The following is a 540009-nucleotide window of genomic DNA, read 5'->3' on the forward strand; positions in this document are numbered from 1 at the left end:
GACGGTGCGCCATACTTAAGCCATTGATGAGCACACTATAGAGTGAGTATGGTGCCATAGAGGCTTAGTGCACATGTAATGAAGGTGAGCTGTGTAAAGTGGTAAAACTTGCTAGGATTCATGGAGCAAAAACTTCCATGAAACTCACTGAAATTGGTATTTGGCTAATCTTTGGTAAAATTCAGCCCCAAGTCTTTGTTGAAGTGAACTTAATATTTTTGCTGACTGTGTAGGTGGGACATTTGCACATGTCTGCATTTCAATCAAATAGGTGCCATGGTAAATCTCTGGGAAAATAAAATCACCAATTGCTGGACAAACTCAGCTGGTCTTGCAGCGTCTGCAGAGAAAGAAACAGAGTAAATGTTTCAAGTCCAGTGACTCTTCTTCAGAACCAAGGATCATAAATACAAGATTGAATTCAACTAGACCCTTTCTCCCAATCTTTCTCACAAGCCCGGAAATATTCCCTTTTGGAAAATTGTTACCAAATCTGCATCCTTTACACATTCAATCAGTGCATTTCACATCACAATTTGCTGCAGAAAATAATGTTTCTTGATGTTGCTCTTTCACCAATCACCTTACATGTATTATTGACACAACATATTTAATATGCAATTAATTGTAATTGTGCGTAATTTGATTTGCCATCCTACCTGTGCGGTCTGTTTCTGTCAAAACAGGAAATAGGAGAGTTGGAGACAGGCTGGGCTTAGGTTTCAAATTTTAGCACAGTCGACTGGACTCAATCCATCTGCTTTTTGATGTTAAAACTCCCCTCTGTTATTTTATTTAAGAATAGCAATAATTCAGAGATAATGGGAACTGCAGATGCTGGAGATTCCAAGATAATAAAATGTGAGGCTGGATGAACACAGCAGGCCAAGCAGCATCTCAGGAGCACAAAAGCTGACGTTTCGGGCCTAGACCCTTCATCAGAGAGGGGGATGGGGGGAGGGAACTGGAATAAATAGGGAGAGAGGGGGAGGCGGACCGAAGATGGAGAGTAAAGAAGATAGGTGGAGAGGGTGTAGGTGGGGAGGTAGGGAGGGGATAGGTCAGTCCAGGGAAGACGGACAGGTCAAGGAGGTGGGATGAGGTTAGTAGGTAGCTGGGGGTGCGGCTTGGGGTGGGAGGAAGGGATGGGTGAGAGGAAGAACCGGTTAGGGAGGCAGAGACAGGTTGGACTGGTTTTGGGATGCAGTGGGTGGGGGGGAAGAGCTGGGCTGGTTGTGTGGTGCAGTGGGGGGAGGGGATGAACTGGGCTGGTTTAGGGATGCAGTGGGGGAAGGGGAGATTTTGAAACTGGTGAAGTCCACATTGATACCATTAGGCTGCAGGGTTCCCAGGCGGAATATGAGTTGCTGTTCCTGCAACCTTCGGGTGGCATCATTGTGGCAGTGCAGGAGGCCCATGATGGACATGTCATCTAGAGAATGGGAGGGGGAGTGGAAATGGTTTGCGACTGGGAGGTGCAGTTGTTTGTTGCGAACTGAGCGGAGGTGTTCTGCAAAGCGGTCCCCAAGCCTCCGCTTGGTTTCCCCAATGTAGAGGAAGCCGCACCGGGTACAATGGATGCAGTATACCACATTGGCAGATGTGCAGGTGAACCTCTGCTTAATGTGGAATGTCATCTTGGGGCCTGGGATGGGGGTGAGGGAGGAGGTGTGGGGACAAGTGTAGCATTTCCTGCGGTTGCAGGGGAAGGTGCCGGGTGTGGTGGGGTTGGAGGGCAGTGTGGAGCGAACAAGGGAGTCACGGAGAGAGTGGTCTCTCTGGAAAGCAGACAGGGGAGGGGATGGAAAAATGTCTTGGGTGGTGGGGTCGGATTGTAAATGGCGGAAGTGTCGGAGGATAATGCGTTGTATCCGGAGGTTGGTAGGGTGATGTGTGAGAATGAGGGGGATCCTCTTGGGGCGGTTGTGGCGGGGGCGGGGTGTGAGGGATGTGTCGCGGGAAATGCGGGAGACGCGGTCAAGGGCGTTCTCAATCACCGTGGGGGGAAAGTTGCGGTCCTTAAAGAACTTGGACATCTGGGATGTGCGGGAGTGGAATGTCTTATTGTGGGAGCAGATGCGGCGGAGGCGGAGGAATTGGGAATAGGGGATGGAATTTTTGCAGGAGGGTGGGTGGGAGGAGGTGTATTCTAGGTAGCTGTGGGAGTCGGTGGGCTTGAAATGGACATCAGTTACAAGCTGGTTGCCTGAGATGGAGACTGAGAGGTCCAGGAAGGTGAGGGATGTGCTGGAGATGGCCCAGGTGAACTGAAGGTTGGGGTGGAAGGTGTTGGTGAAGTGGATGAACTGTTCGAGCTCCTCTGGGGAGCAAGAGGCGGCGCCGATACAGTCATCAATGTACCGGAGGAAGAGGTGGGGTTTGGGGCCTGTGTAGGTGCGGAAGAGGGACTGTTCCACGTAACCTACAAAAAGGCAGGCATAGCTGGGGCCCATGCGGGTGCCCATGGCCACCCCCTTAGTCTGTAGGAAGTGGGAGGAGTCAAAAGAGAAGTTGTTGAGTGTGAGGACGAGTTCAGCTAGGCGGATGAGAGTGTCGGTGGAGGGGGCCTGGTCGAGCCTGCGGGACAGGAAGAAGCGGAGGGCCTTGAGGCCATCTCCATGCGGAATGCAGGTGTACAGGGACTGGACGTCCATGGTGAATATGAGGTGTTGGGGGCCAGGGAATTGGAAGTCCTGGAGGAGGTGGAGGGCGTGGGTGGTGTCATGGACATAGGTGGGGAGTTCCTGGACCAAAGGGGAGAAAATGGAGTCCAGATAGGTGGAGATGAGTTCGGTGGGGCAGGAGCAGGCTGAGACGATGGATCGACCAGGGCAGGCAGGTTTGTGGATTTCGGGAAGGAGATAGAAACGGGCCGTGCGGGGTTGGGGAACAATGAGGTTGGAGGCTGTGGGTGGGAGGTCCCCTGAGGTGATGAGGTCATGAATGGTGTTGGAGATGATGGTTTGGTGCTCGGGTGTGGGGTCATGATCGAGGAGGCGGTAGGAGGTGGTGTCGGAGAGTTGGCGTCTGGCCTCGGTGATGTAGAGGTCAGTGCGCCATACTACCACTGCGCCACCCTTGTCTGCAGGTTTGATGGTGAGGTTGGGGTTGGAGCGGAGGGCTGCCCGTTCTGCGGGGGAGAGGTTGGAGTGGGTGAGAGGGGTGGAGAGGTTGACGCGGTTGATGTCTCGACGGCAGTTGGAGATGAAGAGGCCGAGGGAGGGTAGGAGGCCTGGGGGTGGTGTCCAGGAGGAGGACTTGTGTTGGAAGCGGGTGAAGGGGTCAGTGGAGGGAGGGGTGGGTTCCCGGTTGAAGAAGTAGGCATGCAGGCGAAGACGGCGGAAAAACTGCTCTATGTCCGACCGTGACTGGTATTCGTTGATGTGTGGTTGTAGGGGGACAAAGGTGAGCCCCTTGCTCAGGACTGACCGTTCGTCCTCAGTCAGTGGGAGGTCTGGGGGGATGGTGAAGATGCGGCAGGGCTCAGTGTGGCTGTCTTCTCTGGGGTTGCAGGCTGTGGAGGTTGTGGACGGAGCGATGAGATCGTCGGCCGTGGGCGGGGTTCCGTCGGCCATGGGCGGGGTTCCGTCGGCCGTGGGCGGAGTCCCTTGTTCGCTCCACACTGCCCTCCAACCCCACCACACCCGGCACCTTCCCCTGCAACCGCAGGAAATGCTACACTTGTCCCCACACCTCCTCCCTCACCCCCATCCCAGGCCCCAAGATGACATTCCACATTAAGCAGAGGTTCACCTGCACATCTGCCAATGTGGTATACTGCATCCACTGTACCCGGTGCGGCTTCCTCTACATTGGGGAAACCAAGCGGAGGCTTGGGGACCGCTTTGCAGAACACCTCCGCTCAGTTCGCAACAAACAACTGCACCTCCCAGTCGCAAACCATTTCCACTCCCCCTCCCATTCTCTTGATGACATGTCCATCATGGGCCTCCTGCACTGCCACAATGATGCCACCCGAAGGTTGCAGGAACAGCAACTCATATTCCGCCTGGGAACCCTGCAGCCATATGGTATCAATGTGGACTTCACCAGTTTCAAAATCTCCCCTTCCCCCACTGCATCCCTAAACCAGCCCTGTCAACAGACTATTTCACTTTAAACTTATCACAGTTGAACCTGACCCCTTTGTTTTCAAATTTATTTTTACACATGCAGGCTTCCAGCAGATTTAGTTGGATTGAAATGATCAAGAATGTGAACTTCGTCCCAATTTTTATTTGTAGTTTATATATACCCTTATCGTTTACCAATTGAGATTAACTAACTCAACATGGGCATGTGATCAAATTGCATATACGCAGAGATCTCAGGACACTAACTTTGAAGACATCATGACGGGTGCTACTCTAGTATACAGTGTACATTGTGAAGTGTACATTCATTTTGTCAAGTCAGTCAGCCAATCAACTGTGCATGTAATATAACAATGATCTAAGTAAGCATATATTTAATGTAGAGTGAAAAATAAGATGGGGTTACGATCTCAGCTGATGATACTACTAGACAAATCAGATCCCAGAATGAAACATGGTTTGATAGATTTTTGTTTGGTTGGTTAACTTGGTGGGTAGTCACTGTGACATAGTCACAGAGATTTATTACACAAAAGAAGAAAGCAAAATAAATCAAGCTATTTAAACATAGAAGGCAGTTAGAATTATCTTAACTTACAGCAAAACAAAATTTTGGCTTTCTTTGATGCTTTTTGTTACAGGCTGAAGTTTAGGGAAATGATATCACTATCAAAGCACTTTATCTAACTCACTTCTTGCAGTTTCTCTGCCATGGACTATGGAAACAATTTGATGAGGTCTTTTCTAGTTTGTGAAATGAACTTTTCATAAAACTATGACCTGAACCTTTCTCAATCATAATAACCTGCAGATTTCTAACCAAACTCTTCTGTTTGTAAACTTCACAAATGAAACTGATTGCATGACAAGTTTCCTGCCCAGATAAACTCCTTCAAGGAGAGAAACTAAATTTGTTCTGAACTCAACTCTGGTGTTTTCTAACCTACATTAGAAAAATCTTGCTCAATTCTAGGTTCTTCCACACTGAAAAGAAAGTTAATTGGCTTAAATGTTTACCTGATCTGCTGTAAATCCAACTGCTTTCTGACAAATTCTGGATTTAGGTCACTATTCCTGAAATATTCTCTGACCTTGATATTTTTAAAGGAAACATTATGTTGAGCTGATCAATGCCCATCTACCTCTACTTTGAAATCTAAATTGCAAACAAAATTAATACAAATAATACACTTTCATCACAGATGTCAGATTAGTGTACATAGTTAGTTGTCATTAAACTTCAAAATACTTGTCTTAATAAGAACTCGAGCCTTTTGGTGTATGTCATTTAGGGTAACATGCAAAAAACTACATTACATCACAGGCACTGGATATTTCATGTCTTTATCGCAAGTCAATTAAGTAAACTCATGCTAATTAGGTGAAAATGCCTTGCATTGCTCACATTGCTTTTTTGATTTTGTTTTTAATAAACACAATTTTGTAAAATATTCATCAAGCTGAAATGATTTATAAGGTCTTATACTCTGCCTTTTCAAACTATCAAATTTCTGATCTTGAATGTATTTGCTTGTAGTGGGACTACAAGTATGCTCATCCTATGGATAATATGATAAATCTGCTCAATTAACCAAGTTGCGCAAACCAACCCCAAAGTGGTTGCACAAGTAGCAGCAGTTCAATGCATGCATTGTTCCAAACAATTTATGCCAATCTGAACATTAGTGCAAGATTATCCAAATACAAGCTCTTGAAGTTGAACTTGTTAATGCTGTTTGTTATGAGCCTCTACTGCCAAGTATGACATAATAACTGGAACCAAAACAAAGCAAGAAGATCAAATATCGGAGAGATATGTAAGCTTCACAATAAAGGGAGGGCATGGTGAGAGGGAGGAGAAACCTGAAAGATAATGTGACCAAGTACAAGCTAATATGATAAGTAGCAAAATAAGCAGTTGGGTATATCAGTGCATAGCCTGTTGAAAATGTTATTGTGATAATGTGTAACAGTCAGAAAGATAGCAAACATGTTCGCGAGATAATTATAGATCCAGAAAACTAATTCAGCCTCTTCGGAATTTTAGTGAAAATAAGTTTTTATTAAGTTTTCAAACGTATATTCAAAACTCCATGTTGCAGATAAAAGATAGTTTTAAAAAATGTTGTTGAAATATGCACTGCCTGTAGAATGTTGGAAAATCTCTAAGTCTTCACCATTGTCACATACAAAATCATCATGTACGTTCTAATCTAATGGATGTACTTGTCTATTTCGCAACTTTGCCCGGAATTCAAGGAGCATCCAGGTCTCATGTGATGTTGGCAAGCTGGCAAGAGATGTGCACAAGGCCTGCTGGCATAGAGTGCAACTTCACAATTTAGTCACTGATGGTGGCTCTTTGCTATGATCAAGGATCCTGAGACAGAAACCCCTCCTAATTAGAGTTACTGGCCAATCAAAAATGGACAACTACTTTGAACAGTAGCACCAGTGAGAAGGCTGTGGCTGCTACTAGAATGATACTTTCAGAGAAGTCAATAGTTATGACGGGACAGAAAGTCCAATCATGGATGTTCCTGTCCTAAGTTTTGGCAGAGATGGGAAGATTGCGTTGTTTGGGCACACCACCATCCCACCAAGTGAAGTGACCTTCCTTCCTCTACAATTGCCATGAGAGGCCAAAAAATTCCACTCTACATGTTTATCTTTTGCCATGTCTCTTGGGGAAGCATGCTGGATATCAAGACCTGCTAGTCTCAGAATCATAAAGGTTAAAGTTTTTAAAAAGCGCACAAAGATTCCACAATTTACATGTCTTCTACACCTAGGTTAATAGAAAGCATGGACCAGATTTCTTTGCTTAACAGGAATTACTATGTATTACAAGTAATTAAACTGTAGCTACACATGACTATTTACAGACCACTGGCACATAACTCTACTAAACAAAACTCCAATCCATTATAAACTACCCCTTACATACGTATACACAAATACACACACATACATACATCGGAAAAATAAAACAGGAGTTATGGATGGAGGGAACACTGGGAAAGCAGTTCAGTGGTCATTGTTTGCAGGATCGATTGAGATGGTTCTTATGATACTAGTGCTGGTCAAAAGGCTGCTTCTCAGTCATCCTTCTCCAGACGATTCCACAGGTTTGCAAGAGGCACAGGGTGGCTGTTTCATTTTAAAAAAAAAGGTCTCTGACCAACTAATTAAAAGTCACATCTTATAGAACTACTGTTGACAATAGATAAATTGTTTTTATTTGGCCTTAAAATGGCTTACTGTATAGCACAGAGTTCCTAATCTGGTCTAGATCTGAAAACCTCCCTGTATCTTGTTCACAGCCCAAGCTGTTCAGCTATCTGAGGAACAGCTACATTATTATTGGTAGGCAGAAAGTGTTTGCCACCTATAATTCGGCACTAGCCCACAAACCAATTGATGAGCTGTTGTTGACCGAAGCTCAATTTTTGCCCAATCCTTTGGCTCCAACAGGTCTGCAAATATTAGCTACAAGCCGCAACCATGCAAATCATGTCCTTAATTAATATCAAATTACTTGCTTTCAGACTATGCAGCGATTCTTGCAATCCCTGGTTTTAAAAGTTTTTTTGAGTTCAGTCCACAATGAAAACAAAACACAAAACAAAATTGAAGAAGTCTTTGCACATTCCTGTACAAGTAAGGACAGATTTGAGGGAGATTCCAGCATTAGAATATTAAGTTGACCAGTCTTTTCTGATATCCCTGGCTTTTGGCACTAGTGATGAATATTGGAACTCTGTTGTGACTCCACTGTTTCAAAGAGAACAAAGAACAGTACAGCACAGGAACAGACCATTCAGCCTAATCAAGACTGTGCCAACACATGACACCTTTCTAAAGTGAAACCCTTTGCCTCTACACTCTGTTCCCCTGCCTATTCATATATCTGTCAAGATGCCTCTTAAATGTGGCTATTGTATCTACCTCTACCATCTCCTCTAGCAGTGCATTCCAGTCACTTACCACCCTGTGTGCAAAATGAAACCTGCCTCTCACATCTGTCTTAAACTCACCTTCTTTTACCTTAAACCTGTGTCCCCTATTAGTTGACACATCTACCCTGGAAAAAAGACTCTGTCAGTTCTATCCATGCCTCTCATAATTTTATAAACTTCTATCAGTTCACCCCTCATCCTTCAACATTTAAGTGAAAACAAACCAAGTTTGTCCAATCTCTCCTCATAGCTAATACCCTCCAAACTAAGTCATGTCCTGGTAAATTGTTTCCGTTGCCTCTCTAAAGCCTTCACATCCCTCTGATAATGTGGCAACCATAACTGTACACAATATTTTAAATTTGACCTGACTAAAGTTCGAAACATCTGCAAAATGATTTGCCAATTTTTAGACGCTATGCTCCAACCCATGAAGGCAATCATGCCATATGCCATCTTGACCACCTTATCCACTTGCATTGCAACTTTTAGGGATCTGTAGGCCTGTACACCTCAATCCCTCTACATATTGATGCTTCTAAGGATTCTGCTGCAGGCTGTATACATCCTTCATTCAATGGGTCTACCAAAATGCATTACCTCACGCTTGTCCAGATTAAAGTTCATCTGCCATTTCTCTGCCCAAGTCTTTAACCTATCTATATCCTGATGTATCAGGATATTCGAAGTACATGGGAATAAGTACTTTACATAAAGATGCAGACAATAGGAGTAAATTAAAAAGAAATATACGCAGGCAGAAAGTCAAATCTGGTACTTAGTAAGATGACAACACTCAAAGGTTATGGGTAGATTCCTTGATGTTTCTATCAGCCAAGCTGTGAATGAGTTAATTGTGTTGTGAGGGCAGTCTCAAGACTGAATATCCTGATATAGGGTAAACATCCAAGTAACTGACTGTTTATGCTGTCGTTGGTGCTTTGTGTTTTTTTAAGATATTGGCATATCATTTGACTAAACATTAAAGCCTGAGAGAGGATAAAGGCCATGTAAATACCTTTCAAAATATTCATAAAGTGTGCTTGATTGAAAAGGGAAACTTAGCAATCAAACAAGACAGAATTGTTCCAGGGATAACAGTGTGGAGCTGGAGGAACACAGCAGGCCAGGCAGCATCAGAGGAGCAGGAATGTTGACACTCCAGGTGGGAACCTTTCTTTAGAGATGAGAAGGGGGAAGGGAGCTCTGAAATAAATAGAGATGAGGGGTGGGGCTGGGGAGGTAGGTAGGATGGTGATAGGTGAGTGCAGGTAGGCAATGGTGGGGATTGGTCAGTGAGGTGGGAGGAGCCGATAGGTGGGAGAGAAGATGGACAGGTTGTGTTAGATCAAAGAGGTGGGGGTGAGAGGGAGGGTTGATCATGGGATGAAGCCAGGGGTGGGGAGATTTTAAAACTGGTGAAACCCATGTTTAGGCTATGGGGCTACAGGTTCCCAAGGCAGAATATAAGGTGCTGCTCCTCCAGTTTGCGGGTGGCATCATTGTGACCTTGGAGGATGCCCAGGATGGACATGTGATGCAGGGAATGGAAGGGGGAGTTAAAACGTTTGGCAACCAGAAAGTGTTGTCATTTGTCACGTACAGAGCACAGATGCTGTACAAAACAGTCTCTAAGTCTCCGCTTGGGCTCACTGATGTAGAGGAGGCTGCATCGTGAACAGCGGATACAGTAGACCAAGTTGACGGATCTGCAGGTGAACACTGCCTGATGTGAAAGGTTTGCTTTGTGCCTTGGATGGAGGTGAGGGGGAGATGTAGGAGCAGGTGTAGCACTTCCTGTGGTTGCAGGGTAAGGTGCCGGGGTGGTGGGATTAGTGGGGAGTGTGGAGCGGATGAGGGAGTCACGCAGAGTGCGGTCCCTATGGAAGGCAGATAGTGGTAGGGAAAGAAATATCTCTTTGGTTGTAGGGTCAGATTGTAGGTGACAGGAGTGGCGGAGAATGATAGACTGGATGCGAAGGCTGGTGGGGTAAAATATGAGGACAAGGGGGATTCTGTCTTTACTTTTGGTGGGGGAGGGAATGTAAGGATGGAAGTGCAGGAAATGCAAGATATGTGGTTAATGGAATTTCCGATCACCAGAGGAAGGAGGTTACAGTCCTTGAAATAGGACGACATCTGGGATATGTGGGAATGAAACACCCCATCTTGGGAGCAGACGTAGTGGAAGCAGAGGAATTGGGAGTAGGAGGTCACATTTTTGCAGAAGGGTGGGTGAGAGGAGGTGTAGTCTAGGTAGCTATGGGAATCGATGGGCTTGAAATAGATGTCGGTTTCGAGGCGGTTACCAGACACGGAGACAGAGAGGCCCAGGAACGAGAGGGAGGTATCGGAGATGGCCCAAGTAAATTTGAGGTTGGGGTCAACAGTGTTAATAAAGTTGATGAACTGTTCAAGCTCCTCATGGGAGCAGAAACCTGTGACCCTGAGTCATCCTTGACTTGCATGACAATTGCCACTATTGACAACTTACTTGTTGGCTCACTGATTTAATATGTCTTATCTAAAATGTACATCAATTTTCGGAAAGATTTTCTTGCCTTTACACCACATGTATATTGACCATGTTACACCTACAAAAAAAGCAAAGACACAATGTATGGGATTTCTTAATATTTATATTATGACTCCATTTCATAAGGCTGTTGACTTCATAATGCCTAAGTCCATTTCTTTAAATCAGCAACTTTTATCCTACCAAACCTGCTGCACATTGTTAAATAAATACTGTGAACAGCAGAACCCTCAGGAATATTGATATACAGAGGGATCTGGGTGTGCAGGTCCCTGAAGGTGCAGCGTAGTAAGAAAGAAGATAGTAAGAAAGGACTATGGCATGTTTGCCTTCATTGGAAGGGGCATTGAGTATAAGGATAGGCAAGTTATGCTGCAGCTTTATGGAACTTTAGTTCGGCCACACTTGGAATATTGTGTTCACTTCTGGTCACCACACTGCCAGAAGGATGTGGGCGCTTTGGAGAGGGTACAGAAAAGGTTTACCAGGACGTTGCCTGGTATGGGAGATTTTAGCTACGAGGAAAGGTTGGATACATTGGGTTGTTTTCACTGGAGTACAGGAGGATGAGGGGTCACTTAACAGAAGGTCGCAAGATCGTGAATGGCAAGGATAGAGTGGAAAATATGAAGCCTTTTTTTTCCAGGCTGGAGATATCAATTACGAGGGGTCACAGGTTCAAGGTCCAAGTGGGCAAGTTTAAAAATGATGCGCAAGGCAGGTTGTTCACACAAAGGGTGGTGAGTGTCTAGAACACTTTGCTAGAAGAAGTGGTGGAAGCAGACACAATTGCAGCATTGAAGAAGCACCTGGGCGAATACATGAATAGGAAGGGAATAGAGGGATACAGATCCTGTCAGTGAAAACAGTTTTAATATGGAAGGACAAAATGCATCAGCACAGGCTTGGAGGGCCGAAGGGCCTTTTCCTGTGCTGATTCTTGTATATCCTCAGTTTTGACATCTTCTTCATTATGGTGTGCCTTAAGCAATATTGCCCTTAAGCTCTTGAATTCCCTCCCAAACACTGAACACTCCTCTCTGATCTATCAAGAGGGTTCTGAAGATCTAATTCCTGAACCAAGACGTAGTCCAATATCTCCTTATGTAGCTCAGCCTTGGGTTTCAAATAAAGAGATACTGAACATCACCCCCTTGCATTTAATGACATTAGCCTTGCTGAGTCCTCCAGTACCGATATCCTGACGGTTACCTTTAACTGGAATCTAAACTGGATTAGCCACATAAATACTGTGGCCAAGGACCAAGCCCAGGGCTATAAATATTGTAGTGAGTAATTCACCTCCTGACTCCCTAAAGCCGGTCCACTATCTATAAGGCACAAGTCAGAAACGTAATAGAATACTCCCCACGTGACTGAATGTGTACAGTTCCACAACACACAAGAGGCTTCACACCATCCAGGACAAATGAATTCACTTTATAGGCACCATTTCTTCAAAAATCCCCTCCCTCCACCACTGATGCATCGTAGCAGCTTTGTGTACCATTTGCAAAATACTTTGTACAAATTCTCAAGTCTCTTTAGCCAGCAGCTTCCAAACCAGTGACCAGTACCAGGTAGGAGGACAAAGACAGCAGCTACAATGGAACACCACTACCTACAGATTCCACTCCAAAACATGTGCAATGCTGAATTGGAAATGAATCACCATTCCTTCAGGGTGATTAGGTCAAAACCCTGGAACTCAATCCCGAGAGGCATTCCGGGCCTACCGATACCAAATGAACTCCAGTGGCTCAAGAAGGCAATTAATCACCAGCTTCTTGAGAGCAACTAGGGCTGGCAATAAATACTGGCTCAGTCATTGACTTCCACATCCACACACCAATGATGCTACAGGCTGATGCTTGTTGTGCTCCTGTGAAGAACCATTGACCTCACCAACATCCAGAATGAAAAACTGTTCTTGTGCAGAATCTCAGGGGACTCTGTCTGTTTCACTTTGATTGTCTGGTGGTCACTCATTCCCTATCTGTCTGCATACCCCTAGCTTGCAGCATGACAAACTCTGTGAAAATGCCTCAGGATGTTTCATTGTATTAAACACAAGGGTCAGTGCAAGTTGCAGAAAGTGTCACCAGCTGCAGAACTTTGAGCCCCAGGTTTTGGAACCAAAGCAATAGCTGGAGTCACTGTGGTGCCTCCATGAGATTGCAGCCTATGCAGAGTACATTCAGACAGTTGGAGACACCACATTGTTGTATCTGCGAAGATAGGACTTAGTCTCCATGAGGGTTATGTAGTGGTCACTCCTATCATTGCAGTCATGGATAGATGCATCTGCAACAAGTACTTTGTTAAGTATGAGGTCAAATATGAGGTTCCACCTTGATGGCTCCTTCACCATCTGCTGCAGACTCAGCCTTGCAGCTTACTCCTTCAGGACTCCACCATTTAGTCATAGCTCATTTAATGGTCTTGCCAACCCATTCTGGACGATGGACATTGAAGTCTCCCACTCAGAGGACAGCCTTTTCCATTGCCACCCTCCATGTTCCTTCCAAGTAGTGTTCCATGGAGGAGTACTGACTCAGAAGGTTGGGTGGTTACCTAATCATCGGCAGGAAATTTCCTTGCCCTTGTTTAACCTGATGCCGTGAGACTTTGTGGGATTCAAAGTCAATGTGGAGGACTCCAAGGGCTACTTGATCCCAGCTGTATCCTAATGTACTGCCACCTCTCCTGAGTCTTTCCTATCAGTGAGACAAGGCATAACTAGGGATATTGCCAGTATCATCCGGAACATTGTATGTAGTATGCTTCCATGATGATGACTTTGCCGTAATGTTGCTTGCCTTTGTCTGTGAGGCAGCTCTCTCAATTTTGGTATTTGCTCCCAAACATTAGTAAGAGAGATTTTGCAGGTGCAACAAGATTGATTCTGTTTTTCATGTTTCTGGTATCTAGGTTAGTGTCAGGTGGTCCATCCGGTTTCATTGTTCTTTTGAGACATTCTGGCATTTTTATACAACTAAGTGGCTGACTAGTCCATTTCAGAGGGCAATTAATGGTTAGCCACACTGTTGTGGGTCTGGACAGACCAGATAAGGACAATTTCCCTAAGGTACGTTATAGAGCCACATGAGTTTTGCAACAATCAACAATGGTTTTGTGGTCACCATTACACTTTTACTTCAAGTCTATTACCTGCCATGATGGGATTCAAATGCCGGATACCAATGCATTACTTGCGTCTCCAGATTACTTGCCTAATGACAATAGCACTCTGCCATTATATCCCCAACTTGGAGTTCTTTGAAGAAGAGTTGATGATCGTAATGCTACTTATGTGTCGATGAAAATATCTATACGGTAGATTTCAAAGAAAAAATGTTTATCTCATGAAATAAGAAGGGACAGCAGCAATATAGATACAAATATTGTCTGAAATACAGGAAACAGTAATGGACAGTGAATATTTTTCAGGCTGGAGAGAGGTTTGCTGTGGAGTTTCCCAGTGGTTGCAGTTGGGGTCTTCGCATTTCCTGACTCATATTCACAATGTTAATCTTCTTGTGCAGGGGACAATTTTAAAGCTTGCATACAACACAAAACTTGAAAGCATTGTAAACCACGAAGGGTGGTTCTGCACTTCAAAAGGCCACTGACAAAGTAGGAGAAATGCGGCAGATATGTAGCAGATGAATTCAATGTGGAGAAATGAGAGGCGATAACATGTCAGCACAAAAAACATGGACAAACTGTATAAACTGTATGATTTTCAAGCGTGTACAGGAGCAGACAGACATTGCGGTGTATATGCAGAACATCATCAAACAGTATTCTCGGCTTCATTAATAGGGACGTAAAGTACAAAAGTTAGGCTAAACCTGTGTAACATACTGATTTGCTTTCGGCCAGAGGATTATGTGCAGCTCTGAAAGCCACACTTTCAGAAGCTTGTGAATGCAATGGGAAAAAGTGTAAGAAATTTTTTAAATAGTCCCAGGAATGGAAAAGTTTCACTTCTCAAAGTAGACTGGAGAAAGTGGGACTTGGCAATTGGTTTCTTGACAGCTATCATTGGACTTGGTATTTTGACCAGAATATTATATTTGATCATTATTTCATCTGTCAGATTAAGAACATTGGTTGGAAGTTTCAGGCCACTTGCACCAATGCATTGGCAACGTAATATGATGTCATAAAAGTCCCAGAATATCAGTGACCTACCTCATGGCTTTTTCCACACCATCACAAATTTTTGTGCTGCTTCCCAATGCCAAAAGTTGAATAATCATAATCATAGCTTTATCCTCCATTAGTGTTAATAGTAAAAGGCAATTTGCTCTCTTTCTCACTGACTTTTTGCTGCATTTTCCTCTAGCTGCTCCTGCTCTCTCGTAACTTCCTTGCTGCTATCTAAATCCTCTAACCCCAAAGGCAGATTGACTGGACCATCCAGCTGCAAACTGTTTGAAAAGCTGTGCAGCGCCAGTGAGATCACCATCTCCACAGTCTGAATTAAGATTCTCCAGTCAGAAAATAGCCAAAAAAGACCAAATAGTTAACCATGCCAACAGAAGGTAATGGATAAACCCTTAAAAAGCATTGCTGAAAGCTTCTTCTCCACTGAAATGAGTTGGTATGCAAAATTTATTACACGGCAAGTCCACTAACGGGGCACTCCAATCTCTGCAAGAAAAGCAGCCTGAATCAAACTGCCCTTAGGATTCTAGTTGGTGGCATCCACAAGGCAAATAAACTTACCATGAGCATTGTTTAAAGATATTGCAATCAAGCAATGTCACAATAAAGATTTCCCCACCTCACCCCTGAATATACTGTGACAAATACGAGATGAAAGATGCAAAATGTATTTTGTTACTGCTTGTAAATGGCTCATATATGGCTTTATAAATCTGTAAGAGTTTACATTAATTTTGTAGCTCACAATTACTGATCATACATTAATTGTACAATTGACTTCCAAAATATAATTATTTACTTCTTTCTTGATGATGTAGCAAAAATATTTCTGAAGTCACCATTAAAGTAGTTATATGCTGAGATGTGATATATTGTCACCTTGGAAATATATGTTTCATGTTGTGAAGTATGTTTATCTATCAACATGTCTAAAATTATTCATAATTTGTTGCCATATTTAGGAATATGGAATAATCTGAAAAGAACAAATGTTCTACATTTGAAGACAATGACATGGAAACTACTTTTTCTTTATTTTGTGAGCCTAAAATATAAGCAAAACAGCAATACAGTTTAACACGAGTAGATCAATTTGAGGAAATGAAAACATTCAGCAAGTTTTGTGGAACTAACAAAAGATCACATTTTATTACTTCAAGATTGTCTCAAGCAGTACATTAGCTCAGCACAATGATAAATTTTCTTTCATCCCAAAACAATAATTTGCCAAATTTTACATGTTCCACATCCTCAAGGGCAACACTCAGATGAAAGATTTATCAAAAAAAATTAAAAGGAATAGACCTGTACTTATGCTGCAGCACATGTACACTCAAGAGCAAACATATTAATTTAATCTTCAGCACTTGGAATAATGTTTGCCCTATTGTGTCATGCCCAAAAATTGAGTTTTGTGTAGAGGTTATAGTAATGATTGTTTCGAATGATTCCAGGGATGAAAGATTAGAGTTACTTAGATAGACTGGAGATGCTGGAGCTGTACTGCCTAGAGCAGAGAAGTCTAGAAGATTTGATGGTAGGGTCTAAAATTGTGGAAGGTTTAAAAGAGGAAGATTAAGAAACTGTTTATAACAACTGAAGAGTGGATACCCAGAGCCACAGAAGCCAGAACAGGCTGCCCCCAGACTGATATAGAGATAATTAAGTAGTTAGAGTTCAAGATGGAAACAGCACACATATATATTCTGAAGAAATATTTAGTGTCACATTTAAGTTATATTAATTTTGTAGTTCACTGATCAAACATTAATAATCATACAGTTGACTTCTAAAATTTAGTTGTTTATTTCTTGGTCACAAAGTAAAAGTATTTTTGAAATCACAGTTAAAGTTACTTGCTAAGACATGGTACACTGCAAACTTGAAAACAAATGTTTTATGTTCTGAAGAAAATTTACCAACTTTTGTCACAAACTATTACCATTGTTACCATATTTAGGAATGAGGAATAACGTGAAAAGAATAAATGCTTTACATCTGAAGAACACAGGACTGGAAGACAGGAAACATTGCTTTATTTTGTAAACCAAAACAAGAGCAAAACAGTAACACAATTTAACATGAGGACAATCATGTTGACACAATAAATGGTTAGGATTTGGATTACACTAGTAGTGGTTTGGTGAAAGCATTTTCAATAGTGGATTTGAAATCAAAACTGAATAAATGTTTGAAGGAGAATGAATTGAGCAACAGTGTTACTGTACATAGCTGGACACAGTCATTCACATCAGTATTTGATGCCTGATATGGGAATTTGTTCCTTTACGAAAATGATGGACAAGGAAACACATTTATATTCTTGGCTTTTCATAAATATTTGTGTCAAGGATGCATGCTGATGATGGCTGAATTAAAGAGTAACATGATTCACAATAAGGTATGGCAATGAGTTCAAAATTGGCTAATTGTGAACGTTTGAACTTGGAAGACGTTACAAGTGAAGTCTATCCAGTGACCTTAGACATTTTAAAATAATTTATGGCACATTCTTGTACATAGAGCAAAATCTTTTGCACTTCCTGTAATTTCAAGCTTAAACTGTTTTCACGCTCAGTCTGTATACCTGAATGCATTTTGGAATTTTGATTTTATTCGTTCATTGGATGTAGGTGTCACTGGCTAGATCAGCACTTATTATCTATCCTGAGTTTCCCAGAGGACATTAAGAGTCAACTGCAAAGGTCTGGGGGTACACATAGACCAAGGGGCATTCGTTCACCAGAAGGCTTTTATGACAAACAACAGCGGTCATCATTAGGTACCTTTCCATTCCAAATGTTTTTACTGAGTTCAAATTTATATCCATGTTCCACCAGACTTTAACCTAGGATTTGGATCACTAGCCCAGTGACCTTACCACTCTGCTACTGCCTCCCCTTAAATATTACATCTCCTAAAATCACATTAAATGGGTCAAGTTGAATACTACTGTAAATTCTGTAATATTCAAATTGTAATGTATTTATAGTTGTTTACAAGTCCATTTTTGCAATTAAAGATTTATTAGTGAATTGACAATGGTATAATATGCAATTCTTTCAGTAATAACTTCCAATAACTTGGAAGTAATATCGAAATAGAAAGCAGAATAAATAATAAAGGTCATTGCAACTAGTTTATGTTGGATTATCTTTCAGGGTATTGATCCCATTGATGGTAGAGTCAAGTCAATGTTCACTAAGTCTTATTTGCATCGATGACACTTAGTTAATTTGTTAGTTGCCTGTTTATTTAAGACTCCATGCAATCTCAAAAAATAGACAATTTCTGCTCATTACTTTCAATTAATACAGATGTTGTTTCATACTCTGGGACTGGGTTAAAGCTGCAGAAATTAATTTTATTTCAAACCCATTAAAAAGACAGATTTTTATCCCATCAGTCAGGACACTGAATGAAGTGTTCGAACATCTCTCCCTCACAGCCAATTTCTTCTGACAATTAACTGAAACACATTTTCTAACAAAAATGTAACATAGAAAATTTCTTCACATCCATATGAAAGACCATGAAAATAGCTGGCTAGTTTTTCATAGATTCATACAATGCAGAAAAGGTCCTATGTTCCACTGGGTTTGTACAAAAATAACTACCAGTAAAAGTGTGCTAATCCCAATTTCAGGTGCCTACCCATATCCTTGAATATTATGATATTTGAAGTACTCATCCAAACATTTCTTAAAGGTTGTAAAATTTCCAACCTCCCACCATTCCAGATTGACACCACCAGCTGAGTGAATATTTTTTCCAAATCCCCTCTGAATCTCTGCCTCTGACCTTCTTATGATTGACCCCCTCAACCAAGGGGAACAGCTGCTTTCTATTCACCCAGTCTATACCTCTCAAGATCTTATCTACCTCTATCATGGCGACCCCCAACACCCACCCCCCCGTAGACTTCTTTGTTCTAAAGAGAACAAGCCAAACCTGTCTAGTCTCTCCTTAAAGCTCAGGTTCTTCATTCTAGGCAACACCCTGGTGAACTTCCTCTGTATCCACTCCAATGCTATCAGATCCTTCTTGGAGTGAGGTGACCCAGAACTGCATACACTAAGTAAGCAAATTTCCCATATGCCTTGACTATCCTATTCATGGGTTCTGCTGACTTCAGAGATCTGTGAATCATTACCCCAAGATCCCTCTGTTTCTAAGCTACCCAGCGTCCTGCCATTCATTAACTACTCTTGTTTCTTCTTCCAAAGGGCATCACCTGACACTTATCACGGAGACGATAGCCAAGTGGTATGCCTGCTGTACTGTTAATCCTGAGACCAAGGTAACATTCCAGGGACCCGCATTTGAATCCCGTCGTGGTAGATAGTAGAATTTGAATGCTATTGAAAAAATTGGAATTAAGTCAATTGTTGGTAAAACCCATTTGGTTCATTAATGTCCTTTCGGGAAGGAAACTGCCATCCTTACCTGGTCTGGTCTACATGTGATACCAGAACCACAGCAATATGGTTGACTCTTAACTGTCCTCTGGGTAATTAGCGATAGGCAATAAATGCTGCCTAGGCAGTGACGCCCTCATCCCATGAATGAATTTTTAAAAATACTGTCTGCCCATTTGACTAACGCATCTATATTGTCCTGTAACCTACACCCATCTTCTTGCTTTTAGCCACTCTACCAATCTTGATGCTGTCTGTAAATTTGCTTAACATTCCCCCAACATTTTCATCTATATCATTTATGTATATAACAAACAGCAAGGGTTCAGGACCAATCCTTGTAGTAGGCCAATGGACTACTGTCTCAGTCTCACTGAAACAGCCTTCTACCAGTCCCCTTTGCGTCCTGTTACTAAGCCAGTTTCTGATTTATTTCATCACGTTTTTGTCAGTTCCACGTGCTTTAACCTACTCAGTCCCTTAAGGGACTTGTCAAAAGCTTTGATAAAATCCATACAAACTACATTAACTGAGTTTCTCTTATCCACACACTTGATCACATTTTCAAAAATTTTTAACGAACTTGTTAGGCATGACCTCTTTCGGACAAAGCGATGCTGACTATCCCTAATTAAACCATGCCAGTCCAATTTGCTCCTTCAGAAATTTGCTAATAGTTGGCCTACCACTGATCTGAGACTCACCAGTCTATAATTTCCTGGTTCATCTCTATCACCTCTCTTAAAACGTGGAGCCACAATAGCCATTCTCCAGTCTCCTGGCACTTCTCCTGGGGCCAGAGGAATTAAAAATGTGCGTAAGAGCCATCTGCAATGTCCTGCCCTGCCTCCCACAGCCGCCTTGAATGCAAATCATCCAAGCCTGGGGATCTGTCTGTTTTTAAGTGCAGCAGAACCTCCAATACCTCCCCATTTCCAATGTCAAGCTGGGCAATTTCTTCACTGTTCCTTTTCCTGAATTCCATACCTATGTTCTCCTTTTCGAGAATGAAGACCAAAGAGAAGTATTCATTCAACACCCTTCCGATATCCTGTGGTTTCACACACAGGTTGCCCCCTTGGTTCCTAATGGGCCCTGCTCTTTCCCCGGTTAACTTCTTCCCTTTAAATGTATTTATAAAATATCTTAGGATTCTCTCTTGTCCGGTTTGCAAGTCCTTTCTCATGCCCCCTTTTTGCTTTTCGAACTGCTGTTAAGTTCCCTCCTGCACTTGCTGTATTGTTCGAGGGCTGCAGCTGAATTGCTCTCTTTGAGTTTGCTAAAAGCCCTGCTCTTCTTCTTTATCCAGTCGTGAACTGTTCTACATCTCCAGGGTTCTCTGAACTTATTGCTCCTACATTTCCCTCTAAAGAGTACATGTGGGACCTCTTCTCTCCCCCAGCTCCATTTTGGCTGCCTCCCATTGCTAAACTGTCGACTTACTCACAAGAAGCTGTTTCCAGTCAACTGTGGTCAGATCCCGCTTTTTAAAAAAAATAAAACCTGCCCTCCCTCAATCTAAAATAACAAAGTGTGGAGCTGGATGAACACAGCAGGCCACGCAGCATCTCAGGAGCACAAAAGCTGACATTTCGGGCCTAGACCCTTCATCTTGGATTCTCCAGCATCTGCAGTTCGCATTATCTCCCTCAATCAAAAGCTGTCTTTTGCAGGTCATCTTTTTCCTTGTGCAGAACAACTAAGAACTGTACCGTGTTGTGGTTGCTATCACCTAAATCCTCCCCCAGTGCCACATTTAACACTTGTCTGGCTTCTTATCCTGGAACCAGATCCAGAATTGCACCATCCCTTGTTGGCCTTCGATGTATTGATACAAAAGGTCCTCTGGGAACACTTCAAGAATTTCACCCACTCTAAATCATTAACACTATGATGATCCCAAATTACGTTGGGAAAGTTGAAATCATCTCACATAATTACCTGACTACTACTCTTACACATCTCTGTAAACTGTCTACATATTTGCTCCTATTTCCCACTGGAGGCCTATAATACACTGCCTTCTTAACATTCTTAAAAGTAACAGTCTTCTCGAACATTCTTAAAGTAGCTGCCTTCTTAACATTCCGAAGATCTACCCAAAAAGACTTGTTTGAGGACCCTTCCAAAATATCCTCTCTCCTTATTGCAGTTTTGGTTTGAGATTTCCAACATTTGTAACATTTTGCTTTTGGTCACACTTTAATTATGATGTCTCAGCAATTTCATGTACAAATCTACTCTGAAACCTTAATTTCATATACTTTCTAAAAGGGATAGTGCTAAATGAATCAGATTGGATTGCAATGAATACATATTAGATACTTTCTGACACTAATGGTATTGCTCCAAATCTCAGTTTTGAACTACTGCAGAGCTGCGTACTCTTCCCATTTTTGTATAACAGGATCAAGCAAATAGATCGGCACACGGAGAGGCTTTGAAAATGTAACTTCACTGCAATCTAAAGTAAATGAAAGCTTGCATGAGAACTAACTGATGCTTTCATTGGTCAGCAGTCCAGTGTAACTTTCCTCTTGAGGCTTCCACCAGAATAAGAAACTGAAAGAGAAGACAATACAACATACGGATAGTGATAAAGAAATTTCACAATACTGTACCTCAAATTCAAACATTTAAAATACTGGGGTAGACCTTCTGTTTTGAGCACAATCAACAGTTACAGTGCAAATAACAACTATTTTGGGAAGTATTTTTTGCTCTTCCAAGCTTCCAGTCAAGTTCATTTGGATATTGCCAATGTGAAACTTGCCCTGAACTGAATTATGCAATGTGCTAGAGTAAATTTGAAAAAAAAAAATCCTGATCTATACAAGAATGGTGAATTGGTAAAGGTTGGTAAAAGGAAATTGGTAACTATCACTTTTGAGCAACTTCAAGATATTAATATTTGTTTCAAACAGTTGTCACAGTACTAGAGGAGCTAAAGGGACTTAAAATAGATAAATTCATTGAACCTGATGATCCACATCTGAAACTGTTGACAGAAGTGGCTGTGCAAATTTTGATGCATGTGGCCATCTTTCAATATTCTCTAGACTCTAGAATGGTTTCTGCAGCTTGCATGCTGGGAAGTTTAATCCCATTATTTAAATTAAGAGGAAGAAAGAAAACAGGGAGTTACAGACCCTGATAACAAAGTGTGTAGCTGGTTGAACACAGCAGGCCAAGCAGCATCTCAGGAGCACAAAAGCTGACGTTTCAGGCCTAGATGAATCTGATGAAGGGTCTAGGCCCAAAACGTCAGCTTTTGTGCTCCTGAGATGCTGCTTGGCCTGCTGTGTTCATCCAGCTTCACACTTTGCAATCTTGGATTCCCCAGCATCTGCAGTTCCCATTATCTCAGTTACAGACGCTGTTGGTTTAACATCAGTTACAGGGTTAGTGCAAGAAACTATAAGGGATCTGGTGACAGGACACTTAGAAAATAACGGCAGGACAGTACAGTGTGAATATGCATTTAAGAAAGGGGAATCATATTTAATAAACCTGTAGGGATTTTATTAGAAAGAATAAGTAAAGAGAATTTTGGATGCGGTATATTTAGATATTCAGAAAGCTTTGATAAAGCTCCATACAGGAGGTAAAGAAACAAAATTAGACATAGGATTGTTTTTTGGAGAGGTGCTGGTGTTGGTTGATACCCCGGGCTGAGAACTGCTTCATGGATATAAAGCAACGAGTAGGAGTAAATTGGAGATAACAAAGTGTGGAGCTGGATGAACACAGCAGGCCAAGCAGTATCTTAGGAGCACAAAAACTGACCATTTTCAGGTTGCCGGGTAATGACGAGCATGGCAGTCAAAGGATTAGTGCTTGGGTTCCCGCTATTTACAATCTATCTCAATTACTTGGATGTGGGATTAAATATAACATTTCCAAATTTGCAGATGACATAAAACTAGGTGAAAGTGTGATCGATGAACAAGATGCAAAGACACTTTGAGGGGACTTGATGAGGCTGAGTGAACAGGAAAGTTACAAATACAGAGTATTTCTCAAAAGGTGAAAGGCCGGGAAGTGTTGAAGTTCAATAATAACTTTGCTGTCCTTGTTCACGAGTCAGAGAAAGTTAAGTTGCAGGTACAGCAAACTTTTAAGAAGGCAAATAACTTGTTAGCCATTGTTACACAAGGGTTTCAGCAAGAGAGGTAAAGATGTCTTACTGCAGTTATATAAAGCCTTGGTCAAAATACACCTGGAACATTGTGTGCAGTTTTGATCTCTTTATATATTTTCCATAGAGGGAGTGAAGTCAAGCTTCACAAACTTGTTCCTGGGATGCAGGGACTGTCCTATGAGGAAAGATTAAATAGACTGAGCTTTTATTCTTTGGACTTTAGAAGAATGAGTGGCAATCTCCTGTAAACATTAAAAATTCCAAGACAGATTAACTGGTGGATGCAGGAATGGTATTTCCTCTGTTTGGGGTAGATGAGATCCAGAGGACATTGTCTCAGAAATGGGAGCAACCACGATCTCACTCAATAGCACAGTAGCCTTAAAAGTCTGAAAGGCCTACTCTTACTCCTAGTTCTTATGCATCGGATTTATCAACATTTATCAAATGATTAAAGCAATCTGTCTAGTGCACTAGATCTTACACAATTAATCCATTTCATCGCAAGTCAAAATCCATTTGTCCGCCAGCTTCGGGGTTTTATTATGAAATCCAAGTCTCTGTTTTCAACTGGAACTGGGCAAGTTCTACTGTAGTCTATAGGTGTGAGCCTGGAAAAGCGCAGCAGGTCAGACAGCATCACAGGAGCAGGTAGGTCAACATTTCAGGCTAAAACCCTTCATCAGGACTTCGTTGTCTGGCTTCAAGCATTTGCAATCCTTATTGTCTCCAGGTTCTACTGTAACGGTGGTATACTCATGTAGCCTATTTCCTTTTCCTGCTCCAATTTTCCAAAATATATGTGATAACTCAGATCTTATCCTGGCACTTATCTTCCTATACATTGAGAGGTCACTGGGCCTGAAATGTTGGCTCTGCTTTCTCCCCTTAGATGTTGCCAGACCTGCAGAGTTCCTCCAGAAATTTCTGTTTTTGACTCAGATGTTTGACATGCGTACTTTTTTTTGTCTGCTGTACATTCTACTCAATGATATCTACCTTCTCTGCTTTCCACTTGCTTCTAGTGACTGCAAACTCCACATTTCCTTAATGCATTGTTAGCCCTTTGCTTGACTGTCTCAAGCTCCTCGTGGTATCCTGTGTTTGGTCTCACATCTCCATAAAGCTACTCTTGACACAGCTCATTATCTGCATTGATCTTGTGGATTTACCAATGACTATCCCATGGTTCTCTGAATCACAGAATCCCTACAGTGTGGAAGAAAGCCACTTAGCCCATCAAGTCGACATGGATCCTCTCAAGGGCAGCCCACCCAATCCACTCCGCTACCCAATCCCTGAAACCAAGCATATCTCATGGCTAATCCACCTAGCCTGCATATCTGTCTCTCAATCCTTGGTTTACATTCTCAATTCTGTGTCCACTGCTTGCGCTATATCTGCAAGATAAAGTTGCCATGGTCCCAGAGGACCACAGGGTGAACTCTCATTACAGAAATATAACTGGTAGGGGTTCAACTTGAGGTCACCACAACCTAGGTGAGGTTGAGAAGACAACGCCTTCATGTTACCTCAGCCAGTGTGGGCAGCCAAAGAAATCTGTACTGGTAGATGGTTGATTCTGCACTTTTAGCCCCTGATTTTCAGTTGACAATTTCCAGTGTGATAACTTCACACACGGGCACTAGAAATTGTGGCACAATGGTATACATTGGGAGGGGGTTGTTCTGCGAGTGTTTAATGTTGACACCAAGCCTCATGAGTCCTCTTAGCATAAAGCTAAACACAGGCAAGGAAACCTCTGTTGGTGCCAGCTACTAACCTTCCTCAGCTGAGCACAGAGTGTAGTCTGGGTGAGGGTCTTCAATCTCCATCATGCAGAATGGCTCAATTGCACCATTATTGGCACAGCTGGCCAAATCCCGAAGGCACGTCTTTTAGACTAGGCCTATGGCAATGGATGAGAAAAATCGATGAGGGAAAAGCTGACTTGACTTGATGCATTGATTTACTTGCCACCAATGCATTTGACAGTGTTGATAGGAGTGGCCACTTGTGAAAACAGCGAGGCCATGCTCCATCATCTTTGTGTGGCACCACCATCATGCTAATTTGCAGAGATTCAGAGGATCAAAACTGGGCATTCTTGCGGTATTGTGGACCATCAGTACAAAAGAATTATACTGAACCACAGTCTCTAGCTCAGAGCTTAATATAGGAAGATGGTGGTTGTTGCAGGCCAATCACCTCATTCCCAGGTCAGGAGTTCCTCAAGGTAGTACGTTAAGTGCAGCTATCTTTAGTTGTTTCATCAATGAATTTCCCTCCAATGTAAGATAAATGTGAATGAATTCACAGAGTCCAATACTACTTGGAACTCCCCAGTTGCTGTCCACATGCAGCAAACTTGAGCAACACTCAGCTTAGGCCTGGTTGGTGGAAATAACATTCAACAAGTGAACACTAATGGCAATCTCCCCAAGAAAGAACAAGGCATCTACCTTTAACATTCCACAGCATTACCATTGTGGAATCCTACGACAATAATCCATGGCAGTTAACATTAACATAATCTCATTGAACTGGCTGAGCAAGTCAGGGGCTGGGATTCCGCAGCAAGTCACTCACTTCCAACTTCCCAAAGGCTCTCTGCAAAGCAGAAGTCAGCAGCATGATGGAACATTCTCCAAGTGCCCGGAGCTACAAAAACACTAAAGATGCTTAATGCCATACAGGTAAAAGTAGTCTGCATTGCAAGCACGCTGTCCACCATCTAAAATATCCATTCCCTCCACCACTATTGCCTCATATGGATCATGTGGAGACACACTGCAGAACTCATCAAGGGTCCCTTGTTAGTATATTCCAGACTAACAACCTCATGCACCTAGAATGATAAGTGCAGTGATGCATGTGATTATCACCATCAAAATCCCTTCTAAGTCACACAGCATCACGAAGTGGAATTAAACTGTCCCTAGGTCAAAATCCCAGAACTCCCTTCATAGAGTACATAGAACATTACAGCACAGTACAGGCCCTTCGGCCCTCGATATCGTGCCGACCTGTCATACTGATCAAGCCCATCTAAACTACACTATTCCATGTACGTCCATATGATTATCCAATGACGACTTAAATGTACCTAAAGTTGGCGAATCTACTACCGTTGCAGGCAAAGCGTTCCATTTCCTTACTACTCTCTGAGTAAAGAAACTACCTCTGACATCTGTCCTATTTCTTTCACCCCTCAATTTAAAGCTATGTCCCCTCGTGCTCGCTGTCACCATCCTAGGAAAAAGGCTCTCCCTCTCCACCCTATCTAACCCTCTGATTATTTTATATGTTTCAATTAAGTCACCTCTCAACCTTCTTCTCTCTAATGAAAACAGCCTCAAGTCCCTCAGCCTTTCCTCGTAAGGATCATGTGGCCGTACTTACACCATAACAAGGTAGCTCACTACTATATTCTCAAGGGCAATTAGGGATCAGCAGCAAACACTAATATTGTCAGCAAGTCTCTCATCCCTGAACATAAATAAACAATATTTATTATCAATGTTGATATAGGAATTTAAATTGTACAGCAGACGTCATTTCTTTTGGGGATGATCGGATTGACAGTTAGGTAAATAGCCATAGCATACAGATTCAAGGTAATTGATAAAAAGCACAAAAGGAATGAAGAAAACTTGAGAGAAAAGAACAGCAGCTGTTATAATTGGGAATACACAGTTTGCAAGGGTGATGGAGGCAGGTACAATTCTAAGTTTAAAGGGGAAACATTTGAAGGAAAACAAGAAAAGAATAAAGGAATGGGACTAATTACATAACATTTTCAAGATGCCACTGGGGCCATCTGGCTTCCTTCTGTGCTGTAAGGCTCTGATTCAGATGCATCACACTAGAACTTACCACAAAATACAAAATGGAATCAGGCATAAACATGCTCCCAGCAAAAAACTGAAGCCTGTAAAGCTTTGTACGGTGGCAGCATAAACAGTATTGAAAACTATGGAGGAAACAGTAGCACTTAAATTTTCAAGACAGGCAACACAGGCAAAGAGAACACCTGCAAATGAACAAAGGAGAATAAAACCATGTTAGTGATGGTGCAAAACAAGAATCTCTCGAAAAAACATACACTAGTTCAGGTTACTTCTTCAACCGAAAATAACTTTCTTTGGTGTAAGATGGGTTGAGGGAGGAGGTACTCAGGGAGTATTTTTTTTCTTTATTCGTTAACAGGATGAGGGCAGCATTTATTGTCCATCCCTAATTGCCCAGCAGGCAGTTCAGAATCAACCACATTGCTGTGGGTCTAGAGTCACATGTGGGCCAGACCAGGTAAGGATGGCAGTTTCCTTCCCTAAATGACATTAGTGAACCAGGTGGGTTTTTCCTGACAATCAACAATGGGTTCATGGTCATCATTAGACTCTTAAATCCAGATATTTTTATTGAATTCAAATTCCACCGTCTGCTGTGGCAGGATTCAAACCCAGGCCTTCAGAATGTTATCTGGGTCTCTGGATTAACAGTCCAGCAATAATACCACAAAGCCATCACTTTCCTAGGCTGAATGGCTTGTTTCTGCACAGTGGATAAAATAAAACAACAAATTTCTGCATTGGAGAAATATTGGGGCAACATAAGGTTCACTATGGATTCAACAGTAGCCGTCAGGATTGTACTAACTCTTACCTAAAGGTGGTAATTTTACATAACTGTGCTCCTAGCATTGTGCTTCGTCAAGCCAGAAGGAACATCAAATGAACTAGTTATGTCTTTATGGCTAATAAATGAGAAATCACATGCAGCACATAGCCAAACATCTGATACATATTCCAGCTGTATGTTGAAACTATTATCATTTTTTAATTTAATGAAGCTAATTACCATACATCCAAATAAAGCTAACAACTAAAAATCAAGGTATAGATATATGTTTAATGATGTAGCATAATTTCTGATGGTATAATGTATAAAAAAGTAGATTGACGGTAGAGTTAAACTTAGCATATCCCTTATTGTTTGAACAACCACAGACAGATTGCACTGACATACTGCAGTCAGTGTACCTCTTCTAGGTTAGAGTATGCTTTCCACTGGCCAGGATGGAGGAAATGCTGTTTTCCTACTTCCACTTAGCATCAATCTGTATACAGCTGTTTAATAGGGGTTTCTGAATGTGATGTTCTGTGCAGCTTGACAAGGAAGGTATTTCATTGTGCTTGGTACTTTCTCTGACCTGGCAGGACACTGTACTTTGTAAGATTCAAATTTGACACATGTGCCTAAGATTCTTGAGAAGATTTGTAGCTCAGGTTGTGGGTGAGATTGTTGTCTTGCTCACCGAGCTGGCTGGCTATTATTCGGATGTTTCGTCACCATGTGAGGTAACATCATCAGTGTGGCCTCTGATGAAACAATGCTGTTCTACTCTGCTTGGTACCTACATGATCCAGTCTGTTAAGTTGGGTTGTGTCATTTCCAGTTCTGTTCTGCATGGGTTTGTATATGGGGTCTAATGCCACATGTTTGTTGACTGCATTACGGGTTGAAAACCAAGCCTCTAGGAATTCGTGTGTGTGTGTGGTTGGTTTGAGCTAGGATGGTCATGTTGTCCTAGTTAAATTGATGGCCTTCATTGACCAAGTGCACTGAGATGAGGGAAAGTTCATTGTGTCGTTTTGCTGCTAGCTGGTGTTCATGTATCCTAATTGCTAGTTTTCTTCAATCTGGTCAATGTAATGTTTGCTGCAGTCATTGCAAAGTATTTGTAAACCACATTGGTCCTGCATGTCATGGGTATGGGGCCTTTGGTCCTTGTGAGTTTTTGTCATAGTGTGGCTGCGGGTTTGTGCACTACCATGATTCCTAGTGGTCGGAGGAGTATTGTTGTTGATTCTGGTATGTTCTTGATATAGGGTAGTGTGGCCAGTGTATTTGGGCCATGAATTTAACTGACAAAATCCTCAGTTTCAACAGGAATCATCCCAACATTCACAAACTAAGCTGTGTTAGGGGACTATTCAAACGGGCCACAACTCACTACAAAACACCAGTACTACGCAGGAAGGAGGACGAGCACCTTTACAAGGTCCTTGCTAACAATGAATACCCCAACAGCTTCATCTGCAGGTGTCTACTAGACAGACAACACCAAGAGGATACGGTATGCCCCAATACATTGGCCACACTACCCTATATCAGGAACATAGCAGAACCAACCAGGAGACTCTTACAACCACTAGGAATCGTGGTCACACACAAACAAGCAGCCTCACTATGAGAAAAACTCACAAGGACCAAAGGCCCTCTACCTGTGACATGCGGGACTAATGTAGCTTACAAAATACTTTGCAATGACATTAAGTCAAACATTAAATTGGCCAGAACAGAAGAAAACTAGCCATTAGGATACACGAACATCACTAGTAGCTAAACAACACAGCGAACTTTCATCTCAGTGCACTCGGACAATGAAAGCCATCAATTTAACTGGGACAACGTGACCGTCCTAGCTCAAGCCAACCACAGACATGCATGGGAATTCCTAGGGGCCTGGTTTTCAACCCACAATGCAATCAACAAACATGTGGAATTAGACACCTTATACAAACCCATGCAGAACAGAACTGGAAATGACACAACTCAACTTAATAGGCCAGATCATATAAATTCCAAGTGGAGTAGAACAACATTGCTTCATTGGAGGCTGCACTATTGATGTTACCTACAATGATGACGAAATGTCTGTACGATAACCAGACAGCTTGGCGAGCCAGCCAACAACCTGACGTATGTGGTTGGTCGGTCCAGAATTTGTTTTCAGCTGTATCTGATTTTGTAGTGAGGGTGAACAATTGTTTGCTGTTAACACTGAAAATTACATTTACCCATGTGATGGAGACAATCAAAACAGGACCAGGAAACAAGTCCAGCAAGCAGGAGAGTTGAGGGGAAGAAATTATCTATCATCTGACAGGTGACTGCCTAAAACGATTGGTTCTGAAGGTGTGACCAGAAGCCTAGGAGCAATTCACCATGGCTAGCACTTCTGTAGAACTTAATACCTACTCTCACCACCCTCAGTGACAACATGCTTTGTGAAATGGAGGCATGTGAGATGTTCAGTTAGGAGCTGTGCTCTTCCAGGGCCGACTATGGGTATGATCATAGAACTCTGGAGCTAACCTCTTCACTCATATGTAAGCTTCTGCTGCTGTCTCCTGCTTTCCTTGCTTTTCATTCTCATCCTTCAAGTCTTGAGGCAACTCTACAAAACTATTGTTTGGATCAAAAGACAGCTTATGATAACCTTCTCAAGGGTCACAAGGAATAGGCAATAAATGCTGGCCTAGCCAGCAATACTCACATCAGCTAAGTGAATAAAAAGACTCAAGACAACCAAAAACAGTCAGATCAGCTAAGTCTTCTTCTCAGAAATCATAGTTATGGCAGACCATTAGTTGAAAGCAGTGGCTGAACCCAGTAAATGGTGCTATTTCATTCTTACAGTGCCAGAAGTTGCTGGCAATTTAATTGCTTGTATGAATGGCCAGATGAATACCAGAAGAAAATCTTAATTATCATTTTAAATTAGTTCTAACATTTAAACTGGATACCTATGGAACATCTCAAACCATACAGTGGGAAGCATTATGCCTGATTTATAACCTGCACTAATACGACGACCACCATAATTGCTGAAACAGGCGAAGAACTAATTTTGTGCCTGAGGAAGGTCTGTGGCAATGCGAATTTCTGGATCAGTTTTATTTGATGGTACTTTGACATATCTCACCGAGTAAAGGCAAGACTTCCTTGTGAGCTACTGAAACATGAAGATCATATTGTTTGGAAACAAAAGCTGATCCAACAAGGCCAACAGATTCACAGGAGCACCACCAACTCCCACGTTTCCCTCTAAGCCACACACCAACCTGACTTGGAAACAGATTGTTGTTTCTGGGCTATGCTTAGGTAATCTTGGAACTTCTTTTCTAATAGCACTGTGGGTGGACTAACACACTTATGACAGCAGCAGTTCAAAAAGGCAGTTCACCATCATCTTCTATTTGATTAGGAATGAGCAATAAATACTGGTCCAGCCAGCTCATCCCATCATTAAATAATAACAAAGGCTTGGCAAAGCCTTCCAAAGCCAGTTTGACATCCATTTACAACAGGCAAAACTAGGAATCCTGCTCTATGCTAGATTCGGAGAGGAGCCAAAAGAGCAGAGGCTATTTTCAAGATTAGTTACATTAGTGTTCTATGAAAGAAGTTTTAATCATAAACAGTGATGAACAGCCAATATACTGTACGTAGATAATTCATTTGGTCACATCAGGCAAATTCCTCTGTTCTTTTTCAAAAAGTGCCATGTTTTCTTTAACATGGATCTGACAGCAGCCTCAGATGAACATCTCATCTGAAAGACAGCATTTCCACTGATGTAGAACTGCCTCAGGTGACACATTGAAGTTTCAGCCAAAAATGTGCACTCGTATCTCTAGAAGGAGCTTGAACCAATCATCTTCTGACTCAGAGCCAAGAGCACCACCCTGACCCACAACTGACACACGAAACACATTAATGGGCTAGAAGAGGAAGCTGGAGACAATTGCACAGTTACAAAATAAGGTGAACATTTTGAAAAGTAACAACATTCACTGCAGACCTTGAAGAAAGTTCCCCCATAGGTCTAGTATCTCTGAAATCCTCCTTTCCAATGGCTGCTTGAGCAACAATGATGTCAATCAGTGCAGCAGCTCTCAGATCCTGGCAGCAAACCAGGAATGCAATCTCAGAATCCCTACACTTTTAATTTTGAAATATTACAGATGGTAAAATAAATGATAGGAATACATGTATATGATTAAGGTAAATCTCCTGATGACATCAGAGGGGAGCATAGCAATAGCCAATTTATGGCACCACAGTTGGCTCTATTGCACAACAGGGGAGGTAGACGACTGGGAGATCTTTAGTGATAGGGGACTCGATTGTAAGGGGAACTGGCAGGAGATTCTGTGGCAGCAAACAAGACTCTCAAATGTTGCTTCAGAGATAATGAGAATTGCAGATGCTGGAGAATCCAAGATGATAAAATGTGAGGCTGGAGGAACACTGCAGGCCAAAAGGGTCTAGGCCCGAAACGTCAGCTTTTGTGCTCCTGAGATGCTGCTTGGCCTTCTGTGTTCATCCAGCCTCACATTTTATTATCTCAAATATTGCTTCCCTAGTGTCAGAGTCAGGAATGTCTCAGAGTGGCTGCAGGCCGTTCTGAAAGGGCAGCGTAAACAGCTAGTAGTTGTGCTACAAATCAGTATCAATGATATGGGTAAAAAATAAAATGAGGTCCTGAAACAGGAATTGAGAGAGTTAGAAAACAAATTAAAGAGGAAGACTACAGAGGTTGTGATATTTGGTTTACTTCCTATGTCACATGCTGAGTACTGGAGTAGGAAGACAGGTCAGTTGAATGCGTGGCTAAAGGGATGGTGTAGGAGGGAGAGCTTTAGATTTTTTAGGTCATTTGGACAGGTCCTGGGGTAGGTAACACCTGTTACAGACTGCACTTGAACTGGAATGGGTCCAAAATCCTTGGTGGGAGGTTTGCTCATGTTGTTGGCGGGTTTTAAACTAATTTGGCTGAGGGTTGGGGCACAGAGTAACTGCAAAATCAGGAGCAAGTTCCAATCAGATATGCAAGGAATGCTAAGACTGTCAAGTAGGTGCCAAAGACATGGTTGAAGGAAGGATAGCTTGGCAGCTCACCATTCCAGGTTATAGAAGTTTCAGGTGTGATAAAGGGAATGAGAGAGAGGTGGGAACATTGCATTATTGATTAAGGAAACAATCACTGCAATAGTGAGGGACCATGTTCTTGAAGGGTCATCAAATAAGAGCTCAGAAATAAAAAACGGGTGATTACTTTTTTTGGGATTATACTACAGGCCTCCTAACAGTCAGTGGGAGATAAAAGAATAGATATGTTAGGAAATCACAGAAAGGCATGAGAAAAACAAGGTTATAGTTGTGTGGCATTTTAACTTTGCGAGCATTAACTGGGACCACCTTAGTGTGAAAGGACTAGAAGGGATGGAAGTTTTGAAGTGATCCAGAACAGCTTTCTTGTACCAACATGCAGACAGTCCCACTAAAGATGGGGCACTGCTAGTCCTAATCCTAGGGAATGAAGCCAGTACAGCGATTAAGTTTCAGTAGGCAAGCATTTTGGAGATACTGACCATAACTCAGTAAGTTTCAAGGTCATTACGGAAAGTAATCTGGATAGTGCAGAAGTTATAAGTCTAAACTGGGATAAAGCCAATTTCAACACCATTAGACAAGATTTAACAGGCTAGGAGAAGGTACTTGCAGATAAATCTACATTTGGAAAGTGGGAACCTATTAAAAGTAACGTAGTAAGAATTCAGGAAGAGCATGTTCCCCTCCGACTGAAGGGCAAAGGCATGACCAGATGTATCCCAGGCTGCTATGGGATTCAAGGGAGGAAATTGCTGAGACCCTGGCAGATATATTTAATACTTTACTGGCCACAATTGAAGTGCCAGATGACCGCATGATAATTAATGTGGTCCCTCTGTTCAAGAAAGGCAGCAGGGATCGGCCAGGTCATTACAGACCGGTTAGTCTGACATCAGTAGTAGGAAAGTTATTGGAAAAAATTCTGAGGGATGAGATTAACACTTGGGAAGGCAGGGATTTATCAGGGATAGTCAATACAGATTTGTTAGACAGAGATCCTGTCTGACTAATTTAAATGTGTTTTTTGAAAAGGCGACTAAATGTATTTAAGAGTGTAGTGCAGATCATGTGGTTACATGGACTTCAGTAAGGCCTTTGACAAGGTTCCACATGGAAGGGTGCTTCATGAGGTAAGAGATCATGGGATCCAAGGCACGTTAGCATGCTGGGCCGAAAACTGGCTTACAAAAGGGAGGCAAAGGGTGATGGTGGAGGGCTTTTTTTGTTATTGCTGCCCTGTAACCAGCAATGTGCCACAGGGGTCAGTGCTGGACCTTTGTTTTTTATTATGGACGTTAGTGACTTGGATGTGAACATAGGAGGTATGATTAGTTTGTTTGCAGATGTTACAAAAATTGACAATATTGTTGATAGGAGGATGGTCTCATTGATCAGATGGCAAAATGGCACAAATGGAATTTAATCCTGATAAGTGTGAGGTCATACATTTTGGGAGGTCTAATGAGGGAAAGATGTACACAGTGAATGCTAGGTCCCTAGGCTGTACTGAGGAACAACGCAACACTGCTGTACATGTCCACAGATTCCTGAAGGTGTCAGCACAGGTGGATATTGTGGTGAAGGATGGATATGATATGCTTGTCTTCATTAGCCAGGCGATAAAAAATAGCAGCAAATAAATCTTGTTAAGCCACAGATGTAATATTGTGTACAGTCCTGTTTGCCACACTATTACAAGGACATGATTGCACTGAAGAAGGTGGAGAGGAAATTCCAGAATGTTGCTTGGGATGAAAAGTCTCAGTATAAGGAGAGACTGGATAGGGTGGGTTTGTTTTCCTTGGAGAAGGGGAAGCTGAAGGGGAATTTGATTGAGGTATACAATATTATGTCAGGCACAGAGTCATGGCATACGTGTTAGAGACCACAGGTTTAAGATGGTTTACAGGAGATTGGAGTAAATAAAATCCACTCCGAGAGTGGTAGAAATATGGAATGTGCTACCTGCCTGAGAGGGTGATGGCGGCAGGTACTCTAACATATAAGAAGCATTAGATGAGTATTTAAAAGGCCAGGGCAAAGTAGGCTATAGTGCAGATAAATGGGATTAGTGCAGTTGGGTATTTCTTGGTCGGCAGAGACTTGGTGGTCCGAAGGGCCTGTCTCTGTGATGTATGACTCTATGATATTCAACAAATATGACATTCCAGGTCCCATGAGGTTGTTTAGAAATGATATGAATTCACTATTTTGTTAAGAACACAGTTACACCTCAAAAAGAAGGTATGAATTTTTCATTTCCATTAGAGTGACACTGCTAGTTTTAAGTGAGGAAGCTCTTGTTGGTTCAATGATTTCCTTTTGATTTGCAGTTTTTGGGAGAGATTTCAAAAGTACATCTTCCAGACAAGTGTGGAATACTGCTTATAGATTTCCATGTTTAGTGGCAGATATGCAGGCTCTACAAGTTGCTATCACTTTCAGAGAAGTAATGACAAAAAACATTGATAGTTTCAGAATCATTACCATCACAATATGCATCAATCCTCTGAATGGAAACCAACATGTTATATACATTTATGGATACAAACTATATAAAACATCAGACGCATGAAGTATTTTAAATAATTGACCTTGATCCTGAGGTGAGACTAACTTCGACATCATTGATCGTAGGACAGGAAGTGGCATGATGGCAAACAGAAAAACCAGTCTCACTGTAAAAAGAAATTAAAATTGATCAAGACACCAGAATAGAACAAAAGCCAGATGACGTACATTGTGCAGTTTCAAAGATCATAATCTTACTTCTGTTTAATTATATACATGCATTGAGATATCATTAAAATACCTTATACTGTTTATTCTATGCAAATTTTAGGTTTTATTCATCTATTCTGGACTTGTCTCTTCCAATAGACTTCTGGCTCCCAATTTCTGTGCATTGCAATATTCATCTAGAACTCCGCTTCTCTCGTCCGATCCTGTTCTTCCACTATTACAACGCTTGCTGACCTGTATCGACTCATGGTTACACAACACCTGACTTCAAAATAGTCATCCTCATTTTCAAATCAATCTGTGGCTCAATGTTGCTAGCTTCAGCCCTTTGACCTGTCTGCATTTTTCAATTATGGGCTCTGGCACATCCCCAGTTTTGAATCATTCTAATGCTGGCAACTGTGCCTTCAACTACCAAAGCTGCAAAAGTTCCACCTCTCTTCATATCTTTTTCCTTTAATGTGTTTGATATAAAGTACGTTTTGATCAAGCTCTTGGTGTTTTGCCTTAATATCTCTTTATATACTTGATCCCCTTTTCTGGGATACGTGGTGCAAACTTTTACATGACAAGGCTCCTATGAATCACATTGTGATGTTATACTATGTTTAAGATGCAATAGGAGTGTAAGTTATTATTGTGGCGCTGATTAATATTGTTCTAGATGGGATTTCTGGCTCACATGAAGGATCTCCACATACCAAAGGCAGGGTTCCCCAGCCAGTTGAGCACAGGAACAGGAGCCCCCAGACCGGAAATAATGGCAATCTAAAAGTCACCCTCAGAGCATGAAAGCTGGATTCCAACACACAGGGGGAGAAAGAAAATAAAACTGCCTTTAAACAGACCTAAATGAACAACACTGCCTTTAGACAATGTCAACATTTGGGAAGACCAGAGCCTAATACCTTCAGGTTAAACAAGCAAAGCACAAAGCCAATGACTTCAACATCCCTAAAAGACTGACCTTACAGCCAGTATTTGCAATCACTTACGCAAATCAAGACTTGGCCCGAAGTCTCATAAACTTAAGCTTAAACCGATCATTTTTTTTGACTTGCTGAAAACTCATGCATCAAAATGACAGGAGAATCCATTAGATAAGACATGCTGGCTAAATTAAGGAAGCTTATATATTGTTTGGAGAAGCTACCCAACGGATTTCACTATAATTGCTTACGGGCTTATGCTAAAACTCTTCACTTTGGCCTCAACGCTTACTACAAATATTAACAATCATCCCTTTAAATTAAATGTGTGTCTGCTTTGCATCACTTTAAACATAAACTTAACATGCTCGCCTTTCTTAGCCTTTATGGACCACCTTGCATCATACACTAGAATACAGCAAATAGGCCATTCAATCCTTCAAGCCTGCTTCACCATTCAGTATGATTATGGCTGATCATCCAACTCAGTATCCGTTCCTGCTTTCTCTTCATACCCTCTGATCCCTCAATCCGAAGAAAAATATCAAACTCCTTCTTGAAAACATTAAATGTCCTGCTTCAACCACTTTCGGTGGCACAGTATTCTAAAGCCTCACCACTCTCAGGGTGAAGAAATTTCTCATTTCAGTCCTAAATGGCCCAACTTGTTTCCTTTGAATACCTGGCATGGTTCACGTTTTCTACTCGCTGCACTTCTTATATACCTCTTCTATCTTTGATTCAGGCTACATGTGAGCATATCTGAGTTAGCAGTGAAGAAGCTCATAATATCATTGATAGTGAAATACATTTGGCCCATATGAACCCTACTGACTCAAGAGCCTGCGGGGTTGAGTGTAAGGGAAAATCCATGAGTATGAGAAGACAAAAATGAAAGAGTTACAAGACAAAAAGGAAAGCAAGATAGAAAAGATGAAAAGCAAAAAATAAAAGTGATGCCAGCACGGTTGATGAATCTGGAAGCACTTATTGAGAACGAAATAGAATTAGATATTTTCACTGCCATGACCATCATCCTTTGTAGATGGAAGGATGCTGGAACAGAAGCATGGGAAAGGGGGAGCTAGGGAAGGTTAGAACAAATGGGAAAGTATACTAGATAACAAAGTGCGAAGCTGGATGAACACAGCAGGCTAAGCAGCATTTTAGGAGCACAAAAGCTGATGTTTCCGGCATAGACCCTTCATCAGAAAGGGGGATGGGGAGAGGCTTCTGAAATAAATAGCGAGAGAGGGGGAGTTGGACCGAAGATGGATAGAGGAGAAGATAGGTGGAGAGGAGAGTATAGGTGGGGAGGTAGGGAGGGGATAGGTCAGTCCGGGGAGGACGGACAGGTCAAGGGATGAGGTTAGTAGGTGGGAAATGGAGGTGCGGCTTGAGGTGGGAGAGGGGATAGGTGAGAGGAAGAACAGGTTAGGGAGGCGGGGACGAGCTGGGCTGGTCTTGGGATGCAGTGGGGGAAGGGGAGGCTGCTTTGCAGAAAACCTCCACTCGGTTCGCAGTAAATAACAACACCTCCCAGTCACGAACCATTTTAACTTCCCCCCCCCCCATTCCTTAGACAACATGTCCATCATGGGCCTCCTGCAGTGCCACAACGATGCCACCCGAAGGTTGCAGGGACAGCAACTCATATTCTGCTTGGGAACCCTGCAGCCCAACGGTATCAACGTGGACTTCACAAGCTTCAAAATCTCCCCTTCCCCCAATGCATCCCAAAACCAGCCCAGCTCGTCCCCGCCTCCCTAACCTGTTCTTCCTCTCACCTATCCCCTCCTCCCACCTTAAGCCGCGCCTCCATTTCCCACTTACCAACCTTATTCCGCCTCCTTGATCTGTCCGTCCTCTCCGGACTGACCTATCCCCTCCCCACCTATCTTCTCCTCTATCCATCTTCGGTCCGCCTCCCCATCTCTCCCTATTTATTTCAAAATCCTCTCCCCAGCCCCCTCTCTGACGAAGGGTCTAGGCCTGAAACGTCAGCTTTTGTGCTCCTGAGATGCTGCTCGGCCTGCTGCATTCATCCAGCTTCACACTTATCTCGGATTCTCCAGCATCTGCAGTTCCCATTATCTCTGGGAAAGTATACTATTGGGTGAAAACAGGAGAAAATAATTGACAACAAAATGGAGGAAAATAAAAGGGATAGCAGGTTAAAAGAAGTGAAAAAAATTATCTACAGGAGGTGAAAATGAGTCAAGAGAATCATTACCACAAGTAAAAGCAGTAACTCACAGCAAAAAGGGGCAAGAGGATATGACCTGAAAAATATTTAACTCAAATTTGAACACAGAAAATTGCAAGGTGGCCAATTGTAAGAAGAGGTGCTGTTCTTAGAGTCTGCCATGGCCAGGGTCTGATATTGCTCCATTTTTCTCAAGGAGGAGCATGTCATCGATCAATTAGGCCAATGAAGCTCACTGATGCAGTAAATGAATGGAGGCCAATTTTAGTCAGCAATAATCATTAGTTTACTTTTTGCATTATAAATATCTCTGCTAATGCTTGACTGAAGTTATTTCCTCTAAACTATTTCTCCTGCCTTCTGTCATATCCTTCTCTTTTTATAAATACTTATCCAATTACAGTTAAATAATATGGTTAACCACTGCATCAGCAGTCAATTATTTTTTTAAAAATGTACTAATAACAGAGTGAAAATATAATCTAACCCAGCCTTTTGTTCTGAGATTTATTGCAATCCCTGTTTTCTACATCATTGAACAAAGTTTCAATTTGCAACTATTGCCTATTCTAAATCAATTTGGAATTATGTGGATACTATAAAGAATAAGCATTTATTTATTTGTGATTTGAAACATTGCAATAACACTTAAAACATCACGGTTTTGTTTAAACCCCACCCCTGACATATAATTTACAAGCAGTTACATAATAATTGGGTTCATAATAGAACTGGGGCTACTTTAACGAAATCTTGAAATTTGGTTCCTTTTTATTTAGCCACCTGATTGATTTCATTATGTAAATACTTAATTCCAGTCACATTTCATTTTAAGAATATTAAAGTTTAACATACCCAGAAACATGAACAGTGTAGTCTTGGCAAAGATAGTCATGATCATTCCTCCAGCAAGGGATAATATCCCAATAAGAACTATAAAATGGTCTTGAAGAAAACGGGAAAATACAGTCACTCCCAGAAAACTTGTAAGAAATGAAATTAGTCCAGTTGCAGAGCCATATCCAATAAGCACCGCATTCCAACAAAGAGGCGCATTCAATTCATAAAGCGTAAAAAGCCCACCAGAACCAAATGAAGCAAGTGCATAGGTTGAAAAAGCAAGAAGCATGAGGCCAAGTTGAACACGACTGCTAAAATTAGAACTAATATATAGATTTTTAATTCCAGTGAATATTTCTTGGAATTTTCCGCAGCCTGATCCTTTGTTTTGCCCATTTCTTGACACTTGGACGCTCTCTTCAAGGAAAAAGATAATATACATGATATTGGCAAAATTAATCAATGAGGCAATCAAGAATAACCAATTAAAGCTTAAAGCGTTTAATAAGTGTCCAGATGTTAGCATCCCTATGCCACCCATTAGGCCAACAATCATGTCCAGCAATGCCATGCGCATGTTTTTGTGCTCACTCGAGCTCACATCTGCCACATAGGCAAAAGCTCCTCCAAACATAGTTGTGAAGCCACCAAAACATGCACTTAGTGCAGTGGGTATAAAAAGAAAATAAATAGGCCAAGAAAAATAGGTCATGGCTAAAAAAGACAAGCTGGTAATCAGAGCCCCGATAGAGGGGAGGAGAAGAGTTATTCTGCGTCCATATTGATCACTGTATGAGCCCAATATGAAGCTAACGATGAGGTTGGGTAGGAACTGAATCAAAGTCATGTACAGAAAGAAGTGAGATGATAATCCCTGGACAACCTAAAAGAAAGAAAGTAAATAAAGAATTAAAGAAAATCACAAGTTAAACCTTTTTAAACAATATTTAAGACATTCAAAACTTCAGTAATTTTAAAAATAATTCAAAGGTCTATATCTTCCAATCATCACTGGAAATCGTATTTCTGACCCTCAGAAAAATACACTTCTACCTTTTCCCCAATTTTTGTCAAACATCTTCCCCGTGCTTTCAGAATGAACTCAGTGGAGCAAATATCAGAGGCAGTAACACAAAGGAAGCACACCAATTTTGTTTTTAGGGACAGCTGCTGTTGTATTTTGGTAAGTAAAGGAGTTTGAATATCGGGAAGGGGGTAGGGTGGCAGCTGGAATGGGAATAGGTCGGCTGGGGAGGGGAGTCGGATTGTCTTGGTGTGGGAGAGAGTCGAGAAGCTCAGGGGTTGAGAGTAATTGTAATGCCAACTGTATAGTTAATCTGGAGTTAGATAAGAATTTTTCTGCTTAACTTTTCTTGGGCATAACTACTCAGGTAAGGAAACTAGAATTGTCCAAAATCTTCCATTCTAGCTGAGAGTCAGAGACATTTTCATAGGCTCCTGGGGAACAGGGTAATTGTTCATCAGAATTTCAAACTTCCTGAGCAATTTCCATTGAGTTAGTGCATCAGGACATCTGAGGGATCCTGTAAACCATCTTTCTGGGTGGGTGCAGTCTCCAATGCCCATAGACCAGAAGATCTGGGCCAAAAATCCTTGATAAAAATTGAAAGAAATCATTGGTTGTCACATTAAAATTATTTCAGACTTCTGTTTTACTTTGAATCTCCATTAACATATAGTTATATAATGTAGCTTATGAGGGAAGGTGCTATATAAGTGCAATATGTTTATATGTACAATAAGTTGGTAAAATATGGCTTGTTTGTTTGCTTTTGCTTCAGTTTAATTTTACTTCTTCACAAGGTTGGTGTGTGATTTGACACCTGTAATGTCTGGTTAATCAGTGTGTTATCCATTGATCAGACAATGATCAAAAATAATATGCATTCTTTCTAGGGGATACATCTTTTATCAAACTGGGACATATTTTTCACACTGTGGATTTGTACACCCAAGAAATCTTATTTCATAAGTTTAGATTTTCATGAATAGCCTGGACAGCAACAGCTTGGGTTGTTGAGTGAAAAGTAACATCGGCTCCACAATAGTTAGGCAACGTTAAGCTCCAGTAAAACGTCTGAATCATTTCCCCTGGACGTTGAATAGCAAGGATGATCATTAACATCCTCACTACCGACATGCTGAGAAGGGAGGTGGGGAGGTCACCACTGATCAGAATATGAATACGAGCTATTATCAAAAGTACTGGCATTACTGGAACAGGTCACAGATTGGGCAAAGCTCATTTTCTGATTCTCCAAATTTTCATCATTGACAAGAGACAAAAATGTGAGATAATAATCTCTATTTTCCTGAATGGATATGACTAATGCTTAAGAAAGCCAACACCAATCTTCACAGAACTCTATGAGTGACATTTCTTCTATCATTTAAACATCCACTCTCCCTTCTACTGTGACCACAATGAGTACTTTCAACGAGATGCAACAAACCAAATCCACAAGGCATCACTTGCAGCACCTACCAGGCCCTCAACCTCTCCCACCATCAAGTTCCCCTCCCATTCACACATGACCTAGGAGTTGGATACATCTCACTGTTCCTTCATTGTTTCTTTGTCAAGATCCTAGAACTCCCTAACTTTATTATGGAAGCATCTTCACCAAACAAACAGACTTCAGTGGTGCAAGAAAGCCTCTCAAGCATTATTGCCCACAATACCAGAGACATCATATTCCAAAGAAACCTTGGGCATGAGAAACACAATTATAATCACTTAACTGATGAATTTTTCAAGTATCTTCACATATAAATCTGATATAAAGTTCATATATAACATTATTACAGCAGGAACTTCCTCGAATTACATTTTGGGAAGATCAAAATCAAATTTTCAGTCCTCAAAACAAGCGTGTTCCAGATCATACAGCATCAGGATCTACTAGCATCGGCAGCTCCAACTATCTCCTCAGGGCCTATTAGTGTTTTTTCTTAACATATCGGGTAGTGGTGCCTGGAACGCATTGCCAGGGGGGGTGGTAGATGCAGATGGGATAGCAATGTTTAACAGGCATTGAGACAGTCACATAAACAGGCAAAGAATAGAGGAATATGGTCAAGGGCAGGCAGATGGGATTAGTTTAGAATAGTATCATAGTTAGCAGAGACATGGTGAGCCAAGGGGCCTGTTCCTATGCTGTACTGTTCTATAGTCTATGTTCTATGGTGGAGGGAGTAAATATATTCAGTTGTTGGTAGAGTGCCAGTTTAGTGAGCCACATTGTCCTGGATGCTGTCAAGATTCTTGAATGTTGTTGAAAATTTACTTATCAAGGCAAGTGGGGAATATTCCATCACACTTCTGATGTGTATCCTGTGTAGATGATTGATGGGCTTTGGAGATTGAGATGTGTTATTCTCTGCAAAGTTCCCAACCTCTGACCTGCTGTTGTAGCCATAGTATTTAAATGGATGGTACAGTTCAATTCCTGGTCGATGATAAACCCCAGGATGTCGATAGTGAGGAATTCAACAATAGTAATACCAATGAATATCAAGGGGGTGGATGGTCGGATTCTCTTTGTAGGGATTGTTCATTGTGTGGCACTTGTGTGGCATCTATGTTAATTGTCACTTATCAGTCCAAACATAAATGTTGTCCAGGTCTTGCTGCTATGGACTCCTTCAGTATCAGATGCATTGCAAGTGAAATTAAACATTATATATTTATCAGCAAACATCCTCACTTCTTATGATGGGGGAAAGGAGTCTGTGCAAACTTACAAATTAGGAGGAGCAGCAAGCTACCGGGTCTCTTGAGCACTGATAATCTTTCAACCCCTTGCTTAACTCTACCTACCTTGGCTTTGAGAAATATCCAAAGACTTTTTTTCTGCTGTCTACTGAGGAAGGGAGTTCCAAAAACTCACGGCCCTCAGTGAGAAACAAATCCTCTTCACTTCTGACTCTCTCTTCCACGAAAGGAAACATCCTTAGCATATCCATCTACCATAATCTCTCAGGATTTTATATGTTTCAATCAGGTCACCTTTTACTCCTCTAAACTCCAGCAGATGAGCCTAACTTGTCCAACCTTTACTCATAGGACAACCCACCCATTACAGATGTTACTCTAACAAAGTTTATCAGAACAGCTTCCAATGCATTTACTTCCAATCTTAAATAAGGTGATCAATCCTGGACATAATATTCCAGACGAGGTCTCTTGCCTTGTGTAGAGCCATACAACGTGGAAACAGACGCTTCAGTCCAACCAGTCCCTTCCAGACATAATCTCAAACTAAATTAGCCCCACCTGCCTGCTCCTGACCCACATCCCTCCAAACCTTTCCTATTCATGTACTTATCCAAATGTCTTTTAAACAATGTAATTGTACCCACATCCACCACTTCCTCAGGAAGTTCGTTCTGTACCTGAACCACGCCTTGTGTAAAAAATTTACCCCTTATGTCTTTTTTAAAATCTTTCTCCTCTCACCTTAAAAATGTGCCTATTGTTATGAAATTCCCCATCCTAGAAAAAAGACAACTCTATCCATACCCCTAATTATTTCATAAAATTCTATAAGGTCACCTCTCAGCCTCCTGTGCTCCAGTTAAAAAAAAAGTCCCAGCCTATCCAGCCTTTCTTTACTACTCAAACCTTCCATACCTGGTAACATCCTGCTTTATCTCTTCTGAATCCTCTCCAGCTTAATAATATCCTTCCTATAAGTGGGTGACCAGAACAGGACAAAGTATTCCAAAAGAAGCCGTACCGATGTCCTGTGCAGCCCGAACATTGACTTCCCAATTCCTATACTCAAACGACTGGGAAATGAAGGCAAGCATGCTGAACGCCTGTTTAACCATCTGTCTATATGAGTTGCAAACTTCAAAGAAGTATGTACGTGCACCCCTCAATCCCTCTGTTCTACAACATTACCCAAGGCCTTACCATTAATTGTATAAGGCCTACCCATGTTTCTTGTATAAATGAAGCATAATTTCCTTACCTTTGATTACAATCCCCTTGCACAAAAATTAAATTCTATTTGTTTTCCTGGTTACTTGTTGAAGACTTAATGACCCTACGTGTACCAACAATTTGCAACTCATGCACTCAGAGAAACATATCCCTCAGCATCTCACAGCTCCTCAATTTCTCATCAATGAGTGAAAGTTTATTTTAATTCTTTCTGCCAAAATGGTTAATTTCACATTTCCCCACATTATATTCCATTTTTCAGATGTCTGACTACTCAGATGTACCTACCTATCAGTGTGTACCCTCCTTATGTCTACTTCATAGCTTAGTTTCCAACCTATCTTTGTGTCACTAGCAAGTTTGACCGTCATAGATTCGGTCCCTTCATCCAAGTCAATTCATATAAAATGTAAGAAATTGACGCCCAAGCACTGTTTCATCATTGCACACCGCTTATTACAACTTACCAACCAAAAAAAATCACATCATTAACAGCAAGCGGAGTAGCCAGCCATTCAATTTTCCATCCATGCCACTGTGTTACCCCTAAACCATGGAACTTTGTTTTCTGCAACAACATATGATGTGACACCTTGTCAAATGCAATATATATAATATATACATATTCTGGAAATCCAAGTAAAATACATCTGCTGCTTCCCCCTTATCCACAGCTTATGTTATTTCTCCAAAGAACTCCAATGAATTCAGTATACATGACTTTACTATAACAAGGCTGAGATGATCATCTTTCAACAACCACAACCTTCTTTTGAGCTAAATGTGTCTATCCAGAAGAGAGTTATCGCTCCTATAATTTGTATTCAGACTCCCTTAATGTCAAAGGCAGACACTTACATCTCACTCCTTGCGTTCATGTCTTTTATTTATGTTCAGACCAAAGCTTTGTTGAGATCCACAGCCAAGTGTTTTTAGCAGATCCAAAACTGAGCATTAATAGGCAGGTTATTGGTGAGTGTATGTTGCTTGTCAGCATTGTCAGTGACAATGTAGATCATTTTACTGATAATTGTAGGCAGACTGATTGGGCACTGATAGGCGAGATTACAATTGTCCTAGGTAATTGGGTACCTGGCAATTTACCACTTTGTTGCATAGATATCAATGTCATAGACAACTGTAACAGCTTGTCTCTAGACACGGTTAGTTCTGAAATGTCAGTTTTCTCCGGTATAGCTGTCATGTGGTCAGAACCCACAGCATATGCTGCATTCAGTGCACAGTTTTCTTCCGGTTTTTGTATTATAAAATTCAAATTGTTTTCATTTTACAAATACTTCATTTTCTACCCAAAGATGGATTGTTTAATTAAAACAAAGGTCATTTAAAAATGATTACTAATAAGCAGGTACCACATCTTGAAATGACAAATATAACTTTTATTCAGGAAAGTTACTTACAATTACACTTTGTAATTTATTAGGGCATCAGTTGCAGATACTGACCTCTTGTTGGATGTACACAGGGTCACTGTGGTTCTGGTAGCAGTAAGAAATAGTTTCATTCCCAACATAGCTGCTGTTAGTTTCCCTTGTCCATATCCTGCGATAAATATACTGCTGCATTAAGAGTTCATCTGCCATGTTAGGCAGAGTGTATAGGGCAATAACAGGTTCAATGAGAAACAGCCTACACATTGTTCTCACAAAACAAGTCCCTGTGTGTAAAACAAAAATCAAAGAAAAGCATTGTTACTGAAATAGTGCAGGCTTAAATGGAAAACTAAACCTAAATTAAACCTAATCAAGTGGAACACGAACAAAAACTAGAGAAGTAGTAGGAACTGCCAAAGGGTCTCGGCCTGAAACGTCAGCTTTCCTGCTCCTCTGACGCTGCTTGGCCTGTTGTATTCATCCAGCTCCACACCTTGTTATCTCAAAAACTAGAGAAGCTTGCTTCAGTTTTTTTATTGTATGAACAATTAAATAATTACAACTGACACAAGACAACATGCAACTTGCATGTTGTCCATATGGGATGGAATTAGTACAATAGCAATAAATGATTTTGGATTAGATTTACAGTTCGAGGAACTTTCATTCCAAGTTGAGGAGCTGGGGTCTGAGCTGCAGACTTTGCATCACATCAGAGATGGGACAAGTTAACTGGACACTTTGCTCCAGGAGCCAGTCATGACCCTCATTCTGGAAAATTAAAAATTTGGTCAGTGATCAGGGATGGGAGGGTGTGAGTGCAGGGAAGCTATGTATGGGGACTCAGGCACTGCATTTGAGGAACTTCAACCCCTGAAGTTGTTCAACAGTTACAAAATGCTTGAAAGTAGCACAGGCAAAAGTGTGGACTATAGGCAGGATAAGTGGGACTCTGCCACTTATGGGAGAGCCTAGGGCCAGAGGGAGTAATCTTGGAATAAGAAGGTGCCTGGTTAGGACAGAGATGAGGAGGAATTTCTTCTGTCAAAGGACAGTGAAACTGAGGATTTCTTTTCCACAAATAGCTGTAAAGGCTAAATCATTATGCATATTCAAAGCTGAGACAGACAATTTTTAATCAAGGGTTGAGGAGGAATAACAGGAAAGAGTAGGATAATACAAAACATCATGGGCCGAAGGGCCTGTACTGTGCTGTACTGTTCTATGTTCTAAAATGGAATTGAGATTAATCAGATCTCATTGACTGGCACAGCAAACTCAATGGGCTGAATGGCCTATTCCTGCCCTTATGTCTTATGGTCAATCAGATAATTATCCCTACATTTTTCAGGATAATGCCACAGAGTATTTCAGTGGCCCATTAAAAATGTTACCCAAGGTTATAATAGTTGGATAAATCATATTTTATTATTGCTGAAAAGAAAGACATATTACCAAATAATTTCATTGTGCAGTTATCAAGACAAACACAAAAGGCCAAATCTCAAATGATCACAACAATTTATAGTACAGGAGGGAAAATGGCCAGCAACTCTAGTTCCTACAATGCCAGCCAGGGGAGTTGTCCACTGCTGGGTCTACAGGCAGTCACACAACACCATACAGACCAAATATGTCCACGGTCATGGGTCTCAGTGAGGAGCTGGACAGCTAGGGGATGATCTTGAAGGATAGGGCTGATGCTGGCGGGCCAGGGAATCTGCAAAAAGGGTACTCACAGTTGCCTGTAACCAGACTGTGCAGCGAAAACTATTGGTCTTGCAGGATGTCAGGGAATGCCCACTTTAAAAGAAATAAAATAGTTGAGGTTGGATGAAACCATTAAAGGTGTATTCATTAGAAGAACTAAAATGATCTCATGGAAACACAAGATTCTGACAGAGTTCCCTGGGATAAATATGGAGAGGATTTTTCCTGTCCTAAAGGAATTGAAAAATTCACAGCACAGTTTAAAAATAAGGGGTTCCCATTTAAGAGGGAGATCTGGAAGAACTCCTTCTCTCAGAGGATCATTGGTGACTTCCACAGATAGCAGCGAAGCATGGGTTGTTGAACATATTCAAAGTTGGAAGTGTGTCTAGGTTCCCCAGGACAGGAAAACCGAGTCAGGCCAAATTCAGATCAGCTATGCTTTTATTTATTGCCCAAGCATGTTTGATGGGCTGAATGGTCTATTCCTTTTGTGTCTTCTTATGATCATATTCTAGACTTTCAACTGAAGATTCAAGGATTGATGCACTCACTTTTTCTAAATCTAGTAGTGGAATCCACACAGTAACGTGTCAACTAACCCTGTTAAAGAAGTCCTGTCACCAGAACGGAACCATCTCCTTCCTTCAGGAACAGTTTAAGCTGGTGAAAGCTAATGTGGCTACAGCTGGTGGTTGCACTTCCTCCATTGGCAAACTTTTTTTTCTCTGGTTTGAAATAACTTTCCAGAAATATCAAAGCGATGACAGACCAAATAATCTGCTTCTTTAGCAGTATTAGCTGAGGGAAAAATGTTGACAGGCACACTAGATTCAGAGGTTGTCAAAATCATGAGCTTGTTGGATAGAGTAGACAGGGAGCAGGTGTTCCTGCTCATAAAAGAACAGAAAAGAATGAGAGCTACCCACCCGAAACGTCAGCTTTCCTGCTTCTCTGATGCTGCCAGGCCTGTTGTGCTCCTCCAGCTCCACACTATTACTTTTTATTTAGTCTGTTTGTGGTTCTCAAAGGGGCAGGAAATGTTTCCTTGTCTCCTGAGGGCACAGAGTACAGTGTCATCCACTTGTGAAAACTCCCTCCACAAGTTACTGCTTAGTATGTCTGCTCCTGTGCCCCTTTAGGAACGTTTTTAATGTCCATATGTGGGTACTGCTTACCAGGTCAGAATTTACTGCTCAACCCTAATTTCTCAGAGGGCAGTTAAGATTTTTTACCCCAAAATTATATAATACTTTATTCATAAAAATTATAAAATACATTACACAGCTTCTGCACTTTATGTAAAATCCAAACAGCAATCAGTTTTTATCAGTATTGCATATTATTCAGTACCTTTCCAGCTAATATTTCCAACATTCCTAACACATCAAACACAGTGCCTGAGAGGCTTTTACAGTTTTCAGCACCTCTTTGCATTACATCATGAGGGGACCTTTAGGCTCTGACATTCCTCCATTTTGCATTTGATAAAGTTGTTCTAAAGCTTTTTAGTCCATCCCTCAGCAGGCAATGGTAGACCTTGGAATATGGCAGTCTGCAGCTTGGTCAAAGTCATGGCCTGGAAGACGTCAAGTTTTGGGCTGACCAAAGAACGCCTTTCAGAGTTGATGGTCGGCGTTTGGGAGCAACCCGCAGAAGACAAGAGTATGGAACTGCTGGGGGGGGGACATTAATAAAATGTACTACGTCTTTTTCTGGACTTGCCGTGCGAAATCATTGACATGGATAACTTCGGACTTCTCTACATTAAGTTTCATTCACCTTATCTAATCCACATGCACCTCCCTTACAGCTAACAATGCCAACTGTCATGTCAACCGCTGACAGTGAAAGTGCGAAGCGCAAACAGAAACAAAGTCGCCACGGTCCATAAAACTAATAAATGATCGCAAGCTTTTCCATAATCGTTTTTGAATATATGTACAGTTTAACTATTCAAATAACACAAGAATCGAAGTTAGTAACGAAGTAGTTCTTCGTTCCTGGTTTGTCTACTTTTAGAAATTTGGTGATAATGCAGTTTGAGAAGGGGCTGCCCCTCCCATTCTGTGCAATTTGACAAGATACTCCCATCACAGGAAGCACAATTGCAATTTCAGAAGCGATCGCCTTCGCAGAGAGCGCAATGTATAAGTTGAGAAGCGAGCCCCTTGGCATGGAGCACAAGGTGCAATTTTCAGGTTGAGTAGGGATCCCTGTCGCTAACAGCACACAATGTCCTCACCTGCAGTTACGAAGGGAACGCTCACAGAACGCGAAACATTCACACCCCAGACCTTCACATCGCTCTTTCTGATGTCATGGCTCTGGCCCGCCCCCTTCCGCCCGCTGACGGCTACGATTGGTTATTCCGGCCGTCCATTAGCTGCAGAGAGGCGTGGTCAGGCAGCAGTGGAACTGGGCACGTTCACGTCTCTGTTGCCGGCGGCTGTCGCTGCGCTGCCTTGTGTTTATTTGCAGTGAGAGTGGGGGGGGCCTGTCAGTGGGGTGAGCTGCAGCAAACTAGACCCAAGGACAAACTTTAGTAACCTGGCAAACCTCCCTGATTACCTAATGCCTGACCAATTCAATAACGCAGGTTAACCTACTGAGCGCAACACCAGAGAAACATTTTAGGAGTATTAAAAACATTTCATTTTCATTTCGTGGAACACTATGATTTTTATTTGTTATAAAATTGTATACGGATTTGGGAAAACAAAACTCGGTGGCGAGGCTCATAGAAGGAAATCATGTGATGGAATCTCTGGTGATTAAATCCAAGTGGAGTTGGCAGTGCAGTGAACAAAAGCATTAGGATCAAGAGTAGGCAATTCAGCTCCCAAGCCTGCTCGCCATTTAATACGATTATGGCTGATCTCATCTCAGTCTCAGCTCCACTTGCTCCCTATTATCCCTTAGCCGTTTACTGGCTGTGCTTTGTTTTATTCTTTCCTGGCATGCATTCATTTGTCCTGGAGAAGGTGGTGATGAGCTGCCTGCTCGAAATGCTACAGTCCGTGGGTTGTACGGACAGCCACCGATATTAGGGAGGGAGTTCCAGAACTTTGATCTAGTCACAGTGAAGGAACATCGATGTATTTCCAAATCAGGATGGTGAATAGGCTGGAAGGAAATCGCAGGTGATGGTGTTCCCATGTACCTGCTTCCTTTAGGAAGCGTCGCCGGACCAGAAACGTTAACTCTGTTTTCAGCTTCACAGCTGCTGCCAGACCTGCTGAACTTTTCCAGGAACTTTGTTTTTGTTCCTGCTTCCTTTGTGCTTCTGGTTGGTAAAGATAGCGGATCTGGAATGTACTCTTGGAGGATTCTTATTGAGTTACTGCAATGCATTTTGTAGATGTGGCGCCAATCAAGTGGGCTGCTTTGTCCTGGGTATTGATAAGCTTCTTGTGAGCTGTTGGATCTGCCCTTATGTAGCCTACTGGAGAGTATTCTACCTTATTTCTGACCTGTGCCTTCTAAATAGTATATAGGCTTTGGGGATACTGGAGGTGAGTTATGTGCTCGTAGCCTCTGACCTGGCCCTGCAACCACGGTATTTATATGACTAGCCCAGTTCAGTTTCTGATCAATGGTAACTCCCAGAGTACAGAAAGTGAGGATTTAACTGATGGTAATGCCATTAAACATGAAAGGCAGATGATTAGATTCTGTCCTGTTTGAGATAATTATTGTCTGGCGCTTGAACAGCGTAAATGTTACTTGCCACTTATTTCCCCCAACTTTGGATGTCTTCCAGGTCTTGTTGCATTTGGACACAGGCTGCTACATTTCTGAGGAGTTGGGAACGATCGTGCACTTGCAATTATCAGTAGGCATCACCATTTCTGATCTGCGAAAAATGGAAGTCATTGATGAAGATGCTGATGATGGTTATGCCCAAGGAACTAGCCTGAAAAACACTTCCTGTTATGTTCTGGGACTCCAATGACCTCCAAAAACCATGGCCATCTTCCTGTGTGCTAGGTATGGTACTACCAATGGAAAGTCTTCTCTGCCCGTTTCTCATTGTATTGAGGTTGCACGGGACATTGATGATGCCTCTCCTGGAGTACTGTGTGCATCTCTTGTCACCCTGTTATAGGACAGAAATTATTAAACTTGAGACATCTGAGGAAAGATGTACCAAGGTGTTGCTGGGAATGGAGGGTTTGAGATTTAAAACTAGGCTGGATAGGCTAGGACTTTTCTCACTGGAGCGTAGGAAATTGAAGGGTGACCTTATTGAAGTTTATAACATCATGAGGGGCATAGATAAGATGAATGACCAGGGTCTTTTCCCTAGGGTGAGGGTATTCAAAACTAGGGGGCATATTTATAAGTGGAAGGAGAAGAATTTTTTTAAAATTGTGAGGAGCAACATTTGTATACAGGGAGTGGTTTGCGTGTGAAATGAACTGCCAGAGAAAGTGGTGGATGCAGGTACTGTTACAGCATTTAAAAGACAAGTTGGATATGTTCATGAATAGGAAAAGTTTGGGGGACATAGGCCAAATGCAAGTGGGTAGGACTAGTCAGAGATAGTAAGATATGCAGGTGCTGGAGTCAGAGATAATGCAGTTTGGAGCTGTAGGTACACAGCAGGCCAGGCAGCGTCAGGGGAGCAGAAAAATTGACGTTTCGGATCAGGAGAAGGGTTCTGACCCACAAAGTTAACTTTCCTCCTCCTCTGATGCTGCCTGACCTGCTGTGTTCATCCAGCTCCACACTGTGTTATCTCAGGTAGGTCTAGTTTAGTTTGGGAACATGGTTGGACTGAAAAGTCTGCTTCTACGCTGTATGACTCTATTACTTTGACTTCAGCTGTGCCAGTGTTCCTTGATATTATGCTCAGTCAAATGCCACATGGTTGTCAAGGGCAGTCACTTTCATGTCAGCATTGGATTTCAGCTCATTTGTCCACATTTGGACCAAGGCTGTAGTGTGTTAAGAGTTGAGTGGTCCTGGTGGAATCCGGATAGGGTATCGGTAAGCAGTTTATTCCTTTGCAAGTGCCACTTCTTAGCACTGTAGATGGCCCCTTCTGTCACTTTGCTGATGACTAGTAGGGTTGTTGTTGGCCAGGTTGGTCCTGCTTTTCCTGCATAGACGTATGTGAACAATTTTCCACTTTGTCGGGTAGATGCATCTGTTGTAGCAATACCAAAACAGCTTAGCTGAAGGAACAGCTAGTTATGGAGCACAAGCCATCGGTGTTATTAGTGGAATGTTATCAGGGCCCAGAGCCATTGCAATATCTAATGGCTCCAGTCTTTCCTTGATACCACATGGAGAGAATCAAATTGGCTGGAGACTTGCACGTATGATGGTTTAGACCTCAGGTAGGCATTGAGATGCTTCATCCTCATGGCACTTTTGAATGAAAATGAAGGTTTTTTTTCAAGCTTGTCTCTTTTACATGTGATCTGGGCTCCCTCATCGTTGAGGTTAGGGATACTCATGGAGCCTCAACTTGCTGTTAATTAATTAATTGTTTACCACCATTCATGAATTGATGTCGAAGCATTGTTGACTTTGGAACATATCTATTGCTTATGGGATCACTCAGCCTCAACTGTTGCTTGCTACCCAGGCTGTGAAGCAGTCCTGTGTTGAAGTTTCACCTGATTGAGATCTCAATTTTACGTATGCTAGGTGCTGTCCTGGCTTGCCCACCTGCATTCTCTGCAGAAGCAGAATTGATGACCCTGTTTGATTGTAATGACAGAATGATCGATATGCCAAACCATGACGTCATTGTAGCATGGAGGCCTACAACACGGAAAAAGGCCCTTAAGCCCATCAAATCTGTACCAGCCAGAAACAACAATCTTACTGTTCAATAAAGAAATGAAACTGGATGGACCATCAGGCAGCGAACTAGATACTTACAACAGCAAAACCAGGCTTCTTGACCCTGCGAAGCCCTGCTTATTAACATCTGGGGGGTGCTAGTGCAAAAATTGGGAGAGCTATCTCACAGACTAATCAAGCACAACCTGATATAGCCATCTCCCAGAATCGTACCTTACAGACAATGTTCCTGACACCACTATCAGCATCCTTGGATATGCCTTGTCACACTGATAAGACAGACCAAGCAGATGTGGTGGCACAGTGGTATGCAGTAAGGAGTGAATTGACATTGACTCCAGATCTTATGGCATCAGGTCAAGCACAGGAAAGGAAATTTACTGTTGATTACCACGTACTGTCCTCTCTCCACTGATGAACCAGTATTCCCCCATGTTGCACAAAACTTGGCAGGGAACAGTGAGGTTGGCAAGGGTATGGAATGCACTCTGGCTGGATGATTTCAATGTCCACCGCCAACAGTGACTTGGCAGCAACCCTACTAATAATAGTGGTCAGGTTCTAAAGGACATAACTGCTAGACTGGATCTATGGCAGGTGGTGAAGGAACCAACATGACAGAAAACCATACATAAACTCATCCTTACTAATCTGCTTTCAAAACTGGAATCAATGGGAATCAGGGGAAAACTTCTGCTGTTTGAAATCGTACCTAGCACATAGGAATATGGTTGTAGTGGTTAGCTCCAGGACATCTTTGCAGGACTTACTCAGGGTAGTGTACTAGGCCTAACCACTTTTAGCTGCTTCATCAACAACCTTCCCTCCATCAAAAGGTCAGAAATGGGGATGTTCACTGATGAATGCACAATGTTCAGCACCATTATCGAATCCTCAGTTACTGATAGACAAGACTTGGGCAATATCCAGGATTGGGCTATTAAGTGGCAATTAACATGCACACCACACAAATGCCAGACAATGGCCATCTTCAATAAGAGACAATCAAACTACTGCACCTTGACAGTCAATGATGTTGTCATCACTGAATGCCCCACAATCAATATCCTGGAGGTTAACATTGACCAGAAAATCAGTTGGACTCGCCACATAAATATTGTGGCTATAAAAGCAGGTCAGAGATTAAGAATACTGCAGCGAGTAACTCATCTCCTGTCTCACCAAAGCCTATCCATCGTCTGCAAGGCATAAGTCGGGAGCATGATGGAATACTCCACACTTCCCTCGATGAGTGCAGCTCCAACAACACTCAAGAAGCTTCACACCATCCAGTATAAGGCAGCCCACTTGATTGGCACTACATCCACAAGCATCCATTCTCTCTAGCATTGATGCTCAGTAGCAGCAGTGTGTGCTATCAACAAGATGCACTGCAGAAATTCGCCAAAGGTCCTCAGACCCACTTACCAGACACAAATCCACTTCCATCTAGAAGGACAATGACAGCAGATGCATGGGAACATCACCACGTTCTAGTTCCCTCTGAGCTATTCACCATCCTGACCTGGAAATCTATCTTCATTCCTTCAATGTCACTGGGTCACAATCCTGGAACTCCAACCCTAAGGGCACTGAGGATCTACCTACAGCACATGGGCTGCAGCTGTTCAAGAAGGCAGCTCTGCCCACCTGCTGAAGGGCAACTAGGTATGGGCAATATGTGCTGGCCAGCCAGTGACACCCATATCCCAAACCCTAACCCTAACCCGTATCCCACGAGTGAATAAAGACAATCTCATTTTCTTGCATTTGGCCCATAGCCTAGTAAGCCTTGACATTGTAAGCGTACCCCTAAATTCATCTTAAATATTTTGAGTCATAAATGCTTCTATTACCATTACAGAGGTGTGTTCAAGGCTTCTACCACTCTGTGGGTGAAAAAGCATTTCCTCATATCATCTCTAAACCTCCAACCCCAAAATTAAATCTATGCCCCTGGTCATTGAGCCCTCCATCAAGAGGAAGATGTTTTTCCCTGCTACTGTTCACAGTGAGAGAATCATATAGTGGCATATCACCAGGCTAGTGATCCAGTATCCTCGGCTTTTGTTCTGGGGACAGGGATTTGAATCTAACCATGGCAGATGGTGAAATTGAATTCAATTAATAAATCTAAAATTAAAGAAAAACAGGAATTCTCAGGGTATCCGGTCAAACATTGGAAAGAAAGCTTCCTGTTTATTAGTACTAAATACCCCAACTCACCAATGACTCTCTTTATGGCCCTCACAATTCTATACATCTCAATAATGTCCTCCCTCAGTTTCCTCTGCTCCAATGAAAAGAGCCCCATTCTGTCCGAGCCCTCCTGATAACTGAAACTCTCCAGCCCAGGCGACATCTGGTAAATCTCCTCTACACCCTCTCTAGTACTATCACATCTCTCATACAACGCAGATTTCAGAACTGCGCACAATATTCTAGTTGTGGCCTAAACAACTTTTCACACAGTGCCAACATAACCTCCCTGCTCTTAAACATGTGCCTTAGCTAGCAACATGAAGTATCCCATATGTCTTCTTAACCACTTTATCTGCCTGTCCCGCACTTTCTACTTACGTACCTGACAGATAGATTATGTTCCTGACAGATAGATTATGCGCCTGACAGATAGATTGGTGAGGATGAGGTCAAGTAGATATTTTCCTTGTGTTGGTTCCCTCACCTCAAGCTATGACTTGTCCACCTTGGTCAGTAGTGTTTCTATGAGCTATTCTTCATGATGCATATAGCCATTCCTCACCCAGAGCACTATTCTGAGGCCTTGCGACCCCTAATGCTTCCTCCAGGTAGTTTTCAACATGAATACTGATTCTTCAGCCAAGGTGAGTTGAGGTATTAGGTGCTAATAAACAAGAGGTTTTCTTTCCAATGATTGACCTGATACCCTGAGAATTCCTGTTGTTTTTATTTCAAATTTATTAATTTAATTCAATTTCACCATCTGCTATGATGAGATTCAAATCCCTGTCTGCAGAACAAAAGCCAATACTGGATTACTAGCCCAGTGATATGTCACTATATGACTCTCTCATTGTAATCAGCAACATATTACACTAAATATAGTAAAAGGAAAACTGGTTTTGAGGTGGAAATATTTCAGACCTTCCAAAAATACACATATTTTCTCAAATATTTTCTGAAACGGAATGATAATTGATAGAACAGAGGAGACCCTTAACTGGCTCACAGTGAACTATTCATTAAATATTTAGCATTTTGTAACTTCAAGATATCTCAATTTGAACTTTCTCACAACTCCTGTGCGTCATGGTTCATCTCACTGTCTGCATTGGTATTTCTCTGTAATTTCCTTGCAGATTTATTCTTCTAAACCCTTCCTGCTTAATGGTATCTTTTTTATTCCTTAGCTCAAGTCAAACTCACTCTGTCCTTGAACCCTCTGAGATGTCCTCTTTCTCTTGTACTGCATTGCCCTCCTTCACCGATACTGCTACCCCTCCTCCTTTTGTTTCTGTCTTTCCTGAACAACTTATACCCAGGAATATTTAACATGCAGTCCCACTCTTCCTTGAGCCTAGTCTCTGTTATCACCACAACGTCATAATTCCATATGGCAGTCAGTATCTGAAATTCCTCAATTTCATTTACTATACACTGTGCATTCACATACATACATGTTAACTCTGCTTTGGACTTTATATCTATTGATTTTACTTCAACTTCATGTATTACCTTGCGATGGTCTATCACCAAGCTCCAGGTAATTGGAGAGGTTAAGAAGGAAAGTCAATCATCGTAATATCAGCGAGTGTCGGAATTGAACCCTTGCTGTAATTCTTAAACAGAAACAGAAATTGCTGGACAAATTGCTGTACAAAAGGGTCACTGAACTTGAAACGTTAACCCTGTTTTCTCTCTTCTTAATGCTACCAGACCCTGTACACACTGACCACACTGCTCCCCCTCCTGGCCACGCACTGACTACACTGCTGCCCCTGGTCACGCATTGACCACACCGCTCACCCCCAGGTCACTCACTGACCACACTGCTACCTCTGTCAACCACTGACTACACTGCTCATCCCTGGTCACTCAGTGACCACACTGCCTCCCCCTGGTCACTCAGTGACCACACTGCTCCCCCCAGTCACTCCGTGACCACCGAAATCAGACTAGACACTCTTCTACTTTGCCATGTCACTGCTTTCCCTTTTCGCTCTCTTGCTGCTGCTCCAATCATAGTTTCTGTCTCATGTGATTCAGCATGCGGAGGTGAGAGAGAATCTATGATTGGAGAAGTGGACTGGAACTGCTTTGTCTCTTACCTCTGAAACCATCAATCAATCCACTCACTCCCTCCCCCAATTCTGCCATCAGCATAAATACCACCTTTTCCTAACTACCATCAATTCTGAAGAAGGGTCACTGAACTTGAAACATTAACTCTGTTTTCTCTCTTCTTAGATGCTACCAGACTTGCTGAATTTGTCCAGCAATTTCTGTTTCTGTTTAAGAATTACAGCAAGGGTTCAATTCCGACACTCGCAATATGACTCTTCTCCTTCAGAAGACATTCTGAGGAAAAGTCCTTTTAGACTTCATTTCCAGCATCTGCAGTGTTTTGGTTTTAATTTAAGAAGGGAAGCACTGTTAGACCTGGTCCTTGGAGTTGAGTGGGCCAAGTAGATCAAGTGTCAGTGGGGGAACATTTAGGAGATAGTGATCATTGTATTGTAAGGTTTGGGATGGTGTTGGAGAATGATATGCAACAATGCACAGTAAGAAAGACTAATTGTTGAAGAACTGAACTTCAATGGAACAAGAGCAGATCTGGGCAGGATTGGCTGAGATTAGTGGGGAAAACAGTCATTGAACAATACAACACTTCCAAAGAGTAGATGGTTCAACTACAGCTAGGGTATATTCCCTCAAATGGAAAAAGTTGAATAAACAAATTCAGAATCACTGGAAGACAAAAGTGATAGAAATGAACATCAAAAAGAACAGTGTGCTAAAGACATGTGTAAGGCAGAAAATACAATTAGGATCAAAAGGATCACAGAAGGTTTTAGGGAGGAAGATGGAAGAACAAATAAGGGAAGCAAAGAGGAATTATGAGAAAAGACTATGAGTTAAACACAAAGGGGAATTCCAACATCTTCTATAGGTACACAAACAGGTAAAGAGTAAAAGGAGGCGTAGAGCTGATTAGGAACCAAAAAGGGGATTTACGCAAGACAGGAGCATTGTTGAGGTGCTAAATGAATATCTTACCTATGTCTCTAAAAAAAGAGAATTATCCAGGCCATGCTGACAGAGGAAGGTTCAAAATTAATAAAGAAGAAATCTTGGATAGATTGTTTGCAATTAAAGTTGACAATGCACTGGGATCAAATAAGGTGCATCCAAGGATTTTGAAGTGAAGGTAAAAATTATGTGGTCAGTGACCATACTTTTTCAATTTTCTCTGAATCCAGAGGAGGGGTAGGAGGTCTGGAGGATTGCAAACACTCCAACCTTGTTCGAGAAAGGTTGTAAGCATAATTCTACAATTACAAACCTGGGAGTTTGACTTAGGTTGGGAAGAAGCTTCAAGACACAATGATTCAGGATAAAATTAGTAATGACAGAGGGAAAGGTGACTTGATTAGGAAGAATCAGCATGGACTTCTGAAGGGGAAATCATACTTAACTAACTTGCTGTAGCTTTTGGAAGAGGCCACAGAAAGTCTTGATGATGGTAGGACTGTTGGTGTGGTATACATTGATTTGCAGATATAATTCGATTGGTAATACTATGCAGTTTTAAGTAAAACACTCTTTATTCTTATTCTACAGTTAAAATACAAACAAAAGAAAGAAGAATTGTTAGGACTCTTGTTAGACCTCAGTTGAAGTATTGTGTATAATTGTAGACCGCACATTATAGGAAAGATGGGAGTGCAATGGAGAGTGAGCAGAAGTGATTTACAAGAATGGTTGCAGGAGTGCAGGCTTAAGTTATACAAATAGATTGATGAAGTTGGATTCGAAGGCTGAAAGGAGGTGTAATAGGGGTTTTCAAAATCATGAATGGGCTGGATAGAGTAGATAAGGACATATGTTTTCACTCACAAAAAGAACAAGAACAAGGAGCTGCAGGTTTGAAAGAAGCAAAAGTGGTGTGAGAGGAAATGTTTTCATACTGTGAGTAGTTAGGATATGGAGAGCACTGCCTGAAAATGTGGCAGAGGCAGATTCAATTGAAGTATTCAAGAAGACATTGGATGATTATTTGGTCAGGAATTGTGTTCAGGGGTATAGGGAGAAACAGGAAATTGGTACTGGAAATTATGATGTTTGTTTGAAGAACCAGTGCAGACACAATGGGGCAAATGGTCTTTTCTGCACCATAGTGCTTTTGTAATTCTGTGATATCACTGAAAGCAATATAAAGTGACCTCCTTTCTCATGCATGAGTAAGACTAAAGTCTTTCAACTTTCAAAGCAGCCAGGATCTGCAGTCTCACAAGGGCACAGGCTTAAATAATTTTACCTCAATGCTCATTCGGGAGATACCTTACCAGTTGTTGCAATCACTTACAGTTGCCTTTGTTCTGACCCAGTATCATAATCCCTAGCATCATGCATACACTGGGGCAGTGTCTGCTCCCTCCATCAGAGACAGAAATGGGATCTTTTATTTCTATTTGAAACGGCATCAAGACATCTTATCTGAAGACTGCAACACTTTTTCGGTACCTATTTGAGTGCCAATCTTGATTTAAGTCCTGGGTCCTGAATCCACAATCTTCTGACTCAGACACACATACTACCAAATGAATAATAGCTGATGAAAATGGAATCATCGATTCTTAGAAAATTGAAAAAAATGGTTATGATTGCTTCAAAATTTCTCCCAAAGTCACTGCAGTTTACTACTGTGATATGACATTGTTACGATCCCAGCTGATATTATTGCTGGATAGGTCAGATCCCAAGATGAAATTTAGCCTGGTAACTCTTTTTTTCTTAACGTGGCAGACTCTTACTGAAAATCAACTACACAAAGTTACAGGTTTGGTTTTAGTAATAAAATAGAAGTTTATCACATACAATAGTAAAATATAAAACAAAATCAACCAATGTATAAATATAAAATAAAAAACCAAAAGAATTGTGGATGCGGTAAATCAGAAACAAAAGCAGGAATTGCTGGTTAAGCTCAGTAGACCTGGCAGCATCTATGGAAAGAAATCAGAGTTAATGTTTCAGAATTGTTCTGAGGTAGCATCACTAGATCTGAAACATTAACTTTGATTTCTCTCCAAAGGTCTAAACATAACTCAGTTTAAAGGATTTCAAAACATACAGCAAAACAAAATCCCATCCACTCCTCAAAGCTACTGTTTTACATAATTAAAATTCATTGTAATTTCTTTCTTATCATATTGGTTAGACTTCACAGTTTCTTTTCAGTTCTGGTCCCATGAATTGAAAGGACTTATTACTCGTCAGCTCACATAACAGAGATCTTAGATTTTTTTTCGGCTTTGAATAATCTGTAGAGTGCTAACCAAACACCTTTGGTCTAGACAGTGTCATAATCTAGTTCCTTAACACTTCTGAAAATCTCCTTTACCGTGGAGAGGCTATAATTGCTCCTGACGTCAGTCAGGTCCCCTCTGAATTGATAAATAGCTTTCTTATCTCTGGGTTTTTCTATGTTGAAATCAATTCTTGATAATTCTAAACTCAAAAGCAAGACAAAGTCTTCCAATCTTTCTGTATTATACCATAGAAATACACCATATGAGCAAAGTTTCATTACAGTCCTGGAGGCACATATTGGTTACAATCATGGTTTTGGAAAGACTGACCGAGTTAATTTTCATACACCTTCACATATATAAATAACATATTCCTAGATTCTATATGTTAACATTACTTTCTTCTTATCATAACAAGAAATTAAATTTTATATCAAAATTGATAAATCCGAACATTCTCCATAAGAACCCACTACAACTTTGAAGGCAAGAGTACGGTGGAGGGAGGAATGTCACAAAAACGCAAGAAAATGGAGATTATTACGCTAATTTCATTAAGTAGAAGTGAAAGGAAAAGGAAAGGATTAGAAATCTATAATAAGAGTAGAAACCTTTGGGGTTTTGCAGTATGATAACCAATATCTGAAAGAGGTAAAGCAGAATATAATTGATATTGTAATTCATCATCACCTAACTCACAGAAGTTTAACCTGTCCATTTTAGTTGATGATTGACATAATGTGCATTTCCAGCATATTCTGCTTTAATTCATCAGATCCTCACAAGACACGTTAATAATTCTAGAGGCACTGAGAACATTTTTCAGCGCCAGGGTATATATTTTACTTGGTCATTAACATTCTAAAGTCTATGTAACTTTGTAATATGATAATAAAGGATCACCACATGATTCTACACATAAAAGTAACTATTGGTCTAATCTCCAAAGTGGTTTTCTCATGGACCTCTGGCTACTATTGGATATTTAGGTTTATTCCCAATATTTGTAATAATTCTTTTCTTTTATTCCTTGTATGCATTTCTACCTTTTCAAACAGTTTAAGTAAAGAATCTACCCAATAGTTTCTTTCATTGATCTGATCTATTTAAAAGAAAAGATAAATGTTGAGTAATACAGAATTTGAGAATTGCGAGAAAAAAGAGACATATTGTCAAAGGACAATTTGTAAGAAATATCAAAGTTAAGGGAAAATAACTTTCATACTGTTTGAGAGAATTGATTGGGTTGATTGGGTGGCAATTGAACTCTGATTGGTTAAGGCATTGCTGTGAGAATGCATTAGCTAATGATGTATGATAGTTAACTGCCAAAGTTTGTTTAATTTTTCAGTCAAGACATTTCCTTGAGAATCAAAGATTGACTGTTACTTTTTTTGTTGAATTGGAACAGGTGCAGTGTACATACATATTATTTCTGTCTGCAATGAACAGGGTCTATGGAAGTTTCTGATACACACAAATGGTCTATTCTGCAAGCTAACTGAAAATCTTAAATTGCTTGCCAGTCTGCTCTTCCCAAGTTCAGGATAATTTGGGAGCGTTCCATATTTCTGGCCAATGACAATCAGATAGGTTACTGACATAAGATATTAACTTTGTTTCTCTCCACAGATGGTCTCTGACCTATTGGCGATTACCAATATTTTATGTTTTATTGCAGGGTTAAATAAATTAAAATTATGGGGCTGAGTTATACTAAATACCAAATTTTGTTTAATCTAGTTAAATTTAGTTATTATCTGGATTAAAATTTAGAAATGGATCACTGAGTGATATTTTGAGTCTGGAAAAGCAAATTAGTTAAATAACATTTAATAGACTGGCAGACCAGGTGATGTGTTGCAGCTACAACATTATGTACTGGCAGATACCAGCATGATCCACCAATAAAACACATCTGCAGTATATGTCTGTAGCTCAAGGAACTTTGGCTGTCAAAATGGCAACTGCGTAAGTCACTCCATTTGGAACTCCACTCTGCTTGCTGATTCCCTTTCCCTATAGTTTTGTCATCTTTTTCTCTCTCCTCTCTCCAGAATTCTATTGGTCCCCCGCCCCACAACCCCTCCCCCCTGCCCTTTCAACTACTTATTTAGGGAGTCGGGTCATAACCAGGAACCACGTGGTGGGAGCTGAAAGTGCAGGCCATGTCCTGCAGTGATGGTGGATCGAATGACTCTGTTAAGACCTATTTTTTGTAGAAGGGTCCGAACCAAAATGTTGGCTTTCCCACTTCTCTGACGCTGCCTGGCCTGCTGTGTTTCTCCAGTTCCACACTGTGTCATCTCTGAGATCTGGACTTGTCTTTTTTCTTGTTTACCTTTTGACTTTGTTAAATCTTTTAATTCTAGTTTTCGTAACTAAGTGGGTGCCAGTGAATGGCAATTTTGTGCACTTTTCGCTGTACTTATCTACTCCTATACTTAGTCCATGTGACAAATAAATAAATCTAAATCTAAATCTAATTCGCTAAATTCTGAGCTTTTGTAATTGCAATGCATTCAGAAGGAATGTTCCAAAAGGTAAGCAACAACACTCTTAAAGCTAATTAGTTCAATGGTACCATGCTTCAAGAAGGGTAATAGGAAAATTACAGGCCAGTGTGTCTAACATCTATGATAGAGAAACTGTTGGAAAAAATTCTGATGGATAGAATTAAACTCCACTTGGAGAGGCAATGGTTAATCAAGATCACTCGGCATAGCTTTGTAAGGAGAAAATTGTGTTAACAAATTTGAATTGTTCAAGGTGGTGATTAGGTGCGTAGATGAGCAGAGTGCAGTTGATGTTGTTTATATAGACTTCATTAAGGCTCTTGACAAGGTCTCAAGAGCCCATGGTGTCCAGGTTTTGCGATTTAGGTCCTAAATTGGCTTAGTGGTAGGAGGTAGTATTTGAATAGATGGATGTTTAATGGCCAGCATAGACATGATGGGCTGAAGGCCATTTTTCCGTGCTGGAAAAGCTCTACTTCCTTTATGACGCGATAGGGCCTGCAGTCAGAGACAGGTCAAGCACATGCTTTTGCTTTATTTAATGATGACTTTACAATTTTGTGAAAAAAATCTTTTTTTCTTTCTGCTTTCCTCCTTCCGTAATTCACAAGAATTCACAACATTTATCTGCTAAGTATACTGATTAAATAAATTAACAAATGTGAGACCTATTCTTTTCAACATTCTTTTATTTGCTAATATTAGAACCACCATAAGAAAAGTAAAGTTGGCTAATGAGTGCCACATAATAACAAATCTCTTAATAAAATCTTAATAACAAATCTCTCTGTGACTGCAGATAAAGCATTTTATAGGATGAAGTGGATGGGATTCCATCTTTATGAAGTCAAATGTTTTGGCAATAGTCAAAATTCCAGTGGGTGAATTATACAGATTACATGCAATTCTCCCAATATATTTATTAAGCAGTCCAGCTTCTAATTTGAGATTTAGTGCAGTGCTCAGTAGAATTCCCACTGTCTCTATTAATAATTCTTATAAGTCTGTTATCAAGGAGACATTCACATGTGAGTGCAAATCCACCAAGGGATATTCCCACTGAGATATTGTATTTAGGAGCATTGCCAACTTCCTCTAAAAACATGTATAAGCTATCATTGATAACAAGGTGGAGAGCTGGATGAACACAGCAGGCCAAGCAGCATCAGAGGGGCAGGAAGGCTGACATTTCGAGCCTAGACCCTTCTTCTGAAGAAGGGTCTCGGCCCAAAACGTCAGCCTTCCTGCCCCTCTGATGCTGCTTGGCCTGCTGTGTTCATCCAGCTCTCCACCTTGTTATCTCAGATTCTCCAGCATCTGTGGTTCCTGCTGTCTCTATAGCTACCATTGATCCACCTTTTACATGCATACTTAACATACCTGTGTCAAAGTCCACTCTATTCTTAGAAATAACAATTGAGAATACATGCAGGGATATCATTTTTCAGGTGAACTCCCTAATAGCAATTGAGACAATTAAACACAGATATAATCAAATGGATTTGCTTAGGGTTTCTTGTGGTTCAGTGGTAATGTCCCTAACTTTGAGCCGGTCTGGCTTCAAATCCCACCTGCTTCAAAGGTGTGTAATAACATCTCTGAATAGGGTGATGAGAAAATGTAAAACAGATTTGCCAAACAGTACTTAGAAAAACGATAACAATGACCAATTTTATGAAATGTTCCAGGAAGCATGAACCAAAATATGATTTCACAGAGGCAACTTTTTCCAAATAAAAAGCAGTCATACTAATTGTTAACTAATGAAACAAAATGGATCTTTTGTTTTATTCATTCAGTGGGAGTGTTGCCAAACAAAGAGACCTTGAGGTGCAGGTTCATTTTTCCTTGAAGGTGGAGTTGCAGATAGACAGGGTAGTGAAAAAGTATTTGGTGTGGTTACCTTTAATGGCCAGTGCATTGAGTATAGGAATTGGAATGTCATGATGTGGCTGTACAGGACATTGGTTAGGCTACTTTGGAAAATTGCATTCAGTTCTGGCCTCCCTGCTATAGGCAGGATGTTGTGAAACTTGAAAAGGTGCAGAAATGATTTACAGGGATGTTGCCAGTGTTGCTGGATTTGAGCTAAAGAGAGAGGGTGACTAGGCTGGAGCTATTTTCCCTGGAGTGTTGAAAGTGGAGGAGTGACCTTCTAGAGGTTTATAAAATCATGAGGAGAATGGATAGGGTGAACAGCCAAGTTTTTATCCCCAGGCTGGGGGAATCCAAAACTAGAGGGCATAGGTTTAAGGCGAGAGGGGAAAGATTTAAGAGGGACCTAAGGGGTAACTTTTTCATGCAGAGGGTGATGCATGCACGAAATAAGAGGCTGGTACAATATAACATTTAAAAGGCATTCGGATGGGTACATGAACAGAAAGAGTTTAGAATGATATGTGATATATGAAATTCTGACAAATGGGGCTAGTTTAATTGAGGGTATCTGTTCAGCATGGACGAGCTGGACTGAAGGGTCAGTTTCCATGCTATACAGCTCTATGACACTATGATGTGCATTTTGCTGGTTGGGCCAGCATGACTGCAGATACCTAATTACCCTTCAGAAAGTGGTTGTGAGCTACCTCCTTGAATCATTGCAGTCCATTTGGTGTAGATACACCAATAATTTTGTTAAAGAGGAGCTCCAGGATTTTGACTCAGTGACACTGAATGATCATCAACATATCTCTGACTTAGGTTGGTGAGTGGCTTGCAATGGGGTTAGCTACAGGTGGTGGTGTTCCCATGTGTTTGCTGTCCTTATTCTTCTACATGCCAATGGTTGTGGCTCTGGTAGGATCTGTCTAAGGAGACTTGGTAAATTTCTGCAGTGCATCTTGTTGATGATGCACACTGAAGCTACTGAGCATTGGTGGTTCAGGGAGTGATGTTTGTGGATGTGATGTCAATCAGGCTGCTTTATCCTGGATGGTGTCATGCTTCTTCAATATTGTTGGATCTGCACTCACCCAGGCAAGTGGGAATTATCCCATGACATTATTGAATTGTGCCTTTTAGATGGTGGATGGACTTTGGGGAGTCAGGAGGTGCACTGAACTGCACTGTATTCCTATTTTCTGACATGGGTCTTTACACTATATTTGAATGACTAGTACATTTCAGTTACGAGTTAATGTTAACCCCTGGTATGTTATTATAAAGCATTCATTGAGTATCAAGGGACAATGGTTAGATGCTATCACTGGTGATAATCATTGCCTGGCACTTTTTGAGGCATGACTGTTTGTTGCAAACTTGGAAATTGTCCACGTCTCACTGCATTTGGACATGGAACACTTCAATGTCTGAGGAATCATGAATGGTGCTGAAAAATGTGGAATCATCAGTGAACACCCCCACTTCTGACCTTACGATGGAGGAAGGTCGTTGATGAAGCAGTTGAAGATGATAGGACCTAGGACACTACCCTGAAGAACTCCCGCAGAGAAGGCCTGACGTCAAAATAACTAACTTCCACAAACACAACCATCTTGTTTCGTGCTAGGTATGAGTCAAAACAGCAGAGAGTTTACCACCTGACTTCCATTGAGTATAATTTTGACAGGTCTTGTGGCCACGATGTCAAAGGCAGTCAGTTCTGTTCTCCTATTCCAGAACGTCCCAGCTTAGGCTGAGGATAGGAAGCTAATGAATGTACTCGGCATATCATCTCATTTTATGGGTTACAGTTTAACATGCAATAATGCCTCCTCTAGGCTAAACAGATGGTTTGATTAAATGATTCTATCCATTCATGCAGCTTTTGAGAGGTACTACGAACTCGATTGGTTTTGTTGAAAATAGCCTGAAGCAATGAGCATTATCTGGTCACCAATTTCAATATCTAAAACAATCTTCTTGTAGAGCCATAGAGATTTACATCACAGAAAAAAAGGCCCTTTAGCCCATTGAGTCTGTGCCAGTCAAAAACAAGCACCTAACTATTCTAAGTGATAATGGGAACTGCAGATGCTGGAGAATCCAAGACAACAAAGTGTGGAGCTGGATGAACACAGCAGGCCAAGCAGCATCTCAGGAGCACAAAAGCTGACATTTCGGGCCTAGACCCTTCATCAGAGAGGGGGATGGGGTGAGGGTTCTGGAATAAATAGGGAGAGAGGGGGAGGCGGACCAAAGATGGAGAGAAAACAAGATAGGTAAAGAGGAGAGTATAGCTGAGGAGGTAGGGAGGGGATAGGTCAGTCCAGGGAGGACGGACAGGTCAAGGAGGCGGGATGAGGTGGTAGGTAGGAAATGGAGGTGCGGCTTGAGGTGGGAGGAAGGGATAGGTGAGAGGAAGAACAGGTCAGGGAGGCGGGGATGAGCTGGGCTGGTTTTGGGATGCAGTGGGGGAGGGGGAGATTTTGAAGCTTGTGAAGTCCACATTGATACCACTGGGTGGGGTGGAAGTTGTTGGTGAAGTGTTTTTATGGATGATGGTGTCGGTGGAGGGGGATTGGTCGGGCCTGCAGTACAGGAAGAATTAGAGGGCCTTGAGGTCATCTGCATGAGGAATACAGGTGTATAGGGACTGGACGTCCATGGTGAAAATGAGGTGCTGGGGGTCAGGGAATTGGAAGTCCTGGCGGAGGTGGAGGCCGTGGTTGGTGTCACGGACGTAGGTAGCGAGTTCCTGGATCAAAGGGGAGAAAATGGAGTCCAGATAGGTGGAGATGTGTTCGGTGGAGCACCCCAACCTCATGTTCACCTGGGCCATCTCCAACACATCCTTCACGTTCCTGGACCTCTCAGTCTCCATCTCAGGTAACCAGCTAGAAACTGATGTCCATTTCAAGCCCACTGACTCCCACAGCTACCTAGAATACACCTCCACCCACCCACCCTCCTGCAAAAATTCCATCCCCTATTCCCAATTCCTCTGCCTCCGCTGCATCTGCTCCCAGGATGAGGCATTCCACTCCTGCACATCCCAGGTGTCCACGTTCTTCAAGGACTGCAACTTTCCCCCCGCAGTGATTGAGAACGCCCTTGACCGCGTCTCCCGCATTTCCCGCAACACATCCCTCACACCCTGCCCTCGCCACAACCGCCCCCAGAGGATGCCCCTCATTCTCACATACCACCCTACCAACCTCCGGATAAAACTCATCATCCTCTGACACTTCCGCCATCTACAATCTGACCCCACCATCCAAGACATTTTTCTATCCCCACCCTTGTCTGCCTTTCGGAGAAACCACTCTCTCCGCGACTCCCTTGTCCATTCCACACTGCCCTCCAACCCCACCACACCCGGCACCTTCCCCTGCAACCGCAGGAAATGCTACACTTGCCCCCACACCTCCCCCCTCACCCCCATCCCAGGCCCCAAGATGACCTTCCATATTAAGCAGATGTTCACCTGCACATCTGCCAATGTGGTATATTGTATCCATTGCACCCGGTGTGGCTTCCTCTACACTGGGGAAACCAAGCGGAGGCTTGGGGACCGCTTTGCAGAACACCTCCGCTCGGTTCACCACAAACAACTGCACCTCCCAGTCACGAAGCATTTTAACTCCCCCTCCTATTCCTCAGATGACATGTCCATCATGGGCTTCCTGCAGTGCCACAATGATGCCACCCGAAGTTTGCAAGAACAGCAACTCATATTCCGTTTGGGAACCCTGCAGTCCCATGGTATCAATGTGGACTTCACAAGCTTCAAAATCTCCCCTTCCCCCACCGCATCCCAAAACCAGCCCAGTTCGTCCCCTCCCCCCACTGCATCACAAAACCAGCCCAGCCTGTCTCTGCTTCCCTAACCTGTTCTTCCACTCACCCTTCCCTTTCTCCCACCTCAAGCCGCACCTCCATTTCCTACCCACCACCTCATCCCGCCTCCTTGACCTGTCCATCTTCCCTGGACTGACCTGTCCTCTCCCTATTTCCTCACCTATACTCTCCTCCCTACCTATCTTGTTTTCTCTCCATCTTCGGTCCACCTCCCCCTCTCTCCCTATTTATTCCAGTTCCCTCTCCCCATCTCCCTCTCTGATGAAGGGTCTAGGCCTGAAACGTCAGCTTTTGTGCTCCTGAGATGCTGCTCGGCCTGGTGTGTTCATCCAGCTCCACACTTTGTTACCTAACTATTCTAACCCCATTTTTCAACACTTGACCCATGGTCTGGTCTGCCTTGGCATTGTAAATGTATATCTAAATATTTTTTATTAAAATAAATGTTAGGAGTGTTTCTGCCTCTACCACTCTTACAGGATTCAACTTCCAACCTGTGGGTGAAATTCTGTATTTATTAACTCAGAAGCACAGCCTAGTAAAAAAGTTCGAGTAAAGCAGCATAACAGATTACAAGTTAGTAGGACATAATGGTGGGCATGGTGGGGGTTGGATTTTGGTGGGCGGGCAGCTAGGAGATTGACAGATTGTTAAGCATATGGACATGAATAAATTCTGTGAATGACATTTCACAATTAAACATTCAGTGTCACTTTCAGATTTACTAAGACTGTATTATTTAGTTGAATTCTTCAATGAGACACCTAGGAAGTTAACAAACCATGCTGCTAAGATAGGCAGAATTCCAAATTAAAATGCCCATGGCAACATATGAACACAGATTTCAACCAACCCTACAGTCAGAATACAAAAGCAATATACGACAGATGCTGGAAGTATTTACTGAGCCAAAATGTCAACACTGTTTTTCTTTGGATCCCCCCAGATGCTGTCTGACATGGTGAGTATTTCCAACATTTTTCTAATTTCTCTTCTTTTCATTTGAATGTGTGGGTTTTTCACACTTCGTGTGAAGCCTCATGAGCCATAGATACTTATGACAAAATCACAGATATATTCTCCTGAGGCAATCTTATCGGAGTCTGAGCAATGTCGGCTTTTTGGTATGGCACAATCAGACAAAGTGCTCAGTTAGGGTCAACTTCGAGATCATCCTACTGCATCTTTTATAGCTTTTCTCAAATGGCATAGTGAGATTCTCACTGGCAGCAGAGGATTCCCAACTGACATCTATTATTTCTTGTTAAACACATTGTTAACAGCCCAACTTGCCACAGCTTTGATCTTTCCAAACTCACCTTGCAAACTAGCTTTTAGGAAAGCTTCATTTGGAAACCAGAATGGGTTCTTGGTGGCTTCAACTCCCCGTTTTTTCCAAAAGACCTCTGTGTTGGGCACTGGGCAACAACATCTCAAGACATGTTCCATGGGCACTGGCCACACACACATCCCACATCCACAGACATTGGCTTCCAACATGTGCCAGCCTCTGAGAACACTCATGGCACCTCTCTGATTCAGTTGTGAACTTCAATAACGCAGCTTGGGCAACAATCATTGCCATGCTGCAGCAAGGACAGCTTGCTCTCTAGGGCACATATCCAGTTCAGGCTTAGCGTCCCTGCTTCTCCTTTTCAAACTTTGGCCCCTCAGACAGAGATAACAGATTTATATTACTACTGTCTTGCCTTTCCATTTAGTGCAGCCTCAAAGCTAGAAGGCTTGCCATAGTTAATAAAGTGTGGAGCTGGATGAACACAGCAGGCCAAGCAGCATCTCAGGAGCACAAAAGCTGATGTTTCGGGCCTAGACCCTTCATCAGAGAGGGGGATGGGGAGAGGGTTCTGAAATAAATAGGGAGAGAGGGGAAGGCGGACCGAAGACGGATAGAGGAGAAGATAGGTGGAGAGGACAGTTTAGGTGGGGAGGTGGGGAGGGGATATGTCAGTCCGGGGAGGACGGACAGGTCAAGGAGGCGGGATGAGGTTGGTAGGTGGGAAATGGAGGTGCGGCTTGAGGTAGAAGGAGGGGATAGGTGAGAGGAAGAACAGGTTAGGGAGGCGGGGATGAGCTGGGCTGGTTTTGTGATGCAGTTGGGGAGGGGACGAACTGGGCTGGTTTTGGGATGCAGTGGGGGAGGGGGAGATTTTGAAGCTTGTGAAGTCCACATTGATACCATGGGACTGCAGGGTTCCCAAGCGGAATATGAGTTGCTGTTCCTGCAACCTTTGGGTGGCATCATTGTGGCACTGCAGGAGGTCCATGATGGACATGTCGTCTAAGGAATGGGAGGGGGAGTTAAAATGGTTCGCGACTGGGAGGTGCAGTTGTTTATTGCGAACCGAGTGGAGGTGTTCTGCAAAGCGGTCCCCAAGCCTCCGCTTGGTTTCCCCAGTGCTCCCATTATCTCAGGCTTGTCATAGTTGTCAGCAGGCCTCAGTCCCATTCGAGAGGGTTAGCCTTCACTCAGGAGATCCAGGCACAGTAAGACAAGGATGATAACAGAGGTTGCTGGAAAAGCTCAGCAGGTCTGACTGTATCTGTGAAGAAAAAAAACAGAGTTAACATTTCAATTCCTGGTGACCCTTTCTCAGAACACAGAAAGTCAAAGGTAGCGTCTGATAGCAGTCCAAGCCCCACCCTGAATGGTCAGAGCCAAACCTTCTCCCTGGAGGGGTGAGAGCGCAAGCCATGGGCTGCACATCACCATCTTGCCTGTTTCTGCACTGTGATGTGCCGTCTTTTGCCTGTAATGAGAAAGATGCTGGTATCAGAGAAATGTAAAGATTGATTTTTAGATCAGGAGCCGTAAGAGCCAGCACATAGCTTATTTTGCATAAGATATGAATGGTGAGTTTTAGCAAGTCCTGCTAATAAATATAATGACCCCATATTTCCAGTGTGGATTGCACAATGTGCTGGATGTGTCTGGGTTATGAAGTTAGGACATCTGGGGAAATAACAGATTTGAGGATCTGCTGGTGTGCCTCAGATGGAGTGGCATTACAGCAGGAATTCCAGCAAAAACCCAGAATGAACCGACAGCTTTACCCTGGAAATGACACTGATGAAAGAATAACAAATGAGAGTTGCCGTCTTTGGGCCTAGAAAGGGTTGACAGGTCAGTTGAATGCAGTTTCTCAAGCTTGAAGTCACTGACACGAACATGGAAGCAATTTGTGAATCCTGAATGTAGTTTTTTTCAAGCATGGTGCAACACAAGTACAACACACTCCACAATCAATGGCTATTCAACTTTGAATGCGTTTCAATCACGTTAGCCTTTTTCACACAACCACCAATCTTCCCATGATAATGCAAGGTGTTGTGCAGTTTATAATCTTGAATCTGTGGAGAGATTATACTAGTTTCGGTGAGAGGAATCTCCTGGGGGCTTATACAATGTTTTTTGTGGCAAGAGATGTGGCTGAGTTGTGTGATAAATCCAACAAGATAGATCTTGATGTTAAACACAACTTGCCTTTTAACTAAGTTCTGGGCATCAAGACAAGCTTCGCTTTAGGCAGTGGTGAGTGGCCTATGAAGTGGGATTATTGCTTAATTAAGATTATTGCTTATTAACTGTAATTCTCACCTTATTAATATGTAACTTTCCATTATATCACTCGCTGCAAACAGACTTGACAGCATGATTTCTTGCCATAGAAGGCAGAGTGTGCACTTACAACTTCAGCTAGCTATCGTTGCAAAGGATCTCTGTGTTGAACATCAACATCACAGGACATGCACCATGGACACTGGCTACACGTGCCCCATATTCACAGACGTTGGCATCTGGCATGTGCCAGTCTCTAACAACCCTCAATGTTCATTTCTGATTCACTTACAGTACACTTCTAAACTTCAGCTCTGCGCCTTGGGCTGCCCTGGCAGCTCTCATTGTAATGCTGCAGCAAGAACACTGTGTGCTCAGTCACAGACACCCAGCTCATGGGCTGGACCAGGCTGCATCTCTGGGCTCTTCATTCACTGTCATTGCACTCACTCACGCTAAACCTACCTGGATGCTTGCAACGTCCTAGCCTTGTCTTGTCTTGTTGTGCCTTGCTCTTCAAACAGAGATACCAGGCTCATGATACTGCTGTATCGCTGTACTATGTAGCACAGATGAAAGCAGGATGCATGTAATGATTGTCAGCAGTCCTCAGTGAGATCAAAGGAGTGTGCATTTAGTCAAGGTGGCCAGCACAGTTTGTTAAGAGCACCTTCCATCTAGAGGCTTGGAAACAGTCAGTCAGCAGCTCAGGGTATAGGGGTCAGGATGCTCTCCCCTTTAAGAGTGAAGAGCTGAATGTTGGCAGCACACCACAAGTCTTGACTCTTTCTGCCCTCTTGTGGGCTGTTTCCCTCCTGGAACGAGAGACAGGTATGTTTAAGTAAGCCGAAGCGAATTGGAAGTGATGGCACAGTTATTCCTGTTGGTGCAGTTGGGGAGGGGTCCTTTGCACATTATTGGGGAGAGCAGAGAGCATGCCAATCTTTATTGTACTGGGTGACGGAGAATGAGGGAAGATATTGCATGTAATGGTGAGAGCAACAGATAATGAGCCTTGGTGGCATATGGCTGTTGTAGCAGAGATAGAGTGAGTGTAAGTTATTACAGAGGAGACAGTGACACTGAGGATGATACAGTCAGAGAGGTCTACAGCACAGAATAGGAGACCCTTCAGCCCAATGAGTCTGGACCAGTCAAAAACAGCCACCTAACTATTCTAATCCCATTTTACACACTTGAGCCATAGGGTAGTATGCCTTGGCATCACATGCTTCTTTGATGTTATGAGGAATTTGGCCTCCGCCACCATTACAGCCACTGAGTTCCAGATTCTGATCACCATCTGGGTGAAAATATTTTTCCTCACATATACTTGAACCAATCTGTCCCTTACCATAAATCTATGCCCCCTTGGTAAATAATCCCTTCACTAAGGGAAAAGTTCCTCTCTGTCTATCCTGATAATGCTCTCCATAATTTTATACATCTCAATCCCCTCAGTCTCCTCTGCTCCAAGGAAACCCATTCTTCCTTCATCACTCAAACAGTCCAGCACAGGTGGTTCCATGGTGTAATGGTTAGCACTCTGGACTCTGAGTTCAAATCTCAGTGGAACCTGTGTGGTGTTGTAAATCTCCTCTGCACTTTTCCAGTGTAATTATTGTACACCTGTTATAATGTGGATTCCAGAGCTGCAAACGATACTCTAGCTGTGGCTCAATCAATGTTTTGCATAGCATAACCTCCCTGTTCTTAAACTCAATGCCTCTGCTAGTAAAGACAAGTATCCCATATGCCTTCTTAATTATTTTATCCCCTCCTACTTTATTTGTGTGCTCATGCCAGTGGAAAAGAGGTCATAGATCTTCCCACATCATCCTCTAGATGGCGAGGCTGCTCTGACTGGGTGGCAATGTCAGTCCTGGTGGCATGGCCTGATGTTGTGACCTGCACAGCCAGTTCTGAACAAAGGGGATGTCTTGCCTCTGCACCATCAGCATTTCCAAGTCTCTACCCAGAAAGCAAGTTACCAAGTTTTTCTTTGTCTGGGTCAAATGTCTTGATATGTGTAGGGAAACACTATACAAATGATGTTTGTCTGGGTGTGCCATAACCTTTTAAAGACAGCGTCAGCTCCAGGGTGTCTGTTCTATGATGTGTGGCAGTGGCACATTGTTCTGTGAGGAGCACATATAATGTGGCCAGAATGAATGAGAGGACAATATGGGAGTAGGATAGGTAGTTAAATAGGCACTTTCTGTAAGTAATGATAAGAAAACTCACTCAGCTTTGCAGAGACAAAGCCTCTGTGAAACTTGACCAAATTGACATTTAGTCAAAATGAATCAGATTCAGTCTTATGTGTGTAACAGGTTTTATTCACAATGCTTTAAAATGTGTACTCTATGCTTACAGTTCTAGTGACCAGCTCTTTTTTCAAGTCATTTACTTTTCTCTGAGTCCACACACAGGCTCAATCAATAAAGCATTGTGTGCATAAATGACTCCCTAAGCTATTTGAGGGGCCAATTAATGGTCAATTGCATTCACATGGGTCTTTGAATCACTCTAGGCCAAACCAGGTGAGGACAGTGGAGAACCAATTGGGCTTTTATAACAATTTCTCTAAAGGACATCAGTAAACTAGATTGGTTTTTATGACAATCATTGTTATATAGTCACTATTAAACTAGTTTTTAATTCCAGATTTTATTTAGTTCAAATTTCATCGTCTGGAATTGTGAGATTCAAACCCACATTCTCAGAACATTAGGGATAACGGGAACTGCAGATGCTGGCGAATCCAAGATAACAAAGTGTGAAGCTGGATGAATACAGCAGGCCAAGCAGCATCTCAGGAGCACAAAACCTGATGTTTCGGGCCTAGACCCTTCATCAGAGAGCTCTGATGAAGGGTCTAGGCCCAAAACGTCAGCTTTTGAACTCCTGAGATGCAGCTTGGCCTGCTGTATTCATCCAGCTTTACACTTTGTTTTCTCAGAACATTAGCCTGGATCTTTGGATTACTAGTTACATGATATTACCACTATGCTACCAATATTGCCCAAGGCTATAACTTTAGAGAATCTCATGTGCACACAAAGAAGGTAGATTCATCGTTACTCAATGTAACTCCAAAATCAGAACCTAAAAGATTTTTTGAAAATTCATTCATGAGACGTGAGCATCACTGATTGGGCCAGCATTTATCAGCCATCTTGCTAGCAAGGCCACCCTAGAAGGCAGTTAAGGGTCAACAACATTGTTGTGTGTCTGGAGTCAAAGGACATTGGTGAATCAGATGGATCTGTTACAAAAATTATTTTGTCACCATTAGATTAGTTCAAGATTTTTTTAATTGAATTGAAATTTCATCATCTGCTCATGGGCTGCAGTTTAGGGCTCTGGAATACTAGACTAGTGGCATCAGGTGTATCCCCTCAATGATCATCGTCTATGGCAGTATTTAGTTTTCATGCATCACAAATGGTATCACTTTGAAGTGCAAACTACAAGGTAGTTCTTGACTCTGCCTTTTCCTTGGCCAGCTTGTTTTGAATCTAATCTCACACTCGGGCATCAAACCATACAATAAAAGATTGTACACATTAAACTTCACCTAATAAGTTATATAATGAGATCTAATCATTCAGTAAAACTAAACAGCGCCACCCCCCATAGGAAGGTAGTGATAAGTTCCAGAAAATAACTTGGAGGTAGGTGGCTATGTTTAATAATGTCCTTTCTTTTGCTCTAGTTCCTTATTGTTTATTTATTAAGTTCCCTGGTCTACATTGAGAACATTTCTTCCATCTTTATGGTTTCATGTTGGCTCTTGTCTATGTTTCCCTTTGTACATGGTGAGGGGCAATTCTGCTGGTTGGATGGGCAGTAAAGGGGGAAGTCTAACCAAAGAGAAAGAGTCAGGATAATTCAGATTGAGAGGGATAAGGAAAAATTACCCATCGTCAAAACTCATTCCCTACTGCAAACATCAATTAGGAAACCAGCTTGAATTTGGGGCTTGAACCTCATTAGCACAATTTGCACAACCTGTCACTTTGCAACAGATAGCGCATACATTCTGAAGATTGGACAACTTGCTTTATGACCTGTGCCTTGCTTTGAGGAGAATATTTTCTCAGGTTTGTGAGTTTCTGCCATGGATATTCATGTGAGGCCCAAAGGTAACTAATGTCAAGTGGCAATAACTGCGAGTTTAGGAGAGACAGTCTAATCTTGGTTTCAGATCAAACCTAAATATAAATCTCCCTTTTTGTTGTGGTGTTTGCTTTCTGGGCAGCATATAAGCCTAGGGAGCCTTCGTTCCAATTTTTCTTAAGAGCATGACGCCTGTTTATGACCATAACTGATGGCTGAAACACTCTTCAACCTAAGAGCAGCATCACTGGAATGCATAGGTCTTTAGTCCCTGAAATTGGTCCTTGTTCCATCTTGGTATAAAACATGTGCACTGAGGACACATTTCTCCCTGTACAGATCTAGTTCAGTTGCGTAAATTAGAAATACTAATGGTTCAGGAATGAAGTGTCCCTTAATCCCAGATGCAGGTGATTCCTCGTGGTACTATCAGTGGACTATTAATCTAGAGACGCAAATAGCATTCTGGGGACCCTGGTTTGAACCCTAGTGGAATTTGAATTCAATAAATATCTGGAATTAACAATCTATTGGTGACCATGAATCCATTGTCAATTGTCAGGGAAAAGCTCATCTAGTTCACCTGTGTCCTTTAGGGAAGGAAACTGCCAGGCTTACTTGGTCTGGCCTACATATGACTCCTACAGCAATGTGGTTGACTCTTACCTGCCATCTGGGCAATTAGGGATGGGCAATAAATGCTGCCCAGCCAGCAACACCCTCATCGTGTGAATGATTAAAAAAAAGCACAGGGCACCCCACCTCAGATTAATGTTTTCATCCTCTGAGGTTTTTTGTTAATCAAAAGCTCAAATTTCAACAATGCATATATTAGTTAATAACCTTTTATGTGTAATTCACATATCAATGTAAGAATCACGGAAATTTATGACACTGACTGAGGCCATTTGGCTGAGCTAGCTGTCAAAGACTGATCCAATATTATTCCACTTCCTAGCTCTTTGTACATATAATTTAAGTTGCAGCATTTCAAGTATGTATCTTGGCACTTTTTAAATGCCAAGGGAGTTTCTGCTTGTATCACTGTTTCAGCAGTGAGTTCCAGAACCTCATCATGCTCTGGTTGAAGGTATTTCTCAACTCCCTTCTAATCCTTCTGCAAATACCATTAGTCCATGCCTCCCATTTGGTTATTGACCTTTCATTAAGGATACGTTGACCCTTCAAAATTGTTTTTCTCAGTTAATGCTCTTTTGGAAATCAGGTACACTTCATCATAAAGCTTTCCAGTCCACTTAGCTTGTCAAAGCCTCAATGCAGGGGATTTGGGATGGCACGGTAGCTCAGTGGTTATCTCTGCAGCCTCACAGTGCCAGGGACCCAGGTTCAATTCCAGCCTCGGGCAACTGTCTGTGTGGAGTTTGCACATTCTCCTCGTGTCTGCATGGGTTTCCTTCCACAGTCCAAAGATGTGTAGCATAGGTGGATTGGCCATGCTAAATTGCCTGTAATATTCAAAGGTGTGTGGGTTATAGGGGGATGGGTCTGGGTGGGATGCTCCAAGGGGTCATGTGGACTTGTTGGGCCAAAGGGCCTGTTTCCACACTGCAGGGAATTTAATCTAAGGCTGGCAAAGTAGAATCATTTATTTTCTGCATTAATGCCATCTATTTACTATGTTATTGTACAAATAATCTTCATACTTAATCCTGATAATGAATTTCAAGATTCAAGGGAAGGAAATAAGATGAATACATTTATAGTTTATTACATGTTATTATCACAATCCGTTTCAAGTGAACTATCAAACCAGTTACCCACTGATTCTCTCATAATGGTTGTCAATATTATTCATACTTCCCTTGGAACTCTAGGAAAAGCACCATTTCGCTGGGCTTCATTTGTTTTGAAGAATCTTAGCTTTTTAAGGATTTCAAACTCCTTCTCATTCTAAGGAATGATATTGAAGTGATTTATTTTACTTGGGCTATCTCCAGAGAAAAGGCACATTGATCCTGTTTTTCCTTTTGCATTCTTGCAGGACGTAATCATTCAGAATATTTACTGAAGATTTTCTGATGAAGGGTCTAGGCCAGAAACGTCAGCTTTCCTGCTCCTCTGATGCTGGTTGGCCTGCTGTGTTCATCCAGCTTCACACTTTTGTTATCTCGGATTCTCCAACATCTGCAGTTCCTTTGTAATGCTTCAATCTTGGCTGACTGCTGTCTCTTAGACATCCACTTAATGGGGGCCTACACATCTCTCATCTCAGTGATCCCCCTCACCTCGTTTGTTCATCTATTTAGGATCATCTTTATTTAGTAAGTTGCTCAAGTTTGTACAGGGGGGAACTGCTTTAACATTTTGAATGAACTTGTAGTTCCACCTATGTGGTTGAATCCACTAAACAATGTCTAATCTCTCACCAAGTTTCATGAACTTTGCACTCATATCCTTATATAATAGTGACTGAACCTGCAAAATTCATGCCCTAATATCAAATGCATTCTTTATCCATGACTTCATGGAACCTTGAGTAAATCGCTAGGAGACGCTGTTGTTCGCAATTTGCTTTGCTGCATTTGTTGGATGGAGGATTTAGCGCGGACCGAGAGGGTACGAACTGCTGCCGATCCGATTGAATCCGGTCCGGTGTTTGCAGTGCTGGCTATCGGGGTTTGCATGTGATAGCTCTGCACCGGAGCGCAGGTAGTTCGCTGTTCTTTACGCTGATCTCAGCTCGCCCATGGTGCAAGGTATGTGTACACTGTTGTGTTGAAATCCGAAAGGAAGCTAGAGTCGGACAGCGAGTACCGACGTGTGTAAACGGAATCGAAGGTTACAATCTGAGCAGGGGCAACATCTGCACAAACACCAGAGCTGTCAGCTGAGATGCTTTGTGGGCAGACATGCAGTAAGTGTAGCAGTAACTCTTCCCCCGTTCCCTGTGTCATTTATTGCAGGGAAGCACTAATTTTGCCTTCCAGTCGTGTTTGCAGTACACAGAGATGAAATGTGGCCGATTTTTTGCATCTCGGATTTTCTGGGGAGAACCGCAGTTTCAAAATCGCAGTTGATTCTCTGCAAATATTGAAAAGTTGTATGGGTTTCGAGAAAGGCAGACAAAAGCACAGAGGAAAGCCTGAAGAAACACCTTTGTGATTATTTGTCTTGTTTTACTGATATTGGAGGGAAAATAGCAGGAACAGGATCTTTAATAATACTCAGCCCAGTTATTAGACGCTTTGATTGTGTCCTATTAAACAACCTTTTGGAGTTCCGACAGTCAGCTTCAACTCCAATAATATATTCACTTTTGTTATAGGAACAATATATTGTTTAAAGATCGTGAGACTTCTTTACCGTTACACATCCTTTCTACTATTGGTAAGTTGTTTCTTGTCACTTCAGTGTGGGCTTATCTGCATTTTGTAATGCTCATGAAACTAATGTGTTGTACCGACTGTACTTGAGATATAAAAGGCTCAAATTATCTAATACTTCAATCAGCAACTCTGACCAGATGCATTTGGTTTGTTAGGGAATCGCTTTTATTCTGGTAGGTGTTGGTCATGGTCCGTTTGCATGCTGTAGCTTCAAAATAAGAGGTCGTTTGGCACAGCGCTAGTGTAGCAGTTTTAAAGGGTAAGTGTCAACACGTTTAATTTTAGTGTAGAGATGTTAAATAAAGAAGTGTTAACTGTGTAGCTGTAGTGAAGTAATGAAACATTGAAATAAAATTCTCAAGTGGGATCATTTCACAGCTGCATGAAATGTCCAAACACTGTCCAATAATGAACACAAATATATAACGTTTTTCTGACTTGCTGAACGCTTTAGTTCAATATCGATGTTGGTAGAAGATTTAATTAAAGCCATTGACATGTCAATGACTATGCGCACAGGTCGTATGGTAGTTGTATAAGATGTGATCAATGTCGCACCTTTTTTTAAAAACTTTTACGGAGACTCTGTTCCACCAACACCAGCCTAGGAATTCAGATAACTGTGAATAAAAAGTAATCTATTCCAATAAACAGTCTTCTGATAGGAGCTTCCCAGAGTACTTTCAAAGGCTTCTCTTTTGGAAATATTTCAGGTTTATTTAAAGCTGTCGACACAGTGGTTCAAATTTTTTTTAAAAATTGTGGCTGTCCACAGTACACAGGTACACAATATACTTTGTGCCAGTCTTTTCCTTACAGAGGAGATGGGAAAGTAATGGTGAGTCACTCTGGGACACTTTCATCCATAGTTTATCCAGGTAAGCACTGACAACAGCTGGAAGTAGTTCAGCTGCCCACCCACTTGGCTTCGGGATATGTTAAAACAGAGTAACAGATTCAGAAAATGAAAGAGAAGAAACAAAACATTTTTTAAATAATAGCGAATTTCCACTCTATGAAGCAAATTCTTTTGAGGTACACCAATAATCAGTTTTGTATGCAAGTAGAGACTTGCCTCTTCTCTCTCCTTCAGTATTAACTTCTACACCGTATCGGAAGTTTTTGTCATAAAAGAAGTATATGTTCATCTGATGTTCCCCGCTTCCACTTCCCATCAAGCCAAACCTCCCAAGCTGTTTTTCACCATAGCTATAATCCCCTTTTATCTCTGGTTTAACTCCCATATCCAAATTTGCCTTCATCAAGTTTATCTCATTCGTGAGTCCATTCATATCAACCTTCTTACTGAAGCCAGTTTCCTTTCATACTCTCCATGCTAGCTGACATTATAAATGGGCTGCTTTCCTTGAATACCGTTTTGCATCATTCAATGCTGCCATCATCATTCTGATTTTTTTTGAAAAAAAAACAAATCCATCCTCACTTACTTTGTCTTTGCAAACTATTTCCCCAAATAAAACCTCTATGTTCTCTCCAAAAATCTTTAACATTTGAGCCACATACATACTATACAAAATTCTGTGTGAATTTCCACAACTTATTTTTCTGTCCCATAGATCCATAGTAAATTGATTAACATTTTTTGAGCTGTGAGGCAGAGTTTATTGATAAACAATTCAAAGTTTTTATTTATTTTTTAAGTTATTCTAGTATTTCCCATTAGTCAGGAAATGCTGACGGAGCACAGAGACTTCAAATGAAAGGAACCTGTATCATTTATAAATTTTGATTTACCAGGGTGATAGAAGTACAATTTTCTTTGGTTATTCAAGAAAGTTAGAAAGATGATGGAATGGTCTGCCAAAGGTAGTGGTGGAAGCAAGTACATTTTTCTCATTTAAGAAACATTGAGACAGGTTCATGGGTAGAATAGGTATGGAGGGCTATGAGACAAATGCAGGCGGATGGGTCTAGTTTAAATTGTGAAAACTGGGTGGCATGGGCAAGTTTGGGCTGAGGGCCTGTTTCTGTGCTGTACATCTCTATGACTCTGTTAAAAACTCAATTTAGAACACAACTTAATTCAACTCCTACTATATTAAACAATGGAGTAAAAATGGATAGTTATCATATTTTAGCTAGTGTGATGCAATGGAGAGAGGGTATGTTAACATGCTGTCACTAAAGGCCCCTTTTAAAAGAAAATCTTCTGTTGAAACAGATTCCAACTGCACTCAGTTACCAAATGGGAATCAATGTCAGCAACCATTTGAATTCAATTTAAACTTAAATTAAGAAAATGCAGTGTAAACATCCAAAGCCCAGAAGCACCTCTGAATATCACCTTTCACTTGGCATAAATTAACTAAGCAGCCAGATTGGCCAGCAAGTCAAAATATCTTGCAGATGTGTTTTTGTGAGGAATATAAAATAGCAGACAATTAGGTTCTCTTCTAAACCTCTCTTAGGTTGATAGATTTAACTGCCACGAGGTGAAATGCACTAGAGAGAGATGGCTTTGGCAACCCTATTGAACTTGGGTCCTGGTCTCAAACAAGAGTGACCCTCTGTTAACAAGCCAGCTTGTGTTCATGTACCTTGAATGTGAAGGTACATTCTTGCCATCATTTGAACTCTCCCTTATACTATAGACAGCCATGTGAAAAATTGTCCATCACTCATGTTGTATATATTTATCTTTGCATTAGGTTTATGAAACTTGTGATTTAGTGAAATGATAAACTACTAAGGAAAGTAGCTTAGGATGAAACATCAGCAGTCAAAATGGAATGGATACCTGCCTTCAGGCAGATTCAGCACAAATATCATGCCATATTTTGAGTACAATGTCTCCAAATTGGTTTAGAATGACTTGTCAATTTGTGGTCCAAAACTGATAGCTCCAAGCACGGGAAAACTGTGCCCATTTTGTGCTCTCTACTTATTTGACTAATTTATGCACGCAGCTAGTGTGAACCACTCTATTTATTAGCTGCATGAAATAGTTCCAAAAGTGTAACTCTCTGCTTTTGTTTAAAACTAACCTGAACTTTTTAAAGTGGAGTATGTTGCGACTTGAGTGGATGCTGGCAGCCTTACAAGAAGTGGCACTGACTTGGAAAACGGTGAGGTATTGGACAATTCGTGAGGAAGTGGTTTTGTGATGCTGCATGGAAGAGGTTGGTTAAGAAGGTGGGAAATAGAAGAGACGTTCTGTAATTGCATGTAGCCACAGTCAAACACATAGTTAAAGGGCATGAGAGTGATAACATTGAAGTCAAGTGAAGCAGAGTCATTTGAATGCAGTGTCACAAAAATTGCAATGGTCTAATAAGTGGGTCAAGGTCTGTGAGTGGCTTTTCAGTTGTCACATATCCTACCAACTTCACATTTAGCCCCACAGTTCAATGAGACCATGTTCAAGTTGCCTCACCAACCACCTCAGTATCAACAATCTGTCTCAATCAGGACACATATCTGTTACTGAAAACTGTTATCTCACTCCCATACACTTAGCACTGCCTTAATCCTGGAACTTGCATCTCAAAGTGTACTCTCAGCCATGACCTTTGCTGAAACATTTCCTGCTTTCTTGAAAAGTTAGATGTATATTACAGAAAACAATTTTGAAGCTCAAAGCGGACTTATACCACCCGGAAAGTGCACACAAGAGCCCAAATTCTCACTTGCACAGTCTAAACCATGAAGTACAAGTAAGAATATTTATTTCAATGCCAAGTAACCTATGGAAAGAGAAAAGGAAAGAAAATAAATATAGAATTGAGAGAGAGACACATGAAGGGGACAGAAAGAAAGGTTTAAAAAAAGATTTTTAAAAAAAATCCACAGTAATAATTAAGATCTGAAGGAATGAGACTCCATGATTGGAAAATTAAAATTTTCAGTGACAGAGGATTTATTTAATGCTAATTGAAATTTAACATGCAATTACAAAGTCACTTAATTGATAGGCCATAACTTTTTTTGGCATGTTTAGTGGATACTTAGCATTTAATTACCACAATCTCATGCCTTTCCATGTATTTCAATGCCAGGATTCTGCCAAGATGAAGTTGCTGTGTGATTTCTGTTCGATAACTGTGAACGTGGCTAGCCTAGCCGTTGTTTTTACCACAGAATCTTGGTTATTATATGTTAGCAACATTTTTGAGAGTCAGTCTAATCTGGATTTCATTTGATGGTTTCATTTATTTTTACATGTCCTCCTGATTTCTTAATGTAGTAGGGAAGGGATGCACACGGTGACATCAATTTACCAGGTGTTCTTCTGTGGCTGCTGCTAGACAAGTGCTTTCTGTTTTCCTGTATAAATGCTTACCCAGATATTATTGTGATAATAGGTTTGCAAATAAGCCTGATCATACAAATAGTGTACTCCTGTTGTTAAAAACAAAATCCCATTTAAATTGAAGGCAGCCTGTTTTGAATGTTGAGATAAAGCAGAAAATGCTGGAAATATTCAGTAGGTCTGTTATCTTTTGTGGTGAGAAACACAAGTCTTCAGAACAAAAGATATAAGAAGTTATATTTTCAGACAGTGTAAGCGGACAAGGTGTAGGAAGAATAAAAGATCTGTAATAGTGTGAGTGGCAAGGCAGATTAAATGACTAAAGGCCTCCTGGTATAAAAGCCAACAAGAGTGCTGAGATAGTAGTATCTGCCAATTGCTGGAGAATCTGAGATAACAAGCTGTAGAGCTGGATGAACACAGCAGGCCAGGCAGCATCAGAGGAGCAGGAAAGCTGATGTTTTGGGTAGAAGGGTCTCGACCCGAAACGTCAGCTTTCCTGCTCCTCTGCTGCTTGGCCTGCTGTGTTCATCCAGCCCTACACTGTGTTATCAACAAAAGTGCTATTGGGTATTGTAAAGTGATGAAAGATGTGTGTGGATGAGGAGTGAATGGATAGCTGTCTGAAAGTGAAGAAATAAAAAAGAAATTAAACAAGACTGCACTAGCATAAAAAAGAGCACGATGGAGGCAGAGCTTATGACTTAAAATTGATGAAGTCTGTGCTGAGTCCATAAGGCTGTAGAAGGAAAGGAGGTGCTGTATCTTGAGCTTGCTATCAACTTCATTGGAACACTGTGTCAAGTCAAAGATGTAAAGTTCAGATGGGAGCAAGTTGGGGAATTGAAACCACATACAATAAGAAGCTCAAGATCATGTTTGCAGCTTAATGGAGGTATTCCACAAAGGGGTCAGTCAGTCTGCATTGTGCCTCCCCAAAGTAGAGAAGATCACACTGTGGTCAGCGAATACAGCGTGCTAAATTGAAATAAGTAGAAGTCAATCGCTGTTTAAATTGGAAGAAGTGCATTTGGCCTGGAATATTGATAAAGGATGAGGTAAATGAACTGGTACTATATCTCCTGCATCTCCATAGGAGAGAGAAAGTGGGAATGACTTCTTCATACTTCTGAAAGTGGAGTGGAGGGGGTGCTTCAGTGGTGGCATCATGCAGAAAGTGATGGAAATATGTTGTCAGAAGGTATCATGAAGACATAGGGTGGGTGGGAAGGATAAAGGAGGAAGGATCTCAGGGGATATTGGTTTCCATGAGTTGGTGAAGATTAGGATCCTTCTGAGGTGTAAAGGAATTAAAATGTTTTTGCTAAAGCATCAAATGTGGTGAAAGATGAGATGAAACTGTGGAGCAGGGCGCCTTAGAGATAGGGTGAGTTGGTATTCCTTAAAGAAGGGCCCAAGAATATGAAAAAGGTAGTGCCTGACATTTGAGAGTGCATCTTAGAATGCAGCAAGAACAACAAATCCTGGAGTTCTGGATATCTTATTGTCTGTAATGATATCATGAAGAGTGGCCTTTTAATTGAAATCTGTGAGGAATAAGTTGAATTTGGAGATAGCTGCTGGGGAAATACTCTTTACTTTGGGTTTTGACTTTAAAGATAACTACTTGAATTGTTTAACAACAGAATTATGATAGTGTACAAATTGAGGATAAGGGCTGTTGAGGCACAATGCTAGTGTCCCTACCTTTTGAACCAGAAGGCTCAGTTCAAGTCTTACCTGCTCTCTTGGGTTGAAAATGTTGATTTTTTTTAAAAAAAAATCTACAACTTCAAGATATCATAACACTTAAATCTTATTTTTGGTGTGCTTCAAAGTGGGCAAATATTTTTTACTACACTAAATAAAACGAGACTGTGTGTTTTCTTTGTGTCGAAAGACTCTTTATCTGATGGATAATAAGAAAGAAATTGCCATGGTTCCTCCATAGTCTGAAATTGGTTGACATGTTTCTTGAACTTAAGTTCTTTTTGATTAAAAATATCTCTTCAGTTGAACTTTTGGACCCTGAGCAGAAAATACAAGTGATCTTCTTTCAGTCTAAGCAAGCTTTTCTTAACCTTTATGTATCACTGCTTAGGCCTTATTGTGTTTAGTTCAGGGCAATGTGCTTTAAGAAGAATGACATGGCTGTACGTAGACTGCAGAAGGGAACTCTTCTCAGAAATATCAGAGATGAGGAACTTCCATGTTATATAGGAAAACTATAGCTGGTGTTTTCTTCCCCCAGTGGAAAAGACATCTTTGAAAGAGGTGAAAAAACATGCTTAAAATTATGGGAGATTTTGAAGAGCAAATAATGAGGAGCCATTTCTTTGGCACAAGGGACAGTCAACAGAGGACACAAGTTTATGTTAATTGGCAAATGAACCAAAACAGCAAAAACAAACCAAAACAGTTCACAATGCAAATTATACCCCTCACCTTTGTCTTATTTCTTAAATATGATGTGGGTGCACTGACTGGGCCAGTATTTTTTGATTTCTTAGCAGCCGTTAGGGTGGGCAAAAAAATGTTGGCCTAATCATTGATGGCATATCCTGTGCAGAAATAAACAAAAGGGCTGGAGAGAATACCTTTTTGTATTGTGAGTTTCTGCTGATAGGGATAGCAGCAATTTCAAGGATGTTGGATGCAGATGTATTTGTAATTTTCAATACAAATAGAACATGAAGAGGACAGAAAACAATGGCAGGGCTTTGGAGAAGGGCCATGGGCCAGGGAGTTGGACTAATTGGATGGGCTTTTCAAATAGCTACCACAGCGCTCACGGGTAACCTGTTCTTTGTGTTGCATGACTCTATGAATATTATCACCACTTTACGTAAATTTGGACAAAATATTTTTTCCACTGTGTCTGAAACAGCAGGTTCCTATTATTTTGCAGTATATTCAATGCCAGGTAGAAATATTGGGCTGAAATTTACTGGGCACTTAACAACATGGGAATCGGCAAGAAAGTTGGCAAAATTGCATGAGAAGTCCAGCGAAGAGTTTTTAATGTTGAATGAAAAAAGCCTGGTTTTCCAACAGAGTGTTGAACAATGAGACCAGATTCTCAATCGTGAGTAGCGAAAAGTTTGTTTGCATGTATTAACATCTCATTAGTTTATATCATCTCATTGATAAGCAATTCCCTATTCTCTAACCCGCTGGATAAAAACAAAATGGCACCAGTAGCTGATATGAAAGCCAGAGTGGTAATCTGGTAACTCCTGCTTGCTAAATAAAAATCAAAAGCATTGCGGATGCTCTAAATCAGGAACAAAAACTGAATTTGCTGGAAAAGCTCAGCAGGTCTGGTAGCATCTGTGAAGAAAAAAATCCGAGTTAATGTTTCGGGTCCTGTGCCCCTTTCACACATTGAAGCGTTAACCCCAATTTTGTTTTCGTTTTTTTTTCTTCACAGGTGCTGCCAGACCTGCTGAGCTTTTCCAGCAACTTCTGTTTTTTTGACTCCACATTGCTTGTTTCTCTGGACCTCCATCTTGGGATACCAGTCACCAATATCTCGAGCATGTTCTATGGATAATCACAGCATGGACCTACTGTCTGTAGATATTGCTATCTGACACATAACCACTTCACTGTACTCTCAAGGTACATCTCCAATATACTTGCAAGACCATTCTGCGCCTCAGTGCTGCACTTTGGAGAGCACCGGCAACTTTCTTTGCAAGGTTGCTGCCAGGACACTTTACAATCGGCAATAAACTCAGTTTATGGATTGTACCTGGCATATGTCAGCACTCCTGTCTTGTTGCCTTAGCAGTCATTGACGTTTGCCTGCTTGGATGCTCTCTGCCTCTCTGTCTTATCTTGCTTTTTACACTTGGCCCCCTCAGCCTGAACTTTAAGGCTGGCAGTTCCTCTGTCTTGACTTGTCTTCTCATGCAGGCACAAAGCCAGGTTGCATGTCATGGTTGACAGCTGTCATTGGTCAAGAGGAGAGCATGTATATGATACCATGTTATGCCAACCTCACCACGTGCTAGCAACTTACATAGTCTGTGCGTACTTCAGTCAAATGGCCTTAACTCAATGTCTATGCGGAATAGTCTTTAATCTGGACAAGGGAAACACCTGCAATTAGGAGATCCCAGCACAGTAAGTCAACGTTAGCCTACAATATGAATCCAAGGTCTTGGGAACAATGAGCTGGCAGCTCAGGGCAGTCAGGATCAAGATCCTTTCCTTCTCGTGGGTGATAAACTAAATATTGGGTATCTCCATGCTGATCTTGCATCTCTGAGCCCTATTGTACACCTGGAACAAGGTTAAAGTGGGAAGGCTGTTAAGGACTGGAGAAACTGAGAGAAGGGTGATGAGGTGTCCCAACAGATTGAGTTGGCAATGCAGATGCTATACAGGGTTAGAAGTGTGGGGGATTTGGAGTGGTTGAGAGTGAGCGAGAAGGGATGTTGCATATGACTGAGCGTAGTAAAGCATGAGCCTCGGTAGGAACAGTGGAAGTGATTGTTTAACTGTGAAGTATCGTAAAGATTTATGGAGCAGAGAAGGTAATTGAGCTTTCTTTACAGCATTGTGGGCATTTTTCTAGAATGTGGATCTGGGTGACAGCCTCATACCAGTGTCTGGCATTGTGCTGTCATTTAGTAGTCCTGAGGAAAGTGGAGTGGCCTCCTTTGCAACGCAATACTCAGCGTGTCCTCCTGAGTCCTGTCCGCAAAGTGGAGAGCCAGTGTTCCTTTGACACATCCAGGGGAATGGCACACACAGTGCAGGACAGTTCTGGACTGTCAAGAGGCCCTGACGGTGGTGAATACTTCTACCCTATGGCAAGTGAGAGAATGCGTGGGGTACTATAGAGGGTATAGTGCACAGGTAATGAAGTGAGTCTGGGAAATTCATGCGAGAAAATTCACCTGGCATTGAGAAACCCTCTGTGAAACTTGTCAAAATTTACACAGAGCCAATTTCTTATAAAACTCTGTCCAACATTTTTTATATGACCGCAGGCCTTGACAAGGTGTTGAATTAAGGTTTTAAGTATCAATCATGAAATTTATTTATTTTCATTTTATTTCAACTTTCGTAAATGTCAAATTTGTTTCGTAATTTAGAAATATAAAGGGTTTTTCCAGAGAAGTTTAAATTGCTTTGTTTTATCTGAGGCACAGAATATTAGAGTGTTTGAGCACAATTGAGGCTTGTTATGCAGTCAGGGAATGGACAATGTCTTGGCAAAGCTCACCATTTACCTTGCAGCCTGAAAATTCACAGCAGCCTTTTTCTTATTTTTGTCAAGGAACTCCCTCAAGCTTGTGTGGAGATTACGCTGGCTTTGCACACACCAGGCGCAATGTCAGGAGGTTATCAATGCTCTGGTGCATTTGTTGTGCTTTGCTTGTCTTCCTGGAGAAGCAGAAACGTTTGTCAAGGCTGTAAAGTTCTGCACACTATAACAAAATTCCCAGTAGCGTTGTCAACTATACTTATACTACAATGCAAGTCACCTCTAAAATCTAGTGGTGTGAGGATGTGAAAAGTATTTCTACTCCTTTAACAGGCTGGAGATCATTGTGTACAATGTTAACAGTTATAGTTAAATTCTATTTGTAGTTTAATTATTTATTCTTCATGTATGTACGCACTAATCAAAAGCAACTTACATTTATATAGTATGTTTTAATGTCAGGAAAATATTCCAAGACACTTCCCAGGAGAGCTATCAAATGCAGTTTGATGCCAGGAGATTTATAATAAGATATTTGGGTGAATTTAAATTGCGGGAATTGACAGCATTTCAGAATCAGAGGATCCCTACAATGTGGAAGCAGGCCATTCAGCCGATCGAGTCCATCACAATCCTCCAAGGAGCATTCTACTCAGACCCACCCTCTACCCTATTCCTGCATATCCTACCCTAAACACTATGGGCAATTTAGCATGGCCAATCCACTAGCCTGCACATCTTTGGACTGTGGGAGGGGAAACCAGAACACCCAGAGGAAACCCATGCAGACACGGGGAGAATGTGCAAACTCCACACAGACAGTTGCCCAAAGCTGCAACTGAACCTGGGTCCCTGGTGTTGTGAGGCAGCAGTGCTAATGGCTGTGCCACTGTGCTGCCCCTAAATTTGGCGCAAACCTGCCATCTTCCATAATTAACTGCAGTGTGTTACACTGTGTGTGAACAACCCTGTCTCAAGATGCAAGTTGTCAATTTGAGTAAGTTGATAGTCATGTTCTTATGTTCCTATGTTCCTATGCTCATTACTGCACTATTAATATACCTTTTGGAATTTAACCACATAGTTATTGGTTTCCTAGGTGTCAAGCGTCTATCTACTCTAATCCCATTTTCCAGTACATGACCTCAAACTTTATACACTATGGTGTTTCAAGAATTCAAGCTTTTATATAAACACTTCTTAAAGGTTTTGAGTGTTCCTGTCTTTAGCACCCTTTCAAGCAGAAAATTTGGCTATTCAGCACTCTCTGGGTGAAATATTATTTCCTTAAATCCAGTATGAACCTCATACTTCTTGGCTATTGAGTCCTCTAATAAGGGGAAGACTTTTTTCCCCTATTTACTCAATCAATGCTCCTCATTATTTCATAAACCTCATTCAGACCCCCATCTCAGCCTTCTCTGCTCCATTGAAAACAGCCCCAGCCTATTTCTGCTGCACCCTCCCTAATGTAATCACATTCTTCCTAAAGTGGAACACTCAGCTTCAGACAGTCCTCCAGCCTTGGCCTAATTGTGTACAGCTCTATCTTGACTTCCCTGCTGTTGTACTGTTGATTAATAAAGGCAAATATCCCATTTGCTTCTTCAACCACCATGCTGCGCTGCCTTTACGCACCTGTGGATATGTACACTAATGTCCTTCTGATCCTCTCTACTTCCTAGGGTCCTACCATTCATTGTGTATTCCTTTACCTTATTAGTTCCCCCTAAATGCATCACCTCACACTTTTCAGGATTAAATTCTATTTGCTGCTGTGTGTCCATCTGACCAACACATCTATATTATTCTGTAATCTAAGTTCATTGAGGATATGGTGACCGAGAATGCAGCAAGTAAAGCCAAAAGAAAGGGAAGAGAGTGGGTTCACAAACTGAAGGAACTGAACTCAACATTAAGTCCAGAAGGTTGTAAGGTGCCTTGACTGAAGATAAGATGTTCCTCCAGTTTGCACTGACTGTCACCATGTCCTCTCTCCGCCCACCACCCCCTCACTGTAGTGGGACTGTCTGCTCTTTCCAGTTTGGCAGTTACACGCACGACTGTTCTGCCAGTCTCACGTTCCAATCATTTAATCTGCACTAGCAGCAGCCTTTGTCCCTCCCCAGCACTCCACCATACTTCCCCACCATAGCATAAATGCTGCCTCCACACCAGCTCTGATGAAAAGTCACCTCAACTCGAAACGTTAGCTTGCTCTCTCTCAATGGCTGCTGCCTCACCTGCTGTGATTTCCGGCATTTTTTATTTGTTTTCAGTACAGATTGCAGTGTCTGCAGTAATTTTTCTCCTGATTAGATCCCTGCTGTGACTGCTAAAATGTGCTTGTCTCACTTTGTTTTGGAGCGTGTGAGAGACAAGTGAAGACTACTGCCTGTGCAGGGGCAGACTGGGTCATAAGGCAGGCCGTTGGGTATTGACTGAGAGTTGGACACAACAGTAGAGAAATCAAAGCATTTTGGTTCAAGTCCCATTTTGCATGCCCTCTTTTACCAACTCCTCTCTTTTATGTGCCATTTACAGTTCCTCGCTTGTGACTAGCAAGTTTCATCCACCTGGTATGGAATAGTAGCTCCTTACAGCTTCAGAATTATAGACTTGTTACTGAAACAAAGGACAGTCTTTGAATGTATTCACTCCATTTTGTCACTTCCTTGAGCTCTGCTCCCAGTTTTTCAACCTATCACATTCCGTGCTCACAACGTCGCTTTTTAATACCGATGTTGAAATTGGTTCGTATAGAAAGCTGTCACGTCCACTCACACTAAATGTTCTGTGAGTGCTCTGCCACTTCGGACAGGTGACCAAAAGTTTGGGCAAACAGGTGGTTTCTAAGTTTGACTGAAGAGGAAATGGGGCAGAGAGACAATGGGAAGAAACTCTTGAGCCTGAGGCCTGGGCAAGTAAAAGCACAGTTGCCAGTGATGAAGCTATAAAAAACCAAGAAACCACAATAGGCCAGAATTGGAACAAGGCAGCTTCCAAGGATGGAAGAGCTGGAGGGGATTAGTTATGGACTGTGGCAAGGCATGGATCAATTTGGATGCAATGTGTGAATTTTAATACTGAGTTTAGCTGGTCCAGGTGCCAATATAGATCAGAGCACAGTGGTGACAGGGAGGATATCCAACTGTTAAAATGACTTTTGGGAGACCAAGGAAACCAGTTCAGAGTCCTAAGTATAATTAGAAGCATGAATATAAAATCATAAAGCTAGCTGTTGTATCTACTTTTAAAATGCTGAAACAGAAATGGAGATCTCGTGATCATTTTCCCTGCTGCTCATTTTATGATTTAATATGGAACATTTTTGTTGTTTAATAAATGCTGTATAATTATGCAACATAGAAGTGATTGCAGCTGAAAATTCACAAGAGATATGTGCATGTAGTACTTGTAGAACTTTAGCAACTACTCCAGAAGATGGTATCACAGCAACAGTAAGGAAATATTTTACAAAATTTGAGAAAACTACTGTAGTGATTGATGACATTAACTCAATGAAGGAAATAAGTTGTTCTTTACTGGCATGGATTGTTTTTGGTATATGATAATATTGTGTAAATATTTCTTGCTTTTCAATTTTGAATTATATGTTACAACCATGCATCATGGCAATCATATCAGCAAGACTGAAATGTCTGACAACCTTTATGACAAAGCAATATTTCATTAATTTAGTTTTGTATGCATATTATGTGTATTTTAAGATTTTGGAGAACAAGTGATAAAGAGCATAGGAGAAATGAAGTGATAAATCATGGTTACAATCATGTATGTAATTAATTTGAAAGAAACCTTGTAAACTTACGTGTTTGAACAAATAGTCAATAAAAGATATGATTATGCTTAAGCCCTGTCAGATCATTATTACCTGAAAGATTAATTCTGTTAACAGGTGAAGATTATTTTATGGGCTATGCATAATGGATATGGTGGCTGCATTGCGTTGCTGTTTGTACATTAGATTAGCTACCTTCAGGCTTCTGTATGGAGGCTTCAATGATTGATCTTTATGCTTCCATGATTATGATACATGAGCTAACTATCGTTGGTGACACATGCTTCATGTAAATATCATCATTCTACCTGAAGAATCTAACTAATTGTTCCATATTTCCACTTAGCCTGAATTGTATCTTTAATTTCTGACAAATCTTTCCTTACTGCTGACTGCCAGCAACCCCCTCTCCAGAGCTGATGACAAGTCACTGACACGATGATGACAGAGAACTCTACAGAGGTTATAATGTTGCACGGATTATCATTTAGAATGGATTTGACTGAAACAGTTTTGGAGTGTGATGCCTCATTCGGATCATTCAACATTCTGGCAGACATCCTGTTATTGCAAAATTTGTCCTGTTTTTGAGGAATATCTGCTACACTCTCTATGCACATTATACTGACGTAGTTCCTGCCTTATATGCTGTGGGTAATTGTGCTTCACCCTGTTTAGCTGGTGGTGTCAATTCTTCTGAGTCGGTATATGCTTCTGCTTAGGGGCAATAAGCAATATTTGTGAAGAAGGTGAATTGTCCCCTGAGCAGTGCAAGGAATGTAGGAGCAGGAGAAGACCATTTGTGCCATTGAGCCTCTATGCCATTGTGCTAAAACTTGGCTGATCATTCGTCTCAACAACATTCTTCTGCAATATCCTCATATACTTTTATGCCTTAGTGTTCAGAAACCTATCAATTTCTGTCTTGAATAGGCCCAATGATCTTAGAAAGAAAAGTCTTGGCCCATGAATTTGATATGGTCAGTTGCATCATGTTTGAATCAGGCGATTGGGTCTTGTGCCTGGTTTTGCTTTGCTGAGCTCAATTGTCATAATTTGCAAGGTAAACATGATGAGTATTAAGTAATGATTTTCTAGTGGAAATCCAAAATGAAAATGGGAGTACAATTCTGATGATTCTTGTAGATCAGTCTACACCCCTTAAAAAAGCTGACATTGTTTAAACATTGCAACACCAGACTGTGTGCAGGAATAGGAAGTCTTTGTTTTACTGTTTCATTGGATGTGGGTGAGATCACTATAAATTGCTCTTAGACCGTAAGGCCATAAGGTATAGGAGCAGAATTAGGCCATTCAGCCCATTGAGTCTGCTTCAGTATTTGATCGTAGCTTATATGTTTCTCAACTCCATTCTCTTGCCTTCTCCCTGTTATCCTTGATCCCCATACAAATCAAGGAACTATCTATCTCTGTCTTAAATACACACAATGACTTGGTTTCTACAGCCTTCAGTAGCAATGAGTTTCACAGTCAGCGCCCTCTGGCTGAAGAAATTCCTCCTCGTGTCAGCCCTAAAGGGTTTCACTCTGAGGCTGTGCCCTCGTCTAGTCTCTCCTACTGGTGGAAACATCTTCTCCACACACACCCTATCCAGGCTTGTCAGTATTCTGTGAGTTTCAAGCAGATTCCTCAGCTTCTAAATTCCGTTGAGTACAGACCCAGAGTCCTCAAACATTCCTCGTGTGACAATCCCTTTATTGTTGAGATCGTTCTTGTAAACCTCCTGTGGACCTCACCCAGATAATTTTCTAGGGAGTGGGATTTAAATCCTGCCGTGGCATGTTAATTGAATTCAATAAAATATTCTGAATTTAAGTGTCTAATTATGAAGTCATTGTTAGGAAAAAAAAATCTGGTTTATAATACCGTTTAGGAAAGGATTCGTGACTTCTGGTGCAAAGCAACATGTTTGATTCTTAACTGGTCTCTGAGCAATTAGGAATGGGCCATAAATGTTGACCCAGCTGGTGATGCCCATGCAAATAAAAAAACAACTGAAGGTAGGCAGTTTACCTCATGAACCATGTTCAGATTTAGCATGATATGTGATGGTAATGTTGAGGGAGCATATATATTTTCGCATATATATTTTCACATATATGACAGTTGATGGAGAGAATGTGAACATATGCTCACAGAGACCTTGGACTAGATTCAGCCTCTGTTTCTATGACAGCATTAAAACAAACTTGCATTTATATACTGTTTTCAAACACTAGTAAGAAAATCCACAGAGACTGGGTGACCAAAAACTTGGTCAAATGGAGAGGTTTTAAGAAGTGTCTCAACAAAGAAGAAAGAAGTAGAGAGGAATAAAAGTTTTCAAGGAGTGAATTCTTGAGCTTTTGGCTTAGGTAGCTGAGGTCTGTCTGCCTCTGGTGGAGCGATGAAGGATAAATATTAGAAATGTACAGCAGATCAAAAAGAGTTCAGAGATTAGGAAAGGTTGGAGGGTTGAAGAAAATTACAGATATGGGAGTAGGGAGTGATTTGGCCAAAAAGATGAACATTTCAATGTGAGATGGCACTGACTTGGAATTACCCCATTGTAGAAAATAAATGCCTTCGATATGGGCAGTACAGTTTTATGAGTTCACGTTTGCGGAGTATGGAAATGAGAGACTAAACAGGAGAGCTTTGGAATAGTCAAGTCTTGAGGTAACTGAGACATGGATGATCATCTCAGTAGCAAATGAGCTAAGGCAATCTGTGTCGTCTTCATGCATCTGCTGTAATACTCGCATGGGTTGGATACAGTCATGTAGTGCTGGTGAGGATGGGGCATGGGTGAATCACTGAACACAACAGGATACTTAAGGCTTCAGAGCCATGGGACCCTTAACTAATGATACCTGCCTAAAAAGAATATTTGAGAAATATATTAATGTTCAGGCTCTGAGCTTAGCAGTTGAGGATATGTAGCAACTGTGACTATGAAGCTTGCAGCTCGTATTTGGACCAACATCAAAGGAAGCTATTGTCCCTTGTAGGCATCAGTGGAGCATATGACAGCAACACTGAAATCTGCAGCCATCTGCTTCCTAAAAATAATCCTGGAACCAGTGTGTGCTTCCTGTTTCACAGAACCGCAAGCTGCAGAATGAGGCTAGTTTCCCCATCTAGGGAATGGGTTTGCAAACCCTTATCTCTTCAAGACCATCAAGATCTGAAAGTTGCCATCGGATATTGCAAACCTCAGGTCAGTGAGATGACCAACGACGGAGGCATGCTGTGTGAGGCGGCAGATTCTGAGAACAGCAACATATTGACCCAATAAAATATTGGGAAGGTTGAAGCTGTTTTGCATGGTTTTCTGCTGAGCTTCATGCACTGGCATTTGATTCTGTCCAAGTCACTGCTTAAGATGCTGTTGCTATCAAAACAGCTCTTCTCCATGGTGCAACTTGAGGTGCAAAATGACCTTCAAACTTCACATAGTTCCCACAGCAAAGACTGTCTTCCTTCATCTCGGTCACATTCCTTCCATACTTCAGCCCAGTTGCTGCTGAAAATCTTATGAATAACCTTTCCAGCTCCGGATATAACTGTTCCAATGTTCTCCTGGTTGACCTGTCATCCTCCAATCAAAATAAACACCAGCTTGTCCAAAATGCTGCAGCCCGGATCTAATCTTGCAAGTCACAACTGTTGTTTCTGCCCGTACTCTTTTGGCTCCTGACATCTTCAAATTAAAAGACTTTGGCCAGGATGTTTTGCATGGCTCTCAAAGAATTGGCTGGACCAAGTACTGCCTTTCAAATCAGCGTCATGGCTGTTTAATGCTCCAAGTGTTGTTAATTGGACTGTGACAGGACTCCTAACTCTAACTTGAGTCAAAGTCCTGCCTCGGAGAGTTCTGACTCGCCGGCAGCTCTGTGGTCCCAGCAGCAACTGTGGTAAGAACTGGGACTACAATCAGCTGTCAGACTCCAAAGCCTGGAATCCAGGCTCTGGTAGATGCAGGTGAGAAAGGGGCTTGAGGTGAGGTGTGGAGATGGGAAAATGTCTCCGAGCAGGTCAAGGTGTGAAGCCTGAGAGAGATGGGTAGAAGTGCCATGCTGGTTTGATGGCGGGGGAGAGATCACCCATGGGTGGCAGATATAGGATTCTTTTGAGTTTTTTTTTGCATTTTTGCACATGATTTGCTGTGTTATGGCCCATGCTTTCAGCTACTTCCATCTTGTCACTTAAATTAGATTATACTGGCCTTTAGGACAGATTCCAATTTAATAAGAAATATAGGTTGTCATCTGTAGCTGGTTAGTTTTGTTGGATAACCCTATACTTTCAACTATTTGGGTCCTTCAGTCCAGGCAAGTCTCCTTCCCACTCGTCAAATCATTCCTCCTAATGCTGTTAGTTCTATAAAAGCACAGCTCCGAGAAAAAATTGAAATATATTGCCTGAAATTTGATCTTTTTTATTCGCCCTCCAAGCTTTCAGTTTCTTCCTCCCTGTCATTTAAAATAGATTATAGTAGCCTTTAGGAAAATTTTACATTTAATAGGAAATATAGGTTGTCATCTGTAGCTAGTCGATAGTCATGCAGCTTCACATTATAATTTCATTTAAAGGCTCTGTTAATGAGAATTTATTTGAGCTTGATTATGCAGATTAGATGCTAGGTTTGAGGAAGTAGAAATATATTAGCTGTTGAAGGATTAACAACTGAACAATATATCTCTACTTTTAATGAAACAATAGGAGCTTTTTGCATTTACGTTCTCCTTTTCAATATCTGTGACTACGTAATTCCAGTTAATGTAATATGTGACATCAAACGGTCTAAACAAGGAATTCAGATATCACTTTGCTGAATTTTATATCTTCATATTAAAGGGAAAATTATTGCACAGATAGCAGAAAACTTATTACTATATATTCATATTATGACACAAAGGTACAAGATTAGCAATTCTATCACATTTTAGGTTAAAAATTTCTTGATTAAAGGAATAGTTCACAATGTCTATTAAAATGACCTTCTAAATTATTATTTTAATTTAACTTATCATGAATTTGTTTTAATTTTGAAATATGCAGCATTGACATATGTAATTGCATCTATTTTCTGTTAATATGTTGTAAGGATTATGCTAGCTGGGGATCATTTCTATTCCGCTTTGGGCAGTTCAATTTTTAATGAACAGTGCTATTTAGTGCCTGCTTCGTGAGGGCCAGGATGCTAATTAGAAGGGGAGATGTTTGGTGGTTATACCACAAGGGATATACACTCACCACTCCCCAATTTTACAAACAATGGAAGCTAGTATAATTATTATTATCTGGGGGTTGCAATCTACTTTGATGTAATATGCAAGGATAGAATCATTAACATTGGAGCAGGCACAGTGCTGTAAATTAATGCTTACTTTGGTTGTTTAGGTAGGCTGTTTGCTGATATGAAAGTCATATATATATCTAGTTTCAAATAAACTAGGGAATTGAAATCCTGGAGCCCTTGACTGACTTTTTTTTTGCTGTTTATTGAGCTGCATTGGCATGCTTTGCTAAATAGGGTCTTAAAAAATATTTTTGATTCTTAACCAATGTTAGAGGAATTACTTTGAAACAGTGTTTGTTCTTTTTGTTTGTATATCAGGAGAGTGGAATTGAAAAGGAATTATAACATGACTGACTTGCTGCCATATCAAACTGGTTCTTTAGACAGTTGTGGTCAATGTATGATTCTCATGCTATCTTGATTGTTAATGTGTAGGTGTAGTATAATGCTCTTTGTGTTTTTTAAATGTTTATTTGTTTATATAAATGAGATAATGATTCACTGTTCAGAATCATTGAGTGAGGGATGTTGGGCTGTATTATTTTTAAAATGCTTCATACACCTTAAAAAGTGTGTTAGAGTTTGTTTGCTATAAACACCTTTCTTTAATTTTACCAAGATGTTCAATAGGAAAAATGTAGTTAAGCTTGAGAGGGTGCAGAAAAGATTTACAAGGACATTGGCATTGGAAGGTTTGCGTTATACAGTGAGGCTGAATAGGCTGGTACTTTTGTCTCCCTGGAGCCTCAGAGACTGAGGGCTAACCTTATAGAAGCTCATAAAATCATGAGGGACGTGGATAGGATGAATAGCCAAGGTCATATTCCTAGGTTAATAGAGTCCAAAATTAAAGGGCGTAGGTTTAAGGTGAGAGGGGAAAGATTTAAAAGGGGATCTGTGGGGTAATTTTTTTCAAGCAGAGGGTGATATGTATATGGAAAGAGCTGCCATGGGATGTGGTGGAGGCTGGTACAATTAATTACAATGTTTGAAAGGTATCTGGATGGGTATATGAACAGGGAGAGTTTAGAAGAAATCTCCCTCCTCCTCTGATGCTGCTTGGCCTGCTGTGTTCGTCCAGCTCAACGCCTTGTTAACTCAGAGTTTAGAAGGATATGGGCCAAATGCAGGCAAATGGGACTAGGCCAGATTGGGATGTCTGGGTAGCACAGATGAGTTGGACCAAAGGGTCTGTTTTTGTGTTTTAGGATCCTATGGATCTGTGATTCTATGAAATTGATATTCAGTAATGATATATTTTTAAACAGGCAAGAAACATATGAGGACAATTTTTAAAAAATACTAGATTGTCAGGTTGGCTGTATAACAACATAATTTGGATGGAATTGCTTTCAAATTCAGAGTGAAATCTTTCTGAAACCTGAGATCTTGCCTGCCCACAGGAGAGACTGGCGCTGCCACTTGTCTGGAACGCCAGCTGAACCACAAACCAATCAGGCTGATGAGGCCACCAGCAGGCAATCCCTCTGAATCAAGGCCCAGGGTGTGGTGAGTGATGCAGAGAGCTTCTGGTTAATCAGAGGCTGGCAAATCTAGTGCTGTGACAGACACAAGGGAGACTGATGTTGATGTTGGAAACGCACTATTGAAGTCACAGGACAGAGCCAACCCGAGCCCCATGTAAGTGATATTGGAAGCGGGTGGGGGTAGATGTTTGTGAATCCAGGGTCACATGGGAAGGGGCAGCCATAGATTGAGGGAAGCTTCACCCAACAACCCCCCCCCCCCCCCCCACCCCCGCTGCCTCCCTCAAACCTCTGGAAGTATGTAATAAGTTAGCTGTGCATGCAACGTGGTGACAGGCCTGCCTGCAACTGGGCTCAATCCAGTGACAACAGGATGAGGCACTTCGGTGATCATTCATAGCCTACTTACAGGCCTCAGTTGGTGAAGAGGTGGGAAGGTTTGGGCTTTCCAATCCAGAACTTAATGCTGGTGGAAGATGGCAGGTTTCGGACATCCATCATGCTGAATAAAATGCCCCTCATGTTTCCAAGCTCATCACCAGCTGGAGCAGAAGATTCCACTCTAAATTCCTTCACAAGCATAATTTATATTTGTAGAATGTGAGTGTCACAAGAGTAAGTTAATTTGTGATTCAGTTTTAGTGTCCGTACCCCTCTGCAGGACATTCGGGATTAAAGGGATGAAAACAAAGTTGCTGGTAAAGCTCAGCAGGTTTGGCAGCAACTGTGAAGGAAAAATCAGAGTTAATGTTTTGGGTCCGGTGACCCTTCTGCAGAACTGAGGAAGTTAACTCTGTTTTTTTGCCTTCACGGATTGCCAGACCTGCTGGGCTTTTCCGGCGATTTTGGTTTTGTTCCTGATTTGCAGCATCTGCAGCTCTTTCGGTTTTTACTTGGGACTAATGTCCTCACCTCAAGACTCAATAATGTAGTAATAGAAGGTGTGTGATAGTAGAACCTAATAGGTTTATAATCAATCTGTAAATCTTTCTGATATGCTGTGCAGGAGGTCTGAGTGGGAGAGATTCCTGGTCAACTAAAACTGCATGGTAGCTGCCAGTCAAAAGCCTCTCTGGTTGAAAAAAAATCACGTAGAGTTCCTCGTCATAAGCAAGCTTCATTGTAAGTGAGTACCCCACAGACAGTGTTTGGAATATATGGCTTGTGTTTTTATATATTTTGACTTCTATTTGGTTCTGATCATTTATATACTGTCATATAGACAAACTAACAAAATTGATAGGTAGCTTATGTTTACGTTAGACAGATTTGACTTTGCCGAAGCTGCTGTTTTTGACTTTCGGCGTGTTATACATGACATGCATCATCATTGCATAACTGCACGATGATTAATGCAGATTATAGCTGGTTTAACCAAGTCTGCCAACTTGTACAATGTCAGCTTTATCAACCAGCAGGTCTAACGAAATATGATTGAATCTAAAACTGCAGATTAATTTTTGTGCCAGGAGATTCAGGAATAAGTCCATACAGTAAAGAAACTCCTGGCAATGTTTGTTGTTCTGCACATATTTCAAAAATCATGAAAAGCTGCAAAGATTTAGATTTTGTCTGATTTCCTCTATAATAATCAGTTTGTTAATATAATAAGTACTAGAAATTGTATACAATACTATATTTGTCAATGATAACAAAGTGTGGAGCTGGATGAACACGGCAGGCCAAGCAGCATCTTAGGAGCACAAAAGCTGATGTTTTGGGCCGAGACCCTTCATCAGGGTATGTTTGTCAATATTCATTTTATCTGTACTTGGTTTATCTGACAATTCAGGCATCCAAAGCCTTTGGGCCCTTGATAAGTACGTTTCTGCAAATAATTTATTATGTAGTCCTCTTTTGAAGCAATGTTTACAGCAAACAACCTTCCTCCAAATTACCATTTTTGATGACATAAATCCTACCATTTTCCATTAACTCAGAGGATCTCTAGAGCCTTGTTTTCTATCAGAATCGACTCATTTGTCACATTATCTCTTACTTGTTCAATTATAAACAGTTTTATAATGATTTGTCTTTGAATTCAATTTCTTTCAGACTGCGGAACTGAAGTGCAGCCACATTCTGTTCCTCCTGGTTACCTCTTTAATTGTAGTTTCTTTTCCCTCAGTGGGATCTAGAGATTTCTATCTGGACGTACAAATCTCTCTACCACTTGACAGTTTCTGATCTCCAGCCATTAAGGAAATAGTGTTGTTTGTTCACATCGTGTGATTATATCCTGATGGGATGGGTGTGAACTCCAGGCCTGACTTTTGAAATCAATTTCCACAGGTGAAGCCATTTTAGATTTGTTCACTGGATTTTAATACAGTTATATCGAGTCAGGATTATGTACTGAACTTTTGCATTGCAGTCATTTTTCCATCAAGGAAATTCAAGTGCCTTTTGTTTATGTTTTGAGTTTCTTAATTTGATATGTGCAGAAGAGGTAACTTTTTCTGCTGGTGATTCTGTTTCTTAACAAAATATGTGCCTGGTGGTCTTTGGCTGTAATGCGGCAATGACTCACTAAGTGAGCAATGGTTCATCTGGATTCCATATTTCTATGATGTATTTGCTTGTCCATTGCTTTAGCTAAAGGCATTAGGTCTATTTCTTTGTTTAAGTTGTTATGCAAATCCTTCTGGGGAATATTAACTGAAATGACTTGATCAACCAGTATATCTTTCAAGTGCTTTCTTTAAATGGTCGTCACAGACTGCATGCAAAGGCCCTTACAGCAGAGGTGAAGGTCACAAGACTACAGCAGGCCAGCAAGGGCACTTAATTACAACTGCATTTCTCCAAACATCCCACTTTCATGAAAAAAAATACACTGTAACTTGGCAGTTACAAATTAGTCAAGTTATTCAATATACATGATTAATGAAATTAATCATTAGTCCGTCTCACTTCTGTCAGTCTCTGCATGTGGATTGTATACCTTACCTTTAAATGGTGCGAATCTCCTAGGGGTATGTGTGAGCATTGTCATTTGCCATTTGTTTGATATCTGACCATTCCTAGGGTGATGTTCCTTCTTTGGCATATGTTGTTGACATGCTAGCTTGGGCCAAAGGGCCTGTTTCTATAGCGTACTGAAGGGTCTAGGCCCAAAACATCATCTTTCCTGCTCCTAAGATGCTGCTTTGCCTGCTGTGATCATCCAGCTCCACAGTTTATCTCAGATTCTCCAGCATCTGCAGTTCCCGTTACTCCTGACAACTGATCAACACAGGTTCCAAGTTGTCATTTGGCTGAGTTTCACTGAGAACATTGAACTCTCCAATGGACAGTTCTGGTGATGACTTGGCAGATTTATTGAAGTAAACTTTGGCTTTCTGTCATTTTGCTTGATTTGTCAAAGATGCCTGTTGCTACTTGCTACTTCAGGAGCTTGTCTTGATATTAGAGGAGTAGCTTGGGTGTACCATGACCTCAGCCTGTGTGCTATATGATTTTCTATGCCATTAGCAGGTATATTTCTCAGCCCAAGGATTGCTTGTACAGGTATGCACCAGATCTATTTGATTCCACTGCAATCCCTTTGCTGATTTTTCACTGCCAATTCAGTCTTTCTGTTGGACTGAGGATAATGGGGAGGTGATGTACAGTGTCGAATTTCTAAATCCTTTATGAAGTGGTGAATTCCTTACTCGTGAATTGAGAGCTATTGCCACTCTTCACTATGTTTGGAATACCAACTGAAGTGTGACTTCAGCATTCTACAGTCCTGCTAGTAGTTGTTGACATTAGTTGGCCGAAATCCCAGAATTCAGTATTGTGGTCAACAGTGATGAGATTCCTGTGAATATGAAAAGATCTACTGGATGTGTGATATATTCTCATGTTAGCATGCTGTGTCACATGGAAGGGAGCTTGCCCTTGTGCCCATGAAGTTGCTGCCCATATCATGGGTTTTGAAGGTGTTGTCTGAACAAGCCTTCGGGAATTTACTGTGCATCAGTGGATGGAGGGAGTAAATGTTTCTGGATGCGGTACCAATGTAATGGGATACTTTCCTGGGTGGTGTCAAGCTTCTTGAGGGTCTTATTGAAACTGCATTTACCCAGGCATCGGGAATATTTTGTCACACGCCTGGCTTGGGCCTTGTAGATTGTGGACAGGCAGTCGGGAGTCAAGTTTTGAAATGCTCATTGCGATATTCCTAGTTTCTGAACTTCTGTTGTAGCCACAATACTTAAATGGCTAGTCCAGCACTGTTTCTGGGCTGCACTGGTAGTTGGGTTTTCAGCGATTGAAAATGCTATTGAAAGTCAAGCAACAATGTTAAATTCAGCCGCCTTGGGGATTGTTATTGTCTGGCACACTTACATCATGAACGTTACTACCATTTGTCTGCCTAAACCTGTTAGAAACTATCAGTGACTGCACAATTATAATTCTGAACCCCCTCTGTTCCAAAGTTCTGAAGGGTGATCAGGTCTATTCAGGAACTTTGGACAGAAATCAGTAATGAAATAAGTGAACCTCTCAGAGGCCTCTGAGTTAATTTGCATTGCAGTAGGGAGACGTAAGCTATTTGAAGGTGCAGCACCAGCCTAGTGATTTCTACCTTTTTTGTTTGCATGCCTGCAGTATAACAGAAGAAGATAAAAACAATATTCTGCCCAGAACTGACCCACTTTAAATCATTTTCTGTGCAGCAGAGCAAAGTCTGAAAAATCCACAGGCGTAAACTACTACGCTCAGCATTAAACCGCACCAAGCTGTTTAAGCGCATTACTTCATGTGACAGAGGCATTAGTCACATTTTATAACAATACTGTTCCAAAAGCCAGTGTATATTTCAATTTGCCTGCTAGCCTCTAAAAGCACTTGTAATTACAACAGCAGCCAGTCACTCAGCGTTTAAACATTCTAGTGGCTAGACCAACTTGCAAGTTCAGTTTTAAAGAAAAGGTGTAGGTTCACAATGTAAAATTAAATTATGTCTTTTTGTTATTATGTAGCCAGCACTGACAATGTGCTCTGCCTAGCAATTTGACTGATACTGGTGTGCAGTGTAGCATGAAACACTGATGAGAAGCTGCATGCCTTACCCAGGTTTGTGCAGGATGAGCACCAGTCATAGCCAGTCTGCACCACTTAGAGAGTGAATACAGCCTGGTTGCAGCTATGCTGAAAGTGGCTTCTGAAGATGATCTGACCAACGAGGTGGAAATGACACACCTCCTGAAGTATACTGCAAAATTCTTTGACCCAACACTGGTAAACCTCATGCGTTATGGTACAGGAGGAGATGCCTTCAGACACTGAGAAGGCTGTTGATGTAGATTGTTCACATTGGCAATGATAGCAATCTAGCCCTGAAGATCTTAATGCAGAGCTGAGAGAAGTTTAATTACCCTACAGAAATGATTATGTTTCAATGAATCAATCATCAAATGTGAAGAATAGAACTACTAGACACACACATCAGTTACCCATCTGTGTTATACTGCGTGCCACTAAGTGTTGGTGGTGGAGGGAATGGGTGCTTTTGGATATGGTGCCAATCAAATGGGCTGCTTCGTCCTGGGTGGTGTCCGGTTTCTTGAGTACTGTCGGAGCTGCACTCGTCCGGGCAAGTGCGGAGTATTCTATCACACTCCTGACTTATGCCTAGATAGTGGACAGGCTTTAGAGAGTCAGAAGGTACGTTACTTGCTGCAATATTCCTAGCCTCTGACCTGCTCTTGTAGCTATTGTGTTTATGTGGTGAATCCAGTTGAGTTTCTGGTCAATGGTAATGCCCCAGGATGTTGATTGTGGGGATTCAGTGGTGGTAATGCTATTGAATATCAAGGGCCTTTGCTTAGATTGTCCCTTATTGGAGATAGTCATTGTCTGGAATTTGAGTTACTTGCCACAAATGTTACTTGCCACTTGTCAGCCCAAACCTGGATATTGTCCAGATCTTGTTACGTTTGCTTCAGTATTTGAGGAGTTGCGGATGGTGCTGAACATTATGTAGTAATCAGTGATTACATCCCCACTCTGACCTAATGATGGACGGAAGGTCATTGATGAAGCAGCTGAAGTTGGTTGAGCTTGGAACACTGAGGAACTCTATTTTCTTACGATCAAAAAGGAGAAAGTAAAGAATTCCCTTCTTTTGGCATAAAGAGCATCAGTCAGCTTTCCTATACAGTAATCATTGGCAAACTTGAAGACTTTACAGATGTCAGATTTGGTGCGCATTTTCAAAGGCAAGAGGGCTGGTGGATAAGATGGTTCAGAAGGCATATTGGACACTTGCATTTACTAGTTGAGGAATTGATCACCAAAGCAGGGAAGTTTTGGAGCTGAATAAGACATTAGTTAAGGCATAGGTGGATTACACTGTGCAGTTCTGATCGCCACACTCTTGGAAGAAGGTGATTGTACTTGATAATGCACAGAAGTGATGGATGTTCACAAAGAACTGTAGATGTTGAAAATCTGAAACAAAAGCTTACCGCTGGAGAAACACAGCAGTTCTGGCAGCACCTGCGGAGAGAGAAACAGGTTTAACGTTTCAAGTCCAGTGATGAAAGGTCTGAAGAAGGGTCACTCGACTTGAAACATTAATTCTGTTCTCCTCTCAACAGGTGATGCCACACCTGAGTTTCTCCAGCACACTGCTCTTGTTACTTTCAGGATGTTGCCTGGGCTGGAGGGATTCAGCTGTGAAGGGAAGCTAGATAGACTGACGTTGTTTCCTTAAAGCACAAAAGACTGAGGGGGGAATCTGATTGAAATGCACAAAACTATGAAGCGGATAGGTAGGGTAGATGGAGAGAAATGGTTTAGTAGAAGGCAAAGGGCAGGAGTTTTAGCCAGGTTTTATGGGAGAAGTTTTCATCCGGATGGTGGTATGTGTCTGGAACTTGCTTTCTAAAGGGTCGTAGAAGTGGGAACCATCATGATATTTAAGAAGTATTTAGATAATCACTTGAAATGGCCGAGAATATGAGATACAGGTCAAGAGCTGGAAAGTGGATTGGTGTTTGGTAGCCAGTGTGGATGCGATGGCCCAAAGGGTTTTTTTGCATGCTTTAAAACACTATGACACCATATCACTGGTTTCAGCCAGAAATGATCCTAACACAAAAGTCTGGGCCACAGTCAGATTCACAATCATTAATAATACCATTCTTGCCTGGCTGTGTACCTGTAGGTCTGCAAGAAAGATTTACACATACCTCTTTGACTCTAATTTATCAATGTACACACTGTTCTTGGTTCAGATCGAGATGAACCAAATACTCCTGGTTGACCCTGGATAGATAAGATCCCCTGCAGATATCCTGGTTTCCCTGAATCTAAATTGATCACCTCCTGTTCCCTCTGCCAGTAACATGGCCTGTTCTGAGCTGCTTCTCCTTGTCTCTTGTCATGCTGTAAGTCAAAGAGGTGCTCATTATAACCCTTATGACTGAGAAACAGGTGGTCTCAGCAGAAATCTTGAAGTCAGAACCGATGCCTTCTGCACTTACAGCATGGCTCCTTGTAGATTTCACCAACTTTCAACAGCTGTGCAAACAAAAAACACTTCTGCAAGCTTATAACATGCAATATTGTCCTTTTAAAAAATATTTGAGGCACGGGACCTCCTCTGGAACCTGACCCTTCTCTACTTAACAAGGCATCAGCCTGGAAACACTTGATGTGGGCAATTGAGAGAATAGCTCTCAGCCTCCTGTCTATTTAAGGGTAAAGCTTGCTCTTCAGGCCTATTTCTGAAGCTACAGCCCCAATCAGAGGCCTAACCAATTTTGGAAGAGTGGTAAGCCCACTACCAGAAGAAAGCTTGTCACAAAATGACCCCTGTCGCCAGGCTATCTGGGATTGTGAGCTTGCAGCATCCACTTCAGCACTGTGTGAAATGTGGGCAGTACGGAAGCCCACTTTGTAGACTGTATTTGTAACTTCTGTGAATTGAAACCAGATAATAGTGAGATTTATCTTTGCTTCACGCTAAAACATACAGATGTATGTAATTAATTATCTAATAAAGTGAGTGTTGCTTGCTGCTCAGCCACATTTAGAATATATTGACAATTATGTACTAGTTGTGTCATTTATCTTTGCTTCAGTACTTTTGTTTTGCCCTTGGATAAACCTTCTGCATTATGTGGTTGGAACGTTACATCTTACCGAAGCCCAGACTTGCAGTCTTAATCATGACCGTATATGGAATAGTGTAGGTTAGATGGGCTTGAGATTGGTATGACAGGTCGGCACGACATCGAGGGCCGAAGGGCCTGTACTGTGCTGTAATGTTCTATGTTAAAGAGCCTGCAAAGCTAAATTTATTGACGGTGAGAGAATGTGTGCTGCTTTTTTCAAGACAAAAATATTTCAGTTTTGAAAGCATCTTCAACTAACCCAATAGCTACTATCTGCATTTGATGTATCTGTAGATAATTTCAATCTTTCGAATGTTTCGCTATTTAAGATTGTGTTTTCTTCTTTGTAGGTGTATGTGTGGAAGCTCTGCACGATTGAATGGTAATGCTGCAGCTTTAATTAGTAAACTTTTTTTAGATTAGATTAGATCCCCTGCAGCCCAACAAGTCCACACCACCCCTTGGACCATCCCACCCAGACGCGTCCCCCTATTGCCCACACACCCTTGAACACTACGAGCAATTTAGCATGGCCAATCCACCTAGCCTCCGCATCTTTGGACTGTGGAAGGAAACCGGAGCACCTGGAGGAAACCTACGCAGACACGGGGAGAATGTGCAAACTCCGCACAGACAGTCACCTGAGGCTGGAATCGAACCCGGGTCCCTGGCGCTGTGAGGCTGCAGTGCTAACCACTGAGCCACCATGCCTGAAACACCCCCCCCCCCCCCCCCCCCCACCACCTTCAGTCTCATGTCACAGAAAATGACAGTCCATCAGATAAAAATGATCAACACTTGCCACCACTGAATAAAATGTATCTGTGGCAGCAATATCCTGCTGCTGAGGTTTCCACCTGCAAAACTGTTTGGCCTCACATTTGAAGATAATTCATAATCTGTGTCTCCTTTATTGTGTACAGTGTATTTACTTTGGAATAGAAGCTGAAAAATAAGGTACAAACTGATTTTGCGATGAGAAGTTGAAAGATGACAATGAAAGAGTCATCCATTCTGCAGTTTGTTAACAATTGTCGTGTGTGGATAGTCAATAAAATTGGAAGCATTTATGATAGGACTGATATGCTGTGGTGTTTTAATGCATTTATTTTTCTGCTCATTTATAAGTACAGAGTATGCTTTGTTAGATTTTAGTAAATTTAAAAACTGCACTGAATGCCTCAAATATATTCAGCTCTTTCTTTTTGTATAACAAATAACAGAGTTAGAAAACTATCTGTTGCAAAAAGATATTGGAGACTGTATTTGCTGCAGGGTAAAAGCGTGTGTGTTATTGAAATTTCCTCTTTGCTTGATGAGAGCACTGCTTTAACTCAGCCAGATAATTCATTGTTAAGGTGCAGCCTCAAGCAGACACTGTTGGCAGCATCTGCCACACGCAGTGAGGATTCATTAGAGTGGAGCTTGATCCTGGTCTCATGTGCCGTGCACTTCTTTTGAGTTGGCATCACTGGACAGGAGTCAGGGGCAAGTGATCCTCTGTGATTTTCACTTTCTCCAAAACCCTGCAATGCTGAGGCTAGTATCAGTTCTGTTACTCAACTGGCTGAGATTAGATAATGCTGTAGATTAAACCTGATCTGGGAAAAGTTTCAACTAATGGAAAAAATACATAGTCACAGGCATCAGAAACACTGGATAATACATTCTGATTCCTTTCACTGGAAAATTGTATTATAGCTGTGAAGGCGGGATATTACATCCATAAAAACCCAAGCAGCAGTCCAATAAAAGCACCACATTATGCATTTCTACTAATAAAAATAGAAAATGCTGGACCTACCACAACAAACCTGTCAGAGTCTGAAAGGAATGTCAGCTAGTGGTTTGGTTGGAGGCTTCACCCAGTAAATTATGAGGCTCCTTAGGCTGTTAGGTGATGCTGTGGGGTGTAAACCAATGTAATAGGAACAGATGAAGGGTCTAGGCCTGAAACGTCAGCTTTTGTGCTCCTGAGATGCTGCTGGGCCTGCTGTGTTCATCCAGCCTCACGTTTTATTATCTTGGATTCTCCAGCATCTGCAGTTCACATTATTTCTAATAGGAACAGTTTTTTTTTGTCTGGAAGAAACTGGAGCGCCAAGAGGAAGGGAAGGTGAGAGTGGATCAAAGTAAAGAGGAGAGAGTGGAGGATGAGAGTGCAGGTCTGCACATCACAACCTGGCTTCTTTCCATCACCGACCTTTACCTTAATGCTGGAGTTTCTTCTGGTTGCTTACAGCCACAGTTGGGGAATCTATCCTGATGCTGTGTCCTCACTCTTTGCTCACTGCTGGAAGGCCTCACCAGATGTTAAACAGGAGAGAATTCTAGTCTGTTTTATTTTTCCTGCTGTTAGTGCACAAACATTGCTGCACTTCCAGGACAGACCAGAAATTAAATTTGTCTGACAGGATGTTCTGCTTCAGTGAAATAGAAGTGTAAGTTGGCAGGGTCAGTTCCTGATCGGGGCACTTTAAATTCTCACTGTCACAGGTAAAGCTGTCTCCGCGGAGAAAGCAATGACACCCCCAGGAACAGGCCTCAGCCCTTTGCTGCTGCAGCACATGGCTATTTGACTTCTGCTGTCAGCCAGAAATATTTTCCACTGAGTATTTTATGGGTGAAAAGGTTACATTGATAATAAATTCGGCTATTTGACTCACTTTAAACTCAGCTACTCATTCTACCACACTGCCCTTAACACCCATTATGCTGGGAATCAGGTAGTACCCAACACTACAGTGTTACCAATGCTGAAAGAGAGATAATATCTTCGCAACATTTGTGTAGGTTTGATTGCTCACGTGACGATAATCCTGTTCTTACTCCGCTGACTTTTGAGAGAAACTTATTGAAGTAGTGGAATCCATGAGCAATCGGTGAAATGGTACCCCAGGCAACTTTGCAGTCTCCTCCTGTTACACCCAATTTCCCGTCTGCCTGGCCCAATACAGTGAACAGGTGGAATCCTTCCAGGCCCTAAATAGCGTGGGCTATGGCGAGTAACTTGAGAAAGTAGAGTGAAATAGCGAATGAATTCATTTTTGAAATCAGGACCAAAATGCCATACTTCCCAAGCAAGGCTTGGGCATTGAGATGAGATTCTCAGTAGTGAGTGATGGAAACCCTCTCAACATGGATTATCGCTCATTATCAGCCTTATTATTAGCTAATCATGCCTCACTAACACAGTTTCCCATTCTTCCACCCCCGGGTAGAAAGTAGGTGCCGAGAATTCCTGAAATGAAAGTGACTACCCAGTGGACTCCGCTCACCCCTTGTCCCTCTGGATTTCTGCCTTTGACATCCAGCACCAAGACTGCAGGACACATTCTGTTGGCAGCAACTGCACACATTCCACATGCGCAGACACTGGTTTCCAACATGTACCAGTCTTGCCACACCCACGTGTACACCCCAATTCACTTACACTACACCTTTGCACTTACAATACTGCACTGTGGAGCACACCAGCACCTTTCATTGCAGTGCTGCTGTCAGGACGCTTTGTCAGTGAGGACAGGCACCCAGCTCACAGACTGGACCTGGGAGCATCTCAGGATTGGTCATTTGCACTCTATGCACACTCACTTTGCACTTACTTAGATGCTCCATGTCTTACTTTTTTGCTCTTTGCACCCTCAGACAGAGCTCAGATGCTCACTGTACTTCTATCTTGCTGTTCAGCACAGACAGAAAACCAGGCAGCTTGTCACGGTTGTCAGCTGTTATCAGTGAGGGCGTCAGATATGTTGCCAGTTGGCACCGTGCTACATTAGTTTCCCACCTACCCCATGTGCCAGCAGCTTACATGACAAACACACTGAATATACTTGAAGCAAATGACCATGATTCCAGGTATACAGGAAGTAGCCATTGGTCAAGTCCAGGGGGACTACTGCTCTCAGGAGATCCTGTGTGCTTCATCTGATATCAGTACAGGGACATGGGCATGGTAAGTGGCTGTCCAGGGAGGTTGTGGTCATAATTCTCTCCACTGAAATGTGAGGAACTGACTATCAGGATCTCCAGCACATGTCTTCATTCTTTCTGCCTTATAGTGAACTATTATCTTCTGGAATGAGACAAAAGGAGAGATTGATTGAGATGGAAGTGAGTGTTAGTGCTGTTACAGTGTGGGGAAAGTTAGTGAGGTGTCTTGAGTAAGTGAGTAGTTAATGTAGAGCCCATGTGGGGGAATTGGGTGGGTGAACGGAAGTGAGGAAAGATGAATGTAATAGTGAGAGTGGGAGGTCTATGCAGAAGCAGCGATAGAGTGAGTGAGGGAGAAGGTAGTGCTACCTACCCTGGTGGAGCGGAGATGGTTACTGACTTCCTGGCAGGATTGCTGTGCGTTTCTCCAGACCGTGGACATTGCACTGACCCAGGTGGCAAGGTGGTGGAGCCTGGTGTCATAGCCTCCTCAGCCAGTGGGAAGAGGATAACCTTCTTTTGCAGCACTTCGTTCACCAGGAGCTCCAGGTCTTCACCTGTAAGTGGCATGTCAATTTCCCCTTGTCTTCCAAATCCAGGACAAATCTCAACCGTGCAGGTTAGCCCCAAACTGCCAGAACTTGGCCTAGCACACAGGTTGGTGGGGTGTTATGTGAGGATGAGGGGGATCGTCCTCACGTACCACCACGCTGACCTCCCAATCCACTGCATTGTCCTGTCACACTTCCACAATCTGCAATCTGACATCACCACCACAGACAAGTTTCCCTCCCCACCCTTGTCTGCTTTCCGGAGCGACCACTCTCTCCGTGACTCCCTTGTCCGCTCTGCAGTCCCCTCCAGCCCCACCCCACCCAGCACGTTTCCCTACAATCGCAGGAATTGCAACACCTGCCCCTACACCTCACCCCTCACCCCCATCCCAGGCCCCAAGAAGACCTTCCACATCAACAGATGTTCACTGCACGTCTGCTCATGTGACTTGCTGTATCCGCTCTTCCCGTTGTGGCCTCCTCTACATCAGGGAAACCAAGCAGAGGCTTGGGGACGGCTTCGCAAAATATCTACGCTTGGTTCGCAACAAACAACTGCACCTCCCAGTTGCAAACCATTTCAACTCCCTCTCCCACTGCTTGGATGACATGTCCATCCTGGGCCTCCTACAGTGCCACAAGGATGCCACCCGAAGGTTGCAGGAACAGTAACTCATATTCCGCTTGGGAACCCTGTAGCTCAATGGTATCAATGTGGACTTCACAAGCTTCATAATCTCCCCTCCACCTACCGCATCCCAAAACCAGCCCAGCTCGTCCTCGCCTGCCTAACCTGTCCTTCCTCCCACCTATCCCCTCCCTAACTCCCGACCTACTCTCACCTTTACAGGCTTCACCCCCACTTCTTTGACCTGTCTGTCTCCTCTCCACCTAATGCCTCCTTCATCCAACATCTATCTGCCTCCCCCTCTCTCCCTATTTATTTCAGAATCTCCTTCCCCTCCCCCATTTCTGAAGAAGGGTCTCGGCCCAAAAGGTCAGCTTTCCTGCTCCTCTGCTTGGCCTGCTGTGTTCATCCAGCTCTACACCTTGTTATCTCTGATTCTCCAGCATCTGCAGTTCCTACTGTCTCTGAAATGAGTTTAGAAGTTTGGTGGGGAGCTCTCATGAATACCTGTAAAAATCTAACAGAATTATGGGATAATATTGAGAAGATGTTCCTGATGAATGGGAAGATCTGAACCAGGGCCTACAGTCTAAAGATTTGGAGTAAGCCATTTAGAACTAACACAGATTTCTTCACCCAGATAATAGTGAGCCTGTGGAATCCTCTGCTACAGAAAGTGGCTGAGACCAAAACATTGACTGTTCTGAAGAGATAGTTACATATAGTTCTTAAGCGAAAGGAATCAAATGCTGAGGGGTGAAAGTAGGAGCCAGGGTATTCTGTTGGATGATTAACCATGATCATATTGAATGACAGAGCAGGATTGAAGGACCAAATGACCTTCTTTTGTTTCATATTCTATGTTTCTATGGCATTGGCACCAGGAATCTTGGGATATCCTGTTAGTGGTGAGTATTTCTGTCTTTGGTGAGTGGGAGAATTAGGCTATCATAACGAGAGAGGTTCTGTAGTTAATGAGGTGTATTTGGGATGGCCATGTGTGAAAATGTTTTAGCCCTTTTGGAGAGAAACCCTCCATGAAACCTGATGAAACTGACAAATAGCTAATTTCTGGTAAGATTCCACTGTACGTGTTGCATTTTCGGTTAGGTCACTGGGGGTCCTCACATTACTCTGCACAATAATAAACAACTGCAGGCCAGGGTCATCACTGTCACATTGACATTCCTAATCTGATTGTGCTTGGTGTACGGAGGTTAGAACCTGTGCTGAATCACAACGTTTTATCTCGCTGTTTGATATTTATAATGGATTATGTTAGGCATTTGAAATGAACAGTGATGATACCCAAAGAAAAAAAATAATAATGGGAGAAATGTACTTTACTATTTGCTGCTGGACATTTGATCCAGGATCAAATTTTGATTTCTTAAGGCAGCTCATATTCATTGTACATATATGGCCGTGTGCACTGGCAAATGGTCATTAATATGACTTGGCTCACAGTGCCAATGTTATTTTGTTTCTTCAGCAGCGCGCAGGCATCAGTCATGATTATGTCCTCTGTAATGATGTAAAGATTTTCTTATGTTACTGGCATATAAGAAGTGGAGTAGCAGAAGGCTCCTTAGTGGGAAAAGCTTTAGCGTAGCCTTCTATTACAACCTCTGCAAAACCTTTTTAAAAATAATTTACTACAACTTAGTTAATCTAGAGAGAGGTGCTGGGTGAATGGCCATTTTTACTGTTAACATTAGGCGTAGCAGTGTTTCTGTTTGGACCTTCTGTGGCTTTCACATTGAATTCAGAATGTAAACTCTTTGATAATGGTCTGGGAGTGTCCAGTAATTAAAAATTAATCAGCTGGACTCAGCTGCAAACCACTGTGAGAAAAATCGTAAAAAAAATGTGCATCTTCTTTTTGGAATCCTTTTAGTTAACAACTATAAAAAATATTGGAGAGGCGCAACCAATGATGGGTGATTAGATAGGAGGAAGAAATTTTACAACAAATATGTGAAAGACTGTAAATTCCCAGTGCAACGAATACTAAAATGCACATTGTGTTACACATCACTGCTCGGAAATGATCTTTCACATGAACACTTCCAGCAATAGTGAAATCTTACAGATTGTGCATCCGGAGAAGTTTGATGGAATAGCTGAAGTTAACAGAATACAGATTGTTCTAAGAGTAGATGGCAGGCATTAATGAGTTATTTCCAGGTTCTCGAGCTCTAAACAGTGGAGTACCTTAGAGATCAGTGCTGTGGCCTCAACTATTTATAACTTGTATTTAACAACTCGAGTGAAGCAACCAAATAAATTGTTGCTAAATTTGCTGATGATGTGAAGACAGGTAGAAAAGTGTGTTGTGAAGAGAATATAAGGGACTCTATTTTACCAGGCATTGATTAACTTTGGCTTCAGTGAGAGCATTGGTAAAGTCCCATGAGACCAGCAGTGAGAATCTTGTTAATATTGAGAGCAAAAGGCCCAACCAACTGTTGAACAGTGAGAAAAGCTTCTTGCTAGTGAAGGTGGCAGTCCATTTGCATGTAGTAGCATATATTGAGATCTCACTATTAGTTAATCTTACCTCATTTAAATGCAGATTTGCATTCTCCCAGTGTGAAAGTCGGAGTGGTACGGGGGATTTGTTAGGGGCCACTGCTGCAGATGGAATGTGGGCCATTCGTTTGTGGATGCTCGGGGTAGTGTGCTGAAATGCAGAGGGGATAATATTTGGAAATGTTGGTGGGGTGGGGTGTGCAGCTCCACATATAAAGAGGGGTGACAATCAAGGGAAGGAAAGGAGTCATGTGTGAAGGGGATCAAGGAGGGTGAGCACTAACTTGCTTTTGATAGGAGGACAGTGCATTGCTATGTCTGATGTGATGACCTAATGTGCCTGGGACTCGGGGATAAAGTGTGGAGGTTAACAGACTGGGAAAGTTTAGAGCCAATGGAGAGTACTGCCAAGAAGGGGATGTGTGCACTTGGGAGTTTGCTGAGGGTAAGAGACTGTGAGCCACAGGCTCAATCAGTGGAACATGAATATTGTTTCCTTCCACTGAGGTGCATAAAGAAAGTAGAGGTGAAAATGACTGCCAATGCATCCAGGGGTAGCCTAAGTGTTTTGTTTTTTAGGGAGGGTTCTTTGCTTTTGAGTGATATGAAGCCCTTCACGGCAATAATATTACAGTTTAGAAGAACCAGTGTTGGTCTTAGAGAGATGTATGAGATCCTGAGATGTCTTGACACATTAACTGCTGAAAAGATGTCAACACATGGTGCCTTTCTAGATGAAAATCTCCTTGCCACCATGTGATCCATATCTCTCCATTCCCTGCTGATTCATGTTTCTGACAAGGTGTCTCTTAAAGGTTGCTATTGCATCTGCTTCTACCACTTCTGGCAATGCATTCCAGACACTTAGCACCCTCTGTGTAATAAAAAAACTTGCCTCTCATGTCTCCTTTATGCTTAACCCTTTTTACCTGAAACTAATGCCCCTAGTAATTGACATTCACGTTCTGGGAATATTCTATTCCGTCCATGTCTCTTATAATATTGTAAACTTCTATGAGGTCACTTCTCAGCTTCCAATATCCAAGTGAAAACAAAACAAGTTTGTCCAATCTCCCCTTACATCCTTCTGGTAGAATGGCAACCCGAACTGTACACAGTATTCCAAATAAACCCTTACGGAAGTTCTGTACAGCTGCAAAATGACTTGCAAATTTTTATACTCTGTGCCCTAACTGGTGAAGGCAAGCATGCTATATGCCTTCTTGGCCACCTGACCACTAGTGTTGCTATTTCCAGGGAACTGTGGACCTGAATACCTGCATCCCTCTGTATGTTGATTTTGCTGAGTGTTCTGCCATTTGCTGTATACTTGCCTCCTGTATTAGACCTTCCAAAATGCATCACCTCATTTGTCCAGATAAAATTCCATCTGCTATTTCTTTGCCCAAGTCTCCAGCCTGCCTATATTCTTCTGTACCCTCTGGCAATCGTCCTCACTATCTGCAGCTCCCTCAAACTTACTAGTCAGGCCACCTGCATTCTCCTCCAAATCATTTATAGTCATTTCTCCATATGCATGAAGGTAACCTTCGTGAATTTTGGCCACAGATGTTGGATTATCTTGTTACTTGCTTGTTGGCATGGATAGGCGAATTCGTGAATCATGGTCTCATGGATACAGAGGATTTTATGTAAATGTATTGCAAATAAGAGGTCCCAGCATCAATCCCTGCGGAACAGCACTGGTCACAGGCTCCAGTCAGAAAAATGACCTACCACCGCTACTCTCTCTTTTCTATGACCAAGTCAGTTCTGCATCCTTCTTACCAGTTCAGGACAGATCCCATGTAACTTCACCTTGTATATAGCCTGCTGTGCGGGACCTTATCAAAGGCCTTGCTAAAGTCCGTGTAGATAACATCCACCATCTGCCCTCATCAATCAGATTTGTCACTTCCTCAAAAAAAACTGTCAAGTTTATGAGATACCACCTTCCCTGCGTAAAGCCATGCTGCCTACCGCTGATAAGTGGATATTTTTCCAAATGTAAGTAAATCCTGTACTTAAAAAATCTTTTCCAATAATTTTCCCTAGCACTGACAAGGTTTACCAGCTTGTAATTTCTCAGATCATCCCTGTTGCCCTTCTTAAAGGAACAACATTGGCTATTCTCCAGTCCTCTCAGATCACTCCTATGACTAAAGATGAAACATAAACTTTCTACAAAGCCCCAGAAATTTCCTCCCTTGTCTCCCTCAGCATTCTGGGATAGATCCCATCAGGTCCTGGGGACATGTCTATCTGAATGCTTTTTAATATACACAACATCACCTCAGTTTTTATATCGACCTGCCCTAGAATATTAACATCCCTCTATTGAGACTCACCAACGACCATGTCCTTCACCTTTGTGAATATCGATAGGAGGTATTCATTAAGGACCTCACCCAACTTCTCTGGTTGTCTACATAAATTTCCCCCCTTTGTCCTTGTGTTGACTTACCCTTTCACTCGTTACTTTCGTTCTTTTTATACGTACAAAATGCCTTGGGATTTTCCATAATTCTGTTTGCCAAGGACATTTCATGGTCCCTTTTAGCCCTACTAACTCCTTGATTAAATTCTTTAAGGTGAGGAGAAATCTTTACTCCTGCAGGGTCTTTGGAATTCTCTTCCCCAGAGAGTGGCGGGGACAGCGTCATTTAATAGTTTTAAGGCAGAGGTAAATGGATTATTGACTAACAGTGGAGTTGAACATTGTTGTCGGTTGGATTGTGTGTGGAGTTGAAGCCACAATCAGCTCATCCCTTAGCATTATGGATAGTAGAGCAGATTCGAAGAGCTGAATAGCCTTTTAATTTGTAGGTTTATATGTATTGCGGTCTGTTGTACAGCCATACACTTTTCAAAATGCTGACGATGAATCCTTCTGCTCTTGCATGTTGAAACAGTTCATTGCTTCTATGTCAACAGTTTAATAAGTAATGTAAATGTCGAAATAAGTAATGTGAAAGTAATGCTGGTAATCCCAATAATGCAGTGTGAAATATCCCTAATAACCTGTTCTACGGGTTCTTTTCACAAAATAAATCCAGTGTCTGGTTGAGCAGAAGTAGTAATCCAATCTTTAAATTGTGATTGATTTAATAAGCACAGGAATAGGAGCCAAATAGTCTGGGTTACAGCACACATACTTCCATTCAAAGCGGTACAGCTCTAAGCATTAAATTGCATTTGGATATGTAGTTGTAATTACGGCATAAAATATCACTACAATATGATATTTTTGTACTTTATAAGGAAGCAACGTGAAATAAGATGATAATGAAGTTATCGAGCAGTGATTTGGCCCACAGTGTATGAGTATGTGACATAAGGAGATTGTGTCAAAGTAAAAGCAGTGATGTGGAGTAATGGGTAACTATATCTTTACACTAATAATAGCAAGATCCATAAGGCGCTGTCTCCTAGTGATACCAGATCACATACAACTGGGATCTGAGTCCTTGAGTTTCCAAAGATATCCTTTCTTGCTATCCCTTGTATAATTACAGTTATATTCAATTAGACTTGTAAAGTTCACTCATTTGAGTGTAGAACTTATCTTGCTATATGGTAGAAGTGGTGATGAGATCTACACAACCAGAGACAGATGCCAAGAAGTGCCAGTGACATTACAACACTATGGGTGAAGGACCAGAGCTCTCTGACCAAGGAAATTGATGGAAAAATTGAAACAGTGGCCCAGCAGCAGGTGCTGGAATTCAAGGCCCATTTAGGCTTCAAACCATGGAAATGCAAACCATACACAAAGCCAACAAAACACAGGAAACCCGTAGAAGGGAATGTGGAAAGATGAACATGAGAACATCCAGAAATAGACCAATTGACTCTGCAAGCCTGCTTCGCTAATCAATAGGATCGTAGCTGATCTGTTTGCCTTCTAAATCGCACATTCTCATCTATTCCAGGTAACCTTTGATTCCCTTGCCTAATTTGAAATTAACTACCCATGTCCTAAAAATACTCAATGACCCTGGCTTCACTGTCTTCTGATAGAGAGTTCCTCAGTCTCACAGCTGCCTCAGAAAATAGGCCCTCCTTATCTCTACCCTGATGGATTGGTCCCAGGTTTTAAAACTGTCCTCTAGTTCTGGACTCACCCACAAGGTAAAACATCCTTTCAGGGCCCACTTTCTTAAAACCATTCAGCATCTCATAAACTTCAATCAAACAACCTTTCGCTTTTTCCTATTCCAACAAAAACATGAGCAAAACATTACAGTGGATAGAAGGTCTTTACAGAGATGAAAAAGCAAGAAGACATACAAAATATTTGCCAGCAGAAAGTGCATGAAGACACAGTGCATGGTCAACGCCATTAAGGGACCCCAGTAATTGGAACTGTGCCCAACCAACATTATGGAAGATTGGATACCAAAAGAGACACCACTTCAGAGATGCATTAGAAGCGCAGAAAATTAAAAACAGAATAAATACATCTTCAAGTGTCTAAACTTATTGTCATTCTGGACTTTTTCAACTGTTCCCTTGCTAATCTATTTTCTTTGCCCTGCAGCAGCACTTTTTTTTTAACTAAACTTAAAGATATCTTGTGCCTAGGTCATCTGTACCTAAGATGTTGCTGAACGACGACATTACAAAATTTTCACTGCACTATTTTGAGTGCATGTGACAATAAAGGCTTTTGCATTCTATTCTAAAACATTAATAGATGCTGAGGAGCAGGATGAATTCTTCATTGGGGATATTTCAGGCCCACTGCAGGATTTTGGTCCTGTGATGTTTGCAGCAGCACAGAATGATTTCTGATGTGCAGAGATCATGGTTAATGGCCAGAAAATTAATTTTAAGTTGGATGCTAGGGCAGAAGAATTGATTTTTCTGGGTGTAACACCATGGTTGAGGCCACAAAATTCTTAGACTGTCTTCCATTCAACTTTGGGAATCACAAGGTATTAAAATCTGAAGGAGAGGGCAGATGCATACTGCACTTTGCAACAATGGGATGGAGATCGCTCAGACTTCGAATGTCATTCCTAGTCTTTGTTCACCCTCATTAAGTGGAGATGCTGATACGGCTTTGAATATTTGTTGTTTAGCAGCGACAGATGATACTGAAGTGGACTCAGTGTGTCAGGAATCACTTTCCGCTTCAAAATCTCCGTCCTCAGCACAGAAAAAGATAATGCACATCCTTCACCTCCCTCAAAAGCCAGGCTGCAAACGACAAGACAGAAAAGTGCCAAAGATGAGGATGATTGGCCTAAAGAGGCATTCCAGATCTTAATCTTCTTTGTCAACACAGAGACACTAAACTGGCCTTATGGAAATGTTAACTCTGTTTCTCTCCGCACAGATGTCAGCAAACATGCTGAGATTCTCTATGGATAGTATCCCATGACTATGACAGAAATCAATATATCCTTATAAGAATATACAAAGGAGGCCAAGGTGAAGATTGTGCATTTTGTGAAACACTTCAAACCTTGGAAAAAGCCCATCAAGAGGTCATTCAACAACTGCAAGCAGACAATGCCAAACTATCCCAACAAAATGGAATGCCTCTTCTAACTGGGATCATGCCCAAATTGACTGTTCCCAACTTGTTAACCTGCATAAATGACAGCTGGAATGTGAATTTGAGACTAATCATCAAGCCAGGAAATACTTGAGAACTTTTTCATGAAATAAGGAGCGGCCCAAACTTTTGAGCTTCAAAGGCTGAGGAATTCCCTGGAGAAACTCAAAGCTGAGCATCAACTGAGCTCAGACACATTAAAACAAATGATGTAGCTGTTGGTCTGTATCTGGCGAGGGGACCAGCAAGTGGGGGAAAAATACATTACTGACCTTTTCCTCACCATTCTGCCTGCTACAGATGAATCTATACATGACAACATTAGTAAGCGTGGCCTATGGAGATGAAATTCCAGCTATACATTGAGGGTTCTGTCCATCATGTTCTGTGGCACTATCAATGTGCTAAATGGCATAGATTTCAAGTAGATCTAGCAATCAAGACTTGGCATCCTTGAGGTGCTGTGACCCATTAGATGTTGTAGAATTGTACTCCAACATAGTCCGGCATAGCCCCCACTCTACCATTACCAGGGAATCACCATTGTTCAATGGAAGCGCAGGAGGCCAAAAGTAACACCAATTGGGAACCGAGTTCTGAAAAGGATAACTTATTTCCCAACAATACCTAATTTTTAAAAAAATGCTGAATTCCAGAGCTGACGTGAGAGAGTCATACCTGATGCAAAAGAAGATGGTTGTGCTTTCAGGAAGTCAGTCATCCCCACTTCAGGACATCATTGCAGTTCGTCAGCATAATGTCCACAGACTAAATATCTTGAGCTGTTTCACCACAGCCCTTCCCTTCATCATGACGTCAGAAATGGGGATGCTCACTGAAGATTATAGAATGTTCAACCCATTCGCAACTCATCAGATACTGAAACACTCCATGACCAAATGAAGCAAGTTCTGGACAACATTCGGGTTTAGGCTGCCAAGTACATAGAACATAGAACAAAGTAGCAAGTAACATTTGCATCATACAAGTGCCTGGCAATGACCATTTACAACAACAGACTCCAGCAATCACCCTTTTGATGTTCAATAACATTACCATCAAAGAATTTCCCACTATCAACATCCTGGGGGTTATTGAACCAGCCATAAAAATACTGAAGTGATAAGATAGGGTCAGAAGCTAGGAATACTGCAGTGATGAACTCACCTCCTGACATGCTAAAAGCCTGTCCCCTGTCTACATGATACAAGTCAGGCGAGCTACAGAACACCCCCCAGTTGCCTGGATGGGTACAGCTCCATAAACACTCAAGAAGCCTCTCACCATCCAGAACAAAACAGCCCGCTCGATTTGCACCACATCCAGAAATGTAAGACCACGGGACCAGGTGCAAGCTGTTCAGTCTGTTGAGCTTCCTCAACTATTCAGCATCATGGCTGAACAAACACTTCAGTGCCTTTTGAGCCACACTATTCCCATGACCATGTACACCATTAGTATTTAGAAATCTATCAACTCTTTCCTTTTAATATATTTGCAACTAAAAACTAAGCTTCCACAGCCCTCTGTAGTAGAAAATTCCAAATTTCAAAACCCTCTAAGTAAAATACTTTCTCTTCATCTCAGACCTAAGTGGCATCACCCCTTATTTTTAAATTACGCCTTCTAGTCCTAGATTCCCTGACCCAAGGAAACATCTTGCCTACAACTATCTTGTGCATCCCTTTAAGTAGTTAGTTAGGTTCAATGTGATCACCTATCTTTTTTAAAACTCTAGAGAATACAAGTCCTGCTGACTCAATCTCTCTCCATACGACAGTTCTGCTATCCTAGAAACATGTCCAGTGAACCTTTGTTGCACTCCTTGTTTGGCAGTTACATCCTTCCTGACGTAAGGTGTAGTGGTATTGTCGCTGGACTGTTAATCTAGAGATCCGAATAATGTTCCAGGGACCCAGGTTTGAATCTCGCCTTGGCAGATGGTAGAATTTGAATTCAATCAATATCTAGAATTAAGAATCTAATGATGACTGTGGATCCATTGTCGATCGTCAGAAAATCCATCTGGTTCACTAATGTCCTTTAGGGAAGACTGGCGTCCCTACCTGGCCTGGCCTACATGTGATTCCAGACCCACAGCAATGTGGTTGACTTTGAATTCCCCTCTGGGCAGTTAGGGATGGCAGTAAATGCTGCCAAATCAGCGACACCCTCATCCTGTGAATGAATAAAGGAAAAAAAAGAGACTAAAACTCTACATATATTCATCTAAAACTCCAAAAGTTCAATCCTTTCACTCCTGATGCACAGTAGCAACATTGTTTACAATCCACATGATGGACTGAGAAAAATACGTCAAGGCTCCTTAGACAGCACCTTCCAAACCCAGGGCCATTGCCACTAGAAAGACAAGGCCAGCAGAATGCATCACCTGTAAGCTGCCTTTAACCCATCCTGACCTGGATACATATCACCACCTCTTCAGTGTTGTTGCGTCAAAATCCTGGACCTCCCTCCCTTACAATATTGTGGGCTTACCTACACCGAATGGCCTGCAGTGTTTCAAGAAAGCAGCTCACCAGCACCTCTTCCAGAGCAAATAGGGGTGGCAACAAGTGCTACCCCAGCCAAAAAAAATGAGCTAGTAAAGGGTTCTGTTTGGGTTTTAAGTTATTTAAATATTTATTCCATTATTGGTGAACACGTTTGTTTGTTTTTAGAGAAAAAACCAGGTTCAGATATACTGGTAAAACTGCACTAAGTGCAGATACATCACAGTGACTTCAGCTGCCATGGGGCTCAAAATTCTGCAGCCTTTGATACTTCCTATACCTGTACTGCTCTTAGTCACATGCAGTGTTCATGAGTGTCCACATGCCACAGATGAACACTGTAAACGGGTGAGTTGTCCTTCTATAGCTTAAGCTTAAACTGAGATGGATACATTACATTTCACACAATGCGAACATAGTAGTTACTTGAATGGTGAAAATAGACAGGAATGAACAAGAGACATGACGAAAATGAATGGAGACTCTTGTTGGAGCCATTGTAGCAGTGGCAGATACGTCAGGCATAGTACTGAGTGAATTAATAAACATACTTAAGTGCCAAGAAATTATTTAAAATTTGACATGTTGGGGATCTGGGTGGCAGATGGTGAAGCTGGGTTAGAAGCCGATTATAGGATCTTCTTGAATTAATTTGACTTGGCATAGATTATTGATAGAAGATTGGGTGAAGTTTATGGAGCATAGCGAATAGGTAGCCAGCCGAGAGGACAAATTTGGAAGTGACAAAGTGATAATGGGAACTGCAGATGCTGGAGAATCCAAGATAAAAAAGTGTAGAGCTGGATGAACACAGGCCAAGTAGCATCTCAGGAGCACAAAAGCTGACGTTTCGGGCCTGGACCCTTCATCAGAGAGGCTCTCTGATGAAGGGTGTAGGCCCGAAACGTCAGCTTCTCTGATGAAGGGTCCAGGCCCGAAACGTCAGCTTTTGTGCTCCTGAGATGCTGCTTGGCCTGCTGTGTTCATCCAGCTCTACACTTTATTATTTTGGAAGTGACAAAACCAGGTTTCAACGGAAGATGGTCAGAAGTTAGGGACAGAGGAAAACGTTATGAGGATGATCTTTGTGATGGAGAAGTTGGGGTCTTAAACTCTCATAGGATTGAACAGGATGCAAATAGATGCAAATAGAATGGATATGTTGAAAAGTCCTCTTCCAATCCCAAAAAACCTTAGCCCTGTATTTCTGTGCTGATCAGTGATTTGTCTATATACAAAACCTACTGACCATTTTAAATCTACCCTTCATCCTATCCCCTCAGCCCTGTCAGCCTCACTCTCAAACCCTTACCTTCATTGCCCTTAATCACCATCTACTTTCTAAACAGAGCTCACAAGCCATATATTACCAAGTAGAGGAATTCGAATGGTCCTTAAACTTCCTTGGCTAAATGATAGCCTCTTCGATGCAATAAAACAAGATGGTTGCTGGAGATCTGAAACAAAAACTGACCTTTGCTGGAGCAGATCAGTATGTCTGGCAGCTTTAACATTTTGAGTCTAGTAACCCTTCTTCAAAATCAGCTGTCCAGAAAGGTCACTAGACTTGAAATGTTAACACTGTTTCCTCTTACTAATGCTGCAAGACCTGATGAGTTTCTCCATGAATGTCTGTTTTTATTTATTTCAGACCTGCACTTGAAAGCATCTTCAAAGCATCTGTGTAAACAATGTCAAATATGTGTGAAATGTTTAAGCATGCTGCCAAGAGCCTGTAAAATCCCCAGAGTAAACAAACAGACTTCAGAATTCCAATCTCAAGAGATGTCTAGATTGAATATGTAAAGTGAGTTGGAAAAGATTAAGTATTTGTATTTGATTATCGTACAAGGCTACCTTTTTAGTAATGTGAAATGTATGCCACCTTTTTATGCATTAACTTTCTAAACTCACCTGAAGACTTTCCTGCATTTGCAATATTGGATTTTTTAAGTTGGGTGATTGCTAACTCACAGAAAGAACAAACTGGCCAACACAATGTTCAATTTTCCAATCACAGCACTGTCATAACTCGCCCTGCTCGCAGGAAAATGGACATAGATGGGAATGGAAATGAGATCTGTAGCCACTGCACTTAAGTAATCAATTCCTTCTGAGTCCTGCCTCAATTCGGGACATTTGGGACCATGAAAATCTGGCTCCAGATCTTCAGGCTTCCCAACCCATATGGTTGAAAGCATTTGTGAAATAATCAAGATTGGCTATAATACCAACACATACTGTAGAGGAGCCGAGACAGGATAGAGCTTAGTATCATCTGAATACATGTGAGACTAATTCTTTTGGTTCTACTGCTAAGGAGAACAAAAGGACAAGGTGAGCTGAAGGAGAGGCTAGGACTATGGGAGTACAGAAACCGTACAGTGGGGAAGAGTTACACATAATATTCTCTAAGACAATCACCATAGTGCTTTATCCATCTTCATGCCTCTGGACGTGTGCAGCTTAAATAGTTAGTTACACATCTTCTAATGCCTCCTCTCTGTTGTTTTGCTCATTGGGGTTGTCTTAATTTGGTTCCATTCCTACTTATTCAATTGTTGCTAAAGTACCTTCAGTGTTATTACCCCAGGATTTAATCAAGCACCTAATTTTGTCTCCTCTTTGTCACTGGTACAATGTAGCTTGATGGCATTATCTGCAGACATGGAATCAGCTTCCAAATTTACATTAATAACACCTAGCCTCATCTTATCTACATTTCATCTCACTGCAGCTCTGCTGGCTGGGGTAAGGGCCAACCTTCATTCAGCTGAAAACTGGGATAAGTGAAGTCTTTGCCTTCAAACATTACCACAATCTTTACACTATTGTCATTAATTCCTCTCTTGTCACAAAGCATTGTCTCAGACTGAACAAATTTTGCACAGTCATTGTAGTCTATTTGACTAAGAGCTGAACTTTCAATCCCCTGTCTTCTCTGTCACAAATTATGCCTATTTTCACCTCTGTTATATTGCCTGCTTCTACTCCTGCCTTAGCCGCCCTTCTGCTGAAACACTTATCTAAGTATAGAATCTGATGAACAGTCATGAATCTGTATTGTTACATATGACATATTTATTCAGACAGTTGAAATACTTTCAGGCACATTTACCTTTGAAATATATACAGAAATGTCTTTTGGTGTGCTACTTTGTCATTCAAAGTTGTTTTTGCTCAATCCTTTTTTGATCACTTTTGCTGTGATTTTACACTATGGTTTCATATGCGGGTGGCACTGCAGCTCAGCAGTTAACACTGCTGCCTCACAGTGCCAGGGATCCTCAGGTGACTGTGTGGAGTTCCTCTGGGTGCTCTGGTTTCCTCCCACAGTCCAAAGCTGTGCAGGTTAGGTGGATTGGTCATGCTAAATTACCCATAGTGTCCAGCGATGTGCAGGCTAGGTGGGTTAGCCACTGGAAATAGAGGGTTACAGGGATAAGATGGGTTTGGGGGTGAGTCTGGGTGGGATGCTCTTTGGAGGGTTGATGTGGACTCATTGGGCCGAAAGACCTGTTTCCACACTGTAGGGACTTTGTGAAAAAAGGCATCTCTACTTCTCATAAGAAAATGTGAGAATATATGTAGGATCCACATGACCGAAGGGGATGATATACTTAAGTACTGCTTAAACCGGATGTTTATATTTCTTCTGTGTTATATATGTGTGCACCTGTTTGTTGGTCACTTTAGGATACTTGACAAACCATTGTACTTTAATAACCTGCTGGTATGTTACAGAAATTGCTTTGTTTGTCTGAGTTAATTGTTGATGCGTGATTCAAATATGACTTGTGATTATTTGTTATTCATCTCTTTCCGTGCCTTTAGGAAGAGTGTGATTTTGCTGCGCCCTTGTGTTGACCTTCAAAGTGATATGAGCGTGGAAATGATTAATTTTAAGAATCAGTAGCATTAACATTAAAGGGAATTGCTCAATACTTAAACCATTCCTGTTTCAACTGTGACTAAAATAAAACTATGATTCAAGTTGTCGGTTTGGCAACTTACTAAATTAAAGAAAAATTTTGCTTTATAGCCAAGGTCACAGGCGGAAAGAATTCTATAAATGAAACATTCATACTTACTGCTTTTCCAGTGGAATTTGCAACGCAGTAAGCCCACCATCTGTCAATGAATGTATGAAGGACAGCTGATCCTAGCTACACTCCTGCCAATGCTATGATCGTATCAAAGAATTATCTATTTAATGCATCTGATTAAGAGTTTCCATCTCATGCTGAGGTTGTCAGTGCTCTGGAATCAGTCCCATTTATTCTGCAGGGCAAAGTTTGTAGCCCTTGCTTAGACAAAGACCTCCAAATGTGCAGCTGTTCTGGCTGCTAACTTTCCCAATCAATGGCAGAATGGCTTTTACAAAAACTTTCTACTTCTGGCCAGGTCTATCAGAAAAAATTGACATTGACTACTGAGGTTGATGGTCCTCTAAATATAGCAGCGCATCATTTGAAATCAGAATATGTAACGTGAAGCAAGTCTCAACTGAAGACTAAGTGATCATGAATCAGGAAGCATGTTTGAATGTGATCATTTGCGCATGCAGGCATATTGAGAACAAATGCGACTTCCTAAAATCTTACGGTATAAATAAAAATATTCAAATATTACCACGTATTTTCAGGATCGTTCCCAGTCCCTCCATTTCAACTGACATGCTCCCCATCTTTCTGTTCATTCTCTGGAGCCTGGGTGTCCAATCTGCCAAGTTGATATCTTTGCCTCTCGGCCATGGTGACTCACTTTGGGCACAGAAGAAGGGAAGTTTCAACAGTGATTTGGGCCCAAGAGTAATGACATAATTGCAGAAACATTGAGAAATATTAACATATGGATGAGTTTAAAAGTATGCAATGGAGAATGAGAGCAAGATCCTTACCAACTGCCAAACCTCCATTTTAAAAATACCTTCCAAACCTGTGAGCTGTATTGCATCAGGCTGTAAGGCATCAGATGCTACTCGCCATCTTGCCTTGGAACAATTCCTTTGCTGTTGCTGAGCTGAAATTCTGGAACTCCCTTCTGGATTAGCCTCCATCTGCTTGACTGTTCTTCCAGTACACTTACCACTAAGTGCAAGGCAGGATTTTGGTGGACCACTGTCCATTTGTCTGGAAGAATGCAACTCCATCAACACCCAAGAAACTTGACACCATTCAGATAAAGCAGCTTGAGATAATGGGAACTGCAGATGCTGGAGAATCCAAGATAACAAAGTGTGGAGCTGATGAACACAGCAGGCCAAGCAGCATCTCAGGAGCACAAAAGCTGACGCTTCGGGCCTAGACCCTTCATCAGAGAGGGGGATGGGGTGAGGGTTCTGGAATAAATAGGGAGAGAGGGGGAGGTGGAACGAAGATGGAGAGAAAAGAAGATAGGTGGAGAGAGTATAGGTGGGGAGGTAGGGAGGGGATAGGTCAGGCCAGGGAAGACGGACAGGTCAAGGAGGTGGGATGAGGTTAGTAGGTAGATGGGGGTGCAGCTTGGGGTGGGAGGAAGGGATGGGTGAGAGGAAGAACAGGTTAGGGAGGCGGAGACAGGTTGGACTGGTTTTGGGATGCAGTGGGTGGAGGGGAAGAGCTGGGCTGGTTGTGTGGTGCAGTGGGGGGAGGGGACGAACTGGGCTGGTTTAGGGATGCAGTTGGGGAAGGGGAGATTTTGAAACTGGTGAAGTCCACATTGATACCATATGGCTGCAGGGTTCCCAGGCGGAATATGAGTTGCTGTTCCTGCAACCTTCGGGTGGCATCATTGTGGCACTGCAGGAGGCCCATGATGGACATGTCATCTAAAGAATGGGAGGGGGAGTGGAAATGGTTTGCGACTGGGAGGTGCAGTAGTTGGTTGTGAACTGAGCGGAGGTGTTCTGCAAAGCGGTCTCCAAGCCTCCGCTTGGTTTCCCCAATGTAGAGGAAGCCACACCGGGTACAGTGGATGCAGTATACCACATTAAGCAGAGGTTCACCTGCACATCTGCCAATGTGGAATGTCATCTTGGGGCCTGGGATGGGGGTGAGGGGGGAGGTGTGGGGGCAAGTGTAGCATTTCCTGCGGTTGCAGGGGAAGGTGCCGGGTGTGGTGGGGTTGGAGGGCAGTGTGGAGCGAACAAGGGAGTCACGGAGAGAGTGGTCTCTCCGGAAAGCCGACAGGGGTGGGGATGGGAAAATGTCTTGGGTGGTGGGGTCGGATTGTAGATGGCGGAAGTGTCGGAGGATGATGCGTCGTGTCCGGAGGTTGGTGGGGTGGTGTGTGAGAACGAGGGGGATCCTCTTTGGGCGGTTGTGGCGGGGGCGGGGTGTGAGGGACGTGTTGCGGGAAATACGGGAGACGCGGTCAAGGGCGTTCTCGATCACTGTGGGGGGAAAGTTGCGGTCCTTGAAGAACTTGGACATCTGGGATGTGCGGGAGTGGAATGTCTTGTCGTGGGAGCAGATGCGGCGGAGGCGGAGGAATTGGGAATAGGGGATGGAATTTTTGCAGGAGGGTGGGTGGGAGGAGGTGTATTCTAGGTAGCTGTGGGAGTCGGTGGGCTTGAAATGGACATCAGTTACAAGCTGGTTGCCTGAGATGGAGACTGAGATAAAGCAGCCTATTTGTTTGGTACCACATCCATCATTCATGCTGTTCCCCCCTGGTGCACGGTAGAGCAGATGTACCATCTACAAGCATTACAACAACTCATCAAGACTATCTTCTTTGACAGCACCTTCGAACCCTGCAGTAGGTCTCAAAATTTTCTGGTGGGATGTATTAAGTGGAGTGAGGGCTAAAGTCAATCACTACTACCCTCTGTTGTTTAGTTTCTTTGTAACTTCCATTTAATTCTGTCATGTTTGGTAGATACACAATTTATTTTCAGAGGGATATCTCTGAGTAGCTGGAGGCAATAGCATTGCTTATTTACATGAAGTGCAACGAAGGTTGTGCTGTTAGAATAAAGTGCAGAATGTAAAGTTCAGATAGTTGGACTGCTTTTACAATAGTCCAACCACATGAAAATGTTTTTATTCCAGTTGTAGTATTTGGAGATAAATAAAATATTGTTTATCAGAATCAGCACTTTCCATTGACTTCTCAGTCCTCTGATAATGAGATTATACAGCTACCAGTATGCAACACACTCCAATCAAAATATTTCCAAATCTTGGATGTGAGTTTGCTCACTGAGCTGGAAGGTTCGTTTTCAGACGTTTCATCACCTTTTTTTTATTTGAAAAAAAAAACTTTATTCGTAAGATGTACAAAAACTAAAACATATTTACACACCTACCCAGTCATGCAAGCCGCTCTGGGTTACCCAGGGGGTACGTACACCAACTAAAGGAAAAAAACAAAGAAGAAAAAAAAAACAAAGCAAAGAAAATACCCCGGCAGTCGTCACTCCGCACAATCCCCTTTGGCCCCCTGACCAGTTAGGGAAGGCGCCAGCTGGGCCCAGTTACCAGATAGAGTTCTTTTTTCTATTCTGGACGAGGGGGCTCATACGGTGGTCTTTCCCCACCGCGCCTTGGCAGCGGCTGCCCCAAGCTTTAGCGCGTCCCTCAGCACGTAGTCCTGGACCTTGGAGTGCGCCAGTCTGCAACATTCGGTCGGGGTCAGTTCTTTCAGCTGGCAGACCAGCAAGTTGCGGGCAGACCAAAGAGCGTCTTTCACCACATTGGTCCTCCAGGCGCAGTTGATGTTGGTCTCGGTGTGCATCCCCGGAAACAGCCCGTAGAGCACAGAGTCCCGCGTCACGGAGCTGCTCGGGCCGAACCTTGACAAATACCACTGCATGCCCCTCCAGACCTCCTGCGCACAGGCACACTCCAGAAGGAGGTGATCGACAGTCTCGTCCCCCCCGCAGCCACTTCGAGGGCAGCATGCGGTGGTGCAGAGATTCCGGGCATGCATAAAGGATCTCGCTGGCAGAGCCCCTCTCACCGCCAGCCAAGCAATGTCCTTGTGCTTGTTTGAAAGTTCTGGCGATGAGGCATTCTGCCAAACGACTTTGGCAGTCTGCGTGGGGAACCACACGACGGGATCCACCCTCTCCTTTTGCCGAAGGGTCTCGAGGATACTACGTGCTGACCACTGCCTGACGGCCTTGTGGTCAAAGGTGTTTCCTTTCAAAACTTTCTCCACGAAGGACAGGTGGTACGGAACGGTCCAACTACTCGGAGCATTCCGCGGCAACGAGGCCAGGCCCATCCTTGGCAACACCGGGGACAGGTAGAACCTCAGTAAGTAGTGACACTCAGTGTTTGCGTACTGAGGGTCTACGCACATCTTGCTGCAGCCGCACACAAAGGGGGAGGGTGGCGTTCGGTATGCCCTTTCTCCCATTTTCCAGGTCTTTGTACATGGTGTCCCTGCGGACCCGGTCCATCCTTGACTCCCAAATGAAGTGGAAGATGGCCCGGGTGACTGCAGCGGCACAGGCCCAGGGAATAGGCCAGGCCTGCGCCACATATAACAGTACCGAAAGCCCCTCGCACCTGACAACCAGGTTCTTACCCGCGATGGAGAGGGACCGGAGCGTCCACCTGCCCAGCTTCTGCTTCAATTTGGTGATACGCTCCTCCCAAGTCTTAGTGCACGCCCCAGCTCCACCAAACCAAACACACAGCACCTTCAGGTAGTCTGTTCTGACGGTGAAGGGGATGAAGGAGCGGTTGTCCCAGTTCCCGAAGAACATGACCTCGCTCTTACCCCTATTGACTTTGGCTCCCGAGGCCAGTTCAAACTGGCCGCAGATGTCCAATAGCCTACTCACTGACCGACGATCGGTGCAGAAGACTGTGACATCGTCCATGTACAGGGAGGTCTTGACCTGAAGGCCTCTGCTGCCTGGGATAGTCACGCCCTTCAGGCTCACGTCCTTCCTGATGGAGGCGGCAAAGGGCTCCACACAGCACACGAACAAGGCAGGAGAGAGCGGGCAGCCCTGCCTGACTCCAGATCTAACAGGAAAACTGCCTGATTCCCACCCGTTGATTGAGACTGCGCTAACGATGTTGGCGTAGAGCAGCCGGATCCAATTGCGGATGCCCTCCCTGAACCCCAGTTTGGAGAGGACGTCCCTCATGTAAGCATCAGAGACCCTGTTGAAGGCCTTCTCCTGGTCCAGGCTGATGAGGCAGGTGTCCACCCGCCTGTCCTACACGTAGGCGATCGTATCCCTGATGAGTGCGAGGCTCTCAGTGAACTTTCTGCCTGGCACAGCACAGGTTTGGTCAGGGTGAATCACTGACTCCAGGACAGACCTGACCCGGTTGGCTATGACCTTGGCCAGGATTTTGTAGTCCACGTTCAAAAGTGAAATGGGACGCCAATTCTTAATTTCTTCCCTCTCCCCCTTCCTCTTGTAAATGAGGGTGATGATGCCCTTCCTCATGGATTTGCACATTTCCCCTGCCCGAAGCGCACTATCATACAGCTCCAGCAGGTCCTGGCCGACCAGGCCCCACAGAGCGGAATACAGCTCTACCAGTAAGCCGTCGCTTCCGGGAGTCCTATTCCTCTCCAAGGACTTGAGGGCTCTGGTCAGCTCATCCAGGGATATCAGCCGGTCCAGCCACTCCCTTGTGCCGTCGTCTAAGACCTCCGTGATAGACAACAGGAACGACTCTGAGGCGGTGCTGTCCGTGGGCTTCGTGTCGTACAGTCCGGCATAGAAGGATCTGCTGATCCTCAAAATGTCGGGCCGAGACGACGTCACTGAGCCGTCGTCCTCCTTCAGCCGGCTAAGCACAGAGCTCTCTTTGTGCACCTTCTGAAAGAAGAAACGCGAACACGTCTCGTCCTGTTCCACGGAGCGGACCCTGGACCGGAAGATTATCCGGGAGGCCTCCGCGGCGAAGAGCGAGGCTTGCTGGCCCCGCACCTCGCGGAGGTCGTCCGTGACATCGACTCCCATCAACTGCACAAGGTGCAGGTTCTGCACCCTTTTCTGGAGTTGCAACAGCTTTCCCCGCCTCTCTCTTGCCTTCTGAACACCCTTGAGGACAAAGAGCCTCTTGATGTTCTCCTTCACTGTCTCCCACCAGTCGCCTGGAGACTCAGAGTGGTTTCACGGTTCTCCAACCGGCGTACTCCCTCTTAAGCTCCTCGACGTTCTCTGGGGTCAACAGAGTCGTGTTGAGCTTCCACGTCCCCTTGCCGGCCGGTTGGTCGTCCTGTAAGTGACAGTCAGCCAGCAGGAGGCAGTGGTCAGAGAAGAACACCGGCTCGACGCTGGTGGACCTGACCGAGAACGCCCATGACACAAACAGGAAGTCTATCCTTGAGCGGATAGACCCGTCTGGCCGCGACCAGGTGTACCTCCGCTGTGCTCCGTCTGCAGGGGTGCTGAAGACGTCAAGCAGCTTGGCGTCCTTCACCGTGCCCATCAGGAATCTGGACGTGATGTCCAGTTGACTGTCCCCACGCCGGATCTTCCATCTGCATCGATGATGCAGTTGAAGTCTCCGCCCAGGATGACCGGCCTGGACGTAGCCAGCAGGGGTGGAAGCCGCTGCAGGACGGCCAACCGCTCACTCCGTACTGCTGGGGCGTACACGTTGATCAGCCTCAGGGGAGCGTTCCTGTAGGTGACGTCAGCCACTAGGAGGCGCCCCCCCACCACCTCCTGAACTTGAGAGATGGCGAAGTTGCGCCCCCGCAGCAGAATAGCCAGGCCCGAGGAGCGACAGTCGTTACCCCCCCGACCAGATCGAAGGCCCACAGGTCCAGGCGCCAGACCATTTCCCGTACCTGCCGAGGTGCGGTATCCCGCACTCCTGCAGAAACAGGAGGTCCGCCTCGATGGTGGTCGGGTAGGCCAACGTGGATACACATCTTGTGGTGGACTTGACACTGCGCACATTAATGCTCGCAACTCGTACCCCCATTGTGGGCAGTGACCGCAGTACCCTCCCCAAGCCTAAGGTCCAGCCCCTCCATCTGTCCCTTCATGCCCATTGCCCGGGCTAACTGCTGGATGCTCTCCGGGCTCAGGAAACCGTCCGTGCTGCCTTCCGGGTGGCATCCCCCCGTCAGGGTTGCGGAGGCAGGAGGATGCGGCTCTGCGTCAGGCTGGGGACGCGCTGTTTCCTCCTTCCCGCCTGGAAGTTCCGGGGGGCCCTCCAGTGCCCCAGCGGCACTTGACTGGGTGTCGGAGGGAGCCTCAGGACGCCTCCCGTCACCTGGAAGCGGGGTGCTGCTTTCCTTCTCCCTCGAGATCTTTAACTTCTGCTTCGGGTGGGCCCTCTCCGAATCTCCCTCGTCAGAGGAGCTCTTATAGCCCCCCTGTAGCTGCCTCTTCCCGCCTGATGGTTGCGGTTCCTGGGCCCATCGACGCACCTTCCTCCTCGCTTTCCGGATTGTTGTCCGCTCCCCGGGTCGCCTGTCGTCGCCTCCATTGACTCTGGGTTGTCGGCGAGGAGCGGAGCCTGCAGGGATGCTTTGCTGGCCTCTGGCCCATCCTGCGGGGCTGGGCCCTCTGCGCGGCCTGGCCCTCCTGCTCATTAGTGGGGCCCTTGCTGGGCCCTGGTGCCTTCCTCTCCTCCAGGGGCGCTTGCTCCGCATTGTCCCTGCCGGCGACCTGGGCGTAGGTGGTCCTCCACTGCGGGCATGCCCTATAGAGGTGGCCCGCTTCCCCGCAAAGGTTGCAGCTTTTCTCTTGTGGGCAATCCTTTGCGAGGTGTCCCTCCTCCCTGCAGATGGTGGCTTTGCGGTCGGCCGCCACGTGACCTGACCTACCACGGGCATGGCAGACTTTAGGTTGCCCTGCGTAGGTCAGGTAGCCCTTGCTCCCGCCGATCGCGAAGCTGGACGGTGGGTGTACGACATTCCCGTCCGCACCCATCCTCAGCGTCACCTTGACCTGCCTCTTACTCGTCCAGATGCCAAAGGGGTCCATGATGTCAGTTAGGTCCCCTTCCACCTTCACGTACCTTCCGAGGAAGGTCAGGACATCAACTGCTGGCACATGCGGGTTGTACAGTCACCATACGGCTCCTCTGCGCTGGCATCACAAACAGCGGGACAGCGGTCAATACAGAGAGGGGGCCCTCACCTCCTTTCTCCTTGTAAAACTCCAGGAAGCACTTGCAAAGCTTGGCATTCCTGAAGGTCACATCGTAAAAACCTCCTCCGGGGAAAATCCTACAGGCAGTAAATGTCCGCAGCAGCGAACCCACAACAGTCCAACAGGACCCTCTTCACGAAGAAGGTGCGGTCCACAGGTGCACCTACATCCACCCTCTTTACGGAAACATGGGTGGTGTTCCGGACCCCCTGACCTGGGGCACGAGCACTTTCCGCAGCCATCGTTGCAGGTTGGCTGCTCCCCCGAACCAGCGTTAGGCCGAAGCCAGCATTAAGATCCACCGGTTGCAAGGGTGCACAGCCAACCCGACGTCTTCCTTTCACCTCCAACACAGCGCTCTCCTCCTCTCGGTCCACAAGAGAGTGGGTCTTTATTTAGTTCCAGATGTAAGCTGGTTCACTGAGCTTGAAGGTTTGTTCCCAGATGTTTTGTCACCATTCTAGGTGACATCAAGAGTGACCCTCCGACAAAGCGCTGGTGTTATGTCCCGCTTTCTATTTATCTGGTTAGGTTTCCTTGGGTTGGTGATGTCGTTTCCTGCGTTGGTGATGTCATTTCCTGTTCTTTTTCTCAGGGGGTGGTAGATTGGTTCCAAATCAATGTGTTTGTTGATGGATTTCCGGTTGGAATGCCATGCTTCTAGGAATTCTAGTGCGTGTCTCTGTTTGGCTTGTCCTAGGATGGATGTGTTGTCCCAATCAAAGTGGTGTCCTTCCTCATCCGTATGTAAGGATACGAGTGATAGTGGGTCATGTCATTTTGTGGCTATGAACATCAACTAGCCACAAAACGACATGACCCACTATCACTCGTATCCTTACATACAGATGATTGGGACAACACATCCATCCTAGGACAAGCCAAACAGAGACACACACGAGAATTCCTAGAAGCATGGCATTCCAACCAGAACTCCATCAACAAACACATTGATTTGGAACCAATCTACCATCCCCTGGGAAAAAGAACAGGAAATGACATCACCAATGCAGGAAATGACATCACCAACTCAAGGAAACCTAACCAGATAAATAGAAAGTGGGACACAACACCAGCACTTCGTCGGAGGCTTGCTGATGATGTTACCTAGAATGTTGACGAAACGTCTGAAAACGAACCTTCCAGCTCAGTGAGCAAACTCACATCCAGAACCTCAACCTGAGCTACAAATCTTCTCAAAACTCGCTATTTCCAAAGCCGTACACTGGTAACTTTGCTTTGTTACGGAAATAACCCTGTGATATTATTTCTTATGCATATTAGAGATTCATTCACTTTATTTTATGTGACCCTCCCCTGCACATCTTTAGATAAGGAAAATTTGACTCAGATTTTGTTCCTGAGGCCATTAACTTGGAAAGTTTCCCAGTTCACAGAACTGGCATTAGATTGAAGATCCCATTATGTGCAATGTTAATTTGAGGGAGGTGTACCATATTAGCGGGGCCCACTGGCACTGGAAGCATTTCAGAAGCAACCCACACTGATGAGCAAGTGCTAAGATGACCTGGTAAGAAAGAGACAAAAAAAATCTGCAGATGCTGGAATCCAAGGGAGACAAACAGGAGGCTGGAAGATCATAGCAGGCTGGGCGGCAATGGAGGGAAGGAGCAGTCAACATTCCGGGCATTACCTTTCTTCAGGGACCTGAAGAGGGGTAATTACCCAAAACGCTGACTGCTCCTTTCCTTCAGATGCTGCTTGGCCTGCTATATTTTTCCAGCTTCCCGTTTTATCTACCTGAGCTGGTGAGGAAACCTGTCTTATTTGAGACTCCAACCCAGATGAATAAAAAGGCTTTTTGGTCCTCCAGGTTCCACACTTCACCTCACTGCATCCATCCCCATTACCCACATGCCCCCCAGCCATCTCCCATGCCTTCTCCATGCTTGCTTATCTTGCTAATGACCCTGAATGCCTTCATGTGCATTGTGCCACATCCATTTTTCCTTGTAATTCCTGTGCCTTTTCTATCGCTTCTCATCCAGTATCTACTATGACCAGACTCTCGGAGCCATGTGGAGATGACGAATGATTAAACATGTAATGAGAGAGCTCTCACCCATACACACCTGATTACAGAATCACAGACCAGAGCATTGTCCTGCTACAGAAAGATGCTGTTCTGCGCAGAAAGTCTGCCTTGGCTCCCTGAAAGAGCAGTGTGATTTTAAGCCATTCTCCTGTCCTTTCCTATCACGCTTTGTTATTTCTGATTAAATAATCATCTAATACTCTGTTGAATACCTCACTTGAACCAACCTCCACCACACTTCTAGGCAATACATTCTGTACATGATACACTCATTGTGCGAAAAAGATTTTTCTCCCACTGCATTTGCTGCTTTTGTAAATCCCTATCCCCGCTCGTGCTATCTGCCTCAGTAGCAAAAATCAGATCCAAAGTCATCTTACCTACAGAGATTTGGGGGAAGGGCCGCTTAAAATAAAATTAATCAACTACTCGTGCATAACCAAATAGTAGCACATGGGTTATTTTTATAACATCTCAAAATTTTCAGTGCAAGTGTGCAAATATTTTGATTGAAAAGTGCTGAACACTCATAACAGTGCAATTTAATTATCAGAGCCTAATTGGGATCCATTGGAGTACACCATACTCCACATGGGGTCTAATTCTTGTTTTATACAGGTTATGCTTAAGGGGATGCAGCGATTCACTTGTATTTCACTCAATCTAATCTGAGGTATTTGCTGCTCACAGTGAAGTCTTCCCCTATAACAGAGTAGGTCACTGCTTTGCTGAACACGTCTGCTCTGATTGCAGGAACAATCCCAACTGTCTGGTCACTTACCAGTTGAATACATTGTTTTGTGTTACCAGTGATGCCCTTCACAAGCTGGGGGAGCAACACTCATGTTCTGTTGAAGCATTTATAGCCTTCAGGACTTAACATGGAGCTGAATAACAGAAGTTCATAGAATCCCTACAGTGTGGAAACAGGCCATTCGGCCCAACAAGCCCACACTGCCCCTCTGAAGAGCATCCCATCCAGACCCATTTCCCTATGTCTACCCACCTAACCTAAACATCCCTGGGCACTATGGGAAATTTAGCATGGCCAATCCACCTACCCTGCACATCTTTGGACTGTGGGAGGAAACCCACGCAGACGCAGGCAGAATGTGCAAATTCCACGCACAGTCGCCCGAGAGTGGAATTGAACTCGGGTCCCTGGCGCTGAGAGGCAGCAGTGCTAACCACTGAGCCACTGTGCCGCGAAACTCAACAGATCTGACATTATCCGTGGGAAGAAAGCAGATTTAACATTTTGAAGTGGGGATCTCCTTATCAGAACTGATAGCAGCTAAGAAAATGTGGTACTTATACTGAAGATGATGTTATGAGGTGGGCAGAAAGGGGAGGTGAGCGGATAGGTACCGATGGAGCCCAGATAGAATGATATGAAAGGGGCATGTAAACAAAGAGATGATGGATAGTAGGCCAGGACAGAAGAAAAGCTGAATTAGTGATATTAGGAGCTAAGATTGGGAGAAAATGGGTGAAGTGTACTGAAAGCAGCCCATATAATGTGATAATAGGCCTAAGCATTGGTGAGACTGCGTGGCTGTGGTAAAAGAAATCCATGCCATAACAGGACCAGGTGTGGGGTGGGCAAAAATCATGGAAGGATAGAATCAGGCTCTCAGGATATTGAACTCAGTGTTGAGTCCTAGAGGCTACATGGTACCCAAGTTGAAAACATGCTGTTCCTCACGCTTACGCTGAGGCTGACTGGAACACTGTAGAAGTCTGAGACAGAGCTGCTGGCATGGGGACGTGGTGGAGTGTTGATGTGGCAGGCAGCTCGGGGTCATTTTTGCAGTCAGAACGTGGGTTTTCTGCAAAGCGTTCACCTAGTCTGTGTTTCATGTCCCCAGGGTAGAGGAGACTCCATTGTGAACAGCAAATAAAGTCGACTGGATTGAATGAAGTGCAGATAAATTATGGCTTCACCCAGCTGAAAGCTGAATGGTGGATGGTGAGAAGGGAAGAGGTAAACAGGTAGGTGTTGCACCTTCTGCCACTGCATGGCTGTTGGGGGGTGGAGGTGGGGGTTGTTGGGAATGGAGGAGAAGTGGACCAAGTTGTTTTGGAGCAAATGGTCCCTGCACAAGGTTGACTAGGAGAACACATGTCCGATGGTAGCATGCCTATACAGGTGGTAGAAATGGCAGCTAATGCTCCTTTGGATGTGGATGCTGGTGGGATGGTAAGTGAGGATCAAGGGGACCCTATACCTGTCATGGGAGGAAAGAGAGAGGATGAGAGCAGAAGGTGGGGAGATGGGTCAGACATGGCTGAGGGCCTGTCAGCCGTAATGGTAGGGAATCCTGGGTTGAAATAGAAGGTAGACATTTTGGAGGCCCCCTTTTCAAAGCTGGCATCATCAGAACAGATGTGATGGCAATGGAAAAACCGGGAAGATGGAATAGAGTCTTTACAGGGGGAATGGTTTGATGACATACAGCTATACAAAACCCTGGACGGGCCCCACCTAGAGTACTGTAAGCAGGAGCATAGGCAATTGAGGGGTGACTGTATAGAGGCTCATAAAATCATGAGGGGCACAGATAAGGTGAATAACAAAGGTGTTTCTCTGAGAGTTGGGGGGTCTAAAATTAGAGGGTGTAATTTTAAGGAGAGGAGAAAGATTCAAAAGGGACCTGAGGGGCAACTGGTAGAAGAGAATAGGACCTGAGGGCATAGCCTTAGAGTAAAGGGAAGACCTTTTAGAACAGCGACTGGGAGAAACTGCGTCAGCCAGAGAGTGGTGAATCTATGGAATTCACTGCCACAGAAGGCTGTGGACTCCAGGTCATTGAGTATATTTAAGATGGAGATAATAGGTTCTTGATTGTTAAGGGGATCAAGGATCATGAGGAGAAGGCAGGAAAATGAGGTTGAGAAACTTACCAGCCATGATTGAAAGGTGGAGCAGACTCGATGGGCTGAATGGCTTAATTTTTGCCTCCATGTCTTATGAACGTTTTCAGACAGAAGATAGTTCTTATGTGGAATAAATTTCCAGAGGAAGTGGTGGATACAGTTACAATGTTTAAAAGACATTTCTGCAGGTACATGAATAGGAAAGGTTGAGATGTGTATGGGCCAAGTGCAAGCAAATAGGATGAATTTAGTTTGGGGAAACTTGGTTGGCATGGATGAATTGGACCGAACGGTTTGTTTCCATGCTGTGTGACTCTATCACTGTATTTGGGCACCATACCTGAGGGTATATATTGGTCTTGGAGGGATTACAACATATGTTTACAAGTATGACACCTGGACTTCAGGAGTTAAATTATGAGGAGAGATTACACAAATTATGCCTGTTTTGTCTAGAAACTGATTGAAGTCTGATCTGATTGAAGTCTTCAAGATGTTAACAAGAAGAGAAAGGGTAGATAAAGATAAACTGTTTCCACTGGCTGGAGATTCTACAGCTAAAAGGCATTTTATGAGAATTAAGTCCAGACCATTCAGGACAGATATTAGGAAGCACTGCTACACACACAAACAACGGTTCGGGTTTGGAATTCTCTTTCACAAAGGCAGTGGATGCTGAATGAGTTGTTAATTTTAAATGTGAAACTCTTTTTTTGTTAAATAAAGGAAAATGGGCCAAAGGCAGATATATGGAGTTAGACTACAGATCAGTCACAATCACCACAAATGGTACAGCAGTCTTGGGGGGCTGAATGGTCTACTCCTGTTCCTGTGTTCCTTTTGTCACGATTCTTTCAGAGGCAACCCATCCAGCTTATTCAGGTGCCACCACCTCCAGTCCCAGGATCCCAGGAATTTGAAGCCCCTCCAACCTGTGCTCTATCTTTCCAGCCACACACATTTCTATTGTATTCTCCTATTTCTCTTCCACACGGTAGTTATCTGGAGGTTGCTTCTTCGAGGTCCTGTTTGCTAATTTTCCAGCTAGGTCCTACAATTCTGACTGTAGGACCCTACCCCTTTCCTACCTTTGCCCTTGTTACCAACATGGACCATGACCTCTGGTTGATCACTCTTCCTTAGAACAATGCCATGCTGCTTTCCGATAACATCCTGCCCGGGGGGGGGGGGAAGCGGGTGACAGACCCTCAAACACCACCGAAATGCTTTTCTGTTCCACTAGCTAATGAATCCCCTGTCACTGCTGCTCTTCACCTGGTTCACTAGTGATGCCATGGGCTGTTGTTCGCTGTGCTCCACAAAAGAACCATTGTCCTCACCATCTAAAACAGAAAATCATTTCTTAAGCGGGAGCTTTCTCCTTGTGTGGCCGGTGATGTGACTAGCTTTGAGAGTATGCTGCCCATGTAAATCTCCATCTCGTGAATGCACCACAGTTTGTCTAACTGCCCCTCAGGCTCTGAAACCTAGAGCTCAGGTTTTTACAGCTGGTGACATTCGCTGCACATGTGTTCACCAAGGTCATGTGAATGGTCCACTATTCTCCACGTACCACAGAATGGGCATTCTATATGACTGAGCTGTCCTGCCATATGGGTAGGTTTACTTTTATACTATTAACAGTAAACTGACCGTTAAAGACTGATAAACTTATAGTTCTCCTGTGAAGGCACTCTCTTCTTTTTGAAAATTGAGCCTTCTTGTGCAGCTTTTCAACTCCTGTTTCTAGAGACTGACACAGATGCAAATTGAACATAGCAAAGGCAGATATATGGAGTTAGACTACAGATCAGCAAATGCCACCCAAAGCACAGTGATTTCACTCTGTCCCACAGTCCTAAAAACTAACACATCTCTATTCAACAAACATAACAGTAACAAGTAATTATTTGATAGCCTCTGTCAACCAACATGTGAACTCAGCCCAGTGCCCACTTCATGAAAAGGAGAGATTTTGGAGTTTTTGAAAACCAGCCAAGCATTCATAATCTGCTCAGTTATAATAATGACTCTTGGGATGTGCAAGTGAAAACAGCTTTTGAAAGTACAGGAATAGATGCCCACTGGCCTTTTTTTTTAAACTGATTAACAAATGGCCTGTCTGTCAATGCACTCCAGAAGCAAATGTCACTTTTACTGCAAGTGAAAATTGTTTCTTCTTTAATTTTTAGTGAGCTGGGTTTTATTTAACTTCAGAGTGTGACATTTTAACTGGTCTTATTCACTCTTACTTGTATAAATTTCTACAAGCACAGTGGGTTGATGTCCTTGAAAAGCTGAAAATGCATCTTGTTTTAATTCAGCGTTCAATTCAAATGGCTCTGCTAAGTTCATGTTTCATGCCCGTGTGACTTAACGACTGCTTTCTTCCTGGGCTGGCAAAACTGGGATCTGCTGGAAATGAAGCTGGACATCTGGGTCCTGCTTGCAATTTTTAAGGGCCTCTGGAGTTGGCTAGCTCTGCAGCCTTCTACTTCGTATCGTCTTAAAAGAGGTGCCAACTGAGCAAAATCTAAGTAATGCATATTTTAGCAAAAGTACAGACTATTTGGAATTTTGTTTCCTTCACTTTGAAGGGAGGGCTGTAGGAAATTTGCAGAATAATTCATCATGAGATGAAATAGTTTGGTAATGCCCAATGTTGCACATGGTTTGATGGGCCAGTTTCTTGTAACTTACTTTGTAAGGTAAGGAACAACAATTCTATTTATAGCTTTCGAAACTCATGAGGCACTGACTGAAACAACATTTAATGCAGTTATTTAAAGTAGATTAAGTGGGTGATACAGCTGTTCTGCAAGTAACTGGGTTCAGGAAAATGCAGAACATTTAATGTCACAAAATCTTATTAGCATTTTGATTCTGTTTCACAGGGGAACGTGACTGTTAGAACACATTTAAAATATCAAACAAGAGTCCATAGCTGAGTATTTTCAGCAGTTGACAATGGAGTATAGTTTCTGGACAGTGTTGCAATTTGTAAGTCAGTTGTAGCACTGAATCAACCTCATTTGTTGAACTGTGGTCAGATTAATTCTTGAAAGGTTGCGATCAGCTGCCAAGTTGGCAGGGATGACAAAGATCCAAGAATGTCTGAATGTGCAATGCATTTTTTTCTGCTTCATCATGTTGCCAGAGTTCTTGTTTTAAGATTTTAATTTCAATTGAATTTTCCATGTAGCTTGTTCTTGTTTTTCTTGTTCATACCATGAACGAGAAATGGTTTGTGGATATGTTTTAAAAATTAAACCATTTGTTATTTTTTAGTGACTATCAAATCTTATCATGTTTATGCAGTGGCAGTGACATCAACACAGTGATATAATCCATACAAAGCAATTTTTCATAAGGCTACTTAAAATTCCTTAAGCTACACTGTGCAACTAGGTTTCTCACTTTATTATCACTTGCCTCCAAAGTCTACATTTAAGGGATCTTTGATTAAGATTTAGATTCCCTACAGTGTGGAAACAGGCCCTTCGGCCCAACAAGCCCACACTGCCCCTTGAAGCATCCCATCCCCCTATAACTCTCACACCCCTGAACACTACGGGCAATTTAGCATGACCGATCCACCTAACCTGCACATCTTTGGACAGTGGGAGGAAACCGGAGCACCCGTAGGAAACCCACGCAGACACGGGGAGAATGTGCAAAGTCCACACAGACAGTCGTCCGAGGTTGGAATCGAACCCGGATCCCTGGTGCTGTGAGGCTGCAGTGCTAACCACTGAGCCACCGTTCCGCTCCTGTTCCTCACAGTAGCAACAATGATATCTGTGACCATTCCTTGCTGCCACGGGTACGAAGCAAGACCTCATGAGCTAATAGTATCCCAGAGAGCGCCTCAGTGGTTAAACTTAAGTCTCAAAAGTCATTAGCTATGTTCTTTTATGAAAATAGTCATTGTTGCCATTCCTGAGGCAGTACCTGGCTGTAGATGATACACTTGAGATAAGTTGTAGAGTAACAGTGACCTCAGTAGTCGTATGTTGCACTTTGCTTGAAGGCTGGTTCCTGTACAGCACAGCACGTGCTACTCTGTAGCCTTACCGTCATGTATAGTCTGTTTAAAAGTGGCTCTGAAGTCTGTCTGGAGGTTACACAAAGATTCAAAGAACGTGGTTGCAGTGGTGGCGAAACTAGAAGATTTACAGTGTTTTTCTCAGAGTAATCTGAAAAAGCATAGAGCAACATTGGATGACCAAGGGGCATGATCGCACAGACCAAGGCAAGGTTGAGGAGCCAAGAGGAAAGCATTCCTGAGCGCACAGATTTGAAGATTTACCCGAAGTGCGGTGAAGTAATTGAAGACTTAGCCAAGTGACGTAAAGTGAGGCACACTGTGAAATGTCAACATGGTTTAGTGAGCCAAGAAGCACTTAACGTTTCACAAGCTTTTTGATGTTATTAGAGGAGTGATGTCGCGCTAAGATGGAAGTGGTGGAAACCCTATTCCAATATATAGAACAGCCTCAAATTTCCCTTTTTGAAGCAGCAGCAGCTGCAGATCAATACTTCCTTAAATATATTGAGCCCCATTGCTGAGGAGATAATGTTCCAGTGAAAGCTCATCGGATTTCTGGTCAGACCGAGTGGCTTCGATGCCAGTTTTAGTCCTGAGAACCTGTTACTTAATGTGCCTAGTCTAACCAGGCTTCCCACCTGCCAGTAGTCTCAGTGCAGTTTAAGGTGGCCGGTTCAAGTAATGATATGGCATTGGGGGTGAGTTCATTTGTATGTTTACAACATACAGATTGATTAATTGCACTGTGAGCAAGAAATATCATTAATAAAGATAATACACTATACAAAATAGGCAGGAAGACTCTTGTGGTACAGTGGTAGTTTTCCTAACTCTGAGCCTGGAACCTAGGTTTAAGCCCCTTCTGCTCCAGAGGTGTGTACTAGCATCTCTGAACAGGTTGATTAGAAATAGCTGCAAGGCAGGCAGGAGACAAAGCATGACATCAGGAGATGACTTTTCATAAATCCGTGATCATTCCAAGCCTGTGAGTTGGCTAGGTCCAAAATTGTCTATCTGCCAACATTGGGGTGGGGGGGGGGGGGGGGGGGGGGGGAAGGTGGGTCCTGATAGTTAAAAGTGTTGGTAATGTGGTGCGAGAAGGTGACACTTCTCAGAGGATATGCCTGGAACGGGTAAAATATTACGATGGAATTGGTTGATGAGGTGGAGAAAGCAAGTGTGCCCTATGGATTGATGATTCATGTCCCTTACTGGCTGAGGTTGCCATGAAGGATTTTCCTTCTCAGTTTCTTCTTTGCTTGAGGAGTAATGGCCCTCAGGTTAAACCACCACCAGTTATCTCTCGCTCTCTCTCGCTCTCTCTCGCTCTCTCTCGCTCTCTCTCGCTCTCTCTCGCTCTCTCTCGCTCTCTCTCGCTCTCTCTCGCTCTCTCTCGCTCTCTCTCGCTCTCTCTCGCTCACTCTCGCTCACTCTCGCTCACTCTCGCTCACTCTCGCTCACTCTCTCTCTCGCTCTCTCTCTCTTAATGTAAGAGCAGCCAAGTGAATCTGGTAGGGCAATGGTGACTTTACTTTATTCAACAACAGGGAGGGGTACAGAAGGTATCCCTGTTTTGTTGGACGTACTCCGGATTATGTCAATAAATATAATGAAGCAATAATACAAGACCCTTTTTCGAGCCAGAATTTTGAAGAAAAATGTCTGAGTCCTCCAACAATCCATCCCATGAGCTGACCTAAATTTGACAGCTTTTCTCTAACTACTTCACTTTCCATTTCCTTTCCAATGTTTATCAGGAGGTTGTTTGTATAGTTCCCTTTTCCAGGGAACAAACCATTTTAAACATCTGTCAATTAGTATACAAAGTTATAAATTGTAGCACAAATTTTTATTTTCCTCTTTTTAGAATGCTTTGCTTCCCCCCACTCCTCACTTTTTATTCTCCTCCATTGTCTATTTTCTTCCTTTTCCCCCCTCTCTTCTGAACTGGCTGGATCAAATCAAGGACTATTGCATATTACACTTTGTTGTCAAAACCAGTCATTTTAGATCATCATGGAGCGTTCAGGTAATCCACTGCTACTTTTCTGCACTGCCAAGAATCTCCATAAGTCCCTCCCAATGCTCCTACAGTCACATCTCTAACAGGTACTGTAAGCTTAGACTTCTTTGTTTCTAAGATTGAGTTAGCTGTCTCTATTGCAGGTACAAATATAGTGGGTAATAAGACAAGGAAGTAGAATTTGATGTTTATTGAGAAACGAATAGAGTATAAAAACAGGGAAGTTATGCTACAACAGTACAAGGCATTAGTGAGACTGCATCTGAAGTATGATATACAATTTTGGTTCCTTTTTGAGGAGTGATGTAGTTGTTTTGGAGGTAGTTCATAGGAAGCTACCTAGATTCCTTCCAGAAATGAGGGGTTTGTTTTATGAAGGGAGGTTGAGCAGTTTAGGCCAATAGTGCCTGGAGTTTAGAAGAATAAGAGGAGATCTAATTGAGGTATATAAGTTGCAAAAGGGAATTGGCAAAGTAGACATAGAGTGGATGTTTCCTCATAGTAAAATCTAGGGTGAGAAGTCATAGTTTTAGGATAAGGGATAGCAGATTTAACATAGAGATGAGGAGAAATGACTTCCCTCTGTGGAATTCACTACCTCAGAGTGTGGTGGATACTGGGACATTGAGTAAATTTAAACAGGAGATAGACTTTTAGTTAGTAATCAGTTGATAAGTTATGCAGAGTGGATGGGGAAAGTGGAGTTGGGGCTGATGAGACCACCTAAAATCATTAAATGGCAGAGCAAGCATGAGGGGCTGTATTGCCTAATCCTGGCCCTAGTTGTTATATTCCTTACCCCATATTCATGTATGTTCTGTCTGAGTTCATCTTGTCCATGGGGCACCCCTCTCCATCTGAATCCCATTCCAATTCCTATGAAGTGAAAATCACTCAACTTCCATTACTTGTCTCTATACTGAAAGATAGTAAGAACTGCCAATGCTGGAGTCAGCAATAACTCAGTGTGGAGCTGGAGAAACACAGCAGGTCAGGCAGCATCAGAAGAGCAGGAAAGTTGACCCTTTGTGAAGAAGGGTCCCAACCTGAAATGCCAGCTTTCCTGCTCCTCTGATACTGCCTGGCCTGCAGTGTTCTTCCACACCTCCACAGTGTGAAGCCTATATACTGGCTGCATTGTAAATTAGTTCTAATCAAGAGACTGCTTAGCTCCTTTTAAAAACCACTAACATCGCCACCTCCAACAAAATTCCAGATTCAATTCCATTGTCTTTTCAAATTACTGTCACAGTTCTAAATTCTGTTTTCATTCCAAAGTTCTTGGTCATGATTTTGCTTCCTAATTATGTGACTGCATACCATACTTCTCACTGTACTGTAATAATTGTTTGTTTCAATGTATTCCAGAATCAGCTGGCTAAATGAAATTTCTTCAGCAGTGAAATTTTGATCAGTACAGCTTACCTGCGTGTAAATTTCTTCTTGCTGCTCCTTTGTGCCTGAAGTTCATAGCTGCTTATATGCACTTTTGATTTATATTACAATTGGCTTTCTTTCTCCTACCCATAATCCCCACCCTCCCTAGTTTTCTAGTGTATGTGATTCATGAGTGTAGACTTGTTCTCAAATGTTGCCCATGTTTTAACTATAGTATCCCTGCTGTGGTTTCAGGCAGAAGGTGAGTACTAGCATTTATTCTGACAGTATCATAGTGAAAGTTAATTAACTTGTGTCATAGCACAGATAGAGGCAAATACATTAGCTGAATGTTGTGATGACTCTACCTACTTTACATGACTTCACACTTCAGAAATAAAATCAAAGGAGGCACATATTTTAGACGAAATGTCTTTCATTGCAAGTTTATAATCAGCTGCAGAATCAAAATGACAGTTGTAACATTATTCTGTTCTTTCCTTCCATCTGACATTTAGTCGTGCTTAATAAATTCCATCTTGGTAGTGTGCGAAAAGCTGTCCAAAAGAAAGATTTATTAGTTTAGCCGCTTCTGGTTTGATTTAACATAGAGGATTTCTAATCAAGTTTTTACATTATCCTGGTGAGCTCCCCATGGCATTCAGCAACAAGTCAGTCAATAAATTGCAAAGTGTTTGTTACTAGATTCCGGTAAGCTTCAATAGACGTTAATGGACTTTGGACTAATTATCATTTTAACCCTTTATATAAGGAAACTTGATGTTATTTCTATCTGAGTACGGTTAAATATTTTCACTATTGCATAGTCATATCTTTAATATTGGAATCTTTAATTTTCTGGCTAAATTTTATTCTATCAAATTTTGCTAATTTCCTTCACATTTGCCTGTTCAGTTTCCAGTAATATAAAATGTTTAACAATGCAAGCCAAAAAAAGGTCCTGATAGATCTGAGCTGTTTTTATAAGTCCTACAAGGCCCAGAGGCAGCAAGCTTTTCACATCATAACTTGAAATTGATATTAAACAAGCAATGCACAGTGAAATATGATAAGTTCTTAGCAAATTCTGGTCTTTTAAGACATCTACTTTGCTGTTCACGACCTTAAATGAGATTGTTCAGATGAATTTCAAAACTTTAAGATTTTTATATGCATCATATTGAGCCTTTTTCCCAAAGATATTCCACCCATAAGTAGTGCTAGGAGCATGGTATGTGTCATAAGGTTATATGACAGGGTTAGCTAAAGGAAAAAGTATTAACAATGATAAGTAGGAGAAATAGTGAATGTTACATCTGTGGGTAGATGTTGCATCTCTAGAAGTGTGGAGACCCTTTGTCAAGATATTTCATAGAAATCTGTTGAAGACGATAAAGTGCTGTTGCATCAAGAGGACAGAGTGAATGGAAATCAGATTTTAAAACTTGTCAGAAGACATTAAGGAGAAAATAAGATTTGAGGAAATGTACTCCTAATACTTCAGAGGGAATGGTGGTATCCCAAATGGCTCTGATCTGGAATTGTTTTTTCATATTGTTTTTATACATAATTTGGATTTAAGGCTGGGGAATGGTGTCCAAAGTTATGATATTAAAGTGAGGGGGCAGTGAATAATTTTAGAGGGCAAAGGAAGTTGCAAAGGCGTAGTGACAAGACACAATCAGGCAAAAACAAACTTGACAGTGGAACTTTGTCAGGCAGTGTAAGGATTTCTTTTATTAACTTGTAGGATGTGGGCATCGCTGCCTGAGCAAACCTTTATTGCCCACTCCTAGCTCCTAGTCACCCTTAAGAAGGCCACAGTGAGCTACCTTCTTGATCTCCTGCTGTCCATGTGCTGTAAGTAGACCCACCATGCTGTTGGGGAAGGAATTCCAAGATTTTGCCCCAGCAACAGTGAAATAATACAACATATTGTAGTTAAACAAAATTAATGTTACTGTTATACTTTGAGTCAGAGAAAACTATATTGAAGGAGGATCTTGAGTGACTAAGGCTATTTAAAAATTCATGGAATACTGAATTTTCTGGCAACGGGACTAGAATATGAAAGAATAGATCTATAGGTGAGTCCATGTAAAATCTTAAATTGTAACTTAAGATAATGTACATGATATTAAAATTGGACAGTTTGAGGGCTTATAGTGTAGTAATGTTGGTGAAGCAACAAAGAGGTCGCAAACACAACTCATTTCTATGAGGAAATGTAAATACACAAGAAGACTTGATTGAATAGAAGTGCTTAATATATCAAAGAGTGGGACAGACTAAATAGAACCAGACTGTTCACAGTGATTAAGGAGTCTGGAAAAAGAGATTTTGAATGTACGTTTATAAGTCAGCAGTTTAATGAGCAGGAGAAGCTGTTTCACAGAGTTGAGATGTGAAGACCTGGAAGGCTCTTTGGTTAAGAGATAACAAGGTATAGAGCTGGATGAACACAGCAGGCCAGGCAGCATCAGAGGAGCAGGATTTTGCATGTTCAGAAACTGGACAGGGTATTCTGGCTGCCAGAAGGTAGCAAGAATTTGCTCAAAAGATAGTGTTAATCTTTCTTGCACCAGGTTCTAAGATCAGAACCACTAAATGCAAACAGGAGAAGTAAGAGATTGAAAGCAAATTATATAAGTACACATGGTCTGAAATGCTTCAGTACAAGAAGCAGAAGATTGAAAGATAGGCTAGAATGCGAGGTAGAATGCAGATTAAACAGAACAGTTAATATGTCCCCATCCTCTTTGGGACCTTAAGTTCTATCTCCCCACAACTCAGACAGAAATCTTGTTAAGGTTCCCCAGAATTAGACCTAGATAAGAACATGACAACTTTAAGGAGAATTCACACCAAAATCAACACACAATTTCAAGCTGTTCTCACACTTTGAAGCAAAAATTCAACCTAGACATTTGCCCAGGAGATGGAAATCTAAGAATAGTAATACTCCCAGATCAAAAAAATTAGTGCTCACACAACCAGTGAGACTATCCATTCACAGACAGAAAGTGAGGTAAAAAGGTAGAATTTTGCAGTGTTTTTTTCACAACTTCAATTTCATAGTTCACCAGATAATCTTTTTCACTGGTGTTAGGGGAGTGCTAAATGTTGACCAACACGTCATCCTTGACCTACGGTTAACAATTTCACCGAAGGAGCAGCTCTTTAGACAAAGTTGCAAAGTATTGGTGGTACAGTGAAATGTCAGTCTAAATTATATTCTTATTTCTACTGTGGGCCTTGAACCTGTGACTTTCAGATTCAGAGGCAAGAATGCTACAATCAAACCAAAGCTGAACGTAGTATAGGAAATGTTTTTTTCCTAGGTTACCAAGTAGCTAAATCTCAGGAAAACCTGAGGGATTCCAGTGGAGTTGTAAGTCTGGTGTAACAATTTGAAAATTCCTGGGTCCCTGTTGTAATGGTATAAGCATTCAGAACAGGACTGAAGGCTGCAGGAATCAGAAATGGATGACCCCATCAGACAAACAAATAGTAATAATATCAGAATAAGTACAACGTGCGTTCAACATTGGACACATCTGCGAAGGGAGTTCAGTACATGTGTGCTGTGCATTGAGCAAAAATAAAAATTTTTGATTTAAGGATCTACCTGCAAATCTACAAGGCAGATTTTTGGCAGAGGATCTAGAATTGTTGGAGCAAGAGAAGAGAATGTGAGCGTCTAATTTGTCCAAGATTTGATGTTGAAATGCTGCTGACTGAAAACTGAGAATGGAGAAGAGCCATTTTTGTGGTGCTTTGGAAGAGGCCGGTGCCTGCGCGAGCCTGAAACAATGGAAGGAAGTGTGTGCATTGACCATGAACTGATTCTCCCTTAACCCTCTTAGATATGCTGCAGAACACCACTGAAAACCAAGACCTTATTGTCGACAGTACCTCTGACAACACTGGCGACTGCTTATTCACCCCTTCATTTATCTTCCCCCTTGCTAGGAAATCCAAGATACACAATCAAGAAGTGCCGGGGTGGGAAGCTGATTTACAGAGTTGAAAAGGGATAGAACATGGAGCCCTGTGATGACTAGTTTCAGGGCAGCTGGAGGAAGTGAGAGCTGCATCAACATCTGTAATCATACCCAAATTCATAAGAGATGTAAGATGGCTAGTCATGTCGATGTGAAGTACTTCAGGTTTTGGGAGTGAATCATCTGGGGAGATTGTCAACAGAATTGTTAAGTTTGCAGAGCAGAGTAAGAATATAAGAATTGCCAGACAATGAAAGAGTCAGTTGGTGCACTTTGACTACTGGCATCTTGGCAGTCACGTGACATAATAATAATTGTGATACTGAATAACAACAGCATCAATTATTTAGTTCATAGCAGATCCAGGCATGGGATGAGGAAATATCCAGTGGTAGAAAGCTGTGGAAATTATTGGCCCAAAGTGCTTTGTTTCTCCAAAATATGCTTCAGTTAGGTTATTTCTCATAGTACTAAAGAATATTTTGTTTACTCACCCAAAAAGTTAAGATTTTTCTGACTGTTCATCTATTCATTGCTGGCAATCAGAGTTTTTTTTCTCCCAGGGACTGATTTTTATGTCTCAGAGGTTCTCAGGACAACAACACAGTGGTGTATTGTGTCAACCGTTACTGAAGCCTTCAACCTTTGCCAGGATTAGCCACCAGTGGGCTCATAACAATGATTCAGTCTCTCCTGGATTTGGGAGCTTGGAGGGAGAGGACTGTCTCCATCTTGACAGGCTTACAGTAACATTCTTTTGCAGGCAGAAAGAACATGTCCACACATTGCGTGCCTTTTTCAACCAAACAAAATTTTAAATGACAATCATTGCCTGGTGCATTCCCTATGGCATAAATGGTTATTCCTTTTCAATTTTAGTTTTCTCGTTATTCTACCCTGATGAGTTCAAGGTGAAAAGTTTTGACAGCATATCTTTTTTTTCAGTCACATTCTGGTTCTGTGCTGTGTATTAATCATATTGATTGCTTGTAAGTGCAAGATCTTTCAGTTGCAGGTGCATTTAACCCAAAGTAAAGGATCATTTTTTACATTCCAGCTATGCCAAATAGAAAGATCCACCCTCCCTTTTCACAGTTTCTATTATTCTTTAGGTTTCCCTGATATTTTACTCTGAACTGTGACATTGCTGCTGATAGGAAAATGAAAATTTTTATTTCATGAATTTTGTTGCATTGATTATTGGAACAACAACAATTTGTATATTCAACAGGAATGTGTGATCAAATTTAAACGTCTCCTATTTGACAGAAATTCTCTTGGAAGTTTGCAGTTTAACCTATTAATAAATATCATCTTCTCAGGTGTGGTGGAATACTTGCTTGAATGGCATTTTCTATAATTGCATATGTTTATATGTATTTATTTCAGAACATCAATTAAACTGCCATTTATCCCACTTGTTCCTAATTTTCATTTCAGTAGTAGTACTGCTTAGAATAGCTGAACTGAAATTGTAGGTAGAGAGGAAGAAAAATAATTGCAGTAGGAGACAAATTATTCCAGTTCATAGCAGAAAGACAGATCAGTTTTGCGTGCTCCAGGTATCCATTAACAGCTGATAAAAGTGAAAACCACCCATGAGCAAGTTGTTTCAAAATGGTGTAGCACAGTTGCTCAATGGTTAGCACTGCTGCCTTACAGTCTCAAAGACCCAGGTTTGATTTTGGGTGACTGTGTGGAGTTTGTGTTTCATCCCAAGTCTGCATGGATTTGCACAAGTTTCCTCCCACAGTCCAAAGGTGCGCAGGTTAGGTGGATTGACCATGCTAAATTGCGCAGTGTGGGTTAGCTGTGGGAAATGCTGGATACTCTGCAGTGGGGTTGGTGAGGACTTGATGGGCTGAATGGCCTGTTCCTTGCTGTAGGGGTTTTATGAAAAGTATGTTGGCTAATCTATACCTAACAAAGGAATTGCATGCTTTTAAATGGATGCACGTTGAATATATTTTACACCCTTGCATCTGTTTTGTACTAGGGTCTTTGAGAGGATAAATGAAAGTTTATTATTTCTATTGTTAGTAAATGTTTGAGAAATGTTACTTATGTTTACATGTGATTACACAGACACAGATGCAGATACATTATTTTTCTTTGGCTCTGTATACCAAGTTTATTTTTATTCTGAATGTATTCCTTTGCAAATTAAATTGTTAGAAATGTGATTACTAGAAAACAAACCAGATGGACCTGCTCTTTAATAGAAACAGAAAACACTGGAGAATCAGCAGGTCTGGCAGTATCTGTAAGGAGAAGTAGTATCCTGTTGGAGTCTCTATTGGAGTCATGCTTCCTGTCCTAAGGAATCTTTTGCCAATGAGGCAATTCCTATGCTTGGCAGTTCCACAGAAGAAGATTAGCCCAGGAGTCCCAGAGAAGGGGAAGGATCGGGATTATACATGGAGGCCTGCAGGTACCTCCCCGCCTAATGTCCTTGCTGTTGAGTAAATAATAAGTGATAAAGATGGAATATGGGTACTAACTAGACTGACTAAACATCTTTCCAGCATTTTACCTTGCTAAGTCCTGAAGCAGTTCATTAAGCCTTCTAAGTAAGGATAAAGGAACAGAGGAATTGAAAAATCAACAAAGCGATTCCGAAGGAGGTATAAATTGGACAGGACACTAACAGGTTCTGAAGAAGCTTCACAAGCCTGAAACATTAACTCAGTTTTCTCTCTGCAAATGCTGCCAGACCTGCTGAGTTTTCCGAGCAATATCTGCTTTTGTATTTAACGGCGCCAAGTTCTCTTTAGGCTGTGGATGATAGTTCCAGTTGTATATCTCCATGTAGGTAATTCCCTCTCAGATGTCCTATCAGAAAACAAGTCTGAGTGTTTGAATAACATTTTCTTATTGGTTACAGCTAGCCCATTTGGTAGTTCTGAACTTTAGCTCTGAATCAGAGAGTCATGGGTTCAAGCCCAACTTAGTAATTAGGTACATTAACATTAGATCTCATATAATTGCACAGTGAATAACCAATCACTGGAGCCTAGTTGTCATACACTTGTAAGCTTTTATTTGCGTAGACGCACATTTCATTTATGTAACTGCATTAAATATACAACAAGGGGACACATTTTTAAGGTGAGAGGAGAGAGATTTAAAAAGGACATGAGGCAATTTTTTTACACAGACGGTAGTAAGCATGTGAAATGAATATCCTGAGGAAATGGTGGATGTGGGTACAATTACAATGTTTAAAAGATATTTGGTTAAGTACATGGATAGAAAATATTTGGAGGGTTATGGGCCAGGAGCAGGCAGGTGGGACTAGTTTGGTTTGGGATTATGTTTGGCCTGGAGTGGTTGGTCTGTTTCTGTGCTGTAGGACTTTATGACTCTAGATGAGTCCGAAATTAATCGGAACCATCTGAATACAATTTGTACTAAATTAAGATATGCAATTAATGATTGATATTTCTTGAATCTGGCTGAAAGCGATACATTTGTCAAAGTTTACATCTTGCACTCATCAGAATAATTTGCAAGAATACCAATTCAACAGAAAAGATAATATTTATATTGCAGGAGAGAAGACTGGCAAATGGACTCTGATTGAGGTGTTGCCATGAAAAATGTATCCATTAATGTTGATTGACAGTTAATAGGCAACCTTTGTTTAAATTTTAAAATCAGACAGGTTGTCTTTGATTCATTACAGCACTACCTTAAGGAATGAGCCATTGACTGGCTGTGACCTACTTTGCACAATGTGAGTACGTGTTCTTTCTGTCTGCAAGGAATGTGTGTTGTTATATGTGGCTTCTAGTATATACAAGTGTACCAGACTGTAGGCTCAACTGATAATCCGAAATTTGTTATCAGTGTAATTTTTTGCATACTCGGGATTATCCAGCAAATGTTGTCCAAATGCATTATCGCATTTAATGTTCGACACCATGTTGTGCTTTGCAAGCGTGGGTTGGTTGTGTGCGGTTAGTACCTTGATGTTATGAACAGCTGAATGGATGACCCTCCAGTTTTTGAGATGTGCAGCCTATATCCCTGGCATCACTCTGGTACTAAAATTCATACATTATATGAAGAAGGTTACCGTACATGTGATTGGTAGAGGGGTGTCTTCTTCACAGCTGTTTCCTTTAGCATAGTAGCAGCGTGTAAAGCAGTGAGCTTCAGCTGTTGCTCAAACTTTTGAGGCACCAGGATGATCTGAGGTAGGCTGAGCACTTTTCGTGACCAAGGTCTAAGAGTTTACCAGGAGTTTTCACAATGGACAGTGCAAACTGTCATTTTCTCTCAGGATGGCTTTAATGCACCCTATTTAGCATCAACTTGCATAGTGTACAAATTTACTTGGCCATATTTACCTAGTTTCTGCTTTATCGAGGCCATTCTTATTGTGTGAATTTGCATGTTGAGTGAGAGATGGAGAACTTTTTTTGAATGATGCTCAGATTCCAGCAAATGACGACTTAATATTTCACGGAGCCGTAAGGCAGTGTGAGAAATGCTGCCATTTGGATGACGTTAAAACCTAGTCCTAGAAGGTAGAACAGATACTTGGTTAAGAACAGGGATTTTTCTAACCAATGCATCTGCTTTTAACAGTAGCATTAAGAGAAGAAAAACTGGATATTTATTTCGCATGATGTGATGGAACTGTCCCATTTATAACAGGCTGCTTTGCTTCTTCATACAATAGTGACTCACTTGTACTTTGTAAAGTCTTCAGAATGTGATACGGTGTTGTACGCATGCCTTTTTCATACTTCGCACCTATTTAAAGTGATTTATTCTTCTTTGTCAGTGTTGCCAGAGCAATGTGGGATTTCTGGTTCAGACATTCTGTCAAATGTTCCATATCCAGGGAAAGATGGGGGAATGTGGCGATGTGACTTAGATAAAGCTCTTCCTGTATGTCATACAATCCGTACAGTGTGGAAGCAGGCCATTTGGCCCATTATGTCTACACCTACCCTCCGAAGAGCATCCCACTCAGATGCACCCCAATCCCCGTAACCCCGCATTTCAAATTAGCCTAGCCTGCGCACACCTGGACACTATAGGGTAATTTAGCAAGGCCAATCCACCTGCACATTTTTGGACGGTGGGAGGAAACCGGAGCACCCGGAGGAAACCCATGCAGACACGGGGAGAATGTGCAAACTCCACACAGACAGTTGCCCGAGGGTGGAATCGAACCTGGGTCCCTGGCGTTGTGAGGCAGCAATGCTAACCACTGAGCTACTGCACTGTCAAAACATTGATTCTTTCAACTCATTGTGTAAATGTATGAGACTTTAGGGCATGTAATGTAGGACAGATCTCTTCAATAGTTAGAATTGTGAGGGTTACCCCTGACTTCAGAAGTACCCATCTCCTGTTTCAAATCTGTGACATTTATCTATTTTTTTTATTCCAGGCAAGGACAGATATTTGGCTTCTCTGAGTGAGCTTAACTAATCAGAGCTGAATTATAGGCTGTTTAATGTTGCGGACTTGTGTCCGCTGGGAACTGAGTTGAAATTGCCTAGACTGATTTTAATTTAGCTGATCAGACATCAGAACCTGAAGGCTGTATCCAGTGAACTGGATTCACATTCAGGCCTACAAAACTATCGAATGATATTCTGCAGTGCAGTCGCAGTTTGACCATCGAGATTCAGTCATCTGAGATTCTTCACGTCTGTTATTGAAGGCAAATCGTATCCATCACTACTTTCAGAAACTCATTTGAATGTGGATAGAGCATTAGGTAAAGCATGAATTGTGATCTAATGCTATTAAAATACCCTCTCAGAAATAATGATAATCTTTACCATCTGTTGACCATGATTGCCATCGGTGTCTTTGCTATTCTTACAGCATGGATCTGGTGTAATAGAACAGTAGTAATCAATGCCACCATGTTGAAACAAGCCTAATACAATGTTGGCTCCCTGAGGTGTCATGTGAAAGTCTTTTTTTTGTGTGTGTACTGCATTGCTGTGAATTTTGCAGGCAATTGGAGTACCATGGAATCAGTGCCTCATTTAATCCAGGTATAAGCATCTTAGATGAGTGCATTAATGTTAGTCTAAAGGAAAAAGAGAGAAAGGGAAGGGTTAATGTCTTGGTCAGTAGACAAGGAATGATCGACGTGCAATGTTTTGTAACCCTTGAGATTCCTGTTCCTTCTGCAATATTAGAATTAACACTACCTCTCTGTGGTGCATTTGCTGCATAAAATTCCTCGCATGATGCAAACCCTACTGTGGGAATTTGAAATGGTAATATAACCCTCAATAACATTATGGTATAATAATTATTCTAAACAGACAGTGGGTGCTGTCTGTTTGACTGTTCATGGCCATAGTAGCTGGCATCCAATCCTTTTCTCATTAAAATTCATTCATTCCCTGTCACTGATGTGGGGATCAGAGTTTTTCAAAATTATTTATTATTGGGTTGTGACATCTGTGGTAAGGCCAGCATTAATTAACAATCCATAATCTATAATGTGAATGTAACCAACGCAGGTACTGTGGTGTTATCCATTTATATCTATGCCTCGGGGCCCATGTAAACTTGTTAACATAAATGAGTTGTTGATTACCAATCCAAGATCATGGTGGTCCGTGTGCTATACTGTGAGAATTGGTATGCATCATGTGCTGCATGATAACAGATTGTACTATCGATATTTTTATAACTGTGTCGGCCACCAATTTCCGGTTTCAGAACAAAAGCTAAAATGAGCACTGCAAAATCCTAAAACATGTTTCTAACTATAGAACTGCCCATAATCAAAACACAAGCAATTGAATATGTAATCTAAAATGCTGATAACCATTGGTAATCATCCATTAGTTTTAAAAATAGTTTTCAAAGACAGTTGCTTCTTTCTTGACAATGGTCCCTTCTCTACAAGATTGGAGACTAGTCCAGTAACTTGAATGCTTTTGTGTTTAAATTGCGACCTGTTGAAGATAGTTGTACAATGAGTCTAGCTTATTGAAAGCTTTAAAATTGGTAATGTGTGGATGTTTAGCTTCAGTTCAGTATGCTCGTTTTTCTCAACTGCTTCCTTTGTAACTGATTCCACATTGGCATCATCATTGATTGATGCAATACAAGGATTAGCATCATCATCAGCAGTAACTTTGGCTGTCAAAAATTCTTCCTTTTCTAATGCTAATTTTGAGAAGAGAGTAGTGATGTCACATGGTGAAAGTCCATTGAATCTGTTAACATTAGCTTCAAACAAGATTGCATGCAGCAAGCAATCCTGGATTGTTTTCTGCTTTACCGTGGCCCAGTCTTTCTTGACAAAGTTCATTACTTGAATCAAGTCAACATTTAAGTTTTCACTGATTTTTTTTTCATTTGCACAAATGAATTTCTTGTGGGCAAACATCAGTCGGCAAAAGAATTCTAAATTTCAAATTATACACTGGACCATTGGCTGAGAAATTGAAGTTGAATTGAGTGGGAGAAAAAAACAGTTGTATAGCTTTTAGTCCATGGACACTAGAATGGGTAGCACAATTATCTATAAGTAACAGCATCCTGTGTTTTTGGAAGTACATACAGTGATCAAGTTGTTGAACCTGCAAAGTAAATATTGTTAGAGATAATGGGAACTGCAGATGCTGGAGATTCCAAGATAATAAAATGTGAGGCTGGATGAACACAGCAGGCCAAGCAGCATCTCAGGAGCACAAAAGCTGACGTTTCGGGCCTAGACCCTTCATCAGAGAGGGGGATGGGGGGAGGGAACTGGAATAAATAGGGAGAGAGGGGGAGGCGGACCGAAGATGGAGAGTAAAGAAGATAGGTGGAGAGGGTGTAGGTGGGGAGGTAGGGAGGGGATAGGTCAGTCCAGGGAAGACGGACAGGTCAAGGAGGTGGGATGAGGTTAGTAGGTAGCTGGGGGTGCGGCTTGGGGTGGGAGGAAGGGATGGGTGAGAGGAAGAACCGGTTAGGGAGGCAGAGACAGGTTGGACTGGTTTTGGGATGCAGTGGGTGGGGGGGAAGAGCTGGGCTGGTTGTGTGGTGCAGTGGGGGGAGGGGATGAACTGGGCTGGTTGAGGGATGCAGTGGGGGAAGGGGAGATTTTGAAACTGGTGAAGTCCACATTGATACCATATGGCTGCAGGGTTCCCAGGCGGAATATGAGTTGCTGTTCCTGCAACCTTCGGGTGGCATCATTGTGGCAGTGCAGGAGGCCCATGATGGACATGTCATCAAGAGAATGGGAGGGGGAGTGGAAATGGTTTGCGACTGGGAGGTGCAGTTGTTTGTTGCGAACTGAGCGGAGGTGTTCTGCAAAGCGGTCCCCAAGCCTCCGCTTGGTTTCCCCAATGTGGTATACTGCATCCACTGTACCCGGTGCGGCTTTCTCTACATTGGGGAAACCAAGCGGAGGCTTGGGGACCGCTTTGCAGAACACCTCCGCTCAGTTCGCAACAAACAACTGCACCTCCCAGTCGCAAACCATTTCCACTCCCCCTCCCATTCTCTTGATGACATGTCCATCATGGGCCTCCTGCACTGCCACAATGATGCCACCCGAAGGTTGCAGGAACAGCAACTCATATTCCGCCTGGGAACCCTGCAGCCATATGGTATCAATGTGGACTTCACCAGTTTCAAAATCTCCCCTTCCCCCACTGCATCCCTCAACCAGCCCAGTTCATCCCCTCCCCCCACTGCACCACACAACCAGCCCAGCTCTTCCCCCCCACCCACTGCATCCCAAAACCAGTCCAACCTGTCTCTGCCTCCCTAACCGGTTCTTCCTCTCACCCATCCCTTCCTCCCACCCCAAGCCGCACCCCCAGCTACCTACTAACCTCATCCCACCTCCTTGACCTGTCCGTCTTCCCTGGACTGACCTATCCCCTCCCTACCTCCCCACCTACACCCTCTCCACCTATCTTCTTTACTCTCCATCTTCGGTCCGCCTCCCCCTCTCTCCCTATTTATTCCAGTTCCCTCCCCCCATCCCCCTCTCTGATGAAGGGTCTAGGCCCGAAACGTCAGCTTTTGTGCTCCTGAGATGCTGCTTGGCCTGCTGTGTTCATCCAGCCTCACATTTTATTATCAAGTAAATATTGTTGTTGGCTCCAGGCCTTTTAGTTTGCTTGCAGCTGATTGGCTGATTGTTGATCTGGTATAAGTACCTTGGCTTTTTGAACTTGTTGATGAGTAAAAACATGTTTTATGGTTCTGGACGTGTTTGTGGCAACCAAAGGTGAGACCCATCATCTGGTTGCTTACCACCAACTGCAGCTTAGCCCCTGGCTAAGTTTTATCCGGGCGTGTATTTGTAAAAGTGGACAGTTTTGTCAGCATTAAAGATATCTGTGACGTTATATTCTTGAATAGATTCTTGGACATACATATGCAAACCATCTGGATTTGAAGTATCTACAGGTGAACCTTGCTCACAGGATGGGCTGTAGATGCAGTTATGTCATGACTTAAACTTCAAAAACCCCAGTTATTGCTCAGAGTAAAGTTGTCTATATCAATTTTGATTGTAAAGTTTTCAGTTTTCTCCATAAAATCTTGCTAATACTGTGCTTGGTTCACCTTTAACTGCATTGTTATACAAGGGAGGCATACCTCCTCCAGTCATGGATTGTTTAATGAGTTGAATCTTTTTTGGTGTTAATATTCCATTCTACATTATCGTCTTTGACTTTTTTTCAGTGTCTTTGTCCAACAGCCTAGTGTGTTATTGTTTGACATTGAATTCAGCTTGAATTTCTTTGTGTGTTCTTCCTCCATTAAGTGCCTTTAATGCTTGGTTTCAAGTTGCTGAAAGTTAAGGGGTTTTTTTGCCTATTAATCATGATTTTCAACTGCAATTAACCAAAAGATGTTCCTTACAGCATGCACTTCGGTCTTCAAAGGATTAGCATCCCTTTTTATTCTTTAAGTTGGTATTAATTTTTGCTTAAACCATTGAATTCTGTTAAAGTGTCTGTGTTGCTCTAAAGAGAGGATATTAGGATGGGAACAAAGACTGCTTGTCTACTCATCAGGTTATTTCTGTATGTTGATGCTGAGAGTGGTAGCAAATTGCAAAAGCAAAGAGAAAATGGATTGGGACCTTCTCGTGTGGTCACTGAAGGGAAGACTTTTGTGCAGAGGGTGGTGCATGTATGGAATGAGCTGCCAGAGGAACTGGTGAAGGTGAGTACTGTTTCAGCCTATAAAAGGTATCTGGATGGATATATGAATAAGAAACACTTAGTAGGATATGGGCCAGATGCTGGCAAATGGGACTGGCTCATTAACTCAACAACAGGAATCAACAAGATGGGAATGGTGGGGGCATTGGCTACCATTCTCCGTCAAACAAACACCCCACGATGTATGATCCCAATATGCAAATACAAAAATTTCTGTTTCTATTTAGCCAAGCTGCCTATGTTAAAGGTCCATTAGTTGTGTATTATTAGTATTTTGGAAGTGACCTTAACTGGGGCCTTAACTGTACTCCTATATGTAAGAACAGGTTATAACTGTGGTGGTTGTGTTTGAGGTACACAATATGCCTGTAGTGTTTAAATGCTTAGTTTCGGTTCTACTCTTCAGTGCCTAGCTATCCAAGATCTAACACACAATGTGTGGTTTTAAACCATAATTATGACTTAGAGGTGGGAAGCTATACGATTGAGCCAAGGTTCACTCCTCTATTAGGAGTAGTGTGTACGTAAAAGTAAATTGTTGGCCCCTTAAGTGACTGCGCAATTCTCCTTGACAATCTCTGAAGAATTCCATTTAAAATTTTCTTTATGAAAAAGGTTTCTGAAATTAATTCAGAACTTGTACTTTTATGAATGTGCACCTTGTCCTACTTTGACTTTGAAGTAATGCTCCCTTTACCTTGTAAGCAATGTTTAATGCACTTTTAAAACAAATATTATTGTGAGGTGGGAGACACAGGCAAGCTGGTATTTCTCATCTCTAGTTGTTCCAAGAATATTAAGAGTCAATCTTCTTATCTCTTCCCTGAAAGCACACCTCCAGTCATAATACTGAAGGAATTTCTTGCTGTTATACTGTAGTATGCAACAAAGCTATTACCATTATTAACCTATGAAACAGTTATTAGTAATCGTACTTTTATATGTTGCACATTTTTATTCTCTGATGGTCTGACTACTTCAAACCCATTTGTCTATTCTTCCTCGTTTTCTCTCTTCACTTTCCTTTATGACAATCTTGTATTTCCTTTTTTATTTCACTTACCATTTTCTTTTGAAACATTTGAAGTCCCATTTGTTTATTCTGCCTGCCAACCCTTTCTATATAACTATCCTGTGCATGATCAGCATTAATGCTGTTAAAGACTTTGAATTTTTCTACAGTAATTGAAATATTAAATATTGCCCCAAACGCTACTCCATTCAGTTTGTTTAAAATCCTTCTCAATTTCTTGAATTTTGTCTTTTTGAGATTGAATGACGGGGCATTAGCTCCTGGAACATCCAATCTTAGATCATACCTAACTTAATTGTGTTATGATTATTATCAGTTAATGGTTAGATTAGCCTGATTGTGCATCAGTCTCCATGGTTCTGAAAACCATGATTTATAGAACCTGTGATACTGCAGAAATAAGTTGCACTGGTCAACTATGGTCACTTCAAATAAATAGCTAACATTTCCAACAACAGCAATATATTCAGGTAAAATACTGCAAAAGCTGAAACAAAAGAGGAACATTTGGGAAGTTCATCAGCATCTGTGGGGTGAGCAGGTAATATTTAGGGCCTGTGCCTTAGATCTAATACTGGTTTCAATTTATGTTATTTTTTCATTGTCCAAAGTATGATTTAATGGTTGATGTGCCAATGTTGATCTGTTGAATTTGGATTTGAACGATCAATGAAATGGCTCAGCTCAATTGAAAATGCCTTTGATAAACTTGGGTAATTTGGATTAGGGTGGAAAATGCATAATGCTCTGAGCTTGCAGATCAGAGCTGGCATGTGAGAATTTTGTTTATAAAATGCAGCCATTATATATTGAGCTTTTAGTTACATAAGAGAAATTCTGTCTGAAGACACTGAAATAAAAATAAAATATTGCAGATGCTGGAAATCTAAAATAAAAAGAAAACGCTGGGGAAACTCAGCAGGTCTAGCAGCACCTATAGAGAGAAAAACAGTTAACGTCTCAAGTCCGAAGACTCCACTTCAGAACTATTCTGAAGAGCAGTAGAAAGTCAATCAGTAAAACAATAGAAACAGTAGAAGAGTAGAAATCTAACCAGTAGAAATTAGTCAGCAACTAACCTAGGATGATTGCTAATCCCTTTAAATGGGCTGACCACACCACCTTCTCGCACCTTTGTTGAGATAGATTTTTCTTTAAATGTTGGGAGTTGGGGTGCCCTGCCTGCTGTTTAATAACTGCTTCGCTACGTATGTTTAAGAAAAATGTTAAATAGTTGAAAATGGCAGTACTTGTGTGTTGACAGATGTCACAGTCCACCTTCCCTGCATACTTCTGGTGCATGCCCTCATCCTTGTGGCAGTGCCATTTACCGGATAGAATTTGATGTGAAATATGTTGGAAGTGTGTGGACATTTTTATAGCAAATTGACATCTGTTGTGCCAAAACCACATCCAGTTTTACAGTCACAAATAAAATCAGAAATTGCCGGAAAAGCTCAGCAGATCTGACAGCATCTGTGGAGAGAAATCAAATGATGCTTCCTCAGAAGCAGTCCCAGTTTCATGGTCCTGGCCTACAGGTTCTGATTGCTGTTTCACTTTGTTCAGAAGGAAAATACAAAGACCTCTGTTTGAGAGAGATTTCCCTTCCAAATTCTGCTTGTCTGATTTGTAGTCTACAGTTTTATAGTTATTAATTTGAATGTGCACTTCCAGGCTGGCAGTGCGAAACATTAAACTTTACCTGACGTCCTTTTAAATATTATGTTCAAGTATTTCCCTTCTGTATCAGGTCTGAGCTCAGTTACAAGGACTTCTTTGTTTTAATTTTATGAGGATCAATGGCCAGCAACCTACAACTGGGTTCTCATTCTGTGCACAACCATGTTTTTTAAAGTATGGCAGTTGTGGTTCCAGCCATAAGCTTAAATTGTTCGCTCAGTGTTTTTCATGAAATTCGGGTAACACGCTGTGGTGCATGCAAAATATAATGACCCTAGATAGAGCGTAATTATACTTGTGTAAAGGGATTTTGAGGGTTGGAGTTAGGAGAGTTTGCCTACCTGTCATATCCAACTTTATATCAGATCAGGTTCTTATTTTGATTCAGTGCTTACCCTTTGTGTAAGCAGTCAGATTTCAGTTCTGGTATTTCTCCACAGACGCCTGTGACATTAACCAGCACATGCCTTGTATTGTAATTTAATGTTGTCCAATTTACATTTAGTTTCCTGACTCATTAACTTCCTAATCACCACCAGAGATTTGCCAGATAGTTGAAAAAAAAATCTAGAAAGAAAAATTCCTTCCATAATTCCTCAACTCAGCAATGTTATCCTTCATTCCTGAGGTATCCCAGAATGTCAACCTACCCAGAGGACAGAGTTAAATTTAATTAACAATTTAAATTTCTGTTTTTTTCTCTCTCAAAAATAGGTTGGCATTTGTGGAAAAATAGGTGCAGTGTTTATGGTTTTTTTCCCAATATATGTTTGTTGAAATGAGAGTTTTGTTTAAATGTTCTCCCCAGACAAAAGTGTAGAAGAGCTTATGTTGTTCAGGCATATTGATTGCAATTAAAAACTGAAAGAACTGTGGATGCTGTAACTTAGGAACAAAAACAGAAGTTGCTGGAAAAGCTCAGCAAGTCTGGCAGCATCTGTGAAGAAAAAAATCAGTTAACGTTTCAGGTCAGGTGACCTTTCCTCAAAACAGGTTGATTGCAATTAATCTGCTTTTGCACCTTATACCAAATGAAATCAAAAATGTTTAAAGCAAAAACTGATGAAATGTGTTCCTATTATTGGTAGCTGTCTCATTCCTAATATTGTATTACTTTGGTGTTCTTCCACATGTCACTGTCACTGTAGCTGTTGCATCTGGATATCAGGGAGAAATTAGTGTTAAATTTGAATGTCACCTCTGCTCAAAGTGGTGATTTGCTTTGCATTGCTTAGTGATTGCGTGAATGTCTCTGGGATCAGCTTTCTTAGTGCATCTTATTTGTAGTTGGCCAAACATGGAAAGGGCAACATAGCCGTACGGGTCCAACACATCCAAGGTGTCCCAAAATCAGTTGGCCATGGGAAGTCAAACATATAATCCTGTTGACAGTATTTGGCAGGCTGCAGCAAGGGCAATGTGCCTATGATGCTGAATATTTCAGTGTGTTACAGAAAATCTATCCCACCTTTCATAGGAGGAGGGGCCAGTCTCTGTTTAAATGCTGTTAGACAACCCAAGCTCCATATGTCGTGGTAGAAAATTAGTTTAGGAGCAGTGTAACTGAAGCAGAGTTCTGTCCACTTTGCTTAATATTATCTTGGTGATCACTTATTGTAACTCCCTGAGGTGGTTTCTCTCTATGAATGCTTTTTATTGTTATATTTAACAGATAAATTTTACGATAAATCAATTCCACTATTTTGGGGAATCAGCGACTGAATTAACTGATGTACTGTGCTCTTAGAAAGTGTGGTGACATTAACTCTTTGTACGCCCAGAGACTTTCATCTATGTACATGATATTCCACAATATCTGTACCATAAAATGAAATATCTGACAAGTGAAATTGGAAATGTATAAAACTATAATGTATCAATCAAGTTTTCCAGCTGAGTATAGAGGTCACTGTTGGACAGCTGGATCGGGGTAGTTATGTTCAAGCACTGTTGAATGCTTGTAATACCATCTGTCAGTTCCCATCCAAACAACACACTGTCCTGACTTGGAAATATATTGCCGTTCTTCGACTGTCACTGGGTCAAAACCCTGTAACTTCATTTCTTATAGCACTTTGGGTCTACCTACACCACCTGGACTGTAGCAATTCACGTAGGCAGCTCATCTCCAACCTCTCAAGGGCAACTATTGATGAGCAATAAGTGCTGCCGTAGCCAGAAATGCCCGTCTGCCTTGAACAAAAACAAAACAAAAAATAACGGGTCTACAAAAACCCATAGGGCTAGTCTTGATTGTTGGAATAAATTCCAACATTGGAATCATGTTATAATTTTACAGATGAAATGGTTGCCTTCAAACTGCATTATTGCATAGGAACAACTTCTTGCTCTTGGGGCCACTTAGCCCCAGACCTCATTACAGCTTTGGTTTAAACATGGAGAAAAAGCTTCATTCAAGAGTTGAGGTGGGAGTGACTTCCCTTAGCTGAGTGTGGCATCAAGGAATCACAGCAGAAATGAAGTCAGTGGGAATGGAAAAACAGGTTGGAATCATGCCCACTTTTTTGTAGAGGCCAAATTGTACCCTCAGAACCTCACTGCAGCACTTCCTTAAGGTGGAGGATGTACACTGTTGATGGCACGATGTTGACACACTTCAGCTACTGCACTAAGACCTGAACATGCTTGGCATGACAAGTGAAAAGAAACATTTGTCCAGATATGTGACAAGAAAATACTGTCTCCAACAAAAACAGAACCTAATCAACTATTCTTGATGCTCAATAACAATGCAGTTGCTGAATTACTCCCCCCACCATTTCCTAGGAATCACCAATGACGAGAAACCTGACTGAACCATCAGTGTAAAGAGAGTTGTGGCTAGAGGAGCAGATCAGAGGCTGGGAATTTTGCAGTGTGTAACTCATGCTGTGATCTCCCAAAGCCTGTCTGAATAGTTCGAGCATGCTCTCACTGGGTGGATGAGTATAATTTCAAAAACACCAAAGAAAATTGACATCATCCAGCAAGACAAAGTGGTTTGATTGGCCATCCGCTATATTTGACATTCATTCACTGGAGCACACTATATAGCATTTACAAGACGCACTGTAGCAACTCACCATGGCTCCTTCGATAGCATGTGCAAGGGAAAAGGCAGTAAATGCATGGGAAGAACAACAGCTCCCCAAGTTCCCTTCCAAGCTACATCATGACTTGGAACTATATCCTTCACTGTCGCTGAGCCAACGTTCATTCCTGGATATACCTACACCAGAAAAGCTTCAGCAATTCAAGAAGGCAGTTCACCACCACCATCTCAAGGTCAAATTAAGGAAGGTCATCAAATACTAGCCCTGCCATTGACATTTGCATCCCATTAAAACAATTAAGGAAGGATTTTATGATGTCTGATTTATTTGACTATGTGATATTGTTGTTTCAGAATTATCCTGTTACTGCCATCCCTTCGATAGCTGGTTAATGTAAGACAGTCTAATGAGGAAGAGTTACCAGACCTAGAACCTTAACACTGATTTTTCTTCACAGATAGTGCCAGCCAGACCTGCTGAGCTTTTCCAGCAAATTCTGTTTTTGGACCTAATTAATGAGCTCTGTTGATGTCGAGCTTACTTGCCAGATAATTCAAATGTTTTTCAAGTTAAGTTTGGTTTCTGGTGAAAAAGGTGCCCTTTAATTCTTTTGGCAGCATTCTTGCCCCTCGAGTCACAAACGTTTACATCTGGTTTGGTGTGTATAGCCTGGGTTGCCATGCCAGTGCAGAAACGTGGAAGGGCTGCACTATCAGAGGAGCGCACCTTTTGAATGAGATGCTAAATTGTGATCTCACCTACCTATGCCAGTGAAAGTAAATAATTCCAAGTCACAAATTGATGACAGCAGCTCTACTTCAGAGGAATTAACTAGAAATTCATTTATTTGTGGGATTTTGCAGTCTCAAATGGACAGCCATTTTACTTACAGAACATTGCTTTAAAGTCTGGGAAAGTGGTCCTCACAAAATGTTTGTTTAACTCAGAGTCGATTTTTATTCATGATAGGATAGAATGAATAGATTGTGAGATACCTTAATGGACAGGAACAAAGTATTTCTTTGGAGGAAGGAATGTACATCCATTGTATGAAACAGCTCTACATTTGTTCTGAGTGCTAAGACTGTTTGCTGCTTTCATATTGAACTGGATACAGTCCTACTGTACTATAGCTGATTTCAGGTGATGTGTAGCAGAATATGAAGACATTGAAGGAGATGCATGATTGTGTGACCAGATGCATTTGTGCAAAATTTGCAAGTGTGTATCTAGTTATGAGAATTTTCACCGGAATGGCCTATTCATGAAATATGGCTTTGGATTCTCACGTAGTGGGAAGAAACTGACAGCTAGAAAATAGTACTTTTGCGAATTTGCAGGAGCTTTCACACCTTGTCAGCCACTAGTAGTGCCCTGTTTCACAAAAAGTGAAAAAGCAAAGAGAAGTAAGATAGCAACAGGAGCGGAATTGGCTGCATCAGACCAAGTCAAACCTATTGGCAGTGATGGGAAAGAGCAGTCTCCACAGGCTGTGGTTCAGTGGGGAGGCATTGCCATCTGTTGTGCAGAGTCCTGCAGCCAAACTCCATCTGAAGGCCAATACTGCCTGTAATAAGTGATTGTGGCATTTACATGTTATACCTCTGCTATAAGGGGAGATTGAAATATCAGCCAATTTGCTGACCAATGAAATATGAAACATTTGATAGATAATTACTGAAATCTCTTATACTCATTCCCAGTGAACATCAATGCTAGAATGATAAGGTGCCTTATTTAGCCATACTGCTGTACAGTTACAGGAAAGAACGTAGGCTGCAAAATCAGCACCATCGTGAAACTAGTTTTGGTGCAATGTTTGCTTCAAATTGAGTCCCCGTGCCATGCATCTATATATACATCTAGCATTTTGATTTGAATTACTATTGTCACATCTACCGAGGTGAAAAGTATTCTTTTGTGTGCTATTGAGACGAATCCTTTCTTACGTAAGGGTAATAGAATGGAGTACAGAATATAGTCTCACAGCTATGGAGAAGATCAGCTCTAACATATGAGTGGTCGGTTCATAAGTCTGATAACAGTGGGGAAGAAGCTATTCTTAAATCTGTTGGTACGTGTTTTCTGACTTCTGTATCTTCTGCCCAAAGGAAGAGTTTGGAGGAGAGTATAGCCGAGGTGGAAGGGTGTTTGATTCTGTTGACGGTTTTCCCAAGGCAGGGAGAAGTGTAGACAGAGTCAGTGGAAGCAAGGCTGGGTTTTGAGATGGACTGAGCTGTGCTCACAACTCTCTAATTGTTTTTTGGGTGTGGACTGAGCAGTTACCGTTCCAAGCTGTGATTCGACAGGATAGGATGCTTTCCATGGTACATCTATAAAAGTTGATAGGACTAATTGTGGACATGTCGAATTTCCTTAGCCTCTTGAGAAAGTAGAGCTCTTGATGTCCTCGTGGCAGATACCATTTTGAGGAGTTGTGGGAGCATAAGCCAATTTGTGATATCAACATGCAACAAAAAATTGATACCAAGTCATTCATTCTTAAATATGCTCAACTGAATATGATGAAATGATTCATACCGAACTTGAAATGTTAACTTTTGTTTCGGGTTCCACAGATGCTGCCAAACCTGCTGAGTTTCTGCAGCACGTACTGTGTTTGCAATTGAATATATGTTTGGCAGAAGAAAAGAACCCACGTCCTCAGATTGGTTGATTTTTCATTTCAGTGAAATCCACTGCTTAAGTTCAGACGTTGCTAGCCCTAAGCAGGGTTTAGTAAGGTCGCCAGTGAGCTTAGTTAATTACAGAAGCACCTTTAGATGATTCCTCTATAATTGGGCCAGCTTGGCCTTGTATGTTAGGTACATTTAAACTAGCCAACTTTGTGTGATTCACAAAGCTTGCTAAGAATTAGTGGTTAAGGGCATTTGGGGAAGTAGGGAAAGAGATGGTCTTTTATTGCTTTGCTTTTCCTGATTTTTATAGCCTGCAGATACTGATTCTTCTATTAAAGAAAGTGCTAGTCATTTGGTGAATATTTGTTAAACATCTAAGGTTTATTCTGTTCCTAAGTTCAAAATAACATAACAGCTGGTGGTAAGATTAATACAATATATATAAAAGCAAAGGTAAATGTATAAATCAATATAATAATTAAATAGTTAATTAAAGCACATTAAGGATGGTGAGATGGGTGATGAGTCACAGCTGCAAGATGTGGGAGTTCCTGGATGCTGGTATGGAGTAGGACCAATACACTGTGTGTTTAAAGATTGAACAGTTTTCATCAGGATCAATGAGCTGGAGGCTGCATCACAGACAGTGCAATGCATTAGGAAGGGGGAATGTTTCATGGATTCTTCACAACGGAAGGGAGCCACATCTCTTCGGGTAAGATCATCCGATTTGGTCAGTAGTTAGAAATAGGAGAGTTTGACTATGAGTGAGGCAGTTAAGGGGACCCTGAGGTCAGAAATGCAAGAACTTCTTTCTTTGCTTCCATACAGTAAGTTTGTGGCTTTTCTTACTTATTTGGATGAGATAGGGGCCAGAGTGATAACTGACCATGGAACCCTGATACGGGAAGCTATTCAAGAAGAGAAGAAAAAAATAAGTGTGGCGATGTTGGGGGACAGTCTAGTCAGGAATTGATTCCATTCTCCTGGAATTGGGTGCCTTCTCCTGGGTGAAGAGTGAGAGTACAGATGGCTTTTTTGGCCTGCCCAGTGTTAGGGTTCAGACATCTGCTCAGGGCTGGAGAGGAACTTGTATTGGCTGGGGAGGATTTCTATCTAAGTACCAATGACAAACACAGGACAAAAAAAAAGTGAGAAACTAGACACCAAATGAAGAAGCAGAACCCTGAAAGGTCAAAACTCTTGGATTATTATCTGGGCCATATGCAAATTGACATAGGGCGAATCAGAATAGCGAGGTGAATCCATGGTCCAGAGACTCGTCAGGGTGGAGTAGTTTGAAGTTCATGGGGCCCTGGCCCCGGGACCAGGAAAAGTAGGATTGGAAGCGTTGGAATGGTCTCTATCTGAACTGCACTAGCATTAGTGTTCCTGCGAGGGAAGTAGGGAGCATTAGCGAAGGCAAGAGATCAAATTTTAGAAGGCATGCTGATCAAAGAATAGAGGCTATACAAAAGAGAGAGCACTGAACCTTACACTTTTGGGCTAAGTCTGAATTGTACAGGCTTGTTTTGAGGTATTATCTCTGTGAAGCCTAACAAATTCACTCACTGATTCTAACCAAACTCATCTTGTTAATTGCCAACTTGGCCCAAGCTTTCTCTCACATCTGGTTTCCACACGTGTTGCACAAAACAGCTCACCGATCAGTGGATATCCCAGAATTCACCAGCATCCTTTGTGCTTGTACCATCTTTAAAAGACCACTGTGAAGCCAGTCAAGCTTTGTCAGCTCAGAGCTGCTCTGCACAGTTAATAACATCGCATCTGAACATGGCACTCAGGGGAAAGTGGTAACTTGCTTTTTGGGCAGGGTTTGAGAGAACCAACACAGGAAATGCTCCTGCCCCAGGACCTCTGTGCGTTTCTCTCGCATCTGGCTGTTGCAGTGAGGTGCTCACCAGATTGGCTTCTTTCACTTTCTAGGCTTAACATTCCCACTGAGAGAGCACCTGGATTGTCTGGTGAGGTGTGTGGGAGGCAGCTTGACAATACTTCCTTTGAGGCTGTATTACTCTTATCCTTAGAGTAAAGGGGTTGGCTTCTGGGGAGAAGGGGGCAACTGCCCATCTCCACGGGGCTAGTGGAGATGCTGGCTGTACCTGCAAAACAAAGAAAGAGAATGGTTAGAAGTGATGTGCAATGAATGACTGGCAGGGGGGGCTACTGTGTGAGGTTCAACGGAATGGAGAGGTCATGGATACTCAATAGGATATGGATGCCTCAGCATCCCGGCAGGATTGATCCCAGTCCACTCCTGTAAGGGCCAGGATTCTCTCCTTGTAGGTGTGAGGAGGCAATGTCAGTCACTGCTCCACCATCCAGGCCTTTCGTGGCCTGTCTTTTCCTGAAATGAGAGAAAGGGAGGGTTTGAGTGTGGTGAAGTGCTTAGTGCTGTTGCAGGTGGGAGTAAGGTGATGAAGTATTCCAAGGTACTGAGGAGGTATTGCTGAGGCCACGTGGGGCTAGTGCTGTGGGAGGTTGGGAGTGGTATTTTAATCAGACGGTTCAAGATATGTTGTTATGATACACCTCAAGAGCAGTGGGACTTGAATTCCGGCCTTCTGACCCAGAGGTAGGTATGCTACCACAGTATGACAGGACAATCAAGTACCATCAGGAATTCAGTGAGCATTTTAGGAGCAGGTAGCAAAGGAGGAGGAACTAAAGAAAGAACAGAGTGAATGGAAGAGGCCAGCACCCCTCTTTCCACCTAGATTTCTACGATCTCCTCATTTGATGATAAGTTCACTAAGTTCTTGCTTTGGCCAGTAGGCCTGAGCAGAGGTTTGGCTGGGTTGTGTGTAGGGTAGGCTGTTTTTTTCATATTGGCCTGAACCTAGGTCCCTGCTGAGGTATGCAGCCACTCAGGTGCTTATGTAACACTGGGTTGCACATTACTACCATAGAAATTAGCAGATAGCATGAAGATTGTCTGGATAACAAAAGTGAATTGGGCATTAGGGCTTATCCAATATTTTCTCCATCAGATTAACAACTTGCTAGCATTCATGTTTGAATAAAAAGACAGTGGAACTCGTATAGGGTCTTTCAAAGATTTCAAGATGCTGATGCTATTTCAGCACCCAAGTAGGTTTTTGAAGTATAGCAATTGTTGTAAAATAGGAATGCTTAAGGCCGTTAACTTGGTATGGAAAAGTTGGGCAGCTTTCCTCAAGATTCCTTATTCACCCCCTATCCGCTATATCGTGGAAAAGTTCCTGAAAGAGGCACCCAGCAACACCCCATTTTACCTCAAAGCTCAGGATACGAACTGAAGTGCTGCTACCATCAATTTAAAAGGATGCTGTTCAGAAATCACCATTTTATCACAGTCATTTGCCTTCAGTCACCTGATATTGTTGGTTTGTGAAAAATGCAGCCCTTTTAAAAATTCCTGACAACTTTGTGACTGCTTAGACAGGCAGCTCATTGTGAGAGTTAAAAGCTCAACTTGAATTCATCATTCGGCTCAAACCTTAAAATTCTGGCAGTGCCATCTGTACCACAAATAGCTTGGCTAAATCCCAAGTGCAGATAAAAATGTAAACTGCATTTTCAACAGGAAAACCGCCATTCCTTGAAAGGTTAGAGAAATATTATTTGCACTTGTGATTGACTGACTATATTTTTCAAAGAGATTCAATTTATAGCTATCGTGGAGGAGTTGTAAACTGACTAATTACAATTTTCAGTTCTAAACATGTGATTTCACTGACTGCACCTTTGCTTTTTGTTTTTTTGCTGAGTATCACTACACAATAAAAGTGAAATGCTGATGGAGGAAGCTGAACACTGGCAGCTATATAAAATAATACCTGTGCTGAGCGTAAAATGGCAGCTTTTTAAAATATAGTACTTGGGTCAATCTACACTTATTAAACAACTTTGCCAAGTGGATGGATCTTTTAAAAAAAAATTAAAATCCAATAGTAAAATGCTTATGCATAGTCTAAGATAGACTCAGTCTGAAATATATCATGAAGTCCATGGGTTGATGTCATAAACCACAGTGTAAAGTGAGGGCAGTTCTGCAAACATCATCTCTTCACTGCTACCTTTATTTTCTGGTATGAACACAATCCTAAATATCTCCCGTAAGTTCATTACATGGTTCTGTGTGATCCTGCAAGCAAACATTTATGATGGCTCCTACTTTCTGCAAGATTTGTATTTGACTTGGGAAATGAGGTAATCTGTGAATTGTAACGTTGAGAGCACACTAAGTTCTCAGGTTTGCTAAGTGCTGTGACCCCAGCTGATGTTATTGCTGGAAGAGTTGGATGAGAGACTGAAACCTAGATCATAATGAGGTGGCCTCTGTCTGAAATGTAAGCATGCAATTTTACTGATTTTATTTCAACCAAATAATAAAACTGATATTGATGATGCAGAAGCAATAAAGATAAAATATAATAGCCTGAATTGTTTATCTATAAATGCCTTTAAAAACTTTGAAACACACAGTAGAAATATGATAAAATAAATGAAGAACTGCAGATGCTGGAAAACTGAGACAACAGGAATTGCTGCAAAAGCTCAACAGACCTGGCAGCATCTGTGGAGAGAAAGCAGAATTAATGTTTTGTGTCCAGTGACCCTTCTTTAGAACTGATAATAGCAAGGAAAAGATGATATATATGCTGATGGTAGGGTTTGAGAGTGGGTGTAAAGGAATAGTGATAGGTAGAGGCAGTGCCCAGAGGGACAGAAGGATAGTTAGGCAGACAAAAGGATAAGCCAGGGAAAGAGATTATGAGGGACCGTTAATGGGTGAAAAGGTTTGGCAGTGCTGTAAGCAGCCCATGTGATGACAAAGCCTGGGGTGGGTAAAAAACATAGAAGGTGGTGTTCAGGCCCTAAAATTATTGAACTCTGTATTGAGGCCAGAAGGCTGCAGGTTCCCCAAGTGAAAAGTGAGGTGTTGCTCTCGGCTTTTGCTGAGCCTCACTGTATCACTGCAGCAAGCCTGAAACTGAGATGTTGGCCAGGGAACAGAGTGGTGTGTTGAAGTGGCAGGCAACAGGAAGCCTGGGCTCATTTTTGTGGACAGAGCATAGTGGTTCCACAAAGTAGTCACCAGTCTGCACTTAGTCTCTTAGGATGTTTGGATTCACACAGAAGCAGAATTGGAATAATTCTTAAATATCCTAAATAATTATCAACCCTCCATTAAACATAAAACCACAAGACACAAGTGTGAATTTCTTAGACACACAATATTTAAATTGGTGTAAGATAACAGATATACATTAGCAACCAAAGTTTTTTTTAGAAATAATTGATATGTGTTCTGGATACAAAAAGCCATCATCCTGAACACTCCTCGGCACAGGCTGGTAAGGTCACAGTTAATGTGTTTCTTTCATGTGCACAAAACTATAAAATTTCAATTACTGGTGTTTATTATAATATCATCCACTACTACCCTTTTGCTTCATATGGTAGCTCCCGAACATATGAATATTAAGCTAGAAGTTCCACATTCTTTTGCAAGGAATTCATTACTGCAATGATTTCAAGTATTCCTCACTCCTGGTTAGCTGAGTATTCATTTATTGGCATGCATTAAACTATATCTCTGCTCTTGTAGCTTCTTTTTCACAATCTTGCAGCATCCCTCTTCCTCTGTTACAGCCTGCCTGTCCCCGCTTTTACTGTCTCCCCTTCTCTCTTTATTGCCACCCCATCTCCTCCACTTTCAGGCCTCTTGTCCCATTTTTCAGCCTCCCCCACTATTTTCCCCTTGTAACCCAGAGCCCTTTATCCGTCTGATGGCCTCACCCTTAGTTTCCTTACATTCTCCCCTCTCCTCGCTGTCCTTGCAGCTTCATCCTCTCCCTTCTTGCAACCTTCTTGCCTTTTACAGATGCACTCACTTTCTGGCTGCACCCACCTCTTCCACTTTACAGGCTCCCCATTCACCCACCCCCCCACCTTGCAATTTGCAAATTAACGCCCTCCACCATCTGAGCCCCCTCCCCCAACTTCTTGTATCCACCCCATCATCCTAGAGCTGTCTCTACCCTGAAGCCTCTCCCTCTACTTGTAGCCTGCCTTTTTGTAGTGTCTTTCGCCCTGTTCCACTTCTAACCTCATTGCAGGAGGTTAGCAGGTGCTGAAGGTGAATGACGCGAACCATTCAAAGAAGTGACAAAACTTGAAGGTGAAGAAGCAGAATTTGGAGAGGTTTTTAATAATCTGGAGGTATGGAGCAAGTCATTTAGGTATAAGAAGCAGGGCTGTGCTATGATAGTGTAAGGTTTCTATTGCATGGTGAAACAGGCAAGATGCTGCCCAGTGAGCCAGATGAAGAAGACCGAGAGCAAACTGAGGTGTTGCACTGGAGGAAGTTGGGGAATGAAGGTCTAACAGAGCTATTAGTAATGAAAACACAAACTTAAATCAAATCTTTGAAGAGTGGAAATGAGTCAATGGTAATCAACACTTTTTATATGGAATCTAATATTTTATAATCTTGAGTTTTTATAACCAGGAGCACTTCCTACTGTAGACAGCTGTCTCTGGACTAATAACACTAATTATTACTTTTGCTTAAAATGTATCCTAATCAGCCATATTTGAATTCTTTTTAGCTGAGTTTATTTTTTCCACAGTGTTTCAATGATGAGAACATTTTACAAATTGCCTTTAGTTGCTCAGATGTCTCAAAGAAACCACAAAATTTTATTGAGGAATTTTAATTAGAAACAATTCAAGTCCTTTTTGGCATTGTAATGAAAGTGAATATGCATGACCATTATACATGTGCAATTATATTCAATGAAGATTGTGGCTGCTAGGTATGGATATTATTTAAAATGTTCTGTGCCATGCAGTAATAGGTCATAGATTAAAACCTGTGACTTTCCAGATGGCAAGTTCTTGATGTTAAACTTATACAGGGATGAGAAAAAACCCGAAGGTTATTCAATTCCTGCTTGTAAATATCTGCAAGAGAACCTTGAACGAGGCCTGAAAGCAGATGGGGTAAACACAGGCAACAAAGAGACTTAGAGAAAGTAAAATGAAATAAATTTCAACAAAATTGGTTGACTTAAAAGGTTAAAAAATCACATCGCAATACAAATTGACACTAATTTTGATGCCCTTTGAATAGCATTTTCAAAATTCAGCTCATTTAAGAGCTCATTTAAAATGAAGATGTGCTTAATGAAAAATACTGGTTGTTTTACCTCCCGACAAACAAGTTATTCCATATTGACAAAATGTTGTGAAACCTTCATTAATAGTGATTAACACAGTTGAATTAATTCTGTTTTTGTTCAGGACATTGACAGCATGTAGCACTTCCTGCCTCAGAGGACAAGCTACTAATATGCTCTAAGGTGCTTTTGTCAATGCACGTTTTAAATAAAAGAACAAATTAGTTCACTCGCTGGCTACCAGGAAAGTAGGCAGTTGATTCAACAAGCATTTTTTTATCGCTTTGATGTTTTCCTTCTGCTTCTGGGAAAACTCCTTGTACAGGATTTGCATATTTACTGATAACATATGGTGAATAAGAAAGTAGGAATGGTTAGATTGCAAGGGGGACAGGATGAAGAGTTGTTCCTGTATCGCTGTACAGTTTTGCATCCACACAATATCACTGCAGCTTATTTAAAAGAGATGACTGAGTGTAGAAACTGAGGTCAAAAATAAACAGAAAGCCCATGTAATGTATCACCCAGTAATAAAATGTGCATAATGATAGTGTGTAGATATGGTATTTGGACCACAGATAAGCAAATAAAATTGTTAGAAGTGAGTGACAGGATGAATAATGGAAATGCCTTTCAAAGATGTTCAGATGAGAGAAGGAATTTAAGTTATCACTCTTGTCTGGCAGCATTGTATGAAGCAATAGATGACTCTAGCACTGATTAAATTAAAGTAGAAGAACCATTTGTTACTAAGAGACTGCTGACACATATCTCAGTATGTTTGGGTCTCAGCCTGATGACCCCAACAATACCACTCAGGAGGAGTGCATTGGAATTAAGGCACTGGTCTGTTTTTTTTTTATTCAAAACTGTCAAATTTGCTGTATTAACCAAGGAATTTAAATCACTAAGCATGTCATAATAATTTGTTTTTTGCCTAGATTTCTTACTGGTATTTTGTTTTGTATTCTGGAAATATTTCTCCTGTATTTTCTTCAATCTGAAAGTGCCCTATCAAGGAAAATCAAGTTAGCAGCTATTACCAACCAATGACCTTTTCTTGTGATGTGACCCTTTGTTTTGCATTGGCCCACAATCCTGGCTTCAATTTATTTTGGGCTGTGTCTGACTCAGAATGTGATCTCTCCTTCCTGACCCCATAACACTTACCGCTCAAACATTTAGGACTGAGATAAAGCAAATAATTTCTTCACTCATTGAGTGTGGTGAACCTGTGAAATTCTCCACCGCAGTAGGTTGTGGTAGGTCAGGTACATTTAAGAAAGAAAAAATATCTTTCTGGATACGAAAGTCATCCAGGGGTAGGAGGAGAAAGGAGGAGTTTGATATTGAGATGAAGATGATCAGACATAATCGTATTGAATGACAGAACAGGTTCAGTGCTCCTAATGATAACAAAGTGTGGAGCTGGATGAACGCAGCAGGCCAAGCAGCATCTTAGGAGCACAAAGCTGATGTTTCAGAAGGGTCTAGGCCCAAGATGTCAGCTTTTGTGCTCCTGAGATGCTGCTTGGCCTGCTGTGTTCTTCCAGCTCCACACTTTGTTATCTTGGATTCTCCAGCATCTACAGTTCCCATTATCTCAGTGCTCCTAATGCTCCTGTTTTCTATGTTTCTATATTTCCACAACAATCCTCATGACATCAAGCCAGTGGGTGGTGCTCATGGCATTCAAACAGTATTTTCCCTTTCAGACCCACGTAGAATATATCCCCCCAAGCTTTGTTGCTTGTTATATTATTGTGATATATTTATGCATATAATTACATTTACCACTATCCAATCTTCCTGCCAAGTCTTTGACTTTCCAAATGTAAATGATGTGAATGTTTCAATATTCTCCCTGAAAAATTCACTTTATGCTTGGGAAACAGGTAGTTTGTTGGGTACAAGAGTTGTCTTTGATTCTCTTTCTTATAGTCTAAAAGGTCTTAAGTTTTCTTTGAACTTAAGCATCTTAATCTCTTGGTTTCTTTTCACAGACAACACTATTCTTGCCAGTTTGTTTCTTTTTGCAGTAGAATCTTTGGACATTGTTGCACCATATCTTGAATCTTTGGTAGTGAAATTTTGTTTTAAATTTGCTTGTAGATCTGTACTGAAGAAGGTAGCCTTATTATTTAGACATGGTAGGAAACCTGGAAACCGATATCCATTTCAAGCCCACTGACTCCCACAGTGACCTAGAATAGACCACCCACCCACCGTCGTGCAAAAATGCCAGCCCCATTCCCAATTCCCTCGCCTCCGCCACATCTGCTTCCAGGATGAGGCATTCCACTCCCATACATCTCAGATGTCCTCGTTTTTCAAGGACCGCAACTTCCCCCCTCAGTGGTCGAGAACACCCTCGACCGTGTCTCCCACATTTCCCACAACTCATCCCTCACGCCCCCTCCCTGCGATAACAACCAAAACAGAATCCCCCTCTTCCTCACGTACCACCCCACCAACCTCCAGATCCAAAGCAGCATCCTCTAACACTTCCGCCATCTGCAATCCGACCCCACCACCAAAGACATTTTTCCCTCCCCACCCTAATCTGCTTTCCGGAGGGACTGCTCTCTCCATTACTCCCTTGTCCGCTCCACACTCCCCTCCAGCCCAACGTCACTGCGACTTTTCCCTGCAACCGCAGGAAGTGCTACACCTGCCCCTATTCACCCCCCCCCCATCCCCATCCCAGGCCCCAAAAAGACTTTCCAATCAAGCAGATGTTCACCTGCACATCTGCTAATGTGGTATACTGCGTCCACTGTTCCCATTGTGGTCTCTACCTCGGGGAAACCAAGCGGAAACTTGAGGACCACTTTGCAGAACACCTACGCTCGGTTCACACTAAACAACTGCACCTCCCAGTCGCTAACTATTTCAACTCCCCCTCCCATTCCTCAGACAACATGTCCATCCTGGGCCTCCTGCAGTGCCACAACGATGCCACCCAAAGGTTGCAGGAACAGCACCCCATTTCCACTTGGGAATCCTGCAGCCCAATGGCATCAATGTGGACTTTACAAGCTTCAAAATCTCCCCTCCCCCCACAGCATCCCAAAACCAGCCCAGCTTGTCCCCCCCACCCCTATACCTGTCCTTCCTCCTACCTATCCTCTCATCCCACCTCAAGCCCCACCCCCATCTCCTTCCTACTAACCTCATCCCACCCTCTTGACATATCCATCCTCCATGGACTGACCTATCTCCTCCCTACCACCCCACCTACACTCACTTTACTGGCTCCATCCCCACCTCTTTGACCTGTCTGTCTCCTCTCCACCTATCTTCTCCTCTATCCATCTTCTATCCACCTCGCCCTCTCTCCCTATTTATTTCGGAACCCCCTTCCCCTCCCCCATTTCTGAAGAGTCTGAGCCTGAAACATCAGTTTTCCTGCTCCTCTGATGCCACTTGTCCCGCTATGTTCATCCAGCTCTATACCTTGTTATCTCAGCCTTATTATTTAGGTTTGTTGATCTTAAAGTGTTAGAGTTATACAGCATGGAAACAGACCCTTTGGTGCGACCAGTCCATGCCAGGTATAATCTCAGACTATAAAGTAGTCCCACCTGTCTCAGTTTGGACTTTCTCTTACTTTCTCAGCAATTGATCTATTGCTGAAACTAAAAGCAGAATACTGTGGGTGCTGGAAATCTGAAACAGTCACAGAGGTTTCTGAGAAACTCAAAATGTCTGGCAGCATCTGTGGAGAAAGAGACAGAATTAACTTTTTGACTCCAGTATGACTTTTCAGAACTCTCACTAGTTGTTTGGCAAGTAACTGGGAAATGATTAAATTCTACATAGGGACAGGGACAGGCCATCCAGGTCATCAAACCTACTTGGATATGACTGTCCCTCTACCTCAGTGCAACTTTTCCACAATATATTCATATCCCTTAATGTCATCAGCCTCCAGGAACATATTGATTTCTGTCTTGAACGTGTTTAATGATTGCTTCTACAGCCCTCTGTGGTATGTGCCAAAGATTAAAATCCTCCAGGTAATAAAAAAGTCCTTTTCTTTTCCGTTTCAAACCCTGTATCCTGAGATTATATCCCCTGGTTCTTGAGTCACCAACCTGGGGAAACATCCTATGTACTTCCATCCTGTTACATCCTGTGAGAATTTAATAAGCTTCTACGAAACCACCTCCCATTCTTTGAAACTCTACAGAATACAGACCGACTTTCTTCAATCTGTCTTTAGCAAGTAACCCTACCACCCCAGGAATTAATCTGAACATCCGTTGCATTACCTCTGTGGCAGTTGTAACCTTCCTTAGGTAAAGAGACAAAAACTATACCCAATACCCAAGGTGCGATCTCACCAAGGCTTTACACAACTGTTTTCAAGGCAACTTTAATTCTGTACTCAAACCCCTTCAAATGAATGCCACCATACCATCTAACTTCGTAATTGTTTTCTGCTCTTACATTCTAGCCTTTAGTGACTCGTGGACCAGCACATTCAGATCCTGTTGGACACCTACTCTCGCCAACCCCTCACCGATAAAGAAATACCCTGCCTTTCTGTTTCTTTTTTCCAGAGTGAATAACTTTGTGCTTGATCATATTACGTTCATCTGCCACATTCTGGCCCTGAGCCAATGTCCCCAGAACATTTGCTTGGGTCTCTGCTTTACCAGTCAAGTGACATCACAATCTTCCAGCACCCTCTTTGTATTTTTAGCATTGATCTGTGTCACTTCTGGCCCCTTGCTTCACTCATCACCTGAATGGTTTTCTTTGGAGCTTAGATTTTCTTTTAAGCTGTAATACTTATAACAAAGATTCATCAATAATACCTACAACAGTTTGCTATCTAATGAGCTCTGATTTTATGTTGTCACACACATAGCCAAGTTGTTTCCATGTTGCAAGGATGTACATGCTTCCAAGTGTCAGCTGGAAACAGCAAGGGCCTGCAGCTACTGTGTCATCCAGTATATGGGAGATTTCAATGACTGACTGGAATTATCCAGTAGCAGATGGTGCATGAATGGTGACCAGTTCCTAAGTGGGTCTTCAGAAATTGTCTCATCTTGATGCATGACCCTAAGCAATGAAGAACATTTCATTCAGCCAGATTGGATCAGAAATACTGACCTGACCTGTGACCCTAATGGTCACCCTCAACCATCACCGTACATAGTCCTGGATGATGTCCCATACATTGAATGTAGGCCATTGCTTATCCACACAATCTTTTGCCTTTCACTTGTTGACATCACAAAGAACATGCAGTTGAGCTTCTACAATGGAGATTGGCCAAAATACAGCAAGAGCTTTGACCACATCATTATAACTTATATTTTGCGGTGTCATGTACAAAGCTGCTTTCACTGCCATTGCTAAGGACCATTGACCCATCGACATCCAATACTGTGATGGCGAGAACGCAGCACCAGAAAAGGATTATGAATGCTCGGGTGCTGCTGGTATGTCAGGCAGGCTCATCAAGCCCCTCAATATCACACACCATGCCAGGTGAGAAGAAATGACAACAGTGTTCAATTTTACTTATTCCAGTCAGAGGTGCTGGAGCTTGATTTACTATCTTAGAGCGACACAAAAATCACCCGGCACCATTTTACCCATCAGTCACCCCCAAAAAGAGTTGCTTCTTATCTGCTCCATAAAAAGAGGAATCCATTGGAAAATAAAAGGAGATGCATCACTCACAGCAAACTGAAAGTGGAGACTGGTTGAGGTGTTGCCATGGTGAATGCAGCCGTTAAAGCTGATGGGTAAACAGAGATAACGAGGTGTAGACCTGGATGAAGGCAGCAGGCCAAGCAGCATCAGAAGAGCAGGAAAGCTGACGTTTCGGGCCTAGACCCTTTTCTGATGAAGGGTCTCGACCCGAAACATCAGCTTTCCTGCTCCTCTGATGCTGCTTGGCCTGCTGTGTTCATCCAGCTCTACACCTTGTTATCTTGGATTCTCCAGCGTCTGCAGTTCCTATTATCTCTGGTAAACTTCTTGGCTTTGTTATATTTTCAACCTAGTAATTTGACTCTGATTACTCCAAGAGAAGGGAGCCGGTGAATGTCTGTCACCTATTTTATGAATTGAAACAGGTGCAGTGCACTGACGTGTTCCTTCTGTCTGAAAGAAACAGGACCCTGTGTATTCATATATGCTGCTTCCAGTACACCCAGTACACCACACCGCGAGCCCAAATGACATTTCTAAAATGGTCATCGGTGTAACTTCTCACATATTCAGGATTATCTAGCAAATGTTGTCCAACTGCAGAATCATGTATAATCTGCAGTATTGAGTCTTGATATCCTACAGTCTCTTCCCATCAGAGTTACAACAAAGTAAGGAGGCTGGAATATCCACTTTCCTCCATGTGGTCATGGTGTTGTCACTCCCCTCCCGATTTTCGTTAGCACTGTCACCCCAAAAGGAGAAATCTCATAGAATTGTACCTTTCTCTTCCCAGTCAGTAGTAACATGTACTGAAAGAGAAAGAGTGTGTTTGTAACTGAGTGAATTGATATGTATGTTTGTGCCTATATGATGCCTTACATGTTGAAGAATGGTGAAATATGCCTGAGAATTAAGTATTGCCTGTGAAGGCAACAATAATGTGGGCTGTGTGAATGTTAATGTATCGTCGGATGAAGCGTGATTAAGTTGAGATGCTGGTGGGGGTGCAGGTTAAACAAATGTGTTTGTGAAATAGACACTTGACTACGTGTGTCAAATTGCTAACTCTATGTGGTCGTGGTTCCATGTCCTGGAATCACGCACCATGTCTGCAAGCACTTTGATAATTTGGCATGTTATTTGCCTCGGAAGCCTCCTTCATCCATGCGCTTACAGGCCTCCTTTTTCCTCCACAGGTTCTGCCTCTAAGAATCTCTGAACCCGTTCTTTGCTCTTTTGAAGAATCCTGATATGTGCTTTACGACAGCCAGCCCATTCCATATTTTTGGTATAGGCTGTAAGAAAATGGCTTCTAACCAGTGCTTGAATGCTAAACTAATATTTATATAATAGTAATTAGAAACCAGAACCTAAAACATGGCCTAAAATCACAATTTAAAACAAGCATATCTCATTGGAACATCATCCATTTTTTTGCTTGCCCCCACTCCGCAGAATACCCTTCCTGTATTTAATGTGGTTATAAGTACAAAGTGTACTCATCAATCAAGCTGATTACATCCATTTCTGGAATTTATGGCATCCATTTCGCTTGGGTTTGTCACTGATGTATGAATGAAATGTACTGCAAGCACACAAAGATGCATTCTCTCTTTATTCTTCCATGGAACAAGGCCAGTATTTATTGCCGAGAGGAGGCGACATGTATTTGAATCACTGCACTGGTTTGATATAAGGAAGTGTCTAACTAGGCCACTGTAGACAGCCATTTAAAAATAAACCATATTTGTGTCAAACTTGACTTCCATAAAAGCTAGATTGGGTAATGGTGACAAGTTTCCTCCCCTAAAAGAGATCAATGAACCCATTGTTTTTTTTACAACTGTTCCAACTGCCTTACAACCACTGTCACTGATTCTAATCTTTTTGAAACGATTTATGTTCTCAGAGAGCCATGTCAAAATATGTTTTCTCGTTTATTTGTCCAGAATTCTGGATTACTCATCCAGTTACTTAACTATAGTGATGCATTATTAAATGATACTGGATATTTTCCTGTACACTTCTGGCTGGCACAAAAACAATCAGATGGTAAACACTCCAGGGAGTTCTTCAGTGATGCCAGCACTCTGCCACGCAACACTTTGTGACCGCAGATGGATAGTGAGAATGCTGACTGCGCAGATTCGTGCTCAACTTCTAATAGCTAGAAGGACAGAATGTTTTGGCCCTCCAACTGTTTAAAGTGGTGTTATCTATTTAGCAATGGTCTTCCCAAAAGAAATGACTATGATCTTGGACAGCTCATCGCATGCATGCTCAGTGAGCTACTGGATGTGAGCTCTCACGACTGTAAAAGTGAGTTGGAGTAATAAACTATCATTTCATGCCTTGTTTTTGTTGTCCTTTGCACGTTTGAACTGAAAATCCCCAAAAAAATGTTAGTGATGCTGATTACATTTTAGATGTTTTTGCCAACATATGATTTATTCAGATAAGAACTTCATGTCACATTGTCCTCTATTCACTACTTTAATTATTCTGGCTGTGAATTAGGAAGAGTGGGATCTTTGAAATGTCATGATGGGGCTTTCTGGGTGTAACACTTCCTTTCCAAATTATTGTCGTTATTTTCCAGTACCTAGTACGGTCATAGAACCAAATAACTACTGATTTGCAACATATGGTGTGTAATAACCATTCTCGTGGGGTTGGAGCGGCAGAACCCAGAAGATAAATTCCCACATGGCTTGTTTCATGTGAAAGAGAGCTATGTTGCACTGGATTTAACCCCTTTCTTGTGATGGAAATGGAGTGGATAAAAGTTAAAATCAGGGAAACCCTAATTTCTAACCTGGTGATGATAGTTGTGATATTAACAGATAATGCTGTGGGAAATACTTTTGAGATTATCTTCAGTTCGAGGAGTTAAAACAACTGGAGTCTGTCTCTCCTGAGTTTCAATTCTGTTAAAGTTGACCTTCCACATTCACCAGGAGTTAGAATTGGGGTAGGGTCTTACAGAAAGAGACTCCTGTGAAAGAATGTGGAAACAAAGACTCGAGGAAAAAATGCAGTTCTATTTGCAGTTTGCAGTTCTAAACCATCTCACAGGTATGCTGTTGTCAACCATTGTGACACTGTGAGATGTAACACTGGTGCATTTTAGTAAGAAATAGACACTGTTCTCCAACCCTTCCTTGCAGCTGGTGCATAATGAGATTAACAGAGGTTTAGATTTCTATTCACATGCACACTTAAGGATGTCTTACTAAATGATACGATGTGGAGGTGCTGGTGTTGAACTGGGATGGACAAAATAAAAAGTCTGGCCGAATCACATGAGTATCTGCCGTGTATGTGGTGGGTGGTGTTCCCATGTGTGATGGGAATATCCAGGAATGCGGCCTATATGCCATGTTCTTTGCAGCCTTCAACATGTCATCGATGATGACAAACATCTAGCCAAGATCTTCCCCATGCCTACACTTCTTGCCTTAAAACAACTGCCAAACCTTAAACAGACCATTGTTGGCAGCAAACTACCCAGCTTTCAGGACAACATTGACCACAACACTATATTACCCTGCTGTGGCAACCTCTGCAAGACATGTCAGATCTTTGATATGGATACAACCATCAGACGTGGGAACACCACTCACCACGTGTACAACAGATACTCATGTAACTTGGCCAACATTGTCTATCTCATGCGCTGCAGGTAAGGATGCCCCTAGTCATGGTATATTGACAAGACCATGCAGATTCAAGGACATCAGATGACTGGACACTGTGCAACAATCATCAGAGGGGAATGTTCTCTCCTAGTCAGGGGGCACTTCAGCTGTCAAAGGTCATTCAGCCTTTGATTTTTGGGTAAGTATCTTCCGAGGTGACCTTCGAGATACACAACAACGTAGAATCACTGATCAACAGAAACTGATAGCCAAGTTCTATAAATATAAAGATGGCCTCAATCGTGATCTTGAGTTCATGTCGCGCTACATGTGATCTACCACACTGCTTTGTCTCTGTAAAATCTTCGTTATTGCCCTGTTTTGTCACCATCATCTTGATAAATTATAATGATCTCTCTACCTTAATTAGTTTGGACAGTTTTGGGTTGATTGTTACTTTGGTTAGACCCTCATCATGTGACTCTTATGCCTGTCATGTTATTCCAGATTGGTTTGTCTCCAGCACCACCTTATTTTTAATGTTTTGTAATTATTTCTCTGCCTCATTTAATCGGATTATAGGTCATTCTTTTGCTTGTTATTCAGCTGTTGACGCTTTTTATTTTCACACCGTGTGGCGTTCTTGGCCACCTGCACGGATTTATTCTTCGACAATCCACATGCAACATTTTGTGGTCTTTTGATGTCTGTGCCCATAGATTCTGTATCTGTGTGCTTCTCTCCCACTTTACCTGACAAAGGAGCGATGCTCCGAAAGCTTGTGATTTCAAGTAAAGCTGTTAGACTATAACCTGGTGTCATGTGACTTCTGCCATAGTGAATGAAAGACTGGAGATAGAACAGTAAAGGTATGTATACTCATCAATTGTATTAAATCAAGTAGGATTCAATGAATGGAAAGAGACCTCAGTATGCCTCAAAGGTCATAGACAGGTTGGTAGAATAGGTGGCCAAGTGGCAAAGGAAATTTAATACATTAAGAAATTATAATGCATGAAGTGACTAATTTTGGTAGGTGAATGAACAGTCAGTCTAAAATAAAGGCCACAATTCTAAAGGGGACACAAGAGCAGAAGGATCTGGGTGTATATTTACATATACTTTTTCTGCTTTTTCTGATGAAGGGTCTAGGCCCAAAATGTCAGCTTTTGTGCTCCTGAGATGCTGCTTGGCCTGCTGGTTCATCCAGCCCCACAATTTGTTATCTTGGATTCTCCAGCATCTGCAGTTCCCGTTATCTCTGTATATTGACATAAGTCATTGAATGTGACAAGACAGGTTGGGAGAATGTTCAGTGAAGTATGCAGTATCTTAGGCTTTATTAATCAGGGCGCAGATTACAAAAATAATGAAGTGATATTGAGCTTGCTCAGAACACTGATTCAACTTCACCTTAAGTATTTCATCTGTTTCTGGATGCCAGTTTAGGAAAGATTTGAAAACATTGAGTGCAGAAAACAGCTCACAAGATTGGTTTGCGGGATAAGGAACTTTAGTTACATAGCTAGATTGACAAATTTTGCACTGTTTTCCATGGAGACGAGACAGTTGCGAGGAGATTTGATGAAGTTATTTAAAATTACAAGGCAACTGGACAGGGCAGATAGAGAGAAACTATATCCATTGATGGAAGGGTGAAGCACAAGAGGATACAGATTTGAGGTAAATATCAAAGGAAGCAGTTGAGACATGAGAAACTTTTAAGCAGAGTTTAGGATTTGGAGTGCACTACCTTTTTAAAATGTTCAAGGGACCAAAGTTCAGTTAAGGTATTTAAGAGACATTGCACTATTATCTGAGAATATGCAGAGCTATAAGGAGAAGAGAGGACAGTGGATAAATTGATCTTGTAGGGAGATAGTGTGGACATGACAGGATGAATAGCTTCCTACTGCAATAGGACAATTTTGTGTTTTTGTGTTTTTCTGCAAGAGAAAAACAATAGAGTCTGTTGAATATAAAACATGTTCCACAGTACCCCTCCAATGTCTCAACCTTTACAAAGTAGTAACCTGTTTTCCTTTTAGTCTCATTCTGGAAAAGTTGGTACTGCTGGCGAAGACAGCATTAATGGTCCATACCTACTTTTTACTTAATAGTCTTTTACAAGATGTGGATATCAGTATTGCTAGACCAATATTTATTGCCCATCCCCAATTGTCCTTGAGCAGATAGTAGTGAGCAGCCTTGAACTGGTGTAGCCTATTTGGTGTACATACACTCTGTTGTATGGAAGTGAGATCCAAGATCGGTTATGGCTGGTTGAATTTAATTTCTTCTGGAGACAGGGTGATAGATGTCAAATTCTCCATTTAGAAACTCTCCACTTATGGTCACAGGATCTTTCTTTCAGTTCACAACTCAGAAACTTAATGAGAAGGGTTTCAGAAAAGAGAGAGAAGGGAAGACTTTGACTTCAGGCAAATTACCTCTAACGTCTTGTGTTAGAAATGAGTATCTTTTGTCATTTACAAACTGGCCAAGTCTCCTGTCTGGGATTATGTAGCTGCCTTGATGCCTTCACCCCAGCAGCCTGTTCTTTGTGAAACGAAACATTGTTGCAGCTGAAGCCAGAGACTTGTGTTTTGCCAAGTGATCTTTCCAAAATGTAAAGATATACAGACATATCACAGTCAATGGTATTTTGGAATGCACATCCCAAGTGAGTTATCCTTGATACGCTAACTTTAGTTGCTAAAGATTGCCATGTAATGAATCATAAACGCATTCTACATTCCTATTTCTAGTAGTTTAGTAGCACAGAACTTTGGTAATGGTGAAAAAGACATGTTTGCCAAAGTTTTTCATCTTAAAGCTCATGGCGATGTTTCACAAGATTACAATTTCAGGGCAAAGCCAACACTTATACTGCATAAGAGGAAAGTGCTGGTTGATTGACAAGTAGACTAGTAGGGGTGCCATGGATAATGCATGTATGCACATGGACTAATAGTTAACAGCTAAACTTTTGGAGTATTGTGTTCAGTTCTGGGCACCTTACTTAATGAAGGACATTAAAGTCCTGGAGAAGGTGCAAAGGAGATTTACTAGAATTGTACAAAGAATGGGGGATTTTAGATACAAAGAAAGATTAAAGAAATTTGGCTTATTCTTGTTGGAGCAGAGAAGATTAAATAATTACATACTGAAGTGTTCCAAATTCTGGACAATTTTGACAGGGTAAAAAGGATAACTTGTTTCCACTAGTTGGTATGCCAGTAACTAGTTTATGATCTTAGACAAGAGCTTTCAAAAGTTGATTGGGTGAGGCTGATTGCAGGCAATGGGATGTTTGATAGGTTTTCAAAAGCAAAGGAGGCTTTCAAAAGTGAGTTAATGAGGGTTCTGGGCTGGTATGTTCCTGTTAGAGTGAAGGATAAGGCTGACACGAGTAGGGAACCCTGGATGACTGGAGTTATTGAGGCCCTGGTCTGGAGCTAGATGAACTTTGGATCATTCGGGAGGCTTAGAGGGTAATTGAGAGGAGTTACAGAGAGGTAATCACACCTCAGGTACAGGAAAAAGGTAGATGAGTTACATTAAGGGGACGGAAAGGGAACATGCAGACAGATTTGCCTGTGGCCGTTCCCCTCAATATAAGTACACCATTTTGTATACTGTTAGGGGGCACGGCTTACCAGGGATAAGCCATGGGGTACAGGTCTCTGGTGCAGTCTGTCCGTGTTGCTCAGAAAGGAAGGGGGAGAGGAGGAGAGCATTAGTCATTGGGAACTCCATAGTTGGGACAGATAGGAGGTTCTGTGGGAACGAGAGAGGCTTGCGGATGGCGTGTTGCCTCCCAGGTGCCAAGGTCTGTGACGTCTCGAATTGTGTTTTCAGCATCCTTAAGGGGGAGAGGGACCAGCCCGAAGTTGTGGTCCACATAGGCATCAATGACATCGGAAGGAAAAGGGATGGGGATGTAAGGCAGAAATTCAAGGAGCTAGGGTGGAAGCTTAGAGCCAGAACAGACAGAGTTGTTATCTCGTTTGTACCCGTGCCACTTGCTAGCGAGGTGAGGAATAGGGAGCGAGAGCGGTTGAACACGTGGCTACAGGGGTGGTGCAGGAGGGAGAGATTCAGATATCTGGATAATTGGGGATCCATTTGGGGTAGATTGGACCTCTTCAAAAGGGATGGTCTACACCTGAACCAGAGGGTACCAATATCCTGGGGGAAAATTTGCTAATGCTGTTCGGGAGGGTTTAAACTAATTCAGCGGGGGAATGGGAACCTGAATTGTAGCTCCAGTGTCCAGGAGGTTGAGAGTAGTGAAGCCATAAATAAGGTTTCAAGGTCGCAGGAGTGTACCGTCAGACGGGAAGGTGGTTTGAAGTGTGTCTACTTCAACGCCAGGAGCATCCGGAATAAGGTGGGTGAACTTGCAGCATTGATTGGTACCTGAGACTTTGATGTTGTGGCCATCTCAGAGACATGGATAGAGCAGGGACAGGAATGGTTGTTGCAGGTTCTGGGGTTTATATGTTTCAGTAAGATCAGTAAGATGGTAAAAGATGGGGAGGTGTGGCATTATTAGTCAAGGACAGTATTACAGTGGCAGAAAGGATGTTTGATGAGGACTCGTCTACTGAGGTAGTCTGGGCTGAGGTTAGAAACAGGAAAGGAGAGGTCACCCTGTTAGGAGTTTTCTATAGGCCTCCTAGAAGTTCCAGAGATGTCGAGGAAATGATTGCAAAGCTGATTCTGGATAGAAGCGAAGGTAACAGGATAGTTGTTATGGGGTCTTTAACTTTCCAAATATTGACTGGAAACGCTATTGTTCGAGGACTTTAGATGGGTCAATTTTTGTCCGATGTGTGCAGGAGGGTTTCCTGACACAGTATGTAGATCGCCACCAAGAGGCGAGGCCACTTTGGACGTGGTTCTGGGTAATGAACCAGGCCAGGTGTTAGATTTGGAAGTAGGTGAGCACTTTGATAGTGACCACAATTCGGTTACACTTACTTCAGCGATGGAAATGGATAGGTGTATACTGCAGGGCAAGGGTTAAAGCTGGGGGAAAGGCAATTGAGGCGATTAGGCAAGGTTTAGGATGCAGAGGATGGGGAAGGAAACTGCAGGGGCTAGGCACAATTGAAATGTGCAGCTTGTTCAAAGAACAGCTACTGCGTGTCCTTGATAAATATGTACCTGTCAGGCAGGGGAGAAGTGGTCGAGTGAGGGAACCGTGGTTTACTAAAGAAGTTGAATCTGCTGTCAAGAGGAAGAAGGAGGCGTATGTGAAGTTGGGGCGTGAAGGCTCATTTAGGGTGCTTGAGAATTACACGTTAGCCAGGAAGGACCTAAAGAAGATCCAGGAGGGGACATGAGAAGTCTTTGGCAGGTAGGATAAAGGAAAACCCTAAAGCTTTCTATAGGTATGTCAGGAATAAAAGAATGACTAGAGTAAGATTGGGGCCAGTCGAGGACAGTAGTGGGAAGTTGTGCGTAGAGTCTGAAGAGATAGGAGAGGTGCTGAATGAATATTTTCCGTCAGTATTCACACAGGAAAAAGACAATTTTTTCAAGGAGGATACTGAGATACAGGCCATTAGACTAGATGAGATTGAGGTTCATACAGAGGAGGTGTTAGCAATTCTACAAAGTGTGAAAATAGATAAGTCCCCTGGGCCGGATGGGATTTATCCTAGGATTCTCTGGGAAGCTAGGGAGGAGATTGCAGAGCCTTTGGCTTTGATCTTTGTCATCATTGTCTACTGGAATAGTGCCAGAAGACTGGAGGAAAGCAAATGTTGTCCCCCTGTTCAAGAAAGGGAGTAGAGACAACCCTGGTACTTATAGACCAGTGAGCCTTACTTCGGTTGTGGGTAAAGTGTTAGAGAGTATTATAAGAGATAGGATTAATAATCATTTAGAAAGGAATAATTTGATTAGGGATAGTCCACACGGTTTTGTGAAGGGAAGGCCATGCTTCACAAACCTTATTGAGTTCTTGGAGATGTTGACTAAACAGGTGGATGAGGGAAAAGCGGTTGATGTGATGTATATGAATTTCAGTAAAGCGTTTGATAAGGTTCCACACAGTGGGTTACTGCAGAAAATAGAGGCATGGGATTGAGGGTGATTTAGCAGTTTGAATCAGAAATTGGCTAGCTGTAGGATGACAGAGGGTGGTGGTTGATGGGAAATGTTCATCCTGGAGTTCAGTTACTAGTGGTGTATCACAAGGATCTGTTTTAGGGCCACTGCCATTTGTCATTTTTATAAATGACCTGGATGAGGGTGTAGAAGGATGGGTTAGTAAATTTGCAGATGACACTAAAGTCTGTGGCGTTGTGGACAGTGTGGAAGGATGTTGCAGGTTACAGAGGGACATAGATAAACTGCAGAACTGGGCTGAGAGGTGATAAATGGAGTTTAATGAGGTAAAGTGTGAGGTGATTCACTTTGGAAGGAGTAATAGGAATACAGAGTACTGGGCTAATGGTAAGATTCTTGGTAGTGTGGATGAGCAGAGCGATCTCGGTGTCCATGTGCATAGATCCCTGAAAGTTGCCACCCAGGTTGATAGGTTTGTTAAGAAGGCATACGGTGTGTTAGGTTTTATTGGTAGAGGGATTGAGTTTCGGAGCCATGAGATCATGTTGCATTTGTACAAAACTCTGGTGCGGCCGCACTTGGAGTATTGCGTACTGTTCTGATCGCCACGTTATAGGAAGGAAGTGGAAGCATTGGAAAGGTTGTAGAGGAGATTTATCAGGATGTTGCCTGATATGGAGGGAAGGTCTTATGAGGAAAGGCTGAGGGACTTGAGGCTGTTTTCGTTAGAGAAAAGAAGGTCAAGAGGCGACTTAATAGAGATGTACAAGATGATCAGAGGATTAGATAGGGTGGAGAGTGAGAACCTTTTTCCCGGGTGATGGCTAGTACGAGGGGTCATAGCTTTAAATTGAGGAGTGATAGATATAGGATGGATGTCAGAGAGTAGTTAAGGGCGTGGAATGCCCTGCCTGCAACAGTATTAGACTCGCCAACTTTAAGGGCATCTAAATGGTCATTGGATAAACATATGGATGATAACAGAACAGTGTAGGTTAGATGGGCTTCGATCGGCTTCATCGGCGCAACGTTGAGGGCCGAAGGGCCTGTACTGCGCTGTTATATTCTATGTTCTATGATCCACGTATAGGCAACTGGGATCAAGTGAATTCATTGAGGAGTATAGAGGGTGAAGGAGTACACTTGCGAGAGAAATCAGGAGGTCTTAAACTGGCACATGCCAATGCATTGACAGATAAGGTGAAGCAGAATCCAAAGTGATTCTATAAGTGCAAGAAGGGCAAAAGAGAGGATAGGGTCTCTTTAAGATCAACAAGGCCATCTACATGCAGAGCCACAAGAGATGGGGGAAATTCTAAATGAATATTTCTCATCAGTACTTGTCATTGAGAAAGGTATTGATGCTCGGAAACTTGGGGACATAAATAGTGATGCCTTGAAGAGTGTCTACGTTACAAAAGAGGAGGTGCTTGAAATCTTAAAACACATGAAGATAGGTAAATCCCTGGGACCCGATGAAGTGTATCCCAAGTCATTGTGGGAGGCTGGGGAGGAAATTGGGAGATCTATAAAACCATGAGAGGTGTATTGGAGCTTTGCGTGTGATGAGTCATGTCTCTCAAATTTGATTTGAGTTTTATGAAGGGGTGACCAAAAAAGTAAGTGAGGGCAGTATGGTAGCTGTAGTCTGCATGAACTTCAGCAAGGTCTTTGACAAGATGCCACATGGTAGATTGTTCAGTAAGGTGAAATCTCATGGGATCCAGGGACAGTTAGCCAGTTGGATTCAAAATTGGTTTGATGGTGGAAGGCAGAGGGTGGTGGTAGAGGGTTGTTTTTCAGACTGGAGGCCTGTGACCAGCGGTGTGCCACAGGGATAGGTGCTGGGTCCACTGTTATTTGAGATTTATATAAATGATTTGGATGAGAATTTAGGAGGTATGGTTAGCAAGTTTGTGAATGACACCAAGATTGATGATATAGTGGACAGTGAAGAAGTTTATCTGGGAATGCATCAAGATCGTGATCATCTGGGCCAGTGGGCTAAGGAATAGCAAACAGAGTTTAATTTAGATACATGCAAGGTGTTGCATTTTGTTGAAGCAAACCAGGCCAGGTCTTGCACAGTCAATGGAATGACCATAGGGAATGTTATAGAACACAAAGATCGAAGGGTACAGGGTTATTGCTGCTTGAAAGTGGAATCACAGATAGACAGGTTGGTGAAGAAGGCTTTTGGCATGCTAACTTTCATTGGTCAGAGCATTGAGTGTTGGGACATCTTGTTGCAGCTGCACAATATGTTGGAGAGGCCTCATTTGGAGAATTATGTGCAGTTCTGGTTGCCCTACTATGGAAAGGATATCATTGAACCAGAAAGAGCGCAGAAAAGACTTGCTAGGATGCTACCTCGACTGGAAGGCTTGTGTTATAAGGAGAAGTTAGATCGGCTGGAACTCTTCTCCCTGGAGCGTAGGAGACTGAGGGGCGACCTTATTGAGGTCTGTAAAATCAAGAGCGGTATAGGTAAGGTAAATGACAGACTGCTTTCCCCTGTGGTAGGGGCGTCTAAAACTAAAGGACATAGGTTTAAGGTAAGGGGGAAGATATACAATAAGGTCCAGAGGGACAGTATTTTCACACAGAAGGTGGTGAATGTCTGGAGTGGGCTGTCAGAGGTAGTGATGGAAGCATGTATAATTTCATCATTTTTTAAAAAACACTCAACAGGTACATGGCTGGGATAGGTATGGAGGGATATAGACCAAACAGGAAAATGGGACTAGTTTAAATTGTGAAAACTGGGTGGCATGGGCACGTTGGGCTGAAGGGCCTGTTTTCATGCTGTAGTTCTCTATGACTCTATAACTGGGGATCACAATATCAAAATTATCAACAAGAGAGCTAGGAGAGTGAGGATGAGGAAAAACTATTTTATTCAGAACTGCGGGGATTTGGAATGTGCTGCCTGGGAAAGTGGTGGAGGTAGATTACCTCAAGGTTTCAAAAGAGAGCTGATATATATTTGAAAGTGATGAATGTAGAGGGCTACAGAGACCGGGCTGGAGAATGGGACTAGTTGGCTAGTTCTTTCAGGAACGAGTACAGGTACAATGGGTTGAATGGACCTCTTCAGCACTGTAAAATTCTATGATTCTAATTTGTTCAATTTTAATCTTGGAAGACTCGCTCTGGCTAGGCCCTTGCCCTGAGAAATGAACCAGTGAATGGCTGTCACCTATTTTGTTGAGTTGAAACAGGTCTGCAAATAAAAGGCCCTGTGTATTAACATTTGGAACTTCCAGTGCATAAAAGTGCACCACACTATTAGCCCAACTGACAATCCTAAATTAATTGTCAGTGTAATTCTTTACACATCCAGAGTTATGCTGCAAATGTTGATCAATTGTAGAATCACATCAGTTAGATACTGTGCTGAGTTTTGCATGTATGGACTGGTGAAGGACGGTCAGTATCTTGTTTGTTGTGAACAGCTGAAGGGATATGCTGTTGAAAATGATCTGCCAGTCCCTGGTCTACTTATCTGGCATCACACTGGCACTGGAATTCAAATACAGTACTGCATGGCTCATTTGTGCAAAGGCAGAACATCTTTTTGGCTTGACGGCAGCATTCTGTTAGTGACAGAAGTCATTTGTGGTGCTACTTCATGGTAGATGTTTGAAACAGTTAGCTTCACCTGTTGTTCCAGCCTCTGAAATACCTCCCTTTCCAGGGTAATCTGTGGTAGACTGAGCAGTTCTCAGGACTAAGAGTGGCTGCCTTAAGACCTTGCATGACATTCAGTGAGAAATGATCTGAACAGGGCAGCAATTACATCGTGGGGTGGCTTTAATGCACCCGATATCAGCATCACGTTTGCAGGGTGAACATCTGGCTCAGGCCCTGTTTTCAAGGTTTCAGAAAAAAAAACAATCTTAGAGCACAAGGAACTTTTGGAACCCAACTTATATATTGACCAGTGACGGTAGGTTTCTGTTGAATATTAAAGGAGAATGTCCGATCAATTTCTCAACCAAGTCATTGAGGAAAGGTGGCTCATTTCATCACTCTCAACCTACCAACCAATCGGCAATAGCCTTTCATGCAGTACGAATGTAGGATTCGCGTTGAATTTATTCTTGTGAAAGTTCCTGATGAGTGCAAGATGTGAACCTTTGATAAAATGTTTCTGTTCCTATTTCTGTAGAAACTGATGCTGAACAAGAATGATGGAAAACTCAATTTGTTTTGCTTGAGAGAAAAATCTTTATCTAACATGTAGAATTTCACAGCTAATTGGCTGCAGCTTATTTATTGATAAATGGTTCGTTTATTTGTTTTTGAGGACCATAAATCAAATGTATGGAAAACATGCAACCAACTGACCCCCAAGCTATCAAATACTGATGGTGTTAGAATTGACCGAAACAGACTGTACTCTTGACAATTAAAACCATATATATTGTGTACTTCTAGTGTTGACAAGGCTGCAGTATAATCCCAAGGTTCAGGTGACAATTTTAAACAGAACTCCTTTGGTTTATGAACTCATATGAGGTTCAATTCAGTTTGAGTTTTGAGGTCATTCTTTAGTATTTATTGTTCCATATATAACTATCAGACCTTTACTACATTTCAGTTATGAGGCCTTCCTCTTATGGAATGAGTTTGACATTCACATCGATCTCGGACAGGCCGTGGGGAGGTTATATCTGAGGAAAAATATTTCCGCTTAAGGGGAAGACTCGGTGTAAGAAACTATCCATATATTTATCCTATCAACTTAAATAAGGCTTGGGAGCCAGCTAACTGAGTGATCTCTGGAAATGGTGTGTGAAATTATTGGGTGAAACACAACTTACTGTATACAATGTGTATTCTTTAGCATCTATCAGTTAATTTACATTGTGTTTGTCCCTGGGCAGATGATTCCAGTGAAGTGCTGGGAAGTAAAAATAAAAATTATTGCAGGCGTGCTATCATTTATCTGTCTGGTGTTACAATCCCTATAGAAAATTAAAAACGAAAATAATCATGTTTACCAAATGATGAAGTTGCCAAAATGATTACGCTTTTCATAACTCACTTTAGCACAAATCAAAACCAGTGAAAATTTAATTTGAGTTAAAGGCAAATAATACTTGAAGTAAAAAGATAAGTTCTGCTGTTAAATAGCCAATACAATAAAAATGCATATTGCACAATCACAAGCATCCATACTGCTCTTCACAGTCATACCACATGCATTTCCAAAGTTCACCAACATGGCTATTTATTAGTTGGGTGTAATACTTTTCCCACTCAACCATTTTAAGCATCTGACAGATGCAGCCCACCTGAGCTCTCCAGAGACAGTTGTTATTTCATGGCACAACTCTGCAGAACTTATTTTGTTTGGTTCACGATATTGTTGATACTACTCCCTTATTCAAGAGCTTTTCTGAGCCCTGTTAAACAGTCTGGTGCATTTTAGCAAGACTGAAGGAGCAGCATTAAAATAATCCAGTTCACAGTATCTGCTCTAATCCTGTCTTCCGCTTTCTGCTTTGTTTAACTATATTGCATGTAAATTTGCCTTTTCTGTTCTTCTCTCTGCTGCAACTTGCCTTTGTGTCTGATCACACAGGCCTCTGTCTCAACTTCGTTCCTGATGCTACTCCTGCTAGGTTGCCGGTCCAACAGTAGATGCTGATATTGATAGCTGTGTATAAGTTTTCAATTAGTTCCTTCACACTTAAAGTACATTGAGTGACAGATGAAAATGCCTGTATTGTACTGAAATGTATTTTTAAAAATTATAAATTTCTGCTGATTTCTAAAAACTTTTAACTGTTGACACCAAAAGGTATTATGCTACTGTTAGTCCCAGAAAATCCTAAATCTAGTAATGAGATTGTGTGGCTATAAGGGAACAGGTTAGATTAAAAGATGTTTGGACTTCATAATTGAACAATCTATTTAGCATTACGCAAGCTATTGTTGTTAAAGGATATGATTGCGTAGTTACCCAATGTACATAGGCACCCACTAGTTCAATAACATAATGAACTGCTATTTTCTTGATGCTGGTTTTGTTGACTCTTTTGATTGTCTTACAGTGCTGTCTCATTATACTCCGCTTCTTTTTCTGATTTCTTTTCAAGAAAAAGTTCTCTTGTTGAAAGTTCTTTTCAAAAATTACAAGTTCCCTGTGACACGAAAATGAGGTTCATGTGATGTAAAAATTATATTATTCACTGAACTGATTTTGTTCTTATTGGCAGTCGGCTGTAATCAGTGGATAGAATTTCCTTATCAGCTGAGGTAAATTGTTCTTGAATATTAAATAAAAGAAAGCCCCATTGAATTAACAGCACTTTCAAGTCGAAGCAGCAGGCATTTTTCAGATTGGGTTTGATCTGTGCAGACTATTGTTCACCACGGTCATCAAGTGCCCAAGAAATCTTGACAAACATCTGTAAACGCAAACTGTTTTTGTCTTCAATTGAACGTAAATTCCAATGAACCAGTAGTAAAAGATTTTTATTGGATGTGAAAAATGGTGAACTTGAAAAATGGCAATAGCATTTTTAAGCCTTGAGTCAGTCTCTTTACAAAATCACTGCTGCAGATTGTTGACTTGGATTCTTAAATTTGGTCAAACTGCCATATCGAAGCTTACAAATACTTCCATTTAGAATAATCAGAAAATATTGCTATGACTATAATACATTGTGCAAGAGAGTTAAATTGTTTAGATGACTGGCCAGATGATTTGCAGTGTTTTTTTGGCAGTACTTTCTTATCTTTAACAAAGAGGAAGAGTGCATTCAATCCCAGCACAATTTTCAATGATTAAACTTATTTATTTACATTTTAGGCTAATCAATTCTGATGTTCCACATTATTTTATGGTGACAATAATCCCATCTTGCCCTGAGATAATGGGAACTGCAGATGCTGGAGAATCCGAGATAACAAAGTGTGAAGCTGGATGAACACAGCAGGCCAAGCAGCATCTTAGGAGCTCAAAAGCTGATGTTTCAGACCTAGACCCTTCTTCATTTTATTTTTTTCTGATGAAGGGTCTAGACCCGAAGCATCAGCTTTTGTGCTCCTAAGATGCTGCTTGGCCTGCTGTGTTCATCCACCTCCACACTTTGTTATCCCATCTTGCCCTGTCTGTGTAAATGTTGTTTCTCAGTCTGTGGGCCCAAATGATCTCAGTGTATTAAGTGCTTATGCACATTTAACCACTTACCTCTTTTGCAGACACAAAATGGCACTGAAATTACTCAGCTATTTCAGGGGATGACTGCTTTAACTATGATGGGAATAGGGTGGCCTCTGCTGAGATCCAGAACCACTAAATTGTGAAATTGTAAGGAGGTTTCTGGTTACAGGGGAATTTGCAGAGATAGGCCTGAGGGCATGGGGTAATTCACCAACGTGGAGGTTAGAAATTCTCACTTTTACAAGAACCTGGCAAAATTATGCCCAATGAGAGAAAGTGTATTAGCCTCCTGAAGAGTACACATGACCCACATATGAAGGATCCAACATGGAAGATAGCTTGCATCATTGGAGAAAATCTTGAGGACTTCTTCATTTAAAAGGGATTTTTCTGAAGGTGAGTGGGATACCTGCCAACTGCATAAAAATTTGGTTGCCTGTTCCTAGATCCCCACATTACTGACAGTGTCACCATTCTGGCTTCCAGCAGGTACAATTCTGTCATAAGTGCTAGGAGTATAGTCCATAAAAATATTGGGACTAGCCTTTCTGCCAATGTGTGCTTTATTTTTGATATTGTAAGACATAGTCAGTTGGTAGGCAGTCCTCATTTATTTGCAAGAAATTCATTATCTCAGTGATTTGAAATTTTCATAGATCACCATCAGAGATTGTGGAATCCCTACAGTGTGGAAACAGGCCCTTTGGCCCAACAATTCCACACTGATGCACACAGCATCCCACCCAGCCCCATCCCTCTAATCTACAAATTGCTGGACACTACGGGCAATTTAGCATGGCCAATCCACCTAGCCTGCACGTCTTTGGACTGTGGGAGGAAACTGGAGCACCCGCAGACACGGGGAGAATGTGCAAACTCCACACAACCGGAGGATGGAATTGAACTCGGGTCCCTGGCATGGTGAAGCAGCAGTGCTAACCACTGAGCCATCATGCCGCCCAATTTTATCTAGGTGTCTGGATTAACAATTCTATGACGATACCACTACGTCATCACCTCTTCCCCCTGAGCCTGGTGTGATTTGAACATGCAACCTTCTGATCCGGAGTCAGACATGCTACCGTTGAGCTACAAGCTAACGTAGACCCTTGACTCCTACTTAGCTGAGTATTGTTTTGTTGATAGCTTTAAAACTGTTCTGTCTCCTTTATAAGCCTTGCCTTTTCCTGAACTTTGCAACCTCCCTGCCAACCTTGCAATCCTCTTACATCTTCCTTCTACCTCATTACATGCCTATCAGTGTTGTTCTCCCCTTTACTCCCCTGTAACAAGCCAGGCATCAGATGTTAGAACTCCATAGGCAACAAAACCTCACAGATGTGAACAGTGCCTAGTTATTAAACTTGCTTTGTTTTAAAACAATAAGCCACTTTCAGAAAATGTGCAAAAGCAGGACACAACTACAGAAAAGTAAAGTACCATATGAAGAGGGAAATGAGATAAAATATAGAAGACAAAACCAAAGATTTCTCAGTGGAAGTTGTTGATCTAAACTAAACATTTTGGCAAGTGAGTCTTTGATGACAAAACACGGCTTACAGTCGGTAAAAGTTCAACCGTATAATCTACGTTATGTTCAAAATATTCAACAGCACCTTCCCATCATAGAAAACATTAATGATACGGGGAAACCTATATTTTCTTCACAACCAGGAATTCTCACTCCTAAGTAGAAATACATGCAATGACTTCAATCTCTTCCACTAGTTGGCAGTGGTTAAATAACAAAAGGTTAGCATGCAACTAGCCAAGGAACAGTCACTTGAAACACTGAGAAATAGCTGCTCAAAGATTTTACAGGGCTCCATATGCTCATGATAGAACTTGGACAAAAAAGCAGAGTCTCTTGAGATTAATTACTTTAGAGTGAGAAATTTGTTGCAGAACCGCAACAAGATTGACTGTACTGGTTTGATAGAAATATTTTCTATTGCACTTGGTAGATTTCACATTTCAAGTGCAGGAACCTTTAGGAAGAAAGGTAAACAAAGAGCTAAGAACAGAATGCTCCTAACTAAGACAATTGAAACATCTATCGCTGAAATGAGTCCAATTGCAACATAACACAATGAGCAAATTGGCAATTCCTATTCCGCTTGGGAACCCTGCAGCCCAGTGGTATCAATGTGGTCTTCACAAGCTTCAAAATCTCCCCTTCCCCCCCCACCACATCCCAAAACCAGCCCAGATCGTCCCCGCCTCCCTAACCTGTTCTTCCTCTCCCCCATCCCTTCCTCCCACCTCAAGCCACACCTCCATTTCCCACCTACTAACCTCATCCCACCTCCTTGACCTGTCCGTCCTCCCCGGACTGACCTATCCCCTCTCCACCTATACTCTCCTCTCCACCCATCTTCTCCTCTATCCATCTTCGATCCACCTCCCCCTCTCTCCCTATTTATTCCAGAACCCTCTCCCCAACCCCCTTTTTCTGATGAAGGGTCTAGGCCTGAAACGTCAGCTTTTGTGCTCCTGAGATGCTGCTTGGCCTGCTGTGTTCATCCAGCTCCATACTTTGTTATCTTGGATTCTCCAGCATGTGCAGTTCCCATTATCTCTCAATTGACACATTAGTTGCTGAGATAACTAGAAGGGACAAGTTCAAGTAGAATATTTTAGCTACTTGCCTTCTAAAGAAGACCAAGTCTTCTTGGCAGTCTTTGTGGTAAAGTAGAGCCTATCCTTATGACCCTGATCAACAAGATTCTTCTCATTGACCAGAACATCATTACTCTTGCATACAGTAGACTATGTAGCACCCTAAAGAACCCATACACTTAGCAGTTATGGACAGTAACTCTCAACTTTCATGTGGTTACTACTCTTATGATTGGTTTGATAAGAAAAAAGTCACATGCCTTCAGCTGTGTTCTCCTGTTTCAATTATATCCATCTCTCTAATATGGATAATAATTCATAATGAAATGCAAATCACATCTTGGTCATCTGTGAATGCATAATTCTGAGAAACTGTGGACTCCTTTCCTTGTACTGAATTCACACAGGGTCTACTTTACGTGGAAATACAGTGGTGTTGTAAACATTTTATAGTATCTGATTCAAAATCAATCCATTTTGCTACTTATAGCGGCAAGCAGATGCTTATGACTTGGAGGAAAAGCAAATAATGATAAAACTGCACTGATCTGTGCTATGGGAGCTGATTCCTACAAGTGAGATAAATCACATCGATGGATTATGGAATGAGCCAAAAGATTGCTATTGAGCTTAAAGAGCCAATATTAATCTTAAAAGGATTGTTATTCAACAAGTTGCATTTAAATGCTGTAAAGACTCCCTCTGGTTTCAGGTGTTTAAAAATAACTTTGATTTTGCACAAATGTAAGAGTTGGGAAGCCATCTTTACAAAACCTGTTTTATATTTTCTTTCTTTTCCCATTATCTCTTATATTTTCTTAGGTAAAATTAAACAACTAGATGGGACTTTGCGTTATAACTTATCCAACGTTTTTGACAAGAGAAAACCAAGAGACATTTAGTTGTTTTTGAGAATTCCCTTTAAGAACCGCAGTGATGTATGTGCACCAGAGCCAAGAAAAAGTAAAACACTGATAGTTCAAGTGCCATGAAGGTGGATTTTGTGGAATGTGACTGTTCCAGTTTACTTTGATTCAATATTGTCATGTGTTCATCATTTCCCCCACGTGTTGCTCATGAAAGATGATGACCATAGGATTCGTATTGCGCATTTGGCAAGACAAGATCTTGAGAATGAGTGACCCTGAGACATCCTCATGCACCTCTTAAAGGAAAGATCGTAAATGGATTAACAGAAAATGTGAAGATGCTTACTGTTGCCTTGTTTAAAGAATAGAATAAGAAAGAGGAGGCAAGGCAGCAAAGTAAACACTAAAAGAGGAGCTTATTACTAATGGTTATTAATGTAAGAAGCTTATTTGTTTTGGTCTGTGAACTGAAGCATAGACCCCGCCCACCCCCGCAATGCTTCATGCTTCTGCAGCGCAAACTCCCACAACACAATCTTCTCCATCCCTCTGATGGGGCTACTTCAGATGCCAATGTTAGGTTTCTCCTCCGCTCTCCAGCTACCTTCCCACTTTGAAAGTTATAACTGAGATACATGTTAAAGCAATTTTAAAAAAGATCTTGACATTAAATTTGACAGAAAATTATTGATTCCAGGTTGATGGACCACACATTCTTTCCCTGCACTCCTTTCCAAACTGGCAGGTAAAACCCGGGTCAATTTGATGCTTCAAATGCCTGTTTTTTTAATGCTGCATGTAGGTAGCTCTTGTGACGTTGAGTTACTGCAAAAAGTAACAGTGTTGAATTTTGTTTGCAAGCTACAATACACATTCAAATTACCCTTGGAATAACATAAGCAATTATTCAGAACTCAGCAATTCTCAAACATAGGATTGCCAGTCACAAGCTTCTGAATGACATGTTAACAAATGATCCAGAGAACAGGTAAAATGGAAGGAATGCTGTCAATGTTCTACACGTTAGTAGGAATAGTTGTATGTGCTTAAAACAGAAATCATTCTTAGGTTAGATATTTATGCCTTTTCCTGTGGACGGTTTGGTAAAGTGAGCATTTAATCAAATGGGAGGAAGAGGGGCTTGGGCTGTGCTGACTTTCCATTGCTTCCCTCATTATGTGTGAGCCACAGTTGCTGACGGATCATCATGCTGCATTGCAAGTTGAGCGTGTGGATTAGTGTAGCTCCAACAACACAAGAAGCTTGGTACAATCCAGGAGAAAGCAGCCTGCTTGATTGGCACAACCTCCACTACCTTCAACATTCACTCCCTTCACCACGGTAGCAATGAGGTGTACCCTCTACAAAATGCACTGATGTAACTCTCAATGCTCCCATGATAGCACCTTCCAAACTCATGATCACTTCCATTTAGAAAGACAAGGGCAGCAGACATATGGAAACAACACCACCTCCAAGTTCCCCTCCAAGCCACCTACCATCCTGAGTTGAAAATATATTGCTGTTCCTTCACTGTTGCAGAATTCCCTTCCTAATGGCATTTGGGTCAACCCACAGCAGGGGGCCTGCAGCTGTTCAAGAAGGCAGCTCACCACCACCTTCTCAAGGGCAACAAGGGATGGGCAAGAAATGCTGGCTGGCCAGCGATGCCCACATCCTGCAAATGAATAGGAAAAAACACCTATCATCTGCGAGTTTTCTTCCAAGTCAGACACCATCCAGACTCAGTCATACCCCTGTTCCTTCACTCTCACTGGGCCAAAATCCTTAACACCTTTCCAGACTTTACTGTGGGTGTCCGCAGTGATTGCAACAGCTCAAGAGAGCCGCTCACCACCACCTTCTCCAGGACAATTAGAGATGTGCAATAAATACTGCATTAGTGATGTCTAAACCTCAAACCAATAAAAAAGAAGCAGCTGTGACATATTTCAATGAGTTAAAAGTAAACTATCCCTTCTTCCTGGCATAGTAGCATCTTAGATATGCCCAAACGTATTCCCTGTGTTGATCCCAACTCTATAGCCTCCCACTGCCCTGATGTTCACTTGGCAATATGTAGTGCAGTAACATTTTTGTGCCACTGTTTCACATGACCTGCAGACAATACTTCTGGCACTCCTGCTGAACACAGAGGCTTTAAGCAGCTTGGAACTACAGGCAACGACAAAGGATTGCTCACTCGACCCTACCATATTTGCGTCTTTCCTACCTCTATCTGCATAAAATATGCCGACTTTTCCACTTCTAGCCCAAGGAAATTCACCACCGATAAATTTTATCCTTTGGGAATCCTTACAAATTGGACCAAAGGAACTGAGTTCCCTGTGGGGATTCCTCTGTTCTTGTGTTTTGAAAAGATAATGAAGACATCAAAGAGCCAGATTGGAGGAGCTTAAAGTGAATTAACACAGACAATGTTTCCAACATGTTGATACCCACTCCACAGGATTTCCAGACCACTGAAGTCTTGTGTAGATTTCTCAGCCTGTCAATTATGTAGATGTTCGCTCTTCTCTCTGTAGATTTATGGGGAGGTGTACCATATGTTCACTGATGACCCAGAGCTCACTCCCAGCATAATGCGTAGCAGTCAGAATGCCTTGAATTATTCTGACACTGGATTGTTCCTGCTAACTGTAGACGATCATTATGCTGCAGCCTTACTATTGTCACAGTGTTATGTAAAGAAGTCATTGATGCTGTGTTTGTGCAGAAGTCTTGATTCATTCATGTCTCAAAGAAACCTAAAGTAACACAACTTTATAGATCAGCAGGGATCACCAGCTGCGAGGGCCACCTAATGGCATACACATAGCCTTGCACAGTTCCTTCAGCAACACCCCCTACCTCCCTCATCCCACCCAATTTCATAAATAAGAAAGAATCTATTTTTATTAATGCATGGCTAATGTGTGATGAGAGTACATTATCCTGCATCTTAATGTGTGCTGCCAGGAAAGCTGTAACATGTCAATCCATAATAATATCCTCAGGAATCCAGACTAGGTACCATTGACGAGGTTATGGGGAAAGACTGGAAAGATATCAAATACGAAGAGGTAATTTGAAGTGATCTTATAATCATTTAAAAAAGGCATTGGTGGAGAAAGGATTAATCTGTTGTTTTACTTTTAAACCAATCTTAGGAGTTGGACATGGGTACAATGGTTCACACCAATTAAGTTTAACTATAGGACTGATATCTCCTCAATTACTGAGCTACCAACATTTGAAATGGTACTGGGCCATTGACAAAAATCTTGGAATTGTTGAAGAAATAATTAGATGCTGCATTGGGTGGAAGGTAACTAAAGAGTGAAGTCACCATAGCCCTAGCAAACCTTAGGGCTGTTCTCTCATTGGTGAGAGAAAACCCTGGTGATAGTTTAATCTGAAGGTCACCACACCTTAGGCAAGAGGAGATGTTGAGAACGAGAGTCCTTCAGCTAGTGCAGGAATTTCCACACTTTTGATATTATTCTGCATTACAAACCAGCTGCCTAGCTATCTGAACCATATTGTAATTGATGCACATTATTCCTGCTTTTAGAATTGCTGGAGAAACTCGGGAGGTCTGGCAGTATCTGTGGAAAGAAAGAAAAGCAAAGTCTCGTGACTCTTCATCTGATGAAGAGCCTACTGACATACCTCAATCCAGATAAAATACAGTTAAACAGAAACAAGAAGGTGAGAAGTGCAAGATGTTCTTGATTGAAAGCGAGAGCAATACCATTACTTTCTTAGTCTTTAAAAAGTAATAATGATGTAACATCAAATACATGCAAGTACAAAGTTAAAAAAGGGGAGAAAGTTTATTACAAAGTGGAAAATAAAAGAATATGCAGATTAAGGATCTGTGTTGTGTTGTTGAAGTATTAGGTTTTAATCTGAGACCATGGCCAGTTAGGGACATTTTGCATCAATGGCTGCTGTGAATATTCTAGATCTCCTAGAGTTCTTGGTGTTCTGATGTTTCTCCAATTTGTTTTGTAACTGGTTGCTATGTCCTTATTAATAGAGAAGAAAGAGGGAGTTTTCTCCATTTCTAGTTTTAAATCTATTTCCAAAGCTCTCCAAAGTAATTGCTTGACAAATAGCCCATGCATATGTTTCTGTGACAGCATTGATTGTCCTAAAGTTGGATATGTTTTAAATTTCCAACAGATGAACTTCTTCTGAAGATACAAATCAAACATGAGCTATAGGTTTCTTCCTGCCTTTCTCTTATGAAAAAAAATGTTAATTTGTGTTCAGGCTGATATTCATTTTGTTTTGTTAAGTGAAGTTACAGGTCATAGTAGAAAGGGGCAGTAGCAACATGGATACAAAATTAACTGAGAAAATAGAGAGTAATGGCCAATGAGTATTCTTCAGAGTGTAGTGAAGTTCCCTTGGTTTTGGTATTGGGATCCTTATTTATCCTGGTATATATTAAGTATCTGGATCTTGGTGTGGAGGAGACATTTTAAAAATTTGAAGTTGATATGAAACTTGGAAGAATTGTAAACCATGAGAACAGTGTGAAATTCCAAAAGGACGTAGACAAGTTGGAGTGGAAGCAGATAAGATTCAAAGCAGACAAGTGTGAGGTGGTGCACTTTAGTAGGAAGAACGTTCAAAGATAATACTATAGGGAGTACAATTCTAAAGGATACAGGAACAGTGGCACTCGGGTGTGTGGGCTGACAGAGCATTGAAGTTGGCAGGACAGTTGAACAGACCAATTAATATAACAAACAATGTTCTTAACTCTATTAACAGGGGCACAGAATACAAGAGCAAGAAGGTGACATTGAATTTGTACATTAGATCTCAACTGGAGTAATGTATATATTTGTAGGTGCTACATTAGAGGAAAGGGCTGAGAAACTTCAGTTATGAGAACAGATTAAATAAATTACAGTGGTTAACCTTGACAGAATTAGGCTGAGACTAGATTGAAGAGATGTTTTCTAATTTGTGAGTGGGCTGGATAGAGTAGATAGGGAGGAGCTGTTCCTGCTCATAAAAGGAACTAGAATGAGATGGCATAGATTTACATGGATATGCAAAAGGAACAAAGCTTTTTCATACAAATAGCAGTCAGAGTTTGGAATGCAAAGTCTGTAAGTGCATTGGAGGCAAGATTCAGTTGAGGCCTTTAAGAGGTACTAGGTGATTAGATGATTGGATAGAAATAGTGTGCAATGTTTAAGGAAAAAGCAAGAATTTGGTGCTAAGTACTGATTCCCCCTTGAAGAGTAGGTCTGATGGGCTGATTGGTCTCTTTCTGCAGCAAAACAGTTCTGCGATTGTCTATTCATGATTGCATGAAGTTTGCCTTAACCAGGGATTTGCTTTTAACTGCAGACAGTTTTACATCAGTGTTTTCTTTTTTGTTTTTGAACAAACTTTTGTCCATGAAAGCTCTATGTATTAAAATCTACAGTTGGAATTCAAAAATCAATAGTCCATATGTTATCATATTCATAATAGTTTTCACCCACGGAGGCCAGTGAGAGAGTATGATTTTATTATTCACCTATAAAGTGACCAGTAAATAGTCTTGTGTTCAGACCTTAAGAAAGCTGATGTTAATTGCATGGCATTAGGGTTAATGAGACTCCATGCTGTCCTTGGTAGGAGACAGAAGGAATGGAACACACTGTTTCCTGTTGCAGTGGTAACTGTTAGCATTTTATGTTTTATCTTATCACACTATTATTCATGAACAAGCTGACAATGAAATAAATTCCACTTGTTATTTGTTAGATTAAAAAAAGTACGTTCATTCTTATGCTGTGGACATGAAATATTCACTACTGGCCTGTGACTGTTTAAACAGCAGAGATGTGGAAACAATGCTTGTATGTATGCAGTAAATCATTCACAGCAAAACTTCATCAATATTTCTTTCATTTCAAACTGTCAAACAGTGCTGAGAAGTTTAGTATTCTGTAGGCTGGTAGATGTTTTGGAGTGCATAACATTTTACTTCTTCGAGGATTTTACATAGCAAATTTTTAATCATTCAATTATGAAAGAGACTGCAATAAATGTAAATAGTACAATTTTTGAATGTCTTTTAATTGTCGTGTGTACATCTGAATCTACAAAATGCTATTAAACAAATTAAAACATTCAGTATGAAATGTGCGCTTTGCAGTTAGGAGAAACACAATCTGATAATAAATGCAATTTGCAGATTAATAGGCAAAGTCTGCTATGTCTACTGGCAATAAAGATGAGTTGAATTCACGCAGACTGAATTCAGATCTTCAGGCCATGAAAATTGCAATTATCAGTTTCACTTACAGAGATCATAGCATAGCTGTTATGTAAAGTGGATCAGTATCATGACTGCAATAGAATGTTGCCATCAATTTTCCATGTCTATTTCTCCTTCAGCACCATTATCACTAGCTTTACATTTTAATCTGTGCACCCTCTCAATGTAATCCACTTGCTTTTCCTCTTCCTCTCTAAATAACATAAAACCCACCATTTCCTAGTTCCATTGAGTTCTGAAGAAGAACTTGAACAGTTCATCCATTTCACTAACACCTTCCACTCCAACTTTAAGTTCACCTGGACTATCTCTGATACCTGTCCTGGACCTCTGCCTCTCCATCTCTGGCACCTGGAAACCGATATCCATTTCAAACCTACTGACTCCCACAACTACCTAGAATACACCTCCTCTCACCCACCTTCCTGCAAAAATGCCATTCCTTATTCCCAATTCCTTTGCATCCGCCACATCTGCTCCCGAGATGTGGCATTGCACTCCTGGACATCCCAGATGTCCTCGTTTTTCAAAGACTGCCATGTCCCCTCCACAGTGGTAGAAAACACCCTAGAAAGTGGCTCTTGCATTTCCTGCAACTCATCCCTCACACCCCCTACCTGCAATAACAACTAAAACAGAATCCCCCTCGTCCTCACACACCACCCCACCAACCTCCAAATCCAACGCATCATTCTCCGACACTTCCGCCATCTGCAATCTGACCCCATCACCAAAGATATTTTTCCCTCCCCACCATTATCTGCTTTGCAGAGGGGCCACTCTCTCCGTGACTCCCTTGTCCGATCAACACTCCCTCCAGCCCCACCACACCCGGCACTTTTCCCTGCAACTGCAGGAAGTGCTACACCTGCCCCTACACCTCCTCCCTCACCCCCATCCCTGGCCCCAAGACCACCTTCCACATCAAACAGATATTCACCTGCACATCTGCAAATGAGGTATACTGTATCCGCTGTTCCTGTTGTGGCCTCCTGTGCATCGGGGACATCAAGCGGAGGCTTGGGGACCACTTTGCAGAACACCTACGCTTGGTTCGCAACAAACACCTACACCTCCCAGTCGTGAACCATTTCACCTCCCCCTCCCACTGTTTGGACGACATGTCCATCCCAGGCCTCCTGCATTGCCACAACGACACCACCCAAAGGTTGCAGGAACAGGACTTCATATTCCGCTTGGGAACCCTGCAGCCCAAGGGCATCAATATGGACTTCACAAGCTTCAAAATCCCCCTCCCCCTACCGCATCCCAAAACCAGCCCAGCTCGTCCCTGCCTCCCTAACCTGCCCTTCCTCGCACCTATCCCCTGCTCCCACCTCAAGCCCCACCCCCATCTCCTACCTATTCCCCTCATCCCACCTCCTTGACCTGTCCGTCCTCCCTTGACTGACCCATCCCCTTCCTAACTCCCCACCTACACTCACATTTACTGGCTCCATCCCCGCTCTCTGACCTGTCTGTCTCCTCTCCACCTATCTTCTCCTTTATCTACCTTCTATCCGCCTCCACCTCTCTCCCTATTTATTTCAGAACCCCCTTCCCCTCCCCCATTTCTAAAGAAAGGTCCAGACCCGAAATGTCAGCCTTCCTGCTCCTCTGATGCTGCTTCACCCGCTGTGTTCATCCAGCTCTACGCCTTGTTATCTCAAAACATTGACCCTGTTTCTCTCCCCACAGATGCTGCTAGACCTGCTGATTTTCTCCAGCACTTTCTTACTTTTACTTCAGATTTCCAGCAAATGTAGTATTTTGCTTTTATAGAGAAAGAAGACTGTCCTTACATGCTCTTCAAAGAGGGATTTGGCAAGCTGGAATCTAAGAACATGGAAAAGAAGCACCACAGGCAAATGGAGATATCTGTAAAGTCCAGTGCCCATATAATTTGTATAGTTACTCACATTTCAGCAAACCAAACATGGTTGTCCTAACATCTGTTTGAGGAGGTGCATTCATGCATATGTCTGTCTTCTGTAGAAGCCACGTGCTGTACAAGTGGCACCCACTAACACAGCAGCTCATACAGCCCAGGGTCACTCACATTAGCAACGAGAAGTCCTCATGCAGGCCATCATATTTAAATGGTCAGTTCAAAGTGAACTCATTGTGGGAATCAGGACTACAGGAAATACAGAGAAGTAGGAACCTGTTCACATCCTCCCTCACCTGGAGAGCCATGGTATCTGCATCCTATCAGCCTATGATTAAAAGAAATACTTTGACTCAGCATTGCACTTGCTCTAACCATTAAAAGAGTGGGTTGAGCACCATGTGTGTTTATTGTGAATATGAAGGAATTTACTGACAGCATCTATCTGGAAATATGCAATATAGAAAGGGGTTATTTCACTTTATCAGTCCAACAAGCAGTAGCCCAAATATCATTAGCATATAAGCAAAATACTGTGGATGCTCAAAATCTTAAATAAAAACAGAAAATGCTGGAGAAAGTCAGCAGGTTTGGCAGCAAGTTTCCACAGAAAGAAAGTCTAACAATTCTTCTTTGGAACTATCTTTGGGTTGTCATTATCATGAGGCTTTCATTAGCCTTCTATATTCCTCTACCATTCTATTCCAATTTGCCTCAATCAATTAAATTGAATTTAAAAATATGAATATGGTCTCCACATCAATCACTGTTTCTATTTGTACTTTCTACAGCCTCACTACTTTTGTATGAAAGATTTGTCCTGCATTTTGTCCCAGATTTTCGACATTTAATCTTTGGCCTGTATTACCCTGCTCACTGTAAACAGTCTGTTTCTAGCTACTCCATCCATCTCTTCTTAATCCCATAAAACCTGTTTAATTTACCCTGTAATCTCCTTTTGAACAAAAATAAAGCTATTCCTTTTTCTTCCCTCATATTTTCATAGACAGCAGGATCCACTCGAAAACGTACCCACTCTGTCGGGCCTGACTATTTTTCATCTGATGGGGAGCCCAAACCACCCACAATACTTAATGATTCATGAGCCAGACATGTTTTATTTCATGCTTAAATCAAGCCTGTAATGAAATCAGGAGCTGAGTGACCCTGGCAGAACCCATACTGGGTGTCATTGAGCAGGTTTTTGCTGAGGAGTGCTGCTTGATAGCCCTGTTCCATCACTTTACCAATGATCAAGAGTTAGACCTATGGAGCTGGAATTGGCCGAGTTGGATTTGTCTTGCTTTTTATGTACAGGACATACCTGGGCAATTTTCCTCATTGTCAGGTAGATGCCAGTATTATAGCTGTACTGGAAGAGCTTGGTTGGGGAAGCCACAGGTTCTGGAGCACAAGTCATCACTAATATTGCCAGAACATTGTCAAGGCCCGTAATCCTCACAGTATCCCAAGTCTCCAACTGTTTCTAGATATCATGTTGCGTTAATTGAATTGGCCAATGACTGACATCAGTGATGCTGTGGACCACTGGAGGAGGCCAAGTTGGATCATCCATTTGGCACTTCTGGCTAAAGATTTTTGCTAGTGCGTGAGCCTAATCTTTTGCCCTAATGAGTTGAGTTCTTCCATCATTGGGGATGGGGATATTTGTGGAGCCATCTCCTCCAGTGAGTTGTTTAAATACCCACTGCCATTCCTGACTGGATATGGCAGGACTGCAGAGCTTAGATCTGATCGGTTGGTCATGGGATCGCTTAGTTCTGTCTATCACTTGCTCTTTAGCGTGCAAGTAGTCCTGTTTTGTATCTTTACTATGTTGACACCTCCTCTTTGCTCCTGGCATGCCCACCTGCACTCTCCATTGAACCAGGGTTGATCCCCTGGCTTGATGGTAATGGTTGAGTGGGGGATATGGTGGGCCATGATGTTACAGATTGTGCTGGAATACAATCCTGCTGTTATTGATGGTGCTCAGCACCTCATGGATGCCCAGTCTTGAGATGTTAGCTCTATTCAAAGTCAGTCCCTTTCTGCATGGTGATAATGTCCTTTGTGTTGCGTGGCACTTCATCTTCACAAGGACTGTGCGGTGGCCACTCATACCGATACTGTCATGGACAGATGCATCTTCAGCCAGCAGGTTGGTAAGGATAAGGTCAAGTATGTTTTCTCTGTAGTTGGACCTGCCACAGACCAAGTCTAGCAGCTATGTCCTTTAGGACCTGACCAGTTTGATTAGTAGTGCTGCTGCCGAGCAACACTCGGTGGTGAATATTGAAATACCTCACCAGAGGACGTTTTGCACCCTTGCCACCGTCAGTGCTTCCTCCAAGTGTTGTTCAACATGGAAGAGTGTTGATTTGATTAGCTGAGGGAGGTCCGTAAGTGGAAATCAGCAGGAGGCTTACTTGCCCATGTTTAACTTGAAGCCATGACACTTCATGAGGACCGGAGTCAATGCTGAGGAGTCTCAGGGCAAATCCTCTCCAACTGTATACCACTGTGTGACCAGCTTTGCTGGGTCTGTACTGCTGGTGGGAAGGACATGTTCAGGGACGGTAATGGTGGTGTCTGGTACTCTGTCTGTAAGGTTTGCTGTGGCAAAGGCAAAATTTTGGAGCAACAAGTATACACACACTAAACTATGACATAAGTTGGTTGCACTTCATTTTAACTGTGCTGGATGGTGGGCTAGAATAAGCTAATAGCAGGTTAAAATGAGTGGCAGAGTGTTTGTGGTTCACGAGGAGCGTAAGATTGTATAGGGTTCAAAATGCTGAACCTCTTTTCAGTGGAGAAAGAAATGAACATGTTTGCCTTGGTGAATTGCATTAAGTTACTTGCTTAATATATCTGTAAACTGTGAAAATTAATTGATTTTCTACCGTACCTTGGGATGAGCCATTTGCGTCAAAGCTCACCAACTCTGGTAGTTTGACAAGTAGCAATGGAGGGAGTTGGAGATCAGCTTCCACCAGACAGCGCCACCATTTTCTTTGACTCCCTAGTACAGTGCAACCTGCAAAGGTTTCCTCTTGCGCATTCCAAGGATGGTGCAGCTCTGACTATTGATTCAGCTTCATGGACGTGGGCTGATGCATGGCTGTTGCGCTGGGCTATAGTTAAGATGTGTTTGGTGTTCATGTACGTTGCTATGGTGATATGAAACAGAATAGTACCGTTGCTCTGGTTTATACTGCGCATGTGCAGTTTGAACGGTTTCTGCTGAGTGAGGTAATTTACCATCGATGTTTCACCAGTTGATTTATTGTGTGCTTTCATGCTGAAAAATTAGTGCCATTTTTTGTTTTTAAAAAGTTATTACATTGTAGACTACAGTTTTGAAAACACACATCATGCAAGTAATTTTGCTGCTATTGTACAATGCAGAATATTTAATTTTGTGCTTTTGACAGATGGAATCAAAACCTACCAAATATTGGAGCGCTCTTGATAATCACAGATTGCTATTCAGTTGCATCTTGGCTGACCTGTATCTTCATTCTGTTCACCAGCATTCCATGATACACTGAGTGAATAGATTCGTATTTAGCTCAGTCTTGAGAGCTCCAATTATTCACAGCCATTATCTTTTGGGAGGGAGGCTTTAGATTTTTACCACCTTTTTGTAAATGAATAAATGTTTCCTGATCTTCCTCCTGAATGATCCAGATCTAGTTTGAGATTATGTAGTCCAGATCTATTTTAAGATTATGACTAGGGGGAGTGCCAATGAGATTCACCAGAGTGTTGCCAGAATATTCAGCTATATGGAGAGGTTAGAAGGTTTATGTTGTTTTCTTTATTGCAGAAAAGGTTGAGAGCATGAGCAGGGTGAATAGAAAGAAGTTGTTCCCTTTAGTTGAAGGATCAAAAGGCAAAGCAAGAAGTTTAGAGAGGATCTAAGGAAATAAACATTTTTACCCAGAGGGTGGTGGGGTCTGGAGTGCATTGCATGGGAGAGTGGTTGAGGTACAAAACCTTCAAAATGTACGTAGATAAGAATTTGTAGTGTCATCACCTTTAAAGGCTATGGGCCAAGTGTGGGAACATGAGAATAGTGTAAGTAGTAGTATACTTTGGCAGTACAAACTGAATGGGATGAAGGGTCTTTTCTGTACTATATGATTCCAGAACCCCTGTTCATGACTCCTGTACCAGCTGATATCCTTTCTCTTCATCTTCCTTTCAAGTACCTTGATCAGATCAACTCCCAGTCCTCTAACGTCAAGCTAAGCATATGCAACCTATCATCAAAATTTAACCAATTTAAGAGATTTCCATATTGCCTCAACCAGGTAATCACTTTAGTTACATGGTAGGACATCTGTTTTAAACTGCAGCTAGTTGCATTGCCAGTTTTGCGATCATTGCCTGCACTGTTCATTGAAACTAGGACTACTATGCTTCCAGTCATATATCTTTCCTGGTTAGTGGAGGAATTGTACAAACCAGCTCTGGAGAAGTGACATCTCTTTGTAGATAAACCTGAGCTTATCCAACCTATGACTCAAGTGAAATGGCCGCCAAAGTTGGGCCTGGAGCTGTTTGTTGTCCCTGGTAGTATCTTGACTCAGCTTGCTCCATGTGAGCCTGTCTGCAAGTTGTGTTATAAATCAAACTAAAATATTGATTATTATCAATTGACAAATTTTTGGTGGAATCATTCAGTCTTCTCGGGCAGTGTTTTAATGGTTATCATCAGGGCTGGTCATTTAAACAACAATATTTTTTAAAAAGTCAAGAGATCAATTGGAAAAACGTTTACCAGATGTTAATATTTTTACCAGTTTGATCTTTAACATAAGCACTGCAGCTGCAGTTGATTTTAAACTCCGAGCATCAAGACCGATTGATTACTGCTTCTGGCTGTGCTACAATTGTACAATGTCCGGCAGTAAGCACAGAGTCCTCCAGGATATAGTATATAATTTGTGCCCAGTCAGTAGTTTGCACAAATTCTTCAGTGTGTCTTTCCTGTGGAATAGCAAATGTTAAAATTGTGCAGATAAGAAATATTTGAATTCTTTTCGTAATACCTGGCAGACAGCCAAGGTTACAGAATAATTGAGGGGGCCAGAATAATAAGTAGTGAAAGAAGTCTCCAATTTGCAAAGGTAGCAGCTGAAGAGTGATAGGCAAACCAGAGATAGAAAAAGGAGTACATTTTTCTGCTGTTTCATCTGGCTGTAGAATTTTAATGAAATATTTGTAAGGCTTGCCTTCTATAAATACATCGTACTCCACTGTGGAAGCTGGAAATTCCCTGTTAGCACCCCCAAGCCTTACTCCCCCACACCCCCATAGCCACACACACACATGTATACACACACTCATACACATAGGCACCCTGTCTTTCTTTTACGTTGAAACACCGTCCCAAGAGATTGCTCAGCATTCAATTAGAAGTTGCTAGGAAGGGAAGAAGGCAAAGCTCACCTGTTTTTTAAACCTCATGCTGAATTGCCTTCTATCTTGACATCACAGTAGATTTATTCTTAGAGTAAGGAAGTGACGTAAATTTTGAAACAAAGATATCTTTGCTGTATTGAGGAAGAATGTGTTCTTTTTGAGATGAAAATGATTCACATCTAATCAGAAGCTTTCTTGGGAGTGTCTGTTTTGAGTTTCATGCTTACCGTGAAATGATTTTGAAATTTTGGTGACAATATATGTTACAGTGTGAATGTATTTTGTGATTGAGTAATCACCATGGATGCCATCTGTCTTTTGCATTTATGCTGCTTACGAGTGGGTCTACATAAGACAGAAAGGAAATTGAATATATTCACTATGAAATATGTTTTTATGAAAGCCTATTTATGAAAATGTTTAGAATCTTTTATTCATGTTGAAGGCTAAATTAATGACCTGATTTGTTGAAGGAAAACTCATTTCTTAAACTGGAAAATACAGCATTTTGCCATAGTCCATTATTCTAACAAAAAGAAAATGATCATTTCTCCCTATGACTGAGACAATGAGAATGCCATGATCCCATACTATCATTTCAACATGATTGGTACCTCAAGCGCAAATTAAAGGGTTTTTTTTCTATTCAGTGCAGTTTCAGACAAAAATCATTTTCAGTGTAATTTTTTAGGAAAATTATTATATCAGATATGTTGGCCATATTGATATTCAAAGGGAGGGATACCCATTATTAATGTTCCAAGGATGAAGATTTATAAACGAATAGTTCAAATGTGATTAGACTTTCTCAAGTCAAGTCTAAGTCCTAGACTATAATATGATCTCAAGTGATCATCCCAGAGGATATTTTAAGATCAGGCCTTAGTAAAAAGAAAGCAGGGCCCTGGATCCAGAAACCTGGCTCTTCTTTTTGATAGACTCTATCTTTGCGGAATGGGAGAGAGAAAATGATAGGATGTGATGCACAGATGTAATTTAGCAGGGCCATTTGATTTCTGTGCAGAGTTCAAATAGATGCTATCTTTGCTGGAGAGAGGTCTGTTTCCTATAGTGTGCAAATTACGATTTACAAGATTAGGCATGAATGTGGAGCAGTCAAGCTGTAAAGTTATTTAAAATCTTTAAATTTTGAAAATAAAAGCCTGCTGTAATTTGAAGTTGGGGGAGAATAAAATAACACTTGCAGTTTTAATAGATATTTGTTGATGTAAGCCTGTGGGCTGTCATTACGGTATTTTCACTGCTCCACTGTTTCCACATTCTTCCATTATCACAGTGGGTGGCCATATTTTAATAGCTTAACTGATAGCTCAGAGTTTATTAAGGAATTGGTTTTCTTTAATGTGGGCTATATATATTACGTATGTTCCTCTTGAAATGAAAATCTGGCCTTTCGAAACTGTTTCTTTTGAGGGAGGTGTGCCAAGTCTGGAATTTCTCCAATATTGGGTATGCAGTTCCACAGTGAACATTTGAACCCAGGTCTCTGATACCACAGTTTTCTGGAGGGTGACACTTACAGAGAGGGCATTAACAGGAACCCTGGACACACAGTCTATTTCTCTTGACCATCAAACAGTTGTCCATGGTATCTGGTCTGATTGAAAACAGCTGTCGAATAAGGTGGGCGCAGAAATAAGAAATAATAGTTATAGTAGACAATTTGGTCTCTCAAGTCTGCTCTCCCATTCATTATGATCATGGTTGATCTCCTACCTCGGCCTCACTCACACCCTCATGCTTGCTAACAAAGTGTGGGGCTGGATGTCTCCCTTTATGAAATCTAAGCTGCTCTTCTGCTATATTTTCGTCAATTTATATGCCCCTTCCTTGGATCTCTTAATATCCTTAACTTCCCTTCTTAACTATCGTCACACCACATTTCCCGTTTAATTTTTATGCCAGACAGGAATTAACTTTGGTTCAGAGATAACAGGAACTGCAGATGCTGGAGAATCCGAGGTAACAAAGTGTGGAGCTGGATGAACACAGCAGGCCAAGCAGCATCTTAGGAGCACAAAAGCTGACGTTTCGGGCCTAGACCCTTCATCAGAAAAGTGGCATGGGGAGAGGGTTCTGAAATAAATAGGGAGAGATGGGGAGGTGGACTGAAGATGGATAGAGGAGAATATGGGTGGGGAGGTAGGGAGGGGATAGGTCAGTCTGGGGAGGACGGACAGGTCAAGGGGGCAGGAAGAGGTTAGTTGGTAGGTAATGGAGGTGCGGCTTGACGTGGGGGGGAGGGGATAGGTGAGAGGAAGAACAGGTTAGGGAGGCGGGGACGAGCTGGGCTGGTTTTGCAGAACACCTACGCTCTGTTCGCAATAAACAACTGCACCTCCCAGTCGCGAACCATTTCAACTCCCCCTCCCATTCCTTAGACGACATGTCTATCCTGGGCCTCCTGCAGTGCCATAATGATGCCACCCGAAAGTTGCAGGAACAGCAACTCATTCTGCTTGGGAACCCTGCAGCCGAATGGTAATGATGTGGATTTCACAAGCTTCAAAATCTCCCCTTCCCACTCTGCATCCCAAAACCAGCTCAGCTCCTCCCCTCCCCCCACTGCATCCCAAAACCAGCCCACCTCATCCCTGCCTCCCTAACCTGTTCTTCATCTCACCTATCCCCCCTCCCACCTCAAGCCGCACCTCCATTTCCTACCTACTAACCTCATTCCACCCCCTTGACCTGTTCGTCCTCTCCAGACTGACATATCCCCTTCCTACCTCCCCACCCATACTCTCCTTTCCACCTATCTTCTCCTCTATCCATCTTCAGTCCACCTCCCCCTCTCTCCCTATTTATTCCAGAACCCTCACCCCATCCCCCTCTCTGATGAAGGGTCTAGGCCCGAAACGTCAGCTTTTGTGCTCCTGAGATGCTGCTTGGCCTGCTGTGTTCATCCAGCTCCACACTTTGTTATCTTGGATTCTCCAGCATCTGCAGTTCCCATTATCTCTCATGCTTGCTGCCTGTATCTCTTGATTCCCTGAGAAAAGTTAATAAAATCTGTTTATCTAAGCCTTGAAAATATTCATCCAGGGAGCAATCGCAACCTTCAAGGGTAGATTAATGACTTTTTTTTTCAAATTCTCTTCATTACCTTCCAAAGCCTTTTACCCTGAAATGATTCTTCTTTATTCCAGATTTCCCACTCAAGAAAAACAACCTTGCAGTTTCTATCCTGCTGAGCCTTTTCATAATCTGGAAGGTTTCAATGTTATTAACTCTCGGTCTTTGAACCTCTAAGTGTGTTACGCTATTTACTCAGCCTCTCATCACAGGGCAAGCCTTTCAATCCAGAACCAATGTCATGAACCAGATCAGAGCAATCAGCTCATTACCAGTGAATTGCCTTTAATGACGTTACTACCATGTTAGGAGTAACCTTATAATAGTATCATTGGCTGCAAGTAACAAAAATCTCAATGGTGGATCCTAATGTACAGAGCTGTCTAGATAGGGGGAGGAGTAGCTTTATAGGAATAGCCAAGGGGCCAGACATGTGGCAGGCACCAATTTCTGCCGGAAGATGATCTTGACACAAATGCCAGGTATGGAATCATTTAAGTGTTTGGACAGGATGTGCTGTGCCTGTAAACACCTTTTAGTCTAATAATTACTACTGACCATGTGCGCAAGGAGCTATGTCACAAGGACATCAACTCACATTGAACAATGGCCTGAGTCTGTAAGGCTCCAAGCCTGTCCTTTTCCATGAACGTAGTGAGTTAATATTTATAATTAACAACAGTGTTTCTGTTCACTGACGTGTGTGAACCAGCTTCTGTCGACAAACCTGACCTGACCTTTCATTTTATGACTGTTTTGCTGCTGAAAACTTGGAGTGACACTGTCGAAAGTGGAAGCATGAGACATAAAGTATCATCATCATTTAAATGGCATTCTGTGCTGTCCAGCTGGAAAGATTGAATAACTTTGCATGAGTAATCAATTTCTTGGACTCCTAGGACGGGTGTGTTAGACCCAGCGTGAGGTGTATGATGGACTGAGCATGGATAGACACAGTGGGTTTATCCAATGTTTCTATTAGAAATCTTTGGTAACTGAATGTTTCAGAACTTCCCCCAAATTGCTGCCATGACAGACTTGTGGTGAATGACCGATGTGTCTTTTCCCTTACTCCGCCCATAATTTGGAGGATGTGAATTGGGCTGAAACTTGCTTGTTTCATGCTCACTCCGAAATTACAACACTCCCAAAGCAATAAACGATAATACCATAAGAAATAGGAACTGGAGAAGGCCATTCAGCCCATCCATCCTGCTGCACGATTCAATGGGATCATGGCTGCCCTGACGTTCTTCACCTTCACTTTCCTGTCTATTCCTCATAACCGTTGATTTCCGTACTAACCAAGAATCTATCTGTCTCAATCTTATCTTGTGGCAAGGAATTCCAAAGATTTCCAACCCTCTGAGAAGACATTCCTCTTTATCTCATTCTTAAATTGGTGCTCCTTTAGTCTAAGGCCATGCCCTCTGTTCCTAGGCTCTCCCATGAGGCAAAATATCCTCAGAGCATTTACCCTGTCAAGCCCCTTAAAAATCCTGTTATGTTTCAATGAGATCACCTCTCATTCTTCTACACTCCAGTGGGTAGAGTACGAACCTGTTTAACTTTTACTCATGAGACAATCCTTCCATACCAGACATCTTCCTGTTGAACCTCCTCTGAAGAGCCTCCAGTGTAAATATATCTCTCCTTAAATAAGGAGACCAAAACTGCTCACAGTACCACAGATATGGTCTCACCAGCACCTTGTATAGTTGCAGTAAGACTTCACTATTCTAACATATCAACCCCCTTGAAATAAGGATCAACATTCATTAGCCTTCGCGATTACCTGCTGCAGCTTTGTCGTAGCTTTCTGTGTTGAGATTGAGAAACATTGAGATTCATTAAACGCTGTAGCAAAAGTTTTTCTGCCCTATTGAAAGCATGAAGCCAAATGGTTTTTTTTTTAAATAAGAATTGAAACTGAATGTTGACAGATTTTCTTTGTAAAACCACTGGCACAATTTTTACTCAAGTCAAAATGATGAGCAGATATTTTACCCTGCAGCATTATCCACACTATGGCCACGTTCTGCCCTTCATTTGGGAGAGGGTAACTATGGATTTTTGAGTGTTAAAATAAGCATTGTTAGTTTGATCTGAGGTAGTGACATTTTCGGGGTTATAGTGCAAAAGCTTGAACATTGTAGTTGCATTTAATTATTTATCCACTGTGGCACCTACCACACATTGTTGTCAGCACAGCTGCTCTTCTAGAGATCAAAAATGTACTGTATTAAAAAGAAAAGGAAACTAAGACGTGACCAAATGCCACAACAACAATGATTTTTTAAAAAACTGGTGAAATTTGTATTCTAGTACAAGGTAAATAACAATAAAATTCGACTGATATTGCATCAAAACTGAAAATTATTTGATCTTGCCACAATCAGAGGTGAGTTAGTGATCCACGAATAACCAAGGGATGGTTTCTGTTACTATATTAGGATTTATGTTAGAGACTTGTCTTCCTGGCTGTTGTCCTTTTAGGTTGGGTGTTGGAGCATGAAATTAAAGCTGGGTTTGTACCTGCAGTGTTCAATTCCACTAGGTTCATCCGGTATTTTGTTGCAAGCTGTTGGGTAAGAATAGTTTGTGCACTTGGCTAACGCTTTGAATGGAGAGATTGATGGTCTGTTTCTGTATATGCTTTTTACAGGTTTCACAAACCAACGGGTCACATATCGAAAGAATCTGAGAAAACCTCACAGGAAAAAGTGCAGCGATAAGGATAAATAAATTGGTTTGTTGAGGAGTGTGAAATTAGTATTTAAGGAATGACAAAATGAATAAATTAAAGTGAAAGAAAAAGAAGATAGATGATGAAAAAATCTACAGTGAGAATGAGTCTAACACACTTGTAATGCTCCAAATTGGCTGAGGAAAGAACATTCTATCAGTACATTCTGTCTCACAAGAGGTACTTTTACTAACACGTTGACATTGTCAAGGCGAAGCATATATTATTTCCATTTTAGGGAAACAGGGACACATTAGAGACTTATTGGTCACTATCAGTTCACAAGTAATCAAGAATATTAAACCGGAAAGGAAGACAGAATGACTTCTTCATTTCAGAATAGCACATTCTGCACAGACAAAGAAGGTAACAAAAAAGTAAAGAATAGCAATCAACAACCAGTAGGAACAGATGGAGATGCCAATGCAAATGAATTAGTATTGCAGACATGTTTAACAGAAGAAAGGCATAGCCTAGCAGCTGGTATTGTGAATGAGCATCTCCATATAACACAGAACACAACAATACCAAAAGAAGCTCCAGAAGACCCTGTGAACCAAGGTAGGGAGTCTCAATCAGCTGAGGTCAGGAATCAGTCAAACAGAAGCAGAAATCTGGAGTTTTCGGAGCTGCTTAAGTGTGATAAAACTGAAACTGTTGAATTGGAGAATACAGAACATCCTCAGCACAAAGGAAAACCTTGCAGCTTGCAGTTCCCTGCAAAGGAAGATCAGAAATTTGGCGCAGGTAAAATCAGTGTTTCCCAAATTCAAAAGGAATGGTATACCCTGAAAAGGCATCCTTCAGCTGCTGAAGCTGCTGTGGAGCATCAATGGCTAAAGAAAGATGTATCAGACGACGATGAAAAAGTGGACTCTATTCAATTGTCGTGTGAGGACTCTTCATCTTCCAGTTCATTAGAGAAAGCGATTAAAAAGGACGGATCAGTAGAGACCAGTGCATCCAGAAAGGGTGCTATTGGATGTTTTCCAGATGACATCTCAATGACTGACTGTTGTGGTGGATCAGTGAGTTTTCAGGAATTTTACATGGATGTCGATAGTAGCACTCATGATTCACAAAAGGAATCAGAGGATGTATTCAAAGCTGCTTCTCCATCTGACTTGACTTCAATTGAAACAACTCGATTTCGTAACAATTCAATTATCTCAGAAAACAGAAAGTCAGCCCCAGAACTTCAAACAAATGTAACAAGTACACTGAATCTTGTAAATGTAAGTCCATCACATTGTGAAAATATAGTATCTATCACAGCTTCAGATAATGAACAATTGGTGGCTATAAATAAACCAGAAACCCAGACAAACCTGAAAGTATTATCTGATCAACGTAGGGCGAATGATGCACAGAATCAGTTTTCTATAATTAACCAGCAGGTCCCTGGTGGTTTTTTGCCTGAAGCAACAGTTCAGAGCAGGAGAAATATTTCCGAAGTAAAGGAGGGAATTGATCCTTGTGATGTTAGCCTGCAGTCACTCACCATGCTTCCTGAAGAGACAGTCAAAATAGAGAGTTCAAAAGAACAATGTCTTAAAATTCCCAATGTTGAAGAAGACCAGCCCTTAGTCCAACAGCTGGAATGTTATTCTGGTGATAGTCCAGTACCTTCAGTAGCAGTGAGACAGGGTTATAAAAACAAAACAGTCAGTCTGTCACAAACTGAATTCTGTGGTATTCAAAATTTTACAGAAGCTGCTGAACATCTTGGAAATTCTTTTTCCAGTGCTACTAGTAATGTGGCTGGCGTGAAATCTGCTGCTTCCACAGCTCCAAGCACTACCCACAAGGCAGATAATGACATTGAAAGTGATATACTGCCATGTACAGGAATGAATAACCTTTCTAGACAAGAATTTGTCAGCCTTCATGAAGGCTTTGAAAGCATTGATGGCAGGAAAAAAGACACAAGGCAATCTTTTGTGAGTGGCAGTGGTTCAGCAGAACACAAAGCAGTTCAAGTGGAAAGCATTTCCAGTGTGACAGAAAAGGACGATTCCGAAACCCTCAGTAGTGCACAATCAGAGCTGTCAAAGCATTCAACTCAGCTCGGTGTAAATACAGGCCTGGGTCATTTGCCAAGACAAGGAGTTAATCTTGGTCAGAATGATGATGAGGGTTCTGTGAAAAAGACAGACAACTTTTCACAAAAGAAAACAAACGAAATAAACAGCAATGTTATAGTAATTGGAGAAAAGCGGGTCAGAAGGATTTCTGAAGAGCTTCTGCACTCTGAGAGCCCAGTTGTGTCTCAGACTGTAAATCCTGAAATTATGACTTGTACAGAAGTTCAGCAGATGGTAAATATGAAAGCTGCCAATCAGTCCTCAGATTCTGGTTTTCAGGAAATCTCCCTGCTTAATGCTGGGATTTTATCAGAATCATCGCTACAACCTCCAGTAGGTGACATGCAGATGATAAATTCATTCTCTAAAGCTTCTGATAAAGCTGTTTGCAACAGTGGAATCCCAAAACCAGTACTACAGCATCCTTGGACTGTTCTAACAGACAAAGAAGAGGTAGAAACAAATTACCAGCCCATGCCTGAAGGAAAGACTGAAGCTAAACCCATTCCTAAACCCAAGTACGTGAGACCTAAAATTATAACATACATTCGGAAGCCACTTCAGGTAAAGCCACTTGATGCTATCCATGATGCTCTGGGACTATCTCCAAAACTTTCAACTTGGACCGAATCAATTTCCAAACCCTGCATTTCAAAAGACCACAAGACCTCTGTGTGTGAAAATAAACCTCTCTCTGTGCTCAGTGTTCCTGGGTCTGCTCATGACAGATACAGACCAGAGTTGCAAAGGACTAGGATATATACCACTGGATTGATGGTGTCTGGAATCAAACCTCCGACTCAACAGACATTTCCCAGGATGATGGGAAAACCATTTCCTTCTTCCAGTGATGTTGCATCAAAAAAAGCACCTGAAATGTTTACTCAGGATAGCACTTCTGAGGTAAGCTTGCTCTGGATCATTTTAAATTATGAGTGTTTGTGTTCTCAGTCAAATTTTAATTGGTTAATTTGCCATTTCTTTGTTCAGGTTACCACCTTGGGAGGACAATAAATGTTAACTGGATTTTAAGTCTTATTTGGCCTGTTGTTCACAAATGCATCAGTTGCATGAGATACCCAGATGGGAATGTATTGAAAAGCAAAATATTGCAAATTTTTGAAATCTGAAACAGCTTCAGAACAAAACATTTGCTTTGGAACTGTCTCTGCAGATACTGCTTGACATGGAATTTCCAAAGTTATTGATCAAAAGTCATTTGGCTGGGAGTGAGTTATTAATCGTAAACTAGAGTGCTTGGTTAGACTGGAATCAATTCAAAAGTGACCACATTTGTAGGTATGATGGGAGAAATGACAACTAATGAGAATCAAATTCACAAGAAATTGGAGGTAGACAAGTAGATTCTGATTGTTCAGGGTGTTGCCATGGAGATACAGTAGAGTCTAGCTGTCCCCATCAACCTTTTGTTTGAAAAAGGTGCAAAGCATGTACTGATTCTTTTTGCCTACATGAATCAGGGTCCCGAGTATCAACGTATGTAGCACCCGGCACGTGCAAATGCATCACTCTGTGGACCCAACTGATGATCTTGGCAATAAAATGTGAGGCTGGATGAACACAGCAGGCCAAGCAGCATCTCAGGAGCACAAAAGCTGACGTTTCGGGCCTAGACCCTTCATCAGAGAGGGGGATGGGGGGAGGGAACTGGAATAAATAGGGAGAGAGGGGGAGGCGGACCGAAGATGGAGAGTAAAGAAGATAGGTGGAGAGAGTGTAGGTGGGGAGGTAGGGAGGGGATAGGTCAGTCCAGGGAAGACGGACAGGTCAAGGAGGTGGGATGAGGTTAGTAGGTAGCTGGGGGTGCGGCTTGGGGTGGGAGGAAGGGATGGGTGAGAGGAAGAACCGGTTAGGGAGGCAGAGACAGGTTGGACTGGTTTTGGGATGCAGTGGGTGGGGGGGAAGAGCTGGGCTGGTTGTGTGGTGCAGTGGGGGGAGGGGACGAACTGGGCTGGTTTAGGGATGCAGTAGGAGAAGGGGAGATTTTGAAACTGGTGAAGTCCACATTGATACCATATGGCTACAGGGTTCCCAGGCGGAATATGAGTTGCTGTTCCTGCAACCTTCGGGTGGCATCATTGTGGCAGTGCAGGAGGCCCATGATGGACATGTCATCTAGAGAATGGGAGGGGGAGTGGAAATGGTTTGCGACTGGGAGGTGCAGTTGTTTGTTGCGGACTGAGCGGAGGTGTTCTGCAAAGCGGTCCCCAAGCCTCCACTTGGTTTCCCCAATGTAGAGGAAGCCGCACCGGGTACAGTGGATGCAGTATACCACATTGGCAGATGTGCAGGTGAACCTCTGCTTAATGTGGAATGTCATCTTGGGGCCTGGGATGGGGGTGAGGGAGGAGGTGTGGGGACAAGTGTAGCATTTCCTGCGGTTGCAGGGGAAGGTGCCGGGTGTGGTGGGGTTGGAGGGCAGTGTGGAGCGAACAAGGGAGTCACGGAGAGAGTGGTCTCTCCGGAAAGCTGACAGGGGAGGGGATGGAAAAATGTCTTGGGTGGTGGGGTCGGATTGTAAATGGCGGAAGTGTCGGAGGATAATGCGTTGTATCCGGAGGTTGGTAGGGTGGTGTGTGAGAACGAGGGGGATCCTCTTGGGGCGGTTGTGGCGGGGGCGGGGTGTGAGGGATGTGTTGCGGGAAATACGGGAGACGCGGTCAAGGGCGTTCTCGATCACTGTGGGGGGAAAGTTGCGGTCCTTGAAGAACTTGGACATCTGGGATGTGCGGGAGTGGAATGTCTTATCATGGGAGCAGATGCGGCAGAAGCGGAGGAATTGGGAATAGGGGATGGAATTTTTGCAGGAGGGTGGGTGGGAGGAGGTGTATTCCAGGTAGCTGTGGGAGTTGGTGGGCTTGAAATGGACATCAGTTACAAGCTGGTTGCCTGAGATGGAGACTGAGAGGTCCAGGAAGGTGAGGGATGTGCTGGAGATGGCCCAGGTGAACTGAAGGTTGGGGTGGAAGGTGTTGAAGTGGATGAACTGTTCGAGCTCCTCTGGGGAGCAAGAGGCGGCGCCGATACAGTTATCAATGTACCGGAGGAGGAGGTGGGGTTTGGGGCCTGTGTAGGTGCGGAAGAGGGACTGTTCCACGTAACCTACAAAGAGGCAGGCATAGCTGGGGCCCATGCGGGTGCCCATGGCCACCCCCTTAGTCTGTAGGAAGTGGGTCCCCCCACTGCACCACACAACCAGCCCAGCTCTTCCCCCCCACCCACTGCATCCCAAAACCAGTCCAACCTGTCTCTGCCTCCCTAACCGGTTCTTCCTCTCACCCATCCCTTCCTCCCACCCCAAGCCGCACCCCCAGCTACCTACTAACCTCATCCCACCTCCTTGACCTGTCCGTCTTCCCTGGACTGACCTATCCCCTCCCTACCTCCCCACCTACACTCTCTCCACCTATCTTCTTTACTCTCCACCTTCGGTCCGCCTCCCCCTCTCTCCCTATTTATTCCAGTTCCCTCCCCCCATCCCCCTCTCTGATGAAGGGTCTAGGCCCGAAACGTCAGCTTTTGTGCTCCTGAGATGCTGCTTGGCCTGCTGTGTTCATCCAGCCTCATATTTTATTATCTTGGAATTCTCCAGCATCTGCAGTTCCCATTATCTCTGATGATCTTGGCAGGTATTTTCTGGTGCAACTCTTAGCACAGTCTGGATTATTTAACAAATGATTTCTAATAGGAGAATCGTACCTTTGTGATCTAAATCAAGGAATATTTCGAAAGCAATAATATGATATGTTCTAAAACTCCACCCCATTGCACTACAACATGGGAAGATTTTTATTGTTGCTGATTTTAAAATAAACTTCAGAGAAAACTGTCAAAAAAAAATTCACTTCAAATAACATGCTCAAATTTGGTGTAACTTGTACATCATGCCCAATAGGAAATTTTACCCTCCCTTTTGATTTTATGATATGAATCCGACATATTGTATTTTATTATATTGTACCTAATACACAGAGTTAAAGTTCGGCACTGTACTTCAGTACTTATTCCCCTCTTGCGCTGAATTTGACCAGAAACAAACTAAATGTCAATTTTGGTGAGTTTCATGAAGGGTTTCTCTCCGCAAGGCTTAGTGAGATTGCTCACTCCATTTTCTGAGACCTGCCTCATTACCTATACAGCACACCTCAAAGGTGCCCTGCCTATACTATCTCCCCTTCACCAATTTAACTTCGCTTTCTGGCACGAGCACAGCATTTAAAGCCCAACTGTGCCCAGGTGACTGCTGTCAGTCAGAAGCAGCCATTCTCAGTGCCTGTAGTGGGAGTGGAGCCGAAAATAAATGGCTCATTGAGCATGTAGGTGGTGTGGCTGAAGCTTCATTGCAAGTACAAGTGCACATTTGTAAATGCATTGCTATGTAAGAAATAAGCTACACAGCTCACCCAAACCTCACTTTATCCCATCCTAGAAGCCCGTCTAAAACAGACTTACTCTTTCCCAATGCCCAAAGTAGCCTAATATCCTCTCATAGAAAAAAAGAAAATAGGAGCAGGAATAGACCATTTAATCCTTCAGCCTGCTTGCTCCACCATTCAGTATGATCATGGCCAATCATCTATCTCACTATCCCGTTCCTGTTTTCTCCCCATACCCTTTGATTCATTTAGCCCTCAGAATTTTATGCAACCCCTCTAAAACAGCCAAGGTTTTGGCCTCATTCACTTTCTGTGGCAGAGAATTCCATAGGTTCACTACTCTCTGGGTGAAAACATTTCTCTTTATCTCAGTTCTAAATGGTGTACCCATATCCTTGAACTGTGACCCCTGGTTCTGGACTCCCTGGCCATCAGGAACATTCTTCCTGCATCTACCCTGTCTAGTCCTGTTAGAATTTTATAGGTTTCTCTGAGTTCCACGCTGCCCCCCCCCCCCCCACCCACCATTCTCCTAAACTTCAGTGGCGAAAGAATTAACTGATCTAGTCTGTCTTCATATGTGGGACCTCCTATCCCAGGAATCAATCTTGTAAATCTTTGATGCACTCGCTCCTTGGCCAGACATTCTACCTCTGATAATAGGACCAACATTATAAACGATGCTCCAGGTGTGGTCTCATCAAGGCCCTGTACAATTGTAGCAAGACATTACTGTGCCTGTGTTTGAATATTCTCACTAGGAAATCTAGCTGTGTTTGCCGTGGCGGAATGGTGAGAACGTGGGTTTGTGAGCTCTGGCATCTGAGTTCGAGTCCCGGGGCGGCCTATTTCCGGGTCACTTTAGTGCTCAGCCTGGGCGAGTCCCTTTTACCGGGCGGCCCAGTAGCTCAGTGGTTAGCACTGCAGCCTCACAGCACCAGGGACCCGGGTTCGATTCCAGCCTCGGGTAACTGTCTGTGTGGAGTTTGCACATTAGAACATAGAACATAGAACAATACAGCACAGAACAGGCCCTTCAGCCCATGATGTTGTGCTGACCATTGATCCTCATGTATGCACCCTCAAATTTCTGTGACCATATGCATGTCCAGCAGTCTCTTAAATGACCCCAATGACCTTGCTTCCACAACTGCTGCTGGCAACGCATTCGATGCTCTCACAACTCTCCCCGTGTCTGTGTGGGTTTCCTCCGGGTGCTCCGGTTTCCTCCCACAGTCCAAAGATGTGAGGGCTAGGTGGATTGGCCATGCTAAATTGTCCATAGTGTTCATGGGTGTGTAGGTTATAGGGGGATGGGTCTGGATGAGATGCTGCAACAGGCGGTGTGGACTTGTTGGGCGGAAGGGCCTGTTTCCACACTGTAGGGAATCTAATCTAAACATATCAGATGCCGCCTTCACCTACATGCTTGCTCTCAGCAATTGGTGTAGAAGGGCACCTGGGATTGTTACACTCACCCCTTGCCCAATCCATCATCATTCAGATAATAATTGGCCTTTCATCTTTGCTACCACAGTAGATAACCTCAGATGTATCCACATTATACTTCATCTGCCATGCCCACTCACTCAACTTGGCCTAATCGCACTTAAGCACCTCTGCATCCTCCTCACAGTCCACCCTCCCGCCCAGCTTTGTATTATCTGCAAGCTTGGTGATATTTGGTTCCCTCTTCTGACTCATTAATTGCAGAAAGATGTCCTTTTCCCTGCACTTAAATCTTCTCAGTGAAGACCAGCATCCAGTTTGCCACCTTTATTGCCTGCTACACCCTTGTGCTTACTGGCAGTGACTGGTACAGAAGGACACCCACATCTCATTGTACATTCCTTGTGTCAGTTTACAGCCATTCAAATAGTAATCTGCCTTCCCAATTATGCTATTAAAGTGGATGACATCAAATTTCTCCACATTATACTTCATGCTCCATGCATTTACCATTCACTAAACTTGTTCAAATCACACTGAAGACACTCTCTCAATTCACCCTTCCACCCAGCTTTGTGTCATCTGCAGACTTGAAGATGTTGCGTTTATTTCCCTCATCCAAATCATCAATACATATTGCGAATAGCTGGGACACTGATCCTTGCTGGAAACCACTAATCACTGCCTTCCACTTGGAAAAAGATGGCTTATTCCTTTTCTGTCTACCAACCAGTACGCTACCCCCAGTTCCAAATACCTCACCTTTATGTGCTAATTAGGACCTTCTCAAAAGCCATCTGAAAGTATAAATAAGCCACATCTACTGGTTCCTCTTCATCAACTAAACGAGATTCTTTAAAAATTCTCAAACATTTGTCAAGCAGATTCCCCTTTCATAAATCTATGCTGGCTTTATCTGAAACAAAAACAGAAATTGCGGAGACACTCAAGACGTTTGAAGCGTCAATGGAGAGAAAACAGAGTTAATATTTTGGGTCCAGTGACCCTTCTTCAGAACTCTGAATTTTGAGGAATGGTCATTCAGCCCAAAACATTGACTCTTGCTTACTCTCCAGAAATGCCACAAAACCTGCTGAGTTTCAATTTATATTTTAGTTTCAGATTTCCAACATCTGCAGGATTTTATTTTATCTTAGTGTCTGACTCTGTCTGATCCTGCCACTGTTTTCACAATGCTCTGCTATTAAATCTTTCATAACAGCAGATTGTACTGTTTTCCTTGCTACTGATGTCAGGCTAATTGCTCTACAATCCTGTACTTTCTGTCCAACTCCTTTTTTACATCATTGATTTACATGAGCTACCCTCCCATCCATTGCGATAGTTCCAGTTTGCCACCATTATTGCCTGCTACACCGTTGTGCTTACTGGCAGTGACTGGTACAGAAGGACACCCACATCTCATTGTACATTCCTTGTATCAGTTTACAGCCATTCAAATAGTAATCTGCCTTCCTAATTATGCTGTCAAAGTGGATGACACTTTCTGAGGCCACTTACTTAAGTATTCTGGGATGTGGATTTTCAGGTCCTGGGATTTAGTGGCCCTTAATCCAATTAATTTCATCAACACCATTTCCTGCACTACTTCACTTTCAATAGACCTTGCATTTACCAAAATTTAGGGAGTTTTTGGGAAAAGAGTCGCGGAGAGAGTGGTCTCTCCAGAAGGCAGACAAGGGTGGGGTTGTAAAAATGTCTTTAGTGGTGGGGTCGGATTGTAGATGGCAGAAGTCATCATCTGACACTTCCTTTATCCGCTCCACACACCCCTCCAACTCCACCACACCCGGCATGTTTCCCTGCAACCGCAGGAAGTGCTACACTTGCCCCCATACCTTCTCCCCCACCCCCATCCCAGGCCCCAAGATGACTTTCCACATCAAACAGATGTTCACCCGCACATCCGCCAATGTGGTATACTGCATCTGCTGTACCAGGTGTGGCTGCCTCTCCATTGGGGAAACCAAGCGGAGGCTTGGGGATCGCTTTGTAGAACACCGCCGCTCGGTTCGCAATAAACAACTGCACCTCCCAGTCACAAACCATTTCAACTCCCCCTCCCATTCCTTAGACGACATTATGGCAGTGCCATAATGATGTCACCCGAAAGTTGCAGGAACAGCAACTCATACTCCGCTTGGGAACCCTGCAGCCCAATGGTATCAATGTGGATTTCACCAGCTTCAAAATCTCCCCTTCCCCCACTGCCTCCCAAAACCAGCCCAGCTCGTCCCCACCTCCCTAACCTGTTCTGCCTCTCACCTATCCCCTCCTCCCACCTCAAGCCGCACCTCCATTTCCTACCTACTAACCTCATCCTGCTCCCTGGACTGACCTATCCACTCCCTACCTCCCGACCCATACTCTCCTCTCCACTTATCTTTTCCTCTATCCATCTTAGGTCCGCCTCCCCCTCTGTCCCTATTTATTTCAGAACCCTCTCTCCATCCCCCTTTTGTGATAAAGGGTCTAGGCCCGAAACGCCAGCTTTTCTCCTCCTAAATTGCTACTTGACCTGCTGTGTTCGTCCAGCTCTACACTTTGTTATCTCTTAGTTAATTTTGGTTGCTGTTCCTCCTTGCACCCTTTAAATGTCCACCATTGCCAATCCACTGCCATGCATTAGACAAGACCTGTTTACCAGGCTGATTCTGATTATGGTGGGTCTGACGTATGAGGAGAGATTGTCTAGTTCGGGATTGTTTTCGCTGGAGTTCAGATGAATGAGGGGGGATCTCATAGGGGTTTATAAAATTCTAACAGGGTAGATGCAGGGAGGATGTTCCCAATGGTGAGTGTGTCCAGAACCCGGGGTCACAGTATGAGGATTTGAAGTAGACCATTTAGGACTGAGATGCAGAGACGTTTTTTCACCCAAAGAGTGGTGAACCTGTGGAATTAATTATCATAGGATGCTAGTGTTGATGCTACTGAGTTGAGTCGAGGTGATACGATATAGCACTTGGAGTCAATGAGATCAAAGGTTATGGGGAGAAAGCAGGATTAGGCTATTAAATTGGATGATCAGCCATGATTGTGAAGACTAGTGAGCAGGCTTGAAGGGCCAAATGGCCGCCTCCTGCTCCTATCTTCTTTGTTTCTGTGTGAGGATGGCACATCGCCTTCCCTAAAAGGATATTTGTAATCCAGATGGGTTTGTAATGGGGTTGAGCCCAGAGCAGGGAAGGTCAACAAGCCCATGTGAGGAGTGCAAGCCCAGCATGGCCAGGCTTTATGGACTGTGGTGTTGGACTGTTAACAATGTTTCTTTGTTTATCTACTTTTTAGTAAAAAGGATTATAATGTTTAACTTCTTAACTTTGTTTTCTTTATTTTTCTGCTTTGTACCAAGATTCTGTACTGAGGTACCCTTGTATCTAAGATAGTGCCTTACATGGTAACTTGCAAACTTTTCACTGCACTCATGAGAGTAAATGTGACAATCAATCAACAGTGGTTATATGCTCTCCATTTAGATGGATTTTAATCCAAATTTTTACCTGATTGAGATTTTGGATTCTACTATGGTCCCATGTTGAACAGTCATGTGCTGGAAAGCCTTTCAATGGTTGAAGATGTTCACTTTTATTCAGCACCAGCAAAAGTGATGACTATGTAAGCAAAAGCTGCATTTGCTTCTCAGAACAGAAACAAACTTTCTTGCCATTTCACCAACAACAAATTCACAGTCAATGAGTGACTATTGCACCCAGCTGCCGTCTAACTGGAACTGGGTATCAGTTACACCTTGTCCAGCTTGTTCCTCCTGAACAAGTCAGTACTGTATCATGGCCCACCTGCTCAATGTTATTGTGCTTCCCCTCAGACGACTGCTGCCGCTGTCTCAGATCTTCAGCATCCATCACATTCCCTCTTTACCTGCCCCAGTTGTGCACAGCACAGCGCGCAAGCATTGTGCCATGTACTCTGTCATGGGTGTATTGCAAAGCCCCAGCCAGACAGACCTCACCTTCATCAGGTCCATCATCTCTTCCCGATAGCCCGGGTTGTGTATGGGAATTGCATCTACACATGGTATCTGGCAGGGGCTAGTGTAATGAGGTAATTACCATGTTTGCAGAAGGTGTCCTACAGACACTGTTCTTGTAAGGCATCTGGTGCTTTCAGTAAAGTAGAAATGTAAGCGTTCTCAAGGATATAGGCATCATAGCAGCTCCCAGATTTTCAAGTACAGACATCGGAGATGTGGTAGTGATGATGACAGACATCACTGTCATACTTGATTATTGACAGACCGGAATGCTCTTCTGTTGAAGAACTCAGCCGCATTATGATATGACTCTCTCAAAGGGATGTATGTACAGTCTGTAGCGCCATGTACCTGGGGGGGATGCCAGCAGTGTTGCCGTAGTCCATGCCCAGACTGCAGCACTGACCACCTCACAGGACAAAAAAGATGAAGCTGTGGCATCTAGTAAAAATTGTATTGGTAACAGCAAGTATATTTGTGGAACAAAAACAGAAGTTGCTGGAAAAGCTCAGCAGGTTTGGCAGCATCTGTGAAGAGAAAACTCAGAGTTAACGTTTTGGGTCCGGTGATCCTTCCTCAACTGGGGTGTGACTGCCTCCTGAAACACAGCATCCAGGTAACTCTTTCTTCTCCACATCCTCCACCCCCCCCCCCCCCCCCCCCGCCTGCCGCCAATCTCTAATGTGTTGCAGTGTTTGAAGCTCAGACTCCAGCACATCAACTCTCAGCTGGAGTACCTCAAGCAGCAACGCTTGCTACAGGTAAGGTCAACCTGAACTATAACGGTGTCCACCAACTCACACATCCACTGGCCTGGTGTCTCTATTTTAACTACTAAATTCTTAGTTTGATAGTTGAAAAATTCATACTCGTCTTTTAGTTTGTAATCTTTAAATGTTTCCCCTACTTAGCTTCAATTGAAAATAACCTATAATAAAAAGTCAAATTAATAGCTATCACTAACTAATGATATTACAGTTTACCTTTCATATCAATCTTTTGTGCTGTGCCCCTCATTCCTGAACTTCAATTTATCTTGTTGAAAAAATCTTTCAAACTATGAACCAAAAAAGCACCTCTACCCCTCTGCACCAAATTCCCGGAACTATTTACACATTTGGGCTGTATCTCATTCTCGGTCTGATCTCTCCTTCCTAACCATATAAAGCTTATGCCGTGTAATCCTCCTCATATTCCCTGTCTAATCCTTAATGTAAATAAGTTGAAAGCCACTGAAAAATCTCTGACTCCAACCCTAGCTCAGCATTGGGATTGGGAACCTTTTCAAAGGGTACCAGGTGCCAAGTAATTGTCCAATGGAATTTGAAACTTCCTGGAAAATTCCCATGCAGTTAGTGCATCAGGACCTCCAAGAGGAGTCCCAATGCATATTTTTAAGGGTATGCCCAGTTTCCCACTATCTCAAGTCTCAAAGATCTGGATCGACATTTCACATTAAGCTCAGACTGAACTCCAGTCCATTCTGATGAAGGACTGTGCCTGAAATTTCACATTTTCCATTTTTTCCAGACCTTGCCTGACTTGCTGAGTGTTTTTAACATTTTCTGTTTTTTAAACCAAATGGAATGACTCAAATTAAGAGAAATTAATTGTTAATTTGGAACAATGCCTTGCTAAATATTTATTGGATACAGTAAATTATTAGTCCACTTTTTGTCAGATCTTTGTGGAATGGTTTTTAAAGGAATGTTCTAGTATTTGAAAGAACTGAACCTGATCCCGCACCTAGGTTGATATCAAAAAATATAAAATTACAAATGCTGGAAGTCTGAGATAAAAACTTGTAGTTCGGATATTTAGACTATGGTCAGTAATAGATTTACCATTTTGTGGGTTTGTAAAACATTCTGCACAGTAGTTAGTGTTATCCTGTCAGCATAAATTGTGTGTAAGGAACAATCCCTAACGTTTCGGGGCCAGTGACCCTTCCTCAGAACTGGGGTGTGACTGCCTCCTGAAACACAGCATCTAGGTAACTTCTCCCCCTCCCTGATACGTTGCAATGTGCGAAGCTCAGATGCCAGCACATCAACTCTGAGCTAGAGTAGCTCAAGCAACCAACATTTGCTACAGATATGGTCACTGTGAACTATAATGGTGTCTACCAGCTCTCCATCTCTTACCTAAATATTCAGGGCAAGCTCTGCCTATACGTGCAGCTCTTCAATGGAAAAGTGCAACTTTGAGCCCACTGCTTCATCAACAGTTGCCCTGAGATAAGTCTCAGCAGGTGGAAGAACAGCAGGAGGAGGATGATTGAGATTGGCAGTGAGCATTAGAGCTACATTGGAGGAGGGAGGCGATCTCTTGCTGCTACTGGCCTTTCACAATTTTTAAAAGAAGTATGTTTTTACTTTACTTTGTGCCAGGAACCACTGGCTGGGCTCCCACCATGTCCCAACTTTCTAAATAGAGCAAAACCAGCACTCAAGATAACCTAATTGCTTGTAACGCTCCGTAAATGAGCGAAAGGTCTCTCAGATGCAAGTAATTAATTTGACCTCAACCAATAGCACATTTGGAATATTAACCCAGCATTACCTGTAATATTGGATCGTAGATGCTAGGAGTCACTTCTGTTCTGTTTGACAAACAGAATAGTATACAAGGCCCTTTAGGTTACCAGGCAGTTAAAATGAGAGAACTTTATTCAGGATAAAGGTTAATTATGATTTAATTATCCAGGATATGGCAATTTTTTTCATGGGTTGTGAATATCAAAGCCTAAGACAGCAATCATTGCAATTATTGAATTCAGATTTTACAATGTTGTGATTTTAACCCAGGTCCCTAGAATATTAACCTGCGGTTCTAGAATAGAATAGAACAATACAGCGCAGAACAGGTCCTTCGACCCTCGATGTTGCGCCGACCTGTCAACTAATCCAAGCCCATCCCCCTACACTATCCCATCATCATCCGTATGCTTATCCAAGGACTGTTTAAATGCCCCTAATGTGGTTGAGTTAACTACATTGGCAGGCAGGGTGTTCCATGTCCTTACCACTCTCTGAGTAAAGAACCTGCCTCTGACATCTGTCTTAAATCTGTCACCCCTCAATTTGTAGCTATGCCCCCTCGTACAAGCTGATGTCATCATCCTCAAAAAGACTCTCACTGTCCACCCTATCTAATCCTCTGATCATCTTGTATGTCTCTATTAAATCCCCTCTTAGCCTTCTTCTCTCCAATGAGAACAGACCCGGGTCCCTTAGCCTTTTTTCATAAGGCCTTCGCTCCAGACAAGGCAACATCCTGGTAAATCTCCTCTGCACCTTTTCCAATGTTTCCACATCCTTCCTGTAATGGGGCGACCAGAACTGTACACAATATTCCGAGTGTGGCCGCACTAGCATTTTGTACAGCCGAGTTTTGTATAGTAGAGTACTAGCCGAGTGACATCACGACTACACCACCCCCTTCCTTCTCATTGCTCTTCAAGATGTGCTTTTCAGTGTAAATGTAGTCATCATTCTTACTGGTTTTCCCTCTACACCTTAACAAGATATCAATATTTTCTTTCTTCTTGAAAAACTCAAATAATGCACAAGAAATATTCCAGCTACATAGAAATGCTTCATGAGCGACCTCATCTCCATACAGCTATATCCTGTTTTTCTACAAAGTGCTTAATAGGTGGGATAAGAACTTAGTAGGTAGTTAATAAGCTTTCATCTTTAGCTATATAGAAAACTAGCAGAATTAGGAATGTTTTTTAAAAAAGCACTTTTTTCAAATCATCGCAAAACAATTTAATTCCATTTGGCCAAATAATGCTTTCTGAAATACAGGAAAAAAAACAAAGTTGCTGGAAAGCTCAGCAGATCTGGCAGCAGCTGTGTAGGAAAAAAGACAGAGTTAACATTTCGGGTCCGGTAACCCGTCCTCTAAAATACCTTGCCTTGTGTGATGTACAGTTACTTCTATTACTTTTAGGCATGATTAGAAAATTAAGGATGTCTCTGTAATCTTTTTGAAGGCTGGTCAAGAAACAGTTCTAAGAGATGGGATGCAGACCGTTTCAGTTACCTTATTTTACAGCAAAAGAACATGGAGTTCTGAACTATCTGCTCACTTAGTGTATACTGTAATCTCCCTAGGAACAACCTATAAAGTTGACTTTATTTAATTAAAAAGCTGTATTTCCCAGACCATTCTTGCATGACATGAAATAATCTCCTGAAGGTGGTGAAAACCCACCGTCTCAATTTGTGTTTAAAAATAACTGATCAACTGTCTGATATTTTTATTATCTCCCTTGGTTCACAACCCAAAAGGAACTGTCTTTAAAACATGGTTGTTTACTTCCAATGCAGCTGTCAGGAGCACACCGCTGCACAAGGTTTAGCTGCAGAATCTGGGATGTTACTTGTACACCTCACCATTGAACAAATCAGCCAATTGAGAGAGGAATATGTAATGGAGGGGTGAGGGCATTGGAGAACTGAGTGGCAAGGAGACTGGAAAACGTAATGACGGGCAGCAGGGCATGGGACGTGGAGAATGGTGGTGGGAGCAAGCACTGTACCAAGCAAGAGGCAGCCATCATAGCTGCACTGCTTTACCTTCCAGTTCCAACTTCTGGCTACAGTGTGGACACACAACAGAGTTCCTCCATGATCAGTGACTTGCCTGCCTATGCCATTCGATGGCAATACAGAGCTGTCATACAACTGCGGTGACCTGGATAGGGATCTCATGTGACCAATGGTCCGTGTTGCAACAAAGCATAAAAAAATTCTTTATTCTGTTCTTAAGCTGCACACTGATCTGAAATTCGGAATCATATTTTATAGTTCACAGCCTTCACTTCTGGATGAGACCTAGCTTGATCTCTATGAATACTGATTATTTTTTATACATGCAGGTACAACTATCCTTGGCGGAGGGAGTACATCCATTGTGTGAAAACTCTACCCCCCCCCCCCCCCCACCCCTCCAGCAGCTATTATATCTTTAAAAAATGGAAATATGAGATTGCATAACCGCAGCTGACTGGCCATTCCAATTAAAACTATTTAAACCCCAGGTTGATAATGTTCCCTTTCCCACAAAGTTTGATACAATGGCCAAGTTTGCAGTTACAGCCAATGCCATGGAGAAACGACCTCAAGTTCATGTAACCAGACTTATAAACCCTATGAGATTTGAACACACACACTGCCCAAAGATCATGAAGCAAGTATTCATTACTCACTGGTATTGGGTTATTACAGACATAAAGGGAAATCAAAGCTAAACAGTAAATGTATTATGTACAGAGAAAGACCATGTGAGCTACGTTGAGCTGTGGAATTCCTTTGTCTTCCTCTCTGCCTTCCTGTCAGTGCTCCCTCTACCATGGACATTTTTTTTGTCTTCTCCAATGAGAGTGATCTGACTGCTGTAGCTACCGTCACCACCCCTAGTGGAGGTTCCGTTATATGTGCACCAAGACATGTGAATTAGCCAATCATTGAACAGTATTGGTTGCTGTTGATCAGTCAATATGAGGCCAGGGTGGATTGCCAGATTTGAGCTTCCTGTGGAAGAGGGCAGTCTGTACCATTGCCATGGGGCGGTTCCCAGCAAGGTAAGAAAAAGAAACATCTTTGTGAAATCCAGTTTTTATTGTAATAGCAAGGTGTGGAGCTGGATGAACACAGCGGGGGGTAGTATCAGAGAAGCAGGAAAGCCGATGTTTCGGGCCTGGACCTTTCTTCAGAAGAAGGGTACAGACCTGCAACATCGGCTTTCCTGCTCCTCTGATGCTGCTTGGCCTGCTGTGTTCATCCAGCTCCACACCCGTGTTATCTCAGACTCCAGCATCGGCAGTTCCTACTATCTCCAGATTTTATTGTGCCTTTGTGAGTGACGAGAACATGGATGAAGATTGTGCCAAATCTCCTTTGCCCCATAATGGCATTTTAAACTGGAAACGGTAATTTCAGTGGCTGCGGACCTGAACAGCCTGACCTGACCATATTAATTTCAAAAGACAATGAACAGACAGCAGAAATACTTAGGTATTTCATTGACTCTTTTTCTGTCTTTCTATACATGTTTACATTCTCTCTGCCTCTATCTTTGTTAATTTCTATATTCATCACCAACCGTGGAGATGTTTACTTTGCTGGAAAAAGTGCTGACAGTGCTAAGGGATTTAAACTACTTCAGAGCTGCACAGTCAACTAGCATTACAATCATGCAGCAAGGACATTGAGCTCTCTGGGGCAGGCACCCAGATCATGGACTGGACCAGGCTCCATTCCTGGGCTTTTTGCTTACTCTCGGGGCTCATTTACTCTGCACCTATGTCGATGCTCAGCATCCCAGGCTTTTTTCGTTGGCCTTGCTTTTTTTTGCACAGAACTACCCTGAGGAAGGGTCACTGAACCCAAAACATTAACTCTGATTTCTCTCCACAGGTGCTGCCAGGCCTGCTGAGCTTTTCTGGCAATTCCTGTTTTTGTTTCTGATTTCCAGCGTTCACAGATCTTTTGGTTTTTATTTAGCACTGATACAAAGTCAGGTAGCTTATTGTAGTTGTCAGCAGGCCTCCGTCAAGTCAAGGGGGATTCCTGTACAGTCAATGAAGGGCATACCCTCCTTATCAGCCCAGGCTTTGCTTGGGCCAGTCTGAGTCAGGATACTCTCTGGATGAGGGGTGATGAGCCAAATGATGGGCTGTGTGCCACCTATCTTCCTTCCCTACTGGGGGCTATTTTCTTCCTGGTATGAGAGTGAAATTAAGGGAGATAGAAGTGGATGGCGCAGCTGGCACTGTTGGTGCAGGTAGAGAGGAATCCCAAATGAGTGTGTAGGCAGTGCAGAGGGCATGCAGGGTTAGTGACACGGGATTGGAGTGAGTGAGGGTGAATGGGAACAATGTTGCAGGCAGTAGTCAGTGTGGTAGAGTACAGGGGGGGAGTGCGGGATATTGGAGAGAAGATGGTGGTGAATTCTGTGATGTTTGCTGAGAGATATGTCCTTCCGTGACCAGTGGGTGATAAGATGGGACAGAAATTAGATGTGAGAAATGTCATGGATTGGGGTGGATTATTAATATGGTGGGTTTGATAAGATATAGCAAGAGAGTTCATTTGACTTCACAGCATCAAATTCTCCAAACCACTTACTGCAACTTGGACTTAACTGAAACAGTATGATTTAGTCCTTTAGTTTTAAACTTCTTTGAATATGTCTTATTTTAGTACTTGAGCTCTTTTCTTTGGAAAGTGATACAGAGCCTTGAAGCATAACATTAAATTTTTAAGCAAGAACTGTGCAGTTATTCCTTGATTCCAGCAATTTTTCAGTCAGTGACTGCTGATTGGGCAGGTGCTGATTAATCTGTAATGGGCAGTAATTAATATGTCAGTAAATTTTATTTATTTATTTATGGGAAGAAGGCATATGTGGCTAGTCCAGCATTAGTTTGTCATTCCTATTGCACTTGAGAAGGTGGTGCTGAGCTTGCTTCTTGAACCTCTGCAGTCTGTGTGTGGTAGTTATACATAGGTTTATGGAAGGAAGTTCCAGAGTTTGACAGCCAATACTGCAAGCAATAACATTATAGTTCTGGTCAGGATGTGTGTGGCTTTGAAGGGAACTTGCAGGAGGTGCTGTTCTGAATTATCTGCAGTTTGACCTTCGAGGTGGTAGAAATTACTACTGCTTGGTGGAGGAGGAGTGGGAGTAGGGGCAGTGAATGCTGAAGTTCATGGATGCTAATCAAGGGGCTGCATTTGGCTCTGTGCTGTCAAGTTTCTTGAGTCCTGTTGAAGTAGCGCTCATCTAGACAAAGTGGAAAGATCACCATCACACTCTTGACTGGTGTGTTGTAGACGGTGAACAGGGTTAACGGAGTCAGCAGATGAGTTACTCACCACAGAATTTCCAGTGGATTCCTTCAGTATGTGAGGAATCATGAGTCATGTAGCACATCTTGCAGTCAGACATTGGGCAATCATCAATAAACATCCCTTTTTCTGACCTTCTGGAGGAAGGTCATTGATGAGGCAGTTGAAGATGATTGGGCCGAGTACATTAAAATAAAGTCTGAATCACAGTTGGTTGGGTGAATGACAACTCAATGATTGATTGGTTTGTGCATCTCGTGAATACTGACTCATGAATCAGTGAGTTTGAACTGATGTTAGTGAGCTTTGAGAAGATTTGTAGCTCAGGTTGAATTTCTGAATGTGAGTTTGCTCGCTGAGCTGGAACGTTAGTTGAATTGGAAGCTGAATTGATGTTTCTGAATGCTGACTCAGCTGATGCTGGTTTTCAAAAATGCATTGATAACTAATTCAGCAGAACACCAGTCAGCAAATACATGCGGTGAACACTCAGTGATTGATGGCTCAATGACACTATCCACCGTTTAATTCCTAGCGCAAGCACTGAGAACGCCTGAAGCAGCATGAATTGAGGCAAATCTGGTGCCATGTGTCCTTGTCCAAAAGTAATCACTGGCCTCTTGGTAAAGGAGAGTGGAATTTGGAATGTTAACTCAATGAATGGTACCTTGTTGGATGCTAACGCAGTGAATCATGACAAAGTCAATGCAATTAAATGAATTGCTGATCTCTAGGTTTTTACACAAACCTCCTTGTAGACATGGATGCACTAGTAGCAATTCCACATAGAAAGCAATATGACTTGAAGAGTAAATAGAGGTCATACAGAGTGGGACAAGCTGATCCAAAGGTGAGGAGGAGCAGTGGGGAAAGATTGTGAGTGGGAGACCAGATGTCTCTCCACATGGTCAGGAAGCAATTCTCTTACCTAATCCTTAGTGAAGAACATGCCTGCGCTTCAGTGAGGATGTTCTCACTGAAAACTGCCAATCTCTGAGCCGCGAAAGGATTATGTTGCTGCTGGTGACCAGGTTGATGAATGATTCTAGCTCCCTCCAGGGTGGAACTGGAAACAACTTTACTGTCGTGAGACATTAGCTCTTTCAAACAGCTATATCATGGGTATGAAGGAGGAAGATTATGGAGATCAGGAGTGAGAGAAGGGGGAAGAAGGATGAGGAGGCATTTGAGATAGTTCTTTAATTCCCACATTATCTGTGAGGAGCTTATCTGACTACGATACCAGTACCCGTAACCCCAATTCTGAATTCACCAACAGTCCCACTCTTTACTCTGGCACTAATAGTCATACTGTCTGCTCAGCCACAATAAAAAAAATAAAAGACAGCGAAAAATAAATATTTCAGACAAAGTTTTAAATCATACCTTTATAGCATAAAGAAGTAAACGAACAATCATGTACCTTCCCTCAGCGTGTGCCTTCTGCCTTGCTTTTGCCTGCCCCAGCACCCCTATGCAGTGTTACCCCAGGCTCTGCAGCTCCTGCCCACTGACAGACTGATAGCTGCACTATCCTGTCCTCTGCCACGGTTGCAGTCCACAGTGCCCAGAGCCTCACTACGGGCAGATCTTGTTTCTAATCTGTCGTCAGTGTTAGTTTCTGAGCTCATTGTTGAAATTGAGTGATTATACTGATTATAAATAATTAATGAAGTGTCTTCATTACCTTTGTTCTCTTGTCTGGCTGGATTGCACCTCTCGGCTGTCTGAAAATAAAACCTTATTGAGTGATTTGTGCAAGTGAAGATGTTAGAAAGTAATAGAGGCAAGGAAATCAGAAGAGAATGTGGAGTGCAGGGTAAGGAGTTAGTTGTGATGATTTTTGGTTTTAGTTCAGCTAATCTCACTGTGTGTTGGCATTGGACATTCCAATACAGCCAACACCTCCTTGGGACAGTCAAGAAAGTCAAGTGTGCCAGACTAACTCTGGTTATCTGCTGCTGCTTTTATTTATGTAGCACCTGTTCCTGATAAAGAGGGAGGAGTGTTTGGCTGATACGACTGTCTTGTCGAAGCAGATTTTAATGTGAGAGATAATGGGAACTGCAGATGCTGGAGATTCCAAGATAATAAAATGTGAGGCTGGATGAACACAGCAGGCCAAGCAGCATCTCAGGAGCACAAAAGCTGACGTTTCGGGCCTAGACCCTTCATCAGAGCTATTGTGCAGCTTTTGAGATGTGGATATTAGGCTTGTAGCAGAGCTCAATGTGTGAAATATCTGAATGCTGCTGCATTTGTGTATTGGCTCCCTGCATTGTATGAGCTAATTCTATCATGAACGGTGCTGTCACCATCTCCTTTAAGTCTAGGAAACTGCAGGATCTATTTTGTCTCCTGAGTTAGAGGGAAACCACTTTCTGGCTTAACTTGGCAAGTCTACTGTATTAACGATGTATACCCTATTACATGTTACCAACTATCTGATGTTATATTGATGTGATAGATATTGAATCAGAGACTTTGAGGAAATGTTAGGTTTCACTTCTTTTGAGATCCTAAGCTGTCCTACCCACAAGCCCATATGATATCATCATAGTGGGTGGTGCTTGTAACAGTTTAGAATTAATCCTTTCAGACCCGCTAGCAACAAATGAAAGTCATGAATCCTGAATGTCACAGATTGCTGGTAGATAAGTTTTCAACAAGTTTGGGGTGGGGTGTGGTGCAAAGAGATGCAGTTAGGGTTTGAACAGTGATTGAGGCTGCTGGTGCAGTTGGAAGGATATTGCAATTTACTGAATTCACTTACCTTGACCACTCCTTGCAACACTGCATTCTTGGGGCTTGACTGATGACACTGAGCTCCATGGTTATCAGCTCCCACTGCCTTTTGGCCCTGTGTGTACATGATGGCTCTCCACAGGCACTGCGGCCCCTGTGCAGTAGATGAGTAGATGTGTATTGCTGCAACTGAAACATTCCAGTAATGCACGAACAAAAATGTAAAACCACTTAGCTGTTCCCAGAAACAGTCTTTCATATCCAGATGGGTGGACCTTATCTCAGGATGTCAACGTCAGATAACATTTTCAGGAATGACTACCTTTTTTGTCACATTGAATAGATGTAAATTACCTGTAATAATACATAACCAATCTGTACCCATCTTAAGGGACTATCCAATTGAACCCCAACATTCATCAAAATTTGGACAAACAATTTGATTTATCAAAGAATTATGCCTTGTTATGTCACTTAATTGTACAACTGTACTCAGCTACTGCAATTTTCTCTAAGTACTATTTAAATTAGTTCATATAACACTGGAATGAAAGTGTCTTTTATGTTAAAATTCAGGCACAATTTGTGAATCTCAAAATTAAATCCTAGAGGATCAAGATGCACAGTGCAACATTTCTCTCTGTAAAAATTCAGAATCCTACTCATGGCTGAGTATAAACTGGAAAGTATGAAGTTGTGATTTCTCACTTTGATTTGGCTATGTCTCTTTCACTGGCAGCCACCTCAGGTGCTAGTCTGGCACTACCAGTACAGCAGTTGCTCTGCTTCCGATGTAACAGCTTGAATTGACAAAATACCCTGGATATTGCTGTGTAAAATAATGCCACATATTGAAATGCAGTGCTTACCCTCATAAATCCAAACCCTTGGGCTGGACAACTGTTTAAATATGAAGCATTAACTACCAAGTTATACTTCCAGCATAAAATTAGTGTTTTGCTTGCAATTCAGAGCCCCACGATGCATTAGTTTTTTTAAGTATCTGCTGCAAGCTGTGGTACATTGCTTTTCAGGAGGTAATTGGAGCCCTGATATATTGCATAAGCACATGCAAATTGAATGGTTTGTTTTGTATTTATCTCTATCAGGTCAACCCGATAGGTAAGATAGCAACATAAAAAAGGTTTCAGGTGGTTATTATAGGAAGGGAAGAAATTTGGGTTGAGACAGTGATGACTACTCCTCTGTAACTGTATTTGTGGCATATTGTAGGGAGCTTAACTTTGAAGTCTAACGTGTTATTAGAGGCTTCTGTCAATATTCCTTTTTCTGAGAATCACTTATTACTGCATTGGTTTTATCTTTCTCATATCCCAGGCAAGTGACCTGTTACATGGTACTAAAATAATAAAATGTGAAGCTGGATGAACACAGCAGGCCAAGCAGCATCTCAGGAGCACAAAAGCTGACGTTTCGGGCCTAGACCCTCTGATGAAGGGCCTAGGCCCGAAACGTCAGCTTTTGTGCTCCTGAGATGCTGCTGGGCCTGCTGTGTTCATCCAGCCTCTCACTTTATTATCTTGGATTCTCCAGCATCTGCAGTTCCCATTATCACTGTTACATGGTACTGTTATATTTAGACAGACAGTAGGCCAGACAGAGCTTCATTTAATCATTGGTTTCACTTCTTCCTACCCCTTCCTGCATATATCTTCTGTTTACATTTCTAAATGAGGCATTATTTCCTGCCAATATTCACCTTATTTAAAAACCTGAAACCAAATTAAAATGAGGAAAGAAACTTCTATCAATGGTGTGCCTTTCTTTCTTTGTTTTTATCTGCTATATGGGTATTAGAAATTTTAAGAAATAACAGTCTGACAGTTTTGAGCCTTTCCTAATAGTCAACAAAACATCACTAAAGTCATTAGTTAACTTCAAATTAAACCATTGTTAGCTTTATTTAAATCCTGATTCCCTTTGTGATTTTAAAATCTTGATCTCAGCCTTGAATACACATTTTGGCATAGCCTTTCGGGCTTTTTGAAGTAAAGAATTCTACAGATTCACTATATTCAGAAAATAAATTCATCCTTATTCCTATCCTCACTGGATGACCTCTTATTTGAAAATTATGCCCTCTGGTCCAAGGTTCTCCACACCTAACTTTCTAAGCTCCCTAACAATCTTGAATATTTCAATAAGGTTGCCTCTCATTCTTCTACGCTTCAGTGAGCACAGCCCTCAACCTTTCCTCATAAGATAGTAATGCCAATGCTAGTATGTCATTCCATAGACAGCGAGACTGAAACCATTCACGGGCTGTGGTCTATAGTTTTAGCCAGATTTCCTTACTTTTGTATACCATTCCCTTCGAAGTAAAGGCCAACATTACATTTGCCTTCCTTATTATTCAGATGCTAGTTTTTTTGTGAGTTGTGCATGAGGACTCCCAGATTTTTCCATTCCATAGCTTTCTGCAGCCTTTCTCCATTTAAATAATATTCTGTCCTCTATTCTTCCTGCCAAACTGCATAACTCAGATTCTCCCATGTTAGGTTCCATCTACCCAAGTTTTTGCCCATTTTCTTAACCTGTCTATATTTCTCTGCAGGCACTTTGTGTCATTCTCCAGTTGTCTTCGCACCTATTTTTTGTATCATCTGCAAACTTAGTTAAGTAAAGCACCCTTTATAATAGACTGTAACATTTTCCCAACAATAGATATTAAGTTAAGTGGCATTTTGTTACCTTTTTTTTGGTCCTCCTCCATTTTTGAATAAGTGTGCTACGTTGGCCTGGAAAACCTCTGTGGAACATTTCTCAGAATCTTAAGATTCTTAGAAGATACTTCACCTTATTTAAGAAAAGATGTAAATGCATAGTAAGCAATTCAGAAATGTTTTGTCAGATTAATACCTTGAATTGATAGGTTGTCTTATAACAGAAGTTTGGACAGGTTAGCCACTGGGGTGTTGAAGATTCAGAGGTGACTTGATTAAAACATGTAAGACCCTGAGGTGTCTTCACAGGGCAGACATAGAGAAAATGTTTCCCTTTGTGGACTAATCTAGAGCTAGCATGTGATCTCAATGTTCAAACATAAGATGAGTCATTGAAACTCTCTTCTTGGGAAGGCGGTGGAAGCAGGATCTTTGAATATTTTTAAGGTCGAAGTGGATTGATTGTTGACAATACAGGGATGAAATGTCACCGTAGGCAAAAAATGAGATTACGATCAGGTCAGTCATGGTCTAATTAATTGGAGAGCAGGCTAGAGGGCTAAATGGCCCACTTGTGTTCTGTGTTTTTATGTAATAACTGCTAACTATTTAAGACGAGTATCTCTTCTGTATTGACTCTGGTGGTCTATCCTTTACCACTGATAATCAGTTAAGTCCTTGCCTCAGCATAGGGAATTGAGAATTAATGAACGCGACCTATCCAAACTAGAATCTGACTTGCATACAGCAGTGGTATCTGGAAATAGGACATGGTGATCAGTGGTAGGTAGACAGAACTAATATGATGCTGATGAAAGAAGAAAAGAAATTTGAAGAAAATTGAATTTACCTCTTTAAGAGCACTTCTTACAGTTACATTTCATTTTCCCAGTGCTGTCACCCTCTGCTTTTGATATTGCTGGATAGGAGTAGCATAGTCTGTCCTGGCAGAGAAATGTTTTATCAATATCAGAACACTTGCTATAACCAGCAAAATGCACTACTGAGTACCTTAAAAACCGCAAAGGAATGGTACTAATTTATGTGAAATGTCAAGACCTGGGCATTGATTTAACTCATTACCCAAATAATGATGGCTTCTCATCAATATGTCATAAATCACTGAGTCATCAGAATGATTAGCAATGACTAAGTTTAGACTATGATATTTTGGAAAAGCAGCAGCAGTTACTGATGCAGAGTTCTTGTCTGGATACCCTGCTTATTGAACAGAAATAATGGCCTGAATCTTAACTACCAGCTGGTTACTTTACTGGCTGCCAATGGCAGACTGAGACTTCTGTCTCCTTTTATTGGCTTTTAGTGGCTGCCTCAAATCCCATGCGTTAATTTCCGAAAGTCGGGAAAAATGGTAGAAATTCACATGATGTGGAGGCTGCTCGATGACAACAGAAAATTTGCAAAATTGGTTACTGGGGTGGTTCCAGAAACATTGGAGCAGGTATAGGCCATTTGATATGATCATGGCTGATCATCGAGTTCAATACCGAATCCCATTCTCTCCCCCCGCCACTTGCCCCTTGCCCCTTGCTCCCATTAACCACAAGAACTATATCGACCTCATTCTTGATGCAATAAATTGGCCTGAACCACTTTCTGTTCTAGTGAGTTTCACAGGCTCACTACTCACTCTGGGTGATGAAATTTCTCCTTGTTTCAATCCTAACAGGTTTACCCCTTATCATCAAGCAATGACCCCTTGTTCTGGATTCCCCCACCATATTGTTCCTGCGCCTAACCTGTTAGAATTACATAGTTTTCTGTGAGAACATTGGTTAGATCACTTTGGAATGTTGCATTCAATTCTGGTCTCCCAGCTATAACAAGGGTGTTGTGAAACTTGAAAGGGTTCAGACAAGATTCATAAGGATGTCCCCTGGGTTGGAGGGTTTGAGCTATAAGGAGAGGCTGAATAGGCTGTGGCTATTTTCCTTGGATCATCGGAGGTTTAGGGGTGAACTTAGAGGTTTACAAAGTCATAGGGTGCATAGATTGGGTGAACAGTCGAGGCCTTTTCCTAGGATAGGGGAGTCCAAAACTACCGGACGTGGGTTTAAGGTGAGAGGGGAAAGATGTAAAAGAGACCTGAAGGGTAACTTCTTCATGTAGAGGGGGTGCATGTTTGGAATGAGCTGCCAGAGGAAGTGGTGGAGGGTGGTGCAATCGTGACATGTAAAAGGCATCTGGATGAGTATGTGAATCAGAAGGATTTAGTGGGATATGGGCTAAATGCTGGCAAATGGGACTAGATTAATTTTAGATATCTGGTTGGCATGGACCAGTTGAACCAAAGGGTCCGTTTCTTTGCTGTACATTTCCATGACTGTATTCCCCCTTCATTCTTCTAACCTCCAGTGAATATGATCCTAGCCGACTCAATTTCTCCTTATACATCAATCCTGCCATCCAAGGAATTAATTAGGCAAACCTTCACTGCACACCCTCTAAAGCAGGAACATGCACTGTGGAATTAGTGATGAGTACTATCTGGAGGGGTGGTATTGCAGGAGTGGGAGAAGGTTTTCAATTTCCTTGTGAGGTGAGGAGAATTTCTACTGCACCTGATCCCACAAGGATAGGAAATTCACTGTCCACGGGTATAGTGCCAGAAGATTGGAAAGAGGCAAACATCATTCCCTTGTTCAAAAAAGGGAACAGAGATAACCCCGGAAATTACAGACCAGTTAGTCTTAGGTCCATGGTGGGCAAATTATTGGAAAGGGCTCTGAGGGACAGGATTTATGATCACTTGGAAAGGCACAGTTTGATTCATGATAGTCAGCATGTATTTGTGAGGAGTAGATCATGCGTCGCAAACCTTATTGAGTTCTTTGAAGAGGTGACCAAACATGTGCGTGAAGGTGGAGCAGTGGATGTGGTATACATGGATTTAAGTAAAGCGTTTGATAAGATTCCCCTGGTAGGCTCATGCAGAAGGTAAGGAGGCATGGGATAGGGGGAAATGTGGCAGATTGGATTCAGAATTGGCTGACTCTTAGAAGACAAAGGATGGCAGTGGACGGAAAATATTCAACATGGTGCTCCGTTACGAGTGGTGTACCCACTTGGATCTGTTCTGGGTCCTTTCTATTTTTGTAAATGATTTGGATGAAGGAGTGGAAGGGTGAATTAGCAAGTTCATGGGCAATACGAAGGTGGGGGTCATGTTGTAGACAGTGCCGAGGGCTGTTCTAGGTTACAAAAGGACATTGATAGAATGCAGAGCTGGGCTGAGAAGTGGTAGATGGAGTTTAACCCTGAAAAGTGTGACGTGATTCATTTTGGAAGGACAAACTTGAAAACAGAATACAGGGTTAACAGAAAGTTTCTTGGCAGTGTGGAGGAGCAGAGGGATCTTGGGGTTCACGTCCACAATTCCCTGAAAGCTGGCACCCAGGTGGACAGAGTTGTTAAGAAGGTGTATGATGTATTAGCTTTCATTAAAAGAGGGATTGAGTTCAAGAGACGTGAAGTTATGCTCCAGCTATACAAAAGCCTGGTTCGGCCACATCTGGAGTATTGTATCAAGTTCTGGTCGCCTTATTACAGCAAAGATGTGGAAGCGTTGGAAAGGGTGCAGACGAGATTTACCAGGATGTTGCCCGGAATGGAGGGAAGGTCTTATGAGGAAAGGTTGAAACAGCTAGGGCTTTTCTCTTCCGAACGACAAAGGATGAGAGGTGACTTGATAGAGGTGTACAAAATGATCACAGGTATAGATAGAGTAGACAGCCAAAGACTCTTTCCTAGGGTGGAGGTAGCTTTTACAAGGGGACATAGTTTTAAAGTGAAAGGAGGTAGATATTGGGGAGATGTCAAGGTAGGTTCTTTACTTAGAGAGTGGTAGGGGCATGGAATGCATTACCGGAGAGGGTAGTGGAGTAGGCCTCATTTGGGGCATTTAAGCAGCAATTAGATAGGCATAGAGATGATAGTATAAGGTAGCGGTGAAGGTTAGATAGACCTTTGGTTTTGGGTAAAAGCTCGGCACAACATCGTGGGCCGAAGGGCCTGTACTACGCTGTACTGTTCTATGTTTTAAAAGAAAATTAATAAAGAGCTTACCTACTCATCTCAAATGTCTTCACTGCTTTGGTCTGCCGTGAAGTTATCTCCGGCTCCCTGCTTGTGCTGCGAAGGTAAATTTCAGTCCAATACCAGAGCTACCTAGGGACCTGACATATGAATAGAAGAAAAGACTTGAGACTTGGGATAGTCCTTAGGATGCTTGTTGCCTGCTCCACTACATTTAGTCAGCTCCAGGGAGGCTTGGTACTTGGTTAAGAGATAATGGGAACTGCAGATGCTGGAGATTCCAAGATAATAAAATGTGAGGCTGGATGAACACAGCAGGCCAAGCAGCATCTCAGGAGCACAAAAGCTGACGTTTCGGGCCTAGACCCTTCATCAGAGCCAGTACCGCACTGTGACATCTACGACCGCGATCTTCCTGTCTTTCTTAAATATGAGATCGGGTTTCCATAGTGAGCCGTGTTTATCGAATAGTCTGGGCTCTACGTACGATGTCCAGCCGTACTTACTGACGTGTTTCTGCAACTGGTCAGCGATCTTATTATGGCGTTTGATTCGAGCGTTCTTAACGAATGGGCAGTTACTAGACATGTCAAGTGATGTAGTCATTCGGGCCTCCTTTCAATATAAAGGAGAGAGCAACACAGAGACAGTTGCGGGACTGCGTGCACTCAAAGTCCTAAAGGAAATTGAAAATTTCCAACCCAACACCCGCGGCAACGGTGAGGGGATGATAGACCTGATGGCTGACATCCAAGACATGATGCCGGTAGCACAAAAGGCAAACGAGGGGCGACCGAAACCACCCAATAGGTATGCAGGCTGGAGAGAGTGGGAATTCGAGAAGTGGCAAAAGCTGGAATGTCAGGGAACTGGCATCCAGTACTTTAGAGATGACAAGATCTCTAACTCTTGGATTAAGGCTGGAGTACAACAAAAATCCTCTAGATTCATTAACAGCGTGCTCTTGCGGTGTAACCTATACCCGACAAGAACCACAATATCTAGAGGTAGGCCGTACAGAAACAAACTATGCCGTAGGTGTGAGATGGCAAATGAGACCCTACCACACATCTCAGGAAACTGCCCATTCGTTAAGAACGCTCGAATCAAACGCCATAATAAGATCGCTGACCAGTTGCAGAAACACGTCAGTAAGTACGGCTGGACATCGTACGTAGAGCCCAGACTATTCGATAAACACGGCTCACTATGGAAACCCGATCTCTTGGTACTTGCACGTTTTTATCTTCCCATCTGTCTGACATCTGTAGGATTATTAAAATTGAATATCAGAAAGAAAAGACCAGTATTAAAGTGGTGCTTCATGACTGCAAGATATCTGAAAGTGCACTGAAATACATTTGAAGTGTAATGACTATTGTAATGTAGGCCATGCAGCAGCCAATTTACATATGCAAAACTTCCACAAACAGCAATATGATGGTGATCAGAAGTTCTGTTTGTTTCTGATGTTGATTGATGGATTGATATTGGCCATGAGACAAGAGATGACTATGCTGCTCTTCTTTTGGTGTTGGTTAGCTGGATGCAAGAATGCCGACAGTGCAGGTTCACTCCTGTACCAACTGAGGCCGCCGTAATGACCCACCTTCTCAACCTCCTTTCATCTCTTGAGGTCAAACTGACCACCAATCCTAAACTGTAATGAGTCAGCAAACTCTGCCTTGCACTTTCCTTTGGAAGTATGCCATGCCTTTTACATGCACCGAAGGAGCCAGGTGTGGCCCCAGTTTTACACTTTTCCTCAAGGACAGCATCTCCGACAGTGTAGTTTAAAAAAAGATAAAACTCAGAAATGAGCTCACGGGTCTAAATTGGTGTTCCATTTTCAGGTTTACAGGATAGCTTTGGAAAAATTTACATCACTTCCAGGTTTTGCTGTATTCCTTTCTTTCTGATGTTGGACTTTATGCTAGAAGCTTATGACTCTGAAGCAAAGTGGTACCAATGATAGCAAACAATGGTACCAATACTCAAGTGAAATATGGATCCACTGATTAATGCAAAATTGAAATGAATGTAAAATTCTATGAAATCAAGCCAACTCATGTAAAAATATATCCATCATAAATGTTACTTTAAAGAGATGGTTTTGTTTATCTTGTCTGTGCGTGTGTCTTTCAGGAGTGCACGTTTACTTGAACATTATTATCAAAATCATGTGATGAAATATTTCTCTTGCTTATTTTTCCAGATAGACGCCCCTTCTGTTGGTCAAATTAGTTCTGGACAGAATGTGGCTTCAGTTCCAGAAGAGTGCTTCAGTCCTGCACCCCATACAGCTGTTTCTAGGTTACCCAAAACTCTCAGGCCACCGTTAGGCCTAGGCGCAATCTCGAGACTTCCTGCAGCAAAAAGCAGGCTTGCATTGCAAAGCCAGAGAACATCGCTAAATTCCAGTGCACTTCAAATTCAAGGGCAAGTTGGCCAGGAAATTACAGGTAAATAACCATTAATTTTGTTTCTTTTTATGTTAAAAATCTCAGACTTGCAAATATCTAATCTGGGCAAATAGGGCCTTCCGCTGGGAATCATTTTCACCCTTTTCTTCCTCCCTTTATTCACTGAATTTTGTGACGTGCATTCTTTGTCCAGGACAAGCTGTATTCCAAGGGGATTGCCTACCAGTGCACCCATGTCTGAGAGCAAGTAGCTTGATCAGAAAGAAGCCTTGAATACTTCAAAATCTAACAGCACCTCACCACACCACTTGCGATATCAAACAGCTATACAAATCCCCAAGCATTTGTAGAACTAAAGCAAACAACCAGAGAAGAAAATCAACCAACAATTAACCCGAGAGTAGTTGATAGTCCCTTTAAATAGTGCTGGTGTAGAGGTCCTTCCTGCTTCAGAACGTCATAATGCATTGATTTCAAATCACGTTGAGGTTAAGATGCTAACATTCCAACATGTCCTCAGATTAGTGGCATCACCATATCCATTTAAAATGGACTCAGTTGACATTGTCTTGCTTTAATATCCATAATAGTGACAATGTATTTCTGTAACATTGGGAGTCTCATTTTAACATTTTGTCAGACATCCTGTTCTGCGGCCTGCCTGCTTTCAAAATGTTTTCCCCAAGCTTCAGTTCTCACACTCGGTCGTCCTGGCTTTCTGACTGCACCTGCTCTGTTTTCAAAGCCCTCTTCACTCCCGCATTCAACTCTTACCCTGTCCTCTGATCTTGACTTTAAAGTCTGCCAAGTCCATTTCTGTCCTGGCTGTCTTTCTGAACTTGCAGTTGATGTCAGGGCAGGCAAAACTGAGCATGCTCTACCACTGATGGCAGTGTTCTGCTACAGGTGAGTGTATTTTTAACATTTTCAGTATTTACAGTTAGGAAGGACCCATGTGTCACAGTGAGAGTGTCCCTCTCTCTGGGCCAGGAAGACTGGGTTCAAGTCCCATTTACTCCAGGAGTGTCAATATGGTGTGGAGCTGGAGGACATACCAGATCAGGCAGCATCAGGGGAACAGAGATTTTGATGTTTTGGGTCAGGATGCTTCATCAGGTCAACTTTCCTGTACCTCTGATGCTGCCTGACCTGCTGTGTTTCTCCAGCTCCACACTGTATTGACTCTGACTGTAGCATCTGCAGTTGTTGCTATCTCTGCTCTAGTCCAGGGGTGTGTAGTAATATGTCTGCACAAGCTGATTAAAAATATTTGTTTACAGTATTTGTACATATACTTACATTGTATTTCTACTGTGGTCTTAAATTTATTTACTTTAAAACTGATTTTAATTCCTTTTGGGAATTGAATAAATAATAATTCATTTCAACTTAATATTTTGAGTTGCTTTCTGCTGAGAAAAGTCCTGAAGTATCTAAATGTACAGTGTTCACTTTATATTTAATGACTCCTTCTCGCTTTGTAAGATGCTTCAGCTAGGAATTCACAAGTGCAGTACAGAATTTCAATATGTACATTATTTTTTCTGAGTGAAACTTGCATGCAAAAACTTAACTCTGACTTTAACATTGATTTCTATGGGAAGTCATGCTTCACTTAATATTGTTTCACTTAAAGTTGTGAATTTCAGGACTATAACCAGGACTTGAATAAAGTCTTACTGGATGGCATCCAGCATGATTCACTTCCAAAAGTGTCTGTGCATGGCGCATAGACCCTTAAGAGTACTCATATCACTCAACATAGAATCACAAACAAGCCCAATTTCTCATCCTATCAAAATCCTCAGCATATAGAGCACTTTGTCCTCACTTTACCTTCTCTTTTCCAGGGGAACAAAAGGCTTGTTTAATCATTCCTTATTATTGCATCCATCAATTCTGATAATATCCTGATAAATATTTTCCAGAGCAATGCTTCAATTTTGTAATATGGAGACCAGAACTGTGCAATGTTTCTCTATTGTGGTGTGACCCAATTTTACTTTCAATTTAACATTACCTCCTTAATTCATTGTAGTCCACAATTTATCTAGACGAGGATTTTGTCATTCTACATTTTGGCTGGTGTCTGGCTTCCTTGAACACTGTAACCATTCGATGATTTTGTCTCTGCTCTTGTGGTTTTAACTGTTGAAGTATTTCTTCTGACTTCTTCTGTATTAATACTTCCTCTGTGTTAGTTTCATCAGTGAGAGTGAAGGCAAAGTTCACCAAACGCATAATTGACTGATCTATGATTGTAACCAGAAGTTGTGAGGAAGGGAATCAGGGCAATATTGCTCCCTGATGGTTTCCTCAGAATGATACATTTCAGCGCTGCTTCTTGTTGACCTCTCAGCCATTTGATCAGGGTGATGGCAGTGGCTGTTAAAATTGGATGAACCTGTCTATTGTTGGCTCTAATGGGCATTATGTACTCTCCTCACTACATTCTTACTCAGGAATAAAGATTAAGGCAAAGTATTTATTCTGTATCCCTGCTATTTTGTACCAACTCCTTTGTGTTGATCTTGTTCATCCTTTAGTGGTTTTATCTCTGTGAATTCTCCTTTTGTTAATTCCGTACTTCTAGAATACTTAATTTCCATTTCTGTGCTTTAATATTTTCATTTTCACCTCCTTTTCGTTTCTTCACTTTTTCACTTGTTTTCCTTTCTTTTCCTAGTTGTCACTGTGCCTTCTCTTCTAAAGAATTTGGCTCTTTACTGGGGTAAGGTTCTATGACACCAGCACCCTCTAATTTCTAGGTGTAATGGCCATTACCAAGTTTTCATGGTTAATGTGTATGGCTTAACACATTATTAATGTATGGTTTGTCTGTTAGAGCATTACAGTCAACCATCTGGTTTTGCATGACATTGTGGGACATACAGGGCATATACAAGCCATGAATGCACTGGGAGCAGACCAGAATGAAAGTCACACAGATATATATACATACACGATGGTTCACAAAAATACATAGAAACTCAAGCATGCGGATAGACATACACACACTGATACACAGACACAGATGGACATAGACATTTATACAGATATCTGAATGTAAATGCACACATTCAGACACATCCATATATAAGCACACAAAAAAAGACAAATGGACAGGGATGCACATGTACACCAATACATGCACACATGGATACACCTACACAAACACAATGACAAACATGGGTGTTTACACACATGTACAAACAAACAGAGCTACACACAAACGCATGTTTAATTAGATTAAATTGCTTCAGTTAAAGAGCTAACATCATACAAAGAGCCGAATGAACACATTCTGTGCTGTAGTCTTGATGGGTTTAACATATTTCCGGATCTAAATTTATCAGCATAACACAATTGCTTGAACCTAGAAGTTTGTGGCTTAGTATGGTTGAAAAACTCACATAGGGTTAACTTGCCAAACTAACAGGGATCTCCTACTAAATAAAAACACCAAATACCGCAAGTGCTCAGCAGGTCTTTCAGCATCTGTTGAGAGAGAAACAGATAATAAGTGGAATCTGACTATTTATGAAGTGTTTCTGCCTTCAGAATCAAGTGCTGGTGCCGATGTGTGGTGTCAGTGTTTCTCTGGGGTCACATGGCATAATCATACTGGAGGCAACCCATTAACAGGCTGCTTCCACTTATACCTTCCAATTAAAGACAGTCAGTGGATTCCTGAGATAAGAGTCTGTAATCATAAACCCCTGAATGCCTGGCAACCCCCGTGGGAAAAGTGAGAGCTGCTGATGCTGCAGAGACACGTGAGGGCGTTTGAATATGTAGGCAGTCACCGAAGGGATTTGTAAAGTAAGAAAGAATGACCATAGCTTGCAGGCCATTATTATGGGGTTCCCTGCATATGATAGCTTATAGTTGTGGATCTGGTTTTCTCATCCCTCTGGCTTTTGGTTGAGGATAGAGTGAGGAGCAGTGTTGACGATTCCTTGTCCTGCCATTAGGATGTCCTAGCTAGGTACCTATGAGGCTGCAGGCTCGTCAGGAGACCCATCCGAGCTTGGGAATTTGCTCTCATTTGATCCTTTAATAGGCTGCATTTATTATCCTCTATTTCTGGGTGGTAATGACTACCAAATTGACCCCACCTTTGTCAATACTTTTTGGAGAAAGGGTTATGACTGGGAGCCAGTTTGATGCACTGAGTTTCAATGTTACAGTCTTACCTCTTTGGGCCCAGGAGGATTCCAGCATTTCAAGTGATGACCATTCACCAGAACTTGGGGTGTTCACGCATCTAACAATTTATAAGTTGCAGCCAACAGGAGGAAGGAAGGAAGGAAAGAGCAAGCAAAAAGGCATGTGATAGAATGGGCGGCAGACAAATAAAGGAACAAGCAAAATGTCTACAGAAGCTGTAAATGGAAAACAGTGGAACCTTGACCAACAGTCACCATCCAAAAAGTAAAATAGAGATTGCAATCTGAAATGGTGGACCTCATTGTTGATATTGGGCTTTAAACTGTTGTATTCAATGATGAGGTTCTGCTCCTTGAGCCTATGTTGAGCCTTATTAGAACAATGTAGGAGACCAGGGTCAGAGTGGGAGCAGAAGGATACAGTGATTGTAATGAGGTCAGCCAGGTGGACCATGTAAATTAAGTGTTCCCTGATTGTGGCTGTTGTCATGATCCAATCAGGCAGTCTTGGCTGACAGATATAAACAAGAGTGCCAGAAGTAGCTGTGAGCTAGCAGGGTCATTGTCGGCTGGGTACACCTGTAAACTAAGGATGACTTGGTGACAAGGTTACTGGCCTTTGTGAAGTTACTTCAGAAAGAAGAACTAAAATGAATGGTTACTGGAAGCTCAAGATCACCCTCCAAACTGAACGGCAGCGTACTGCAAGCCAGTCACCCAGTCTGCATTTGGTATCCCCAGTAAGGAATAGTCTGCATCACGAACAATGAATCTAGGATACTAATTGAAAGAAGCACAACTAAAGTGATGGTGAAACCACGAAGATGTGTTTGGAATTTTTGCTGGTAAGAAGGTGGGAGGTAAAATAATAGAATTGGAACTCCTGCACAAATACATCAAGCTTCCAGCACCTTTCTTTCATTTCTTTACTCCACTTCCACACTCTCCTCTCTGTTCTTAGTCTCCTACTGAAGCTTCCACTGAAGCTCGACATAAGCTCAAACAACAGCACCTTCATCTTTTGATAGACATTTTACGGCCTTTGGGTTCAACATTGAGTTCATAACTGTGGCTGTGTGTATTGGATGGCAGCTATTGTTGGTGACTCTACCTGTCCATTGACACATCTTCGCTACTGTCATTTATCCTTTTCGGCTTTCAGCTCCATTGCAGTCCTTCCTAATTGCTATTAGAGCTCTGAGCACTGCCTTTTCTGATGAACAATAGGAAAATGAAAAACACATGCAACAATAATTCTGTTTGACTCTCCACAGAAGCAACCAGAACTTTTCAGTATTTCCAGCATTCACGTTTTATTTTGCCTTTGTGTGGTCCACAATGCTTTTGTCGGAATCTAATGCTTTTGTTGCTAAAGCTGTTTGGCAAGACTCTATCGTGCTGGTTCCTGCGAAATGCCGCAGCTGCTTGGCATTGCTAATTTAAAGGAGTAACGCCGACTTAAATATCAAGGAGTGACCGATGAGACAAAACAATACCTTCCCTATGGTTCAAGCTATAAGCCACTACATCCTCTCCCTTCCCTTTAAGATTCTGAAATATGTGCACGTTATACGATATTTTGAAAGCTCTTATTTTATGTTGTTGCAACAATAACTGGTATTTTTAAAGTGCTTCTATAATAATTATACTCAGTTCCTGTTTGTATTAAGTGGTGATTTGATCTGATCTAGTATGTGAGCCTCTTTCACTGGTGTATATCCCTTCCTGCTCCCTAACTTTCTATACTCTGCAGTCTTGACTCCAGGGTATTTGACAACAGTGAGAGGAATGATAATGTAATAAAGCTTCTCAAAGTCCTTCAAAGAGTATTCTGAAGCAATATTTGACCCCAAATTAAGTAAGACAATATTTGGCCAGATGGTTAAAAAAGTCTAACTAGTGTTTGTTCTTCATTCAATCGTCATCCCATCTTTTCTCATCTCAATCATAAATACACTTCAAACTGAGAAGGTTTAAGTTGCCAGATTAAAGGAGCACAGATTTTATGGAAACTTGAACCTCGAGGAAATTACAGAGATGTGGAGGGACAAGGTCATGGAGGGATTTGAAAACAAGGATGAGATGTGCAACATCAAATATTGCTTGACCACAAGCAAGTGTAGAGCAAGAATAATGGATGAATGGGACTTGTTGCACAATAGGATGTAGGCAAATAGGTTTTGGGTGACCTCAGGTGCTTGGAGTTGGGATTGAAGACATTACTTAATGGGAGGAAATTTCTGCCCATTATTTGATGTTGTACATGCAGCCTGATGATTTAGCAGCTTCTTGCATTGAAACATGGAATATAGGAGCAGGAGTAGGCCATTTGGCCCTGCAGTCCAGTACATACCCTGTTCCCTCTTTCTCCTAAAATCATTTGTTCCCTTAGTCGTAAGAACTGTATCAACATTTTAACTCTTATATTCTTCTCACAGTTAGAGGAAAAGAAGTCAACTTATAAGTTCTCATCTAGTTGCGGAAAGTTTTCCTTATGAGGTGTGGGTGGGGCGAGACAAGTGTCTGTTCAATAGTCAATAACGTTGTGGGCTCTGTAAACCAAATAGGCGGGGTTACTGGTCAAAATGGCTGTATCCTGATCATAAATTACTTGTTTCTCAATGGGACAGATCACTGCTGTAAACTATTTATTATAAGTAATAAACAACAGAAATATACCTCCAAAAGAATCTTCAGCTACATCATTCACAGGTTTCTGCATTAAAAATGACCATAGTCCACATTGATATAGATTGTTGTTTATCAATACCTGGCACCAATGAGCATCACTGGTATTTGGAAAATGCTGTACATAGATATACTGCAAACTGGATGGACATGTCATGATTTTGACTCCTTTCAAACAAGACTTGAAACAGTCTGACCCCTTTTAAAACTGCTGAATATGCGGTAAAGACATAACGCTTCTATAATGAAAAGCAGAAGATCAGTGAAAAGGAGCATTGCTGAAGGCAAGTACAGAATATTTGAGAACTATGGGGAGTCAGCCTTTGAAGACGTTAATATTGTAATACATGATTTAAAGGCTTATGTAAATTGGAAACATAACTGAAAGAAACATGGACATATTGCTGTGTAACTTCCCTTTCTTTCTTGTGAGACTTCATATTGAGTATTGTGTTGAACCCTGGAGCATTTTTCAAGGCATTGGGTAGAGTGGAGAGGAGTTGTGTATTGTAGGTTCTAGTTGAAGGAAATAACAGATATGAAATATAATCATGCAAATATAACATTGAGATATAGGGTGGAAAATGAAGCAGGGGTAGGGGTTGATGGATGATTCAACCCCAGAAGAAAATTCCATCTGGCTGGTTAGAAGCCCAACCCCCCCCCCCCCCCCACCAAAAGCACTGGATTGGCCAGCAGCTCCACAGGTCTTAGCAGCACCTGGCTCCTGTGGTGGGGGCTGCTGGGAATGGGGCCAAGCCCATTCACGAGGCCTCATGTGTCCCAGGTCCAGTTGAGGCCGGAGGCTTTCGGCTGTGTTTCTTTTTGGCAATACAGGCAGAGATTGAAACAATGTGCAGTTGTAAGGAAGAGAAGGCATGGGACGCTGCAGCTCTCTTTCCTGTATTAAAGGCCTTTAAAAATAAAATTGTGAATCCAATTGCCACCCAACTATCGATGTGAATCACATTATGGTGGGGTGGTGTAATATTGATGTCAGGAATTTCTAGCAAGCTCAATTAACCTTTGATTATTTATTTATGGTGAATTGGCTGCTGATTTTGGTGCTCATCCTTCATTATTTTATGTTAAATGTACCACCCCCACCTCTGAAAACACACCAAACAGAAATATGTAGTATCCAGGCTGCAGTCTCTTCTATTCAGAAGTCTTATTGTTTTATAGATTACCTGTAATCCATCTTGCTTGCTCTGCAGTTTGGCTTTAGGTTTTGGATTTCTCTTCTGTCAGATGCCAGATCTTTCAAATTAGTCAGCAGCATATACATTCCAATGTAAAAATGAATAGTGTGCGATTTTACTAAAGGTGGGAGAAAAAGTATAAGGGGGATCAAGAGGGAAATCAGGAGGGAAATCACTGGTTATGGAGAAAGGGCAGGAAAGTTAACATGAGGAATGTTGGAACAGCCATGATACTATTGAATGGAGGAGCCAGCATGAGGGACAGAAAGGCCTTCTCCTGTTGGTATTTCTTATGACCTGATGGGAAGGATCTGTAACGTTTCTGAAGAAAATTTCTGAAGAAGGGTCCTGACCCGAAACATCAGCTCTTCTGCTCATCTGATGCTGCCTGGCCTGCTGTGTTCCTGCAGCTCCACGCTGCATAATCTCTGACTTCAGCATCAGCAGTTCTTACTATCTCTGTAACCTGCATTAATCCTTTTGCTTTTGCATTTGCAAGCAAGGGGTTAGAGCCTGTTTACAGCCGCCTCTGCAAAATTGACCTGCCCACATCAATACAGTCACCCCCCCCCCCCCCCCAGTGGGAGTCACATATCATTCCTTCAATGAAACCACCAAGACTTGGGTGTGCTAACTGCCTAGATTTTGATGGATTTTTAGATGCTGTTTACACTGATTACTTACTTTTGTCTCATACCCTTCCCTTCTGCAGTAGGGTTTAAACAGGCAAATGGATTCCAGGCCTGTTAGGTGAAGTCCACTTCTGTTTCTGTTCCTACCATATTGCAGTTACTGTCTACATCTGTCAAGCAACCAGGATTTGTGGAGGGATGGCTCCTTGGTTAGAACAAAAAAGCGCAAAGCTCACAATCAAGGCATTTCCAAGATGATCATTGATGCCTTTAGACGAGATATAGGAGCATTCTGTAAGATAGAACTTAGTGACAAAAATACTGCTATGATTCATTTGCTTTCACTAAGCAATGCTTTTAGATTTTATTGTGTTCTGTCTACTCATCCTTCCACATCAGATGCACAATGTCCAGCTCATATCAGTACCTCCTGTGTTACCTCTTAATGCTGAAATGGTACTTTAGCACTTGCATCTTCTAACTTTGGAAATTCCTGCTGTGGATGCTTTGAATTTCCACATATTCCATTGTGCTGTGTGGGTTCACGGTATCTGGGTTGGAATAATGTTGTTGTATTTTTCCACTTTTTCATTCTAAAAATTTGAGATGACTGGACAAAGAGATTGTGCTGAGTCCGCTTGGTTAAGTCATTCCATAGGCTTTGTGTGACTGTAAATCTCCCTTACTTATATTGCTGCATGTTTACTGACGGTTATGCAAAGCTTTCTCCTGTGAAGGGAAAGTTACAAAACCATTTCAGCATTAAAAAGTAACACACGAGGTACTCATATGAGCTGCACATTATGCATCAGATGTGGAAGGATGAGCAGATAGAGCACAATAAGATCTAGAAGTTGTATGCTGCATTGCTTAGTGAAAGCAAATGAATCTCTGTGGCAACCAACAAGAAAGAGATTGAAGCAGTCAGAGGCTTGCAAGTTGCTTTGCGGATATCTCAGCATACTTTGTATTGAGAGTCTGTTGCATGCATTAAAGAGTCAACCCTTTCCTTTAATGGGTATCTGTCGTTGTCCCTTACCCAAATACTCTTCCTTCATCTGAGGAACTTTTTTCTCGTATGTTGCTATGGCTAATGTGTTAGATAGGATTCACCTGATTGGCTGCCTCCTGCTATGATTTCTGTACACTGGCTCTTTTAGGGTGAACTCCTTTTGTGCATTCCTCAGGGCTATTTTCTCCATTGAAGACTAATATTCTTTTGTCCCCGCAAGGACAGTTTTGGAAAGTGTTCTAGCCAGTTTGTTTGATTAGTCAGCTTCCAAAACAAATCTTGCCTCTGTGACGAAACTAGAAGTTGCTGGAAAAACTCAGCAGGTCTGGCAGCATCTGTGGAGAGTAATCAGAGTTAATGTTTCGAGTCGAATGACCCTTCCTCATAACCTCTCTTAAAAGTGCAGCAGTACTTTAAGAATCACTGAGCCTCAATTCCGCACTTGGAAATTCATATGCATATTGGAAAACCACTCAGGCAGGCTCATTGAACCATTGTTATCAAGCAACACCATTGAATTTAAGGGGGAATCTTGTAGTGCTGTGCTGGTGTCCCTACTTCTGAACCAGGAGGCCTGGGTTCATGTCACACCTGCATCAAAGCTGTACAATAACATGCCTGAACACGTTGATTTTTATTTAAGGAAAAGCCTAGTTGAGTTTAGTGAGGGTCAGTATGCCACTCAATTATAGTTGAATTTTATAATGCTGAAGACATGGACATTTAATGACTTAACTGTAGAATAGCCCTTAAATTTGCCAAGTCACATCCAATATCTATTCAAGTGGAAAGTTGTTAGCACTCAAATAAGCCACATTATCAGAAACGTAAATAGACATTTATTTTTGGTCTCACTGAAATAGCGTGGCTCCTTTCAAGTTCTAAATTTATTTTTAGAATATTAACTGATAACATGCAGGATAAAAATGAGAAAGCTACAAGCTGGTTTGACCGGAACTCCAGATACTGTAATGACATAAAGCATAAGAACACAGCTGGAACAGATTAAGAGGTCAAATAACCATGAGATTACCATTATAACTCTTGCCTAATGTTCCCTTTTTAATCTGTTTTATCTTCTGAAGACATTCCTTTTTAATCTTCTCTGCTCGTGTCTCTCTGGACCATGCAGTGTTACTTCAGCTAGGGGGAACAGTCTGGCCAACTGTTGCAAGTTTATTTCGTTCCAGTTTTGAGTTGGTTATAATGCAATTTAGTAGGATGGCCCTTGATTCAGAATATAGTTTTATAATTTTACATGCAGAAGTTTCTAGGTTCCATTTCATGCCTCATGTTGACTGACAGCATAAGTCGGGGGAATTTGTGACTTATGGATCTGTGGCTTGCACTATGTAACCTTTAAGCTGTGTGTCTCCTCAGCGCATTGGTCACAGGAGCACTTGAAAAAAAGATTCTCCATATGTGTATATTAAAGGACCCATGTGTTACACCTTTATATTTTGTAACATTTCAAGCTCTCACTTTATGTCTATTGTTTTCCACTTAGTTCTGTTGAGAGTAAGAATTGACTGAAGTGAATGTGTTAGTTTGAGAGTAGATGCTTCTCTGACTTCATTGATAAATTATCATGCAAGTTCTTGTTGGTTTGGAACTTAAAGACATTGAAGGCCATAACAAATGGTCCACTACATATAGTTAATTGGTTTCATAGTATAAACCATTTCACAATGGCCTGATAAGAAATTAGCATTTGAGAGTATAGGAACATGTGCTGAAAATCCATATCAGTCATTGAAATAGTCTTCAGAACTATGCCAGTTCTTGATGTCTCTGGCAGTTCTGGGTTTCTTTTTGGTATTGTTGAAAAAGAACAGTGGATTTAAGGTCTATTCTTGGTACATGCTCCTGATGTTCCTGAATTTTAGTGCAAGGAGTTGGAATAAGAAAATCTGCTTTTCAAAATCGCTAGATCGGATTAGCTGTACATTTGAGATACACGTGAATGCCTGGAGCACGAGCAGACATCTACCTTTATAACCTCAACGCTATGTTTGTGTAAAGTAGGCATGAAGGCTACTGCATATTCATTTTTTCTGGACACAGTTTTGGTCACTATTTAGAACTGTACACAAACTGATTTTACAGTGTTATAAGTTGCCTGGACAACTTTGAGACCTGATCTATGTTCACATGATGCCAATAAGCTGTAGTGCCATTTAGTTGCTTGCCAGTTCTGTCAGTACAGAAATGGAGTATCTGTTCCCAAAGGAGGAGATATGGCACCACCATTATAAATGACTGTCATAATTCCTGGAGGACACACAAACATACGATCGCTCGTGGTTTGAATCTTTGCTCATTTCCCTGTCAACGTGGCAAATTTCACAACCGAGAGGAGAAAAATTTGAGTCATATTGATCTGCCACTATCATGTGGGCTCTTTATGACCAGTCCCAAATTTGTCACTGTTCCAGACAGGGTACTCCAAACTGTTAAGCCCTTGGATCAGAAAGGATGAATTGGCTCCCTTTCTGTATTCACCCCGCCTCCTCGTTTGGTTGCAACAAGGTTAATTTAAAAAAACACCTCCCCTTTTGAAAACCTTTCTGCAGACCGAAACTAATTTACGTTTTTGTAAAAAAGCCAATTTAACCAGACTTTCTTGAATTTATAAGAAGTGAGTTCACTAATCACTAAACATGAGAAGAACTTAGTAGTGCAACACACATACACACTGATTAGAAATAAGGGGTAGTTCCAAAAATATAAAAGTTTAAAAATTTACAGATATACTGATGAGTCTCTGCAAAGAGTGGTTAGTTGAATGTTATGGCTGCTACGACGAAGGTTACTGGTGACTTCGCCATTGGTAATTAGACAGATGACTTTTGAGATTCTTTGTTTCCTTTGTCCTGATTCCTTGTTTTATTTAACTGGTTTAGAGCAATCAGAGTGAGAAAAGGCCTTTATCTTAATGGTAAGATCCTGGGGACTGTTGCCAAACAGAGACCTTGGGGTGCAGGTTCGTATTTCCTTCAAAGTGGAGTTGCGGGTAGACAGTTGGCGAAGAAGGTGTTTGGTCTGTTTACCTTTATTGGCCAGTGCATTGAATATAGGATTTGGGACATCATGTTGCAGCTGTACAGGACATTGGTTAGACCATGTTTGGAATAATGCATGCAATTCTGGTCTTCCGGCTGTATGAAAAATGTGAAACGTGATTTACAACGTTGTTGCCAGGTTTGGAGGGTTTGAACTATAGGGAGAGGCTGAATAGGTTGGGGCTATTTTCCCTGGAGCTTCTGGGGCTGAGCGCTAATTTTATGGAAGTTTGTAAAATTGTGACAGGCATGAATAGGGTGAGTAGTCAGGGTCGGGGAATCCAACAGTAGAGGGTATAGGTTTAAGTTAAGAGTGGCAAGATTTAAAAGGGATCTAAGGGACAACTTTTTTGTGCAGAGAATGATGTGTGTATACAATAAGCTGTCAGAGGAAGTGGTGGAGACTGGAACAATTACAACATTTAAAAGGCATCTGGATGGATATATGAATAGGAATGGTTTAGAGGGACATATGTCAAATGGAACTAGATTAATTTAGGATATCTGGTTGGCATGGACAAGTTGGACCAAACTTTCTTTAAGCTGAGATAAGTAGATTTTATTTAGTACCTACAATGTGGAACTTCAGATCTTCTTTCTTCCTATTGCATTTGGCTTTCAACTTACTCACCCCAAGAGGGGAAAAAATTAATTGTTCCATCATCTAGCTTCAACCTTACATTTGAGAGCTTCATTTTTGGGCCATTACCTTGAGCCACTTCACACAAGCTGACGAAATTCCCGATATCGCACTTAGCCCAAATGTTTATCTGGAACTTCACATTCACTTGATGGTCTCCTTCTGCAGTCGTCATTTTAACAGTGTCAGACTATTTATCACATTTGCAACTGATAGTGCCAAGCTTTTGTTGACTGTCTCTGTCTCAGACAACAGGTAACCTCAATGAAAGTAAGTTTAGAAGACACAGTAGTCTTTCACTTAATCAATCTGCTCTATTATTCTCAAAACTATCAAAAATATCCAAATATCAAATAATTTCCAAAATCAAATCATAAATAGTCAAAGGAAACCACACTAGTCACCCTTCTGCCAACTCAATACTGCACTTAATTCCATTGATTGGAGAGACTAGGACCTGAGGGCACAGCCTTAGAGTAAAGGGAAGACCTTTTAGAACAGAGACTGGGAGAAACTTCTTCAGCCAGTGGGTGGTGAATCTATGGAACTCACTGCCACAGAAGGCTGTGGAGGCCAGGTCATTGAGGATATTTAAGACTGAGATAGATAGGCTCTTGATTATCAAGGGGATCAAGGGTTATGGGGAGAAAGCGGGAGAATGGGGTTGAGGAATTTATCAGCCATGATTGAATGGCGGAGCAGACTTGATGGCCTGAATGGCCTCATTTCTGCTCCTATGTCTTATGGCCTTATTGGAAACACATTACACAGGAACGCAGTCCTAGCCAGGCTTCAAAGTTCCTGTGTTCCACCGCAGGGCAGGGCATGGGTTACTCGTGTGCTGTTTCTCTCTGGGAGTTATGCTAGAGGGCTGAGATGACACTGGGTTTTATCCCTGATCTCTTATCAGCCTCCATCCGGTCAGAGACATCCATGTTATGTTTTGAAGTGCCGATCCTCTCAATCAGGTACCAGAGCTACTTCCTTTCTGCTTGATTGGACTGAGAAGTAGCCATTGTGTACATGATTGTAGCACATTCACTTGTTCAGCCTGAGCAATTCTCAGTCCCTTTTAACCCTTCCAACCCTGGCCAACACTCTTGTATGGTGTAGAGTGATTTGTCAACATCACCTCTCCAGCAGCCACCTTTGAGTTTGTTTTGCATCTATCTAGCTAGGTTCTATGATACCTGCATGTAAAATGATTCAACTTGTAGTTAGACCACTGTTTTTCCCCCACACTGGACAGATTTTCTTTTCTTATTGTGCAGTGCCCTCTGCAATATTCACATTCTGTCAAACTGACCTTGCTCTTTCTGCTTGCCCTTATTCTGCTCATATTTTGATTCCAGTTTCTGCGAGTCTCAATGTAAGGGAAGTGGTAAGTGCCCATTGCTGTGTACTTCAAATTCACATTGAAGCAAATGACTGGATGCACTAAGCTGTGACCACATGGCTCATGAGCAGTTTAGTTTCTGTGTAAATGTTCATACATACTTGCCTCTTCCTGGTGGGATGACTAAACTCTTTATAATATCACATCCAGGTTCTTGGCATGGTATAAATGCTGGCCAGTGCACCTCTAGCCAAGCTTAGTGTGCCACTGCCTTCATGGATTGGAAATGGAACATCTGCAGTGGCTGTATGACTTGCTGGCAGACTAATGGATTGCAATAGATTTAAATGACTGTCATAAATAGCATATTAAATATATTTGAGGATATTTGGCATCAAGACATAGATTTATATACATTTCACTCAGGCTTGCCTGTCTCCTCTCCAGTATTTCCCAAACCCAATTTGCACAAGCCCCTGTATTCGACCAGAGGCCTTTAAGGATTTCGCATGACTGTGCCCAACCAATAGGAGATCTCAGTATGCATCGGCCAACCATACCCCCAATATGCTAATCAGCCATAATGGGAACTGCAGATGCTGGAGAATCCAACATAACAAAGTGTGGAGCTGGATGAACACAGCAGGCCAAGCAGCATCTCTCCTCTCCACCTATCTTCTCCTCAGTCCATCTTCGCTCCGCCTCTCCCCCTCTCCCTATTTATTTCAGAATCCTCTACCCCTCCTGCTTTTCTGAAGAAGGGTCTGGGCCCGAAACGTCAGCTTTTGTGCTCCTGAGATGCTGTTTGGCCTGCTGTGTTCATCCAGCTCCACACTTTGTTATGCTAATCAGCCTAGATGGGCAGTTCAAGCGTGCTGCTGTTCTACCAAGTGTCCTGTTCTTTCGATGTGCTAACCATGCACGATGCTAATTTTATTCATACCCGAATGATAACCTCACTGTCATAAGTTTATTTGAAGAGGTCTGTGCTCACAATTTCACGTGATATAATTGTCAAAGAAATCAGAAGATCGAATGGAGTTATTCTACAGTTTCAAAAATGAGGATTTTCCCATGGAGGTAATGGAACTGAAGAGGAACTACTTCTCAATAAATACTGAAAGAATTGCAGGTGCAGCAAATCAGGAACAAAAACAGAAGTTGCTGGAAAAGCTCAGCAGTGCTGGCAGCATCTGTGAAGAAAAGATCAGAGTTTGCATTTCTCCGTGTTCTGAGCAAGGGTCACTGGACTCGAAACGTTAACTCTGATTTTTTTTGTTCAAAAATGCTGGCAGACTTGCTGAGCTTTTCCAACAACTTCTGTTTTTGTTCAGGACTTCCTTTTCAGTCTGTTACTAACGTTTGAAACTTTGTACCCTAGAGTGAGTGGAGGCCAGATCGATGAATACATCCAATGTTGAATTAGACTGAATTTTGTTCTATGAGAGACTGATGGGTTATAAAGGAGGAGGGGGCCAGGCAGTAAAGTTAAACCCACAGTCAGATCAGCAGAGAACTTACTGAATAACAAAACAGTTTTGATGGACTGAATGGTTACTTCTAGTCCTGTCTCTTATGTTCTTATGATTATGTGTTTATTGTGATCTTGGGTGCCAATTTTAATCTAACACAGTGGAGAATATTGCTGTGTATTTGAAAAAGAACAAAGCAGGATGAGAAAAACACACTTGGTCCATTGAAGCTTATCCCCAGGACCTTATTCTCCCATAAGAAGGTCTAACTTTTTTGTTGAAGATCTCTGGTGTTGATATCTTTACTATTCACTCTGGTGCATGACTTTAGAAGTGTGTAATGCTTTGAGAAATGAAATTCTTTGATAGCTTATTTAAATATTCTGTTTAAAGGAGAAAGCCTTTTAAAAACTACCAGTACCAACGAGAACTTGAATCAAGTTTCCTTTGTCAAGTCAATACATTTGTGGTGTAAATTCAGCAAAGTTCAAAAAAACATACGAGGGAATTGTGACACACCATTAATCTACGCTGTTAATTTTAACACCCACATCATGCCACCTCTGTGCTCCCTGTTCATTCTGGTATTCTCCGTGGCCAACAGCACTGCAGGCTAGGCACTTTAGAAGGACGCTCTTATCGTGGATTTTGTTAGCAATGTGATTTGTTAAAGTAACAGGGGAAATCGGGGGTATCGAATTAAAGGTGGATCAGTGAAAGATGGGAATAGATAAACCCTGAAATACTTGAATTCAAAGATAGAAAAGACAGTTCCCATTTGGGGCTCTCAGAATTTGGGGACAAATCCAATCTTGCTGAGATTCCACCCCATTCATGTTACCACTTTAAATTGAGAGGGGAGGGCAGAATAAGTGGTAGGAGCAAATTACTGTGGATGCTGGAATCTGTACTGAAAACTACAAATACAGGAGATTGCACCGGGTCAGACCGCATCCGTGGAGAGAGAGCAAGGTAATGTTTTGAGTCTAGGTGACTCTCAGAAGTGGCTCTGATGAACAATCATCTAGACTCAATGTGAGCTTGCTGTCTGACCTGCTGTGATCGCCAGCATTTGTTGTTCTCAGAATAAGTGGTATTTCTCTTTCTAACTGAAGGCCGGATTTCCTAGCTGTTCCACCCATTCTAGCCTCAGTAATCGTGAGCGGAGCTGAGAGCTGTTATTATTACTGATGAAGCTTTTTGAAACACTCACATCCATTGTGGCTAAAGATAATTAATCCTGGAGGGGATTGAATACTTCAGAAGATGCTTTGCTGGTTCCATTAGGGACTGATGATGAAGAAAACTTACCAAACCATGTTTTACCATGTCTTCGAGTTAATATCAAAAGCAAATTCATAGTTACAACATCTTTCTGATTGTGCACGAATCGCTGAAGGTGGGATTGCAGGTGCAGCAGGTAATTAAAAAGGCAAATGGAATTTTGTCTGCCATGGCTAGAGGGATGGAGTTTAAAAATAGGGAGGCTCTGCTGCAGCTGTATAGGGTCCTGGAGAGGCCACACTTGGAGTACTGTGTGCAGTTTTGGTCTCCTTATTTGAGAAGGAGTATACTAGCACTGGAGGGGGTGCAGAGGAGATTCACTCAGTTGGTTCCAGAGTTGAGAAGGCTGGATTATGAGGAGAGACTGAGTAGACTGGGATTATACTCATTAGAATTCAGAAGAACGAGGGGAGATCTTATAGAAACATATAAGATTATGAAGGGAATAGATAAGGTGGAGGCATGGAGGTTGTTTCCGCTAGCAGGTGAAACTAGGAATAGAGAGCATCGCCTCAAAATAAAGGGAAAGCAGATGTAGGACCGAGGTCAGGAGGAACTTCTTCACCCAAAGGGTTGTGAATCTGTGAAATTCCCTGCCCAGTGAAGTGGCTGAAGCTACCTCACTGAATGTTTTTAAGGCAAGGCTAGATAAATTTTTGAACAGTAAAGGAATTAAGGGTTATGGTGAGTGGGTGAGTAAGTGGAGCTGAGTGTCAAAGATCAGCCATGATCTTATTAAATGGCAGGGCAGGCTTGAGGGGCCAGATGGCCTACTCCTGCTCCTAGTTCTTATGTGATCACACAGTATCATCCCTTCCTGTTCCTTATTGACTTTTCTTTGAAACTTGGCGTACTTAACAACTGCACCTTGCTTCATTATCATTGCTGTGTTTCCAATTCTCAGAAATGGCTTCTGTGTTCCTCCACACTGTCATCTCTGCAAACCCTCTAGCAACTCCCTTTATGTTTTCATTAAAATTCTAAACCCTGTAGTGACATCATTTGCAGGCCCAGTGCCAGCTTTCAGACATTGAGTGATGACATCCTGTTAGTCCTCTGTACCACCTCCCTTAGTTCCTCAGCAGTTTTCATACTATTGCAAAGCTTGGCTGGCAGTCAATTATGATGGGCCAGAGCATACTCCAGATCAACATTACGAAGAGCAGAGTCACTTTATCAGTATCCATCTGCTCCCTAGCCATTGTTCCTCTTGCCCTCTCCCATCATGGGATAGATGTTAATGTCTTCCTGAGGTGGGTTTGGTGGTTAATCAGGCATTTAATTGAGCAGGAGGATGGTGGGTAGGGACCCCAGTGCCTGCCCAATTCAGTTCCTTCCCACCCTGCCTCAGTTGAGGCTCCTAATTGGGCAATTAGCTCAGCCATGCGTGGAGTAGTTGCCATGTGAGGAGTCTGATGGATGAACCCTAATGGAGTTGCTTGCAGGCTCCAGAGAATTGAATCGGAGATGGGGTTGGCAGTTCCTTGTTGAAAGGCACTCTGTGCCTGATTTGAGGAATTCAGCATGAGGCAGGCTAAGCTCATTAAGTGTCCTGACTGTGACCTTGCTGCTGAACTAACCCCTTTGACGCAACCACAATCCCACTGCTACCCTAGGTTCCTTGTTGGGATTTTACGGGTACAGTACTGGCTGCAGCCACCACTTCCTCAGTGGCATGGCCAGCAATGCCCAGCTATTACCCTGACGGTGGGATTTCCACCCCTAGGCGAGGCCTGCCACTACCCAGTTAAGTGCCTGAGTTGTGGGTTTAACTTTGCTGGACTTCCAAATGGATGCAATGATGGACTTTCACCAAACCTCCAGTGAGCCATGAGACCCCCATTCTCTACACTAAATGTCGTTCACTGTCTCCAGTTGTACCAAATAGTTTGCATCGCCGACAGTGAAGCATTCTCTCGAGCAGTAGTAGTGAGCCAGGCATGGTTACATGCACCTTGCTGTGAAACAGGAACCCACACACGCTTAATTACGAAGTAAGCGTACCGCCAACTGAAACAAGCTGACATAGCTGAGATATGTAGACTCTGGTTTTCTTTCCCCTGGAGATCTTCATAGTGTGATAGGAAATTTACAAAAAGAGGTTAAATTTCATTGTTTCAGGATGTAATACTGTTAGATGATAGGGCAGGAACATTTCACTGAAATCAAGCGGATACTTTAGTGAGTTTCTAATTTTGTAAATACAGTAGAATACTCTGTTTGTGTTCTTGCTTGCGGGGCCAGCTTGTATTTTTGTCTTTGTGATCATATAACCTCCTGTAATTTTTGAGTTGCTGTTTAGTGATTTATCATGACTGATGTAGAAAATAAAACAATACTCTGTAAATTCCAATTAAATGTGTTCATGGAAATAGAAATTGTTTCAAGCATTTAAATAGGGCAGTAAATTTTTTTTAGTGAACTTGAAGAAGATTGAAGAAACAACAAGTAATCAGAAAAACTACAATGAATGGCAAGTAAAAATGTTTTTGTGACTTGTGTCTTACCTGGGCTCCCTGCAGGCATTTAAAATATCCTTTCATGTCCGTGCCAGTTAACATTCTGAAGTGCTTGGGTAATTGTTTTGACCGTATAGCCGAAGGTGTAATGCATTTAAGGCTTAAAATGAACCTGTGGTCACTGAAGTCTTTGAACAAATGATTGTTGGGGTTTAGGTTTAACAGCTGTATTGATCTTCGAAACAAGAAGAGTATGCGATAGGTAATGCTGTAGATACTATGCTAGTCTGTTGTATTTTATTTGGACAACCAATTTATGAACTAATTCTGACAGTAGCTCTGCAATATTTTCAGGCTTCCCTGAATTTATGCCTCTTAGATAATTATTTTTCACTCATATTTTACTTGTGGCTACAATGAATATGTTGTCATGTAAGATTTGATTTGAGTAATATTAGGGCATCCCTTTCTCAGTTTGAATGAAAATGCACAACGTTTGAACGTTCCACAATTACTGTAATATGTTAACCCAGAATAATTCTCCAGATGTTTCACATGGCTTTGATACTTTCCAAAACAGAAGGTGTCTAGAACCAGATATATCATTGCAAATTTGTCCCAACCAGTAGCTTGAGAAATAGGCATCTCTTTCTTACTTTTATATTTCAATAGCATTTTCAGTGTGGATTTCCAGGTTTAAAGTCTTGAATATCTGCTTGCCTAGTTTCCACTCTATTGAGCATCTTTAAGTTTGTGGTATTCATGGCTGTGTCTCCTCAATTGTGCTGGTGTGAGTTGAGCAGGCTGCAGTTTGCACAAGTTCAATTTGAAATTCAATGAATCTGGTTCCATTTCTGTGGTCATTTGTTTGCAAAGTGTCGTTGGGCCTCAGGTTGGACTGTACACTCTTGGATTTGGTACTTCTTCAACAAGGGTGCAGCTAGTTGTACATTACTGCAAGGGTAAGGGAATTTAATATGTTTTATTCATTCATATGTGCAAATCTGGTTTCTGATTGACTGGAAAACTATTGGAAAGCCTAGAAGACATTGTTAGCATTCTGATGTGATGTCATCAAATTGAAATGTTAATCCTGTTTTCTCTGTCCACATCTGCTTTTTATTACTGCAGGAAGAATCAGCTGGCCAGAATCAATGAGGACAGTATTTTCTCACCCTTGGTGTGGTTTGGCCAATTGTGGGAAAAGTAGCAAAGCACAGCAAGACTGAAAAAAATTCAAAATCTCAACATGAAGAAAAAGTTTTCCAAATTTTCCCATAAACTTTAAATGATGACTTCAGAATCTCACTATTGAGTCGCAGCTACTTAACTTCCATGTGTTTGCATCTCATCGTGAACCTGACTCATCTTATTTCTAAGATAGTAGGAACTGCAGATGCTGGAGAATCTGAGATAACAAGATGTAGACCTGGATGAACAGAGCAGGCCAAGCAGCATCAGAGGAGCAGGAAAGCTAACATTTCGGGCCTAGACCCTTCTTCAGAAATGGGGGAGGGGAACAAAGTTCTGCAATAAATAGAGAGAGAGGGCGAGGCGGATAGAAGATGGATAGAGGAGAAGATAGGTGGAGAGGAGACAGACAGGTCAAAGAGGCAGGAATGGAGCCAGTAAAGGTGAGTGTAGGTGGGGAGTTAGGGAGATAGGTCAGTCTAGGGAGGATGGACAGGTCAAGGGGGTGGGATGAGGCTAATAGGTAAGAGATGGGGGTGTGGTTTAAGGCAGGAGGAGGGGATAGGTGGGAGGAAGGTCAGGTTAGGGAGGCGGGGACGAGCTGGGCTGGTTTTGTGATGCAGTGGGGGGAGGGGAAGAGCTGGGCTGGTTTTGTGATGCAGTGGGGGGAGGGGACGAACTGGGCTGGTTTTGGGATGCAGTGGGGGAAGGGGAGATTTTGAAACTTGTGAAGTCCACATTGATACCATTGGGCTGCAGGGTTCCCAAGCGGAATATGAGCTGCTGTTCGTGCAACATTTGGGTGGCATCGTTATGACACTGTAGGAGGCCCATGATGGACATGTTGTCTGAGGAATGGGAGGGGGAGTTGAAACGATTCGCAACTGGGAGGTGCAGTTGTTTATTGCGAACCGAGTGTAGGTGTTCTGCAAAGTGGTCCCCAAGCGTCCACTTGGTTTCCCCAAATGTAGAGGAGGCCATAACGGGAACAGCAGATACAGTATACCACATTATCAGACGTGCAGCTGAGCAGATAAGGGTGGGGAGGGAAAAATATCTTTGGTGGTGGGGTCGGATTGCAGATAGCAGAAGTGTTGGAGGATGATGCCTTCTTCCGCCATCTGCAATCTGGAAGGACCACATTCTCCGTGATTCCCTTGGCTGCTCCACACTCCCCTCCAGCCCCACCACACCCGGCACTTTTCCCTGCAACCGCAGCAAGTGCTAACCTGCCTCGACACCTCCCCCCCTCAGCCCCATCCCAGGCCCAAAAAGACTTTTCACATCAAGCACTTATTCACCTGCACATTCACTAATGTGGTATACTGTATCTGCTGTACCTGTTGTGGCCTCCTCTACATAGTGGAAACCAAGCACGTGGCTTGGGGACCGCTTTGCCGAATGTCTATACTCGGTTCACACTAAACAACTGCACCTCCCAGTCGCAAACCATTTCAACTCCCCCTCCCATTCCTCAGACGACATGCCCATCATGGGCCTCCTGCAGTGCCACAACAATGCCACTCGAAGGTTGCAGGAACAGCAACTCATATTCCATTTGGGAACCCTGCAGCCCAATGGTATCAATGTGGACTTCACAAGCTTCAAATTTTCCCCTCCCACTACTGCATCCCAAAACCAGCCCAGTTCGTCCCCTCCCCCACTGCATCACAAAACCAGCCCAGCTCGTCCCCGTCTCCCTAACCTGTCCTTCCTCCCACCTATCCCCTCCTCCTGCCTCAAACCCCAACCCCATCTCTTACCTATTAGCCTCATCCCGCACCCTTGACCTGTCCATCCTCCCTAGACTGACTATCTCCCTAACTCCCCATCTACGATCACCTTTACTGGCTCCATCCCTACCTCTTTGACCTGTCTGTCTCCTCTCCACCTATCTTCTCCTCTATCCATCTTCTTTCCACCTCCCCCCTCCCTATTTGTTGCAGAACTCTGTTCCCCTCCGCCATTTCTGAAGAAGGGTTTAGGCCCGAAACGTCAGCCTTCCTGCTCCTCTGATGCCGCTTGGCCTGCTGTGTTCATCCAGCTCTATACCTTGTTGTCTCATCTTATTTCTGCATCATTTCCAATTCTCCTCTTCTTCCCAGAGAAAGTAGAAGGCACAAACTCCAGGTAATTCAGCGTGCAGCTGACTGATTGCCTGTCCTGGGCCATTATCTATTGTGTCTGTATACAGTGATTTTGCATTCTCCGTGGTCACCATCCTTCTCCAGATGTTTCTCTGATGAAAGAGGCAGAAAGCCACCAACCTTGCCGTACTTATCTTGCTGCAACTCTCACCCTACTTCAACCCTTCCATACTTCACCTTGGAACATAGGGGATTTATGGCTAGTGTGCTTCTGCCAGGGTTTTGGTGTGCAGGGGTGCTCTCACATCTTTGCATCAATGCAGGGTGTATTTTATGGTTGTTGGTTTGCAAGTTGAGCACTTGCTGACGTTGCAATTTAGTTAGAAGTTTCCAGCCCTTTGCATTGATTTTTAGAGCATAGGGTCTTCAGTGCTTTGCCACAGGCTGACAGCCTATAGTCTTGCATTTTTTTAAACACCAAATGAGTCATGCAGCGTGTTATGGTTCGGACTACTGAACAGTCAAGAGGAGTTGGACGTATTGCTGGATGGCGCTGAGCTACAACAATATCCCATCAACTCGTTCCAGCAGTTTATGTGGCAAACAAAATGCTTGTGGTCCAAGCAAATGGCCATATTTGCAAATGAACAGAGAGCAGTCATCAGTGGGATTAAGGAGGACTCCGGCCAGTAAGAGGGTATGACCGCTCTCAAAAGACTCCATTGATTCCAGGCCAAAGCTTTGTTCCTGGTCACGTAGGCACTTGGTCCTTACCAGAGTTTGGGATCAGTGTCCCTATAGCCCATCAATTTGGCTAAGATCAGTCCTGCAGGTCAAACTGGTATAGGGAATCTAGGCTAGAATCTTATTATTTCTTATAGTCGCAGTGAGCAAATAAACTGGAAGGAACAAAAACAAGTTGCTGGAAAAGCTCAGCAGGCCTGGCAGCATCTGTGAAGACGAAAACAGAGTTAACGTTTTGGGTCTGGTGACCCAAACTCAGAACTGTAAGGTTAGCAAGCATAGGGGTGATGGGTAAGTAGAACTTGGAGTTGACTTCATTACAGGCAATAATGTTTTGAATACACTCATGTTTTCAGAGGCTGCATGAAAATCAGGAGAACATTGGACTAGTTGAGACTACATTAACAAATGTTGGGAGAGAGCTTTAAACTTTGGAGCCATGTTTTTTCCTGGGCTATCAAGAAATTCCACACTATTCTCCCCATTAGGCCAAGTACATAGTGGGCTTGTCGAGGGTGAAAGCACTGCAGGCCTTGGTCAGCAGTGGTAATGGTGCAGGGATAGAGTTTCCTCTGTAATGTTAACCCCAGAATTACTTGCTTCCAAGACATCTTTTTTATATGTTAGTTCATTCACGGTTTGTGTATATTACTGGTTAGCCAATTCCGAATTGCCCTGGAGAAGTGGTGGTGAGCAACCCTCTTGAACTGCTGTGGTCTGTCTGATGTAGGTGCGCTCACTGTACTGTTAGGAAGGGACTTTTAGTGACAATGAAAGAATGGCAATATAGTGTGGCTTTGTGGGAACTTACAAGTGCTGACGTTCCTATGTATTTTTGCCATTGTCCTTCTAGATGGTAGAGATTGCAGGTTTGGAAGGTATTGTTGAAGGACCTTTGGTGAGTTGCTACGGCCTATCTTGTAGATGGTACAGATTGCTGTCACTGTGCATCCATGTTAGAGCGAATGAGTGTCGAAGATGGTGAATGGGGTCTCTGGTGGAAGTTCTGCCATATTTGGGGATACTCTTGTTTCCATGACAATGACGTCTGGCTTCATTTTTCAGAACAATACAGTGTGGTCCATTTGTTTGTCACTGTCATGGGTCAAGTGCCCTCTATTGCATTTCTGTAAATGAAGGGACACCATCTGAATATGACCTATCAAACTGACTGGCTCAAATTCTATCCAGCCACAAATCTGCCCATCTAAATGTTGGACTCCTGTTTTCTGATCCCGTAGATTGTGATAATGTTGGAAAGAGATTTAAACATTTGGCAACCAACTAAAAGAATCAGTTGACAAGATTTTTAAATTTTAAGACTTCTACTGTAGCAAATACATAAGAAGCAACATTTATAAAATGCTATGTTTGCAGGCAACTTCTTTTTTAAACCACAGAAAAATATCCCCATTTACCTTTTGAAAAGACCTCTAATCTCTCTTTCTGCTAAACAGTACTCTGTCCCTAAAATGCACCTTTCATTCTCCAGGAGCCAGCCCAAAGGTATTCTCAGCTCCTTATCCCTTTTCTAGCTGTATAACCTATAATCACTGAGTTAATCTTCATGATGAGAGTTCCTCTGGAGATTCCTCCCTTTAGCCAAAGCTAGGTGAACCTGTCTGCCTCATTTAAATCCTCTCAAACCTGGTCTCTACAATCTGAGCACAAGGTCTCACCCAGAATATGAAGAAACATTGTGAGGTGATGACATGATAGCTCAGTATGGACTTGCCCCTTCTTAAAGCCATCTCCATTTCAACATGAATCTCCTGGTCCTCGTATCCATGTAACAATGCTAATTAGCTATTCTCTAGATCCACAAATCCATTCAATCTTGGAATTAAATGGACAGTTTAGAATATAACAGTTTACAATGTCAACATTCTTAACATCCTACTGTGAGACTTGGAGATTGTCACGACCATGGTCAGAATCCCAAAATACTATGGACATTTCAAACCTGTACTTTCCCAAAATGTGTTTTTAAAAGAGAGCTTTCTGCCAAAAATGGCTATAAATTTCAACTCTACTGGATTTCATTAATAGGACAACATTCAATACTGTGTGTCAGCCTGGGTTCAAGCAAATGTATGCTGTGAAGGTCGCAGTTGAAAATACTGGTGTAGGTTACCCCATGTTGGAGGAAAAGACAGTCATTGCTAATGCTGCAAACTAGTTAAAAAGAAAACAGAACAATAAAGGACATTGTCTCTTGGCCAAGATGCTGAAATTCAATCACAGCAGAAAGAAATTAGAAGTGCAGAATCTCATCCAATCTACAAAACTAAGTATTGTGAACAACTCCATTGGTAACCAACCTTGCAACAACCTCAATGTTTAACTAGCTGCACTTTGTAAACAGTTCAAATCTGTATTGTTTTTTACATTTATCTTTTTTGACTCGTCTCTTATTTACAATCTGTGTGCATTAATATTTCTTCTGCGCGTAGTAATTAATGAACTCTCCCGCTTTGTTATTTCAAGAAAGTCTGGTTAATTTGGCTCTTTTTAAATCATTAAGTTTGTTTATTTCTGGGAGAAGAATATTCCCAGGGGAAGGGACCCTTGTTGAATTAAGCTTGCTGCAACTAACTGTTGGGGGTGGAAGAATAAAGAAACCAGTTCCTTCTCCGCACAGGGGAGTATATATTATCTGTTTCAAACAGTAACGAGTTTGGAGAACCTTACCCAGGTCTGATCGTAACAAGACTCACAGTCTATAAGTCATCGGCACATCTGCCGTAGTCATTGTTTGCATTATTAATAACTTGCACCACCTTCCCAGCAAAACAACCTGGACCCATGTTTAATCTTTACCATCTAAACCATCCAAACTTGTTATCAGGCAGAATTTAAAACAGATCATATGATCCTCTTCGATCCTTTATTTTTACCCAAAGTTAAAGGGACTATCCTAAAACATCATAATCTGATGCACCTCATACTTGCTATTTAAGAATTTTGCAGGAATGCAGTGCTCGCAAGGCTTTTAAAGTATCTCTGCATGGAAATGAGCTGGATTAGTTGAATGACCAATTTATTTTCCTTTTAAGTGGTTAGAAAGTTCACACAGAAAACCATTATTCAAAGCTGCAGGTATTCTTTATCAAAGTATTCAGACAGAGCATTTGGGACTTGAACCGAGACCTCATGAGGTCAGAACGCTACCACTGTGTCAGAAGACCCTCTACCTTCAAAGCTGTGTTTTGACGTCTGTCTTTACATCGAAGCCCTGCACATTTTAAATGACTTCCTGCAGCACTTTACATATAATGTTTGCAGGCAATCAGTTTTGCCTTCTATTGCAAACAAACATGTGAAGGACCAGTATGATTTGTTTTAAATAAAAAATGCATTACCAAAACATATTATACTGTGTAGAATTCATGCAACACATCACAGCACACAGTGGACTATAGCTTGTATAAAAGCAGTTCCAATGAAATCATAAATTATGTACATTTTATAAATAGATTGGAGCCTTGATATACACTTGTACATACCAGAATGAAAACTGATATTTAGAATGCTTGATCTCAGTGGGACACTTGAGTAGTATCTACATGATGAGAATCCTATTTAAAGAATATTACTTTGACTTTGAAGAATATTACTTTGACTTAGTTTTTGCAGCCATCAACATAAAGTGTGTGGTAAATAACTCAAAATATAGTGACTTTTAAACCTACACAATCTGTCCTATTAATTGCAAACATTACCTATTGATTGATATATAAACACGCTCAGAAAAGATGTGGCCCAAGATATCTGCTTGTATGAAGCATTTCATTAATGTTTTCTATCACAGTCGGTACATAATGAGCTGACATTTTGCAGAGTTGGGAAGATTTTGCAGTCCTTTGAAAGTGGTGGATGTATCGTGAATCCTGCCCCCATTCAGACACCCCAACTTCTCCTCATTGCACAGAAAAAATATAGGTTGAGGGTCTACACCATGCTATTTGAACTTGGCCTACTCCATTCCAGGGGTAGGCATCTCCTAGTCTCCTACAGTTGTCATGGAGTCGAACTGGCTTCTGGATGACTTGTGATTTGAGGCCACTCAGGCATGTCTACCTCATCCCACTGATGTCTCATTCCCAGTAATCAACCCTCCAAGCCCTACAGCGGTAATTCATTCCCAGCCACATTCCTTCACAGGTTTCTAGTGATCCTTCCTGCTACCCAAGCAAATTCTTGCTCCTTCACCCACTTCACCGTAGGTCATCATATGTTCACTGTCAACCCGTAATACTTCCCTGTCTGTGCACTCTGCACAGTATCAATGAACCTTACAGTAACAATGGCATTTGTAGAAAAGCTTAAAACAGCTATTCATAATTTAGTTGAAAAGTTGCAGTTACTATAACCTGATAAAGTGTAATAAAAGTGAATATATTTGTAGCAGAAACTGTAATCATTTGACAGCGCTTTAATTTTTACTCATTTATTCTTTCGTGATGTATGAGCATTGCTGGTAAGGCCCACATTTGTTGCAGATCCTAAAGTTGCTGCTTGACTATTTCAGGGGGTGGCTAAGAATCAACCACATTACTGCGAATTAAGTGTGGTATGTTGGACAGACCACTTAACGAAGGCAGATTTCCTTCCTTGAGTGACAGTATTGAACCAAGCACAAAACCTAGCTGAGAGCCTAGACTTCTACGAGTTTATAGAACAAAGTACATGGAGAAGAACAGAGATAACAAGGTGTAGAGCTGGATGAATACAGCAGCCCAAACAGCACCGGGTGAGCAGGAAGGCTGACATTTGGGTCTCGACCCTTCTTCATAAAAGAACACTTTGTTTGCTTGACACTTTTTCAGTGACTCATTGTTATGTCCACAAAGGACAAAAAGGTGACAAATGTTTATAATTTCTAGCATTCACCGACCTGACCCTCTGCTCAAGTGGGGTGAAAATCTAGCCTTTCAGAGGCACTTTTTCTGAGCTGGGTGCACCAAAAAATGAAATTTCCTAACTTCTGTTCTTCATTTATGAAATGAAAACCCAACCTTACGTTGATTGGAGAGACACAACAGTAGTACTCAATTACTGTGTGTCCTAAATATCTTTTTGACAATTACTTAAATCGAAGAAGGTGATTGATATTAAAAAAAAACAAATATTGAGACTCTTTCATTAGATGTAAGTATTGCAATGAGCAGAAAGTTATCGCATTTTTAATATACCTGATTTTTGGTAAGTTAACTATCAGCTTTCGTTCAGTAACAGCCTTCTCACCTCTTAACCAGTACACTGTTGGTTTGAGTCCCAGTCCAGAGACATGAACACACAATTATAGGTAATTTCTTTCAGGTCTTCAATTTAGTTCTATTCCATATAAGTAAATAATGGTGCCTGGGACTAATTTGTGAGCTATTCTCAATAATGGCCTAAGGTTTGATGCAGACCATGTAGGAACCAGGCAAGCAGTCAATCAAAGACATATCTGTAAACAACTTGAGTATTTTCAAAAGTGAGTATTTCTTGGAGGTTCATCCCTTCAAATGCTATTCAATTGATAAAAAAATTTTTCTGCATTATTCTAAAAGTACTACTGCCACGTGGCTGACCTGGAGCAAACAGTATTGTCCACAATGTGTGAAATCTTTGTAAGATGCTGGTGTTCTAGGGCTCTAAATTACATGTTGCGACTTCTCTGTGTGCCCTGCTATTAATAAGAATATGTATGGTAGCAATGAAGCAGATAACAGGCTGTGAGGCGTCTTTCTATGTTCAAGCAGGAAAAATATGAGATTGATAGCAACCATATATGTAGAATTCTGGACCATTTACTTGATTATATGGTACTGTTAGGCAGTCAGACTTCGCTAGATTGTGCACAATCTCTAGCATTTCTTCCCATGTCGTAACGATACTATCACCATTGTTAATCCTGAGGTCTGATTGCCATCTCATGCTAAGTTTAAAGCACTTCATCTTTTGACTTGTCACATGGACTATCGGTTGCATCCCCACCTTACACTGCAGAATATCTATTTCATGAGCATGACTCTATTACAAAGCCTCTGTGCCTCCAGGTTGCTTATTTCCAAACTGTGGCATTACCATAATTTATTTTACATCAAACAACCCTCATAGACCTCCTGCAGTTTTTCAATCAAACTTTGCAAAGGCTCACTCATTTTATCGCAGTACTGTTTGGCCCTTTTGAGCAGCAATCCTTTAAGACCAGGAGTCCTCTCAAATAGGATCTGTAAGGATGGAATTTCTGTCATATGTAACCAGAGTTTTTAGTCAAAAGATGATCTTATGAATGTAAGTCGAGTTTAATTGAAGACGTAGTGTAAGTTGTTTGAACTGGTCTTGTGAATGTAAGTCAAATTTAACTAAAGATGTAATGTAAGATGTTTGTGTAAGTTGTCTGGTTTGCCCAGGATGGGGAAGACTCCAGCTGTTACATCTTGTGTAGCACTCTTGACCTTGGAGAAGGCAAGAGATTACATTACATGGCTAACCCTTTGATGGTTAAGGCTAAGGTATCTTGCTGAAGATTGTTTTTCCCTGCGATCTGTCACCGAGTTCCCAGCATCTATTATAGTCAAAGCCTTTTTCGATTTCTGTGTTTTCTGAGAAACAGCCAGCTGACCATTTTATTACCTTTTCTTTACTTCAACCCATAACTTCAATTCCATCATTGTGAAGTCATAAATCGATTTTTATAGTTGTTACATTTATTGTCGAACTGAGTTGTTGTTTCGTTCACCAGATGGCAGTCAGTTTGTTAAGCTAGAAATGGAAACATAATTCCTTAAATGAGTTTTTGTTTGTGATTTCTTTTGCTTTATGATTGAACCCTGTAGTACTTCTAATGGTTTTGTACAGAATATTCCTAGAAATCCATTTTATTAATGACTTTCATTGTTTTAAAATATGGATATCCTCCCATTGTAAAAATTCACTTTTCCATTGAAAAGGCACTAAAAATGTAATGCCATTCTATCCAAACCAATGATTATGTTTGCTGCGCTACCCTGAATCCTGTCTCAGATTTATTTTACAAGTGCAATGAGCATAAGAGGTTTAGTGTCTCTGATATTTATTGCATTCAACTTTAATGTCTTCTCCCCTACCCCACCCCCTCCCCGAGAATGGGTAGGATGTTGACATGTCAAACCTTAAATTGAACTCAACTTGCCTGAAAGCTGTCCATTTTTTTGTTTTGAAGCTGGAGGCAAGTGCACCCTCCTCATCTTGAATTCCCACACCTGAGAGGCAGGGCAGAGTTAGAAAGTCTGGGCATATCCAGAGACCCTTAAGAGGAAACTTCTGCGGGTGACTGTACTGTCACCTACCTCCTTCCGAAGACAGGGCTCAAAGTGGCCCCAGCACCCTCCCTGCACTCACTTTCCTTGCCATTGCTGCTAGGGACGTGTATTGGACATGGCTCACCATGATAGCCACCAACATCTCCGTGGAGGCAGCCAGATGATGGTATGTTTGTGACAGCTAAGTCCCTATGGTGTGGCTACAATCCCGCAGCCTCTGGGCTACAGTGGCCACCACACCCCACATTCATTTTCAGCCTAATGCTCCTGTATTTGCTTGTCAATGTGTAGAAAGTCCCTGATCGGTGACACCCCAGGGTCCCTCATGCTTGGCACTGAATAGATGCCAGGTCTCTGGCAGATCTAGTGTCAGCAACCTGGTTGTTTTATCCTCAGCCACCTGCAGAGATATGGCAGTGATGTGTTCACCAGCAGATGCTCTTGATTCTAACCTAGTCAAAGTTCCCACCAAATGCCATTGGTTGTGCTGCATGCATGGACAAGGTCCCTCTGTCAAAGGTCCATGTTGAGGTATTCCATGGCCCTACTTGTTAAAGTGTTCCTTATCCCATATATACTGCATTGCCATTGTGTGTTACACTGACTGTTCACATCAAGAAGAACCTTGGATATTCCCCACACAGGTTCATTGGAAACTTGGCCAATGGCTCCAACCTACAGCATGAGTTAATGTAACTCTGTGAAACAATAACACTGTAGAGCAGAGGGGGAGCAGATACTGCATGAAGCTCCTACCAATCAGTCTCCACGTGAAGAGGTTGCAGCTAAAGGTCCCCTCAGGATTCACAGGTGACCCTGAGTCTGTCGTCCTTGTTGCTAATTCCTTCACTGATTGAGGCACGGTGTTGCTGCAGACTGAGGGTAACTCAGGACATCATTACTGAACTAAGCCAGCTAATAAAGCAAGAACGAGTAAGTGACCATCTAAAACAACAGCCATCAAGATGATAATGGGAACTGCAGATGCTGGGGAATCCAAAATAACAAAGTGTGGAGCTGGATGAACACAGCAGGCCAAGCAGCATCTCAGGAGCACAAAAGCTGACGTTTCGGGCCTAGACCCTTCATTGGAGAGGGGGATGGGGAGAGGGTTCTGAAATAAATAGGGAGAGAGGGGGAGGCGGACCGAAGATGGAAAGAAAAGAAGATAGATGGAGAGGAGAGTATAGGTGGGAGGTAGGGAGGAGATAGGTCAGTCCAGGGAAGACAGACAGGTCAAGGAGGCGGGATGAGGTTAGTGGGTAGGAAATGGAGGTGCAGCTTGAGGTGGGAGGAAGGGATGGGTGAGAGGAAGAACAGGTTAGGGAAGCGGAGACAGGCTGGGCTGGTTTTGGGATGCAGTGGGGGGAAGGGAGGAGCTGGGCTGGTTTTGGGATGCAGTGGGGAGAGGGGAAGAACTGGGCTGGTTTTGGGATGCAGTGGGGGAAGGGGAGATTTTGAAGCTGGTGAAATCCACATTGATACCATTGGGCTGCAGGGTTCCCAAGCGGAATATGAGTTGCTGTTCTTGCAACCTTCGGGTGGCATCATTGTGGCACTGCAGGAGGCCCATGATGGACATGTCGTCTGAGGAGTGGGAGGGGGCTTTAAAATGGTTCGCGACTGGGAGGTGCAGTTGTTTATTGCGAACCGAGCGGAGGTGTTCTGCAAAGCGGTCCCCAAGCCTCCGCTTGGTTTCCCCAATGTAGAGGAAGCCACACCGGGTACAATGGATACAGTATACCACATTGGCCGATGTGCAGGTGAACATCTGCTTAATATGGAAGGTCATCTTGGGGCCTGGGATGGGGGTGAGGGAGAAGGTGTGGGGGCAAGTGTAGCACTTCCTGCAGTTGCAGGGGAAGGTGAAGGGAACTGCTGTCTTCAACCTTTATGTAAGTGACTGCTTCCAAGGATCCACTAGAGGTCTGTATAGGATCTCTTAATCTTTGATCCACTAAAGTATTAAAACTGTTACTGTGGTAATTTGTGCAGGGTCACACCACTTCAACTCATTTCTGCGTAACAAGGACAGTACTGCAGTCCCGGCTGGCTGTTTGCAGGTAGGTTTTGCCAACCTAGTGTCCCCCAGGTGCAGAATACAATAGATTGGACACATTGAGATCACCATATTGTAACAGGATGACCAAAATCACAGATGATTTCCATTCCATCAATGTACAGTGATCATCATCCCATTTAGAATTCTGCACTAGATACTGAGAGGCTGCCATGCCTATTTCCTTGAGAATACTCAAGTTCCTGCTTTGTTTCAAGGACTGGATGTCTCGCAAGGATGGTTGCTGGGAGATTTAACCAGTAACCATGGCTGATTACATCATTACACATCTCCTTGTGCTAAGACCAAGGGTAAATAATAAAGCAGTCCATTATCCAACCAAGGTGATGGTAGAGGAGATGATAGATTTCTGAAGGTCAGGTTCTGACATTTGGATCAGTCTGTTGGGAGGTCTTGCAGTGTGCCCCAGCCAGTGTGTGCCGTGCACTGCAGGCATCTTGCACTTTGCACAATTGGAGCAAGCGCAGAGGGGATGTGATGGGGGCCGGAGAGTTGGGAGAGAGCAGCATCCTTCTTATGAGGAGGATATTGACCAGAAGAAACATCATCTTCACCAAGCTAGAGTGGCACAGCATCAGGGACAAGAAGTCAGACAGGACTTTGTTGACAACAAAGTGTGAAGCTGGATGAACACAGCAGGCCAAGCAGCAGCTCAGGAGCACAACACACTTGGTTCCAGTTAGGTGGGAGCAGGGTGCAGTAATCACTCATTGACTTTAAATTGATCACTGCTCAAACGTTGAACAGTCCTGTCTGTTTTCAGGAGCAAATGTAACTTTTGTTTGTTTGTTTTTTAAATTGCTTTTGCTCTTAGTGAATAGAAACGAACATTATCAATTGTTTGAAAGCTTTACACGATGTGATTTTTCAGTTTATCTTTTCAAGATATTAGGCTTCACTAAACAATGGGGAAACCGTAACAACACAGGAACTAGCAACAGGAGGAGGCCAGCCTGCTCCACCATTCATTATGATCATGGCTGATCATCCAGCTCAGTGTTCTGACCCCACTTTCTCCTGATCCCCTTTAACGCTAAGAACTACATTTAACTTCTTCTAGAAAACATTCAGTGTTATGGTCACAGCCAGTTTCTGTGGCAGAGAATTCCACAAGCTCCCCACTCCCTGGATGAGGAAATGTCTCCTCATCTCCATCATAAATGGCCTACTCTATGTCCTTAGACTGGGACACCTGGTTCCAGAATCCCAGAAAGACTGTCTTTGAGAGAATTTTAAGATGGGATGATACTAAGAATGAGTAACCTGTGCAGCTTGGCCTTAAGCAGTGATATAATTGTGAAGGTGCACTTGGAGTAGCGTTGAAGTTAGCCTTTGCATCTGTCTAAGTTGAGAAGCATTTGTTTTTGGTTCCCCTCCCATTACCTGGATGGTGAAGAGCAACTCTCAGCTGGCAGTGCTTCATCTGGTACATGGCTGGGCTTTGGAAATGGCATCTGTACAGGGCATTCCAGGAGGCCCTGGCAGGAGTGGCTAGTTCCACCTCGGTTGAGAGAGAAGATTGGACGAATGGTTTCCATGGAGTCACGATGCACAGGTGATGAGATGAGTTGTAGCAAATGAACTGTGATTGTTCACTAAAGCTCATGGAGAAAAGCCCTCTACCAAAAGTGACAAATGAACTTTGCCAGTATCTGATTTTTAAAAAGCAGCCCAGTATTTCAGAATTCAATGCAGCAGGTGAACCTTAGAGTTAGCGCTGAATTAATATTGAATTGTTTACATATAGTTACTAGCATTGAAAAGTAATCATAGAACTGTTCCATGTTTTTATATGTCTTTTTTTTATTTAATTGAGTACTCAAACAATGAAGAATTATGAATACAATGACTGACAAACTTCATATCATTACAACAAACAGTCACATTCTCGAGATATCTAATGTGTGGATTCCTGTTGTAGTTCAAAAATATTATTTTTTACTTTCTCCCAATATTTTAGTGGACCAGAAGAAAAATACTATCCCAATTGTCCAAAGATCAAGTCTCCCAAAATATCCTGGGCATTCTGGACTCCGTCCTCCTGGTTACTCGCGATTGCCAGCCGCTAAACTCGTGGCTTTTGGATTTGTTCGGAGTTCGAGTGTGTCATCTGTCTCCAGCAACCAGTCAAATGACAGCGCTCATAGTGACCACAGCAAAACCGCAAATCGTAAGCTGCAATTTAATGGTTTCTCTTTTGATATAGGCAATTGTCCACAAAATCTTTCATCATCTTTTCCTTAAAACGCAAGAATTCAGAGTAGCTAATTTGAACTTTAGATGCGAAATGTTTCATATGGAGGTGATGTAATTCAATTGAAAAACCACATGGTATACAACCATCCAACACTTTATTGCAACATATTTAAAAAGAAACTTCCCTACTCCAAATGTAACCAGGACATTTGGAAACACTTTATATAGTGCTCAGGTTATACTAAACATGGTAAAGCATGTAAGATGTCAGAGACATGTTTCACCCATTCTATAATAGACACTGTGTTTAAACTAGGTGCATCAAGCTGCAGTTATACTGCCTCTCCATTCGCTGCCCAATGTCCATGAAATACATGGTACAGCCACCTGTGTTAAATGATATCGTTGATTGTGTATTACTGAAGAACATGCCGCGTTTAGCTAAAGAACAATTCTGCGCATACATCAGGCATGCTCACCAGCTGATTAAGTTTCAATGGTGAAAGCGTTCTGCCAGGCAAATATGTTTGGAATAAAATCAAATATAGAAGTTAAAAATTACATTACAATAGGCTGAATTATATGGGGGAGAAAAAGCTGAAATTGCTGGTGAAATTCAGCATATCTGGTAGCATATGTGGGATGAAAGCAGAGTTAATGTTTCGAGCCCAGTGTCTCTTCATCAGAATGTCAGAAATTATGCTGAGCTGCTGTGAATGCTAACTACTTGATACAGCCTCATAAGGTAGGCTGTCGTGTTCGTATCAATTCCCACCCTGAACCACTTTCCATTGATAAGAGTGACTACTTAAGTGTCTGTATTTAAATAGATCCGTAGTAAATGATGTAAGCCGGAGAATAACATAGAGGAAGTAATTTCTTTTGTAATTTTCCACATAGCTTTGATCTAAAAGTGCTTACTCTGAACTCCAATGTAAATTATTTTTAATCTCTCGTTTGTTATAGAAAAATGTAATGCTTGAAGATGGAGAATTACCACTGATGACAGAGATATACTGATTACAATACTTTCAACCTTGCTGTCACCCCTTTGTCATAGACTTGTAGTTCACACAATTGATTCTCAAAAACTAGGCTGTTTTGAGCAAAAGAAATTGAGAAAAGACATGATCCACATTTTTAAGAGAATGAAGGGAATGAATAATGAACAGATCCAAAAACTCCAATGAAGAGGATATGAGTGTTTAATTAATAAGCTTTAAGGTTAGGATAAGAAATGCATTTTTCTACAGCATGATATGCAGTTAGTGCACATGTTCTTTAGAAAAGAACTAATATTCGCAATGAGCGATATTGAAGTTCGGGAAAATAAGCACAGATTTAGAGGATGAAATTACATACAATCTGAAGTTAATTGTTCTGAATTTTAGGAAGAAAATATGCTTCAGGAAAATAAACTATTTAAGTGAGCTGCTATGACAATTTCTGTTATATCTTGGCCCCTCTTAATTTTGCGCTTCAGAATTAAACCTTCTCTAATCCTCTGTTTCAAAGAAAACAACTCCAGCTTCTCCAGCCTTTCATCGTAACTGAAATTCTTCAGTGCTGGCAATGTCTCATAAATCTCCTCTATCCTTTCGAGTGCAATTACACCCTTCTGTAAAGCTGTATGCAGTATTCTGGCTGTGGTCTGATAGTGTATTTTTAGTACTGTTCTAGGATGACCTCCTGCTTATGTGCTACTCTTAGCTAAAAAGAAAAATATCTTCTATGTCATCTTAACTACTTTTTGTACTTGTTTCTCTGCCTTCAGAGATTTGTGAACATGTAATCCAAGCTCTCCCTGTTCCTGAGATAGTAGGAACTGCCAATGCTGGAGAATCTGAGATAACACGGTGCGAGGCTGGATCAACACAACAGGCCAAGCAGCATCAGAGGAGCAGGAAAGCTTGAAGTTTTGGGTCGGGACCCTTCTTCAGAAATAGGAGGGTCCCAACCCGAAGTGTCAAGCTTTCTTGCTCCTCTGATGCTGTTCTCCCTGTTCCTGTCCACTTGTCAGTTACCTAGCTGATTCTTATACTACTGTTTTCTCTTCCTGAATGCAATGCCTCACAGTTCAGTGGATTGAATTGATGATCACCACTTTTAATAAAATCTGGCAGTTTGCAACATTCTTCCTCACAGAAGTTGGCTTTGTGATTGATAGTGTCATCTGCGAACTTTTTAATCATTCTTTTCTTGCAACAATTACCATTGTTACAAAGGAGCCACTTTTTCAAATAGCATGGCCCTACAGACAGAAGAGGGATCAAGCAATAACCAATGAATTTGTTCTCGTGCTGGTTGATCGTGAAAGCTTGAGTAGGATACAAATAGAATTTCCTTTCCTTTGGGAGTAATGATATTGTACCTTCCATGTCCACCTGAATGGAGAGTCAGCAGCAGTTTAACTTTTCGTCTGCACACCAACGTTCCCAGCAATGTAGCTGTGTCAATACTGTACCAAAGCACAAGGACAAATCCAACCCAGCTAATTACTGCCTCATCAGTCTACTCTCACTTTCCGTCACTTTACTGATGATCATCATCAACAGTGCTATCAAGCAACACCTGCTCAGTTACAGCCTGTGCACTGACACCCAGCTTGGGTTTCCCCAGGGCCATGCAGCTCCTGACCTTGTTACAGTCTTGGGTCAAACATGGACAAAAGGTCTTAATTCCAGAGGTGAGGTGAGAGTGCCACCCCTTGACATCAAGGCCACACTTGACCAATTATGGCATCAAGGAGCTGTAGTAAAACTTTCCACTGGTTGGACTCATACCTGGCACATAGGACAGTGATTGATAGTGGTCAGTGAAGATCAGTCATCTCAGCTCCAGGCCATATCTGCAGGAGTTCCTCACAGTGGTGTTTGAGGCCCAACCATCTTCAGTTGTTTTGTCAATGACGTTCCCTCAATCAGGAGGTCAGAAGTGGAGATTTTCACCAGTGATTGCACAATGTTCAGAATCATTGTGATTCCTCAGTTACTGAAGCAGCCCATGTTCAAATGCAACAAGGCCTGGTGGTTAACATCCAGGCTTGAGCTGACAGGTGGCAAGTAACATTTGCACCACACAAATGTCAGGCATTACCATCTCCAATAAGAGACAATCTAACGAGAGCCTCATGACATTGAATGGTTTTCCCATAACTCAATATATTGGTACTAATCAACATCCTGGGGTTACCATTGATCAGAAACTCAACTGGACTCACCACATAAACACAGTGGCTACAAGGGCAGGTCATAGGCTAGGAATACTGACTCCCCAAAGCCTGTTTATCATCTACAAGGCACAAGTCAGATGCATGATGGAATAGCCCCCATTTGCCTGGATGAGTTCAGCTCCAACAACACTCAAGAAGCTTGACACCATTTAGGGCGAAGCAGCCCACTTGATTGACACCACATTCACTCCCTCCACCACTGACACTCAGCAGCAGCAGTGTGCGTGCTTTGTACAAGATGCACTGCAGAAATTCACCAAAGATCCTCAGACAGCACCTTCCAAATTCACAAACACTTTGACCTAGAAGGACAAGGGCAGCAGATTCATGGGAACACCACCCACTTGTATGATCTGCCTTCAAACCACTCACCTTTTTGTCTTGGAAACATAACCATTCCTTCACTCCAAAATCTGCTGGGCACAGAGCAATCAAAAAGAAAATGATACTTTATTGACAGGCATGAATCTCTAACCTTTCCTGTCAAAGCGAGCAGTGCTGCCGATTGGACTAAAATGATTTCATTCAAAACTCCATTAAAAATATTTGTTTTTACATTAATCTCTCTTGTTGCACCTAAGACATGTTACACAAGTGAGTAAATTTTGTGAAAGTTAATGTAAGTAGGCATTTAAATGTAATTACCTATCTAGAGTAGGATAGAGTGACATACAAAGTGGTGAAGTTCATAACGAGTCCGGAGTCTCATTGAACTCATAGAGGGTCTACCCTAATCTTCAGGACAGGTTCTTTTTTAAACTTTACTCAATTAAAATTATTGTGCAGCTAATTATAAAATTGTCTACTTTACAGACACTGTTGGTTTTCAGATACCAGAGTTGAAGTACTCTGCCTGTACCCACAAAATGCATAAATTAATTGTCGCTTTTACTTTAAAACTGATAGTAACTATGAACAGACAATTACAGGACAGGACAGACTGCTAATACCCCAGAAGAAAAGTCATCGGTGAGATGACAGAAGAAGGCTCATCCCACAACCATAATGTAGTCAGTCAGACTACCACCCCTCATTGGAAAGGACGTCCCAACTTCTGGAGCTGCCTGAATGGCCAGCAGTCCCAGTAATGCCAGCATTCAGTGGTGGTCACTGCTGAAACTGTAGGTAGGTCCAACTAAGACATCCAGTGCATCCTAGAGTGAGGTAAGTCAAGTGTATTGGGCAGTGAGCATTTGTCTGCCTTAGTGTAGGGCTTGTTTTTAAGTGTAGGTAAGTAGGCAAAAAGGAGGGTACTATATTCTCAACTAGTGCCTTTGAGGGGTGAAAGGCAACCTTCAAAGATAGTAATCCTTCTTCCTTCCTGCCCATTCCAATCATATTATGGTGTGCACAGGATAACATTGGGGTCTATTCAGTTTTAAACCAAAGTCAATTAACCCCTTATTACATATGGTTGATGGGCTGCTGATTTCAATGGCCAATGAGCCTCCGTTACATTGGGGTGGGCTTGATGGTAGGCAGCAAGCTGGTGGGCTGGATAACTGACCTCTCTTATGTTACCCATGATAAAAAGCCTGCTGGAGGAAATGTAATAGTCCAATGCTTCAAACATTGGTGAATTGGCTGTGAAACAATTTGGACCTTCATGAGATTATTAAAGGCAGTTTACAAATGTAAGTTCTTCCTTTAAATGCCTAGCTGAATTATTTTCTGACTGTTCTTTTTCATGAGCGGCAAGGACAAAATCACATTGAGTCTGCATATGTAGAATGACATCTAGTGCCAGCACAAGCATTGAAAAAAATCACAGCAAGGAGACTGGACTTGCATTGGGGTCTTATTAAATAATAGTAGTCTGATTCATAGCTCTGGGACAGAGCTGCATGTTTAAGTGCTGCCCTGTTAGTTTCCAGTCTGGGCTTATTTAACAGGGAGATTCCACATGGAAAATATCAGCAAGAGATTTTGTGAACCTTGGTTAAAGGATGAGTGGAGAGAAGATGGGGCCATAGGTAATTTTTATTTGGCTGTTTCCAATGTTATCTAACAGCCAAATAAAAAGCACTTTGGTACCGCCTCTCGTTATAACCCAAAAACAGTAACAGTTCATTTGTCCATCTAGCATGCTGCATCATTTTCTTAGTTGTGAGACTTTGAGCTTTTTAATCTCAATTGATTGCCCCTTCTCCAGCACCTTTAACATCCTGAATTATTTCTCTAGTTTAAGCACTCAGTTATTTTTACATCAAACAATTTTCAAACAGTTTTGATTGGCATTCAAAGGAGAATTTGCCCTAGATTTCAATCGACTCAGCTCAGATTGTAAGATTAGATGGAATAGTTAGCTATTGAGTAAATTCTGTTAATTTACTTGCCAGTTATCATCAAACTGTTAAATGTTTTGATCAGCTTACTACTTAACAAGTCGGTGTACGAATGATGTTATACAAATTTTCTCAATATCAGTGCAAAGTCTTAACACACTGAAAACAATAGTTTAAATAATGTCACTTTTAAAATTATGCATTGAGTTTTAATATTCTAAGTTCCTAGAATCTCAGGGGAGGGTTCCATGGATTTCAATTAAATTTGTAGCAAGGCCAAATATCTCTTAATGAGGGAACTGATAATCCATCAATCTCATTGATCCCTTTTCCAACTTGTGAGCTAGCTTTTAGTCCCTTGGGAGCTATGTTCTCCTTTTGACAAAAATGTTTTATTCTTGATTCTGAATGTCTACTCATTTCCGTAAATTTATTGTCATCTGTAGTTGGTGTTGGGCAGGGGTCAGAGCGACAGCTTCTGATATAGCCCCAAGCTGGGAGCAGAATCAGGGATTTGCTGAGACCAGCAGGATAGAATGCCCACCTCTGTATACTGGGAGATCACTCCAGTTCTCTCAATCATAATTAGAGTTCTTATTATTTATCCCTCACCCCCTCCTCACTACTCTTGTGGCTCCTCCCTGCCTCTAAACTCCTCCGCATCCCATCATACCTCCAATTAAGCATCTGTGGCCCTCTACATTCTCCATACCTGCCATGGCCCATGTATCCATGCCACATACTGACCTGGTATCAATGATGTACAGAACTCAAAAACATATATCATAACTTTGGGAATCCTTTGAAATACTCAGGACATAAAAGAAAATCAGCCATTAAAACTGCATTTGAAAAAAAGTGCCCATTTTACAGGATCATAAGCCAGTCAATCAAACACACTGTATACGTCCTTAAAACATCCTTATATGTCCTTCATCTCATGCTTGTTAATCTGTCAAAAACATAAACAGCTATTCAAAAACCTTTTCAAAATATTTGATCCTATTACCACTTCAAATAAGTGTCGATCAAATAAAATTATCTGCCTCATAGCTGTGTGTAAGCAACACTTGCTGAGTTCAAAGTGTGAAGCTGGATGAACACAGCAGGCCAAGCAGCATCTCGCGTGCACAAAAGCTGACGTTTCGGGCCAAGACCCTTCATCAGAGAGGGGGATGGGGAGAGGGTTCTGGAATAAATAGGGAGAGAGGGGGAGGCGGACCGAAGATGGAGAGAAAAGAAGATAGGTGGAGAGGAGAGTATAGGTGGGGAGGTAGGGAGGGGATAGGTCAGTCCAGGGAGAACAGACAGGTCAAGGAGGTGGGATGAGGTTAGTAGGTAGGAAATGGAGGTGCGGCTTGAGGTGAGAGGAAGGACAGGTTAGGGAGGCAGAGACAGGCTGGGCTGGTTTTGGGATGCAGTGGGGGGAGGGGACGAGCTGGGCTGGTTTTGTGACGCAGTGGGGGGAGGGGACGAACTGGGCTGGTTTTGGGATGCAGTGGGGGGTGGGGAGATTTTGAAGCTGGTGAAGTCCACATTGATGCCATTGGGCTGCAGGGTTCCCAAGCGGAATATGAGTTGCTGTTCCTGCAACCTTCGGGTGGCATCATTGTGGCACTGCAGGAGGCCCATGATGGAGATGTCGTCTGAGGAATGAGAGGGGGAGTTAAAATGGTTCACGACTGGGAGGTGCAGTTGTTTATTGCGAAACAAGCGGCGGTGTTCTGCGAAGTGGTCCCCAAGCCTCTGCATGGTTTCCCCAATGTAGAGGAAGCCACACCGGCTACAATGGATACAGTATACCACATTGGCAGATGTGCAGGTGAACATCTGCTTAATATGGAAGGTCATCTTGTGCCCTGGGATGGGGGTGAGGGAGGAGGTGTGGGGCCAAGTATAGCACTTCCTGCGGTTGCAGGGGAAGGTGCCAGGTGTGGTGGGGTTGGAGGGGAGAGTGGAGCGAACAAGGGAGTCACGGAGAGAGTGGTCTCTCCGGAAGGCAGACAAGGATGGGGATGGAAAAATGTCTTGGGTGGTGGGGTCGGATTGTAGATGGCGAAAGTGTCTAAGGATGATGTGTTGTATCCGGAGGTTGGTGGGGTGGTGTATGAGAACAAGGGGGATCCTCTTGGGACGGTTGTGGCGGAGCGGGGTGTGAGGGATGTGTTGCGGGAAATGTGGGAGACGCGGTCAAGGGCGTTCTCGACCACTGTGGGGGGAAAGTTGCGGTCCTTGAAGAACGTGGACATCTGGGATGTGCGGGCATGGAATGCCTCATCCTGGGAGCAGATGCGGTGGAGGCAGAGGAATTGGGAATAGGGGATGGAATTTTTGCAGGAGGGTGGGTGGGAAGAGGTGTATTCTAGGTAGCTGTGAGAGTCAGTGGGCTTGAAGTGGACATCAGTTTCTAGCTGGTTGCCTGAGAAGGAGACTGAGAGGTCCAGGAAGGTGAGGGATGTGTTGGAGAATGCCCAGGTGAACTTGAGGTTGGGGTGGAAGGTGTTGGTGAAGTGAATGAACTGTTCGAGCTCCTCTGGGGAGCAAGAGGCGGCGCCGATACAGTCATCAATGTAACGGAGGAAGAGGTGATGAAGGGTCTAGGCCCGAAACGTCAGTTTTTATGCTCCTGAGCTGCTGTTTGGCCTGCTGTGTTCATCCAACGTCACACTTTGGTTTCTTGGATTCTCTAGAGTCTGCAGTTCCCACTATCACTTGCTGAGTTCAATCCGTTAATGGAATTTGGAATTCAGCAATGTATTTAGAATGGAATTACATTGCAAAGTGTAATACACACCTGAGGAGCTCAATAAATCAGAGAACATAGAAACAAGGGGCAGGAGTAGGCCATCAAGCTTTCAAACCTGCTCCAGTGTTCAGTATGGTTATGGCTTATCCTCTACCTCAATGCCATATTCCTGTTTTTGCACCATACCCAGTAGTGACTTTAAAATCTATCCTTTTCTTGAATATGGTTTTTGAAGTTACCTGATCTGATATTTTGCCGTCTGATCATTTTTGTTTCAAAGGCTTAATGGAGTTCCTATCAAAGAAGTGTGCATTTGTCCTGAAATTTTTCAAACTCTCAACAGATCTCTGCTTTCAAATCAATATTCAGGTTAAACTAAGATATTCCCAATTTGATTGAATGCATTAGAGGACTTATTCACTGGAAGTATAATATGTGGAAATGTTGCAGTTGCCACTACTTGCTTCCAATCCAGCACACATTTTGCTGCTCTTGATTCATATTTCCAGAATAATTTGACTCTGTAACTGTTAAACTATGGACTTATGGACATTCAAATGAAAATAATAGAACATACCTACATCATAATTACATTGTAAAAGGAGATACTTTGACTCAATGCATCTGAGCATACGAAGAAAAATGCTGTGATCTAATCCTATTTTCCAGATATTAGTGCACAGGTAACAATATTCAAAATGCATCTACGTGTTTCATTTCCGTTCCAAATTGAACGTTGCGATACCATTGTTCTAAGATAAACAGAGCTCCAAAGTTGGACATTTAAATTAGCTTTGTGTCAAAAAATGCAAGATGGCTATGAATATGCAAGCTTAGGGGCTGTGGGATCTCTGCAGAATAAAACTAGTCCCCGCTGTTGAATACATGCTATAAAATGACAAACATTTCTGTACTTTATGTCCTCCTGATTGTGATAAAACCACTGTGTGCTACTACAAACTACAAGATTCTTTCCAAATGTGCAGAGCATCATAAACTAATACCCACTCTCATTATGAATGTTGAAATTAAAATGCTATGAGTTTCACACAGAAAGTTAAGAGGAAAATAAAACCTTAGCCTTGGATTACAAGGATTTGAATTTGCTTGAAGCAAGATATTGTAAATAATCTAGAATGACTCGGGTTAAAATTGATATTTTCTAATATTATACCTTAAATTACTCTGGGCATAAAATTTTAGTTAGTATACATTCTACATTTCCAGCATTTCAGCCTGTTAATGTTCCTTCTCGAGTCATAATTTTAACAAAGGGAATCTAGGTGGAAGTTCAAATATCCAATATTAACAATAAAACTGTATCCGCTTGCAAATCTGTATAAAACACTACTTTGGCTCTGCAGCGATATTGTGTCCAGGTCTGGCCACCACACTTTTGGAAGGATGGGAAGGAGTGTGGAAAAGATCCATGAGCGTGATTCCAGGGAAAGAAGAACTTCACTTATGGAGAATGATTGGGAGAAGTTGGGACTGCTTTCTTTGGAGAAGGTTCTGATGAGATTTGATAAATGAATTCAGATTCAGCATCTAGAAAGAGAATGTAGGGAGAAACTTTGGTGGAAGGATGAAGAAATAGAGGGTGGGGAGTGAAGTAAAGCTGCAATGGCCAAATATAAAAAAATTCAGGCAATGACTGTTTAGGATCTGGGATGTACTGTCTGAGACTATGGTGGAGTCAAGATCAATTGATGCACTCGAGATAATTGGATTATTTCCAAAAAATGAAGGAAGTACAAAGTTACGAGACAAAGGAAGGAGGGTTTTTTAATTCACCTGAGTGAGCAGCTCATTCAAAAGATAGCGCCTTCATTAGTGGAATTCTTCCCTCACAGGAAATATCAGCCTAAATTACCAGTTTAAATCTCTGGAGTGGAATACGCCCCTGACCTAGAGGTGATAATGCTAACAGCAAACCAGCAGGATTCATGTAACAAAGCAATTCACTAAGAATAAAGGTTATCATTCAATTCTAGTTATGTTACCAGGTGTACTGCGGATCACTCAGATGCACTGTTGCCAGAAATGTCAGAACATAACCCATAATTAGTCATAAATTTCTTCAATTTTATTGAAATCAACAAGATCAATTAAGTAAACACTTTTAATTTCTTCAAAATAGCCAAGAGTTGCTGGTTTTCATGTTCCTGTGATTTTTTTTTAAAAAGCCAGATGTTTAGAATTAATAGACTTTCTGAAACTATAATCTCCAGCCTCGATCCATCAAGTTCTCTTAATACATTGTGGCAGCTACAGAATGTAAGACATTTTGAGACTCATATAATTTGCCTATTTACATTCCATCTAGTCTATTACATAACATGGAACAAATTATCTGTGGCCCTTGGTACAAATCATGGGTAAGATGTTGCTATTCAATTTTAAATTGTTAGTGATAACTGAAGTGGGGAATCTAATAACATTGCAAAATGCAATAAAAGTATAGCACAGTGTTGGGTCTTCCCCCGCATTTGAAAATGGCTCATTTACAACAATGTAGAGTAACTGATTGAATGTACACACTTGCAAAGCAGTAATCTAATAGACTGGTTTGCGGGATGCAATGAACCACATGAAAGTGAGCATCATTTGAATTTGTGTAAGGACTTATTCCTTTAACGCACAGTACACACGTTTAATTTAATCAGTTTCCTTTCTTATCAGGGTACAGCTAGAGATTAATTTTGGTAACTTTGGTAATGTCAAGATGAAAGCCATGTAGTTTTTACTTGAATTGAAGAATCACAACAAATGACAAATTCTGTTTGACACAATGGAGAGAAACATTCCACCTCAATGTTGCACAAGAGAAATTTTTGTCTGTGGTTGAACTCTGTTGAATCCCTCTCGGAGTATAATGAAATTTAATAGCACTGCTGTTTAAAAAAAAAGATGGATTACAAAAAGGATAAAACCATCTGCACACACCCTGCATGATCACACAATATAACTAAAAATACAGTGTAGTTCAAACTGATGCGGCATCCCATGTTCCAAATTATTTTGATAAACCAAGCTCTCATGATTACTCTTTGATGTACTGCTGGCACCTTATATAAATCTAGGAAATAACAGTGCCTTAAACTGAATCCTGATTCTTCTTATGAAACTAAAGTTGAGTTTTTTAAATATAACTTGCTCTTGAACCTCTTGCCCAAGAGAAGTCTAAAGTAACATACTTTATGAAATTCATCACATAAGGTTATAATTAGCCAAGGGAAGGAGAGTGACCTGTTATCGTCTTTCTCACATCGAATAGGAGTTGGTCATTTGGTGCCTCAAGCCTGCACTGCCATTCTTGATCATAGCTGATCCTCTATCTCAGTTGCTTATTCAGTGCTAGCCCCATTATGTCATTAGTAAATAGAAATCTGTCAATCCCTGTCTTGACCTTTCTTAATGACTAAGCTGCCACAGCCCTCTGGGGTAGAGAATTTCAAGATTCATCATCCTGCGGGTGAAGACTTTCCTTGTCCTCTCTGTTCAAAATTCTGAGACAGTGTTCCCATGTTTGAGACCCCAAGCCGGGGGAAACATCCTTTCTGCAGCTACACTATCTATCCCTTCAAAAATTTTGTGCATTTCTGTGAAATCACCTCTCATTCTTCTAAACTTTATTGAACTTCTTTATACAACTGTAAAAAAGATAACAGTATGCATTTGAGATCGTGTGTTTTGAAAAATATGCTGAAAATAACATCAGAAGACAAACTGGATTTATGTTTTCTGGTGAACTACGAAGGAACAGTAGGTTAACAGCATTTGGTTAGTTTGGAAGCATTAATCAACTCTTATTATCATTTCAAGTGGTGACTTTGGTATTAATGGGAGAAGTTTGTGCTCCTGGAGGTGGTGAATTCCAAGATAGGAAGGCAGTTGACTTAATGTGTCAAAACCCTGCCATCTTCTCAACTCTGCTGGGATTACTTTTAGGGCAAGAAGGTCCAGGGTCAACCTTCCCACCCCATTTCTAATTGAGGCCCTTTAAATGGCAATTAAGGACCTAAGCTTGCCACCTAACTGCAAGTGGACCTGCTCCTAAGCAGTATGCCTGAGAGGTAAATGTGTGCAGACAATTTCTCAGCTTGAGTTTGAGGAAGAGCCCTCAAGCAAAGGCTCACAGTGCCTGATTGAGGGACCGTACAATGTGGGGTGTTGGTGAATGATGGTCACCCCTACCCAATTCTCCCTGCCACCCTAATCCCAGAATGAACTTTGATCACCGCTCCCTTTCTTACACACACCACACCGCACACACCCCACCCTCCTCTGGCACTCTCAGTCTATCTCTCGTACTATCAGTCTCCCTGCTCTCGCGCTCCATCTGTTGCTCGCTCTCTCTCCCTCATATTCTTTCTCACTGCCTCTTGTACTCTTTCTCCAACCCCAGGGCTTCACTACTGTCTGATTGATACTAGGTTCAGCAAGCTTTACATGGATGAGGCAGTTCAAGATGCTTGCTGGATTTCTAGCTGGCTGAGGAGCCCTCTGACCCCACACCAAGATTCCACTCCGTGGCTGGAAATGGGGAGGACTCAAAATAACAACTTCTATAAGGCAGGGTCTGAAATGAGAATTAAACAACCAAAAGAACTGCGGATGCTGTAAATCAGGAACAAAAACTAAGTTGCTGGAAAAGCTCAGCAGGTCCGGCAGCATCCGTGGAGGAGAAAGCAGAGCTAATGTTTTGGGTCCGGTGACCCTTCAGTTCTGAGGAAGGATCACCGGACCCGAAACATTAACTCTGAAATGAGAATTGACTGGAAATAGATTCAAGAGTCCAGCTTTTGATGGAGGGACAAAACTGAAAGGAGGGAAATTGAGCCTTGGAAATTATGTACACAAACTTATACACACAAATCACTGCCACATAGATGCTATCTTCCAGTCAGGCTTATAGAGCTGCCACATAAATATGGGCGTGGATTTAATCTAATTACTAATATGTTTAATTTAAATATAACAATTTACCATCTGCTTAGGACAAACTAATATTGTGTCTATTTGGATTGGGTATAAGGGAAGCTTATTAGGCATTTGAGATTGTGCCACTGTTTTAAATTACACTTTTCTATGGTTTTTGTAATAATATTTTTAAGCATTTTTGCATAACATTTTTTCATCTAACTTTCAATAAGATTCCATGCTATCTTAAGGAAATTGAAACAGTAGAGGGAGCACTTCACAAATTAGGTAGTAAGACAAAATTCCGAGGAAGACTTAGAAAGCGTGAAGTTTTGATTGTTATTCATTCTTGAGATCTGGGTGTCAATGGATTGGCTGACATTTATTGCCTCATCTTGAGTTGCTTTGAAATTCAATGTACCTGAGTGGGTTGGTAGGCTACTTTAGAGGACACTTAAGAACCCAGTTGTATTGCTTTGGAAGTGGGGTCACACATGGGCCATACTGGGCTAATGAAGGCAGGTTTCTTCCCTAAAGAATACTAATAAATAAAGTGGCTCTTTTCACTATCATGGACGAGATTATGGGGCAGCTTAATTGCCATGTTTAAAAAGTTATGCAAGCATGGTGCTGATTAGACTGAAACACATTCTTTCATCAGTTTGAAACAAACGATGCTATGGCTGTGAGACTATGGGCACAATTTCTCTTTTGTGGCGAAGTAGCTTCCCTACCAAAATCTCATTCATATGCTAATACAGTGTGCATTGAGTTGTTAATATAGGTAAGAAGACACAGATTTGACAAAGGTTTTTAAGATTTGAGGTTTTTTTTTGTGATGTTCTTGGTATCAGGTGCAAATTGCGTTTTTTTTAAAGTGCAATGGCGTTCCAGTAATGAAAGCCAACATGAAGAAAGCACTGCATGACATGGAGCTCTCTTGGGTTCCTGAATGTGCTCCTCATTAATTTATGTAAAGAGATAGCCCTCTTGTGGCACAGTGGTAGTGCCCCTATCCCTGAACTGAGAGACCCAGGTTCAAGTTCACCTGCTTCAGAAGTGTGTAATAATAACATCCCTGAACAAGTTGATTTTAAAAAATGTACAAGTTCATTTTAACTTAAAAGAAGTTACAGGTTCTTGTATATTTATCTACACTACAATAAACTATTAAAAAGAAGAGTTGTGAGCTTTGACTGTTTTTTTTCCCTGAAGGGGTGTGTTGAGGTGGAATTTTAGACAGGGAAGTATCAGAGGTGAGGTGGGCGTTCACCCACCTACTGATCCCGGATGAGCCAGGCTGACTAGCTTTGTGTCACTTCACCAAGGAGACTCTTGCTGAGAGGGTGATATCAATTGTAGACCTTCTTGCTGTGAAAGTGCGCTGGGATTTGGGGTATATGTCTTCAGCCAGCTCTGCTGTTGGATAAGGGAAACATGGATAATTATGTTTCCTTATTGTTCTGAAGAAGGGCCACTTTACTCAAAACGTTGGCTTCGCTTTCTGTCCACGATGCTGCCAGATCTGTTGAGTTTCTTCAGCAATTTCTGTTCTTGTTTGTTTCAGAAGTGCAGTTCTTTGCTATAAGTTTCCCATGGTGCTCAGCAGGGAGATTTCTCAATGTTTGTTGAACACCTGTGATCTTTTTTCTTATTCAGTGTCGCAATCTTTCTATCGCACACATCCTGATGCATTGCATCCTCTGTCCAGCAGGAGTTTAACATTGCTGCAAATGGTGCAGGTGCTGGTCTTCTGTGCTCCATGTGTTCAGGTTCAGCATCACAAGCTTTGCTCATGGCAAGCTTTGCTAAACTCCACCATTGGGAGTTTGATATCCAGCTTTGCCATGACAGCCTTGCTTTCTAGGGTGTTGAGAATTTTATGGATGATCGTATTCTCCCTGGAATACAACCCCAAGTAACAGGTTCCAACTATCTCAGCAATGTTTCATTGCAGTCGCTTACAACTTCCCCTATCTTTGTTTGCAATGAAACCATTTTCTTCTTGACGGGCCAGAAGCTTTTGAAACCCACAGAATTTACTAAGTGGAAGAATATTTTCATATTCTGGCAAGGTGAAAACCAGCAGCCATTGACGCAATTGCCTAGCTGCCTGATGGATTTTACTTTGTGTGGATCTCAAAGTATTCAGGGTCTTCTCACATGTCTATCTCCTGGAATTCATGAGCTTGGATCCCTTGGCTTCCAGTCATGAGATTGGACTTCCTTGGCTTCACAGTGATGTTAGCCTTGGACCAGTCAACATTCTCACTCTTCTTTCCCATACGTTGAGAGTGCCACGTTGTAATGGTGTGCTTCATTTTGCTTCTGCACTCTGTGCTGGAGTGCTGAACTGTCTGATCAGTCGAGTTGAGTAACACATTTTGTCTGGGAAGGCAATTTGGAGAATGCGAGGACAGCATTTGTGCTTTGAATCATGGCAATGTCAAGCTTTTCAAAGAATTGATCTTTTACTTGCATATTGGAGCAGTATTGGAGCATAGATACTCATGCAGTTAAGTGGCCCAATGTTTGAGTGAGAGCTGCAGACAAGGAGAAGACATTCTGAACCAGTTGTGGGACATTGTCATTGAGAGTAGTAAGTTCCTTACAGTGGAGCCTGCAACAATGCATTTCCTCCGGACTGTTACCCTTCTCGATGAACATGTAATGTTTTTCCTTCAATAATCAGCTCTTAGTGAGCCTCATCTGTTTATCTAGTTCCTTGTCAATCACGGCTGGCTCACACTCTTTATCAACCAGCTTCAACTTGTCTGTCAATCCCAAGCACATGCTTCTGATGATCTCACATTCAATCAGAGTTGACATTTTGTTTCTTTTTGGTTATTTGCCTGTGCATTGCAATCCACTGACTTGTTGAACTGTGCATAAGAAAAAATCGTTTGATCACAAATATGCTGCTGCTTTACTGAATTTGACATGTAGATCATTAGTGTGACAGAAGGAGTATTAAGTTTGAATATTCATCCTGAAAGCTTTTGAACTCCTTGATGCAAAACTCAAGCTTCACTCAGTTCAGTTCTGCATGCGAGTACCAACCAGCAACATTTCCCTTCAAACTATCAGTTACACTTTCTGATCTGAGGCAGATAAAAGCAAAGAAACTAATGGATTCATGTGTATATTCCTCTGCCAATGCTAGCAGTTGAAATGAAACTTTCATGGGTAATCTGTCCTGCAGTAAAAGGGAGAAATAAGACTAGTAACGTAAGTTTTCTTCTTTGCCATTTGTCATTGAGTATTTCCAGGATTGGGAACAGAAAGGAATATCTACTGGGGAGGCTGCAGGTGATAGGACATAGCTTGTACAATAAACCTCCACCGTCACTCCTGGTGGGTTCCTCAGCTAAGGCTGGATGGTGCACCAAAAATGTTTAAATCACTGCATGATAGTAAGAACTGCCGATGTTGGAGTCAGAGCTAACAGTGTGGAGCTGGAGGAACACAACAGGTCAGGCAGCATCTGAGGAGCAGGAATGTTGACGTTTCGGGTCGGGGCCTTTCTGAAGAAGGGTCCCGACCCAAAACATCAGCTTTCCTGCTCCTCTGATGCTGGCTGGCCTGCTGTGTTCCTCCAGCTCCACACTGTGTTATCTAAATCACTGTGTAACTACCAAATTGGACAGGATTAAGTGTCTAACTTTATGGCATGCAGATGTCCTACCATTTTCGATTCTGCAAAGTTGGATGATGTGGGCCATTATATGCAATTTTGAATGATAAGTAGGTCCATGGTTTTGGAGGTTGTCAATAACCATCCTGGCTCTGTGATCAAATATGGAAATATAAACCCATCACTGCAGACTGGGATGCTTTTAACATTGCTTTTGGTAATCGAACAAGCTAATGTTCACATAGGTAGCTGATCTGAACACAGAAGCAAATTTATTATCATCCTTTTTTTAAAACTATGTGGTTAAGGCTTTTTAAATTGCAACTGATTTGCTAAGCTTCCTCTGGCTCAGTAGGTAGCATTTTGCTTCTGGATCAGTAGGTTGTAGGTTCAAATCCCATTGCAACAACCTGCCCACAGAAACTTGGGTTGACAGTCATTTCAGTCCTGAGGGAGAGCTGCATTGTTAGAGATGCTATCTTTCAAATTAGATTGGAGCCAATGTACCATGTCAACATGCAAATGTGATTTCGTGGTACTATTTTGAAAAAGAATAGGCCAAGTTTTCTTTGATGTTTTGGCCAATATTTACACTTCAGTTGATATCACCGAAGAAAAGGTATGTGGATGTCATCACATTTCTTCCTGTGGGAGTTATCTTTACCAAATTGGCTACAGTGCTTGTTTCATTAGAAGTACACCTCATAAGTACTTCATTAGTTTTAATGAGCTTTAGGAGATATTGAGGCCATGGAAGGTACTACATAAACGCTGATATACATTTTATTGCATTTAGGGTTCTTTTAAATGTGTACTTAATTTCTGAGCATAGGTAATTGGGTGTGTCCTGATGGAGAGAATGTACATTCTGTGTTTGGCCTACGAAATGCATTTTCAATATTTTGGCATCGAATTTTACACAGGGATCGTTTTGTCATTTTGTCAGATGCCAGTGTGACCAAAAATAAAAGCTTGGGAATGACCTCAATGTATTTTGCATTTACTTTCCAGTTGATAAATACAATAACAAAATACTGACAGGACCAAATTTCTCCCAAATGCTAACAGTAATTCAGTTGATCCTTCAGAATTGTTATATGCAAGGCACTATGCCTGAATTGACAGGTATGTAGTCCCCCTGCTTTCATTAGAAAAATAGATGATGATGAGAACCTTACATTATTCATTTCTAAAATAACAGAGAGCAATCCCACTGCAACATAGCTGAACAGTTTGAAGTTAATTCAGGTTAATTTCCAAATATCTTAGAGTTTGCTTGCTTTATGATCAGTTGTCATCGATTGCATCTTTTCAAATATTTGTGATAATTTTGCAAATTTACTATGCTGGTGTTATCCCATTGAAGGATGAGTGCAAAATTACTTTGTCAGTAACTGTGCAGTGACAAAGAAATTTAAGCTCCCCTGTCTGCAATTTGACACTTTAATTTGGGTTTAATTTATATGAATCAAGATAATGATCTGTCAAACAATGTGGTATTGTCAGCTTACTGACAAATTACTTATCTGTACTTTTGGTGTTAGGAACTAAGCTTCTCAAAATCTGTGAACATTGTGCTGCTATCGAAGTAATCCTCATTATATCCTGCACAGTGACATCAATGCATGTAAACTGACATTATCTCTTCAAAGTGCAAGAATAGCAGAATATATTGCAAATACTCATCATATCAGGCAAAACAAAATGACTCCATTTGATGATGGGCTGGGAGGTGGCATGGCTTGAGAAGGTAATGGGTAACAGCTTGTTAGGGGGATCAGATGTTACAGGGAGATGACAGGAGAATGGAATTGAGAAACATTTCAGCCATGATTGAATGGCAGAGCAGAGCTGATGAGCCAAATGGCCTGCTTCTGCTTCTATTTTATCCCATCTTCCTGATGGAGCTGAAAGTTCATAAGTCATAGAATTATAGAATCCCTATGTGTTGGCTGAAGCTATTCAGCCCATCAAGTCTGTACCAACCCTCCAAAGAGCATCGCACCAACACCCAGCCCCCACCATCCGATCCCTGCATTTCCCATGGCTGATCCACCTAACCAACACATCCCTGGACACCATGGGGCAATTTAGCATGGCCAATCCATCTGTGTGTGTACCACTTTGGACTGTGGGAGGAAACCAGAGCACCCAGCAGAAACACGTAGGCAGGGGAGAACGTGTAAGCTCCACACAGACCAAGGGTGGAATCGGACCCATGTCTCTGGTGCTGTGAGGCTCCACTGAGCCTCCCTGCCTTACATTCACTGGGAGATAGATGTAAATTTCCCAGAGTGTTCAGATGATCATCTTATAACATTCTATTGATTCTGAAATGATCCCTGCAGTTTGAAAACTTTTAAATGTCACCCCATTATCTAAGAAGGGAAATCAAGGAAGTGCAGTCCAGTCAGTCTTACATCAGTAGAAGGGAAATGCTAGAATTTATTCTGAAGGATGTTGTAAACAGATACTTGGATGATGATGATGATAAGGATCTGATTGGGCACAGTCAGCATGTTTTTTGAATGGAAAATCGCATTTGATCTTGTTGAATTTTTTGAAGATGTTACTACAAGATTGATAAAGGACAGCTGGTGAATGCAGTATACTTGAATTCTCAGATGGCATTGGATGAGATCCGTCACAGTACATTGGTTAACCAAAGTTAAACATATGGGAAAGACAGCAAAGTACTGGCATGAATTAAGGATGGTATAAATGGGTCATTCCTGTATTGGCAGAGTAGTGAGATGCTGCAAGGACCTGTATTTGCATGCCAACTGTGTTCAATATATATCAATTATTTGGATGTGAGGATCAAATGTAATATTTGCAAATTTGCAGGTGATGCTAAGTGTGAGTGTGTTTAGTGAGAAAGATGTAAAATTGCTTCAGCTAGATTTGGACAAGCTTAGTGGGCAAGAACGTGACAGATGGATATAATATTCAAAATGTGAAGTCCATTTTGGTCGGAGGAATACGTGTGCATAATTTTTCTTAAATAGAAAGAGATTGGAAAGCCTATATGCCTGCACTAAATGGTATGGTGCGGCAGAAGTAATGACAGCCTGGCATCTCTCTGGCTGAGGGACAATGCACAAGTTAAGGCATGACAATGCAGCTTTGAGCATTCATAGAGGCTCTTTACTGAGTGAGTACATGGTATGACAGCGACTGAACCGAGTGGAGATCATAGATTCCCTGCAATGCAGCAACAGGATATTTAGCCCACCAAGTCTACACCAACCCTACAAAGAGCATCCCACCGTGATCCACGCCTCTACTCTGTCCCCATAACACTGCAATTCCCATGGCTAATCTACATAATCTACATATCCCTGGACATTATTGGCAATTTAGCATGACCAATTCATCTACCTTGCACATTTTTGGTCTGTGGGAGGAAACCGGAGGACACCCAGAGGAAACCCACACAGATGTAGGGACAGTGTGCAAATTCCACAGAGACAGTTGCCTGAGAGCGGAGTTGAAACCGGATCCCTATCCTGGTGCAGCCTGGTTCAGTCCATCAGCTGGGCGATACCCCTGAGTGCACAGTGAGCTTGTACAGCATTACATTGATCGCCACAGAAGCTTTGAAGCACGGAAGTATCCTATATGTGTATTGGAAATGGAGCATGAGGATTCTTAGAGGCTGGCACATGTCAGACACCAGTGTCTGTTGGAGATAGGTATGTGGGGCTGGTGCCTATAAAATATATGCAGAGATGTTGGTGCTTCACATGCAGCAAGAAGGTCATGCAGAGGAAGCAGCGAGTTGAATCTACCAGGTACCCGCTCTAGTTTAGAGATGACAAAGTGTGGAGCTGGATGAACACAGCAGGCCAAGCAGCATCTTAGGAGCACAAAAGCTGACATTTTGGGTCTAGGGTCTTTGTTATCTCGGATTCTCAAGCATCTGCAGTTCCCATTACCTCTGATACAATTTTAACCCGCTCTACCTTCCTTGCCATGTCAAACTTGTTTGGTTAGATGGGAGGCTCAATATTAATAAGGTGAGTTGTGGGTTAATAAGGCATTTAACAAGCAATAATCTCCCTTATTTTGGCAGTTTGCTACTCCCCGGCAAGAAACTCACCATGACCATGCAGCAAGGTGCTCCCAGTGTCAGGATGGGCATCTCATCAGATGCTGCCCCCAAATCCACCATTATCCACATCATTCGGAACCCAATAAATTTCCACCCATTTTGTGAAAATACGTCTGTGGGGATGACTCCAGATGACTATAGGTGTCTTCTTTACGTAGCACATGTACGTACTACATATTCAAAGTCCATTCGGATACAGTAAACTGGCTTACACTAGAGTTATGTAACATGAAAATGGATCTTTAAAACTTAGGTGTAACAAGTCATTTATGTATATTTGGCTTTCCTAGCAGCAGGGTTTGAACGGATGGGAGCGAAGCAACTAGAAAATGTGCTCTCAAAGTTCCAGAACCAGAATATATTAACTTCATTTAAATATTGCCAGTTCACTTTCCACCCAGAACACTAGGAGGAAGGTGCAAAATGATTACTAATAAGGTGGCCCTGAACTGTCTGCTTGATTGCAGGTAAGCAGCAGTGAGGAGTCTTACAGAAAGAGAATATTTGTCCAAGGTCAGCGTGACTGAGAACTTCAGTTGTTGGTCTAAGAAAAGCATTTCTGCTCTGTCCTGTAGTGCTCATCAACTTAGCCTAGATGAAAATGCCCATGGACATAATACAGCTGTAGTCTACGTAAAACTCTGATGTTTTTGTCTGCTTCAGATTCGTGCCCCATTCACAGTTTAATATTTAATTGGTGGGAGCAAGTAAACATCTGCTTGTTAAAATAGGCGCCATTATTCTCCTTAATTTAGAAAAATAATTGTTATCATTTTCTCTTATGTGACTGATTCTGCATTAGTGTATGATATAGAAAGAAAGTTATGTCGTGGAGAGTTACAATCTGCCTCAAGCCAAAAGTCCTTCTCAATCTGGGAATGTATTTTTATTGTGTATCATGGCAGTTCTCCAGTAAACCTTGTTTGGCTCTTCAGTGTTTTATAATGTTGCCTTGTAAAAGGTACCGAGTGCAGCCAGTTCCCAGTAATAATTTGGTTCAGTTGTTGGTGATAGCCTTTTATTAGAACTGAATGGCCTTCAAATTGCATGTCAACAAGTAAATGAAAATTGCTAACACATGAAGATCAAATGGAATTACTAATGTAGGACTAATGCCACTAATAGCATTTAAATGGAACTATTATAAATATTTATTAAAAGTTTAAATTTTGCATGTTAGAAAAACATAGCACAAAATTTGTCGACTTTTCAGTCTCATTAGCTTGGCTTTAAGCTGTGAATGTATATTTACTTCATACATGCAGTTTAGAGGGAACCATTCTTTAGGCAACACAAGGTGCAGGGATGGTTTCATAGATTAAAAGTAGCATCTGTTCCTTTACTTTTACACTTTCATGTAGACATGAGTGTATATTTTTAAAAATGGGTGCAAATTGTGCAATCCTAATGAAAAAAATGCAAGCTTTTTATAGCCTAATTCTCTGCGTACTCTGCACGTTTTGTAGCAGAAACAAGCATAGATGTTTCTGCATTTAGACAGTAAATTTACAGCATATTCTAAGGCTTTATGTGATTTTCACACTTATGCCATAAATAGATATCAGAGACTACTAGCATTATGGTATGACCAGTATAGTGTTAGATTATCGAGGCGAAGGTGACTTCAGTAACTGCAGAGGATAGTTATGTGGCAGTAACATGCTAGCAAAGTATAATGGTATGCAATAAAATAATTCTTGAGAAAAGGTTTCCAATGGCCAGACAGTCACTTCAGCAGTGTTCATTGGAGTTGTTGGGGCCCAGCTTAGAGGGCGGTGTGTGGGATCCCAGGCTTACGGGAGAGTGTCCGCTCCAGTGGTAGATGGGAGAATGCTGGTTCCTTGGGAAATTGCTAAATCATCAACTTCCCAGGCAATTGTTTGGAGTTTCATGTCAGGATTCCACAGGGTCCCCATGCGCAATCTGGGTCTATATATCAAATGCTTCTTTTCTCGCAAAAAAAATTCAGTCATGAATATCATTATAATAGTCGGATGCACTTGATGTAATTTGGCACTCCAGAAAGATCTGAATATTAAGGATAGCCTCTTAGGGAGACTTCAGAGATGATAGAGAGGGAAGAATTTGAACCTGAGGGAGATGATGCTGGACAGAAAGACACATGTTGGCTTCTGCATGTCAACTTTTTCTTCTCACAGTCTCCAGCATTAAACCCAGGCTGGCATTGTTGAAGCAATAGTCTGTGGCGTCCTTAGTGTTCAGCCTGCAACTCCTCTGTGATATCTCACTGCTTTCTGTGGAGGCTTTAACACAAATCCTAGATCTCTTGTGTTTGCGGCCTTAAAGCTCATTAAGGTGGATAAATCCCCCGGGCCTGATCATCCTCCTTGGTTTTTGTGGGGACCCCGGGGAAGAAATTGCAGATGCCTTTGCAGAGAATTTGGCTTCACCTTTAGCCACTAGTGAGGATCCAGGAGACTTGAGGGTAGCCAATGTTTTGTTTAAGAAAGGTAGCAAAAACAAGCCAGGGAACTAAAGGCCAGTGAGTCTGACATCAGTGGTAGGCACATTATTGGACAAGATACTGAGGGACAGGATCAACCAATATTTAGATAGTCAAGGTAAATTTGTGCCCAGGAAGTAATATCTAACAAGTCTTTGAGTGTTTTGAAGAGGTAACCATGAGGATAGCTGAGGGTAGGGCCATGGATGTTGTCTATATGGACTTTAGTAAGGCCTTTTACAAGGTCCCGCACGGCAGGCTAGTCATGAAGGTTAGGTCACGTGGGATCCAGGGAGAGCTAGCTAATTGGATTCAAAATTGCCTTGATGGTAAAAAGCAGAGGGTGATGGTTGAAGGTTGTTTCTCAAACTGGAGACCTGTGACTAATGGTGTGCCACAGGGGTCGGTGCTGGGACCTTTGTTATTTGTTATTTACATAAATGATCTGGCATGATTAATAAGTTTGCGGATGATACAAAATCACGGGGTATCATTGATAGTGAGGAAGGCTATCAAAAAATAGTGATCTTGATCAGATGGGGATGTGGACTGAGGATTGGCAAATGCAATTCAAAATAGGTACCTGTGAGGTGTTGCACTTTGGAATGTCAAACCAAGGTAGAACTTATACTGTAAGTGGTATGGTCCTGGGGAGTGTTATGGAGCAGAGGGATCTAAGAGTACACATAGTTTGTTGAAAGTGGTGTCACAGGTGGATAGGGTGGTGAAGAGGGCATTTAGCTTGCTGGCCTTCATTGGGCAAGGCAATGAGTATTGGAGTTGGGATGCTGTGGTACAGCTGTAAAAGTTGTTGGTGAGACTGCACTTGGAATATTGTGCATGGTTTTGGTCATCGTGTTATAGGAAAGACCTAGTTAAACTGGATAGTGTGCAAAGAAGATTTATGAGGATGTTGCCAGCACTGGTAGGCCTGAGGTATAGGGAGAGGTTGGCTGGGATAGGACTCTGTTCCTTGGAATGTAGGTGATTGAGGGGTCACCATTTTGAGGTGCACAAAATCGTGAGGTGCATAATAGAATGAATGCATGTAGTCTTATTCCCAGGGATAGGGAATTGGAAACTATAGAGCAGAGGTTTAAGATGAGGGGGCGTAAATTGAAGAAGGACCTGAGGGACAACTTCTCACAGAGTGGTGCAGAGAATGGGCTGCCAGGGAAAGTAGCTGAGGCAGGTACAATAGCGGCATTTTTTTAAAAAAAATTTGGATAGGAACATAGATGGAAAGGGTTGAGAGGGTTATGGACCAGATGCGGGCACTTGGAACTAGCTGAATGGACACCATGGCCAGCATGAACTAGTTTGGGCCAAAGGGCCTGTTTCCATGCTATGTGACTCTTACAACTGAGAGCAGAGTCTGAAATCTCAAATTTGTCATCTGAAAATCTTAGTTGTTTGATGAACAAAAGAAGAAAACAGTTGAGGCAAGATGGGACTTGTTCAGTGCAAGAGTGGCTATCATTAAAATAATGGCTCTGCCGGAAAGACCTTTTGAAATCTTGGGAAAGAGGTGCACGGTTGAAAAATTGTTGGGCTTATTTTACACCTACGTGCACTACAGATTACCGGATAGTGGGATATTGCACTCAAACATACTTAAGGTCTACTAAGGTCTCCATATTTTACTCCATATTTATTGTCAAAATTGAACCATTTCCTAATGGATGCCCCATCTTTGCTAATATTGCTGCATATATCTTGCCTGCATGATTCATAGGTTATCTTTAATCTGGAAAAATTACAGCCAAAGGGAGGGAGTTTTAATAAGTGCACTGTTAACTGCAGTACAGGTATTTAAATTGAACTGACCTTTCTCAATAGTAGAACAAAAACAAAGTTGCTGGAAAAGCTCAGCAGGTTTGGCAGCATCTGTGAAGGTTCTCCGCCATTCCACTTTCTCAATAGTGGCAGAGTTAAGTTATATTGGGTGAACGCTTATGCAATGCTGCAGCACTCTGCTGGAGCTGTTGTTAGTGCGTTTAGTTTTATGTTAATAAAATTAGATGATTGATTTGATTCAGTTTGTACAAGGGGGCATAACTTCAAATTGAGGGGTGATAGATTTAAGACAGATGTCAGAGGCAGGTTCTTTACTCAGAGAATGGTAAGGGCGTGGAACACCCTGCCTGCCAATGTAGTTAACTCAGCCACATTAGGGGCATTTAAACAGTCCTTGGATAAGCATATGGATAATGATGGGATAGTGTAGGGGGAGGGGCTTAGATTAGTTCACAGGTCGGTGCAACGTCAAGGGCTGAAGGGCCTGTTCTGCGCTGTATTGTTCTACGTTCTACGTTCTACGTTCTACGTTCTTCCTCAGAGCAACCAGCAGCGTCAGTGATAAAGAGTCCTATATTCCATTCTCATCTCCTCTGGCTCGAAGTAGGCAGGAAACAAGTCTCCGTGTCAATTAAGGGCTTAGCCTGTAGGAACCTCAGCTTCAATCAGTTTTCCTGACCCAAAAACAGACCCACTGGTTGTTTCCCACCTCCATGAGAGAAGTGCCGTCCGTGACACATGTGCATATGTAGTTACAGCTGGAATCAGTGGATAGCATTTAGGAGTTGAACTTATGCTTACTTAATGGGTTCTGAGGTCAATAGAAACAGCACCACCAGTACCATAATGAAAACACAACCAAAAAAGCTGCAGATGCTGGAAATCAGAAACAAAAGTAGACATTGCTTGAAAAACTCAGCAGGTCTGGCAGCATCTGTGGTGAGAAAGCAGAGTTAATGTTTTGGACCCACCGATCCTTCTTCATTGCTGGAAAAAGATATACGTGTACACGTACGCACACGCACACAATGGGGAGATAGGTGGAGATGAAGAGACAAAAACAGTTGGGCAGACAAGGGAATGTATAAGTCAGCCTGAGAGAATGAATAGTTGCTGTTGGGGACCATTATGGGAAAGGGTACTCAAGTACTGAAATTATTGAACTCAATATTGAGTCCAGTAGGCTGCAGGGCTCCCGTGCAGAAAATGATATGCTGCTCCTCAGCTTGTGCTAAGCTTTGCTGGAGCACTGCAGCAGGCCCAAGACAGAGATGTTGGCCTGGGAACAGGGTAGTGTGTTGAAGTGACAGGCAACTGGAAATTCAGGGTCATTTTTGCAGGCAGAATGTAGGTATACTGCCAAGTGGTCGCCCAGACTGCGCTCCATTAAGTTTTAAATTAAGAGATAAATGTGAGGTGCTGCATTTGGAAAGGCAGGACTTTTACACTTAATGATAAGGTACTGGAGAGTGCTACTAAACAAGGTGACCTTAGAGTGCAGGTTCATAGTTCCTTGAAAGTGGAGTCACGGGTAGATAGGATAGTAAAGAAGGCAATTGCTACACATGCCTTTATTGGTCAGTAAATTGAGTATTGCAGTTGGGAGGGCATGTTGTGGCTGTACAGGATATTGGTCAGACCGCTTTTGGAATACTGTGTTCAATTCTGGTCTCCCTGCCACAGGAAGGATGCTGTGAAACTTAAAAGCATTCAGAAAAGATTTACAAGGATGTTGCCAGGGTTGGAGGGTTTGAGCTACAGGGAAAGTCTGAATTGACTGGGGCTATTTTCCATGAAGCATCAGAGGCTGAGTGGCCATATAGAGGTTTATAAAATCGTGAGGGGCATGGATAGAATAAATGGACAAGGTGTTTTTCCCAGGTTGGGGGAATTAAAAAACTAGAGGGCATAAGTTTAAGGTGAGAGCAAAAGATTTAAAAGGGATCTAAGGAGCAACATTCTCACAGAGGGTGGTGTGTGTATGGAATGAGTTGTCACAGGAAATGGTGGAGGCTGGTATAATTACAACATTTAAAAGGCATCTGGAAAGGTACATGAAAGGGAAAGATCTAGCGGGATATGGGCCAAATGCTGGCAAATGAGACTAGATTTATCTTGGATATCTGGTTGTCATGGACGAGTTTGACCAAAGGGTCTGTTTCCATGCTTTACATCTCTATGACTCTAAGACTTGCAAAGGGATCAGGCATCAAATATAGGTCCTAGCTGGCTTGTCTTTATCAACTGCATTCCCATCTATTTCCAAGGTAGCTTAAAATTCAGTAAAAATATTTACCATTTAAGTTAGCACTCTACAAAATAAACAGTTTTAATTTAATCCCTTGTGGTACCAAAAAGAAAACCTGTAGGTGTTGCATTTGAAAAATGTTTAACATAAGTTAAACAGCAATGTAAGTAGCTCTGTCTATTAACAAAATTGAAATTAACAGATATCAATTAGATTGAATGGTTTGTATCAATGGGAAATTACCAGTCCAATTAAATGCATGGCGGGCTTTATTCATTGTAAAACTGCTCCGTGTGTTTTCCCCACCGCATGTAATTGTGAAAGCTTCTGTATATTTTTAAATGACAGCAGCAATAAACTTTTCAATTTTTTTCTCTGAACAATATTTATTATAAAAGATGGCATTTGAATGATGTGTAAGTGAATGCAGTTAGTCTACAACTAAATACTCCAACCCACCCATCATATAATTTAAAATAAAATTCCAAGAATACAACATTTCAACATGTTTTTGTTTCTCTCTATGGTTATGTAACATTCCTTTCCTCCACTTTAATGATGTCAGTTACTCAGAGTAACTCCAGTTCATTCCTGTAGCCCACATGTTGTCAGTAGGAATATGCCTGGGTGTTGATCCAGGAAGGCAGGAAATTATATAAACAGATGTCTAATTTTTGTTGTTTATTTGTGGTACATGGCCAGATAGATTCTTGTACAACTATAGATTGTTGCAATGCTTTCTACATGACTATATAATAGGTAAGAGCTGTTTTACCAGAAAAATTTGTACCAAGTCCAATTTGTTGCGTCATTTGATTTATTTTTGTTTAGTTTCTTGCAGTTATCCATTTGAAATTCCTGTGTTTGCTTTTATTTCCATTTACTCTTCCATGCCATTAAACATAACTCCAGACTTAACTCCTATAGATTTGGTAGTAACTACCCTCTTGTATTCTTTTTTGAGTTTGACTTTGGTTCAGAATACTTGTAAATATTTTTTCATCTTCATATGTGTTCACATGATTCTGCTGAACAATCTGGCATAGTTTAGTGGCTGAGTGTAGTGATAAGTGAGCTATTTTTCATGCATCTGTGATGTGAACATGAAACAATTAAAATGCCTGAAATGGTTCTGCAAGCGAGATCATCAAAAGAGTGTGAAGCAGTCACCCTGTTAAAATCTGTCACAATGAACCTTTTGTGTTCATAAGTAATGTGAATGTTTGGTTGTTGAACAAAAGATAAGTTGATGTTGTTTTAAGGGCTCAGTAGTAAACATGAAATTCCTTCACAAAAGCATTGTGATATCATAACAGATTTTGTATTATGTATAAGATCAACTGGAAATAATTTTGTTTACGAGGCACTCTACAGCCTAGATTTATGGTGAAAGAAGGACCTGAATTACATAAACTTTTCCGATTGGTATTACTGACATTAGACGTCAATTTTAGGGATGCTGCCCTGACAATTATTACAGCTGGTTTCTCACTAAAGTCTGTAAGAGCAGATCAAATCAGATTGATACTTGGCTCAGAGAACCTTCCTGTAGAGCGTGACTTTTCTCAGAAGTGTTGTACTTAGTGGCAGGATAAAAATAGATCTATTTCTCTATGAACTTTCTCTATGTGACACTGGCAGATCTCCATGTCGGCTACTATCGTGTAGGCTAGTGGGCTGCTTCATTGTCCGAAGAGTTGTGAATGGAGCTGAATTTTATAACATCATCAGCACATCTGACCTTAAAAGACGAAAGGTCAATGATAAACCAGATGAAACTGCTTACAATGGTGTGCTGATCAGACACTGAGAACGAAGATGATCATTCTGTACATTTAGATATAATTGCAGCTAACAGAATGGATTTAACTCCGTGTTCACTGGAACATTATACCATTGTGTTCCTGTGGCTGGCAGTGGGACAAAATAGATCTGTGAATGATGGTAGTGAAATCTGAAAGTTAGATAAAAGATATAACTTTATGATATAACTTAAAACACACTCCACGTTGCTGCTTGACTAATCTATCGGCCAACCCTCTCAATTTGGGAGCCAGACTCCACCTGGAAGCGAGGAAATTATACAGGAGTTATCGAACTGGAACTCCCTGAGATTTGGTTCAGTCTGATGTCTAGATCATTGCAAATGTTTTTGTGTGTTTTTGTTGTTTTGTAATTGACACATTGACAAAGCTACGTAAGACTGAACTGATATAGAAGTCATTCTCTGTCAAGACATTTGCATCAAATTTTACAGAAGGTATTAAAAATAACCCATTTTGTAAATGGGTTAACTCTCAAGTTAAATTAGGAAAAAGAGGGATTTCACAGTAAAATATTGAGCATTTATTTCTTCACACCTGTTAAAGACATATTTGCATTATAGTTCTTGAGGCTAGTTAAGTATAAGAGGAAATGTTCATGTCCTGCGCAAAGGTAGATCCTTGACTCACTGTCAAATGGTGTTTCACTGAGTTGTTTTCCTGATCAGTTGCATTTTGCCACTGCCTTCCATCCTTGGAGCAGGGTAAGAAGGCAGGTCCTAAATTTATCTCCCTAGTAAGGACAGGAACTGAACCCACATTGTTGGTGTTCTCTCTGAACCACACACTTCAGCCACCTAGCCAACTGAGCTCCGTAGCCTCTCAATCAGCAGAAGCCAAAAAGGAAACCCGTATGCAGATACTGTGTCAAGTCCCAACTGCGATTTTATCCCAACATTTATTCCCACAGCACATCTTCCAATGAAGAAGTGAAATGTTATTTTAGGTATTAGTGGGATTTTTGGATGTTTTGATAATATATACATGAGAAAAAAAAATGGCTTACACGTTATGTAGACCTAGAATTCAGTAGAAATTGTATCTGCAAAATGAGTGTTGATCATATGATACTCAGTGTCTGCTCATGAAACAAGTATAACAATGCAATATAGAAAATTGGTACTTTTAAGATTAAAATGCAATTAAAAAAGGGTTTCCACTCAGCTATTAAATATTTGATACATGCTAATATTATCCATTGCAGTATCTCTGTTTGATTTTAAACTTTTAACTCAATTCTATGTTTTTACATCTGGAAATGTGATTCACGGACAACTGATATACCGTCTTTTCTGATATGACCTTTGTGCTTTGCTCAAATATGTCTAATTCCCAGGGATCTTCATGACAAAGCCTGAGCTGCGGCACAATATTCCTAATCTGCCACAGATATGTTATACTACAGCTGCCTTAAAAATTTCAATGGATTCACCTTGCCATTAACTCTCTGTAGTTCCCTATTTATAACTCCTGGACATGGAAAGTACAGATAACCTACTAGGATCCTAGCACTGCTGAGGAGTTTGTTTACAAGTCTGTTATTTTCATTGGTCAAATTGAACTTGTTGTCAACACTTCCTGGCTTCATACTGTGTACACAAGAATGTGACCATTAAATGGGGCAAGTACCAAGCAGTTCCTTCAGAGTTAACTGCTTCCGAAGGAGCCCAGTAAAGAAAGATTGGATTATAATGCTTGCCAATAACGCCTCTACCAATTCCTTTTTGTATGAAATTTTAGGCATTCTGATTTATCTGATATTTTGTTATAGGGTGTTCTTTCTTTCAATGGTTTATGGAAGAGGTTTTCCTGGAAGCAAAAAACCTCCGAGCCAAAAATGTAGGTGCCGATTGTTTTGCTGTTGGCAGTAAGTGACTTGTAGCCGTTTGTTAAGGACTTAAGTTTTGATCCCTTTGTATTTTGTCCATAAGATATTGGTTTCATTTTTTGTGACCTTGGGCTTTTTATAAGTTACGGTGTTATTTTGTAATGACATGACTTAAATTAATGTTGATGAACAGGGTTTAAAGTGCAGCTTGATTATAATATTGACTGCTGATTTGAATTCTTGCTGGATTTTATGATACGTTGTAGAAAATCGGTTAATGATTAAGAGTACATGTTAAATCTTTTCCAGTATGCTGTTGCTAGAAAATAACATTGCTGTATGCCTTGTGAGCGAATGGCTCTAACTTGAAAAGTCCTTCAATCTGTTTCTCTGAAGAATAATTGTGTCAAATTATTTTCCTATCCAAAATGCATTTTCATGTTTTTGCAACACTTTTTCATCTTTCATCAGCTAAGGGTCTAGACCAAGGGCAAAACAGTGTCCAGGACTCGAGAACCTGTTAGGTCAATTAGATTTCTGTTTTTGCCTATTTTGTTAATGAAATAATATATTATTTTCATGGCTATACAGTATGCAGAATTTCATTTAGGCAGATACAATATGTCTTTTGAGCACGTAACCCTGTATTTTGGTTGTTTGGGATATCCCAGGAGAGAGAGTGCTGCCAAAAATTTGGAAACCACCATAGAGAAATTGGACACTGTTCCACTGTATTTTTGGTCAAGAAATGTGGATGAATACTCCAATTTCCTGTATTATTTCTCATTTTCCCAATGGAGCTTTGAATTACTTTCGTTGGCTTGGGCAATGTGCAGACAAACACAGGTAACTTCCCAATACAAGCATATGACCTCTTGATATTTTAATGAGGGCTCTTTTATCCATTCAAGAGGTATGGACTTCACCAGCTGGGCCAGCATTCATTGGCCACCCCTAATGCATAGAATGGTAGAATTCCTACAGTGCAGAAGAGGCCATTGATCTTCTTGAGTCTGCACCACCCCTCTGAACAGCATTCCATGCAGAACTCATCCCCCTATCCCTATATTCCACCTGGCTAATCCACCTAGTCTGCACATCCCTGGGCACTATGGGCAATTTATCCTGGCCAATCCATCTAACTTGCACGACTTTGGGCTGGGAGACGAAACTGGAGCACCTGGCAGAAACTGGCGCAGACATGTAAAGAATGTGCAAACTGCCCAAAAACACGAGGCTGGAATTAAATCCAGGTCTCTAGTGCTGTGAGATAGCAGTGCTAACCACTGTGCCACCCTTGTGAAAGTGATGGTAAATTTCTCATCTCCATTCTACATGGGAGATCCTTATTTTAAACTTTTGCCCTTCATTGTAGATTCCCTCATGAGGGGAACCAATCTCTGTTAAGCTTCCACACAGTTATGTATATTTCAATAAGATTTTTCCTTACTCTCCTGAACTTCAAGGAGTAGAGATCCAAACTGCTCACAAGACTCACTGAATTACAGATATTACACTGAATCAGCCTTTTGAACCTTGAACTACCTCCAATGCAAGTCTGTTGTGGCTTAAGTAAGCAGACCAGAACTGTGCACCATATTCTAGAAGGGTCCAGACCCGAAACGTTAGCCTTCCTACTCCTCTGATGCTGCCTGGCCTGCTGTGTACATCCAGCTCCGCACCTTATTATCTCAGACTGCATCATCAGCAGTTCCTACTATCTCTATAATGGTATCGTCAATGCCTTTTATGGCTATATCAAGAATTCCCTCTTCCATCCCCCTCTCAATGACAGCCACCATTCCATTTGCTTTCCCAATTATTTGCTGCACTTTGATCCATTGTTGGAGTACCTGCATCACATTTGCCTCCATTAGCAGCTCACCACTGCCTTCTCAAGGGTAGTTAGAGATGGGCAAAAATACTGGTGTAGTCAATGACATGCACATTGTGTGCCTGAATACAAGGACACACAGGTTCCTCCTCCTGCAGATATTTCTACAGGCTCTCTCCATTGAAAATGTCTGTTTCTTCATACTGCAAAAATTAACAACTTTACACTTATACTTGAACATCTGTTCGTCATTAAAAATACATTTGTATAAATTGTCACAGAAAGGACACCACTGCAGCATTCAGTATTTTGAATGAAGTTCTGAGTCTTCTGTTATTTTTGCAGGATAAAATCCAAATGAGGCAAGAAAAAACGTATTTAAAAAGTACAACATATTAATAAACATCTTTTGTAAAATGCATGGACTATGCCACCAGCATTTGTTCTTCCACTATTCGAAGTCTAAAAAAATCAGAAGTGAGTACAGGGCCAGAACCATTTAAATTAAATACTGTATCTGCCTGACCTCTAAATAACAGTATCAAATATTGTGCATGCAATGGGAAAACATCGACCTTACCTCACTGTGCTGCTATGTAGTCATGTCAAACACAGCCAATCTATATTTATTGCTTGGGTTGATCTCTTGCTCTCCTACTTACTTTTTCAAAGATCATCTAACAAACATGAAACCATATTTGGTTGAATAATGACTGGTGAATAATTTGTAGATTCCGGCAATACTTTCCTTGTCATGATTTTTATGATGCAGCCTTTGGCTTTTAAATGCATTAAACTGGCTGGAAAATCTCTTTTAATGCAGAAAAATGTTAAAACCTGTACCTGAAAATAAAGATAGAGGAGGACCATGACACTTATACATTGTCAAAGTTCATAATGTTTCAGCACTACCAAGCTATGTGTGTACACAATTGACTCATTTACCTCGCCAGGGCCCCAAAATCCCTATTCCTTTGTTTTTGAAAACAAGTATTTTTCTTTATTCAGATATTCTTATCCTACTCTCAGCATGGAGGCAACCTGGCATGAGACTAGTATCTTTTTACAGCCAACGAGTCGATTTTCAGGGTATTATTGGGTTAAAGTTCTGTACCTCAGGAAAAATGCTTGCTGGGTGTATCTCCATAGCAATTCTGCTAAACTTTTTGAGCCCTAGTATGTGGAGACCTATTGGCACAAACGTATCAGCCACCTTTGCATAGTGCAACATACTCCTGTGCCTGCCACAATTTTGAAATAAAGACTGATGGAAAAATACTTCAAACAAAGAAAAACCACTTAGACCACTCATTTACAGGACGAATTTAAATCCATGTAAAGGATAGATTTAGATTCATTTTATTTCCTTTAATTTCAGCAGACCTTGATGCTTGCATGATATAGATCAAGGTTGCTCAATATCTGGAACCTCTGTAATTTTCTACAGTACCTACCCAGACTTTGCATGGTGCTTTATACATTTGAGGTCATCATCAAAATGAAATTACATCATAAATAACTTTGGCATTTACAATACCTTCTCACATGGTTGCTTTACCATTATATGTAAATTCAGCAAAAAGAATCGCTACAGTGCGAATAGAGGCCATTCAGCCTATTAAGTCTGCACTAATATTCTGAAGAGTATCCCACCCAGACTACTCCCTGTCCCCTAATCAATCCTGTAATACTGCATTTACCATGGCCAATCTGCCTAACCTGCACATCTTTGGATTGTGGGAGGAAACTGAAGCAGAAACCCACATAAACACAGGGAGAATGTGCAAACTCCCCACGTAGACAGTTGCCCAAGTGTGGGATTGAACCTGGATCCCTGGTGCTGTGAGGGAGTAGTGCTAAGATCATCCTACCAATACATTTGTGTCTACCCTATTTCTCTTTTGCTATCAGCAGCGTAGGTAGGTTTTCCAGATGTATTTTTTTGTTGTTCAGTAATTGGATACAAGGTTTGCTGGCTAAGTCATCATTTATTAGACATTACTTGTTGTCCATGAATAGTTGGTGGTGAGCTGCCTTCTTCAATTGCAGCAGTCAATGTGAATAGGCAAGACTATGATGTTGTTCATGCGTAAGTTCCAGGGTTTTGACCCAGCGACTCTAAAGAAACGGCATTTTACTTCCAAGTCAGGATGATGACTGGCTTGGAAGGGAACTTGCAGATCCTTCTAGATGGTAGTGGCCGCTGGTTTGGAAGTGCTGTTTAAACGTCTTTATCAGGTGTTACAGTTAGATTCTTGATCAGTAGGCGAATCAAGAATATTGAGAAAGGGCTGAAAAGTGAACGTGTGGAATGTTGGAGATAATGGGAACTGCAGATGCTGGAGATTCCAAGATAACAAAATGTGAGGCTGGATGAACACAGCAGGCCAAGCAGCATCTCAGGAGCACAAAAGCTGACGTTTCGGGCCTAGACCGAATGTTGAATCAGCCATGGCCCTATCGAATGGTGGAACAGGCTTGAGGGGCCAAACAGCCTACTGTGTTCCTAGTTCTTATGGTCTCATCATTCATGCATCTTGTAGATGATTGCATTGTTGCCACAGTGCATCAGTGATGAAGGAAGTAAATGTTTGTGGATGTGATTTCCCTTAAAAAATAATTTAAACCCTGAAAATCTCCAGAGTGTCATCCCAGCAGTTATACCATAATCAGTGGCAATACAGCCAGCAAGATGCTGCAGGAGTCACATTTTTATGGGATCAGTGGACATTTAACCAGTCAACAGGTATTTTCTGTGTTTTTCTGACTGTCTATCAATGAAGAGGGTGGGTGCAAAGGACAACCTGGTGAAACTATACCTGGATCTTCTTCATGCAAGGGGTGATTTTGGCCTTTATTTAAAACATTTATTCAGGTTCCAGGCTGCTCTTATTACATGGACTTTCTGACTGAGGGCACATGCCCGTTTGGGGTTGACTTGTCCTACCTCTGCTGCACTTCCACTTCCACAATGGGTCCCTTCAGATTTGGAGGTACTGGAACATTTGGGAAAAGAGTCTTCCATACTCCTAGTTCATCTCTTTTACCTGTTGTTCATTCCTATTGCACGGCTATTGAAAAATCTCCCAGAGTTGATGGGGGCCTGGACTTCATTCTGGTGGATTTTGCTGCCCGTTCACCACCCCAGCTGAGTTACAGCAGGAGTCCAGGAAAGCCGTTGAGTACAGATTAGGATGTAATGTACATGATAATTTAAAATCTCTGGTATTTTTATTTATTCATCACTGGAGTCCACATTTTCTACCATCTCCATAAATATATGGGTGCACACATATCGGGTTGTTCAAAAAGAAACGTTATTCATATTTTTGAATATTGTTTGTGTTCTTTGTTCCTTCAGTTTAAACAAGCAGTTTTTTTTAATCTGAAAAGCTAGGCTGGTATTATCTCCCTCCACCAGCTGGATAGGAGCTAGCCGAGAGGCTGCTGTGTTCACTGGTACTTCACACCCATGTACATGTTATGTACTTTCATTTTGATATTTGGCATACTGTGAACTTGTTGAATGAGGAAGTTAACTTAAGAAATTGACTTGTTATTGGAAGGTACTCTATTAGAAAATAACTGTTCTTGTACTCAAAATAGAAATAAGGATTCTGCTTTAATCTGGACATGACAATATCTCACAATACCCTCCACCCAGTAAGTGCACAGAGGAGCTTTGTACTAATCCTCATCATCAAAGCAGACCAGTAATCTTCTAATGTTTTCGCTGGTATCACTTACACTTTTATAGAACTGACAGTGACATTCAGCTGATGGCTTTTATTGTGGGGCTCCAACGAGGAGATGGCTTTTGACTCTGATATCCTGCCGCAGTGCTTTAGAACCAGATGGGTGGCAGATAGTAATGCATAGAGGCCATATATCAAACCCAGAACACGAACTACTTCATATAAAGAGTTAGAATTTTCCATTTGAGCAAGAGAGAGAGAATGCAACCTTACTGATAAAGAGAAACACGGTGCATTCATTATTTTCTATGCAGACAGAAATAAATCCATGATTTACTTATTGAGAAAAGAACTAGCTTTTTTTTTTAGTGAATTCAATTGTAAATTGAAAATGGGCCATTTGTTTTTCACAGTGTGTGGTTTCACTTAGTCCTGCAATGTGCCAGTCTTGCCTGGGTTGTAGATTGCAGTGTTGTATGTCAGGGAAAACAGAATGGTTCAGGATACATTAATAGGAATGATTTAGAAAAGTCATGTAGTGAAGTGCACCAATGAGCGGAATTCTAATTTTTGTCTTGTGTAACCAACTGTGCCGTATTAAGAAGCCAATTTTAAATAGCAAAGCCATTACTTTCTTGGTAGGAGTTTTTAAGGTGATGCATGCCCAACATGGATACAAACATCAGCTAGAAAGACAAAGCAGTCCAAGCCTATTATAAAATTCTTGATTTTGAAATTAGAGCTGGGTTCAGTAATTGAGATCTTGTTTCGTAGAAGCTCAGCTGTGTTTATTGTTTGTGTGCAATTTTGTCCCTGTATCTGGGACTGGAACAGAACAGGATTTGGCCTTCCCAAAGTCTCTCAGGGACTTTCTTTGGTTATCTTCATTACATGCTTGTATATTTACTCATTGGATGTAGGCAGTGTTGGCTAGGCCTTGCACCCTTCACCCTTGGATACAATAACAGTGTCAGACGGAAGGGTGTTCCAGGATTATGACCAGTAACAGTGAAAAACCATTGATGCAGTTCTAAATCAGAGTAATGTCTGGATGGAAGAGGAACGTGCAGATGATGGTGTTCCCATGAATCTGCTGACGTTGTACTTCAAGATGGCCAATATCAAGGTTTGAAAGTTGTGTGTGCAACCTTTCCTTGCCCGACACTGAAAAACTGCCCTCAAATCAATTAAAATTGCAGCTTTCAAAATCTCAACAATCTAACCTATGCCCTCCTTTAACCACAACATTTTTGCAGTCACTGTCTTGCTCAACCTTAGTGTGAAACTTGTCAGTGACCTTGAGGGTCTCACTAGTGACTGGACAGCTGCAGAGAGATCTGAGCTGCTTTTTGAAGGGAAAGCCTGTCGAACCACATGCCAATCAGGCCAGGTGACCTGCAGGCCTCCCTGTGGGATCAGGCAGAAGTTCTGCCTAACAAGGAGCTGCCAGCCTTTTGGATGCAAGAAGCTCTTGCTCTTAGCAGTGCCATAGAAAGAGTCCTGGCTGCCACCGGAGAACATTGCTAAAGTCACAGGACTGTAGATGATCCAACACAATGGTAGATGATGAGGGTGGCAGTGGGTTCTTTGTTTGGGTATGGCTCATTGGGAGATTGGACCAGGATTGTCAAAAGCAAGAGCAGGGCTGTAACCTCCAGAGGGTATGTCCTGTCCATTGCTCAGTTGCTGAATCATCAAGGCTGTACCTCTCAGGATTCAGGCATCGTGAATAGTGTACAGCAACAGGCCCCTACTGCTGGGTTAATCCCAGAGTGTTAGGCTCATGTCCTTAAGTAGTCGATAATTTATTATTTAAGATCCTCAAATGGTATTGGGTTAGGAAGGTCAACTATGGGTCTTCCGACCCAGAACTGAATTTGGGTAGAGGCAGGAAGACTATAGGGCTTGTGTAAGCCACCATCCTGTATTCCTGCCACCTCTGGAAACATGAGATTCCATCTGCAGTCCCATCTTGATCTTGATGTCTCAGTCTTCACTAAAAAATAATACTCCCTGTCACTCTGGCGTTCTCCTCTTAGACAGCTGCCACCTCTGTCCCCTTCACTGTTAGACATACAAACTTGAACTGATATGATAGGCAACTTGTTTAGCCATGTATAGACCTGCGTGAAGCACATAAAGCACTGTCAGGACCTGATCTTATCATCTAAAATTGGTCCTCATTCCAGATTTGTCCTTAAAATCAAATAGGCAGACACCAGTTTCTCTCTTCCTTGGCAGACTGTCTCATAAACCCCTTTCCCCAATTCCTACAGCTTCACCTCCAGAAATAAATGTGAGGAGCTCGTGGAGTTTTGTTACAAGGTTTACCATCCACTTAGCTGCCATGCCAGTTCATTGCCATCTCCTAGTCCCCTGGGCCAAGTATCCTCCAAAGTTGTTTCTCTCCCTCACCTTGAATAACAATCTTCTTCCCTTGATCCCCACATGTTTCTCTAAACTTCATGTAGTCCATCTCTCACCTCTTTGACATTGTACTGTACTTGCCAGCAGTGTCCCATCTCCAACCATCCCTCTTCATCCTCTCGTGCTGTCCACTGCCATTGTTATATCTGACCACATCACCCTTCTCCAACCCATTTCCAATGCCATCCTGTTGGTGGGATTGCATTTGACCACATCACCCTTCTCCAACCCATTTCCAATGCCATCCTGTTGGTGGGATTGCATTTGCTTAGTTCTATCATCTAATCATAGCTAGACCCTCACTTGAGGTGATTTCTCTTATTGTCTTCACATTATTAACTCTGATCCCTCTGTCTCCATAAATTTGTTGTTGGCTTTTTTTTTCTGTTTCTCATCTACATGCTGCTGCTCATTAACATCATCCAACAAAGAACATCAGTTTTCACATGTTCCCTGACAATCACTAGGCCTCCCTCATTTTCATTTCTTTTGACTTCTCCTTTGGGCCTCCAATATCTGTACTGTTGTTTGGCATGCAGATGGCAAGTTGGAACATGCAGCATTGTACTACAGTCTTAGAGACCATAGAGAGTCTGGATCAAAGAATACTGACTCTGAAATGCTCAGTTACCTGAAGCATTTCTTTCAGGAGTCTGGTCTGAATAATACCACTTTCAGACTGTACAGGACTCAATGTGTCCTAACATTAAATCATTATACGATTTTCATAACTAAAGATTTCAAAAGCAATAGCTGAAAATAGCAGCTTTTTTTTCTGTGGATTCTTGCTCAAATCGGACAAGGTTATCTTAGGGTGAATCGTGTCTGCTGACTTTGATGCTGGCATTGCCTGGCGTTGTTCTGTTTCCTGGTACCAGAGGAGGAATTTCTTGCAATTCAGCTGTGAAACTGTTTACTTGGACTTAGATAGCTATGTTGGCATCATCAATAATGTCCCTTGGCTCTATAAAAATCTACGGTATGAATAGAAACACAGAAAATAAGATCACAACTAGGCAATTTGGGCCATCAAACCCGCTCCACCATTCAACGAAATCACAGCTGAAACCTGTATCTCAACACCATACTCCTGCTCTCTCTCCATATCCCATTGGTCCCTTTGGCCTGTACAAGTATATTTTATATCGTAGATATATTCAATGACTTGGTCTCCACAGCTTTCTGCGGTAGAGAATTGCGCAGGTTTACCACTCTCTGAATCAAGACACTTTTCTTCATTTCAGTCTGGGGAAGCATCGAGCTGCCCAGCCCTATCAGACCTTTATTTGTTCCAAGATCCAATGAATGTAGGCCCAGCCAACCCAATCTCTCCTCTTAGGACAAATCTACCTTTCCAAGAATCGGTCTAGTAAAACTTCACTCCACTTCTACACCAGATGTATCTTTCCTTAAGCAAGGAGACCAAAACAGTTTTTAATAATCCCAGTGCGGTCTCACCAAATCCCTGTACAGCTGCAGTAAGATCTCCTTGCTCCTGCATTCAAACCCTTTTGCAAAGAAGCCCAAAATTCCATTTGCCTTCCTATTGGCTGGGCCTGAAAGATTGCCTTCAGTGACCACTGTATAAGGACATCCAGCTGCATTCGAATTTCAGCACTTCCCTCTCGTTGTTCTTTGTTATTTGTTATTCCTACCAAAGTGGACGCCTTCACACTTATCCATGTTATACTATATCTGCCAAGGAAACCCCTCACTCATTCAACTTGTATAAGTCATCTTTGTGCTCTCCTTACGTTTGATTTCCTCCATTCAAGTTATTGATACATGTTGTGAAAAGCACAAATACTGATCCCTGCAGTAACCCATTTGCCACCACCTTCCACTCTGAAAAAGACCTGTTTATTCATAACAAAAACAAAGTTGCTGGAAAAGCAGGTCTGGCAGCTTCTGTGAAGAAAAAAAAGAGTTAACATTTCGGATCCTGATGATCTGAGGAAGGGTAACTGGACCCGAAACGTTCACTGTTTTTTCCTTCACGTATGCTGCCAGACCTGCTCAGCTTTCCCAGCAATTCTGTTCTTGTTCCTGATTTACAGCATTCGCAGTTCTTTCAGTTTTTACCTGTTTCTTCATGTTTGCTGTTTCCAGTTTGCTAACCAATTTTCAGTCCATACCAGTATATTACCTCCAGCCCCATGTGCTTTGATTTTGCGCATTAACCTCTCATTTGGAACTTATCAAATGCTTTCTGAAAATGCAAATACACCACATCCCACTGGTTCTCCCTGTATCTATTTTACTAACTATGTCCTCAAAAATCTCCAATAGACTTGTCAAACTCTATTTCCCTTTCATAAATCCTTGCTGACTGTGTGTAATGTCTTTGCTATTTTCTAAGTATTCCATTTTTTCATACACTTTATGATCAATTCCAGCATTTTCCTGATGTTAGGCCAAATGGTCTTTTATCCCTGTTCTGGACCTTTTTTAAACAGTGGGGTTATATTTACAAGATGTTTAGGACTTTCTCATCCTTTCACCAGGTTTCTAGGTAGAAAGTTGCTGGTCTTTGAAACAATGAATCAATTGTTTGTTTGACGTATCCAACTGCTCGAAAATAATGTTGATGACCCGCCCTGCAGGAGCTTGTAATGAGCCTTGGGCGTAGCTGTTCAGGTTTCTGGTAACCGTGCACTGTAACCTGTATTGGAAACTCTGTCATTTAGATTAAAACAGTAAAACAGACAAAACAGCTCTGTTAGTGCCTCCCAGATGAAGTGACAGTTTTTGTCTGATGCTTCCCTTGTTATTTTTGTCAGCAGCTCAGTTCTTTGAAACCCTGAATACCATGTCATATGGGAGGGTTGTTGAAACAGCTGGCTTGCTAGTAGTTGCATTAATAGCACTAATGAGGACTCATTTACAAACTGTCTTGGGCTGTCAGTGTCAGAAATAAATGTGATCAGAAATTTATCCCAGTTACTATATAGGCAAAGATATTTCTCCATCCTAATTTCCCAATGGTTTTGTCCAAATTATGCGCAATTTCTTGGCAATACTTGGAAATTCTCGGCTATTATTTGCCCATATGAAAGATTTTATCTGTTTATTAGTGGTACTCTTGATGATTAAGGTTATATGCCAAATCTCAACTCATGAAACTTATCCTTGTATGTAGCAAACTGTTAGTAATGATTAACATTTAAGATGCATGTGCTTTAGCCAAAAGCACTGATATGGTTAAGCCAATGTTAGAAATGGCTGTCAGGAACATCAGGAAAGGAGTGATTGAGAATTCAGTTGCCTTTTCACCTTCATTAAAATAATTGAATGCTACTTTGACGGATTGCACTTTGTTTAGGGTGAATATTAGGTTAAAAACATTCTTCATCAATGACCATCTGAACAGGAGTAAATAAATCATTGCTGAGGATTACACCTATAACTGCTCACTCACTGCAGAGTGGCTGTATTCCCACTTATCCGCTGCCCTTATCCTCCCAGATTGTTGTAATCGTGGGTTTGGAAGATGCTGACTGAGAGGCTTTGGTGAATTTCTGCATTGCATCTTTTGGATGTACGCAGTGCTGCTCCTGACCATCAGTGGTGGAAGGAGCGAATATTTACAGATGTGATGCTAGTCAAATAGGCTGGTTTGTCCTATATGGTGTGGTGCTTCATGAGTGTTTTTGGACTTGCACCCATCATGCTCCCAATCAGTATCTTCTAGATGGTGCACAGGCTTTAGTAAGGCAGGAGGGGAGTTACTCAATGCAAGATTCTAGCCTCTGTCCTGCTTTTGTAGCTTTATAGCTAGTGCAGTTCAGTTCAGAATAAACACTGGAGAATTCAACAATGGATGTGAGTTTGCTTGCTGAGCTGGAAAGTTAGTTTTCAGCAAGCAAACTCACATCCAAAACCTCAACCTGAGCTACAAATCTTCTCAAAACTCGCTAATTCAACAATTGTAATGCCATTGAATGACCAGGGATGATAATTAGATTCCTTTTTGTTGGGGATGGTCATGGTCTGGCGTACGGATGGACAACAATTTATTTGCTGCTTGTTATCCACAAATTGCTGCATTTTGATGTGGTCTTATTCAGTAGTCAAGGAGTTGCAAATGGACTGGAAAATCTCCACTTCTGATGGAGAGGAAGGTCATTCATTAAGCAACCAAAGATGGTTGGGCCTAGGATACTATCCTGAGGAACTCCTGGACCTGAGATGACTGACATCAAACAGCAACTGTTTTTCTTGATGTCAGGTTCTGATTCCAACCATTAGGTTTGTTGGAGCTGCTTGATGGCACACGCTGTTGAATGCGGCCTCAATATCAATGGCAGTTACTCTTACCTCATCTCTGGGATTCAGGCCTTTTGCCTATGTTTTGACTGAGGCTATGATGGGGAACACAAACTGGGCATCACTGAGCAGATTATTGCTGAGCAGGTACTGCTTGATAGCACTGTTCATGACACTTCCCATTGCTTTACTGATGATTGCGAGTAGACTGATGTAATTGGCTGGGTTTGATTTAGCTTTCTTTTTTAGGTACAGGATATACGTGGGCAATTTTCCACATTGTCGAAAAAATGCCAGTGATGTAGCTTCATTGAAATATCTTGGCTAGGTGCATGACAAATTCTGGAGCACATCATTAATACTGTTGCTGGTCTGTACTCAGGGCCTATTGCCTTCGCAGTATTCAGTGCCTTTGGCTATTTCTTGATTAAAATGTGGAGTGAATTGAACTGGCTAAAGCCCAGCAATTATGGTGCTGGGGACCACCAGAGGAGGCTGACATGGATCATTCACTCAGCATTTCTGGCTGAAGATTGTTTTGCACAAATGTGCTGGACTCCCCCAACATTGAGGATGGGGATATTTGTGGAGTTTTTTCTCAAGTGAGTTGCTTAATTGTCCATGGCCATTCACTACTGGATGTGGCAGGACTATCGGGCATAAATCTGACCCCTGGAATTGGATATGGAATTGCTTAGCCCTGTCAACTGAGGTCGGATGACAGTTCTTCATCCAGAGAGTGATAAGGCTATGGAATTCGCTACTAGAAAAAGCAGTTGAGTCCAAAACTTTGAATGATCTCAAGAAGGAGTTGTATAGCACTTGCAGCTAAAGGGTTGAAGGATATGAGGGAACATCAGGAACGGGCCATTGAGTTGGATGATCAACCGTGATCAAAATGAATGGTGGAGCAGGTTTGAAGGGATGAATGGCCTACTCCTGTTCCTAGATTCTATGTTTCTATCGATTGCTGCTTATGATGTTTGGCACATAAGTAGTCCATGTTGACAGCTCAATTTTAAATATATCAGGTGCTGCTCTTGGCATGTCTCCTCCACTCTTCTTTGAACCAGGGCTCACTCCTGGTTTGGTGGTCATTTTTATTATAAGAATTCATTCCTGGGATGCGGGTATTGAGCCAGCATTTTATTGCCAATCTTCAGTTGCCCTTAAGGTGTTGGTATGCTGCCTCCTTAGTGGTAGAGTGAGGAGTCTGAAGGTGCATGAGATTGCAGATTGTGTCAATGTGCCATTCTGCAGTTGCTGGTCCGCAGTGCTTCATGGATGCCCAGTTTTGATTTGCTTGAATTGTTGTGGTAATGTTCCGATAATCCGTGTTTGTGACGTTGACAGATAAATGACTCAAGATAACCTCCCTGAAGTCCTTCAAAAAAGGGGAAACTTTGACAATCATCTGAGAGGTCCTGAACTCCAACAGCATGGCCCCACACTGGGGCATCAAACTTGATTTGTTTTAGTGTTTTAAGTCTTGGATTGAAGATTAAACCCACAACTTTCAGACTCAAGAGACAGGAATCCTACCAACTAAGCTAAAAAAAACACACTGTTTTTAAAAGTGACTGCTACAGATGTTGTGCTGACACTTAATGAAGTCTGATTTCCTCCATTTTGAGCAATATTTGCACATGCAAATTTGGCTGACAGACGTTCTGTTCATTTACCATGGACAGCAGACATTGTTGAACATCATCCGAATTCTGAAGGTTCTCCCAGCCACAAAAACAGGCATTTCCTGTATCAGATCCTCTGACCTATTCAGTCAGTGATGGCTGTCTCCCTTGGTAAAGCTCCAATCATCTTTAGTGACCACACTTAGCCTCTCATTAATCACTTTGAGTGAAGGGGCACTTTAACAGCTCTGACACTCAGAATTCCCAGCATCTTCAAGCATTGCATCACCTTAAAAATGTTTGTGGATTTAAACGGAATGCTTTAAGAACCAACTCCTAAGGAATGGAGTAGGATTAATCTACTGTGTAACACTTGCACTGCGATTACAGACATTAGTGCAGGCCATCAGTCGTTTAATTTATTATGTGGCGTGAGAAATAATTGCTGTCTGAGGTTTATTTACTCTGCAACTGCTGCAGCAAATGAAAACCTGTATCTTGTTTATTGAAACAATATAAGCTAGTGGAGCAATTTGGCAGATTGTGTTGGAGTTATTAATAAAACCTTGTCATGAGTTCTTTAAACAGTCAGCACTCTTTGGATTTACTTGAACTTTCTTATGAATATTATCGGAGGTGACACCAAATTTAGACACATTCCTGTGAGTGCATTCTTGCTGCATATAACTTTCTATATACTTTTGTTGTAGATGGTGATGAACACTGGGAAATACATCCTTTTCCCTGAATGTAACGGCACTGAACCAAATAAATAGTGCCCCAGAATTATTTGGAGTGAATTAGGCCAGTGAGAGAGGGCTACACTAGGTCTCTGGGGTCCATGAAACTGATGGGCTTGTCACACCAGTCCTCCAGCTCTGACTTCTCCAAAATCCATGGGGCTGTCGGGAATCAGTTTGTTCATATAGGGAAAGTGTCGTTGTGCTTGGGGGATGATGGTGCAATGGGGGACACGAATGGTAACATGATAATAAAGACTCACTGAAATTCCTCGAAAAAGCACATGTGAGTCCCCAGAGAATTAGTTTCCTTTAGAGTAATGGGTGCATGTTGAGACAATCACCGTTTATTTGCTCCACGGTATCTTAGTTAATGATGGAGAACGATGCTACTTTTTCGCTGCCAATTTCTGTTTGTAAGGGAGTGACACTAGGTCCTGCCTCAACTTCAGTATTCCCTTTCACAAAATAACAATGAGCGCCACTGGAATGATACAAAGCTGGGTGGGACATTGAGCTGTGAGGAGGATATAGAAATTCTTCACACTGATATGGACAAGTTGAAGGAGTGAGCAAATGCATGGCAGATGAGGTATAATGTGAATATATGTGAGGTTATTCACTTTGGTAGCAAAAACAGGAAGGAAGATTATTATCTGAATGGCGATAGATTGAGAAATTGACAATAAAACCTGGCTATCCTTGTACAACAGTCGCTGAAAGTAAGCATGCAGGCACAGGAGCAGGGATGCCTTATTGTAATTTTACAGGGTCTCCAGTGAGTTGTTTAATTGTCCATTGCCATTCACAACTGGATGTGGCAGGACTATAGGGCATAAGTCAGATCCCTTATTTATGGAATCACTTAGCCCTGTCAACTGAGGTCAGGTGCAATTTCTTCGCCCAAAGAGTGATAAGGCTATGGAATTCACTACTAGAAAAAGCAGTTGAGTCCAAAACTTTGAATGATCTCAAGAAGGAGTTGTATAGCACTTGCAGCTAAAGGGTTGAAAGATATGAGGGAACATCAGGAATGAGCCATTGAGTTGGATGATCAGCCATGACCATAATGAATGGTGGAGCAGGTTTGAAGGGATGAATGGCCTACTCCTGTTCCTAGATTCTATGTTTCTATCAATTGCTACTTATGATGTTTGGCACATAAGTAGTCCATGCTGACAGCTCAATTTTAAATATGTCAGGGTGCTGCTCTTGGCATGTCTCCTTCACTCTTCTTTGAACCAGGGCTGATTCCTGGTTTGGTGGTAATTTTTTTTTAAGAATTCATTCCTGGGATGTGGGTATTGAGCCAGCATTTTATTGCGTACAGATTTGGTTTCCTTGTCTGAGGAAAAATGTGCTGGATATGATAGAAGTGTGACAGATATTTCCCAGAGTAAGTCCTGTGATGACATCTGATGAGAGACAAGATCAGTTAAGATTATATTCACTGGAGTTTGGACAAATGAGGGCAACCTCATAGAAATCTACAAAAATTCTGAAAGGACTAGATGGGGTAAACACAGGAAGGAAGTTCCTGATGACTGGGTAGTGGAGAACCAGGGCGCTCAGTTCAAGAAATAACAAATGGAACAGCATTTAAGTCTGAGATGAGGACAGATTTCTTCAAAGAGAGCTGTGAGCCTATGGTATTCTATGTCACAGAAAGTAGCTGAGGACAAAACACTGAATGTTTTCAGGAAGCAGTTAGGTATAGTTCTTAGGGCTAAGGGGATCATAGGATATGGGAAGAAAGCAGGAACAGCGTATCAGATTAGACGATTGGCCATGATTATGTTAAATGGCTAAGCAGACTCAAAGGGCTGAATGGCCTACTCCTGTTCCTATTTTCTATAATTCTATGAACTATCCACATAATCATGATAAGGATTCAGAAGGGAAAAGAGTAAAATTGCTGAAAAACATCATCAGAAGAATAAGAGAATTATATTTATGTAAGTGTTTTTAATGCTGAAGTTAGTCATTACAGGATCATTCTCAGCAATGCATATTGTTGACTTTGAGAAGTGAAAAAACTGAAGGAAATGGAAGGTTTTCACTGGGTTATTCAATCTTTCATAGAATTCCTACATTATGGAAACAGGCCCTTTAGCCCAATGAGTCCACACCGACCCTCAGAGCATCCTACCCACACCCCTCCCCCTATAACCCACCTAATCTGCACATCCCTAAACACTGCGGGCAATTTAGCGTGGCCAACCCACCTAGCCTGTACATCTTTGGACTGTGGGAGGAAACCGGAGCACCCGGAGGAAACCCATGCGGAGAATGTGCAAACTCTCCCGAGGGTGGAATCGAAACCGGGTCCCTGGCGCTGTGAGGCAGCAGTGCTAACCACTGAGCTGTAGTGCTGTTCTTTCTTCATAATTGTATATTCAATGACTACACCTCCACAGATCTCCAGAAGAGAATTTGAAAGAATTATGATTCTCTGAGAGAAGTTTCATCTCATTATGATCTTCATTGGGAGGCCACTTGCTTTTTAGGCTATACCTATGTAGGTGGTACAGTGATTACTCACACACAGATGGCGTGCCTGGCGTATGAGGAGAAATTAACTAGGTTGGGATTGTTTTGGCTAGAGTTCAGATGAATGAGGGGGATCTCCTACAGACTTATAAAATTCTAACAGGACTGGACAGGGTAGATGCAGGGAGGATGTTCTCTGGTGAGTGTGTCCAGAACCAGGGGTCACAGTACGAGGATTTGGGGTTGACACTTTAGGACTGAGATGAGGAGACATTTCCTCACCTCATGAGTGGTGAGCCTGTGGAATTCATTACCACAGGAAGTAGTTGATGACAAAACATTGAATGTATTCAAGAGACAACAAGATACAGCACCTGGGATGGATGGGATCAAAGGTTATGGGGAGAAAGCAGGAATAGGCTATTGAGTTGGACAACCAGGCATGATTGTGAAGATGGGCTTGATGGGCTGTATGGATGCATCCTGCTCCTATCTTCTGTGTTTCCTTGTAAACTCAAGTTTGCAGTGCCACTATACTGTCAAATGATGAAAGGGCAGCTGCCAGGATCAAAGATGCCACTGCCCTTATAATCACACAGCACTAATACACAACAAAGAACGGTGGCAGCTGGAACCCTGAAACACAAGCAGAAATTGCTGGAAAAACTCAGCATGTTTGGCAGCATCAGGAGAGAGAAAAACAAGGTTAATGTTTTGAGTTCAGTGACTCTTTGTCAGAATTGGGAAAACTTGAGAAATTAGCTGGGTTTTTTGCTGATGAAGATGATGTGGGAGGGAGGGTGGGAGAAATGAGTAGAATATGGAGACTGGACAGAGACAGAGAGAAACACAAAGGGATTGCTGATGATAAGATGGGGTGGACATAAATGCTGAATGGGAGCGAAGAAAATGTGAGTAGTTGAGAATGATTTGGCTGTGCTGCGGAGTAAACCATAACAGAACAGGCCCTAGGTATATGGGGGTGGATGAAAACATGGAGGAGTGTGTTTTCTTTCTTAAATTGTTATACTCAATGTTGAGCCCTGTAAGGCAGAAGTTGAGGTAATGTTCCTCCAGCTTGTTGAGCCTCACTGAAGCACTGCAGGAGGCCTGAGACAGAAATGTTCTGGAAAGTGGTCACCCAGTCTGCGTTTTGTCTCCCCGATGTAGAGCAGACCACATTGTGAACAGTGTGCAGTACAGGTAAATGGCTGCTTCACCTAGAACATGTGCCTGATGCTTGCATAGTGAGGAGGATGGAAGTAAACATGCAAGTCTTAGAAAGGCGCATTGGGATAAGAGGAGGTCTTAAGAATGGACCAAGGTGTCCCACAGGGACTGCAGAATGCTGACAAGGGAGGTGAGAGGAATATATGTCTGATGGTGGCATCCTGATGGAGGTGGCAGAATTGGCAGCTTGTGCATCATTTGATGTGGATGCTGCTGGTGTGGAAAGTGAGGTTATAGGTCCTGGTAACAATGTGTGGGAGGGTAGCTAGGGAGAGAGGGCTGAAGTGCAGGACATGGGTCAATCACAGCTAAGTGCCCTGTGAACCCCAATGGTGAGGAATCGTTGGTTGAAGAATAAGATGGACATTTGTGAGGCAACCTAAGGAAGGTGGCCTCATCAGAACAGATGCAATGGATTGGAGGAACTGGAAGAACAGAATAGAGTCTTTACAGGAAACAGGAGATGAAGATGCATAGTCAAGGTAACAGTGAGATTCGGTGGGTTTATAGTGGATACTGGTGGCTAGCTCATCGCCAGAAATGGAAACAAATGTCAAGTAAGGGAGGAGTCAGAGATGAATTGGGTGAAGGTGAGAGAAGGGTGGAAATTGGAAGTGAAATTGACAAAATTTTCCAATTCTGAATGAGAGAGGGAAGCAGCAGCAATGATGTCATTGATATACATTGTGTGAATTATGGGACTTCTTATGTGAGGAAGGAAGATCCTGCTGTAGAGAGAGTGCAGCGAAGGTTTACCATACTGATTCCTGGATGGTAGGACTGACCTTTTGAGGAGAAACCGGTTAGGATTCTATTCACTGGAGTTCTAAAAAATAAGGAGAAAGCTCATGGAGCCCTACTAAATTTCAACAGACTAGTTAAAGGCAGGAAAGATGTTCTCAATGGCAGGGGAATCCAGAATCAGGGGTCTAAGAATACCCAGGGTAAACTATTTAGGATTGATATGAGGATAAATATCTTCACCCAGAGCATTGTGACCCTGTGGAATCACTACCACATTAAGCAGTTGTAACCAAAACATTGTATGATTTCAACAAACAGTTGTACACAGCACCTGGGGCTGAAGGCATCAAAAGATACGGGGGATAAGCAGGAGCTATTGAGTTGGGTGCTCCAGTTTCCCCCCTCAGTCCAAACATGTGCTGGTTAGGTGGATTGGCCATGGCAAATGCAGAAAAGCAATCTAATCATGAAAATATCACACAAATGTTACTGTTCTAGCTACTCGCACTGCACCAGTGATATTTCCCTGGCTACATCAGCACTTTGTATCCGTAAGAATACTTAGCCTTCCGCATGCGGATTTCCATTGTAGGAATGCATTAAAGGGAATCTATGTCAAAAATGCCATACTCGCAGTATCAGTGTCATTCTTTATTATAAAGCGGGGAAGTCCCATTGTCCCACCTTTATGGCCACACAGAACTTCAAAATCTGCTGTCAGCTAAACACATTTATTCATCAATTGCATAATGCTGTAGCCTCCAGCAAACCTTAATGTTGAGTAACAGCAGCAGGAAAAAGAAACAGACACGTGGGTGAATGTTTGAGCACTGCTCACCACTGGTCCACACTTATTTAATGTCTAAAATCATCCTCATGACTTTCAATCCAATTCCAACCAGTAAAAACGTTGGCTAAAAGAGCGATGTGAACAATCAGAACAGCATTACTGCTATTTTTAGAACGTGTCCTCTATTCTAAGGGAAAATCTTCTTGGCGCCTTGAATTGTTTTTTTTTTCTTGAGGCCTGCTCTGAGGCTCCACATAGATTCTCAGTGTATTGAGGAGAAAGGTGTTCATGATTTCCCAGCCTTGGTTATTTGCATGGTCTGGGCTGACTCTCAGCATTGATTGTCTCTTACAGTGATTTGTTGAAGAAGCATGAACTGACATGGAGGCCTGGCATGCTGACCACTCGCTTTGACTGCTGATGTAGTGTCAAAATGTTCCAGTACGTCCAGCAGTTCAGAGAAGAAATTTAGGATTGTTGTACATTCTACAAAATTCCAAATTACCAGTATCTTTTGAGCCAGCTTTTTGGTGTTCTTGGCACTGTGCAGACCAATTAGCCTGTGACAGATCCTAATGAAATCCCCATTTCCAATTTCCTTTGGGTTCTCTTCTGGTGCTCACTATGAGCAACAAACAGGTAAATGAGGCTGGAAGACAGGAATATCCAATCTCGGCACATGACAGTGCTCTTGCTGGGTATGTCAGACCCAGTTCTGCGACAGAGCCAACATTGTGTGAACAGACAGTCCTCCAGCCCAAATTCCTCTTCACTCTACAAGAGAATCAAATGTGTGCTTCTGGAAGCAGTGATAAAGGAGAATCTCCCATAAGTTTCTAGTCTCACTGAAGGCTTGTTCACTCTTAACTACCTCTTCTGATAACTGTTCAATGCTTCAGTTAAGCATAGTTTTCTGACATTGTGTAGCTGGTGAACAACTTTATCTACCAGGTTGCATAACAGGACTTGGACGCATGTACCTCACAGTTTTCTAAGAGGAATTTAAACATTCAGAAAATCAGTGACAGAATCTTTTGTTTTAGTACAAGCTACTTTGTATTTGATTCCCACCATTTCTTTAAGTCTGTCTTCAGGATGTAATTGTCCCTGCTTTTCTGCTGGTGCTGTTCGATTACAGACTTTTGGGTTTTACAGGAAAGTGCCTGGAAATGATTGTCTCTGCAATTTTTGCACCTGCCTCCTTGTAATAACAAAGCTGAGATTAGTTTTTATTCAGTGTAACACTTTGCACAACTCTTATTGTCACTCAGTGTAAAGGAGCGCTTTTGTACCAACCTTCACTTGCCTTTCATAATAAGACGTGGCCAAAGAAAAAGATGAGAATCTGCTCCTTAAAAAGTAAAATGAAACCTAAAGATATTTAGAGCTGCTATACAAGCTCCTTTGTTTCTGCTGACTGTTAAATCCGTGTGTATTTTTTAATGAGTGGTACAGCAGCTGTCATCTAATTATGTGGCATCCCTTTGTTCACATCAATTATGATGGGAATTGTCTGTAGTGTTAATTGTAATGGTTCCTGAGCTAATTTCGTTGCTGTGAGTTATACTTCACATTGTAGTAACAGAAAAGGCTTATTGTTAAATTTAGCTCCCTAACACCATTGGTGCTGGTGTTATAGAAGCCTGAAACAAGAAAATGGCATCTTGCGTTTCTCTAGTCATTCCTGAAATGCTGTGATGCCTGATAAAGGGGAGAGCACTAACTAATGTAGGTGTGCAATTAATGTGCCGATTTCGAATGGTGCTGTCATGTTCTGGGTGATTTAATGTTGTCTGTGTGTGTGTTTGTGTATGTGTGCGTGTAATGATGCTCTGTGCTGATCACTCCCTACTGAAGAGGTGTTGTAACACAAGGGATCCCCAACACTGATAATTAAAGGGTCAGGTGACAATTTGCAGTTAAGATGCTTTCAGCGTACTCAATGCTGAGGAGGATTTCAAAAAATTACAGGAGGGCATTAATAAGTTTAAAGAAGCAAAAATAACTACTGCTAAAGATGAGGTCACACATTTTGTTAAATGAAACAGGGAGATCACTTATTATTTGAAAGTTGCATGGCTGGGTGGAGTGGGAGATCAAAAGGATTTCTGATTACAAATATATCAGTGTTGTACTGTAAGTTAGCAAATCCACAGAACCCTCAGCTCTACCTTACCCATTTCGCGCACTTCTGCCCTCACTCCATCCTTTCCCTCCCACTACAATGATAGGGTTCCCTTCATCGTCACTTACCACCCATCAGGCTGTGCTCCCAAAGGATCAGCATTTCTGCTATCTCCAGCAAGATGCTACTTCAGACACCCATTTCCACCCGCAATTTCAGCATTCCACAGGAACCTTTGGGACATCTTGATCCACTCCTCCCCCGCTCCCAACACCTCGCCACATCCCCATGGCACCTTACCATGCAATTGCAGAAGGTGTAACACCTGCCCATTTACTTTCTTCCTCCTCATTATCCAAAGTTCCAGACACGCTTTCCAAATGATGCATCGATTGACCTGCGATCACTCAACCTTGTCTACTTTATTTGCTGTTTATAATGTGATCTCCTGTACAATGGGGAAAGGAAACACAAAACAGGTGACCACTTTGTGCAACACTTACTTTCTGTCAATAAACTTGATCGTAAGCTTCCAATTGCCTGCCACTTCACTAATCCACTGTACTCCAAAGTGAATATTTCTGTCTCAGACCTGATGCTATGCTCCAGTGAGGCTCAACACAAGAGAGAAGAACTTTACCTCATCTTCCACCTAGGTACCTTACAGACCTCAAGACTTGACAGTGAGCTTAACAATTTCACAATGTGAATCCCCTTCATGTTGGTTACGCAGCCTAGGATTGCATGGGTTGCTCCCTGTACAGCCAAACCTTTTTCAACTATTCACGCTTCTCATTATGACCCTACGTAGCATTTATATCTCTATTGCCATATCATCAGCTATTTCTTTGTTTGCTCCTCCCTTTTTTAATCATCTCCACCATCTCTCTCTGTCCGTCTCCGTGTACTCTATTCAGTTCCCTTTCCCCACACCTCCTCATCAGCATAATTTCTCCCTTCCCAAGCTATCTTCAGTTCTGATAGGTCGTTGCACTCAACGTTAACTCTGTTTTTCTCTCTCCAGCTGCTGCTAGACCTGCTAAGGTCGCTCATTGTTTTTGTTTCAGATTTTCAGCATCTTCAGATCCTTGTGCTTATCATTAAAAAAGCATTCCCAATTGTGGTCTTTTATTTCTAGAACAATAGAATTGAGAAGTAGTGGGGGTAATGCCAAATCTTTATCAATCCTTGTTTCGAAAACAGTAATGTTAGAAAGGGAGTTCCTGGAATTAAAGTTTAAAGATAAATGCTCTGCAATTAAGATGAAGATGGGTACAGCTTTTGGAATGCCTCTAAAGTATGCCCAGTATTTGAGCCGGTAGCTGTGACAGTGTTTCCGAATCACAGGCATGGGTGACTCTCACCCTTTCTACCTGGGCTTTTGTGACTGTCCAGATAACAGTACTTGTGCACCTGAAAGCATAAACTCAAACGGAAAAGATTGGAATGTAAAACAAGAGATCTATGGTCAGGCTATCAGTGGCTCACATATTGTGCCATATAGAAGGGTGAGGGTGAGCTGGATTATTTTGGCAGCACTGTTGAGCTCCATTACCCCATAGTTTGTACTTACATCTCCTTTATTAGGTCAATGAATGATTATGTGCTTAGCTCCCTTAGATTCCCTGCTGCTCACTTCTATTAAGGCTGACTTCGTCCTTGAAGAGAGAGACAGCAGAATCTCAATTATTGTATTACACCCTGTTTAAGCTGAATAGTTGGAGGCAAGTAGAGGCAATGAGTGTGAGCTTCAGATCATTTTAATAAACCTTAGGATGAGCTGCAGTGTGTGAAGGCTAAGGCCTGAATCTGGAGTATTTGGGGCCATCATTGGATTGATAATGGGGGTGGTGCGTTGCATAGGTGAGAGAATGAAGTTACAATGAGTAAAAGGTGTTGAGAGTTGTCAATAGGCCCCCAAACAGTAGTGGACATTTAAGGGAAGGCAATAAACAAGAATTGCATGCAACTCAGGGTGCAGCTATAATCATGGGTGACTTTAATTTACATGTAGAATGGACAAATCAGTAATAGTATTGTGGCAAAGAATTTCCCGGAGTGTGTACGTTGATAACACAGTGTGGAGCTGGAGGAACATAGCAGGCCAGCCAGCATCAGAGGAGCAGGAAAGTTGACATTTCAGGTCAGGACTCTTCATCATAAATGGGTTTGCTGAAGAAGGGCCCAACCTGAAATGTATTTGATGCTGCCCAGACTGCTGTGTTCCTCAGCTCTACACTGTATTATCTCTGACTCCAGCATCAGCAGTTCTCACTATCTCTGAATGTGTGCATTTTTTTTAAAAGACCAATAATTAAGGGACCTACCAGAAAACAGGTTTTCACAGGTTATTCTAGGATGGGAGCAGTGCAATGGAAAAGGACTAATTAACAATCTTGTTGTGCAGAGTCCGTTGGGGAAGAGCAGTTGACAGTGGTTGGGTAATGATCATATTTAAAGAACATGTGCATGAATTACAACAATTATTCGTTCCTGTCTGGTACAAAAATAAGTGGAAAGATGGCTCAACTATGGCTTACAAAATAAATTAGGTACAGTGTTAGGTCCAAAGAGGAGACATACAATATTTCAGAATTTTGAAACAGTGCCAGTGAAGGAATAGTAAAGTGTGATCTGGTAGTGGTCTTGAAAATTATGAATAATTTTGGGTAGAGTAGATGCAGGCAAGAAGTCTAATAGAGAAAGTTCTTTACTCAGAATGGCGAGAATGTGGGACACACTACTGCAGTGAATGGTTAATGTGTATAGAGGAGATGCATTTAAGAGGATGTTAAATGTGTGCCTGAATGAGAAGGGAATAGTTGATTATGATGGTAGATTTAGGTGAAGAAAAATGGGTGGAAACTCAAGTAGAGCCATTTGAAGTAATTTTGGTGGGTTTGGAGGCTTTCAACTCAAGTTCAGGCTAGAATTTTGGCTTGATGTGGCATCTGAAACATAGCATCTCCACCTGTATTTCATTAAAGTTCAAACCAGGAAGACGCACTCAAGACTTTAGATCAGTGCTGAAACCTTCTGACTCAGAAGTGCAGGTGCTATCACTGAACTGAAGCTAGGTAATATCCACCTTCTAACTATCAGAGGTAGAAGCAATTGGGGAGTTGAGACTGCAGTTAGATCAGCCATGATCTTTCTGAATGGAGGAATAGGTTTGAGGGGCCAAATGGACTAACACAGCACCTAATTTGTATGTTTATTGTTTTTGTGTTTCTTGAACCAGCCTTGAGCTTCTGCATCTTTGTTAATGATTCACCAAGCAATAGACATAACTTTTCATTATTTCCTATCTCAGGCCCTTTAATAATTATGAACACATTGACTGAAACTTCCTTACGTTGACTGTACACTTGTACATGATAGCAGTGGGTTATTTCTCATCCTTGTCTTTTTCTGATAAAATTATGGTATAACTTCCCCATGATGTAAGTATTCTAGTCTTGTCCAGATTTAACCTCATTTCCTGAACTTTAAGCTCAATGTTGCGTGCATCAACTGCAGAATTCCCTTTACGTGACTTTGTAAGATCTGTAGATATTCCAGAAAACTTACAAATTTGTGCAAAATATTCAAACTTTTTGGCTTGTTGAAATTGCGCAAGGTTAAACTCACCTACGTAAAACTACAATTGAAGAGAAATTTGAAGGAAACAGTTTTCACAGTATTGTAATCAGCAATATCCACTCTCCTATTGTTGCAACGTTATGTAGAGCACTTGTGGATTGGGAGGGAGGAAGTTAGAATTGGTGTTTGTAAAATGCTAGGGATTAAAGCTTTGTATGGCCCCTTTAAAAGATCATGTCCTTTTTCTGTGCTTTAAGATTTAAAATGGATGTCTGTGAGCAGCAGCTTGAAAGTTTGCAAGTATACAGAGAGCACCTAAATTGAAACATTTGTGTTGTAAGACCGTACAGTTAACAGGCCAGACAGCAGTTTTAACCAAGACCACAAGTTTTTGAATTTATCCAATCAATTTGAACTAGGCACTTAGATACGAAAAACCAACTAAATTCAAATCTGATAGTTTTGTCAACATAGGACCGATCCTATTGTAAGAAACTGATGTGCCATCAAAGGTATAAAAAGAAGGGGCAGTTGGACAAAACCCCAGAGCTAACTGCCATCTGCCAGAGGTAACATCCATCAGCTCTCAAGGGAGATTTGCTGGCTCTCATAGTCTTCTCTATGTCTTAGAGAAAGTACCATCAAAATAGTAATGTGACCAATTACACAATTAGTTAATATTCCTGACAAAAGAATTGATGGAGAAGGCACAGAACCTTCTGGAAGACACATGACCAGGCTGTAATTTCAAGAGACCAAATTTTTTTATATATAAGTGGGACTTGTATTTATTGGAACAGCATACCATTAGAATCTTACTTTATTTGGGAATAGTAATTAGTAGGGATTTATTTGGTTTGTTAATAGTTTAGTTAGTTTGTTCACTGTTTGATAAATAAATTGTTACTTGTTGATTTTAAAATTACACCACTTTTCACACTCCTTTTACAGATTATAGGGTGAGGTGCTCCTCCTTGGGTATTTCTGTTTTTGTTCCCAAGAAGGGGGTTAACCTCCACTTCATAACATGATCATCAACAAGAGTGTAACTAAAATTTCACATAATCGCTGACGGTGGAAGCTTGTGAGCTGAAAATGATTATGGGATTTTACTTTGTATCAACAACATTTAGTAAAATGTTTGCGCATTTATCAATTTAGCTATCCCACCTGTGGGGTGCACATGCTATAGTATAATAGTTCTTAAATCACAGTGCAAGTGTAAGGGAAGACAGAGTTCAAATATTGATTCTGCTGATGTTCATCCTGAACCAGTCATTTTGATAACTTATGGGCTTACCATTACAAACAGAGTGTAGTCTTATACCAAATCTTCCAGTGTTTTACTGTGCCTCCCTACAAAAGTTGAAAATTACTAAAGCAGATTGTAGTAAGTTTCTGTTTACCGTTAATTGACCATTTCTTTATTCAGCAATGCTTACTCTTGCAGTAGAAACATAAAACATTCCACATTCAGGCTTGAAATCCTTCTATTAACTGAGCAATATCTGAATCCAGTCACAGCTAGATAGACAGCAGAATTGGAGTGATAAAAAGGATGTATCTCCGAAAATGAACCATGATTTGTTGCAGATCAGTTAGCTTTATGGCCGCTATTGGGAAAGTAGACTTTTTTTCAGCCAGTCGGTTCAGAGATGTCATTATACACCCCAGAGCAGGTAGGATTTTAACTCTGGTCTCCTGGCTTAGAGGTATGGACACTATCGCAGCACCACAGGAGCCCTATTAAACCACAGAGTCTTCTGTAAATGATGTTGTAGCAGATCATTTAGAAACACATAATATGATCAAGCAGAGTCAGCATGTCTTCATGAAGCGGAAGTCATGTTGGATTAATTTACAAGAATTCTTTGAGGAGGTGAAAAGCGGGATAGAAAATGGGGAAGCAGCAGATATTTAGATTTCAAGAAAGTGTTTGGTAAGGTGCTACCCATTAGGCTACTTTATAAGAGCCCAGAGTGCTGGAGGCAGTTTATTAACATGAACGGAGGATTAGCTAAATAATAATCCATAACAAGTGGAGTACCACAGGGATTGTTGCTGGGGCTGCAATTATTTTCAATATGTATCAATGAATTGGGTAAGGGTAGTAAATGTACTGTAGTTAAGCTTGTGGATGACGAAAAGATAGGTGAGGAGGCAAGTGATGGGGATGACACAGAGTCTCAGTGTGATATGGAAAAGTTCAGTGAATGGATACAATCTTGGCAGATGAAATGTAATGTAGGGAAGTCAGAGATTACACATTTTGGTAAGAAGAATACACAACCTAAATATTATTTAAATGGAGAAAAACTACCAAAAACTACAGAGGATGGGGATTTTGGAGTCCTCATCGATGATTGTCAAAAAGCTAGAAACCAAGTTTATTGGATAATCAGGAAGGCAAATGGAATGTTGGTCTTTGTTTTAAAGACAATGAAATATAAAAGTAGGGAGGTTTTGCTAAAACTGCACAAAGTACTGGTCTGACCACAGTTGGAATACTATGAACAGTTTTGGGCCCCTTAATCTAAGAAAGATATACTACTATTGGAGGCTGTCGAGAGAAGGTTCACCAGGTTGATACCAGCTCTGAAAGGGACTGCCTTATGAGGAGATGTTGTGTAGATTGGGCCTAATGGAACATGGAAGAATGATGTGTAATTTTGTTGAACCATATAAGATTCTTAGCGGACTTGACAGGGTTGTTTTGCCTTCTGGGAAAGTATAAGATCGGAGGGCATAATTTAAGAATAAGATGTTACACATTTAAGACAGAGATAAAGAGGAATTTCTTCTCTTGGAGAGTTGTGAAAATCTAGAATTCTTTACCACAAAGGGCTGCGGAGACTGGGCCATTAAGTATATTCAAGGCTGAGGTTACCTGATTTTCAATCAGAAAGGGAAGCAAGGTTTATGAGGAAAAGGCAAGAAAGTGAAGTTGAGGATTATCAGATCACCCATGATCTCATTGAATGGCAGAGCAGACTCGATTACCTGAATAACCTAATTCTGCACCTTCATCACACAGTCTTATGGTCTTACAGACCACAAGTATGATAATAATCACTGCTGAAAGAAATCTGAAATCAGATCTACTGTTAGCCATTCTAGTTTGCATTTCCTAGGTCTGCCAGTGTTGGGAGGAACTTGGAATAGTTAAAAGAACATTATCCTTTTAGGGAACTCCCGGCAGGTTTGATGCACTGGATCAACTTGCTCATGTTGGCTTTATGACATTGTTACAACAGATGCCTTGAGAACTGTTTTCTCCCTTTGCAGCAGCAGCATTAATCAGCAAAGAGAACACCCATTGGGCAATTTATAACCTTAGATCCCATGTACACCAATGCAGTGAATGTCTGGCACTTCACATCGATACAAAATTCTTTAACTAATAATGCGGCAGCATCATGGTTGTGAATTTTCAGCAAATATATATTAGGCAACACAATATAGATGAGATAATAAAATGTGAGGCTGGATGAACACAGCAGGCCCAGCAGCATCTCAGGAGCACAAAAGCTGACGTTTCGGGCCTAGACCCTTGATCAGAGAGCTGCCTGTGTTCTGAAAGCTGCCTTACAATATGCGTATGACAGACTTGAGAGCACTGTAATCTACTCATGTCCTGGAAAACTATGGAGAAAAAGACACTGTGGTAGTCACTATTAAAAATTACTGTTTGAGATATAAACATATGAATGCCTAATCCATTTGTGTTACTTTCTTATTCTTCGTTTTAAGGGAGATACTAGCCTCTTTATTTTGGTTAATTGCTTTGTGAAAATAGTGGAAGGATTCAATACAAGTGTGATAACATTCATTTATTAATATTGCAAATATTGTGCAGCCAATTTGAGTATTGTAAGAACTATCAAATAAGAGAGGAGAATTCTGTTATTTAAATGGAAAGTTAAGGCGTTTAATCAGTCTCAAACCGTCTCCTATGTCAATCCCAGAACACGAATTACTAAAATCAACAATTCAGTGTAATATCTCTGTGGTTGTAACGTGAAATTCTTCTAAAGCTTAATGCTATGGATTGAATGAACGCTGATTTTATTATAGCCCATTTTGCCACTACCAAGGCAGATGTCATGTGGAAGGAGTGCATTTTCTTGAGAGAAAAATGTTTTACTGCCTGGATTTTGTTCACATTGCAGAGGCCCAATAGAAAGCCAGGGATGACTCCACCTCAGATGTTTGGAATACTTCTACTGCATTTTAGTCTCATTGTGAAGTTTTCCTTGAGTCATTCACCCACTAAAACTCAGATATCCACTCCCAAGAGCTGTTAGATAATCAGAGGGCTAGCAGTTATAAGACCATAATACGTAGGAACAGAAGTAGGTAATTTGGTCTATGGAGGTTGCTGTGCTGTTCAGCAGGTCGTGGCTGGTCTGATAATCCTCAACTCCACTTTCCTGAACATAATTGACACATCTTCAATCCCAGCAATGCCACTGAGGTGTTGATCCACTGGGACTGGAACCAGCTGAGAAGATGCAGCATTACCATCAGAACAAGCATGATCATGGATCACTGCAGCCTGCCAGGCAGCTCCTGGCAAAGGAGGCACGGTGATGGCAAGGAGGCATCATTGCAAAGGGAAGGCATTTCCAACAGGATGTGCCTCCATGAGCCATGGAGTGTCTGATTAACATATTTCCCTGCGCTTCCCCGCACTCCTTCCCACCATACCCTGTAACCCACAGAGAGGCTAACAGGTTTTACTAGGTGGTCACCCAATGGTCTTCCCAGCAAGTAGTAGCCCTTAATTGGCTCAGCACTTAAAAGGTACAGTTGACCGCTAGGTGATAGAATTGTCCAGCTTTTCCATGCCACTGGTGAAATGGCATGGTGGTGTGAAGGTGACCGGTACTTAACCTCAGATCTCCCCGAACTCACCACTATCCAGCCAAGTGCATGGCTCGAACACAGTGCCCATGTCAGCTTCCAGAGAGCAACAGCAGCAGTCCTAGGGACTCAGGCCACCTTTGTGATTTCCAGTTTAGGGAGAAACCCGTCACAAATGGAAACATGGACAAGAGTGATGAATCTACCATACAGGCTCTGCAGGGATAAAATCATGTGAAAATTGAAAGGGCAATATAAGAGATTTGTCAAAAAAATTGTGCTGGAAGGTCCAAGTGCAAGAAGATTAATGAGAAGTAATTCAGTACATCAAGTCAGATCATCATCAGAATTCAAAAAACAGTGGCTTTTACTGACTGACATATGGGTACTATTTTAGATGTTAAATAATCAAAATCAATTGTATCAGTGATAATGGGAACTACAGATGCTGGAGAATCCAAGATGACAAAGTGTGGAGCTGGATGAACACAGTAGGCCAAGCAGCGTCTCAGGAGCACAAAAACCGACGCTTCGTGCTCTGATGAAAAATCAATTGGTTTAGCAGGACTTTAAGCTAAAATCCTTCAGGACTGAATACGTGCAAGTGGCAGGGTTGTGGGAAGAAATTTTTTGCTGATATAAAATGATGCCAAACTAACCCGTCATGTCATTTTTTTTAAACAAGAATGTCTTTGCCTTTTGAAGTCAATATTCTATTCCGTGAGAATCTTGACAGTAGCAATTTTTTGTACTCTTGATATCATTCTGTTTTGAGCAACATTAATGTTACCTGTCTCCAAAATTACACTTTCAGACATTCAAAATGTATGCAATGAATTTGTTACTAGCTGTTGCTGCCCTACATTAACGAATTAAAAGCCATGATGCATTATTGATTTGATCCGCACTGTATATAAGTTTCTTGCTTTAAAAATGCAAAGACTGAACTAGTAAAGCATTCAACCAGTGCTTCTATGAAATATAAATGCCGACAGCATAAGTTCAAACAGCTTTTCAATCTTTCAGCTGAACTGAATTCATATAATGAGAATTTTCTTCCCCTGGAATTTGATAAAAGTAAGTGGCTGCCAGAAAATAACATTGATCAAAAGAAACTGGCCTGCTCTAATTCTGACAAAACTTTAATTTTTATAAAATAATAGTGTTTGTACTGTTTTAGTTGGAGTAACTATTTTGGAGATGACTAATGAATGTAAATTGACATACTTATTGTATATTCTAACATTGACAAATACATTTCATCATTGAAATACTTTGGGATGAATCTTACTTTTTTTCAGCTAAGTGTAAGTTGAACTAGTTGTTTGAAAGAATACTAGCTGTGAGGCATGTTGAGATTTCTCAGCATGTCTTACCAAATACCACTTATTAACTACCAGTCAGGCCTCATGCCATCTGTCACATTCAAGTCTAGGTGCATCTTACAATGCACCAATCCCAGAACAATTCACTACTCGCTGAATATCTGCTGTACCAGTTAACATCCCTTGTACCTGCCCTATCTTTAAAAGCCTGCTGTGCATCTGAACAAGCACTCTCAGTCAGAGCTGCCTTGCTCAGTTCCTGATATCTTCCCTGGATGTGGCAGATGGTGGAAATTATCACCCTGCTGGCACCTGGTATCCTCGATGCATGGTGTGATGCAGAAGCAGGACTGACTGTTCCCTGGGACCACTAGTGGAGCCTCGTCCTAGGTTGCTATCTGGGTTAGTGCAGTCTCCACCAACTGAAGGAATGCCCAGTACTTGATGAAAAATGTCAATGTCCATCACCATTCCAACTATAGAGGTACCTCCATCTTCTGTTACTCTGTCTTTGCTACTGTACCCACCTTCATCAGAGCTCATCCTCTACCACTTTCACTGTTGCACCATCTTCTCTCATTCATCTCAGTCAGCAAAAGCAGTAACCCTGCATGCCCTCTCAGGTGTTTACTCACTCACACACCTGAATGGACAGTAACAGCTGTGCCAACCACTGTCATCTGTCTTAATACCTCGCTCTTGCTCTCGCTCTCTCTCTCGCTGTCACTTCAGGCAGGAAAATAACCCACAACGGGGCAGAAAGAGTCAGAAAACCTGACATTGAACCCCTCACCCCTCATGGTTGAGATCATCCTGAATTTGACTGCTGCAAGTGGCTGACTGATCATGTCCAACCCCCAGACAACTTACTTTGCGAGGTCCCATCGACTGAAGGCTATCATCCTTGACTTCATTGAGACTTGATGTCAACTGACTTTGTGCCTGCATGAAATGGTACATCAAAAGAAACGTAAATGAGTCTGGCAACTCTGGCTGAAGAATAAAGCGCACAAAAGCAAAGCACTGAAAGGCAGGGATGCTGTTAGCATCCAGGGTAGGCTCAGAATGAGTGCTGTGAGTGTGAACAAAGGGCTTGGAGATACAGCATGGTGTAGTCCCTGAGCTTACAGTGTTTTAGCTGTAACGTTGGAATGATAATTGTTGGTGCAGCCCAACATACAACATTAAAGACCCATGTGCAACACTGAAGTGCAGAAGCTTCCTGTTAGTAGATCAGAGATGTGCCATGAGGGTTTGCAGAGGCAGGCACATGTCCGATGCTAATGCCCATGATCATGGGTGCATGTAGCCAATGGCTGTGGAGCGTGGCCTGAGGTCCTGATGCCTGGTGTCCAACATGGACATCTTTGGGAGCAAATGGTGAATGGAAGTCACCAGGTATTGGATCTGATTTCTGTGTTGAGGTTTCTTCATGTCTAGCTTGCTTGGTGCATTTGGTAAGATGAGAAGCTGAATAGTGATTAGGTGAGTGGGTGCCAATAATAAGATATAACTGGATGCTGTCTTTCAAGGAACTCACCTCACCACTTGCTAAAAGTGTAAAAGATAGAGCAAGACACTATCAATATTGACAGGGGCCTACTAGAGATCTCATACGATCCTGTGACCCATCCTGCTGTAACCCAAATCGCTGAGACCACCTGTATGATCTGACCCATTATTGATATTATTCATGGAAATAAACTCCATTATCAGTTGTGTTGGTGTACGTTCCATGTGACACGATGTCTCTCCAGCCATTGGATCCAATGGAATAAACCTCAGTTTAGCAATTTAACAAAATCTGTCTACTAAGGTAATTTCATATAGAATGGAAACATTAGTAAGAAATTAATGTACTGCTGTTAGCGTGACAGAAAAAAATTTGCTTTTCTTGAGGTCTTTAAATTAGTCAAAGCAGTGAAGCTTGCAATGTGCATAATTTGCTCTTGAACCCCGTTTCATTATACAGTATTTAAATTTAGATTTGTAATCAATAATATCCTTCAATTAGACAGCAGAAGCTGCAAAGGTATCATAGTTGCTGATTCAGTAATTACACTGCTTCCCTCAACATCAACTCCATTTAAACCTGCATATAGCAAAGATACAACTTCACTTTCCACAAAAATATTTTTCAGGAAGTCTGTCTAGGACTGTTTGATTCCTATTTGCACATTTTATGACATTCACAAATTGTCAAAAGAGTGCAATGTTTGTCAAAGTAGAACCATTTATAGTTTTATAAACATGAGTGAGAATTACTGTTGGGCTTTTAGTTTAGGTTCCACTTCTTTCGTATTCGTTTGCTATCAGTCCCGTAGTTAAATGTTTTGTTTGGATAACCTGTATGGAGTAGAAAAAACGCTAATAAAAATAAAGTGATAAAATTGCTCCTTATCATGGGGCAGTTCTGGGCCTTGTCTTTGTATTCTGTTGACTAAGGTGGATACACAATAATATAAAACAGTGTTAAAATGCCACAAATAACTGTACCTGAATTTAAATGCATTCATGTAAACCAGGTATTTGCTGCGAGCAGACTCCACGAAGAGACAGGCAAAACTTGGGCCCATGCGGGTACCCATGGCCACCCCCTGACCTGAAGAAAATGAGAGGAGTTGAAAGAGAAGTTGTTGAGGGCGAGGACAAGCTCGGCCAAGCGGAGGAGGTTGGTAGTGGGTGGGGATGGTTCAAGCCTTTGCTGTAGGAAGAAGCGGAGGGCCCTAAGACCCTCCTGGTGGGGAATGGATATGTAAAGGGATTGCACATCCATGGTTCATTTTTAGCCGAGCTGGTCCTCGCCTTCAACAACTCTTTTAACTCCTCCCATTTTCCTCAGGTCAGAGGGTTGGCCGTGGGCTCTAGTTATGGGCCCCAGTCATGTCTGGCTCTTCATGGGGTACATGGAACGTCCCTTCTTCAAGTCCTATTGTGACCGCCACTCTCAACTCTTTTGTCCGATAAATTGATGATATCATCAGCGGTGCTTCCCTCCCCTGTCTGGAATTGGAAAGGTTCATTGATTTTGCTTCTAATTTCCGGCCTGCCCTTATTTTCACCTGTCTATCTCTGACTCCTCCCTTCCTTCCACAACATTTCTGTTTCCATTTCTGGGGATAAACTGGTTGCTAAGATCCACTGTAAGCCCACTGACTCCCAGAGCTACTTGGACTATACATCCTCACACCCTGTAAGGACTTCATCCAATTCTCTCAGTTCCTCTGTCTCAGTCGTACATGTTCAGATGAGGCCAATTTCAATAAGGGAGTCTCTGAAATGTCCACCTTCTTTCTCAACCGAGGATTCCCCAGCTCCATTGTTGGCAGCACCCTCAACTGGGTCCAACCTATCTCCTGCACTTCCGGTCTCACCCCGTCTCTTCGCTTCTGCAACAGCGATAGGGTTCCCCGTGTCCTTGCCTACCATCCCACCAGCATCCACGTTCAGAAGATCATCAGGCACCATTTCTGCCATCTCCAGTGAGATGTCACCACCAGACACACATTGCCCTCCCCTCCCTTTTCCGCCTTCCATGGGATCGTTCCCTCTGGGACACTCTGGTCCACACTTCCGTCACCCCCAACACACCCCCACAGCCCTGCGGCACCTGCCCCTGTAACTGGCAAAGGTGCAACACCTGCATATTTACCTCCTCCCTCCCTAGTATCCAAGGGCCCAAACATACCTTCCAGGTGGAGTAATCTGCATCTGCAGAATCTAGTCTACTGCATTCACGGCTCACAATGTACTTTCCTGTACACTGGGGAAACGAAACATAGACTTGCCGACTGCTTCACAGAATATCTACGTTCTGCTTGCAGAAAAGACCCTGAACTACCAGTAGATATTCCTAATCGACCTGTTCAGCAATATTACGACACACCTCTGGAGTAGATGGGACTTGAACAGAGTAACAGGGCTGCATGTGGGCTATTGGCGTGGGCCCATCTGCTTTCCTTCTTTGTTTTATTTTTGTTTCTGCTCTTCTTTCTCTTTATTTTCCCATTTCATTTGGTCTTTTTCTCTTCTTTTCGGTGGCGGTTAGTTGGCACCATCAGCATGGCACTAAGGGCCAGCCGCATGCTGAATGGTGGACATGGCTTTTTCCAGACATTGGAGGCAGTGGCAGCAGCAGGAGGGTCATTCTTCCAGCATTTCCTGCTGGTGGCAGCGGATTCTTCAGGATCGCGGTGCCAGCAAAGTGACATCTGCAGCCTTAGCTGTGGGACGAGTGTGGGTACAGCAGCATTCGCAAAGTCGGCACAGCAGCAAAGAGATGGCACCAAGAGTGGATGAGTCCTACATTGATGGGTCCGGTACAGGCAGCAGTGAGGTGGTGGAGGTCTCCCTTGAGGTTAGGTGTCAGCATGGACTGAGTCCGAAAGACTGACACTCTGATCCTTTTTAGCTCTTTATTTTTCCAACTTATTCCTATGATCTATAATGCTGGTTTACTTATTTATTTACTTTTCTAATTCTTTCGTTTCTTATGAATTTAATCTTAATTATCTGTACTTAGGTACTTTTGCATCTAAGATGACGCTGTAATGCAGCTACTGTAAACTTTTCACTGTGCTTATTACAGTGCATGTGACAATCAAACTAAGTCAATTTAAGCAATGGTCATTTCCAATAAGAGAATATAACCATTGCCCCTTAACATTCAATGGCATTACAATCTTTGAAACCCGACTATCAACATCCTGGACCAGAAATTGAACTGGACTCACCATGTAAATGCAATGGCTACAACAGTAGGTCAGAGATTAGGAAACCTGCAATGAGTAACTCACTTCCTGACTCCACAAAACTTCATTTACAAGGCACAGATCAGGAGTGTGGTGGAATACTTCCCACTAGTCTGGATGATGCTAACTCCACTGACCTTCAGGAAGGTTGGCACCAACCAGGGCAAAGCAACTGCAATTGGCACCACACCCACAACTTTCACTCCCTCCATCACTGCTACTTCCACCAGTGCAACAGATAAATTGGAATGCCACGACTTGCAAGTTCCCCTCCAAGCCAGTCACCATCCTGACTTTGAAGTATTATTGGTGTCACTAGATCAAAATCCTTCGTCCACTCTTGGTGCCATCTCTTTGCTGCTGCGCCGACTTTGCGAATGCTGCTGTACCCACACTCGTCCCCCAGCTAAGGCCGCAGATGTCACTTTGCTGGCACCGCGATCCTGAATTCCTTCCCCAGTAGCATGGTGGGTTTACCTACAGCATATGGACTGCAGCAGGTCGAGGCAGATCACCGCCACCTTCTCAAGGGCAACTAGGGATGATGAGAAGTACTAGCCTAAAATGTGATTCTGTCTTCTCATAAATAAATAAAAGACTAATGTTCCTTGAGTCCCCTTTCAGCCATGATGAACTAATTTACTTATTATATGTGGAGGTTTCAGTGGGCTAAACTTTGCGTCTTTTTCTTTGAGAAACCTTTTCAGAGTGCTCAGAATGTCACTACAACAAGTGAAGTGAGATGAGAGATTCATAGTAACATGAAAATCCAGCACAATGCCTTTGAAGAAATGATCCATGTAAATGCACAGCTGCTGAGGCCTTGCTAAGTGCTGCAGTAATCATTATTTTAAAAAAACTACTGTTCCAAGGGGTCAGAAAAAAATACCTTCTGAAGTCTGGCAGCTGGCAGACGGTATTCCACTTAGTACTGCTGTATATAAAAATTAATGAATAAGCACAGGTTATTGGCACCAGGAGGACTCTTTTAGAGCAGGTTTCAGGACACTCATCAGCAAAAAAAAAATTCATATCAGCATTTTCTGTAGACATCAAGTTAAGGAAACTTTGTGTTTCCCCTGTTTGTCACCTTTTTGCTGAAAAAGTGCCAGAGTCAGATTCTAACGCTGGCAGTACACTCCTCAAAAGTAGCTCATCTAAAGTGTTTAATTCTTTATCCTCGGGTCCATACTGTAAGTACTGGCTAGTTATCTCATTGTGATGGGAGTCATAGCTAATGTCTGCACAAATTCCACCAGAAACAGAAAGCCTGGAAGACTTCCTTCATAAACCCAAGGCATTGAGGTAATTGCAACATCAGTACTACTGTCCTAACTGTGACTAGTTCACTTGCTCCTCTCAGCTGAAGCCTGCTAATAGAGCTGTGTACAAATTAGCCAAATCTAGTCACATCTTGGTCAAGGCATGAGTTCTACTGATCCCGATCCCAACTAATTTTTTTTTCTTCCCCAGGATCTGGTTCACTTGGAACTATTTTGACATTTTCCACTAGGAGTCTTGTTTCTGTCAGAAAGGCAGGAGGTGGATAGTGATGTATATGGCTGCAGTGAGGCTGAGAGAATGACCCTTATCTTATACAGTCAGCAGCTTATATACTGACTGACAAGATTTAATTATTTTCACAAAAGGACCTTTTGACTTTGCTATCCATCACAGAAATGTCACAAGCTCAGACAGAATTTTAATTTTCGAAACCCTCACATTGCTTTAGTTACCTGAAAGCAAAGAAGGAACAAATGTTTCTAGAAGGTAGCGTTGCTAGGGTTAGGGAGTTGGAATGTTTCTGCGACTTACATGCTTGTGCCAATGTTTGGGCAGACTTATCGGCAGATAGATCTTGTCACGGTACAGAGTGGCTCCTGCCATTCTGTAGTTATGATGGGGAAACTCTGCCTGTTGCCCTAGAACATTTGTAAACATCAATTAAAATGCAGTATTTCAGGCATATTTAAAATTGATAGGAACTGACATTCTTGAGACGGGAGAGAGAGAGCTTAACTGTTGCAATTCAGGAATGCTGAGGAAATCAGTATGGCTGTGAAGTTCCTTCTTGAATTAGGATCCAGCCACCTACTCTGTCCTACTTAGCATTCATTTTTGGGGGCAGTTCTGGCATTGTTTCACCTTTCTGTTACACCCTCTTCAGCCCTGCAGAAACTAATTGTCCTGAGAACAGAAACCTGTTCAGTAGGGAACAACACCCAGGGTTCAGAAATGCTGAATCAGTGGTTATCTGTTTGATTCCCTGCTGAAGTAAAGTCTTTGTTTTACATTCACCTTCAGCTTGTTAAGGGCATGTGGTTGCACCCATCAAGCGCTCCATCTGGCATGTGTCTGACAGTGGAGCAAGTGCCCTGCAATTTTGAGCCTTTAGGAATGAGAAGGTCACTCTGTTTGTTTGACAAACACTGACATCTCAGAACATGCCATGCAATTTTGCTTTTCTTAATTCAAGTTTCATGGGCCCATGTATATTTCATATGTTCGTTAGTGTAGGGAGGAGCACTATAGAATGAATGGCTTAATGCACCCTTTATATCATTGATGTGCTTTAGGAAGTGCTTCACCTTCTCTCCGTTTTGAAGTTAAAGTTCGACCCCATACTATAGTAAAGATTTTTACACAGAGGAAATGGAGTTGATAGTACATTTCATGGATGGGCTGAATCTTACTTTTTATTGGCTAAACCTCAGAGTTGTCAAGTTCCATGGAGAGTTTCTCTCTGTGAGGTTCAGTGAGTTCTCCCATTTCCCTTACCCTTACTAACTCTGCCTCATTAGCTACCTTCCTGCCTTTTGACACCCTTCTTGACCAATTCTAGCCCTGGAAATGACTAGGTTCCCTGGCACCATGTCATTGTGCGCCAAGGAAAACACTGTTTCTGCAGAGCTACCCTGCCTGGTGACTGACTGAAAATGGCAGACAAGGGGAAGTTGGCACCTCACTCTATGGACAGGGACCTGGAGGCACAAGTTGATGGAGTGGTGGAGAGACGGAATGTCCTTTGCCCCAGGACTGGCAGTGGAAGTCACGAAACCAGACCATATCAGCCTACTTCAAGATTACCACCCAGGTCAGTGCAGTCTCAGCTGTCTGGAGGATTGCTTAGCAGTGGAGGTAGAAAGTCAATGACCACCTCCAATCTGCCAGCATAGCTAACACCGTCTTCTCTCTGCTACTGCACGCAGCTCCCACCAAGGTTCATGCTCTACCACTCTCACTATTGTCTTCCCTCAATCTCTGCCATCCTCATTAAGTCCCAACACCCTAACCCTATGACCCCTCTGTGTGGCTACTCATTCAAGGTACCTCCTCACCTGCACTAACACTAATAACTGTTCCTCCCACTTCTATCTCTGTTCCCTATCCTTTTTCTTATTCTGTGACAAAACAGCCCAGTATAAAGCATAAAGAGTCAAAACCATTGGCGTGCTGTCCAACATCCAGTTCCTAGCCCTTTATGAGGAGTGGATCCTGACTGTGGCTGCTCTGAATGACTGATTGTCTGACTGTGTTCAAGCCCCTGAACTGGTATTAGAGACTGCTCACGACTTAGCCCTGTATTAGGACCCACTGACCAAAGGCTATCTCCCTTCATTTGATTGAGGCCTGCTGACAAATGTGACAAGCTTACTGTCTTTGTGTCTGCATTAAACAAACTCACATTTTATTATCTTGGATTCTCCAGCATCTGCAGTTCCCATTATCACTGATACAGAAGTAATATAAGCCTGCTATACATTGCTGAGGGGCAAATCACATAAAGGCAGGGAAGCTGTGTGTATCTGGGTAAGGCCAGAGTAAGTGAGCGCTAAGAGAGCAAGCAAACAGGCTGGAGCTGCAGCTTGGTTCAGTCCATGAGCTGGGTGTACATCCCCGAGTGCAAAGTGTCCTTGCTGCTTTATTACAACAATAGTAGCCAGTGAAGTGCAGAAGTGTACTGTAAGTGGATCGGAGATGTGCCATGATTGTACTCAGAGGCTGGTACACGTTGGATGCCAATGTCTGTGAATGTGGGGTTCATGTGGCCTGTGCTCATGTACCATGTTGAGGTGTTGTTGTGTGGTAACCAACATGGAGGTTCTTTATTGCCAGCGGTGAGATGAAGTCACTAGGACCTGCTCTCATGTCAAGAATCCTCAGCGCCTGGTTTGCTCATGGTGAACATGACGATCGGAAGTTGCATATTAACAAAGGGAGATGTGCAGCTAATAAGGTTACTAATGAGTGATAATCCTCCTTAATAGACAACTTGTAGCTGTCAAACAAGAATTGCATTTAATTCTAGTTTAAAGATGCAGCAAGTTGTACCCAATGTTGAGGTAGGCCTCGCTAGACTTCTTGCTGCCACATTTCTCATCCTAACCCATATCGTTTAGATCCCTCCATGATTCCATTCTATGTTATGAAAGAACTCTTGCAAGCCAAATACTTAGCAGATTGTATTATAGTATGTGCATCGGTGAATGTTGCACAACTGGACAAACAATGTAGCTAGAAAAACTATCAGACAGGCTCCCAGTAGCTTACTAGCAAATATAACCGGAGGTGTTTCCACACAAAGAGAAAAGGAAGAGTTTTTTCTGATCTTCAGAATTTAGTTTATCAAAATTCTTGTCAGAAATATCATAATTGTTAATATTTCACCTACTTATTAATTTATTTGTTAAAAAACTATTTGGTTTTGATTGAGACTCAAAGTCGTGAAAATACAAAGTAATCATTGTTGTAGTAATTGTGAAATTTTTGCAGGTTCCAACAGTGGAAGTGAGGAGAAGGTCAATTTAAAGACAGGATTCCCAGTCAGTGATGTTTCCAAAAGGACTGGGAAGGTTGGACGGCAGCCTTCGAGCAGTTCAGCAACAACTTGCTGGAGTCTACTTCCTGCATCGAAATCCACACCTGCAAGCAGTGAGTATTGACATACTTACTATAAAATGGCTAGAATTGTCTACATGAAGCTTGTGTTATAAAATATATCAGGTCTAGAAATGACTGTAAAGGAAATATAATCCTCCAGAACGTGCTTTGAGCACTCAATTCAATAAATGAAATTCGAAGTGGCTGCGGTGTATCTTACTTATAATGTATTTATTAAACACAGAGAGTGGTAAATAATTCATAACATATACATTTCCTAAATGTTATTTCATGCAGCAATTTTTTAAAAAAATGTGAACATTATTTAAACTCAAATTGGATTTTCTAGATTGAGGTACCTCTGTGCAGTACTGCATGTTGAGAATAAACCTTCACTGTCACTGATTTTTTAATAGCACAAGGGCCAAGAGAGACTTTAAAATTTCTTCTGGCACTGAAAAGTTTCATTGTCTGAAAGTCTTCCCCTGTGCCTCTGTAGAAATGTGAGTCATTGCAGTCTTGAGGCTGGAGTTAACGATCTGGAGTTTATGCCTTAATTTTCCATACTTGTGATTCAGAAGCTGGTGTTAAAGCTAACATTTCCAGTGGTGGTGAGTTTATCCCGTGACAGATTCCACCTCCCTTACCTGGCACCTTCTGGTCCTGCTGTCTCTTTATGTTTGGATGGAAATACAAATGTGCCAGGGTCTGTTGCAGTCTGCTATAGTCATGTGACCTCTACCACGTGGTCCACACCCTGGAGGAAAACATCTTAAGTTTCGTATTAATTGTTTTGAACACATTGCTGTCTTGTACAATTGTAATAATGCTCCACCATTCACAGAACAGTTTCAGTTTCAGCTTTAGTATATGAAGTACCTGTCTGGGCCACACTGTCATAATGTGTACATACCCAATCCGCACTAGCATTTATTTCGAAGTTTTTTTTATGAAATAATTCATTCTGTACTTGTTGCATCCTTCACTGAGAAAGATTTAGTTTGTTGCTCACAGTTGGGTATGGGAGACCAATGAAATGAACTGCTTCAACTTCACACAGGGAGAAATGCCTCTGGAGCTGTTTCAACACCTCCGTGCTGACCCTGTCACGTGACTTTCTGTGGTTTAGCAAAGGCCCAATCCCAAGGCTGCTGGATTGTGGAGGTACAAACTTGTATTAACTAATCAGTAGGTTTTCGTGCTAATTCAGATGGTACAAACCAGCCCAGATTTTCACTCCCAGTGCAGATGTGGTCGCACATTGGTTAGCACTGCTGCCTCACAGGGCTTGGATTTGATTCCAGCCTCGGCGACTGTCTGTGTGGAGTTTCCTCCAGGTGTGCTGGTTTCCTCCCACAGTCCAAAGATGTGCAGGTTAGGTGGACTGGCCATGCTAAATTGCCCATAGTGTGCAGGGTCGTGCAGGCTAGGTGAATTAGCCACGGGAATTTTTTTAAATTATTTATCCACTGAATGTGGGCATCACTGGCTGGACCAGCATTTATTGCCCATCCTAGAGGGCAGTTAAGAGGAAACCACTTTGCTTTGGGTCTGGAGTCACATGTAGGCCAGTCCAGGTAAGGATGGCAGTTTCCTTCCTGAATGAACATGAGTGAAGCAGATGGATTTTTCCTGAAAATTGACAATGGTTTCATGGTCATCATTAGACTCTTAATTCCAAATTATTATTTAATTCAAATTCCACCATCAGCCATGGTGAGATTTGAACCAAGGTCCCCAGAACATTACCTGGTTCTCTCATAGACTAGCAATAATACCACTAGGCCATCGCCTTCCGAGGGTTATAGCATAGTAGAGTGGGATGCTCTTCCGAAAGCTGATGTGGCCTCAATGGGCCAAGTAGCCTGCTTCCAGAACATAGTAATTCTTCAGTTCTATGATTCTAGATGTGCAGAGCCAGGAAACGGTCCAGTCTGGTATCTATCCTCTGGGGGAGGAATAACCTGACCAGCTGGATTTCAATTCCAAGCTGGAGGCAGGCCCGCTATCCAGATTTGAAAGATGACGCAGGGATTTAAAAGGCGCAGCTCTCTTGTTGTAAACCTTAATAAGCCTTGTACTGTGACTCCTCATGCACTCACATCCCCTTCCCACATACTGTCCAGCCCCATCCATGACCACTGATTTCCTCATGAATCCCCATGCCAAACCATGCCCCTTCACCCACCCCATTGCCTGTTAATAGTTTCTACAGTGCCCACTCATGCCAAATCATGACCTCCATCCTTACAAACCTTTCCCTTAAACTGACCGTGCCAACTCACCCAGTACCCAACAGGGGGTAATCCTTATATAAGGGTGTTCTATAAAACTCTGACAGGGTTAATACTAAAGAGTGCCTTTCGTGATGTCATATAGACCTGACAGGACAACAACTGAGGATCCTGAAGGACTGAGACTACATTTGGATTTTCCTAACAGTCTCTATAACAATGCCTGTCATGTGAATGTAACTTGTACATAGTTGTGATCATGCAATGAACTACGTTTTGTTGAAGAAAAGAGCTTCCTTGGATTAGAATACCAAGTGGTTTTCCACTCCCAGGCTAAGGCACACAGGCTGTATAGATCCCTAACCTGAAAGAGAATGGTGGCAGTAAGCATACTTTATAGTGATCTGCAATACCCCCTGGTATCATTGGTGGGAAGCAGTGCAGATTCCATTTCAGTACCTCACAGCACACAGAGCAGTGGAAATCTGAAGATTTATTCAATCACAGCTGTAGGAATCCTGCTGAAGCAGACAGTCAGCATGAGGAAGATTTGAACATTTGAGACCCCTTCAGAAGAGAATCTCATCAAGGCAAAATCTACAATCAATAATAAAAGCATTTCAGACCTAGTAAGAGTTTATCAGGTGGAGTATGTTCAGGACTCTACAAATCACTCCGAGGCAGTTGTGCACTCTGTTGGATGCTGGCGGGAGCAGAGCCCAGGGAACCGCTCAAGACCAAACAGACATTGGGGGCTCCATAGGAAAGTTAAAATCCCTGGTGGATAAGACAAAACATTTAAGAAAATGGCCCAGACTTACAGGGTGGAAAAGCAATAAGTGAGGGAAGTTGCAGGTCAATTTAAAGAGTCGGCAACAGGAAAAACGGCTATTGTAATGGAAATCACGAGCCACATAGGCAATTCAAACCAAGGTTAAAGACCCATGGCTTTGCAAAGGCAGAACTGAAGCACTAAAAGGTTACATTTGAAGTCTCAGCAGACAGGGACTGACAGAAGGTGCCAGTTAGGAGATGTTTTTAAGGGCCCAGAAAGGCTAGGAGTCCCATTATTGAAACTACAGTAAAGGCAGGAAGCATTTATTGTAACCGCAGACAGCTGGAATGATTCCAGAACACTGAGAAAGAAATGTGGATTATTATTAGGTCTGCAGACAGTGTGAGTTGGCCAGGTAAAGCCGTGATTAAAGTGGGCATTGTTATTAAAGCTGCAGGCAGTGATTGTTATTCAATAAAACTATTGAGAAAATGGCTGTAATTATGAAATTTGCATCCCCAGAGAGCCCAAAAATAGACTGGAATCCTCCATCCAACCTGCAAAAGATACAAATTCTCTGTTTTAGCCATGAAAGGCAGGAATTCGTGCTTTTGACCAAGCAAATGTTGGAAAATGCTACAAAACAAAGCAAATAAAACTCCTGGAAGAGCAAAATTTGATAGATGAACTCAGTATTCAGGAGAATTAACAGATAATGTCATTAATGATCTCTGTGGGTTAATGGAATTAATGGGGGTGGGTCAGGGTGGGTTGCTCTTCAGAGGATTGGTGTGGATATGATGAGCCGAATGGCCTAGTTCCCCACTGTTGAGATTCTATGATTTTATGATTATCAGAGCTTAACTGATCAGCAGTTCCAATTTACGACAATCAAATGAAGTTTGACTCCAATGGAAGATATACAGATGGTCTCTGAAGGCAAAGTCGTGAAGCTGCACAGATCATTCCTAATAGGAGAAAATCAATGTTATCACAAGAGATCAGCAGAATCCATTCAGATATGAAGATAGAAACCACAAAAGAGACATTTGAGAATCCAGGATAGCAAGTGAAAGGGACATCAGGCAGTGGATCTCCTTATCAGTGCTGTGGACCATGGAAACATAGGGGCAGACAATGCCCAGCTATGAAAAAGAAATGCTATATCCTTAATATAACAGGTCACCTTCAGAAAATGCGCCACATTAGAATTCAGTCACAGAAAAGCAAGAAGTTACGTAGCTACCATCACAAAGAGATTAATAAGGTAGTAGGGCTTACAGTATATGAAAAGCCGACAGTACTGTTAGAGGAAGTACGTGATCAGGCATTACCTTTCATCAAGTCAATGGGCATGTCATTAATTTTAAGTTTGATACAGTGGTATTACTATGTTATATCCGATTGCGTACCATATTTAAAGAATACCGTCTTCCGCTGACAACAGTACAACTACATGTTCTGATAAATGTATCACTTAAGATTAACAGTATTCTACAAGCAACTCTGCAACATAAGGGCTGATAACGAGTAGAACAACTACGCACACTTAGCTATCAAGAACTCTTGCTCTTGAATATGAATGCAAATCTTGATCAAATGGTGGAATGGGTCAAATTGTTTAAAGTTAACAGATTAACTAGTCCTGAAATATCCAGCGATGGCATAACAGGTCAAAGAACAACCAATCAAAGGACAACCAGAGGGTAGCTCTCATCTGAAACAAAACGGAAATTGCTGGACAAGTTTAGCAGCTCTGACAGCATGTATGGTAGGAAACAGTTAAAATTTTGTGTCCAGTGACCTTTCTGCTGAACAGAAGATTTCATCAGGGCTCCTAGATTCATAGTGAGCCCAAACATAAAACAGAATCCAATGAGATTAGCTTTGCTGGCAAAGAAATTGCTTCCATACTCGAGGAAAACTTGCAATTAATAGAAACACTTTCTACTGCTTTCAACGCTGAAGAGAGTTCAGATTGCAAGGATCGGGGATTTTGATCAATTGGGCCAAGGACCTGAAGAGTGGCAGATGGAGTTTAATTTGGATAAATGCGAAGTATTTCATTTAAGTAAAACAAACAAGGGCAGGACTTCTACAGTTAATGGTAGGGCCCTGGGTAATGTTGTCAAATAGAGAGACCTAGGGGTTCAGGTACATAGTTCTTTAAAAGTTGCATCACAGGTAGACAGAGTGGTTAAGAAGGCATTTAGCATGCTTGCCTTCATTGCTCAGACCATTGAGAATAGGAGTTGGATGTCATGTTGAGGTTGTACAGGATGTTGGTGAGGCTACTTTTAGAGTACTGTGCACAGTTCTGGGGGTTGGCCAGCTGTAGGAAGGATATAATTAAATTGGAGAGGGTTCAAAAAGAATTTACCAGGATGTTGCTGAGACTGGAGTGTTTGAGTTATAATAAGAGGCTGAGTAGGCTGGGACATTTTTCATCAGAGCATAGGAGCTTGAGGGATGACCTTTATAGATTTTTATGAAATCAAAAGGTACGTGGATAAGATAAATAGAAAAGGTCTTTTTCCTATAGCAGTGGAGTTCAAAACTAAGGGGCATGTTTTAATGGTGAGAGGAGAAAGATTTAAAAGGGATCTGAGGGGGCAACTTTTTCACACAGCAGGTGGTTTGTATGTGGAATGAACTGCCAGAGAATGCAGGTAGATGCAGGTACAAGTATGATATTTAGAAAACATCTATACAGGTACATGAATAGGAAAAGTTTAGACAAATATGGGCCAAATGCAGACCAGTTTAGTTTGGGGAAACCTGGTTGGCATGGATGAGTTGAACTGAAGGGCCTGTTTCCATGCTGTATGACTTTATGGCTCTATCAGCGAGGTTTGCTGCAAACATGAGGAACCAATGAGCAATGGACCCCACCTGAGCTCACATCTTCATCTTCACACAATTTTAACCAGAGAATTTCATTTTCTTAACTCCCTAGTATAGCTGCAACACGGGCATCTGCCCAACAATGTGACAAATTGCCCAGGTATATCTCATACACAGAAAGCTTTCCCTAATAACCGTGCAAATCCTGATTTGGAATGATATTGCCATTCCTTCACTGTTGCTCCATCATATTTCTTGAATTCTGCCCTTAAATGTCTGTGCATATACCTGTATCCCAAAAACTACAGCAATTGTGGAAGACAGATCATCACCACCCCCTTAAGGGCATCTTCCAGTGAACAATAGATCTTGCTAATGATGTTCAAACCCCTTGAATGAATAAAAACCCACCAGGATTTCCATGAGTACATCATTGTGTACAGCTCTGTTATCACCTATGTTGCTGAATCCCATGCTTTCTGACCTTCAACTTTCAGTATTCAATGCTCTTGTTTCTGCCATTTCATTTTCTAGTAACTCCAACATTCTCAATACACACAGCACTTGGCTAGTCTTGTATTAAGTATTGTATTTGTCATTAGTATTTCATATTAGCTTGCTTTGTTTAAAGCACATTAAATTCACAATCCTCATCTTTATCTTCAGCTTCTCCTCTGCTTTGCCTCACTCCAGCTCTACAACACCCACTGGTTATAAATTTATTCTGTCATCCGTCGGTGATAGAATAGAAAAACCCTTTATATGCCTAGCTCTCTCAATGTGGGTAGACACCGCAAGCTGCTTTACAGGAGCTTAGGTTCCAGAGGCAAACGCAAGGCCATAAATTGTAGTGTGAATGAACTGAGCTCCGTTGTCCTCTTACTCTGGCTTTCTATGTTTTGTTCAGTCTGCCTGTTTCTTGCTGGCTGATGTGCTCTAGGATTTAAAAAATGCTTAGCACAAAGTTATGATGAAATAAAATCAGGTAAATTGTGTTGGTGTGAATCAGAAATGGTGAGAAGTTTGGGAAATTTGTGATTGTAAGCAGCTAATGTAAAACAATTTTATGAAATCCATGATAATGGGAACTGCAGATGCGGGAGAATCCAAGATAATAAAATGTGAGGCTGGATGAACACAGCAGGCCCAGGAGCACAAAAATAGGATGAAGGGTCCATGCCCGAAACGTCAGCTTTTGTGCTCCTGAGATGCTGCTGGGCCTGCTGTGTTCATCCAGCCTCACATTTTATTATTTATGAAATCCATAATGAGTTACAGTTCTGATTTGCCCTTACATGTTTATAATAAACATCTCATGTTTGTCTCCTGTTACTAAGTCTGCAGGGAAATGTATCTCTTAATCCAAATCCACTATCTTGAAACATATTAGAACTAACATTTCCAGAGCAATTATTAAAATCTTCCTGTTTAAAGTGCTAAATCAATGGTCCATGACAAGGGAATGTAATTAGCTGCTTTATTATTTACTCTATTGCTTTTTACATCTGTTTGAATTTTAAAGATAGCGGTACAAGCATTATCTTTTGCCACCAAAAGTAGCAAGGGATAAACTCAGTCGTTAGAGCAAATAGTTCACTTGTAATTTTAGTGCCAATAAAAATTTCATTCTGCAAGTTACCTCAAGGATAAGACTTTTTAAACCTTATCACTGAATTACATATCAACCATCCAACTCAGTCTGGACATATTCCAATGTGGATGAAATTGATGTTATCCAGAGCTAGTGAAATGGTGTGAACAGGTAAATTTCTTCATAAAAGCTGAAAGAACTGTGGATGCTGTAAATCAGGGACAAAAACAGAAGTTGCTGGAAAAGCTCAACAGGTCTGGCAGCATCTGTGAAGGAAAAAGCAGAGTTAACGTTTCGGGTCCGGTGACCCTTCCGCAGAATGGTAAACTACTTCGCTGGCCTCATTCCTTATTCTTATGTACCTAGTTATAAAACCTCACTTTCCTCGGTTGCAATTCTTTGACACTTATTTCTTGGTTTGATTTTTCCCTTCGTCAACAACCAGTTCAGTGCCTCTTAAATGTTTAATTCTGGCTCCCAAAGTTCGGCATCCCAACATTAGAAGAAAACAAATAAAACAATACTCGTACTACAGTCACTGTTCATCAAATTTAGCAACAATTACAACTGATATAATGTAGAGCCTTATAAAATCCTTGGACAGCCCTCCCAAATCAATTCAGCATGGAGTCAGAAACTGTCTTAAACATTTCTGACAGAGCTCTTTAAACTATGTTTGAAAAGTTGATATTAGTGTTCAATGGAACAGCCTCAGTTTAGGATATGTCCCTTCAGTGAGCTTACTTGCTACCATTGTGCATCCTAGAGTCTTTGTCACATTCATCAGTCAGGATTTTCTAAGATTTGGCTTTTAAAATCTTCTAGATTGCTTTTATAAAGCTGCCAATAGATTGATGACAGATTTGGTAGCATCTCAGGCATTCTGGGAGGTTACCAATTGTTGTGTAAGGTCTGAAGGAACCTTCAGCAAACTTGTGATTAATCATGACTCTGCTCTGCACTGGGCATAAATAGCAAAGTGTAGGCGGGGCCAAGAGAAAAGAGTGAAACACATAGGGCCAAATCTTACCTTTTGGCTGAATGTCAGTATCACACCGCATGGCCTCGTATGATTTTTTGCCACAGTTTACTAAAATTTGCTTCATTTACTTCCTAACCTCCCCTTATGGCACCACTCTGATTCTATCCGCATTCTACCACTCACTATACCTGGAACAACTCACCACTGCCAAGACATCCTGAAATCCTCTGACACATCTGGCTTGGGTGCCATCCTTAAAAGGCTGTTGTGTGCCTGGAAAAGTATTGTTGGAATTACCCTGCACAGCTACATTTGTCCTGAGCATGGCAGCTGAGGGGAAATCCACACCTCATTTGTGGACAGGGGTGTGGACGTCCTGATGGAAGAGCTGGTGCCTCAGCAAGATTTCTTCTTACCCCAGGACCAAGAGTGACTCCAAGCCATGCCAGCCTGGCCTGAGGTTCCTGTCTCAGCCACATGGGAAAATGCCCAGCGTATAGGAAAAATGTCAGTGTCATTCTTCAGTCTGCTCGACATCTTCTCTTTGATACCTTACACTCACTGTATCTTTACAATTGTGTCCACATCCAGCCAAGCCTCAGGCTCTACCGCTCTCACTAATACCTGCACCTTCCCTCACTCATGGTCACCCGTCCCAAAGCAGGAAGGGTTTCCTCCCTCCTGTATATGCAGTGGTGAGGTGAGACTCGTGCCCCTTTGTTATCGATTCAATTCCAGTATATGGATTAGGAATTGCACAGCTCCACTGATCTAGTAAACAGACCTTTATACACAGACTAGGAAAGAGAAGTTGTGGCAGTGTCCTCCTGCTCACAAATACAACGGACATTCAAAGCATCACCATCACAACACAACATGTCCTCCTGACTTAGAAATAAATGGCATTCTTTAATCATCAGTGAATTGAAATCCTGATGTTGTTTACCTTCCAGGATTGTAGAAATGCCTTCACCAAATGAACTGCAATTCCTTCAGAGGACAGCAGATTAAAGTTTTCTTCTCTCTGGCCTAGGGGTGGGAAATCATAGTCATACAGCATAGAAGCAGGCCCTTCAGCCCACCATGTCTCTGGCGACCAACAAACAAGACTATACTAATTCCATTTATTTGCACTTGACCCATAATGTACAATGCCCTGGCATTTTACATGCTTATCTAGATGCTTGTTAAATGTTGTGAGAGTACCTGCCTCCGTCACCCTCTCAGGCAGCCCATTCCATATCCCCACCACACTCTGGATGAAAAATCTTCCATCAAATCTCTGCTAAACACTTACACCTCACCTTAAACTTGTGCCCTCTGTTCTTAGACACAGCTTCTATGGGAAAAAGATTTTCACAATCTCCGCTTCTCATAATTTTATGTACCTCAATCAGATACTCCTCAGTCTCCTCTGCCCAAGGAAATAAACTCAGCCTATCCAATCTGTCCTTGTAACTGGGACTTTTCATCCCAAGCAACTTCCTGATGAATCTCCCCTTCACCCTCTCCCATGTAATCATGTTCTTCCAATAATGTGGTGATGGGAACTTCACACAGTGTTACATCTATGGCCTAACCAATGATTTATAAAGTTGTAAAAAGATTTCCTTTCTCCTATGTTCTATACCTTCTATTATACCTTCTATAATGAAGATAAGCATCCCTTAAGCCCTATTCACCACTCTGTCTACCAGTGCAGACATCTACAGAGGTTGATAGGCTTGTAAACCAAGGTCTCGTTGATCCTCAGTATGCCCTGATAATTTATCATTCATTGTATGTATCCGTCCGTTATTAGACTTCCATCTCTTTGTCTATTCAGTAGCACCGCCATATTAAGAAAAAGATTGAAATACCGAAGGAGTGAGTGCATGTGATTTAGGGAGTTGCACTGAAGATCGTAAATGCTATTAAATTCACATAATTTGCATTTGGAATATTAGGAATTGGTATTGGTAGTTTCAGCCATTCTTCCATCATAGCGACAGTGGATAGAACCAAGAAGGAAAAATAAAGGAAGATAGTTGCAGGGGAGAAATTCTCCAGTGGGTAATAAATTTCATGGCCCTATAATTGCAAAGTATAAGGAGCATCATTTAAAGTGAACTTAGATTTTATGGGAAAAAGACACAGAGCATTCATTCAAATACAATGCAAATGAAAGAAAATCCTCTTTTAGGAAAATTACTTTGTGCTTAAAGTACATGTCGGAGCAATAATCCTTTATGATCAAATCTGTAAGAAGCAGTCGAGCGTATCAAATAGATTAATAGAAATCAGTGCTTCTGGTCATATATAATTAAAGTGAGGAAATTACACTGCACAACAACGAACAATTTCATTGTTTCATTGAAGAATGTGACAATTATTTTGAATTTTCTAATGTCTCTGCAAAATTTGTGGCAAGGAAGTTTGATAGACAAATCTATTTGGCCATTAGCTATTTATCTCACATTCACCATAATTCAGGTTTATTGTTACTCAGTCTTGACTTTCCTGTGTTCTGTTGCATTCTCTGTGAGTGCATTTCACTAAGTGAGTGTGATCTGGTCCCAGGTGACCGCAGGCTTGTTGGTATGAAGGCTATTTGAACAACCCACAGTTCACCATCACTACAATTTGCATGTTTTTCTAGAAGTGGTGAAGCGTCCTCGCAGTTCTTCCTGGAATAATGTAACTGATATCAAAAAAGTGTCTGTACATGAGATTGTGGAATTAACAGCACTTTATAAGAGTACTCCACATAGTCCCTCTTGGAATCTCAATTATCTTCACACGATATTGTAGCATTTACTTCAAAGCAGGACAACACTTGGTGAACATAGCACTTGTGTTTGTGAGTCTGAATCAGTGTTTGAATTCAGCTGAATTATACTCTTGAAACAAAATAAGGATTCCAGGGTTCCCAGCCTTGCATTTGTCAGTATCCTGATAAAAATGTCAACATACATTATTATATAATAAGTTACTATTTTCCTGTTATTCCTTAAGTTTCTGCTGTTACCTGCTTGTAAAAAGTGAGAGTGTCATGAACTTAGTTTCTTTGCTGGAACTGAAAAAGTTTGACTTTCCTGGTCTGCTCTGATTGGGGATGAAGATGAAGGTGAAGATTGACCTGGATACAGGACATCAGAGATAATGGGAACTGCAGATGCTGGAGAATCCAAGATAATAAAGTGTGAAGCTGGATGAACACAGCAGGCCAAGCAGCATCTTAGGACCACAAAAGCTGACGTTTCGGTCTAGTCCCGAAACATCAGCTTTTGTGCTCCTGAGATGCTGCTTGGCCTGCTGTGTTCATCCAGCTCCACACTTTGTTAACTTGGATACAGGACATGTAGGTCATTTTAACTGCACAACCCATTGATGACATCAGCAACAGGCTCTTGGTGTTGGTGGTTGACAGGCTCAGCTTCCAATCAGACCAGAGGCAGTGCCAAGGAGGCTGCAGGGCCAAGTCAGCTCACAGCTGATTGGTGAGAGTGGTGGAGAATAGTGGTTCTGAGATTGGAGGCCTGAGAGTTCGCAGTAAGAGTCAGGAAGGAAGGATTGAAGGCCTTGGGAGGAAATCAAGGCGAGGGAATGAAGTTAGTGAAGTGGTTTGGAGGATAGTGGGTAATGATTGGAGACTTAAGGTTTGGGGTAAGAACTCAGAGGACAGAAGAGGGGATGTGCAAGGGACATCAGAGGCCATTGAAATAGGTCAGAGATCTCTGAGGAGATCATAAATCCAAGGAGTTTGGAAGTTAGAGGTATGAGCGTGCATGAGATGTGGAACTCATCAGTAAGAGAAAGTGGACAGGAAATTGAGTATCTGATTGTAAGGAAACTGGATTGGTATAAAAGATGCAGCTGGTATTTGGAAAGGCATCTATGTCCTGACACTGGAATCCTTTGCCTCAGCTCAGCTGATGTGTTCCCCACAGTCCAGGAAATCTCGGCCAGGGTTAAATATCAAGTGGCCAATACAAGTGAGGCTCTTAACCTATTACAGTAGTTACTGTGCCAACCCACCTTGTAGGAGTAGTTTGGGTGTGGATATCTAATCCCCATCCACTTTGCCTCCTTTTAAAGTGAAACTCGGTGGGCTGCACAGACCAAAGAATCAGGATTCAGCATTTAGCACTTCAGCGATCAACATTTGAACCAAATCGCCACCTTTTCTGCAGTTAAAATACCCTCTGGTATATCTAATTCGAGGATCATTTGAAGGTATAAACAGGAGTTAGTCTTTCTGATCCCACGGGAAGAGATCAGCTATTCTGCGACCACAGCTCCAAGCCAGTTTGTTTATTAGGAACCTGCAGCCTCATCTACAAAATGCGCCAAGTGTGATAGGAAGAAATTACCTTGGGATTGAAAGACCTAGAATCTATGTGAGCCAGAGGAAGAAAAGACAAGAGGAAGGAGAAACTGGTCTTTATGGTAATGAGGGCATGTAAAATAGGGATTACATTAATCATGGATAACCTTAGCCTTCATTGATAGAGGTAGCTAAAAGAAGAATTTATAAAATGTATTAGGGAGAGTTACCTTGAGTACTTTGATTGAATAAGGATATTGATGAGAAAATAAGGAAGAAAAAGGAGGTAAATGATACACACTGGAATAATAGTAGCGATACCAATCAGGAAGAGTATCTCAAATGCAAGAGACAGGCTAACGCTAAAATACAGAAAGGTAAGAGGAGGCATGAGGAAAGGATGCCAGGCTACACTAAAAGAAATAGTAAAATGTTCTTCACTAATATTTTACTATTAATGTATTTGAAGGATAGAGTGTGGCCTTTAAGTTACAAGCAAGGTAAGCTGCTTACCTAAACAAAAGGCATGGCAGTGATACTAAATGAGTATTTTACTTCTGTCTGCACCAAATTAGAACATCATGATGATGATGTATTTGGAAATTTGGGTGTTGAGCAACTAAGCAATACAGTGATACGTAAAGAAGAGGTGCTCAAAAGGTAAGCAGCACTTCAGGTAGAGGAGTCACCATCTCCTCACAGCATGCATCCTAGATTGCTGAGAGAGCTAAGGAAGCAAATCTCTGAGCCATTGACAGAATCCTGTAGGCCTTTCTGAACACATGATCAGTCTTGGGAACTTGCAGGTGTGATGGTGTTTAGGAAAGGGGCAAAGGATATCCCAGGAAACTACACACCTGTCAACTTGATGTCAATTGGGGCACACTGGTGTAGGCTATAATTTTGGATAAGGTAAATATATATTTAGAGAAAAATAAGTTATGACTAGACAATCAGCATGGCTTTGTCAAGCACAGTTCATGTCTGACAAATTTGATTGAATGACAAAGGCAGTGGATGAGGGTAATGCTGTGGGCATTGTATACTTGTTCTTTTTGAAGCATTTGATACAGTGCTACATGATAGGTTGATTTGCAAATTAGAAATCTTTGGGATTGATGGCTCCTTGGCAGTATGAATGAGAAGTTAGCTAAAACATAAGATTTTTATAAACAATTTGGAGATGGTATGAGGGCAAAATCTCAATTTGCAGATGATGCTAAGCTAAGGAGAATAGTGAGTTGTGAGAGTGATGCTGAGCAGCTTCAGAGGGATATTGACAAGTTGGCCAAATGGGCAGAAACTTGGCAGACGAATTCCAATGCAGAGAAATGTGACAAAATCCATTTTGATAGAAGAAACATGGAGAAACCATAGATGCTCAATGGTGCAACTTTGGGGGGAGTACAGTAAGCGAAGGGAACTCAGGGTTCATGTGTATAATTCTCTGAAGGTGGCCAGGCAAGTTGAAACAGTTGTTAAGAAGGCTTATAGGATTCTTGGGGTTTATAAAAAGAGATATAGAGTATAAAAGCAAGGAAGTGATGCTACACCTTTTATTAATCAAAAGTTAGACCACATTTGGAGTATTGTGTTCAATTCGGGATACCTTATTTAAGGAAGGGTGTTAAATCCTTCGAGAGAGTGGAAACCAGATTTTCTAGAATGATGCCAGGAATGAGAGATTTTAAATATAGGGAAAGGTTAGAGGAATTGGATTTATTCTCCTTGGAGCAGAGAAGATTAAGTGGTGACCTCATTGAGGTGTTCAAAATTATGAACAATTTTTTGACGGGGTAAAGAAGGATATTCTATTTCCACTAGTTAATCTGTCTGTAGCTGTTTCAGGTTTGTCAGCAAGAGAGCTGGGAGTAAGACTAGGAGAAACTTCACAGTGTTGTTAGTATTTGAAATGCACTGCCTGAGGGATTGATGAACGTGGATTACATTTAAAAAAAGAAGAGCTGGATAAATATTTGAGACTGATGAATTTAGAGGGCTATGGAGATAGGGTTGGAGAATGGTACTAGCTACGTAGCTCTTTTGGGACCAGTAAAGACATGATGGGTCGAGTGGCCCCTTTCTGTACTGTAGGATTCTAATATGTGGTGGATCCAACTAGGGATCAGGATACTTTGGACCCGGTAATGACAGTTTAATGAAATATGTCAGTGTAAAAGTTTACAGAAGAAACTGTGACCATAACATGATGGAGTTTAGCATTCAGTTGACACAGAGAAAGTTGTGTATGAAGCAACAATGCTACATTTAAATAAAGAGAAAGAGGACAAAGTTGGCTAGTGTGGACTGGGAAAGGAGGTTAGCAGAAAAGACTGTTGATGAACAACAGCAGATGTTTAAGAAAATAGCTCATGGCCCACAACAAAGATATGCCAAAGTGAGGAAGAAGGATTCTACGAAAGGAATAAATCAAATGTGGTGAACTAAGTGAGTAGGGAGAACATCAAATTGAAAGAAAGTATATGCAATACAGCAGAGAATGGCATTAAGCACAGAGTTGGGAAAGTTTTAAAAACACATTAAAAAAGTAAAGTGGGAGCAATTAAACTTAGAGAATAGAAACATAGAAATTAGGTACAGGAGTCGGCCATTTAAGCTTTCAAGCCTGCTTCACCATTCAATATGATCAACCCATTCAATTCCCCTTTTCCCATTTTCTCCCCATATCGCCTGATACCCTTAGCCCTAAGAACTAGATCTAACTCCCTTTTAAAAACATTCAATGCTTTGGCCTCCGTAGAGATCCACATGAGGGCCGCTCGGTTGGAGATGTTGCTAAACCAGCAATTTATATCAAAAAACAAGGATTGTAAGAGCTTCTTAAAACAGTTAAGAAGAAAGAAAAAGGTCAAATGAACATAGACCCCTTAGAGAGTGACGTGTGAAATAATCTTCCTCTGGATGCTCCAGTTTCCTCCCACAGTCCAAAGATGTGCAGGCTAGGTGGCTTAGCCATGCTAAGTTGCCCATAATATCCAGGGATGTACAGGCTAAGTGGGTTGCCCATGGGAAATGCAGAGTTGCAGGGGGATTGGTCTGGATGGGATGCTCGTCTGTGGGTCACTGTGGATTTGCATGGCTGAATGGCCTGCTCCCACACTATAGGGATTCTATAATGCTATGATACTGCATATTCCAAGAATTCTTTGATTCTGTGAAAGTCGCAGAGGATCGGAAAACTGCCAATGTGACAACTTTATTTGAAACGGGAAGAAGACAAAAAACAGATAACTTAGGCTGGTTAGTTGAACATCCGTTATTGGGAAATTGTAAAGGTATAATAGTAGAGCATTTAGAAACATACAATATAACAATGGTTTCAGGAAGGGGAAATCATGTCTGACACATGCTGTAGAATTCTTTCATGAGCTAGCAAACAGGAGAGATAATGGGGAACCAGTCATTGTAATATATTTGGATTTCTAGGAGGCATTGGATGAGCCAGTGCACGTGGACTCATCTCATTAAATAGCCCTATGGTGTTAGCGGTGGTTTATTAGTATGGATAGAAAACTGACTAACTTAATAAAAGGCAGAGAGTTTGAATAAGGTTCATTTTCAGGATGGTAGCTTGTAACTACTGGAATGCCACTTGGGCATAAAAATCAAAAGAACTGTGGATGCTGTAAATCAGAAACAAAAACAAAGTTGCTGGAAATGCTCAGCAGGTCTGGCAGCATCTGTGGAGCGAAATCGGAGTTAACGTTTCAGGTCTGGTGACCCTTCCTCAAAACTGATGGGTAGCTAGGAAAATGTTGGTTTATATGAGAAAATAGGGTGGGGTGAGGTTAAGGACCAAATGATATGTGGGGATAAAACCCAAAGAGAGAGAAGACAGTTGGACAGATAAAGGAGTGGATAACGATCTGGTTCGCTGTATTCTGGCGTATTAACCTCTAGATTGCAGAGGCTGAGTGCCAGCTTTTAGATACCTCCTCCTATCTTCCTCTGGACCAACCCCAGCATGACGCTTCAGGCCATTGTATCAACTACAGTCACTAGAGGATTACATGCAGGCAAGGAAGGAGCTCAAAAATGGTCTGAGGAGAGCCAGGAGGGGGCACGAGAAAGGCTTGGCAGAAGGAATCCGGGAAAACACAAAGGCATTTTACACTTACGTGAGGAATAAGAGAATGGTCAAAGAAAGAGTAGGGCCGATCAGGGATAGCATAGGGAACTTGTGTGTGGAGCCTGAGGAGGTAGGGGAAGCCCTAAATGAGTTTTTTGCTTCTGTCTTTACGAAAGAAACCAACTTTGTAGTGAATGAAACCTTTGAAGAGCAGGTGTGCATGCTGGAATGGATAGAGATAGACGAAGCTGATGTGCTGAAAATTTTGTCAAACATTAAGATTGACAAGTCGCCAGGCCCGGATCAGATTTGTCCTCGGCTGCTTTGGGAAGCGAGAAATGCAATTGCTTCGCCACTTGCGGAGATCTTTGCATCCTCGCTCTCCACTGGAGTCGTACCTGAGGACTGGAGAGAGGCAAATGTAATTCCTCTCTTCAAGAAAGGAAATAGGGAAATCCCCGGCAATTATAGACCGGTAAGTCTCACGTCTGTCGTCTGCAAGGTGTTAGAAAGGATTCTGAGGGATAAGATTTATGACCATCTGGAAGAGCATGGCTTGATCAAATACAGTCAACACGGCTTTGTGAGGGGTAGGTCATGCCTTACAAACCTTATCGAGTTTTTTGAGGATGTGACTAGAAAAGTTGATGAGGGTCGAGCTGTGGATGTGGTGTATATGGACTTCAGTAAGGCATTTGATAAGGTTCCCCATGGTAGGCTCATTCAGAAGGTCAGGAGGAATGGGATACAGGGGAACTTAGCTGCTTGGGTACAGAATTGGCTGGCCAACAGAAGACAGCAAGTGGTAGTAGAAGGAAAATATTCTGCCTGGAAGTCAGTGGTGAGTGGAGTTCCACAGGGCTCTGTCCTTGGGCCTCTACTGTTTGTAATTTTTATTAATGACTTGGACGAGGGAATTGAAGGATGGGTCAGCAAGTTTGCAGACGACACAAAGGTCGGAGGTGTCGTTGACAGTGTAGAGGGCTGTTGTAGGCTGCAGCGGGACATTGACAGGATGCAGAGATGGGCTGAGAGGTGGCAGATGGAGTTCAACATGGATAAATGCGAGGTGATGCATTTTGGAAGGTCGAATTTGAAAGCTGAGTACAGGATTAAGGATAGGATTCTTGGCAGCGTGGAGGAACAGAGGGATCTTGGTGTGCAGATACATAGATCCCTTAAAATGGCCACCCAAGTGGACAGGGTTGTTAAGAAAGCATATGGTGTTTTGGCTTTCATTAACAAGGGGATTGAGTTTAAGAGTCGTGAGATCTTGTTGCAGCTCTATAAAACTTTGGTTAGACCGCACTTGGAATACTGCGTCCAGTTCTGGGCGCCCTATTATAGGAAAGATGTGGATGCTTTGGAGAGGGTTCAGAGGAGGTTTACCAGGATGCTGCCTGGACTGGAGGGCTTATCTTATGAAGAGAGGTTGACTGAGCTCGGTCTCTTTTCATTGGAGAAAAGGAGGAGGAGAGGGGACCTAATTGAGGTATACAAGATAATGAGAGGCATAGATAGAGTTGATAGCCAGAGACTATTTCCCAGGGCAGAAATGGCTAGCACGAGGGGTCATAGTTTTAAGCTGGTTGGTGGAAAGTATAGAGGGGATGTCAGAGGCAGGTTCTTTATGCAGAGAGTTGTGAGAGCATGGAATGCGTTGCCAGCAGCAGTTGTGGAAGCAAGGTCATTGGGGTCATTTAAGAGACTGCTGGACATGTATATGGTCACAGAAATTTGAGGGTGCATACATGAGGATCAATGGTCGGCACAACCTTGTGGGCTGAAGGGCCTGTTCTGTGCTGTATTGTTCTATGTTCTATGTAACCTCATTTCAAGTGGTGAGCTCCCCACTACTGCCTCCAAGCTGACAGTCCCTGGCCCCGCACAGCTCCTCTCGACAATCTGCAAGCAGGACTGCCCGGGCAGGCCCATTGTTTCAGCCAGCTCCTGCCCCGCAGAACTCATCTCTTCCTGCCTTGAGTTGGTCTTTTCTCCCCTGGTCCAGAACTTGCCCTCTCACGTTTGCAATTCCTCTGATGCCTTACACCAGTTTCAGAACTTTCAGTTTGCAGGCTCTAGCTGCCTCCTTGTTCCCACAGATATACAGTCCCATTGCACATCCACCCTGGACCAGGATAGTCTCGGGGCTCTTTGCTTCTTCTTGGAGCAAAGGCCTGAACTGTCTCCATCCATCAACATCCTCCTCTGCTTGGCTGAGCTGGCCCTCATCCTGAACAACTTCTCTTTTCACTTCTTTCAGTTTCTTCAGGTCAGAAAATGGCCATGGGTATCCACATGGGCCCCAGTTATGCCTGTGTCTTCGTGGGATATGTGGAACATTTCTTCTTCCAGTCCTATTCTGGCCCCCACATACAATTCTTTCAATGATGTATCAGTGATATCATCAGCGCTGCTTCCCTCTCTCATCTGGAATTGGAAAAGTTCATCGATTTTGCTTCCCGCTCACACTTTCACCTGGGGTCTATCTCTGACTCCTGCCTTCCCTTCCTCGACATTTCTATTTCCATTTCTGGGAATAGATTGGCCACTAATATCCACTATAAACCCACCAACTCCCACAGCAACCTAGACTATACATCCTCACACCCCACTTCCTGTAAAGACTTCCATCCCATTCTCCCAGTTCCTCCGTCTCCGTCACATATGTTCCGATGAGGTCAACTTCATAAAAGGAGCCTCCGAAATGCCCACCTCCTTCGTAAACTGAGGATTCACCAGCGCCGTTGTGGACAAGGCCCTCAACCTTGTGTAACCCATCTCCCGCACTTCTGGTCTCACCCCCTCTCTTCCCTCCCACAACAGCAATAGGGTTCCCCTTGTCCTTGCCTACCATCCCACCAACATCCACATCCAAAAGATCATCAGATGCCATTTCTGCCACTTCCAGTGAGATGCCACCACCAGCACTCCCACAGCCCCATGGCACCTTCCCCTGTAACCGGCGAAGGTGCCAACACCGGCCCATTTACCTCCTCCCTCCCCAGTATCCAAGGGCCCAAACATACCTTCCAGGTGAAGCAACACTTCACCTGCATTTCCCAGAATCTAGTCTACTGCATTCGCTGCTCACACCGTGGTCTCCTCTACACTGGGGAAACAAGGTGTAGACTGGATGACTGCTTTGCAGAACATCTCTGTCTGATCACAAAAAAGACCCTGAGCTTCCAATTGCCTGCCACTTTAACACACCACCCAGTTCCCTGGCCAACATCTCTGCCTCAGGCTTGCTGCAGTGTCGCAACGAAGCTCAGTGCAATCTGGAAGAACCACACCTCATTTTCCGCTGGAGGACCCTACAGCCCTCCAGACTCCATATCAAACTCAATAGTTTGAGGGCCTGAACTCTCTCATGCCCTCACCACCCCATACCCAATCCACGCACCAGGCCTTGTTATCATATAAACAAAACCAGGGAGAACTGTGGATGCTGTAAATCAGGAGCAAAAACAAAGTTGCTGGAAAAGCTCAGCAGGTCTGGCAGCATCTGTGAAGGAAAAAGCAGAGTTAACATTTCGGGTCCAGTGACCCTTCCTGAGTATGGCTTACCACATTGTCTGCCATTACACACTATTTATTGTTAGTCACTAACGGTCTCTATTAACATCTTTTCACTGTCTGAGCCAGATCATTATGTACTTCTTTGTCAGTCAACTGTCTTCTCTCACTTGGCCTCTACCTCCACCTGTCATTTACTCCTTACCCGCTCCACCCTATCTTCTGCATATAAACCAATATTTTCCTATCTACCATCAATTCTGAGGAAGGATCTCCAGCCCTGAAACATTAATTCTGATTTCTCTTCACAGATGCTGAGCTTTGCCAGTAATTTCTGTGAACAGTTTTGGTCCCCTTATTCGATGAAAAATATACAATCCAGGAAAGATTCACTGGGTTTATCTTGGGCATAGAGCAATGGCTATGTGAGGAGATTGCAGTTTTGAAGAATGAGAAGTGATCTTACTGAAGCATACTAGATTCTTAGGAGTATGATAAAACAGATGCTGAGAGACTGTGTGTGTGTGTGTGTGTGTGTGTGTGTGTGTGTGTGTGTGAGAGAGAGACAGGACCAGAGCACAGATCTATCAAAGTCGAGAGGGCTGTCATGTTTCATTTGGGGTATTCAAGGCTGTGATAGATTTTTAATTGGTAAGGGAATCAAGGATCATGTAAAAAGAAGAGGCAGGAAAGTGGAGATGAGGATTATCAGATGTGCCTTAATCTCATTGAATGGTGGAGCAGTCTTGATAGGCCAAATGATCAATAATTTTGCTCTTATATCTTAGCATCCTGGTCCCTCCTTTCAAAATAAGACAGCTTCTTCACGCATAGGACTGAGATTTAAATTGTACGAATCAGAATCTGTCTCAACTTGTTCCAGACAAATTTAAATTTCTGTAATCCAACATGGGATTATCAAAAAATACAGCAAAGCCTGAAATCTAATTCAAAAACTAATTTACTTGAAAATGCTATACATTTATTTAACCCCATTTCTATGACTGTCAAACCTGATGATGTTTGTTTCTTAAACCTGTGTCTTTAAAAAGAGCAAACAAAGTCTGCCAGATATTTGTTGTCAGTTCTATGTAATGTAATTATGTGATTTTTTTATATTCGGATATATTTATATATATTAATGATACATTTAATGTTTTCTATCAATTTTCTAACATTGTTCTGTGAGTCTGTGCTAAAATGCCTCTTGCACAAACAGAAATGTAATATGTGCATCCCGTGGTGGTCTGTTAATAAGACTCAATTTCTATGCCATAGCAAACTGCTCTATTTTGGGAAAGTAAAGACTGATGAAAACAGTATCTATTCAATTGCATGTAATAGAGCAACAGTGGCCAAAAATACAGCAAAGCTGATGGATTAGGTTATTCTTCCTGCAAACCAAAAATAATGCTAAGGCCCTTAATTTTAGATGGAGAACAATTAATCTGAAAGATTTTTCAAGGTTGAAAAAATACACTTTGTTTTTAGACAAAAATATATGATGTTCCAGATAATATATTATTTTCGATAACTTCAGTGCAAATGAGATCGCTGAAACTGTTGAAAACATTGATGTGAAATTTTTTTCAAGGCATGTCAATAGTTTTATCACTTTCCAGCTGCATGAATGTTTATTAAGCATGAATTTTTGCTACCTCTAAAAATATTGCCAACCATCGTTTGAGAGAAAGAAGTTACATTAGCTAAGAATTTGAATGTGAAAGTGACACTGTCTGATAAATTAATTCTTAAACTCCCAAAACAGCAGGGAAGAAAGAAGTTCACAAAGATCACGATGTTCCAAAACCTGTGACTTCATCACCCAAAAGGCATGTCACACCTGCCAGCAAGCTTCACCCAGCAGGTAAGGAATGTTTGTGTATCACTTAAGTAGTGTAACATATTCTTAGAAAAAAAAGGACTAACAGGAAGTGTAGCAGACTTGTGTCTGACATAACCTCTTATACTGATACTAGATGTTTAGCTGTAAAAACATTCTATTAACATTGGCATGTGCCTAATAGTTACAGTATCTTATTTTTTCATATTTTATTGTAGAGCAAATTACTCATTGCCAGGAAAGATGGATTAAAAATAATCACTAAATGTTTCTCATGGTAAAAATAAGTTTACATTTTTCTCTTCATCCATTTACCTTTTTTTTAGCCCTGCAGCTGTCGAATTATCAGTATTATGATGTTTTCTGACTCTAACGCATCCCACATCTCATTAAAATACTGCCAGTTTCAAAAGCTTGAATCTCTCCCAGGCGATCATCTAATTACAATTTTTTATCTTGTAGCTTCTCACTATTGGAGTGTCAGTGACATTCTGTGGGGAGATTACAGGTTAGCACAGCCACTGAGTATTCTGCCAACTGCCTGTGTTGCCTCTAAACAAAGTTAGAACTCATTGGGAAAGAGAGCTTATCCTCATCATTAGAAATAGTTGCAGATACTCAAGTGGTTTGTTAAAGCGCCAGCATTTTGCATCTTACTCAGGGTCAAGAATTCATGATCAGGAAGCTTGAAACAATTGGGTCATTGTCTCTAGCCAAAGAACTACTGAAGCTTTGCCTGTGAAAAGAAAGACTTGCATTTATTTGGCATTAGACTTCTCATACAGCCAATGAGATACCTTTGAAATATAATCGTCCATGTAAAATACCTAACGCTGCAGCTACTCTCTGCACAGCAAAATCCCGCATAAAGCAATACGATAATGACCGGATAACCTGTGACTTCTTTTGTGTGATGTGAGCTCACGGATAGACGTTGGCCAGGACACCAAGAGCTCCCCTGCTCTTCTCCAAAGTGGCTTTATGGAATTTTTAATATGCCCTCAAACAGGCAGATAGAGACTTGGTTAATACCTCATTTAAAAGACAACATCTCCGCAGTGCAGCACACCCTCAGCCCTAACTTTATAACAGCTTTAACTTCAGTGGTCAAACCCTGAATAAGGATTTGAACCTCGAGATTTAAAGGCATAAGTGCTATTAAAAGTAAGTTTATTCATTCTATATGCTGTATAATCGTTGCTACAAGCTATCTACATAGTCCCACTTCATAATAAGACGCTGCAAAACCATCACATTGGACATTCAATAGACAAATATCTTTTCATCACAAACTTGATCTTGTCTTCCAATGATAGTTTAGAAAAACCCCAGTTGGACTATTTTATCAGAACAAACCTGTTCATGTCTTCTTTTCAAAGCACATTGACAGCAGGTTCATTTATTTCACCAGAGTTAGGGAGCACCTTTGTACCACTCCTCTGATCACCCAACAGAGAACAGGAAAAATATGTAGAAGCATTTTGCTAAAGAACATCTCTAAACCACCTCAAGAATGACATGGGTTGAGAGCTGTTCAATTTCTTGACAGTAGCATGATGAAAGAAATGTGGGAGAATTGAGTGCTTAGTTAAAGTGAATAGCATGTATATTCTTTGGGTAAATTTATACAACATACATGGGAGAAAGAAGCAAAGAGAATGGAATCAGGTGAAGTAGGGTTGTGTAGCAAAACCCCACCCTGGACGTCTCTGGCCAAATGACCTATTTATTTCCCAGAAATACTGTGCTTTGCTAGGATAAAACTGTAGAAAGCAATGAACACTGTAAACACGTCTAAAAAATAGTTCTAACACAAAATGTCAACTCTTCTTACAATACCTTTCTTAGCACCATCTGCTTGATCATTGTATGGATACTTCCTGTGTTTTCGATCTCTGCAGAGTTTTCAATGTAACTTAGCTGCTGTGATATACATTCAAAGGCTCAAATTTAAGTTAACAGCTTCAAAGTCTATGCTTGAACATTGAGAGCTTTTTTATTGTTTAATGTACATATTGTTAAATATGATAGCTATATCAGACAATTTGATTCAACGTTTGATCTAAAAGTTGCTTTAAATTGGCAAGTAATGGTCCCTCCCAGGAGTTTGATAAATGAGCATACCAGTCTCCCCACGTAGTTCTGTAAAAACAAAAGGTTGTTATTTCAAAGAGTTGGCACATTCTTGCATTACAATGGAAATTTTGAATTGCTTGACTATGTTGCATAGAAATTAAAACCATTATCTATTGTTGTTTTGCCAAGGATGAAGTCATGATGCTTTACAAAGTTAGTACTACATTTAGCTGGAGTTAAACTGTTACTTATTGAGGAGCTATGTGGGAGGCATTTCAACATGACCTTTAACAGAAATGTGCATAAAAAACTTGAATTTATAATAGGAAGAATAAAAAAAATTGTAAATAAATATATTGTTGTAAATGAGTCTGTTATTTAGATGACCCTGATATATATTACAACAAATTCAGCAAAAGAAATATTCTCAATTAGCACTGCTACAAAGCGAGTTCATGTTCTGGTCTGAATATTATTCAATGTGTAGTAAGGAAGGTTAAAATTGACCACAGTCATCTGAATAGGTTTGCACCATAATGTCAATGCTACTTCTACATAAGAGATGAAGAAGCAGATTTAGAGGTGTGGAAAGTAGAAACAGAAGAAAGTTCCATTACCAACTTTCTTGGTTAGTGCACCACATTAGAGTTCAGAATGTAGCTGTTATTACAGAGTTTACGTGGGATAGAGCCTGATTTTTTTTCTGCCTGCAGTGGCTTCAAGCATAAATGATAAGCAAACAAATCAGTAAGCAACCAAGATGTTTGTGTTGTGGATATCCAGGAGTGCTTTGGGATCTAGCTTTACCTTCCTTGTTAATTAAATTTTCACAGTTTTCCAGGTTTGGTTTCCTTAAATGATAATGGCAGCTCTTTAGGTCAACCATTTCAAACTATAAGGGAACTTATTATATGCTGGTCAGATCAGCTGCCATTCTGCAGTCCAGCAAAATATCACAGATATACGGCCTGGTCCCTCAAGGACCACACTTGTATTTTGTTTTCATTAGATTCCAATGTTTGACAAAAAGCAAAAGCATTAAATATGCATGGCATAGCAAATATTTAATACTTACTGCCTGGACCTGAGACATGAAGAATAGACACTGGATTTTACAGGATACCTCACCAATGAAAGAGTTCATCGTAAGCCTGCCACTATAAAAACAGTTGCCCTGCAACTATATTTTAACGTGAATGGACCCAATGAGAGACCTCATCTGCAGAGAAGTCCCACCAATCAGACTGGTCAGCAACTCTGTATCCCAGCTTTGCCAGGCTCAAGTGGTGGCCACTGCTGGGTCTGCTGATAGTGCCTGAAAAAGAGCAGAGCCAGGCTTCACGATTAAGTCTGGGTTGGCAGGGAGGTCAGCCCTGACGCTTGTTGGCCCATCTACTCTGCAGGCCTCCCCGCCCCCCCCCCCCCCCCCCACCCCCACCCCCGGCTAAAAATGTCCTCCTGTTGCCACTAATTGGTAATTACTCATTCTTTATTTTTTGTATATAACAAATAGTATGAAGTTGAATACCAGCCACTGGACATCCCGAGACATCTTTTCTGACCCTTTGGAACTATAGCTGTTTATCTCAGCATGTATGCTGGATCATTTCTAGAGAGGCATTATGCTGGCTTTTCCATGTTGCTATACATTTCCTATTTCACTTACATAAAAAAAATTGAGCAACAAGTCATTTCTGGCAGTTTTGGTGCAATATACAGCACATTCCATAATGTCACAACGAACAGAAAACTTAGTGACAGCTGCATTTCAAGATTATGCTGCACTGAAGCCTGTGTCTGCTCAATGCAAGAGCTATAGACTAGGAAGAAAGATGCTGTAAACGATCTTTAGTAGAACTGGATATCACAGCAGCAGGCAGAATTAGAACAGTCATCATATATAAATGAACTGCTGAAGTGCTTAGGGAACAGTTAACGGGTGCTAAGATGTGTTTCATAATATCACTATGCAACTACCAGCCCAAAATGGAAAGGGAGAATCTTTGAAATGTTGCTCAATGTGAGAATTCTGAGGCTGAAAGAGATGATCATGATTGATCAGAAGGAATTATACGAGTCACAAAGAGCTTTATTCAGGTGATGAATAGGACAAGCCACAAACTCATTCAGCTGTGCTGTATTAGATTTTGGTTGCATCTCAACAGTATGTGGTAACAATTGGTTAAAATATTACCTGGATTTACTTGGCAGTGAGGAACATTGCAAAGTTAAGTTATAATAGTTGTACTTCAATTAGGTTTGGTGATGGCAAAACATTGAAATCATTAAAAAGAATGGTGATTCATGCAAAATATTTGGAGTACACCATTTGATCAGTGCTGACAGTCTCCAGTGGTTAGAACTGCTGTCTCATAGCATCAGGGACCCGGGTTCAGTTCTATCCTCGGGGCACTGTCTGTGTGGAGTTTGTATGTTCTCCCCTTGTCTGCGTGGATTTCTTCCGGGTGTTCCGGTTTTCTCCCACTGTCCAAAGATGTGCAGGTTAGGTGGATTGGCTATGCTAAAGTGCCCATAGTGCCCAGGGATAGAACATAGAACATAGAACAGTACAGCACAGAACAGGCCCTTCAGCCCACAATGTTGTGCCGACCATTGATCCTCATGTATGCACCCTCAAATTTCTGTGACAATATACATGTCCAGCAGTCTCTTAAATGACCCCAATGACCTTGCTTCCACAACTGCTGCTGGCAACGCATTCCATGCTCTCACAACTCTGTTTAGGTTTACCTTTGTAAGTGCAGCTTTCCCAGGCAACCCAGTTTCCTAAACTTACGAGAATATTTTTATGAGGATTTTTCAGGATTCATTTCAAGAGAGCAGTCTGGCTTCACAAGAAGAATTTTATCTAGATTCACGAGTTAAGCTGGGAGATGTTTAGGTTAAGCGACTTAGACAAGGAAAATGCAAGGGTGGGGGAATGGGTCTGGGTGGGATGCTCTTCGGAGAGGCTGAATGGCTTGTTTCCACACTGTAGGGATTCTATGATGATTGTATGATATCTTTGCTGTTGAGCAAGCCTTTCGTGAAAAGAAGTACAAATCAAATTTTTCATGGAACAGTTGATTGGACATAAGGTAGTTGTTTTTGGAAAGTCAGTGGATTTGCAGTCTACTCAAACAGGGTATCATTAAGTTTTAATCAAAGTGCTAGAGACATATTAGTGGTATTAGATGCTAAGAATCAGAGAGACGCGGGTGGAGGGGGCGACAAAAAGCAAAAGCAAATTGTATAAGAAATCACCTGACTTGACAAGGGTTAAAAATGCTGCCAAAATATGTGATGAAGTGTATTCAACCTTCATTATTATGACCAAGGCTTGGAGGGGTGCCCTGTATTTCTCATTAATCCCCTACTACAATGGCCACAATATAAATGTAAATGTTGTGAATATCTCCGAATAGATATTTTTATTTTGTCTATATTCATTTTAAAATAATATCCACTGAACAGGTTTCTTTAAGAAACAACAGAGTTTTTTTTTTAGGAAACCAAGACATCTTTGGAAAAGATGTAGAGCTAATTAATAAACAGTTTGAAATATGGAAATACAAATATCAACACTCCTGATTACCCCAAACCACACATAAAGCTACATACCCATTCACACCAGCAATGTAAAGATCCACTTTAAGGGGAAAAATAAGCACATCTGGTCAATAAAAATGGGGAAAAAAATTTCAATAAGCCTCTTGGGGAGAGATTTCAAGTCCAGTAAGACCTCTTTGGAACTGGTCCACAAATTTTGAAGAAGTGTCATGTTGGACTCAAAATATTAACTATGTTGCTGTCAGACCTGCTCAGTTCCTCAAGTATTTTTGGCCAGTGATAATGGTGGCCAATGTTAATTCTCAAAGATGAAAGGGCTAATATGTGAAACGTCTCTTGGCTGTTATTCTACCATTCTGACATTTATCAATGAGTGTCACCAAACATAGGTAGTTATCCCTGGGACCTTTGTAAGTGCAGCTTTCCCAGGCAACCCAGTTTCCTAAACTTACGAGAATATTTTTATGAGGATTTTTCAGGATTCATTTCAAGAGAGCAGTCTGGCTTCACAAGAAGAATTTTATCTAGATTCACGAGTGAAGCTGGGAGATGCTCTGTTCCTTCAATTAGTTGGTCGACAATTGTTTCAAACAAACTCCAAAATAAACTTGAAAGCTGACAGTCAGAAACTCGGGCAGGCTGTAAACAAGCATTTACCATAGATATTTGACTTCCAAGACTACTGTGCCTTATAAAATAAAACTTCTGCTCTTCATTCATTGACAACTTAATAAACAATGCAAGTGTCCACAATCCTTCGAAGTAAAGTTCATAATAATATTAAATTTGAAGCTTTCATAGAAGAAGTGAATCAGGAAGTCAGGAAATACAGAAAAAGGTATGGAGAAAAAGGACAAATATTTTCATTCAGCATTTTATTGACATGGCAGCCAGAGCTAGTCTTTCCACAGTTATAGTTTCTGACTGATAATGGAGAGGAATTTGCTAATGAAGAGTTTAGAGACCTGTGAGAACACAAATACTTTGGTCATGAACACCATTACTTAACGGGGTCCTTTCTACAAGAGACTCTGAAAGGAATCGCACAGTAAGAGATGAAATGTTTCATAAAATCTTACTAGATCAGCCAAACTGGAATTGTTGGTTGTGGGATCTAATCCCTATCAGCCAATCTATGGTGAGAATACCAAATTGCTGTCTGAGCTGAGAGACCGTTCTGCTGTTCGAGAAAATATTGCAGTCATTTCCACTTTATCTGCATATTTGAATGGTTTACATGCAAGGAGAAGGAATTCAGGTAAGGTCTGGGAGAGTTCTAAGGCACCATAGATGTCTAACCAAGGTAGATTTCAAATCAGGAAATCTGGTGCATTACAAAAAAGACAGCAATAAGAAAGAAAGAAGACGTGGTAAGGTAATCTTTGACAGTAGCTATTCAACATGACAATCAAACTATTCAGGTTCATTCCCTGTGTTTAATTGAGATTAATTTCAAAATCTTAAGATTTGAGCATCGAAGACCCCGTATCTCATGATCCTTCAGAATTCTGTTCTGTTCTGAAGAAAAGTAATATTAGACAGAAAACATTAACTCTGTTTCTCCTTGCACAGATGCTGCCAAACTTGTTAAGTATCTCCAGCATTTTTATATTAGGTCTATGAATTGGTAGATGGACTAAAAGATTGGAAAGCAAGACAGTGCAGTGCATGATCTAATTACAGGTCTGAGAGTGACACTCCTGTTAGAAAGCACTCCCAGATTGGAGAAATGGCCTATGACCATGTAAGAGAGAAATCTTACAACAGTAATCCTGAAAAACATGGAAGTACAAATGCAGGATGTAGCCTGAATAAATTATGCAATGAAATAAGGGCCACAACACAATTGTAAAATATAACTAGAAAAAGATTTGCTCTTCACCTGAAAAGTTTTAGTGGCTACCAAAGAACTTAATAACTGAATAAGAGAGACAAAACAAAGGAAGCGGTACTGGAAGGAATTTAGCGTTCTAAAGTATCGGATATGGGAAAGCTAATCTTGTTGCAATGGACTGACACTGAAATAAGTCCTTGCAGGTGGGATTTATAAGGCTAGTGAGGCTAGTTACTCAGAGTTTTAATGATACAGATTGATACAGATATTAAATTCAATTCTCCCACAATTGGAAAAGTAATGCTGGCAACCTGTTTAGCTCTTTTTTTCCACATGTTCTTGGAAATAGATCAATTGATATAAAAGCAATGTTTCTATAGGGTACTAACTTTCAGAAAGATTTGTTTCTGAAACCATTTAAAGAGGCAAGTGATGCAGAAAGAAAACCATGCAATTTTTTATGAAATCTATTTCCAACTGTGTTCAACTCAAAGCAGGTCCTGTAAAGTTTTTTTTCCAGGTATCTTCATGGTGCATATTAATAATTTCTTCTGGGGTGATAATGCAGTGTTTAAGAAATGTTTAATTATTAGAGTTATTTGCTGATTAAAAGAAACCTGACATCAAATATATTTATTTGAATATTCAGCACATCAGGTCTGGAAATAACTTTAAATCAGTCAATCTATTTACAAGAAATTATTCCCAGTAAATTATATTGAGTTATTGTAGCACGGTGGCTTGGTGGGTCAGCATGGTAACTCAGTAGTTAGTACTGCTGTCTCACAATGCCAGGGACCCAGGTTCGATTACATGCTTTGAGCGACTGTTTGTGCAGAGTTTGCACATTCTCCCTATGTCTGTGTGAGCTTCCTCCAGGTGCTGTAGTTTCCTCCCACAGTCCAAAGATGTGCAGATTCGGTGGATTGGCCATGTTAAATTGCCCATAATGTGCAGGATGTGCAGGCTAGGTGGATTGCCCATGGGAAATGCAGGGTTACAGGGTAAGGGTAAGGGGTGGGACTGGGTGGGATGCTCTTCAGAGGGTCACTGCAGACTCGATGGGTAGAATGGCTACTTCCACACTCTAGGGATTCTATGATCACAGAAAGATGATGTTTTTATCTTTGGAATGGAAGAACATGAAATTAGACACTAGAAGTGATACTTCTCATTTCTGATTGAGTATAAAAGTGGAAAATACTATCCTTTAGACTGGAAAGCAAAGAAAATAAATATGTTTTTGTACTACTGCAAATCATTTATATAAGCTGAATCAAAATATAAAGACTATTTATTTACAATGTTGAACATCGTGTTTTTGCATTTTCAAAATATACATTCGTGGATGTGGGCATTGCTAAATGAGGCAGAATCTATTGTCCATGCCTAATTGTCATTGGGAAAGTGGTGTTGAGCTGCCGTCATGAATGCTTGCACTTTATTTAATGTAGATACATGCGCAACAATGTTAGGAAGAGAGTTTCAGGATTTTGACCCAGTTATACTGAAGGAATGATGTATTTGTGAATCAAGATCTGAGTGGCTTAGAAAGGAACTAGCAGATGCTAGTGAGTAGTTGTGGGTTTGGAAGGTACTGTCTAAAGAGTCTTTGTGAATTTCTGCAGTGTACCTTGTAGATACATTGCACTGCTGCTACTGAGTGTTGGTGTTGGAGGGACTGACTATGGATGTGGTGACTATTAAGTGGGTTGCTTTGTCTTAAGTAGGATCAAGCTTCATATGTGTTTTTGGAACAGCACTCATTCAAGCAAGTATGGAGTATTCCAGCACATTCCTGACTTGTGCCTTGTCAGTGGTAGACAAGCCTTGTGAAATCAGGATGTGAGTTACAAGGTGCAAAGCTGTAGTCTCTGACCTGCTGTTGTAGCCACTGAATTGAGATAGCTAATCCAATTCAGTTTCTGCTCAATAATAACCACCTAGATGTTGGTAGTGTGGGATTCAGTGATGGTAATGCCATTGAATATCAATGGGCAATGGTTGGATTCTGCTTTGTTGGAGATGGTGATTGCCTGATAGTTGTTGGGTACTTCCCACTTCAGCCCAAGCCTGGAAATTTTCCAGGTCTTGCTGCATTTGGATACAGACTGCTTCAGTATCTCATGAATGATGCTGAACATTGTGCAGTCATCTGCAACCTTACTGACTTCTGACTTTATGATGGAGGGCAGGTCATTGATGAAGTAACTGAAGATGGTTGGGCCAAGGACACTACCCTGAGGAACTTCTGCAGAAATGTCCTGGAGCTGGGATGTCTGACCTCCAACAACCATGACCATCTTCCTATGTGCCAACTATGACTCCAACCAGCAAAGAGTTTTTTCCTGATTCCCATTAACCCCAGATTTCCTAATGCTTCTTGATGATGTTCTCAGTCAAATGCAACCTTAACGTCAGGTACCGTTACTCTCACCTCCCATCTGGAATTCAGCTCTTTTATTGAAGCTTCACCCTATTTTTAACTAAACCAACCTATTCAGAGTTGCTATTCTGAACGTCTCCTGGAGTGGGTGAGACTTGAAACAGGGTCTCTTGGTCCATGAGTACAGACACTACCATTGTGCCACAAGGGCCCCAGTTAGGAGGTTAGGGCGGGGTGGACCTGGCGGAACCCAAACTGACTATCAGTGTGCAGGTGTTTTCTGAGCAAGGTGCTGCTTGATGGCAATGTTCTTCACCCCTCCCATCACTTTACTGGTGATCAAGAGTAGACTGATGGGGTTGTACTTGGCTGCGTTCGATTTACCGTGCTTTTCCTGCACTGGTAATCCTTAATTAATGAGGTTTCAATTAAGAATTAATAATTTTATTTTATGAGCTGTGATTTCAATAATGTGCACCAGATTCTCAATAATGCGGTAATTACTCGACTTCCAATGCAGATGAATAAGTACATGCCAAAAGTCAGCATTCCTGGGCAAGTTCCTGTTTGTTCATGTTGTTTTGTCCGTTGTCTGTCTGAGCAACATCCCTGTCTACTATGGCTCCTAAGTACTTTAGCCATGAAAGCAGAGAGATTGTAGTGAAGGGAAGCAGGAAATGAATTTCCACTAAGTGTTAAATTAGATGTGCTCTGTAGATTCAAGCTTGATGACAGAGAAATGGTTATCTAAACAGCTTTGAGTCTCGTTGATTTGACTTGGCATACAATTAGATGCTGATAAAATGGAAGCATGCAGCAAAACTGTAACTTTGTAACTTGCAACTTTAAGCTACAGGGAAAGGCTGAATAGGCTGGGGCGATTTTCTCTGGAGTGTCAGTGCATGAGGGGTGATTTTAAAGAGGTTTATCAATTCATGAAGGGCGTGGGTAGGGTGAACAGCCAAGGTCATCTTCCCCGGCTAGCCCAAAATGAGAAGGCATAAATTTAAGGTCAGAGAAGAAAGACATAATAGGGAGGGACCCGAGGGGAAGCTTTTTCACGCAGAGGGTACTGTACGTATGGAATGAGCTACCACAGGAGGTGGCTAAGGCTGATACAGTTTCAACATTTAAAAGGCATTTGGGTGGAGACATGAAGATTCAGAGCCATAGAGCTGTACAGCATCGAAGCAGACCCTTCGGTCCAACTCATTCATGCCGACCAGATATCCTAAATTAATCTAGTCCCATTTGCCAGCCATATCCTTCTAAACCCTTCCTATTCGTATACACATCTAGATGCCTTTTAAATGTTGTTATTGCACCAGCCTCCACCATTTCCTCTGACAGCTTGTTCCATACACGCACCACACTCTGCATGAAAAGAGTTGTACCTAAGGTCCCTTTTAAATCTTTGCCCACCGATCTTAAACCTACGCCCCTAGTTTTGGACTCCCCCTACCCCAAGGTAAAGACCTTGGCTATTCATCCTATCCATGCCCCTCATGATCTATAAACCTCTATAAGGTCACCCCTCAGCTTCTGAAGCTCCAGGGAAAATAACCCCAGCCTACCCAGCCTCTCTCTGTAGCTCGAACCCTCCAACTCTGACAATATCCTTGTAAATCTTTTCTGAACCCTTTCAAATTTCACAACATCCTTCCTGTAGCAGGGAGACCAGAAATAAATGCAGTATTCAAACAGTGGCCTCACCAATGTCCACAACATGACCTCCCATTTCCTATATTTGATGCACTGACAAATGAAGACAAGTATACCAAATGCCTTCTTCACTTTCCTATGTGCCTGCGACTCCACTTGCAAGGAACTATGAACTTACACAGGAGGAAGGATTTAGAGGGATATTGGCCAAGTGCTGACAAATGGGATTAGATTAATTTCGGATTTCGGGTTAGCATGGACAATTTGGACTGAAGGGTCTGTTTCTGTGCTGTAAATCTCTATGACCCTCTGATTCAGTTCATGTGTGTTCTGAGGAATCAAGTGAATTATCCACAAATTCTTGTTTCATAAAATCCATATGCAAACTTCCCGAAATTAAATGAGAAGAAAAACCACAAACCGATCTATATGTGGTTTAGTATAGTTCTAAATGGGGTGTTGGGGGCATGTTCAAATTATTATAAAAATTAAATCTAAGGCTTGCCAAATCGAATACAGTCTAAAAGAAAATATAATAGGAAGAATGATGATTTCTGAGTTTAGTTTATCAGTTTGCAACTTCATGCAACATTTTGAATCAGAAGGCCTGTGGGAAACATAATCATCTAGGTAACTGATTCTCTGAACAGTAATAACAGTAATAGTTTATGTCTGCAGCCCATTCTTACAGCTCCTGGCAAGAAGACTAGGTCAAGTTTCTACAAAATGAAAGGGGGAGCTGGAGTCAGTTGAATAGCAGGAAATGATTTTTGTATTGAAGACTGGACAGTTATTTCTTGCTTATTTTGTTTTATAGCAGGAGGTGGGCCAACCTAACATAGGGAGTAATTGGTTGTGGCTTGGCTGTTCAATTTGTTTTATTTTTAGAAACGCTAATTGCTCATGCCTAATTTTCCAGAGCCAGCTCTAATGATTAAGAGCAACTTTTAAAGTATGTAGGAGATTATTCTAAAATTTACAGCAATTATGACAAAATTGCATATCTTTGATTAAACGTCCAACATCGAGGCATTAACTACTTATGAACCAGGAGATATATTTTTATGTTCTACATATTAAATATTATGAGTATGCAAATAACATACAAGAAATGTTGGGAAACACAGGGTTTAGTGAGAGAGTGGGAGTGAAGGAAATCTGTATTAGTAGGGAAAAAATGTTGGGGAAATGTGTGGATCAGCAGGAGATGGGGGAGATACTAAATGAGTATTTTGCATCAATATTTACTGTGGAGAAGGATATGGAAGCTAGAGAACTTGGGGAAATAAATAGTGATATCTTGAAAAGTCTCCATTTAACAGAGCAAGAACGATGCATAAAAGTGGAAAAATCCCTGGGATCTGATCAGGACCCTGTGGGAAGCAAAGGAAGTGATTGCTGGGCCCCTTGCTGAGATATTTGTATCATCACTAACCTCAGGTGAGGTAAGAGAAGACTGGAGGTTGGCTAATGTGGTGCTGTTATTTTAGAAAAGTGGTAAGGAAAAGCCAGGGATCAATAGAATGGTGAGCCTGACGTCAGTCGTGGGCGAGTTGTTGGAGAGGATTTCCATATATTTGCAAAGGCAAGAACTGATTAGGGATAGTCTACAACATGTGTGTGGGAATTTATGTGTAGGAAATCATGTCTCACTAACCTGATTGACTTTTTTGAAAAAGTGGCAAAGAAGATTGATAAAGGTAGAGTGATTGATGTTGTCTATGTGGACTTCAAGTTGTTTGACAAGGTTAGATCACATGGAGTACAGGGAGAACTGGCCATTTGGGTACAAAATTGGCGAGAAGGTAGGATACAGAGTTTGTTGGTGGAGGCTTGTGACCAGTGATCGAACATTGTGATCTGTGCTGAGTCCGTTGCTCTTGTCTTCTGCTTTTATATAAACAATTTGCATATGAATGTTGGAGGTATGGGTAGTAAGTTTACGGATGACACCAAATTTGGTGGCATGATGGACAGTAAAGAATGTTCACTCAGAGTACAACAAGACATTGAGCAAATGGGCAAATGGGCTGAGGAGTGACAGATGGAGTTGATTTTAGATAAATGTGAGCTTTTGCATTTTGAGAGGGCAAATCAGAGCCGATCTTACACACTTAATGGTAAGGTTGTGGACAGTGTTGCTGAACAAAGAGACCTCGAGTCCCAGGTAGACAGGATCATGAAGAAGGTGTTTGGTTTCTTGACTTTATTGATCAGTGCATTGAGAGTAGTAGTTGGGAGGTCATGTTGCAGCTGTACAGAACACTGGTTTGGTCACTTACGGAGTACTAAGTTCAATTCTGGTCTTCCTGCTACAGGAAAGATGTTGTGAAACTTGAAAGGGTTCAAAAAAGATTTAGAAGGATGTTGCCAGAGTTGGAGGGTTTGAGCTATAAGGAGAGGTTGAATAGGCTGGGGCTGAGTGGTAACCTTAGAGGTTTATAAAATCATGAGGGACGTGGATAGGGTGAATTTGTCAAAGTCTTTACTCTAGGGTAGGAAAGTCCAAAGTTAGAGGGCATAGGTTTAAAGTGAGAGTGGGAAAATTTAAAAGGGAACTAAGAGGCAACTTTTTCACGCACAGGGTGGTGCGTGAGCTGCCAGAGGAAGTGGTGGAGCCTGGCACAATTACAACATTTAAAAGGCATCCTGATGGATATATGAACAGGAAGGGTTCAGAGGGATATAAGCCAAATGCTGGCAAATGGAACTAGATTAATTTACAATATCTGGTCGGTATGGACGTGTCGGGCCAAAGGGTTTGTTTCCATGCTGTACAACTCTATGACTGTATGACTCTAAATTAATGGGACTCAAGACCATTAAATTCTCAAACCCTGATAACTCTATCCCAGAGTAATTAAGGAAGTCGCGTTCAAAATAGTGGATGCACTAGTGGGCACCTTCCTAGATTCTGTGGACTCTTGAGTTGTTCTACAGACTGGGTGATAAGCTAATTAACCCCTCTGTTTTGAAAAGAAAGCAAGAGCACACAAAGAATTATACACCAGTCAACCTGACATCATTTGATTTCTGCTGGAGATTTCAATCCAGAGTAGTTCTTTCTGTGCCCTAATCATCTTCACAGAAAAACCTTCAACCACAATGTATGTTCAGAATTAGATGCAGTCACTGATGGGAGCACTAATTGTTGTTGGAAAGGTTTTTTGCCCAATAAATATTGATATTTTAGAGTCATGGAGTTTTTATAGTGTGGAAAGCCTTTTGGCCAACTGTGTCCATGTCAGATATCAAATATCCATGTATTCTAATCACTTTTCTACATTTTATACCTATATCATTTAATTGCAAACTACAAGTAAGAAAACGATTAACATCAATGTCAAGAAACATTCTATCACACTAGCCAGTGTCTGTGTACAGGAGAGTGGATACATTTATTCAATGTGAGTAAAAGCCTGAGAAATCCATTTTAAAATTTAACTTTGAAAGCAATGGTAATTCTATCATTTCTAAACAAGGTAAACAATATATCAGTGCAACAGTGTGGAGCTGGAGGAACACAGCAGACCAGGCAGCATCAGAGGAGCAGGAAAGTTGACGTTTTGGATCGGGACACTCCTTCAGAAGTGTGGGAAGGGGAAGAGAGCTCAGAAGTAAATTGAGAGAGGAGGGGTGAGGCTGGGGAAGGAGGTGGGATGGTAATAGTAGTGTGCAGGGATGAGGAGATTTGAAACTGGTAAAGTCCACATTTAGGCCATTAGGCTATATGCTCTCTACTACCCCCACCCCCTGCAACTGCATCTCCCCCCAACCTGCATTCAAGGCACAAAACAATCCTTCCACATTCCACAGAAGTTCACCTGCACATCGTCAATGAGGTCTATTGCATCCACTGCTCCCGATGTGGCCTCCTCTGCATCGGTGAGACAAAGTGGAAGCTCTGCACCTGCACTCTGTTCAGAACGAAAAACACCTTCTGGTCGCAAACCATTTCAACTCCCCCTCCCACTCCCTGCATCACATGTCCATCCTGGGCCTCCTCCAGTGTCACAGTGACACCACCCAAAAACTGGAGGAGCAGCACCTCATATTCCACCTTGGGAGCCTACAGCCCAATGGTCTCAATGTGGGCTTTACCAGTTTCAAAATCTCCACACTCCCACCCACCACCCCCAGCCTCATCCCATGACCAACCCTCCCTCTCATCATTGCCTCCTTGACCTGACACAACCTGTTCATCTTCTCTCCTGCCTATCCGCTCCTCCCACCTCACCAACCAATTCCCACCACTCCCTAGCTGCAATCACCTATCACCGTCCCACCTACCTTCCCTAGCCCCACCCCTGCTCTCTATTTATTTCTGAAGAAAGGTCCCAACCCAAAATGTCAGCTTCCCTGCTCCTCTGATGCTGCCTGGCCTGCTGTGCTCCTCCAGCTCTACACTGTGTTAACTCTGACTCCAGCATCAGCAGTCCTTAATATCTCCAAATGTATCAATGCAGACTGAGGGAGTTGGGGGTGTGGTGTAATGTCATTTGGCTAGTAATCTCAAACCCCAGGCTACTGTTCTGGGGACAAGGTTTCAAATCCCACCATCACAACAGTGAAATTTGAATTGAAAAACTAACAATCAATTGTTCAGAAAACCCATCTGGAAATCAGCTGCCTTTGCCTGGCCTATGTGGGGCTCTAGGCCATAACAATGTGGTTGACTCTTAATTGGCCTCTGGGCTAATAAATGACCATTGGCCCAGCCAATAACACCCAGATTCCATGAATGAATTAAAAAAGGTCATGATATTGAGTATTCACCACTCAAATGTTTATTGGATTACCATTTTGTTCCAGTACAAAAAAATTACTGATAAATTAACAGTGCTGCGTATCACCACTGGCACCCTTGAGCACAATAAGTGGAATTAATAAATTTCTGTGCAGAAATTTGACATGAATGTGATGTATTAAAAAGCAAAACACTGACAACATCTCCTAGACACAAGCAGTTTTAATTAAAACTATGTGTTGATCAATTTCCCTTTCTAAAGAAACAGACACCATTTAAACAGGAAGCATGATTTTTTGGATGGGGTGATTTATGGTGAAGCATCACAAGGAACAGAATTGTAACTATTATTTTCAGTTTTGTAGGATTTCAGTGCTTTGTCTAGTCAGTGGGTAAGGCATTGTACCAAGGGAGCTGATTGGAAGAGAACCTTAGTTGCTGAGTGTTGAGATCCTGAAAAATATTCCATATCTTTGAATCATGGGAGCCTAGTCTTGATGAAGGCAAAATAGAACACAAAATTCTTCATTCCTTCAAAAATGCCTGTTGACCCTTTGGCCAACTGAAGGAAAGATATTTAAGGACATTGATGTCAAACTTGAGATTAACATCACAATTGTGCAGCAGTTCAAATTCCCATTCCTCTGTGTGTTTAGCAAATCCAATGGACCTACAGTAGGCCCTTGGTAGCGTTGGAGAAACACCACCAGTGATGTCCTCGCAAGATCCTCCAAATCTGATAGCAAGAAAGGTGAACAAACAGTAGCATCCTCTCCCAAGCCTACATGCCCAGGATTGAGGAGCTAACCACGCAAAGCAGCTCTGTTGACCATATTAGATGCTGGATCCCAGATCCCTGAAGCTTTGGAACACTGTCATAACAGGAAATGCCCCGGGAGGAGTGGACTTGCTGAATGGATATCTTGGGCGCAGCTCTGAAGAGGTCATACATTCCTGTCAACTTATGGGAGTGCCCCTCTTGTGATTAACCAAAAGGTCTCATCATTAAGAAACTTCATTGGGAATATACAGAGGTGAACCAGAGGTACCAGGTGGAGCAAGCAAAGCTGCAAACAACTCACCTGCCCAACCCTTGAAGCACGAGCTGCACAATGCATTGTGGAGTCTGCAGGTCATGCTGTGGACTTACCAGTCATCCACAAATTCTTCACACGAGAGTCAAAGCAACATCCCCAATGGACTACTTCCCAATTTGGCCCCAACTGTGACAATGTCAACATTCAGGACATTGAGATCCTTCAGAAGCGTTTCTCCCTGTGACTCCTGAAACACTCACTCGCAGCAATGCGCCAGCATCTCCTGGCACTACAATCAAGCCTACCCCAGCTCAGAGCCTCCCTCTCCCAGACCTGCAAAGGACCTCTCCTGTTTTTTTTATTCTTTGTAGGATCCACAACCTGAACTCACAACTCTACTCAGCTTTATTAGGACACAAAAAAACCATTAGCACAGTAAACTCACTGGTGCCTACCGCCCAAAACTGGTTTCCTCCACCTCCCAGAACTCCAACCCTACCCAGGACCTACCCCACACTGTGCCCGCTGCCGTTGGCCCTGTGGCCAGTGTCGGAGCACCCACGGATGACATCGCATCCTCCTCCACTGGGTACACCACTTCCGGGACAGCGAACGCCGCGACACTTCTGCTGATGTCACCCCCTTCATTTCCGAGGCCAACGCCATAGACACTGAGGATGCACCTACCGTCACCACTGTCTACCCCGCTCTTCCCACCACGACGCCGCTCAGCCCACCACTGATGCCGACGTTGCTCCACCCTTCGCCTCCATAGCCAGCAGCTTCAGAGGAGACCATAGTACCCAGCCCAGCTGAATCTTCACCATTCCCCCAGAACTCCCCCTTACTGGGGACGAACGGTCAGTCCTCAGTAACGGGTTCACCTTTGTCCCCCTTTACCCAAACATCAATGAATGCTGGTCACGTTTGGACATTGAGCAGTTTTTCTGCCGCCTCTGCCTCCACGCTTACTTCTTTAATCGTGAGCCTAACCCTCCCTCTACTGACCCCTTCTGCCACCTCCAACACAAGCCCTCCTCCTGGACACCACCCCAAGGCCTCCTACCCTTCCTTGATCTCTACATTTCCAACTGCCGTCGAGACATGAATTGCCTCAAACTCTCCACCCCTCTCACCCACTCCAACCTCTCTACAGCAGAACGTGCAGCCCTCTGCTCCAATCCCAACCTTACCACAAAACCCGTGGACAAAGGAGACACAGTTGTAGTATGGCGCACTGAGGTCAGGCGCCAACTCTCCAACACCACCTACCGCTCCCTTGATCATGACCCCACCCCCCGACCACCAAATCATCATCTCCCAAACCATGCACAACCTCATCGCTTCAGGTGACCTCCTCCCACAGCCTCCAACCTCATCCACCCCCACACTGCCCGCTTCTATCTCCTTCCCAAAATCCACAAACCTGGTCGACCCATTGTCTCCACCTGCTCCTGCCCCACCAAACTTATCTCCACCTATCTCAACTCCATTTTTTTCTCCCTTGGTCCAGGAACTCCCCACCTACGTCCGTGATACCACCCACACCCTCCACCTCCTCCAGAACTTCCAATTCCCCAGTCCCCAACACCCCATCTTTACCATGGACATCCAGACCCTATATACCTGCATTCCCCATGCAGATGGCCTAAAGGCCCTCCGCTTCTTCCTGTCCCGCAGGTCTGACCAGTTTCGCTCCACTGACACCCTCATCCGCTCAGCCGAACCCTTCCTCACCCTCAACAACTTCTCCTTCAATTCCTCCCACTTCCTACAAAGGGGGTGGCCATAGGTGCCCGCATGGTCCCAAGCTATGCCTGCCTCTTTGTAAGTTACATGGAACAATCCCTCTTCCGCATCTACACTGGTCCTCAATCCCACCTTTTCCTCTGTTACATTTGTGATTGTATCAGCCGTGCCTCATATTCCCACGAGGAGCGCAAACAGTTCATCCACTTCACCAACACCTTCCATCCAAACCTTAGGTTCACCTGAACCAGCTCTAATACCTCTATCTCCTTCCTGGACCCCTCTGTCTCCATCTCTGGCAACCACCTAGAAACCGAAATCCATTTCAAGCCCATCAACTGCCACAGCTACCGAGAATACACCTCCTCCCACCCACCTTCCTGCAAAAATGCCATCCCCTATTCCCACTTCCTTCGCCTCCGTTGCATCTGCTCCCAGGATGAGGCATTCCACTCCCATACACAGATGTCCTCATTTTTCAAGGACCGCAACATCCCCCACCTCGGTGGTCGAGAACGTCCTCGACCATGTCTCCCGCATTTCCCGCAACTCATCCCTCACACCCGTCCCCACAATAACAACCAAAACAGAATCCCCCTCATCCTCACATACCACCCCACCAACCTCCGGATCCAACGTGTCATCCTCCGACACTTCCACCACCTGCAATCCGACCCCACCATCAAAGATGTTTTTCCTGCCCCCTCCTTATTTGTTTTCCGGAGGGAGCACTCTCTCCGTGACTCCCTGGTCTGCTCCACACTCCACTCCAGCCCCATCACATCTGGCACTTCTCCCTGCAACTGCAGGAAGTGCTACACCAGCCTCTATTCATTCCCCCTCAACCCGAACCCAGGCCCCAAGAAGACGTTTCACATCAAACAGATGTTCACCTGCACATCTGCTAATGTTCCCGCTGTGGCCTCCTCTACATTGGGGAAACCAAGCGGAGGCTTGGGCACCGCTTTGCAGAACACCTCCGCTCGGTTTGCAGTAAACAACTGCACCTCCCAGTCATGAACCATTTCAACTCCCCCTCCCATTCCTCAGATGACATGTCCATCCTGGGCCTCCTGCAGTGCACAACAATGCCCCTGGAAGGATGCAGAAACAGCAACTCACATTCCGCTTGGGAACCCTGCAGCCCAATGGTATCAATGTGGACTTCACAAGCTTCAAAATCTCGCCTGAACCCACCACATCCCTAAACCAGCCCAGCTCGTCCCCGCCTCCCTAACCCGTCCTTCCTCCAGCCATCCCCTCCTCCCACCTCAAGCCCCACCCCCATCTTTTACCTACTAACCTCATTCTGCCCCCTTGACCTTTGTCCTCCCTACCTCCCCACCTACTCTCACCTTTACTGGTTCCATCCCCACCTCTTTGACCTGTCCGTCTCCTCTCCACCTATATTCTCCTCTATCCATCTTCTATTCGCGTCCCCCTCTCTCCCTATTTTTTTCAGAATCCCCTTCCCCTCCCCCATTTCTGAAGAAGAGCCTCGGCCCGAAATCTCAGCTTTCCTGCTCCTAAGATGCTGCTTGGCCTGCTGTGTTCATCCAGCTCCACACCTTGTTATCTTGGAGTCTCCAGCATCTGCAGTTCCTATTATCTATGGTTCATGATAACTTTGATTTGGAGAGGAATGATCTAAAAGGTTTTTTTTATAACTCAGTTTGTGATGCTGGCTCAGCCAGTGTTTATTACGCATTCCCCAATTGCCTGGAATGCAATTAAGAGTCAACCTCATCTGGAATCACATTTAGGTCTGACATGGCAAGAATGACCTACTTTGGAGGATATTAGTGAACTAGATGGGTTTTTCCCAACAATCAACAAAAGTTTCATGGTTATCATTAAATTTTTAATTCCAGAATTCTGTCAAGTTCAAGTACCAACATCCAGCCATATGACATTTGAACCAGTGTCTCCATAACATTGCCTGGTCTCTGGATTAATAGTCCAGCAATGATAAGCAATCACTTCTCTGATATGGGAGTTCTGGTTAGCTGCAAGATCATGCCAGGTACAAGTACATGTCTACATGTTTCAAAGAATATATTTAGTTGATGAAACTCAGGACGAAAGAAGAGAACTTAATGAAAGCAATGTTTTTTAATGGATCCACTTCAGGACACCAGCTGACATATTTCTGGCTGACTGAACACATCTTTATTGTCTACTTCTATTTGACTGAAGCTGTCTTTGGTCTTGTCTGTGTACCACACCACTAAGAATCACTGCTTATTAATCCTTGCTAGCCACTACTTCATAAAAATAATTTAGTTTTCCAAAACATAAAGGGCATACAGTCAACATCTGACTGGCTAGGTAATGTGTGCTCAATACCTAATTCATTTTTTTCCAAAGATTTGATCATTGAAATATCCTTTTTAGGACCGAAATTTCCTCTTAGCTTGTTTTCCCTTAATTCATTAATGGTATGAGGATGTTACTGGCTAGGCAGTATTTACTGTCCATCCCTATTTGCCCAGAAGGCAGTTCAGAGTCAACTAATTGCAGTGGCCCTGGAGTCATATGTAGGCCAGACCAGGTAAGGCTGGCAGTTTCCTTCCCTAAAGGACATTAGTGAACCAGATGGGTTTTTCCTGACAAACAGCAATGAATCATGGTCATCATTAGATTCTTAATTCCAGGTATTTTATTGAATTCAAATTTCACTATTTGCTGTGGCAGGATTCAAACCAGGTCCCCAGAATGTTATCCGGATCTCCTGATTAACAGTCCACTGGTAATACCACTAGGCCATTACCTTCCCTAGACCACTAGGCCAAAGCCTCCTTTATACCACTAGCTTAATAATGACATAGATCTCTACCAAAACAACGCATCACCAGTCGAGTAATTCATGTATCAGCTTAAGAGTATGCAGTGGTATACCCTAGTGATCAACTATCATCCCAAATATCCCAACATTCTGAAAAATTCCAAAGCCTGTCAATATCCTTTAACTATAAAAGCCATGAGTGACTCCACAATAACTGGTGTTTACACAGGTCACAAAGCATAATTGCAAGATACAGCAAAACATAAAGCTCAAAATAATCATGCAAAAATAATGGTTGTACAATTAAACTATTTTAAAACATAGTTTTTACCAAAAAAGACAGCTATTTGCCTCAAAGCATTTTCACATCTATTAGGCTAAGTTTACAATAGCTTGAGCCATAAAATGATAAATTCATGACCTTGTTTTGATGTGGGCTATATGGCTATTCTTACACAAAGAACCTAAAGAAGATTGTTTACGACTAACCACAATTAGGCAAATTATAATTTATTTCCTCTTTTGTTATCAAATCAACACTATTGAAAAATAACTCAATCCTACATCACCCATTTTACAGGCGCAAAGCAGTTGGCTGAAGTGGAATTTCATCTGATCAATGTCATTTTTGCCTCGACTTATCCTCATCCGAAGAATGAGAAATGTTAGACTTTACTTGCATCAGATAAAGTTATACTTCTTAGATTCTGAATAAAAATACTTCACAGAGGATACAGTTTATACTGTCAGACATCTGAGATGCTGAGGGCTTTGAAGTCATTTACTCTTTGTTCCACTTTGTACTGTTTGCTTTGGATGATGAGTATGCCTATTCATGAGTTCAATCTTCCCTAAATAACTAAGTGTGTGAGTACTGCAATTAAATCCCATTTTCACCTCAGCCTGTTTATTTCCCATATCTTGCTCAGCTGGAGACTTGAGATCTGTATCGTTTTTAACAGACGGTGACCAATAAAATCAATTATATTCTCTGTAGAAATGACTTCAGTTTTAATGACCACTGACATTTAATCTTACCTAATTGGATGTAATTATTAGTGAAGCCTTGTCTGTCCAGTGCTGAAGGATGCAGAAAAAAGAAACATGGTTATGCTTAAATGCATTAGTTACGGGTTTGATTTTTAAACTTGATGGAAACTTTTGCCTACAATCTCTAATATTTGTTTCGCCTCTCCCCAAGGGATAGGCAAGCTAAGAGGTGCTGCAGGTGTTACAAGAAATGGATTTTCCGCAAAGACTGACCTCCAGTCTCGAGAGACTGAACGGCAGACTGTCCAGCGTCTCAAGGACAAATGTAAGAAGCAGGCCAAGCAGCTGCAATCTCTTCACGAACAGCTACAAAGAGCAAGCCTTAGCATTGAAGTTCTTGCTGTCACTACACAGCATTTCCATCATAAAGTGAGTACATCATTCAGACCCTTGGGAAATTGTAAATCAGCATTAATTCCTTTGATTAAGAGAACCCTAACTTAAATAACTATTGTTAACTATTTGTATATATTTACCCACTAATTTATGAACAACATTATGCCAAAATGTCTGCCTATTTGTATTCAATCCATACTAATTGTAATTACTAGGTTATGAATTAGTTGTGGATGTTATTTACCGTCATTGAATTCAATATGATCTCTAATTTACAAAGTTGCAAGAAGGTAGTGGCTTTAACATTAGTTGTCTTGTATATTTGTATTTGATTTGAAATAAAATTGCCAGTATAAAAATTGTTTGCACGATTTTCAAAGTGACTATGAATTCACATAGTTAAAATGAGGCCCCTATCCTTAAAAATCTACTTTCAATTTTCACTGGCTTGGCATATGTTGTTTTGGTGCTGGATTGCCAAAATATCAGGCCATTATAATTGGGGGTTGCACCTAAATTGGGGCATAATGATGGTACAGTGGATGATATATGCATCTGAATCAGGCCAGAGACAGAACCATGAGCAACTGGTTAGTCTACCAGCCTGTCTGTTCAATATTGATGATTTGTAGATTCCAATCAACACTCCAGGAATAGCACAAGGATCCTGGGGTGAAAGGAGTGTAAATCAGCTTGACACAAAGGTAGTGATGGGAATGTGGGGATGAGTGGAAGAAGTGAGACACAATCAGGAGGGAGAAAGGTGAATGTCAGATCATAGAAGCTTGTTCCTTCTGGCTCCACAATAAGTAATTTGAAACTTACCTTTCAAGTAGTAATTTTGTTTGCTCTTTAAAGTGTATGTTTTTTATTCTTTCGTGGGATGTGACTAGACCAGCATTTATTTGTCATTTCGAAGTGCCATTGAGAAGTTCGTGGTCAGCTGCCTTTGTCAACTGCTATAGTCCATACAGTGAAGGCAAAATACAGTTGTTTTTTTGGAAGGAAAAGCTAGAGTTTTGATCCAGTAAAAGAAAAGCAATGATGATTATAATTTCCAAATTAGGACAGTAAGTGATCTGGAGCAGGACTCGTGGGTGGCCATTATTTCGGTGTATCTGCTACTCTTGCACGTCCAGATGGTGAGTTTGAAAGATGTTGTGAAAGGAGAACTTGGTGAGTTACTGCAGTGCACCTTGAATGTGGTATACCATGCTGCCATATTGCTGCTAAAGGGCGTTTAAAGTGGTGGTTGAGATACCAATCAACTGGGCTGCTTTGTCCTGGATGGTTTTGAACATTTTAATTATTGTTGCATTCATCCAGGAAAGTGTAGCCTATTTCATTTCAATCCTGAACTGCACCCAACAGTGTACCTAGGTAGTGGACAGGCTTTGCAGAGATTAGAGGTGAGGGACTCAATATAGAATTCTCCACAGCTGACCTGCTGTTCTAGCCAATGCATTTATATTGCTGGCCATGGGTCAGTTAGCTCAGTTGTCTGGACAACTGGTTTGTGATGCACAATGACACTGGTAGTGTGAGTTAATTTCCTGCATCCACCGAGGTTACCATGAAGGACTGTCCTTCTCAACTTCTCCCCTCACGTGTCCCTCAGATTAAACCACCACCAGTCGTGTTTCTCTCTCTCTCTCTCTCTCTCTCTCGCGCTCGCTCGCTCTCACTCTTGCTCTCTCTCGCGCTCGCTTTCTCTGTCAAGTTAGTGCCACCTCTTCCTTCCCACCCAACTCATTTAAAATAAAAACAGGCTACCCAATTTCACCCAACTGAATATATTAACTGTGCACTGGTAGGGGCAACCTATAATTAGTCTCAGTTGGATTAATAACCATATCAATTCAGTGTTAGTTAATTGTTTAAATGTGTTGGGCAGGGTGAGCTCAGGGGAATGTGAGAAGGTGGTGGGCTCCAGTTTTCGCCTCACTGCTTCCTGGTTATGCCTAAGAATGCATAGAAATGTGCAACAAAAAATGGCAGCAAATTGCCTGCTTCTGGTACCATCCATTGCCATTTTTAGGGAGAGGTCAATTTGAAAGCAAACTCATCCCATTGGAAAAAGACAGATCACCTAAATATATGCAGTTGGTGGCCAACTCATGATCTCAGGATGCCCAAACTACTGTTATGTCAATCAATACTGCTAATTCTCCTGCTATTTCCTGAGCCACCAATAAACTGTAGGTAGGAATACAGGAAGATAGCTATTACAGTATCATTTAAGAAGTGCATTAACTGCTGTCTGACACTCATTTTCTGTGCAGTCCCTTGAGAGTTCTGAAGCTTTAAACCCTCCCAAAGTATATCTTTTTGCACCTGCATATACTGACAAAGTTTTCCTGCCACTACAATCTGCTGTTCCATTTAATCTCTTTCCTCTGGAGTGGAGAATTTGTAAAACCTGATCCATTCCTGAAGAAGTGAGGGAGGAATAAACTCAGTAATTTACAGAATTTGCTAGTTTACCATAATTTGTGAGGAAGAGGCTGAGATCTGACACCAGAGACAGGATAACTGTGAGTCGCTCTCATTAATCTCTGATTGAAGAGTCAGCATGGATTAGTAAAGGGTAGATATTTTCCAGTTTTAGGAGATAATGTAGCAGATGTGGCAGTTTTTGGATGTTGGTAAGACTCTGTGAGACAGATGTTGAAATCAAATAAAATTTGAATTAATCTCCAAATATAGGCTGGTAAATTATTAGGAAGATGGAGGTGGGGGACTTTTGATAAGGGGAATATTTGCCAGTATCTGTTCCAGGACCTCACCTTTTCACCATCTATGTTAGTGACTCGAATAAAGAGCTGGAGAATTGTATGTCCAAGCTTGCAAAGACACTGTGATGATGCTTAGTTTGTCATTATAAGGGGAGAGCCAGAGGTACAAAGGAATAAGGGACCAGTGCTTTCTCTCTCTCTCTCTCTCTTGCTATCTCGCTCTCCCTCCCTCCCTGCTTGTTAAAACCAACTCTGTATTTCCCGTTCTCCATGAGCAGTGCCACAGGAGATCCAGCAGCAGTGCATCATTTAAGGGTCATGTTGCTTGTGAGAAATGATCTCATGATTTTATCCAAATAATTGGTCACTTAAAACAAGAGGAAAGTCAGATTCAGTAATTACAGCATCTGGACATTGAAGTGAACAACATTGATTTCAGTTTTCAAATGCGTTTAATGGGAATTAGTACCTAAATCAGCATTTTGAATATGTCAAATAAGTGTGGCGTTCTTGCTCCTCTTCAAAGTAGTGTCATGAGATCTTTTATATTCAATTGAGGGCAGATTGGACCTCGGTATATCTTTTCATCCACAGTGCAGTGCTTCTACAGTACAACTCTCCCTCCTAAGTGTGTCAGCTTTGATTTTCTGCTTAACTCTCTGGAGAGCAACTTGAATTCCACAAATCTTTGCTCCAAAGCATGGGTACAATCACAGTGAAGGCTGGTACACAATAAAAACACCACATATATGGAATTTCCCACATAAACATTGAGTAATCTGTTTTAGATTCTAACAGCACTGTACATCAGTTTGATAATTTTTCATGTGACCAATGTGCCATCTACTGCCTTGTAAAGTAATTACTGGCAACTTGTCTTTTGTTTTATTTTACTGAATGGCAATCTATTTGTATAGTACTTTGTAATTACAGCACTATCTAATTAATCAGTAAAATTGATTGCAGTGGACAGATTAAATCTGTGGGTGTACTGCGCAAAGTAAAAGAAACCAGTCTTGTATCGTGGGAGTATTTACTAACATTCTGCAGATGACTATATTGTTACATTATTCAAAGGTAAATCTCTATTCGTTTCTCTTTGTTTCAGCTGGCATTTCCAAGTTTGCTGACCCTCTCTGAATTCCTTCTCTCAATCCCAGATAATCCTGATTGAGATAATAAGTACCTGTTGTTTCCATGCCACTCTCAACCTGTCATTGTGTACTGTCTCGGGGACAATGTCTATCTCATCTGCAACATGTTTTCTGCACATGGAGTTGGAGCCAGGCATATTTTGCAGCAGAAATACAGGGTATGAGCCCTAGATATTTTTCTTTCTGCTCAAAAATCTATCCTTTTGAATTCCCCTTTGCTCTTTGGGTGCAGAGGGGATTCATTGCAATGTTGCCTGGGATGGAGCAAATTAGCTGTGGAGAAAGGCTGGATAAGTTCGGGGATAGTAGGAACTGCTGATGCTGGAAAACCTGAGATAACACGGTGTGAAGCTGGATAAGTTTGGGTTGTTTTCTTTGGAGAGAAAAGGCAGAGAGGGGACCTGCTTATAAGATTATGAGGGGCTCGACAAGGTGGGCAGAAAGCAACTGTGCCACTGAAGGGTCAATGACAGGAGGCATAATTCTAAGGTGAAAAACAAGAAGTTTAGTGAGGATTTGAGGAAAAATAAAATTCCAAGCCGAGAGTGGTCGGAATCAGAATGCACTGCTTAGGAGAACAGATGAAGTGGGAAACCTTGCAAACTATATTTTTGAAAAAGTCCTTGGTTGAACACTTGAAATGTCATAAATTCAAGGCTATGAGCCAGGTCCTGGAAAATGGGACTAGCATAGATTTAGATAACAGTGTGGAGCTGGAGGAATATAGCAGGCCAGGCCTGTGTCCCTCCGGCTCCGCACTGTGTTGTCTCTGACTCCAGCATCAGCAGTTTTTTCCATCTCTAGCATAAATTTAGAATAGTTTCCTGTCCATACAGACACCATAATCTGAAAGGCCTCTTCTGTACTGTATGATTCTATGAATGAGAGTGAACACCAACTCATGAAGGTACCCTTTCCTGACACATGCTTCGCTTTCCTTTGAGGCTACGCGTACCTTTTAAATTTCTATTACTTCTCCAGGATGCAACTTTCACATTAGTGACATGAGAAGTGTTACCTACTGTTGCAATAAAAGAAGCTCCTGGGACTGAAGTGATCCTCCTCTTAGACCAATTTGCTTGTAGTACCATCTCAGATGCTTGTTCTTGTGCAACCTGTTCTTGTGTCCTAAATTCCATTCATATGGGGCTCTGAGGTAGAAGACGAGGGGACTTCACAGAAAAGGGAACAGAAATCCAGAACTCCCCACCCCCCCAAAAAAAAACAAGTATGGGAATGTTCAAGGATAAGATGGATAGATTTTTGCTCACCAAGCCTATCAAGGAATATGGAACAAAGGCAGGCAAATAGAGTGGAGGCATGTAATAGCCAGGTTTTATAGCATTGCAGAAGACGCTAGAGGTTTTGACTGGCCTACACTTCCCAGCAAGCCTGGGACCGTAGCTGTATGCCTCACTAATCAGCAGAGGGCCCTGTAAATCAAAGGAGATGGCTGTCACCAGGACCCTGAAATCCAGAGATCTCAAAATGCAGAATTCTTCATTGGAGAGGGATCTACTGCAAGCTTCAGTGTTTTCCATGCTCCATTGCTACGTTGATGATGTAAAATCTTTACTGCTGTTACATTATTACAAATAGAAGCTATGGACTCAGGAGCTGCACCTAACACTTGCCCAAACCTGTGGGAACTGGCTTCAAAGCCATGTTGCATGTAAGTATTAACTCCATTCAACAAGCCTTCTTTTCAGCTTCAAAGTAATTTCCTATGATGTGAGATTAGAGCACCTGGACAAACCCAAAATTCAAGGTTTATTCTGCTGGTATCAGGTTATGACAAATGTGAGGGAAATTGAGATTAGCCAAGGAAGTATTTAGATGACATTAAGACCATGTTTCTCATTGAGTTGTGGAATCCATTGTCTCTCCTTCTTCCTAATTTAGCCTCCTCCTCCCTTATTTTACCAGAGTGTGACCATTTGACTACTCCAGCTGCCCTGTCTCACCATCGCCACCTGCTGTTAAAGGTTCTGTTACATTCCAACTCTCTCATAATAGAGGAGAACTGATTAAGTGAACTTGATGTCCCACTGCTGCAACCTATAACAACCTACTTCAGACTTCCTGTAAAAGTAATGACCCAAGAAATTCAACAATAATGTCCATTCCAAGGATCTGCTCAGAGCTGCTGAAAAGGTGACAATTTAAAAACTGTCCCTCTGTCCACCATCTCCTCCCAACCCTACCGTCATTGGAACAAAGCATTGAGACACAAAGGTTTCTAAATCTTTGCAAGGGGATCCCAGATCCATGTGCCACGATGATTGACTGCTCCATAAACAATTAAAATACTATGAGCTCTAGCAGAATGCTGATCAAACATCACATCCAATGCCTTCACTTTTTTTGTGACAGAACATTTTCTGTTCTTGCAGAAACACTCAATCACACTTTCACAATATCAGCTTTGCCTGTACTTACAAGTTACAGGAATGTGGAACTTTGTGTTATTTATTAATTTTAACAATTTGTGTGAATATTGCACATTAGAAAAACACAATGCTTTGAATTTTCAAGCTGACTCACAGCTTGCAAGTAAAATGCTTCTGAACATAATTGTGGGATATATTAGTTTTTGACAGCATTCTGTCCATTATTCCCTTAAGGCTCTTATAAAAGCTGCAAGCCAGCTGCGTAGGAACATGTTAAAACCCTCATTAGGCAAAATATTGAAACCCCCACCCCACGCAGAAAAGTCTCTGCTGTACAAATTGGCTGCATCCTGTAAATGTCCGACTACTTTTTCTGGTGTAAACTGCCCATTTCCACCCTCTACTGCTTAACCTCGTTTTTCTCTCTTCCATCCTTATTTGTTACATCTTCTCCACTCTGATCTAGACCACTGCTACTCATTGTCCCTCCATAGCCTTTACATCCATCCCCATCACCCCTGGGAACACTGCAGCAATCACAGTTTCATCTATCATTTTTATCTGTATTGCCACTTCCTAATTTCTTGCTGAAACCAGGTACACGTCAATTGCTAAAGCCATCTTTGATTTCCATGTGAATTAAATAGAAGTTTTAGAGAGCATTTAACAATAATTCACGTTTTGTTAACTTGTTGCCCCCTCTTGCACTCTCCCAGTGTATCTCTAATTAATGTCCCCTTCTTTCCATTGTTATGAACTCAGTTGATGTTATTACTGGACAAGTCAAATCCTAGACTGAAATCGGACATGATGGGTTACTATTATTTTACTTTTGGTTTTATCAAGGTGGTCTCTAACTGAACCATAGTCAGATTTAGAATAAAACTGGCATTTAAGATGCAAAATAAATGAAAGTGAAATAGAATAAATCAAACTATTTACAAATGACACAAATTTAAAGATTTTGAAACATGTTTTAAAGATATAATCTGAAAAGCAATCCCCTTACATTGCTCACATCAGAGAGAATTTCCTTTTCCATCACCCCCATAGGCTTAGCTTAACTTTGACTTCAGCTTGCAGTCTGGAGAATCTGATAGGCTTCAGGAAAAAGGCTACAGACAACTGAATTTAAATTTTCTTAACTTCAAGTAACCCCTCCAGGGTTTTAATCAAACATTTCTACTCTAGAACTACTACTAACCTCCTCAAACTGAAGTAATCTATTTTACCAGTTCAAAACTGTCTCTGCTATTTCACAAGGAGCAACCATTTATCCCTTCCACCTTCACCTAAGAATTTGCAAAACTCCCTATAACCAAAATTAAAAAGCTTTGTTTCAAACTAAAAAAAATCTATAATCATTTATCTGAAAGCCTTCTGTACTTGCAAGCTCTCCCAAGGTAAACAAATTCCCTTTAGCTTCCAGAACTATCCCCCTCAAACTGTTTTTAAAAGATATCACCATGGCTGCAGAAATATGTACAAGTTAAACATTAAACCCCTTCAGACGCACAGAAAATCCGTATGTTGCTAGTTTAAATTCAAAAGTCCGAGTCAATAATAATTGTTATTAAAATATATACAAATCAACATCTTACATCATCCCCTTCATGAGTCCAGGAACTCAAACAAAGCCCTTGCCATCATTGGCATATTAAGCATGTAGGTTGGCAAGGGAAGGAAGATGAAGAAGTTGGATGTGTATCACAGGTGTTTTCATGTGCCCTTTACAGAATGCCAAGAGATGCGTGCTGTGCACTTATTCAAGCGGAAATTCAAGCCTAGGACAAGGGCAAGATGATCAGGAGGTAGAGAAGTAATAATGGATTGTTGTAGGGAGGAATTGGGCAAATGTGCCCTTGGTGGGGAAATGAAAATGCACAGCAGAGGGACAGGAAACAAAGACTGAAGGGAGAGGCTGAAGACAGCATAAGGGAAAGAAAGGGGCATTGAGGGAATGGATTTTTGTCTGAACTGAAATGTGCAATCGTAAGGACACAGAATTATGAACTGAGTGAAGGAAATGGGTTTTACATCATATATTGCACATATACTTGCTGCCTCTAAAAAAAGAATAGCAGCTTAATCGTTTATTTCAGGCTTCATGTCACTAGAGTCATCCCAATTAGTACAAATAACACAGCTGGAGTTTTGGATAAGCAAAACAAAAATAAATCATCCAAAATAAGCTGACTGTTTGACAAAATATTTGCTGGCCTAGGAATAAAATATTAAAGGTAATACTTTTCTTAAAGAAGTCTGTAGTTCTGGCAGAGAGAGCATGATGTCTTGCTTACATGAAAGACATTTTAACCAACAATTTGGAACCGAGTTTCATCTTTTTACTGATTTAGTTATTACTGGAAGCATTGGATTAGTCTGAGTGAGCAGTCCAAATGACAGAATCAGGTGCCCCTCTTTCTTAGTCATTGACACACAATCATGACCAGAATGGCCAGTATTTATTGCCTATCTCTAATTGTCCTTGAGAAGGTGACAGGGACAATTATTTGAAGCAATATAGCTTATTTTGTGTAGGTTATCATCATCAGTTCCTCAGAATGAGGATTAGATTAGATTAGATTCCCTGCAGTGTGGAAAAATGTTCTTGGCTTCATAATGTGTGTGCACTCTGGTCACTCAGCAGGCCAATCCTGGAGTTACAGGCCTTTAGGACAGAGAGGACAAAAATTGCCCTGAGGCAAAGCGGGAGGCACGGGGTGTGGTGTTCTCACACTGGGGTTGTCCTTCACCACAGGAGAGCTTTGGTGTTTAGACTCTGGCTGTGATGCAGCTTGTTGAGTGAGGTGCTGCCACATGGTACAGTTTGTGGCAATTTCTTCATGGCACAAAGTCAATTTGCCCCCTTCTCAATGAGTTCTTCAAAGTGCCCAGGCCAGTAATCATGGATGTTGTATTTTGTTGGGCTGCTTTCCCACTTGACTTTAAATATCCTGTGGGCACACTGTTGATGGAAACTCTCCATCACTCTGAGGTGTTGGTGGCAGGTGACCAGAGTCTCACCACCATATTGAAGGCTGGTGACAGCACAGCATTGTAGTCAGAAGCTTTTTGTCCTGTCATGGTGATTTCTGTTATCAAAGACCCATTAGTGCAATTTTTAGCAGGCTCTGCTAACACAGCTCATTGTGAGCTGGGTGTGCCTTTCATTGGAAACTCCTGTGTTAGGATGTAAAGTTCTGCAAAAGTACTTGCAGAGCAGTGCAATCAGCATCGCCCAGTCTGATGAAGGGCTCTCACTCAAGCTCTCAGATCTTCTTATAAATGTCTGGGCAAAGACTACCTTCCAATTTCAACAATATTGTCACTGCCTCACTCTCTAGAAGACTGGTGATAAGCTTATTTGTAAAATGTATGGAGGCATGTTCCTTCTGTCCTCTGTAGGCAATTCTCACATGATTCCGTTTGAACCACTTCCTATCCATCAGTGAAGGCATGCTTCCAGAAACTCATTGTGTTTCTGGCCATCCAGCTGAGCCACAGGCACAATCTTTATCACTCAACAAACATAAAAGTGGTGCATGGAACAACACAAAGTTCTACATGGATGTATCTATCCACAGCCTCTGAATTTGTCATTTGCAGAGACCTTCAGAAGGCCCTTCAGCAAAATTTGTTACAGTTGTAAGTACACCCACAATGCAGTTGAGGGAATTCCTGTGTTTTGACCCAGCAGCACAGAAGGAACTGAAGGAGTAACATATGCTGTGTTTAGAGAGGATTCTGTAAATGTACTGCATTTGCGTTCCCAGAAAGCATTTGTCAAGGTGCCACATAAAAGGTCACTACTCAAAGTTGATGCACACGCTAAAGATGGTAACATGTTAACATGGAGAGTGAATTAGCGGGCTGACAGAAAACAGAGTAATCATAAATGGGTCTTTTTTAGTTTGGAAGGATGTGACATGTGGGATCTCACAGGGATCTGTGCAACATTTTACAATTAATATTAATAATTTAGATGAGGGGACCAAAGTCACATAGCATGGGAGCAGACCAGACATCCCAATCTGGCCTAGTCCCATTTGCCAGCAAATTTTGGGAACGCCTGCCTTTTCCTATGAGCACCCTCAGCGACTGTCCTGCTTGGTCCTCCTCCCTCTCTGCCTACAGCAAAAAAAAGCATTATTTTCACATTCTCTTCATGTCTGAAGAAGAGTCATTGTGGAACATAAACATTGGTTATGTCTCTTTCGCTTTCTATATATGCTGCTGGATCTGTTGAGTTTCTCCAGCACTTACTGGTTTTATTTCAGATCTCCAGAATCTGCAGTACTTTGCTTTTATAAAAGTAAGGACTTAAATTCTACAGGGCAGTAATGAGACGACAGGTTTAGCCTCCATACTTAAGCACGGATGTGAATGCATCATATACCATTCAGAGGACATTTACTGGATGGCATGAAGAGTTTGTCTCGTTTTCACTGGCATTTTGAAGAATGAGGGCTGATTTGATTGAGGTTGACAGATTCTGAAAGATTCCACCAAAGATGGATGGTAGAAAAGATATTTTCTCTTGTGGGTGTGCCTAGAACTCGGGGGCAGTGTTTCAAACTGAGGTGTCAGCCTTTTAAGACACAATTGGAGATTGTTTCTCATTTGGAGTGTTGCATGACTTTGCAACTCTGCCTTAGAAGGTGGTAGAGGCAGGTTCATTGAATATTTTTAAGGCAGAGAGTCAAAGATTATTGGGGATCAATGAAGCCATGGAAATTTGAGATGAACAGATCAGTTGTGACTGTATAGGATGATAGAGCAGGGTGAAGGGACCAATAGGCCCACTGCTGCTCCTAATTTGTATGTTTGTGCAGCTTCATGACACGTGGAATGTGGCAACTTCAGCTCACTGCTGACTATGAGGAGCCTCCATGTCCCTCAACACCAAACAGTGTCTTAGTCCATGATCCATGGGCACCAGCCACATGTGCCCCCTTATCCACAGATATTGGCACCTGTCACTTAGCATTCTGTCACCTCCTTAAGGGTATTGCTGTGATGCATCTGCAGGCTGGAAAGTACATACAAACTGCACTGCAAGGCACACCAGCAACTAATGTTGAAAGGCAGCAATAGGAGCCAGTTTTTCAGCCATCTGGAAGGAGTCAGGATATAGTATGGACAATGTACATCTCACGTCCATCCATCTCACTATCACTAATTGTCAACCTGTTTGGAAACCACAAGTTGGGAGATGGCAATTTTCAGCAGAATTGATGTGACTGTCAACACATTTGCTGCTAAAAATCTTATCTATTCCTTTATAATTTCTGGACATGAACCTTCCAATACGCCCTGCCAGCCTCCCACATCCTTAAACTTGAGATTACCACAGTTCTGCTGCACAAGCCCTAAGTCACGTCAGGTCCCATTTATCCCTCACCCATCTATTCACTGACCTATATAATGACTCCTGATTAAGCTGTTGTTCAATGTCAAAACTTACAACCTTAATTTCTAATCATTTAATGTTCTTGCCCCTCTTTATCTCTGTTACTTCACCCAACTCTTCAACTCTGCAATTACATACACTTCAATTCTTGTATATGCCTGATTTTACTAACAATTTTAACCGCTCCACGAAGTGTGTTTGTGTCTTCAGGCACTAAGCTTTGTAATTTACACACTAAATATCTCCACCTTTCTTTCATTCTTTCATATTCTTTGTAAAACCTACCTCTTGGACCAAGTTTGATGAACAAATATCTCTTTATTCGATTTGGTGTTGCCTTTTGCATAACCAAGTTACTATTGATACATAAATTCTGCAGAAGCACTGGTTGTCTTTGTTGCCACAGCTGGAAGAAATTGGGAGCATGTCTGATGTTCAATTTTTCTCAAACGTCTTGCTTGTTTAAGTTGTGATGTCCTCCATTATTCAATTTTCTTCCTTCAGATGCAATAATGAATTCCCAGGCTGTGTAATGTTGCTCCATTAATCCCCATCACTTTGCTTCAGTTGGAGATGTTGCACATTTCGTGACCCTCCCAGATGATAAGCAGTTTTAACAAGAAGTTTTTGATTTGATTTATTGAAGTCACGTGTACCTAAGTACAGTGAGAAGCTTTGTTTTGCAAGCAGTACAGGCAGATCATAAAAAACAAAGACATACAGGTCATAGGGTGCTTAGACAGAGCAAGGCATACACTGTTACAGCTGCACAGGTAGTGCACAAAGGCAAGGTCAACATTAGATTTGAAATAGAGATGCCCATTCACCAGCCTAATAACAGCAGGAAAGAAGCCATTCTTGAATCTCTCACCGCGTGTCTTTATGCTTCTGTATCTTCTGCCTAATGGTAGAGGTTAGCAGAGAGTATTACTGGGGTGGGAAGGTCTTTGATGACGTTGGCAGCCTTTCCATGGCAGCAGTTAACACTGATGGTTTGCCTGGTCAACACAGATGAGGGATAATAACCTGAAAAGGCAAGGCTGCCCATCAACATTGCCAGATGGTTATATGTGAAAATCATCCACGCTGTTTAGACCTGTCCATGTGCGAATGTTTAATTATAGAAGTGAATTACTCGCCTACTAACATGTTTTAGTATCATCTACCACTGCAGCACAGGCTGTAATTAAACTATAAATATATATTTTTTGCCAATAAATATTCAACAACGAAAGGTTACATGGTTTATTATAGTTCCTAATTTGGATGAAGTTTGAGTTTATGAATAAAACATGGCCTGCGTCAATTGTGAACTCAAGTGATTAGCCTGTGCAAACTATTCCGTAAACATTAAATTACTTTTCTGCCTAATGTTTTCTGAAGGCTTTGCAACGTATCAAAACATCAGCTATGTTTGTTATTTATAAATCAAATTGTTATACTAAGCTTGTGAAACACTGATTAAACTTAGATATAAGCTTTGCATTGCTGACACCTTCTGGAACTGTTATGTAAATTCAACTCCGTATTTCTCCAAAATGTAACAGTGGTCCAGACTGTACAGGGAAGTTCCATTAATCTAGTTGTTGAAATTGTTGTATTGATTATTGTGGTGGACCAGACCTTATTTAGTTTTTGTCAGCAAAATTCTTCTTCTTTAGAAGTTTTCGCTAAGCTAAAATTTTAGAGAAGATTTGAAGCTTGGGTCACGGACAATGTCGTAGACTTGCTCGGCGAGCCGGTGTGTTTGATTACAGACAGTTTGCCACCCTGCTTGTTAACATCATCAGTGTACCTCTGGTGAAGCATTGTCATTCTGTCCTGCTTATTTATATACCTCATTTTTTCTGGGGTGGTTGGCATTACTTCTGATTTTGTTTCTCAGTGGTTTGTAAATTGGGTCCAATTCAATATGTTTGTCGATAGAGTTCGAATTGGAATGCCAAGCCTCCAGGAATTCCCTGGTATGTCTCCGTTTGGCTTGTGCTATTATGGATGTGTTGTCCCAGCAAATTCATGTCCATCTTTGTCCGTGTGTACTGAGACCAGTGAGAATTGGTCACGTCTCTTGGTGTCACCGCTCTCTACCCACACGGACAACAAAGGACATGAATTTGACTAGGACAACACATCCATAATAGCATGAGCCATCAGACACATGCCAGAGAATTCCTGGATGCCGGGCATTCCAACTAGAACTCCATCAACAAACACATTGAACTGGACCTGATATATGAACCAATGAAAAACAGAACCGGACATAATGTCAACCACCAAAATATCCAAGGCATATAAATAACAAGTGGAACGAAACACTGACGCTTTGCCAGAGCACACTGACAATGTTACCTGGCAGGGTGCTGAAACTATCAGTCTACAATCAAACACACCGGCTCGGCCAGCAAGTCTAAATCCGTTTTGCTAAGCTCACAGCAATATTTCTTAGAATAGTTCAAAGTTAGCATAAATTGGAGTGTATAATAGGTAGTTGTAAGGTATTCAGCTGTAGCCATTTTAACCTGCTAATATTTTTCGTATATCCTCAGTAATGTTGCCAATGCATATTATCCTGTGGTCAACTAACCAAACTGATTAAGTGTTTCATAAGGAAGCTAAAGAGTACTTTGCGTGATTGGGCATTAGTTAATTTAACAAAGATCTTTGAGCTTATGGAATGGTCAAGTGTTCACATACTTGCCCCTGCAATGACAGATTACAAAAAAAAATTATGGAAAGGACATTTCCTGGTAGCAGCCTACATACATGTTCTGAGGGGGTGTTACATACATCTGATAAAATCCCAATTGGAACAGAGCATCAAAATTGAGCACCATGCCTAAGCTAATGTTTTATTGAAGCATACCATGAAATCAGGGTTTTATTGAAGATTTTCTAGTAGCTGTTGGCCCATATTAAAAAAAAATTCAATTGCTAAGTGTTCATGTGGCTGTAAAGACTATGGAGACCTGTGCCATAAAAATCAGTCATCTTTTTATTAATGACTATTAATGAGGTTGCAAGGCAGCTTAGTATTTTGTTGCAAGAATTTAAAGGGAGTTTTCACAGAATTGGTAAATCGATCTGAATTTTTAAAAATTTATTCATAGGCATTACTGCATAGATCAGTATTTATTGCCCAGAGGGCATTTGAGAATCAACCACATTGCTGTGGGTCTGCAGTTGTATGTAGACTAGACCACTTAAGGGCAGCAGTATATGTCCCTAAAGGGAATTATTGATCTAGATAGGTTTTTCAGACAATCGACAATTGTTTCATGGTCCTATTTAGAGTCTTAATTCCAGATTTTTTGTATGTTGAATTCAGATTTCACTATCTGCCATTACAGGATTTAAACTGAGGTCCACAGACCATTATTTTTTCTCTCTGGACTAATAGAGCAAAGAATTGTGGATACTGGAAATCTGAAACAAAAGGAGAAATCGCTGGAAAATTTCAACAGCCCTGGCAGTATCTGTGGAGAGAAAGCAGAGTTACCGTTTCAAGTCCAGCCACCAGACCTGCTGTTTTGTTTTGTCTCTGGAGTAACAGTCTAGTGAAAATATCACTAGGCCATTGCCTCCCTGAGGCAATTGGGAGAAAGAATTGGGCTCTTTATTTCCAAATATGTTGTAACATTTATGAAAAATTTACAAATTTGATTTAAAATAGCAATACATGCTGTGAAATATTGAACTGTACTTTCCACATTCATGACATCAATCACAGTACCAGTTCATGAATTGTACTTTAATTATAGTATTTTTTTTTCATTGAAGGGAATGCTAAAGTGGTTAATGCTAACAAAATAAATCACACATTAAGAGAAGAATTCTTTCAGATGCCATGTCTCACAGGTAAATGCATTTGTAGCAATTTCCTCAATTCATGGTTCCTAAGAGAGTGTAATCATGTATTTTGAAAATGTGATTGCAATTTGTTAGAAATACTGTCCAGAGGAAATTTTGAAATATATACTTAGTCTGTGGCTACGCCTAACCTTAGATTCCAGATTGCTATTCTGCCAACATTGTTAACTTATTTTAAGTGGGTTAAAGATAGCCTTAGGACCTCAGTACCAGGAAAATCAAGGCTACAATAACCATTGGAATGTATATCCTACTGTTACTGATAAACCAGTGGTATAAACTAGCCTATTCCCATAACTTTTCATACATTAAACATTTGTCCCAGAATGGAACAAATAGAAATTACCATTGTTACTCCGTTACACAGGTTTGAGCATGAAGGTGTGAAGAGAAAATTGTGTGTATTTAGGGTATTTTGTTTTCTGATCTGAACCTTTTTCCTGATGTTTTGTTTGCAATGGCTCAAAACATTAGAGAATAATTTGGTTCAATATTATTATCAGCCAGTAACTCAAAAGGCATTGAACTCTATTTATCGCCTAGGTGATCTCTTCCTACACATATTTGCATTCTTGGCAGCCTATTGTAACTAAAAAGACACGCAACTCATCAAATGCTGTTTTCTAAAAGTTGCCTGTGGTTACACTTTCAGATAAGGCAAGCTAATCTAAAAATGGCTTTATAAAATTTCATTAATCAGCAGCCTGCAGAATGTCTCTTACTGATTGGACTGAATTTTTTGGGGTTTTGTTTTTGGTCAGATAGACAGAATTGTGACAAGGTTTTTGAAGGGATTCTTCCACAAGGCCTGGCACAACTTCTTACCATATCCTACCAAACGCATCGCACTAACTATCCACCCTGCCCCTATGGTGTCTCTCACATTGATCCTATCCCTATCTTATGTTTCATTACCACAGTGACTTGCCAATCAGCAGATATCTACTGAAAGACCAGCCTCCACTGCACCCACGCCATCTTTAAAAGTAATTGATGCACATGATGCGCAAAGAGGGGCAATGCCACATTGCCAACATCTTCATTGCCCACTGGGCACCCTTATCTTGTCATGGGCCAGTAGGGGACCAAGACATTCTGCACAAGCATGCAATTAGACAGTTCCAAATATTCCAAGCCTTGAATTACAGCCACCAAAAGGGCGCAGAAATGAACTGAAAGAGGCAGTAATTCACTCATATTTTGTAAACCCAAAGCTGGTTCATGACTTTAACAGTCCTGCTGCACCCACATCTCATCTACCGGAACCGAGTGTCAATGGAATCTTACTGGCTTGTAGCACCCAGTGTAGCTGAGCTCTAATATAATGCAAGGAGAACATCCCCCAGCTCATTCCCTCATCTTTCTCCTCGATAACTGCTCCCACTGCCCTGGTTCTGTCACAGGTCAGCACATTTGGATTGTGCACACACACTGTTCAGACTTCACTGGAAGATACCCCCTGCATAGATCTAGCAGCCAAATTGTCTGATCCACCATAGCCCTGCTCACAGCAATTGTAGCAACTTGATGAAGGTGCTGTACCACCACATGAGTGACTAACACGTAACATCCTAAAGAGAGTGTCTGCTGCACTCTGAACCCCATGTCATCCCAGACCCACATCAACCAGGAAACTTGTTGAATTCATAAGAGCCCATCATCATACTTGCAGGAGTTATGATGCAGTTATGGTGGCACGGTGACTCAGTAGTTAGCACTGCTGCCTCACAACGCCAGGGACCCGGGTTTGATTCCACCCTCGGGCGACCGTCTGTGTGGAGTTTGCACGTTCTCCCCGTGTCTGCGTGAGTTTCCTCCGGGTGCTCCAGTTTCCTCCCACAGTCCAAAGGTGTGCAGGCTAGGTGGATTGGCCATGCTAAATTGCTTGTAGTGGTCACAGACATGTAGATTATGCGTGTTATAGGGGGATGGGTCTGGGTGAGATCCTCTGTGGGTCAGTGTGGACTTGTTGGTCCGAAGGGCCTATTTCCACACTGTAGGGATCCTGTGATTCTACAATCTTTATTTTAGTGAGGTTGGTTGTGCAATAAATATTTGTTATTGACACCTTTTCTGCTTTGAATGAGAGCCATTAGAATTTTCTTTAGATATTCACCTGAGTGGGTGTCCTCGGTTTAACTTCTAAAAAGCAGCACCCTGGCAGTTCTGTGGTGACTAAAACAAAAGGAGCAGGTTGTCGAGCTTCTGAGACCTATGTTGTTTTTCAGTAAGGTCATGGCTGATCTGTAACTTATCCCCATCTTGTTCTGTAACCCTTAGCAAATCCTGGCCTCAGCAGATGTCTTGTGGAGCAACATGGGACACCATTTTCTATAAATTTCTGAACTCGATAGTCAGGCTGCAGTTTAGGTTTGAACACTGCAGTGCATGGGAAGCAGTCACTCTTTGTTTTATTTATTCGGAGGATATGGGCTTTGTTGGTTTGGCAAATATTTATTGTCCATCTCTAGTTACCATTAAGATGGTGGTGAGTTGCCTTCATAAACTGCAGCACTCCATTTAGTGTAGGTGTTAGGGAAGGAGTTCCAGAGCTTTGATTTGGCAACACAAAGAGATGATAATATATTTCCAAGTCAGGATAGTGAGTACCCTGAAGGGGAGCTTGCAGAAGGTGGTGTGTCCATGTATCTACTGCCCTGGCCATTCTAGATGGGAATGGTTGGAGGTTAAGAAACTGCTGTCTGGGGAGCCTTGATGAATGTCAGGCAGTGCATCTTGCAGATGGTACACACTGCTGCATTGGCGCTGAATGAAGTTACTGCTTGTGGATGTGATGCCAATCTCCCACAATCATGGATTGGCTATGAGAAGTACAGGGTTATAGGGAGAGGAAGGGGGGTAGGTCTGGATGGGATGCTGTTTGGGTGGTTGTTGTGGATTTGATGGGCTGAATGGCCTGTTTCCACGCTGCAGGGATTCCATGATTCTATAAACAGACCGCTTTGTCATGGAAGGTGCCAAGTTGGTTTAGTGCTATTGGAGCTGCATTCATCCACAGAAGTTGGGAAAGTTCCATCACCCTCCTTATTTGTGCCTTGTAAATGGTGCACAGTCAGGAGATCAGTTGCTCTCCACAGAATTCCTAACCTATGTTGTGCTCTTGTAGCCACAGTATTTTTGCGGTTCGCCTAGTTCAGTGTGTGATCAGTGGTAACCCGAGAATGTTGATAGTGGGGAATCCAGCAAAGGTGATGTAAGTGAATGTCAAGGCATGATTGTTAGATTCTCTTGTTGGAGATGGCCATTGCCTGGCATTCGTGTGACACAAATGCTACTTGATTATTGTCCAGGTCTCACTACATTTGGTTATGGACTGCTTCAGTATGAGGAGTTGTGAATGGTGCTGAACATTGTGTAATCATCAGCAAACATCCTCAATTCTGACCTTAAGATGGAGGAAAGTCATTGATGAAGCAGCTAAAGATATTTGGGCCTCGGACACTACCCTGAGGAACTCCTGCAGAGATGCCCTGGAACTGGGATGATTGACCTCCAACAACCTTAACCATCTTCCTTTGTGCCAGGTATCACTCTATCCAGTGATCGCCCATCATTTTCCTGGCAACAGCTATAAATGGTTGGAGAGCGGGCTCGCAGTCCCATAAGGCTGGTCTAATGACCTCAGCTGATGTTAATACAGGACAAGTACGATCTCAGAGTGAAATTGAGCTTAAATAAAACAAGTAATTGCAGATGCTAGAGATCTGAAAGAAACAAAAACATGATTTTCTGGAGAAACTCAGGCAGTATCTGTGGAGAGAGAAACAGAGTGCATGTTTTGTCTCCAGGGATTTCTCTGCAAGGTGTGGATAGCTGCTGCGGGTTGGTCAGGAATGCCTTCAGGCCTGGCCCTTCTACCTGCTGTCAAGACACTGTCTACTAGTGGTTCCGTAGCCCTTGTTGCCTACAGGAAGCTGGAGGCTGACTGGAAAATCTCAGTAATTAGCTGGAAGTGCCTGTTAACTAACTGAGTCGCTGACAGTGCATCCCCTCAACCCTGCTCCAATCTGACCTCTGAAGAATTAGCAAGTTGGAATCAGCTAACTGGCATACAGGCTGGCAGAGCCAACTTTAGCCCATGGTCACCTGTATTCATGGCTCCAATGGGGACAAAAAGTTAAACCAGTATTTTCTGACATCAGTGCTGGATATGTGAGCTCTGACTTTAAAGTTATGCCCAACTGATCAGGATTGCTTCACCAAATAAATTTAATCTTTATCTTTGTCTGTCAAAGCCTTGTTACCCCCCCCGCCATCATATACACCCTAATCAGGTCTCCTCTTCAACTTTTACACTCAAGGATGTACAGATTTAGTCTGTGCATAATGTAGCCCTTTTTACATCATTTTAGGAAATCAGTGCTACACCTTTTCCAAGTTTTGATTTTTGGGCTCCACATGCTGGCTTGGGACTTGAACCCATAGCCTCCTAACTCAAGACAAGAAAAAGTGTCATTCTGATACTCTTTATTCTTTCTTTCATTCTTAATATCCTCCTTTCTTTCTGACACAACATACTCTTTACAAACTCCTCTCTGCTCAGCTCATGTTCGTTCAAATGTTCAGCTACTCTGCTCCTAAAAACAGTCCTAATAACTGCCCTGCAACTAACATTATTCTAATAGGTCTACCATTTCTCATTTATCTGTCTGACATTCGCAGTTTTCCAATCCTAGGGAACATTTTATGAATTGATCATTTTTGAAGATTGTGACTAAGCATTAATATTTTTTTCACCTGTCCCTTTTAAAACCCAGTGGTGAAAACCAATGAATCCTGGCAATTTTACTATCTTTCATCCTATTCGTTCCTTCATCACCATGCACTTCCCTTGTTTATAATGTAATTAATTTTTTACTTTACGCTCATTTTTATTGGAACAAAACTATATAGTGACTCTTGTTACTTTCTCATTTCTAATTACAACATTGCCTGATAATAAGGGGCTTGTATCACTCTTGGTCACCCTTTTTCACTTCATATATTTGTAACAGCCTTAGCTGTTGTCCTTGATGCCCCTTACAAGCATTCCCACAGATTCTTTTTCTTAATGCTTGCCATTTTGTTTCCCTTTACAGTTTTGCCTCTCCTTCAGTAATGCACTTGAGGGTCAGCCTAGATGGTGTTCAACACTTTGGAACTGAGCTTGAACTTTCAACCCTCTGGCTGAAATATGAGCACTATCAGTGAGCCAAGGTTGACATGATACTGTGCTGGAACAGTAATGGAAGATTTAATGGAGCCCACAGGATGGAAAACATGGCAGGCAGGTGGCCTAATTGGACATATGAAATTTTATTTTCTCCAAGTTGGGACACAGATAAAGCCAGTGGCACATTTGCTGCATGTTAGCCTCCCACTAGCCTGTGGGGTTAGTGCCTATAATGCATTCATTTGCATTCTATGAATATTCATCAGCATGAAACCGTTTTTAATAATGTTCTACCCTTGGGATAAAGTCAGCGATGCACAAAAATCTCTCGGCACCAAAATCAGCCCTGTTTAAATGTGTTGTCCTTGTGTAGTTGTGCCTGAGGTCCATTGTTTTGACTTTATAGGATATAGGAAGGGAGCAGGAGAATAGCAGCTTACATGGAGACCCAGGACTGACAAGGGAGAGTCTGTGCTAAGGGAGTCGTGGGGTGGTCTGGGGCCAGAACACAGAGGAGCGGAAGTGAGATCCAGAGAGGGTGAAAGTTGGGATCAGGGGCAGGGAGGAGAAAGTGGGAAGTGCGTGGATGGGTTGATGGGGTGTCTGGAGCCTGTAGTTTGATGCAGAAAATAAGAAGCCTGGTTGTGGTGGTTGTATAGTGTCGGTTGATTGTGATGTTGATCAATATTCTTTATGGTGCATAGAAAAGGGATCCAGCTGATCCTAAAAGTTCAGCCATGTCCTGTAGAATGGTGAGTACAAACCTGGACACTGAAATGAACATATAACAAAAAACATTGTTTCTTCTATGATAAGGAAAGAAAATGTCTAGAGACATCCCTGAGAGTTCCTGAGTGCACTGGTGCAGTGTGCAGATGTGCAGTACCAGTGCCTGAACCAGTCACTTCTATTTGTTGTGCTTATTTGGAGGCACCATGCTCTTTTACTGGCAGAATGCTTTATGTGCACAGACCTTGTCAGGGACTGGGGTTGGGGTTAGGAGACACAGCCATAAAGAAACATCGCCTTGTATTCATCAAGGAGGTTTACCAGTACACCCATCTTTGGCTAGCTTCACCAAATCGTGATGCATGTACGAGTAAAGTGAAGCCAATATAATTTGAAACATTTCCAAATGAAATTTAAATTTGAAAAACATCTGTGCCATCATTGAGCTCTTAAACCCTATGCTGATGACAATGTAGCTAGGCAGGAGTATTTTGGTTATAATGCAGAGTCTCTCAATTTGACCAGGATACACTTTTACAACACACCCATCGTCAGCTGATGGGCTCCGTGAATGAAAAGCCTACCCTAGTGTTGAATCGCTAGTGTACTCCATGTATACTGCTGGTGCTTTGAATTTCCATCATAAATCAGTGTGAGATGGGATAAAGAGAGAGCAGAAGCAATTCCAGTTACAGCGTCAGGAATAGTACGCTGTTGCTGAAATCTGGGTAGCGTGACTAATGTAGCAAAATCTGAGAAGCAAATTGCTGTAGGGAACTTCATCAGCCTATTACTGTCTCCATACTCCCTGAACCTGGTTTCCTTGGTTACATGCCACAAAGGAACAGGCTGTGATGAGCTGCCTACTTCTTCAATTTACCACAAAGGAATAAAGCACCAATATAAGGATTATCAGTGTTTTATGTTAAACTATTTTCTGCTTTTTTAGAGAAAAAAGCCATAGCTTCATAATGCCCATGTCGGTAATGCAGGTGCCAATATTAAACTCTCAAAAAGCTTCTCTGCTGTTCCTCCTTTCTGTTTTGGTGCAGTTCACGCCAAATACTGTAATAACCAGGGTGTTAGTGCAGGAAAACAGGTTTGCTTTATATGTAGGCAGAGTAGGAAGACAGTGCCAGTCAATGACTCTATTTGAATCGTAACTTGTCACTCAAGTTGATACCTCTTAATCAATGTGCAACTAAACATCTTCTCAGTATCATAAAGATTCCCCATCAGCGCTATTGTACAACATTACCAGCAACTTGCAGATTAGTTGCTACTTCTTTCTATGGATTCTGTTTGGGTTTGTTGAAGCCCTGGGACGTTGTGAAGAATTGGTTACAGTTTGTGAACTCTGCAGAAAGTGCTACCTCATATGCAGAAGGTGTTTACTATGAGAGATCTGGACACATCACTTAGTCTCAGTAATCGGCGCCATATGGAAGCAGTTCCCCTTTACACTGCAGCCTAAGAAGGGAAGTAGTGCAGAGGCAGCAAACAAGAAAAGCAGTTCACTGATGGAGGAGTAGGAGGAGATGCAAAAGGCTCTCAACGGGAAGTTTTTTTCCTTCCAGGAGCATACCTCCTATGTTTACCTTAGCCTAGGCAATGAATTCATTATCTGTGATTGATAAAGCCAGTCCTTGCAGAACTCCACCCCTTCTTGTGGTTATGAACGGTGATGTGACCCTGAATTTCTTAGCTTCAGAATCCTTCCTAACTAGCATAGGTTGATATCTCCCAATTTAACACCCTTGGCTGCATTATCATGTTGGCAGGGAATCCCTATGTGAGGACAGGGGCCTTGTTGTGTTCTGTCAGGACAGAGTTCACAAGTGGCTCTACCAGAATAGCGAGCTACTCTGTGGTGCAGATGCCATAAGCTGCACGTAGCCTTTGTAGATGCCTCAACGATTATCACTGACTGAATGTGAGCCAGGTCACCAAAATCCTGACACAAAAGGACAAAGAAGTTAATAAAACCACCATACTTCTTGCAGAACCAGCAAACCCATCTGCTCAAATCACGGCTTTATATGGAAAGTGGATGAGGTAATGCGAGAACAACAGCTAACTAGGCTGCCAAGCAAGACATGGTGCTCATCCCTGAGGAAGAAGCATATTCTTCAACAAGACCAAAAACCCTGGTAGATTTGGGGAACAAACTTGGAAAGAATAGAGCAGCATATTTGGAAGGTGAAGAATGTATTCAGGTCAGGCCATACCACCAAAACATTAGCAATCAGGCTATTTTTCTTCTCTCTCAGAGCTCAGTGTCTTTGTAACTCTCTTTCTCGAAGCAGAGTCTTTGAACATGTGTAAGGCAAAGGTAGATAGATTCTTGTTAAGTGAGGGTGTAGAAGGTTATTGGAGTAGAGGGAATGCAGAGTTTACAATCAGAACAGTCTGATCTATTGAATGGTGGAGCAGACACGAAGGGCTGAATGGCCTACTCCTGCTCCTAATTGATATGTTCAGATATATGTTTGTTTGCCTGAATGGTTGGCTTGCATATCTCCCAAGGAATCAGGTGCTAAAACAAAACTGCAAGTAGAGAACGCACTTGACAATAATTGAGGACCTTGTAGTGGCCAATGACAGACAAGTGATTACGAGAGCTGTGACAGGACATTTTGCTAAAGTCATTTTGGTGTAACGAAATGAAGAGTTGGGGCACTTCAGTCCATATGGTGTCCGGGCACCTCATTCTTAGACATGTGTGGCATGCCTCCTGGAATGCTCTCCTGTTGAACCAGTGTTGATCTCCTGGCTTGATGGCTGAGTGCGTGGTATGACAGGTCACCAATTGGAGTTGAATACAACTCTGCTCATGTTGATGGCCCACAGTGCCTCATGGATGCCGAGTTGTTAACTGCCAGATCTATTCTGAATCAAACCTGTTTTTAACATGTGTCAATGCTATGCAACATGATGAAAAGTATCTTCAGTTATAAAGACAAAATACTTACTCCACAAGTACTGTTCAGTAATCACTTGTACCAATATTACCTTGTCAGATGCATCTACTACAGATGGATTGGTAGAGATGAGGTCAGGTAGGTTTTTTGCACTTAACTGATCCAGCTGTTGCAGGCTATGTCTGGCAGATATGTTTTTCAGGACTTAGCCAGCTTGACCAGTGGCGCTACTGAGCTTCTCTTGGTGATGAATCCACTCACCCTGAATGCATTAGATTCTCTTGCTTCTCTCAGTGAAGGATAAAGTACTGATGCATCAGCTATAGGATAGCAGTAGTTGGTAAATGGCAAGAGGCTATTGACCATGTGTAAGGACCATGTCTTTATATTTTTGTGTTTTTAAAAAAGTGTAGCCTGCAAATAAAATGTTTTTAAAGAAATAAGATTTAACCAGGTGGCTGCATGATCTCCGAGCAAGGAACCAATTGTGAACTATTTTTGTGTGTGTGGCTCTGGTTTCCTGCAATGTACAAAATGAGTTAGTTACAAGTGAAACTGTCTGGTTCTCAGCTAACTGAGCGAGTTGAAACTGCAAGCAAGTTACAATGACACCAACACAGAGAGAGAAAGACACAGAAATATGTGCAGTTCTCCCCAATAGAAGGTGCTTGTTCTCTGCAGTTAGAAAAACTCAGTTTAAACCTGGAAGAAACTAATCACCTCTCCTGCAGCAGCTGCTGTGCGGAAAAGACTTTTAATTGATAAATCAGGGATGTTTACCAAGTGAACGACCTACATCCCTCTCAAACCAGCAGAAGGATTTAGAGAAAGATAATGGAATGCCAAGGGCTGGGCTCGCTGACAAATGATCATTTTGACATTGAAACTGCGAAGCAAAGACCATTGAACTGACTTTCCATTTCTCCTACCTCTGTCTTTTTCTGTGTGTCTGTGTGTGTGTAGGGAGAGTTTATGAGGGGATTCACATTTTCATCCACAGTGTTATATGCCAGTGGTTTATATATATTTACCTTGAGTTATATTCCAATTACTTATAATAAACAGTAATTCTTATGCTGTACAGAAACCTGGTCCTTGCTTTATTTTGACTTCAGTCTGAAAGTCATATAAATTGGGGTATATATGTACCTTTTAAAAATCTTCAAGATTTTGTTATGACTCTGGGAAGAGTGGGGCTTGATTATGGCTCACTGTCCTGGTGCGTCAGAATAAAATCTGGCCCCTCGGATTGGGTTGGATTGGAATGGAAACGGAGGCAACGAGGATTTGTGATTTGGTCAGTAATAAAGGTGAAGGAAAACACAAAATTCTGGTCAGCACTTAATGGAAACAGCAAGGGATTGCCTGAGGGGTGGCACTGTTGTTCCTGGTGGTCTCAAAGGAAATCTCAAAACCAAGGTTGATTGACTTGGTAGGTAAACTGAAGGTAACATTGCCTGACAGAGCCAAAAAGACAGAGGTAATTGAGGTATTTGGTTTTAGAGGAAATACAGAAAAGGCCGAGTACTCCAGTTGGGAAAGGTTGAAACTACGTGATATTCAGTTACAGTTACAGCAGCTTGAATACGAGGAGAGAATGAAAAACCTGAAAATGAAATTCTGAAGGGCACAAAAAAGGACAGGGAATGACATTGAAATGAGAAGTGACAATTAGAATTTTAAAGAAATTTTTAAATAAAACAACAGACAACTGTTGTAAACTTAAAATGGCACAGTTGAATCAGAAGACATCTGATACTAGTACAGGCTATGTTGGGGAGAATCTGAGTCATAATTTGAAGTCCAGTAAGGAAAAGTGTAAGTTTGCACAGGCCTAGACAAAATTTGAGGAAAAGGATGGTGACAGCCTTCTTCATGTAATTTATGAAAATAGTTAGGCAAATGAATTGAGCAAAAGTGGACTGGGCATTGTTTATGCAAAGTAAACTGACAAATAAAGCACAGGAAATTTATACTTCATTGTCAGAGAGGGTTTTGCAGGATTATGATTTAATGAAAAAGATTATATTGATAGCCTACAAGATAGTGCTAGGGCATGTGGGCAAAGGTTTTGGAAATTAAGAAATAAACCTGGAAAAACCGATGTTATGTTTGAAAGAGTTGATCAAAGTAATTTGTCAGGTGGATAAGAGTATTAAAAGGTGAAACTATGTGTGGAACTCAAGGAGATTATTCCCTGAGAGGAATCTTAAAAACTTGCTCCAATAAAAGAATTGAAGACAAAAGGATTGAAATTACTGGATGGGCATCAATGATGACATCTCCAGGGGAGGTGATGGTCGTGTTTGGGGCATTGTAAGGTATAATTCCATGAGTATAATATCTATGTTGAGTTGTTGCTTGACTTGTGTGAGAGAACACTCTCTCACTTTTAGCACAAGTTCTCAGATGTTACTTAGAAGGACTTTGCAGGGTCAGCAGGGCTGAGTTGGCATTTGTCATCACTGGTGCCTTGGTCAATGTCAGATACTCTGTCCAGTCTCATTCAATTTTTTTTTTGAGACTTTTGAGCAGTTGATACAACTGACTGGCCCTCTAAGTCATTTCAGAGGGCAGTTAGGAGTAAACCACATTGCGGAGTGTCTGGAGTCACATGCAAGCCGCAGCAGATAAGGTTGGTAGATTTCCTTCTCTGAAGGACATTCGTGAACCAGAAGGGTTTTTCTAACAATTGGTCGTCATTAATTTTTTATTGAATTTAAATTTAGATCTATGGTGGTAGGATTTGAGCTTGGATCCCCAGGACATCACCTTGGTCTTTGGATTGCTAGTCCAGCAGCAGTACCACTCTGCCATCAGCTTCCCTCCTACATAATAAGAGTTACTGCATATAAAAATTATTTCCTTGTCTATAAACTGCTTCTGATGGTCTAAAAATGGGAAGATAGTGAGTGAATGAAAGCTCTATTTTTCTTATTAATGCACATTTTTGTGTTATGCGTAATACATTTTTAACTTCATATTGCCCTGTCTTTTAAGTTTCATTACCGATCATAATAAATGAGTGCTACTACATTCAACTCAGTTGAAGATATAAAGGAAAAAAAAATACTGTGAACATGCCAATCTGAAATAAAAACTGAAAATACATCTGTTTGCAAAAAAAAGACAAGGCTATCATGTGAGGCAGAAATCAGTTCACAGAAAAGGTTTCTGCGAAACCTTAACCTATCTTTTTGCTTCTCATGCTGATAGATTTGGCTGTGTATTTCTTTTGCTGTGGTTTTAAATGGAGCAGATTAGATCGAAGGAACAAATCTGAATTGTTTGATGTACTGAGCAGTACTACTTTAGTTCTTATTCACAGTCTAAACAGAGGTATCTTGCACATGTCTAGGTTTGAATTATTGTAATCCCACCCATTACCACAATGAAGCTAGTGGCTGTGTAACAAAACAGTGACTATTTAAAGGGACCTATTTTAAAGACATGACTAGTTGCTTCAATCAGGTTCCAGGAATGTGGGTTTATATCAGTTACAAATGTTAAAAGATACCATTTTCTTTATCAAATCAGTGACTTACATACTTTTAGCAATGGATATTTTTCTCTTCCTTTTGTGCGTTAGATTTGAAAATCTTGATGGTGCTGTTATGCTGTCAGCTTTAAGAGCCATGGCATCAGTGACATATTCTTATTGATCAGCCTCACTCTGATGCTGTTTGTACTGGCACAGTAACCTCCTCCTGAGCAAGATGTCGATAATGTCCCTGTACCTTTCTTTCCCATTCCTGAGTCTCTGGAAATATTAGGAGAAATAAGGTAGTTTGTAGTGCCACATGCAGGTAGGGGTAGCTGTTGCCCGTGGGCAGCGTTTAATAAAAATCATTGCAGCAAAGGACTTGTGAGCAGACCGACTGAATGAAGCAGGCTTGTGTATCAGCAAGCCTGCTAGGATGGGCCATTGCTGTTGCAAGCTGTATAACTGCTTTGGTTGTCTGGACGAGAGGGTAATAGCTTCGTTGTTTCTTTTTGTTCCAATGACACAGGGTGGTCTCTAAAGTCATGATGCAGCCCAAGTTGAATTAATTTAGGGGTTGACTTTATGATTATCAATGTGTTTTATGAGGAGAAAAATCCTATTCTCTATATAATGGCCTTGTATGTTTGCTTTAATATATTGTGAATACTGAAGAGCTAGGACACACACTAAGCTTCAGTTCAATACACAACTCTATCCCCTGTCATAAGTTAATTTCACCATTTTCTGCCTTAAAGAAGTAGCATTATAATTTGTGGTCAACTCCAAAGACGTTTCATTTTGTTCACTATTAGAGTTTGCATGTTAGTAATATTGCACTATCATTGTTTATTTTCCATTCAAAAGGATGGGAGAGTCAATGTGGCAGCATTTAATTCTCTTGAAGTTAGTTTTTCATTCTTACATTTCTAGCTTTCCATAGTTAATCCAAGTTTGTTTATTTTGATGCTGGGCATGATTTGAATGTTATTGTCAAGCCTGTGGGGCACTTTGTAATTTACTAATTTTGTGTAACTTCTTGGCGTTTCACAACCTTGATCACTCTGAGTGTACAAGTGACAGAAAAGGTACCTTCCGAGTTAGTAGCTGTTGTGGTTTCAGTTAGATACAGCGATAAACAGCACATTGAGGTCTTTGTGGAAAATATATGAAGTAAAATCTCTGGGGAGGATGCTGCTAAATAATTATGGTTGTCAACATATGCCAGAAATTTTGCTTGCCAGGGAATAAAGAATGTAGGGGTGGATATCCCCCTTCAGTGCCTGAGCAACAATTAGGGTGGATTGGGTCACTCGTCTGCTAGAATCTGCCTGCTTTATATCCTACTGATTTCACCATGTGGACAGGGTTCAAATTGAGCTGTTTATTGCAATTCCCTAATATTTTGAATTTTGCCTTATTCTTTGCAGAATGAAAGCGCCCTTATCAAAGAGAAAGAACTGTCCATTGAGCTTGCTCATATCAGAGAGGAAGTAGGTAAGCTGAACAACAAAATATATGAATATTGTCGTTTGTCCTCGGAGTGTGTTTATTTGTCTGTATAGCTCCTACAAAAGCAATGCGCCAAAATATTATTTGTATCTGGTGGCTGCTTTAATCCCAGTGGGAAAATACAAACCAATAATTCATCTTGCTGTTATAACGATAAGGTCACGACTTGTTTGTGTCCCAGCCTGAGTGTCATCAAGTGGTTTTCTCACCAAACTTGTAAATTATGCATGCATATTCTCCTTCTGCATCTCATGAGGTTTAATTTTCCTGATAAATGAATATCTACAATTTTGTACAATCTACGACTTTCCTTCACATGAATAGATGTTTTCAGGTGTCCTTTGGTTAGAGCAGCCTAGCTGAAGTAATACATAGTATCTGAATCATTGTGAGTCATTTCCAAATACAGTGTGTCATTTCTTTAGGCGCTGAGATACAGATAGGAGTTTAATAAATTGAATAAATTAAACATTTAAAAGTTAACATGCTTCAATTTACCTTGCTCTATAGAGGATGGGAGATAAATAGTGCTCAGTTAATTTACGCATTTATCTGTGTGTTGGTAGTAGTGTAGGTAATTTGCAGGCAGTTGTCTCTGTCCAAGAGAGTCAATGGTTATCTAGCTGAAGGAGCTCCACCCCACATCAAACAAAGGGCAAGGTTAGAAGGCAGATCCTGAAGCTAGTTCAGCAGAATTGGAAAGTTATGCTCACGTTGCTGGCATCATTCTGAGCTACAGGTGAGCTATCCACCTTCTATCATCACCTCCCCCTCTGTCTATTTATTTCAGAGTCCCCTTCCCCTCCCCCATTTCTGAAGAAGTGTCCAGACCCGAACGCCAGCTTTCCTGCTCCTCTGATGCTGCCTGGCCTGCTGTGTCCCTCCAGCTCTATATCTTGTTATCCCAGGCTAGCTATCTAACCGCCCCATAGGTAAGGAGCTGTAATGTAAATACTACCCTTAGGAAACATGAAAACTGATCATTGTAAGGTCAGTATTATTTGGGAACCATGCAGAGGTTTGGAATAATATAAAGCATATGACCCACCTAATTTAATAGAATTCCAAGTATTTTGCTTTGAACAATCAGGACCTGAGTTTAACACAGTATGGTTCTTTTGATTGATTTAAAGTCTTGTCCTCAGTGTCTGTTCAGAAGGAGAGGGCAGCCTGCATGTACTCAGACAGAGAGGCCCACCCACTATATATAGCATCATATAATGTTTTCAGTTAGGGAGAGAGGGTCTGAAAGGTACAGTTGTAAACATACTTCTAATCAGCTGATGGCAGAACGCATTAACAGATTGCAGACTAAACCACAGTCAGATTTGCCCCAGTCTTTCCAAAGATGAAAACAGCCTAGTAATCAGTAAGAATGTAGTTTATGATTGACCACGAGGATAAAATTATCTTCAGATAATCAGGTACTTTACCTTTCAAAGTCATATATGTTATTTCAGCTTATCTTTATGCAGAGCCTAGAGGGTAGCACCTATCACACCAGCGCAAATGCATTATGATAGTGTAAGACACTGAGTGGAACATGGGCAATAATAGCAAAATAAAACAGTGTTATAATGGAAATACATTTTTACACACAGACAGAATGTGTATGTATACTGTACCTTGGAGCAGCCATTCTGAAGTTCATTTCTCAGCGCAGTGTTTTGTTCAATCAGAGCCAACCTGACATGTTTAATATTTAAACAAATACAGCAATTTACCGTTTGTCATCATGAAATGGTAAATTCTCCATGACAATGCCTCAATCAATCTGGATTCACACACTAACCAATCATCAATCTCCTCTCGTACAGTATAAATTTTGGTTTTGCATTACATTAGCATTTCTTGCGAATTGCTTTTTTTGAGCGCAAATGTGTTTTTCAGCAATACTCACAATACCTAATTCTCAAGAAAAGGGGGTAAGAGCCATTGATACATAAGAACACAGCCACTTGGAGGCTCCCCTCCAAGCCACTGTGACTGAGCAATTGTGACTGAGCAATACATCGCCGTTTTTTCAGTGTCACAGGGTCAAAATCCTGGAACTGTCTCTCTAGCAGTATTGTGGCCATATCTAAACCTAACAGAGTGCAGCGATTCACGATGGCAGCTCACCACCATCTGCTTGAGGTCAACTAGAATGGGCCCAGCCCTAAATGATTAAAAGAAAAGAGAGCCTCCATGACTAACTTAAATAGGGAATCTTACCAACTTAGCCTTTTAGAAAGCAAAACTCTTCTAAGTTAAGTGGATGTAGATAGCAGGGAATGTTCTTGAAGAAAGAATTGGCTGCAGAACGTACAGATCCAGCTTTTAGTTTCTCCAGTACAGCTGTGGAGTCCCTGGTCCAGGATGGAGATGGGGGATTCTACCAAAGTGCAAATTGCAGTCCAGGCCACACTGTTACCAACAGAAAGAGATTTCAGTGGATGTTGATGCCACTCATAACTACAATGCTGAATAAACTTAGCTCTTACAACTCCCTCACAGTGTCAGGGTCAGAACCTGTCACAATCATGTGATAAACAACGATCATTTTAAGTAAAATGTATTCAACGCTTTATGGCAGAACACAGAGACATGTTTGAATTATTTAGGACTTAACTTAGCTTTCTGAAATTATCTCGAAGAATACCACTGTCTTAATGTCATTGTAATCACACTTCCACCCTTCTATTGCCCCCAGAACTGGAACCCTAATTTCCCCATACATTGAGCTTCCAAGGTATTAATAAAATATTTAATCATGGCAAGTTAAATTCACTAAACACCACAGATGGACACAATCAAAGAGCTTTCTGTTCTGGAGGAGAAGGTTGCATGTGCAGTGAGGCAGGAGATTCCTTTCTGAGGCAGCTGGAAGGACCCACACAAGTCCCCACAGTTAGGCGGAAGAGGTACGGCTGGAAAACATCACTACAGGAGATGCTGCACTTGTTCTTTATGAAATAGAAGCAACTCCTAAATTCCCTTTCGGATCTTGGACCATCTGCTTCACAAACTATAACTTCTTTCAACAGTCACTCTTAAGTTCTCCCTTCTCACTAAAAGCTATATCTTATAAATCCCTTCGATTTCATGTACAGAAAATGAGTATTATTTTCTGCCACTTTATAGGAAAAGGCCAGTTTTCCTAAAGATACACAGTCACTCAGTCCGACCCCTAGAGACTAGCACTCTGTAGGTAGCGGAAGAAAGGGTTTGCACGAGGTGATTTGTTAGGCCCAAGAGTGGGAGCCAGGGCAGGTTGAGAGGAACTCATAAACGTCAGCTATCTGGAGGGTGGGTTTGCATAGCTCCAATGCAGAGGATACACTTAGGGCCCAGGCAACCAAAGAAAGTTCTGGGCATCGGTGAGCAAACACTGGACGCACTGAGAAGTCGGCAAATAAGATATTTTGGAGCATGGAGGCGTAGGGATCCAGCCTGTGTCAGGCTTCACACCAAATGGCCTCACTACGGAGGGGAGTGATCAGTTCCATCAACACCACAATTCACTCAGCCATGATAGTTTCTGCAATTCTGATATCTGCCTGTGGAGATTGAAATGGCCGCTATCATGGTTTTGGAGGCTGAGGTTAGTGGAGTATTTGCTGTGTTCCCTCAATCCAGAACTCTCTTCTTGCATAGAATCATTGGAACTATGAAGCACAGCTCCTTAATAGAGGCCTCGGATCCGAGAGGGAATGTAGCAGCTCTTGTCTCTCAGACTGCAAGTGTGCTGCCCGACCACCCAGTTCGCCAGTGCCCTGTTCTGAAGTTCTGAGGAAGGGTCCCCGGACCCGAAACGTTAGCTCTGTTTTTTCCTGCGCAGTTGCTGCCAGACCTGCTGAGCTTTTCCAGCAACTTTGTTTTTGTCACTAATGCCTTGTTGGTGCCCCATAGCCGGCTGACCCTTCTGCACTTCTGACCCACATTTTGGTGCCAACTTCTACCGCCAGGCCCTCAAGGCCCGGAGCTTCTTATGATTGTCCACCAGGGCTGGCTGAAGATCCCTCAGTGTAAATTTATACAATAAGCTTAGTGCGATCCTTCTTTTTAATCCCTATGCTACAATGAGTCCCAAGTAATTCAAACATGTCTCTGTGTTCTGCCATAAAGTGTTGAATACTTTTTATTTAAAATGATCATTGTTTATCACATGATTGCGACAGTTTCTGACCCTGACACTGTGAGGGAGTTGTTTGAGCTTAAACATTTGATTCTGAGGCAATGATTGCAGTTACTGATGTTCATTCAGCTCCTCCACATTTACTGGCCCAAATAAATTGTTCCAGACTGCTCCACGTATGTTGTCAGCAGCATCACTTCTGAAATTGCTTAAAAAAGCACAAAAATCATTAACCAGTGTTGATATCAGGCACGGTTCTTTGTACACAATTTTGAAGATAGATTCTGTGAATAAGACTTTTGATTCAGTGCCTCATAATTATTCTGATTAAATGTAATGTACTTCATATCTGCTCACCCAGTATAATGTATTCATATCATAATTTTTTAATAGAGCTGATATTTTAATAAAAAATGATTTCAATTCATTTCTCAGTTGACATGGCTTATGGTAGTCAAGGCTCATTTTGTAAAGATGTTGAAATTTCAATTTTTTTATGGAATAGTTCTGATTATTAGTTTATTCCTAATGATAGTTAAGAGACATGAAATACCTAGAATTGCCTCCCAAAGTTCATTTATCGAACAATATATACTTAAAATGTAATTGTCCATTTTCAAACTCAAAACATAATCCCCGGAAGACCTGGTAATTTATTTCCCCCAAATGTACAAAAAAATACTTTTGACTCCATTTTCATCAAGTATGGTGACTAGCAACTTAGCTTTAATTATTTATTATAGCAGCTTTGAATTAAACATTACCACATATGAGCCTAGACATTATTCTAGACAATTTTAAGCATTTGGTTGAAAGAATTTTCGACAGAGGTCAAAAGCTGGCAATAACAGGAAAAGTGAGTGATATATGTAGGAGGTGACTTATTTGATATTGCCAGTTTTAAAATCCTCATCCTTGTTTTCTTTTCAAATCCTTCCATATTATTTCCATAGCCCTACAACACTTCACAGATTGAATCTCTTGTACTTCTCAAACTTCCACTGCTTCCACATTGTGAATCATGACTTCAGCTCTTTAGCCTTTAATCTCTGGAGCTCCCTCCCTTAGCATAGCATCTTGCTCGCTCAGCATAGCATCTTGCTCCCTTGCTGTGGTGGAGGGGACTTTTAATCAGGCAGTTGAACAACAGGCAGTGGCCCAAATACCTTCCCAACTCTAGCCTAAATAAGTCCAGGGCAGAGAGACCTGTGAATAACCTCCCTCTCTGCTACCAAATGAGGCCTTTTCAGTCGATAATTAATCTTTGCCAAAGGGCTTCATCCTCATTGCTCCACAGGGGGTATGATAAACAATGTTTATTTGCAGTTTTGTGGTGGGGTTCTTCTTTCAAAGGCACTGACTACCTGATCAAGGGACTTACCTTGGGAAACTACTATACACAAAAGACTGAGCAATAAAGGCAAGCATGCTAATCACCTTTTTAACCACCCTGTCTATACGTGATGCACATGTCAGAAATTCTGTACCTGAACCCCCAGATCCCCCGTTCTACAACACAACCCAAGGCCCTATCATCAATTGTATAAGCCCTACCCCATTTGTTGTCCCAAAATGCCATACTTTTTAAAATCGAACTCCGTCTACCATTTCTCAGCCCATTGACCTGTTTGGGATCTTAGGAAACCTTCTTCGCTGTTTACCAAGCCACCAATTTTGTGATTCACTATCTAATTTTCTTTTGATAATCACTCCTGGGAAGGGTTTCGGGAGGTTGATGACATTAAAGATGCTATGTAAATGTGAGTTCCTGGTGTTGCTATTTTCCACCCCTATTGAAGTTGAAATCTATCTCCTTTAATTTCTGGAATGACTTCATATGGGGCCCATATATGTCCATAGTATCAAAGGGAAGCTAATTCACAAAATAAACTGGTTAACACCTCCCCAAAATATATCAGAGGACTATCGCATAACCTGTATGAGCCTTACCTATGAATGCCTTTCTTATCGGACTGCAGGCCCAGTTCCCCATATTTATTTTCTCTCTACATTGATTATATCAGTGCAATTTCCTGCATCCAACCTTAACTGAAAAATAAAATGAACTTTGCTGTCAATTTCTAACATTCTTCAATTTGACTCAGTCCCTCTCCTTCCTATCCCTTTTTCATGTTTTCTGTTTCATGTTTTCTGTCTCTGTTTCTGGAGATCAGCTAACAACCAATTTTGACTTTAAAAATGCAAATTTAAGGCAAAATGTTGAAGATGATAGAAATCTGAAATAAAATTGTAAAATGCGGAAATACTTAACAGATATGACAGCATCTGTGGTGGGAGAAAAATAATTTAATATTTTGGTTTAAATATGGCTCTTCTTCAAGAGAGATTTTCCAGATGTCTCTCCCTCCAGTGCAAGCTGGGTGAATCTTCCAGCCTGGGTTTCTAATCATCATGAATTTATTTATTTCAAACCAAGCTAAGGTCCCACCCATTATCCTGCATGATGAACCATGGAGACTTTTGGCTAAAAGCAGGTCCCTCTCTCTCCAGTATCCTTTGTGAGTTTCACAGGAACAGTAATATGGCCATTCAGCCCCTCGAGCCTGCTGTGCCATTCAGTAAGACCGAAGCTGATCTGTGGATTAACTCTATATGCTTGCCTTTGGCCCATGTCCCTCGATGCCCCGCTTTACTAAAAATTTGTCTATTTCAGCTTAAAATTTAACAATTGAGTTGGCATTGACCACCATTTGAGGAAGACAGTTCCAAACCTCCAGTACACTTGGCATCTAGAAGTGCTTTCTAACAGTTCTCCTGAATGCCCTGGTCCTAATTCTTAGCCTATGCTCCCTGGTACTAGAACCTATTACCAGTGGAAATAGTTTACCTTTATCTACCCATTCTTTCTTTATTAGTATCCTGAAAACCTCGATTTAGATCACTCATTAACATTCTAAGTTATAGCAGAAAAAAGGCCCAGTTTGCCTAATTTATCCTCATAACCCCTGAAGTCATGTGCAATAATTGGAACAACGGCAGCCAGGTGGACCTCATAGAATATGAGTTCCTCGATTGGGGCTGTTAATTTGGTCCTCTCAGGGAGTCCTGCCTGACAGATGTAATCAGGCGTATCAGTCATTCTAATCACACTGAGGGCTGGCTCTGAGAGAGCTGGAAAAGTGACATGCACTACCCACGTATAAATGAAGTGTGACTTAGTGACAGGTACTGGACATCGTGGAGCTATTTCAACTTGGTGATGGGATAGCAGCCTTTGTGGAGATATTTCATCATGTATCATCCTTGTGTCCCTCCAGGGCCAGAACATCCTTCCTAAAGTATGGTGTTCAGTTCTGCTTGCAGTACTCTAAGTGGTGACTACGTAGGGTTTTGTATAACTGCAGGATAACGTCTGCATCCCTTTGCTGCAGCCCTTTAGATAGGAAGGGCAGCACTCCACTAGCCTTCCAGACTATTTTCTGCACCTGTTCATGGCATTTTAAACAGCTATGCACCTGAAGCCCCAGATCTCATTGGACATACACTGTATCTAACTTTGTACCTTCTAAAAAGTTACCCAGATGTATCCTTCCTCAGTCTAAAATGGACAACCTCACACTTGCTTATATTATAATCCATCTGCCACATCTTTGCCCATTCACATAATCTATCAATATCCATTTGTAATTTTAAGCTGTCATCAACACTACCCACAATGTTGTCCAATTTTGTGTTATCAGCAAATTTGGATATTTGCCTTCTTGAGCCATTATCTGTGTCATTAGTGGATATTGTAAATAATTGAAGCCCCAACACAGATCTCTGCAGGACGTGTCCTGCCAATTTAAGTACTTAGCCTTTATTCCAACTCTTTTTTTTCTTCCACTCAACCATCTTCCTATCCATGTCAACAATTTGCCCTCAATTCCATGGGCTTCTACCTCAATTTGTTCTCCATCCCATGGGCACCATGAATCAAAGAGCCTTATATCCTGGTAGAAATACTGATGAGCAGTTCTTTCCACCCCAATTATATTCTACGTTGGAATGTTATGGACAGTTTAAAGTATAACTGTTTATATCCTGGTATACTCATAACCTTCCTGAGACTCACTGGAAATGCTGCTGTCATTGCCTCCATGTGTGACCACCCTTATGCCTCCTCTCCAGCGAAATAATCTGGCCTCCCATTTGCCCTTAAGCCTTGTCTGTTGTCAGAAAGACATCTGAACAGGTCACATCAAACACTTAACAAAGTGTGAAGCTGGATGAGCACAGCAGTCCAGACAGCATTTTAGGAGCACAAAAGCTGACGTTTCGGGAAGGGGCTAGGCCCGAAACATCAGCTTTTGTGCCCCTAAGATGCAGCTTGGCCTGCTGTGTTCAACCAGCTTCACACTTTGTTATCTCTGATTCTCCTGCAGTTCCCATTATCTCAGATCACATTAAACACTTAATTTTAATTAAAGACACCGTCCCAGACCTCAGAAATTTAACAGTGGAATGAGAGGAAATGTAAATTATGTTGCTATAAAATATTTCATTACTGGTTTCCTTTTACTATAAGTAGGCTGCGACTCATAATCTAGAAATGAACAACTAAATTATGAACCCTTATCCTGAATGAATTAAATGGACAAACCACAGACCTACTGGCATGCAATTATCACTTGTGCTGTGCACTCGAATCTTTTGACATAAGATAAAATTTGATTGAAGTTATGAGAAGTGATTGTTGAATTTCCTTCATGAAAGGAAATTTATTTATCAGAAGGCATTGTTTTCTTCCATTAATTTGGTACATGTTCTCCCTCATGTCACTGGACTGCTGTGTACTACATCCAAATTTAGAATGAAAATTTCATCTTCAGCCATTTCCAGGTGTGGTATGTGTTTGCTATGTTGCCTGCTCCGACCTGGAATGATCAGTTGTGTAGATGTTTAAGTAGCACAGGTACCGGAACTCTGAAAAATAAACAGAAAATACTGAAGAAATTCAACTCATCCGGCAAAATCTGTGGAGAGAGAAACAGAGTTAGTGTCTCAAGTCCAGTATGACTCTCCTTGGACCTGACTAACTCTGCTTCTCGCTCCCACGGACACTGCCAGACCAGCTGAGATTCTCTGAAACTTTCCGTTTCTGTCGTAGATGTTTAACACAAGTATGACTTTTACAGCCACTGGCCCTGTCATCTTTGCCTTGTTGTGAGGTTGCAGGTCCTCTGGAAGGAGGTGACTGCTTTTGTAACTATCACCTCTTTGACCCTAAATCAGGCACTGTTCCTGAGTGAGGCAGAAATATAAGAAGTGCTCTTTGAAAATGCATGGTAAGTATAGTCTTCTGAGAAGAGTCCTCTTCTTTTGCTTCCCTGTTTATAGACCTACACTTCTGTGTATGCTCTGTTTCATTTGTCAGTCAGACCCAGAAGCACTACACCTACAGGCTCATATTTGATATAGATTTCAGGCTGTTATTTTGGGGTCCTGCTGATGTCAAGAACAAAGTCATATAGGGCTTTCCAGCCCTGTTCCCTCATGAGAATGGCAGATAATTAGGCTTATCAAAAACTTTGCTAATATTAGGTAGTGGAGGACAAACTTGAATTTCAGTGCCCCCTCCCAAATTGCTGTGTTGGTGTTCTACATATCTTATAACAATGGGCCTGTTCCAAAGTTATTTCAGTAACCACATAATGTTGTGTAAAGTGTATTTGTTACATGTTGAATGATTTGTTAAATGATTCGAATTTTGAAATATGTTCTGAAAAGAATGGTAGTAATTGTTTCTGGTTCACTACTTCACGGCACAGGTTATTATTGGTGATGACTGGTTGTATTTTAAGGCAGCTGGATAGATCACAAAGTTTTAAAATACTTTTAATAGCCCTGTACGTGTTGACTAAGCCCCTTCTGAGATGAAAGATTTATTTTAGGGACGTTACACCATAGAGTTGTCTCAGGTAGGTCAGAGATCTGTGCCTAAGATGATGCTGAGCATTGCTAAAGATAAGGTTGCTCACTGTATTGGGGATAAATGCTTCAACATGATGTCGGTCTTTCCCGAGATGTGGTCATGTATTTAAATGTTCAAAATTAGTCCATCCTAAAACATTCCAGGATAAACATAATCCTTCAAAGTATAAAGTATTTGCATAATATCTAGTAAAATTATTGACTGTTAAATTGGGCTAGATATATATCTACCCACTCCTGTGGATCTTTGATATAAGGGGTGCAAGCAGGAGTGAGCTGGATCTCCTAAGCTCAGAGTTACTACTACTCTTCTGTCCCTACGAACTGATGTGGAGTCAGCACAAATGCACCTGACTTCACCAATCTGTGCAATCATCAGTAGGATTACTGGCAGAGTTCTGTGCTCGCACAATATCAGCCTAACTGCAAGAATCATGTCCCATGGATTTTCCAGGCCCTTGATTACTTCAGTGATACTTTGTAATGGAGAGTACAATTTGGGAATGTCTCACTATTTCCCATACAATCTGAAAAGAAGGGATAGTTTCTCAATGTGTTAAATTACATTGCACACGTTGACCAGTTTGTGCAGTAGAATAAACATGCATAAATTATAGAATAAACAAAATGCATTTGGAATATTGCCTTCGGGTTTTGAATTCTATCCCCTCGTTCTTCAATATTATCATTCTGTTGGTCTTTCCAGCTTTAGGTTCAGAATCACAAAACTCATGCAGCCAGGTATTTTTGATACAAACAGGCTTATTTTACATTTTGACTTTAAGATAATAATAACCTTGTTCTTATAGATGTGTGAACAAGCATACTAATTAATAAGATCCTACAAGAACGCAGATATTCAGTCCATAAACCTTGTGTTGGGTTCTGGTGACTAGCACTGGTGGTTTGTTTTTGGGGTAGCTCACTACCACCAATTGTCCTTCCTACTCTTCTTAAATAAAAGTTAGTGAGACAATCTCATTTGGGTGCTCCGTCAATAACAAGAATGAAATAGTTAATGGAAACTTATCAAAATTAAAATGTCACATTTTGGGGTCGATTGGGTGTCCTGCTTGTGATGCAATGTATTTCAGTCCCTGAACAGACCACCTACCTGTCCCTGATGACCCCCACGCTGCTGAAATATTTTCTTACCCAAGCTGTTTAGACACATTCTCTCACAAGTCCATTGTCCTCACGTGCTGAGGTGAGACTTGAACCTAGCCCTCCTAGCCTTTGCTCTCTTCTGTGCCAAGGCTAAATCTAATTATCAGCAATTGAGGATAAACCACTAGAGATGAGGCAAGTCAGGCGTAGTTTATCGTTGGACAACAGATGGTGCAATGAGCATTAACTGATCAGGAAGCAGAGAGGACAAGCCTATCCCAGTTGGGATGTTGTGTGCAAGATGCGTGCAAACGTAAATAAACACGGAAAATGCTTGAGGAAAATGATCAAGGTTTGGCAGTATCTGTGGGCGGAACAACTCTTGTTGTTGCAGATGTAACCTCTGTGTAATGATGTTTCAAGTCCAGTGACCCTTTTTCAGAACTGAAGGGAGCTGGAAAAACATGGTAGTTATACTGTTGATAAAGGGAGAGGAATAGTATAGTTGTGAGAACAAAGGCAAAGAGTGTAATTAACATTTGGATTTAGTGATCAGCGGATGTTACTTAGGGTGCTATCGCTGCACACTTTTTATGGCTTACTGGGTACAGTACTCCATAACAAACTTTCAAATGTCATGATTCATCATTAAGGTGACATGTGTTTTCTGTGATACTGTGTGTTCAATTGTGTTGGACAAAATAACAGACCGTAAACCATCAGTACTTCGTCAAAATTGTTCTGCAGCTTAAAGTATGTTCTCCAAATGTAACCAAGGTTTTGAAATAATCTAAAGACTATCCTTTCATTATTTGGAATCCCAAACTTTGATAATCTCCAGTAAGAAATAGTAAGAACTGCAGATGCTGGAGAATCTGAGATAACAAAGTGTGGAGCTGGATGAACACAGCAGGCCAAGCAGCATCAGAGGAGCGGGAAAGCTGACGTTTCAGGCCTAGGCCCTGCTTCAGGATTTTTCTAAAGAAGGGTCGACGCCCGAAATGTCAGCTTCCCTGCTCCTCTGAGGCTGCTTGGCCTGTTGTGTTCACCCAGCTCCACACCTTGTCATTTCTAATCTTCAGTAATTTCAGTTTGTCGTACTGTTTGTTTCAGCCCTTAATACAACACGATGTGAAAAGCTACAAAAGGAGAAGGAGGAGCTGGAGAGGAGGTTTGAGAACGAGCTACAGAGGTTACATCTGCAACAACAAGAGGAGATCCTAGATCTTGAAGAAAGACTGAAGGCTCATCATGCTGCAGAAAAAGAGCGTATCATCCAGGAACACAGGGAACACCTCAAGAAAATTCAATCTCAGCATAAGGAACGGGTCAGTGTCAATAGCTTGTATTATAATCTGTTTAATGTAAGGGGTAATGGGCCTGAAAATCCACAGTCCTTCCAGTGCACTCCCACCTTGAGAATGAGTCAATGTGTCTGAGGAGCCACAGGGTAGACTGGGAGCAGGTAACACTGAGTGCCCACCTCTTCCATCAACTTTCACAAGGCTTTGATATACCTCCTGCACAAAAATGCAGGTGTGACCAAAGGAGGGAAATCCCAAGCTGAAATGGATCAGTGTGGAGACTGCAGCCAGTCTGGGTACCATATATGTAAAAGTAAGTACCGGATCATGAGTCTGGATTGCAAAAATGGAACATTGGTGACGTATTTTTGCTAATTTTCAGCTGAAAGAAACTTCACTTCATTTTTCTAATAGAAGCTAAGTACATGTTTTGTGCCTTTTCCTCTACTGTCCTCCCACCCCAGATTAATCCTAACTGAAATAACTCCGCAGAATCACCAAATCACCCATTATTTACACATGCATAACACTTGGCACCAGTCTCGCTTCCTCAAAGCCAGCTCTTGAGTGAGCAGAATCTCTGACACTCCTATTTATAACTATCAGCCAGGGGTCCCTGATTCAACCAGATTAATAGCCCCAATCAGGAAACTTGTATTCTGTGAGGTACACCTCATTACAATCACTACATCCCTCCCTCTCTGAGCTTGAGGATATAGGCTGGTTCTTTTTTTTTTGCAGCTCCTCCTGGAGCATTTCAGCACTGGTTAGGTTCTTCCAGCTCTGCTTCTGATACAGGTAGCTCGTAACTCTCAGTAGCTCACCTCTTGCTCCTGGAGCGTCTTGGAAGAAATTTAACCTCCTCTTTGGACGGCAAAGTCGGTGAAGCAGCGACATCCACCCACGTCCATCACTGATTCCGCAATATCTTCAACACTTCACAGAAAGAGAGAACCCACGGGTTCCAGAACAGTCAAAAAGGCAGTCAAGGAGCCAGGCACATTTTGTTCCCACACCGCTTGCAAGTTTGCAGTTTTCATATGGTCTGCTTCCTAGTTCAGGCCTAGACCCGAAATGGTAGCTTTGCTGCTCCTCTGATGCTGCTTGGCCTGCTGTGTTCATCCAGCTCCACACCTTGTTTTCTCCATGCATGTCCAACCATTTTGAGTGGGCATCCACAATGACTAAGAGCATTGAGCCCATGAATGGACCTGCATAGTCGACATGTCACAAAATCCAGTGTTTACCAAATCAGTCCCATGAACATGGCGGATATGCTGGCAATAATTTGTTTTGTTGGCACTCTGGGCACTGCCCCACCAACACAGCTACGTCTGCATCCAATCCTAGATCCCAGAAATAACTCCGCATCAACATCTTCATTTTGGAAACCCCTGGATGACCCTGATGGAGTTCATCCAGTGCCTAACGGCATCCTCTGGGGCATTCATTCTTGCACCCCATAATAATATGCTGTTGTCTACTGTGATCTGGTCTCTCTGGGTCCAGAAAGGTTTAATTCTGCTTGTGGCAGCCCTTTGTTTCAGTTTTGCCAGGACTGGACCTTTCTGCATCCAAAGTCCGATATTATCAGCTGTGACTGGAAGTGTGTGCAGAAAATATAAAACCATTACGGACTGTTCCAGTGGCAGTACCACCGCTGGTGTATCTGCCAGTGGAAGATGACTTGATGCCTCTACATTTGCTTCTTGGCCTCCCGAAGTGGTGTTCCAGCTTGAGATTATATGCACTTTGAATGAGGGCCCACTGCTGAATTTGGTCTGAAGCTATGGGTGACACTGCCTTGTGCTCTTTAAGTAGACCTAGCAGGTATTTGTGATCCGTTATTATTATTACAAATTTATGTCCATAAAGGTATTGGTGGATTTTTATGCTCCGCATTAGCAGAAGTCCTTGATGCATATGGTATTGGGCGTTCCTCTCCATTGGGCCACCTATAAGCTAACACTAGCCCGATGAAGTATGAGAAAGCATCGCATGTCGAAACGAGCCGGGGCAGGTATCAGATCTTGTGGTGGGAGAGCATTTTGGTGATAGTGACCATAACACTCTCTCATTCTACATAGCTATGGAGAAGGAGAGGATTAGGCAGAATGGGAGGATATTTAATTGGGGAAGAGGAAACTATGATGCGATTAGACACGAGTTAGGAAGCATGGACTGGGAGCAGTTGTTCCATGGTAAGGGAACTATAGACATGTGGAGATGGTTTAAGGAACAGTTGTTGGGAGTGATGAGTAAATATGTCCCTCTGAGACAGGCAAGACGGGGTAAGATAAAGGAAACTTGGATGACGAGAGCGGTGGAGCTTCTAGTGAAAAGGAAGAAGGTAGCTTACATAAGGTGGAGGAAGCTAGGGTCAAGTTCAGCTAGAGAGGATTACATGCAGGCAAGGAAGGAGCTCAAAAATGGTCTGAGGAGAGCCAGGAGGGGGCACGAGAAAGGCTTGGCAGAAGGAATCCGGGAAAACACAAAGGCATTTTACACTTACGTGAGGAATAAGAGAATGGTCAAAGAAAGAGTAGGGCCGATCAGGGATAGCATAGGGAACTTGTGTGTGGAGCCTGAGGAGGTAGGGGAAGCCCTAAATGAGTTTTTTGCTTCTGTCTTTACGAAAGAAACGACCTGTGTAGTGAATGAAACCTTTGAAGAGCAGGTGTGCATGCTGGAATGGATAGAGATAGAGGAAGCTGATGTACTGAAAATTTTGTCAAACATTAAGATTGACAAGTCGCCAGGCCCGGATCAGATTTGTCCTCGGCTGCTTTGGGAAGCGAGAAATGCAATTGCTTCGCCACTTGCGAAGATCTTTGCATCCTCGCTCTCCACTGGAGTCGTACCTGAGGACTGGAGAGAGGCAAATGTAATTCCTCTCTTCAAGAAAGGAAATAGGGAAATCCCCGGCAATTATAGACCGGTAAGTCTCACGTCTGTCGTCTGCAAGGTGTTAGAAAGGATTCTGAGGGATAAGATTTATGACCATCTGGAAGAGCATGGCTTGATCAAATACAGTCAACACGGCTTTGTGAGGGGTAGGTCATGCCTTACAAACCTTATCGAGTTTTTTGAGGATGTGACTAGTAAGGTTGATGAGGGTCAAGCTGTGGATGTGGTGTATATGGACTTCAGTAAGGCATTTGATAAGGTTCCCCATGGAAGGCTCATTCAGAAGGTCAGGAGGAATGGGATACAGGGGAACTTAGCTGCTTGGATACAGAATTGGCTGGCCAACAGAAGACAGCGAGTGGTAGTAGAAGGAAAATATTCTGCCTGGAAGTCAGTGGTGAGTGGGGTTCCACAGGGCTCTGTCCTTGGGCCTCTACTGTTTGTAATTTTTATTAATGACTTGGACGAGGGAATTGAAGGATGGGTCAGCAAGTTTGCAGACGACACAAAGGTCGGAGGTGTCGTTGACAGTGTAGAGGGCTGTTGTAGGCTGCAGCGGGACATTGACAGGATGCAGAGATGGGCTGAGAGGTGGCAGATGGAGTTCAACCTGGATAAATGCGAGGTGATGCATTTTGGAAGGTCGAATTTGAAAGCTGAGTACAGGATTAAGGATAGGATTCTTGGCAGCGTGGAGGAACAGAGGGATCTTGGTGTGCAGATACATAGATCCCTTAAAATGGCCACCCAAGTGGACAGGGTTGTTAAGAAAGCATATGGTGTTTTGGCTTTCATTAACAGGGGGATTGAGTTTAAGAGTCGTGAGATCTTGTTGCAGCTCTATAAAACTTTGGTTAGACCGCACTTGGAATACTGCGTCCAGTTCTGGGCGCCCTATTATAGGAAAGATGTGGATGCTTTGGAGAGGGTTCAGAGGAGGTTTACCAGGATGCTGCCTGGACTGGAGGGCTTATCTTATGAAGAGAGGTTGACTGAGCTCGGTCTCTTTTCATTGGAGAAAAGGAGGAGGAGAGGGGACCTAATTGAGGTATACAAGATAATGAGAGGCATAGATAGAGTCGATAGCCAGAGACTATTTCCCAGGGCAGAAATGGCTAGCACGAGGGGTCATAGTTTTAAGCTGGTTGGTGGAAAGTATAGAGGGGATGTCAGAGGCAGGTTCTTTACGCAGAGAGTTGTGAGAGCATGGAATGCGTTGCCAGCAGCAGTTGTGGAAGCAAGGTCATTGGGGTCATTTAAGAGACTGCTGGACATGCATATGGTCACAGAAATTTGAGGGTGCATCCATGAGGATCAATGGTCGGCACAACATTGTGGGCTGAAGGGCCTGTTCTGTGCTGTACTGTTCTATGTTCTATGTTCTATATGTCAGTACCAGATCTCACGTGGGATCATTGTGTGCCAATACCTTAGAGGATGATAGCTGTTTCCTCACTCCCCTGAAAGCTATGGCTTAGCTATACAACCATTTCCAAAGCTGACCCTTTTTTTAGGAGTTGATGCAAAGGTGCCAGGATGGAGGCCGGGCTAGGTATGAATTTTCCAATATGGTTTACCAACCTGAAATCCAGTCTAGACATCGGAGCTGGGGAACCTTTGATCGACCTTACTTTATGTTCCTACGGGTGTAACCCAGTCTTGCTGAATCTATAGCCCGAGTCTCTCTGAGATACTTGCAGCACACATTTTTTCCCTTCTAAGGTGTACGCTTGCCTGGGAGAAACATCGAAGAACTACATCCAAGTTCTCTAAGTGCTCTTTATTGGTCTTCTGTGTTATTAGCACATCATCTAGATAAATGGCAACCTGGGGTATACCTTGTAAAATGTTCTCCATCGCCTGCTGAAAAATTGTACAGACTGACAATACCCCAAATTGCAGTCTTGTATATTGGAACAAATCCTTATGGGTATTAATTGTAGGATACTTCTGGGAATCCTCATCTAATCCACAATTGCAAGTGTACATGCCTCATGTCCTGCTTTGAAGGATAGTGACCCTTGCAGCTTTTGCATTCAAGTCCTCTATGTGAGGGATCAGGTATTTATCCAGCTGTGACATTGGTTTACTGTTTGTTTAAAATCCCCAAAAAGTCAAGCCGATCCACCAGGCTTCACAATCGGTACAATCGGTGCTGCCCATTCCGCAAATTGGTCTGGTTTGATGATTCCTTCACTTTGCAACCTCCTGATTTCTGCCTCTACTTTAGCCTGTAAGGGGGAAGGCCTTAGAAAATCGTGGAATTGCTTCCTAGTCAACACATAAGGTGACCTTGGCCCCTTTGATAGTCCCTACACCTTCCTAAAAAACTTCCAGGTACTCAATTAGATCTTCAGTCAGGCAGCTAATTTCACCCCATAAAGCTTGGGTCTGAGCCTTTTAATACAATCAATGGCAGCTGAACCAGTTGCTTCTCATAAGAGACCAGAACCAAAGTTGTAGCCTTTACCTATGAAGGTTCCCCAGCTTTGGTTTTCAGTCTAGCTGAGGCCTTGTGCAAATGTAGAAGTTGGAGTGCAGACTGAATTTGGTTAAAGCCTAGTTCTATGATCATTGAAACAACCCCACTGGTATCAACCTCCATGAGAACTGGGTGACCATTTAACCAGACGTTTATTTTGATTGGTTCTAATTTGGATGTTGCTAAGCAACTTAACTTTTCCAAACCAGATGTAGGTGGAGTATCCAGGGTGTGCTCTCTCCTGGATACTGGCCTATGCGTTCTCTTACTTAGTTTGGATCTAATGGGGCTCTTTTGCTACCTCAAGTCTGCAAACTGACAGCAATGACAATGGCCTGGTAGCCCAGATCCTGAAGAAAATTGTAACTGTCTGGCCGAGGCTTGGCTTTGTTGTGAGATTTTACCGTGGGGTGATCTAGAGTCCCTCTGTCCAGGTTATGTCCTGAGTGAGGCTATGCAATTGCTTTCACTCAAGCGGCGTTCCCCAAGCTCTGTTGGACTGGCGTGGGTGTCCATTCCCATCGGAATAGTCTGTAACTCATATGCTCTCCTTGCTGCATCTTCCAGTGACAAAGCCAGTTGTAGCATCTGTTTGAAGCCCAGTTGGGTTTCAGCTATCAGGCGCTTTTGACTGGTTTCATCATTAGTACAAATGTTTCTCAGCATCTCATTAAGGGTAAATAAAGTGACAAACCTCTGCCAGTTATCTAAACCTCATCAAAAACCCCTATACAGATTCCCCTGGTTCTTGAATTACCAAATAAAACTGATAAGCATCTCAGAATTAGTGGAGGCTTGGGGGTCATAATACTCTTTAACTAAATCTGTCAATTCTTGGAAGGTCTTTGTATCTGAGATAATGGGAACTGCAGATGCTGGAGATTCCAAGATAATAAAATGTGAGGCTGGACGAACACAGCAGGCCAAGCAGCATCTCAGGAGCACAAAAGCTGACGTTTCGGGCCTAGACCCTTCATCAGAGAGGGGGATGGGGGGAGGGAACTGGAATAAATAGGGAGAGAGGGGGAGGCGGACCGAAGATGGAGAGTAAAGAAGATAGGTGGAGAGAGTGTAGGTGGGGAGGTAGGGAGGGGATAGATCAGTCCAGGGAAGACGGACAGGTCAAGGAGGTGGGATGAGGTTAGTAGGTAGCGGGGGGTGCGGCTTGTGGTGGGAGGAAGGGATGGGTGAGAGGAAGAACCGGTTAGGGAGGCAGAGACAGGTTGGACTGGTTTTGGGATGCAGTGGGGGGAGGGGACGAACTGGGCTGGTTGAGGGATGCAGTAGGGGAAGGGGAGATTTTGAAACTGGTGAAGTCCACATTGATACCATATGGCTGCAGGGTTCCCAGGCGGAATATGAGTTGCTGTTCCTGCAACCTTGAGGTGGCATCATTGTGGCAGTGCAGGAGGCCCATGATGGACATGTCATCAAGAGAATGGGAGGGGGAGTGGAAATGGTTTGCGACTGGGAGGTGCAGTTGTTTTTTGCGAACTGAGCGGAGGTGTTCTGCAAAGCGGCCCCCAAGCCTCCGCTTGGTTTCCCCAATGTAGAGGAAGCCGCACCGGGTACAGTGGATGCAGTATACCACATTGGCAGATGTGCAGGTGAACCTCTGCTTGATGTGGAATGTCATCTTGGGGCCTGGGATGGGGGTGAGGGAGGAGGTGTGGGGACAAGTGTAGCATTTCCTGCGGTTGCAGGGGAAGGTGCCGGGTGTGGTGGGGTTGGAGGGCAGTGTGGAGCGAACAAGGGAGTCACGGAGAGAGTGGTCTCTCCGGAAAGCAGACAGGGGAGGGGATGGAAAAATGTTTTGGGTGGTGGGGTCGGATTGTAAATGGCGGAAGTGTCAGAGGATAATGCGTTGTATCCGGAGGTTGGTAGGGTGGTGTGTGAGAACGAGGGGGATCCTCTTGGGGCGGTTGTGGCAGGGGCGGGGTGTGAGGGATGTGTCGCGGGAAATGCGGGAGACGCGGTCAAGGGCGTTCTCGATCACCGTGGGGGGAAAGTTGCGGTCCTGAAAGAACTTGGACATCTGGGATGTGCGGGAGTGGAATGTCTTGTCATGGGAGCAGATGCGGCGGAGGCGGAGGAATTGGGAATAGGGGATGGAATTTTTGCAGGAGGGTGGGTGGGAGGAGGTGTATTCTAGGTAGCTGTGGGAGTCGGTGGGCTTGAAATGGACATCAGTTACAAGCTGGTTGCCTGAGATGGAGACTTAGAGGTCCAGGAAGGTGAGGGATGTGCTGGAGATGGCCCAGGTGAACTGAAGGTTGGGGTGGAAGGTGTTGGTGAAGTGGATGAACTGTTCGAGCTCCTCTGGGGAGCAAGAGGCGGCGCCGATACAGTCATCAATGTACCGGAGGAAGAGGTGGGGTTTGGGGCCTGTGTAGGTGCGGAAGAGGGACTGTTCCACGTAACCTACAAAGAGGCAGGCATAGCTGGGGCCCATGCGGGTGCCCATGGCCACCCCCTTAGTCTGTAGGAAGTGGGAGGAGTCAAAAGAGAAGTTGTTGAGTGTGAGGACGAGTTCAGCTAGGCGGATGAGAGTGTCGGTGGAGGGGGACTGGTCGGGCCTGCGGGACAGGAAGAAGCGGAGGGCCTTGAGGCCATCTCCATGCGGAATGCAGGTGTACAGGGACTGGACGTCCATGGTGAATATGAGGTGTTGGGGGCCAGGGAATTGGAAGAACACCTCCGCTCAGTTCGCAAAAAACAACTGCACCTCCCAGTCGCAAACCATTTCCACTCCCCCTCCCATTCTCTAGATGACATGTCCATCATGGGCCTCCTGCACTGCCACAATGATGCCACCCGAAGGTTGCAGGAACAGCAACTCATATTCCGCCTGGGAACCCTGCAGCCATATGGTATCAATGTGGACTTCACCAGTTTCAAAATCTCCCCTTCCCCTACTGCATCCCTCAACCAGCCCAGTTCGTCCCCTCCCCCCACTGCACCACACAACCAGCCCAGCTCTTCCCCCCCACCCACTGCATCCCAAAACCAGTCCAACCTGTCTCTGCCTCCCTAACCGGTTCTTCCTCTCACCCATCCCTTCCTCCCACCCCAAGCCGCACCCCCCGCTACCTACTAACCTCATCCCACCTCCTTGACCTGTCCGTCTTCCCTGGACTGACCTATCCCCTCCCTACCTCCCCACCTACACTCTCTCCACCTATCTTCTTTACTCTCCATCTTCGGTCCGCCTCCCCCTCTCTCCCTATTTATTCCAGTTCCCTCCCCCCATCCCCCTCTCTGATGAAGGGTCTAGGCCCGAAACGTCAGCTTTTGTGCTCCTGAGATGCTGCTTGGCCTGCTGTGTTCGTCCAGCCTCACATTTTATTATCTAGGTCTTTGTATCTGGTGCCTCAGGGAAAGTTAGGTTCCTAATAACTGAAAAAGCTGCAGGTCCACAAGCTGTCAGGCGAATTACTTGTTGCTTTTCATCTACACTAGTGTTATTTAAGTGCCAAAGCCCCACTCTTTGACGGCAGGATGAAACAGGTCAAACCTAAGTTATGGCATGATGTCTGAAATGCTTCACCCAATTAAAAGACTATTGTTGCAAGCTATCTTCAGAAGCATGCTGTGCTCTCTTCACCACTGAAATAACTCAACAGTGGCTGGTATACTGTCACCAAGGCACCCTGGAGAGCCACAGAGCTCTACAGCATGGAAACAGGCTCTTCAGTCCAACTCGTCCATGTTGACCAGTTATCGTAAATTAATTTAGTTCCATTTGCCAGCATTCGGCCCATATCCTTCTAAACCCTCCCGATTCGTATACACATCCAGATGCCTTTTAAATTTCATAATTGTACCACCTTCCACCACTTCCTCTGGCAACTGATTCCATACATGCACCACCATCTGCGTGAAAAAGTTGTCCCTTAGGCACCTTTTCAATTTTTCCCCTCTCACCTTAACCCTATGCCCTTTACTCCACTAGTCTGGAGAAAAGACCTTAGCTGTTCACCCTATCTATGCCCCTGATGAACCTTGTAAACTTCTGTAAACCTCTGGTGCTCCAGGGAAAATAGCCCCAGCTTACTCAGCCTCTCCTTTATAGCTCAAACCCTCCAACCCTGGCAACATCTTTGTAAATCTTTTCTGATCGCTTTCAAGTTTCACAACATCCTTCCTACAGCAGAGATCCAGCTCCCCCGAGCCAGCTCTCAGAGTGAGCAGAACCTCTGAAACTCCTGTTTGTATCTGTCAGCCTCGGCACCTTGATTAGACCAAGTTAACAGCCCCAGTCTGGGAACTCATATTCTCTGAGGTTCATCTGGCTGACCTCATTATAATCAGTACACAAAACTGGAAGAATGATAGGCGTCTCAGATCCCCACACCTGGAAATTTGAAGGAGGTTACATATCCTCACCTCACATGCTTCAGCAGAGTTGTACGTGAGCCTAACCTTGTATTCTTTGACACGTAGCTGGCATTTTTTGAGGTACATTGTCCTTAGAGGCAAAAAAACTGCACTTATTTTCAGCCTAGACTGTGCTTTCCTTTTCTTCCTACCTGTTGAGCATTGTGTCTATGATTACATTTGATCACTTGAACAAGGATCTAAGCAGTATTAGGCAAACTTGTTATCTATAAATTCACATTAATTGGCTATTGTCATACAATTACTTTAAGAACATCAAACCAGTAAAGCAAATGCTGTTCTTATGAGAGTGGGAAGAAATCATTATGGTGCAGGAAATAGGAAGAGGTGGTGGACAATATGAACCAAAGTGTTACCAGGTTTCTATCTTCCATTACAAAACCATAACAGCTCCCAGACATGGGTGAATTCTGAAGATATTCTTTTCCAACAAAACAAATAATTTATTCATCATCTTTATGGATTCAATTTTATATAGAGATGGTGTTAATAAAAGAACTTTATTTACATCTTTAGTACTTTGTATCATTGTCACAAATAGCTGCTAACTTGAAGGTGCCATACTGAAATGAAGCATAATTCTATTAAGCTCTTTCAGCCTCAAATATTAGAATATCTCATTCACTGTTGAGTACCAAGATGGCAGATGAAAAATACTTGCAAAATTTAAGAAAGTATCGAAAGTCATCTGGTTTAAATGTGTCTTTATAAATAAGAAAGTCAATTGTGAAGCAATTTTCATCCCATCATGATTAGAGAAGAGCACTATTCCCAACGCTGTAATAAGACAAGTTAGATGCAAAGTAAATGTCTCAATCTTCTTCCCTAATAATACACTTTATGCTTAATATCAAATACATAATCTCTTTGTTTTACAGTAAAACTTCAAAAACTCACACCATTTTAATAGTGAATGGCATTGTTACCCATTTAATTCTGCACAGTGGCTTGCCACCTTTTCTTAAAAGTCAGAGATGAAAGGAGACTTTTGTCTCATCAGCCTGAGCTTTATTGAAACCCAGCCGCTAAAGTTAAACTGTTGGTTTATTAATAACCCACACCATGTAGCCCCACCAACACATATTCAATATTTCTGTTGTTTCGAACAAATCAACGCACATTTGCGGTAAAGTTGCAATCATAATATTTTTGTCACAATTGGCGTGTCATTAATTTATCATATTGGGTCATCTCCAATAAAACATTTGCAGCTTCAGACATTTAGCTCATTATAGCAGAATTTTTTACACTGCAGTGTTCCAATATGAGCTGTTGTTATATTTATATCACAAATCAGCAAAAACTGTTTTGTTGTAAGTGTATGAGGAACTGTGTTGCTGTGAAAACCAGTTTAGATAGTCACAAATTGGGACTTTGGAGAGGAATCGTTCACCAGTTGTTGTGTTATTGTGTCCTATCAGATGGAAGATTTAGAAGCTGCCCATAACAGTGCCATCACAGAAATGGAGAACAATCAGACTGTTACAATAACTATTCTGCAAGACGAACATGAAAAGAAAATTGAAGGTAATCCAAATGATTGATATAAAAATAAACTTGCTGTATGACATATTTCTTATATAAAAGAGTGAAGAAAGTAACCTGAGAAATATGTAGTAAGCGGTTGTTGAAAGAAGCATGAATAAGACTTGTTGTAAAGAAGTCCCAACATTCTGCAAGTAATATTTTGGATAGAATTTGGGAATGACCTCGTGTAGCATGGGCAAAGTCAGGCAAGGTGGTAAAATCTGGCGAGAAAGGAAAAGTCTGAATCTTGAAGTCAAGAAATGTTTTGGAGACTTTTCCCCTCGGGCGTTAAATGGTGACTTGCCATTGAGCAGTAACATGCTTATTTCTTTGCATTTGCATCCCTTAAAAGCTCTAACTTGACTAATTTCTACACCACTTCCAACTCTCCTCTCCTCTACAACAAGCTACATGAGACAATTTGCCAATGCAATGAGGACCTGGCAGTTGCAGCTCACTAAATACCTGTCCTGACCACCATGTAACTGCTTCTTCTCCCCAATCTTCCTGCCTTCCCCTGGCCACCATCCTTCTCCATCCTTCATCCACGCCTGTCAGCTTTGGCAAATCACCCATTTCACCACATCATCATGACTGCTGTCAGACCAACTCACCCATCAGTTTGGAGCTCAGGAATACCTATGATGTGAGTGTTTCTGCCAGCTCACTGTGTGCACAGACACATATGCACCTTGTACATTTGTATAGGCTGCATCTTACAGCTCTTAGATTGTTTCTTGGTGTTCATTCACTTTGTGCTTACTTGGAGGGTGCCAGCTGATGTATAATTCAGTGCTTTCTTGGTGCACTCTTGTTGACTTCAAGACTGACTTACAAACTGCCAGTATCTATATGGTTCACATTGCTTTGTATCTCATTACTCGAGTACTTAATTATAGGCTACTGACCTGTGGCTTGGTGGCAATTATCACTTGCAGAATACTAAAGGTCCTCCTTGCCATGACTGGCGACCCCTCATTCACCCAGGACAGGGCACTGAGCTGGGCTGCAGTGTGGGTTCCATGCTGCCTTGGTCTGATGGCAGACCTCCTGAGATGATCTGCGGGAACAAGGACTGTTCTCCTCTCCAACAGTCTGTCCATTAGGGCCTCCACACCCTTGTCTGCAAAACAGCGAGCAAGTTTTATTTCCCTCTGGGCCATGTTGTCTGTGAAAACAATAAAGTGTCACAGGGTGAGAACCAGTTCCTTGTTTGCAGCTCAGCTTCAGATATGGCACTGAACATGGATAACTGAATACTTGCCCCAAATGTTTTACAGGTCCCTATCACACGCTACCTAATTCCTTTTGGACATTCTTCTGCATCAGAGCTCCACTTGAAAGGCTAAACAAATTCTGCAGTGCTAGATGCCCTTCTGGGTATCAAGAAATGGCATACTAATCTTGGAAAGAAGTGGACCGTAGATTCACCAAAACGCTTAACGGGAGAAAGGGTTTGCCTTCACTCCTAGAATATTTGTTCCTTGTTTAGTAAAAGGCAAGTGGGTCTAGTTATAGGAACCCATCTGGTGTTGTCTTGGCTGCGATCAGCAAACTTGCTACATGTCAAGAATTAAACCAAAAATGTTCTGGTTGGAAGAGCTTGGACTGACACCAGATGGTGCCAACATCTACAGTGTTAGGAGGAATCATTAGTGTCTTTAAAAGAAAAGTGTTGAACAGCATCAATGAATGTATATTGGAGTATTAATGGTTTATGTGGGAGAAGCATTAATGATTAGTCATTCTATGGTAGATGAGCAATAATGCACCAATTACATTTTTTATTTGTTTATTCTTTCATTGGATGTGGGCATCATTAGCAAGGCCAGCATTTGTTGTCCAGCCCGATTCTCCTTAAAACGAGCCGCTTGCTCGACTATTCCAGGCGGTAATAAAACATTAATCACACTGCTGTGGGTCTGCAGTCACCTGTCTGTCAGAACAGGATAGTAGCATTCCTTCCCTTAAGGACCTGTGTGAAGCAGATGAGTTTTTACATCTGGTGATAGTGTCATGTTCACTAGATTTATGTTTCAGAGGTATTAATTAAATTTAAATGCAGCCGCTGCTATAATGGATTTGTGTCTGTATCCTCAAAACATTGCACTGCAATGCTGCCCCAGTGACAGTGCCCAACACTGTCGCCTCCCCCCACCCCCCACCACTGCCCTCTGCTCTTTCAGAAATATCTATGGATTAGCTCGTGTCAATGTTTATCAAAAAGGGCTGTTTTTCCTTCATTTATGGGAAAGAGATGCCCATGTAGTGTAAGACCAACGCTCAGGTTGGGTTCCAACACCTCCAGTCAAAGTTGCTCCTTCTGCTTATATCCAGGGCTCCCACTCACAGCTGACATTCAGGAAACAGAGAGGGCATGGAGAAAAATCAGTGAGTGGGTGGTTCACCAAGAGAAAACACCAGTGAGTGGGAGAGTCAGGAAGTGCTAGTGACCAGAGCTGGACAGTGAGCAGTGAAAGACTGCATTAGGAAAGGGTGAAATAAAGCTACGAGAAGAGAGTGATCAGTGACAGGGTGTGGTTGTGAGGGGGAGAGCTCACAAGCCATGGATGAACTGTGAAAGGGTGTGTTAGGGAGGGAGAGAGGCCCTCATAATGGCACCATTTGCATCATAAGGCCCTACATCTGAAGAGCACAAAACAAATTTGAAACAAAACTCTTGATAGTAAAAGAAAATATAGGCCCCAATGTATGATCAACATTAAAAGCATAACAATGTATAAAGGAAATTGACTGACTGTATTTGGTATGTTATGCATCATCAGTTCCTTTAAGGTCTGCAAATTTGGCTGAACTGTCAGTTCTCTGGGGTGGGTTACCATGAGAACTTGCTCCGATCAGTCAAGCACCAAAGATGCTTCTGGGTCTGATGTAAATAAAAGGAGCTGGATACCAACCTATTTAAAGGCCTATCTTTTTGTTTTGCCATTTCATGAGCCATTTGAAGACAGTGTTAGGTGAGTCTCTGGTGCCTATTTCGCAGCAGTTTCCTTTATAAATAAGTTAAGCTCTGATGCCTCCTTCCCAGCATGACTGGGGCAGTGGAGAGACCAAATAATTCCTTCTGTTGTAAACAATCAATCATGTTTTATTTTCCTCATTCATCCTCACTTAAGAAAATTAGACGTTTTCCAAAGCATTTGTTCAGTGGGATTTCACTTGCAGCATTTTTCTGTCAGATCTAAAAGCCATCCATGAATTAGAGAGATCGGCATTGGAAGAAGAGTTTGAAAAACAAAGACTTTCTCTTCAGGTTAGTAAGTTCAAAAACTTTAGTATGCGGAATGGCCATATATAGAATACATGTTTGTTTGTGTACGTTTTATCTAATAATTAGGGGCTAAGTTTCTGAGAAAAGAATCTCATGTTTACAAAGAACTGGATGGTAAAAGTCATTTTGTAATCTATGTGCGATTCTGTGATAATTAGAACCCAGGTTTCTTTTTGTCCCTGAAATCTTTTTATCTTGAAGATGGAAACCCTTGGAAAGCACAAAATGTACAGATAGTCACACTCTGTGTGCTTTATTATCTAATTGTAGATTTGTGCGTACATGCTGCACACTGCAATTTCCTTATTTTAACACGGCATTGGTAAAGGTGAGGAAAAGGGAGGAAAGTAAAGTTTAGAGCACTGGGTAGTTCAGGATGTTACTTGTACATGGGCTGGTGCTTGTCCCAAGCATTGGCAAAGGTACAAAAGTCAGCTATTCACTCATAACCGCGATCAGTGGGCTGGATCTTCATCCCCAAGACAGGTAGCAGGAGTTGGGAATTGCTCAGCTTTGCATGAACACTTTGGGATATCTGAGTTCCAGAAGCACAACACTGAGTACGGGGTGTTGGTGATGTGCAGGCAGCTTTAGAGGTTAAGCCGAAGCTGCTGGATGCAGCGTTTAAAAAGCTGTGGGACTTCATGCCAGTGCAAAAAGAAACCGAAAGGCCCTCCATCCACAACTTCACATTGCCAGTGCCACCAGGTTCCCCTCCCCCCATCCAAACCATCCTCCAACATCCCTTATACCCCTTTGTACCCAACATCCCCATGGCTTCTCCTGTGTATGCCCAGGTATGATACCCCCCCCCCCCACCAAAAAAAACAGCTCCCATATCCTCTATGTGCCCCAGGTCAAACTATAACACTTACAGGTGAAATCATCCACTATACATTGTAGACAAGCAATATGCCCTATATTGACAGCATGTTCTCCCTATGTCTGTGGGGTTGTCCTCCAGTTTCCCCTCTCAGTCCAATTATTAATGTTTTTAACTTACTTACCGCCATGCAAATATACTTGTTATTTAATTGAATGACCACATGAGATATCAACAGTTGATTCAATTTCAAGTCAATTTCTCCTCAAGTATCACTATCTCCAAGTAGTCAGTTGAGAGTGCAAGCAAGAAGGCTGTCTACCAGTAAGTCTTTCTAATTTGAGTGATTTATGTAGTAAATGAAGTATAACAGTGATGTGTATATCCCCTGTATTATGTTTCTGCTACTTACTGCGTGTTTTTAGATTATGTGGACCTCTTTATTATCCCCAATATTTGATTACTTTGCACACGCTGGGTCCCATTGGTGCTGTATGAGAAAAAGATTTGCTGGTATCTCAAGAAGCAGGAGGTAATGACATTTGCACACATTTTCTGATCAAGCTTTTATTGCCATTTTCCATGCTGTGCAATTCACTTCTTTAATTGGGCCACAGGGTGGTAGCTGTTAAAGACTGCACAGCACATATTCTAGACAATTCAATCCAAAAATAGCAATTGACATCCTATTGATATCAGAGGGCTCGTAATCGCTGCTTCAAAATATAATTACTTCCATAATTTGCCAGATCAAATTTCCAAAGATAACGTTTTGATTTTATTTTTCTATTTTCAAGGATCAAGTTGACACATTAACATTTCAGAACCATTCACTGAAGGACAAAGCAAAACGATTTGAAGAGGCCTTAAGGAGAAGTACAAATGAGCAAGTTGAGGTAAGTATTGCCTGAAATATGTGTTCTGATGAAGGGTCCCTGAACCTGAAAGATTAACTCTTGTTTTCGGTCCACGGATGCTGCCAGACCAGCTGAGTTTTTCCAGCGATTTCTGATTTTGTTCCTGAAATACATGTTTGTAATAACTACAAAATGTGGAGAAACGCAACAATTATCTTTATTTAGTTTTCAATTTTTTCCTGCATTTCTCTTTCTATGTCTCACACCAATTGTAACTGCATGGGTGATTTGTAACTCACTGCTTAGCATTCACAATTGAAACCATTATCACCTCCCTTTCTACAGAAAATAAAGTGGATAAGTCTTTTTAACCGTCATGATCTGAAATTATTTAAATCCCCAGCCCTTTAAAATTGTGACGAACAGGCTGCTTATTCCAATTTGAATAAAAAATAACTTTGCTGTACTGCTTTGTCAAGTCAGGTGCGTAGTATCTTTCTATGAATCAAAGTTTTTCAAAAAAAAATGTATCAAGCCTAAATAGGAAGACTTGTATTGGATTTTTAGAGCCTTATTTCATGGCTCCTAAGATTTGCTCAGGGTGAATTCTGGATATGTTGGCATGAGTTAGCTTTGGAGCCTGTGAATAGTGAGGTACTACAAGGATCAACACAAAATGTGTCCCAGCTGTTTACAATGTATTATCAATGCTATGGATGTGGGGACCAAATGTAATTTGCTCAAATTTGCAGAAGCTAAGCTAAACTGGATTGTGTATTGTGATTTGCGAGGAATATGTAACATGTTTTCAGGGGGATTTGTTCAAGTTATGGATGGGTAAGAATAAAACAGGTGGAATATAATGTGGAAAAATGTGCGATTGTTCACTTTGGTAGAAAAAACAGATGTGCAGTATATTTCCCAAACAGTAAGAGGTTGGAAAGTGTAGAAGTACAAAGGAACTTGGGTATCTTTGTTGATAAGTCACGGAAGGCTAACATGCAGGTAACTACAAACTATCAGGAAGGCTAATGGAATGTTCACTTCTGTTGCAAAAGGATTGGAACACTGAAATAGTGAAGTCTTGCTTATGAGTGGCACTTCCCTATCAAACACCTGATTATGCTTGCCTGACTTAGGTGTTGATTACTGTAGTGGTAAGTTAGAGGAGACAAGTGTCTCACCGGAACTCTCTATAGAAGAAGAGCTTGATGAAAGTGCATGGTCAGAATTAGCTGCACAGGGTGAGGAAGACTTTGCTGGAATAAGACTGAGTCAGGGTCAGTAACTGGGAATTTGCAGCAAAGTGGAAATCCCAGGCCAGAGGGAGAAAGAGCTTCTTTAATTAAGGTTTGTTGTCAGGAATAAAATTACTAGATTCACGACAGAAAACTGGGTGGGGAGGACGCAAGGAAGATTCAAAGTTAGGCAAGCTGAGTGAGTGAGCAAACACATGGCAGATGAAATACAACATAGCTAAATGTGAAATTATACTCTTTAGGTAGAGTATTATTTCAATATATTAATTCAATACTATATTGGGAAATGAAGAACTACATTTGGATGTTATTGTGCACTAGTCAATGAAAGCGGATAGGCAGGTTTAACATTGGCCTTCATTGCTAGAGGATTTGAGTTCAGATGTAGGGATGTTTTAATGCAGTTATATAGGCCTTTGTAAGATCACACCTTAAGTACTACACACAGTTTTGGTGTCCTTACCTAGAAAGGAAGTATTTGTCACAAAGGGTCAGTGGTTCACTGGGCCAATACTTGAGATGGCAGAACTGTCTTTTGAGAAGAGATTGGCTCAAACTAGCCTACATCGTCCAGAGATTAGATAGATGAGAGGGAATCTGATTGAAACGTATAAAATTCTGACAGGGCTGGACAGACTCAATGCAGGATGTTTTCCCAGCTGGGGAATCTAGAACCAGTGAAGACAGCCTCAGGATACAGGGTAGACTATTTTGGACTGAGGTGAGAAAATATTTCTTTGAGAAGGAGCAGTGAACCTGTGGAATTCTCTGCCATAGAATGCTGTGAAGACTACATTACTGAATATGTTTAAGGAAGAGATAAACCTTTAGTTTTTAAAGGCATCGAAGGGTATTAGGAGAAAACATCGATATGGCTTAGAGACAGAGGGTCGGCCGTGATCGTATTGCATTGAGGTGGAGGTTGAAAGAACCAAATGGCATTCTTCTGCCCCTACTTTCTATATATTTTATGATTATATATATTGCGTGGTTTTGGGGACTTTCTCCCAGGAAGTTTGGTGATTCAGGTGATTTTTCGGCTCGAGCTACTCACCTGAGCATGAAAATCCAGCCCTACACCTTCCTGTTCAAAGTTATTGTTAAAATTTTGCAGGAGCATTCCCTTCATGGCTAGGGGAGCTCCCAAAAATACATGGCTACTTTTTCAAAGGCAACATTTTATTAAGGCGTAATTTGCATTCATTCAGTTGTTACAAAAGGATGAAGAAAAGACAGATACAATAAGATATGGGAAGAAGGTGAGATAAAATGAGAGCTATTATGCTACCAAGCTGATTTAGAACATGGTCGTCCCAATGATCACAGTGCTGAACTTTCCCTAATTGCATAGCTATGTGATGTATTGTGCACAGCAGGCCTTACAATCTCTCCCTTTGCCAGGAATATTTAAAATCATCTTCCTCACCTCTTAAGCCTCTGCTTCCTCCCAGGTCACAGGCCATCTGTAGGAATTTCCTATTTAAACTATAAATATGTATCAAATAACTGAAGTGTTTCTCTTCAAGGTCAAATGCTGCAGCATGTTTTCCAACTGAATAGAAACAGTAGTTTAGTACAGCTACCAAATATGGTCACATTATGATTCAGAGTATGCTGCGCTCTCTGTCAGCGGATAGCGGTCTTCCTCCCTTTTGCAACACCTCAGTGTTTAACTTAGACTGACACAAGAATACCGAGAGATCCTTAAATTACAGAAGGTGCTGAAAGACTTTAAGTTGAAGCCCATTGGCTTGACCAGAGAGTACCGTGGATGTCAAAGGTTCATTTGCATTTGCATAGTCAGGGCCGATCTGTTTCTGACTTCATTCCAGCCTTGGTCCAAACATGAACTTGCATCAAGGGTTCAGAGCGCTAGGCAATAGGTTAAGAAGCAGGCCCTCAAAGGTTTTAATCGCAGGTGCCACATGCCAGCAAGCCCAGAAATACAAGATTATGGCAGATGAAAGCATGGCTCAAGAGTTGGTGCACCAAAAAGGATTTTAGATCCCTGGATTACCAGGATCATTTTTGGGGACAGTAAGATCTCCAGAAGCAGGACAGTCTGTGTCTGATCTGCATGTGTGGGAGAGTTTGCTAGTGCTGTCGGGAAGAGTTTAAATTAGTTTGGCAGGGGCAATGGACAGAGTGCATTATTTCAATAGCAGCACAGCATAACTTAGAAAAGGAACCATGGCAGAGTGAGTTCAGCCATGTGGCATCAACAAGGAGTAAGGCAAGGCAGGATGGCCTCGAGGATGCTGTTGAAACTTGAGACAGATCAAGGGAAGGTGCAGAAGCGGAGGTGGTGTTGCATTATTAGTTATGGAGACAATCGCCGCAGTAAGGAGAGATGATATCTTGGAAGGGTTATCAATTGAGGCTTTGTGGATAGATCTTAGTAATTTGAGTGCAGTCACGTTGCTGGGAGTGTATTTTAGACCTCCCAGACAGTCAGCAGGTAGCAAGTATGTAGTCAATTTACTAAAGTGTGTAAAATGAATAATGGAATAATTATAGCAGGGGATTTAAATTACCCCAATATTGATTGGCACAATACAGTATAAAGGGTTTAGAGGGAGCAGATTTCTTGATATAAACTGAAGAGCTTTCTTAATTGATGTGCAGATGGTCCTAAAAGGGTTGGCCGAGTACTCAACCTAATTGTGGGGAACAAAACTGTACAAAAGATTAAAGTGGTAGTGAGGGAGCATTTTATTGATAGCGACCACAACACCATACATTTTAAGTTCAGATGGAAAAGGAGAAGATACTCTACAAAAAAGAGTTGTGGATTGGAGGAAAGCAAATTTTATTAAAATAATGCAGGATCTGGCCAAAGTCAGACTGGGAACATCTACTTTGAGGGTAGATCTACAGCAGTACAGTGGAAGGTGTTCGGAAAGGTGCTGGGGAGAGCATGGACCCAACATGTTTCCTTTGGGGTGAAATGTAGGAGTAACAAGCCTGGAAAAACCTGGATGTCGAGGAATATTCAGGACTGGACAAAAAGACAGACATGTAACAGATTTTAAAAAGGGGAACAAACCAAAGGATGGCATGGAGTGCAGGGGAGAATTCAAGAAAGCAACTAAAAGAATAGAGAGGGACATGAGAAATCCCTGGCAAACATGTTTAGGGAGAATCCCAAAATATTCTACAAGTATATCAAGAGGACGAGAATAAGCAGGGAAAGAGTAGGGCCTGTTAGGAAGCATGGGGGCAATCTGTGCATGAAGCGAGAAGACATTGTTAAGAGTGTAAAACCAGTACTTCACAACGGTCTTCACTGAGGAGAAGGATGTAGGTACAGAATTTGAGAAGATGGACTGTGAAGTTTTGGAGCAGATTGACATAAGACATGAGGAGGCATTGGAGAATTTGGCAGGTTTAACAGTGGTCAAATTCCTAGGCCTGGGTGAGTTGTTTGCTGTGGGACTAGAGACACAAAATAATCCAAATTTTTTAAATTGTCTCTGGCTGCAGAAAAGGTGTCAGAGGACCAGAGAAGAGCTAATATGGTTCTACTTCACAAGAAAGCTGGTAGCGATAGACCAGAGAGTCTCATTTCAGTGATAAGGAAGCTGTTGGAGAAAATAGTGAAGGAGATAGTTAACTTTGAGTTAGAGAGGTAAGGTTTGATCAGGATGTTCTGCATGACTTTGTCAGACAGAGAACATGCCTAATGATTTTGAGTGAATTTTTTGAGGACTCTGGTTAGGCCACTGCTGGTCTACAAACTATAGGAAGCATGTGACTGCAGTGGAGAGGGTGCAGAGGGCATTCATCAGGATGTTGCCTAGAATGGAACACATGAAGAAAGGCTTGATAAGCTCAATTTGTTTTATGTGGAGCAGAGAAGATTGAGGGGTGAGGGGGTACTTGTTAGAGGTCTACAAGATAACGAGGGGTATGAAAAGGGTGGATAGAAAGCAACTGTTCCCCTTGTTGAAGACTCACGAACAAGAGGGACACACTTTTAAATTCAAAGGTTGGGTGGGGTGAATTTGAGGAACAGACTTTACACGCGGAGGGTGGTGGGTGTTTAGTACACACTTCCTGGTAGGGTAGTTGAGGCAGGTAACCTCACCACCTTTAAGAAGTACTTGGATGAACTCATGAAGGGTCATGAAATTCAAGGCTAAGGATCAAGTGTGGGACTGTTGTAGATAGTGGTGTAGTTTTGGGCAAAGGACCTCTTCTGTACTGTAAAGTTCTGTTGCAAGTTGAGCAGAATTCCAGAGGTGGGGTGAGAGTGACAGTCCTTGATGTCAAGGATACACTTGAATGAATGTGCAACAAAGAGCTCTAGCAAAAATGGGAATCAGAGGGAAAACTCCCTGCTGGTTGGAATCATACGTGACACATAGGAAGATGGTTGTCATTGTTGGAGGCCAGTCATCAGAGCTCTAGGACATCTCTGCAGGAATCATCTTGAAAACATCTTCATCTGCTTCATCAATGACCTTCTGTCCATTATAAGGTCAGAAGTGGGTTTGGTCACTGATGACTGCCCAATGTTCAGTACTGTTAGTGACACTTTAAATACTGAAGCAGTCCACATTAAAATGCAACAAGATCTGGACATTATACAGATTTGGGCTGATAAGTAGCATGTAATATTTGCACCACACAAATGCCAGTCAATGATCATCTCCATAAAGAGACAATCTAATCATTGTCCCTTGACATTCAATGCACTGAATCCCATATCATCAACATCCTGTGGGTTAACATTGACCAGAAACTCAATTGGACTAACATATAAATACAGTGGCTACAAGAGCATTCAGAGGCTAGAAAACCTGCAGTGAGTAACTCACCTTCTGACTCCCCAAAGCCTGTCTAAAATCTACAAGGCACAAATCATACTCCACCCTTCCCTGGATGGGTGTTGCTCCAACAACACTCAAGAAGCTTGGCTCCATCCAGGACAAAGCAAGCCACTTGATTGGCACCATGTCCACAACATCCAATTCCTCCACCACTGACACTCAGTAGCAACGGTGTGTACTGCAGAAGTTAAGGGTTCTTAAACAGGACCTTCCAACCCCATAATCACTTCCATCTAGAAGGACAAGGGCAGCATGGAATCCCACCACCTGCAAGTTCCCCTTCAAGGTATTCACCATCCTGACTTGGAATTACATTACTATTCCTGCAGTGTCGCTGAGTAAAAATCCTGGAACTTCCTCCTTAAATTGTCAGTCCATCCACAGCACATGATTTCACCAAGCAAAGACGGCAGCTCACCAGCTCTTTCTCATAATAAATTCTGGCCCAGCCAGCAAGATCTACATCTATGAATGAATAAAAAGTTATGACCCCAAAGAGAAAACTATTTTCTTTATGTAACCCTCCTGGTTGGGAAGGCTAAATATTCCTCATGCATATACTGAAGCCACCTTCATCCATCTATTTTTTAGCAAAAATGTGGATAATTACTTATTTCGGAAAGTACTGTTTCGGGATGGTTTTCTCTTGAATACCTCAACTCTCTTAATCTGTGTCCCTTCAGACACACAAAGCATGATGTTCAATTCACTGTATTCATGAACAGCCCTATTCACTTGTGCTGTTTTCTCTCTAACCTTGCTCTCTGTTTGACTGGCGGGCATGTCACTGTTTATCAGAATCTCAACCTTGTTCTGAATCAGGCTAATCAACATCCATTCTTTTGTCAATGTTGGTTATAAGGTGTTGAAATGCAGTAAGCCTCTCACTTACTGTAAGACTTTGTGAAATGTTGACCTTCTGTTTCTCTTCACAAAAACCTGGTACACCATCCAGGGCTGACTTTGAAATGTGTAATGTGTAATTTTCTTGCTTGTTTCTAAGTGAAGATTCTGATTGATCTTTGAGAAAATGACAGACAGTTCTGCTGATTTTCATTGATGCATTTTTCTAACTGTGACCACAAGCTAGGCTTTCCTCTGTTTGCACATTTATTCTTAGCTATCTGCCAAAGCTGGGTGAAAAAATTCTCTAATTCCTAGTGCCTTTAATTCTGCAATCTCAATGATTGCTGCTTGAATTGGACTGAGTATCTCCCGTTCTTTCTCAATTCCATGTGACCATATTAAAGAATGGGATTGGCATGCAGCAGTGAGGAGACAACATGTCAATGCAGGCAGACTTACGGAGCTCGACGGATGTCTTCACATGGTTAGCGAATTAACTAGGGTTAGTTTGACTTCAGCAGGTAGGAAGCAGGAAGAGTTTTGATATTTTAAACTCGTTCAAAATATATGAAGAAAACTGCCTAGACCCTAACTTCTCTTTACTTTAAATGCAAGTACCAGGCATTGCATTCAAGATGCAATTTGTTTAAACAAAACACACTTTATTCATACACTATTGCTAAAATACAACAAAAGAAAGAAGTTGGAATAAGAACTCTATTGAAAACTCAACAGAGTAATTGGTTATTTAACTACTAAACAGTAACCGTTCTGTCATAGTAACATCCCATAAACACACCCTTGGCAAAGGCAAATTCAGTAAAATAGATTGTCTCATAGGCAGTTCTCTAGGTCCAGGGGGAAAAAAAAATCAAGAGAAAACTCAGGGAGAGAGAGAGAGAGATAAAGATAGGGACGGTTGTACTGCAGCTTCCAAACTCAGATACGAGACCCCAACAACAACTGCTACTGAAAAACTAAAACTAAAAATCTTGGTTTTTTGGGAGCTTCTATTGTTTAAACTTTTTAAAAAAAACCCAAAGCCTCACAAACTCCTTTATTGGATTCAAATAGACAGCCCTCTACTTCTGTCTTCTGAACTGTCTTCAAATAAAGCACAAAATACATGCCTTAAAGCCGTAGTATCGCCACAAGGAACGCCAGCAAAACTGAAGTTAATGGGAATCACACAGAAAACTGTGTATTGGTTGGCAGTCTATCTAGTGTAAATGAAGATGGTGGTGGTTTTTGGAGGTCAACAGCTCAGCCTCGGACATAATTTCAGGAGTTCCTCATGGTAGTATCCCAGGCCTGACCATCTTTAGCTGCTTCATCAATGACTTTCCCTGCATCATAAATTCAGAAGAAGGTGTATTCACTGATCTTATACATGTTTAAGACAGTTCATGGCTCCTCAGATGCTGAAACAGTTATGCCTACATGCAGAAAAATGTAAATAATATCAAGGCTAAAGCACATAAGTGGTATGTAATATTTATGTCACAGGCAATGACCAGCTCCAAGAAGCCATTAAGTAATTTAATTGCCATCGCTTGATATTCAGAGATTATTCTCGTGAACTTGTTAGTGTCCATTAGAAGATAAGGAAAAGAACTCAGTCTAGCTTCAGTGTGACTCCAGGTCCACAGGTCCATAGCAATGTGATTGATTCTTAATTGCCTCCCTGGGTGATCAAGGGACAGAGAATACATACTCGACTAACGATGTATGAATATAAACAAAGCTCAGTAATCATCCCACAAAGCAGTTCGTGGCATTTTCATTAAAAAGCAGTTGTTTGTGACGGTTCTGTTTGAAAATACCAGTTCCTTGGAAGGGAAAGCTACCCTCTCTAGCCATGTTGAATCAACCCCAACACCAAACAGATATATGCAGAACATGTGTGGGTGAGATACTTGAAGAGCCAGTCTAAATATGTGGACAAATTGCAATGGATTCTAGGTTTCTTTCAGACACTGCACTCTTGGCAAATAGAAAAACTAGGCAGTTAAGCTGCTGTCTCGAGTCATAGAGATGTACAGCACAGAAACATACCCTTCGGTCCAACTTGTCCATGCTGACCAGATATCTTAAACTAATCTACTTACATTTGCCAGCATTTGGTCCATATCCCTCCAAACACTTCCCATTCATATATCCATCTATATGCCTTTTAAACGTTATTATTGTATCAGCTTCTACCACTTCCTCTGGCATCGCATTCCCTACACGCATCACCCTCTGCGTGAAAAAGTTGCCTCTTAGGTCCCTTTTAAATCTTTCCCCTCTCACTTAAACCTAGTTTTAGACATTCCTATCCTTGGGAAAAGACCTTGACTATTTGCCCTATCCATGCCCCTCATGATTTGATAAACGTTTACGTATTTTAGTACTCACATCTTCAGAACTATAGTTGTATTGATTCCTTGTTGTAGCAGCTTTATTTTTCAATTAGTACACCATCATTTCATTGTAATGAGTTTCTGCCATTTGTGTGTTTGTATTTGGGGGTATGTGTATATTTTTGAACCTGCCTGTATGCAAAATACATTAGCTAGGCAGCATTCATAAATAGAGCCTCAGTTCCATTTCTTATATTTCTGTGATACATGAAGCTACTCCAGATGATGTGCAAATCAACAGATGCAGTTACATGATTTTGATGATAGACTGAAACAGACAGGAAGCTTCAGGGGGCTAGTAATCCAGAATCCCATGTAAATGTTCTGCAGATGTGAGTTCAAATCCAGCCAAGGTAGATGGTGACATTTGAATAAATTACATGAAATAAAAAGCTTGTCCAATGCGGGCCAGATAATCATTGTCAATGTTCATAAAAATCCATCTGGTTCATTAATGTCCATTAGAGAAGGTAAAAAAATCTTAGCCTGGCTTCACTGTGACCCAAGATCCTCTTAAAGACAGGAGTTACTCCAATATTTCGTGTCCTATGATTTTTATTCATTTTTATTTATTTTACAGACTGCCTTGGCACCATACCAGCACCTGGAGGAAGATATGAACAGTCTGAAACATGTTCTTGAAATGAAAAATCAACAAATCCATCAGCAGGAAAAGAAAATTATTGAATTGGAAAAACTGGTTAGAGAAATAACTAGAATTCCATTCATTAAATTTTAGTGCATCAGATCTGAATTCTCAGCTTGCCAAATCTGTGAAATTATTTCTTTTGAAAGCATCTCATTGCAAGAACAATGCTGTATTGTGTCCCAGTACAGCTTCCTGTTGCTCAGATTTTGTTGAATGCTAACATTCTACTTTAAGATGGGAGCAATCAGGGTTAGTTTTATTAAATAAGCAAAATAAGCGCCGGTTGTGATTTTAAAGTCAATTACGTTCAAAAACAAACTCCATGTTGCTTTCTTTTTACTATTTTCACAAAGAGAAACTCACATTGGTTTTGAGAAATCCTCAGGATAACTTTTTCTCTTTAACCGTCTTAAGAGGTTTTCAGACATGTCCACCTCATACTTTCTGGCCATAATGAGGGAGATCATGCGCAATGGTGCTCAAAATCGGAGTGCTGTTCTGACATGGAATGCTGCTTGGCTAGGCTACCACAGATTAACATTTGGCCTCATGACCTTCAAGCTAAACAGACCGGCAAGATCCAGTTTGAATCACTACTTTGTGCCTTGGGTTGAGGAAGGAGAAATTATATTGGTGTAATTTATCTCTACTGGAAGAGTATATGTGCAGATAAAGTGCCTAGACATGATCAGGATCATATCATAGAACCATAGAATCTCTACAGTGTGGAAGCAGGCCATTCAGCCCATTGAATCCACACTGACTCCCTGAAGAGCATCCCACTCAGACCCACCCCCCAAAGCTATTCCTATAACCCAGCATTCCGCATTGCCAGTCAACCTGGCCCATACATCCCTGGAAACTGTGGGAAATTTAGCATGGCTAATCCACCTTACCTGCACATCTTTGGATTGGTTTGGATTGAATACTCTTCTTGCACACCACCCAGTTTTACTTTCCATTTTTCTGATCCAATCTGGTTAGCTTCCCACTAGAGAAGTTAGCTTATGGACATACATTTGCCCACCAATCCACACACCATAAACAATATGCAGAGTCATGAAAATCAAGGAAATCCCCTTTATTCATTCACAGGATGAGGGCATCACTGGCCAGACAGCATTTATTGTCCATCCCTAATTGCCCAGAGGGCAGTTAAGAGTCAACCACATTGCTGTGGGTCTGGAGTCACATATAGGCCAGACCAGGTAATTTTGCCAGTTTCCTTTCCTAAAGGACATTAGTGAACCAGGTGGATTTTCCCCAACAATCAGCAATGGATTCATGATCATCAATAGATTCTTAATTCCAGGTATTTTATTAAACTCATATTCCACTGTCTGCCGTGGTGACATTTGAAGCCAGGTACCAAGAACGTTATCTGGATCAACAGTCCAGCAATAAATACACTAAGCCATCACTTCCCCGTAGTTCTGGATTTTTTTCCATGTTCTCCTTACGACTGCAGATTAGATATTTCTTTCCAGTTACCTCATGTGAACTGGTGGAAGAAGACCAAGAGTAAGTTCTGACAAAGAAGACAAAATAAGAAATGGAGATCAAAAGTTAGCAGTTGCATTTATTTAAACATGGTGCAGCAACACATCAGAGTTACATGAGTTACATTTATTTGCCCTTAAAGAGCACTTACATTATATGGTCCTGTTTTATTTCTGTCATGCCAATGTACCTTTGGACTCCATATATCTAATGCATATGTGCAGTGCAGAAACTCATCTCCTGGAGCCTGTAGGAGGATTTTGTAAGCAGAACCTTTTCATCTCAAATGAATGGAAAGCAGTGTCAATCACATGCATGACTTATGAGTATGTAAACTCCACATTTGTCTGAAAGAAGATCAGCTCACCAAATGTGCTTATTCCTTATATTTAACTAGGCATTGTTCTGAACAAACACGGGAAATGCTGAAGAAACTCAGCAATTCTGGCAGCATCGGTGGTGGGGGAGAGAGAGAGGGAGAGAGACAGGATTGATATGCTGAGTATAATATAACTCTTCTCCAGAACTTTTAAAGATGACACTAGACTTTCAAAGGTTCTGCAGCATTTTCTGTGTCTTTTCCAGATTTGCAAAATCTGCAGATTTTGCTTTTATTTGATTGTTGTGAACATTTGTTAATAAGAATATCACACTAAGACTCAGAACTCTGGCCTTCTTGTTCTGTTGGTTATCTGTAAGACTATTAAATCAATGTACCTCAAAATAATAGCATGATGCAGCTACATTTATAAAACAATGTTGTTATCCCACCTGTGCAGGCTGAGAAGAACGTGGTATTAGAAGAAAAGGTTCAAGTTCTTCAGCAACAGAATGAAGACCTGAAAGCCAGAATTGACAACAATGTTGCTTTAACAAGGTAAATAGTCACATGCAAAACACTTCATAATTTTAAAAAATGGCTTATCCGTGCCAAGCAACTAGTGGGTCCTTTGAGACAGTGGATAGTCTTACAGCCTCTGTCACACTCCCAGTCAAGGTTAGTCATTGGACACAAACATTGAAGAATAAGGAAGGATACCATGGAGCACTATATTCTGCCTGGAATATGGGACTGACCATCAGTTTCTGAAATCCCTTTGTTATTTTTCTTGCATTTGTTATTATTTTTCACTGAAATGTGGACCATCCCAGGCAACTTTACTGAGTCTGAGGTCATTGACCAAAGGATAAGACAAAACTCTCTTTATTTTTGAATGAGAGATAACAAAGTGTGGGGCTGGATGAACACAGCAGGCCAAGTAGCATCTTAGGAGCCTGCAAAACTGACATTTCGGGCCTAGAACCTTCATCAGACAAGGGGGAGGGGGGAGAGGGTTCTGAAATAAATAGGGAGAGAGGGGGAGGTGGATCGAAGGTGGATAGAGGAGAAGATAGGTGGAGAGGAGACAGACAAGTTAAAGAGGCATGGATGGAGCCAGTAAAGGTGAGGATTGGTGAGGAGGTAGGAAGGGGATAGGTCAGCCCAGGGAGGACGGACAGGTCAAGGGGGCGGGATGAGGTTAGTAGGAAGTAAATGGGGGTCCGGCTTGAGGTGTGAGGAGGGGATAGGTGAGAGGAAGAACAGATTAGGGAGGCGGGGACGAACTGGGCTTGTTTTGGGAGGCCTGTCTCCTCTCCAACTGTCTTCTCCTCTATCCATCTTCAATCTGCCTCCCCCCCTCCCCCTCCCCCTTTTCTGATGAAGGGTCTAGGCCCAAACGTCAGCTTTTGTGCTCCTGAGATGCTGCTTGGCCTGCTGTGTTCATCCAGCTTCACAGTTGTTATCTTGGATTCTCCAGCATCTGCAGTTCCCATTATCTCTCTTATTTTTGAATGAAACTACTTTCAAATGTACAGTTCCCTCAGATTACAAATGAGCTATGTGAGGAGGAGGAGGAGGAACAGTTAACTACATCTTCACAATAAGCTGACTGATAGACTATTCAGGACAAATATGTTTCTTTTCTACTTGTTCTTGCAGACAACTGTCTGAGGAAAATGCAACGCTGCATGAATATGTTGAAAAGGAAAGCAAGGAAATGAAAAGACTCAGCCGAACAAACGAGGAACTGGTCTGGAGACTCCAGACGGGAGAACCTGTCAGTCCTGTCAAAATATCCTCCTCATCTTCAACTTTCCAGTCTTCTCAGGGCACACTTTTTCCTTCAGCAGTGAGTGCTAACCCAAGATGATGAAAAGGCATCAGAATGAAAACACATGGGCCATCTTTATGTTACTCAGCTCAGCTTTAACTGCTGAATATTATGCTTGGTTTTGCTCAAAGGTTCAGTATTTGTAAATGATAGATTTATAAAAGTTGCTTTGAGCATGCTTATTGACATAAAGCAGCCAGTAAGAGGATTTGCTATTGAATCCCCAGTAGTCCTTGCTATTGAAATCCAAGGAATGCATTTTCAGTGCATTAGTTCTTATTCAGATGTACCCTGTACAGTTTGATGGCTGGAAACTCTTCTGAAACTGTATCAAGATGTACCTATTATTGATCAGGTATGCAAAAAACAAAGAGGGAGATTTTCCTTGTCTAGTTGGATTTTTTTTTAAAAGTTAGAACCTGTACCTTTTTGGGTTCTTTGACAACAGTTTGAAGATAATTCTTGTAACTGAGAGTTCAGGATTTTGCTTTTTGCCATTAGCATTGGGCAGAAGTGCAGAATTATATATTTTTACACGTTTGTTGAAATATCTTAGCCTGGTGCCTCTTTTGGAATATGTCCTGAATAGAGTGAGATGATCTCTTCTTCAAATAAATCTCTGCATTGCTTAACCACTGAATTGAGGAGGGAACAAATGCAGCCTGATGTCTCTAGGTGGTGCTACAGATCGCTGATGTGTGCCCCAGCAGCTCATGATGGAACAGAACTACTGTCCTCGACTCAACAGCAGTTTTTAAGCTATACTCCAAAGCTGCCTTTTCTTTTTGTATTGTGTCTAGCTTATGAGGGCACAAGAAAGGTTATTCTGCAGCAGAAGGTCAGTATTAAGTAGCCTGCGATCTATTTCTGCTGTTGGGATTTTCCTTCCCCACCCAAGTAATGGTTGAGGTGGTGAGTGCACTGCCAGTTGTGCAGTTCTAGCATGTACCTCATTGCAGTGAATGTAAATAGTTACAGACTGTGGAGATATGTGAGTAAAGACTTGTAGTAGAATTTCAGTATTCAGAAGCTGGCACCCTACCTACAGCACATAAATTTGAAAACCTTGAGCAGATTGCGACGAGACAGTTCTTCCTCAAATGATCACGAAGGTCGGAAAATGAAAACCAGTCCTGCATGCTGACATTTGCTGAGCTGGGGTTGTTCAGGTTTGTACTGCATGCCTGAATCCGGGTGAGCAACATACCAGTGCGAACTGAAGTCTTCTACCTGTTGGTTATATTTTAACAAAATGGCAGAATGTTTCAAAATGTCCAGAAAGAATCAACAGTATTAAACACAACAGCTAGAACAAAATGTGGAAACTTGAAAAGTAACTTGGGTAGTGGTGTTTAACAGTTGCTGTCATGGATGTGGAAGTGATTAGGGGTACTGTCTGAGGAGTAGAACAGGAGCAAAGAACAGCTAGAGTTCAATGCGATTAAGCTTGCCCACCAAAATCATAAAATAAAGAATATAGTCACACTACCAATTAGAAGATTGTGGAAGGTTAGAGTGAAGAGAATAGGCTTTTTGGACCCAAAAATTACAATTTGCACAATTGATGAAGTTTAAGAAATAGTAGAGGTTTTCAGTGTCTTGTTAAAATGAGTCTGTACAATTCTGCATGTCAGGAAACTCTAGGCCAGAATCAGTCATTATTTGACTTCGAAAATAAAGAAACAAGCGCATTCCTAAAACACATCATATCTTTCAGGAATTTGTTTCAAGAGGAATTAGTGTTGAAGTTGGTCACGATTTTTACAATAATGAGACAAATTGATAGCTTTATCATTTTGACAATTTATGTTGCTCTTGTATAATATCGCATCACTTTGCCACATTCAAAAGCAAGTTAAGTCAACATAAGGACAGGAAGAGAGCAATAGGTAAGGTGATAGCTGTACTGTAATTCATTTCTCTGTAAGTCGTGGACTTTTATTAAAAAATAATTTTTCAAATGATCACGAAGGTCGGAAAATGAAAACCAGTCCTGCATGCTGACATTTGCTGAGCTGGGGTTGTTCAGGTTTGTACTGCATGCCTGAATCCGGGTGAGCAACATACCAGTGCGAACTGAAGTCTTCTACCTGTTGGTTATATTTTAACAAAATGGCAGAATGTTTCAAAATGTCCAGAAAGTAAATTATTTTTTAATAAAAGTCCACGACTGACAGAGAAATGAATTACAGTACAGCTATCACCTTACCTATTGCTCTCTTCCTGTCCTTATGTTGACTTAACTTGCTTTTGAATGTGGCAAAGTGATGCGATATTATACAAGAGCAACATAAATAATTTACTTTGGAATCTCAATACATACTGCAAACAGAGATGCATTGTTTTGTTTTCCTAAGATTATATTTGCTAAATTAATTCGTAGTCTTTCTATTTTGCTCAAATCTGGAAATCCTACAAGAGAAAGTGGTTCCCTTTCGCTCATTTGAATGAGCAACCTTATTTGAATTTATCCAGATATTTTGCCAGTATCTTTCATGTGCATCAGTTATCAGTGGTGCTCTACATTTTACTTAGCTGTAATAGGTGTTTGCCACCCTCACCACCTGAGTAAAGGGATTGGTAGATACCAATAAAATGCCAGCAGCACAGGAAAAAGGCCCTTAGTTGCCAATTAAGAGATAAAATTCAAGCCTGTGGCTGGGAGTATTGTCCTCAGTTCCTCAATATTGGTAGGATGCCGTGGCAGCAAGAAGGTGATAGACACTCTGTCCCACTCACCTGTACTTCCTCTCATCATTTTATGGTTTCATCAGCTAACCTCCATCTTTGGGTTGTTAAAGCCCAGTCTTCAGTTTGTGACTTTCGGGAAGAACGCATGTATGATGCAGGAAACATGGCGGTGAAAACTGGATTACTCTCAGATGCAGGGCATAGAAATTTAAACCCAAATAGCAATTGGATACATTTCATAACTCATTATGCACTTCACTTCATCCTCTAAGACTGTTGAAACCGTGCCATTATTAACCGTTAGCTCATTCTGTCTGCCCTGCTTTAAAGGTTTAAATGGTGAGAAAAGCTACCTGTGTTTCTCTAATTATTATGAAAATGTTGCATGGCCGGTTTTAATTACCCATACCTAATTGTCCCTGAGGTGGTGATAAGCTACCTTCATGAACTGTTGCACTACATGTACATGGCAAATAACTCGCCTTCTGACTCCCTCGAGCCCAACCACCATCTACAAGGCACGAGTCAGAAGTGTGGTGGAATACTCCCCACCCGCCTGGAATGAGTGCAGTTCCAACAACTCTGAAGATACTTGACACTATTCAGGACAAAGCAGCTCGCTTGATTGGCACCACATCCAAAAGCATCCACTCCATCCACCATCAATGCTCAGTCCACTTATTGCTAAATTACAAATCTCCATCAAAGTAGCATCAACGCCTTCATCAGCCCTGACTATGACTTCATTGAAGAGCTCAATTACATTTGTCAGGCATACTGTCTTCATCAAATCCACATTGACTGGTATCTATTAACTTGGGTTTGTACCAATAAATATGTTGTCCTGAAAGATGGCCTAAAGAAACCCCACTCCCAATGCCAACATTAAGCTATCGGTTTGTGATTACCAGATTTATTCCAGTCTCACTTTTTTGAACAAGGTGCAATATTTACATTCATTCCATTCATTTTATTATATGTAAGGCCATTAGTGATGCCTTTAACAACTAAATTGAATTAAATTGATTTTTATTACCATAATGAGAATTGTACAGCTACCTTTTTTGTTGGTAAATCCTTTAATATGCTTTTCAAGGTTTGAGTCCCAGAGCTGCTAATGATCATTTGTTTTTTCTTTGAAATGGAACTAACCAATTAATCTGATGATTTTTTTTACTTCAGAATTTCTCTCTAAAACAGTTTTATTCAGGCCATGTATGATATAACTATTAAAGATTTTTCAGCTTAATTTCATTACTTTGACTTAATAAAACTTGCTTGCATCACAGTAGGCCTGGCTTCTGGGACCATTTTGAAAATCCTAGCTCTCTAAAATACTAGTCATATTTTGTCCAAATCTTCCCTGTGTGTAATCCTGTAGATTTCCCATTCCCAAGTACCTTTCACCAGGTTTTCAGTTAGTGGCACTCAGATCCCTACGATTTGAATGAAAAGAATTCTGATCTCCCTTCTAAATCTTTTGCTGATGATACTGAATCTATGATCTCTCATTACCAACGCATGTGCTTGTGAGTTTTCTCTTAATTTCTCTTTGGAAACTACTCATCATCTTAAAAATTCCGACTGATCACCTTTTAGAACTACTCTCCTTGGAATAGACAAGGCTAACTTTCACAGCCTCTCCTAAAACTTCAAGTTCCTTATCACTGATTGCATCTTGGTAAACAACTTCTACTTTCTCTCTCTAAATCCTTTGATTTTCTAGAATTCCCTAGTTGTTCCAATGATCTCTGCTGATTGCATATTGGCAAACACAACCCCATGGCTCACAGACGGAGGGAAGGATAGAAAGTGGAATTATTGCCTAGTTGGCCTGACATTGATAGTAGGAAAGTTGTTGAAATCTCCTATTAAGAATATCGTAAAAGGGCACTTTGAACATCATAATTTGATTGAACAATATCAACCTGGATTTATGAAAGGAAAATCGTGTTTGAGAAATCAATTCCACATTCCTATATAGCGCCAATAACCTTGATTCTCCAGTCGAACAAATATCTACCTTTGCCTTAAAAATACTCAATAACCCCACCCACTTCCACTGTCTTCTGAGGTAGAGTGTTCCAAAGATGCAGTTACCTTGGAGAAAAAAAAAAGTTCTCATCATCTCTGTCCTAAAAGGGCAACTCCTAATTTTTAAAAAGGTACCCCTGGTTCTGGACTGACTCTCAAAAGGAAACTACCTTCCCACATCCACCTTCTCATAACTTTTCAGCAGGATGATGTTTTATTCACCATTAGGTAATAAGCCTATTTTTCCAACTCTTCCTCATAGGATGAGCTGCTTATTCCAAATATTAGTCTAGTAAACCTTTTTTAAAGTGCCTCCAATGCATTTATGTCCTTCCTAAAATAAGAACAAAAATGAATGCGGAACTCAAGATATCATCTTGCCAATGTCCTGTACGAATAAAACATAACATTAAAGCATTTATTTTTTAACTTCCTCTTATAATAAAGCATAACATCCTGTTAGGCTTCTTAATTACTTGCTGTACTCATATACCAGCTTAAGCATTAGGCCAGCATCTATGAATTTTGAAGTTGTTCTCCATTTAAGTAATACTCCAATGTTTTATTCTTTTTGCCAGAGTAAATAACTTCAGTTTTTTCCTACTTTACTGTCAATCTGCCAGAATTTTACCCACTCTGTCATCCTATCTATATGTATACCTATCAACCTTTGATGTATGACATTGTCAGATGCCTTCTGGAAATCAAGTAGAGTACATCGTCAGATTTTCCTTTAGCCATACTGAATGTGACTCCTTGAAAGAGCACCAATCAATTGTTTAAATATGATTTCCCTTTCACAAAATTAGATTGTTCCCAATTTCCTTCAGTTTTTTTAAATTAAGTTCTCAATTATAACTTTCTTAATGATTGATTCCAGCTCCTTCCCCACAGCAGACAATGATAATACAGAAGTTATATTTGCTACTTTCCAATCTGATGGAATAATTTTTTAAAAAATCTAGCGAATTTTGGAAAAGTATCACCACTCCATCTACTAGCTCATTAGCCCCCTCTTTTAAGACCATAAAACAAATTCTATATGGACCCCTGCACTTGTCAACCTGCAGCTCCATCAGATCCTTCAGGACCGCTTTGCTTGTGCCTGGAATTTAACCATTTTTCTCTCTTCATTCTGCCTCCTATTCAAAGCTATCTCTAGAGTGTTGTTGTATCCTCTACAGTGACTAAGAAGCAAAATATTTGTTTACATCATTCACTGTTTCCTTTTTATTCCATTTTAACTGTCTAGAAGTCTAACATTCACTTTATCTATTCCTTTTTAAGTACAGTATAAACTCTTGAGAGCTATTTTTACATTTCTAGCTGACTTCCTCTCATCCTCTACTTCCGTTCTTGTGGTAAAACTTTTAGTCATTGTCTGCTGCTTTTTATATTGTGTCCAATAATCTGACTTACTACTTATCTTTGTGCAGTTGTATACTTTTTTCCTTTGATGCTTTTCTTAATGTCTGCAGTTGTCGATAGACGGTGTATCCTCCCCTTAAAATTTTCCCTAAAATAGTAATAACATATATCTGAGTACTCTGAAAATATTCTCTCAAATGCCTGTCATTCTCCAAGGTCTGTCACTGCTTCTGTGTTCTGTTTAGAATCCCATTTCACTTCACCTAACTTGACTTTTGATAAGGTGTTACACATGAAGGCTATGGATTTGGGGGCATACTACTGTCGATCGAAGACAGTCGGAAAACAGAGGAGGAATACAAAGGTCATTTTCAGGTTTCCAGGTTGTAAGTGGTGGCAAACAAAAAATCTTCAACACTTTTAATCAATATCCATAATCAAAATGAAGGAACCAGGAGTAATTGTTCCAAGTTTGTGAACAATGCAAAGCACGTTGGAAACAAACTTAGGCAGTTGAAGTAGGCAAGGACAAGACAAATGAAACATAACGTACAATGGAGAAATGTGATTTTATTGGCTTTGGTGGGGCAATAGAGAAAAAAATTAAAATTGAGAGAATGAGAAATGTCACAGAGACATTGTTCATCGATTATTTAAAGTTAACATGCAAATATAGTGAGCATTTAGGAAAGTAAATGGTATGTTAGCCTTTGTTACAAAAGGAGAATAAGAAATTCTGTTTCAATTATATAGGACCTTGGTGAGAGCCTACATGGAGTATGGTGTGCAGTTTTGCTCTCCTTATCTTAAAGAAGTGCAACAAACTCTGAAGAGAGTTTAAATCGAATGGAATTATTATGTATCGAATGTATTGTAGAGTTTATAAAAATGAGGTAATCTAACTGAAACATAATACTTAAGGATCTTGAAAGAATAGATGCAGGGACGATGTTTTCCCTGGCTAAGGAATCTTGAACCAGGGACCACAGTCTTAGAAAAAGAGTTGACCAGTTTGGATTGAGCTGGGGAGAAATGTCTTCACTCTGAATGTTGTGGATCTTCACAGAGCTGTGAAAATCCAGTCATTGAATAAGTTCAAAACGGAGATCAATGGATTTCTTGTAACAAGGGTATATTCGGATTGTTGGAAGTAAAAGTGAAGGTAAACTTAAAATAGTCTTACTGGACCATAAGGCTGCTCTCTCATGTGAGAGTGAGGGGAGAGGTTAAGAAGGGAAGTCCCTTATGGTAACCTCAGCCCCTGTGGGAATTGAACCCTTGTTATTCGTGTCACTGTGCATTGCAGATCAGCCATCCAGCCAACTGACACCCTCATAAGTCTATGTCCTTCTGTGTCCAGCCAGTCTGGAAGGGTCAAGTGGCCCAGTCCTGTATCTATTTCTTCTATTACAATAGCAGGCTATGCACACAATTAGGTTTTCAGTCGGTACCCTCTTGTCATATGAATAATTAAAAGTACCACCTGAAAATATCACTTTCTTTTTTGTACCTTTTTTTTAAAACAAGTTCCACTTCCACTCCTAGATAATAAAATGTGAGGCTGGATGAACACAGCAGGCCAAGCAGCATCTCAGGAGCACAAAAGCTGACGTTTCGGGCCTAGACCCTTCATCAGAGAGGGGGATGGGGGGAGGGAACTGGAATAAATAGGGAGAGAGGGGGAGGCGGACCGAAGATGGAGAGTAAAGAAGATAGGTGGAGAGGGTGTAGGTGGGGAGGTAGGGTACCATATGGCTTCACCAGTTTCAAAATCTCCCCTTCCCCCACTGCATCCCTAAACCAGCCCAGTTCATCCCCTCCCCCCACTGCACCACACAACCAGCCCAGCTCTTCCCCCCCACCCACTGCATCCCAAAACCAGTCCAACCTGTCTCTGCCTCCCTAACCGGTTCTTCCTCTCACCCATCCCTTCCTCCCACCCCAAGCCGCACCCCCAGCTACCTACTAACCTCATCCCACCTCCTTGACCTGTCCGTCTTCCCTGGACTGACCTATCCCCTCCCTACCTCCCCACCTACACCCTCTCCACCTATCTTCTTTACTCTCCATCTTCGGTCCGCCTCCCCCTCTCTCCCTATTTATTCCAGTTCCCTCCCCCCATCCCCCTCTCTGATGAAGGGTCTAGGCCCGAAACGTCAGCTTTTGTGCTCCTGAGATGCTGCTTGGCCTGCTGTGTTCATCCAGCCTCACATTTTATTATCTTGGAATCTCCAGCATCTGCAGTTCCCATTATCTCTGATACCACTTCCACTCCTAAATTGTTGTCGTTCACTGTTCTATAGGTGTTTGGCTGCTGACTGTACTCCTGTAACCACTCCACATTGGTGAACATTAATAGTCTACAAAGGCTGTTTTTATTTCCTGAGAGGGCATTAAAACTGAGGCAAATGCTATCACCACCTGAATAGCCATGCATGTGCTTCGAGCCCAGTTGAATAAAAGGTGGTCAGCAGTGATGGTCCTGATTTTCTTCCCTAATTAGAGTCATTAAGGCCAAGAGTAGAGTCAGAAGCCTACATCTTTGTTAACTAATTAACTCAAACCAGCCTACTCCTCGAACCTGAGTCTGTTCTTGGTACGTGTAAGGCTGCATCACAGTGAACAAAGAGCAAGTCACTAGGAGAACATAAAAGCACTGTTTATTGCAAATTGGGACAACTTTTACCTGTTCGGCAACCAGGGAGCAGCTGTATTTTGTGTACTTCTCAATGACTGTAGATCAGAAGTGGAACTATTATTTAACTACAAATTACACTGGTATTTCTGGATAATTTCAGCACTGATTGCTTTGTATTTAATTCCAATATTGATCTGATAAGTATCTGAAAGAATTTGTATACTGTAACATAAACATCAGGTATTTCAAGTCCACACTGATTGGATGTGTCCTGTGGACACACAGAACATAGCGTTTGTTTGATACGTAGAATAAAGCAAATGTCATTTAGTTCCAGTGTTTGAGCTGTGAAGAATTTGTATTTATTTCTGCTGGTTGCATTGGATTCTGTGAGAATTGAGTGTAATACTGCACTGCATTCTGTAAGTATAGCCATGCTCCTGCACAATTAAAGATGGAAGCATGCAAAGCCCATTCCCAAAGCGTCCTGTGTTGCTTACATTTCAAATCATCAATGAATGGGAATATGGGATTTGAAATGATTGACGCATTTTCATGAAAGACAAGTCAAGGATTTTTGCATGACATTACAATTCTATCTCACAGCTAAATTTAGAAAGTAACTGAATTACTTTTAAAAATTGATTTTTTTAATTGATTCTGATGTTGATGACTTCGTTGAAGAGCAGGGAATTAGTTATCCCAGTTAGAGTTAGGATTAGCTAACATACAGGGTTATGTGTCCAGCCCCTGTGCCAAACTTATTCGAACTGGGCAATCAAGTCACAGGCCAACCATTTAGCAACAAGGGAACCCAGACACAGTCAGAGAGCAGAGCGAGAGTTCTGCTGTCAATAGAAGTTCAATTGATCCTTGCATGCTCAGGAACTTACAATGTCTGAACCACTCAAGAGAAACAATGCTGTCTGCGCAACCCATCTGTGTTTCCAGGTAGGAACACAGTGCCCTTAAGCTGTACTATCCTGTTCTGCTACATCATTAGCTTATTGCTCACTGATAAATGCAGTGGAAATAGGGTTAACATACAGACTCCAGGAGAGAATTTCCAAATTATTACCATTCCACATGTGATAGCCAATTTATCAAGCTCCAAGGTGATGAGTGAATGGGAAAGGAGTAGCCCTGACAATAAAGGATAGCTCAAGGACATCATTCAACATCCATGAGGCTCAAAAGATTAGGAAGTAGAATCAGAACAGGTGGAGATTGAGAAGGTCAAAAGAATTGATTGGGTTTTTTACAAATATAGACTAACAATCGTGAAATGATTAGATAGATCATTAATAAATAGACCTTAAGAAATATTATTGGAGTTTCATTTCCATATAGGCTGGAAAATTCAAATTGGCAAAGTCAGTCTTACAGGTTATTGTGACCACTTTCTAGAACAATTTATTGTGGAACCAATAAATAGCAAAGCCATTTTTGATCTACTTCTATGTAATGAGGCTCGGATAATGAATTCCACATTAATTTTGAAAGTGACAATATCAAGTCCAAAACATTAGTGAAGTCAATTACACAGGCAAAGAGGAGGAGCTGGAAGGTTGATTTGGTTAAAACAGACCAAATAGTTAAGTAAACACTGCAAAATATTTGAAGAGAAATACTTAAAATGTTCAAAAAAATATATTCCACTTTTTAAAAAAATTGAGTGATCCATACGAGGGAACTTGAAAACATTAGATTTTAGAAAAAAACGCTCTAACACTAAGACCTGCCTCTATCAGCCATTAAACCACACCATAGAGCAGGGTCAGTTGCAAACTTCAAGAGGCACCTGACTCTCCATTACCATAGTTACATTCACTTCAATGGGTAATCTACCCAGAATAGCTCAATGCCATGGTGAGCACATTCTAGAGGAGGAGAAAATGACAGCAGTCTTTGACAAGGCCCTACTGAACCCATTACAGATGAAGAACCTCTGGTCTTGGCCATTAATGAGCTCATGGAGTTGAGCAGAGAAACAGATCGAAGTCTGCAAGATGTGCTCAGACTGGAGTGAAAAACAGAAGACCGTGCCCAGACCAGTTTCTGATGACATGGTTCTGACATGGAACACTGAAGACACTCATTCTTTGCTGTCCACATAGGAATAATGCTTGTAGAATGCAGGAACCTTAAACTAGGTGTTTAAGGTTTCAACAATCAATTAGTGTAGTTTAGCCCTTCTACATCTGGATAAATTGCTCCTTGCAAACAGAGATTTGACTCACAAAAGCACAGCTCACGTAACCCTTTACCTATGCCAAAGGGACAATTAGTGGCAAGATGTACTTAAGCCAATAATGATACTGCTTGAATTATATCTTTTGAACAGTAAGGTTTTAATTTGTAAATGTAGTCATTCAACATCAACACTAGTCTCAAATCAGTTCTCCCAGTTCAGTCTCCCTCATCTCAATGATACTGAAGCAGCCAGGGCTGCACTATCAAGTCATCCATCTCTCCCTCTTGCAAGTTCACTCTGTTGTACAGCAGGTGTGCAAGCCAAAATGAACAAATACCTTGCTGAGTCTCCATAATATTCAAGAGGTGAAGTGCAGCTCCTGAGTGGTCCAGGCAACAGAAGGACATGTTCAGAAGGTGCAGTGCCTGTTCAATAATGGCACTTAGATGATGCACGGGCAACACTGTAGCTAATGACTTCCATCTACACACAGGCCCATTAATTGAGTAATACACACACCACTTTATCATTTAATATGTGTTCAAGAAGCTAAAACACCATTAAAAAATGTTCTTTATTATTTACATTATTGTAAGTCAGCAAAAGCAGATATATGCCAAAACAACCCATTTGTTACAGATAAGGAATAAGATGCACAAAACAAAATAATATTTTGTCAAAATCTGCTTTTAAAAATGATAAAAACATGCAATCAAAATTGATACAATGTAACGCCCATTGATTACAAGCAAACTGCTCCAGTCAATAACTTGCTATAAAAAAGAAAACAAAAAGCACAAATGTATGACTTAGATTAGGGTTTTAATTTACATAAATACAGATCCTCAACCATCTATGTACAGTAGACCATTTCATCCAGTATTGAAAAGACAAGGCTATTTACATGATATCACTAAACATTCACTGTAACTTTGAAAATATAATAGTTTACTTCAATTTTGTATATACTAAGCCTTTAAAAGAAAGGCATTCTTTGTAAAATGCCATGATTACATGTTGTTTGAACATTATAAACGAATCAATGTTGAAAATTTTACTGGGCTACTATCAATATATATGTAGTGATTCAAGCATAGATTATTATACTGCAACATCCTAGAACTCAACACATTTCATTGAAATGGTGAAGTATTAGTATGTTATGTGTGAATTATGTATCTTGACCCAGAATTATTATACACCAATACTACTTCAACATCCATGACTAATACTCCAAACATTTATGCAGTGATTTCAAGTAAACAGCCTGATACAGCCATACTTGGTGTTGAAAATATTCACAAATCATTTAGAAAGAAACTACATCTTAAAAGACATATTGGTCAAACTTTTATGGTCAATGTAAAGTTACTGTATAGTAATTCAAAACGATGCAGTGACTCGGACTGTGGTCCTAAATCTACTTTCCTGCCAAACACCATAAGCCTTGTCCCACTTTGTTAATCAAAGAATAATGTCTAACTGCACCTTGAATGTATCAACTGGCCTCTACTGCTTACTGGAAACGGCATTCCAAAGACTAACAATGCATTTAGGGAAGAGTTTCCTTATCTCCTGCCTAAATGGGATGCCCCTTATTTTGGAACCTTGCCCCATTGTTTTGGATTCCCATGACGAGAACAGCATCCACCTTGTCAAGCTCCTTTGGATCTCCAAACTCCAGCAAGTATAAGCCCAACTTGCTTGATCTCTCATGATGCCACAGACCTCTAATCCCAGAATACTGCCTGCATCGTTGAGGTCAGATCACTTCAGTAGGCCTAAATGAACCACTAATGTAGATTCACCATTCAGAAAGAGATTACTCTAGAACTAGGATAGGAAACAAGCTCCTACTTCAAGTTTGCTCAAGCTGGGTACACAAAGTAAGGCTCATTGCCAGTAGTTACCATTCCATTTGTAGCTTTTTAAAATAGATGCCCAGGTAAATAAGGGAGGATAAATAGGTCATGACTTCACTTGCATGGGCCTATCAACTCCCTTCCTCCAGACACATACAATTGTACCTGTACTGGGCCTTGGTGAGACCATATCTGCAGTAGTGTGTGTAGCTTTTCTCATTTGAGGTAGCATGTTCTAGCTATGGTCAAAATGGAATGAAGGTTTACCAAACTAAGAGCCCTGATGGCAGGCCTGATACGTGAGGACTGAGTGGATCAATTAGGGCTATATTCACTGGCGTTTAGAGGAATGAGGGGGAAATCACTTAGAAACGTATAAAATTCTAACAGGGCGAGGCTGGGTAAACGAAGGAAGGATGTTTCTAATGAGCAGGGAGTCCAGAATTAGATGTCACAGTCTGAGTGTATGGGATAGGCCTTTTAGGACTGAGATAAAAAGAGAAATTTCTTCACCCAAGGAGTGATGGGCCAGTGGAATTCTCTGCCACAGGTGGTGGCCAAGGCCAAAACACTGAACGGTTTCAGGAATAAGTTAGATATAGTTCTTAGGACTAAATGGATCAAGGGACATGGGGCAAAAACAGGAACAGGGTACTGAACAGGATCATCAGCCATGATCAGTTTAAAGGGTGGAGCAGGTTTGAAGGACCAAATGGCCTACTGCTGCTCCTATTTTTAGAACGTTTTTATATCCCAGAACAACCAAGAAAAGAGAAAGGGATAGAGACTCCACACTAATCCCCATGTCCTCCCCCGCAACCCCCCCGAGCCCCTATTGCCTGGGAATTGAACATCAAATATCTAATGCATAAATTGGCCTCTTGAAGTCTTATCAATGGACAGGGACTTTTTTTTATTTCAAGTAATTATGTTGATTAAACTATTCTGGGGGAGAACAGATGCCCCCTAGGGATAACCTCTTGGCAAATCACAGTTCCACAAACTTCAGCCCATTCTGTCTTTAATTTGTGGGCAAAGGCAGGATTTCCCTAGATTTCTGCCTGCGAGAAGCTTTTTAGATACTTTATTAAAATGCCATGATACCGTATCAGAAGGAAGACATTGTGTTCTCACTGATAAGCAACAGCCTCTTCCTTAGTGAATTCAATGACATGCTCACAAGAAAATGGTATGACCAAGACTTCCCTTAGGTCATACCTAGTGAGATATCTCCTTAATTTTAACAGGTTTCTAACAAATAACTATAAAAGTCTGACCGTATTATATTTTGTGCTATTCAAATTGTCTTCTTTTTAAGGCTGAAGGCATAGCACAGCAGTAGCCGATTGCACATTATCTAACTGTTCTGCTCTGAATGCAGACTTAAGCACCAAGCGAAGCACTCCACCCATAGCTATTCAAATAAAAGTTAGCATGTTATTAAACCACACTTCTATATCATCTTCAGTTTTCTTTTATCACCATCACAGAGCAATTTTTTTCCTTATTTAATCTTTGTGGTATTTCCTACAATCCCAATTGAACTGAATATCTTTCAATATGTCAAAGTGGCCATTATTTAAAACAAGAAAAATGAATAAAACAAAAATAACAAACTGGTGCCATTCATTTTATTGTAGTTCAAACCTTCCTGAATCTTGTGGCACTTGTGTTTGCTTGTGCACATGTAGGCATTTTGTGTTTTCTAAGGAGATGCAATTATACAAGTGTTGATTAAAGGTTGTAATTCTGAAAAACCACTACAAGATTTGCCTGTCAGAAAATGACAGAACTGTGCATAAACATCAAATACACGTCACCCAAGACATCGCACTAACTTGATACACCTCGTTTATGCACTGTTTCATTTTAGAATAAGAAACCATAACCAAAGTCTGATATATTTGAGAACCATCATTTTCAATCAAGGGTGATTTCACTGAACCTGTGCCCCCGAATTGTATAATTACTCTCACAGTGGTACTAATCTGCAAACTACCATATTGCACAGGGATCAGAATCTCTAAGCTGCTCCCCCACCACAAAAGTAAGCATTTATGTTAAAATGCCCACAAATTAGAATATTTACAAGTACAGCCAGCGTCAGCATTTTCACAGCAAGAATGGCATAGAGCTCATTTCAGCATTCTGGTATATATTTATTAGACAAGGTTAGAAACACTGAGGCTAATTCTGCATGTATACACTGACTAGAAGAAGTCATGCCTACTGGAAGATCTTAGGGCTGCTTTCCTTGATTTTCTAATATGCTAGTTAAACTCCTAATTAGCAGCAAACAATCAGGAGCCCTCCTAATGCATTTTCTCCCTCGGTACAATCTGACCAGCTGCATTGTTCCTACATTTTATATTTCAGGACAGATACACATCTTTCTGTAATATGCATTACCTACTTTGAGCCACATGATAACCATGGTTATCCTTTATATTTCATTTGTTAGTCATATTTCTAAGTATCTTTATTACAGTAATTATTAGCTGATTGAAAATTGACGTCTTGAAATTCAGCTCAAGCTAAAAGCTGATATGTGCAGCTTTCATATTGGGAGGTTTTTTGCCAGAGTCAGAATATTCTGCTTGCTAATTTATGACCAGCTGATGCAATGCACTATTCCCTGTTGAAAAACAAAAAGATCTGAAACAGTAATTGGGCAAATGTGTCCTTGCCTGATGTGCCCTAGCTGTTACTGTCAAGATTCTTATGGAGAATTACCATGTAAACTCTAATCTGCTGGTTGCACTGCATCAAAACCAGGTCCAATGGCGTATGGCACATGTTGTGCAGTCACATTCAGATTTAGGCTTTAATTCTGAAAAAAAATTTTAATATAACTTGAAAAAGTGAATAGTGTTACTTACTTCCTGATTATACTACAACAATATTAAGTAAAACTGGTGGGTCAGAAACTTAATTTAGGTAAGTCAATGAATTATGACTAGAATGTCTCCAATTGTTCAATGCAACAGCAATCTAAACTATTCCCATCGACGTGCTCTCCCCCAACAGCTCACTGCCCTCTGTCATGGGGTTGGCTTTTAATGTCTGTCATTAATACATACCTAGAGTTCCCATTTTCCAACAATATGATGCATCATAATAGTTGTCAACATGATACCGGATCGAGTTCAAAGTATTGCTTAAAGGTGATTTATTTCACTGTAATCAAAATGGTCAATGTGATACAGAAAGAAAATTGGTCATTTTCTGGTATATATTTATTAGACTAGGGTAGAAACAAATTTTGCAATCCCCAGTGGCCTCAAACATTGCAGTTCTTTCCAGATTTACAACCAAAATCTCCACCTTTCTAAATGCGATTGGGAGTGTAACTTGACTTCTCAAAAACAACTGACTGTGCTGAATGACCATTATGGTCTTTGGTACGTGGTTTTGCAAAAACTGAAGATGGATTTTAATGCTGTAATTTTGAGGGCATTAATTTCAAAAGTATCAGTACCAAATCCTGCTGCTTTTGCTTTACAGCAGGCAATAAAGCTACTTGCTTTGCTAAAGTATCAATAGAAATTGGTGCAACTCACATTGATATAATGCAGCATATAGTGTAAACTGTCACTCAGTAGCTTTAATGATGATTGTTTTTAAAGCACAAACCTCTGGGCAAATTAATGTACACATGGATTATAATCCAGTAACATTAAATAAATTGAGAACAAACTTTTTTCAAAATGACAGACATCTGTCCTTCACATCATTAGAAGTGTACACTGCGTTAATAATAGATGCAGATCTATTTATTCATTAACACAATAGCCTACATTGTATTAACAGTAATCAGAATCTTAACTGGTATTTCTTAATATCATGGATGATTCATTGAATGTTGATTCTGTAATTCCTTCCAGAAACATCTTTTGAAAAAAGTGCTAAATCCACTACACATAAGTTGGCAAGAAAAGTACACTGCTACTGGATTTCAATTTCAGCAGCCTGTACAATTACATTCTTCAATCTTAGTATCTAAGCACTTCAAGCTTATTTAGAGTCAGTCACTGGGGTGCTAGGTGCAAAAGAATGCATGGATCAAGAAAAGACCAATTTACTTAACAAAGCTTGTACAGATTCAACAGCCATATCATGGACTTCATCCAATTAATGCTATTTCCTGCGAAAAGCTCTTCTGGGCTTTTATTGCTTTATGAATACTCACTAAAAAGCTATTCCAATTTGAGAATTGATCTTTCATGGCTGAACCCAATGTTCACCCAGCTATTTTGAAAAGGTGTTAACAATGATTGCTTCAGCTGAAATCTATTCAATAGATCCATTAGGAGGGGGAATATTTTCTTGTGGTAGTTTTGAGATTAGATTCCTTTGCCACTTTAAGCCAAAGGCAAAACACTGCATCCTTTTTCAAGTTATTAAGATTCACTAACACAAGTAATCTGTATAATTATCCACTGTCGGGATAACATTGATGAGGTCAGTGCAACGACATAATTTTTGCAGAAATGCATTTAAAGGCAAGTGGGTGTAACATTCCCTATCTGTAACAGAAAGTGAATATGGACTATAGGAATTAGACTAAACATTAAGTTGATAATTTAAATCAGAGGGCTAACTTGCTGTCTAATCAGCAAAACAACTGCTTCTGAACTCTTTTTATAATTACTAATAGATTCCTTTCTTTGACAATAAAAAGATAAAGATTTTAAACAGTGTTTTGGGGAATTTTGTTTTAAGGTAGTCAAAGGAAATAATCTGCAATGGATTGAAAACTAAAGTGTTCACTTCGAGACACAGTGGCCTGCACTGTCATACTGGAACTAAAGTAAGGAAATGCAATGTACACAGATTCTTAAGCCCAAATAAAAATAGATAATATTGTACTTACTAGAAAAAGCTATTTTATAAGCACTCACGCAACCAGGAAAATATTTTTGAAAAAATATATATCCAACCACACTTTTTGTATACATGATCACCAGCTGAAAATTAGGATTTTTAAGATTTCAGCAATTCTCATAGTTAAAAACCAATAAGTACCTTAAATCTAACCAGCTCCGAATTGTATTAAGGACTTTATTTGAACCAGTTAGTCCTTGCACGTGGAGTAATCAATGCTACCATTGTTTTGGAGGGCGTAAAAAAAACAAGAAAATGAAATCATAGCAGCAGTGTTGGCCTTTAAAGCATACAAATGGTCAGCAAAACAACTTAATTAAAACCCTCACCAGTGTGTGTGTGTGTGTGTGTGTGTGTGTGTGGAAGGAAGAAAAGACTTACTCCCTGTGAAATGCAAACAGCATTCATTCAGCTGTTTCAATTTAAATTTCCAAGATACATACTGCTTGCATATTTGCAAGAAATAGATCCCTCCATTGGTTTAAACATCAACCTCGCCATTGCCACTTTCTGCAACATATTCTGTGTCGTTCTGCAGAAAAGCTTCCTTCTCTGGAGGTAACGCTTCACCATTTGATGCGCCCATGTCCTTAAAACCCCTTGCAGTTCTGTCAGCTGGAAAACTGGAAGAATTAGACTCCGAGCTGTTCCACATTCCATAAGCAAAGTAAATAATGCATCCTGGCAGAAAGAAAAAAGGAACAAAGGATTCTTACTTTAAAATAATCCGATTTGAAAATGAAGGAATAGATCTTAAAAGACTCTACCGGTACGACAAATTTAACTAGACTGTCAAATAATAGATTTCGAACCCAACAAACTTGCTATTTTCTAAACAGCAATTGCAACTAGAAGATTAAAGAATGCCAGACAACGTAACTATTTTGAATGAATTGATTCAGATCGAATTCCCTTTCAAGGTTGGAATGCTACCTCAAGCTGCAGTCTGAGCAAATTAATTACACCACAATTAATTTTCCCCGTTTCCAATAACTGGAAATATCTTCAGTGCCTGCAAGGACATCCAATGGATTAGGAATTTTTTCTTGGAATGGCTAAGTGTATATTTTGTGCTTTGTGCCAACTGGATCCAATTTTATCTGGCAATGTTCTGTTGCATATTTTTTCAATTCTTGCAATTTTGTAGCTAGTTATTAAAAGTTGAATTTAGAACACAGTCATGGAGTGCCTTCCTTCAAATAATTTATGTATTCTACAGCTGTTTGAGTTTTAATTCTACTAAATGTAGGAATTGCCAGGACCGCAAATGGGGGAGGCGAATAATTCAATTTTTAATGGAAAGTTAAGTAAGTGCCTGAGGGACAGTTATTTACAAATGGAACTAACGATTGAGATAGAGGGATGAGTATATCTAGGTTTGCTAATGATACGAGATGGATGGAAATGTAAGCTATAGGAAGGACATAGAGACTGCAAAGAGTTGTTGACAGGGGGTTAAGATGAGTTGGCAACATGACGGCAGATAAAGAATAGTCTGGGAAAGGTTATGTTTTTCACTTCGGAAAAACAGAACTTCTTTTTTAAGATACGAAACTTGTAAATGTCAATGTTTACAGGGATTTCAGTGTACTCATACAAGGAACACAACGCCAGTATGCAAGTACAAAAGCAATTATGCAAACAAATGGCACATTTGCCTTTATTGCAAGGGGTTTGAAATAGAAAAATCAAATAAACTTTACTACAAAAGTCCCGGGCTTTGATGTGACAAAAGCTGGGATACTGAGTGTAATTTTAATCTCTACATTTAAGGAAGAACAGACTTGCTTTGCAGGCAGTGGACCAAAGATTTAGAGCCAGAGTCAGTCATACAGCTTGGAGACAGACCCTTCAGCCCATTTTGTCCCTGCTGACCAGGTTTCCTAAAAAGGACCACTGCCATTTATCTAGGTTTGGCCCATATCTTTGCCTATCCATGTCATTTAAATTCTGTTACTGTACTCACCTCAGCCACTTCGTCTGGCAGTTCACTCCATATACATACCACCCTCGGAAAAATTTGACCCTCTAGTCCCTTTTAAATCTTTCCACTCTCATGCCCTCTATGCCCTTCATCATTTTGTACACTTTTATAGGTCATCTCTCAGCCTTCTACACTCCAGGGGATAAAACAAAAGTGCCAGTCGAACCAGCCACTCCCTATAACTCAAACCCTCCAGCCTCAGTACCATCTTTATAAATCTTTTTTGCACCCTTTCCAATTTAATAACATCCTTCCTATAGCAGGGCAATCACAATTATACACAGTGCTCCTGAAGTAACCTTACCAATATCTCATACAGTCGTAACGTGATATCCCAACTCTCGCATTTAATGCTCTGACCGATGAAGTCAAGCAAGCCAAATGCCTTTTTCACCAACCTGCCTACCTGTGACTTCACTTTCAAAGAACTATATACCTGCGCCCCTACTCCTCCTGTTCAACAACACTCCTCAGGGGCTCAACTGTGTAAATCCTACCCTGGTTACCTTGCATTTATCTAAATTAAATATCATGTGCCACTCCTTGATCCACTTGCCCAGTTGATCATGATCCTGTTGTACTCTCATATAACCTTCACAGTCCACTATACCACCAACTTTGGCGTCATCTGCAAACTTACTAACCATGCCTCCTTAATTCTCATTTTTGTTGTTGCATATCACTTATATAAACAGTGAACCCAGCACCAATCCTCGCAGCACACCACTAGTTGCAAGCCTCCAGTCTAAACAACAACTGTCTAGCTGTCACTTTCCACCTCTTACTGCTCAGCCAATTTTGTATCCAAATGCCTGGATCTCATATGATCTAACCTTACTAACTAATCTACCATTGCAGAATCTTGTAGAAGGATTACTAAAGTACACGTAGGCAACATCTTTCACTCTGCCTTCATCTATCTTCTTCGTCAGGGTTTCAAAAAATTAATTAAGACATGATTCCCCACACACAAAGCCGTGCTGACTATCCCTAATCTGTCCTTACCTTTCCAAATGTACGTGGATCCTGTCACTCAGTATCCCTTCCAACAACTGACCCACCAGGGTAGATTCCTGGCTTTTCCTTGCAGCCTTTTTAAAATATGGCAGAACATTAGCCAGCCTTTAATCTTCCAGAACCTCATCTGTGGCTGTCAATGATACAAATACCTCTGCTAGGGACCCTGCAATTTCTTTCCTAGCTTCCCACAACGGCCTGGGATAAATATGATCCAGTCTTGGGGATTTATCTAACTCTGTGCGTTTTAAGACCTCCGGCACCTCCTATTGTCTAATGTGGACTATTTTCATGACATCACTATCTATTTCCCCGAGCTCCCTAGTTCCACATCATTTTCCACAGTAAATTCTGATGCTAAATATTTGTTTTGGATCTCCTCCGTGTCCTATGGTTCCACACATAGATGACCTCACTGATCTTTAAAGGGGCCCCCATTCTCTCTGTAGTTACTCATATGCCCTTAATATAAACGTAGAAGCTCGATGGATTCTACTTAATCTTACCGGCCAAAGCTATCCCATGTCCTCTTTTTGTCCTCCTGATTTCCCTCTTAAGTGTACTCCTGCATTCCCTACACTCCCCAAGGGATTCATCTGATCTCAATTGTCTATACCTAATGTAAGCTTCCTCCTTTTCCTTGACCAGAGCCTCAATACCTCTAGTCATCCAGTGTTCAATATTCCTAGCCAGCCTTTCCCTTTACACTAACTGGAATATACCATCCCTGAGCTCTCATTATCTCGCTTTTGCAAGCCTCCCACTTGCTTGATGTTCCTTTACCCGTGAACAGCCTCCCCACAAGCAACTTATGAAAGATTAGATTAGATTCCCTAGTGTGGAAACAGGCCCTTCGGCCCAACAAGTCCACACTACCCCTTGAAGCATCCCACCCAGACCCATCCCCCTATAACCCACACACCCCTGAACACTATGGGCAATTTAGCATGGCCGATCCACCTAGCCTGCACATCTTTTGGGCTGTGGGAGGAAACTGGAGCACCTGGAGGAAACCCACGCAGACATGGGGAGAATGTGCAAACTCCACACAGACAGTCGCCTGATGCTGGAATCGAATCCGAGTCCATGGCGCTGTGAGGCTGCAGTGCTAACCACCGAGCCACCGTGCCTCCCCAAAGCTCCAGACTAACGCATCAAAACTAGCCTTGACCCAATTTAGAACTTTAACTTGTGGACCAGGCCTACCCTTTTCTAAAACTATTTTAAACGTCAAGAATTATGGTCGGTGGCTCCAAAGTGTTCCCCCATTAATACCTCAGTTACTTGCCCTGCCTTATTTCCCAAGAGGAGGTTGAATTTTGCCCCTTCTCTAGTAGAACCATCTACGTGTTGATTGAGAAAGTTTTCTTGAACATGTTTAACAAATTCCTCCCCATCCAAACACTTAATACTATGGTAGTCCCAGTCTATGTTTAGAAGGTTGAAGTACCCTGCCATTACTACAATTATTCGTACAGCTGTCTGGGATCTCCTTACATATGTGCTCAGCAATTTCCCACTGACTGTTGGGGGACCTATAGTACAATCCCATCAAAGCGATCGCCTCCTCTTTCTCAGTTCCCATCATTCGGCTTACTGGGATAGGTCCTGGCAATTGGCAGGATTGTAGTGTGATGACAGGCTAAGTAAATCAAGCCTACATTATTTGATACTAACAAGAATGACAGGTAATCTCATCTCATTGAAACATACAAACTTATGAAGGGGCTGATAGGAAAGGCACTGAGAAGTTTTTTTCCGTGCCCAGGTAACTTAGACCAAAAGGGTTAGAGACTTTAGAAAAAGGGACAATCATTTACGACTGAGATGGGGACCAATTTCTCCACTCAAAGGATTGTGAATGTTTGGAGTTCGGAAGATGCCGACGGTTGTGGATGCTCCATCATGCGATCTGTTTTGGACGCTCAGGGAGTGAAGGTGAAAAAGGGCAGCTGTAGTGTAAGAACAGGCATGCTTGTAATGAGTGGCTGCATAGGTTCAATGGACTTCACGATCAGTTCAGCTTCTATTTCTTACACTCACGTGAACAGATTTACACGTTGACAGGATGGGACAAAACAGGGTGGGAGGAGGTACATGTGGAGAAGAACAACCTGCATCTCTTCTGTACATTCTGTTTAATTCTATGACTATGGTGGAAATAGAACCATATTTTGTAAGTGTTGCCATGATGAATGAAATTATGATCTATGGTGCAATTACACTTTAAAAATAGGCGTTTGAAGTTTTCTAGTCATAGAATTATCTAAAATATAGCATTATGGTCTACAACTGGAATTTTCCCTCTGGCAATCCATGCTGACCCGTCTACAGGCCAAGAACAGGGGCATTTAGAAAACTGGACCACAATATTTAAGAAGTTAAGGGGCAGAGATAGTAAGAACTGCCGATGCTGGAGTCAGAGATAACACAGTGTGGAGCTGCAGGAACGCAGCAGACCACCCAACATCAGAGGAGCAGGAAAGTTGACGTTTCGGGTTGGGACCTTTCTTTGGAAATGGGGGAGGGGGAAGGGAGCTCAGAAATGAATACAGAGAGGAGGGGTAGGGCTGGGGAAGGTAGGTGGGTTGGTGATAGGTCAGGGCAGATAGGCAGTTGGGGGGATTGGGTCGAGCAGTTTCAGGGCTGAAGAGATTACAAGAGGGTTGCACTGGGAGAGAGATCCACTGAGGTCTTTCCAGAGGGACGAGGATAACTTCTTCAAGGTGGGCATGTGGCAAATAGCACCAGGAAGAAGCAGTGTGCATTAGGAATACACTGAACTGGCTACTGGGTAATAAAAATGAGGCTTTGTGGCAACTTTAAAGCCTCTATTTAAAATGTAAGACTTGGCAGAGGCTTTCTAAAGCAAAAGACAAATCGATGCCTCAAAAAAGTACAAAATGACAATGAGCTTCTGACAGCTCTGGGAAGAAGCAAAATAAAGAAATAAAACGTTGCTGTGAAACCACAGGGAAAACAAAACTTCAGATTTAGAGAAAAAGAGCTCAAGTGGCAGCACACAGAGGGGATAGCAATATCCGCTCATAACTTTTGAGAAGATTTGTAGCTCAGTTTGGGGATGAAGTTGTAGACTTGCTCGTCGAGCTGGTGTGTTTGATTACAGATGTTCTGTCACTCTGCTAGGTAGACAATAAGGATACACGAACGCCAATTAGCCACCAAGTGACACGACCAATTCTCACTGGTCTCAATACACACGGATAAAGAAGGACACAAATTCGACTGGGACAACACATCCGTAACAGCACAAGCAAAACAGAGACAGGCCAGGGAATTCCTGGAGGAGTGGCATTCCAACTGGAATTCCATCAGCAAACATATTAGTTTGTCTATCGGGACCAGTTCACTGAGAAACGGAACCAGAAATAATGCCAACCACCCCAGCAAACAGAGGCATATAAATAACAAGCGGGATAGTACACCAACGCGTTACCGGGGGCACACCGACAATGTCACCAAGCAGGGTGACAGAACATCTGCAAACAAACACACCAGCTCGGCAAGCAAGTCTACAACCTCAATGTCTGATCACATGGCTGGAGGCGATGGACTGTAAACCTAGAGACCTGGGCAATGTTCTGGGGACTGGGGCTCGAATCCAACCATGGCAGATGGTGAAATTTCAACTCAATAAATGTCCGGAATTTAAGAGTCTAATGATGGCTATGGATCAAATGCCAAGTGTCAGGAAAACCCATCTGGTTCACTGATGTCCTTTAGGAAAGGAACTGCCACCGTTACCTGGTCTGGTCTACATGTGACTCCAGACTTACAGCAATGTGGTTGACCTCATAACTGTCCTTTGGATAATTAGGGATGGGGCAATAAATGCTGGCCTAGTCAACAATATGCACATCCCGTGAAGGAATAAAAAGCATCCTCTCTCAACACAAGAAACGTAGACAAGGGCCATGAAACATTCAATACCGTGCAAGGGCAGATCAGGTAACCACAGTGACCATTTCCACCGTTGGCACCAGAGGCAACAACAGAATGCTCACCCTCTCAACTTAATAGCTGTGGACATAACTTTTCACTGAACTTTAAGGGACTCAATAAGACATCAATTATGCATTGAGTGACACATGTCGGCATCTCATTCAGTAATTAATTATGTGAAGCGTTTCCAAACAACCTCTTCTACAATGTATCAGCAGATCTGAACACCAGCTGTCCTGGGAAATATGTCTTTAAAGTTGACCCTTCCATTAATTCCTGAGTTTTGGTGGCTAAAAAAAATCAACAAGAAGTAGGGAGAGGCAGAACAGTATAAGTAAAATTAAAGGAAGTTGCAAGACTGCTAGCGAGGAAATCTAGCCAGAGGTAGTAAAATTTGGGTGTTAGACTGTAGTTACCCAGGTTAATATGGGAACTGTAGCCAGTTGTAATGGCAACTGCACAAAGCAGCTAACGTCAAAGAGTTTTAATCCCTTTCACGGCCTCCTTACTCCCATGGCGTTATGCTTCCCTAAGGATAGCTCTCCTTTTCCGCAGGCCTATCACAGAAGCGATCAAAAGGCAGGAAAGCTCTCTTGTGGGACTATGAGGATTCAGATTATTACACTGACGTCAAGGCCACTCAGAACTCCCAGCTTTTTGTTCCAACTTCGTCCTTATTAACCTGTGTCACCTGCTTTCCCACTGCCCCTCATCGTTATCACTAACTCATTTATTAGACACTGCAGTCACTCCGTATTAGTACTGTCAATGTGTATTAAACAAGCAGAACTTCAAGAGTTCAACAGAGACTTGAAGTTACAACAAAAGAAGGAAAGCATTAATTTCCTAGAAACCACAAAATTGAAATGAGCACAAAACAGCAGGCACAGTTAGCACCAAACGGCATTTTTAAAATAACTGACGCCTCTTTAAAGAAATAAAACAAGTCTAAACTACATTCTGAAATGGTGTGGACTGACAGTTCAAGGGCAACAGCGAAGGACAACAAATGCTGGCTGGGCTTGTCAGCAATGCCCACATCCCATATAAAAGAGTTAAAGAAAACATCTCTCTCAGACTAGGGACATCAAGACTAACATAGATCCAGATGTGCACAAAGCAGGAAAATTTTAAATCAGCTACTATCCTTTTTAACCAATTTTAGATCTAATCTCAGATTTACATTTAACAACTCTCACAGCATTTATTGCACTAGCCTCCACTACATTCCCCTCCATCCCTCATGTAGAAGCACCTGAACAGACGCAGTGTTATGATAGAGACTGTAAGCGGTTAGTGGAGTATTCTGTTGTTAACCAGTTTAAAACTGTTCATTTTACAGCAACTACCTCCATCCACTCCACATCCACCTTTGTCCCTTTCTCCCATCAGGTCCCAAGGCGACATTCCCCACTGAGCTTCGGGCACACCCCTTCTTTTTTTAATTCACAATATTCCCTTTAATTTTTCATCCTGCCACATGGAGTGCTGAGGTCCACATGCAGCAGCGGCTTTTGCATCAAGTCCCAGTGGCCAGGCAGTTTAGAGGGAATGCTGCAGACTAGGCTGGTGTCGGAAATTTAGACAAGCGAGAGGCAACTTGATTGGAACATACAAAATCACAAGGGATGTTGACAGGGTGGATGTGGAGAGGTCGTTTCCACTTATGGAAGACCTCGGAATAAGGGATCCATCAGGGTCAACCATTTAATATCGAGATGAGGGCAAAAGGTGCTGTCTGAGTGGATCTCTCATTCTGAAAAGGGTGGGAGAAGCAGGGTTCTTGGATATTTTTGAGGCAGAGGCAGACAGATTTTTCTTAAGGGGTGGGAGGTGTTATCAGGGAATGACAGTTTGAATGGCAATAGATCAGTCACAATGTTACCGAATGGCAGAGAATGCTCAATGTGCCAAATGGCCTACTCCTACTCTTGACTTGTATGTTTGTACGATGGTTAAGGGGGCATATTTGATACGACTGCAATAATCAAAACTGAAGATGGGGTGTCCTCAGTAACATCCATGCATTCTTGAACAAATGCCCCAAATTAAATCAACTAATTCTTGTTCTCACTGTAGTTTATGGGATATTTGTGCACTCAACTTAAATACAAAATAGTAGTGACTGCACTGCAAACAAACTGAATGGCTGTGAAGTGCTTTCAAGTGGATTTAAGCATCTGAAAGGCAATTTGTAAATGCAAATAGTTTCCTTCTCACCTATCACCATCCAGATAGAAAAGCGGATCCAAGTGCCTCTATCCAACTGCATCATGAGGTACATATTCACAAGAATGCTGATAATCGGTAAACAGGGCAAGAGAGGGACCTGAAAAATCAGGACAGAAGCTTACAGCAACACAGAAAACCCAAGGTTCACCATGATAGATCCAACCCAAAACACCATTTTCCCATGTCATTCCCACAGCAACCTAAATAACCATAAATCTATTTTTACTGTCTTGAGCATACTCTTATTCTTTCTGTTATTCTTTTTAAATCCACACCTTGACGCTGTCGTTTATCCAATGTGCTCTAATTTTCTTCATGAATCTCTCGAGTGGGATCTTATCAAAAGCCTTCTAAAAATCTAAATTGGATACATCCACTGCTGGGCCCTCAGCTACTCTGTTAGTATGACCTCCAAAGAAAACTCCCAAGGAAGTTTATTAAAAATAATTTCCCTTGTATTAATCCACAGAGTCATACAGCATGGAAACATAGCCTTCAGTCCAACTAGTCCACGTCGACCATAATCCCAAGATAAAACTAGCCCCACCTGCCTGCACTCGGCCCATATCCCTCCAAACCGCTCTTAGTCAAGTATTTATTCAAAATGTCTTTTAAACATTGTAACTGTGCCTCCTTGGGAAGTCCTTTCCACACAGAAACCACTACGTAAAAAAAAACCCTCATGTCCTTTTTAAATCTATCTTCTCCCACCTTAAACATATCAGCCCTGTGTCTTAAAATTCCTCCCATCCTAGGGAAACAATACCTCCATTCACCTTATCTGTACCCCTCAATTTTAAAAACCTCTATAAGCTCACCCCACAAGCTCCTACACTCCAGTGAAAAAGTCCCAGCCTATACAGGCTCTCCCTATATCTCAAACCCTCCAATTTTGACTCTGCCCAATCATTAAAAAAAGGTCTAACTTAAATCAAAACAGTCAAGCAAACATTAAAAGAGATTACCTTAAATGACAGTTTTGTTTTACTTTCTGGCTGCCTCCAGATGATACCAGTTAAAGTCACACACAGAAGAATCACAACAACAATTAAACCAATACACCAGGCTTTCCCTTCCAGCAAAGGATTTTTTGCATAGACAGCCAGGAGACAAAAGATTAGGATAAGAACACCTGCAACAAAAAAAGCATCATATATGACTCTAATCACATCAGCGAAACTGTCCACGTGGAGATTCTCAAGCCTTTTGTGCTGGCTCTGTATTTTCTTACACAGACCCACAAAGACAGGAGACTATTTCATTATTTAACCTTGGTTTTACATTAGCCACAGCACCATTTCTCTGTTTTTACCCTGTATTCATAAAGTGTGAATTCATTAATATTGATTTTGCATTTACTGCTAAGTATGTTTCACATTTTCCAATAGTGTGGAAAAATGCCTGCAAATCATATGCAGCTCTAATTTGGAGATTATGTTCCTCTTTCCTCACAGGAGCAGGAGGAAGACTCAGGACTCATCTAATTAAACCTTTTTTTTTGTTACTTCAAACACTTTGATCAAATTATTGTTTAGTCTCATTATTTTGGATAACCATAAGCCTAATTTTAATCTACTCTTTGATAATTTTGTTTTCACCATGTTACCCTGGTTAATTGTCACTTGAGTTCCAACAAAGCCAATAATTCTTCCCAAGTTGAGGTGTCAAGACAGAAACCCAAACAGTACTGCAAATCAGATGTAGGGAATATTTTCATGGATGACCTTACACTTCCTTGTTTTAATGCTTCATATCTCATCTGATGAAGTCAAGCACCTTTTCAATTTATTTAAATTACCTTTTACAGCTCTAAGCTAGTCTTCAACTAATTACATATGCAAAACCTTAAATCACCTTTAACTGGTCCATCTAATACCAAGGTACCAAAGTTCACCAGAACCACTTTGCTACAGCACTCTGTACCTCTAATTATAAAGCTAAGGGCCACTTTCTTTACTTGTCCTATTATAATGATTTGTGTGCAAATATGCCATTCCCTCTGCTCCTAGACACTTTATTTTATATTGCCTCCCCTTGTCCTCCTGACTAAAAATGTAACAATTTATCTTTTTCTACACTAAATTTCTACTGTTATGTGTCTGCCTATTTCCATCAACCTGTCTACGCTCTCGAGAGTCTATCACTGTCCACTTCACCGTTCATAATCCTTTCAAGTTTTATATCATCTGCAAATTCTGAATTTGAAACCAGAACATCCAAACCCATGCCATTAATACAGGTCAGGAAAAGCAGTTGTTCCAATATCCAAGATCCCCGGGAATCTTGAGATCTCCAGTTTGAACAAAGCAACGGTTTCCTGTTACTCAGCCAATGTGTATCCATGCTGCCATTGCCCTGTTTACTCTATGGAATCAAACTTTGTTGACAAGTTTATCACACTCACTCAATTTTTGGAAATTCAGATACACATCAACACTGTCAGTTACCTATTCATTCATAAAACCTCAACCGACAAGTGAGTTAAACACAATTTGTCTTTAACAAATCTGAGCCATCTTTCCCAGTTAATCCACATTTGAGCAGGTGGCTATTATTTCTGCCCCAGTTTCTTACTGAACAATAGCTGTTTGAGATTTTTGAGATATTTTAGAGGTCATGCAGAAAGTGGAACAAGTTGACATTCATCTTAATTACATACCACATTACAGGAGCATACTATCTGGAATCAGAATGGACCCAGTGGGTGCAATCTAGAATTTTAATTGATTTGTATTTTAGGGAGAACCAACACCTGGAAAAATGTTATGTTCTTGAGGCTCCTGTAGGCATTCCATGATGGTGAGTTTACTTTTGGAAACAATGCATATGCCATTTGCTGGAATTATTGTTGAAGTGCAGACAACACAGTATCCAGTGGAACTGATAACTGCCAATACTTTGAGAATTACCAGCTCAACAGTCCATACTACAGATAATGTCTGCAAGGCAGACCTAACTCAGTGCTTAGAGATAGTAGGAACTGCAGATGCTGGAGAATCTGAGATAACAACGTGTAGAGCTGGATGAATACAGCAGGCCAGGCAGCATTACAGGAGCAGGAAAGCTGATGTTTCGGGCCTAGACCCTTCTTCATAAATGGGGGAGGGGAAGGGGGTTCTGAAATAAATGGGGAGAGGGGGCGAGGCGCATAGAAAATGGATAGAAAAGATAGGTGGAGAGGAGACAGACCGGTCAAAGAGGCCAGGTTGGAGCCAGTAAAAGTGAGTGTAGGTGGGGAGGAAGGGAGGAGACAGGTCAGTCTGGGAAGGACAGGTCAAGGGGACGGGATGAGGTCAGTAGGTCGGAGATGGGGGTGGGGCTTGGGGTGGGAGGTGGGGATAGGTGAGAGGAAGGACAGGTTAGGGAGGCGGGGACGAGCTGGACTGGTTTTGGGATACGGTAGGGGGAGTGGAGATTTTTCAATCTCTTTCAATTCCTCCTACTTCCTACAGATCCCAAGCTATGCCTGCCTCTTTGTAGGTTAATGTGGAACAATCCCTCTTCCACAACTACACTGGCCCTAAACCCCACCTCTTCCTCCATTACATTGATGACTGTATCGGCGCCACCTTGTACTCCCACGATGAGCTCAAACAGTTCATCTGCTTCACCAACACCTTCCACCCCAACCTTAAGTTCACCTGGACCATCTCTAACACCTCACTCTCCTTACTGGACCCCTCTGTCTCCATCTCGGGCAACCACCCAGAAACCGATATCCATTTCAAGCCCACCGACTCCCACAGTGAACTGGAATACACCTCCTCCCACCCACCTTCCTGCAAAAATGCCATCCCCTATTCCCAATTCCTTCACCTCTGCCGCATCTGCTCCCAGGATGACGCATTCCACTCCCATATATCTCAGATGTCCTCGTTTTTCAAGGACCGCAACCTTCCCCACTCAGTAGTCAAGAACGCCCTCGACTGTGTCTCCTGCATTTCCCGCAACTCATCCCTCACACCCCCTACCTGCAATAAAAACCAAAACAGAATCCCCCTCATCCTCACGTATCACCCCACCAAGCTCCGGATCCAACGCATCATCCTCCGACACTTCCACCATCTGCAATCTGACCCTTCCAAAGACAATTTTCCCTCCCCATCCTTATCTGCCTTTCAGTCGGACCATTTTCGCCATGACTCCCTTGTCCACTCCACACTCCGCTCCAGCCCCACCACACCCGGCACTTTTCCCTGCAACTACAGGAGGTGCTACACCTGTCCCTACAAATCTGTCCTCACCCCCATCCCAGGCCCCAAGAAGACGTTCCACATCAAGCAGAGGTTCACCTGCACATCTGCTAATGTGGTATACTGCATCTGCGGTACCCATTGTGGCCTCCTCTGCATCGGGGAAACCAAGTGGGGCTTGGGGACCGTTTTGCAGAACGCCTACGCTTGGTTCACACTAAACAACTGCACGTCCCAGTCGCAAACCATTTCAACTCCCCCTCCCAGTCTGCAGATGACATGTCCATCCTGGGCCTCCTGCAGTGCAATGCTACCCGAAGGTTGCAGGAACAGCACCTCATATTCTGCTTGGGAATCCTGCAGCCCAATGGTATCAATGTGGATTTCACAAGCTTCAAAATCTCCCCTCCCCTGACCGCATCCCAAAACCAGCCCAGCTCGTCCCCGCCTCCCTAACCTGTCCTTCCTCCCACCTGTCCCCTTCTTCCACCTCAAGCACCACCCCCATCTCCTACCTACTAACCCCTCATCCCACCCCCTTGACCTGTCCATCCACCCTAACTCCCCACCGACACTCACCTTCACTGGCTCCATCCCCACCTCCTTGACCGGTCTGACTCCTCTCCACCTATCTTCTCCTCTGTCCATCTTCGATCCACCTCTCCCCGCTCCCTATTTGTTTCAGAAACCCCCTCCCCTCCCCCATTTATGAAGAAGGGTCTAGGCCCGAAACGTCAGCCTTCCTGCTTCCCTGATGCTGCTCGGCCTGCTGTGTTCATCCAGCTCTACACCTTGTTAACTCAGTGCTTAGCTCCTTTGTGATGTAAACAGAAAAAGAATAGATCTCGTCCAACTTACTCAGGTAGAACACTTTGCGCGAGGGAAAATAAATAGTCTGCTTGGAGCAATCCTGCCTGCCCATGCTTGCATCTCAGTGTCAATGTTTGTTACTTCACAAGCAAAGCTGCTGCTATTCAGTACAGGAAATAAAATTAGTGAAACAGAATCCAGTTCTAAAAAACTCAGAATATTGTTTCTGCTTTCTCTCCACAGATACTGCCAGACATGAGTTTCACCAGTAATTTGTGTTTTTGTTTCAGACCCAACATCCACAGTTTTTTGGCTTATTAAAATAAAACTAACTCTGGCTAGAAGAAGTTTTAAGTCTAAAATCAATAGAAAAACAACTTAAAAGACAGTAACTTACCAATTAAAGACACACACGTATTAACAATAAATCCCGATTGTTTGGAAGGGAGACTAGTTTCAGGGAATAACAAGGTGTTCAATGAAAATTCCTCACTCTCTGGTAAAACGCCTACTTGGGAATCACTAGTACTGACTGATTCGTTCATATCAGTATCATCAGTTGTGTTGGCCATTTGATATGTTGCATTAGAAAACTGGTCAGGCTGGTATCTGCAAAGAGAAATGAGTCATTTGCATCATTCCAGAAATCCGGATACTGCAGTAACTAAACACAACACAGTCTTGTTTTCATTTTAAAATGGACTGGTACGGTGTGAAGTGAAAAACTTTACATCTGGTTTCTCCAACAACTTACTAGGAAATGCCCTGGTCAATTGCACTGAGTCATTAAAGCCAGAAAGGTATTGAAATTGGGTTCCTTGGCTGTGCCAAATCAAGTTTACTCAGAGAAGGGAATAGAGAGGGCAGTGCAATGATCTCAAGGCTCCTACATAAGAGGAACATTTAAAAATAAAGACAGGGGCTCCAGCTCCCATCTGGTACGGCCACTTCAGAGTGCGCAAATCGGAAAATCAGGGAAAGTTAGAATTAAGTCTGCGACATTATCATCTCCCTTTAGCCCCAGAAACTGAATACCATGCAAAAGCTCACTGTCTGGTGTTGCACAAGAACAACAAGGGGAAAATGCCTGAGGCTTTAATTACCCACAGCTTCACAGCCTAACCTGAACCACAAGCTTCAAGGACAGCGAAGCCAGGATATTTAATGGGCTGATAATGAAATGAAAGTGGACGTCAGAGGTGACAACATCATTGGCGCCTGAAGAAACACAGACATAATTACCTGAGCACCAAAACACAAGCAGCCACCAAAGAGTAGGCAAGAAGGGTTCCAATTGACATCAGATCTACAAGGTCCTTAAGGTCAAACAAGAATGCCATGATTGCTGCAGTAAAAGAGCAATGTAATTGTGAGCTTCTACAGAACAAACGGTTTTAAAAAACACAAGCACTAAGAAAAAAAACTCAGTGCACATTTCAGTACAACATAGCTTTCCCACCGGTGAGCTGGCCAGCTGCTAGCTCATTTCAATCCGAGAGTAACTGGTACAACAGAAGTAGGACAAGTAGCAGCTGACTGAAGCTTAAACATACAGCCACATCCAGCCTTTTGTTAGGAAATAAGGACTCGGGTTACATTACAGAACAAAAAGAAAACAAAATGAGGCCAAGCAGCATCTCAGGAGCACAAAAGCTGACGTTTCGGGCCTAGACCCTTCATCAGAGGGTCGAAACGTCAGCTTTTGTGCTCCTGAGATGCTGCTTGGCCTGCTGTGTTCATCCAGCCTCACATTTTGTTGTCTTGGATTCTCCAGCATCTGCAGTTCCCATTATCTCAGAATAAAAAGAAAGCTTGGGTTGCCAAAATTAACTTTATAGGGATATAGGGAATTATAGTATCTCTTCATTGGAAATTGTCATTGCCTGACACTGCGTGTCACTCGCATCTCATTAGAGACGGTGTGCAGATCTTGCTGCATTTGGACATTGACTGCTTCAGCAGTCGAGGAGTTCTGAACAGCGTCGAACATTGTGTAACCACCTGCATTCCCACTTCTGCTCTTAGGATGGGACGGTGGTCACGGATGCAGTAGACAAAGGTGGTTGGGCCTAGGGCAAAACTCGAGTTTCTCAGGCATTGCTTTAGGCCGAGCTATCCTCAGCTGCTTCTTCAATTATACCACTGCAATTCTTTTCAGAGGAATTCAACAGCATTAAAAAGTTAGCAACAAGAAATAAATACTCACACGTATGCAGTGCTTTACTTCACTGGAATACCCCAAAAGCGTCACACAATTATTTTAAGCAACCAAAGCAGTCATTTTACATCAGCAGCATCCCGTAGCAGTGACTTGAGAAACAACTCAGTTTATGAAGTGGATAAAGGAAGAATACTGACTAGGCTACTATGAGAGTCCTCTGCTCTGCACTGATCAGTCCCCTCAGCTAGTTAGCACCCACCTGAGACTGTTGCAATTTTGGTTCTAGGAATCTAATGAATGCAGTGCAATCTTCCAAAATGACAAGTAAATCCTGATTTTTGAAATAAAAATATCAATAAATGCAACATCTGAAGAAGTGCAGAGCATTCACAAGCACTATTTGGCTGGGTTCAATATAAGAAACAGAAACAAGTGAAGATTATCAAGCCTTTTCTCCGTTTGATGTGATCTGGGGGATCCACACCACTTTTCCACTTGTTCCCCATCTGCTATGTGTCACTAAGAAACCTAAAAGCCGCCTGCCTCAACATAAAATATAACAAAGTTTGAGCAGACCCCTTCGCAGCAACACAAAAATGCCACAATGTTCTGATAGGCAACCTTCATTAATACATGTAAAACAAGGAAAAAATTTGTCATTTACGAAAAATTACTGCCTTTTTCTTAAGTAAATCTGTTTTAAGACGGACACAATGCACTGGCCTGCAAAATAAATTACTGGTAACTAAACCCGGCCTTGAGCCTGTCATAGTTTCAGTGCAGATTCAGTGCCAGTCAGAACAATTCTACCACCTCCTACTGGCAATGCGGTGACCAACTTAAAAATTCAAAGTGTTCCAATTAATAACAAGAGAGATGTTAACAATGCTTGTATGATCATCCGCAGCGCAACCTTGTTCTGCCTCTTTGCGAAAGGACCTTGTCTCAAGAAACTCCTGGGTGGAACTGGGAAAAACGTAAGTATGTAACGTATGCAACTCCTGAGAAGTTGTACTTTTTAAAGTTACTTAGTTGGTGCTTACATTGAAGTTAGATGTGCAACCAGGGTGCAAGGTTAGAGGCTTGACAGGTTACAGAAGCACACTTCAGCCCAGGCCTTACAGCTTATAATGGACAGCTTACCAGAAAGAACCCCAGCTGCAACAGTGGAAACTATTGGGGCTTTTCTCTCACTCACTCCAGACAGAAATCTGAACAGTAGGCCATCCCGTGCCATAGCAAACACGATTCTTGGTAACGGAAACATTGAACCCAAAAGGCTGCAAGGGAGAAATCAATTACATGATTCACGTGGTTGTGATTAGACAGGGAAAGTAAACATATCGGTACCAACATGTGACAACAGGCCTTAAACATCCTTGAATCACACTTGATCCGTCCTTCTCAGCAACTGCAGCAATCAACCATTGATTGCTTTTGAATCAATGCTCTCGCTCATTGCAAAGGGAGTGCAGATCAGAAAGTGTCCTTGTGACTGGCACAGAGCTGGGCAAGCAGTGGAACAGGACCTCAGGCACACGGTTTCGGCAGCTCCGCAACATTGTGGTTCTGCCGTGGAAAGATGTCAAGCAGCATCTGGTATTGCTTCAGAACGGGCAGAGGGAGATTTAAAAAGGCAAGTGGGCAATGATGGCTTCAACAACTCTAATAATTGTCTCCAAAGTTGTGTCAGTGGAGGTGAGAACACAAACTCCTCGCTCTATTCAAACAGTGGCTTGAGCTAATGACGAAAAGGTAAATAATTGGGCTATGTATCTTAAAAATAAAAATTACCACTTTACGTTATCAAAAGGTTTGAAAAAGAAGAGTTTGAGCATGTGCCAGTATTGAAAAACTGCATTTTCAGCACTTGAAGGACTGAAGAAAATAAAGAGCAGCATTTTGCAAATAGAAACTTCAAAGCTAGAGAAGTAAGCTTGAAAATCTTGGGTTAAGTCAGAGGCAGATGGCAACACATTTGGCAGAATATGTTTACTGTCCCTGCTATTTCCTTGTGTAGGTGATCATTCCTTACCTGCTACAACCCCTGAGACTACTGTAGCAATAAGTGGCGTTTTAGTCTTTTCGTTGATTCTGGCCAACACTCTAAACAGCAGTCCGTCCTCTGCCATAGCATAAATTACTCGCGGCATTGGAAATATGGAACCCAGAAGACTAACAGAAAGAAGTCCATCCCATGTTAGTATTAGGTAATCAAAGCCACAAACAGTTAATTGTAACAACAAAACCACAAAATAGCCAAAATCTTATTAAAACTGCTTACTGCCTTTATAATGTGAATACTTCTTTTAAAATCATTTCAATACTGTCAAACATGCTGAGAAATATCATTGCTAGTCAAAAATCACAGAAAAATGTGGCCTTTGTCTCTTGAAAAGGTAACAAAAGGAGATGCAAATTTGTTTGCAAATTGTAAACTGTTACATTTGAACAGGCATGATCCTTGAAGTAAATCATAATGTTTATAGACTAGATGCAACATTCTTTTGCTTGCACTTAAAATATTCTGAGTGCATCTCTGGTAATATAAAGAGGATGATCTGTGCATGGGAATGTTTGGGCTGTGCAAATTAGACAAAATGGTGAAATGTCAGAGATTCTTTTTACTTAAATCAGCAACCATTCACAAGCCAAATACAGGGATCGGAGTTAAACTTGTTGGCAATCTCCAATTCAGTCCAGTGAATTTGAGGAAGGTGTCCCAATTTGACATAGTTGGTGGATCCCATCAAACCTACAGGGCACTTCAGGTGCCCACAGGCTCATTAACCCACTGATGAGTTCACATTTGCAGTTTTTCAGATATGACACTTGGGCTGGAGGAGTTCTTAAATTTGTTCGATTCTCTGTTTGAACATTATGCAAGTTTCTGTCTGAGCCCTTCACATGGTTTTTGCACACTTTAAAAATTTCTCATGCATCTCCAAAGATGGGGTTTCTGTGTTTTATTTCAGTGACTGAGCAGCATTTGGCAGCTCTTAGTACTGAAAATGTGCACTGCTTTAAGTATAGAGCCATGTTAGCATGGCCAACTCTTCCATGCCAACCAAGTTTCCCCTGACTCAACTAATCCCACGTGCCCACACTTGGCCCATATCTAAACCATACTTATTCATGTACCTGTCTAACTGCACCTACATCCACCACTTCCACTGGCAGTTCACTCCACATACCCTTCATGAAAAAGACACCCTCAGATTCCTTTTAAATCTTTCTCCTCTCACCTTAAAAATATGTCCCCTAGTTTTGAACTCCCCAAACCTTGGGAAAAGACCATTGCTTCTGACCTTATCTATGCCGCTCATAATTTTTATAAACCTCTATAAAGGTCACCCCTCAACCTCCTACACTCCAGTGAAAAAATGTCCCACCCCTTCCAGCCTCTTGTATAACACAGACCTTCCATACCTGGCAATAATATTTTCAGAAGCCTCTCCAATTTAGTAATATCCCTCCAATAGTAGGGCAACCATAACAATACACAGTTCTCCAGAAGTGGCTTCACCGCCATCCTATACAATCGCAACATGACACCCCGACTCCAATACTCAATGGTCTGTACAATGAAGGCAAACATACTCAATAATACCTTCTTAACCATTGTGTCTGGGACACAGCTTTCAAAGAATTATGTACCTGAACCCCTGAGGTCTCTGTTCAACAGTACCCATGGTTCTACCATTAACTGTTCAAGTCCTGCCCTTGTTTGGAACCGAGCATACATATACTGAGTAAGGTAAATAGTGAAGGAATCCAGTCCTTATCGGTATAGCAGAGCCACATTTAAGTTCTGTATGACAAAAGAAGATCTGCAATAGCGAAATATGGTTTTGTTCCTCGCACTTTCCAAGTCTAATTTCACATTTTCTTTTAAGTCAGCAACAGCTGATCCACTAAACAATTAAGCAACTGGAAACAGTGAAGGGCTCAATGTCATTGTTCAGATTGCAAATGACTCCAAATACTTTTCATTGAATCTTTCCTGTGCAGTTTGAAAAGTAACTACTTAAAGATTAAATGGTGTACACAATAGCACGGTTCTGGCAGTTGGAGGCATAGAAGTGGTGTGAAGTTAGGCAGCATAATATATTAGTGCAAGTTCAGCTCATTCAAATGAAAAATGATTCCCTCAACAGGCAGTGCCTCAAACAGGTAATGTTGCAGTCTGAGCAAGGTTCAATAGCACAAGCAAACCTTCAAACATTGCTGCTCATCCCTAATTAGGGAATTATCACAAAATGTAAAAGATGGCAGAAGCAAAGTAGAGAGGGCAGGAGAATAGTGCACAGGGTTATGACCGAAAACAGTGCCGTGGCAAAGAACTGATATTTTGGGAGGAAAAGGGCAATTTCTAATAAAGAGCACAGTGCAAATCCAATATTAAACTGATCAATTCACTAATAGCATTGAGGTCTCGTGGCCCCTCTCAAAAACAAAACACCATTGGGTCAGTGAACAGGCATCTATTTTGAGATGACAGTTTGGGCAGTTGAGCAAGAATGGAGCAATAACAGTTGAAAAATCAAGTACTGCATTTCTCGGCATCCTGCTTTCAGCCTAACCCCTCCGACTGCTGTTTTGTTCAGGACAATTATATTTTTAATGACAGTCAAGATACTTGTATAAACACTGTACAATGTCAGTGATGTGTACACAGCCCTCTAGAGCTCATCTCATGGGCAGTGTTATTCCTTACATTCACAATTCAGTAGGAGGGTAGATTTTAGGAATATGTGCTCATTGATGAAGTTATTCATGTCTCTACTTGCAACAGTAAATGCTTTTAGGTCCATAAATTGTTGTGACACAGCAATCCGATGAATTCTGCAGCAGTATTATGCATTTACCTGACAAGGGGTACAGCCAATTCGGTTGTTATTTGATTATCTGAGAAGTTCACCTGGAACACAGTCGTGATGTGGTTCTATCAGATCCCACCATCTGTGCTCTTTCAATCTTCCACTGCACTATTAGGGTGGTACAGTTAAGGATAAGGGGAAACGTTCACATGTTGCTCAGCAATGGCCCACAGCCAAACACAGAGGAGCAAGAAATTTGCAAAGCGATGCACAAAATTGTCAAGATGCCATTATTATGTATAATGTAGCAGTATTATATTGGTAGGCACTTTAATAGATTTTAGATGTATCCCTGAGAGAGTGTCCAGCTCTCCAGCAACAAATGGCCTATTCACAGAAAGATCTTTGGCACAAATGGCCAGCAAACATGCCGTTGCTGGAGTTGGCTTGGATGATTGAGGTGTGTCACGGGTGATATTATGGTCAGGCATCTCACTCAAATCAACACAGTGACGTTACTTTCCCAGCCATCCTGTAACCTGGGATGTACGTGGGAGTGGGGTGGCGGACGAGGCGGTGAAGGAAGAGCGAGAGAGTGTGAGAGAGAGAGAGAGTGTGAGTGTTAGTGAGAGAGTGAGAGAGAGGCGAGAAAGAAAGTGGGGGGGGGGGCGAGAGAGAGAGTGAGAGAGAGAGAGAGTGAGTGATGGGGGGGGGCGAGAGAGAGAGAGAGAGAGAGAGAGAGAGAGGAGCGAGCGGGAGGGAGGGAGGGAACGAGAAGGCGGGCGGGCGGGAGGAAGGGAGGGAGGGAGCGAGAGGGAGTGAGGGAGCGAGGGAGGGCGGGAGAGAGGGCGGGAGTGATGGAGGAATGGAGGGAGGGAGGGAGGGAGGGAGCGGGCGAGCGGGAGGGAGGGGGGGAGCGGGCGAGCGGGAGGGAGGGGAGAGGGGGTGGGCGGGCGGGAGAGAGGGGGCGGGCGGGAGGGAACGAGCGGGCGGGCGGGCGGGAGGGAACGAGCGGGCGGGCAGGAGGGAGCGGGCGGGCAGGAGGGAACGGGCGGGCAGGAGGGAACGGGCGGGCAGGAGGGAACGGGCGGGCAGGAGGGAACGGGCGGGCAGGCGGGAGGGAACGGGCGGGCAGGCGGGAGGGAACGGGCGGGCGGGCGGGAGGGAGGGAACGGGCGGGAACGAGCAGGCGGGCGGGAGGGAACGAGCGGGCGGGAGGGAACGAGCGGGCGGGAGGGAACGAGCGGGCGGGAGGGAGGGAGCGGGCGGGAGGGAGGGAGCGGGCGGGAGGGAGGGAGCGGGCGGGAGGGAGGGAGCGGGCGGGAGGGAGGGAGCGGGCGGGAGGGAGGGAGGGAGCGGGCGGGAGGGAGGGAGCGGGCGGGCGGGCGGGCGGGCGGGAGGGAGGGAGGGAGGGAGCGGGCGGGCGGGAGGGAGGGAGGGAGCGGGCGGGCGGGCGGGCGGGAGGGAGGGAGGGAGGGAGGGAGGGAGGGAGGGAGCGGGCAGGAGGGAGGGAGGGAGGGAGCGGGCGGGCGGGAGGGAGGGAGGGAGGGAGCGGGCGGGAGGGAGGGAGGGAGCGGGCGGGAAGGAGGGCAGGAGGGAGGGATGGAGGGATGGAGGGAGAGAGCGAGCGAGCAAGCAAGCGGGATGGAGGAAGAGAGCGAGCGAGCGAGCGGGATGGAGGAAGGGAGGGAGCGAGCGAGCGGGAGGGAGGGAGCGAGCGAGCGGGAGGGAGGGAGCGAGCGAGCGAGCGAGCGGGAGGGAGGGAGGGAGCGAGCGAGCGGGAGGGAGGGAGCGAGCGAGCGAGCGGGAGGGAGGGAGCGAGCGAGCGAGCGGGAGGGAGGGAGGGAGCGAGCGAGCGAGCGGGAGGGAGGGAGCGAGCGAGCGGGAGGGAGGGAGCGAGCGAGCGGGAGGGAGGGAGCGAGCGAGCGGGAGGGAGGGAGCGAGCGAGCGGGAGGGAGGGAGGGAGGGAGCGAGCGGGAGGGAGGGAGCGAGCGAGCGGGAGGGAGGGAGGGAGCGAGCGGGAGGGAACGAGCGGGCGGGAGGGAGGGAACGAGCGGGCGGGAGGGAGGGAACGAGCGGGCGGGAGGGAGGGAACGAGCGGGCGGGAGGGAGGGAACGAGCGGGCGGGAGGGAGGGAGCGGGCGGGAGGGAGGGAGGGAGCGGGCGGGAAGGAGGGCAGGAGGGAGGGATGGAGGGATGGAGGGATGGAGGGAGAGAGCGAGCGAGCAAGCGGGATGGAGGAAGAGAGCGAGCGAGCGAGCGGGAGGGAGGGAGCGAGCGAGCGGGAGGGAGGGAGCGAGCGAGCGGGAGGGAGGGAGCGAGCGGGCGGGAGGGAGGGAGCGAGCGGGCGGGAGGGAGGGAGCGAGCGGGCGGGAGGGAGGGAGCGAGCGGGCGGGCGGGAGGGAGGGAGCGAGCGGGCGGGAGGGAGGGAGCGAGCGGGCGGGCGGGAGGGAGGGAGGGAGGGAGGGAGGGAGGGAACGAGCGGGCGGGAGGGAGGGAACGAGCGGGCGGGAGGGAGGGAACGAGGGAGCGAGCGAGCGGGCGGGAGGGAGGGAGGTAGCGAGCGGGCGGGAGGGAGGGAGGGAGCGGGCGGGCGGGAGGGAGCGGGCGGGCGGGCGGGCGGGAGGGAGGGAGCGGGCAGGAGGGAGGGAGCGGGCAGGAGGGAGGGAGGGAGGGAGCGGGCAGGCGGGAGGGAGGGAGGGAGCGGGCAGGAGGGAGGGAGCGGGCGGGAAGGAGGGCAGGAGGGAGGGATGGAGGGATGGAGGGAGAGAGCGGGCGAGCGGGAGGGAGGGAGCGGGCGAGCGGGAGGGAGGGAGGGAGCGAGCGGGAGGGAGGGAGGGAGCGAGCGGGAGGGAGGGAGGGAGCGAGCGGGAGGGAGGGGGAGAGAGGGGGGAGGGAGGGGGAGAGAGGGGGGAGGGAGGGGGAGAGAGGGGGAGAGAGGGGGAGAGAGGGGGGAGGGAGGGGGAGAGAGGGAGGAAGCGAGCGGGAGGGAGGGAGGGAGGGAGGGAGCGGGAGGGAGGGAGGGAGGGAGGGAGCGAGCGGGAGGGAGGGAGGGAGGGAGGGAGGGAGGGAGGGAGGGAGCGAGCGGGAGGGAGGGAGGGAGGGAGCGAGCGGGAGGGAGGGAGGGAGGGAGCGAGCGGGAGGGAGGGAGGGAGGGAGCGAGCGGGAGGGAGGCAGCGAGCGAGCGAGCGGGAGGGAGGGAGCGAGGGAGAGGGAGGGAGCGAGGGAGAGGGAGGGAGGGAGGGAGTGAGCGGGCGGGAGGGAGGGAGTGAGCGGGCGGGCGGGAGCGAGGGGGAGGGAGGGAGCGAGGGGGAGGGAGGGAGCGAGGGGGAGGGAGGGAGCGAGCGAGGAGGGAGGGAGGGAGGGAGGGAGGGAGCGAGCGAGGAGGGAGGGAGGGAGGGAGCGAGGGGGAGGGAGCGAGCGAGGGGGAGGGAGGGAGCGAGGGGGAGGGAGGGAGCGAGGGGGAGGGAGGGAGCGAGGGGGAGGGAGGGAGCGAGGGGGAGGGAGGGAGCGAGCGGCAGGGTGGGAGAGGGAGGGAACAAGGGAGTGGGAGCGAGGGAGAGGGAGGGAGCGAGCGGGAGGGTGGGAGGGAGGGAGCGGGAGGGAGGGAGCGGGAGGGAGGGAGCGGGCGGGAACGAGCGGGAGGGAGGGAGCGGGCGGGCGGGAGGGAACGAGCGGGCGGGAGGGAACGAGCGGGCGGGAGGGAACGAGCGGGCGGGAGGGAACGAGCGGGCGGGAGGGAGCAGGCGGGCGGGCGGGAGGGAACGAGCGGGCGGGAGGGAGCAGGCGGGCGGGCTGGAGGGAACGAGCGGGCCGGCGAGCGGGCGGGAGCGAACGAGCGGGCCGGCGGGGCGGGAGCGAACGAGCGGGCCGGCGGGCGGGAGCGAACGAGCGGGCCGGCGGGCGGGGGAGCGAACGAGCGGGCCGGCGGGCGGGAGCGAACGAGCGGGCCGGCGGGCGGGAGCGAACGAGCGGGCCGGCGGGCGGGAGCGAACGAGCGTGCCGGCGGGCGGGAGCGAACGAGCGGGCCGGCGGGCGGGAGCGAGGGAACGAGCGGGCCGGCGGGAGGGAACGAGCGGGCGGGCGGGAACGAGCGGGCGGGCGGGAACGGGCGGGCGGGCGGGCACGAGCGGGCGGGCGGGAACGAGCGGGCGGGCGGGAACGAGCGGGCGGGCGGGAACGAGCGGGCGGGCGGGAACGAGCGGGCGGGCGGGAACGAGCGGGCGGGCACGCACGAGCGGGCAGGAGGGAGGGAGCGAGGGGGATGGAGCGAGCGAGGGGGAGGGAGGGCGCGAGGGGGAGGGAGGGCGCGAGGGGGAGGGAGGGCGCGAGGGGGAGGGAGGGCGCGAGGGGGAGGGAGGGCGCGAGGGGGAGGGAGGGCGCGAGGGGGAGGGAGGGCGCGAGGGGGAGGGAGGACGCGAGGGGGAGGGAGGACGCGAGGGGGAGGGAGGACGCGAGGGGGAGGGAGGACGCGAGGGGGAGGGAGGACGCGAGGGGGAGGGAGGGCGCGAGGGGGAGGGAGGGCGCGAGGGGGAGGGAGGGCGCGAGGGGGAGGGAGGGCGCGAGGGGGAGGGAGGGCGCGAGGGGGAGGGAGGGCGCGAGGGGGAGGGAGGGCGCGAGCGAGGGGGAGGGGGGGAGGGAACGAGCGGGCGGGAGGGAGGGAGCGAGCGGGCGGGAGGGAACGAGCGGGCAGGCGGGCGGGCGGGCAGGAGGGAACGAGCGGGCGGGAGGGAACGAGCGGGTGGGAGGGAGGGAACGAGCGGGCGGGCGGGGCGGGAGGGAACGAGCGGGCGGGAGGGAACGAGCGGGCGGGAGGGAAAGAGCGGGCGGGAGGGAAAGAGCGGGCGGGAGGGAAAGAGCGGGCGGGAGGGAAAGAGCGGGCGGGAGGGAAAGAGCGGGCGGGAGGGAAAGAGCGGGCGGGAGGGAAAGAGCGGGCGGGAGGGAAAGAGCGGGCGGGAGGGAAAGAGCGGGCGGGAGGGAATGAGCGGGCGGGCGGGAGGGAGGGAACGAGCGGGCGGGCGGGAGGGAGGGAACGAGCGGGCGGGCGGGCGGGAGGGAACGAGCGGGCGGGAACGAGCGGGCGGGCACGAGCGGGCGGGCACGCATGAGCGGGCAGGAGGGAGGGAGCGAGGGGGATGGAGCGAGCGAGGGGGAGGGAGGGCGCGAGGGGGAGGGAGGGCGCGAGGGGGAGGGAGGGCGCGAGGGGGAGGGAGGGCGCGAGGGGGAGGGAGGGCGCGAGGGGGAGGGAGGGCGCGAGGGGGAGGGAGGGCGCGAGGGGGAGGGAGGGCGCGAGGGGGAGGGAGGGCGCGAGGGGGAGGGAGGACGCGAGGGGGAGGGAGGACGCGAGGGGGAGGGAGGACGCGAGGGGGAGGGAGGACGCGAGGGGGAGGGAGGACGCGAGGGGGAGGGAGGGCGCGAGCGAGGGGGAGGGGGGGAGGGAGGGAGGGAGGGAGCGAGCGGGCGGGAGGGAACGAGCGGGCAGGCGGGCGGGCGGGCGGGAGGGAACGAGCGGGCGGGAGGGAACGAGCGGGCGGGAGGGAGGGAACGAGCGGGCGGGCGGGCGGGAGGGAACGAGCGGGCGGGAGGGAACGAGCGGGCGGGAGGGAACGAGCGGGCGGGAGGGAAAGAGCGGGCGGGAGGGAAAGAGCGGGCGGGGACGAGCGGGCGGGAGGGAATGAGCGGGCGGGCGGGCGGGAGGGAACGAGCGGGCGGGCGGGAGGGAGGGAACGAGCGGGCGGGCGGGAGGGAGGGAACGAGCGGGCGGGCGGGAGGGAGGGAACGAGCGGGCGGGCGGGAGGGAGGGAACGAGCGGGCGGGCGGGAGGGAGGGAACGAGCGGGCGGGCGGGAGAGAGGGAACGAGCGGGCGGGCGGGAGAGAGGGAACGAGCGGGCGGGAGGGAACGAGCGGGCGGGAACGAGCGGGCCGGCGGGCGGGGGAGAACGAGCGGGCGGGCGGGCACGAGCGGGCGGGCACGCATGAGCGGGCAGGAGGGAGCGCGCGAGGGGGAGGGAGGGCGCGAGGGGGAGGGAGGGCGCGAGGGGGAGGGAGGGCGCGAGGGGGAGGGAGGGCGCGAGGGGGAGGGAGGGCGCGAGGGGGAGGGAGGGCGCGAGGGGGAGGGAGGGCGCGAGGGGGAGGGAGGGCGCGAGCGAGGGGGAGGGAGGGAGGGAGGGAGGGGACGAGCGTGCGGGCGGGCGGGAGAGAGGGGACGAGCGGGCGGGCGGGAGGGGACGAGCGGGCGGGCGGGCGGGAGGGGACGAGCGGGCGGGCGGGCGGGAGGGGACGAGCGGGCGGGCGGGCGGGAGGGGACGAGCGGGCGGGCGGGAGGGAGGGGACGAGCGGGCGGGCGGGAGGGAGGGGACGAGCGGGCGGGCGGGAGGGAGGGGACGAGCGGGCGGGCACGAGCGGGGGGGACGAGCGGGCGGGCACGAGCGGGGGGGAGGGAGGGCGCGAGGGGGAGGGAGGGCGCGAGGGGGAGGGAGGGCGCGAGGGGGAGGGAGGGCGCGAGGGGGAGGGAGGGCGCGAGGGGGAGGGAGGGCGCGAGGGGGAGGGAGGGCGCGAGGGGGAGGGAGGGCGCGAGGGGGAGGGAGGGCGCGAGGGGGGGAGGGAGGGAGCGAGGGGGGGAGGGAGGGAGGGAACGAGCGGGCGGGAGGGAACGAGCGGGCGGGCGGGCGGGAGGGAACGAGCGGGCGGGCGGGCGGGAGGGAACGAGCGGGCGGGCGGGCGGGCGGGAGGGAACGAGCGGGCGGGCGGGCGGGAGGGGACGAGCGGGCGGGCGGGAGGGAGGGGACGAGCGGGCGGGCGGGCGGGCGGGAGGGAACGAGCGGGCGGGCGGGCGGGAGGGGACGAGCGGGCGGGCGGGAGGGAGGGGACGAGCGGGCGGGCGGGCGGGAGGGGACGAGCGGGCGGGCGGGAGGGGACGAGCGGGCGGGCGGGAGGGAGGGGACGAGCGGGCGGGCGGGAGGGAGGGGACGAGCGGGCGGGCACGGGCGGGCACGAGCGGGGGGGAGGGAGGGCGCGAGGGGGAGGGAGGGCGCGAGGGGGAGGGAGGGCGCGAGCGGGAGGGAGGGAGGGAGGGAGGGAGGGGACGAGCGTGCGGGCGGGCGGGAGAGAGGGGACGAGCGGGCGGGCGGGAGGGAGGGGACGAGCGGGCGGGCGGGCGGGAGGGGACGAGCGGGCGGGCGGGCGGGAGGGGACGAGCGGGCCGGCGGGCGGGAGGGGACGAGCGGGCCGGCGGGCGGGAGGGAACGAGCGGGCCGGCGGGCGGGAGGGAACGAGCGGGCCGGCGGGCGGGAGGGAACGAGCGGGCCGGCGGGCGGGAGGGAACGAGCGGGCCGGCGGGCGGGAGGGAACGAGCGGGCCGGCGGGCGGGAGGGAACGAGCGGGCCGGCGGGCGGGAGGGAACGAGCGGGCCGGCGGGCGGGAGGGAACGAGCGGGCCGGCGGGCGGGAGGAACGAGCGGGCCGGCGGGCGGGAGGGAACGAGCGGGCCGGCGGGCGGGAGGGAACGAGCGGGCCGGCGGGGCGGGAGGGAACGAGCGGGGCCGGCGGGCGGGAGGGAACGAGCGGGCCGGCGGGCGGGAGGGGAACGAGCGGGCCGGCGGGCGGGAGGGAACGAGCGGGCCGGCGGGCGGGAGGGAACGAGCGGGCCGGCGGGCGGGGAGGGAACGAGCGGGCCGGCGGGCGGGAGGGAACGAGCGGGCCGGCGGGCGGGGAGGGAACGAGCGGGCCGGCGGGCGGGAGGGAACGAGCGGGCCGGCGGGCGGGAGGGAACGAGCGGGCCGGCGGGCGGGAGGGAACGAGCGGGCCGGCGGGCGGGAGGGAACGAGCGGGCCGGCGGGCGGGAGGGAACGAGCGGGCCGGCGGGCGGGAGGGAACGAGCGGGCCGGCGGGCGGGAGGGAACGAGCGGGCCGGCGGGCGGGAGGGAACGAGCGGGCCGGCGGGCGGGCACGAGCCGGGGGGAGGGAGGGAGCGAGGGTGAGGGAGCGAACGAGGGGGAGGGAGGGCGCGAGGGGGAGGGAGGGCGCGAGGGGGAGGGAGGGCGCGAGGGGGAGGGAGGGCGCGAGGGGGAGGGAGGGCGCGAGGGGGAGGGAGGGCGCGAGGGGGAGGGAGGGCGCGAGGGGGAGGGAGGGCGCGAGGGGGAGGGAGGGCGCGAGGGGGAGGGAGGGCGCGAGGGGGAGGGAGGGCGCGGGCGGGCGGGCAGGAGGGAGCGAGCGAGCGAGCGGGAGGGAGGGAGGGAGGGAGCGAGCGGGAGGGAGCGGGAGGGAGGGGGAGAGAGGGGGGAGGGAGGGGGAGAGAGGGAGGGGAAGAGAGGGAGGGAACGAGCGAGCGAGCGGGAGGGAGGGTGCGAGCGAGCGAGCGAGAGCGGGAGGGAGGGAGGGAGCGAGCGAGCGGAGGGAGGGAGCGAGCGAGCGGGAGGGCGGGAGCGAGCGAGCGGGAGGGCGGGAGCGAGGGGGCGGGCAGGAGCGAGGGGGCGGGCAGGAGCGAGGGGGCGGGCAGGAGCGAGGGGGCGGGCAGGAGCGAGGGAGGGAGGGAGCGAAAGGGAGGGAGGGAGCGAGCGGCAGGGTGGGAGAGGGAGGGAACGAGGGAGTGGGAGCGAGGGAGACGGAGGGAGCGAGAGGGAGGGAGGGAGCGAGCGGCAGGGTGGGAGAGGGAGGGACGAGGGAGTGGGAGCGAGCGAGAGGGAGGGAGGGAGCGAGAGGGAGGGAGGGAGCGAGAGGGAGGGAGGGAGCGAGGGAGAGGGAGGGAGCGAGGGAGAGGGAGGGAGCGAGGGAGAGGGAGGGAGCGAGGGAGAGGGAGGGAGCGAGGGAGAGGGAGGGATGGAGCGGGAGGGAGGGATGGAGCGGGAGGGAGGGAGGGAGCGAGCAAGAGGGAGGGAGGGAGCGAGCGGGAGGGAGGAAGGGAGGGAGCGAGGGAGAGGGAGGGAGCGAGGGAGAGGGAGGGAGCGAGGGAGAGGGAGGGAGCGAGGGAGTGGGAGCGAGAGAGAGGGTGGGAGCGAGGGAGAGGGAGGGAGCGAGCAAGGGAGAGCGAGGGAGCGAGAGGGAGGGAGCGAGAGGGAGGGAGCGAGAGGGAGGGAGCGAGAGGGAGGGAGCGAGAGGGAGGGAGCGAGAGGGAGGAGCGAGGGAGCGGGAGGGAGCGAGGGAGCGGGACGGAGGGAGCGAGGGAACGGGACGGAGGGAGCGAGGGAACGGGACGGAGGGAGCGAGGGAGGGGCGGGAGCGAGTAAGAGAGAGAGAGGGGGGAGCAAGACAGAGAGACAGAGACAGAGAGAGAGAGAGAGAGAGAGAGACAGAGAGAGAGAGAGGGAGAGAGAGAGAGAGAGAGAGAGAGAGAGAGAGATCGAGAGAGAGAGAGATCGAGAGATCGAGAGATCGAGAGAGAGAGAGAGAGAGAGAGAGAGAGATCGAGAGAGAGAGAGATCGAGAGAGAGAGAGATCGAGAGAGAGAGAGATCGAGAGAGAGAGATCGAGAGAGAGAGAGAGATCGAGAGAGAGAGAGAGATCGAGAGAGAGAGAGAGAGATCGAGATCGAGAGAGAGATCGAGAGAGAGAGATCGAGAGAGAGAGATCGAGAGAGAGAGATCGAGACAGAGAGATCGAGAGAGAGAGATCGAGAGAGAGAGATCGAGAGAGAGAGATCGAGAGAGAGAGATCGAGAGAGAGAGATCGAGAGAGAGAGATCGAGAGAGAGAGATCGAGAGAGAGAGATCGAGAGAGAGAGATCGAGAGAGAGAGATCGAGAGAGAGAGATCGAGAGAGAGAGATCGAGAGAGAGAGATCGAGAGAGAGAGATCGAGAGAGAGAGATCGAGAGAGAGAGAGAGAGATAGAGAGAGAGATCGGGAGAGAGATCGGGGAGAGAGATCGGGAGAGATCGAGAGAGATCGAGAGAGAGAGAGTGATCGAGAGAGAGAGAGAGAGAGAGATCGAGAGAGAGAGATCGAGAGAGAGAGATCGAGAGAGAGAGATCGAGAGAGAGAGATCGAGAGAGAGATCGAGAGAGAGAGATCGAGAGAGAGAGATCGAGAGAGAGAGATCGAGATAGAGAGAGAGAGATTAGAGAGAGAGAGAGAGAGATCGAGATCGAGAGAGAGATCGAGAGAGAGAGATCGAGAGATCGAGATCGAGAGAGAGAGATCGAGAGAGAGAGATCGAGAGAGAGAGATCGAGAGAGAGAGATCGAGAGAGAGAGATCGAGAGAGAGAGATCGAGAGAGAGAGATCGAGAGAGAGATCGAGAGAGAGAGATCGAGAGAGAGATCGAGAGAGAGAGATCGAGATAGAGAGAGAGAGATAGAGAGAGAGATCGGGAGAGAGAGATCGAGAGAGAGAGATCGAGAGAGAGAGATCGAGAGAGAGAGATCGAGAGAGAGAGATCGAGAGAGAGAGATCGAGAGAGAGAGATCGAGAGAGAGAGATCGAGAGAGAGATCGAGAGAGAGAGATCGAGAGAGAGAGATCGAGAGAGAGAGATCGAGATAGAGAGAGAGAGATAGAGAGAGAGATCGGGAGAGAGATCGGGAGAGAGATCGGGAGAGATCGAGAGAGATCGAGAGAGAGAGAGTGATCGAGAGAGAGAGAGAGAGAGAGATCGAGAGAGAGAGATCGAGAGAGAGAGATCGAGAGAGAGAGATCGAGAGAGAGAGATCGAGAGAGGAGAGATCGAGAGAGAGATCGAGAGAGAGAGATCGAGAGAGAGAGATCGAGAGAGAGAGATCGAGATAGAGAGAGAGAGATAGAGAGAGAGATCGGGAGAGAGAGATCGAGAGAGAGAGATCGAGAGAGAGATCGAGAGAGAGAGAGAGAGATCGAGAGAGAGAGAGAGATCGAGAGAGAGAGATCGAGAGAGAGAGATCGAGAGAGAGAGATCGAGAGAGAGAGATCGAGAGAGAGAGATCGAGAGAGAGAGATCGAGAGAGAGAGATCGAGAGAGAGAGATCGAGAGAGAGAGATCGAGAGAGAGAGATCGAGAGAGAGAGATCGAGAGAGAGAGATCGAGAGAGAGAGATCGAGAGAGAGAGATCGAGAGAGAGATCGAGAGAGAGAGATCGAGAGAGAGAGAACGAGAGAGAGAGAACGAGAGAGAGAGAACGAGAGAGAGAGACGAGAGAGAGAACGAGAGAGAGAGAACGAGAGAGAGAGAACGAGGAGAGAGAGAACGAGAGAGAGAGATCGAGAGAGAGAGATCGAGAGAGAGATCGAGAGAGAGATCGAGAGAGAGATCGAGATCGAGTTCGAGATCGAGTTCGAGATCGAGTTCGAGATCGAGTTCGAGATCGAGTTCGAGATCGAGTTCGAGATCGAGTTCGAGTTCGAGATCGAGTTCGAGATCGAGTTCGAGATCGAGTTCGAGATCGAGTTCGAGATCGAGTTCGAGATCGAGTTCGAGATCGAGTTCGAGATCGAGTTCGAGATCGAGTTCGAGATCGAGTTCGAGATCGAGTTCGAGATCGAGTTCGAGATCGAGTTCGAGATCGAGTTCGAGATCGAGTTCGAGATCGAGTTCGAGATCGAGTTCGAGATCGAGTTCGAGATCGAGTTCGAGATCGAGTTCGAGATCGAGTTCGAGATCGAGTTCGAGATCGAGTTCGAGATCGAGTTCGAGATCGAGTTCGAGATCGAGTTCGAGATCGAGTTCGAGATCGAGTTCGAGATCGAGTTCGAGATCGAGTTCGAGATCGAGTTCGAGATCGAGTTCGAGATCGAGTTCGAGATCGAGTTCGAGATCGAGTTCGAGATCGAGTTCGAGATCGAGTTCGAGATCGAGTTCGAGATCGAGTTCGAGATCGAGTTCGAGATCGAGTTCGAGATCGAGTTCGAGATCGAGTTCGAGATCGAGTTCGAGATCGAGTTCGAGATCGAGTTCGAGATCGAGTTCGAGATCGAGTTCGAGATCGAGTTCGAGATCGAGTTCGAGATCGAGTTCGAGATCGAGTTCGAGATCGAGTTCGAGATCGAGTTCGAGATCGAGTTCGAGATCGAGTTCGAGATCGAGTTCGAGATCGAGTTCGAGATCGAGTTCGAGATCGAGTTCGAGATCGAGTTCGAGATCGAGTTCGAGATCGAGTTCGAGATCGAGTTCGAGATCGAGTTCGAGATCGAGTTCGAGATCGAGTTCGAGATCGAGTTCGAGATCGAGTTCGAGATCGAGTTCGAGATCGAGTTCGAGATCGAGTTCGAGATCGAGTTCGAGATCGAGTTCGAGATCGAGTTCGAGATCGAGTTCGAGATCGAGTTCGAGATCGAGTTCGAGATCGAGTTCGAGATCGAGTTCGAGATCGAGTTCGAGATCGAGTTCGAGATCGAGTTCGAGATCGAGTTCGAGATCGAGTTCGAGATCGAGTTCGAGATCGAGTTCGAGATCGAGTTCGAGATCGAGTTCGAGATCGAGTTCGAGATCGAGTTCGAGATCGAGTTCGAGATCGAGTTCGAGATCGAGTTCGAGATTCGAGATCGTTCGAGATCGAGTTCGAGATCGAGTTCGAGATCGAGTTCGAGATCGAGTTCGAGATCGAGTTCGAGATCGAGTTCGAGATCGAGTTCGAGATCGAGTTCGAGATCGAGTTCAGATCGTTCGAGATCGAGTTCGAGATCGAGTTCGAGATCGAGTTCGAGATCGAGTTCGAGATCGAGTTCGAGATCGAGTTCGAGATCGAGTTCGAGATCGAGTTCGAGATCGAGTTCGAGATCGAGTTCGAGATCGAGTTCGAGATCGAGTTCGAGATCGAGTTCGAGATCGAGTTCGAGATCGAGTTCGAGATCGAGTTCGAGATCGAGTTCGAGATCGAGTTCGAGATCGAGTTCGAGATCGAGTTCGAGATCGAGTTCGAGATCGAGTTCGAGATCGAGTTCGAGATCGAGTTCGAGATCGAGTTCGAGATCGAGGTTCGAGATCGAGTTCGAGATCGAGTTCGAGATCGAGTTCGAGATCGAGTTCGAGATCGAGTTCGAGATCGAGTTCGAGATCGAGTTCGAGATCGAGTTCGAGATCGAGTTCGAGATCGAGTTCGAGATCGAGTTCGAGATCGAGTTCGAGATCGAGTTCGAGATCGAGTTCAGAGATCGAGTTCGAGATCGAGTTCGAGATCGAGTTCGAGATCGAGTTCGAGATCGAGTTCGAGAGAGAGTTCGAGAGAGAGTTCGAGAGATTCGAGAGAGAGTTCGAGAGAGAGTTCGAGAGAGAGTTCGAGAGAGAGATCGAGAGAGAGATCGAGAGAGAGATCGAGATCTCGAGAGAGTTCGAGATCTCGAGAGAGTTCGAGATCTCGAGAGAGTTCGAGATCTCGAGAGAGTTCGAGATCTCGAGAGAGTTCGAGATCTCGAGAGAGTTCGCGAGCGAGAGCGTTCGGGAGCGAGAGCGTTCGGGATCGAGAGCGTTCGGGATCGAGGCGGGGCGAGGGGGAGCGAGGGGGGAGGGGCGAGGGGGGGGGCGAGGGAGAGCGAGATCGAGGGCGAGATCGAGGGCGAGATCGAGGGCGAGAGGGAGGGCGAGAGGGAGGGCGAGAGAGGAGGGCGAGAGGGAGGGCGAGAGGGAGGGCGAGAGGGAGGGCGAGAGGGAGGGCGAGAGGGAGGGCGAGAGGGAGGGCGAGAGGGAGGGCGAGAGGGGGAGGGCGAGAGGGAGGGCGAGGGCGAGAGGGAGGGCGAGGGCGAGGGCGAGAGGGAGGGCGAGGGCGAGAGGGAGGGCGAGAGGGAGGGCGAGAGGGAGGGCGAGAGGGAGGGCGAGAGGGAGGGCGAGAGGGAGGGCGAGAGGGAGGGCGAGAGGGAGGGCGAGAGGGAGGGCGAGGGCGAGGGCGAGGGGCGAGGGCGAGGGCGAGGGGGAGGGCGAGGGGGAGGGCGAGGGGGAGGGCGAGGGGGAGGGGGAGGGGGAGGGGGAGGGCGGAGAGCGAGAGCGAGAGCGAGAGCTGAGAGCGAGATCGAGAGCGAGATCGAGAGGGAGGGCGAGAGGGAGGGCGAGAGGGAGGGCGAGAGGGAGGGCGAGAGGGAGGGCGAGATCGAGGGCGAGATCGAGGGCGAGATCGAGGGCGAGATCGAGGGCGAGATCGAGGGCGAGAGGGAGGGCGAGAGGGAGGGCGAGAGGGGAGGGCGAGAGGGAGGGCGAGAGGGAGGGCGAGAGGGAGGGCGAGAGGGAGGGCGAGGGCGAGGGCGAGGGGGAGGGCGGAGGGCGAGGGCGAGGGCGAGGGCGAGGGCGAGGGCGAGGGCGAGAGGGAGGGGGAGGGGGAGGGCGGAGGGCGAGGGGGAGGGCGAGGGGGAGGGCGAGGGGGAGGGCGAGGGGGGAGGGCGAGGGCGAGGGCGAGGGGCGAGGGCGAGGGCGAGGGCGAGAGGGAGAGGGAGGGCGAGACGGGAGGGCGAGAGGGAGGGCGAGAGGGAGGGCGAGAGGGAGGGCGAGAGGGAGGCGAGAGGGGAGGGGCGAGATCGAGAGGGAGAGGGAGGGCGAGATCGAGAGGGAGAGGGAGGGCGAGAGGGAGGGCGAGAGGGAGGGCGAGAGGGAGGGCGAGAGGGAGGGCGAGAGGGAGGGCGAGAGGGAGGGCGAGAGGGAGGGCGAGGGCGAGGGCGAGGGCGAGGGCGAGGGCGAGAGCGAGGGCGAGATCGAGGGCGAGATCGAGGGCGAGGATCGAGGGCGAGATCGAGGGCGAGATCGAGGGCGAGAGGGAGGGCGAGAGGGAGGGCGAGAGGGAGGGCGAGAGGGGAGGGCGAGAGGGAGGGCGAGATCGAGGGCGAGATCGAGGGCGAGATCGAGGGCGAGATCGAGGGCGAGATCGAGGGCGAGATCGAGGGCGAGATCGAGGGCGAGATCGAGGGCGAGATCGAGGGCGAGATCGAGGGCGAGATCGAGGGCGAGAGGGAGGGCGAGAGGGAGGGCGAGAGGGAGGGCGAGAGGGAGGGCGAGAGGGAGGGCGAGAGGGAGGGCGAGAGGGAGGGCGAGAGGGAGGGCGAGAGGGAGGGCGAGGGCGAGAGCGAGGGCGAGAGCGAGGGGCGAGAGCGAGGGCGAGAGCGAGGGCGAGAGCGAGGGCGAGAGCGAGAGCGAGAGCGAGGGCGAGGGCGAGAGGGAGAGGGAGAGGGAGGCCGAGAGGGAGGCCGAGAGGGAGGGCGAGGGCGAGGGCGAGGGCGAGGGCGAGGGCGAGGGCGAGGGCGAGGGCGAGGGGGAGGGCGAGGGGGAGGGCGAGGGGGAGGGCGAGGGCGAGGGCGAGGGCGAGAGGAGGGCGAGAGGGAGGGCGAGAGGGAGGGCGAGAGGGAGGGCGAGGGCGAGGGCGAGGGCGAGATCGAGGGCGAGATCGAGGGCGAGATCGAGGGCGAGATCGAGGGCGAGAGCGAGGGCGAGATCGAGGGCGAGATCGAGGGCGAGAGGGAGGGCGAGAGGGGAGGGCGAGAGGGAGGGCGAGAGGGAGGGGCGAGATCGAGTTCGAGATCGAGTTCGAGATCGAGTTCGAGATCGAGTTCGAGATCGAGTTCGAGATCGAGTTCGAGATCGAGTTCGAGATCGAGTTCGAGATCGAGTTCGAGATCGAGTTCGAGATCGAGTTCGAGATCGAGTTCGAGATCGAGGTTCGAGATCGAGTTCGAGATCGAGTTCGAGATCGAGTTCGAGATCGAGTTCGAGATCGAGTTCGAGATCGAGTTCGAGATCGAGTTCGAGATCGAGTTCGAGATCGAGTTAGAGTTCGAGATCGAGTTCGAGATCGAGTTCGAGATCGAGTTCGAGATCGAGTTCGAGATCGAGTTCGAGATCGAGTTCGAGATCGAGTTCGAGATCGAGTTCGAGATCGAGTTCGAGATCGAGTTCGAGATCGAGTTCGAGATCGAGTTCGAGATCGAGTTCGAGATCGAGTTCGAGATCGAGTTCGAGATCGAGTTCGAGATCGAGTTCGAGATCGAGTTCGAGATCGAGTTCGAGATCGAGTTCGAGATCGAGTTCGAGATCGAGTTCGAGATCGAGTTCGAGATCGAGTTCGAGATCGAGTTCGAGATCGAGTTCGAGATCGAGTTCGAGATCGAGTTCGAGATCGAGTTCGAGATCGAGTTCGAGATCGAGTTCGAGATCGAGTTCGAGATCGAGTTCGAGATCGAGTTCGAGATCGAGTTCGAGATCGAGTTCGAGATCGAGTTCGAGATCGAGTTCGAGATCGAGTTCGAGATCGAGTTCGAGATCGAGTTCGAGATCGAGTTCGAGATCGAGTTCGAGATCGAGTTCGAGATCGAGTTCGAGATCGAGTTCGAGATCGAGTTCGAGATCGAGTTCGAGATCGAGTTCGAGATCGAGTTCGAGATCGAGTTCGAGATCGAGTTCGAGATCGAGTTCGAGATCGAGTTCGAGATCGAGTTCGAGATCGAGTTCGAGATCGAGTTCGAGATCGAGTTCGAGATCGAGTTCGAGATCGAGTTCGAGATCGAGTTCGAGATCGAGTTCGAGATCGAGTTCGAGATCGAGTTCGAGATCGAGTTCGAGATCGAGTTCGAGATCGAGTTCGAGATCGAGTTCGAGATCGAGTTCGAGATCGAGTTCGAGATCGAGTTCGAGATCGAGTTCGAGATCGAGTTCGAGATCGAGTTCGAGATCGAGTTCGAGATCGAGTTCGAGATCGAGTTCGAGATCGAGTTCGAGATCGAGTTCGAGATCGAGTTCGAGATCGAGTTCGAGATCGAGTTCGAGATCGAGTTCGAGATCGAGTTCGAGATCGAGTTCGAGATCGAGTTCGAGATCGAGTTCGAGAGAGAGTTCGAGAGAGAGTTCGAGAGAGAGTTCGAGAGAGAGTTCGAGAGAGAGTTCGAGAGAGAGTTCGAGAGAGAGTTCGAGAGAGAGTTCGAGAGAGAGTTCGAGAGAGAGTTCGAGAGAGAGATCGAGAGAGAGATCGAGATCTCGAGAGAGTTCGAGATCTCGAGAGAGTTCGAGATCTCGAGAGAGTTCGAGATCTCGAGAGAGTTCGAGATCTCGAGAGAGTTCGAGATCTCGAGAGAGTTCGCGAGCGAGAGCGTTCGGGAGCGAGAGCGTTCGGGATCGAGAGCGTTCGGGATCGAGGCGGGGCGAGGGGGAGCGAGGGGGGAGGGGCGAGGGGGGGGCGAGGGAGAGCGAGATCGAGGGCGAGATCGAGGGCGAGATCGAGGGCGAGAGGGAGGGCGAGAGGAGGGCGAGAGGGAGGGCGAGAGGGAGGGCGAGAGGGAGGGCGAGAGGGAGGGCGAGAGGGAGGGCGAGAGGGAGGGCGAGAGGGAGGGCGAGGGCGAGAGGGAGGGCGAGGGCGAGGGCGAGAGGGAGGGCGAGGGCGAGAGGGAGGGCGAGAGGGAGGGCGAGAGGGAGGGCGAGAGGGAGGGCGAGAGGGAGGGCGAGAGGGAGGGCGAGAGGGAGGGCGAGAGGGAGGGCGAGAGGGAGGGCGAGGGCGAGGGCGAGGGCGAGGGCGAGGGCGAGGGGGAGGGCGAGGGGGAGGGCGAGGGGGAGGGCGAGGGGGAGGGGGGAGGGGGAGGGGGGAGGGGGAGGGGGAGGGCGAGAGCGAGAGCGAGAGCGAGAGCGAGAGCGAGAGCGAGATCGAGAGCGAGATCGAGAGGGAGGGCGAGAGGGAGGGCGAGAGGGAGGGCGAGAGGGAGGGCGAGAGGGAGGGCGAGATCGAGGGCGAGATCGAGGGCGAGATCGAGGGCGAGATCGAGGGCGAGATCGAGGGCGAGAGGGAGGGCGAGAGGGAGGGCGAGAGGGAGGGCGAGAGGGAGGGCGAGAGGGAGGGCGAGAGGGAGGGCGAGAGGAAGGGCGAGAGGGAGGGCGAGAGGAAGGGCGAGAGGGAGGGCGAGAGGGAGGGCGAGAGGGAGGGCGAGAGGGAGGGCGAGAGGAAGGGCGAGAGGAGGGCGAGGGCGAGGGCGAGGGGGGCGAGGGGAGGGCGAGGGCGAGGGCGAGGGCGAGGGCGAGGGCGAGGGCGAGAGGGAGGGGGAGGGGGAGGGCGAGGGCGAGGGGGAGGGCGAGGGGGAGGGCGAGGGGGAGGGCGAGGGGGAGGGCGAGGGGGAGGGCGAGGGGCGAGGGCGAGGGCGAGGGCGAGGGCGAGGGCGAGAGGGAGAGGGAGGGCGAGACGGAGGGCGAGAGGGAGGGCGAGAGGGAGGGCGAGAGGGAGGGCGAGAGGGAGGGCGAGAGGGAGAGGGAGGGCGAGAGGAGAGGGCGAGAGAGGGAGAGGGAGGGGCGAGAGGGAGGGCGAGAGGGAGGGCGAGAGGGAGGGCGAGAGGGAGGGCGAGAGGGAGGGCGAGAGGAGGAGGGCGAGAGGGAGGGCGAGATCGAGGGCGAGATCGAGGGCGAGATCGAGGCGAGATCGAGGGCGAGATCGAGGGCGAGATCGAGGTCGAGATCGAGTTCGAGATCGAGTTCGAGATCGAGTTCGAGATCGAGTTCGAGATCGAGTTCGAGATCGAGTTCGAGATCGAGTTCGAGATCGAGTTCGAGATCGAGTTCGAGATCGAGTTCGAGATCGAGTTCGAGATCGAGTTCGAGATCGAGTTCGAGATCGAGTTCGAGATCGAGTTCGAGATCGAGTTCGAGATCGAGTTCGAGATCGAGTTCGAGATCGAGTTCGAGATCGAGTTCGAGATCGAGTTCGAGATCGAGTTCGAGATCGAGTTCGAGATCGAGTTCGAGATCGAGTTCGAGATCGAGTTCGAGATCGAGTTCGAGATCGAGTTCGAGATCGAGTTCGAGATCGAGTTCGAGATCGAGTTCGAGATCGAGTTCGAGATCGAGTTCGAGATCGAGTTCGAGATCGAGTTCGAGATCGAGTTCGAGATCGAGTTCGAGATCGAGTTCGAGATCGAGTTCGAGATCGAGTTCGAGATCGAGTTCGAGATCGAGTTCGAGATCGAGTTCGAGATCGAGTTCGAGATCGAGTTCGAGATCGAGTTCGAGATCGAGTTCGAGATCGAGTTCGAGATCGAGTTCGAGATCGAGTTCGAGATCGAGTTCGAGATCGAGTTCGAGATCGAGTTCGAGATCGAGTTCGAGATCGAGTTCGAGATCGAGTTCGAGATCGAGTTCGAGATCGAGTTCGAGATCGAGTTCGAGATCGAGTTCGAGATCGAGTTCGAGATCGAGTTCGAGATCGAGTTCGAGATCGAGTTCGAGATCGAGTTCGAGATCGAGTTCGAGATCGAGTTCGAGATCGAGTTCGAGATCGAGTTCGAGATCGAGTTCGAGATCGAGTTCGAGATCGAGTTCGAGATCGAGTTCGAGATCGAGTTCGAGATCGAGTTCGAGATCGAGTTCGAGATCGAGTTCGAGATCGAGTTCGAGATCGAGTTCGAGATCGAGTTCGAGATCGAGTTCGAGATCGAGTTCGAGATCGAGTTCGAGATCGAGTTCGAGATCGAGTTCGAGATCGAGTTCGAGATCGAGTTCGAGATCGAGTTCGAGATCGAGTTCGAGATCGAGTTCGAGATCGAGTTCGAGATCGAGTTCGAGATCGAGTTCGAGATCGAGTTCGAGATCGAGTTCGAGATCGAGTTCGAGATCGAGTTCGAGATCGAGTTCGAGATCGAGTTCGAGATCGAGTTCGAGATCGAGTTCGAGATCGAGTTCGAGATCGAGTTCGAGATCGAGTTCGAGATCGAGTTCGAGATCGAGTTCGAGATCGAGTTCGAGATCGAGTTCGAGATCGAGTTCGAGATCGAGTTCGAGATCGAGTTCGAGATCGAGTTCGAGATCGAGTTCGAGATCGAGTTCGAGATCGAGTTCGATCGAGTTCGAGTTCGAGAGTTCGAGATCGAGTTCGAGATCGAGTTCGAGATCGAGTTCGAGATCGAGTTCGAGATCGAGTTCGAGATCGAGTTCGAGATCGAGTTCGAGATCGAGTTCGAGATCGAGTTCGAGATCGAGTTCGAGATCGAGTTCGAGATCGAGTTCGAGATCGAGTTCGAGATCGAGTTCGAGATCGAGTTCGAGATCGAGTTCGAGATCGAGTTCGAGATCGAGTTCGAGATCGAGTTCGAGATCGAGAGTCGAGATCGAGTTCGAGATCGAGTTCGAGATCGAGTTCGAGATCGAGTTCGAGATCGAGTTCGAGATCGAGTTCGAGATCGAGTTCGAGATCGAGTTCGAGATCGAGTTCGAGATCGAGTTCGAGATCGAGTTCGAGATCGAGTTCGAGATCGAGTTCG

General features: G+C 42.7%; 3 protein-coding genes across 15 annotated transcripts in view; 1 reads left to right on the forward strand and 2 right to left on the reverse strand.

Annotated features, from left to right (window-relative positions):
• Nucleotides 1-15774: 15774 nt before the first annotated feature.
• Nucleotides 15775-50187, reverse strand: LOC125453500 (lysosomal proton-coupled steroid conjugate and bile acid symporter SLC46A3-like). 5 transcript variants are annotated; one of them, XM_048533187.2, is made up of 8 exons: nucleotides 50101-50187; nucleotides 48785-48910; nucleotides 47885-47948; nucleotides 46218-46429; nucleotides 39798-40665; nucleotides 35660-35743; nucleotides 27198-27354; nucleotides 15775-21742 (listed from the first exon to the last, which is right to left on the reverse strand). In XM_048533187.2, exons 4-8 carry the CDS (start codon nucleotides 46407-46409, stop codon nucleotides 21673-21675), a joined length of 1371 nt encoding a protein of 456 aa, XP_048389144.1. In that variant the 5' UTR covers nucleotides 46410-46429; nucleotides 47885-47948; nucleotides 48785-48910; nucleotides 50101-50187; the 3' UTR covers nucleotides 15775-21672. The 5 variants fall into 5 exon arrangements, with proteins under 5 accessions (XP_048389144.1, XP_048389145.1, XP_048389143.1 ...); XM_048533188.2 differs by lacking the exon at nucleotides 47885-47948 and adding an exon at nucleotides 48458-48656; XM_048533186.2 differs by lacking the exon at nucleotides 47885-47948.
• Nucleotides 50188-79703: 29516 nt separating this feature from the next.
• Nucleotides 79704-482892, forward strand: LOC125453689 (microtubule-associated tumor suppressor candidate 2-like). 7 transcript variants are annotated; one of them, XM_059646692.1, is made up of 19 exons: nucleotides 79704-79857; nucleotides 80427-80488; nucleotides 109034-109065; nucleotides 208260-208396; nucleotides 224060-227127; nucleotides 255648-255894; nucleotides 258542-258586; nucleotides 291169-291378; nucleotides 363765-363923; nucleotides 385982-386080; nucleotides 409104-409321; nucleotides 438582-438648; nucleotides 450935-451149; nucleotides 462334-462439; nucleotides 465640-465713; nucleotides 467352-467450; nucleotides 477331-477450; nucleotides 479679-479776; nucleotides 480881-482892. In XM_059646692.1, exons 5-19 carry the CDS (start codon nucleotides 224461-224463, stop codon nucleotides 481089-481091), a joined length of 4635 nt encoding a protein of 1544 aa, XP_059502675.1. In that variant the 5' UTR covers nucleotides 79704-79857; nucleotides 80427-80488; nucleotides 109034-109065; nucleotides 208260-208396; nucleotides 224060-224460; the 3' UTR covers nucleotides 481092-482892. The 7 variants fall into 7 exon arrangements, with proteins under 7 accessions (XP_059502675.1, XP_059502674.1, XP_059502678.1 ...); XM_059646691.1 differs by lacking the exon at nucleotides 109034-109065 and adding an exon at nucleotides 140404-140527; XM_059646694.1 differs by lacking the exon at nucleotides 79704-79857 and adding an exon at nucleotides 79883-80015.
• A 9630-nt stretch (nucleotides 482893-492522) lies between these two features.
• LOC125453191 (high affinity cationic amino acid transporter 1-like) overlaps nucleotides 492523-540009 on the reverse strand; it is a 140793-nt gene continuing 93306 nt past the window's right edge. For 2 of the 3 annotated variants that reach the window (XM_048532421.2, XM_048532422.2), the window contains 6 exons: nucleotides 517119-517258; nucleotides 514165-514267; nucleotides 513320-513531; nucleotides 508885-509051; nucleotides 507908-508016; nucleotides 492523-499404 (listed from right to left, as the gene is read on the reverse strand). In XM_048532421.2, the coding sequence (XP_048388378.1) occupies nucleotides 499205-499404; nucleotides 507908-508016; nucleotides 508885-509051; nucleotides 513320-513531; nucleotides 514165-514267; nucleotides 517119-517258 (931 nt within the window). In that variant the 3' untranslated portion in view covers nucleotides 492523-499204. Of the gene's footprint in view, nucleotides 499405-507907; nucleotides 508017-508884; nucleotides 509052-513319; nucleotides 513532-514164; nucleotides 514268-516226; nucleotides 516364-517118; nucleotides 517259-540009 lie in introns of all 3 variants that reach the window. The other variant, XM_048532423.2, reaches the window with a different exon arrangement.

Source organism: Stegostoma tigrinum, chromosome 6 (assembly GCF_030684315.1).
Source record: "Stegostoma tigrinum isolate sSteTig4 chromosome 6, sSteTig4.hap1, whole genome shotgun sequence".
NCBI lineage: Eukaryota > Metazoa > Chordata > Chondrichthyes > Orectolobiformes > Stegostomatidae > Stegostoma > Stegostoma tigrinum.

Coding starts and splice junctions, on each gene's coding strand:
- LOC125453500 (XM_048533186.2), bottom strand. CDS start 46,409: ATGTGTAGGCTGTTTCTCATTGAACCTGTTATTGCCCTATACACTCTG. Junction 35,744..39,797: donor TACACTGTTCATGTTTCTGG/GTATGTTAAACT, acceptor TTCTTTTTACAG/TGAGACTGGTTTTTCTGTTT. Junction 27,355..35,659: donor AGTCTCACCTCAGGATCAAG/GTCAATTATTTA, acceptor GTTCATTTGCAG/GTGTTCTCTTTGCCTGTGTT.
- LOC125453689 (XM_059646692.1), top strand. CDS start 224,461: ATGACTTCTTCATTTCAGAATAGCACATTCTGCACAGACAAAGAAGGT. Junction 291,379..363,764: donor CCACAGCAAAACCGCAAATC/GTAAGCTGCAAT, acceptor AAATTTTTGCAG/GTTCCAACAGTGGAAGTGAG. Junction 451,150..462,333: donor AATCTCAGCATAAGGAACGG/GTCAGTGTCAAT, acceptor GTGTCCTATCAG/ATGGAAGATTTAGAAGCTGC.